Below are 572992 nucleotides of genomic sequence, written 5' to 3'. Positions count from 1 at the left end.
GTGACACACAAGTGGGCAGTGTGATTGTGACATGGGGGAATAGGAAGTTCACTACGACGTGCAGTGGCTGTAGGGTACCTGAGAGCATTGCACCATAGAAACTTCACACGAGCAGGGAAATGGCAGCCCCGGCCTGTGAAATTGCCAGAGCTGCTAGTCTGTCTGTGGAATTTCATGGGGTGAGGTTAGTTCCAGAAGACTTGAGACGCCATCAGCACAGAGCTCAGCCTATGGAAACAATGACAGGTGTCACCTGCCCTTCTGTATAACACAGCCCGAGACTTCAGCCAGTCACCATTGTCTGTTTGGCCCAATAACTTGTATCTGACTAAAGCAGCTTCCAGAAGAGCACTTAGCCTGGACCTGAATCCAGCGAGTGATGGGGAAGCTACCCTCATCTGCCTTATTTCTGGTTGGAATTGGTCTGGCTTTAGTTTCCCACCAGTCACTCTTGTTCTGTCTTTTCTCTGCTAGAGTAAAGGGCCCTTCAGCACCTGGGATTGTCTCTCTGGGATGTGTAACCAAGTCGCCTTTCAACCTTCTTCTTGAGCAGCTAAACAGCCTGGGCTCTTTCTGTCTCTCCCTGGCAGGCATTTTCTCCAGTCCACAAATCATTTTTGGGTTGGGGTTTTTTTTTGCCTTTTCTCTGCACCCTCAACAATTATTCAACATCCTTTATAAACATGGACACCAGAACAGCAGGCAGGAGTCCAGGGCCTGCCCCACCAACGCCGTACCCAGAGGGAAAACTGCCTCCTACCTCCCTATCCAGCCAAAGGTCACTTTAGCCCTTGTTGCCACAGCATTGCCTTAGGAGTCCCTGTTGAGGTGTTTGTCCCCTATGCCCCCTGAATCCCTTTCCGCGTCCCTGCTTTCTAGGGTCCAGCCCCTGTGTGGTCAGTGTGACCTGCATCCCTTGTTCCTAGAGGCTGCATTAAACACATTCTGTTTGAATGGGCCCAGCTGACCAAGCCGTGCAGCTCGCCCGGTCTGGCTGCCCTGGCCTCGTCGCTAATTACCGCTCGGCTGGTCTGTGTGTCAGCCGTGAATGCTCTTCTCAGCTGGGAGTTTGTATTTCCTACCTGATCGCTGATGAAAATGAAGACTAGCGTCAGGCCGAGAGCTGGTCCCTGCAGAGCCCACTTGACGGGGAGTGCATGGACGACTGCGCTCGGAAAGCTGTCACGTAGCCAGCTGTCAATCCGCTGAACGTGTGTGTGAGAGAGAGAGACAGACAATGGGCGTGTGTGAGAACAGGCTGCTGGTGTGGGGTGCCCCATGGGCTGAGAGGTTTGTGGAGCTGCATGGGAACATGATCCATACACAGTGGGGGTTTGATACATACCCCAGCTCCCTCCTGCCCCTCCCTTCCTCCGTGTCACACCAGAGCTGCCCTGAGGCTGATATTGGGGAGTCACAGCAGTTACTGGGGGGCAGCGCTGGTTGGGCTGAACAGCAGGGGCACATGCCCAGAGGACGCGGGCTGGGGGGCTGAGTCCGTGCAGCTGTGAGCCCGTTCCTGGTGTCCCTCTGCTCCGTCCCTGGTCAGGAGGCTGTCTGAGGGTTGCCTGTCGTGCTGTGGGTCTCCAGCACTGAGCTCTGTCCCCTGCCCGTCCTGGTGCTGACCCCAGCTGTCCCCATCAGGCTCAGGTGCCCCGCGGGATGGAGGAGGACGAGCTGCAGGAGAAGGAGTTCTTCTCGTGGGAGGAATTCAGCGCCTTCTTCGACGCCTGGTGCGAGCGCAGGAAGGTCCTGTTCTTTGTCAAGAATTCGGTGCCGCTCAGCAAGTGCAAGTGGGCAACGGTGCCCCCACGGCCCGACGTGGTGGAGGCCCTCAAGTACAGCTCCGTGCGCCTGGTCTGCAAGGACTTTCGCGGCTCCAGCAAGCCCGACCAGGGGTGAGGACCCACTGTGGGCGGAGCACGGGGGGTGGGCAGTTCGGTGGAGGGGCAGCACATGCAGAAGGGCTGGGGGAGGCACAGGGACACAGCTATGCAGGACGGTTCAGCACCAAACTGGGCATGTACCATGTTCCCCGTGGGACTCCTGTGCATCGTGGTGTTCACCAGAGCCCACCTGCAAAGCAGGGTCTAACTGGGCCAGGGCTTGGAGCCCATATCCTTGCTGTGTGGGTCTCAGGAGGGGGCACTCTCCCCTGGCAGTTAGTGCTGGCCCTAATGCCCAGGTGGTGCTAGGGGGCCTTTGCTGTGGAGAGCAAGAAGTGGGGGGTGGTGACTCAGTAGAGGGCGCTGTCCCTTGGCAGTAAGTGCTGTCCCCGATGCCCAGGGCAGCACTAGGGGGCCTGTGCTGAAGGGAGCTGAGTGGCTGATCTAGATGTAAAATTGGAGTCTTCCTCACTCGTAGTTAAAACGATCCCATGGAGAGTTCCCTTAAGAGCTGGGGTGAGAACCCAGGTATCCTTTTGAAACGCTAAGATGGCTAGTCTGTCTCCCTACAACCCCCATTTCTGTTCTCTGTATGACTCCCCTTCCTGATCTCAACTGTTGTTCATTGGTTCGGTGTGACTTTTAAATGGCCTTCATGTCCCACCCCAGAGGCAGCTGCATCGCAGTACCGGGCAAGGAATCCTGTATAAAGAGTCTCCACACCCCAGGCACGGGATCCCTCTGTAGCCTTTTCCTATGTCCCATTGGGGCTGAGGTGTGTGTGGCTGAAGGGGCAGATGAGTGGCTGTTGTCAGTGCGTGTTACCCTAGGCGGGTGAGGCTGTGATGGGGCAAAGCTTACGTCCCTCGGCACTGCCAGACTGGCTCAGCCCCAGGCTGCCTACCTCCATATCTGAGGGTGGCAGCACCTGCTGCTGCTGAGGGAGCTGCCCGAATCCCTGCAGTGGGGAGTGCTGGCATAGCCTGCCCCAGGGAACTCCCCCCGGCTCCTGTCAGTCTGTGGCTGGCTGGGAGGTGGGTTATCTCCCTGCCCCGTTGCGGGGGCTTTAATCCTGACTCTAATAATTAATAACAGTCCCCCGCTCTTATCTAGTCCTTTGCCTCGCAGAGCTCACAGCCCTTTACCCACTGTACAGAGGGGAAACTGAGGCACAGAGAAGGGACAGGACTTGCCCAAGGGCCAGGGCCGGCTCCAGGCACCAGCGCAGCAAGCAGGTGCTTGGGGCGGCCAAGGGGAAGGGGTGGCATGTCCGGCAATTCGGCGGCGGGTCCCTCCGTCCCTCTCGGAGGGCAGGACCTGCCGCCGAAGAAGAAAGTGGCGCGGTGGAGCTGCCGCCGAAGGGCCGCTGATTGCAATCGTGGCTTTTTTTTCTTTTTCCCCACCGCTTGGGGCGGCAAAAACCCTGGAGCCGGCCCTGCCAAGGGTGCACACCAGGCAGAGCTGGGAACAGAGCCCAGCTTTTTTGTGTCCCAGTGCAGAGCTCTATCCAGTAGGCCACACTCCCTCAGTAATGTTGGGTGTTCTTGTTATCCAGACAAAGGCCCAGCTCGTCTCTGAGCCCTGCTCAGCCCTGGCCCAGCGCTTCCTTGTGGTAGTGAGTTCCCCAGGCTTATAGCACTGTGGGGGAGGGATTTCTTCCTGTCTCATTGCCCATGTCCTGGTTCCTGCCTCATGAGCGAGGGGAGCAGAGGTACCTGTCTCTGTCCCAATCGATGCCATGGGTCCCTCTGTCCCATCCTCTCCATGCAGTAATCTGCTTGGGCTCTTCAGCCCCCCAACTGGAAGCCCCCCTCCCAGCACAATAGCTGAGTTCCAGCTGGCATGGCTCTGAGGTCTCCCCAGCAGACCTGCAGTGGGGTGCCCTCACCCCAGGGCAGCGAGCCGGTGAGCCAGGCCCCTACTATTAGGGCTGTGTGGAGGCTCCATGCACACAGGTGTATGCCGTGGTACCCGCCAGGCATGGGGTGAGCATAGGCCCCGCCCTGCCAGCTCCCACAGCTGCCTCCTGGCCCATGGGTGAGGCGTGTGCTGGGGTCCCAGCCTGCTCAGCCTCTCTCTCTGCCCACAGGGGGCAGCACAAGGGCTGCTGTGCCAGCATTGTGCTGAAGATGAGCCCCAAGAAGGACCGGCTGATTGTCACCGAGTGCCAGCTGGCCCACAACCACGCCCTGTGCCCCATCGAGTTTGCCTACTACTTCAAGAAGGGCTACCTGATGGCCAACTCATGCTTGCCGGTGCGCACCACCAACAAGATCTCCAAGCAGTTTGTGGGGGGGCCAGACGTGCGGCGCCTGCTCTCCTACTGCAAGAGCCGTGACCACGGGGTGCTGGACGTGCTGACCGTGCTGGATGGGCTCTTCGCCAGCGACCCTAGCGCCAAGGTCAAGCTGGTCTTCATGGAGGACAAGGTCATCGTCCAGACCATCTTCTTCCTGAGCTCGCGCATGATGGCGCTGAGCCGACGCTTCCCGCTCATGCTGTTCTTTGACCGCATGGTGGGGCTGAACGAGGAGTTTGACCTGTATTCAGTGCTGTGCGTGGACGGGGCGGGGCGCGGCCGCGAGGTGGCCTACTGCCTGACGCAGCGGGAGACGCCCGACCTGCTGCGCTTCACACTGGCCTCGCTGGTGCAGAGCGTGCCTGAGGTCAAGCTGCAGGTGCGGTGCATCACGCTGGGCGTGGAGATTGCCCACCTGGAGGCGGTGAAGGAGCTGCTGCCCAATGCCCGCGTGCAGATCTGCCGCTCCCAGGTGCTGGAGACGCTCTTCAGCAAGGCTCAGGAGCTGGGTGCCGCCGAAGATGAGCGCATCTGGCCCCTGCTCTGCCGGCTGGCTGCAGCCAAGTCGCCGGCCGCCTACCAGCAGGCGGTGCAGGAGATGAAGTCCATTCTCCCCCAGCGCTTTGTGCGCTACTTCCAGCGCCATTGGCAGCCGCGCAGCGAGATGTGGGTGCAGTTCTGGGCCTTTGAGACGGCCCGCAACGTCAACGCCTGCGAGCTGCTCAAGCAGCACCAGCGCCGGCTGCTGGCAGCCCTCAGCCCCTCGCCCACCGTGGCCCAGTGCATGCTGGACCTGCTGGCCATGCAGGTGGGCAGCGAGGCCCACGAGCTGGACGAGGGAGAGCTGGCCACGCACTACCGTGCCATCTGCAAGCCAGAGCCGGCTGGACTGATCGAGGAGGAGCTGGGCTTTGCACGGCACGGCCGCTACCGCTTCCAGGAGACGGCCGAGGGCTACCTGCTCCATGACGGCCTGTCCGAGTTCGCCATGGATCAGGCCCTGACGCGCTGCTCCTGTTCCATCTACACCTCCAGCCTGCTCCCCTGCCGCCACCTCTTCGCCACGCGCCTGCGCACCGGGCTGGCGCTCTTTGACCCTGGCCTGCTGCACAGGAACCGGGCAGCACTGCTGGGAGCATGCTAGGGCCGTGGGGCAGGGACTCCAGCTGCTCCGGGTGCTTACTGTGTAAGTCAGGGGGCCAGGCACTGGTGCGGGGCCGGCTGCACATCTGCAGCTCGCACAGCAGGGGAGAAGCCAGCCCATTGCCACGATGGGGGTGCCCTGCGATGACGTCAGGATGGAGGGGATACCTGGGTGCTGGTCCTGTTTGACTTGTTTTCACAGAGAAGAGAAAGTGGCAGGTGGTGCTGTCCTGTAGCTGAGAGCACCCACAGCCAGTGCCAGGCAGGGACCTCAGTGGGTTGGGTGCCCATCATGGGCTGGGTGCTGCTGTCCCATAGCTCAGAGCACCTGCAGCCCAGGCCGGGTAGAGATCCCAAGGTGTCTGTGTACCCATGGTGGGCTGGGCACCGCTGGCCCCTAGCTGAGAGCACCCAGAGCCCCTGGCAGAGGTGGGTGGGTGGATGTTGCCATGTGGGGTGTGATACTCTGGGGTGTCTGCGCCTGCCGAGGCGGGTGGGTGGATGATGCCATGCAGGGTGTGACACTCTGGGGTGTCTGCGCTGCAGAGGTGGATGGGCGGATCATGCCATTTTGGGTGTGACGCTCGGGGGTTTCTGCGCTGCAGAGGCGAGCGGATGATGCCATACGGTGTGTGACACTCTGGGGTGTCTGCGCTGCAGAGGTGAGTGGGCGGATCATGCCATTTTGGGTGTGACACTCGGGGGTTTCTGCGCTGCAGAGGCGGGCGGATGATGCCATACGGTGTGTGACGCTCTGGGGTGTCTGTGCTGTCAGAGGTTGGTGGGTGGATGGTGTCATGTGGGGTGTGATGCTCTGTGGTTTTCTGTGCTGGCAGAGGTGGATGGGTGGATGGTGCCATACGGGGTGTGACACTCTAGGGATGTCTGCGCTGGCCGAGGTGGTTGGATGGATGATGCCATGCAGAGTTTGACACTCTAGGGGTGTCTGCGCTGGCAGAAGTGGGTGGGCGGATGGTGCCATGTGGGGTGTGACACTCTGGGGTGTCTGCGCTGGCAGTGGCGAGTGGGCGGATGGTGCCATGTGGGGTGTGATGCTCTGGGGTGTCTGCGCTGGCAGGGGCGAGTGGGCGGATGGTGCCATGTGACGTGTGATACTCTGGGGTGTCTGTGCTGGCAGGGGCAGATGGTGCCATGCGGGGTGTGATGCTCTGGGGTATCTGTGCTGTCAGAGGTGGGTCTGTGGATGATGTGGTGTGACACTCTCTTTGTACAGAGAATACATTTTATTCAATAAACGTATATTTTCCTTTTTGACCCTTCCTGGCTTACAGCTCCTCCCTCAATTCCTTTGTGCTCTGATGGCTCTGTGGTTTCCTTCAGGGCCAAATCTGGGGCTGCCCAGCTTGGTGCACATTGCTGTGGTGCCAGGGCTCTGAGTCAACTGGTGCCATGCCCCCACCCCCTCCAGCTGCTGGCTCTTCTCACAGTCTCAGCTTTCATTGCTTTAAAAAGTCCGTCTCTAGAGGCCTGGGTGTGTGGAAAAGATCGCAAAGTGCCCAGAGCGTAACCAGTGCAGGGACATCTGCCTGGGCAGCTGGAGAGCTTGGCTCCACTCAGGTAGGGGAGGTGTGACCTGCCCTGCTCAGCTCCAGGATGTGGAAACAGCTGCTCAGTGCCGATACTAATTTCGATGTCAGCTCTGGCAACTGATTCATGCCATGGGACAGTGGCAGGGTCATGTCTGCGCCTTGTCCTGGCAGTGATGCAGGCCACTGCTCTGTCACCCCCAGGACGGAGGAGCCAGCAGAGTCCCTGGCACCTTCAGTGCCCACCGAGGGGCTGAGCCTGGAAAGCCACACAGTAATGGACTAGACCTCTGCCCTGGGCAGCATGCGCAAGTGGCTTGGCCTGGCGCTAGCCCTGGGCAGAGCGGGAGGGGAGCAGCCCTGGGACCCCTGCCCAGCACTGTGGCCAAGGGGTTCCCAGGCAACAACAGTGGGATTCCAGGAGCTGGGCAAATAGGCCATGCGGGGTGGCGGGTGTGGCAGGGACGCCATAGGGCACCATGGGGGAGTGCTCCGGGGTGGGGGCAGGGATGCCATAGGGCACCATGGGGGAGTGCCCCAGGGGCTGTAAATTGGACGGGTGGGGGTTGGAGAGTGGCAGGAGTGAGGCTACATTTCCCACCATGCCCCTGGGTAGGTGAGACATTAGCAGGAGTGAGGCTGCATTTCCCAGCATGCCCCTGAGTCTATTTGGCGAGCCTGGAGAGTCTTCTGCTACCAAGACTACATTTCCCAGCGGGCGTAGCGCGCTCGTTTTTGGATTGCGTGCGCAGCGCACGTCGGCTGTTGTGACGTCAGGAGCTCGGTGCCTGTCGGAACGCGACGGGTTGGATTTTCCCCGCGAAAGGGCGGTGGGAGGCGCGAGCCCCGGGTTGGAATTGGGCGTGAGACCCGCAGGTAGCCGCGCGCGCGCGCCGCGAGCCCCCTCCCCCGGCCGCTGGAGTGGGGACTGTTGGGGGATAGAACGTTGAGGGCCAACGACCGCGCGCAGCGCCTGTGGGGCAGAAATGGCGGGAAAAGGGGCTGCTGCTCACCTGCCCCATCCCCTCTTCCAACGCCCCCTGCGCTTCTCTCTGCCAACTGCCCCTCCCCCCTCCTCCAGCCACCTGCTCCCCCAGCCCTGCACCCACACCTGGCCCTCAATCAGGCCACCTGCTCCCCCAGCCATGCACCCACACCTGGCCCTCAATCAGGCCACCTGCTCCCCCAGCCCTGCACCCACACCTGGCCCTCAATCAGGCCACCTGCTCCCCCAGCCCTGCACCCACACCTGGCCCTCAATCAGGCCACCTGCTCCCCCAGCCATGCACCCACACCTGTCTCCCCCCCACTGCCAGGCAGCCTCCCAGTCTGGTCCAGGGAATCCAGTCTCCAGCAATGACCCTGGTGCTTCCCAGGGGGCAGCTGCCCCCTCTGCTCCGTGCCCTGGACCCTGGCTCGGGGCTGAGCAGCGGGAACTGGGCTCAGTGCCTAGGCAGGTGGTTTCACCTTCCTGTCAGTGCTGTAGACTAATGCTTACCCTGCTCTGCCCCAGGTTCAGTTCTTGGGCCAGCTCGGGGGCCTCTCACCTCTGTCCCCTTTTCTGCCTGCAGCTGGAGCCGCCATGGTGGAGGGGCGCTGAGCGATCCCTGGTGCTTGGCTCACAGGTCCCAGAGCAGCTGACGTGTCAGAAGGGCTTTGCATCTGCCTGGCCTGCAGCGACCGCTCCCCCCACCCCCCACGATGCAGCGCCCGATCACGTAAGTAATGTCCCCCGGGGGGCTGGAGCCTCGGCACCCCCTTGCTGCCCCATTAGTGACAGGGGAGTGGTGAGAGAGCAGGGGATGCAGAGAGGCTGGTTGTTTCTTGCCAGCCCCCTGCCCTCGCACCTCCATCCCTGTGGCAGCAGAGCCCGCCTGTGCTTCCCTGCCCCCAGTGGCATGTCTCAGCCCACTGGGGAAGGCACAGGCCCTGCCTGCGCTGTTAGGTGCATTGCCTTTCAGAGCTGAGGCTGGTCCCTGGGTCTCCTGGCCTGTCTCTCTTGCTCTTATTCTGTGCTCAGCGCTGTGAGCACAAGTACTCGAGTGTCTCAGAGCGCCTGCCCTGCAGAGACTTCCTGCCCCCCAGAGCTCTGGCCAGATGTGCTCCCTGCAAGGTTATAACACGGCTTGCAGCTAAGTGAAGCATAGACAAGAGCTGCTTCTCTGCATGTGTGAGTGATGCAGTGAGCCCATGGGTGGGGCAATGCAGCAGTTGTTCTGGGTATTGCTGGAGCACTGCAGGCCTTTCTGTTGGACCTCCATGCAGTTAGAGAGCCTGGGGCTGCCAATGCAGGGCTTTCTCTCGTTGTACTGCAGCTTGTTACCTGGCTGACTAAATATATCAAGTGGCTGGTGGGAGCCTTGATGGGCTCCTGTGCTGGGCCAAAGGGATTTCCTTTCCTCAAGAGGCTGTCTAGTCTGCCTATGCAGGGGTGCTAGTCGGGCATTTCTGTCTCTGTTGCTTTGGCCAGGTCATTTTTCCAGCCCATGAAGGCAGTGAAGGAGGAGGAGAAGATCAGACTGCCAGCAGAAGAGGACTCAACCAGCCAGTGAGTTACTGCCAGGCTCCGTTACGCACCATGAGGGGCAGTTGGAGCGAGGTCTCGCTGGTGTTGGCTCCGGGGCCATCCTCTCTGACCCACAGCTTCGTTACAGGGTGTCAGACGCAGCTGTGCCGCAGAGAAATGGCCTAAGCCTCTGTGTGGACTCCCCATTGAAATCCACTGCCAAGAGGCCCCTGCGTCGGGTCTTGGAGAGCGACAGTGATGAGGAGGAGGCCGTGCTGACAGCCCAAGCAGATGTGGATCCCATACAGGACAAAAGCTCAGAGAAAGCCAGCAGCAAGCAGGTATCCTCTGCGCACTCCCAGTCTCTCCCCCTGAACCCCCATGGTGCCCTTCACTCGGCCTGCACCAGCTCAATCCCTCCTCCATGCCTTGCCTTAGTGCCCTTCACTCCAGTGAGGTTCTGGGCTCCCTCTTGTATGTGTCCCCTAATGGTAGTCCTGCAGTGTGTCCTGGGCAGAGTGCCTTCTGCTGGTGGGAGAGGTACATACAGTACAGTGTCCTCTGTGCTGCTACAGAGACCTGTCTGTGTGTGCCCCCTCCCTCCACTTGGAGTTCTCCTGAAGATGGCTGTTGTGCCCCCTGTATCTCTCATAGGCCTCCTTGGAACCCCCACCCAAATTTCTTCCAGGAGCCTGTTGAAAGGGCCCATGCTGGCCCCTCTCTTGGGGCTGAGTGCTGCTCCCACCCCACCTTGCCCAGGGCTAGTGATACAGCCAGGAGGGTTGTGGTTTGTGTTCTATGTCTCTGTCCTGCCTGTAGCACTCTTGGGGGGGTTGTCTTTCAGGAGCCTATGCAAACTCCTCAGTCTGATCTCTCTGCGGATAGCCCCTCACCAAGCAGTAGCCACTCCGCTGGAGACAGCCCGGCCCTTTCTGACTCCCCTGCCATCGGCCATGCTGGCATCCCCAGACGCAGGACCGGTAAGGACCCTGCCCGGATGTGATCATGCCCTCACTCTCTCCTTGGGCACTCTTTCCAAGTGGCAGGCCTCTACCTGCACTCTCCCAGAGTGGGCCTCCATAGTTCAGCCCACTTTAGGATGGATCACCCGGCTACCAGGGCCTTATTTCCATTGTCAGGGGTCCTGAGCAGGTGTCTTAGGCCCCATGCAATCAGGCAGAATAATAGTCAGTTATAGATGACTCCTTGGTCCTTCTCCAAAGGCTCTGGGTAGGACAGCCACAGGAGACGGGCTGGATCCCATGGGTCACTGTTTCTGTGGGACAGGACGAGTGACCTTGTGCTGGTGCCGGGGCTCTGTCTCCACCCTCGGCCTGATTCCACACCAGCAGGGAGTCTTGCCTGCATGCACCCGAAATGGCCCATAGGGCTCCCCATGTTATTACCCTGAGCAGCCCCTCTTTTGTGTCTCCTGTCACAGTGCCGGGCAACTGTGCCTGTATTCCTCCTTGTGGTCCAGCAAGGGCACTGACTCTAGGCTCCCAGCTCTCCAGCCATCGCTTTTCTTGGACAGAGACCTGCATCTCTCTCCTGCCTGACCAGTGTTTTTCCAAGCCGCACATGATCCCTGCCTGCCCTGTGTTGTTCCCAGAAAATCAGTCTAACCAGTGTCTGTGTTCTGCTTGCTCTTCGAAGGCTATGAACAATGTAATTGCCAGCAGTTAATGTGTTGCGCTCTCCCTGGGCCATGCTTTGTTGATCTCTCCTCATTAAATCCCAGCCATGCTGCTCGTTTGCCTTTTCTCCCTTGGGCCCCAACAGAGACCTGCCCATGTGTGCGTTCACTGATGGGGTCCTGGTCTCCAGGAGATGTTTCTCTGGTTGCTGTTCTCCCTTCCTTTTGGCTTTCTGCTGGCTTGGGCTTCTGTCTTTCTGAACTCTAAGTCTTGGGGAAGGTTGGAGCTGGTAGAACAATGTAGAGTGAGACGCAGTGTTGGTGCCTCTCTGCAGCACAACTGTGTTATGGCTGCCACGTTCACTCTGCCCACTAAATCACTCAGGCCTCAGCGTTCACGAGGGCCTGATCTTGGGTGCCGAGCTGTGCCCCATTCTCAGAGGGGCCGAGCACCCAAACTCCACTGAAGTCAGCTGGAGAATTGAGGGTCACCTAAAGCCAGAGGGGCCTCTGGATGAGTTTGGCCTCACTGGGCGCTGTAGGTGACTGTGCTGGCCTGGCATGCTCTCTGTAACCCAGTGCTGCTCCTGCTTCTGCACCCTGGCACTCGTTCACCTCTGGACTCCGCACCTCCCCTTTTCCCACAACTTGTCCCGGTCCAAAGGCTTGGGGCAGGCTCCAGAGACCCCTCACAGTAGTTTGCAGGAAACTGACTCTAACCTCTGCTCCTCAGCTCGCAAGCAGATCCCCAAACGCAAAATAGAGCTGCCAGCTAGCAGGGAGAACAACAGGCATGAGGAGCCGAGTGCCAAGAGATGCCGGGAAGAGCAAGGTGAGAGTGTGCCAGCAGCTGCCCTGGGAATGCAGAGCCTCGGGCTTCCCTTCCCTGGATGTTTCCTGCTGCTTCCCAGAGGGTCCTGCTGCCAGTGACACCCCCAAGGGGATCTGTGTCTCCTGGCTGGGGGCTCATTTGCATGGCCTTTCCCTGGGCTGCACCCAGGCCTACGTGCACACCTGGGATGCTCAAGACCTGAGTACTCCCCTGACTCAGGGGTCTGTATTGCATTACCATACCTGCAACCAGGAGGTGGCAGCAGTGAGCTTGCTGTAGGCATCCTGTGTAGAGCAGTGCACTGCTCCCAACCTTTCCAGACTATTATACTCCTTTCAGGAGTCTGATTTGTCTTGCGTACCCCCAAGTTTCACCTCACTTTAAAACTTCTTGCTTGCAAAATCAGACTTAGAAATACAAAAGTGTCCCAGAACACTATTACTGAAAAATGGCTTCCTTTCTCATTTTTACCATATAATTATAAAATCAATTGGAATACAAACATTGTACTTACATTTCAGTGTATAGTATATAGAGCAGTATAAACAAGTCGTATGAAATTTTAGTTTGTACTGACTTTGCTAGTGTTTTTTGTGTAGCCTGTTGTGAAACTAGGCAAATATCTAGATGAGTTGATGTACCCCCTGGGGGTCCCTCCCTGCACCCTGTGTGCCTGATCGGATGTGGGCTTCTGTTCTGCTGCAGGCCCAGGAGATGAGGCAGGCAGGGAAGCAAAGGAAGAAGAAGCCACGGAAATGCAAGAGGTGAAAGGTCAGCATTCGGAGATAGAACTGGCTGAAGTTAATGGCGCTTCAGAGGAGGGGGCTGTGAACAAGGGAGAAGAGGACCACGCTGGAGGGGGAGCCCAGGAGAAGCCTGAGCCACCCAAGCCCAGCAGAGCCATCTCCAGCTTCTTTGGTGAGTGTGGGGGCATTGTAGCCCCGCTGGTTCAGGGACCCCTGGGCTGGGGGCTGGGCTTGGGGAGCTGGTTTCCAGCATGAGGGATAATCCATTGCTTGTGTGGGGTCAGACTGTCCGCAACTGAGCTCTCCCATCTGGAGCTTCCACGTAGGAAACCACCTCATAAATGTAGCAAATGTGGCCAGCAAGGCTCAGCGCCACTGTTCTTGGCACTCTCCAGAGCAGTGCTGCGCCCAGCTGGAGGGTCACCTCCCAGTAGGTGGGAGAGCAGTCCTGGCCCAGGATGGGCAGACCCAGGGAGGGGACGGGAAGCCATCCTGGCCCCCAGCATGGGTGGATTTGGGGGAGGGGTATGGGAGCTGGGTGGATCTGGAGATGGGTATGGAGAGCTGATGTGTGCAGATCCCAGGGAGGGAGGCCTCGCTTTAAAGGCAGTGGGGCTCCCCTGTGGGTATCTTGCAGGCAGGTGGGCCTGCTCTCCCCCAATGAATAAAGTGCTGTGTGTTGGCACCTTGCATCCCACATAGCCCCCAAGAAGGTGCCAGTGGCAAAGGCAGGGAAGGCAGATGAACGTGCAGCAGTGAAAATACCACCTGCCCCAACTGGCTCAGCCACAGTGAGCAGCAATGGGAGTGATGGCACAGCTGGCAGGTAGGGAGCTGTGGGCATGGAGCATCTCCTGTGCCTGGTGCTATGCCCCACCCACGCAGTGGGGGAACAAACACACTGTTGGCCAGTACCTGTGTGGGATGGCACTCCTAGCGGGGGCGGCAGCCTTTCCCTGGCCCCTGCCCCTCTTCCAGGAAAGCATGGCCCTTTTTGGGGATGGCAGGAGGCAGCGTCAGTTTAAGTCCTCCCCCCTGCGAGGTACAATTCCTGCAAGGGCAGCACATCCCAGCCAACATATGCCCTGGGCTGCACCCAGGCCTACGTGCACACACAACTTCCTGTGACACTGCAGCTTCCCTCATGGGGGCATTGGTGTGACTGGGTGCCTGTCTCATCCATGTGATAATGGTGCCTGTTGCTACCTGTGCTGGGCTCCCCTCGCTGGGGGTGCTAGTGCAAGCAAATTGTTGGGAGACTCCCAGAAACACTAGTGCGGTGGGGCCTGTGTACTTGGCTTGGTGGCTTCCTATCTCTCTTTGGCTTTGTGATCCCTCCAGTTTCTCCAAGCCAGCTGTGCCACTGGACCCCGTGGAGTACAATCCTTCGAAGAGCAGCTATCACCCCGTCCAGGACGCCTGCTGGGGGCATGGTCAGAGGTGAGGGGGCCATGAAGAGGGCAGTGCTCCCTCCTTCGTGCCACATCTGGTCCCAGAAGAGCAGCAGGGTGCTCTGCACTGGCAGTGGGGGAAAGCATCTCGCCTAAAATGCTTCATTGAGGAGTGATGGGGCGGGGGGGGGGGAGGGGGTTGGGCTGCCCTGGGGATTCATGTGTGAGATTCCCTAGGGCAGACAGAGCTGCAGTGTGAGTCTTAGGTGTGGAGCGTCGAGTCTGTTGGCCTGGCCCAAGGCACTGAGTTTCAGTGGTATGCTTGCAGCTGAAGATACAGCAAGTTCCTTGGGAGGTGCGTGGCGGGGCTGCAGGACTAGGTGATGGGCCTAGGAACATCCAGTGAGCTGGCAGGAGAGCAGGCAATAGAACCCAGGAGTCCTGGCTCCCAGCTGTCCCTGCTCCAACCACTAGAACCCATTCCCCTGCCAGGGTCAAGAATAGACCCCAGGAGTCGTGGATCCTGCCACGCTGCTCTCCCCACTAGCCTGTGGTCGCAGGGCGAGGAAATGTGCTGGGGTGGTGTTTCTGACAGACCTGTGTCTGTCTCTGCAGGGTCCCCTACCTGGCTGTGGCTCGGACATTTGAGCGGATCGAGGAGGTGTCTGCCCGGTAAGGCCCTGTTGTGCTGCTTGCACCTGGATTGCTAGGTTGCGTTAGCGGTGGGTGACGCCCTTTCCTCATTCTGTGTGTGTGTTCCAGGCTGAAGAACATTGAGACCCTGAGCAACCTCTTCCGCTCAGTGATTGCCCTGTCACCATCTGACATTCTGCCCTGCATCTACCTCTGTCTGAACCGCCTGGGCCCTGCCTACAAGGGATTGGAGCTGGGCATCGGCGAGACCATTCTCATGAAGGCTGTTGCACAGGCAACAGGTAGGGACCAGGCAGGAGGCCCCTGGCTGTGCTATGGCCTTCATCCCTGCTGACTCTGGGTGTCGGGTGTGCGGCTCCCGGGCAGTGGGACCCTGGTCATGCTGCAGCTTTCTACCCACTTATAGGCGTGGTGGCGCTGGCATAGGGTGTGCCCACTTTGAGTTACCACAGTAGCCGATAGCGTCCGAGGGCCAAAGCTGTCTCCCTGTGACCAGTGAGCATTCCCCCTCCCAGAGTGCATGACTCCAGGTGCTGGTCTCTGTGTGTCTCCAGGCTCAGTCTCCCCTTGGGGTACTAGGGCTGAGCTGCCCAGATTTTCCCAGCATGCACTGGTACATGCACAGGTAGCACTGTAGTTGCAGGTGCACTGACTTGAGTGTTGGGAGAGACACTGGTGTGTGTGACAGGTTTGGGGGTGTCACAGTCTGTGTGAGAAATCCCTGCTGTATTTGCAATTTGGACAAGCCAAACTGCCACCCCAAATGGGGGGAGCTGGCCCCAAAAGACAGGGCTCCAAGAGACTGCCCCCATCTCCTAGCACTGCCTGCCTAGCCAGGGTCTGGCCGTTGCCTGCTTTGGGCCCACCCAGAAGGGAATAGCCTTCAGCCCCCAGCAGCAGGGGGATCTGGGCCCTAAGCCTCACAGTGCAATAGCTGATGTGCCCCTCCCTGGTGCCTGGGCACCCTGACTTGCACTGAGCAGCAGGCCTGCTCATTTGGGGAATGGCAAAGGGGTGGGGGAAGCTGGTCAGGCCAGCCATGTCCTGGGGGCATTGTGGTGTGCTGGGTAAGCTACCAGCTTGGGAACCTCCCTCCCTTCCTCCCTGTTGCCTGCAGGCCGCCAGCTGGATCAGATCAAAGCCGAGGCCCAGGAGAAGGGGGATCTGGGCTTGGTAGCTGAGAGCAGCCGCAGCAACCAGCGCACCATGTTCACGCCACCCAAGCTGAGTGCTGCCGGAGTCTTCAGCAAGCTACAAGAGATTGCCAGGATGACAGGCAGTGCTGTGAGTGGGATGGGGCTGCTTGCGTAGATGGAGCTGGTGCGCTTGGCCTTGTCTGACCTGGCTCAGAGTCCCTCTGGCAGGGCTGTAGCCAGCTCGGCCCTGGGCATGCAGAGTGTTCAAGCTTTTCACAGCTACTGGTTGCCTAGAGAGGCTGGCCCCCAAGAGGGGTGGAGAAATGCCCCAGGTGTTCCTGGCCCTGCCAAGGCCTCTGGCTCTGGGGCTGGCATGGCCACCTCTTGGCTGGCTCCTCAGGATAACAGGGCTTTCTGCGCCATTGCTCCCATGCTAGGGTGTTGGCCTGCAGCCCCCTGTAATAACCATGGAAGGGGTGGTGCGGGGAGGGGGGGGTTTACATTTGTGATGCAGCCCTTCCCAAGGGCCTAAGCTACTGCATGGGGTCAGGTTGGCCTGGGGAGGAGGGCCTAGGGGCACAGGCAGTGGGAGTGGAGACCATGTGGGAGCAGAAGACAAGGCAGGGGGTGCAGCAGTCAGCCAGGATGGTGGATGCTGCAGCCCCCTCCTGGCCCAGCGCGTTTGGCCCTGGCTTGGCTCAGCTGGGCTGTCTGTCCTCCCCCCACACACAGTCCATGAACAAGAAGATCGACATCATCAAAGGGCTGTTTGTGGCTTGCCGGCAGTCGGAAGCTCGCTACATTACTCGGTGAGTCATGCTATCCCTCCTGCATCCCAGGGCCTGGCGAGGCCTGTCAGTATCACCATGCTGCTCCTCTGGCCAGAGCTGCTCTCCTGCTCCGCCATGGCTCTGCCAGAACCTTCCAGTCCAGCCCTGAGCTCCCCACAGTTCTGCTGCTGCCTCTCGATCCTGATCTGCAGCATGCTGCTATCCCAGCCTGGGGCTCTGCCCACCTGCAGCTCTGCCGGTGCCCCTCAATCCCCACCTGCAGCCCCTTGCTGTCCCAGCCCTGGGCTTCGCACTCCCAGCCGAGCTCTGCTGGGGTCCTCAATCCCCATCCACAACCCACTGCTATCCCAGCTCTGGGCTCCACTCCACCCCCCTGCCAGCTCAGCCAATGCCCCTCAATCCTGACCCACAGCCTTATGATGTCTCTCTGTCTTCCCTTGTGTATTCCAGGTCCCTGGGCGGGAAGCTTCGGATTGGGCTGGCAGAGCAGTCAGTGCTGTCAGCCATTGCCCATGCCGTGTCTCTTACTCCCCCAGGACAAGGTGAGTCCATGGGGCAGGGTGCTGTAGGGCTGGGTTCCCTGTTGGGAATTGTATGTGAATGGGAATGTCACCGAAATATCGGGTCCACCTAGCTGAGAGCTAATAACAGCCAGACAGGGATAAGGAAGAGTTGCTTTATTCTGCAGAAGAAAGGAGAGCTTTGCACCTCAAAAACTTTGTCTTACACACATTTTACAGATCCTTTATACACATTCAGACAAAGGCCCTTGCCATGTTAACACTTGATTGGTGGTTACCAGACCCTGTACTTTTGCTATCTGGTCAGTGAAAACTGGCTTGGGACCAGCTCTAACTATCTTAGTGCCTTGAAAGGGAAGACAGTTGAAAAGTTCAGGCTATTGTGTACTTGAGGTGTCTGCTTCCCCCTAATGGCCGCTGGCTGACATAACGGCTGCTAGCTGTTAAGGGGGGTCACTAGTAACTTTCACAGTCCCCCCTTCAGGCCTGACAAACCCAAAAATTGTCAGGCCCATTGCACAATTTGCAGTTAAGCTGGGGGGAAAGATATTTAGAGCCAAGCGGTTCTGGAGAACCATTTGCCTTAGTTTTTTTTTTTTTTGTGTGTGCGATTGCCAAGTTTACCAGGGCATCGGCGGTAGTTTAATTTTTTAGATGTTTTGGTGAATTACCCAATTTTACATGCATTTTTTTTATGGACCTGGCGGGATTCGGTATGTGGGAGCCCACACCCCCCAATCGGTTTATATGCTTGGAAGGAGCATTGGGAACGTTCGCACTTTTACCCAGAAAGTTTTTAAGTATGTTTTTATGGCCACAGATTAGATGGTACTTTTGATGTGTTTGTAAGGGCAGTGGGCCAAGCCTGAACATGCTAGATTTCACTGCAATGCTTTCCCAGGCTTAGTGATATTTAATACCATTTTTGTTAGCAACTTTTGGGTTATAGAACTAAGGTCGGAGATAACATGTAACTTACCAATTCCAGCCTGTACCTGGGTTAGCTGTGCCCCAGAAATAAGGCTAGTGGTTTTTTTTAGTTGCCCCAATTTTTTATTATGTTTTTGGCTTTTAAAAATATTTTAAACTGCTGCTGCACTATTGGCCCCATCCCAAAGGGATTCAGTTAAGGTTGTTTGTTTGTTTGTTTTTAGAAGAAATAACCCAAGCCCTTTGTTGTGCTAATTTAATGGCAGCCCCCTGTGAGCAATTTGGGTATGTAGAGGTGATTTGGAAACTGGATAAGGGTAATGAAAAATTAACAGTTTTTAGTGTAGTGTTAATTACAGTTTACTGATACATTTTTTTTTTTGGATGTAGTACTATACCACATTCCCAAGCATGGGTCCCACAAGTTTTTTTTTTGCCAGTGTATAATTTTTTGTTTTTTTACCAGGGTTAGTTTTTAATGTTTTTTGTAGGCAGGAATTCCTGGACTTTGGTGGTTTTAATGGAGCAAGTGTTGTTGGGTGTTTTTTTGAAACAGTTATGGTTTTGCATTATACAGGGGAGAGGTTACCAGCACATTACCCTGTAATGGTTGTGCTTTTTTTTAGAAAAATTTAAAGGCACAGTAGGTCTGTCAGTGGACAAGGGAGAGGTTACTAGCACTTTACCTTGTCTTTTTTTCCTTTTTCCTGCTGTCCAGAAGGCACAGCAGAGATAGAGGGAGAAATAGGCTTATTAGTCGGCAGGTTTTTCCAAGGTGGAGGGGTCTTTTTACAGTGAGAAGCATGGGTCCAGGTAGGCAGTCCTTGGCACTTCACAGCAGTGTTGGTAGTTAACAGCACTTGGAAAGGGTCTTTCCAGCATGGAGCCAAAGCAGTCTTTTGTTGGTGGATTTTTACATAGATTTAGTCTCCTTGTTTCAATGAACGGCAGGGCTGCTAGGGTCTTTGGGTAGCACTTCTTTTATCTGTGAGAAAAGAAACCTAACACACTTTATTAATGCCTGGCAGTGTTTTGCAGATTTTATAGTTGCTTGGGCACATTTAGGCCCCCCTTTTCTTGGCTGTTAGCCGAGTCTTAGCTGTGGGCAGTGTCCTTGGATGGGGCCAGCATCTTATTTTTGGACTGAGCTTGCTAGCTATTTTTTTTTAGTTAACTTGTTTTTTGTTTTTGGCTTTTTTTAACCTACTGTCAAGGCTCCTTCCCCACTCTGAACTTTAGGGTACAGATGTGGGGGCCTGCATGAAAACTTCTAAGCTTAACTATCAGCTTAGATCTGGTCCGCTGCCACCACTCCCAATGTGCTAATTCCCTTCCCTGGGTAGCCTTGAGAGACTCTTCACCAATTCCCTGGTGAATACAGATCCAAACCCCTTGGATCTTAAAACAAGGAGAAATTAACCATCCCCCTCCTTTCTCCCACCAACTCCTGGTGGATCAAGATCCAACCCCCTTGGACCTAAAAACAAGGAAAAATCAATCAGGTTGTTTAAAAGAAGGCTTTTAATTAAAGAAAAAGGTAAAAATCATCTCTGTAAAATCAGGATGGAAAATAACTTTACAGGGTAATCAAACTTAAAGAGCCCATCCGAGCTGGATGAGCGACCGACTCAAAGGGGCGATTAGGAAAAAACAGAAAGCGTACAAAGAGTGGAAGAGGGGAGGGATCAGTAAGGAAACTTACCTTAGTGAAGTCAGAGAATGTAGAGATAGAGTGAGAAAGGCCAAAGGCCGTGTAGAGTTGGACCTAGCGAGGGGAATTAAAAGCAATAGTAAGAGGTTTTACAGCCATATAAATAGGAAGAAAGCAAAGAAAGAAGAAGTGGGACCGCTGAAGACTATAGCCGGAGAGGAGATTAAAGACACTCTAGGCATGGCGCAATATCTCAATGAATATTTTGCATCGGTGTTTAATGAGGCCAATGAAGGTATTAGGGATACTAGCACCTTTACAGAAGGGCATTCGGGATGGGGGATTACCGTCTCCGAAGTAGAAACAAAACTTGAACACCTTAATGGGGCTAAGTCGGGAGGACCGGACGATCTTCATCCGAGAATATTGAAGGAATTGGCGAGGGAAATAGCAGGCCCATTAGCGATAATATTTAATGAATCTGTAAACTCAGGGGTGGTCCCATTTGACTGGAGAATAGCTAATGTGGTTCCTATTTTCAAGAAAGGGAAAAAAAGTGATCCGGGTAACTACAGGCCTGTTAGTTTAACATCTGTAGTGTGCAAGGTGCTAGAGAAAATTCTGAAAGAGAAACTATTTGAGGACCTCGAGGTTAATGGCAATTGCGATAAATTACAACATGGTTTTACGAAGGGCAGATCGTGCCAAACGAATCTGATCTCCTTCTTTGAGAAAGTAATGGACTTATTAGATAAGGGAAATGCGGTGGACCTAATATACCTGGATTTCAGTAAAGCGTTTGATACTGTACCCCATGAGGAATTATTGGTTAAACTGAAAAACATGGGGATCGATATGAAAATCCAGAGGTGGATAATGAATTGGTTGATGGGGAGAATGCAGCGGGTCGTATTAAAGGGTGAACTGTCAGGTTGGAGGGAGGTTACTAGTGGAGTGCCTCAAGGTTCAGTTTTGGGACCCATTTTATTTAATCTATTTATAACTGACCTCGGAACCGATTGCAGGAGTGGGCTGATAAAGTTTGCGGATGATACGAAGGTGGGAGGTGTTGCAAATTCAGAGGAGGATAGGGATATTCTGCAGGGAGACTTGAATGAGCTTGTGAATTGGAGTATCAGAAATAGGATGAAATTTAATAGTGAAAAGTGTTAGGTGATGCATTTGGGGATGACTAATAACAATTTTAGTTACAAAATGGGGACGCATTGGTTAGAAGTAACGGAAGAGGAGAAGGACCTAGGGGTCCTCGTAGACCGCAGGATGACTATGAGTCGACAATGCGACGTGGCGGTGAAAAAAGCCAATGCTGTCTTGGGATGCATTAGGCGAGGTATATCTAGTAGGGATAAGGAGGTCCTGCTTCCGTTGTATAAGGCGCTGGTGAGACCTCATTTGGAGTACTGTGTGCAGTTCTGGTCTCCCATGTTTAAAAAAGATGAACTCAAACTGGAACGGGTTAAGAGAAAGGCGACTAGGATGATCAGAGGAATGGAAAACCTGTCGTATGAAAGGAGACTAGAGGAGCTTGGGTTGTTTAGTCTGACAAAGCGAAGGCTGAGGGGGGATATGATTGCTATCTTTAAATATATCAGAGGGATAAGTACAAGGGAGGGAGAGGAATTATTCCAGCTTAGTACTAATGTGGACACGAGAACGAATGGATATAAACTGGCCGTGGGGAAGTTCAGGCTTGAAATTAGACGAAGGTTTCTGACAGTCAGAGGGGTGAAATATTGGAACTGCCTTCCGAGGGAAACGGTGGGGGCGACGGACCTGTCTGGTTTTAAGATTAAGTTAGATAAGTTTATGGAGGGAATGGTTTAATGGTAAAACATAGTAGTCAAGGAATACCAAGTAATGGTAGGTAAATAGTATAATGGCTACAAGGGGTCAGGCTAGAGACTCTTGCCTATATGCTCGGGTTCTTACTGATTGCCATATTTGGGGTCGGGAAGGAATTTTCCTCCAGGGTAGATTGGCTGAGCCTCTGGAGGTTTTTCGCCTTCCTCCGCAGCATGGGGCAGGGATCACTAGCAGGAGGGTCTCTGCCGATTGAAGTCACTAAAACACAGGATTGGGGACTTCAACAGCAGAGTCCAGGGAAGGGGTAGGGACGGTTTTATGGCCTGCAGCATGCAGGGGGTCAGACCAGATGATCATAATGGTCCCTTCTGGCCTTAAAGTCTATGAGTCTATGAGCCCAGAGGAATCCCCCCCCCCCAAGCCTTAGGTTCAAAGTACAGCAAACAGAGGTAAACACCCTAGTAAAAGGTACATTTACAAGTTGAGAAAACAAAGATAAAACTAACACGCCTTGCCTTGCTGTTTACTTACAAGTTTGAAATATGAGAGACTTGTTCAGAAAGATTTGGAGAGCCTGGATTGATGTCTGGTCCCTCTTAGTCCCAAGAGCGAACTCTCCCCAAACAAAGAGCACAAACAAAAGCCTTCCCCCCCACCAAGATTTGATGTCACCTTTGGGTCAGGTGTCAGCCAGGTTATCTGAGCTTCTTAACCCTTTACAGGTAAAAGGATTTTGGAGTCTCTGGCCAGGAGGGATTTTATAGTATTGTACACAGGAGGGTTGTTACTCTTCCCTTTATAGCTATGACACCTACAAAGGAAATTTTTACTTTTTACTTATACACCTTTTCCCAACAACGAACACATACACATTGCCATTATACAGTACATTAGTTTTATTACTCAATGTCCGAGCTAGGAGGGTCCTGGCGGAGTCGCCAGAAACTGTTACCGAAATATCGGGTCCACCTAGCTGAGCGCTAATTACAGACAGACAGGGATAAGGAAGAGTTGCTTTATTCTGCAGAAGAAAGGAGAGCTTTGCACCTTAGTACAAAAACTTTCTTACACACATTTTACAGATCTTTTATACACATTCAGACAAAGACCCTTGCCGTGTTAACACTTGATTGGTGGTTGCCAGACCCTGTACTTTTGCTACTAGTCAGTGAAAACCGGCTTGGGACCAGCTCTAACTACCTTAAGGCCTTAAAAAAACAAAAACAAAAAACAGTTAAGTTCAAGTATACAGTAGCCTGAGGTGTCTGCTTCCCCCTAATGGCTGCTGGCTGACATAACGGCTGCTAGCTGTTAAGGGGGGTCACTAATGACTTCCACAGGAAGTAACGTGTGCTTCTCTTGCAGGGTTTCCCCCAGAGGTGCTGGATGCTGGCCAGGGCAAATCTGCAGAGGCACGCAAAGCCTGGCTGGAGGAGCAGACCCAGATCCTCAAGCAGACATTCTGGTGAGTGCTGCCTTTTCCCATACCAGGGTGGGGGCAGAGCCACAGCCATGCAGAGTTCCTTATGCTAGGGCAGCTGCCAGAGCATGACCAGCAAGACCCCCAGCCTTCCATCTCCATCTTCAGGACTCCCCAGAGGTGGGGATAGGGGCTGGTATCATGCCCTGGGGATGGCATGCAGGGTGGGCTGGGGGTCTGGCTGTCTGCGGGTTCTGCTGCTCTTGGGGCATTGAGTAGGTCAGCATGGCCTTGCTTGGAGAACTAGTCTGTATCACCAGCACTGGTGGTGTGGGGGCTGTAGCAGAGCAATGTCCTCCTGCCCTTGCAGTGCTGTGTAAGATCTGTTGTCTCGGGGCTCAGGTGAGGATCAGTCCCCCTTTCTCCCCAAGATCGGCAGCCACATGCTGTCATCCCGCTCTGATCCCTGCCGGCTGGTTCCCCAGGGCAAAGGCAGTGCCCAAAGAGCAGCATTCTTCCATCTCAGTATTGCTTTGGGCTGACAAATCCTTTTGAATCCCTCCTGGAAGCTGGGCTCTTCCTGGGGTGGCAGGTGATAGGCATGGGATCCACACACATCCTTGGCTGGTAGGGCCTGTTCCAGGGAGTGCCAGCTGGTGTCCGAATTCCCTCCAGAAGCGCTAAGTGCACCGTCTCCTCTGGCTTTCAGTGCTGAGGGGTGCTTGGCCACACATGGGACTCTCTCTGGGGTTGTATCCTGCCGCATCGTGCTCCCAGATCCTTTTAGAATACCTTTAGCTCCTGTGTAATTGGCAGCTCACGCACCACTCTGATCATCTGTATGTGCAAACTGCTCTCTCCTGTGGCTCTTTTACCATCCCCCAGTGGGTCTGTCCTTGTGAGGGGAGACCAGTGCTGCTTTGCCAAAGGGGCTCATTGTGAGCTTGCTATATGAAACGCACCCTGTTGGGGACTTGAATCCACTCACTGTCGAGAGGTTACGCTCTGCTCCAGTGCTGCTGTGTGTTCATTCTCCTGTGTTACCAACTGGAACCTCATTTCATCCATTCAGAGAAACCCCACGGTGAGCCCTGCTCCATAGCCTCCTCCCTGGGAGCTTCTCCCCTGCACCTGCCTTGCAGTGTAGTTTGTGTTTGTTACCTGGCCGGCATGCAGTACTTCTGCAAAGTGCTTCCTTGGTGTGCTGACTGACCTCTCTGGATGCCTTTGCATTGGGGGTAGTTGCTTCCACAAACAAACCTGGTCTCCGCTGTTCATTTTCTCTTGTTTTCTCTTTCTCCATGCAGAGTTACTTGCACTCGAGCTTGCTACCTGGCTGTTAGGGGAGCACAGATAAATTGGTCCCCAGCTAGCCTGATTCCCAGGAGTTAGCATTCTCACCTTGCTCTACAGCACAGAGCCTGGCAGCTGGGTCCTGTTGGAGAAAACAGGCCTCTGTGATGCTCCAGGAGAGAGAGAGCTACAAAGCAGGGAGTCTTCAGAAATGCATGAGCCTGGTGGCCTATCCCAGAAGGGCTGCCCTGGGCTGTCGCAATTCAGGGCTGCCTCACAGTGGTGCCCAAGGGCAGTGCCAGGGTGGTGGGTGAGATAAGGGAAGCTGTCAGAAGCACTATAACTGAGCCATCCAGAGAGCTCTGATGACCCCAGCTCTGGTGGGCTGGGCTGTGTGAGGTCCTGGTGCTTCCCCATGGGACAGAGTGCGGGAGTGAGCGCACTGGAGACTGGCAGGAGGCCTCATCTGTGTTTGTGTTTCAGTGAGTTGCCTAGCTATGACATCATAGTTCCCATCCTGCTGGAGCATGGAGTGGAGAGCCTGCCACAGCACTGCAAGATCACCCCAGGTATTGTCAGCTCCCTGGCACCAGAGGCCCCCATCTGGCGTCTCCTGCACCATGACATAGCCCCCCGCTTCCCATCTGCACCCCTCCTTGTGTGTAATGGGCCTGTTTCGATTGTACTCTGGGGCAGGGCCAGGCACTATGATAGTGTGCAGTGCCCATTTGGATTGGGGAGGGGCTGGGTCAGAGTCAGTGTGTACTCTGGGGCAGCACGCAGTTGGCATGTGGGGGGCGAGTCAGACAGACTGCTGTGGAGCAGTGCCCAGTGTTGTGCTGTGGGGGAGCAGGACAGACAGAAAGACTGTGCTGTGGGGCAGGGCCTGGCGTGATGTGTATGTGCAGGGCCCACCTGGCATGGGGGGATGGGGTCAGGCAGACTGCTGTAGGGCAGTGCCCAGTGTGGTGATGTTTGTCTGCAGGGCCCACCTGGCATGGGGAGAGAGGGGGTGGGGTCAGACACTGTGCTGTGGGGCAGTGCCCATCCTGTGATGTGTGTGCAGTGCCTGGTGCAGGGGGTCTGGCTCCTGGCCACGGCCCCTGGATGCTGCTGCCATCCACGTGCTGATGATCCTGATGCCCCAGTGCGTGGCCTCCCTAGGGATCCCGCTGAAGCCCATGCTGGCCCAGCCCACCAAGGGCATTGGGGAGGTGCTGAAGCGCTTTGAGGAGGCTGCCTTCACCTGCGAGTACAAGTATGATGGGGAGCGAGCCCAGGTAACAATGCCATACCCGGAAACCATGGGGGGATCCCCCCTCCCCCCCGCAGCCTCCACTGTGTCTCATTGTGCCCCTTCCCTTCCCAGATCCACATCCTGGAGAATGGGGATGTGCACATCTACAGCCGCAACCAGGAGGACAACACCTCCAAATACCCTGACATCATCAGTCGCATCCCCAAGGTAAGGGAGTGGAGGCATACAGTGCTGGGGGGTGCCGACAGGAAGGAACACTTAAAGGGTGGGTGTTGTTCTCCTCCCTCCCCTCCCCCGAGCAGCAGGAAACGGAAGGCGGTGGGGCAGGGATACAGGCTGGGGGCTGCAGTGCTATTGGCACTGTGAGCCAGCCCTCTGTCCTTCCATGCATTGACACCCCCCTGTGCAGGTGAAGAAGGGCAGCGTGCGGTCATGTATCCTGGATGCTGAGGCCGTGGCCTGGGACCCCGAGAAGAGGCAGATTCAACCCTTCCAGGTCCTGACCACGCGGAAACGCAAGGTGAGGGGCTGGTCCCTGGGTGGGCAGGTGAAGTGGGGAGGAGAGTGGGGCTGGTGGCACAGAGTGGGCGGGGGAAGAGAGCAGGGCTCATGAGGAGGACAAAGCAGGGCAGTAACTCCTGCTGCTGGCTGTTTCCTCAGGATGTGGAAGCTGCTGAGATCAAAGTGCAGGTGTGTCTGTATGCCTTCGACATTCTGTACCTCAATGGGGAGGTGAGTGTCCTGCCTCTGCTCCCTAATCCCCTTGGCCTCACCCCTACTGTCTGCACCTCACCGCAACCCCCCACATGCTATCTGCCCCATCCCTTATGTCCCCTCACTTGCCTGTGACCGAGCACGGTGCCCCTCTGTCCCTGCAGTCCCTAGTGAAGGAGCCATTCTCCAGGCGCCGTCAGCTGCTGCATGAGTCTTTTGTGGAGACAGAGGGGGAGTTAATGTTTGCCACCTCCATGGACACCTGTAGCCTGGACGAGATCTCTGAATTTCTTGATCAGTCCATCAAAGGTGAGCTGGAGGGGGTGGGGATGCACTGCCCTGCCTGTTAGGGAGAATGGATTAAGCACTGGCAATGGGTGAGGGGAGATGGGGCACGCCACTCTGCCTGCCAGGCCTTGGTAACCAGCCTCTCTTGCAGACTCCTGCGAGGGCCTCATGGTCAAGACCCTGGAGGTGGATGCCACGTACGAGATCGCTAAGAGATCCCACAAGTGGCTGAAGGTGAGAAAGCCCTGGCTGGTGGAGTGGGAACCACATGTCCCAGTTCGCTGGCAGTCAAGTCAGTGGCACACAGCACAGGAAGCTCTTAGTGTAACACAGAGAGAGGAAAGCTCAAGTAGAGCCCATTTTGGTCAGCCCTAAGCCCAGCCAAGCTGTGGTGAACGACCTTTTCAGGCTCTGTCTTTTCCATAGTAAGTTCCCAGGAGAGAGCAAGAGAAGCTTCTTCCAGAGCCCACACTTATCCCTGCTGGTCACCTCCTAGTCTCTTGCTGAGCTTGTCAATCTAGGAGTCACTAGAGCTGAGCCTCCTGTCCTTCCACGCATTGACACCTCTCCCACCCCGTGCAGGTGAAGAAGGGCTCGTTAGGCTGATGCGGTTAAGGGCAGGTCAGTTTCTCAGCCAGTGGCACACAAGGGAGTGATGTGGCCAACATCATATCCGACCACCATAGGCAACCCTAACCCAGTGGATCAGGTACCCATTTTGCAGCTGGGTGAACCGGAGGTGAGCTTTCAGAGTGAGATTGAGTGCGACTCAAACCTTCAGGTTTGTAGTTGAGCACCTTAACCACTCAGCCACCACCCCTCTATTGCTACTCCACTGGGGTTTCTGGCACTGGGGAGGAGACATGCTGTTCCAGCTGGGGAGGGGGGCTCCAAGAAGCTCTGGCAGTGGGAAGGGGACAGGCTATCCCACAATGTGGATGGGGGGCATTGCTCTGACTCGGCAGTGGGGAGAGGCGTCGGAGTGGCTTGGAGGCAGCTAACCATATTCTGGGCGCCTGGATGCTGCCCGGTGCCAAGGCACATCCATCTAGGACAATGGCAGCAGGGCAAGGAGCCCCAGCTCTGGGGACACAAGTTGGCATCAACAGAGAGATCCACGTCCTGCCTCCTTCAGGTTCACTTGCTCCAGCTAGAGTTCCCCCTCCCACGATGTAGGGACAGCAAACTATCATTGCATGGAAGTGGCTTTGCATTACGCTGCTGCCCTGGGGCTGCATGGGAGCTGTTGACTCCTGGAAGAGAGTTCCGTTCCCCACCCTTTTGAACCAGCCAGTCCCCCCACCTGTGGCTGGATTGGAGCAGGCAGCCCTTAGAGGAGAAAGGCCCTGTGTCCCACATATGCTGTTGCTGAGGCTGGCTCTCCTGTTGCAGCTGAAGAAGGATTACCTGGAAGGTGTTGGTGACACTCTGGACTTGGTGGTGATTGGTGCCTATCTGGGCAAGGGCAAGCGAGTAGGCATGTATGGCGGCTTCCTGTTGGCCTGCTATGATGAGGAGAGTGAGGAGTACCAGAGCATCTGCAAGGTAGGGAGCGTGGGCTCCTCACACAGGGCTGGGAGCCTTCAGGCTGGGATTGCCACGAGGCCCCTGGGAGTTGGGCTCCCACGCTGTTCTGTGCCCTATGGATGGGGCTGTGATTTGGGATTACACTCTGCACTCTTGGTGAGAATGCAGAGCAGCCCTGCCCTCTCTAGTGCCCCCTTCTGGGCTGCTGCCTGTGGGCAGGAGCAGGGGAAGGAAACCAGCTCCCTTCCTGGGTTAGGGGGATGTTAGCCGTTGGGGGATGGCTGTTGGGTGCAGTGCGTTAGGCCCATCTGAGGGCAGTGGAACAGGCCAGAGGGAAGAGAATGGCTCTCATGGCGGGGGGAACCCCAGTGGGCCAAGAGTGGGAGAGGTGGGTATGCCATGGAGAGTAAGGGTGAGCATGAACATGCTGGGGCTGGGAGGTGGGAGTGGAGGTGAGCAGGCTGGGGATGAGTGGGCTTGGAGGAGGGGTTTGTGTAGGAGGTGCAAGTGAGCATGCTGAGGGGGAATGAGAGTGTGGGGTCATGCAGGGGGCAATGGCAGAGGTAAGCAGGCTTGGGGAGAGGAGGGTCATGCGCAGGGGCGGTGGTGAGCAGCCTTGGCAGAGGGGGGTCGTGTGCGGTGGGGTGACAGGGGTGAGCAGGCCAGGTTGTTGGGGAGGGCTGTTACTATAACAGTAATGCCCTGTTCTCCCCACCAGATTGGGACTGGCTTCACAGAAGAGAGCCTGGAGAAGCATTACAGCTTCCTGAAGGTAGGAGACTTGGCCCAGAGCTAGCTTGCAGGGCTGTTCACAGGGAACTCCCCTATTGCTAGCTCAGCCCAGCTGCTGGGTGCTGTTGAGGGGCATGAACATTGCCCTCTTGAGCCCTGGCTCCCTGCCCTGAGCCTGCTTCTCAGAACCCCCTGCTGGTTGCTAGAGGTAACTCCCAGGCTTTGGGAAGCTCTTTAACCCCTCTGCATGCAGTGAGACACTGGTTGAGTGCCTCTAGCCAAATTAGTGGCAGAGCCCTGGGTGGAACCCAGTTCTGGCTCCAACCCAGTTCTGGCTCCCAGCCCCCTGCTCTAACCATCAGACCTCACTCCCCTCCCAGAGCTGGGGCTAGAACCCAGGAGTCCTGGCTCCCAGGGTCTCTTGCAGTTGTGTAGCAGCTGTTTTGGAGTGTGCCTGGAGTTAGATGTGCACCTCTGGTGAACAGCTGGGCCTGTAACCCTTCCCTTCTGACCGGCAGGACCATGTGCTAGAGAAGCCACGGCCCTATTACCACTGGGACAGCAGCACTGAGCCCAACCACTGGCTGGCGGCTGTGCAGGTGTGGGAAGTGAAGTGTGCTGACCTGTCCATCTCGCCTGTGCACAAGGCAGCTATAGGCCTGGTGAGTCTGGGGCAGGGCCTGTAGGGGAGGAGGGCGAGGCCAGAGCAGAACTTGCGATCAGCCTGCAGTATGGGACCAGCCTTGGGCCTTCCCTAATGGACCATCTGGGGCTGCTGTCCCTGCATTGCGAGGCGTGGAACCCCTCATCATTAATCCTGGGCTGCTGGCCCAGTCAGTTCACAGCACCCCTGTGACCCTGGGCTCTACCCTTTCCCTCACAGCTTGGGAGCATCCTCCCAACCTTCCCCCAGGTACCCAGCTGGCCCCATCCATGTCTCACAGGCCCTTTCTGGCCCTCAGGTGGATGAGGAGAAGGGCATCTCCCTGCGCTTTCCCCGGTTCCTGCGTGTGCGTGATGACAAGAAGCCTGAGGAAGCCACCACCAGTTCCCAGGTAGCACATGGGGCAGGGGTGGGACAAGTGGCTTAAGTCTGCAGAGTGCCTTCCTCTTTCCTCAGCTGGACTTGAGGCTACTGCTCTGCTGGGAACTAGTGCCAGAGGCCTGTGCCCAGGGCAGCCCTAGACTGGCATGCACATTGCACACAGGAGGATGCCGCCTATCACCTTTTCCTTCACAAGCAGTGCCTGGGGGTGACCTCCAGGACAAAGGCTGGGCCCAGCAGAAAATGCTCACTGTGCAGTGTTGACTGACACTGTGCTAGGGGTGCTTTGCTACAGGGAGCGGGGGGCACAGTAAGGGGCATGAGCCTCTCAGTGTTGGCCCTAATGCTCCAGCATGGCCAGCATCATTGCCTCTGTGCCACTAAGCCGATGCCCTCACAGCACTTTAGCCCAGTCAGTGTGCTGATCCCAGCATCCTGGCTAAATCCCTCCTATGGCCAGGCTGCTGTGCCTCACTGCAGGCAGGGGGCTGTCCCTCCCAGCAGCAGGGCACATCGCTCAGCTCGGCATGGGCCTATAGGTTGTTACTGGCCTTGTCTCTGGGGGCAGCAGGACCGGGCTGAGCTTCTCTGGTGAGTTGGTGGGCACAGTTCCAGATGAGCATCTTCCCCTATGTGGGGGCAGCAGTGGAGATGAAGCCTCTCCGAGTTAGGCCCACCTCCTTCTCCAAGCCATGTGGTTGGCAGCTTCCATCCCTCTCTTGGCTGCAGGTGGCTGAGCTCTACAGGCAGCAGCAGCAGATTCAGAACCAGCAGCCTGCAGAGAAAGCTGAGGAGGAGGACTTCTACTAGTGCTGGTGTGGGGAGCCCAGGAGGGGGTAGGAGACCCCTGTGGCTGCCAGGAGGATGAGTGAGTGCCATAGACTCCCTGCCTCCTTCTCTGCCCCTGGAGCCAAGGCCCAGAGCTCTTGTTGTCCTTCCCTAGGTGCACGGAGTCCCTGGAGGGAAGGGAAATGTTGGCCTAAGGCAGCGGCATCTGTTCAGTTGTAATGAGCATTGTTGTATACAATAAACCTTCATCTCTTTCTTAGCACCCAGGCTTTGTGCAGGGAAAGCCAGGTGTGGACACTATCAGCCCTGTCATGCAATGGAGAACTCTGCTTCTAGCAGTGATGGCAGAAGTGGGGTGGGGAAGTTTACTCCCTTGAGGCTGAGTGCAGTGGGATCCCCAACCCCCAAGGAAGAGGGGGTGCTCTCCCACACAGTGCACAGCCTGAATGCAGGAATAGTCTTTATTGGCTTTTATGCTCTATAAAGAAAGCTACAGAAAAATCTATACAAATGGTTTTGTACATGACTCTGCCTGTCTCACATGCACCCTCACTGTATCTCCCCAGCACCCCTACCCCACACCTTTCTTACACATCCCTTCTCTGCCACAGCAGCACCCCTCTCCTGCCATTGTTTCACTCCAGCCCCCTTCCCCCAACATCCCTCCCTGGAGGCAGGGCAGGCTGGCACAGGCAATGCTGGTGCTTGGAGAGCTGACATGCCTGGCAGCCTGGTCTCCCTCACAGGTCAGTGCCACCCAGCCTTCCCCACGTCTCTAACCCAGACAGAGCATTGTCTAGCTCACTATCCCCTGTACCCCCCTCTACTGCATTAAGGTGTATTGTGCTCCATGCCTGGAGGCCAGGCCTGAAGCTCTGTATCTGTCAGAGCCCCTCCCCCTTTGACTTGCAGGTCATGCTCTAGACCTGGGATGGAGTTTGGGCTAGGTGACCCTTGCCCTAGCTGGCCCGGAGCCTCTGGCTCCGGGCCTTGTAGACTTCAATGAGCAGGTCCTTGACATACTGGATCTCTCGCTCAATGGAGTCTGCCTTCTCCTTGAGCTCACGGTTCCTGGCCTCCAGGCCCTGGCACTCATCATCCAGTGCCTCGTACTCAGCCCGCTTCCGCTGCCGGTACCGCAGTGCTGCTGTTTTGTTCTGGTCCCGCTTCTTTTGTTTACGGTCCCCCTTTTGCTGGGGCAAGGCTGGCCCACAGGGGGCTGCTGGCTGCTCCAAGGGGCTTGGCCTGCTGCGCTTGGCTGCTGGGCTACTGGCACACTCCTCCAGCAGGCCCTGGCCAGGGCACTCCCCAGGCACCCCTGCCCCATACAGGTTGAGGAGCTCCAGGCAGCCCGAGTCAAGGGTCTGCAGTGGTGTGGGATTGTCAGAGCCAAAGGGTGGGAAGGATCCTGCTGGCCCGCTCTCATCCCCAAAGGGGAAGGGGAAGGCAGGCTGGTGTGAAGGTGGTGTGCTGGGGGCCACCTGGTCCAAGCCCAGCCCAGGGGACAGCGACTCCTCCAGGAAGTAGTCCTCCATCTGCTCCAGCTCTTTCTTCAGGAGGGAGGCCATGGCCTCCAGGTCGGGCAGCGGGGGTGAGGGCAGCGATGGGTCCCCCGACTCCATCAGGAGAGAGGAGAAGTCCACCCTCTCCGTCATCCAGTCTGAGAAGCCATCGCCTGTGTGGAGAGAGCAGGCTGCATGGGGGAGCCTTGTCAGGAACAGAGCAGCACCAAGCATGCTGCCCCCCCTTGGAATGAAGGGAACCTGGCTGCAGCTGGCCTGGAGAAAGGAGGGCTAGGTAGGCAGGCAAGTACTGGGCCTTGCCTTCTGCTGACCTGGCCTCAGCCTCACCTAGGAGCCAGGTGCCCCATGGGCATTGAGACACCTGAGCAAACATCCTAACCCCTCAGCAACCCCATCTCCATCAATGGGGAAGGGCTGGGATCTCCCAGCCTGACCTATGGGAGAATTCTAGTGTCCTAATGAGGCATCCATGAGGCAAACTCACTGGAGGCAGCACACTTAGTATCCCCCATCTCCCCCCACCCCAGTACTTCCCAGTCCTGCCAGTACTATACCTGCCAGCATCATTGCCTCTGTGCCATGGGCATAGCGCCCATCCGTGGCCCCTGGCATGGACTCATAGTGGCCAGGGATCTTGAGGAACTCGGCCCTCCAGGAGAGGGCACTAGCTGGGAGCGGAGTCTTCTCCAGGTCCAGGGACAGCACTGCCAGCATTGACATGGTAGGGCAGGTGCGGGTTCACGCAGGCCGCAGCGCAATAGGGCAGGGGGCCAGAGCGTGATGGGCAGGGGCCGCGATTCCTGCTGGCAAGAATGGTGGCAGGTAAGGAGATGGGGGCAGAGCAGGAAGACCTGTGGGGGAGAGAAGAGAGAGTGAGCAGGGTCCCTGGCAGGGGGGAGGGCACCCCTACACCCATGGCAGGGCTCAATCCTTCCCATCTTCTGCACAGCAGCACCCCATAACAGCAAAGGGACAACCCTGTCTCGCTTCCCTCCACTCATCAAACCACATCGCCCTGCCCAGGCTGGGGACGCAGCTCCCCCCCTTCGCACAGGCTCAAGCCCCCCCAGGGCTAGGATACCGCGGGTCAGCCCGCCCCGTCCGCTCTACCCGTGGGGTGGGGAGGAGCGAGTCCATGGGGAGACGCCGCCAGGCTGCAGCGTGATCCCAGCAGCGCCCCCACGTGGGAGCCAACCAGCCCCGACTCCCCGGAGACACCCTGCGTCATTGGCCGTGCTACAGTGCGCGCGCCCCCGGGGGTCCCGGCCCCACCAGAGCCCCTGTGCCCACCGCGGGGTTGTATGGGGGCACGCGCTCCCCCAGGGACCGTATGCGAGCGGGGGGCTATACGCGGGCACGCGCTCCCGCCCCCCCGGGTCCCCGTGCCCACCGCGGTGCTGTACGCGGGCACGCCCCCCCCAGGGTCCCCGTGCCCACCGCGGGGCTGCAGGCGGGCACGAGCCCCGCCCCCACCAGGGTCCCCGTGCCCACCGCGGGGCTGCAGGCGGGCACGCGCCCCGCCCCCCCCAGGGTCCCCGTGCCCACCGCGGGGCTGCAGGCGGGCACGCGCCCCGCCCCCCCCAGGGTCCCCGTGCCCACCGCGGGGCTGCAGGCGGGCACGCGCCCCCGTCTCCGCACAGGCAGCCCCATGCCCCCGCTGGACCCCCGGGCGCAGCACTCACTCCATGGTGGCGGCGGGGGGTGGCGGCGCGGCGCTGCGCACGCTAGTCCGGGGTCGGGCAGGGCTAGAGAGCCATGGCGCGCGGCGCTGGGTGCTGTGTCTGTGTGTGCGGAGAGAGACGGAGTGAGGGGGCGGCGAGGAGGGGCCGCTATCTATACCACCTACCCCCCCCGGCCGCATTACAGCCCGTGTCCCTCCGCCCCGCCAGCGGGGCCGTGCATCCACCAGCCCCCTCCCCCAAACCCGGCCCGCCCCCGCGCTGTGCCTCGGGGCTGCGCGGCTCCGGCTCCCCGTCACCCCCCGCAGCGCCCCCGGGGCGGGAGCGAGAGGCCTATTTTGCGGGAGGGGGGCAGGACCCAGCGGGCGGTGACTGGCCCGATTGCAGCAGGGTTGCATCAGCTGTGGGGAGAAGGGGGGGCAGCGCTCGCCGCTGATTGGCTGCAGTGCGCCGGGAGCGAGGGAGCGATTGGCTGCAGGGAAAGCTGGGCGGAGCTCTCCCCCCCCTTAAGTGCTAGGTGTTGTCAGACGTCACCTGGGGCAACGTGTCTGTCTGGTCCCCCAACCCCCCCCTTCCCTTCCCTTCCACCAGTGACCAGCTCTTACTATCCCCCGAGCAGCCCCCCAAACCTCATCTCTCTGAGCAGCCAGTTTGCCCCAGTACCCCCCCACCCAGCCCCTGAGCACCCAGTTCCCCTCAGCACCTCTCCGGGGCACCCTGTGCTCTCTGTCCAGCTCCCCCAGCACCAAGCACCCAGCAGGAAGCCAGGGTCCCCCAACCCCCATGATGAGCACACTGTACCCCTCTCTGGCTCAGGAGAGTTCTGAGTTGAGGCCAGCATCAGCTCTGTGCTGCCAGGGCCCCCATCCCAGTGGGGAGCAGGGCCTGCTAGCCTTGGGCAACCCTGCCCTGCAGCGCTACCCTGCGCTGTGCTCCTGGCCAGTCAGGTGCGGGGCTGAGGGGGGGACACGATGAGGAGTATCCAGCATTGGACCCCCCATACTCAGTGCCTGGGGGCCTCCCTCAGGTCCTGGGCTGCTGAGCTGGGCACACGGCACCGAGCAGCCTGTGACCTGAACCAGGGCATTGTGTTTCCACGCAAATACCAGGCTCAGGCCCCCACCAAGGATAGGGCTGGAGCTTGCCTGCATGTCCCACCCCACCCCGGGCTGATTCTGGTCTGTGGACTCTCATGTGTCCAGGGGAGCAAAAGTCCAGCTGAGCTTGCTGTGTGATAACACTGATTAGTGTCAGGAGACGGGGGCAGGGATTAGTGCAAACCATTCTCCTCAGCGCATCCCAGCAGTGTGGGGAGAGCGCAATGGGTGAGCAATGAGGCATGGGATCAGAGCATCAATGGGTGTATGGGAAACTAGATCTAATTGGTGGGCAAAATACCAAGTTCCACCTGCCCCGCCTTGGAGGTCCGCAGGAAAAGACTTTGGAGGGATCAAAATGGTGAAGTGTGGTCTGCAAGGAGGGAGTTTCCCTATCCTAGCTGCCCCCCATCCATCTCCTGGGACCCCAGGATCCACCGTGGCACCATTGCATCTTAATCATCCTGATCCCAAGAGACACGTCCTGACTGTGCCCCCACTAACATTATTGCTGGCGTGCCGCAGGCGAAATTCTGACTCCCCACTCGGGATGTGAGAGTTGGGTGCCTGCTGACACCCTCCACCCATCCTGTGTCACTTTTCTTCCCTGCTCCCTTCCGGCTTTTCTCCCCACTGTGGGTTTGTCTCATTTTATCTTCTAGGGATCGGACTTTCACAGCAGCGACGCCGCCAGCCCAGCCCAGCCCAGCCCAGCCCAGCTCACTGCGTCTCTTCTCCCCAAAAGGGCCGTTAGTGCCATCTTTGGTATAACCCCTGGGGGAGGGGGTCCCATTGAAAACTCTCTCCTGCTAACGGGAAGGAGAACAGGGGCTGTGGGCACCCTGACAGCCCGACTGGTGCGGTGCTTCCCTTCCCTTCTGCGCTGTATCCTCAGGAACAGGTTAAGCAGGTTGTCAGTGCCCGTTCCGGAGGACCAGGCAAGCCAAGGTCTCTCTGCTCTCACCCCATTTATTCCAATGACACTAACCCACCTCCACCTCATGCCCCCCCCCCCATGCAGAGGGAGGGAATTGGGGGAGCAGAGCAGCCCTGGCCATGCTGCCACCTGCCCAGTCTGGCTCAGACCGGCTCCCCTGGCCCCAAGCTGGCGCCGCGGCCCTTGTCCCCTGGCTCTTTCTACCGTGGATCAATAGCCCAGAGGTCGCTGTGTGGCGCCAGCACAGGAGGGAGCAGGGACATCCATCCCTCCCCCGACTCTTCCCCCCAGCTCCTACCTTACCTCCTGCCCCCGCCTGACTAAGCCTGGTGGTGCCCAGCCCAGAGCGAGGTGCCCGCTGGAGTGGGGGGCAGCCCTGCCAGTGACGAGGGCGGGGGGCAGCTGTTAGGGAAGTTGGGCAGTGCGGGGTTGGGCTAGGGGGATTCACACTGCCCCCCCATGAGCAGCAGGGTCAGGCGGTGCCTCCTAAGAAGTGGAGCAGGTATGGGGAGGTCTCTCTGGCTCTGTGTCCAGGGCCACCTCTGGGTTTGGTGCCCCCCTCTTCCCTTTTCGGGTCCGGCCTGGTCCCTGTGGGAGAAGACCGGCTGGAATCCCTTAGGGATGGGGTGCGGGGCTGAACTGGAGCTGCAGGGCCAGTCCCACCCCCCAGCTGGCCCTGCTCCCCTCACACCAGGACACGGGAGACAGGTGGGTGCTCACTGGCCCTGGCGTGGAGCCCAGCCAGACTTGACATGGCCCCTGCCCCAGAGCCGCCCTGCAGCCATGGCAGAAGGAGCCAGTGGTGTGTCTCCTGAGGTGGGGGGTGGGGCATGGAGCTTGGGGAGCCTGCCAACCCCACGCCGCTGTCCTGGGGAACATCCAGGAAGAGGAGAAAATCTGCTGACATGGCTGGGTCTGGGCACCGGGAGAGATGCCCCTGCCTGGCTAAGGCCTGCTTAGGGCTGGGGCTGAGCAAGGTTGGAGCCGGGACAGGGACAGGTCACTGCTGAGGGCCGGGGCAGGGCTGGGGTCACGGATCCACAGGATTGGTGCTACGCCCCCGACTTTGGAATAGTCTCTTGGAGGAACCCTTTAGTGTGCCAGAACCCTGAGGGGTCTTGCTCTTCTCCCGGGCAGGCCACGGGTCCTCACCATCTCCTAGACTGAACCTCTGGGTTCCAGCCTCCTGCTCTACCCCGCAAGCTCTGCCCAGCGTGTCCCACGGCGAGAGCCTTCACCACCTTGCAGGGATTCCTGCACCTCAGCGGGGGCTGACAGTGACTCCCGGTGGCATTTTCAGAGCAGTCGGGTTTGTTAGGCTCTGGCACGCAACACAGGGAGTCCTTGGGGCAGCGCAGAGAGACGAAGGGTCCAGAGGAGCCCGTTCTGGTCAACCCGGAGCCCAGCCGAGCTGGGGTAAACGCCATTTTCAGGCTCGGTCTCTTCCTTTGTCAGTTCCCAGGAGAGAGCAAGAGAAGCTTCTTCCAGAGTCCACACTTATCCCTGCTGGTCACCTCCTAGTCTCCTGCTGGGGTCTGTGCCCAGCTTCCCTGTTGAGAGCGTTGAGGCTGGACTCACTGGAGCTGGCATCATCTCTCTGGCCCTGGGCTAACCTGGGTCAGTTTCAGCCCGTTCCTTAAGGACTCTTCATTCCACCCAGACAGGGAGGTGACTGACACACACGGACACGCAGCCACTCCCCCCACCCCCTGACTCTGTACTGTCCAGGGGTACACTGGCTAGCCATGCAAAGTATAGGGGAAACTGAGGCACACACTGGCCTCAAAAATCCTACAGAAAATTCCCACTTCTTCACAGCTGGGTCATTGCTAGATGTGGGGCTGGGGCAGGGGTAGGGATGATTGCCAGCCATAGAGCAGAGCTCAGGAGGGTAACTGTGGAGGGGTGAGATCCTGCCCTCTCAGACACAACCCCTGCCCAGCCAGGCACTGCCAGTTCCCCACCCACAAGGCATTAACCAGGCCCCAGGGGAGGATATGGCCCTGGCTCTAGCCACCTCCCCGCCACACACATACACACTATGGTCCCTGCTGAGCAGGACACCTGTCCCTAGGGTGTATTGTGTTGCCAAATAACAGCACCGTATCCACAGCAACCTGCTGGTATCCAAGTGTGAGTTCTGGGTGGGGCAGGTTGCCATGGAGACCTCCCTAGGGGGTTCGGGAGTTAACAGGAGCCTGCTCCCCACCCTTCCCTCCCAGGTGCCATAGGGCCAGCACATCAGGGGCCTGGAGACATCACAAAGAGGGCCCCAGTGACTGCCCCAGCATGCACCAGGCTCACAGCATCTCACCCTCCCCCCCCGACCCCGCCATGGGGGTGAATGGGGGCTAGTGGGTTAGAGCAGGGGGCCTGGGAGCCAGGATGCCTGGGGTCTGTTCCCAGCCCTGGGACGGAGTGGGGTCTAGTAGTCAGAGCCGGGAGGGGCTGAGAGCCCGGACCCCTGGGTTCTCGCCCCTGACTGGGGCACTCTAGTTGAGTTGCTGTCCAGATAGACTGTGAGTTCTGGTGGGCAGAGGCCGTCTCTTGTGTATCTGTTCTGCCTGTCCCAACAGCAGCACAGAGGAGACCTTCCTCATGGGAATGAAGCCCCCTGTCTTGCCCCCTCCCTCCTCAGATCTAGGGGGACACCTGCCCCCCACCCTCTTCAATGGGGGGCCATCCCCATCAGGGATGGCTCCAGCTTTTTTGCTGCCCCAAGCGGAAAAAAAAAAAGCCGCGATCAGTGGCAGCTCTACCGCGCTGCTTCATTCTTCGGCAGCAATTCAGCGGCCGGTCCTTCCCTCCGAGAGGGACTGAGGGACCCGCCACCGAATTGCCGCTGAAGACCCGGACGTGCTGCTCCTTTCCATTGGCCGCCCCAAGCACCTGCTTCCTGCGCTGGTGCCTACCCCCCCCCAATATGGGCCCCGTGGAGGGATAAATCAAGTGATGGCTCGATCCCAGCTGGCAGTAACGCCCCACCCCTCTGCCCCCCGCCTGGCCTGCTGCAGGGTGGTATCTGGGAGTGGCTCGAAGCACCTGCTCCTGGAGCCCTGCAATGGCATGAAGATGCCGGGTAGTGTCACGCTGGTTCAGGACAGAGCTGGGTACTTCAGCCCCATGGCGCCGAGACTGCCCCACAGCCTCCTGCTGGCTGAGCATTTGGGGCAGGTGCTGGTGCTGGGGGGGCAGATGCACACTCCCCATCCCCCTTCCCTCCCTCCTGCCAGCACCAGGTGAGTGAGGGGTGCTGGTCACATGCAAGCACAGGCGATGGAAGTGGGGGGTATTTATGGCCCCTCCCCCAGAGGCCCGTCTCACTCGTTACATCAGGCGGGGCTCACTGCAGGCCCTGTCCTTGGGGAGGGGGGTTATGTTCTGGCCAGCCATTCCCATCGCTCCTGGGTAGGGTGACCAGACAGCAAGTGTGAAAAATCGGGACGGGAGTGGGGGGTAATAGGAGCCTATATAAGAAAAAGACGCAAAAATCGGGACTGTCCCTATAAAATTGGGACATCTGGTCACCCTACTCCTGGGACTCCGGCCACGTTGCATCACAGTCCCCCTGGGTTGAACTGGGGCCAGCAGCAATGGAGCTGCCCTGCCCCCACCAATGCCCACCCCTCTGCTGAGCTGTGCCATGTCCCATTGGCACTGTAGCCATAGCAACTGCCACAATCTCCACAGCAGCCCCCACCTGGTTTCCATGGAGGCAGCATCGCCAGGGAGGGTTTGGGGACAAAAGAGGAGTTGGCAGCGGAGCCTGGGGAGCGAGCGGCAGAGCCCAGCTCGGCACCCCCAACAGCCCAGCCCGCCAAATGAAATCGCCCCGGCAGAGACACCAGACCACCGCCCGGCCCCACAGCGATCGCCCCCTCATCTGCCGGGCAGGAGTGGTGCTGGGTGACGCATGCCACCTCTGCAGTGTCATGATCTGGGCCTGGGGTAGCCATTTGTGATGGCTAGGGGCCCTGTCACCATCTGCTACCCCTGTGAAATCTCCCTTTTAATTCTGGACACAAACACAGGCAGATTTCTCCCACTTTGAACATTTATGACTGTAAGAAGGTGATGCTGTCCGGGATCCACCGGGGCTGAGCTATGGCTGGCCTGTAACCAACCAGCCCCTTGGGGATGACCGCTGGAGTGTGCCGGACCACGCTATGGGGCAGGCCTGCGGCCTCCAGGACTCGCAGACTGGGCCTTTGGGTGTTCTCCTGCTGTGTGCAGCCCAGCCAGATATCTGTAGGAGGCTGGTCCTGAGCCCCTCTGTGGCATAATCACTGATCAGTGCCGGCAGCCTGGAATCTGACCGTCCTTGGGTTAGCTGAGGTGAGGGTCCCTGGTGATGGAAGCCAGGGCGTTGCCATGTCCTGCTCCCTGAGCTCTACCCCCCCCATCCCCTCCGTCCCAACAGAGCCGCTGCATGTGCCTCTGTGACTCCTGCTCTTATCACGGGCTCCTGTCCCCTCCAGGCCACGGCCTCTGCTGCCAGCCACGCAGCATTCACATGGCCAGAGCCAGTCCTTGGCTCAGCGGGGCTTCCGCTGCCTCTCTGGATCTTCCCTTGGTACGTGCTGATCCCAGCCAGCTCCTGCTGGCTCACTGCTGCCGCCACTGCCAGTCGTGCCCCCGCCCCGCCACACCAGCCCCCTGCCCCATGAGAAGCACTGGAGCCCTTCTGCACAATGCCCAACCTGGCCTGTTGGTCACCAATATCACAGCGGATTCGCGCTTCCCTCACGGGGTAACGAGAGCAACATTCTGGGCACATTTCAAAAACCAGCATCCAGTTCTCATCCTGAAACCAGATTTAACCCTTCGTTATTCTTCGCTCGTCCAACCAGCGCAGGCCGAGGGGCTCAGGAACGTCTGCGGAAGCCACTGCCCTCACTTGCTGTCGTCCTCGGCTATAAACCGACAATTAGTGGGTTAATTAGCACCAGCGCCGGACAGCCCCCTGCCTACAGCTGCTTTTCCGGGGAGCAGGTTGGTTTGTTTCTTTGGATCCACAAAGGGACTTAGGGGCTGTGATGTTCTGTATCCCCCCAACTTTTGGGCACCGAGAACGTCAGCAGACCAACGATGGGATCCAGGCAGCCTGCGTTGGGGGCCCAGCTCCCGGCTCAACGGATGGGGTTATACAGACACTTGCAGATGGGACCCCGAAAGCCAGCACACCAGGCAGGGAGCCACCTACGCCAGCCAATGGACAATGCTGAGCCAAGGGAATGCATGTGTAAGCAGAGTCAGGATGAGCTCTACCCTGACATCTTTCAGAGTAACAGCCGTGTTAGTCTGTATCCGCAAAAAGAAGAACAGGAGTACTTGTGGCACCTTAGAGACTAACAAATTTATTAGAGCATAAGCTTTCGTGGACTACAGCCCACTTCTTCGGATGCATATAGAATGGAACATATAATGAGGAGAGATATATACACACATACAGAGAGCATAAACAGGTGGGAGTTGTCTTACTAACTCTGAGAGGCCAATTAATTAAGAGAAAAAAAAAAAAAAAACTTTTGAAGTGATAATCAAGCTAGCCGAGTACAGACAGTGTGATAAGAAGTGTGAGAGTACTTACAAGGGGAGATAGTCAACGTTTGTAATGGCTCAGCCATTCCCAGTCCTTATTCAAACCGGAGTTGATTGTGTCTAGTTTGCATATCAATTCTAGCTCTGCAGTCTCTCTTTGGAGTCTGTTTTTGAAGTTTTTCTGTTGTAATATAGCCACCCGCAGGTCTGTCACTGAATGACCAGACAGGTTAAAGTGTTCTCCCACTGGTTTTTGAGTATTTTGATTCCTGATGTCAGATTTGTGTCCATTAATTCTTTTGCGTAGAGACTGTCCGGTTTGGCCAATGTACATGGCAGAGGGGCATTGCTGGCACATGATGGCATAGATCACATTGGTAGATGTGCAGGTGAACGAGCCCCTGATGGTATGGCTGATGTGATTAGGTCCTATGATGATGTCACTTGAATAGATATGTGGACAGAGTTGGCATCGGGGTTTGTTACAAGGATAGGTTCCTGGGTTAGTGGTTTTGTTCAGTGATGTGTGGTTGCTGGTGAGTATTTGCTTTAGGTTGGGGGGTTGTCTGTAAGCGAGGACAGGTCTGTCTCCCAAGATCTGTGAGAGTAAAGGATCATCTTTCAGGATAGGTTGTAGATCTCTGATGATGCGCTGGAGAGGTTTTAGTTGGGGGCTGAAGGTGACAGCTAGTGGTGTTCTGTTATTTTCTTTGTTGGGCCTGTCTTGTAGGAGGTGACTTCTGGGTACTCGTCTGGCTCTGTCAATCTGTTTTTTCACTTCAGCAGGTGGGTATTGTAGTTTTAAGAATGCTTGATAGAGATCTTGTAGGTGCTTGTCTCTATCCGAGGGATTGGAGCAAATGCGGTTATATCTTAGAGCTTGGCTGTAGACAATGGATCGTGTGGTGTGTCCTGGATGGAAGCTGGAGGCATGTAGGTAAGTGTAGCGGTCAGTAGGTTTCCGGTATAGGAAACACCATCCTGGCCACTATGGACGTAGAAGCCCTCTACACCAATATTCCACACAAAGATGGACTACAAGCTATCAGGAACAGTATCCCTGATAATGTCACAGCTAACCTGGTGGCTGAACTTTGTGATTTTGTCCTCACCCACAACTATTTCACATTTGGGGACAATATATACCTTCAAGTCAGCGGCACTGCTATGGGTACCCGCATGGCCCCACAATATGCCAACATTTTTATGGCTGACTTAGAACAACGCTTCCTTAGCTCTCGTCCCCTAACGCCCCTACTCTACTTGCGCTACATTGATGACATCTTCATCATCTGGACCCATGGAAAAGAAGCCCTTGAGGAATTTCACCATGATTTCAATGATTTCCATCCCACCATCAACCTCAGCCTAGATCAATCCACACAAGCGGTCCATTTCCTGGACACTACTGTGCTAATAAGCGATGGTCACATCAATACCACCCTACACCTTCAGCCCCCAACTAAAACCTCTCCAGCGCATCATCAGAGATCTACAACCTATCCTGAAAGATGATCCTTTACTCTCACAGATCTTGGGAGACAGACCTGTCCTCGCTTACAGACAACCCCCCAACCTAAAGCAAATACTCACCAGCAACCACACATCACTGAACAAAACCACTAACCCAGGAACCTATCCTTGTAACAAACCCCGATGCCAACTCTGTCCACATATCTATTCAAGTGACATCATCATAGGACCTAATCACATCAGCCATACCATCAGGGGCTCGTTCACCTGCACATCTACCAATGTGATCTATGCCATCATGTGCCAGCAATGCCCCTCTGCCATGTACATTGGCCAAACCGGACAGTCTCTACGCAAAAGAATTAATGGACACAAATCTGACATCAGGAATCAAAATACTCAAAAACCAGTGGGAGAACACTTTAACCTGTCTGGTCATTCAGTGACAGACCTGCGGGTGGCTATATTACAACAGAAAAACTTCAAAAACAGACTCCAAAGAGAGACTGCAGAGCTAGAATTGATATGCAAACTAGACACAATCAACTCCGGTTTGAATAAGGACTGGGAATGGCTGAGCCATTACAAACGTTGACTATCTCCCCTTGTAAGTACTCTCACACTTCTTATCACACTGTCTGTACTCGGCTAGCTTGATTATCACTTCAAAAGTTTTTTTTTTTTTTTTTCTCTTAATTAATTGGCCTCTCAGAGTTAGTAAGACAACTCCCACCTGTTTATGCTCTCTGTATGTGTGTATATATATCTCCTCATTATATGTTCCATTCTATATGCATCCGAAGAAGTGGGCTGTAGTCCACGAAAGCTTATGCTCTAATAAATTTGTTAGTCTCTAAGGTGCCACAAGTAACCCTGACATCTGGTGGTGAATTATGGCGAGTGTGGAAAAGAACTCCAGGGGCTGATCTTGTTTGCATAGGCACACCCACTCGCCTGGCATGAAACAACAGCAACTCAAAGTAGTTACTTTGGCTGGTGTGGGATCCCCAGTTTCTCTGTTATTGGGGCAGGAAGAATAAAGTTTTGTTACCCTGATTCTGTGAATCAAGGCCAGTGGAACTGTTGTATGACAGAAGGACTGAGAGAGTCCTTCACCATTACCTAAGTAGCACTTGCTTGACAAGGGGCATGGGTTACAAAACCTAGTGAATAGAGAGGATTGGGGTAGGTATTTGTATCTGAGTGTATAGAATCTATCTGAGGGTTTGAAACACTAATTGCACTACCTCCTCTCTCTGCTGTTGAATATCAGAGCTAACTTTGATTCTATTAGGAGTCTAGTTACAGACTGCTGAGCTGAATTCACTTTGGGCTAATGGTGCATTAGCACTGGGGCTCCCCTTCTATGAGCTGAAATTGCTAAGAGCTGAAATCACTGAGGCTGTGTTAACTAGTGGGGGAGCCTGAAGCTATATTGCTAAGCGGCTGGCGGAGCAGCTAGCCGAGTGGAGCCGCGTGGGGATGGTTGGAGTGGAGCTGAGCGACTCACAGGTTGGTGAGCAGAGCGGAGCAGCTGCCAGAGCAGTTCGTGGGATGGCAGGAGCAGCTCACGGGATAGCTGGTGGAGTGGAGCGGCTCGTGGTGAAGGCTGCGGCGGAACCCCACGGAGAGGCAGCCGGTCGGTCGGCCTTGGATCACGTAAGGTGCCCCTTAACACCCTGCGTTCCCCACCCCCCTTTGAACTCTGGGGCTGCACTGACCAGGGACAGAGACTTTGGGGGGTTGTTGGACTTTTGGGACTTTGGTGATTCTTGGGTTGCTGGTTTCAAGAACCAACGGGAATGGGCACAGCCCAATTTGCTGGGGTGGGTTTTTTTTGCTCATGGTTTGTGTTATGAATCCTGTTTGTGGTGTTTTTCCAATTTAATGCTGATGTCGTTTACCCCCATGTTATTAAACATTTTCTGTTACACTCAGACTCCGTGCTTGCGAGAGGGGAAGTATTGCCTCTTAGAGGCACCCAGGGGGTGGTATGTAATTGTCCCAGGTCACTGGGTGGGGGCTCGAGCCGGTTTTGCATTGCGTTATTGAAACGGAACCCCTAGATACAGAACCCGGCCCTTGTTGCTGCCAACTTAGATGGGCAGAAGGGTTACACATGCCTAAGAAGGCACCCAGCTCTGCTTGTGGCCCATGAGCGGGAACCTCTCTCTGGAGCCAGGCAGCTGAGATGAGGGTGTCTTGTGTGAATGAGTGGGGCGCCTGCCTCGCTCCACACAAAAGGGGCTGAGATAGAGTCTGGATAGCGAAGGAATGAGTCTGTGGGCCGTACCAGCCCGTTCCTACATGCCACCCCACTGTCATGGGGAAGGCACTTGTACATACAGCTCAGAGCACTTCCGTGGGTCAGACCCAGCTTACAGGGGTCACGCGCAAACCAACGCAGGTGGCTATTCGAAGCTCAGTCTCATTAAAACAGATCTTTGATCGACGCTGGCCAATGAGAGACTGACATTGCTTGTTAATTTATTGCTTGAACGTGCCATTGGCCAGTCTTTGGCTCTCTTTGATGCTGTGATTCAGTTCACAAGGGCGAAGGCGAGAAGAGACCTTGTGAACTGAAGGATTAGGGTTAGCATTCTAACACTGTCACCCCGACTGTAACACTGTTTAATACGGATCCAGCCAGTGTTGGTGCACAGTTCAATTCATAATGTTAGTACACTTCAGTTATTCTTAAAATTAAGAAGTTTCTATAAGCTTAGAGGAAACAATTTATTTTTATTTGCTTATACATGGCATGAATCAATACAGATTTAAAGAGCCTAGCATGGAAATTTATCATCTTATATCACAGGGATAAATCATGCACGGAAATCGTGCATCGAAGTCGTGAAACGGGCTACAAATGCCATAAAAATAAGGTATTCAAAAGTTTAACAAATGGAGGGAGGCAGAGGCGAAGATGCTGCTTGCCTGGGGCATCATTTGGTCTCAGGCCAGCTCTGTCTACCCTAGACACCTGGGGAAAAATAAATCCGCTCTGTGTGCCCTTAACAGGCAAAATTCCCCTCTTCCCAGCGCCGAGACAAGGAGAACTGCATGGAGAGGGAAGGGAAGGCAACATTAACCTAGGAAAGCAACAATAAATCAACCACATCATCATAGAAACCGTGTGTAAAGTACCCACCCCACAGTGTCTTGGGCAGTGTCCTTTGCCTCAGTTTCCCCACTTGCCATTATAAGCATCCAATGTCCCTGTGACATTTACGAGGGAGTTTAGAGGGGGAGTGTGACGTTTTGCAAGGGAGTTTAGAGTTCAGTGTGTGTGTGTGGAGGGGGGGAGGGCTAGATACACGTAACATTCTGTAAACTTAAAGCCAAAACCACCCCCTGATAAAAACAAAACAACAAAGGAACAAGCGTCAGGAGTATAAAGATAATGCAGGCAGAAGTCCAGCAACAGAGTGGGGGCTACCCAGTTTATTGCACCCAATGCAGCATGTATGATTACCTGCCCTATGGGCGGGTGGCGTATGTGTGCATTCGGTGCAAGGAGTTCCTGCCCCTCAGAGATTGTGTACGGGCTTTGGAGACCAGAGTGGCTGAACTGGCGGAGCTAAGGGAGACAGAGAGGTACATAGATGAGACTTTCTGGGACACAGTAGAACGGTCCCACCCCTGGTCTGACGGCCTCTGTGCTGTTGAGGAGGATGAAAGTCTCAGGAAAGGAGAACATCCAACTGGAGCAGAGGGAAACGACCCCATAGTTGGGACCCTCCTTCCAGATCATGTTGTGGTATCCTCTCGCACTGAGGTTACCTCTCCGGGGGAGGGAACTCCAGTCATTAGGAAGAGACAGGTATTAGTATAATGGGCAATTCAATCATTAGAAACATAGATAGCTGGGTTTGTGATGAGCAGGAGAACCGCATGGTGACTTGCCTGCCTGGTGCGAAGGTTGCGGATCTCTCGAGACACCTAGATAGACTTATGCGTAGTGCTGGGGAGGAGCTGGTGGCCGTGGTACATGTAGGGAAGGATAGGAGAGAGATCCTGGAGGCCAAATTTAGGCTGCTAGGTAAGAGATTGAAGTCCAGGACCTCTATGGTGGCATTCTCTGAAATGCTTCCAGTTCCACACGCAGGGCCAGTTAGACAGGCAGAACTGCAGGGTCTCAATGCATGGATGAGATGATGGTGTAGGGAGGAGGGGTTTAGATTTATTAGGAACTGGGGAAACTTTTGGGAAAGTATACAGGAAGGATGGGCTCCACCTAAACCAAAATGGAACCAGATTGCTGGCACTTAACATTAAAAAGGTCAGGTATCAGAGGGGTAGCCGTGTTAGTCTGAATCTGTAAAAAGCAACAGAGGGTCCTGTGGCACTTTTGAGACTAACAGAAGTATTGGGAGCATAAGCTTTCGTGGGTAAGAACCTCACTTCTTCAGATGCAAGTCTTGATGCAAGGACCCTCTGTTGCTTTTTATTAAAAAGGTCATAGAACAGTTTTTAAACTAAGGGCTGGGGGAAAGCCAACAGGTGCGGAGGAGCACATGGTTCGGACAGAGACATCCCTTAGGGGAGGATCTATTAATGAAGATTCTCTATGTCCTCATAAGGAGGAGAGGAGGGAAGATGATGAAATACAGGTAGGATCTGATGAGAAGCAGTCAAATGAAAAAAGTTCCATTCAATTACACCATGTACTTAAAAAGTGACAATTTTTTAAAGTCTTTATATACCAATGCTAGAAGTCTAAATAATAAGATGGGTGAACTAGAGTGCCTCGTATTAAATGAGGCTATTGATATAATAGGCATCACAGAAACTTGGTGGAATGAGGATAATCAATGGGACACAGTAATTCCAGGGCACAAAATCGGAAGGACAGAACAGGTCATGCTGGTGGGGGAGTGGCACTATATGTAAAAGAAAGCGTAGAATCAAATGAAGTAAAAATCGTAAATAAACCAAACTGTACCATAGAATCTCTATGGATAGTAATTCCATGCTCTAATAATAAGAATATAGTATTAGGGATATATTACCGACCACCTGACCAGGATGGTGATAGTGACTGTAAAATGCTCAGGAAGACTAGAGAGGCTATTAAAATAAAAAACTCTGTAATAATGGGGGATTTCAATTATCCCCATATTGATTGGGTACATGTCACCTCAGGACGTGAGGCGGAGATAAAATTTCTTGACACCTTAAATGACTGCTTCTTGGAGCAGCTAATCCTGGAACACACCGGAGGAGAGTCAATTCTTGATTTAGTCCTAAGTGGAGCTCAGGATCAGGTCCAAGAGGTGAATATAGCTGGACTGCTTAGTAATAGTGACCATAATATAATTAAATTTAACATCCCTGTGGCAGGGAAAACACCACAGCAGCCCAACACTGCAGCATTTAATTTCAGAAAGACGGACGACACAAAAATGAGGAAGTTAGATAAACAGAAATTAAAAGGTTCTGTGTCAAAAATGAAATCTCTGCAAGCTGCATGGAAACTTTTTAAAGACATCATAATAGAGGCTCAACTTAAATGTATACCCCAAATTAAAAAACATAGTAAGAGAACCAAAAAAGGGCCACCATGGCTAACCAACAAAGTAAAAGAAGCAGTGAGAGGCAAAAAGTGGAAGTTAAATCCTAGTGAGGAAAATAGAAAGGAGCATACACTCTGGCAAATGAAGTGTAAAAATATTTTGGAAGACCAAAAAAGAATTTGAAGAACAGCTAGCCAAAGACTCAAAAAGTAATAGCAATTTTTTTTTAAAGTACATCAGAAGCAGGAAGCCTGCTAAACAACCAGTGGGGCCACTGGACGATTGAGATGCTAAAGGAGCACTCAAGGATGATAAGGCCATTGTGGAGAAACTAAATGAATTATTTGTATCGGTCTTCCTGGCAGAGGATGTGAGGGAGATTCCCAAACCTGAGCCATTCTTTTTAGGTGACAAATCTGAGGAACTGTCCCAGATTGAGGTGTCATTAGAGGACATTTTGGAACAAACTGATAAACTAAACAGTAATAAGTCACCAGGACCAGATGGTATTCACCCAAGAGTTCTGAAGGAACTCAAATGTGAAATTGCAGGATTATTAACTATAGTCCATAACCTATTGTTTAAATCAGCTTCTGTACCAAATGACTGGAGGATAGCTAATGTGACGCCAATTTTTAAAAAGGGCTCCAGAGGTGATCCCAGCAATTGCAGGCCAGTAAGCCTGACTTCAGTACCGAGCAAACTGGTTGAAACTATATTAAAGAATAGAATTGTCAGACACATAGGTGAACATAATTTGTTGGGGAAGAGTCAACATGGTTTTTGTAACGGGAAATCATGCCTCACCAATCTACTAGAATTCTTTGAGGGGGTCAACAAGCATGTGGACAATGAATATCCAGTAGATATAGTGTACTTAGATTTTCAGAAAGCCTTTGACAAGTTCCCTCACCAAAGGCTCTTACGCAAAGTAAGCTGTCATGGGATAAGAGGGAAGGTGCTCTCATGGATTGGTAATGGGTTAAAAGATAGGAAACAAAGCGTAAGAATAAATGGTCAGTTTTCATGGAGAGAGGTAAACTGTGGAGTCCCCCAGGGGTCTGTACTGGGACCAGTCCTATTCAACATATTCATAAATGTTCTGGGAAAAGGGGTAAACAGTGAGGTGACAAAATTTGCACATGATACAAAACTACTCCAGATATTTAAGTCTCAGGCAAACTGCGAAGAGCTACAAAAGGATCTCTCAAAACTGGATGACTGGGCAACAAAATGGCAGATGAAATTCAATGTTGACAAATGCAAAGTAATGCACATTGGAAAACATAATCCCAACTATACATATAAAATGATGGAGTCTAAATTAGCTGTTACCACTCAAGAAAGAGATCTTGGAGTCATTGTGGATAGTTCTCTGAAAACATCCACTCAATGTGCAGTGGCAGTCGAAAAAGCGAACAGAATGTTGGGAATCATTAAGAAAGGGATAAACACAGAAAATATCGTATTACCGCTATATAAATCCATGGTATGCCCACATCTTGAATACTGCATGCAGATCTCAAGAAAGATATATTGGAATTGGAAAAGGTTCAGAAAAGGGCAACAAAAATGATTAGGGGTATGTAATGGCTGCCATCTGAGTAGAGATTAATAAGACTGGGAGTTTTCAGCTTGGAAAAAAGATGACTAAGGGGGGGATATGCTAGAAGTCTATAAAATCATGACGGGTGTGGAGAAAGTAAATAAGGAAGTGTTATTTACTCCTTCTCATAACACAAGAACTAGGGGTCACCCAATGAAATTAATAGACAGCAGGTTTAAAACAAACAAAAGGAAGTATTTTTTCACACAACGCTCAGTCAACGTGTGGAACTCTTTGCCAGAGGATGTTGTGAAGGCCAAGACTATAACAGGGTTCAAAAAAAAACTAGATAAATTCATGGAGGATAGCTCCATCAATGGTTATTCGCCAGGATGGGCAGGGATGGTGTCCCTGGGAATGGGTGGCAGGGCATGGATCACTTGATTATTACCTGTTCTGTTCATTCCCTCAGGGGCACCTGGCATTGGCCACTGTCAGAAGACAGGATACTGGGCTAGATGGACCTTTGGTCGGACCCAGTGTGGCCGCTCTTATGACCTCTCACTATCCTCCTTTCTCCTCTGGTGCCCCAGTGTCATGATTCATTGTCTGCAGCTGGTGAAGTCCCAAAGTCCAGGAGTGCACTCGGGTAGGTCCATCTCCAGCCGGGGGGTGAAGGAGGCAGATGGGGGAGGGGGAGGCAGAACATGGGTAGGCAGGGAGAGGGGCAGAGGAGCCAGCGAATGAATCGTCTCCTCTCGCTGCACCACCACCCATAGCCACAGTGCCATCTCTGCACCATCACCCCCATCCGCCCACGTGCCGGTCTCACCCGCCCCTGGCTCTGCACCGTCTCTGGCTGCTCTGTCACCTCTCACCCCGGCACTGGTCTGGGCTCTCGCCTATTAACGCAGCTTCAGCAATGACAGCTCTGGGGTGCTGGGCAGCTGCCAGACCCCGTCTCTGCCAGAGCTCACTGAGCAGCGTCCTTGCCCCCTGGGCAGCGTCCTTGCCCCCAAATCCTCGCTCCTCCCCACAGGAAGTCACCCCATCCTCCTCTGGCCAAAGTTCATTAGCCAGGCAGAGGTTGTGGGGGACTCTTCACTCGGGGTGTGTCAAGTCCAGTCCTGTTGGCCTTTAGCCCCCACCAAGGATCACGACATTTCACTGCTCCGACACTCTCCTTCTTCTTCCCTGGGGTCAGGCCAGCTTCATCTGTCCGAGGCGGCACTGAGGTCCACCTGCCTTCGATGCAATCCTGTCATCGCTTCCTCAGGTCTCCTCTGCCGGCCTCTCCAGCTGGGCTATCATCACCAGCTCCCTTTCCCCCACCTGCGTGCGTGTGCGGCCCAGCGACGTCGCGCTGCCTGGAGTTTGTCAGCCATCCTACTCCTTTCGTTTCACAATCTGTCTCTTCATGGAGCAACTCTTCTGGCGCAAAGATGACTCCGCTCAATACCCATGGGCACCGAACCTGTCATCTTGATACTGTCCATGCCACTGTCCCTGGGGCTGTTGGTCTCAGGAGCATCCGGTTGTCGTATACAGCACCTGAGACGTCAGTCTCCCCTCTCCCAGCGCCCCCACTGAGCTCACCCTCCAGCTCGCTGGCTTCTATGGCCCAGCCGGTCAGTCTGGTTTAACTTCACTTGTTAATCTCTGGGTCCGGTTTCCCTGGGAACCCCGGACTGGCCCACACAACTTCAGCCTTAGTTGTGCTTGTTTTTATCCCATGCCAGCGCACGGGTCATACCACCACTGTATCATTTCCTCTTGGGCTTATTGCCGAGGTGTCTGCACCCGGAAACCCAAAGCTTAAAGGAGGTTTAACCAAACGGCTCTCCCCAGGAGAGCTCTTTCCCAGTGCCGGATCACAGTTATCACTGGCATTGGGGCTGCCCTCATCTGACTCAGGACAGCCTCTGAAGGCTGCAGCCTCATTGTGCAGGGTATGTCCCTGCTTCCTCCTTCCCCCCCCCCTCTCCTCCCGGCCAGCTGACAGCCTGCACATCAAGCTGTATCCCTGGGGGCTGAAATTTGAAACACCAGGGCTTAGCTCTGAGATCAGGTTTTCAAGCCCGCTTGGCTCAGCTGTTTCACGTGTGAATTAAGACATTTCTCCTGTCACAGCCCCAAGGACCCATGGGGGTCCCATGGAGAGGGCAGATCAGCATTGTATGTGACTAACACTGTTGCAAGCATCACAAAGCATGCTGGGAAGGGTTAAAGGTGTGAGTGGAGAGTGGAAGATTCCTTTGCAGGTTTACGAGAGGCTGAGAACAGGGCGGGGAGAAAGAAGAAAGCAAAGAACAGGTTAACTCAATATTGCAGCTAGCAAGCTCAGTCCGAAGCTAAGCTCAAGGCCACAGCACACATCTGACTCTCGGCTGCTGGCCAAGAAAGAGGGGGGCCCAGAATCCACAGACCAACCATGAGAAAGGAAGATTCAACTGAATAGACACCGACCTGCAGAGCCAGCCCATAACAAGCGAGGCAAGCGAAGGCCAGCACAGAGGAAAACAAAGAGCACAACAGAGTCTAGCCGGTGTGTTTTGGAGAAAGTCGAGGAGACCACAGAAAGCCGGTTTGGACTGGCATAAAGAGCACCAGGAACAGAGGTCGCGGAATGGAACACCCCCAAAGGAGCCCAGGACTTAAAACCCTCCTGAGAGCTGGAGCAATTCGGAGAGCACAGCAGATTCTTGGACGACCTGGGCCCAGGACAGCACTCCCATCCACCTTCCCCACCCCCTTCTTCTGACGTTACACCCAGACTTGGCCAGTCGGGGTCGTGCGTGTGTGAGCAGGAAAGTGGGTTAGGGCTTGGGGCGCTAACACTTTCTTTCTTCCCCTGAGTGACGTAGGAGCGTTCCCAGCATTCTCTGCTGTGATTTTATTATTTTATCAATAAAGCTTTAAAATTTAGACACTTGGTGTGACTCGTCATCTCCTCCCCCCGCTCAAAAAAAAAAAAAAAGATCCCGTGGCCCAGCCTGATCAACTGTGGCCCAGGCAGATTGGTAACAAAAATCTGTCACACTTCTTCTGTAACCCAGTGCCCTAGCGGGGTTGTCAGCAGCCAGAACTGACCCGAGGACAACAGGAGCAGTACGGCGGAGCTGCCATGCTCAGAGCTGAGAGCCCCATATCTCTTGGGACCCCTCTGTGGGGTAGCCATAGGGGTGAGGGGAGGGCTGCTTGGAGTCAGCCTTGGTACCACTCGCACACAAACATCTTGTCATAGACTCACAGGTCGTGCCCACTCTTGGCCATGTACAGTCCCTGTGGGGAACTCCCTTCAGTGTGACAGCCCTTCTCGGGAGTCCCTCCGGTCTAGAGAACCCTGTTCTCTAGACCGGAGGGACTCTCAGCCAGCGTAAAACAGGAGGGTTTATTGAGCGTTGAACACAGCACAGGAAACTCTCAGGCCTGGCCTCCTTCAGCACAGCACATCTAAGTCTCCCCTGCCTCCAGGTAGGCTCTCCCTGCTCTCTCTCTCAAGGCCAGAGACCCTGCGCTTTCCAGCTGGGCATTGGATATCACGGGCCCCAACAGCTCCTCCCCTGTCTTTTGTCTTCCGTCCAGGTAAACAGGTCGCTGGGGTCCTCTCTCCTCAGCCCATTGTCCTCCCACTGGCCAGAACCGGCTGACTGTCAAGCTGGGATGGGCCTCTTAGTCTCCAGGTCACCAGTTGTTAGGGTTCTGCATCTCCAGGCCATTGTTTGGGGGTCCCGGCCAGGGCCGTCCCTAGCAATTTGGGTGCCCTACGCAGCCCCCCCATGGGGGGCTGTGTGGGGCCCCAGGCTCCCCCTCCCCCACAGGCTCTTGGAGGCAGGAGCTGTGGGGGGGCCACTTTTGGGGGCCCCACAGGCCCAGAGTGGCCCAGGGGATTAGCAGGGGGCTGGGAGCAGCCTGCTCCGCTTCCCTCACCCCGACCCCAGCCATGTCGCTCAGGGGAGAGGGCTTGGGGGAAGGGATTCTCCCCCCCCACTCACCGGCAGAGGTGGGAAACGGAGCAGCCCGGCCCCAGCCTGCTCTACTCCTCCAGCTCCCAGCTGCAGTGCTCTGTTTCCCACTGCCGGTAAGTGCAGGGGGCGATCCTTTCCCCGCACTCACCGGCGGTGGGAAGCAGAGCGCCGTGGCTGGGAGCTGGCGGAGTAGAGTGGGCTGGGGCCGTGTTGCTCCACTTCCCGCCGCTGCCGGTGAGTGCGGGGTCGCTGGGGGAAGAGGTGGAATGGGGGCGGGCTGGGGGCGGAGCAGGGGGAAGGGTAAGAGGCAGGGCAGAGGGAGTTGTCCGGGGCCCCACACCCCCCCTAGGGACGGCCCTGCCCCTTGCAGGGGGCGTTGGCTGAGGGATAGGGCTGGTCACCGGAGCTGGTGCTGCCGTGTATGCAGCACGCAGCTGCCTAGGGCACCATGAAATTTGGGGCAATATGGTGCCCAAATTTCATGGTGCCCTTCGCAGCTGTGTATGCCTAAGGACGGCCCTGGTCCCGCTGCTAAGCGAGGTCGCACCTGGTCCTCTGCAAAAATAAACTCTCTCCCACCACCTTGTTAAACATGCAGCACACAGGGAAACTGAGACGCGCACACGCTATTCATGTAGAACACTACAAAAATCCCCAACTTCGTCACACCTCTCCCCAGTTCAAGTCTGAACTGAGCAGGGTCACTCCAGCCAGTGACCTGGGGAAGTTCAGGCCCGCCTCTCCGGGACCCAGCATCAGCTATAACAGTCGCGCTCCTCTTAACATGGACACCCCCATCTGATCACCCTTGGAGTTTGGCATTAGCCCCTTTCATCCGGTGCAGCCACGTCAGGGCGAGTGGTCAGTGTACACCATAAAGCGTCGCCCAAAGAGATACGGCTGCAGCTTTTTAAGATCCCATCCCAGGGCCAGGCATTCCTTCTCTATTGCCGCGTAGTTCTGCTCCTGGAGGAGCAGCTTCTTACTCAGGTACACAATGGACTGGACTTCGGATTGGCCTGCATCAGCACTGAGCCCAGCCCTGCGTCTGAGGGTGTGTCGGTGAACACTATAAAGGGTTTGTCAAAGTCTGGGTTTACCAGCACCAGCCCCTGGGTTAGAGCCTCCTTCAGTGCACAGAGCACCCCCTTGGCACTGCTCGGTCCAGACCATCTTGTCTGGCTTATCCAATTTATCAATCTTTGTAATGGGAGCTAAAGTGGGGTACAAACCTTCAGTAGTACCCTGCCATCCCATTCTGGGCCTGTGTCTTGGATTGAGGAATGGGCCAATCTCTGGCTACCTTCACCTTGGCTGGCTCTGGCTTTAGGCAGCTGCTTCTCACCTTGTGGCCCAGGTACGACACCTCTGCCATCCTCATTTTACCCTTTCCGGCCTCTATCATCTGTCCTGCATCCTGGAGGCATCCCAGCCCCCTCTTCACTGGGACACACAGTTCTCCCAGGTCAGGCTGAAGACACAGATATCATAAATGTAGCCAGGCACAGTCCTCCACCGCCCTCAGTAACTGATTCCCCAGGCACTGGGAGGTGGCAGGTGCCCCCTTGAGACCGAAAGGTAGGACCAGGAACTCAGAGCCCTGTGGGGTGATGGGAGCAGATTTCGACCTGGCAACTGGGTCCAAAGCCACCTGCCAGTAGGCCCTGGTGAGATTCACAGAAGTGAGGTAACGCCCCCTCCCCCCCTTGTCTAGGATTTTGTTAGTCCTGGGCATGGGGCAGGCGTCAAACATGGTGACGGCATTGAGCTTCAATAGTGCACACCGGGTCTGATTGACTTGTCTTACTTGGGGACCAGCCCCACGGGTGTGTCCCAGGGGCTGGAGGGGGCTGGATCACCCCTAATGCCAGCATGTCACTGTCCTCTCTTTCCGGATCCCGGGCTGTTTCCCCATTGACTGTGAATGGGGAACACCTCCCCTCCCCACAGGGACAGCTCGATTAGTGAGCCCAGGCCAGTTGGTGCCTGGCTGTGGGTACCAACGCAGCCCCTCTGATCTCAGCCAGGGGGCAGGAGTTATCTGGTCAGAGAGGGGAAGTTATTTCAGCAGGAGGTCGGCTCCTGGCTCAGGAGAGAGATTCCCTTTCCCCTTCTCCTTCCCCTGCCCACACACACGGCTGCACCAACAGTCTCCCTGTCAAAGTACAGCTTCATTATGTTGACATGGTACAATTGCCCAGTTGGGCATCTCCAGCACATAACTCACCTCCTTCAGCTGGTGGCTGATTTCACAGGGCTCTTCGCACTGAGCGGAGACCCCTCTTTTGCTCTCCGATCAGGCACATTGTCGTACCAGCCCGTTCGCCGTTCCTGGGCCCCGGCTATGTTCTTCCTGGCCAAACCCATGAGCTCAGAGAGCTTTCCCCAGAACGATAGTTCAGAATCCACCACCGATTCCCCATTTGTTTCTCATCAAGTCCAGGGGTCCCCTCCTTTTCCTTCCATATGTAAGCAGGGGAATGGTCCCGCTATTGCGGGAACTTTCCTGGCTTATACACTACCCCGGTGAAATGGGCTAACGAAAGAATCTGAGTCCTCGCTCCCACTCCCTTTACCCTCTGATCCCCCAAGTTCAGTTTTCCCTCAGGGAGCCCTTTCCTGGTACCAGGTCCCTTCTCTCACTTGGATCCTTTCCCAGGATCTTGCAACACCGGGGCCCACCGCTTCTTCCAGGAGGGATCCTTCTGTGGCTAGGTCTAGAATTCAGCCCTCATTACTGTGCATTAGTTTTCCCACCTCGGGACAAGGCCTTGGTCTCAGCCCTGTTAAGCCCTGTCCCTGTTTGATGTTATTGACACGAACTATGACCGTATAGACCATTGTTGTAACCAAGGTCCTATAGTGGCACCAAATCTTGTACAAAGGAGGGCAAGTAAGGTGTCTATGAAAAGGTTATGATTTGCTGGTTCTGATTATGCTGTCTGTATGCATGTATCATTTTTGTATTTAAAGTTATAAATATTGGTTCTATACTGTCTGTATTTCAAACTTCTGCTATGCTTCTGGGTGACACCCCAGACAATTTGGTATCAGCACTGCCTAGCCTACTTGATGGCCCATTAAAGACCATCAGCTGTACAACTGACCGATTGACAGAAGGCAGATACAACTCGTGACTCCGCAAGGCATGCAGGGACATGCCTATGGACAGAACTCTAAGGTTTTTCCATGCCATGTGCTGGGCAGCTTGTGTTTGGAACAAAGGAAGCACAAACCACATGGCAAAAGGACTATAAAAGGCAGCTGCATCATCTCCATTTTGTCTTCAATCCTGCCTCTTACCTCTGGAGGAACTTTGCTACAAACTGAAGCTCTGAACAAAGGACTGAATGACCCATCCCAGCTGGGGATGTTCCAGAGACTTGATTTGAACCTGCAGTTTATTCCATCACTGCCACAAGCCTGAACCAAAAACTTTGCCATTACTGTATGTAATTGATTCCATTTAACCAATTTTAGCTCTCATCTGTATTTCTTTCTTTTTGTGAATAAACCTTTACATTTTAGATTCTAAAGGATTGGCAACAGCATGGTTTGGGGGTAAGATCTGACTTGTGTATTGGCCTGGGTCTGGGGCTTGGTCCTTTGGGATCAGGAGAACCTTTTTTCTTTTACTGGGGTATTGGTTTTCATAACCATTCATCCCCATAAGGAGCAGTGCTGATGGTGATACAAGGGAACTGGAGTATCTGAGGGAATTGCTTATATGCCTTCTGGTTAGCCAGTGGGGTAAAACCGAAGTCCCTTGGGCTGTGACTGCCCTGCTCTAAGCAATTTGTCCTTAATTGATACTCTCAGTTGTGTCCCGCCAGAGGCTGCGTCGTTACACCCTGGCAACTCACTTCCCCCATCAGAGGCTCCACGCCCCTGTGATGGGTGGATTGTCGGTTCCAGGCCAAGTGGCCCTCCCTGACCTCAGCCACAGGCAGGGACTAGGGCACTGTCTGGCCAGTTCTTCAGTCCATCTCCCATCAGCACCTCTGCAGGGAGCTGATCATGCACCCCAAACTCTTTGGGGGGCCCATTGAGATGTGTTCTCGCTACAGGATCTTAACTGGGGGTCCGGCCACCCCCAGCACCCGTGTCCCAGTGAGGGTAGGGAGTGAGCCCACTGTTTTGGTTGCCGCATCAGAGTCAGTGTGAGCCACCTCTCCCCTGTGCAGGGCTGTTGTCCCATTCAGCTCCAGGGGCTGGGTACAGACAGGCAGGTAACCGGAGCTTCGCAGTTCTTCCCTGGTGCTACTAGCTGGGGGGGGAAGTACCCCCCTCCCTGCGGCTGGGCCATTTATGGGCCATTCACATGCTCACTGGCTCCTGCCCTTTCCACCTTCTGATCTCTGGGTTCAGCTCTTTGGCCATTACTGGCACGGGGTCCGGATCTTGTCTTTAAGAGACACAGTCACTTCCCAAGAATACATCAAAGCTCATGTGCTGAAGGACCCCAGCTAACAGCCCTGCACGCTGATCCTTCCTGTGTCTGTACAGGAACCCCAGGTGAACGGCTGCCATCTGGGAGCCTCCCCCCAAGTTACACGGCCCCTCCGCAGCTGGTGAGGTTGCATCACACCCACAAGAGTCTCGGTCCCAGAATCGCTTCACTCCGTGAATGTCTCCCCAATGACCCACACCTGCCACTCCCACTGGGGATCAGAGGGGCCTGAGTCTAGGAATCACAAGCAAACATATTTGCTGGGCTTGGAGGGAAATCCCGTCTGCCTTCCCCCCTCCCCTGGACAGCTCTGCCCCCCGTGGGTGACGGGTTCCCAGCTCACTCTGTCAGCTTGTGTCACAGGTTGTCTCCCCTTCGCCTGTTAACCCTTCAAGGATTCTCCTGGGCGAAAATTTCCTGTGTCTTTGGGCATGACACCACCCTTGGTCCTTTTTAGCCACAGTAATTACATTTCAGGTCCCTCAAGTCCCGCGAGGCGGGTCGGCCTGCCTTGGCCTTCACGGGCACCCCTGAGTTGGGCTTCCTGGAGTCCCACCTTTGAGAGGTCTCTGGGTGACTCCCCTTCTGAGTCCCCAGTGTGGGTCTCCCTCCTCCCCTCCCCACTGATCTGCTGTCCACAAACTCATCCACTGTGTGCAGATTTTTGGGCTTCTGGTCCACTAACCACATCTTAAGGTTTGGAGGGTAGATGTCATACAGCTACTGCAACCCCACCAGGTCATACACGTCCTCGACAGTAGTGGCTCCTGTGCCCTTTCTCCACTTGCAGAGATATTCCCCCAGCAGGTTGGCGACCTCCTTGTAGGTGACGCTTGAGGTTTTGCGTACGCCCTGGAATCATTTCCTGTATGCCTTGGGGGTCAGTTCAAACTTCAGCGGCAAAGCCTGTTTGAACAGGTCATAGTCCCCCATCTCAGTACCATCCATTTGGCTGAACACCTCTATGGCCTTGGGACCCAGCAGGGGGGTTTGACAGCGGAGCCTGTCTGTGGGCTCAATGTAGTTCAGATCACAAGCCTTCTCAAAGGCTGCAAGGTAGGAATCAATATCCCCCCACCCTCCTTAAACTGGGGCAGCAGTTTGGTGTCTAGATTCCCTGCAGAACTGGCATCTCGGGGCCCTTCCCCACTTACCCCCGCGGCAGGCCCTCTTGGCTGGCCTCTCCACTCGGAGCAGTGAAAATATGAGCTGGAGGTCAGCAAGCCTCCACTCCTCCAGCTCCAGCTCCTTCACTCTCCGCTCCAGTTTCCATCTCTTCTCATCCACTGGGGGGTACCCAGGTGGGAAGACCCCCTCCTGGCTGGGGAACTGGGTCCAGTGGACCCCCTGCCACTACCCCAACTGCCCCCTGCTACTCCCAGGCTCTCCAGGCATCCCGGAAGCCCCGCTGAGTTCTGGAACTTGGTCATCAGACTGATCACTCTCTACCAGCTGAGCAATCGACTGCTCCTGGGTGAGCCTCCCAGTGCTCAGCCCTCTCTCCCTGCACAGGTCCCTCTTACGGAGCTGGTTATAGGCTATTTCCGCGCTGGTTCCTTCAATTCCCTCATTTTATCGCTTGCAGACACTCACTGCAAAGTGCCTGCGCTCGCAGCCCATTGTCTACAGGGTACATCCACAAACCATCCTCTGCCACCATGTTGTCACTGGCTCACAGGTTGTGCCCGCTCTTGGCCCCGTGCAGTCCCTGGGGGGAAACCCTTTTCAGTGTGACAGCCCTTTTGGGGGTCCACTCTCTCTCGGGGGTTAAGCTCCTCCGCCTCCTGGAACTGCATCTCTCTGAGTCTTAGCATGCCTGTCTTTCGCTGTGGGCCCCCTCAGGGAGTCCACTCGCTCTGGACCCGCGGGGCCTCCACTCCCAGAGGGAATAATGCAACCCTGTTCTCTAGACAGGAGGGACTCTCGGCCAGCGTAAAACAGGAGGGTTTATTGAGCATCTGAACACAGCATAGGAAACTCTCAGGGCCCTCAGGCCTGGCCTCCCTCAGCACAGTACATCTAAGCCTCTCCTGCATCATAAAATCATAGAATATTAGGGTTGGAAGAGACCTCAGGAGGTCATCTAGTCCACTCCCCTAGTCAAAGCAGGACCAAACACCAACTAAATCATCCCAGCCAGGGCTTTGTCAAGCCGGGCCTTAAAAACCTCTAAGGATAGAGATTCCACCACCTCCCTAGGTAACCCATTCCAGTGCTTCACCATCCTCCTAGTGAAATAGTGTTTCCTAATATCCAACCTAAACCTCCCCCACTGCAACTTGAGATCATTGCTCCTTGTTCTGTCATCTGCCACCATCCAGGTGGGCTTTGCCTGATCTCTCTCTCAAGGCCAGAGACCCTGCGCTTTCCAGCTGGGCATCAGATATCACAAGGCCCCAACAGCTCCTCCCCTGTCCTTTGTCTTCCATCCCAGGTAAACAGGTCGCTGGGGCCCTCTCTCTTCAGTCCTTTGTTCCCTCTAGCTAGAACTGGTTGGTCAGGTCACTGGAGTCCTCTCTCTTCAGCCCATTGTCCTCCCACTGGCCAGAACCGGCTGACTGCCAAGCTGGGGTGGGCCTCTTAGTCTCCAGGTCACCAGTTGTTAGGATTCCCCATCTCCAGGCCGTTTTCCGGGGGTCCCGGCTGCTAGGTGAGGTCACACCTGGTCCTCTGCAACAATAACTCTCCCACCACCTTGTTAAACATGCAGCACACAGGGAAACTGAGAAGCACACACGTTCTTCATGTAAAACTCTACAAAAATCCTCAACTTAGTCACACCTCTATATGTCAGGGTCAAGCTCAGTTTGCAGATCCGGGCAGTAGCTCTTAAGTGCTTAATTGCATCAATCTCCCTGCCCCCAGCAGTTCCGCTCTGGCTTTGTATGGGTAGCTCGGAGTGTGTGAGCCGTGAGTACTGTTATGGTCACGGCACACACAGAGGCATTAGAGCAAACAGAACGACTCTGGCTGGAAGGTGGCAGCATAACACGGCTTTCCGGCTCAGCGTCCAGAACAGTGGAACAGAGTGCGACAAAGCAGGCTGCTCCCTAAGGCGGAGAGGCCCAACTCACCCCACCTTGTCTAGGCTGCTCCCTGCAGACCGGCTGCACCAGAGCCAGATCCATGCTTCCCTGCAGAGCCCCCTGCCAGCCAGCAGGACCAGGAAAAAACCCTCAAATATACAGCAATAGCCACAATTTGAATGTAGTTTTCACTGCACCACGTGCACCTGAGTGTAGCTATGTGGTGTTACTGTGTGCAGGTCACTGGGCATGTGTGTGTCTGTCACTGTGTGCGTGCCACTGTGTGGGAGTGATGTGGGGGGGCCAGGAGTGTCTCTGGGAGAGGGGAGTTCAGACCTGTCCCCGTGGACTCTGTGCAGGGTCTGTGGGTCCCATTCTTGCTGTGGGTCCATTTCTCTCTTGTGCTCAGAGTTACAGATCATGCCAAGGTCACCACACCCCATCGTTATTCAGCGCCCAAACGGGAGCTCCAGGAATGACCCCTCCCATCTCCACCCTGAACCACATCAGGGGCTCGAGTCCTGATTCCCTGTCTGACACTAGCTGGGGCAGGTGTGCTCTGGAGTACGTCTACACAGCCCGCAGTAGCGAGCTTCCCAGGCTGGATCTACAGCCTCGGGCTTGTGGCGTTGGGATTCCCTCCGAAACCTCTTTCCACTCAGTGTCCGGAGAGCTCAGTTCGACTCCAGCCTTCGTCCCTCGGGGATCTTTGTTTGGCATGCCGCCGTGCCACTGAGTTGATCAGAGTCTAATGCAGGTGGGTGGATGCAGGGTACTTCACAGCTCCGAAGTGACACAGAAACCCTCTCCCTTCATATCCCCGCACATCTCATTGCATTTACTGTACACCGCATCACACATTTTGGGATTGGCTTGGGATCCCCGTTGTGGGATTGGCTTGGTTACTTTGCAGGGATCTCCCTGTGCTGCATGCCCTGTCCACGCATTGTCCATGCTTGTCTTCACCTCATCTCTACACCCCTAACTCAGCTTGTCCATTGTAATCTTGTTTGTAGTAAATGGTTCCCGGGGTGTTCTCCCTCTTATCTTAGCTGGCTCACACATTCTGTATTTTAGCCTCCTGACCTATTGACTTACCTTATGTAGCACAAACATCCTGTTTTCAGCCTGATGACTTGTTGACCTCCCTAATCCTGTCTTCCAAGGAACGAGGCCTGCCCACATGTGTTTAAACGCTCAGGTCAGGCCAGGCCTACCTGCATGTAGGACTCACGCTCTGCGCAAGAAATAACGGTGTTGACGTTGGAGCTGGGGCTGGAGTGCAGACTCTGGAGCCGAGGGAGAGGGAGGGAGAGGAGGAGGGGGGGGGGGTTTCAGAGCACGAGCTCCCGACCGACCCACAGTGTCAAAGCTCTGGCTCCACAGCTATTTGAATGCCATAGGGTGAGCCCCACTGAGCCCGAGTCTGTCAGCGCAGGCCGGGGGGCTCAAGGCAGTGGGCTGCTACATTCCACGAGGGGCTGGATGCTCCGGGGTCACTGGCCCAGGAGCTCTGGCTTGGTTCCCTGAGATTCACTGGCTCGTGTTCTAGGGGGAGGGGGGAAGCTCTGGCAGGGGTCTGGGGGCTCTGTGGTCACCAGCTTAGTCTATGGGGGACTCTGCAGAGAGTGGAGCCGGGGGGACGTTGGCTGCTCAGGTTCCCATGGAGAAAGAAGCTGTCAGATTGGGGAGGGGGCAGCTGCCTCACAGCAACAGGAGGGGTCACAGGGGTAGGTGGCCTTACAAGGGTCACACAAAGGTGCTCCAGGCCAGAGGGGACTCTCCATACTCTGCTGCTTCTACAGGGATTGCACCCTGTAGAAAAGCTGTGGGATTGCTGTGAGGCAGCTGCCTCTGGGGTGGGGCACAGGGGTTGTTTGCCCCCCAGTTTTCAGTGGCCTTCAATCTGCTTTCGCAGGGGGCTCTGGCTGCCCCGCGTCCCTGAGGAGCACAGTGGCATAGATCCCAAGGCCAGCACGGATCGTTGGGTCCATCCAGTCTGACCCCCTAGAGCGCCCAGGCCCGAGAACCCCCCCAGTGCTCCCTGCCCCGGCCCGTCTCTCCTGGCCCAGCTAGAGTGGAGCTGTCAGAGACGTCCATGGTGCTGTGCAGACTCCCCAGAATGGAGAATCCCCCCCACCCCTAGGCCAGATGTTCCATGTCCCCTAAACATCTGTCCCTTCTTCCCAGCCTGCATCTGTCTGGGGTAAGCTCCAGCCAGTGGGTCCGGCTCTGCCTTTCCTGGGGGAGCACAGAGCCCCCTGCTCTCTGAAATCTCCTTTCCAGGCGGGTACCCAGAGGCTGGGATTGCGGCTCCTCTGACCCTCTTCTGGGCAGAGACACTGAGTCCACTGAGCTCCTTCAGCCTCTCCCTGCCCAGCAGGTTCCCACCTCCCAAATCCTTCTTGTAGCTCTTTGACCCCTCCCCGCTAGTCCCTGTCCTGTTTGCAGTGAGGACACCTGAGCTGGGCCATTACTGGTCTCACTAACACCAGATACAGAGGTGATCCCCGCTTCCCTGGCCCTGCTGATCCAGCCCAGCTGTGCACCCACATGGGGAACCCCTCGGCCCCTGGCTGCCCCTGCTCTCCGGCACACAGCCTGTCCTGTCTGGAGAGCAGCAACGCAGGTGGGGGCAGGAGCGCAGCGCGGGAGGGACTGGGGGTTTCACACACTCCCCTGCTGGCCGGGGCGTCATGGCAGAGAGAGGGGGGCGGGGGGAGGACAGGATAGGATGCTCCCACCCCTGGTGTGAAAAGGAGAAGAAGTCCCTGTCACGCACAGACACGGGAGCTTCACTTCTGCCTCAGCCCCTGGCACAGACACCACACAGGATCCCTCGATGGCGCTCTGGCTCTGGCTGTGTCTGCTCGGTGAGTGTGCGGCCAACACGCACCTTCACGGGGGTCGGGGGAGCTGTGCGTGTCCATGTGTGTGTGCCCCTGTGTGTGTTGTGTACGTATGTTGCGTGTACACTGTGTGTGCATGCATGTCCATGTGCGTGTGTGCGTGTCCCTGTGTGTGTGTCCCTGCGTGTTTCTGTATGTGTGTGTGTCCCCGCGTGTTTGTGTATGTGTGTGTGTGTACACTGTCTGTGTGTGCATGTCCTTGTGTGTGTGTGCGTGCATGTTTGTATCCCTGCGTTTGTGTGTGTGTGCATGTCCCTGTATGTGTCCGTGTGTCCCTGTGTGTGTTTGTGTCCCTGTGTTTATGTGTACACTCTATGTGTGTGCATGTCCATATGTGTGTGTGTATGTGTGTCCCTGTGTGTGTCCCCCTGTGTCTGTGTGCAAGTTTGTGTCTCCCTGCATGTGTGTGTGCATGTCCCTGTGTGTGTACACTATGTGTGTGCGTGTCCGTGTGTGCACGTTTGTGTGTGTGCGCATGTCCATGTGTGCACGTCTGTGTCCCTGTGTGTGTGCATGTCCCTGTCTGTGTGTGCATGTACGAGTGAGCGTCTGTGAATCTCTGCATGTCTGTGTGTGTCTGTGTGTGTGAGTTCTACATATATGTGTGGGAGAACCTGGGGGAGTTGGAGTGATGGGAAAGATCCATGTGGCATGACAGTACCCTACTCTGCCTGGGGAGAGAAAGCAAAAGGGGGAGTGTATGGGGTCAGATAGATAGATAGATAGAGGGTGTATGGGGATAGATAGAGGGGGTGTGGGGATGGATAGATAGATAGATAGGGTGTATGGGGATAGATGGATAGATAGATAGATAGATAGATAGATAGATGGGGTGTATGTAGATAGATAGATAGATAGATAGATAGAGGGGGTGTATGAGGATAGATAGATAGATAGATAGATAGAGGGGGTGTATGAGGATAGATAGATAGATAGATAGATAGATATTTGCAGTGTCGTTGTAGCCATATGGATCCCAGGATATTAGCGAGATGAGGTGGGTGAGGTAATGTCTTTGATCGGACCAGCGTCTATTGGTGAGAGAGACAAGGATTGGCACTTACACAGAGCTCTCCTTCAGGGCTGGGAAATGTACTCCCAGGGTCACAGCTAAATAAAGGTGGCGCAGATTGTTTACCATAAAGAGTTAACCCAGATTGCCAGGGACGATTCGAGGTTACGTGGCCCATTAACACCCCTCCAGTCATGGGACCAAAAGTTCTGAAGCCGACTTTGCTAGGCTCCAGAAATCATGGTCTTCATAAAGACACTGGATTTATGGCTTATTCCAACGATCTGTAACCCATAACCTGCCTTTTGTCCAATGGCTGCAGGGTGTTAACGGGCCACTTCACCCCGCATGGTCCCTTACAGTCTGTGTATCTCCTTCTGTGACACAATCGGCTGCACCTTGCGTTTAGCTGTGACACTCAGTACCTTTCCCAGCTCTGCAGACGAGCTCTGTGGGGCCCAAGGGGGGAGGGATAGCTCAGTGGTTTGAGTGTTGGCCTGCTAAACCCAGGGTTGTGAGTTCAATCCTTGAGGGGCCATTTAGGGATCTGGGGCAAAACTCTGTCTGGGGATAGGTCCTGCCTTAAGCAGGGGGTTGGACTAGATGACCTCCTGAGGTCCCTTCCAACCCTGATATTCTATGAAATCTTGTCTCTCTCCCCAGCAGATGTTGGTCCAATACAAGATACGCCCTCCCCCATCTTGTCACTCGGATAGCTAGAGTAATGCAATGACTGTGTGCTGGAGCCGGGGCGTTGGAGAAGTGGGCAGTCTCCGGCCACGCCGCTCTCCCCTCCATGGCTATTACACAGTTTGTGATGATGTGTGCAGGAACCGAGAGTGGCTCCCTTGCGGTGTAGACGCCCGTGACAGCCACGCATCATGTATTAATACCTAGCAGTGCTGTGGGGACACCAAGCACCAGGGAATGGGGAAGCAGCTACAGAGCCATGGTTATCTCTCCCAGAACTGTGCTAAAAACGCAAGAGGCTGAAACCAGCCGCTGTGCAGCGAGAAACCAGACAGAGCTAGGCTGAGCACCCCGAGTCTGGCTGGGAGCTCAGGGCTGCTGGGGGGGATGGGGCGTGACTATGACCAGCGCTAGCCAGGCCTAGCGGAGCTGCGTGGCGCACACGCCTGGCTCTAGTCTGGGGGAATCGCACCGTCGCCTGTGGGACTCGGCCAAAATCCCCACTTGACACGCAGCTCTAATTAACTGCTGGGATTCTGGGCCTGATCCAGCAACCCTCTGTGATGGAGTCTGTTTATACAGGGGCCCCTTGTCTGGTGCTGAGATGCAGCAAGTTGGCTGCATGGTAGCTCTCACTGTGCCTTGTCCCCGTCACTGCTGTCTGCTCTCTCTTCCAGACCCGGCTCTGCAGGTCACCAGCCAGGAGTCCTGCCGCCCAGAGGGTGAGTGCCCCGGCAGGCCATAGAAAAGCCAACCCATCTCGGCAGGACGCCGAGCGCGGGGGACCCAGGGCCCGTGGCCAGTGAGAAACAGGATGGGATCCCTCCGCTCTCCCGGCACCAGAGCCTCCTGGGGCCCCTGTTTCCAGCTTCTCTTCCCAAACCCCAGGGCTGGGACCTGACTTTGTTTAACCAAAAGCAGGGACAGCCCAGATTCCAGGGCTCCGGGAGCTGGGGCTGCAAGGGGACCCCAAACACTGCTAGACTTAGGCAGGTTCATGAACATTGGTGACCCTGCCAGACCAGGCAAAGGGGACCCTGATATTCCCCCCAGTGACCATGCACCTCATTCCAGAGGGGGAACCTCCCCCCCACCCCCGATCTGGGAATCGGTATCTGGCTCAGATGCTCTGCCCTGCTGGGAAAAATCCCCTGGGCCCCATGCTGTGTGTGTGGTCCCCCTCCCGCCACCAGGGGATCTACCCACCAGGGCAGCCCCCTATCAGCCTTGTTGCCAGCCCCGCGGCGCTCACCGGGCAGGAAAGAGGCCCCGAAATCCTGCAATTGGGTTCAAAACTAGCCAGACACTCACTGGTGTTGTGATAGGGAGGCTGAGATTCTTCCCCCCCCCCCCCCACATTCAGGGTCTCCCCATCACCCCCCATGTGGTCTTTGCCCCTCCCCCACATTCGGGGTCTCCCCACCTGCCCCCATGTGGTCTTTGCCCCTCTCCCACATTCTGGGTTTCTCCAGCGCCCCCAATGTGGTCTCTGCCCCTCCCCCACGTTAAAGGTCTCCCCATCTGCCCCTCCCATGTGGTTTATGCCCCTCCGCCCGAGGATCTGCCCCCTTCCCGACAGCTGCTTTGGGACTGTCTATTCTGCAGTTGTGCGCAGTGGTTGCCGCTCATGTAGACGTACTTGAGCCAGCTGGCTCGGGTCCCCGGTTCCTGGTAAGTGCTCCCCAGGCTCACCTGTCTGGATGTGCACTCTGTGCTATGGGAGCTAGCTAGGCCGGGTACGTCTACACCAGCTGCACCCGAGATACTAGTCTGACTCTGGTTTCTCTGTAGCTCCCTGGCCAGGCTCTCAATCCTGCTTCTCCCCGCAGGGTCCCTGCCGGCTCCCCAGCTCTCTCTGAACAAGTCCCTGGCTCATGTTGGGGACACAGTTACCTTTCGGTGTCTGGTCCCAGGAGAGTCCCCCAGGACCCGCGTTATCTTCTGCGAGGACGGACAGGAAGCTGCAAGTCAAGCGATAACCCCCCGGGCGATTCTCTTACGACTTCATCCATCGCGTCTCCAGCCCCAGGGACACCAGGGATTTCTCCTGCCGGTACCAGTACAAGGGTGACAATAACGAGCTAGTTAATTCCAACCTGAGCACCCTCAAGACCCTGCTCGTGACAGGTGAGGCCCTGAGTCCCTGGCCTGCCACACCCAGAGCGGCCGGGCAGAGACAACCCTGATCCTGCTGCGGGGACAGGAACCAGTCGCTGTGCCAAACTCAGAGGGCCCCGGGGCAGCGGGGGTGTCTGGGCAGAAGCCCCCATCACACCCCTCCTGCAGGGCAGGGACTCTCTGCCACCCCCCACTGCTGTGTCTAAGGGAGCTGGCTGGGCCGACACAGCCCAGAACAGCCCAGGGTGCCCAGAGCGTCCCATGCTACCCGAAAGCCTGGCTGAGCAGTGACTGCCTGGACTGGCTGGGCTCTTTCACAAGCAGGGCCCGAGGCTCTGTGCCAGCTGCTGCTGAGCCCCACGGACCCTGCCCCCAGGCCTGACCGGTGCGCCGGCGTGAGCTGAGCCTGCGCTCTGCGTGTGGGGCTGTAACAGCTCCTGTGCCCTGCGGCTCGGCACAGAGGGGACCTGGACACTCTCTCCCCACTGGGTTACAGCAGCAAACCCACTAGTCCCAGCGGGAGTCTCCCCCAGGCTGTGCAGCGCCCCCAGGAGCTCATCTCTGGCTGGGTGGCCCTGGAGGGGCGGCTCTAGCAGGCTCCGGGGCTAGAAGCCCCATCTGGCCGAGGGGCAGCCCCTTTCCCTGCAGTCCCTGTGCCGGCTCGGGCACGACTCAGGCTTGGTGCATTGTCCCTGCCGTCACCCTAGGTTGGCACAGGGCTCTTTGCCTGGCCCTCCCCCTGCCAGCTCTCAGGGGTGGCTGGGCGAGGCTGGGGGTGGCAGAGGGATGCTGCTGTGTGGGAGGATCAGCTGTGCCAGAGACCCGGAGGGTGGGCGGCTGCTGCCTCTTCCCCTGGAGGCAATTGGCTCGTTCTGTGCAGGTTGGGGGCAGAGACGACTTCTCCGGGGGCAGCCTGGGCCCTGCCTGCCCAGCCTGGCTCTCTCACTGGGGGTCAGTGTCAGCTCCCCAGCCAGAGCCCAGACCCACAGTGGGCACTGCCAGGCAGGGAGGGGGGCTGAGGGGCAGGGAGGGCTGTGGGCAGGCAGAGGGTCGGACCTGCAGGACCCAGATATCGGGACACAGGGGTCTGGTGAACCCGGGGGACCCAATGAGAGCCAGGAGCCCCTGTCCCTGCTCCCTGTTCCCAACAGCATTCAGCAACACAGAGCCGTGGGAGTCACTGGTGGCCTCTGCTGGGCCCTTCCCAAACTCTGCCCAGGGCTGGTACTGCCAACGGCCTGGGCGCTGGGCTGAGGGGCTGGTATTAGGGGAGGGGTCGGTGGCTGGGCTGGGGGGGCTGGTATTAGGGGAGGGGCCTGGCTGGTTTTAGGAGGGGCTTGGGGGCTGGGCTGGGAGGGGTCTGGTATTGGGGGTGGGGCCTGGCTGGTATAAGGGGCAGCCCTGCTAGCCAGTGGCATGGTTCATTGCTGGCTCTTGTTATTGCCAAGGTCCCTGCCTGGCTGTAAGGAGGCGAGGGAGGGTTGGGGGCCCAGAGTTTGGGGATTCCCTTCACTCCCTCTGGTGGTGTCTGGCTCCATCCCCAGAGGTGGGACCCGGGGCCACATGCCAGTGTCGCAGCCCTGGCCCATCTGGGTCCCTCCTTATCTTACTGCAAATGTTCCTAGATGCTGAATCTGCCCAGGACGGAGGCGACCCTGCCAGCCCAGGTACCCACGCCTGCCGTTCTCAGCCCCCAAAACCCCTCATGCTCACTGGGGGTCTGCCCCTGGCCCGGGTGTATGTGTTCGTGTGTGCAGCTTAATTCCCAGCCGATGGCCCATGTTAAGGTTACTATATTTAAAAAATAAAAAAAGAGGACACTCCACGGGGCCCTGGCCCCGCCCCTTTCCCACCCCTGGCCCCGCCCCAACTCCGCCCATTCCCCAAAGTCCCCGCCCTAACTCCCCCTCCTCCCTCCCAGCCACGCGAAAAGGGCGGCCCAAGCGCTACCGGCTTCACGGTTTGCCGGGCAGCCTCCAGACCCTGTGCCCCCAGCTGGTGCTTCCCCAGCGCAGCTGGAGCCCGGGAGGGGAAGCACCCAACCGGGGGCGCCGGGTCTGGAGGCTGCCCGGCAAACCTGTGAAGCCGGTAGCGCTCGGGCTTCGGGCAGCCCCTATGCCTCCAGACCCTGCGCCGCTGGAGCAGAGCAGCTGGAGCCCGGGGAGGAAGTGCCCGGCCGGCGGCTTGGGGTCCGGAGGCATGGGGGCTGCCCGAAGCCGGTAGCGCTGGCTCGGGCAGCTTGGCTCTTAAACAGAGCCGAAGTCTGAGTCAGGGGAGGAGCAGAGCAGCCGCGGGAGAGGACGTGCCTGGCCGGTATTTTTCCCGGACATGTTCGGCTTTTTGGCAATTCCCCCCGGACGGGGGTTTGAGTGCCGAAAAGCCGGATATGTCCGGGAAAAACCGGACGTATGGTAACCCTAGCCCATGTTTAGGGAGGAAACTGAGGGGCAAAGGCATTGAGCCACGCAGCCATTGTCAGAGCTGGGGCTAGAACCCAGGAGTCCTGGCTCCCTGCTCCCCCCCCGCCCTGTTGGAGCCAGTAATTGAACCCCGGAGTCCTGGCTCCCAGCCCTCCTATGCTCACTGCTAGGTCCCATTCCCCTCTCCACAAGTGGGAGGATGACCCCTCATCCCATTGTGTGTGTTGGTGTTGCCCTCTAGTGGTGAGCCCAGCTGGGGCAGGCTAGCGGCCCAGGGCTGGCTCGGGCCAACCCTCTCAGGGCTGAGAGCCCATGCGGGACCACCCAAGCTGGCCTGTATATCAGGGTCTGTGCGTGGCCCCGGCCCCGGGCCATTCCTGGGCAAGCATCTCACTGCCTGTCTCCTGGGTGCTCTCTTCCAGCCTGGGCCCTGTACCTGATCCTGGGTATCTCGGTGCCCTGCGCCCTGCTGCTGGCGCTGCTCGTGCTGCTGGGGCTGCACAGGGGTAAGTGACAGGGTGGGCTCGGGGGAGAGAGGGGCAAAGATGGGCTCCCGGTGCCTGCGTGTGGCTAGCTCTGGGTGACATGCTGAGCCCTCCCTCTGGAGCCACGGTGTGATTCCTGGTGCCCAGGGACAATGGGGACAGACAGACTGACTGGCGAGGGGGCCTCAGGAATGAAAGCCGCGTGCCCACATATGGGCCGTGGAGCCCTCTGGCTCGGGGTACCAGCTGTCCCCTGGATGGGGAAGGAGCAGGAGGGGCTGGCAGCGGGTTCGAACACAGCCACAGCTTGGTGGGGGAAGGGGTGTGGCTGTGTGCGGTTCATAGTGACGTTCTCCCTCTCCTTTCCAGTGGCATCATCCAGGCGAAGACCCAGGTAGGTGGGTGATAGTACCGGGGTGATGCCCTACAGTGCCCCAGGGCGTCCCTTGCAGCAGGGATTGGGGGCGGGTGGATTTCGGTGTCACGTCCAAACTGCCCATGATCCCCCCACCAGACGAGAAGGGACGGCCCCGCCTGGGCACGGGGTCCGGTCTGTAGCCAGCCCGCAGTGCGCTCAGCTCCCCAGTCCCCTGGCTGCATTTGGCCCTCTGCCCTCCCCCGGCTGCAGCCAGCCGAGCTGCTGTGTAGCTCCTGGGGTGGGGGGTTGGCGTGCACTGGCGGTGCCCGGGGGGAGCAGGTCTGCAGAGGGCGTTGGGAGGGGCGGCGGGGCTGGCACTTGCTGAGCCAGCTGTGCTCATCCTTTGCAGTGGCAGTGAGGCTGGCGTCCGCGATCCTTACGGTGGCTGTGGTGGTGGTGGACACACGGAGGAGCAGCTGCACTGTGAGGACCTGCCAATCTACCCCAGCCTGGTGTGGGGAGGCTGGGCACCGAGAGCCGGGTCCTTTCCATCTGCAGATCTCGCCATCCCTACCTGGTGGAGACAGGCCCCCTTCCCCCACAGTGACCGTCCACCCTACACCCTGTGTGGGGGTCCCCGCCGTGTGCGTCCATAGGCTGAAGGGGGTGGGGTGGCCCCGTGTCCATGTGCAGAGCTGGGCCTGACACAGGAAGGGGTCAGGGGGCCGGGGGGGGAAGGACCCCAGTGGAAGCTATGGGTGGGGGGGTCTGGGAGCTCCCCACACTGGGGATGGAGAAGTGTGGGGGATGTCTCAGGGCTCCCTGCACTGGGGATGGAGGAGAGGAGGGGTCTGGGAGCTCCCCGCACTGGGGATGGAGGAGTGTGGGGGATGTCTCAGGGCTCCCTGCACTGGGGATGGAGGAGAGGAGGGGTCTGGGAGCTCCCCGCACTGGGGATGGAGGGGTGGGAGGTCTGGGAGCTCCCCGCATTGGGAACGGAGGAGTGGAGAGGTCTGGGAGGTCCCTGTACTTGGGATGGAGGGGGGCTCAGGGCTGCTCGCACTGGGGATGGAGGAGTGTGGGGGTGTCTGGGGGCTCCCCACACTGGGGATGGAAGGCTGGAGGGGGCTCTGGGGGCTCCCCATACTCAGAGGTGGCAGGTGTCTGGGGTGGGGAGCTGTGGGACCTACCCAGTCATGTGCTCCAATCTCACCCCACCCCCATCTCTCTCTCTCAGATGCTGCCATTGGCCAGTTCTGCAGCCCCAGGGTAAGTTCTGCCCCCCCACCCCAGCTCTGGGCTGGGTGACCCTGCATGGGGGAGGTGTGGAGTGAGGATGAGGGCCATGGGCTTGCCCCACTGCAGCAGGACCTGATCCTGTCCCAGCAACCCTGGGTGTGTGTGACCCCACTGCTATAGGGCTGAGCACCTGGGGGAACTCTGCTGCCATGGGGCTGAGTGTGGGGGGCTGCCCACCTGGGCAGGGACTCTGCGATGGCATTTGCTAACTCCTCCGCTCCTAGGCTTGGCGGGGCCTGGCACCTCCCGGGCAGAGGAGCGCGCCCAAGCCACGGGCCCCATGGCAGAGCAGCCTGAACTGACCCCGTCAGCCTCTTTTTCAGACGCTGCCCCCCAAGAACGAGGACGCGGTGACGTACGCAGCGCTGAGGTGAGCCTGCGCTGCTGCCCTGCCCATCCGAGGAGCCCGGTGAGTGGGGCCCAGCACTGGGGGTGAAGGGAGCGTGGGGGCGTGGGGTGTGTGTCTGCACAATTGGCAACCCCCCCCCAGCATGGCATTGGGGCGCAGGGGCCAGCAGGGGGCGCTGGAGTGTATTGGGTGTGCTGGGAGGTAGGCCCTGTGGAATTCCCTGCTGTTGGATGAAGTTACAGGAGCAGGTCGATCTTACTGGCACCTCCAGCCTGACCAGGGAACGTGGCCTTCTGCCTCAGCTCAGCATCTGCTGGGGGGTTTCAGGGAGATGCCCCCATATTTCTGGGTGTGTTCCAGCCTCCATGCCTCCAGCACGAGACGCTGGCCGAGGCCCAAGACCAACCAGACAGAACCTTGCTGTGATCTGTGGGAGGTGATGGGGACCTAGGCTGGGGCAGTGAGATCGGGGGTGGCAGGGCTGGGGGCTGGGTGCTCTGGAGTGGGGGCATCTGGGCTGGGTGCTGGGTGCCCCGGATCGGCAGTGGCAGGGCTGGGGGCTGGGTGTTCCAGATCAGCAGTGGCAAGGTGTGTGCTGTGTGCCCCGGATGGGGGGCGGTAGGGCTGGGGGCCCCGGATCAGGGGCAGCAAGGCTGGGTACTGGGGGCCCTGGATTGTGGGCGGTAGGGCTGGGGTCCCAGATTGGGGGCGGTAGGGTTGTGTGCTGGGTTCCCTGGATCGGGGGCAGTAGAGCTGGGGAGTGGGTGCCCCGGATTGGGGGTGGCAGGGCTGGGCGCTAGATGCCCTGGATCAAGGGTGGTAGGGCTGGGTGCCCCAGATCAGGGGTGGCAGGGTTGGGTGCTGGGTGCCCCAGATCGGGGGTGGCAGAGTTGGGTGCTGGGTGCCCCAGATCAGTGGTGGTAGGGTTGGGTGCCCCAGATCGGGGGTGGTAGGGTTGGGTGCTGGGTGCCCCAGATCGGGGGTGGTAGGGTTGGGTGCTGGGTGCCCCAGATCGGGGGTGGCAGGGCTGGGTGCTGGGTGCCCCAGATCGGGGGTGGCAGGGCTGGGTGCCCCAGATCGGGGGTGGCAGGGTTGGGTGCTGGGTGCCCCAGATCGGGGGTGGCAGGGCTGGGGGCTGCGGTGTGTGTGGCTGAGCTCGCTCCCATTTTCTCTCCCCAGGACGCCCGAGGGGCACCAGGACTCACGGGCGCAGTGGCAAATGCTGGGGGGCAGAGAGGGCACTGGCTGGGGAGTTGGGTGGAGGCGTCTGGTGCTGCTGGTATCTCCAGGAAAGCGACTCTGACCCCTCGCTCACCTCTCAAGCAAGGCGTGTTCCTGGCATGACCCCCAGCCCCAGGGCTGGGCTCTGAACACTGCTCAGCCCCCCCAGGAGCGGAGCCTGCACCTGCCCTGCTGCCCCTTGGAGCTGGGGGGAGCTGGCTGGATGTGACCCACTCCCAGGTTCACCCCACAGCCTCTCCCCCATCGGTGCCCTCTCACGGCCCTGGCACCAGGCCGCTCAGCAGCCTGAGAGCCTGGCGCAATGGCCAGGGTCGCTGGGTTAATAAAACAAGCCACATCCCGCTGCAATGACCAAACCAACAAGGCTCAGGGTGCCACCTCCCTGCATCTCTCTGTCTGTGTCTGGGGGCTGAGCTCACTCCCTGCAGCCCAGCGCCCCCTACTGATCCCCCCCACTCCCTGCAGTACTGCGCCCCTGCTGAGCCCCCCCACTCCCTGCAGTACTGCGCCCCCTACTGAGCCCCCCCACTCCCTGCAGTCCAGCGCCCCCTACTGAGCCCCGTCCCGCTCCCTGCAGTACTGCGCCCCTACTGAGCCCCCCACTCCCTGCAGCCCAGCGCCCCCTACTGAGCCCCCCCACTCCCTGCAGCCCAGCGCCCCCTACTGAGCCCCGTCCTGCTCCCTGCAGTACTGCGCCCCTACTGAGCCCCCCCACTCCCTGCAGCCCAGCACCCCCTGCCGAGCCCCCCCCCACTCCCTGCAGTCCAGCGCCCCCTACTGAGCCCCGTCCCGCTCCCTGCAGCCCAGCGCCCCCTACTGAGTCCCCCCACTCCCTGCAGCCCAGCACCCCCTGCCGAGCCCCCCCACTCCCTGCAGTACTGCGCCCCCTACTGAGCCCCGTCCCGCTCCCTGCAGCACTGTGTCCCCTACTGAGCCCCCCCAGTCCCTGCAGCCCAGCGCCCCCTACTGAGCCCCCCCACTCCCTGCAGTACTGCGCCCCCTACTGAGCCCCATCCTGCTCCCTGCAGCCCAGCGCCCCCTACTGAGCCCCCCCACTCCCTGCAGTACTGCGCCCCCTACTGAGCCCCATCCTGCTCCCTGCAGTACTGCGCCCCCTACTGAGCCCCCCACTCCCTGCAGTACTGCGCCCCTACTGAGCCCCCCACTCCCTGCAGTACTGCGCCCCTACTGAGCCCCATCCCGCTCCCTGCAGTACTGCGCCCCTACTGAGCCCCCCCACTCCCTGCAGTACTGCGCCCCCTACTGAGCCCCATCCCGCTCCCTGCAGTACTGCGCCCCCTACTGAGCCCCCCCACTCCCTGCAGTACTGCGCCCCTTACTGAGCCCCATCCCGCTCCCTGCAGTACTGCGCCCCTTACTGAGCCCCCCCACTCCCTGCAGTACTGCGCCCCCTACTGAGCCCCATCCTGCTCCCTGCAGCACTGCGCCCCTTACTGAGCCCCATCCTGCTCCCTGCAGTACTGCACCCCCTACTGAGCCCCCCACTCCCTGCAGTACTGCGCCCCCTAGTGTCACCCACCCACTGGTGAGCTGGCTCAGAATTCCTGCGTCTCTTTGTTTTATCCTCCATTTTCAGGAAAATGAGACCAACTTTTAAAAATGAATGAACCCAACTCTGTCTCTAGGAGTGACTCAAGTGATGACCTGTGCTGGCCCCACAGGGGGAGTGCCTGGGGCTGGCCTCATGAGATGTGCCTGAGGCTGGCCCCTGTTGTGGGGGCTGGGGCTGCCCCCACTGGGTGCCAGGGGCTGGGACTGGCCAGACGTGGGGAGTGCCTTGGGGCTGGCCCCTTGGGGGGTGCCTGAGGCTGGACCCTGTTGTGGGGGGCTAGGGTGGCTGGGGCTGGCCCCAGGGGAGGAGTGGGGCTCGTGCCGGGGGGTGGCTGGGGCTGCCCCCATGGGGGGGTCCCTAGGCTGGCCTGGGTGTGGGGCTGCTGCCGGGGTGTGTTGCTGGGGGTGATTCCCCAACCTGAGGAGGGTCTGTAACTCAGGACTGGACCTCCGCCTGAAAGAGCTGCAGGAGCTCTGGGCTGGGTGCAGGGATCGCTGGGGGGTTCCCAAGCCCAGCTCTCCCTAAACCCCAGCTTTGGCTGCCTGGTGATTCCCAAACTCCTGCCCACTCGGTGCAGGTACGGTGTGGCCTGGTCACCCCTCTGCCCCCTAGCTCCAGAGCGCCCCACGAACCTGGGGAAGAGCCCCGCGGGGCCGAGCCAGTGGGCGTGCGCGGGTGGGGGGCTAGACCAGAGGAGACTGACGGCCAGGAGGCTTTGGTTTGGGCTGCAGGCGAGTGAGGTCAGGGAGACCTTCCAGAGGGCTGCATATCGTGGGACAGCGCAGAAAAGACCATCCGGGGTCCCATCACACCACGGCTGAAGGAGCTGTGATGGAGCAGAGGGTTTTCTTGTTTTTTTCAATGGTTTGCCTGCAGAGGGGGTAGGACTCAGTTTCCCTGTGTGTTACTGGTTTAACAAGGTGGTGGGAGAGGGAGTTTGTTGTTACCGAGGGCCAGTGAATGGCCTGGAGAATGGATACCCCAGTGACTGGTGACCTGGAGGCCCAGCTCGGGAGTCACAGCCTGTTCTGGCCAGTGGGAGGACAATGGGCTGTGGAGAGAGAACCCCGGTGACCTGACCAGCCGCTGGTTCCAGCTAGAGGGGAAACAAAGGATGGATGAGAGGAGAGGCCAGGAGGAGAGGAGGCCCAGGTGACCTGTCTACGTGGGAGAGAAGGACAGAGATGGGGCTTGGGGGCCGGAGATAGATGCCCAGCTGGAAGGAGGAGGCTTCTGGACTGGAGAGAGAGCAGCCAGAGCCCACCTGGATCCAGGAGAGACTGGGATGTGCTATGCTGAGGGAGGTCATGCCTGAGGCCCTGAGAGTTTCCTGTGCTGTGTTCAATGCTCAATAAACCCTCCTGCTTTACGCTGGCTGAGAGTCCCTCCGGTCTAGAGAACAGGGTTGCATTATTCCCTCTGGGAGTGGAGGCCCCGGGGGTCCAGAGCAAGTGGACTTGTGACGTTGTGCAGTCTATATGGTTTTATAAAAACTTGATAATAAGTCAATATAATGTAACTGAGATAGTTTTAGAGAAAATACGGTAATAAGTGAATGTAAGTAACTGGGATATGCCTCATGCAAAAGGTCTCTTGTAAGGTATCATTCCAAAGCTTATAATCTACTGAGTGTGATCATCTGATTTGTATAAATGTACCACTCTTGTATCTAAAACTAGAAATATAAAATGTAACTCTGAGGGCCTATTGTAATTGTGTAAAGTGTGGACCATTAATGATGGTTTGGAATCTTGATGACTCCCATTGTCTGCAGATGGCTGTATTTACCTGTGAGTCTGCCTGTATATGTGTGTGCTGGCAAGTGAGTAATGAAGTCTTGCAGTGACATGTGATCATGTCACCTGAACTGGAATCCATCTTTAACCTGGTGCTTTTCCAGTGAGGGGGGGGGGGGTGGAAACCCAGAGAGACAAAGAGTTCCTGCCTTATGCAAAAGATATATAAAGGGGGGAAGAGAACAGAGAGAGGAGAAGCCATCATGAAGAATCCCCTAGCTATCACCTGAGCTGCAACAAGAGCTGCACCAGGGGAAAGGATTGTGCCCAGGCCTGGAAGATGTCCAGTCTGAGAAAAACTTACTGAAGCCTCTCTGAGGGTGAGATTATCTGTATTTAGTTTGATTAGGCATAGATTTGCGCATTTTATTTTATTTTGCTTGGTGACTTACTTTGTTCTGTCTGTTACTACTTTGAACCACTTAAATCCTACTGTCTGTATTTAATAAAATCACTTTTTATTTAGTAATTTACTCAGAGTATGTATTAATACCTGGGGGAGCAAACAACTGTGCATATCTCTCTATCAGTGTTATAGAGGGCGAACAATTTATGAGTTTGCCCTGCATAAGCTTTATGCAGGGTAAAACGGATTTATCTGGGTTTAGACCCCATTGGGAGTTGGGCATCTGAGTGCTAAAGACAAGCACGCTACTGCGAGCTGTTTTCAGGTAAACTTGCAGCTTTGGGACAAGTGATTCAGACCCTGGGTCTGTGTCTGGAGCCAGACGGGAGTGTCTGGCTCAGCAAGACAGGGTGCTGGAGTCTTGAGCTGGCAGGGAAAACAGAAGCAGGGGTAGTCTTTGCACATCTGGTGGCAGCTCCCAAGGGGGTTTCTGTGATCCAACCCGTCACAGACTCCTTGAGGGGGCCCAGGTGAGAGACAGGCATGCTGAAGGCAGGGACTGGCTGAGGGCACTCAGAGCCCCAGGAAGTGGGGGGGGGGGCTGAGGGGAGGGACTGGCCAGGGGCACTCAGAGCTCGGGGGAGGGGCTGTCCGGGGGGGGGCACTCAGAGCCCCAGGAAGTGGGTGGGGGAGGGGCACACAGGATTTCAGGAATTCCCTGGCAGTGAAAAGCTGCTGTCGCCAGGGAGGAGCCAGCCGTGACAATCCCCACTTGGGATCCCTGGCTGGGCTAGTGGCTATGGGGGCCCGTGGCCAAGCTGCAGCGGAAGGTGACCTGAAGGAAATGCCTCGGCCTCGGCCTCCGGCTAGGAAGGGCCTGGGCCAGACAATGACCCACCGCGCAGTGTCCCAGCTCCCTGCCCCACACCTGCGGGACACGGCCCCTCCTCTGTAGGGAGGTTGGCATGTACTTTAGTGCTGCTTCCCCCATCCCCAAAGGCCTCTCCCAGCCAGTCTCTGGCAACCCCTGGGCTGCTGTCAGCTGTAGAAGCCATTGGAATGAGCCAGGTCGGAATGAGCCAGGCCCTCAGAGCCTTCTGCCACCAATCGCCCCAGCAGTCACTGATCCACACCAAACCAAGTCCTTCCAGTCAGGCAGTTTCATATGCACACGTCAAACCCTTGGTTTGCCACTCAGACACCACGGTGATGGGCACAGTAAGGACCGAGAGACGCTAAACAGGCAGACAGACAAGGAAATAGTGGCCCTGCCTACAGGTGTGTGTGTGGTGCAAACGGATGAACACCAGTTGCTGGCTGAAGGCACAACCTTAATTCCCGCATCTCCTGTCTGTCAGCTATCGTTCGCTTGGCAGCCTGAGCTCCGATTTCTAACGCAGCGTTTTGCTCTGGCCTCTTGTGGTTCTCATGTCCAGGGGTGCCTTGGCCCCTGGTATCAGGAGCGGTGCTAAGGAGGCTGCTTTTCAAAGGTCCTTAAGTAGAGTTGCCAACTTTCTACTTGCACAAAACCAAACGCCCTTGACCCAACCCCTTTCATGCCCTTCCCCAAGGCCCCACCCCCACTCACTCCAGCCCAGCCCACCTCCCTCAGTCGCTCGCTCTCACACCCTCACTCACTTTCACTGGGCTGGGGCTGGGGGTTGGAGTGCAGGGGGGGTGAGGGCTCCGGTGGGGATGTGGGCTCTGGGATTGGGCTGGAGATTAGGGGTTTGGGATGCCAGAGGGGGATCCGGGCTGGGGCAGAGGGTTGGGGTGCGGACTCTGGGAGGGAGTTTGGGTGCGGGAGGGGGCTCAGGGCTGGGGTAGGGGATTGGGGTGCGGGTGGGGGTGTGGGGTCTGGGAGGGATTAGGGTACAGGAGGGGGTTCCGACCTGGGGCAGGGGGTTGGGGTGCCGGGTGTGAGGTCTGGGAGGGAATTTGGGTGTGGGAGGGGGTTCCGACCTGGGGCAGGGTTTCTGGGTGCGAGCTCCGGCCAGGCAGCGCTTACCTCAGCCAGCGTGTGTATGTGTACATGTACCCCAGTCAGATGTATACATCTGGATTTCCTTTGAAAGAATTTTCAAATTGAGCTGATCAAGTGCAATGGCAAAGCACCCAATTCCTCTGCCCCCCAACTGCCTTTGCTCCTTTAACGTTCAACCTGCTCCGCTGACACCTCTGACTCCTGAAAGCCCTAACGCTCCAGGGGAGCAGGCCGTGCCCTGCCCTGCCCTGGCTGCCCCGGGTGTTACCTCGGAGGGAATCGTTCCAGATTCCAATGGGTGGCAGGTCCAGGGAAGAGGCTGTACCAGACCCGCCCGACCCAGGCAGGCTCCCAGGTACTCTCTGCTCGGGGCTGATAAGGCTCCTTAGCAGTTTCTCTCCAAACAAATTCCAGTTCAAGACACCTGAGAGCTCCACAGCAGGGCAGCATCCCCAGAGCGCAGCAGGGTGGGGGGTAGGGGGAGCAGTCGGTAGCAGCACCTGCCCCTCATACGGCAGGAGCAAGAAGTGCCAGCCTCTCTGCACAGAGCAGCAGCATTCAGCCTGGGCCAGACGTGCTGCGGTGATGGGTAAGAGCGGGCTCGGAGAGCCAGAGGGTCTGTGGGGCAGCGCTGGGCCCTTCTGCTCCGCACTAGGGCCGGGTGGGCGTGTTCAGCTGGGATTGGAACCCACGAGCACTTGTGGGTGCGAATGTGGGGCTGGAACGCAACGTGGGGCACTCCCACCTCGCCCGGGGGCGACTGGGGGGAAGGGCAGAGAGACACCTGGGCTGAGACCCCAGCTCCAGGGAGACAGTCACCCCAGCCCAGCTGGGTTAAATTGCCCAGCTGTGTGACAGCCCCTCCATCCCCGAGGGGTCCCCCCCCCCGCTATGTCACAGCAGGGTAATGTGCGTATTGAACGGCAGGGGTTGCCAGAGTCTGGCTGGGAGAGGCCTTTGGGGGATGGGGGAAGCAGCACTAAGGTACATGCCAACCTCCCTACAGAGGTGGGGCCGTGCCCCACAGGTGTGGGGCAGGGAGCTGGGACACTGCGCGGTGGGTCATTGTCTGGCCCAGGCCCTTCCTAGCCGGAGGCTGAGGCCGAGGCATTTCCTTCAGGTCACCTTCTGCTGCAGCTTGGCCACGGGCCCCCATAGCCACTAGCCCAGCCAGGGATCCCAAGTGGGGATTGTCACGGCTGGCTCCTCCCTGGCGACAGCAGCTTTTCACTGCCAGGGAATTCCTGAAATCCTGTGTGCCCCTCCCCCCCCCACTTCCTGGGGCTCTGAGTGCCCTCAGCCAGTCCCCCTCGCACACCCCAGGGCTGAGTGACCTTGGCCAACCCCCGTCCCTTCAGGAGGAACTCCCAGTACCCACCCAGCCCCCACATCTCAGGGTTCCCCTCCCTGCGGCTCTGTGGCCATACCCCCACCAGGGCTGGCTTTAGGCCAATTCAACCAATTCCCCTGAATCGGGCCCCGTGCCCAAGCCCCAGTACGGTGTACCGGCAAGAGCCGGTGCGCAGTACCAGGGTGGCCCGGCTTCCCCAGGGGGCAATTTAAAGGACCTAGGGCTCCCAGCAGGGGCTGGAGCCCCAGGCCCTTTAAATTGCTACCAGACCCCCACTGCTGGAGCCCTGGGGTAGGGCTGCGGGGCTCTGGGGGCTATTTAAAAAGTCCTGGGCTCCCGCTGCCTCTACTGCCCCGGCCCTTTAAATAGCCACTGGAGCCCTGCTGCTTCCCCAGGGCTCCCGCGGCTATTTAAAGGGCCGGGACGGTAGAAGCAGGGCAGCCCTGGGCCCTTTAAATAGCCCCCAGAGCCCTGGGATAGCGGGGGACTCAGGGGCTATTTAAAGCTGCCTCTGCTGCACCCCGTCCCCGCACCAGCCCCACACCCCTGCCCTGCCCACAGCCAGCCCCGTCTCCAGCCAGCCCTGCACCCCCTGTCCGCAGCCAGCCCCTGCTGCACCCCTGCCCTACCTCCAGCCCCGCCGCCCCTGTTCTGCCCGCACCAGCCCCATCCCCTGCCCTGCCTGCAGCCAGCCCTGCACCCCCTGCCCACAGCCAGCCTCTGCCGCATCCCCTGCCCTGTCTCCAGGCAACCCCTGCCGCACCCCCCTGCGGCCCTGCCCAAAGCCAGCCAGCCCCACACACCCCTGTCTCCAGCCAGCCCCGCACCCCTTGAACTGCCTGCAGCCAGACTCTACCTCCAGTGAGCCCCTGCCCTGCCTCCAGCCAGCCCCATGTCCACTGGTGCCCTGCAGTTCCCAGGGCAGTAACCCTGCACACCTGCTTCAATGAGGGGGGCAGGGAGCAGCTGGGACCCACACATGTGCACACCACTAGGGTGACCAGACAGCAAGTGTGAAAAATCGGGACAGGGGGTGGGGGATAATAGGATCCTATAAGAAAAAGACCCAAAAATCGGGACTGTCCCTATAAAATCAGGACATCTGGTCACCCTAGCACACCCTCAGGGAGTGGCGGGGACCCACACACGTGAAACGGAGCTCATTAATAACCGATCAACAGCATATATGATGCAATGTACATAATATATAATTTTATTATTTATATAGTTATGGAAAGTAAATAATACATGGAAGAAATGAAAGGCTTTTTTTTTACATTTTTTTTTTGTTAGTCATCTCTGCCGGGGCCCTGCCAAAAATGTTCAAATTGGGCCCCACCTTTCCTAAAGCCGGCCCTGCTGGAGAGAACAGGAGGATTCAGTCAGCAGGGGCTGCCGATCCGTCCCATTCACCAGGGCTGCCATCCTGCGGCTTCAGCATTAGTGGCTGGGGTGACTTGGGGAAAGGCCTCAACCTCCCCACATCCCACTTCATTGCTGCTAGAATCCCTCCTGCCCCCCCCGCTACAGTCCCCTCCCTACCCAACCTGGGTGGGGCTGGAGGAGAGGGGTCTGAGAACTTGAGCTGTGGATTGGAGGTGGAACAGCTGTCAGGGGCACTGAGGGGGAAGTGGCAGGAGCTCCTCGTACAAGGAGGGGGGTTGCCACTGGAGGTCACTAGGAAGGACAACAAGACTCCATCCTGGGGGTCAGGAGGGGGAATCCATCCCTCAGAGGTGGGCAGGGGCTGGGTGGAAATGCTGCTGGTTCCAGGGGCCGTTAATCCCCCCTGATTCCTCGGAGGCGTCTGAGTCTCAGACAGGTTCTCGTTCCCTTGCAGCAGGAGGACGTCACGGCCAATGTGATGCGCCAGCTCTGTATCATGCGGCACTTGCGCCAGGTGCCCGAGGCGCTGCAGGGCCTGTGCCTCTGAGGCCACCAGCAACTCCCGCTCCCTGCTGCAGGTACTGCTCTGGCTCTCTGTAAATGGGGAGCTAGTGGAAGGGGAACTGGAGCCCCCTGGCACTCACAGAAAGCTGATTACAGAATGAGCCCAAAATGAGAGGCACCATATCCGCCCCCCTAAAGAGATAGACTTCAATGGTGATACACCCCAGCTGGGGTAGCAACAGGATTGAGAACGAGGTAGGAAGTTCAGAGCAGCAAGGAAAGCCTGGAGGGGAACTTGAGAAGAGAGGTTGGAAAAGTGCAGCAAAGAGAAAGGTGCAGACCTAGCTGTTGGGTCCAGGGCCCTGAGCTGCTATCAATGTCAGGGTGGGACTGGGTTCCCCTACTGGCCCCAGAGGAGGCGGCGTACACGCACCTGGAGAGGGTTCCCAAGCCCAGCAAGGGGGCTACAGGCTGAGCAAGTGCCCCAGCGATGGCAGAAGGACTTCTGTGTGTGGAAAGACCTCTTTGGACTTTTAGTGTGAGGCAAGCTGGGCCCCAGAAGGGTGGACTAAAGGTGGTGACCTGGCCAGAGTTACCAGGCAGAGAAACTGCCGTGGTGCTGGAGCGACCATGGATGGGGGACGCTAGCCCAGCGAGAGGGCTGTGATGCCATGCCTGGCCGCCGGGGGGCACCTAACGATGAGTAGATTCATTTATGATTGGCATAGTTGGCAGGATTGAGTTCCCCCTGTGATCCGTGAGGGAAGTCTTGGTTGCTGAAGGAATCATAGAATATCAGGGTTGGAAGGGACCTCCGGAGGTCATCTAGTCCAACCCCCTGCTCAAAGCAGGACCAATCCCCAGACAGTTTTTTGCCCTGATCCCTAAATGGCCCCCTCAAGGATTGAGCTCACAACCCCGGGTTTAGCAGGCCAATGCTCAAACCACTGAGCTATCCCTCCCCCAAGCAGGTGTATCAAGGGACCAAGCTGGTCGCTGGATTTCCCACTTCAGTTCCAGGGACTGGCTAAGCAGCCAAAGCAGATCTAGGGGTTTCTCCAGCAGCTCCTAGAAAACCAACAGACGCAGAAGGAAGTGCAGGTGGAGCTACAGACGCAGCAGCAGCAATACCTGTGAGAGATCCTGCAAAGGGAAATCAACCCAGGGTCTGCTATGCCCATGGACAAAAAGAGCAGAGAAGGAGAGCATGCCTGGGCTGTGCTGAGAAGGTTAGCCCAGGGAGAAGGGCATGAGAAAGGGTACAAGCGTGGCCTAATGCCAAGATGGGAGCAAGAGTTCTTTGTTTTGGGGGCAGAGAAGCAGGCCATATCAAAAGACACGGCCTGCTTAGGAAATTGCTGAGTGGCTGAACGAGGGGCCAGGGCCCTAAGAAGTTAGAAAGAAAGGAGAAGGTGTCCTCTGACACAAACCCCCATGAGGCAGGCAAGGTGGAGGTGGCTGGGGTGGCCATGGACCTTGCAGACCCTCCACCAACACACCCTGTTGGGTGCTGCAGGGAGATGAAGGACGAAATGATTGGCCCAGAGATGAAGCAGACTGGAGTAGGGACAAACACAAGGGTGGAGCAGTCCATGGTGGGTTCTCAGACCATGACCGAAAAGGTTTTGGCATATGCAGCGGCAGTAGCAAAAAGGCAACAGAAGACGCTAAAGGCTTCAGAAGAGGCTCTGCAAGCAGCTGTTCATGAGACGGAGTGGCTGCAGGAAGAGCGTCGGGATACTGCAGAAGAGAAGGTTTGCCCCGAGCGAGCTGGCAGTGGAGCTGCAGACACTGCGCACAGGCTGTACAAGCGCGCAGCCGGTGACAGCGATGAGATGAGGAGGGATGAAGCTTGGAGAAGAATAGAACTTGCCCCCGCGTGGGCCAGGTTCTAAGGAGGAGGGTATATAACGGGGGGCTTGGCCTGTGGGCTATAAAGCCTGGAGCTAGGCCAAATGGATTACAGAGTGAGCTCCAGCTGAGGGGAAACCCGGGGAAACCGACACAAAGGTACAGGAGCAGGCCTAGCTGTTCGGTACAGGGCCTTGGGGCAGAACCTAGAATCCAGGGTAGGACTGGTTCTCCCACGGTCTCTAAGGAAGGGGACGTACAGGGCCATAGAAAGGGCTACCAAGGCCAGCAAGGGCAGGCCGAGCCAAAGTCAGGCTGAGGAAAAGCCCCCAAGGGACAGAGGATCTTGTTTCAGTTAAAGACATTTTTTGACTTTTAGTTTGGGATGAGCGTGACCCAGGAAGGAGTGGGACTAAAAGATGGTCGCCTGGCCGAAGGGCTGAGTTTCCAGCCAAAAACCTGCTGGCGGGCGTGCTAGCCCAAGAAATCTGTGACCCCAGGCCTTGAAGGAAGGGGCACCTATCGGTGAGTGAACTCTGTTACAAGCCTGCTTCCATTGTGGAAACAGCCTGGTATTGGAGAGTGGTGGGGATGGCCTGTGGGCGAGGATGGCTGGAGGGGTCATACAGGAGGGGCAGCAGCGTCCAGTGAGGAGATCAGGGAACGGGTTGTTTGCAGTCCTGCCACTGAGCGGTAACGTGATCCTGGCCAGGTCACTCTCCCACCTGGTGCCTCACTTTCTCTATCTTTGAAATGGGGATCATCCCGACCCACATTAAGAAAGGGTTTGATCCTCTGCTCTTGCTTCCCAAATCCCTGCCCTCCTTACCCCACACAGGCCTCTGCCCTGTTGCTCAAACTCCCATGCACATGTTAGTGCCTGTGTCACCCCCACAACTGCAAGGTCTCATGTACAGTCTCCTGCCAGCAAACTGAAGCTGCCACTAGATCCAGAATAGGAATCGCAGTTCCTGTGCGCTGCCCTGAATGGAGTCTAGACCCTGGGCATGGGGAAGGCCAACGCTCACATCCAGGTAGATCATCAACCTACTCCTCTGTCCCAGGAGCAGGAAGGCCTCTGGTTCATGCTCCCTTCAGTAGCTGGAGCTGCTGAGTTGGGAGTGTGGTGGGCAGAGATGGGAACAGGCCATAGGATGAATCAAGTGTCAGGGGAGACTCCCTGTGTGTGGGAGATGATGTTGCCCCTCTGTGGGGAATCCCTTCCTTGCAGACGCTGGGCATTGGGTGCTGGACTCTGCCAGGAAGCCCAGCTCCCATCCCTAGCAGCTTGGCTGTTCCCTACACTGCTGTGCACCAGGCCCTCTGCAGAGAGCTGCTCTGGGCAAGGACTACAGAGCCTGCTGTCATCCTGGCAGGTGTCACCCCAGGTTCCATAATCCTGACCCCTGGTCTCCCTCTGCTGGCAGGCTCTGAGCAAGGCCTGCCCAAAGAACATGGATGACGAGCTCTCGATCCTGCTGACAGCACCCCCCAGCACAGACAAACTCCAGCACATCTTGGAGGTGAGCAGAATGGGGAGGGGCAGCAGGGGTTTTACCTTAGCCCTGGGGACTCCTAGAAAGAAGAGACTGGAAAATCCATGTTTCTATTGGATCCTTCCGAGTATGCATTTGTGATATAAACTCACTGGGTGACCTTGTGGTAACTCACTTCCCCCTTACGGCATCAGTCTTCTCCACTATCAAATCTACATTGGGGAAGAAGGACAGAAGCCCCGACAATCACCTTCACCTCTGGGTGTCTGGTCCTGGGAGCCGAAACCAACTGGACTATCTGCCCCATCTCCTAAACTGCCCTGTCTTTCCCTCCTAGGGCCTTGTCCTTAGTGCTCAGCCTGGCCCCTTCCCAGCTTGTCTCTGACCTTTAAAGGACGCTCCAAGTCCCTCCCATGCCTGCTTCCCTTGGGGTCTCTCTCCTGGCTGAGCAAAGGCTGCCCTTCTATCTCTCAGCAGGCCTGGGTCCTAGTCACAGGCTGCGTCTTGTCATGTGACCCCCACACTTATTCCCTTCACCCTAGGGAGCTGCATCACCTGGGCCAGGTGCAGTTGAGCTCCAACCCCTTTCCTGGCCATCTCACCCAGGGACAGGTTGAAACTGGAAACCTGTGGGTAACAGTAACTCTTTCCTCGCAAAGGTGCTGAAGACACAATGGAAGAGGAAATCCTTTGGCCTGGATTGAAATTATTCCGACTGAAAGTGAATGAGAGAAAATAGGTTCAGAGTTCTCTTCCTAGCAGCAGAAAATGTAGCGATTGATAGAGGTTCAGGTCAGAAAGGACCATTATGTGCATCTAGTCGCCCCTCCTGTATAACTCAGGGCCTAGAATGTCACCAAGTGGTTCCTTCAGCCAACCATAGCATGGGACTGAGCCAGAGCACGTCTTTTGGAACGACATCCACATGCAGGAGAGCCAGCTGGCTACCAGAAAATCTCTCTTCTGCAGTGACGTGGGGTTAAGGGACATGGCGGAAAAGACATGGCGGCTGTGACTAAACTTAGAGCAGGGTGGGAAACCGAGACACAGTTGGGACCTGTCTACACTACAGGTCTGTCGTGCATTTGTAATCTGCTGACCCCCACATGTTGTTCAGAGTCTATGGACAACACAGCTCCTAAAGTGTGTTTGTTCTGTGCTTATCCCGTATGTACCAGCAGGGCTGGACAGCCTTTCTCACTGTGCTGTGGGGAGCAGATCCTGGGTACTAAGGGTCTGAAGAAGCTCTCAAGGACTAATTTTTTAAAATAATTGTTATCAATGAATTGGGAGAAAACATACAATCACTGCGGATAAGATTGGGGGGGGTGACAAAATACAGGCAGAGTGGTAATTCCTGATGGCGAGAGGGCAGTGATATACAGCGATCTGGCTCATTCGGCCAGCTGGACCCATTCAAAGAAAACAAGTTTGAGCAGAGCCCAATGCAAGGTCCTATACGTAGCCACAAGGCACGCCGGCCACACCTCCAGAATGGGGACGTGTATCCAGGAAAGCAGTGACTCTGAAAAGTGGAGAAGCCACTCAACATGAGCTCCCAGTGTGATGCTGTGGTGAACAGGGCTAAAGCCATCATTAGACGTAGGAGCAGAGCCGTGAGTAGGATAGGGAGGTGACACAGCAGCAGTGAGACTGCTATTGGAATACTGCCTCCAGTCTTGGTGTCCTCCTTTGAAAAAGATGGTCCTAGAAATTGGAGCTGGGGCAGCAAAGAGCCACCAAATGTTCTGAGGGCTGGAGAAAAATGCCTTCTAGTGAACTATTGAAAGAGCTCAACCTGTTTAGCTTATAAAAAGAAGATTGAAAGGTGACTTCACTGAAGTGTTGAAATGCCTTAATGGAGAGAAAATATTGGGTATTAGAGGGCTCTTTAATCGAGCAGAGAAAGGCAGAACAAGACCCAATGGCTGGAAGGTGAAAAGAGACAAATTCCTATGACAAATAAGGCACAAATATTCAACAGCAAGGATGATTGACCACAGGAAGAAGCTACCATGGAAAGTGGTGGATTCTCCATCTCTTGATGTCATTTAATAAAGACTAGATGCCTTTCTGGAATGTGTTTGCCCCAAAAGTAGCTATTGTGGTAGACAGGAGGCCGGTGATATGCAGGGGGTCAGATTAGATGCTCTAACGGTCTCTGCTGCCCATAAAGTCTACTCATTTCTGAGAAACCGAGTGTAGCATTGGGAGCAGCCTCTGCTTATTAAACAATCAGTTTGTCAGCACCTGCAGGACAATTTGGTTCTTAGGACTAGTGAGCATGGACTTGTCAAGAACAAATCATTCCAGACCAATCCTAGCTTCTTCTTTGGCAGGGTTAGGGGCCTAGTGGAGGTGGGTAAACAGAAGATGTGATCTATCTTGGTGTTAATAAGGCTTTTGACACAGTCCCATAGGACATTCTCACAAGCAAACAGATGCTGCTTAGCACTGTCAGAGCAGCTTTTGCTGGGGGATTCTCCCAGCACTTTCCAATAGTGGGAAAGTATGAAATCCCCATTTAACTGCTGGGGACAGAACCTAGAGGGGGCAGCAACTTACCCCAAGTCCCACAGGTCAATAGGAAACCAGCAATGGAACCCAGGAGTCCTGACTCCCAGTTCCCTGTTCCAATCACTCCAGCGGAGCACACTCCCTCTCAAAGCAGGGGGACCGGACATGAGGGCCTGGTTCTAATTGCCAGCTGTGGGAGGGAGTGTGCAGCAGTGGTTAGTGAAGGGGCCTGGAAATAAGGACTGCTGGGTCTATTGGAGAGTGTCATTAGGAGCAGTGCATAAGATGAGGTGTCCTATCATGTTTACTCAGAGCAGATTAGGACATAATAGAATGGCTGAAATAGTTTATTTTATTTGTATTGTATTATTTTGCAATTGTTAAGAGCAGAAACTACTTAGCTCAGACTGAAGCATCTTATCTAATTTTTGAGATCTAAGTGTCTCCTCTTTGAGTGCCACGAGACAATTTAACACATTGTGACAAAGAATTTTCATTGCCACTTGTTATGATTTCAAGAAACAAACTGGTTTAGTTTGAATAGGATTTTCGGTCAGAAACGGTTTCAATGAAATTTCTCACCATCTCGATTCCTGGGCTCTATCTCTGCCTTTCGCAGGGGGGTTGCTGTCTGTTCGAACAAGAGTCTGATTTGGATAGGGATAGAGACCTCTTCAATGTTTTTAATGAAGTAAATACTAATGGGAATTGTGTGATCATGGGAGACTTTAACAGATATAGACTGGAGGACAAGTGCTATTAATATAATAGGGCTCAGATTTTCCTAGATGTGATAGCTGATGGATTCCTTCACCAAGTAGTTGCTGAACCAACAAGAGGGGATGCCATTTTAGATTTGGTTTTGGTGAGTAGTGAGGATCTCTTAGAAGAAATGGTTGTAGGGGACAGTCTTGGTTTGAGCGATCATGAGCTAATTCAGTTTAAACTAAATGGAAGGGTAAACAAAAATAGATCTGTGACTAGGGTTTTTTTTTCAAAAGGGCTAACTTTAAAAAATTAAGGAAATTAGTTAGGGAAGTGGATTGGACTGAAGAACTTGTGGAACAGATGGATCAGACTGAACAGGTTCCAAACCTCTCAGAGGCTCTTACCTTCTAAACAGGGACGTCTGTTTTCTAGTAAAATCAGGAAAAAGAAAGGAGAAAACTCAAAAGAGGTTCCTCCTGGCACTCACGTACGTGACCCCTAATACTCTCTCAGTCCTCAAAGAGAGACCTCGAGAAGGAGACTTGCTGAAGGAAAACTACAGGGGACTCAGAGGTTTCCCTGGCCCTGGGCCCCTGTCCTGCCTGGCTGATGTCAGCATCTCTCTGTGAGGTCACCACCTCCCAAGCACCTTTGACCAATAGGCTGAGGTCCTGCAAAAGGCCTTTGTGATGTCACTGTCACACCCACCCCTCCCCTGCAGTGCTAATGTTCTGCCGCAGGCCAGACCCTTTGGAGGTTTGAGCTACTCTCTGTGGATCACCCCGCTCAATGAGTGTTCATTCTAGGAAGCAAGCCGGCTAGACAGTAAAACAGCAGAGGCTGCTCCCAATGCTACACTCGGTCTCTCAGAAATGAGTAGACTTTATGGGCAGAAGAGACAGTTAGAGCATCTAATCTGACCCCCTGCATATCACAGGCCTTTCTGCACCATATGGGCGCAGGGGGAATGGGATGGGGGTAGATCAAGGAAAGGGGGGAGGGGAATGGGTGAGAGGGAAAGAGCTCCTGTCCCAGATGAAGGAATTTGGGGGCAGAGGAAAGGACCCTGCTCCACAGAGAGGGGAGAGGGTTTCTGTGAGTGCCAGGGGGCTCCATTTCCCCTTCCACTAGCTCCCCATTTACAGAGAGCCAGAGCAGTACTTGCAGCAGAGAGCGGGAGTTGCTGGTGGACTCAGAGGCACAGGCCCTGCAGCGCCTCGGGCACCTGGCACAAGTGCCGCATGATACGGAGCTGGCGCATCACATTGGCCGTGACGTCCTCCTGCTGCAAGGGAACGAGAACCTGTCTGAGACTCAGACGCCTCCGAGGAATCAGGGGGGATTAACGGCCCCTGGAACCAGCAGCATTTCCACCCAGCCCCTGCCCACCTCTGAGGGATGGATTCCCCCTCCTGACCCCCAGGATGGAGTCTTGTTGTCCTTCCTAGTGACCTCCAGTGGCAACCCCCCTCCTTGTACGGGGAGCTCCTGCCACTTCCCCCTCAGTGCCCCTGACACCTGTTCCACCTCCAATCCACAGCTCAAGTTCTCAGACCCCTCTCCTCCAGCCCCACCCAGGTTGGGTAGGGAGGGGACTGTAGCGGGGGGGGCAGGAGGGATTCTGGCAGCAGTGAAGTGGGATGTGGGGAGGTTGAGACCTTTCCCCAAGTCACCCCAGCCACTAATGCTGAAGCCGCAGGATGGTAGCCCTGGTGAATGGGACGGATCGGCAGCCCCTGCTGACTAGGGTTACCATACGTCCGGTTTTTCCCGGACATGTCCTGCTTTTCGGCAATCAAACCCCCGTCCAGGGGGAATTGCCGAAAAGCCAAACGTGTCCGGGAAAATGCCGGCCGGGCACTTCCCCTCCCGTGGCTGCTCTGCTCCGCTCCTCCCCTCTCAGACTTTAAGAGCCGAGCTGCCCGAGCCAGCACTACTGGCTTCGGGCAGCCCCCCCTGCCTCCGGACCCCCAGGCACTTCCCTTCCCGGGCTCCAGCTGAGCTGCTCCGCTCCTCCCCTCTCAGACTTTAAGAGCCGAGCTGCCCGAGCCAGCGCTACCGGCTTCGGGCAGCCCCCCCCATGCCTACGGACCCCGAGCCATGGGCCAGGCACTTCCCTTCCCGGGCTCCAGCTGCTCTGGGGAAGCGCCGGATGGGGGCGCAGGGTCTGGGGGCTGCCCGGCAAACCGTGAAGCCGGTAGCGTTGGGGCAGCCCTTTCCCCATGGCTGGGAGTGGGAGGGAGGAGGGGGCTGAGTTAGGGTGGGGAAGGGGCGGAGTTGGGGCGGGGCTAGGGGTGGGGAAATGGGCGGGGCCAGGGCCCGTGGAGGGTCCTCTTTTTTTATTTATTAGTCATGGTAACCCTACTGCTGACTGAATCCTCCTGTTCTCTCCAGAATGGGTCCAGCCTTGCCAGCAGCAGGACAAGCATCCCCTGCCCATGTGCCTCAGCCCTGCCTGGTCAGACGCCATCACCCATCAGTCCTTGGCCTCCCAGGCTGCCAGTGATGGGAGCAACTCTGGGTGGTGGCTCGGGTGACACAGACACCAGACCACTAGGAATTGGGTGCGGCCCTGTGGGACAGGAGAGTCTCGCAGAGGGCACTTGGGGGACTCTCCTGCCCTTCTCAAGAGCGATAGCACCCTGTCCTAAGAACATAAGTCTGGGATGAGGCAAAGCTTGTCATTAATTAGCCTGGCTAAAGAGCTGGGTGGAGCTGCTCCGGGGACAAGCTGGCTCGCTCCTGCTCATGGAGGTGAATTCATCTCCCTTCCCAGGAGCACCTGCTCTCCCTTTCATTCCCCACCAGGCTCCTTGTGCCAGGCCAGCGAATGGCCACAGGATGGGAATGAGGCCTGGGCCCCGCCCCAATCTCCTGAGTCTAATGCAGCTGCTCACCTTGTCCCCCATCAGCTGCTGGGTTTCCCCCAGGAGGGAGTAGGTGACAGGGAGAGAGACACACACACATTTGTCCTTCTGGTTGCAGGGCTTGTGTCCTTCCAATCCCATTGGTGGCTGCACAGTGGGCAGAGTCCTCGCTGCGTGCCCGGCCCAACAGAATTGCAGGGCGTGGTGTGGAACACAGAAAGAGATAGAGAGACTCATCCTCCAGCCGGGGTCAGTCTGAGAGAAATTGGCTGGGGTCCCAGTCTCACTCTTCTAGCAGGTGCCATTTCCCAGCTGGGTTCCTTACCCCTCTGGTGCAGCAGCAGCTGGTAGAGCCGGTAAACCCCCTCCCTGGCCTGCCGGCTGATGTCCTTGGCTGGGTCACTGATGGACACAGCTAGCTGTGCCATGTGGTGACCCATCCTGGGGAATTCCGTTGAGTTCTAATGGACGGGAGAGGGAGAGGGGACTCCATCAGCATTTTCCTGTCAGCTCCCAGTCCCCCCCGGGCCAGGACTCTCCTTCCCCTCAGCCCCTCTGCAGGAGATGCTAGAGGATAGGAGCTAGAGCCAGACCCTTAATTTCCTCTGCCCCCAAGGAAGCCTGGAGCACAGGGCTGTGGGCAGGGCCCTCCATGAGGACTTGCTTCCCCAGCTGCTCCAGGATGACAGGGAGGCATGAACCTGGAGCACAGTCCCCTTAAAAGCCCAGAGTCACCACTTAACTAGGACAAGAAGAACTTGACTCAAGCCAGGCTCACTCTCTGCTCTGACTCTGCCTCCCCAAGAGGAACACTCCTAACCCACAGCCCCTGCAGCAGCAGATCCTACAGCCCGTTGGAGCCAGATCACCTACGCCTGGAGTCAGGAAGCTGGGGTCAGAGGTCACTTATGTCAAACTCAGGGAGGGTGATGGTGAATCTGAGCAGGGCCATGCTGCTCTTAACGGCCCTGGCTCTCTCTCGCGGCACCCTGGACACGATCCAGTAGTTAATGTGCTGTGGGGAAAGGAGGCATTGCACTGAGTGCCCTGACCAAGGATGCCCACTGGGGGCCCGGCTAGGAGGACAGACTGGAAAATGGATCTAAGAGTGAAGGTAAAATTGCCCCCACCCCTCTCATCGGGCTCAGCTCCAAGATGTACTGGAGCCTGTCGGTGTCTGGGGACTCTGCCAGCAGGTTCCCCAGCATGGCGTCCAGGAGGTCTGGCAAGACCCTAGGCAGATCCTGAAAGCAAGGGAGAGCCATGGGTCAGAGTTAGGGAAACTGGGGCTACACCTGCCACAGGATGGGAAGACGGGTCTCTGGGAAGCACTGGTGAGACCCCAAACACATATCCTGGCCTCTCTCATTCACATCCCACTGCAGGCAATTAGCAAGGATTCATGGCAGGATGACAGCTGGCTCTTCTATCCATGACTTTAGCATGATCTACCTGCACTTGGGTGGTGTCCTTCTCCATGCCCAGGGTGAAGACGGCGTGCAGGGCAGCTCGGAGGAGGTGGGTCTCCAGCTCTGGCTCCAGGGCAGGCGTCATGGTGCTGGCAAGAGAGAGGAGCCGGCATTAGACTGTGCAGTGCGGGGATGGGACTGGCACCAACACGCAGGTGAAACTGCAGGGAAATGGGCACAGACTGGCAAGAATGGAAACTGAGGCACCGAGCCAGGGAATGATAAGGCCAAGGTTTCTCAGACAGACAGTGGCAGGGCAGGAATATCCCCTGTTCCCTGCACCCTGCTGCCCCTCCTGTATCTGATCCTGGGAGTGAGCCTCACCCTAAAGCCGTTGCAATGTTACTGGAGTGAAAAGAACAGCCCAGCCAGGAGAGAGTGAACCTTCCCCGCACCTCTGCCAGAGGAGCCACCCTTGGGCGGTGACCTGGGAGTGGGAGGGGCAGTGACTCCCAGCCCTGGGCCTGAGCAGCACTGGGGTTAGGGGAACCGGGCCGGAGGGTCTCGGTACCTGAGGTTGCCCACAGCAATCAGGGAGTTAGCGAGGATGGCGCCGGGTGGAGAGTTATCAGGCAGCTCCTCAATGAGCTCCTGTGAGACCCAAAGGAGACAAAGGAGCGTGTGAGATTCGGGCCTCACTGACACTTCTCAGTGAGGAGATTACACAGCCAGGGCCCCACACAGCCAGCAGGATCCCCCACCTACCTCCCGCTCCTCCGATTCCTGCCCAATAGTGACCACTCTCCGAATTTCTCCCGTCTCTTCTCCCCAGTCTTCAGCCCCAGCAATCCCTGCCCTCTGCTGCCCCTCCAGCACCAACAATCCCCCATCCATTGGCCTGGGGAGACCCCTGCCCCTCCCATGTCTCTGTCTTTCCTCCAGCTGCTGGGCACTGTGTCTCGCTCACCACAATCCTCTCCGCCACAGCCGCCTTGCAGCAGTGCAGCTCCAGTGTGTCCTGCCCTCTCTGCTGTGCAGCGAGACGCGGGGTGGATGGCGTGCAGGAACACGAGCTGCTGGGCCTCCTCCTGCACCCACCAGGAGTGGGGTTAGGGGAGAGAGAGCCAGTTAGCCAGTGACCTCCCTGCCCCCACACAGCAGCTGCAGGACTCAGGCCTTAATGGGGGATAGTGGGGACCCGCCCATTGTCCAAATCACCCACCACTCCACCACAAGCAGGGTCAGGAACTGGGACAGTGCCTGTGGGGGGAGGAGACCCGGCTGGTGTGTGACAGACACCCCCACCTCTGGGGTCCCAGATCATGGAGGAGAAAGGTCCCCATTAGGGCTGGTGGATCATCAGGGACAAGACCCTCTGCAGGGGGTCAGGTGCTGGGAAGGGGCAGGACAGTCTCGGTTCCAGCACAGCTGGGGTACGTTTGTACCTTTTCTCCACCTTGGAGCTGCTCTCGGCTGTTATTGAGAGTAGCCTCCTCTGTGGCCACGTCCACCCATTCCTCCTCCTCATCCCCTGAGTCCCTGGCAGTCCCTGCACCAGGGAGAGAAGGGGACAGGGTGACGCCTGCTGCCACTCGGGGGAAGGACAGGGGCACGGTGGGGCAATGTGCCCCCTTCCCACCACCGGGACCCAGGGCAGATCGGGCCCCACACTCCCCCCTCTCAGTGATGCCTTCAGCCCCCAACTCCTTCAGGAGCCCATAGCAAAGAGACCCCCCCCAGACTGTCCTGGACTCCCTGAGAGGTGCCTCCCCCCAACTGGAGCACCAAGGACCAAAGTGGCAGCATCTAGTGTCAGTGGGGTTCATGTGGCTCAGGCCAGATCCCTGGGCTGGGGACCCGCCCCCATAGCACTGATCGAGGGCCTGGGCCCAGGGTGTTCATGGCCCCGCCCTCACCTCTCCCTTAGCCCGGCCTGACTTCTCACCTGGAACAAAGCTGCAGCGCCCATCGGCCTCGCTGCTGCCCGAGTCCCAGGCACTGCTGCTGTCCCATGGGGAGCGGGCCGAGCTGCTGGTGGTGGGACAGGGATCCTCCACCTCCTGCCCTGGGGAGGCTGGAAGGTCCTCAGTGACTGGGCAGGGCGATGCCTCCTGCTGGGAATCAGGGCTGGGCTCCTGGGGCCACTGCTGCCGACTCAACATGCCCCAGAGTCACCCTGCCCGGCTCCCCTCCTGCGCTGGGTCCTGCCTGCCCAGCCGCAGCCTGGCCCAGCTCCATTTTGACCTGGCCTCTCCCACCTCGGCGCCTGCACTGGGAGCGGGTTTTCTCCGCCAGAAGGCTGGGCACTTCCACCTCCTGGCCTGGCCGGGAGCTCCTTCCCCGCCAGTGGGGACGGAGGAGCCGCTCTGCTCCTGGGGAAGATGGCAGCTGCTTCCCTCAGGCTCTGGGGCCACCTGCAGAGCCTTCTTCCTGAACCTCCTCAGGAGCCTGGCCATCCTGGAACCGAGTGGGGAGCGGGCGTGAGTCTGGGGTCAAGGCAGCCTCTCACTAACCAGCCTGTTTAGTCCCTCCCCATCCCTGCCCCAGCCAGAGCAGCTCCTCCTCCCACCACAGGGGTGCATGTAATGCAATCTACACGCACTGGCAGGAGTTCATTGCATGATCTGCTCCCAGCGTTCCCCCTCGTCACCCCTGGGGCTGCAATGCCCGGGGAGTCTCCTCCTTTTCCATCACTGGGTTCAGTCACTTTGGACAAGCAGCTCCCTCCTGCCGTCCCAGGCCACACTCCCCCCCAGGCTAGAGAAGGAACAGAACCCAGGAGTCCGGACTTCTCCTGGGAAACCATTCCCCACGTCAAAGTCCCGAGGCAGAGCAAGGCCAGGGCCCCCGCCTTTCCCATTGATTTCCACGCTCAGCAGCTCACAGGGTCTGGCCCAGCTCAGAGACGCTCAGCCTGGGGAACGGTCTCCCACAAGGGAAGGGTTGGGAGCCCCATTGCTGGGACCTTTCCAAACACACTGGAGATGGCTCTGGAGAAGTCCCTCCCCAGTCTGAGAGTGAGGGGCTCCTGGGGGCGGTTTGCAAATCCAATCTCCTTTGGGAGAGATTCTTTCCCCCTCTTTCTGCCTCTCCCCAGACAGACAGGGGACGCCAATGGGGAACCCTAATGCCACTCACTTGCTCTGCTGACGGAGCGATGGATGGAGGATGTTCAGTGTCATCCCTCGCCCTTCTCCTCACTCCCCAAAGCCAAGGCAGGCTGGAGAGGGTGGTGGTGACCTGAGGAGTTACCCTGCCCAGCCAGCAGGCAATGTGATAGCACTGGGCGATCGACTGGCTGTGAAAACAAGAGTCTGTCTTATTGCCAAGGGACAGAGAAACTCGGCCAGCAGCAGGGGGTGCAGAACACTGGCCTAGTGCGGGGGTGACAGCGCCTCCGGGATACTGACATCCCAGCACTTTACACACCTTCCTGGAGCCTCCCAACCCCCCTGGGCTGTAGGGGCTGCGACCCCAACCCCACTGATGAGAACCAGGCCTGGGGCGGGGAAGCTACTGGCTCAGGGTCACACCAAGTGTCAGAGCCAGGGATGGGACCGAGCAGTCCTTATTTCCAGGCCCCCTCACTAACCACTGCTGCACACTCCCTCCCACAGCTGGCAATTACAACCAGGCCTTCATGTCCGGTCCCCCTGCTTGAGAGGGAGTGTGCTCCGCTGGAGTGATTGGAGCAGGGAACTGGGAGTCAGGACTCCTGGGTTCCATTGCTGGTTTCCTATTGACCTGTGGGACTTTGGGTAAGTTGCTGCCCCCTCTAGGCTCTGTCCCCAGCAGTCAAATGGGGATTTCATACTTTCCCACTATTGGAAAGTGCTGGGAGAATCCCCCAGCAAAAGCTGCTCTGACAGTGCTAAGCAGCATCTGACCATTAGAGGTCGGAGCGCACTGCCCAGGAGGAGGAGTGTTTGGTTCTGGGCTGTTGGAGTACGGGCTTGCAACCATCTGTGCACACATATTATACTAATTGCATCTAGACCACATCTCCCTAGTTTGTTTGTGAGAATGTCCTTATTAACACCAAGACGGATCACATCTACTGTTTACCCATCTCCACTAGGCCCGTAACCCTGCCAAAGAAGGAGCTAGGATTGGTTTGGAATGATTTGTTCTTGACAAGTCCATGCTCACTAGTCCTAAGAACCAAATTGTCCTGTAGGTGCTGACAAACTGATTGTTTAATAAGGAGTTCCAGTATCTTTCCAGGTATGTTAATGGATGGGAAGACGTTCTTTTTCAGGGATCTCTGACGAGAACTGGGGCACAGCACTTAGTTTGTTGAAGCCATAAAATGGAGACAGGCACCTCTTCTCTTCTCCCAGCACCCCAGATACCTAAAAGGGTGGGACTCACATCCCTCAATGGGCTTTAAAAGAGACAATGGTTACAATGTGGCCCCGACCATTTCTGGTTTCTGCAGACTAGATGTTTTAGCAAAGTTTAGAATTCCTTGGTGCTCAACACCGTGAAACTCCCCTTTCTCCTTCACAAAGGGCTTTAACGCCCCTTATCTCACCCAGGCTCTCGACTGCCCAAAGTTGGAGAATTGTCCCTGTTCCCATTGCAGAGCACCCCCCACGACATACACACAGAGTCCTCTTGGTGGTGGGAGGGGAACAGAGGAAAGGACAGAAGACGTAAGAGATGAAGAGAAAGGAGAGAGGGATGGAGGAAAAGGTAAAACAAAAAGGACAAACCCTAATGTCCCCAGTGATTCTAAGGGACAAAATCCCAGGTGGGGAATAAAATTCGACCACCTTAAGCTAGTGTTTTCCATGCCTAGAATTCAGCTGGCGCCAGATGCATCAGACTGAACAGGTTCCAAACCTCTCGGAGGCTCTTACCTTCTAAACAGGGACGTCTGTTTTCTAGTAAAATCAGGAAAAAGAAAAGAGAAAACTCAAAAGAGGTTCCTCCTGGCGCTCATGTACGTGAACCTAAATACTCTCTCAGTCCTCAAAGAGAGAGACCTCGAGAAGGAGACTTGCTGAAGCAAAGCTACAGGGGACTCTGAGGTTTCCCTGGCCCTGCGCCCCTGTCCTGCCTGGCTGATGTCAGCATCTCTCTGTGAGGTCACCACCTCCCCAGCACCTTTGACCAATAGGCTGAGGTCCTGCAAAAGGCCTTTGTGATGTCACTGCCACACCCACTCCTCCCCTGCAGTGCTAATGTCCTGCTGCTGGCCTGACACTTTGAAGGTTTGAGCTACTCTCTGTGGATCAACCCACTCAATGAGTGTTCATTCTAGGAAGCAAGCCGGCTAGACAGTAAAACATCAGATGCTGCTCCCAATACTACACTCGGTTTCTCAGAAATGAGTAGACTTTATGGGCAGAAGAGACAGTTAGAGCATCTAATCTGACCCCCTGCATATCACAGGCCTCCTGTCTACCACAATAGCTACTGTTGGGGCAAACACATTCCGGAAAGGCATCTAGTCTTTATTAAATGACATCAAGAGACGGAGAATCCACCACTTTCCTTGGTAGCTTCTTCCTGTGGTCAATCATCCTCGCTGTTGAATATTTGTGCCTTATTTGTCATAGGAATTTGTCTCTTTTCACCTTCCAGCCATTCCCAAACCTCAGCCAGCATTTGTAGGTGACAAATCTCACGAATTGTCACAGATTGCGGTGTTACTAGAGGAGGTTTTGGAATTAACTGATAAGTCACTGGGACCAGATGGCATTCACCCAAGAGTTCTGAAAGAACTCAGATGTGAAATTGCGGAACTACTAATTATGGTTTGTAACCTGTCCTTTAAATCAGCTTCTGTATCCATGACTGGAAGATAGCTAATGTAACGCCAATATTTTAAAAGGGCTTTATTGGTGATCCCGGCAGTTACAGACCAGTAAGTCTAATGTCAGTACCAGGCAAATTAGTTGAAACAATTGTAAAGAATAAAATTGTCCGACACATAGAAGAACATAAATTGTTGGGCAAAAGTCAACATAGTTTAGGTAAAGGGAAATCATGTCTTCCTAATCTATTAGAGTTCTTTGAAGGGGTCAACAAACATGTGGACAAGGGGGATCCAGTGGACATAGTGTACTTAGATTTCCAGAAAGCCTTTGACAAGGTCCCTCACCAAAGGGTCTTATGTAAATTAAGTTGTCATGGGATAAGAGGGAAGATCCTTTCATGGATTGAGAACTGGTTAAAAGACAGGGAACAAAGGGTAGGAATAAATGGTAAATTTTCAGAATGGAGAGGGGTAACTAGTGGTGTTCTCCAAGGGTCAGTCCTAGGACCAATGCTATTCAACTTATTCATAAATGATCTGGAGAAAGGGGTAAAAAGTGAGGTGGCAAAGTTTGCAGATGATACTAAAGTGCTCAAGATAGTTAAGACCAAAGCAGACTGTGAAGAACTTCAAAAAGATCTCACAAAACTAAGTGATTGGGCAACAAAATGGCAAATGAAATTTAATGTGGACAACGTAAAGTAATGTACATTGGGAAAAATAACCCCAACTATACATACAATATGATGGGGGCTAATTTAGCTACAACGAATCAGGAAAAAGATCTTGGAGTCATCGTGGATAGTTCTCTGAAGACTTCCACGCAGTGTGCAGCGGCAGTCAAAAAAGCAAAGAGGATGTTAGGAATCATTAAAAAGGGGATAGAGAATAAGACGGAGAATATCTTATTGCCCTTATATAAATCCATGGTACACCCACATCTTGAATACTGTGTACAGATGTGGTCTCCTCATCTCAAAAAAGATATACTGGCATTAGAAAAGGTTCAGAGAAGGGCAATTAAAATGATTAGAGGTTTGGAAGGGGTCCCATATGAGGAGAGATTCAAGAGGCTAGGACTTTTCAGCTTGGAAAAGAGGAGACTATGGGGGGATATGATAGAGGTATATGAAATCATGAGTGATGTGAAGAAAGTGAATAAGGAAAAGTTATTTACTTGTTCCCATAATATAAGAACTCCACTAGTAACCTCCCTCCAGCCTGACAGTTCACCTTTCAGTACGACCCGTTGTAGTCTCCCCTTTAACCAGTTCCTTATCCACCTTTCAATTTTCATATTGATCCTCATCTTTTCCAATTTAGCTAATAATTCCCCATGTGGAACCGTATCAAATGCCTTACTGAAATCGAGGTAAATTAGATCCACTGCGTTTCCTTTGTCTAAAAAATCTGTGACCTTCTCAAAGAAGGAGATCAGGTTGGTTTGGCACGATCTACATTTTGTAAAGCCATGTTGTATTTTGTCCCAATTACCATTGACCTCAATGTCCTTAACTACTTTCTCCTTCAAAACATTTTCTGAGACCTTGCATACTACAGATGTCAAACTAACAGGCCTGTAGTTACCTGGATCACTTTTTCCCCCTTTCTTAAAGCTAGGAACTATGTTAGCAATTCTCCAGTCATATGGCACAACCCCTGAGTTTACTGATTCATTAACATTTTTTGCTAATGGGTTTGCAATTTCATGTGCCAGTTCCTTTAATATTCTTGGATGAAGATTATCTGGGCCCCCCAATTTAGTCCCATTAAACTGTTCGAGTTTGGCTTCTAACTCGGATGTGGTAATATCTACCTCCATATCCTCATTCCCATTTGTCATCCTACCATTATCTCTAAGCTCCTCATTAGTCTCTTAAAGACTGAGGCAAAGTATTTGTTTAGATATTGGGCCATGCCTAGATTATCCTTAACCTCCACTCCATCCTCAGTGTTTAGTGGTCCCACTTCTTCTTTCTTTATTTTCTTCTGATTTATATGGCTATAAAACCTTTTACTATTGGTTTGAATTCCCTTTGCAAGGTCCAACTCTACATGGCTTTCGGCTTTTCTCACTTTGTCCCTACATGTTCTGACCTCAGTAAGGTAGCTTTCCGTGGTGGGAGGGGAACAGAGGAAAGGACAGAAGACTTATGAGATGAAGAGAAAGGAGAGAGGGATGGAGGAAAAGGTAAAACAAAAAGGACAAACCCTAATGTCCCCAGAGATTCTAAGGGACAAAATCCCAGGTGGGGAATAAAGTTTGGCCACCTTAAGCTAGTGTTTTCCATGCCAAAAATTCAGCTGGCACCAGATGCATCAGACTGAACAGGTTCCAAACCTCTCGGAGGCTCTTACCTTCTAAACAGGGACGTCAGTTTTCTAGTGAAATCAGGAAAAAGAAAGGAGAAAACTCAAAAGAGGTTCCTCCTGATGCTCACATACATGAACCCAAATACTCTCTCAGACCTCAAAGAGAGATCTCAAGAAGGAGACATGCTGAAGCAAAGCCACAGGGGTCTCTGAGGTTTCCCTGGCCCTGCGCCCCTGTCCTGCCTGGCTGATGTCAGCATCCCTCTGTGAGGTCACCACCTCCCCTGCACCTTTGGCCAATAGGCTGAGGTCCTGCAAAAGGCCTTTGTGATATCACTGCCACACCCAACCAAACCCTAAAGTGCTAATGTCCTGCTGCTGGCCTGACACTTTGAAGGTTTGAGCTACTCTCTGTGGATTACCCCACTCAATGCGTCTTCATTCTAGGAAGCAAGCCGGATAGACAGTAAAACATCAGAGGCTGCTCCCAATACTACACCCAGTGTTTCCAAAATTAGGAGACTTTATGGCAAGAAGAGACCTTTAGAGCATCTCATCTAACCCGCTGCATATCATAGGCTTCCTGTATAGTACAATAGTTACTTTTTGGGCACACACATTCCAGAAAGGCATCTAGTCTTCATTCAATGACATCAAGAGATGGAGAATCCACCACTTTCCCTTTTAGTGAGTGCCAGGGGGCTGCATTTCCCCTTCCACTAGCTCCCCATTTACAGTGAGCCAGAGCAGTACCTGCAGCAGGGAGCGGGAGTTGCTGAAGGCCTCAGAGGCACAACCCCTGCAGTGTCTCAGGCACCTGGCGCAAGTGCCGGATGATGAGGAGCTGGTGCATCACTTTGGCCGTGACGTCCTCCTGCTGCAAGGGAACGAGAACCTGTCAGAGACTCAAACGCCCCGAGGAATCAGGGGGAATTAAGGCCACCTGGAACCAGCAGTATTTCCACCCTGCACCTGCCCACCACTGAGGGATGAATTCACCTCCTGAACCCCAGAATGGAGTCTTCTTGTCCTTTCTAGTAACCTCCAGTGCCAACCCCCCTCCTTCTAGGGTGAGCTCCTGCTACCTCCCCCTCAGTGCCCTTGACAGCTGTTCCACCTCCAAACCACAGCTCAAGTTATCAAAACCCTCTTCTCCACCCCCACCCAGGTTGGGCAGGGAGGCAGTTCTAGCAGGGCGGGCAGGAGGGATTCTGGCAGTAGTGAAGTGGGTTGCGGGGAGGTTGAGATCTTGCCCCAAGTCATCCCAGACACTAATGCTAAGCCACAGGATGGCAGCATCTAGTGTCAGTGGAGTCCAAGCACTATTTCAACCCACGGTTTTGGATCAACTTCCCACAAGGGGAGGTAAAGAGCACCCCCAGCAACACACACGCACACACACACTCACCACTCCTGGTGGTGGGAGGGGAACAGGAGAAAGGACAAAAGAAGTAAGAGATGAAGAGAAATGAAGGAGGAATAGAGGAAAAGGTAAAACGAAAAGGACAAACCCTAATGTCCCCAGTGATTCCACGGGACAAAATCCCAGGTGGACTACAAAATTCTGCCACCTTAAACTAGTGTTTTCCATGCCTAGAATTCAGCTGGCACCAGGTGGATCAGACTTAACAGGTTACAAACCTCTCCGAGGCTCTTACCTTCTCAACAGGGACGTCTGTTTTCTAGTAAAATCAGTAAAAGGAAAGGAGAAAACTCGAAAGAGGCTCCTGCTCGCACTCACATACGTGAACCTTAATACTCTCTCAGTCCTCAAAGAGAGACCTCGAGAAGGAGACTTGCTGAAGCAAAGCCACAGGGGTCTACGAGGTTTTCCTGGCTCTGTGCCCGTATCCTGCCTGGCTGATGTCAGCATCTCTCTGTGAGGTCACCACCTCCCTAACACCTTTGACCAATAGGCTGACGTCTTGCAAAAGGCCTTTGTTATATCACTGCCACACCCAACCAAACCCTGAAGTGCTAATGTCCTGCTGCTGGCCTGACACTTTGAAGGTTTGAGCTACTCTCTGTGGATCACCCCACTCAATGCGTCTTCATTCTAGGAAGCAAGCCGGATAGACAGTAAAATATCAGAGGCTGCTCCCAATGCTACACTCAGTGTTTCCAAAATTAGGAGACTTTATGGCCAGAAGAGACCTTTAGAGCATCTCATCTAACCCGCTGCATATCATAGGCTTCCTGTATAGTACAATAGTTACTTTTTGGGCACACACATTCCAGAAAGGCATCTAGTCTTCATTCAGTGACATCAAGAGATGGAGAATGCACCACTTTCCCTTTTAGTGAGTGCCAGGGGGCTCCATTTCCCCTTCCACTAGCTCCCCATTTACAGTGAGCCAGAGCAGTACCTGCAGCAGGGAGCGGGAGTTGCTGATGGCCTCAGAGGCACAGCCCCTGCAGTGTCTCAGGCACCTGGCGTAAGTGCCGGATGATGAGGAGCTGGTGCATCACTTTGGCCGTGACGTCCTCCTGCTGCAAGGGAACGAGAACCTGTCAGAGACTCAAACGCCCCGAGGAATCAGGGGGAATTAAGGGCACCTGGAACGGCAGTATTTCCACCCAGCACCTGCCCACCACTGAGGGATGAATTCACCTCCTGAACCCCAGAATGAAGTCTTATTGTCCTTTCTAGTAACCTCTAGTGCCAACTCCCTGATATCAGACACCTCTGTGTTCTTGGGGAACCAGGGTGCAGTCTCCAGCCTGACCATGAAAAGCACCCCCCCCCACCACCACTGCTTAAACTAAAACCCATCAGAGGAAAAAACTTGCAGAGAGCAGTGAAGGGCATTGGGTGACACACCTAGACCCCTCCTGACAAGGGTGACAAGATAAAGACATCTCCATTAGCATACAGAATGGAGAGCAGAGACAACTCCCCTAGCCTCATCTGCATGAAAGATGAGACAGGAAGACATCTCAATTTACATACAGAATGGAGAACAGAGTACCACACTGAACTCTGGGACCAGAAAAAGCAGAGAAGCACTGCATCATGGGAATCTCTGCTCCAGATGCTAATGAACCTATGGCTGCACTCACCCGGCTCAGCAATTATCAGACCAATTCTATTAATGAATCCTTAATTGATATCCAAATACTGAAGTAGCCTAGTTGCATTGTGAGCTCCCTGGAAGAAAACACCACCCATAGCCAAGAGTGATCAGTTCCTATTGTCTAGTCTAAAGAAACCCCTTGAGTCATCAGTTTACCTATAAACAAATCTAGTGTTCTCCCTTGAACAATTGCAATTTCTCTACAAAAAACCCTACTCACTCTGTAGTCAGGGTTCTGATGCTTAGATCCAAACTATGCATCAGTTCCACTGGAACTCCATCTTCTCCTGGCTGATCGTGCTGGCAGCTCTGCCTGTCTCCTACATTCAGGACCCTCTGCAACCACCATCACCTGGGAACTGCGACCAGTTCAAGCCTCATGGAGTGGGTGAGATCCCCCCTCTTCCTCTCTCTGTGTTTTCCTTTCTACCTTAGGTATTAACCTTTAATAATGTATGTTATGTTGGTTTAGCTCTCCTTGTGTAGTTATCACTATTATTCAATAAATAACTTTTATGGTTAACTTGGTTGCTTCTCTCTCTGTTGCTGAACTTTACTCGTTTGTGTTTTTAGCTTCCCCCATTCACTCTACAGCAACGCTTCTTTTACCTAAACTAAAGATCCCTGCAGTGCCCAAAATACTGTGGGGTTTGCTCATCAAGTAGGTTACTGCCAGTACAATTGTGTTGGGGGAGTGGGGTTAGAGACGTGCTGAATCTGGGACGCATAAGGGTAACAGCTTGAAAGTGCTGCTTGACCCAGTCCATGGAGCCCAGGGGCATATAAGGAGAGGTAGCTTGAAAGTGCTGCTTCATCCAGCCCAGTGAGTCCAGAGACATATAAGGGGTCAGCTTGACAGTGCTGATTGACCCGGTCTGCTCACACTTGCTTTGTTAATGTATGTGTGGGTGTGTGGGTGTTCATCCAGTTCTGGGGCTGGAGTAACCCAGCCCTAGGGAGCCTAGGTCCTGCAGGATAGCTCCACTGGGAGGGGACTTGCAGAAGGGAGAAGTAGAGCTTCATATGAAAAAACAAGTGACACAAGCAGTACATTGATAGAATTACAGAACTCCCTTCCCCAGAAGAGTAACCTGAATAAATGAGCATACCCCAAAGTAATGGGCACATCTGGTAACACCCCCTCCTTGTAGGGTGAGTTCCTGCCACCTCCCTCTCAGTGCCCTTGACAGCTGATCCACCTCCAAACCATAGCTCAAGTTCTCAGAACCCTCTTCTCCACCCCCACACAGGTAGGGCAGGGAGGCGGCTCTAGCAGGGGGGTCAGGAGGGATTCTGGCAGCAGTGAAGTGGGTTGCGGGGAGGTTGAGATCTTGCCCCAAGTCATCCCAGACACTAATGCTAAGCCACAGGATCGCAGCATCTAGCGTCAGTGGGGTTCACGTGGCTCAGACCAGACACCTGGGCTGGGGACCCGCCCCCATAGTACTGGTCGAGTGCGTGGCCCAGGGTGTTCACAGCCCCCTCCTCACCCCTCCCTGAGCCCAGCCTGGTGCCTCACCTGGAACAAAGCAGCAGCGCCCATCAGCCTCACTGCTGCCTGAGTCCCAGTGCTGCTGCTGTCCCCTGGGGAGTGTGCCGAGCTGCTGGTGCTGCGACAGGGATCCTCCACCTCCTGCCCTGGGGAGGCTGGAAGGTCCTCAGGGACTAGGCAGGGCGATGCCTCCTGCTGAGAATCAGGGCTGGGCTCTTGGGGCCGGTGCTTCCCACACAACAAGCCCCAGAGCCACCCTGCCCGGCTCCCCTTCTGGGCTGGGTCCTGCCTGCCCAGCCGCATCCTGGGCCAGCTCCATTTTGGCCTGGCCGGTGGCTCTCTCACCTCAGCGCCTGCACCGGGAGCGGCTTTCCTCTGCCAGAAGGCTGGGCACTTCCACCTCCTCACTCGGCGGGGAGCTCCTTCCCCACCAGCAGGGACGGAGAAGCCGCTTTGCTCCTGGGGAAGATGGCAGCTGCTTCCCTCAGGCTCTGGGGCCACCTGCAGAGCCTTCTTCCTGAACTTCCTCAGGAGCCTGGAGAGCCTGGAACCGAGCGGGGAGCAGGCGTGAGTCGGGGTCAAGGCAGCCTCTCACTAACCAGCCTGTTTGGTCCCTCCCCATCCCTGCCAAAGCCAGAGCCTGAATAAAGTGCTCTCAAATGAGCTCCAGACCAACAACAGTTCATGAACTGTGCAGAGACAATTAATGTAGAGAAGCAGCAAAATTCGTCAAACAGATGACTGGTTATGATTTATTTACTTGTTCTTAAAAGAGAACAACAAGGACCTGAGTCTCCTCCCTGTCAATAACCCCCTGCTCAACCAATCAGGGTAGAGACTGAGGGGCGGGAGGCTGAGAGTTCTCACCAGATAGCCCAAAGGAAGGCCCAGGTCACTGTTAGGGATCACTGTCTGAAGACTATTTCAACCCCACTTTCTTGGGTGGACCTCCCACAATGGGAGATGCAGAGCACCCCCCGCAACACGCAACACACACACTCACACACACACACACTCACCACTCCTGGTGGTGGGAGGGGAACAGGAGAAAGGACAAAAGAAGTAAGAGATGAAGAGAAATGAAGGAGGAATAGAGGAAAAGGTAAAACGAAAAGGACAAACCCTAATGTCCCCAGTGATTCCACGGGACAAAATTCCAGGTGGGCTATAAAATTCTGCCACCTTGAACTAGTGTTTTCCATGCCTGGAACTCAGCTGGCACCAGGTGGATCAGACTGAACAGGTTACAAACCTCTCCGAGGCTCTTACCTTCTCAACAGGTATGTCTGTTTTCTAGTAAAATCAGTAAAAGGAAAGGAGAAAACTCGAAAAAGGCTCCTCCTCGCGCTCACGTACGTGAACCCTAATACTCTCTCAGTCCTGAATGAGAGACCTCGAGAAGGAGACTTGCTGAAGCAAAGCCACAGGGGTCCCTGAGGTTTCCCTGGCCCTGTGCTCCGTCCTGCCTCGCTGAGGTCAGCATCTCTCTGTGAGGTCACCACCTCCCTACCACCTTTGACCAATAGGCTCAGGTCCTGCAAAAGGCCTTCGTGATGTCACTACCACACCTACCCATCCCCTGAAGTGCTAATGTCCTGCTGCTGGCCTAACACTTTGAAGGTTTGAGCTGCTCTCTGTGGATCACCCCACTCAATGCGTGTTCATTCTAGGAAGCAAGCCGGATAGACAGTAAAACATCAGAGGCTGCTCCCAATGCTACACTCAGTTTTTCCAAAATTAGTAGACTTTATGGCCAGAAGAGACCTTTAGAGCATCTCATCTAACCCCCTGCATATCATGGGCTTCCTTTATAGCACAACAGTTACTTTTTTGTAAAACACATTCCAGACATCCAGGATAAAATGATAAGGCGTATCATTGAACAGAGCGAGCAGCCCAACTAAACTGGCTGTGAGCTCCAGGAAATAATTATTCTAGTGGCAGGAAGTTGAAGCCAGACAAAATATGGTGCAAATTTTTCACCATGTGTGTACTTAAATCACTGGAACAAGGGACATGGTGGAGTCTCCATCTCCTGTAGTCCTTCAATCAGAATTGTAAGTCTCTTCCTTAAAAATAAATAAATTAATAAATAATTGCTCTAGCTCACCCATAAGTTACTGGGCTGGATGTAGGAATCACTGGGAGAAATTCTCTGGCCTGTGTCATACAGAGGGTCAGATTAAATGATCATAAAAGTGCCTTCTGGCCTTAACATCTATGACTCTATGGAATGTATGAGGGGCTGAGGATTAGAAACCTTAAGTGCTAAGTTGCAGTAGCAGGTGAGCAGTTACTCCACAGCCTTAGTAAGGAAGGGGAGGACATGTGGCCTATTGCCTCCCCCCCCCGCGCTCTCTCTCTCACACACACATTTGCGACCAGGATTCGTATGACAATTGTCTACAGAGATGACATAAATTAATAAAAATAAAATAAATTAATGGAGATATCCTATCTCCTAGACCTGGAAGGGACCTTAAAAGGTCATGGAGTCCAGCCCCCTGCCTTCACTAGCAGGACCAAGTACTGATTTTGCCCCAGATCCCTAAGTGACCCCCTCAAGGATTGAACTCATAACCCTGGGTTTGCAGGCCAATGCTCAAACCACTGAGCTATCCCTCCCCCCATAGAGATGACAGATTGCGCCAGTGGTAAAAATAAGTGCCAGCAGCTTAAGCGTTAACAGTCTCAGACCCACGCAGATGAAGATTTAACAGCACTCAGTGCTGTAATTCTCTACTCATGCCTCTGGCCTGTTTGTTTGAGAAGTTCAGTTATTTATTGGGACAAGTTTAAAGAATGAAGCAAGGGTGATGCAGCAGTCTATTGTATTTATAGTCTCTTTAAAATTAGTTGTTTAATCACCAGAGGGCCTCCCATTATCAGGGGTCTCTCACATGAAGTAGATACACGCAGAGGCTGTATGCTGAAAGTTTGTAGGAGCCATCTTGTCATGTTATAACGAGAGTTCTGGTTTAAACTTTATATCCCTGGTCCTGCTCTGTTTCCTGAATTCTGTAGCACACTCATAAGGAAGATACTCTCAGTTGCCTGGGAATGCTAGAAAGCAAGATACCCCTAGTGTAAATACGGTTATACTGGCAAAGCTGTGACCATTCCCCGTAAAACTTGATTTGCTCAGGGTGGGTGAAATAAGGTGGTACAAAGTTACTTTGCTGGTATAAACCATCAGGACCGTTTTGCTGGTATAGTTTATGTAGTAGGAAGAGGGCCTGAAACATAAGCCCTTGTATCAGAGGCCTGGTGTGAGGCCTGAGGCCTGAATTAGGGTGACCAGATGTCCCGATTTTATAGGGACAGTCCCGATTTTTGGGTCTTTTTCTTATATAGGCTCCTATTACACCCCACCCCCGTCCTGATTTTTCACTGTCTGGTCACCCTAACCTGAACTAAAGTAGTTTTGTTGATATAAAGCAAAGAAGCAAAGTCGGGTTTTGCCTGCTTGCAAGCAGACAGAATCTGGCAAGAATAGGGCTGATATTGCAGAAACACACATTCCTAAGTAGTGTTAGGCACAAATATATGCAAACACATTCCAGAAAGGTGGCACCAGAACATCTGGATAGCAAACACGTTCCCCAAAGAGAACAGGAACACGCTGACCCATCTTAAGGAAAAAGTCAAGATGACAGCATGATGGATTTTTTGATCGAACCAACATGTACAAGGTAATGGGTGGCTCCTGGATACATCAATGGGTGGCACCCTAATACGTCAGATGGTGGCACCCTGGTACATCAGGAGTAATGAGTAACTTGTTTGTATCTGTGTATAAAGATGTATCTCAGAGAGGGTGTCTTTGTCTGGCCGAGGGGAAAATGGAAAGTCGGGGCCATTCACTGAGCTGGTCCATTGCCACAGGCATACATGTGTTAGTGTACCTGTAACCATTGAGCCAGGGCATTAGTACCATGCCTCGTCAGCAATAAACCTGACCAAGTACCTTTGCTGAAAACCGAGTGTGTGAATTTATTGGGTGGTTCAATCACAGCCTGCTGTCTCTGCTATCTGCGCAGAGCTGGAAAGCACGCTGAAAGAACACACACACAGCCAAATATCTATCAACATCTGAAGACAGTGTACTCTGGCATAGCTACTAGGAACAAACTCCTAGGGTAGACCTGGGCTGTAGCACCATGGGTTGCTGCAGGTTTTCGTGACTATGTTGCTAAACAAAGACCTTGTGAAGCTGCAGTGATTTAACACAAGGTGTAAGTTGAAAACCATATAGTTAAACTGGTGCAAAAAGCCACATGAAACTGATTTTTGTGTAAGAGAGGCCTTTTGTTTTATTGTTTATTTTAACTCAGTTTGGAACAGGTTTAACTAAACCAGTGATAGCTGCCTTTAAACCAGGGGTCTCAAGGTCCCAGCCTGCGGGCCATCTGTGGCCCAAGAACCTCCCCACTGCGGCCTGCGGAGGAGAAACGCATGCAGACACGCTGCCAGCAATGTTTGCTGCAGGTGCGGCCCCTGCAGCTTCCATTGGCTGGGGGAGAGGGACAGAGATACCATCACTAATGGCTGGGCAGAGTCAGCCATGGAGGCAGCATCATTAGTTGCCGGGCAGAGTCAGCCATCGAGGCAGCATCACGTTTTTCCACAATGAATATAAACAAGTCAAAATACCAAACACAACTATCTGATGCACACCTTGCTGCAATCCTGAAGGTTTCAACTGCACAGTCACTGAGGCCAGACATCAACAAACTGACACAACTGAAGCATTGCCAGGTGACTGGCAAACACTAAAAACTCTCTGGCAGGCGAAGAATTGTATAAAGTTGCATAACAGTTTTATTATTTCTAAGAAACTCAAAATAAAAAAATACAATATAAACGTTTTCTTTTCTGAGCACCATCTTCAGTGACACTAGTGGCCCACTGGGAGGATTTGAGGACTGGCAGTGGCCCTAAGGTAAATTGAGTTTGAGACCCCAGCTTTAAACGGATGTAGGAGCGTCCACATAGGAGTTCGCACTCATCTAAATAAACTGGATTAAAAACCAATTTAATTTAAACTGATACAACTTTCCCATGCAGAGAAGGCCAGAGGCTCTAAGGCCTGGTCTACACTTAAAATGTAGATTGACACAGCTATGTCACTCAGGGGTGTGAAGAATTACAATAGAGTGCTTCTATTGAGCTAGCTCCTGTTGCTTGGGAAGGTGGATTACCTACAGCAATGGGAAAACCCTGCCATCGCTTTAGTCTGCATCTGCACTATGGGGTTGCAGCGGCATAGCTAGAGTGCCACTGTAGCCCCCCTAGTGTAGGAAAGCCCTAAGTCACATTCTGGCAGCCTCATTGTGAAAAGGCACCAGGAGCTGCTTGGCAGCTCTGCCTGGGGAGATCATGGTGTATTTATTACCTAACTGAATATTATCTCATTCTTTGCTGAGCAGTGGAAGCTGAGACCAAAAGGGTGAAATCCAACAAGGTTTATTACGACAACAATGAAGCAACACCCATATTTACACTTCCTGTTTCCTGTTGGCTTCTAAACAAAGACTACAGCTCTCAGCAATCAATGCTGGATCTAACAACACCACATTTCCCTCGTCTTAGAACAAACTCAATCTTACGGCAGTAATACTAATCCAATAACCTGCTACTATAATAAACATAAATAATGTAATTAGCAAATAAACAATAACTAAGAAGTAGTTATGTAACTATAATTAGAATTCTAGTTATAATAGAAGACTGTTCCTTTAATAATTACAGAACACAGTCTCTAGCCAATACAGTTGGCTGTCAGACTCTGACAGCATATTTGTCAGGCCCAATATCCTGTCAGTTATCCTGTATTGTCAGCAGCAAAGGGCTAGTTAGATAGTCTGAAACATTGCACTATGTCTTAGTAAGCAGGGGCAAGATGAATAGTGCTCCAGACTGACCATCTGACAGCTTGTAAGCGTGAGGTCCTTGTGACGGGGTCCCTGGGGTGCAACATGGACTGTGGGACCACTGAGCCCTCTGTCCCTCCAACATGGGGTGCCCCTCACACTGTGATGCTGTGTCAAGCCACATACCCCTGGCAGGCACTAACCTTACACAGCCATCCATAGACAGCAACACACCCAGCTGAGTTACATGAATGCTTCTCCCAGTCATTCATGAACCAACAATAGGGAGGCTCCAGCCAATTCCCCCCCCAGCTCCCCAGCCAATTCCCCCCAGCTCCCCAGCCTTGCACCGCAGAGCTGTACCATCTTGCCCTGGTCAGAAGCCTAACCAGAATAAGTTCATTACCCAGACTGGCCCTGCTTCGATGTAAACTGAGCTGAGATTTCCCAAGCACTTCAACCAAACCACACTGTTTTAGGTAAAATATAAACTACAGAAAGATAGATTTTAAGTGATTATAGGTAGCGAATGTAGAGATCAAAGTTGGTTACCTAAGAAATAAAAGTAAATTCACAATCTGAGTTCTATAAACTAAACAGGATAGTATAGTTCCTCAATACACAGGCTGGGACTCTTTTCCAGCCTGAAACCACCCTCCCACATACAAAGTCTTTGTCCTCCAAACATGTTTCCAGGTGTTGAGTTGTGGGGGGGAGTGAGGCCAAGTGATGATGTCACTTCCCCTCTTTTATAGTTTCTTCCAGCTTGTTGGAAAAATCCTTTGCTGTGGTGTGGGGATCAGGTAGTCTCCATTGGTCAAGCAGTCTCCATTGTCTACGTGTTCTCTCTGAGAAGTTTCCATTGTATACAGTTTCTGAGATCCTTTCCTTGATGGGTGTTGATGAGCCATTAACCCCTGTCTGCCTCCTCCATCGTTGCACCTGAAAGGTTGGTTGTGGGTGTTCCCAACCTCACAACATATTTCAGTAACACATACATAGCAAAACTTCATAACTTCCTATACCATGATAGCACATACAATCCAACAGGCTATTAATGTTCAACAGATCAAGACTTTTAACATGATACCTCTCAAGGCAAACTTCGTACAAAACATATCATAATTTTATGACAGTGATGAATATGGGAGTTCCAGAGTGCTACTCTGAGGTACGGAGTGTCATAGTCCTTTTTAGAAACAATTTTCAGTGGGGAAGTGAACCTGGGTTCTCCTTTTCCTAACATTTCAGGTTTTCATACTTCTATAAACAAGCCACATTTGAATTTCAGTTCCCTGACCCCACAGCATTTATCTGCATCTTATATTTTTGTGGTTTTCATTGAACTGTTTGTCTGATATCCGGCAGCAATGATATATCAGATATAGGCCCATGTAATCCAGCAATGTTTAATTTAGCATGCATCTCTCTACCGTGCAATAATTCAGCAGGTGACTTTTGTGTTGTGGCATGGCGTGTAGCCCTGTAGATTTAAAAGTAATTGTAGTGAAGGTTGTACACACTTTTCTTTCCAGCATAGCTGTCTCCAGACTGTCTTTCAAACTTCTATGGAATTGTTCAATTTCTCAATCAATTTGATTGTAATACATGATTATTTTCTACATGTAATGTTAAAGTGTCATAGAATCGTAGAAGATTAGAGTTGGAAGAGTCTTCAGAAGGTCAGCTAGTCCAACCCCCTGCTCAAAGCAGGACCAATCCCCAATTAAATCATCCCAGCCAGGGCTTTGTCAAGCTGGGCCTTACAAACCTCTATGGATGGAGATTCTACCACCTCCCTAGGTAACGCATTCCAGTGTTTCACCACCCTCCTAGTGAAATAGTTTTTCCTAATATCCAACCTAGATCTCCCCACTGCAACATGAGATGATTGCTCCTTGTTCTGTCACATGCCACCACTGAGAACAGCCGAGCTCCATCCTCTTTGGAACCCCCCTTCAGGTAGTTGAAGGCTGCTATCAAATCCCCCCACAGTCTTCTCTTCTGGAGACTAAACAATCCCAGTTCCCTCAGCCTCTCCTCATAAGTCATGTGCTCCAGACCCCTAATCATTTTTGTTGCCCTCCGTTGGACTCTTTCCAATTTTTCCACATCCTTCTTGTAGTATGGAGCCCAAAACTGGACACAGTATTCCAGATGAGGCCTCACCAATGTTGAATAAAGGGGAACGGTCACGTTCCTCAATCTGCTGGCAATGCCCCTACTTATACAGCCCAAAATGCCGTTAGCCTTCTTGGCAACAAGAGCACACTGTTGACTCATATCCAGCTTCTCGTCCACTGTGACCCCTAGGTCCTTGCTAAAAGAACAGGAGTACTTGTGGCACCTTAGAGACTAACAAATTTATTAGAGCATAAGCTTTCGTGGACTACAGCCCACTTCTTCGGATGCATATAGAATGGAACATATATTGAGGAGATATATATACACACATACAGAGAGCATGAACAGGTGGGAGTTGTCTTACCAACTCTGAGAGGCCAATTAAGTATGAGAAAAAAAACTTTTGAAGTGATAATCAAGCTAGCCCAGTACAGACAGGTTGAAAGAAGTGTGAGAATACTTACAAGGGGAGATAGATTCAATGTTTGTAATGGCTCAGCCATTCCCAGTCCTTATTCAATCCTTTGTTGATTGTGTCTAGTTTGCATATCAATTCCAGCTCAGCAGTCTCTCGTTGGAGTCTGTTTTTGAAGTTTTTCTGTTGTAATATAGCCACCCGCAGGTCTGTCACTGAATGACCAGACAGATTAAAGTGTTCTCCCACTGGTTTTTGAGTATTATGATTCCTGATGTCAGATTTGTGTCCATTAATTCTTTTGCGTAGAGACTGTCCGGTTTGGCCAATGTACATGGCAGAGGGGCATTGCTGGCACATGATGGCATATATCACATTGGTAGATGTGCAGGTGAACAAGCCCCTGATGGTATGGCTGATGTGATTAGGTCCTATGATGATGTCACGTGAATAGATATGTGGACAGAGTTGGCATCGGGGTTTGTTACAAGGATAGGTTCCTGGGTTAGTGGTTTTGTTCAGTGATGTGTGGTTGCTGGTGAGTATTTGCTTTAGGTTGGGGGGTTGTCTGTAAGCGAGGACAGGTCTGTCTCCCAAGATCTGTGAGAGTAAAGGATCATCTTTCAGGATAGGTTGTAGATCTCTGATGATGCGCTGGAGAGGTTTTAGTTGGGGGCTGAAGGTGACAGCCTCCTGTTCTTTTTGCGGATACAGACTAACACGGCTGCTACTCTGAAAGTAGTCTTGCTGACCATCTAGCAATCTGGCCTCCCACTCATCCAAGTCCTTTAGAAGTTAACAGTGTCGTCAAAGAGCTATGATCTGTATGCGACTTGAAAGTCTGGCCCCAGAGCTAAGTTCTCCATTTTTCCATAGTCCATAGCAAGCAAGTGCTTTCTTTTCAACAGATGAATACTTCCTCTCAGCTTCTGTAAGTGTTCTTCAAGCAAATGCAACAGTGTCCTCCATGTTGTCGTCCTGGATTTGAGTAAGTGTTACTCCCAGTCTGTAGTCTGAGGCAGGGTCAAACAATGCAAGTGCTGGACTATTTTCAATCAAATCTTTCACTGTTTCAAAACAACTTGTGCAACAGTCATCCAGGCCAAGCTCGAGATTCCCTGGAGTATGTTTGTAACGGTGACTGAAGTGTTGTTCAGAATAAACTTGGCATACCATGACATAAAAACTAAGAAAGCATGTAAGGTTTGTGTGTCTCTTGGAGGTGGTGGTTTTTAACCACCATGATGTGGTCCAGGTCAGGTTTCAATCCAGTCTCCAAAATTACGTGCCCCAGAAATAACAACTCTGTTTGTCAGAATTGGCATTTGGCGAAATTCAGTTTCAGCCCTGCAGTTTTGATGTGGTTTAGTACTAGGGTGACCAGATGTCCCGATTTTATAGGGACTGTCCCGATTTTTGGGTCTTTTTCTTATATAGGCTCCTATTAACCCCCACCCTCTCTCCCGATTTTTCACACTTGCTGTCTGGTCACCCTATTTAGTACTGCATGGAAATGTTTTTCATGTTCCTCGCAAGTCTTCCCAAACACAATAATTTCATCCAAATAATACTGGACTCCAGGCTGATTCTTCAGAATCACTGACATTATTCTTTGGAAAATGCTGGGTGCCAATACAAGTCCGTATGGTGCATGTTTCAAGTGGAATACATCCTCAAGTGTAATAATGCTGTGAGATCTCTCTGTCCTCCTGTAGTATAACTTGGTGATATGCATTCTGTAGATCGAGAGTAGAAAATGTCTTTGTGTCACAAAGATCCACCAATGCTTCTTCTATGTGTGAGTGGATAGCTGTCAATCACAATGGCTTTATTAGGCTCCCTTAAATCTATGCTAAGACAAACACCTCCAGTCTTTCTCTTTATCACTACTATTGGTGAGACTCATTCAGATGATGCAATCTCTTCAATGACACCATTTTGTACTAATTTTTTAACCTCTACAGAATCCCTGACGGAGAATGGTAGAGAGGGAAATTCCGTCACACAGCTGTCACTTGAGGTCAAAATTTAATTTCGTGAGCAAATCCAAATGCACAGCCACTGGGGCTCCTCTGTACCATCCTCGTTAAGAGCAGAGACCAGAGTTTGTGCTGTAGTGGTGCCAGGTGGGGTAAAAGCAATGTGCCCATTGCCTGCCTACATGTTTAGTGAGGGAACAAATCGCTGTTTAGGATAGCAGTACCCCTAGGCATAGGACAGAATTCTGCCGGTACACATTATGTATCAAATGTCAGGGTTGCAGGTAGTCAACCAAGCACAGGGATGTGGTTCATCAAGTAGCACACTAGGTGTAAGCTCAGTTCAGTAACTGATACATGTCCAAAGTATTGCAGGCAAATCAATTCAGGTAGTCTAGAAACTGCTGAGCCAGTGTTCAACATTCCTTCCACCACCTGGGGCTTCACTCCTGCTGCAGAGACATGAACAGCACACGGTATTTTATCCAGTGTCTGTGGAGCTGCTTCCATCCACACCCAATGCAGTAAGTTACCTCTGGCATGGTAAGCGCACGGACTTGTTGATTAGGATGGGTTGCTTTAGCATACCTTAGGGAAATGTCCGCTCTTTTTGCAGGCCACTGAGCTCCCTCTGCAAGCTTTCCAGTATAGTCCAGGGATCGGCAACCTTTGGCACACAGCCTGCCAGGGTAAGCCCCTGGCGGGCCTGGCTGGGCTGGTTTGTTTACCTGCTGCGTCCACAGGTTCGGCTGATTGCGGCTCCCACTGGCTGCGGTTCACTGTCCAAGGCCAATGGGGGCTGCAGGAAGCGGCGCAGCCTGAGGGATATGCTGGCCACCCTTCCCGCAGCCCCCATTGGCCTTGGATGGTGAACTGCGGCCAGCGGGAGCTGCGATCGGCCAAAGCAGCGGATGCGGTAGGTAAACAAACTGGCCCACCCTGCTAGGGGCTTTCCCTGGCAGGCCACGTGCCAAAAGTTGCCGATCCCTGTGTAGTCTGTAGTGGGGTGTTACATTCACAGTGGTGACATTCTTTTCCTTGTGTGTTTTGAAATCACTGGGCATGTTACTTCTCATTTACATTGCCCTTGTAATTTTTCAGTTGCCTTGTTGTAGTCCAGATGTAGTGGCTGCACGGCTTGCATCGCACCTGCTGTTCCCTGAGCTCATTATATTCACCTCCACCATTGCTGATTCGATGTGATTAGCAATGGTTACAGCTTTCTGCCATTTCAATTCTGGTTCAAGCAGTAGATGTTCTCTAATACGAGGCACAGCTGTTTTCTCCATGAGCCGATCTCAAATCATTTCATCTGCCATGTTGCCAAAAATCACATGTGACAATCAGTTCCCTTAAAGCAGCAATATACTGATCTGTCAATTCCCCTGGTTTCCACGCTGGTGGAATTTATAGCATGCAGCTACCACATTCACTTTAGACACACACAGAAATGAATGCAGAGAGTGCTGTATCATATTTATTATTCAGAAGGGAAGAGTGTAACATATAGCTGCCCTTCTGCTCCAAGGCACTTAAATAAGCAAAGCACATTTTCTTACTTCAGAGAGTTCTCTGTCATTAGCTGCAAGGACATCGTACTCAGATACTCTTATCCAAGCATTAAAAGCAATTGGAAGCTCTCCTAGGCTTTGAAGAAAGGGTGCAGGTGGATTCAGTGGTAGGAGAGCCATCCTAGTCACCACTTTGTTGAGCAGTGGAGGCCGAGACCAAAAAAGTGAAATCCAACAGCTCCAGAAGCAGCTGCTGCAGCAGCCCCTGGCCTCAGCACATACAGATGCGCTTACCCTTCCTGCTAGTTCTCTAACCTCAAAGACTACAGCTCCCAGAAATCAATCCTGTATCTAGCAATATCACACGGGGCTCTGCTAGGCCTTGTTTGCACACTGGGGGGAGTTGGGTTGGGGACTCTCAAGTATTCATAGAATGTCCCCACAAAGCATGGCAGGGAGGCAACTGACAATTCATTCTCTAATCAAAGAATCTGCATTGCCTTTGTTGTAATAACCTGGAGCTACCCCCTCTCTGAGCCCTGAGTATTTTTCCAGGGGAAACCCCTCACGTCACACGAGTCCCAAAGTGGATTTGGATCTCAGTCAGCGTAGGTCAAAGACAAAGAAACATAATCAAAAGAAGAAAGAAAAGATCTAGTCCTGCTGCTGTAGATGCTGCTCTCTCTGTAGTTTCCAGCCCTTTCTAGGATGGACACTTCAAGTCATCAGAAAAGGATGTTTCTCTTTCTCCTGCACACCCCCTTAGAAGTTGTGTGGCAAGAAACAAGAGCTGATTTTCAAGCATTTTTCTTCACCTTTTTATCTCCTCTTCTGTTTTCTCCAAAATTAAAGGTCTAATAGTCTTTAAAAGTCTTTCACAGGTTCATTCACAGATTCATAGATTCCAAGGCCAGAAGGGACCATTATGATTCTGACAGCAGATCTTTGAGAAAAACAGCCAATCTTGATTTTAAAATTGCCAGTGAAGGAGACACCACCACAACCCTTGGTAAGTTGTTCCAATAGTTCAGTGATTCTCAAACTTTTTTGTTTGGGGACCACTTGAAAATTGCTGAGGGTGTCAGCGGACCACTTAACGAGCTTTCCAAAAGTTGTTGTACCATTAACTAGCTATTGTAAAGCGCGTTGGATAAAAAAACACCTTAATAATAATTAACATTTTTTTTGTTCTACAAATAAAAGCACACAACTCATATTTTAATATCAGTATTCTTACCTTTCTAATGCGATGGATGTGCCTCTCTCCCCCACCACAGCCGACACAGAGCTGAGGCTGGGAAGGAGTGAGGTCTCTCCCTCACCACAGCAGCCACAGAGCTGGGACTGGGAAGGAGGGGGGTCTCTCCCCAGCCCCAGCAGCCAGAGAGCTGAGGCTGGGAAGGAGGGCCTTCCCTCCCCAGCAGCCGCAGCCCTGGAGCTGGGGAAAGTCGCCTTTCTTTGGCTGCTGCAACCCTGTACATCCCAAATTCCCCCCACCTCCTCTTCTCACCCCACTGTCCCCTCCCACTTACCCCCTATTCCCCCCAAGGCCACAACCTCACCTTACATGTGTGTCTTCTCCAGGGTCCAGGCACCTAATTAGTGGAGCCACGCCTGGGTGGGTGGCCCTTCATTCTCTCATGTGCGGCCTTAGAGGGAACTATCTGCGGACCACCTGAATGGAGCTCGCGGACCACAATTTGAGAACCACTGCAATAGTTAATTACTCTCACTATTAAAAAATTATGCCTTATTTCCAGTCTGAATTTCTCTAGCTTCGACTTCCTGCCATTAGCTTGTGTTACACCTTTCTCTGCTAGACTGAAGAGCCATTATCAAATATTTGTTCCCATGTAGGTACTTATAGATTTTCTCACAGTTCTTGCACAACAAAGATGTGAAAAGAACACCTAGAATGTGGAGAGACACACATTGAAATCTGTTAGCTTATGCCCAGGGCATAGGCTCCTGAACAACTGATGGGAAATAACTGGCAGATAGAAGGGAATCCTGGATACTCGCATGAAAATGAGACACATCAAGTTCCACATCAAAATAAATTATTATTCTGCTGGGAATTCAAATTAGCAGCCCAAGTTACTGACCTGTCACCTTCAATTCCAGAGTGGCTTCCGCATAAAATCTGCTTGATCGGAAGAAACAGACAAACTGCCCATGGTCAGAGGGGGTGATGTTGCGTGTACGCAAGACAACGCTTCCATCCACAATACCATCCTTCAGCAGCTCTGTTCTGCCCTGATAATTTGGTATTTGCTGCTCAGCCTGATCTTTTTCATTCTGATACAGATGGACAGGTTCAGAGAACTTGGATCGGTACCAGCGCACCTCCATCTTCTGAGCACTTGTGTTACGGAAGAGGTGACAGGGTAACAGGGCATCTTCACCTGCAGAGGCCATGATGGGATGATCAGGTCCAATCACCTTGAAATTCACTGTTAAAGGAACCAAGACACACAGAAAATTAGACCAGAGGGGAGCTGGATTGCTTTCATAGGTAATGAATGGTGATCTCTCACAACTGCCTAGGCTGCAACTTGACCAGCTAAAACTGAGCTAATGGTGTCTCACTGTATCTGCACTGGAAAACAGATCAAGTTAGGACAGGCTTAGCTAGCACATGTTAGCTAACCCTTGAGCTAAACTCAGCCACTTTTCCTAGTCAATACCAATCCAGAGAGAATTAAAAAATGGGTGATCTCTGTTTCTAAATGTTGTGAGCTGGTTAATGGCTGAAACCAGAACAATTAACCTGTGGAAGACTGTTTGCTAGACTGGAACCGAGGCAGGTGGCCTCTAGAGAGAAGGATGATACAGAACACCTGAAAGGAGAGGCTGTGTCTGTGACATGCTGTGGAGCTTAAGGCCTGGTCTACATGGGAAAGTTTTACTGGTTATCCAGGTGTAATTATACTGGTATAACTCCTATGTGGACCCCCTTATTCTGGTATAATAGTGACCTTTTTCAGTTTGCCTTAAACCCCTTCCCCAGTGACATAAGCTAAACTGGAAAAAAAAAGTACTTTGTTTTATATTTGTAACTTGCTATGTATCCTTTCAAATATAGATATTTCAAAAACAATCAAATATAGTACAAAATCCTTCTTTCCCCCTTCCACTTATGACATTCTCTGCTTGGTAGCACATCACACAAAATGAATTTACAGCATGTGTCAGTCACATTCAGTTCAAATCACTCTGTTTCATATATTTGACTTATTTGTGTAATGTGCAATTCAAACTTTTGCATCATAGATTCATAGATTCCAAGGCCAGAAGTGATCATCTAGTCTGATCTCCTGTGTAACACAGGTCACAGAACTTCCTTGTATTTCACACTGGTGACACCCCTGCTGGAATTCTGTGTCCAGTCCTGGTTCTCACAATTCAAGAAGGATGTTGATAAATTGGAGCGGGTTCAGAGAAGAGCTATGAGAAGATTAAGGAATGACTTGATAATGAGCTCAATTTAGCAGAGAAAGCTATAACACAATCCAATGGCTGGTACAGAAGCCAGCAAAAATAAGTAAATAAATAAATAAGAGGTGAAAACAGGGGAGTTTGAGTGGGAGTTCAGTGGGACGAGAAGGAAGGAGGCAAGCACCTATTCCTTAGGGGACAGTGAGTGAGTTTTTGTAGGTTTGTGTGGATTTTTTTCTTTTTTTTTTTCTCCTTTTTTCTTCAGTTTGCAGAGGCTGGTAGGGCATAGTTTTTTGTGAGAGAAGCAGAGTTCAGATTAGGGGGCAGGGCTTCCCTGATTAGGCAGTGGGGCTTCTCTGATTGGGGGTCTATAAAGGCAGCCAAGCAGCCATCCAGTGGCACAGGAACCAGCAAACAGAGCTGAAAACAGGGGCGTTTGAGTGGGAGGTTGGGGAAGGGAGTGTGTAGTGGTCAGTTTCTGCTTTGGTGTTCGGGGGGGGGGGGGGGGGGGATTTTGTTTGGAGATTTGTTATTTTCTCCATGACAGGAGCTTAGGCGGGAAGGCTGTGACAGATACAGAGGCAGCAGTGGTAGTGAGACAAGGAATGGGTGAGACAATGAAGACAATCAGATGTGGAAGCTGCAGGATGTAAATTATCCAGAAGCGGGTACACAAAAAGAGCTTGGTTTGTATGAAGTGCCGCCTGTTAGACTAGATGGAAGAGAAGATCAGAGACTTGGAGATGCAAGTGGAGACTATGGTTGTTTAGTTTTGATGGGGATTCAAGCAGATGATGGAGGGAAGACAAGAGAAGGCTGAAGGGAAAAGTCAAGACTGGCAGATGCAAACTGCATTGATGAACTCTGAGGGGAGACTGCTGGATGAGGAATGCGGCCACTGGAAGCATGTGACTATGAGAACCAGGCAGAGGGAAAGACTGGCTAATGAAGGAGAAATAGAGCTCAGGAATAGGTTTGCTGAGTTGGAAAATGAAGAAGGGGCACAGCAGGCAGTCACAGAAGGTGGGAGGTCAAGGAAGAAGAGAAGAACAGCTAGTCCTATAAGAAGAGGGGAAGGATACAGGATGACTCACAAAAGATTGCAAGTGTGAACAAAAGACAAGAGGACTTGCAATCAGAAGGAACAGGAGGAAGCAGGGCCAGCTCCAGGCACCAGCACAGCAAGCTGGTGCTTGGGGCGGCTCATGGAAGGGGGTGGCACATCCAGCTCTTCAGCGGCAATTCGGCGGCAGGTCCCTCAGTCCCTCTCGGAGGAAAGGACCTGCCGCCAAATTGCCGCAGAAGAATGAAGCGGTGCGGTGGGGCTGCCGCCGAAGTGCCACCGATTGCGGCTTTTTTTTTTTTTTTTCCGCCGCTTGGGGTGGCAAAAACCCTGGAGCTGGCCCTGGGAGGAAGGCCAGAAAATCACAACAAAACCAAGAAAAGGAAGGTCTACATGATTGGGGACTCCCTACTAAGAAGAGCAGACAGGCCTGTCACCAGAGCTGATCCTGAGAACAGACGAATGTGCTGTCTGCCAGGAGTTAAGATACAGAATGTGGACCGGAGGCTGAAAAGAATTCTAATGGAAGCAGTAAAGAATTAACTGATTGTCCTTCACATGGGGAACAAATGATACTGCTAGATTCTCACTGAAATACACCAAAGGAGACTATGCCAAGCTGGGGAAGACACTTAAAGAAATGGAGGCTCAGGTGATCTTCAGTGGGATTCTGCCTGGCCCTAGAGGAGGAGAGTGAAGGCAAGACAAGATTATGATGATCAACAGATGGCTCAGGTAGTGGTGCTACAAGGAGGGTTTTGGGATATTTCATGACTGGGATGCTTTCACGGACAGAGGACTGTTCTCATGGGATGGACTCCACCTGAATAGGGAGGGAAATAGACTGCTGGGGTGGAGGACGGCACAACTGATTAAAAGAGCTTTAAACTAGGAACTAGGGGGGAGACTGCTGGGAGATGCTCATGTAATCCTCGTGCCTTATTCTAATATTGACCGGCAGGAAAGTCAAGAGAGAATACTCCAATGGGGAAAGGAAGAGCAGTATGTAGGAGAATGGACAGTAAGAGGAAAGATAGTGCCAATACCAATGAAGCTAAAGTCAAGTAGGCAATACTGTAAGTAGAATAACTGTACTCAATCGGGTGAGGAATCTGAGTGAAGCCAAGCAGCAACAGTTAAGATGTTTGTACACCAATGCAAGGAGCCTGGGTAACAAAATAGAGGAACTAGAACTACCAGTGCAGGAAGTGAAACCAGATATTATAGGGTTAACAGAAACATGATGGAATAGTAGTCATGAGTGGAGTACAGGAACTGAAGGGTACGTGCCATTCAGGAAAGACAGAAATAAAGGCAAAGGTGGTGGAGTAGAATCGTATATTAATAAGGAGTTAAACTGTAAAGAAATCAGAAGTGAAATCAGAAGGCCTGACTGGTATATAAGGGCAGTCAGCAGCGAACCAGCTGAGGGGCGAACAGCAGAGGCTAACAGCGGGAGTTTGCCTGGGAGCTGTCCGAGAGGAGGTACACTAAGTGCTGCATTAGGGGGGCTGTGTTGGTGAGTATCTGAGTGCCTGCTGCTGGGACAGTTGGTCAGTTTGACCGTGTGCTTGATTGCTTGCTTGTTTGTTTGAAAAGTGTGAATTGGGAGTGCTTTGTTCCAGGTGGGCCTTGAGTGGGCCTGACTGGTATATAAGGGCAGTCAGCAGCGAACCAGCTGAGCGGCGAACAGCAGAGGCTAACAGCGGGAGTTTGCCTAGGGAGAGCTCACTAAGGCTTTCATCTGCAGGTTTCTCTGAGTAGCTCCTGCAACAGTTGAGGAAGCTCTTAAGAGGACGGTGATATGGAAGGTGAGCGATCAGCTGTTGTAACCTGCACAGGTTGTGCCATGTTTGTCTTTCTTCCACAGGACAGAAGCGACTTTGTCTGTACAAAGTGCAAGCTGGTCTCCATATTGGAAGAGAAGGTTCGAGGGCTGGAGAAACGAGTATCGACTCTGCGTTGCATAAGGGAAAATGAAGATTTCCTGGACAGACGTCAGGAGATGCTTCTACGGCCACAATGTTCTGAAGATTCAGAGCAGGCACAGCAGGGACAGAACGGCTGTGAAGAGGTTTGGCAGCATGTGACCTCCAGAAGGAGAAAGAGGAGCGTCCATGCACCAGCAATGGAGATACAGGTGAGCAATCGTTTCCATGTTCTCTCTACAGGTACTAATGCGGAGCGTGGACTAGATGACCCATCTGAGGGAAGGGAGCAGAAGGAGACTCCACCAATTGGAAGGCAAAAGATGCACTGTCCTAGGGATGGGGGTTCCACGACCACCACTCCCAAGAGGAGGAGGAGGGTGGTGGTGGTCGGGGCCTCCCTCCTCAGGGGGACTGAGTCATCTATCTGCCGCCCCGACCGGGAAAACCGAGAGGTCTGCTGCTTGCCAGGAGCTAGGATACACAATGTGACGGAGAGACTGCCGAGACTCATCAAGCCCTCTGATCGCTACCCCTTCCTGCTTCTCCACGTGGGCACCAATGATACTGCCAAGAATGACCTTGAGCGGATCACTGCAGACTACGTGGCTCTGGGAAGAAGGATAAAGGAGTTTGAGGCGCAAGTGGTGTTCTCGTCCATCCTCCCTGTGCAAGGAAAAGGCCGGGGTAGAGACCGTCGAATCGTGGAAGTCAACGAATGGCTACGCAGGTGGTGTCGAAGAGAAGGCTTTGGATTCTTCGACAATGGGATGGTGTTCCAAGAAGGAGGAGTGCTAGGCAGAGACGGGCTCCACCTAACGAAGAGAGGGAAGAGCATCTTCGTCAGCAGGCTGGCTAACCTAGTGAGGAGGGCTTTAAACTAGGTTCACCGGGGGAAGGAGACCAAAGCCCTGAGGTAAGTGGGGAAATGGGATCCTGGGAGGAAGCACAAGCAGGAGAGCGCAAGAGGGGAGGACTCCTGGCTCATGCTGAGAAAGAGGGACGATTGATGAGTTATCTTAAGTGCCTGTACACAAATGCAAGAAGCCTGGGAAACAAGCAGGGAGAACTGGAAGTCCTGGCCCAGTCAGGGAACTATGATGTGATTGGAATAACAGAGACTTGGTGGGATAACTCACATGACTGGAGTACTGTCATGGATGGATATAAACTGTTCAGGAAGGAAGGCAGGGCAGAAAAGGTGGGGGAGTTGCGTTGTATGTAAGAGAGCAGTATGACTGCTCAGAGCTCCGGTATAAAACTGCAGAAAAACCTGAGAGTCTCTGGATAAAGTTGAGAAGTGTGAGCAACAAGGGTGATGTCGTGGTTGGAGTCTGCTATAGACCTCCAGACCAGGGGGATGAGGTGGACGAGGCTTTCTTCTGGCAACTAGCAGAAGTTGCTAGATCGCAGGCCCTGGTTCTCATGGGAGACTTTAATCACCCTGATATCTGCTGGGAGAGCAATACAGCGGTGCACAAACAATCCAGGAAGTTTTTGGAACGTGTAGGGGACAATTTCCTGGTGCAAGTGCTGGAGGAACCAACTACGGGCAGAGCTTTTCTTGACCTGCTGCTCACAAACAGGGAAGAATTAGTAGGGGAAGCAAAAGTGGATGGGAACCTGGGAGGCAGTGACCATGAGATGGTCGAGTTCAGGATCCTTACACAAGGAAGAAAGGAGAGCAGCAGAATACGGACCCTGGACTTCAGAAAAGCAGACTTTGACTCCCTCAGGGAACAGATAGGCAGGATCCCCTGGGAGAATAACATGAAGGGCAAAGGGGTCCAGGATCGCTGGCTGTATTTTAAAGAATCCTTATTGCGGTTGCAGGAACAAACCATCCCGATGTGTAGAAAGAATAGTAAATATGGCAGGCGACCAGCTTGGCTAAACAGAGAAATCCTTGCTGATCTTAAACGCAAAAAAGAAGCTTACAAGAAGTGGAAGATTGGACAGATGACCAGGGAGGAGTATAAAAATATTGGTCAGGCATGCAGGAGTGAAATCAGGAAGGCCAAATCACATTTGGAGTTGCAGCTAGCAAGAGATGTTAAGAGTAACAAGAAGGGTTTCTTCAGGTATGTTAGCAACAAGAAGAAAATCAAGGAAAGTGTGGGCCCCTTACTGAATGAGGGAGGCAACCTAGTGACCGAGGATGTGGAAAAAGCTAATGTACTCAATGATTTTTTTGCCTCTGTCTTCACGAACAAGGTCAGCTCCCAGATTGCTGCACTGGGCAGTACAGTATGGGGAGAAGGTGGCCAGCCCTCTGTGGAGAAAGAAGTGGTTCGGGACTATTTAGAAAAACTGGACGTGCACAAGTCCATGGGGCCGGATGCGCTGCATCCGAGGGTGCTAAAGGAGTTGGCGGGTGAGATTGCAGAGCCATTAGCCATTATTTTTGAAAACTCATGGCGATCGGGGGAGGTCCCAGATGACTGGAAAAAGGCCAATGTAGTGCCCATCTTTAAAAAAGGGAAGAAGGAGGATCCGGGGAACTACAGGCCAGTCAGCCTCACTTCAGTCCCTGGAAAAATCATGGAGCAGGTCCTCAAGGAATCAATTATGAAACATTTAGAGGAGAGGAAAGTGATCAGGAACAGTCAGCATGGATTCACGAAGGGGAAGTCGTGCCTGACTAACCTAATTGCCTTCTATGATGAGATAACTGGCTCTGTGGATGAGGGGAAAGCAGTGGATGTGTTATTCCTTGACTTTAGCAAAGCTTTTGATACGGTCTCCCACAGTATTCTTGCTGCCAAGTTAAAGAAGTATGTGCTGGATGAATGGACTGTAAGGTGGATAGAAAGCTGGCTAGATCGTCGGGCTCAACGGGTAGTGATCAGTGGCTCCATGTCTAGTTGGCAGCCGGTTTCAAGCGGAGTGCCCCAAGGGTCGGTCCTGGGGCCGGTTTTGTTTAATATTTTTATTAATGATCTGGAGGATGGTGTGGACTGCACTCTCAGCAAGTTTGCAGATGACACTAAACTAGGAGGCGTGGTAGATACACTAGAGGGTAGGGATCGGATTCAGAGGGACCTAGACAAATTAGAGGATTGGGCCAAAAAAAACCTGATGCGGTTCAACAAGGACAAGTGCAGAGTCCTGCACTTAGGACGGAAGAATCCCATGCACTGCTACAGACTAGGGACCGAATGGTTAGGTAGCAGTTCTGCAGAAAAGGACCTAGGGGTCACAGTGGACGAGAAGCTGGATATGAGTCAACAGTGTGCTCTCGTTGCCAAGAAGGCTAACGGCATTTTGAGCTGTATAAGTAGGGGCATTGCCAGCAGATCAAGGAACGTGATCGTTCCCCTTTATTCGACATTGGTGAGGCCTCATCTGGAATACTGTGTCCAGTTTTGGGCCCCACTCTACAAGAAGGATGTGGAAAAATTGGAAAGAGTCCAGCAGAGGGCAACAAAAATGATTAGGGGGCTGGAGCACATGACTTATGAGGAGAGGCTGAGGGAACTGGGATTGTTTAGTCTCCAGAAGAGAAGAATGAGGGGGGATTTGATAGCAGCCTTCAACTACCTGAAGGGGGGTTCCAAAGAGGATGGAGCTCGGCTGTTCTTAGTGGTGGCAGATGACAGAACAAGGAGCAATGGTCTCAAGTTGCAGTGGGGGAAGTCCAGGTTGGATATTAGGAAAAACTATTTCACTAGGAGGGTGGTGAAACACTGGAATGCGTTACCTAGGGAGGTGGTGGAGTCTCCTTCCTTGGAGGTTTTTAAGGCCCGGCTTGACAAAGCCCTGGCTGGGATGATTTAGTTGGGAATTGGTCCTGCTTTGAGCAGGGGGTTGGACTAGATGACCTCTTGAGGTCCCTTCCAACCCTGATATTCTATGATTCTATGATTCTATGATGGAATGGATAAAACAGAGTCTGTTTGGGTCAAAATCACTTTGGAGAAGAAAGCTACCAGAGGCTCCCCTGGATAGTGCTTGGGGTATGCTAGAGACCCCCTCCCCCCACACATCTGATTTGGATATGGATAGAGACCTTTTTATGATTATGGGAGACTTTAACTTCCCAGATATAGATTGGAGGACAAGTGCTACTAATAATAGTAGGGCCCAGATTTTCCTGGATGTGATAGCTGACCAAATATTTCTTCACCAAATAGCCACCAAACCAAAAGAGCTGATGCTATTTTAGATTTGGCATTCATGAGTAGTGAGGACCTCTTAGAACAGCTAGTTGTAGGAGACAACCTTGGTTCAAGTGATCATGAGCTAATTCAGTTTAAACTAAATGGAAAGATACAAAATAGATCTGCAATTAGGGTTCTTAATTTCAAAAGAGCAAATTAAAAAAAGTAAGGGAATTAGAGAACTGGACTAGACTGAGGAACTCAAGGATCTGACTGTGGAGGAGGCTTGGAATTACTTTAAGTCAAAGTTGCAGAAACTATCTGAAGCCTGAATCTCAAGCAAGGGGAAACATTTGTAGGGAAGGGTTACAGACCAAGTTGGATGAGCAAGCATCTCAAACTATTAAGAGAAAGCAAAAAACCAACAAGGAATGGAAGATGGGATGGATCAGTGTGACACTCTTTACCTCAAATTAGCACCCTGGACCCCTCATATTCACTATTATCATGTGATTATGGTTTGTTTTGTAAAAAGTATGCCTTGTGAAGTATCATTTTAAAAGTGTGGATCTGTTGGACCTTAATATGCTGTGGATTTTATGTACTATCATTGTATGTGAAGTTATGAAGTATTGCTATACATGTTACTGAAATATGTTATGAGGTTGAGAGATGCCCACAGCTGGACTTTCAGTAGGGACAAAGAAGCCGCCATCGCTGGCCAGACAGGTGTTAATGGCTCATCAACACCCAGCCTTCTATCTCAGAGACTTCTTGTAGAAGGCACATATGCAATGGGGCAACCTAACTCACGTTACAGCAAAGATCTTTCTAGCATCCTGAAGAAAGCATAAAAGAGAGACAGTGACATCATCTCTTGGCCTCTCTCCCCGCAACCTCCATCTCAACACCTGGAAGATCGTCTGGAAGAGAATGGTCCCAGGCTGGAAGGGTGTCCAGTCCGTGTATTAAGGAACTGTAAGCTACCTGTAGGATCTGTTAGGGTGAGAGACAACTTGATTCAAATCTTACTTAGTCTGTTAAAGTTAAAATTTAGACTGCATTTCTATATTTATTACTTAGGTAACCAACCTTGATTTCTATGCCTGCTACTTATAATCACTTAAAATCTTAGTTAGCCTTTTTTGCATCTCCATCACATTGTTGACTCATATTTAAGGCTAAGATTTTGGTATGGGTATTTTTAATAAAAGTCATGGGCAGGATGTGGGCATTAAGCAATAAATCATGGACGCCCAAGCCCCGCTATATGGGGCTGGAGCCTGAGCTCCACCTCCCAGGGCTGAAGCCTTAGCTCTGCCGCCCGGAGCTGAATCATAATTTTCAGGAAATCATGGAGGTCCCATAAAATCATGGAATCCATGACCTCCATGACTGACTCATAGCCTTATTCATATTCAATCGGTGATCCACTGTAAGCCCCGGATCCTTTTCAGCAGTGTTACCATCTAGTCATTTATTCGCCATTTTGTAGCTGTGCGTTTGATTTTTCCTTCCTTAGTGAAGTGCTTTGATCTTGTCTTTATTGAAATCCATCCTGTTGATTTCGGACCAATTCTCCAATTTGTCCAGGTCATTTGGAATTCTTATCCGGTCTTCCAGAGTTTGTAGCAACCTCTCCCAGCTTGGTGTCATCTGCAAATTTTATCAGCATACTCTCCAGTTCATTATCCAAGTCATTAATGAAAATATTCAATAGTGATAGGTAGAGTCGCAAAAGTTTAAGATGAGACAGGAGGAAAGTTTAAGGTGAAATATGATGTAAAAGTCCACTGAGTACAGGTTACACTGAGACCAAGGGGAGTAAAAAGGGAGAAAAATCAATATCTTCCCCCCCCCCCAAAGATTTTCTTTCTCAAATTTACATAAAATGCTCTTATTATGAATTGTTTCAAAATAACAAAAGATCAATGGTATTCAAACTGTTGAGAGAAAGTAGAAGACACTCTGTGACAAGAGGCTTCCTACCTGATTCCAATGTAGAAACATGGACCGTAAAAAAGAAAAGGAGGTAACTGGACAGAGAGGGGTTGCCCATGGCACAATGCGAGTGGAAGGAAATCCTCATCTTCATTGTAACTTGATTCACACACCAGAAAGGAAAAGAAAAAACAAATTCCAAGTGAGCAATGTGCTGTAATTTGGGATACAAATTCATTGCGCACAATATGAACCCTAGGACATGTGTTAATTAATAATTGCATCAAAATGTGCGTGTTTGCTACTGTTTTTGTCAAAAGACATGTTACAAGACATAGCAAAACTCTGCTTCACTGTTCACCATCTCAAATTACAGTCCAATATTCTGGACAAAGGCCTTAATACTAGCATTTGCAAAATTCATTGAAAAATATCACAAAAATCACTAACTTTTTGGTTGTAAAATTACAAAGAGAAAGTAGCCAAGAAGAACAAATGTATTTTGTATCTGTTTTTATAATGCAGTGTGAGAAAAGGCATTGCAATTTCTGGGTCTGGGTCACATGGATAAATACAGAGCATCTGAAGTTATTAGTGAAGCTTTTCAAGTGGAAAAAGGAGCATTTTAAAAACAAATTAAAGGATGAGAACTTCCTGCCATGTACCTCATGAGCCCAGGAGAAACTTTCCAGCAGTTACAGGATCACTGGGACATTTCCAGCTTCTCACAGTCAGTGAAATGGACCCTTAGTCCGGGAGGTGCCTGACAATGAAAAAATTAAAGTTATAGTATAAAGCAAAAATAATTTAGGAAAAGAGAATCAGTTCAGTATCATCTGTCCTTGTGCACTTTTATGGTGATGTTTTTTAAACAGCAGCAGAATTTACTCTTTTCTCCTGCATGTAGCAAGGCTGAAGATGCAAGTGAAATTGTAAAGCAGAAAGCCACCATTATCGTTTAGATGGTGCTATGAAATTAAAGAGTCCTTATGGAAATCTGCATACAGCAATGTGCTTATCCTCTCAGACCCAGATGGCTTAGCCTCACACACATCCCGGTTGCAGCAGAGTTATTCCCACTGTGGAAGAGGCTGCTTCATCCTAGTATGATGGAGTGATGATAGTCACTCCATAGTTTAAGACTCTAATAGTTTCCTTTATAACCCTGATTTTTGACCCTACATCTATAAACTACAGGAAGATCCTATCAGCCTCAAAATTGGAACCTTAAATCTGGGACTGAAGTAAACTATTTCTACCAAATTTGATGTGAATTGGACAAGTGGTTGCTGAATTATAACACCCGGGAAAGGAGGGTTCACCAAAGTTAAAAATCCTTTTTTGCTGCTTTAAAGCATAAAGAACAAACACAACCACCCATTTTCTTATGGCTCCCTGGCCCCTCTGCTCCCTGGACCCTCTACAGTAGAGGTTCAGGGGCTGCCCCACATATGCGATCCCTGGCACAGTGCCCTAACCCTCTGAACATTCTGCTTTCACAAGATTTGCCCAATGCTCAGCTCTTCCTGCAGCCTCTTGCCTCGTTCACGTGGCTGGGCAGGGGTAGCTCCCTTGCACAGACAGCATAGCTAAGCTAGGGTTACCATATTTCAGCAAGCAAAAAAGAGGACGGGAGAAGCCCCGCCCCCGTCCTGCCCTGGCCCCGCCCCTGCCCCTCCCACTTCCCGCCCCCCTCAGAACCCCCAACCCTCCCCCGTTCCTTGTCCCCTGACTGCCCCCTCCTGGGACCCCTGCCCCTAACTGCCCCCCAGGACTCCACCCCCTACCTAAGCCTCCCTGCCTCTTGTCCCCTGACTGCCCCCTCCTGAGACCCTCCCCCCATCCTAACTGGCCCCCTAGGAGCCTACCCCTACCTGTACCCTGATTGCTCCAACCCTTATCCACACCCCCACCTCCAGCTTCTCGTCCACTGTGACCCCTAGGTCCTTTTCTGCAGAACTGCTACCTAGCCATTCGGGCCCTAGTCTGTAGCAGTGAATGGGATTCTTCCGTCCTAAGTGCAGGACTCTGCACTTGTCCTTGTTGAACCTCATCAGGTTTTTTTTGGCCCAATCCTCTAATTTGTCTAGGTCCCTCTGTATCCGATCCCTACCCTCTAGTGTATCTACCACGCCTCCTAGTTTAGTGTCATCTGCAAACTTGCTGAGAGTGCAGTCCACACCATCCTCCAGATCATTAATAAAGATATTAAACAAAACTGGCCCCAGAACCAGGGCCGGCTTTAGGAAGTGCGGGGCCCGATTCGAACAGTTTCGACGGGGCCCCGGCAGGGATGACTAAAAAAAAAACCACATAAAAAAACTCGTGGGGCTTGTACTCACCGGGCGGTGCTCCTAGTCTTCAGCGGTGGGTCCTTCACTCACTCCAGGTCTTTGGCGGCACTGAAGGACCTGCTGCCGAAGTGCCGCCGAAGACCCGGAGCGCCACCGGGTGAGTAAAAATTAAAAAGGAGCCTCTAGCCAGGGAAGGGATTCTCGGCCACTTCTTTCTACCCTCCCCCCCCACCCCCCCGGCGGCCCTGCCACTGGGCGCGGGGCCCTCTTAGGCGCGGGGCCCAATTCGGGGGAATTGGTGGAATTGGCCTAAAGCCGGCCCTGCACCAGAGAGAGAGTGGACCCCCGAGAAGGGCTGTCACACTGAAGGGGGTCCCTCCAGGGACCGTACAGAGCCAAGAGAGAGCACGAGTCCTGTGAGTCCATGACAGGAGCCCGTTAGCATAGCCAGTTCTGACTCCCCCCCAGCCTCTTCCCTCAGATCTCTGCACCGTGGGGTTATTGCACCAAGCAAACCGAAGGGCCAGGGCTGGTTTCAGTGGAAGAGAAGAGGTGCCAAAGGGGACTTGTCACCCCCCAGGTCTGCAGGGTGCTCTCTGGCAAGGCCCCCTTGTAGTGCTATTGGGCCTCCACCTTTTCCAAGAGGAGCCCCATAGCCCTGCTCCTGAGATGGGGTCACAGGCTTGGCACCCCTGCTTCTCCCACTGGCCCCTCCATTGAGTCCCAGAGAACTTTTACCCTTGCTGGAGACATTCCTGCTGTGGGAGCAGGCAGCCAGCAGGTGTTCGCAGTGACACAGGGCGGCCTTTCCACAAACCGGCAATCTGGGTTTTCAGGACCCTCAGATTAGGACTGGAAGCAAAGCTTGTCTGTCCGTCCGTGCTGGGGCATCACTTACCCCTCTGCGCCAAACCTCGACAAGTCCAGCTCTCACCGTGCACAGGTCTTATCCCCACGTGCTCACACCCTGGGTGTTAATGCCTGCGACTTCATTGTATGTCCCACCTACCGCCATTCCTCTGGGGACAGTTCATTCACACCAACCCAGGCCTGCATCCTGCCCGTCTGCCTCCTCTGTCCCAGGACAGAATTTCACCCCTTCACTCCCAATATGTATTGAGTGGGGGAAACTGAGTCACGCATATTTTTCTCATAGAAACATTACAGAAATTCCTCACATTCTCCACAAGGGAGTCTTTGTGGCTGCAAGCATCGGAACTTGCTATTTCCAGTTTGCTTTTCAAAGAAAGGCAGCTGAGAGCCCAGGGTCAGTCCGTTCTATTGGTCAAAGACAAGATAGCACAACACAAAAAGGAGTTAGAGCAGGGGTAGGCAACCTATGGTGCACGTGCTGAAGGCGCACGTGAGCTGATTTTCAGTGGCACTCACACTGCCCAGGTCCTGGCCACCCGTCCGGGGGGCTCTGCATTTTAATTTAATTTTAAATGAAGCTTCTTAAACATTTAAAAAACCTTATTTACTTTACATACAACAATAGTTTAGTTCTGTAAGCAGTCAAGATGAGCTCTACCCTGACATCTGGTGGTGAATTATGGCGAGTGTGGAAAAGAACTCCAGGGGCTGATCTGGTTTGCATAGGCACACCCACCTGCCTGGCATGAAACAACAGCAACTCAAAGTGGTTACTTTGGCTGGTGTGGGATCCCCAGTTTCTCTGTTATTGGGGCAGGAAGAATAAAGTTTTGTTACCCTGATTCTGTGAATCAAGGCCAGTGGAACTGTTGTATGACAGAAGGACTGAGTGAATCCTTCACCATTACTTAAGTAGCACTTGCTTGACAAGGGGCATGGGTTACAAAACCCAGTGAATTGAGAGGATGGGGATAGATAATTTATGTCTGATGGCCTTGCCCTGATGAGGGTGTGGAACATCAATTGCACTATTTTCTTTCTCTACTGTGGAAAGTTAGAGCTAACTTCCATGCATCCAAAGAAGTGAGGTTTTTACTCACAAAAGCTTATTCTGAAGTAAATCTGGTTTCAGAGTAACAGTCGTGTTAGTCTGTATCCGCAAAAAGAAGAACAGGAGTACTTGTGGTACCTTAGAGACTAACAAATTTATTAGAGCATAAGCTTTTGTGGACTACAGCCAAAGAAGTGGGCTGTAGTCCATGAAAGCTTATGCTCTAATAAATTTGTTAGTCTCTAAGGTGCCACAAGTACTCCTGTTCTTCTTTTTGAAGTAAATCTGTTAGTCTTTAAGGTACCACCAAACTCCTTGTTGTTTTGGATTCCATTAGGAATCTAGTTATAGGCTGCTGAGTTGAATTCATTTTGGGCCAATGGTGAGCTGAAATTGCTAAGAGGTGAAATCACAAAAAAGATAAAGTTATTAAGAGCTGAGATCACTGAGTGCTGTGTTAACTAGTGGGGGAGCCTGAAGCTATACTGCTAAGTAGCTGGCAGAGCAATTTGTGGGGACAACTGGAGGAGCAGCAGCAAGTGGCGTGGAGCCTTGTGGGGCTGGTTGGAGTGGCCCAAGGAACGGTGAGCAGAGCTGTTTGTGGGGATGGCTGGAGCGGCTTGTAGGTCGGTGAGCGGAGCAGAGCGGAGCAGCTCATAGAGAGGAGCAATTCGTGGGACGGCAGGAAGTGGACTGGCTTGTGGTGAAGGCTGTGGCGGAACCCCATGGAGAGATGGCCGGCTGGCCTCGGATCACGTAAGGTGCCCCTTAACTCCCTGTGTGCCCCCCCCATTTACTCTGGGGCTGCACTGACCAGGGACAGAGCCTTTGGGGTTTGTTGGACTTTTGGGACTTTGGTTGGTTGCTGGTCCCAAGAGACTTTGGGGGTGTTGGACTTTGGGGACTCTGGGTGATTTTTGGGTTGCTGGATTCAAGAACCAAAGGGAAAGGGGACAGCCCGATTTGCTGGGGTGGGTTTTTTTGCTCATGGTTTGTATTATGAATCCTGTTTGTGGTGTTTTTCCAATTTAATGCTGATGTTGTTTACCTCATGTTCTGCAACACTCAGACTCCGTGCTTGCGAGAGGGGAAGTATTGCCTCTTAGAGGTGCCCAGGGGGTGGTATGTAATTGTCCCAGGTCACTGGGTGGGGGCTCGAGCCGGTTTTGCATTGCGTTATTGAAACGGAACCCCTAGATACAGAACCCGGCCCTTGTTGCTGCCAACTTAGATGGGCAGAAGGGTTACAGTTCTATATTATAGACTTATAGTAAGAGACTTTCTAAAAACGTTAAAATGTATGACTGGCATGTGAAACCTTAAATTAGAGTGAATAAATGAAGACTCGGCACACCACTTCCAGAAGTCAGCAAAGCTTAGAGACATCTGCTGTAGCCGGACTGCGGTTCACAGTGTGTGTCAGTGAAGCATCAACACGATCATTTATCTTGGCTGGTCTGTCTGGCATGTTTCTGCACCTACCACTAAAATGACAACACTTCACATTTCCCTCACTTAACCAACTTAGCTGAAACGACAAGCATGCTGGGGAAAGCTTAATACAGCTACACATCACGGTTACCCCAAAGCAGAGGTGATGTTATACGTAACGCCAGCAGAGCCCAGTCTATTAGCTAAGGCTGTAGCCAACTCATCAATCTCTAGATCAGCAGTCCCTACACTTTTGAAAGTTGTGTTCCTGCTTACCCCTGTCTGCACCGAGGGAGGTGTGTGTGTGTGTGTGTGTGTGTGTGTGTGTGTGTGAGAGAGAGAGAGAGAGAGAGAGAGAGAGAGAGAGAGAGAGAGAGAGAGATAAATGAATGGGGGTTAGCTCCCTTTTATGGACATCCAGCCAGCCAGTTAGCTGTAAAATCCCTCTTGGTAGCTGTTCTCTGCTTGCTTTACCTGTAAGGGGTTAACAAAGTTCCCCGGGGTTAAGGAAAAGGAGTGGACACCTGACTAAAAGAGCCAATGGGAGGCTAGAACTTTTTAAAATGGGAAAAAAACTTCCCCTTTGTCTGTTGATCTCCTGAGAAGGAGACACGGGAGCCCCAATGCTATAAACAGGAATGCTGTGTAAGGCTTGAACCAGGTATGAAATTTCATCTTCCATACCTAGAAGAAATTATTGGATGTGATCAGGTTTATTTCTTTATTTTGGCTTGTGGATCTTCTCTTTGCTAACCCCAGATGCTTTTGTTTTGCTTGTAACCTTTAAGCTGAACCTCAAGAGAGCTATCTTGCTACTTAGTTTTTGTAATTGTTTCTTTTAAGACCTAGCAAAAAGCCTAAGTTCCAAATGTATTTCCTTTCTTTTTGTTTAAATAAATTTTACCTTTTTTAAGAACAAGATTGGATTTTTGGAGTGCTAAGGGGTTTGTACATGATGTTTGATTAGCTGGTGGCAATAGCTAATTTCCTTTGTTTTCTTTCTCAGCTCTTCCCCAGAGGGGGGTAGGGGTGAAAGGGCTTGAGGGCACCCCACAGGGAGGAATTCCCAAGTACGTCTTCCTAGGTTCAAAGGGGGTTTTGTTGCATTTGGGTGGTGGCAGCGTTTACCAAGCCAAGGTCAGAGAGAAGCTGTAAGCTTGGAAGTGTAATACAAGCCTGGAGTGGCCAATATTAATTTAAAAATCCTTGTGAGCCTCCACCTTCTGCACTCGCAGTGCCAGAGTGGGGAATCAGCCTTGACATGGTGGCAGAGCGGTGGGATCATTTTGAACCAGAAGCACCTCAGGATTTTAAAAGGACACATTTTTCCTTTTGCCTGCTTGAAAGCCAGGGAGGTTTTTTTCTCTTTCTTTTCTGTTCTTTGCTGCCTGAGGGGGGAACAGGGATGCCAAAGGATTAGCCTGCAAAGCCTGGGCGTCCAAAAAGCAGTTATTTTTTTTCTTTTCTAGCTTCATGGCAACGAAGTAGTTATGCACAGGCTGCCCTACTCTAGCCTGAGGGTGAGGTCAGGCACCGAAACCCTAGAGAAACCAGTCTTCCCAAAGCGGCACGCCACGGAGAAGACAGGCCCAGATCAAGCCCAGACATCCAGCTCCATGACAGAAATGCAGAGAGGGGATGGGGGACCAGGAGGGTGGGGTCAGGGTCAGCCCTCCCCAAACCGAGGTCCTGGTGCCAGGATGGAGGGATGCCATTACCCCAGGCCGAGTTCTAACTGAGGCAGAAAGGAATTTCTTCCTAGAGGCAATGCGCTTGGAGGAGAGAGGAGAAGCGCTGCTTTAGGCAGAAGTGGAGGAGAGGAGAGAGGTGAAGTTCTTTGAAATGGAACTGAAGCGCTTAGAGCTGGAAAAGGCTAAGCTGGATGAACCAGGTAACCCTAACAGTCCTTCTCCAGGTACCGCTCCCCATTCCAAGAAATTCTCCGCATACAAGGTAGGTGATGATACAAAGGCCTTCTTAGAAAATTTTGAAAGGGCCTGCCTTGGGTACAACACCTCTACAGACCAGTATATGGTGGAGCTGAGTCCGCAACTCAGTGGACCCTTAGCAGAGGTGGCTGCTGAAATGTCTAAAGAACACATGAACGAGTACAAACTTTTTAAACAAAAGGCCAGAATTAGAAAGGGAGCGAACCCCCCCATCATTTATCACAGGGGGCATGGACAGGGGTAAGGCGGCTAAGGCTGGGACCGCAGCTGAGGGTGGATGTGAGGTCAGGCACGGGGTTGGGGTCAGGAGTGGAGCCATAGCTGGTCTGCAGTGTGGGCTGGTAGCCGGGCCGTGGCCAGGTGAGGCTTCGCTCCCAGCCTTGCCCCCAGCGTCGCCCACAGGCCGGGAATGGAGCAGCCAAGGCTGGGGGCTAGTGGAGGGCCGGGAGCGGAGCTGCACCAAGACTGTGGATGGGACAAGAGCAGAGCTGGAGGTGGGGAGGGGCTGTCTGGCACTCCCTCCCCCATGGGGGCCGTCCCGGGCCCCGCCACCCCCTCCCCAGATGGTCCTTCATGCCCCCGACTTTGAGAACCTCTGCTCTTGATGGTCTAGGTGCCACTAGAGGGGGACAGAGCACCACACCAAGCAGGCCTGGGTTACATGCTCCTCCCAGCTGAGGAAGCATGTCCCAAACTTCAGAGACTTCCCAGCTGACATCCTGGATGAGCCCCCACTTGTAACAGGGTGGGTGGGGCGGGATCGAACCTAGGACCTCCGGAACTCTTCGTTCGTACAATAGAGGTTCATGCAGAACTCATAAATAGAGGTGACATCAATTTCTCTGCAGTAAAACTTACCCATACACTAAAACTTGGTCAAGCTCTAGAGCATTATGGCATAGAATCATAGAATATCAGGGTTGGAAGGGACTTCAGGAGGTCATCTAGTCCAACCCCCTGCTCAGGATAGGTGGCGCATGACTCGCGTTTGGGGAGGCTGGGTGTGAGTGTCGGAAGCTCCCTAGAAATGGGGGGCCAACCGGTGTCTGGACTGTGGCTCTGCCCCCACTTGGACTTCTCCCTGAGGCCCTGCCCATGCTCCACCCACTCTGCCCCAAGACCCTGCCCCCACTCTGCCTCTTCCCGCCCCTGCTCTGCCTCTTCCCCTGAGGGCCCCCCTGCTAGGGTTACCATATTTAAACATTAAAAAAAGAGGACACTCCACAGGGCCCTGGCCCCACCCCTTCCCGCCCCAACTCCGCCCCCTCCGCTGAGCACCCCCACATTCCCCCTCCTCCCTCCCAGCCACGCGAAACAGCTGCCTGAGCGCTACCGGCTTCACAGTTTGCCGGGCAGCCCCCAGACCTCCAGACCCTGCGCCCCCGGCCGGGCACTTCCCCAGCGCAGCCAGAGCCCGGGAGGGGAAGCGCCCGGCTGGGGGCACAGGGTCTGGAGGTCTGGGGGCTGCCCGGCAAACCGTGAAGCCGGTAGCTCTCGGGCAGCTTGGCTCTTCAGCTACACAAAGCTGAGGTGTCTGGGGGGAGCAGCAGCAGCCGCAGGGGGAATCTGCCTGCAGCTCGCAGCCTGCCGGAGCTGCTCTAAGGTAAGCAGGGGACTGGGGCAGGGATGCTGGCAAAACAAAGCTGGGAGTATTTTCCCGGACATGTCCGGCTTTTTGGCAATTCCTCCCGGACGGGGATTTGAGGACCAAAAAGCCGGACATGTCTGGGAAAATCCGGACACATGGTAACCCTACCCCCTGCCCACTCTGCTCCAGCCCAAGACCAGTCCGTCTGCCACTCGTGCCTCTTCTCCCCCTCCCACAAGGCCCCCCGGCCAGCTGCTCGCTCCTCTATGCTCCCTCCCCATAGGCATGTGTGTTCCGGGGGGCATGGTCTCCCAGCATTCCTGTTCCCAGCTCCCCACCCAGAGCTTTCCCAGATGTTGGCTCACAAGAGAACTGGGAGAGGCCCCTCCCAGAGGGACATGCCCCCCCCCCCATTCCAGCTGCCATGAAGGGGGCAGGGAGAAAGGCTCAGAAACTCCTGAAGGACAAACCCCCCTCCCCAGCTCCTGGTGCACCAGCATGTGGGGCTGAGCGGTGCCTCCTGCCCCCCACCTCCATGTCATCCCACTCAGTGTCCCTCCTCTCCCACCCCCTTAGTCCCCATCCTCTCCCCCTGCCCTGAGGCCTCCATCCCTATTTATCCCCACAATTCCACTCCCTTCTCTGCAGCCCAAACCGCTCTCCCTCCTCCCAGCATGCATTTAATTGTGTGATTTATTTTCTTTTCTCGAGTAGCTGGAGCACCTCACTCCTCTGCTGCACCTTTCTCCAGTGCCGTCTGGCAGAGGCAGATGCCTCCTTGTTGGATGGATTTAAGCTCCCACTGCTGGGAGTGGGAGCCGCAGGGGCCATGAAGCTAGTCAAGCCTCAGGGGCTTTCTCTCTGCACGTTCTCAGTGTCAGCAACTTAGGGTTTTTTTCCCAATTAACATTAGATTAACACTTAAAAAAAGATATTCACAGAAAACACCAACACCACCAAGTGCACATCAGCTTCTCAGAATACAGTAACCCAGAGGTCCCCAGTCTGTGCGGCGCGGCCCCTAGAGAGACACGGAGGAACGTTTGGGGGGCACAGCTGGGGCCTGAGCCAGCCCCCAATAGGGGCGGGAAGGGAGCGCTGCTCAGCTCCTCTCCTGGCCCCAGCCACAGCCCTGCACCCGGGGATCCCCTCCCACCCCCACACCTGGGGATCCACTCCCATCCGCCAGCCCCAGGGCTGGGCTTCGGTTTTCCCAGGTTAGTGGGTGGGGGCTCAAGCTGGTTTTGTGTTGTACTGTTAAGTGGGACCCCTGGATGTTGAGCCCGGCCCTTGTTGCTGCCGACTCCACCTGGAAGGAGGGTTACGCTGCCGAACCATAGCTTTGTTGAAACATTTCATTGTATAATATGAATGGTTAAAATATAAATCAATTATCTGTGTTACCCAATTTACAAACAAACACAAATAACAATCCAACTAGTTAAAGAAAAATGATTATATGATTAAATTAAGATAAGATAAAGACTAGATCCAAACTTCTTTAGAAGGGGGATTTAGGCCATGTCTACACTAGGGACCTTACAGTGGCACAGCTGTACGGATGTCTCCATTGCCTCCTGGTCCAAGAATGAAGATTGCTAAAAACACCTGAAGGGAAAGGCAGGGGCTGAGTCCAGGCTGAGACAGGGGTCCATGACTGTAAAGAGAAATAACTGGAACTCTAAGCTACAGAAACTCTGTAACCGGCCTGGAACAACATTTAGGGTGAGAAATTACATTTTCTAACCTGTTTCTTGAGTGTATTAAGCTTAGATTGCGTGTTTTGTTTTATTTGCTCAGTAATCTGCGTTGCTCTGTTTGCTATCCCTTATAATCACTTAAAATTTACCTTTTGTAGTTAATAAACTTAGTTTTTTGTTTATTACAAATTCATAGCGGGGGGTGGGGCAAAAAGCTGTACATCTCTCTCTCTCTCCACATTGAGGGCGAGGGTGAATTTTTATGAGCATGTGCTGTGTAGATCTTTCTATACAGCGCAAGACAATATTATTTTGGATTTGTACCCCAAAGGAGGTGTGCATGTGAGTGCTGGGCAATCCCTGAGCTGATTCGTCCCACACAGAGCTGGTCTCTGTGTCCATTTGCCACCTGGGTGTCCCTACCTGTGTGTTTGCTGGAGAAGGCTTGAGGGCCTGGCACAGCTAGGACAGGGTGAGGAAACCCAGGCTGCTGGAACGGGTGAAACCAGTGGGACCCCAGCACATCAGGTGGGACCCCTGATGGGGAGTTCAACCTGTAACAGGGGGTATCACAGGGTCTGGTCATGCTCCATCCTGTCACCAGTCTCCTGGGACTAGGGTGACCAGATCACCCAAGTCAAATATTGGGACGCCGGGGGGAGGAGGGGGCCTGGCGGGAGGGGCCAGGGCAAAAAAACACACACACACACCCCTTCCTCCACAAGCGCTGGAGCCGGAGGGAGGCCCGGGAGACGCAGGGGAAGCGTGGGGCCGGGGTGAGTGAGAGTCCGGCCTGGCCCCGAGCAGGCAGGACTCAGTTGGGCGGTAGGGAGAGTAGGGGGGTGGCCCGTGGGGCCAGGCGGCGGCTGTTCTCCCCCCCTGGGCAGCGGGACTCGGGAGCAGCCGTTGCTGCAGCTCCCACTGCCGCGGGGGGAGGAAGCGGCCAATGGCCAAGCTCAGCGGCTGCGGCTCTGGTGCCTGGGCCTGAACCCCCCGAGCCGGGGCCTGCTGCGGGGACCCAGCAGTGCGCACGCTGGGCCCAGCCCCTGGCCAGTCGCGTCTGGGCTGCTGCCCAGCCGGTGCTATCCCGCGGCGGCCCCGGGGCGGAGGCATCGGCAGCCCAGCCCCGTTCGTTCCCCTGCAGGACCCGAGCGGGACGGGGGGGCTGGGGCCTGCTGCCCCCACTCCGGGGCCGCCGTGGGATAGCAACAGCTGGGCAGTAGCCCAGACGCGGCTGGCCAGGGGCTGGGCATAGCGTGTGCACTGCTGGCTCCCCGCAACAGGCCCGGGCACCAGAGCCGCAGCCGCTGAGCTTGGCCATCGGCCGCTTCCTCCCCCCGCAACAGTAGGAGCTGCAGCAGCGGCTGCTCCCGAGTCCCGCTGCCCGGGGGGGAGAACAGCCGCCGCCTGGCCCCGCGGGCCGCCCCCCTACTCTCCCTACCGCCCAACTGAGTCCTGCCTGCTCGGGGCCAGGCCGGACTCTCACTCACCCCGGCCCCGCGCTTCCCCTGCGTCTCCCGGGCCTCCCTCCACAAGCGCTGGAGGGAGGAGGAATGGTGAGCCTGGGGAAGAGGCAGGGATTCGGGGAGGGAGCCAATGGGGGGAGGAGGGGGTGGAGTCACGCCGGTGGGGGCGCGAGCACTTCCAGGCTCCGGAGTATTTGCTTGTTTGTCCAGTGTCCTGACCTAACATTGGTTGGGACGCGGGACAAGCAAGGAAATCTCGGGACAGTCCCGATAAAGTCGGGACGTCTGGTCACCCTACCTGGGACTGACCTTTTTAGTCTGCTGGGCCCCCAGGACCCACAGGGGCAGGCCAGTGCCCTCCACAACTCCCAGTCTGGGCCTTCGGCACCAGCAACTCCTGTCTCTGTGGCTCCCTGCAGTGAGTCCAGCCCAGCCGGATAGCTGCGGGAGGCTTGCACTGAGTCCTCCAGGGTGTGATGCCCAGGGAACCATCCCAAGGGCACTGGCAGCCTTTGCAAAACAGGGGAACCAACAGAATCTGCAGATCCTTAGGTCAGCACCGAGAGGCAGAAGTTCAGCTGTAGACCACCCTGGCCAAGCCAGCGCCATGATGAGCCAGAGAAGCTGGGACGGCCTCCATCCCTGACTCTCCAGAACTCTGCTTTGTCCTGCCAGGTGAGAGCGGCTCAGTCCCCAGGGCCACCCAGCTCCTGGTCCTCGACACCTTTTCCCCTTTGTTCTCTAGCTCCTTTCCTACATCTGCCTGCAGGGTGTCCTGCTGTTAAGTGTTGAGTCCTTGGGGTGTCTCTTTGTCCTGCTGGACCCGCTGGGGATCTGGGTCAGGTTCAGCCAGCTCTTTAATGACTCTGTCCATTTCCCCCCCACACACCTCCTGTCTCCTGTGCTGTTCCTGGAGCAGTGTTAACTCTTTGGCACCCACTGGGTAGCAGTGCAATGTACAGAGGGAAACTGAGGCACACCTAGGCTTCATGAAAATTCCCACTTTGTCACAGGGGGAAATTGAGGTGCCACACGGGGATCGAATATGGAGCCGACAGCAGAGTCTGGAATAGAACCCAGGAATCCTGCCTCCTCCCCCCACTCCCAGCTCTAACCATTAGCCCCTGGAAACAGAACCCAGGAGTCCTGATTCCCTGTTTTGCACAAGTCACATCTCTGCTCTGTACCTCAGTTTCCCCATATGAACAAATGGGATGACATTTACCTAGTTCTAGGGGCAGGACTGTGAAACAGGCTTTAAGGAGTTGGAGGCTATTTTATCCTCTGCCACAAGGAGGAGCTGGCTGTGGGGAGATTGGAATACCTTGCCAGCTTAGAGCAGCCCCCCGGCCATGGTGCAGCTTCAGGCCAGTCCCAAATAACCCTGCCCCCACATACACCAGCACCCCTCCCCTGTGTGACCCTTGTTCTCTGCAGGGCCCAGTACCCTGCACAAACCGCAGGGCAGGCTGGGGAGTTGGCCAAAGGAGCTGCCTGTAAAACCAGGGTTTGCCTGCACAAGCGTGTGCACAGCTGCACGAGTGCACACAAATATGACATGTACACGCATGTGAGTGCATGCAGGTGCATGTGCTGCGTATACACATGCCTGTGCATGATTGTATCTGCATTTGGGAGCCTGGAGCCACCAAGGTGAGACTCAGCGAGTGGTAGCCCATTGTGCTGCAGCCAGACACCAGCTGCCTTCACTTGCTAACTTCCAACCTGGCACGTGTCCCCCACTCTGCCCTGCACGACTGCATGCCCCTGAAGCCAGGCAAGGCCCGGGGGAGAGTGGTGGGATGCTCCGCCCGGTGCTGCCAGGGCAAGGTGGGGTGTGAGGAATAGTGAATAAATCACCAATATATGGAGAGTTTCACACACTGCTGGGGGACTGCGCCAGCTCGGACAGCCAGGGAGATCCGAGGGGCTGGGGTATGGAAGCACAGAGTTTATATTATTAGTGGTTCTATTATACTAACCCCCCCCCCCCAGCCCCAGAGGGCTCAGGGCCCTGTTGTGCCAGGCATGGCTGAGAGCTAACTAAGATGAGAGGCCCTAGCCAACAGGGCATCCTCCCTAGCTGCACCCCTCCCCATGCCCCACATACCGTACCCTTGGCTGCTCCCGGTCACCCAAGGTCCTCAAAACTTTGCACAGGTAGCATCACCTCCATTATAGAGACAGGGAAACTGAGTCACTGGGGCATACCTAGGTACAACAAGAGAGACAGGGATAGAACCCAGAAGTCCTGATTCCCAGCCCCCTTCTCTAAACACTTGACCCTCCAGGAGAAAGGCTCCATGTCCTATTCCCAACCAGTCCAATGTATCCAGATCCTCCCGCCTTGAGTGGAAGTGATGACTGGGCAACTGCTCCAGGGGCTGCACTCCACTGCAGAGCTCACAGTGCAGCTCCTTGCAGCAACTGTCAGCTGGAGCATTTGGGAGCGACTCACTCTCAGCACTTGGGACCACAAATTAATTCTCTTATTGTTGTTTGCACTGCACTAGTGCCTAGGAGGCCACTCATGGTCTGGGACCAGGGCTGGTGCAACCATTTAGGTGACCTAGGTGGTCCCCTAGGGCGCTAGGATTTGGGGGGAGCCATTTTCTTCGGCAGCGACTGCGGCGGCCGGATCTTGGGCCACCCCAGTCGTCGCCGGCATTTAGGCGGAGGGAGCTGGGGCAGTGGAGCGTGGGGAGGGCCGCCTGCAGCGGGGGTGGGGGGAGCAGCATGCAGGGGAACTCCCCGCCCCAGCTCACCCCTGCCCCTCCTCCTCCCCGAGCACGCCGTCACTGCTTCACTTCTCCCACCTCCCGGGCTTGCGGTGCCTAAGCTGATTGGCACCGCAAGCCTGGGAGGCGGGAGAAGTGAAGCAGTGACGGTGTGCTCAGGGAGGAGGCAGGGCAGGGGTGAGCTGGGGTGGGGGGGGTGCCTCAGGGTGGGGGGGAGCTGCCACAGGGGAGGTGCCTCAGAGCAGGGGCTCGGGGACGGGGACGGGGGGGGCAAGGTGGAAGTTTCGCCTAGGGCACGAAACATCCTTCCACCCACCCTGTCCAGGACCCCACGGTGCTCGGTGTTGCACATCGTTTATTAGGTGTATTGTGGTAGCGCTTAGGAGCCCTACTCATGGTCCAGGACCCATGGCACAAGGCACTGCACAGCACGTATTACGGGAGTGCCTATGAGCGCCAATCATGGCCCAACTAAAAGTCAACTTCCAGTAAATGAAATAAGGAAGTTTGATATAAGTTTTATTGTCAATGATGGGGATTCCACATGTCCTGTTCTCTATAGCTGTGACTCTTCATCTGGGGAGCACCTAGCTTGACTAGGCCCTCCTGATCTCAGTGACTGTGTGTCTGGGTAGGGTCCGGCCTGATGGGGCCCCGATCTCGGCGACTCTATGTCTGGGCAGCGCCCAACGTGACGGGGCCCCAATCTTAGTGAGTCTGTGCTGGGCAGCGCCCAACGTGAAGGAGCCCAGTGTGACGTTGCACTCTATAATGTTTTATGGAAATATGTTCATGAGTGTAAATATACTTTATGCAAAAGCTCTCTTGTAAGGTATCTTTACAAAGCTTATAATCTACTGAGAGTGTTCATCCTATTTGTATTAATGTATCATTCTTGTATCTGAAACTAGGAATATGTAAAAAGAACAGGAGTACTTGTGGCATCTTAGAGACTAAAATTTATTTGAGCATAAGCTTTCATGGGCTAAAGCCCACTTCATCAGATGCATGTATGTATGTATGCATGTATATAGGTAGCATATCTCTGAGGTCCTATTGTAATTATGCAAACTGTGGGCCATTTATGGTGGTTTAATATCTTTATGGCTCCCATTGAGTAGGACAATTGACTGTAGATGGCTCTGTTTACCTGCAAGCCTCCACTGCATACATGAATGGAGGGGGGCTCACAGGACATGTGAACATGTCACATGATATTGGAATCCATCTTTAGTCTGGCGCTTTTCCATTTAGAAGGAGGGGTGGGAACCCAGAGAGAGACAAAGGATTCCCACCTTGTGCTAAAGCTATAAAAAGGGGTTGGAATAGAACAAAGGGGGCTGCCGCTCATGGGAAATCCCTTCGTTACCACCTGAGCTGGAACTAACAAGGATTGTACCAGGGGAAAGGATTGGGCCTAGACTAGGAAGGAGTGTAGTCTGTGAAAGCTTATTGGAACATCTCTAAGAGCAAGATTTATCTGTATTCAGTTTCTTAATGTATTAGGCTTAGACTTGCATGTTTTGTTTTATTTTGCTTGGTAATTTACTTTCTGTCTGTTATTACTTGAAACCACTGAAATCCTACTTTTTATACTTAATAAAAGCACTTTTGTTTATTAATTAACCCAGAATAAGTGATAGCAAATGGGGCAGGCAACCAGCTTGGCTTAACAGTGAAATCTTCGGGGAGCTTAAACTCAAAAAGAAGCTTACAAGATGTGGAAATTTGGACAGATGACTAGGGAGAGGTATAAAAATATTGCTAGAGCATGCAGGGGTGTAATCAGGAAGGCCAAGGCACAATTGGAGTTGCAGTTAGCAAGGGAGGTGAAGGGTAACAAGAAGGGTTTCTACAGGTATGTTAGCAACAAGAAGGTCAGGGAAAGTGTGGGACCCTTACTGAATGGGGGGAGGCAACATACTGACAGATGAGTGACAGATGGGGCAGGAGGGATAGCTCAGTGGTTTGAGCATTGGGCTGCTAAACCCAGGGTTGTGAATTCAATCCTTGAAGGGGCCATTTAGGAATCTGGGGCAAAAATCTGTCTGGGGATTGGTCCTGCTTTGAGCAGGGGGTTGGACTAGATGACCTCCTGAGGTCCCTTCCAACCCTGATATTCTATGATTCCATGATGTGGAAAAAGCTGAAGTACTCCATGCTTTTTTTGCCTCAATCTTAACAGACAAGGTCAGCTCCCAGACGGCTGAACTGGGCAACACAGTATGGGGAGGAGGTGAGCAGCCCTCAGTGGTGAAAGAACAGGTTAAGGACTATTTAGAAAAACTAGATGTGCACAAGTCCATGGGTCCAAATCTAATGCATCCAAGGGTGCTGGGGGAGTAGGCTGATGTGATTGCAGAGCCATTGGCCATTATCTTTGAAAAATTGTGGATACTGGGGGAGGTCCCAGAAGAGTGGAAAAAGGCAAATATAGTGCCCATCTTTAAAAATGGGAAGAAAGAGAACCCGGGGAACTACAGACCGGTCAGCTTCACTTAAATAAAATAAAATAAATTAATGGAAATACCCTATCTCCGAGAACTGGAAGGGACCTTGCAAGATCATCAAGTGCAGCCCCCTGCCTTCACTAGCAGGACCAAGTACTGATTTTGCCCCAGCTCCCTACGTGGCCCCCAGAAGGATTGAACTCACAATCTTGGTTTTAGTAGGCCAATGCTCAAACCACTGAGCTATCCCTCCCCAACCACTGAGCTATTCCAGCAAAATCATGGAACCCATTTTGAAGCACTTGGAGGAGAGGAAGGTGATCAGGAACAGTCAAAATGGATTCACCAAGGGCAAGTCATGCCTCACCAACCTGATTGCCTTCTATGATGAGATAAATGGCTCTGTGGATATGGGGAAAGCGGTGGATGTAGTATAGCTTGACTTTAGCAAAGCTTTTGATATGGTCTCCCACAGTATTCTTGTCAGCAACTTAAAGAAGTATGGGCTGGATGAATTGACTATAAAGTGGATAGAAAGCTGGCAAGATTGTCAGGCTCAACAGGTAGTGATCAACGGCTCGATGTCTAGTTGGCAGCCGGTATCAAGTGGAGTGCCCCAGGGGTCGGTCCTGGGGCCGATTTTGTTCACCATCTTCATTAATGATCTGGATGATGGGATGGATTGCACCCTCAGCAAGTTTGCAGATGACACTAAGCTGCCGGGAGAGGTAGATATGCTGGAGGGTAGGGATAGGGTCCAGAGTGACTTAGACAAATTGGAGGATTGGGCCAAAAGAAATCCGATGAGGTTCAACAAGGACAAGTGCACTGAGGAAGGAAGAATCCTATGTACTGCTACAGGCTGGGGGCTGACTAGCTAAGCAGCAGTTCTGCAAAAAAGGACCTGAGGATTACAGTGGACGAGAAGCTGGATATGAGTCAACAGTGTGCCCTTGTTGCCAAGAAGGCTAACAGCATATTGGGCTGTATTAGTAGGTGCATTGCCAGCAGATTGAGAGACATGATTATTTCCCTCTATTCGGCACTGGTGAGGCCACATCTGGAGTACTGGATCCAGTTTTGGTCCCTCCACTACAGAAGAGATGTAGACAAATTGGAGAGAGTCCTGCGGAGGGCAACGAAAATGATTAGGGTGCACATGACTTACAAGGAGAGGCTGAGGGAACTGGGGCTATTTAGTCTGTAAGAGAGAAGAGTAAGGGGGGGATTTGATAGTAGCCTTCAACTACCTGAAGGTGGGTTCCAAAGAGGATGGAAATAGGCTGATCTCAGTGGTAGCAGATGACAGAACAAGGAGCAATGGTCTCAAGTTGCAGTGTGGGATGTCAAGGTTGGATATTAGGAAACACTATTTTACTAGGAGCATGGTGAAGCACTGGAATGGGTTACCTAGGGAGGTGGTAGAATCTCCATCCTTAGAGGTTTTTAGGGCCCGGCTTGACAAAGCCGTGGTTGGGATGATTTAGTTGGTCCTGCTTTGAGCAGAGGATTGGACTAGATGACCTCCTGAGGTCCCTTCAAAGCCTGATATTCTATGATTAATACCTGGGGGAGCAAACAGCTGTGCATATCTCTCTATCAGTGTTATAGAGGGCAGACAATTTATGAGTTTACCCTGTATAAGCTTTATACAACGTAAAATGGATTTATTTGGGGCTTGGATCCCATTGGGAGCTGGGTGTCTGGGTGCTGGAGTCAGGAGTACTTGCCAAGCTGTTTTTAATTAAGTCTGCAGCTCTGGGGGTTGTGGTTCAGACCCTGGGTCTGTGTTGCAGCAGGGTAGTGTGTCTGGCTCAACAAGGCAGGGTTCTGGAGTCCCATGCTGGCAGGGGAAAGGGGCTCAGAGGTAGTCTCCGAACATCAGGTGACAGTCCCAAGGGGGTCTCTGTGACCAAACCTGTTACACCCAGATCTCAGTGACTGCTCCTATCATGCATTCACATCCACACTTTAAAAGCTTTTATTAAAAGAACTCCTTACAGCTAATGTCAATTTCCAAGTTTTGTTTGTCTGGTTTTTGTCCTCTGGTCAAGTCATTTGGGCAAAACTCTGAAAACCAAACTAGCACTTTTGAAGGAACTCCTTTAAACATGTCTTTGTATGTTTTATTTTATTATTGTAAAACCCCTTCCTGGCCCATGTTGGTGTATCTTAATTTTCACTAGGAAACATATCTGGTTACTCGTGTTTTTTCATGTTAGCAAAAAAACAAAACAAAACAAAACAAAAAAAATCAACTCTCTTAATTTACAGGATCTCTCTTATGGTTGGTGGTCTGAGTGAGGGTTTGTGTTTTTTTAACCCTGCTGTGTCAGTCTTTATCTTTATGTTAGAACAGGTATTCCTGGCTGTAAAAGTTGTATAATTTCTTTACAGAATTTTTTCATGTTAGCCAACAAATTAAGAAAAGTCTTTGTTTCATCAGGGCCAGTGTTTATCTTATATCTTATCACTGTGTGAGGCGGGTGGGGATGAGGGGCTCTTGTTGTAAAATATAAAATGCTAGAGCACAGCGATAGCTGATGCAGGTTGGCAAAGGAAAGATCCCCCACCCTGCATCCTCCCCACCCCCGCACTGCTCCAAGAACTCACCAACTTCCCCCTCACTGCTCCAACTCCCACCCGTTGCCCAGTTCTGAGTCTGGGCTGGTTGTCACCAGTGGGGCCCTGGCCCATTGAGTGGGTCAATGGGGCACAGCTGGAGCGGGGCAGTTTATCAAAGGCAGGGGCCAGGTGCCAGCCTCAGGGCCAGGAGAGGAGGATTTGCCTCTCCCTGCACATCCGGGTACATGGAACACAAACAATGTGTAGCCGGGCAGCTGTGAAATTCCCTTGTTAACAGGGGGCTCTGCAAGGCGGCCCACCTGGCAATTCCATAAGGGGAGAGCGACTCCGAGGGACGCCCAGCACAAGCCAGGGAGATGTTGTCCAATGGGAGGCTCCTGGCTTGGGGCTCAGTCGTCCTGGCCCTGTGCGTGGCAGCCCCAGGTACTGATGGCAGTATTGATGGGCCACAGGAGAAAAATCCAGTACAAGCCAGTCTCATTTAACTCCTGCAATTATTTCCCCCCTTTGCCCATGCGTGCAAGTCTGTGGTGCACACAAGCCAAATAGGGCAAAAGTACCCGGCAGTCATCTGGGAAGCGTCAAAGGCAATCATGATATAAAGTGTACCCAACAACACTCAAAGAACATTTCTTGGCTTTTTAGTTGGCATCAGCTTTTTCTATTTTTCTGAAAGACAAAGAGAACATATTTTTATCCCCTTGGGGTTGGCTGATTATTGCTTAAAATATATATATTTTACAAATACCCTTTTTGATTGCAGGCAAAACTGAGGAATAACTTCCCATATTTTCATGTATTTGTTTTATAGGCAGGTCAGATTTCAATGGCTTCTATCTTTTAGGTGATTTGCAATAAAACAGACCTTCTCGGCTTGTTTTTGGATTTAAAGTTATCAGCCGCTTAGAGACTCTGTCTCAAAAGGACACAATTAACTTCTAACTTTTAACTCCTGCTTTCAAACACACATTGATTTGAAAAGAGAAACACAACCCCTTTTGGCTCCCCTTTGGCAAAGTGACTGTTGATTACACAGAGCCACCTTAAGGCTTAGCGTGGGGCTACTGACTACAGCTTCTCTCTACTATTTGTTACCAAAACAGATGTATAATCTTTTCCCATTCTCCTGGCTTTGACTGCCCTGCTGCAGCCACAACTTCGGTCTTTATTTAAAACAATTTAAATCTTGTAAAGCATTAAGTTACCGTAAGGGTTAAATGCTAAATACCAAAATTAAACAACACTAGTTTATTTTGTTTCGCAAAACTGTTTTAAGGTTGTAAAACCAAAAAATACCAATTCATCTTAAACTTATAAAACAAAGATTATACACACCAGGAGTGTTCTTTAGCAAATTTGACTAACTTGTTTATAGTTAAATAATTCCACTTAAATAACCTCTTGCCTGGATTATTGACAGACATTCCTCCAGAGAAATGGGCCCTTTCTCCAAAGGAATGGCTAAAAAAAACCTAAGAATATCTCTTTTCATAACACCTTCTTTTAACATTTGTACAAAGTTTCACTGTTTAACTCCCTCCAGTAACTACAGAGTTAACTTTCACTGTTTCTTTCAACTGCCTCAAACTGTGGTTGCCTGCTTGTCTGGGCCCAATCCTTTTTTCCTCGCTGTATTTTTCCTTTCCATGGGCACAGGCATTGTTTCACTACCAATTTAGCAAAGAGGGTGGGCTTTTTGACTAACCCCCGCCCCTCCTGGTCCCTTTCCTTAAGGAGATTACTCACAAGGGTCACCCAACTCATCCCCCATGAGGCTTGCCACCTGGACAGAATGCACATGTAATACACAGGGGTACCCTCCTGTGGTGAGGGGGGAAACTCTCAGACTGTCCCCCACCCATCTTCCAATCACACACGCCGGGAGGGGGGTGCCCTGTCTGCTAGGGGCTCAAAAGCTAAAGAAAGGTTTCACACTCTCCGGGGAGGGCACCCTGTCTGCTCAGCAGCATTAACAGCATGGTAAAATGGGGAAGTTACACTCACTGACCATAGGAATGACAAAGAGAACAGGAATACTTATGGCACCTTAGAGACTAACAAATTTATTTGAGCACAAGCTTTCGTGGGCTACAGCCCACTTCTTCAGATGCATATAGAATGGAACATATATTGAGGAGATATATATACACACATAAAGAGAGCATAAAAGGTGGGAGCTGTCTTACCAATTCTGAGAGCCCAATTAAGTAAGAGAAAAAAACTTTTGAAGGGATAATCAAGCTAGCCCAGTACAGACAATTTGATAAGAAGTGTGAGAATACTTACAAGGGGAGATAGATTCAATGTTTGTAATGGCTCAGCCATTCCCAGTCCCTGTTCAAGCCTAAATTGATTGTATCTAGTTTGCATATCAATTCCAGCTCAGCAGTTTTTTGTTGGAGTCTGTTTTTGAAGCTTTTCTGTTGCAAAATTGCCACCCGCAGGTCTGTCAAAATGACCAGGAAGGTTAAAGTGTTCTCCTACTGGTTTTGGGGTGTTATGATTCCTGATGTGAAGGACGACTCCTTGCTGAATTAAGGAGGTGATTACTGGTTAAATTCCTTTCTCGGCCTGTTTTGATAGATGGTATTGCTGCATCTTGGGAAGGGGTCTTGCTGGGGTTCAGGCAAGGTTGTGCGGACCCAATTGGACCCAATTGGAGATGGGACACAACATGATCAGCCCACACGGAGGGGGGGACCTTAGCTAGCAATTCCTATTGCAATGAGGAAGGGCTGGGGTTGGTCTCCCTCTTTGGAGCGTCTGCCTGTAAGATTGCCAGGACCTTATTGGGACTGGGACCAGGCATGCCTAAATACACTCCGCCTGGGGTACAATAGATTGTACAATTTAATTTACACAGCAAGTCTCTTCCCAAAAGGTTAACTGGCAAATAAGGACTGAGGAGGAAAACATGATAGTTAGACAGAGGACCAACAGAAACGGTCAGAGGTGAAGAGACAGGGTGGGGCACAAGAACGTTGCCCACCCCTACTGCAGTTTAAATATAAGTTTATAGGATTTTCAGATGGAGCTGAGGGGGTACCCCAAAGAGGCCCTAAAGTATAGAGAGATATCTGCTGGCCTGCAGGGGCTTAGCAATTTCTCTTTTGTCTCCTTTAATTGTGTATTAAGTTTGTCCTGGGAGTCCTTGAGACTCCTCCTTTGAGATTCACGGCGCCATTTCTCTGTTTCTTCATGCCAATAGAAATATGCCTCACACTGACATTGGCCAGAAGTGCACCTCTGAGGTACACACTCTTGTCAAGGTCGAAACTTTCCCTCGAAGGGAAACCATAATTTTAAATCTTCCCTATTCCTGGTATACCAATTCCATTTTTTCCAGTAACTTGCAAGTAGCGGGACTGTAATTCGAGTACATGTACGCAACTGGTGTGCCCTTTGGTGGGATGACGATTCCTTTTGACTTACCACCCACCATTTCCCAGACCAGACCACTTTCACTCGGGTCTTTCACACAGGGAAGGCTAATGTAGGGTGTCCACGACTGTCTACACCCCCTTCCAGCAAAGAGCATTGGCTAGAGAGAACGGCGCCGCTTACTCTGTTGCTTCCGGTAGGGCGTTTGGACCCGTTAGTGGCTCGTCAGACCGCCTTTTACCAGCGGAGGAGGGGAACCAGAGGGAAAGAGGATGGGGAAACCAGACCGTTCACAGATGGTAGGGGATGGTGTCATACAATCCTAGACCCAGACAGACCCCTCGCCGGTCATGCCTTGCAGAGGGAAACTGTCTTGATTGGGGCTCTCATCGTAGCCCACTAGTTGGAGCCACAGGGCTTGCTTTAGAGACACCTCTGATCATGAGCCGGCAGCTTCGCAGAGAGCTTTGGGCATCTTCCAATGACCCTCTCTCTCACTCAAACATTCACACTGGCACACAAAACAGAGGTCCATCCATAGACACACATCTACCCCAGCCCTCACAGCCCAGCACCCCCCCAGACCCCCTAGAGATTCCCCCTCCCATGCCCGGCATCCCGGCCACACTCACCGGCCCTCCTGGGAGGCAACTGTGTCTGCCGGGCTGAGCCAGCAGCCCAACCAGGGCTGGTCCCAGGGCCGGGAATCGCTCCATCCCCTCGGGAGTGGTGTCATCAGCCAGGCCAGGGTCTGCCCCAGCTGGGCTCCCTCAGGACCCACTTGCCTGGAAGGGCCCAGCCAAGCCCCCCCGCCCCACACTTGGCTGAAGCTGGCCAGGCTTCTGCACCAGTCCCAGACAGCTCAGCTCTGGGGAGACAGGCGGGCCCCCACAGGTGGTGGGAAGCAGAGACTGTCCAGAGCCAGAGGTGTACTGGGGTCCAGCCGAGGGCAGAGAGGAGCCGGTGAGTGGGGCCAGGGGGTGGAGAGGAGCCCTTGGCCAGCTGGCGGCAGGCATAGAGGAGCAAATGGGGGTGGGGGGAACCAGGAGGCTGGCAGGGTCTCAGGGCACAGTGCAAGCGGAACAGGCCAGGGCCCCTTCTGAGCATGGGCCCTGCTCCATGGTGCCACTGGCATCATTGTAAACCTGGGACTGGCCCCCTTCTCTCACTGTGTGTAATCAGGGCTGGATTAACCTTTTGTGAGCCCGGCCAAACATATCTGTGGGCCCCCATGGAGCATGGCATGGGGGAGGGGGAAGTCAGCCCCGGGAGGGAGAGGCCAGCCAGGGGCAATGGGGCAAGGAACTGCAGGGCCAGCCCCGCTCCACTCAGCCCAGTGCAAGGGCACTATTTACAAACTGGCAGTTGCCAGATGCAAGTGGCATGCCAGGCCCTGTGGTTAGGGTTACCATATGTCCTCTTTTTCCCAGACATGTCCGGCTTTTCGGCAGTCAAACCCCCGTCCGGGGGAAATTGCCAAAAAGCTGAACATGTCCGGGAAAATGGCAGCTCTGCTCCTCCCCGACTCTTCGGCTCTGTTTAAGAGCTGGGCTGCCCGAGCGCTACCGGCTTCGGGCAGCCCCCGTGCCTCCAGACCCTGCGCCCCCAGCCGGGCACTTCCTCTTCCGGGCTGCCCGGCTCTTAAACAGAGCCGAAGAGTCGGGGAGGAGCAGAGCCACCGCGGCTGGAGGCTCTGCTCCTCTTCGGCTCTGTTTAAGAGCCGGGCTGCCTGAGCGCTACCGGCTTCGGGCAGCCCCGCGGGGCTCCGGACCCTGCGCCGCCGGAGCCCGGGAGGGGAAGTGCCCGGCTGGGGGCGCAGGGTCTGGAGGCATAGGGGCTGCCCAAAGCCCGAGCGCTACCGGCTTCACGGTTTGCCGGGCAGCCTCCAGACCCTGCGCCACCGGCTGGGCGCTTCCCCTCCCGGGCTCCAGCTGCGCTGGGGAAGTGCCGGCTGGGGGCGCAGAGTCTGGGGGCTGCCCGGCAAACCCGGAAGCCGGTAGCCCTGGGGCAGCCCTTTCCTCCTGGCTGGGAGTGGGAGGGAGGAGGGGGCGGAGTTAGGGTGGGGAAGGGGCGGAGTTGGGCGGGGCTAGAGGTGGGGAACTGGGCGGGGCCAGGGCCTGTGGAGGGTCCTCTTTTTTTATTTATTAGATATGGTAACCCTACCTGTGGTGCCAGCATTCCCCTTCCCCTTGGGGGCGGGCCCATGCCGCACCACACAACCCCCCTACCAAACATGAACACTCCCCGATTCTCTATGGACAGAGCCCCCCCCCGACCTGCTATGCCCAGCATCCCCCACCAGACCCCCTCCACAAATGCACAACACTCCTAGTGCCCCCCTGCCCACAGCCCCACCACAATTGCACAGAACCCCATACAGAACCCCCACTCCCTAGTGCTCCAACACACACAGTGTTAAGATTGTGACAAAGCTCTGTCCTGGTCTCTGTGGGTCCCATGTTTCTTGGCATATTTCACTAGGCTCAGAGACTCACTGTGACATTCCACCTAGCCCTTCTCTCTCTAGAGGCAAGGGTCACAGCCTACTGAGCCATTTTCATCATAAGCCAGCGAGGGAGCTGCGGAGAAGCTATCCTCCCTTGTACAGTCTCTGTTGTCTGCCAGTCTCAGTGATTCATGAGAGGGGCAAAGGGCAGGGGGGAGCCCAGGCCTGCCCTCTATTCTGGGCTCCAGCCCAGGGACCCTCATAATATCAGCTATAGCAGCTGACTTTTTAGAAACAGGATGTGTGTAGAATTCCCTGGGCTACTTCCCCACAGCAGCCTCCACTTCCTCAAGATCTACTTCCCCCTTACCTCAGGGCCTCCTTCCTTGTGCCCGATATGGTGTGTACTGCTCAGTTTCCCCAACAGCACAACTTCCTTCTACAGCTCCTGACATCCACCCCCACCTGTCTAACTGGGAGGCTTTTAACTACTTTCAGCCAGCCCCTGATTGGCTTCAGGTGTCCCAATCAACCTAGCTGTCCTCCCTGCCTTCTGGAAAGATCTTATTGGCCCTAGATGTCTTAATTGACTCAGAGCAGCTGCCATTTGCTTATTCTGGTAATAGGGATTTGTTTAGGGTTGGAAGGGACCTCAGGAGGTCATCTAGTCTAACCTCCTGTTCAAAGCAGGACCAATCCCTAGACAGATTTTTACCCCAGTTCCCAAAATGGCCCCCTCAAGGATTGAGCTCACAACCCTGGGTTTAGCAGGCCAATGCTCAAACCATTGAGCTATCCCTCCCCACACTTCATGCAGGTTATTGCCCCACCCCTAAAGGGGAGGGTTGTGCAATGCCACCAGTGCTGCCATCATTTCTGCTGCCACTTGCCACTCCCTGGGACCTTTGCTGCTGATCTCTGCCACCTTTCCCCCTGCTCACCACTGTCATCTCTGCCGCTGCTGGCTGCCATCTCTAGAATGCCACCTCCTGAGGGTTCCCCCCTTAGCCCAGCTGTGAGTGATTTCACCTCACTGCTGCTGTAGCCTCCCCCTTACCTGTCACTGCACCCTATCCCTGCAGGGGGCCTAAGTCTCAGCCCCATAAACCTGCTTGTAAAGGCCAATCATCATAGGCAAGGGGGATTCAGACCTGCTGCCTTCCTCTGCCTCCCAGTACTTCTATGGGCCTTGGACCAGGCCCTGCAGCCTGGGGAGTTGCCAGCCTGGAGCTCCCCTGCTCCTCTGGCTCTCCCCAGCCCAGCTTCACTCCCAGTACCCTTTCTGCAGGAAGGCAGACCCTGCTCTCTCCCAGCCTGGAGAGAGACTCCTCTTGGGCCTCTAGCTCACAGCCTTCTTATAAGGGCCAGCTGGGTCCTCATTAAGCCATTCACAGCTGTGGCTGTTTTCCCAATCAGCCCAGCCTTTCCCCTGCCACAGCCCTCTCCCAGGGCTGTTTTAAGCCCTTCAGGGCAGGTACAAGGTAACCACCCTGCTACACTGCTCACCAACCATTTCAGCTCTAGGAATCACTGAGCAGAAACAAAGACCTTCCACCAAGTCTGATGGGCTGTGACTCTAAAGGAGCAAGTAGAACAGAACAGGTTTAAATTTTATTAGAGAATATTTAAAAAATAAACAGTACAGAGCATTTGAGGCATCAGTTATTGGTCATTGGGGGTAACATACAGAGTATAGGGGGGATGTTAGTGTTTTGGGGTTGGGCAGCACACATAGTATATACAGACTGTAGTGTCCCCAATGAGGGGGGGGGGATAACCGGTGGACGGGATTGGGAAACAGCCGATAAGCGGTGAGGGTCTATCACCCATACAGGAAGTAGAGACAGTCATGGGTATAAGTAAGTGGGCTGGGTAATGGGGATGGGGTGACCCTCACGTGGTGGGATTCAGTTAGGTTCGGTGGGTTCAGGGCTCAGGGGATAAAGTCCAGCAGGGGGGGTTTATAGGTCTCTTCCCCCTTGCGGGTGCACGAGGTCTCCCCGGCTCACTCTTGGTACTGGCGGTGGCCGGTGATGTGCTCTGTGTAGATGTCCCGGGACCAACAAATAGTGTCCGAGACCATTAGGCGTCTCATGAGCCATGCGTAGTGACGGCCCACCCCACAGGTCCTCAGCACGCATTCGTTTTTTAACGCAGAACCAAAAATATCAACCCCCCACAGCTCTGACTCGCACATGGATTTGGCAACACTACTCCCTGCTTAGCTAGCAATGTTACAATTAGGGTGACTCCCGCAGTCAGCAGCTGTGTCTGTGATCACCTAGGCAGAGTGGGTGTGTCTATGCAAATATGGTCTGCTCCAGAGGTCTTTTCCCCTGGTTCATCACTAGATGTTGTGGAAGAGCCTGCTTATTGCTATTTTTGAAGAAGAACAATTAGCCAGTGGAAGAACTTTCCACATGATGGAGAATCCAACACAGTCCTAGGTGTCTATATAGGCCCAGTCATGGCCTAGGACCCATGGCATGAGGCTCCGCACAGCACATATTACGGGAGTGCCTAGGAGCGCCTATCATGGCCCAACTAAGAGTCAATTTCCAGTAAATGAAATAAGGAAGTTTGATATAACTTTTATTGTCAGTGATGGGGATTCCACAAGTCCTGTTCTCTATGGCTGTGAATCTGCGTCTGGGCAGCACCCAGAGTGACTAGGCCTTCCTGATCTCAGTGACTCTTTGCCTAGGCAGTGCCCTACATGATGGGGCCCCAATCTCAGTGACTCTTTGCCTAGGCAGTGCCCTACATGATGGGGCCCCAATCTCAGTGACTCTTTGCCTAGGCAGCGCCCTACATGATGGGGCCCCAATCTCAGTGACTCTTTGCCTAGGCAGCGCCCTACATGATGGGGCCCCAATCTCAGTGACTCTTTGCCTAGGCAGTGCCCTACATGATGGGGCCCCCATCTCAGTGACTTTGTGTTTGGGCAGTGCCCAACGCGACAGTGCCCCAATCCCAGCAACTTTTTGTCCAGGCAGCGCCCTGTGTGATGGGGCCCCGGTCTTAGTGACTGTGATTCTGGGCAGTGCCTGGCACCATGTGGCCCCGATCTTAGAGAGTTTGTGTCTGGGCAGTGGCCAACGTGAAGGAGCCCAGATCTCGGTGACTGTTCCTATCATGCAATCACATTCACACTTTACGAAGCTTATATTAAAAGAACTCCTTACAGCTAATGTCAATTTCCAAGTTCTGTTTGTCTGGGTTTTCTCCTCTGGGCAAGTCATTTGGGCAAAACTCTGAAAAGCAAACTAGCACTTTTTGAAGGAACTCCTTTAAACGTGTCTTTTTATGTTTTATTTTATTATTGTAAAACCCCCTTCCTTGCCCATGCTGGTGTATCTTAATTTGCACTACATGCACATCTGGTCATAGTAGCTTTTCATGTTAGCAAAAAAAAAAAAAAAAACCCTCCAAACTTCCCCCCCCCAACCCTCCCCCCCCAGTCTGGAGGCGGAAGACTTTCTCTTAATTTACAGCATATCTCTTATGGCTTGTGGTCTGACTGAGGGCTTGTGTTTTTAACCCTCCTGTGTCATAGTCTTTGTTTCTTCATCGCCAATGTTTCTGTTACATCTTCACACTGTGTGAAGGGGGTGAGGGTGAGGTGCTCTTCTTGTAAAATGTAAAATGCCAGAGCACAGCGATAGCCGATGAAGGTTGGCAAAGGACAGAGCCCCCACCCTGCATCCTCCCAACCCCCACACTCCGGCACTCCTCTGAGAACCTCCAAATTCCCCCTCACTGCTCCAACTCCCACCCATTGCCCAGCTCTGAGTCTGGGCTGGTTGTCACCAGTGGGTCCCTGGCCCAGTGAGTGGGTCAATGGGGCACAGCTGGAGTGGGGCAGTTTATCAAAGGCAGAGGCAGGCGCCAGCCTCAGGACTGGGAGAGGAGGATTGGCCTATCCACATCTGGGTGCGTGGAACACAAACAATGTGTAGCCGGGCAGCTGTGAAATCCCCTTGTTAACAGGGGGCTCTGCAAGGCGGCCCACCTGGCAATTCCATAAGGGGAGAGCGATTCCGAGGGACGCCTAGCGCAAGCCAGGGAGATGCCATCTAGCGGGAGGCCCCTGGCTTGGGGCTCAGTCGCCCTGGCCCTGTGCGTGGCAGCCCCAGGTAACGCCTTCTCCCCAGGTAGCCTCAGGCTGTGCCCCCAGGGCTGGGGGAGAACCAAACACACAGGGAAACCCCCAGAAACTTTTCCTTCTTGTGGAAAAACTTCTGCTCTGCTTTATTGATCTGCTGCAAATAGGTGTGTGTGTCTGAAAGGCAGCTGCAGAGGGCATCCAGGGGGCAGATACAGGGTCCCTGCGCAGGGCAGGGGGAGTTCAGTGCAGAGTATGGGCACGGCAAGGATAGTTCATTTGGTAAAATAGCTGCATCCATATCTGACCCCCTCCATCTGTACACAGAAGCGGGAAGCAGAGAGTACTAATTCCTAGCTGCTATAGAGACATCTCCTCTGTGATTTTCAAAGAGCTTTACATAGGGGGTAAATATAACATTTCCCCCCTTTTACAGATGGGGAAACTGAGGCACAGCTTTGCCTGCAGAGCCAGGATTAGAACTCAGGTTACCAGTGTCCCACTGTAGCACCTTCCCCACAAGCCCCCTTGAACACTCAAGCACTTTCCTCTTCTCCTCTCAGTGCAAGCACTTTCCTCTTCTTCCTCACTGTGTGTACTGTAATAACCTCTCTGCTCCTCGTTCTCACCCTGTTTCACTTTCAGGCTGAATCACTTCCCCTTTATCTACAAGGGAAGATCACAGTGATCATGCACCAGGGAGGGGGAGCTCTGGTGCATGCCCACCAGCAAAGGGAAGTGCTGCGATCTGAAGCTGGTGTCCCAGCAGTCTCCACCTCTCACTCCGGTCTCATGGATTGCACAGCGGTCACCCAGCTCGGCCCCAGTCGCTGCAAGGAAATGGCTCCTTCTCCAAATCATAGAATCGTAGGACTGGAAGGTACGTCGAAAGATCATCTAGTCCAGTCCCCTGCACTCAAGGCAGCACTAATTATAATCTAGACCGTCCCTGACAGTCTCTAACCTGCACTTAAAAATCTCCAGTGACGAAGATTCCACAACCCTTGTCCCTTGTCCAAACTTCGCTGGGACCCTAGTTTATTCTCGCCGAGGAACGTTTGATTTGGCGATCGCTCGCTTCTCTCGCTGACTCGCTTCCCGCTCACAAGAACAGCTCTCGCTCCTTCTCCAGCAAAAAGCGCCGCCCCGCTCAGCGCAATGAAACAACGGTGTGCCTACGATCACACACGCACGCATGCACAGAAGGAAAGTGAGCGAGGGAATGCGTGAAAGCGCTGTGTGGCATAAGACAGTGTTAAGATATTAAGAAATCAGGCTATTTAATACTAGCAAACGGAGCAGAACTAGATCCAGTGGCTGGAAGCTGAAGGGAGACAAATTCAGCCTGGAAAAATGAGGTCTGGTACCTGCGTAATCCTAATGCAGCAACAAGGACCAGGTCAATATTTAGGGGTTCCTCTGAACATGACAAAACAGAACTGGCTTAACCCCCCCACCCAGTAATCTGGGGAAACTAAACCCCACCCTGGGCACCTGGAAGAGGCAATAATTCCCAAATCGCAAGCCCTGAGTCTGTGTGTAACAAAAAAAACTTGTATAGAAAGAGAGTGGGAACCCAGCATTAGTTTGGGAAAACACTGCAGTCACGATTCAGAAGCCTGCAAACCACATGTAAATACCTGGACCAAGAGTCCATTCATGTGGGTTCTCGCCCCACCTCTAAAGGGGAGGGTTGTGCAATGCCCCTGGTGCTGCCATTATCTCTGCTGCCACTTGCCACTCACTGGGTCTTTTGCCACTGATCTCTGCCACCTTTCCCCCACTCATCACTGTCATCTCTTCCGCTGCTGGCTGCCATCTGTAGAATGCCACCTCCTGAGGATTCCCCCCTTAGCCCAGCTGTGAGTGATTTCACCTCACTGCTGCTGTAGCCTCCCCATTATCTGTCACTGGACCCCATCCCTGCAGGGGACCTAAGTCTCAGCCCCGTAATCTGTCCACCAACCATTTCAGCTCTAGGAATCACTGGGCAGAAACAAAGACCCTCCACCCAGTCTGGTGGGCTCCAACTCTAAACAAGCAAGTAGAACAAAACACTCTTAAAACAGAACCAAAAACATCAACCCTCTACAGCTCTGACTTGCTCATGGATTTGGCATCACCACTCCCTGCTTAGCTAGCGATGTTACACTTAGGGAGACTCCTGCAGTCAGCAGCTGTATCTGTGATCACCTAGGCAGAGTGGGCGTGTCTATGCAAATACGGTGTGCTCCGGAGGCCTTTTCCCCAGTTCATCACTAGATGTTGGGGGAGAGCTCATTCGGACCCTGCTTACTGCTGTCTTCCAGGAAGAGCAATAACCAGTTGTCAAGGCTCCTTCCCCGCTCTGAACTTTAGGGTACAGATGTGGGGGCCTGCATGAAACTTCTAAGCTTAACTACTAGCTTAGATCTGGTCCGCTGCAACCACTCCCAATGGACTAACTCCCTTCCTTGGGTAGCCTTGAGAGACTCTTCACCAATTCCCTGGTGAATACAGATCCAAACCCCTTGGATCTTAAAACAAGGAGAAATTAACCATTCCCCCTCCTCTCTCCCACCAGCTCCTGGTGGATCAAGATCCAGCCTCCTTGGATCTAAAAACAAGTAAAATCAATCAGGTTCTTAAAAAGAAGGCTTTTAATTAAAGAAAAGGTAAAAATCATCTCTGTAAAATCAGGATGGAAAATAACTTTACAGGGTAATAAAACTTAAAGAGCCCAGAGGACCCTCCTCTAGCCTTAGCTTCAAAGTTACAGCAAACAGAGATAAACACTCTAGCAAAAAGGTACATTTACAAGTTGAGAAAACAAAGATAAAAACTAACATGCCTTGTCTGGCTGTACTTATAAGTTTGAAATATGAGAGTCTTGTTCAGAAAGATTTGGAGAGCCTGGATTGATGTATGGTCCCTCTTAGGCCCAAGAGCGAACTCTCCCAAAACAAAGAGCACAAACAAAAGCCTTCCCCCCACCAAGATTTGAAAGTATCTTGTCCCCTTATTGGTCCTTTGGGTCAGGTGTCCACCAGGTTACCTGAGCTTCTTAACCCTTTACAGGTAAAAGGATTTTGGAGTTTCTGGCCAGGAGGGATTTTATAGTACTGTACACAGGAGGGCTGTTACCCTTCCCTTTATAGTTATGACACGCCCTCCCCCAAATCACAGATAGTGTTGGACAGCCGGTTCCACACTGGCTGTGATTTCTTCCTGGAGCTCTAGGAGAAAACAGAGTTAATAAGTCACATGCACCTTTAGACATACTACTGATTATATAAAAACTAACTATCTGTCCCACATTCCAAGAACAATTTTTAACCAGTTGATTCTGGGAAACTTTCCCTGGAGAGTGCATCAGCCACTTTGTTAGAAGCTCCTGAAATGTGTTGTATTTCAAAATAAAAATCTTGGAGAGCTAAACTCCACCGAAGAAGTTTTTTGTTATTCCCTTTGGCGGTATGAAGCCACTGTAGCGCAGCATGGTCTGTTTGTAGTTGGAAATGCCGTCCCCAAACGTACGGGCGTAGCTTTTCCAGTGCATACACAATGGCGTAGCATTCCTTTTCACTGATTGACCAGTGGCTTTCCCTCTCAGACAGTTTCTTGCTGAGAAACACGACAGGATGGAACTCTTGATCCAATCCTTCCTGCATTAAATCTGCTCCCACGCCCCGCTCAGACGCATCTGTGGTTACTAGGAATGGTTTGTCAAAGTCTGGGGCCCTTAGCACAGGGTCAGACATGAGTGTCGCCTTAAGCTGGTTAAAGGCCTTTTGACACTCATCAGTCCACTGAACTGCATTTGGCTGTTTCTTTCTGGTTAGGTCTGTCAGTGGGGCGGCGATTTGGCTGTAGTGTGGTACAAACTGCTATAATATCTGGCCAAGCCTAAGAAGGATTGAACCTGTTTCTTTGACTTTGGAACTGGCCACTTTTGGATAGCATCCACTTTGGCTTGTAGGGGATTTATAGTTCCTTGACCCACCTGGTGCCCCAGGTAAGTCACTCTGTTTTGGCCTATTTGACACTTTTTAGCCTTAACAGTTAGTCCTGCCTGCCTGATGTGCTTGAAGACTTTTTCCAAGTGTTCCTGGTTTTCTGCCCATTGTCATGGAGTGTGGGGGACTCAGGGCCCTGCACCCCCCGGCTTCCTGTGATTCACCATAACTCTCAGCCAGTCAGTAAAGCAGAAGGTTTATTTAGATGACAGGAATACAGTCCAAGACATGTCTTGCAGGCACAGACAACAGGACCCCCCTCAGTTGGGTCCATCCTGGGATCTCAGGGCGCCCCAGCACCTTGGGAGGTCAGAGCCCCATCTGCCTCCCAGGCATCTCTCCAGGCAGCTCCTCCAACTCTCCCCTCAGCGACCCCTCCCACATCCTTTGTTCAGTTTCCCGGGCAAAGGTGTCACCTGGCCTCTAACACCTTCCTGGGTTCTCATGTTACATGCTCAGGTATTCTCTGTCGGTCAGTCTCCCATCCCCCAATGCAGACTATCCTAGCCACACTCCTCTGTCAGCATTCAAAGACCACAGTAAGAACAGTCCCAGTTCGTCACACCCATGACTCAGAAAAAATGGCCACATCATCGAGGTAGGCAACTGCAGATTCTCCCAATCCCGTTAGGAGACCATCTACAAGTCTTTGGAAGGTGGCGGGTGCATTTCACAGCCCGAAAGGGAGTACATTGAATTCATACACCCCTGCCTGGGTGACGAAGGCTGACCTTTCCTTGGCGGGTTCATTTAGTGGTACTTGCCAGTACCCCTTGGTTAAGTCTAAGGTAGAGATGAATTCGGCATGTCCCAATTTCTCCAATAGCTCATCTGTGCGTGGCATTGGATAGTTGTCAGGACGAGTTACAGCATTTAGCTTATGGTAGTCCACGCAAAAGCGTATTTCCCCATCTGATTTGGGAACTAGAACCACTGGAGATGCCCATGCACTCTTAGAGGGGCGGATTATACCCATCTGTAGCATGTCCTGGATCTCCCTTTTTATAGCAGTTTGGACATGAGGTGACTCCCGGTAGGGTGGGGTTCTAATTGGGTGAGCATTACCTGTGTCAATGGAGTGGTATGCCCGTTCGGTCCGTCCTGGGGTGGCTGAGAACACTGGCGCAAAGCTAGTGCACAGCTCCTTGATCTGCTGCCGCTGTAGACGTCCAAGGGTCACGGAGAGGTTCACCTCTTCCATGCCACCATTACTTTTTCCTTCATAGTAGACACCCTTCATGCCACTCCGCGTCATCTGTTTCCTGGGCTGTAAACTGGGAAACCTTTAATTCTCTGGAATAAAAGGGCTTAAGAGAATTAACATGGTATACCTTAGGCTTTATGTTGGAGGTGGGGGATGCTATGAGATAGTTAACAGCTCCTAGGTGCTCCTGGACCGTGAATGGTCCTTCCCATGATGCTTCCATTTTATGGGCCTGGAGCACCCTTAAGACCATGACTTGGTCTCCTACTTTGAAGGACCGTTCTCTGGAATGTTTATCATACCAGGCCTTTTGCTCTTTCTGAGCATCCTTTAGGTTTTCTTTAGCAAGGGCTAAAGAGTGTCGGAGGGTGCTTTGTAGGTTGCTTACAAAGTCTAGAATGTTAGTTCCTGGAGAAGGCGTAAACCCCTCCCATTGCTGCTTCACCAACTGTAATGGCCCCTTAACCTCGTGGCCATACACAAGTTCAAATGGTGAAAACCCTAAACTGGGATGTGGTACAGCCCTGTAGGCGAAAAGCAACTGCTGCAACACTAGGTCCCAATCATTGGAGTGTTCATTTATGAATTTACGTATCATGGCCCCCAAAGTTCCATTAAACCTCTCCACCAGGCCATTGGTTTGATGGTGGTAAGGGGTGGCAACCAAGTGATTCACCCCATGAGCTTCCCACAGGTTTTTCATGGTCCCTGCCAGGAAATTAGTTCCCGAATCTGTAAGGATGTCGGAGGGCCAACCTACCCTGGCAAAAATGTCTGCTAATGCCTGGCACACACTTTTAGCCCTGGTGTTGCTTAAGGGTACTGCTTCCGGCCATCGGGTAGCAAAATCCATGAAAGTCAATATGTACTGCTTTCCTCTGGGGGTCTTCTTTGGGAAAGGACCCAGAATATCCACAGCTACTCGCTGAAAGGGGACCTCAATTATGGGTAGTGGCTGGAGAGGGGCTTTGATCTGGCTTGGGGCTTTCCCACTCGTTGGCACACCTCACAAGACCGGACATAATTAGCAACATCCTTGCCCATTCCCTCCCAGTGGAAGGACTTCCCCAACCAGTCTTTGGTTCTGTTCACCCCAGAATGGCCACTGGGATGATCATGGGCTAAGCTGAAGAGTTTTACCCGATACTTAGTGGGAACTACCAACTGTCTTTGAGGATGCCAGTCTTCCTGGTCCCCACCAGGAAGAGTTTCCTTGTATAAAAGTCCTTGTTCTACAAAAAACCGGGATCAGTTAGAAGAGCTGAGAGGCAGTGGGGTGCTCCGTGCCACCGCCCAAGCTTTCTGAAGGCTGTCATCTGCTTCCTGCTCAGCCTGGAACTGTTCCCTTGATGCTGGATACATCAGTTCCTCCTTGAACTGTGGACTGGGGCTTGGTCCCTCTGGAAGCGATGCAGGTGCTGGGGCTGTTTCCGTTGACTGTGAACCGCTGTCCGCTGGTGCACTATGTTGTATGTCAGGCTCTGGCTGAGCCTCTTGGGTAGGGTTATCTGCTGTTTCTGTCAGTTCAGGCTCGCTGGTGCCCTCTGGCGTTGGAGTTGTAGACGGGTTTGCAAACACTGTACTCAGTGCTGGCAATGGTTCTGGTGCTGGTTGCGTTGCCAGTTCCGGTTCTGGGACTGGCTTTGGCTGGGTCTCTGGGATTGGATCCACTATGGCTGTTGCAGTCATTGGCAGGGGATCCGGTTTCACCACCTTTGTCTGGGTCTCTGGTAACACAGACGGGGCCCTGGGGGACGGCTCAGGAACAGGGATGGGGGTGAAAGCTTGCTTAGCCTGGCTGCGGGTGACTATTCCCACCCTCTTGGCTAGCTTCATATGGTTGGCAAAGTCTTCTCCCAGCAGCATGGGAATGGGATAATTGTCATAGACTGCAAAAGTCCACATTCCTGACCAGCCCTTGTACTGGACATGCAACTTGGCTGTAGGCAAGGTTACAGAGTGTGACATGAAGGGTTGAATTGTCACCGGAGCCTCCGAGTTGATGTTTGGGGTCCACTAGGGATTGGTGGATAGTTGACACTTGTGCCCCAGTGTCCCTCCAAGCGATAACCTTCTTTCCGCCCACTCTCAAGGTTTCCCTTCGCTCGGAGAGTATGGGAGAGGCTTCTGGGCCTGGGGATCTTTGGTGTGATTGTGGTGTAATGAACTATAATTGGTTGGGGTTCTTGTGGCAGTAGGCCTTTATATGTCCCAGTTCATTACATTTAATACATTGCCCTGCTAAGGTATCACTGGGGCGATGTTGGTTGGTGGAGACTGGTGTGGTGGGGTGAGAAGGCGTCTGGGGTTTCCCTTGGGATGTAGGTGGGGCCTTGGGTTGTCCCCGAGGTTTTGTTTCGGGTTGCCCCTTCTGATATTTGCTCCAACTGCTACTAGTTTTTTTCTTTTCTGCCACCTCCACCCATTTTGCTCCAATCTCCCCCACCTCGATTACAGTTTTGGGCTTCCTATCTAGGATGTACCTTTCTATTTCCTCAGGAACACCTTCTAAAAACTGCTCCATTTGCATTAGGAAGGGCAACTCTTCTGTAGATTTAAAATTTGCTCCTGATATCCTGGCCTCCCAATTTTTCCCAATGTGGTAGGCATGTCGGGTAAATGACACGTCTGGTTTCCACCTTAGGGCTCTGAACTGCCGACGGGCATGGTCGGGTGTTAGCCCCATTCAGATTCTGGCCTTGTTTTTAAAAAGTTCATAACTGTTCATGTGTTCCTTAGGCATTTCAGCCGCCACCTCTGCTAAGGGTCCACTGAGCTGCGGCCTCAGCTCTACCATGTACTGGTCTGTAGTGATGCTGTACCCATGGCAGGCCCTTTCAAAATTTTCTAAGAAGGCCTCAGTATCATCGCCTGCCTTGTAGGTGGGGAATTTTCTGGGATGGGAAGCAGTACCTGGAGAGGGGTTGCTAGGGTTGGCTGGTATATCCGGCCTAGCTCGTGCTAATTCCAGTTCATGCTTCCTCTCTCTTTCTCTCTCCTCCATAGCTCTCTTGTGGACAGCCTCCTCTGCCTTAATTTCTAATTGTTTTAGTTCCATCCGTCTCTTATGTTCGTTTTCTTTTTCTGTTGCTTCCAGTCTGGCCAGTTCTAGTTTGTTAGCTGCTTCACTGGTAGTCATTTTCCTGCTTTCTTGTGCTGGGCCACACCCCTCTGCAGTTCACTGAAACTGGGATGCACTCAGCTCAGGGCTGGCTTAGGTAACAGAGACTTTCTAACTAGCTATCCCGGAGAGATAGAAAGAAAAAAAACAATTCAGCTTGTAAATTCCTTTTGCCAGCTGTTTGCTCACTGCTTGAACCCTTCTCTTAACAAAGACCCTTGTTAAAAAAACTGAACACCTCTGCATTCAGGCAAGGATAGATAAGATATGCATCTACCTTCAGCTCTGCTTTCCAAGCAGCTAGAAAGGAGAAAAAAAAATCTTACTGGCTTTTGGTTTAAAATGATCCCACCACTCTGCCACCATGTCAAGGCTCCTTCCCCGCTCTGAACTTTAGGGTACAGATGTGGGGGCCTGCATGAAAACTTCTAAGCTTAACTACCAGCTTAGATCTGGTCTGCTGCCACCACTCCCAATGGGCTAACTCCATTCCCTGGGTAGCCTTGAGAGACTCTTCACCAATTCCCTGGTGAATACAGATCCAAACCCCTTGGATCTTAAAACAAGGAGAAATTAACCATCCCCCCTCCTCTCTCCCACCAACTCCTGGTGGATCAAGATCCAACCCCCTTGGATCTAAAAAACAGGAAAAATCAATCAGGTTCTTAAAAAGAAGGCTTTTAATTAAAGAAAAAGGTAAAAATCATCTCTGTAAAATCAGGATGGAAAATAACAGTACAGGGTAATCAAACTTAAAGAGCCCAGAGGACCCCCCTCTAGCCTTAGGTTCAAAGTTACAGCAAACAGAGGTAAACACCCTAGAAAAAGGTACATTTACAAGTTGAGACAACAAAGATAAAACTACCACGCCTTGCCTGGCTGTACTTACAAGTTTGAAATATGAGAGACTTGTTCAGAAAGATTTGGAGAGCCTGGATTGATGTCTGGTCCCTCTTAGGCCCAAGAGCGAACTCCCCCCAAAACAAAGAGCACAAACAAAAGCCTTCCCCCCACCAAGATTTGAAAGTATCTTGTCCCCTTATTGGTCCTTTGGGTCAGGTGTCCACCAGGTTCCCTGAGCTTCTTAACCCTTTACAGGTAAAAGGATTTTGGAGTCTCTGGCCAGGAGGGATTTTATAGTATTGTACACAGGAGGGCTGTTATCCTTCCCTTTTTAGTTATGACACCAGCAACAACTTTCCACATGGTGGAGAACCCAACACAGTCCTAGGTGTCTATATAGGCCCAGTCATGGCCAAGGACCCATCGGGTAAGGCGCTGGAGAGCACGTATTACGAGAATGTCTAGGAGCCCAGGCCCCATGGTGCTTGGTGCTGTACAGTATGTATTACAGGAGTGCCTAGGAGCCCCAGTCATGGCCCAGGATCCATGGCTCTAGGCGCAGCTGTAAGAAAGCGGCCTTTGGCAGGAACTACTGAAGCCTGGTCTACACTATGAGTTTAGGTTGAATTTAGCAGCGTTAAATCGAATTAAGCCTGGACACGTCCACACAATGAAGCCCTTTTTTTCGACTTAAAGGGCCCTTTAAACTGATTTCTTTACTCCACCTCCGACGAGGGGATTAGTGCTGAAATCGGCATTTCCGGGTCAGATTTGGGGTAGTGTGGACAGAATTTGACGGTATTGGCCTGCGGGAGCTATCCCAGAGTGCTTCATTGTGATCGCTCTGGACAGCACTCTCAACTCAGATGCACTGACCAGGTAGACAGGAAAAGCCCCGCGAACTTTTGAATTTCATTTCCTGTTTGCCCAGCGTGGAGAGCACAGGTGACCACACAGAGCTCATCAGCACAGGTAACCATGATGGAGTCCCAGGATCGCAAAAGGTTTTCCTGTGACTATAAGTTCATAACAGCCTCGGTTCAGAACAAAGACCCCCATGAATGGGTCACTCTTTCCTTGGGCTTGGGCTTCTGATCTCCAGACTCCAGGAACAGGTGATCAGCAGACGATGGACCCTGGCTGGGTTTTAGCATAACCTGGGGGGAAGGAATTTGCTTTTGCCTCCCTGTAGATATTTCCCAGGAAATCCACTTCACACGTATTGTCCCAAATGACCATTCTTGTCTGCCACATAATTCAATGTGTCCTTTCATCATCCAGGCCCACAATGCTATGTAACCTTTGCATTTCATACAACGGACTCCAAAGATACTTAATGAAGTAATTGCTACGCTAGGCTGAGAGCTTCCTAAGGAGGCTCTCACCTGCACGGCCAGCTCCTAAGTGACAGAGGAGCTAGTGAACAGTAGCAGCAAACAGGGGAGTTTTGTGAGGGAGTTCTCTGGGGCAAGGAGAGACTATGTGATCCTTGGGGAGAGTTTGTTGTGTGTTAGTTTGTTTGTTGTAGGCTTGTTTGCTTGCCCTGTGCTTGCTTGAAGTTTCTAGTGGGGCTGTTTTGGAGGCTGGGTGCTGAGCAGCAAATAGGCATTTAGAGAGGGAGTGTGAGAGGCAGATACACCCAATAAACATACTCTACACTCGGCCAATAACCCCCCGCCCCCAAAAACCTAACAAATAAACCCTTCAGGACTAAAAATAATGCAGGCAGATGTCCAGCAGCAGAGTGGAAGCTATCCAGTTTATTGCACTGAATGCAGCATGTACAGTTACCTGCCTTGTGGGCAGGTGGCATCTGCATGCATTTGGTGCAAGCCATGCATGGCCCTCAGAGGTTGAGTATGGGATCTTGAGACCAGACTGGCTGAACTGGCAGAGATAAGGGAGACAGAGAGGCACACAGAGGAGACTTTGAGGGACACAGTAGAATGATCCCACGCCCAGTCTGACACTCTGCTGTTGAAGAGGATGAAAGTCTCAGGGAAGGAGAACATCAAACTGGAGCAGAGGGAAACAATCCCATAGTTGGGACCCTCCTTCTAGATGATGTTAAGGTGTCCTCCTGTACTAAGGTTACCCCAGTTATTAGGAAGAGGCAGGTAGTAGTGATGGGGGTTTCACTTATTAGAGATGATTAGAAATACAGAAGCAGATGTGTTGGGTTTGAGATGATTGAGAGACCCAGATGGTGGATTGCCTGCTGGGTGTGAAGGTAGCGGATCTTTAAAGCCATCCAGATACGTTTATGTACAGCAGTGGGGAGCAGTGGTGGTTGTAGTACATGTAACAGCAATTTTTTTTAAAGTACATCAGAAGCAGGAAGCCAGCGAAACAAACACTGCAATGACTGGATGATGTTAGGAACCATTAGGAAAGGGATTAATAATAAAACAGAAAATATCATAATCCCACTATAGAAATCCATGGTACGCCCACACCTTGAATACTGTGTGTAGTTCTAGTTGCCCCATCTCAAAAAAGATATATTAGAATTGGAAAAGGTACAAAGAAGGGCAACAAAAATGATTAGGGGCATGAAACAGTTTCCATATAAAGAGAAATTAAAAAGACTGGGACTGTTCAGCTTAGAAAAAAGACAACCCAGGGGGGATATGATAAAGATCTATAAAATCATGATTGGTGTGGAGAAAGTGAATAAGGAATTGTTATTTACCCCTTTGCATAACACTAGAATCAAGGGGGTTACCCAATGAAATTAATAGGCAGAAGGTTTAAAACAAACAAAAGGAAATACTTCTTCACACAATGTACAGTCAACCTGTGGAACTCATTGCCAGGGGATGCTGTGAAGGCCAAAAGTATAAGTGGGTTAAAAATAATTAGATCAGTTCATGGAGGATAGGTCCATGGATGGCTATTGGCCAAGATGGTCCAGGATGCAACCCCATGCTCTCGGTTCCCTAAACTGCTGTCTTCCAGAAGCTGGGTCTGGACAACAGAGGATGGATCACTCAATAAATTGTCCTGTTCTGTTCATTCCCTCTGAAGCACCTGGCACGAGCCACTGTCAGAAGACAGGATACTGGGCTAGACGGACCATTGGTCTGACCCAGTATGGCCGTTCTTATGTTCTTAAATATATTGCCGGGATTTACCTGATCTGTCACATTGGGAACTACAGATTTACCCTGCTTGTGAGCTTAACTGTGGGAAGTAAGTGAATGTTCCTAAACTGTTACAATAACCTGTAACAATGAAAGTTGATAGAAGGGATATGAAAAGGAGACAAAGACGGGATTAGTTCAAATAAAAGGGCTACAGATACCACCGAAGAACTGCTTTAGCAGTGTCACTGATGAATAAGGGAAGGGTATGGACTGGAAATCAATGGACCAAAATTGGTGTGTAAGAAACTAGGCCTAATTGGTGAACAAAATAACGATTGGATGGCCTTGTAACAAAGGACAATATTTTGAACAAACCTGCCTGAAGTAAGTTAAACCTTATTGAAAGAATTTGAATACCTTTGGGGTCCATTGTATTCCAATGCAATTGTTTTGTGTTGGTGTAAAACTGTATAACTTTTCGAGGAGACGTGACTAATGTAAACCTTGGGGGACTGTTAAGCACTTCAAAGAATTGGCTGGGATAATACCCGTGAAGTGGGTTTCCTGGGAGGCACATGCAGGGGTGGCGGGTGAATGTGTCCTTAGGGGAGGCTAGCCCCTGGCCCCTCCCCCCTGCCCGAGGCTCCGCCCTGCCTCTTCTGCCTCCCATCCCCTGCCATTCCTGATATCTGACTTGTGTCCATTTATCCTCTTATGTAGTGACTGATGTACATATGTGGGCACTGAGGTAAAACTGCAACTGCTCCAACCCCTCAGACAGAGACCAATACCTACAAGATCTTCACCAAGCATTCTCAAAACTACGATACCCACACAAGGAAATAAGGAAACAAATCAACAGAGCCAGATGTGTACCCAGAAGCCTTCTTCTACAAGACAAGCCCAAGAAAGAAACCAACAGAACTCCACTGGCCATCACCTACAGTCCCCAGCTTAAACCTCTCCAACGCATCATCAGTGATCTACAACCAATCCTGGACAATGATCCCTCGCTTTCACAGACCTTGGGAGGCAGGCCAGTCCTCGCCCACAGACAACCCGCCAACCTTAAGCATATTCTCACCAGCAACCACGCACCACACCATAACAACTCTAACTCAGGAACCAATCCATGCAACAAACCTCAATGCCAACTCTGCCCACATATCTATACCAGCAACACCATCACAGGACCTAACCAGATCAGCTACAACATCACCGGTTCATTCACCTGCATGTTCACCAATGTTATATATGCCATCATGTGCCAGCAATGCCCCTCTGCTATGTACATTGGCCAAACTGGACAGTCACTACATAAGAGGATAAATGGACACAAGTCAGATATCAGGAATGGCAATATACAAAAACCTGTAGGAGAACACTTCAACCTCCCTGGCCACACAATAGCAGATGTAAAGGTAGCCATCTTACAGCTAAAAAACTTCAGGACCAGACTCCAAAGAGAAACTGCTGAGCTTCAGTTCATTTGCAAGTTTGACACCATCAGATCAGGATTAAACAAAGACTGTGAATGGCTATCCAACTACAGAAGCAGTTTCTCCTCCCTTGGTGTTCACACCTCAACTGCTAGCAGAGGACCTCACCCTCCCTGATTGAACTAACCTTGTTATCTCCATACTGATTCTTGCCTGCATATTTATACCTGCCTCTGGACATTTCCATTACATGCGTCTGATGAAGTGGGTATTCACCCACGAAAGCTTATGCTCCAATACATCTGTTAGTCTTAAAGGTGCCACAGGACTCTCTGTTGCTTTTTACAGATCCAGACTAACATGGCTACCCCTCTGATACTTCCTAAAACTGTTGACCCCAGGGATATAACAGGGTTTGTTTGCTCAGCATGTTTCAGGAACACGTATTTCACAATCCAGTGATAGAAATAAAGCCACAGCGCAGGTCACTTCTCCTCTGTGGGCTCAGTCGCACGCACCCACTGGGTCACTTCAGGGGGAGCACGGAGGGAGGGGTCTCTGCAGTGAGAGGCCTGTCACACCCCCGGTCCCTTGGGTCCCTGCCCCCTTGGGTGCCTGCCCCATCTCCCCAGCCTCCCAGCCCGTGACTGTCACATCGAGCTCAGCCTGCCTCTCTCATAAGGACGACCGCCTGCCCTAACGCTTGGCCACGCTGCCCCACAAGGCGTGTGCTATGAATATGGGGTTTCCCGGGTGCCTCCTGCTCCCAGCTGGGCACCCCCTTGGCAGGAGCTCAGCTGCCTGCGCTGGAGCTGGGAAGACAAAGATCCCCATCCTCCTGGTCTGGCTTTGGGGTGAGTGGCCTTTTCCCTTTGCTCTGGCTTTGAATAGCCCTGGGGGCACCCTGAGATTCTCCAGCCCCACCCATCAGACATAGCATAGCTGTGTCCTGGGAGCCAGGACTCCTGGGGTCTATTCCTGTCTTGGGAAGTGGAGTGGGATCTAGTGGATAGAGCAGAGGGGCTGGGAGCCAGGACTCCTGGGGTCTACTGCTGCCATGGGAAGGGGAGTGGGGTCTAGTGGTTAGACCCATGAAAGCTTATGCTCCAATACATCTGTTAGTCTATAAGGTGCCACAGGACTCTTTTTACTTTTTGTTAAATACTATTAACTATTATTTATTATGCAAACACAATAATTCATGTTACGGCAGCACTGTATGCCGAGCTCAAGGCCCTGTGGTGCTGGGCTCTGCACTGGCAGGGTGACAGGCAGTCTCTGCCCCCAAGAGCTCAGGCTAAATGGAGAGGATAGAGAGGGGCAATAGGGGCACAGAGAGCGGATGTGATAGCCAGGGCCGGTTCCAGCATTTCTGCCGCCCCAAGCAAAAAAAAAAAAAAAAAAGCCGCAATTGTGATTGCCCTCGCCGGTGGCAATTGGAAAAAAAAAATAAAGCTGCGATCGGCGGCGGCATTCAGCAGCAGGTCCTTCGTTCCTAGAGGAACTGAGGGACCTGCTGCCCCCGAATTGCCGTAGGTGCCGCCCCTCTCCCTTGGCCACCCCAAGCACCTGCTTGTTAAGCTGGTGCCTGGAGCGGGCCCTGGTGATAGCAGCTGTTGGGAATGGAGCCCTGGTCTCATCACTCCCAGCCTGGTGCCCCTCAGCACTGCCAGTGTGCTTGGTGCTGTACAACACACAACCAGAGACAGCCACTGGGCTCACAGTTAGCCATGAACTGTGCTGTCCCCAGACACAGCCCTTCTCAGACTCAGGTAGGCACTGAGAGAACCTGGGGAACAAAGACAAGTTAACATTACAAATCTCAGCTCCCTCTCAGCATCCACCAGCATTTCCAGAGGGCCAGCAACTGACTTTGTAAGCCCAACTAGAAAGAGGATGGCTCTGTCGCTGGACACTGAAAGAAGAGCTCATCACTGAGAAAGTTTGCAGATGACACAGTTGGGGGAGTGTAAATAATAAAGAGGACAGGCTGAGAGATCTGGGCGCTTTGTAAACTGGGTGCAAGCTAACAATATGCATTTTAATACAGCGACATGCAAATGTATAAATCTAGGGACCAAGAACATGGGCCATACTTACATGGTGAACTCTCTCCTGGGACGCATTGCCTCTGAAAAAGGTATGGAGGTCATGGTGGATAATCAGCTGAACACCAGCTCCCAGTGAGACACTGTGGCCAAAAGAGCTGCTGTGATCCTGTGTTCCCCAAAAGTGGAATCTCTAATAGGAGCAGATAGTTTATTTTGCCTCCGCATTTCGCACTGGTGTGATCAATGCTGGAATCCTGTGTCCAGTTCTGGTGTCCCCAATTCAAGAAAGATGTTGATGAGTTGGAGAGGGCTCAGAGAAAAGCCATGAGAATGAGTAAAGGACTAGAAACCTACTTAATCTGTTTAGCTTAACAAAGAGAAGGTTAAGGGGTGACTTATTCATAGATTCATAGATTCTAGGACTGGTAGAGACCTCGAGAGGTCATCGAGTCCAGTCCCCTGCCCGCATGGCAGGACCACAGGACTTGATCACAGTCTGTAAGTATCTACACGGGGAACAAGTATTTCATAATGGGCTCTTCAATCTAGCAGAGAACGGGGGAACAGGATGCAATGGCTGGAGTTGAAGCCAGACAAATTCAGGCTGGAATGAGGCATTTACCAAGGGTCATGGTGGATTCTTCATCATTTTTGACAACTTTTAATTCAAGATTGGATGTTTTTCTAAACATTCTAGGAATGATTTCATGGCAGGTCTCTGGCCAGTGCTATACAGGACTCCGAGTAGATGATCACAGTGGTCCCCTTTGGCTTAGGAATCTATGAATCTGTAAAACCCCCGAGTCAGACTGAAACTTTCTATCATCCTGTCAGACTGTGCTGGGTGTGCGGGGCTGGGGCAGGTTTGTGGAGCCCCTGGAATCTCACAAAGCTGCAGAAACACTTTGCATTCAAAGTTTCTCCCGTGATCTGAGATCAGCACTGCTGGGACCCCGAGTCTGGTGAAGAATTCGTTCACTAGAATGAACATATTACATTGATTCATTGTGTACTTATTAGCCTCAATGAAATCCAAACTGATTACCAGCTCACCCACGATCCTGGCTTCTTGCTCAAATTCCAGTGCTCCTATTTTCAAAGCCAATTTCTCCCATTTTTGGAAGGACGCACACTCCCCAGTCAGGGGCCATGTCTACACTGTGCACAGAGCCAGCTGCGGGGGTGTGAATTGCAGAGTTCACCAAAGAGCTGGACTCAGACTGACCTGTGTGGACACTGCTGGTGCGAACTGAAGGTTCCTAATTTGAGTTAACGCCCTGTGAAAGAGGACTAGGGTAACTATGTAAGAACCCCCCCGTACACTGGGCGGGCAGGGGGAGTTCACACACTGTAACTGCTCCCCATATACACGCACACTGGGGAGGCAGGGGGAGGTGATGCACCATAACTATTCCTCCCTCTCCCCCCCCAACTGAGGAGCGCACTAGGCCTGGCCAGACCTCGGGGGAGCAGGGTGTGTCATGCTCCTGTCCCAGGTGTGGTCTGGCTACAGAATTTGCTCATCCACCCCAGCTGTGTTCATCCTTAGATCCTTTAATGCTCTGCCAGGTACGGCTCAGGTTCAGCTCCATAAGGGATGTTACACACAGCACCACTCATTGGCTGAGCAGAGCGCTACAGGTTAACTTCCCAGTCCATCACCCCCATTAAATTCCATGTTCCTGCCATTTATTCACACTGTCATGCTGGCTGTGAAGTTCAGGACGGATCAGTCTGTCCAGTGTCTCTAAACCACCCTGGGCTCCTAACTGCAAAATGCCAACGTGTAGCAGCTTGGCCATCTGGCTGGCCGCTAGTTGCAACGAATGACTGGGGTTGTTCTGGAATCCTTAGTTGTCTTCTCGTTCAGCATCCACCGTCTGTTAGGTTTGCTCTGTGGATGGTTTCTGTTGAACACAGTTCCATACCCGGCAGGTCTCAAACGGAGTGATGGCTCTTGTAAACGTGTCTGTTGTGTAGGGGCCAGCTGCCCTCACTGGCACTGGGTGGGTTGTTTGGCCCTCTCCCCATGCCAGGAGAGGGGAGGGGTCAAGGAGCAGTTGGGACCCTGGGACTGAGAGGGCCTCTGGCCAATCAGAGAACTCCAGACAAGGGCCAATGGATAGTAGCCAGTGCCCCAAGTCAGTCTGATTGACCAGGCAGCCAGGCCAATCAGGGAGCCTGGCTCAGGTTCCAGCTTCCATGCATGTTGGGGAAGGAGACAGCGAGAGCAGCCCCCAGGGAGGAGCTCGGACGGAGCCAGGAGGAGAAAAGCCATGTGAGAGGGTGGGAGGAGCTGAGCAAAGACCCAGCCACATATGTGGGGGCTGGTGAGTGGGGCAGGGCTGGGGCCTGCAAGTGGGACGAGGGTCAGTAAGGGGACGGGGCCAGGGATGGTGAGAGGGTGGGGCCAGCAAGGGGCAGGGGTCAGGGTTGATGAGAGGCTGGGGCAGGGCCCAGGGTGAGAGTTGGTGACTGGGGCAGGGCAGGGCTGTGGAGGGCCGGGCCAGGGTTGGTGAGGGGGTGGGGCCAGGTTTGGTTGGAGGGCAGGGCGATGGTCAGTGAGGCAGACAGGGTGAGTGTCAGTGCGAGGGGACAGGGACAGGGTCACTGGGGTCAGTGATGGGAGCAGGTCCAGTGAATGTGGCCAGGAACAGTGCGGGGACTGGGCCAGGATTGCTGAGGGGGGTGGGTCACAGGTCAGTGAGGGGCGGGATCAGGGACATTGAGAGGGTGACGCCAGCAAGGGGGCGGGGTGAGGGTTGATGAAGGGCTGGGGGCGGGGCAGGGAGTGGGGCTAGTGAGCATGGTGAGGGGGGCAGGGCGAGAGTCCATGGGGGTGCCAGGCCAGGGTCAGTGAGGAGAGCAGGGTGAGGGTTAGTGATAGGAGTGGGGCTTGTGAGTGGGATAAGTGCTGGTGAGTGGGATGAGAGGCAGTGGGGCGGCAGGGGCAGGATCAGTCAGGAGGCGGGGTGAGGAGTGGTGAGTGGGGTGAGGTTAGGTGAGGAGGGTGAGGGGTGGGACCCTTCCGTGACACGGTGACAGGCCCAGCCTGGCAGAACCCCATGAAGGGAAGCAAACCCAGCAGAAGAGACAGGGGCTGCAGAAGGGACCTGGGGGTTCAGGACCTCACTGTGAGGGAGCAGGAGAGAGGCAGAGACCCAGCGAGGGGGAGTGAGTGGGCAACTGGGAGGGCCCAGAAACAGCCCCCCCCCTCCCTCCGCCCACCCTGAGACCTGCCATGCAGGGAGCCATGACTACCCCGGCCCGGGACGTTTCCGGAAGCCCCTGAGCCAGGCAGATGACTGCAGCCGGCTCTGCACAGGCTTGTCTGATCTGGTCCTGACGCAAGGCCCCTGCATTAGCCGTGTGTGGCCTGGACAAAGGTGACCCCACCTCACAGCGGGCTGGGGAGTCCATGGCTCAGAGGAGGACGGGTTTTTCTTATCTCAGTTTCTCTCCTTTTCAGTTGACCTTTGGCTACAGGGGCTGAGCAGCCTGCTGCCCCGGTGAGTACTCAGCCGGGGCATTCACCGGTGTGGGAGGTGGGTCTTCGTCACTCACAAAAGCTACTGGGATACAACATCTAGTGACCCACTGCGCTCTCTCTTGGGGGAGAAGATGTGGGGCTAGCGCAAAAAGAGAAAAAAGGGGGGAAGTCTGGACATAATAATATTCTGTAATAATATGTGTGGAACTTAGAGGGAAGCCATAACCCGGGGGATGGGACATCGCCCTCATCACACCCCCTTCTGGTGCTAGCAAACCGAAGAGACAAATTTCAGCAGCCAGAAAAGACTGTTACTGCTGAAAGTGTGTTGGTTTGTAGGTGTACACACAGAGTAAATAGTTCAGTACGCTTCCCATCCGTGTGTAGTTCTTAGTGTGACGATTTGTTTAGTATATTTTAAAACCTTTCAGCTGCTTAGTGTATTCTGTAGCCTGCTAATAAGTTTTCTCCCAGTTTCAGGCTGTTTCTGAGAGAGATAAATTTGTTATATTTGAGTTGTCGTTTTGTGTGTGTGCCGTTTTTAACAGCTTAGATGTGGATAAAGCTACTACCCCAGTTAGGGGAATGTTACTCATTGGGAATCTATCTAGTACCTGGGCAGGAGCACTCCAGCTCGCAGACGGATCCAATGTGAATAAGAGGAGAAGCTGGGGAGGAGGTTCTGTGGTGAGGGGACAAGGCAATTTGGAAGCTCCTTTGCCATAGTCTCCAGTGTTCAGGTTCAGTCCTGGGGGTCTCACGAGCAGCTCTGAGGTCCCACAGAGGCAGGATGTCATGGATTCACAAGACTTGTGCTCTCTCTCGGCTCTGTAAGGTCCCTGGGAGGAATCTCCTTCAGTGCCACAGCCCTTATCGGGGGTCCACCCTCCCTCCGGTATTAAGCCATTGTGCATGTAGGCCGGGATTTGTCCCTCTTAGCCTGGGTGTTCTCTCTCCTGGCTTCAGGGGTATTATGATAATAAGCTTTAACACTCTAGTGTAGCTGTAGGCTTAGAAGGTTTAAAGAGATGCTAAAGAGTTTACAGCATTGGAGCTGCAGTGGTGCTGCTGTAAGCTCTCTAATGTAACCACTCTGAGCTGATGGGAGAGCTCTGCAGTTGGCTTAACTACTCCAGCCCTGTGAGCGGTAGTAGCTATGTCGGTGGGAGAGCTTCTTCTGCTCACAAAGTGCTGTCCACACTGGTGCTTAGGTCAGCGTAACTTACATCACTCGGGGGTGAGATTTCATACTCCTGAGCGACATAAGTTATACTGTAGCAAGTGCTAGTGTAGACATAGCCTAAGCTAGTTTCATGTTTTTCAAGTTGTCCTGCCTTTTGTTCTGTTGTTTGACTAATTCAGACTGGTTTGCTATTTGAATAGATGTGGCTAGAGTTAAATCTCTCTTCAGTTGTAGCTGCTGTGAAAGGATTTTATCTGTTAACCCAATAACCAGCTTGTCTGTGATATTTTCAAGCTTTGCATTCCCAAAATCACAGTTTTAAGCCTATATATGCGGAGCTCTTATAAAACATTCAAAACTTTCCCCTAGTTCTTGAGTTCTCTGGTGAAAACGAGCTCTTCCATAAGCCACATTTCTCTGAGGTATAAAGTATGCATGAAACATAGCCAGACCCCTTTCATAGTCACCTTTGCGACTGTCTTCAGTAAAGTCAAAGGATTTAAAGATATGATCTGCTGGCTTCCCGTAGCCTACATTAAAGAAGATACCTGCATCTCTCAGTTTCTTTGTGCAGCTTGGCAGCAATGTGAAATCTTGTGAAATCTTGTTTCCAGTGTGTCCATGGTGAAGTTTGTGAAAGTTGAAGTTCTCTGGGGCACTGGAGTGGCATGGTGATGAGATCCTGCAACCTTTGTAGCTTTGTTCCTTCTATTTCTGTTCTTAGTGTAAGCAGAGTCAGGATGAGCTCTACCCTGACATCTGGTGGTGAATTGTGGCAAGTGTGGAAAAGAACTTCAGGGGCTGATCTTGTTTGCATAGGCACACCCATGCCACCCAGCATGAGCCCATAGCAGCCCAAAATGGTCACTTTTGCAGCTGTGGAATCCCCAGTTTCACTATTATTGAGGCAGGAGGAATAAAGTGTTGTTACCCTGATTATGTGAATCAAGGACAATGAAACTGTTTTATGACAGAGGGTCTCACCATCAACTAACATCAACTATTCATCAGTGATCTACAACCCATCCTGGACAATGATCCCTCACTTTCACAGACCTTGGGAGGCAGGCCAGTCCTCGCCCACAGACAACCTGCCAACCTTAAGCATATTCTCACCAGCAACCACGCACCGCACCATAACAACTCTAACTCAGGAACCAACCCATGCAACAAACCTCGATGCCAACTCTGCCCACATATCTACACCAGCAACACCATCACTGGACCTAACCAGATCAGCTACAACATCACCGGCTCATTCACCTGCACGTCCACTAATGTTATATATGCCATCGTATACCAGCAATGCCCCTCTGCTATGTACATTGGCCAAACTGGACAGTCACCACGCAAGAGGATAAATGGACACAAGTCAGATATCAGGAATGGCAATATACAAAAACCTATAGGAGAACACTTCAACCTCCCTGGCCACACAATAGCAGATGTAAAGGTTGCCATCTTACAGCAAAAAAACTTCAGGACCAGACTCCAAAGAGAAACTGCTGAGCTCCAGTTCATTTGCAAATTTGACACCATCAGATCAGGATTAAATAAAGACTGTGAATGGCTATCCAACTACAGAAACAGTTTCTCCTCCCTTGGTGTTCACACCTCAACTGCTAGCAGAGCACCTCACCCTCCCTGATTGAACTAACCTCGTTATCTCCACACTGATATATACCTGCCTCTAGAGATTTCCATTACTTGCATCTGAAGAAGTGAGGTTCTTACCCACGAAAGCTTATGCTCCCAGTACTTCTGTTAGTCTCAAAGGTGCCACAGGACCCTCTGTTGCTTTTTACCATCAACTAAGTAGCACTCGCTAGACAAGGGACATGGGTTCCAAAACCTAGTGAATTGAGAAAGGGCAGGGATAAGTTTTTGTGCATGGGAGTTTGAAGGTCTGAAACACCAGTTCTGTTTTCTCTACTGTTAAAAATCAGAGCTAATTTTGATTCTATTAGGAATCTAGTTACAGTTTGCTGAGCTGACTTCACTTTGTGTTAATGGTGTACTGCACTGAGATTCTTCCCCTACAAGCTGAAATTACTAAAGAGCTAAAATCACTGAGTGCTATGTTAACTAGTGCGGGGGATGACCCTAAAAATCTATTGCTAAGTGGCTGGGGAACCAGAGGTGAGCAGTCTATGGGACAGCTGGAGTGGCTCATGGGATGGTTGATGGAGCAAAGCAGCTGGCAGAATGGAGGAGTTCATGGGATGGCTCATGGAGTGGAGTAGAGTGACTTGCAGTGAAGGCTGCAGCAGAACCCCACGGAGAGGTGTGGCAGTTGGCCTCGGACCAAGTAAGGTGCCTCTTAATGCCCCCCCCCCATTTCCACCCAGGCTGGGGGGGGTAAAACTCTGTGGATAAACTTTTGAACCCAGGCGCTGCATTGACCAGGGACAGAGACTTTTGGGTTGTTGGACTTTTGGGTGATTTTTGGGTTGCTGGATTCAAGAGACTTTTGGGGTGTTGGACTGTTGGGACTTTGGGTGATCTTCTGGATTGCTGGACTTAAGACTCTGCTCATGGTTTGTGTTATGACTCCTGTTTGTGGTGTTTCCCCAACATAATGCTGCATTGTTTCCCTCCTTTATTAAAAGGCTTTTGTTACACTCAGACTCCGTGCTTGCAAGAGGGGAAGTATTGCCTCTTAGGCCTGGTCTACACTACGACTTTAATTCGGATTTATCAGCTTTAATTCGAATTAACCCTGTAACCGTCCACACAACGACGCCATTTAATTCGATGTAAAGGGCCCTTTAAATCGATTTCTGTACTCCACCCCAACGAGCAGGGCACCCAGGGGAGTGGTATGTAATTGTCCCAGGTCACTGGGTGAGGGCTCGAGCCGGTTTTGCATTGTGTTATTGAAACGGAACCCCTAGATACTGAACCCAGCCCCTGTTGCTGCCAGCTCTGATGAGCAGAAGGGTTACATTAGTTTACTCCAGACACTGTGCTGTTCTTCTGTACCAGACATGGACTGGTCACAGAGCTTGCTTTTACATACCACAATCCTTTAATGCTCTGCCAGATATGGTTGAGGTTAGCTTTAAAAAAGGTACAGTAACTCCCCACTTAACGTCCTCTCGCTTAACGTTGTTTCGATCTTACGTCCCTGCTCCATTACAGAACATGCTAGTTTAAAGTTGTGCAATGCTCCGCTATAACGTCCTTTGGCTGCCTGCTTTGTCCACGGCTGGCAGCCCCACTATCAGCACCCCTACGCCCCCCCCCAGCACCTCCTGCCTGCCGGTGGACCCCACAGATCAGCGCCTTCCCCTTGCTCCCCCTGTCTCCTGCCCACGGCAATCAGCTGGTTTGCGGCATTCAGCAGGCTGGGGGGAGGGGGGAGGAGTGAGGATGTGGCGTGCAGCCTCCCCGCTCCCTCCCCTGCCTCCTGAATGCCACAAACCAGCTGATTGCTGCAGGCAGGAGACGGGGAGGGAGGGAGGGGGGAGGCTGCGCGCCGCGTCCTCGCTCCTCCCCCCAGCCTCCTAAATGCCGCAAGACAGCTGATTGCCGCGGGCAGGAGATGGGGGGAGTAGGGGGAAGGCGCTAATCCCTGGGGGCTGCCAGTGGGTGGGAGGCACGGGGAGGGCAGGGGAGCTGATGGGGGGCTGCCAGCCTGTTTAATACCTGTATTAAATTACTTGTTTAAAATTGTTTAAAATGTATATAATGCCTTTTGTCTGTCAAAAAAAAAAAAAATTTCCCTGGAATCTAATTCCCCCTATTTACATTAATTCTTATGGGGAAATTGGATTTGTAGAGCGGTCACTGAAATACAACATGCAGCTGAATCTTTTCTCTCAGTGCATCAAGAGATGGCAGGGGAGAGCTCACTCAGGCCACTGCTTATATCAGCCAGTGTTTGGAGATCCCCAAGGTGTCCAGCCATGGAGACAGAGACTTACCTCATCTCTTTGCTTTCTTTCAGCTTCCATGACAGGATTCCCCATGGCAGGTAAATACAAACATAGGCAGAGGGTGCAGGGGTCTGTCTGTATGTGTGGGGTGCATGCTGTAGTGTGCAGCTATCTCATAAATTGGGGCAAGGAAGGGCAGAGTTAAGGTTATTTAATCTAGTCGTTCAAGTGTAGGACTTGAGACCTGGGTTCAAATCCTGCCTCCTCCAGACTCACCCCATGATCTCAGCCTATCACTTCCTCACTACGTGCCTCAGTTTCCCCACCAGTGAATTGTTAACAAAGGGGCTGTGTGGCAGAATGAGCACAGCACAGGGTATCCTGGCTGTTGGGTACCTGTGGAAATCCCCAGCCATTCAGTGTCTCAAGGGTTCACCCTTGCCCAGTAAGGCCGATTGAAATTTGGGCTCTGGCAGTGGCTGTATGAGCCACATCAGTCTGGGTGAGCCCAGATTTACCCTGGGGTATGATCTGCCCCAACAGATATTTTTGCCTTTAGTTATTGTTAGAGCTGTTTCAGCTTAGCCCTGGCTGTGGCTGGTGAGTGACCCCACCTCTGCAAAGAGCAAGTGGAGGTGCTGTGTACCTACACTGGGGCGCTGTGATGCTAGCTGGGGCCTGTCAGAGGTGGGGGTGGGGTACCAGGAGCTGGGCTGCCGTGGTGCCGTCACCACAGGAGGGTGCTCAGTTCAGCCTGGCACTGCCCCTGTCTGTTTGGACGCTGTGGAATATGGAGGAGCTGAGTCAGCCCCAGTCAGGGCCAGTGGAGGCTTTGTGGGAGCAGAACTAAAGCCCCGCGAGGCTGCTGCTGTTGGCTCCAGTCAGGCAGGGTCATCGGGGCGCAGACAGGGAGGGAGCCCAGGCAGGGGCAAAAGGCAGTTCAGTCTCCGGACCAGTTATGCCCTTTGCCCCTCGGCTGGGAGCCGCTCAGACTGAGGGCTGGCCTGGCCTGCACACACCTGTCCTGTCACAGAGGGGAATTAACCCCAGCAGCTCATTTCACATTCTGGGCATCAGAGAGTTGCAATGGCTGCGACTTCCACTCACTACCAACTTGGACCCAGGGCCCCAGACGTGAAAGCCCAGTGCCTGTTCCCCCCACGCCAGCCACTGCCCCTGCCTGAGCTGGGGCCAAATGGGATCTGGTGCCCTCCGGAGGAAAAGCCCCAGGTCTCCTTCCCCGAATGTACTGCATCAGTTTATCCCCCTCGCACAGACTGTACTGGAGCCGGCATCCCCTGAAGAGAAAGACCCTGTGTCCCATTCTCCATCCCACGAGTCAGCCATTCCCCCATGCCTGGGGCTGGATCAGAGCTGGTGACCTCCAGAGAGGAAACCCCCAGTATCCCATTCCCAGCCCCCCTGAGCCAGCCAGTCTGCCACACTGGGACTGAATGGGAGCTAGAGTAAACTATAGGGAACAAGGCCCATATTCCTTTCCTCTAGCCCATCCCTGAGTGTTTTTTCCTTTTGGTGTTTGCATCTCAGAACTGGCTCAGCTCCGACTGGTGAACGGCCCGAGTCGCTGCACTGGGAGAGTCGAGGTGTTTCACAACCAGCAGTGGGGAACTGTGTGTGATGACAGCTGGGACTTACAGGATGCCGGAGTCGTGTGCAGGCAGCTGGGCTGTGGGACGGCGTTATCAGCCCCAGGGGCGGCTAACTTTGGGCAAGGATCTGACCCTATCTGGCTGGATGACGTCCACTGCGCAGGAACCGAAGCTGCCCTCTCCGAATGCAGTACTCTTCTGCCTTGGGAATGGAATGACTGTACCCACGGAGAAGATGCCGGTGTTGTGTGCTCAGGTAACCTTTATCTACCACCATGCGTGTTGCAGGAAGCCGGGTGGAAAGCGCATTATGGGGCATTGTCCCCTCACAGCCAGTGCTGACCCCAGCATGGTGCTTGGAGCCTGTGCTTCAGGGAGCAATATGGCGGTTCCTGTAGGGAGCGCTCTCCTCTCAGTCTGTGCTGATCCTAATTCCCCTGTGAGGGTCTATGGGCCTGTACTGCAGGGAGCGGTGTGGGGTCTCAGTAGGGGACGCTCACGCTCTCCCCTTGATAGAAATGCTGGCCCCAAAGGGGGCTGGTGCTGCAGGTAGGGGTGTGTGAGTAGAAGGCTCTCTCCCTTTGCACTTGTACTGGCCCAAATGCCCTAGTGTGGTGCCATGGGTCCCAACATGAGGAAGCCATGTCTGTGCCCGCTGCGGGGCAGCTCTCCAACTCCCGCAGCCACAGACCACACAAGCCGTGCCCTCTAGGCCTTGTGGGGGAGTGACCTCTCTCCAGGTTGGTAATATGCACACTTCACCCTTCGGCCCTCCGAGAGTCCCTCTGCAGCACCCAGTCCCTGTCCTGCTGGGCATTCACAGAAGTCACAGATCTGCTGCTCCCAAAGGAACAGGGTCCCAAGGTGACCAGTTCCACCTCCCATCTCTGCCCCGATCAACACACAGTTCTAGATCCCCTCATAGTCACACCAAGTACAAGTGATTTCACACAGTGTAGCGATTCGAAGGGTATCAAGGAGAAGGGTTGGAAAGAAATGGTTCCATGGCCAACAAAATCATACCACGCTGACTAGAGCCTAGACTCATTGAATGAGTTACTTTTCTGTCTTGTAGAGCAACGCTCACCCCACAGTCCTTCCAGGGTTTTACTCCAGGCTTGGCTGTGATCTCCTATTCCTGAGACAAACGCTGTCAGCCGCCTCCTGGGTGAAAGAGAGATCTTGTCCCCTCTCCTCTTTCTTTGTAGGTACAAACCATTGTTTCTTCCCAGAGGAGGTCTCTCTTCTGAGACTTGTGCTGAGGGTCCTTTGTCTTTCTAAATTCTCAGGCCTACACTAGACCCAGACAATGAATATAGCCTGTCTCCACGGCTGTGCTTTGTTCTATGTGCTGATTGGCTCAGCCGAAGGGATTGCCATGGCGCAGGTGACAAGCTTCACTTCAATACTTCTGGAGCCTCATATTCTATATTTTACATCTCTCTTCAACTATGTCCCATCCAAACATCTTGCCCCCACTAGGGTGATCAGTGGGCTGCTGTCTCTTGGTAGAGACCTCACATACCACCTCTGGTGAGCTATTGTGCATATATCTCACCCAGGGGATCCCCGAATAACTCCAGGCAAACCTGTTCCCTCTGCCAGTTGGCGTCTATTTATCTCTGGGCCAGACTCCTCTGTGGCACACTGGGGACCTGGGTAACTGCAGCTTCCACTGGCTGGATTTGGTGTCAATGGAGGCTGCAGCCGCTCACTCAAACTAAAAATCCAGGACCAATTTCTGAAGAGTCCGGTTCCCAATCACTGTGTTCCGGCGGATTTGCATTTCAGGGAATTAGTCCTGAAGTTGTAACTTCCCCAAGAGCTGGACACAGGAGACGCAATTCTTCCTCACTTCCTGTCCTATTACATATTTCGCTATCCTGTTTCTCAGCTGCCCTGTCCTACCGCAAAAGTGGCTGCATGTCAATGCGGGGAGTCTCCTTCTTCTGGGTATGTCACACGTGGATATCTACGTAACCCTATGTATCTACGAATACCAGCACCAGGAGTGAGGGGGTAAATCTGTTCCCCGGGAGGTTCCTGCCAGTAGTGTCGGGGGTGATCTTTTTAATTAAGTGCTCTAGTGGGAGCGGTAGGTCAGAATGCCATCCAATCTACCAAACTAGGTGACAGTTGGCTGGGAGGGGAGTGGACAAACTTCGACATTCCCCAAGTGATTAGCATGGTCAGTGGTGGGGAGCCCTTGACAGGCAGTGGCTGTGTGCAGAGACCGGTCAGATCTGTTGGCGGGAGGCGCTACATTCCCCAGCGACGCGAGACATCAGATGCACAGGAACCTCCCAGAGTGTTTTTTCCCTTGGGTGTTTGCATCTCAGAACTGGCTCAGCTAAGACTGGTGAACGGCCCGAGTCGCTGCGCTGGGAGAGTCGAGGTGCTTCACAACAAGTTGTGGGGATCCGTGTGTGATGACAGCTGGGACATAACTGATGCTGGAGTCGTGTGCAGGCAGCTGGGTTGTGGGACGGCGTTATCAGCCCCAGGCGCGGCTAACTTTGGGCAAGGATCTGACCCTATCTGGCTGGATGACGTCAACTGCTCAGGGACAGAAGCTGGCCTCTCCGATTGCAGGGCTCGGCCTTGGGGAAGGCATGACTGTCAACACGGAGAAGATGCCAGTGTTGTGTGCTCAGGTAACCTTTATCTACCACCCTGCCTATTGCAGGGAGCTGGGTGGGAAGCTCATTATAGGGTATTGTCCCCTCACAGCCAGTGCTGACCCCAGCATCGTGCTTGGGGCCTGTGTTTCAAGGAGCAATATGGCAGTTCCAATAGGGAGCGCTCTCCTCTCAGTCTGTGCTGACCCTAATTCACCTGTGCGGGTCTATGGGCCTGTACTACAGGGAGCGGTGCAGGGGCTGAGGAGGGGACGCTCACGCTCTCCCCTTGATAGAAATGCTGGCCCCAAAGGGGGCCAGTGCTGCAGGTAGGGGTGTGTGAGTAGAGGGCTCTCTCCCTTTGCAGTTGTGCTGGCCCTAATGCCCTAGTGTGGTGCAGTGGGTCCCTAGCATGAGGAATCCTTGTCTGTGCCCGATTTGGGGCAGCTCCCCGACTCCCTCGGCCACAGGCGCGGTGCCCTCTAGTTCTTGTGGGGGGTGACCTCTCTCCAGGTTGGCAATAGGCACACTTCACCCTTCAGCCCTCCGAGCATCCGTCTAGAGCACCCAGGCCCTGTCTCGCTGGGCATTCACAGTAGTCACAGATCTGCTGCTCCCAAAGGAACAGGGTCCCAAGGTGGCCAGTTCCACCTCCCATCTCTGCCTCGATCAACACACAGGTCTAGATCCCTTCATAGTCACACCAAAGACAAGTGATTTCACAGACTGTAGCGATTTGAGGGGTATCAAGGAGACGGGTTGAAAAGAAAGGTTCCATGGCCAATAAAATCATACCACGCTGACTAGAGCCTAGACTCATTGAAGGAGATACTTTTCTGTCTGGTAGAGCAACGCTCACCCCACAGTCCTTCCAGGGTTTTACTCCAGGCTTGGCTGTGATCTCCTGTTCCTGAGACAAACGCTGTCAGCCGCCTCCTGGGTGAAAGGGAGCTCTTGTCCCCTCTCCTCTTTCTTTGTAGGTACAGACCACTGTCTCTTCAGAGGAGGTCTCTCTTCAGAGACTTGTGCTGAGGGTCCTTTGTCTTTGTAAATTCTCAGGCCCGCACTGGGCCCAGACAGTGACTATACCCTGTCTCCACAGCTGTGCATTGTTCTATGTGCTGATTGGCTCAGTCGAAGGGATTGCCATGGCGCAGGTGACAAGCTTCACTTCAGCACTTCTGAAGCCTCATATTCTACATTTTACATCTCTCTTCAGCTATGTCCCATCCAAACACCTTGCCTCCGTTAGGGTCACCAGCAGGCTGCTGTCTCTTGGTAGACACCTCACACGCCAGCTCTAGTGAGCTATTGTGCATATATCTCACCCAGGGGATCCCCTAATAACACCAGGCAAACCTGTGCCCTCTGCCAGTTGGCGTCTATTTATCTCTGGGCCAGACTCCTCTGCGGCACATTGGGGACCTGGGTAACTGCAGCTTCCACTGGTTGGATTTGGTGTCAGTGGAGCCTGCAGCCACTCACTCAAACTAAAAGTCGAGGTCCAATTTCAGAAGAGTCCGGTTCCCAATCACTGTGTTCCGGCGGATTTGCATTTCAGGGGATAAGTCCTGAAGTTGTAACTTCCCCAAGAGCTGGACACAGGAGACGCAATTCTTCCTCACTTCCTGTCCTATTACATATTTCCATATCCTGTTTCTCAGCTGCCCTGTCGTACCCCAGAAGTGGCTGCATGTCAGTGGGGGGAGTCTTCTTCTTCTGGGTATGTTACAAGTTGATATCTATGTAACCCTATGTATCTACAAATACCATCACCATGAGTGAGGGTGTAAATCTGTTCCCCGGGAGGTTCCTGCCAGTAGTGCCGGGAGTCATCTTTTTAATTAAGTGCTCTAGTGGGAGCAGTAGGTCAGACTGCCGTCCAGTCTGCATAACTAGGTGACAGCTGGCTGGGAGGGGAGTGGACAAACGTCAACATTCCCCAAGTGATTAGCCTGGTCAGTGGCGGGGAGCCCTTGAAAGGCAGTGGCTGTGTGCAGAGACCGGTCAGATCCATTGATGGGAGGTGCTACGTTCCCCAGCGACACGAGACATCAGATGCACAGGAGCCTCCCTGACTGTTTTTTCCCTTGGGTGTTTGCATCTCAGAACTGGCTCAGCTAAGACTGGTGAATGGGTCGAGTCGCTGCGCTGGGAGAGTCGAGGTGCTTCACAAGCATCAGTGGGGAACCGTGTGTGACGACGGCTGGGACATAACTGATGCTGGAGTGGTGTGCAGGCAGCTGGGCTGTGGGACGGCGTTATCTGCCCCAGGCGCGGCTAAATTTGGGCAAGGATCTGACCGTATCTGGCTGGATGACGTCAACTGCGCAGGGACAGAAGCTGCCCTCTCCGAATGCAGTGCTCTGCCTTGGGGAGAGAATAACTGTAACCATGGAGAAGATGCCGGTGTTGTGTGCTCAGGTAATCTTTATCTACCACCGTGTGTGTTACAGGGAGCTGGGTGGAAAGCTCTTTATGGGGCATTGTCCCCTCACAGCCAGAGCTGACCCCAGCATGGTGCTTTGGGCCTGTGCTTCAGGGAGCAATATGGCGGTTCCTGTAGGGAGCGCTGTTCTCTCAGTCTCTGCTGACTCTAATTCCCCTGTTCGGTTCTATGGGCCTGTGCTGCAGGGAGCGGTGTGGGGGCTCAGTAGGGGACACTCACGCTCTCCCCTTGATATCAATGCTGGCCCCAAATGGGGCCTGTGCTGCAGGTAGGGGTGTGTGAGTAGAGGGCTCTTTCCCTTTGCACTTGTGCTGGCCCAAATGCCCTAGTGTGGTGCCATGGGTCCCAACATGTGGAATCTTTGTCTGTGCCCAATTTGGGGCAGCTCTCCAACTCCCGCCGCCACAGGCCACAGAAGCCGTGCCCTCTAGTCCTTGTGGGGGGTGACCTCTCTCCAGGTTGGCAATAGGCACACTTCACCCTTTGGCCCTCCCAGAGTCCTTCTGCAGCACCCAGTCCCTGTCCTGCTGGGCATTCAGAGAAGTCACAAATCTGCTGCTCCCAAAGGAACAGGGTCCCAAGGTGACCAGTTCTATCTCCCATCTCTGCTCCGATCAACACACAGCTCTAGATCCCGTCATAGTCACACCAAGTACAAGTGATTTTTAAAGAGTGTAGTGATTCGAGGGGTAGCAAGGATACGGGTTGGAAAGAAATGGTTCCATGGCCAATAAAATCATAGCACGCTAACTAGAGTCTAGACTCATTGAACGAGATACTTTTCTGTCTGGTAGAGCAACGCTCACCCCACAGTCCTTCCCGGGTTTTCCTCCAGGCTTGGCTGTGATCTCCAGTTCCTGAGATAAACGCAGTCAGCCGCCTCCTGGGTGAAAGGGAGCTCTTGTCCCCTCTCCTCTTTCTTTCTAGGTACAGACCATTGTCTCTTCCCAGAGGAGGTCTCTCTTCTGAGACTTGTGCTGAGGGTCCTTTGTCTTTGTAAATTCTCAGGCCTCCACTAGGCCCAGACAGTGACTATAGCCTGTCTCCATGGCTGTGCTTTGTTCTATGTGCTGATTGGCTCAGCCGAAGGGATTGCCATGGCGCAGGTGACAAGCTTCACTTCAGCACTTCTGAAGCCTCATATTCTATATTTTACATCTCTCTTCAACTATGTCCCATCCAAACATCTTGCCCCCATTAGGGTGACCAGTGGGCTGCTGTCTCTTGGTAGAGACCTCACATACCAGCTCTGGTGAGCTATTGTGCATATATCTCACCCAGGGGATCCCCCAATAACACCAGGCAAACCTGTGCCCTCTGCCAGTTGGCGTCTATTTATCTCTGGGCCAGACTCCTCTGCGGGACATTGGGGACCTGGGTAACTGCAGCTTCCACTGGTTGGATTTGGTGTCAATGGAGCCTGCAGCTGCTCACTCAAGCTAAAAATCCAGGACTAATTTCTGAAGAGTCCGGTTCCCAATCACTGTGTAACGGCGGATTTGCATTTCAGGGGATAAGTCCTGAAGTTGTAACTTCCCCAAGAGCTGGACACAGGAGACGCAATTCTTCCTCACTTCCTGTCCTATTACATATTTCGCTATCCTGTTTCTCAGCTGCCCTGTCCTACCCCAGAAGTGGCTGCATGTCAGTGGGTGGTTGGGGTCTCCTTCTTCTGGGTATGTCACAAGTCGATATCTATGTAACCCTATGCATCTATGAATACCAGCGCCAGGAGTGAGGGTGTAAATCTGTTCCCCGGGAGGTTCCTGCCAGCAGTGCGGGGGGTGATCTTTTTAATTAAGTGCTCTAGTGAGAGCAGTAGGTCAGACTGAAGTCCAATCTGCCAAACTAGGTGACAGTTGGCTGGGAGGGGAGTGGAGAGACTTCAACATTCCAAAGAGATTAGCATGGTCAGTGGTGGGGAGCCCTTGAAAGGTAGTGGCTGTGTGCAGAGACCGGTCAGACCCGTTGGCGGGAGGGGCTAAATTCCCCAGCAACACGAGATATCAGAGGCACAGGAACCTCCCTGAGTGTTTTTTCCCTTGGGGTGTTTGCATCTCAGAACTGGCTCAGCTCCGACTGGTGAATGGTTCAAGTCACTGCGCTGGGAGGGTCGAGGTGTTTCACAACCAGTCGTGGGGAACCGTGTGTGATGACAGCTGGGACATAACTGATGCCGGAGTCGTGTGCAGGCAGCTGGGCTGTGGGACGGCGTTATCAGCCCCAGGAGATGCTCGATTTGGGCAAGGATCTGACCGTATATGGCTGGATGACGTCAACTGCGCTGGGACAGAAACTGCCCTCTCCAATTGCAGTGCTCTGCCTTGGGGACACAATAACTGTAACCACGGAGAAGATGCCGGTGTTCTGTGCTCAGGTAACCTTCATCTGCCACCGTGCGCGTTGCAGGGAGTAGGGTGGGAAGCTCATTATAGGGCACTGTCCCCTCACAGCCAGTGCTGACCCGAGCATGGTGCTTTGGGCCTGTGCTTCAGGGAGCAATATGGTGGTTCCAGTAGGGAGCGCTCTCCTCTCACTCTGTGCTGGCCCTAATTCACCTGTGCGGTTCTATGGGCCTGTGGTGCAGGGAGCGGTGCAGGGGCTCATTAGGGGACGATCACGCTTTCCCCTTGATATCAATGCTGGCCCCAAAGGGTGCCTGTGCTGCAGGTAGGGGTGTGTGAGTAGAGGGCTTTCTCCCTTTGCACTTGTGCTGGCCCAAATGCCCTAGTGTGGTGCCATGGGTCCCAACATGAGGAAGCCTTGTCTGTGTCCAATCAGGGGTAGCTCCCCGACTCCCTCAGCCACAGGCCACACAAGCCGTGCCCTCTAGGCCTTGTGGGGGGTGACCTCTCTCCAGGTTGGCAATAGGCACACTTCACCCCTCGGCCCTCCGAGAGTCCCTCTGCAGCACCCAGTCCCTGTCCTCCTGGGCATTCACAGAAATCACAGATCTGCTGCTCTCAAAGGAACAGGGTCCCAAGGTGACCAGTTCCACCTCCCATCTCTGCCCCGATCAACACACAGCTCTAGATCCCTTCATAGTCACACCAAGGACAAGTGATTTCACAGAGTGTGGCGATTCGAGGGGTAGCAAGGATACGGGTTGGAAAGAAATGGTTCCATGGCCAATAAAATCATCCCACACTGACTAGAGCCAAACTCATTGAACGAGATATGTTTCTGTCTGGTAGAGCAACGCTCACCCCACAGTCCTTCCAGGGTTTTACTCCAGGCTTGGCTGTGATCTCCTGTTCCTGAGACAAACGCTGTCAGCCGCCTCCTGGGTGAAAGGGAGCTCTTGTCCCCTCTCCTCTTTCTTTGTAGGTACAGACCACTGTCTCTTCCCAGAGGAGGTCTCTCTTCAGAGACTTGTGCTGAGGGTCCTTTGTCTTTGTAAATTCTCAGGCCCCCACTAGGCCCAGACAGTGACTATAGCCTGTCTCCATGGCTGTGCTTTGTTCTATGTGCTGATTGGCTCAGCCGAAGGGATTGCCATGGCGCAGGTGACAAGCTTCACTTCAACACTTCTGGAGCATCGTATTCTACATTTTACATCTCTCTTCAACTATGTCCCATACAAACATCTTACCCCCATTATGGTGAAGAGTGGACTGCTGGCTCTTGGTAGAGTGTTCACATACCACCTCTGGTGAGCTATTGTGCATACATCTCTCCCAGGGGATCCCCGTAAAACTCTAGCAATATCTGTGCCCTCTGCCAGTTGGTGTCTACTTATCTCTGGGCCAGACTCCTCTGCGGCACAATGGGGACCTGGGTAACTGCAGCTTCCACTGGTTGGATTTGGTGTCAATGGAGGCTGCAGCCGCTCACTCAAACTAAAACTCCAGGGCCAATTTCTGAAGAGTCCGGTTCCCAATCACTGTGTTCCGGCGGATTTGCATTTCAGGGGATAAGTCCTGAAGTTGTAAGTTCCCCAGAGCTGGGCACAGGAGACACAATTCTTCCTCACTTCCTGTCCTATTACATATTTCCCGATCCTGTTTCTCAGCTGCCCTGTCCTACCCCAGAAGTGGTTGCATGTCAGTGGGCAAAGTCTTCTTATTTTGTGTATGTCACAAGTCAATATCTATGTAACCCTTCTGCCAGTGTCGTCAGAAGTGATTAGGGACGTGTTCAGTATCTAGGGTTTCCTTTTCAGCAATATAACACAGATCTGGCTTGAGCACCCACCCAGTAACCTGCTTTTTACAGTTCCCAACAGTTGGTTAGAAAGGGTGAATATCAACAGAGGGAAAATTACTTTTTGTAGTGCTAACGAGGCTAATTTAATCAAGGTGGACCTCGCCCATTCCCAGCAATGCCCCTCTGCCATGTACATTGGCCAAACTGGACAGTCTCTATGCAAAAGAATAAATGGACGCAAAGCAGACATCAAGAATTGTAACATTCAAAGCCAGTAGGAGAGCTCTTCAATCTCCCTGGACACTCAATAACAGACTTAAAAGTGGCCATTCTTCATCAAAAAAACTTCAAAAACAGACTGGAATTAGAAACTGCAGAACTGGGATTAATTTGCAAACTGGACACCATCAAATTAGACCTGAATAAAGACTGGGAGTGGCTGGGTCACTACAAAATTAATTTTCCCTCTTTTGATACTCGCTCCTTCTTGTCAACTGTTGGGAATGGGTGACGTCCACCCTGATTGAATTGGCCTCGTTAGCACTACAAAAAGTAATTTTCTCTCTGTTGATATTCTCCCCTCCTTGTGAACTGTTGGGAATTGGCCTCATTAGCACTGACCCCCCACTTGGTAAGACAACTCCCATCTTTTAATGTGCTGTAATATATATACTGACTACTGTATTTTTCACTCCATGCATGTGATGAAGTGAGTTTTAGGCCACGAAAGCTTATGCCCAAATACGTTTGTTAGTCTCTAAGGTGCCACAAGGACTCCTCATTGTTTTTGCTGATACAGACTAACACGGCTACCACTCTGAAACCTTTAATAAAAGGAGGGAAGCCCCCAGCATTAACTTGGGAAAACGCCACAAACAGGATTTCTAAAAATATAACCATGAGCAAAACACCTCTCCCAGAGTATGTTGGGCAGTGTCTTTTGCCTCAGGTTCTTGAGTCCAGCAACCAGAAGTTCCTTTAAGGTGCCCTTCTCTTCTCCCTCCACCACACCCCACTTACAGTGGTTTTCCTTGGTTAGTGAAGACCCAGAGTTCAGAGGTGCACCTGTGTGAGTTCAGCTCCCACCATGGGGGCGGGGAGGAGAGCTCCTGGCTCTGGTGGCAGCTGGTGTTTGCTCTGGTGACAGCTGCCCTACCAGCCACTCACCAGTCTGTTCACCCTCACCTTCTGCTGCCCCCGGCCTTTCTACTGTGATCTCTGCAGGTCGCTCTCTTGAGGCTTAAGAGATGCTGATGTTGTGTGCTCAGGTAACTTGCATCCATGACATCACTGTGGGTGGTGCAGGGATCGGGCTGGGAAGCTTTCAGCACAGACCCAGCTCTCCTGTCTGAGTCAGCGCTGACCCCAGTGCCCCAGCATGGTGCTAAGGGCCTGTACTGCAGGGAGCCAGTTCGGGGTCACAGTATGTGTCGCTCTTCCCATGGTGTCAGTGCTGACCCCATTTTCCCCACACAGTTCTACAGGCCTGTGGTGCAGGGAGCGGGATGGGGGCTCATTCGGGGGTGATTTCCCCTTGAAGTCAGTGCTGAGCCCAGTGCCCCAGCACACCACTTAGAGCCTGCACTGCAGGGAGCAGTACGTGTGCCTCTGTGAAAGATCCTCCTGTCGCTGGTCGCTCTGATCTCCCTGTACCGCTACAGCACAATGGGGCGCTGGGTAACCGTAGATCCCATTTGTGGGATTTGGGATTGAATGAATCCTGCAGCCACTCAGGGATCCCTTTATGAAGTGTGGGGTTCCTATCCCCATCACTCCGGGTTATTTACATCTCAGCTAATTACCCATGAACCTGTAACATCCCCCACAGCTGTGACTGGAGTCAGGGTTCTTCCTCACTCCCTCTCCTACACAGCCCATGAGTTTCTGTGCCCTGTCTCTCGTCTACCCTGTTCCACCCCACAGGTGACTGCATGGTAGTGGTGGGGAGTAGGGCTGTCAAGTTATTAAAAAAAATAATTGTGATTAATTGTGAGATAAAAATTAATCATGATTAATTGCACAATTAATCGCCCCTTTACACAATAAGAGAATACCATTTATTTCAATTTTTTGGAATGTTTTCTACATTTTCAAATACATTGATTTCAATTACAATACAGAATACATAGTGTACAGTGCTCACTTTTTATTTTTTATTACAAATATTTGCACTGTAAAAAAAAAAAAGAAAAGAAATATTATTTTCAATTTACCTCCTACAAGTACTTCAGTGCCATCTCTTTATCAGGAAAGTTGAACTTACAAATGTAGAATGATTTACAAATAATAACTGCACAGCCTCTGGCATGTAAGCTGCTCCTTGGATTGTGCAACCAAATGACACTAGCCAATATCCCCGGTCCCAGACACAACCCTAGGAACCTCCGTCTTACAATGTCCAGTTATACCTGCTCAAAGCTGCAAGCTTATATGAGTTTGTCAATTTAACAAAGAAATTGATATGTACCAGGCTTCTTATCCCAAGGAGAGTCTCTGACACGCTTCAAATGAAATGCACTGCTTCAGGTAGAACAAACAAACCGATTTATTAACTATAAAGATAGATTTTAAGTGATTATAAGTCAAAGCATAACAAGTCGGATTTGGTCTCCCCCCTGCCCTTCAGAGTCAGGTGAGCATTACCTAATCGCAATCCCAAACTGAGCAAAGGAAGGGGGGTGACTCTCTTGAGAGGGTAACAGATCCTTTTGTTGCTGCCTAGGCCAGCGTCCTTTGTTCCTGTGAGGCTGGGCTGGGTTTATCCCATGCATGCCTTGATGAGGTGTGAACTGCCCCTCTGCTCTTAGAGAGTTTTTGCCTGGGCTTTTTTAAGCCACGAGGATACATTTTCAGCCTCATAACTATATACATGAAATTATAACCTGTAACATTACTATAACATTACTGCAACAACAATTACTATAACAACAATGCTCAGTGCATCATGAGCCTTCCGAAGACACCCAACATGACAAACTTTGCATTGGATAAAACCCAATCCTTTTATAAGGATGAACATGGGGGTGCTGGGTGATCCCCCGAGGTACAGAGCGTCACACCTCCCTTAGATTACTGCAGGAGGGGTCGTCACTGACTAGCTCGAATGCAGTTTTTGTTATAGTTCTCTTGGCATCCAGCCATTAAGGCCATGAGGCAGCGTGCCTCAGTTTCCCCATTCACACACAGCAAACCAGGTTTTTTATGGTTCCTCTGCTGTGATAAGATTTAAACCTGTTTACAGGTATTAATTGAAAAGTAGTATTATCAGTAGGTTTAACGTCCATGTCAAAATTCTTATCCCCAAAACTTAACATTAATACCAACATTTTTATCATAGATGGGTGTTTACAAGTGTCTTTATGATACCACGCCCTCTGTTCAGATAGTGTAGTTTGAGGTTAGTTTGCTCATTACCCATGATGTCCTTTGACTCTCTGCCATGTAATCAGTCACTGGCTTTTCTTTCCCTGCAGTGTTCCCCTCTGGGTGGGCTCTTAATTTAATCATGTTTCTGGAATTTTGGTGCCTCAGGGTCTGGCAAGACAGGTGTTCAGGGGGATCCTGCACATTGGCTGGCCCTTTGGGGAGTGGTCTCCCAACCCCAGGACTGTACATATGCAGAAAATCCAGCTCCCCTTCTGGGGTTACCCTGTGTTTTTCCCCTCCCAGCACTGAGTCCTTCTCTGCCCCCTAGAGGGCTGTGATCTGTGCTCTCTGGGCTAGGTGTGTTTACCCTTCCATCAGATTCGCCTTTTCCAGCAGCTTTCCCATAACTGCTTTCTGTGTCTCACCAGCCTGGGGGAAAATACCCCCCCCCCTGCCAGCTGGGCATTTGTGTTCTAACAAATTACTACCTGGCAATTTCCTTGTCTCAACTCCTCTGCTATCATAGGCATTGGAGCTGCATCTTGATGTAAAGAGACACAATTACTTTCCACAAACTTATCAGAAATATCATCCTGAAAAACTGGGACCCGGATCGGGTACCCTCCGCCACCCCTTTCTCTGTCCCTGAGAAGTCAGCAGTGTGACTGCTCCCCTCCAGGAGGTCAGGTACACGGTTCCTTCTCAAAACCTGGGTCACAGGCTGAGTGCCTGGGTGCACAGAGGCTGACCCAGCCATCCTCCGAGTGTCCTGGGCATCCTGCCCCAACTGACTAGTGAGGAGACATTCCTGTACCCCCACTATTCCTTCCCCAGTTTCCTCCTCTGGGCCCCCTCCTAAGACACATTTCTCTGTGCTCCCTAGGAAGGGTTCTGTCTCTCGTTCAGCTGCAATAATCTGCCAGCTAACAACTGGGACAGTTTCCTTTATCACTGACAACACCTCTCCTGCCTGTGTGTCTGAGGGCATGTTGCCTTCTGCTGGAAAGGAGCTAGTCTCAGCCCCTCCCCTACTTGGAAGCACCCTGCTTCCCTGTGTTACAGAATCACAGGAATCCTCACCCACCTCAGTGGTTTCTGAGATCCCCTGCCCCTTCTCTGGGCTCTCCTCTGGGACACATTGCTCTATGCTCCCTAGAGCCGGTTTTTCCTCTGGTTCAGCTGCAACCTGCTGGGAGCTAACAACCTGGACAGTTCTCTCCCAGGCAGGCATTACACCCCCATCCCTTCCTGACATGGTGTTCCCTCCAGCTGCAGTGCAGGAGTTGGTCTCAACCACTCTCCACCTGGAAGCATGTGGCTTCCCCCAGCTGTAGAAGAGTCAAGGAGACTCTCTCCCATTCTCTCAGCAGTTCCTGAGACCTGACCCTTTCCCTCGGGGGTCCCAGCATAAAATTCCCTCCTGTGCAGGCAAATACTTTAACCTGAGTTACACAGAAAAAATCATTACCAAGAAGCAGATCGACTGAGAGGTGTTCTATTATCTCCACAGTCAACCACTTTCCAAACCTTCCCAAACCACATAGATTCTAGCTAGTGGTACAAGGAATCTGCTTTTGCCCCCCCCCCCCGCCCCCATAATCTCTGCCATTTGGCCAGGCAACATACTGGCCTTTGGGACCACACTCTGTGTAACCATAGAGATCGGGGCCCCTGTATCCCTCTGCCCCTAGTATTCCCTGCCATCAATTTGGACAGCCTTAACATGCTCCATATCTGGTTCTGCAGAGGCTAAGCTCATAAAACCAATATGATAGGTTTCAATTGCTTGTGGATGGCGGGGGGGATTGTGTTGAGGACAGCAGAACTAACATGAGCTGTTGGTTGCCGGCTTCCTTCCAGAACAGGACATTTATTCCTCAGGTGATCAGTGGGATTACACTGATAGCACCTTTTGGGCTCTTCTGCTTTTACAGGAGATTTGGGATGAGGGTGAGAGGAACGTTTTTGGGTAAGAGAATGTTTAGGCTCCCAACCCCCTTCTCTCTTCCCAGGGGCAAAATGGGATCCTCCCTTCCCACCAGTTTTAAACCCCTCAGTCTGTGGCCTGCCCTCAATAGACGCCTGATTCTGTTCAAGGGCATCAGCTAAAACAGCCACCTCATCCCCAGACTTTAGATCTTTGTTCCATAGACACGGCTTCACGTCAGCCTGACACACGCGTAGGAAATGCTCTTGAGCAACAAGATCCAACGTTCCCTCAAAACTCGCCACCTCTTTGCCCTCACCCATTTTCCCAACATATCTTTCATTTTGTTTACATATTCCCCATTACTCAGGCCAATATCCCTCTTAAGATTCCTAAATGTAACTCTATATGTTTCAGGGGTAATCTGAAACTTTTGCAAAACAGTATCTTTAAATTAACAGTAGTCTAAAGCACCTTCAATAGGCATTCCACTGAATACATTTCGAGCTTTTCCAGTTAATTTCGCAGTCAGGGTAGGAACTCTCTTATCAGGGATTTCATGTATTACACACAGCCTTTCGAAGGTAATCAGATATTCAGCAATATCATCGTCCTCACTGTATGCAGGACATAAGTGTTCCCACTTGTGGATTTTTGGAGTGATGGGGGTCGTTGGCGTGGAGGGTGGGGGGGGGTTTCTGGTTCTGCTTCTCTAGCAAGTCCAGTTGGTGTTTTCGCTCTCTCTCTTTTTCTCTTTCTCTTTCTTCTCTCTCTCTCTCTCGCTCTCTTTTTCTTCCATGACCCTTCTGCGTGCAGCCTCCTCTCTGGCTGCCTCTCTCTCCATAGTTTCTGTCAAGGTTCTTTTCCCACTCTGAACTCTAGGGTACAGATGTGGGGACCTACATGAAAGCCCCCTAAGCAGTGATGAGCTGCCAAAATATTAACAACCGGTTCCCTCCTCTTCACCCCAAGAGGGGGTTGTGCTCTCCCCTCCCCCCAGGACTCCTGCCCCATCCAACCCCCCACGTTCCTTGACACCCCACCCCCGGGACCCTTTCCCATCCACCCCCCTTCCCTGTCCCCTAACTGTTCCCTGCCACCCCATCCAACCCCTCCTCTCATTCCTGATGGCCCACCGGGACCCCTACCCCGTCCAACCACCCCTTCCCTCTGTCCCAACTGTCCCTGGAATCCTTGCCCCTGACTGCCCCCCACCGCCCCATCCAACACCCTTGCTCCTTCCTGACTGCCCTCTCAGGACCCTTGCCCCCATTCAATTCCCCTGTTCCCGGCCCTCTGACCACCCTGAGTCCCAATCCTAATCCACCCCCCGCCCTCTATCCAACACCCCCTCCCTGCTCCCTGCCCCCCTTACCGCGCTGCCTGGAGGTGGGGGCTGCGCCTCCTGGCGTTGGGGTCGGGAGCAGGGGTCAGATCCGTGGGCCGGCCCGGAGCCGGGGCCCAGGTTGGAGCCACTGGCCGGCCCGAAATCAGGGCCAGGGGCTGGCCCAGAGCCGGGGGCTGGGCCGGAGCCGCTGGCCGGGCCGAAGTCAGGGGCCGGCCCAGAGCCGCGCCGCCTGGCCAGCTGGAGTCAGGGCTGGGGCTGCCCGGAGCCGTGCAGCGCCTGGAGCCCTCCTTGCGCCCCCCGCCCCAGCTCACCAGCTGCTTCCTTCTCAGCCCTCCCAGGCTTCTCGAACAGCTGATTCACAAGAAGCCGGGAGGGGGAGCCTTCAGGGGAGGAGGCAGAGGTGGAGCCAGGTGAACTGGGGCGGGAGGCAGGGCAGGGAGCTGCTGGAACTTTTGTTAAATTTAAAAGCCCTTTTAGAATCGGGACAACCGGTTCTAAAACTGCTTCTAAATTTAACAGCCGGTTCCCACGAACCGGTGGGAACCGGCTCCAGCTCACCACTGGCTGTGGGGATGCAGCCCTTTGTAACCCAAGAGCTGCTCTCATACACAGATAAAGCACATGCATAATTGGCACAAGCACTTCTGGCCACACTTTCCAAAATGACCAGTGATTTTGGCAGCCCAACTTGGGAGACGTTAAGGCGGGACAGATAGATTGCAATGAGCCCCCACCTGCTAGAAATCAGCCCTTTAAGATGGCCTAAATTGGTATCTCAAAATCAGTAATACTTTCTTAAAGTCTTGGTCTCTGTGCTTAACCATGTGATAAACCAAGCACGGTATTTAAAAATAATATTGTCTCTATCTATCCCCTCTGCTTCCTCTGTTTATGTCTCTATCCCCATACATAGCCATCTATCTGTCTATCAGTCTCTCTCTCTATCGCAGGCTCTGTGCAGCTGATTCCTTTCAAGTCTCTGTTAAAGCACTAGCCTAGAGGAGCCCTGGTCATTTCTTCCCTGTGTGGAGCCATCTCTCTGCTCCTTTCAGGGTCTGTGCAGTGAGGCTGCTGCAGGGTCTGTGCATCAGGAGGAACTCACTCTGAGGATGCTCTTGCAGCTCTGACTGGAGAGGCAGGGGCTCAGTTCCCTTGTTCACATCCCGCTATGCACTGTTCGTGATCCTGTCATCAACCTCCCCTTCACCCTCCCTTGGTGGAGACCTTCCCTGGTCCTGGTCCTGTGGTGGTTCTGGGTTGGGGACTCTCCAAGTGAAAGCTCCGGAGCAATTTCTCTGTCACAATAGAACCGACCCTCTTACACAGGGGCCTGATCCCCAGGCCAGTGAAGTCAGTGGAGTCTTTCCATTGACACCAAGGGGCTTCGGATCAGGCCCTTTCTGGGCAGCATTGTCTGAGCTACAAGCAGGGCCCGACTGCCATCCAAGGGTGCCAGCAGCTCAGCCTGACCCACAGCCCCGGGGATCACTCTGGGCAGAGCCGTCACAATGCTGCGAGCTAAAAATGACAGATTTTTAGTGAGAGTTTTTGTCAAATATTTTCCAAAGACAAAATTAAAACTGTTTTGGGGGGTTTGTAAAACCAAAATTGGAAAATTAAAAAACAATGAACATTTTCCTTTAAACAACCCACTTTTTAAAAGATTGTTTACACAGTTTTCAGGTTTTAGATTTCTGCCCCCTCCGTTTTTACTATATTGCCATCAAGAGAAGGGCAGGAATGGGGGAGGGGGGATGTAATACAAAAATGGTTTTTAACAAAAAGATGTGAAACAATTATTTTTAAAAATTTTCCAAAACTATTTGCCCTTTTCCACCCTGCTGAGTTCTGGGCACTGCTTCTAACAGGGAGTTTCACACTGTGCTCGTCTGTCCCTCACCTGAGCATCTGAGCTCCCCCAAACATCCCCTGTCCAGCTGCTCTGCAGAGCTGACTCCATCCCAGGGGTGAAATGTGCCCAGCCACCATCCCAGGACAATCAGTTTGTGCATCAATTACTGTGAAAAGTTGATCTGCAAAACTGCTCTGCCTTGTGCTCCTGACAGGTTTCTCTTGAGGCCCTCTGCTGTTTGGCTTGCCGAAGGCCTGTCTCGGTCCCCAGGCAGTGACATGGGATGGGAGGCATTTCCTCAGTGATATGTTTAAACTCAAACAAGCAAACCAGGCTTCTTCGATCTTGCAGTTCTCAATCCTGCAGCCCTAAATAGAGATGCTGGAGTCGAGACAGGGAAGGGGGGTGGCGTGGGGAAGGAAATGGGGAGTGATGGTGAATATCAGACCTGAGGAGGGGACAGAACAGGTCAGAGAGAGGCTGCAGAATCACTGCTGCCTGAGCCCTAAAGACCCCAGGGGTCCTGGGAGCAGGGACGGGACTGTCTGGAGCATCCAACCCTGGGAAGTGGACGGGGCAGATTGGAGCAGAGAGAGAGAGGGCCCAGAGCTTCCCTTCTCCTGAAGTCAGACAGGGCAGAGGGGTCAGGTGAGAGCAGGGAGTGACTGCGGATTGTACTCTCCGAACCCCGCTGGGCTCTATCCATCCTACCGCCCCGATGATCCTGTCTCTCTGCCTCTTGCTGCACTGTGAGTATCTGGGACCCCTGTGCTAATTTGTAGCAGGTTGGAAGGAAACAGAACCGAGAGCAGCCCCTGGTCCAGACTGTCGGCAAATCCTCTTCAGTGGCAGAGAGGTTTGTGCTGTTGTGATGTTGGAGGGAATGGGACTGTCCCAAACCAGCACAGGGCCAGTGCTCGGTGCTGGAGATGGTCCGGGGCTAGCAATCGGCCCAGGCTGGGATTACAGTCACAGCTTCACAGAGTTTCAGGCCAGGAGGGACCATTAGCCCATCCAGTCTGACCCCCTGAATGCCCAGAGCACAGAACTTCCCCCAGCTCCTCTGCACTGAGCCCAGTCACTTGTGTTTGACTAAAGCATCCCCCAGAAAGGTCTCCGGCCTGGCTGTGACTGCCCCACTTCCCTGGGGAGCTGGCGCCGGGGGTTAATCCCCCACGTGGGGAGAAACTGCTGCTGCCTTTCTCACTACAGTTTGCCCAGACTCAGCGTCCAGCCCTCGGGTCTGGTTCTGCCTGTCTCTGCTGCACTCAGGAGCCCGTCAGCCCCTGGGGTTTTCTCCCCTGGAAGGAGCTTGGACACCATGACCTGCCCAGCTGTCTGACCAGCTCCACACACGGAGCTCCCCCGACCTCTCCCGTGAGGCCTCTTCTCCAGCCCTCGTAGCATTTTCTGGCTCTGCCCTGCACCCGCTGCACTTTTCCAACACCCTTTTAAACAGGGGCCCCCAGAACTGGATGCAGGATCCAGTATCGGCCACACCAAGATCGCACACTGGGGGAAATCCCCTCCCTGCTCCTGCTCCTGCTCTCCTCATTTCACAGCCCAGGGGTGCATAAGCCCTGTTCCCCCGCAGCGCCCTGGGATTTCATGTCGAGTTACTTTTCCCCTAGGAGCTCGAAATCCTTCCGCGGGTCCCTGCTTTCCCAGCCCAGGCCCCAGACTGCTGGCTTGGCCGACATTCCATGTTGGGAGCTGTGACCTGGCATTTGGCTGTATTCAAACCCCTGGTGTGTCACTGGGCCCAGCTCTCCACGCCAGGCACATCGAGTCAGGACGGGCTGGGCTTGGGGGAGGATGCTCATGGGGTGTCAGCTCAGCCTGGAGGCAGAGAGAGCAGGGAGGGCTGTTGCCTTTGGAGGGTGGAGGATTATCGGGGTCCAACCGCAGGGCCCCTGTTACCGAGGGGCCAGAGACACTGGGGGACCTGGGGGTTCAGGGCTCTGCACAGTGCCTGGCATAGCCCTATGGAGCAGACCGGGGTGTCCCTGGTGGGATGGGTGGGGCTGGAACCAGGCCCCATGCTCCTCAGTGTGGAAGAGAGAGGGGGGCCCTGGTTCCCAGGTTCCTGCATGTGAATCCCGTTCAGTGCATGGGGTTGGGGAGGGCAATGGGGCATGTTACAGATCCAGAGCCCGCCTCTCTCTGCAGGGGGCACTGTCATCTCGGGACTGGGGGCCATGGGGAGAGCAGAGACCCCATCAGCTTCTCAGGGGCGATTCTAGCCCAGCACTGAACACACGGCACCTTTCTGTTCCCAGCGCTGAGTCCCAGCAGCCAGGAGATCTGCTCAGCTCCCGGTGAGTCCGTCTGTCTGTCTGTCCCCAATCTACCCAGAGAAGCTCAGCCTGAATGATCTAATGGTCCCTTCTGGCCGTACCCTCTTGAAAGCCCCCTGCCCGGCCAGGCTCAGTGCGGTGCCAGTGGCAATGGCACAGGAAAGCAGATGGGGCTGTGTGAGATCTGAGTGGGGCACGCAGGTCTCCCAGCTGACCCTTCCCTGCCCCGATGCCTCTCTCCTGTGACCCGGGGCCAATGTGAAATGCAGATGGAGAGTCACATCCACGGCCCATCTCACCCCTGGGAGACTGGCCCCGGGAAGCAGAGAACGCCGCGGCTCTGACCCCAATGGATTTACTTTCCCATGGTACCGGCTCCAGCCCCTCGTGGCCGCAGGGCTGTCTCTGGAGCTCCTCCCACAGATGCAGCCTGCACCTCCTCCTTAAATATCAGCAGCACCGTCAACACTCAGCCTGGCCAGGCAGGGGGCTTTCAAGAGGGTACGGCCAGAAGGGACCATTAGCTCACTCAAGCTGAGCTTCCATATGACCTGGGCAGGGAGCTACACCCAGCGATCCTGTGTCCAGTCCAGCAGGGGCTGGCTGAGCTGGGATGTATTTTTTTCATTATCGCCGCATTTCTTTGTTGGCTGCCTGGGCAGCAGGGGCAGGGGATGCTGCCAGCCAAGGCACCAGCAGGGGGCACCACTGGGGTGGGGAAGATGGCAGGCAGATATTGACCTGCCCAGCAGCAATTCAGAACTGGGCCTAGGGTGACCAAATGTCCCAATTTTATAGGGACAGTCTTGATTTTTGGGTCTCTTTCTTAAATAGGCTCCTATTATCCCCCACCCCCGTCCTGATTTTTCACATTTTCTGTCTGGTCACCCTAACTGGGCCCCATCACCCTGGCAATTCCCGGTAAAGGGGGATCCGCTCCCTGCCGCTGCTCCAGGACCTGCCCTTTGCCTAGGCTTGGAATAGACCCCGGTTTCCCCTGTGCCCGCTGAGTGCTGCAGGGCACGAGGGGCACCAAGACAGGGCGGATATTAGAGTAGATGTCGGAGCAGTTAGGCTCTGGACACAACTCCTGGGCTGTCGCCTGGGGAGCGAATGTCCTTCACTGCATGGGCTGTGGGGGCAGGCCGAGGTGTTGGCCGTGTCCTAGACAGCCCCCAGCAGCCAGGGCCTGGCTCACAGAAGGGTCGCCTCTCTCCCGGCTGCACTGCCCCAGCTGGGCTGGAATCAGAGCCTCCATCCAAGAGGTGACACATTCGCATCTGCCATTTTCCTCCTGTCCCATTGACGGCTGTGACCCATTCTCCTTCCCAGGTGCTCTCCCTGCCCCCACCCTCTACCTGAGCCAGACGTCTGCCCAGCCGGGGGACTCTGTGAGGCTCCAGTGCTCCATGATCTCCCATCTCCTGGCCTCCCGCATCATCTTCTGTCAGGATGGGGAGGAGGTTTGGTCCCAGAGGGCCTTATCTGGGAAACTCACCTACGACTATGACCACGCAGTATCCGGGGGAAGCTCCAGGAATTACTCCTGTGCGTACGAGATCAAGGACAGTGACAACCAGGTGACCAGGTCCCAGCTCAGTCCTCCCCAGCACCTCATTGGCACCGGTAAGGCCAGTGTGTGTGTTTGTGTTTGTGTGTGTGTGAGTGTGAGTGTGAGACCATATCCCAGCTCAGCCCTGCCCAGCAACTCAGCACCATGGGAAGGTGAGGGGGGGGGGCGGTGAACGGCAGAGCAAGGCCGAGGACTTTCCAGAGGGAATGGCCAAAAGCAACCATTAGATCACCCAGGCTGAGCTCCCATCTGACCCGGACCAGGGAGCGGCTCCCAGCAACCCTGTGCCCAGTGTAGCAGGGGCTGGTGGAGCCAGGATGTGGCTTTTGGTCATGGCCACGGTTCTTTGCTGGCTGTCTGAGCAGCAGGGGCAGAGGATGCTGCCAGCCAAGGCACCAGCAGGGGGCACCACTGGGGTGAGGAAGGTGGTGGGCAGATATTGACCTACCCAGCGGTAGCAGCAATTCGCGTGTGAGTTCAGAGCTGGGTCCCATCGCCCTGGCAATTCCGCTTCCTGCCACTGCTCCAGGACCTTCCCATAGCCTGGGCCTGGAATTACACCCACGGGAAGAGGTAGAGGTGGAGCCGGAGCCTGGTGAGCTGGGGCTGGAGGCAGGGCAGGGCAGGGCACTGCTGGAGCATTCGTTAAATTTCAAAGCCCTTTTAGAATCGGGACAACCAGTTCTAAAAGGGCTTCTAAATTTAACAACCAGTTCCCGCAAACCAGTGGGAACCGGCTCCAGGTCACCACTGCCTCTAAGCTTATTTACCAGCTTAGGTTATCAATAAGCTGCCACCACCAAATCGTTTATGAGTCATTTGGAAACTCTGTCTTCCCCCCAAAATATCTCCCTCCCAAGTACTATAACCCTTCCCTGGGCAGCCTTGAGAGACTTCTCCACCAATTTCCTGGTGAACACCGATTCAAACCCTTGGATCTTAAAACAAGGAAAAATCAATCAGGTTCTTAAAAAGAAGAATTTTAATTAAAGAAAAGGTAAAAATCATCTCTGTAAAATCAGGATGGAAAATAACTTTACAGGGTAATCAGATTCAAAGAGCCCAGAGGAACCCCCTCTAAGCCTTAGGTTCAAAGTTGCAGCAAACAGAGGTAAACCCTCTAGCAAAAGGAACATTTACAAGTTGAGAAAACAAAGATAAAACTAACATGCCTTGCCTGGCTGTTACTTATAAGTTTGAAATATGAGAGACTTGTTCAGAAAGATTTGGAGAGCCTGGATTGATGTCCGGTCCCTCTTAGTCCCAAGAGCGAACAACCTACCAAACAAAGAGCACAAACAAAAGCCTTCCCCCCACCAAGATTTGAAAGTATCTTGTCCCCTTATTGGTCCTTTGGGTCAGGTGTCAGCCAGGTTACCTGAGCTTCTTAACCCTTTACAGGTAAGAGAATTTTGGTGTCTCTGGCCAGGAGGGATTTTATAGTATTGTACACAGGAGGGTTATTACCCTTCCCTTTATAGGAATGACAGTTTCCCTGGCCGTAGCTGCTTCTTTGAGCCTCATTTCTTCCTGTCACATTTGAAACTCGTGGTCCTTTTCCTTCTCTGCAGCTTCCAGTCTGGCCAGCTCTAGTTTTGTAGCTGCCTCACTGGTAGTCATTTTTCTGCTTTCTTGTGCTTATTCCCCCCACCCAAAATAAACAAACAGAAAACAACAAAACTGTGACCGCCTCCTGATTGATCTTAGCCACAGCACTTAAGACTCACTTAAAATCACAAATATCAGTGCTTAAAGTGTGAACTTCACTTGGAATAATAAGCTGTACATACACCCTGCTCCGCTGTGCCACTGTGACGTCCCCTCTGGTGTTATCTGGACGGGTGATGTGCTAGGTCACTCCAATCCTTGACTCTGGGAGGCAGCCTTCCCCTGCTCTGCTGTGAGAACCCCCACTCCTGGGCTGTTCACGCACAGCCTCTGGCATGTAAGCTGCTCCTTGGATTGTGCAACCGAATGACACTAGCCAATATCTCCTGTCCCAGACACAACCCTAGGAACCTCCGTCTTGCAGTGTCCAGTTATGCCCACTGAGAGCTTATATGAGTGTGTCAATTTAACAAAGAAATTGATATGGACCAGGCTTGTTATCCCAAGGGGAATCTCTGACATGCTTCAAACCAAATGCTTCAGGTAGAATAAACAAACCCATTTATTAACTATAAAGATAGATTTTAAGTGATTATAAGTCAAAGCATAACAAGTTGAATTTGGTCAAATGAAATAAAAGAAAAACCCCATTCTAAGCTGATCTAAACACTTTCAATGCCCTTACATACTTAGATGGTTCTCACCACAGGCTGGCTGGTTGCTTTTCAGCCAGGCTCTCCCCTTTGATCAGTGCTTCAGTTGCTTGCTGGTGGATGTAGATGTAGATGTAGATGGAAGAGAGAAGAAGAGCATTGCAAACATCTCTCCCTTTTATCATGTTCTTTCTTCCCTCTTGGTTTTGCTCCCCCCACTTCAGAGTCAGGTGAGCATTACCACATCTCAGTCCCAAACTAACCAAAGAAAGGGGGGTGACTCACTCAAAGGTCCAACACATCCTTTTGTTGCTGCTTAGGCCAGCGTCCTTTGTTCCTGTGAGGCTGGGCTGGGTTTGTCCCATACATGCCTTGATGAGGTGTGAACTGCGTTCTGCTCTTAGAGAGTTTTTGCCTGGGATATTTTAAGCCATGAGGATAAATTTTCAGCCTTATAACTATATACATGAAATTATAACCTATAACATTACTGGAACAACAATTACTATAACAACAATCCTCGGTGCATCATGAGCCTTCCGAAGACACCCAACATGACAAACTTTGCATTGGATACCACACAATCCTTTTATAAGGATGAACATGGGGGTGCTGGGTGATCCCCCGAGGTACAGAGCGTCACAGGTACCTTCTTTGCGTTTTGTCAAATCTGCAGTGAAGGTGTTCTTAAAATGAGCAACATTTGCTGAGTCATCATCCTAGACTAAAGCAACAGAGGGTCCTGTGGCACCTTTAAGACTAACAGAAGTATTGGGAGCATAAGCTTTCGTGGGTAAGAACCTCACTTCTTCAGATGCAAGTAATGGAAATATCCAGAGGCAGCTATAAATCAGTATGGAGATAACGAGGTTAGTTCAATCAGGGAGGGTGAGGTGCTCTGCTAGCAGTTGAGGTGTGAACACCAAGGGAGGAGAAACTGCTTCTGTAGTTGGAAAGCCATTCACAGTCTTTGTTTAATCCTGATCTGATGGTGTCAAATTTGCAAATGAACTGGAGCTCAGCAGTTTCTCTTTGGAGTCTGGTCCGGAAGCTTTTTTGCTGTAAGATGGCTACCTTTATATCTGTTATTGTGTGGCCAGGGAGGTTGAAGTGTTCTCCTACAGGTTTTTGTATATTGCCATTCCTGATATCTGAGTTGTGTCCATTTATCCTCTTGCGTAGTGACTGTCCAGTTTGGCCAATGTACATAGCAGAGGGGCATTGCTGGCATATGATGGCATATATAACATTGGTGGACGTGCAGGTGAATGAGCTGGTGATGTTGTAGCTGATCTGGTTAGGTCCTGTGATGGTGTTGCTGGTGTAGATATGTGGGCAGAGTTGGCATCGAGGTTTGTTGCATGGGTTGGTTCCTGAGTTAGAGTTGTTGTGGTGCGGTGTGTGGTTGCTGGTGAGAATATGCTTAAGGTTGGTGGGTTGTCTGTGGGCAAGGACTGGCCTGCCTCCCAAGGTCTGTGAAAGTGAGGGATCATTGTCCAGGATGGGTTGTAGATCACTGATGATGCGTTGGAGAGGTTTAAGCTGAGGACTGTAGGTGATGGCCAGTGGAGTTTTGAGTTCTCACTGAAGGACTGTCTGGATATGTGGACTCCCTACTCAGACCCTACACCACCAGCACTCCCAGCTATCTCCGTGACACCACAGATTTCCTGAGAAAACTACAATGCATTGGTGACCTCCCAGAAAACACCATCCTAGCCACCATGGATGTAGAGGCTCTCTACACAAACATCCCACACACAGATGGAATACAAGCTGTCAGGAACAGTATCCCTGATGATGATGACACAGCACAACTTATTGCTGAGCTCTGTGACTTTATCCTCACGCACAATTATTTCAAATTGGGTGACAATATATACCTCCAGACCAGTGGCACCGCTATGGGCACCCGCATGGCCCCACAATATGCCAACATTTTTATGGCTGACCTGGAAAAATGCTTCCTCAGCTCTTGTCCACTCACGCCCCTTCTCTACCTACGCTAGATACAGTGGCCCTTTTGGACTTGTTCAACCTATCATCAGACTCAGGGTCAGGGTTCCTGGGCCGCATTGGTGGCTCTGCACCCCATTCCCTCCCCCAGAAATGTTGGTGGCTCGCCACACCCACAGGGCTCCTGAGGACCCCCAGTGAGACAGGGACTCTGGGCCGTCATGCTCAGGCACAGCGCCCGAACCAGTGCCACCAGTTGTACTGGAGCCACTTCCAGTCACAGACGGACCGAGGCACCCAACCCAGCCTCCAGAGAGCGAGAAGGGCAGGAAGACCCGGTCCCATGGGCCTCCTCCTCCTCCTCACTGGATGAGGCAGTGGCAGGCACCACCATCACGCTTCCAGCGATGGACACCAGGACCTTCTTAGGAGGGTGGCCCTAAACCTGAATCTCCAGGCAGAGGAGGTTACAGAGGAGTTGGACCCAACAGTGGACATCCTTGCCCCAGAGGGTCCATCTAGGGTGGCCTTGCCCCTGATAAGAATGATCCAGAACAGTCCTAGGGTGCTCTGGCAGACTCCGGCGTCAATACCACCCACCACTAAAGGGGAGAGAGATACTATTTTTTGCTGCAGAAAGGGTACGAACACCTTTTCCCCCACCCCAACCAGGGACTCTGGTGCTTGATACAGCAAATCATAAGGAGTGACAGGGGAAGCCAGGTCACGCCCCAAAGCCACGAATGCTAAGAAGCTGGATTTCTTCGGCTGAAAGGTCTACTCGACCAGGGGGCTCCAGCTTCGAGTAGCCAACCAGCAAGCGGTACTCAGCTGCTTTCGATTCCTGGAGCTTGTTAGCAAAATTCCAGGAGTTGCTCCTGGCTGACTCATGTAAGGAGTCTAGTGCGCTCCTCGAGGAGGGCAGAGTGGTCTTGAGAACCTTCCTCCAGGCTGCGTTTGATGCGGCAGACTCAGCAGCTTGGACTATGGCCACCACCATTATAATGATGCGCAGGACATGGCTGCAGGTGTCGGGGATACCACTGAGGTCCAGAACATGATCCAGGACCTCCCCTTGACCATGCAGGCCTGTTCGCCCAAAATACGGACTCTCACCTGCACAGCCTTAAGGACTCGAAGGTGACTTTAAAGTCTTTGGGTAGCCACACCCCTGCACCCCAAAGAAAGTCATTTAAGCCTCAGCCCCATCTCATTTCTACTGAGGTCCTCCGAGGTGAGACTCGTCCAGGAGACAGGGCAAAAATAATACGAGGCGTCTGCCACAGTCCTCCTCAGGCCAAGACCAGGGTTCGGCCAAACAGCCCCCAGGCCCAAAGCCAAACTTCTGAAGATGCACCTGAGGACGGAGCATCAGTATCGAACTCGGATCCTTACCCTCCCTTTGTGAATCGTTTCTCCTGCTTCTACCATGCTTGGTCCAAGATCACGTCAGATTGCTGGGTCCTGAGCACGGTACGGGTGGGATATTTGTCATAAACATACAGCTAAGGGTAGCATAAAATCCCTCCTTTGCCTGTAAGGGATTAAGAAACTCAAATAACCTGGTTGGCACCTGACCAAAAGGACCAATAAGGGAAGAAGATCCTTTCAAACCTGTGGGAACAGGTTTTGTTTTGTTCTCTCTTTGTTGTTCTATCTGAGACAGAGAGAGACCAGGGCAGGAAAAACACATCTCCTAAAGCCATATCCACTGGTTACCCACAAAACCAACCTTCCTCCCCTCTTATAAATTATAGAAGGCCAGAAAGGACCATTGTGATTCTCATAAACAGACAGTTAAGGGTGAATTCTTCTTTTACCTGTAAAGAGTTAAGAAGTTTACATAGCCTAGCTGACACCTGACGAGAGGAACCAATGGGGGGACAAGATGTTTTCAAAGAGGGAGGAGGGAAATCTGTCTTGGGTCTGTTCAGAAAAGTTTGTGCCGGAGTGAAGAATCCAGGAATCAGCCATCTAACATTTCTTAAAAGTAGTAAGTGTTTAGAGAAGGAATGTATTAGATTATGTTTATTTTCTTTTGTGACTTCGTTTTGCATAAGAGGGAGAATCAAATTGTGTGTCTTTGTGTAACTAAGGTTTTTGCCCAGAGGGACATCCTCTGTGTTTTGAATCTGTTGTCTGTGAGAGTAGCTTGCATGCTAATCTCACAGAGGTATTCCTTTCACCCTTTTCCTTTAATTAAAAGTCTTCTTTTAAAGAGCCCGATTGATTTTTCCTTGTTTTAAGATCCAAGGGCTTTTAGATCTGGGCTCACCAGGAATTGGTGGGAGGTGAATCAGTCTCAATCCTGCCAGGAAAAGGGGGATAAAGACTGGGGAAATATTTGTGGGGGGGAAGACAGAGTTTCAAAATGACTCTCCCATAAATGTTTGTTTAAACTATTTGGGGTGGCAGCAACTAGATCTAAGCTGGTAAATAAACTTAGGGGTTATCTCATGCAGGTCCCCACATCTGTACCCTAAAGTTCAGAGTGGGGGTGACACCTTGACAATGATCATCTCATCTGACCTCCTGTGTAACACAGGCCACAGGACCTCCCTGAAATCATTCCTGTTTCAACTAGAGCAAATCTTTTAGGGAAGTGTCCAATCCTGACCTAAAAACAGCCTGTGATGGACAATCCACCACAATCCTTGGCAAATTGTTCCATTGGTTAATTACTCTGACTGTTAAAAATGTGCACTTCTTGATCAAGTTTTTCCTGCCCTTCTTCTCCCTTGTTGTCTAATGAAATGTGAGTATCCATGTTCTTTTCATTTTCTAGGACTGGAAAATGTTACAATATTGGCAATTACAATTCCTGTTTCGGTGGGTGTGATTTTGGCTCTTGTTCTGCCCCTGGTGTATTACCTTAAGAAGAAGAAGAAAGGTATGTAAACATGGAAACCTCACATTATTCACAAATGAACAGGTATAGGAGGCAAACAAAGGACATAAAAAGAGATTCCCACCTCACATGGTGTTCTCAGACATGGAAAACCTGAAGAAAATAACATTTAAATAATTGCCATATAGAAAATCTGAACCTGAAATGTGAACCCTTTCAGACATTGAGGGTAAAGAGAGCAAAATGGGGGTTAAACTCCAGCTCTGAACTTAATCTTTTGAGGTCCTTTCCAGACCTATGATTCTATCTAGTCCATCCATGCAGGACCATGTAAACCTAGATGATCCCTGGCAGATGTTTATCTAACCTCTTCTTAAAATCCTCCGATGAAGGGGCTTCCACTACTTACCTAGATAACCTATTCCAGTGCTTGACTATCCTTAGAGTTAGAAAGTTTTCCTAATACCTAACCTTAAACCACCCTTGCTGCAGATCAAGACCATTACTCCATGTTTTACTTAACAGACATGGAGAACAATTCATCACCGCCTCTTCATAACTTGTACCTAAAGTTTTGGTTTGAGATATATTTTCTGGATCTGATTTGGATTTGGCTTGACATGGAAGAAATCTTGCATGAACAGCTGATTTTGTGAGACTTGCATGATTTGAGACCAAAATCATATGACTCACAGCTTGTCAGATTTCACTACTGACCCTGAGCCTATACACTAGTCCAGGATTGACCTTGAGTCTAAACTTAGGAGCTGGTCAATATTTTTCAAATTTCAAAAATTGGATGAAAATCCAGATTTTGATATTTGAAACATAAACTAGAAAGACATTCACAAAACTTTTTTCTTGATTTTTTTATCAACTCTAATGCCAGATGAAAGTATATGAATTTCAAAATTTTATATTTCAAAAAAACAGGAAACATCTAAAAGAGTTTGTGAATTCTTCTCCACTTTTTTTGTGATAAGCTCTGATGAACTCTTCACCTAGCCCTAACCCTAACCTAAATCTTAACAGAACTCCAGAAACAAACCCCTTAAGCAGTGGCGGATTAATAATTTTGCCGCCCCTAGGCCGGGAAATAATTGCCGCCCTGGCCCCGCCCTGACTCCGCCCTTTCCCTGCCCCCATTCCACCCCTCTCCCCAAAGTCCAAGCCCCAACTCCAGCCCCTCCCTTCCCCTATTGGATCCCTTCCCCAAATCTCCGCCTTGGCCCCACCTCTTCCCCCAGCGCGTGGCGTTCCCCCTCCTCCCCCGTCCCTCCCTGCCCTGCGAAACAGCTGTTTCGCGGCACAAGCGCTGGGAGGGGAGAGAAACAGGACGCCGCAGCAAGCTTGCAGCAGAGGTGGAGGTGAGCTAGAGCAGGGGGGCGGGGTGCAGAGGGGAGCTTCCGCCCCTGAAAATTTGCCGCCCTAGGCCTAGGCCTTGTCGGCCTAGGCAATAATACGGCGCTGCCCTTAAGTAGTTTGTTTAACTTCCTCTCCCTCTCATTGATATTCTGGGGAGAGGCAAAGAATTTTTCTCTAAACCTTTCTAATTTGTTTTTTGTTTTTTTTCAGTTGTAAGTAATAGGAGAAAAGAAAGGTAAGAATGGTGTAGTTCCATCATACCTCTCACGTTACAGACAGAAAGAGATTAAACCCACGTAGTATATCAACTTTCTCCAAGTCAGAAGGTTTGGTACCTACAGCAGCCCCCTCTAAATGGTGATGCTGTTGTGGGATTTATGGGGTATTTCAGCTGTCTACATGGATTATTTAATGGCGCCCCATCATCACTATAGTATCGGAGGTAATGATGATGCTTGATTGCTAGTGACTTCATTCATGAAATCAGGGTCCCTTTGTGCTGGTCACTGAACAAACAGATAACAGAGAAGATTGTCCCTGCTCCAGACAGTTTGAAATCTACATATTGTTATTAATTATTAACAGTATGGTTGTTCTTGCTATTGTTGTGATTAATCATTGCTACTGCAAGAGTGTCTAGAGGCCTCAAACAGGCTGGGTCCCATTGTGCTTGGTGCTGTACAAACACAGAGTCTGACAGTCCCTGACTCTAAGAGTTGCACTCTAAAAGGGGTGTGAACAAAGACAGAGATTAGCTCCATTAGTGATCTGGTGGCTGGGTCCATCTGTGAGAGTCCTTCCCCACCAAGAAAACTCCAGCTAGCCTAGGGCATAATCCACTAACAAGTGGTAAGCTTTGCCCATGCAGTTCTGCACTAGTTGTTACATGCAGGTTGTCAGGGCAGGGTTAAAATATCACAGTTTCCAGCAGAGGCATGTCCCCAGGATGATGTGGCTATGAGCTGCCTCCCACTCCAACCCCCCTTCTGGTCAGAGGGAACAAGACAAGCTGCTTTCTCCTAATCCAGCGATACTGGGTTGCAAACCACGCATCAGAAAACAGAATTTCCATTGCACAGGAAATTCCAATATTTCAACATTTTTTTTCATGCCAAATAGGAATGAAAAATCAAAATGTTGACGTTTTCTGCAAAACCAAAATTTCCACAAAATCGTTTTGGAAACATCAGAAGGTTTTGTTTTCATAACATTGAAACATTATACTATACTATGATATATTAACTGTATGATTTGTAAATATAGCATATATAAAATACCATTAAAATTAACATTTTAACAATCTAAAAGTCACAATGAAATGAATCAAAACAAAGTTGAAAAGAAATATGTTGGCCTGATTGAAGCGAAACTTTTGAAGTTATTGAAACAAAAAGTTTTAACAGTATTGAAATAATATGAGAAAGTTGGAGTAATTCATTTTGACTTCCTCCAGTCAAAAATTTTGTCAAATCCACATGTTCCCAGGAAACCCTTTCTAGTTCAACAAAACTGAATTTTCCAACCAACTAATTGCTAAGGCTGTGTGTGGCTCCATAGCAGTCTATGTGTCACTTTTCTTGCATAGACTTCTTCAAGAGAGAGGCCTTTAATTTCAAAATTCAGATGTGCAGCCGGAATACTCCATTGTTTGGGACTGTGGTGCTTGGACTGCTTGGATGCAGGGTTACATTCAGCATCCTGATGAGACAGGGACTACTTGTGCAGTTCAGATGTGGATGCAGATTTGGATTCTAACTCTCCACAGCCTCTATGTTCAGTCTGCCTGAATTTCAGGATTTTGAGCCAGGTCCATCTCTTATTTTAGACGATAAACTATGACTCACATCCCCCATTCACTTGTGCAATTTTTCTCTTGTTTTTATTAGGTTGCAAAACCTCCATGGGAAGAACAATAATCCCACTGAAGATCAGTACACGGGTATGAAAATCAGACCCATTAATCACTTATTGCTCTGAGCTACGGATGCATTTGCTGTTTGGCTTTTCAAGGAATAGGGAGTTTGATGAAGTTTATGTGGTAATTCAGGGGCCAGGATCTCTGAAAAGTCAGTTAAGGGCACATATTGGAATAAACACAGAAATTATTTCCTCCAGCAGCAATTTTAAACGACCAATGATTCAGTCTACCTTGGCCCTTAATTTATTAGCATGGTACCTAATGCCTTCCTCACTGATTAGAAAATATAACATCCTATTTTGCTCCCTATTAGCAGCTGAGTGGAGGAACTAGGACTAATCCCAGGTTTCTTGACTTTAACTGTAGCAACCAGTTCTCTGGGCCACATTGCCATTTTAAAGCTATGTTGATTATAACTGATTTCAGAAGCAGCTCTGTATGAATGTGCATCTGGCACAAATCGGGTCTGGAGTACAAATCCATCCCAAATGACCTCTTCCGGATGTATAGCTCAACAGGTTGATTTCAATAATCAGCTCTGAGTTTAAATATTTAAAAAATCTTTTGGGGAACTATGTTCTGCCTATTACATTTGCTGAGACACCAGTTAAACACATTGTAAGGGGACAAATTCACTTTTTAAAATGCCTTACAGCAAAATCTTACCAGAAACCATGTTATAACAAAAATTGTTATAAATGTGACCTTTTTTTACAGCTAACAATGGCGTTGCATATTCCCATGGCATGGTGAGTGATTATGTTGTGCTGTTAAGCCATAACAATACACTGAAAGTCTGACATATTACACAGCAATGATTTCCTGTTTAGATGTATTTTCCTTAAAAAAATATAATGAATTATAATTTCTATTATGATAGTGCTTCAAGGTCCCAGCTGTGATCAGAGCCATTAGGCACTGTACAGATCCATAATTAGAAACAGTAAGTTTGTGAAACAGCTTTTTCGTTTGAGAAATTATACACAAAATTAAAAATATAAAGAATGGTCAAAATTGAAACAAAGTGTTTCAGATTTGTTGCAAGAGAACATTTTGATTGCTCCAAACCAATGTTTTCCCAGACTTGTGTGTCCCAAAAAAACTGCAAAATTTTCATTTTTCATCTTGATTCTGGATGAAAAAAAATTGAAGTCTCAAAATTTTCCATAGGACAGAAAACCTGTTTTCTGGGCAGCTCTATTTACCAGTAAGGTTTTCATCTCTGGGGGCCCCAGTTGCATTGGGATATCATGTGTTGAGTAATTAAGCAGTTTAGAGTTATATCTCTTGCTATTTAGATATGTAAAAATGATCCTACTGTAATAGCAAGAAAATAGCACCCTGCTATAATTCCTCAAGCTACCAATAAATGTATTAGTATATTACCAGGGTTTCCATAACTAATACAAAAAGTATTAACATTGATATCCATTTTGTGGCCAATGCTTCATAGATCGAAATGTTTATTTACTAATGAATACATCTAAAAATTGGAAGAGTCCAGCGGAGGGCAACAATAATGATTAGGGGGCTGGAGCACATGACTTATGAGGAGAGGCTGAGAGAACTGGGATTGTTTAGTCTGCAGAAGAGAAGAATGAGGGAGGATTTGATAGCTGCTTTCAACTACCTGAAGGGGGGTTCCAAAGAGGATGGATCTAGACTGTTCTCAGTGGTAGCAGATGACAGAACAAGGAGTAATGGTCTCAAGTTGCAGTGGGGGAGGTTTAGGTTGGATATTAGGAAAACCTTTTTCACTAGGAGGGTGGTGAAGCACTGGAATGGGTTACCTGGGGAGGTGGTGGAATCTCCAACTTAGAGGTTTTTAAGGTCACGCTTGATATCCTATGATCTTAGTGATGGCATTTTTAAACATGTATGAAGACAACAGGTTAGCTGAGATTGAATTTCCTTCTCTCCAATAACTAGTACTGATCCACAGGGATTTTTTCACTTACACTCCACGGCAGGACTATATATTCTTATTTAATTTTTCAAGCCAGAAAGATACAATCTGTGCAGAGAGGCATCTCCTTCTGTGCTGCATTCAGCTGGATTCACCAAAGGATTGGCTATTTATCTGGTTAACGAGGGCACCTAGAATTACAGTAGTCAGGTTTACAAATCACCAAAACTTTTGGAAGAAATATAGCTGCCTGCTTCAGAGCATCAACCATCCTGGAACAACTGAGGACTAGAAGAGACTTTCCCTATGGGTAGATTATTTCCTAGCTCCTTCTTGCAGGATTTCATTTTTATTATTATTATAGCTGGTTGAAAATTTTGTGACTGGACAGTTTTCCCATCCGAAAATGCTGATTCAATAAGATAAAAATATTTCATGGGAATGAATAGATTTTGTTGAAATTTTTGGGAGAATGCTATCGAAACGTTTCATTTCAATATAGTCAAAACTGTGCTTCAACTTTATGGTTTCAACTTTTATGTTAGAATAGAATAGTCAAGGCATTTAGACATTTATATTATATTATATTATATTATATTATATTATATTATATTATATTATATTATATGTAAAAGTCAAAATGATAGTCACAATGAATCATTCCAGCCTTTCAGAAATGAAACATTTTGATAAGGCCATTTCAATATTTCTGGAATAAAAAATTCAGATATTTAGTGTCTTGGTCAATTGTCCCATTTTGACTTTTCATTCCAATTTCGAACAAAAAGAAATTTCAAAATGTCTCAATTTCCCAAGGGACATAAATCCAGTTTTCTGGCCAGTTCAATGATGCAGTAATGCCTTGAAGCTCTGGGCACTGATCAGCATCCTATTGCACTACGCTCTGTACACACACACACACACACACACACACACACACACACACACACACACACACACACACACACACACACACACACACACACACACACACACACACACACACACCCCAAACAGATGGTCACTGAGCTGAGGAGCTTACAATCTAAGGCCTCCATCCTGCAAATTCTTATGCACATGCTTAACTTCATGCTGTATGTGCAGCCCTATTGAAGTCAATGGAGATGCTTGCAATGTATAATGTAAAACAATACATTCATCTTTGCAGACTGTTGGTGTGTGTAATATCCATTTTCCTCTGAAGCATCTGCTGCCAGCGTCAGATTTGACTAGTTATAAAGTACACATGGGGTTGTTGGGGCTGATTAGCTACAGTTTGTACAGTATTCTGAGATCCTCAAGTGAAAGTCACAATGCAGTTTTGTCATTGACTTCAGTGGACCCAGTATTTCACCCAGTATGTTCATTATTTAGCTATTATCAATTAACAAAATTTCCCCTTCACATTTAATAATGGGCATGTTTGATCACTCTCTGAGAGGCTACTTTGGCTGTGCCTTTAAATCTCCTCTTTCTGACAGCATTTCAGCCAGAAAATAGCACCTTTGCACCCAGTTTAACATTCCCCCATTGATTTAAAGGGTAAAGAAGCCCCGGAGCCGATCTATGAAAATTTTGATCTAGCGGATGTGCCTCCTTCTACACATCACTCCGAACAGACGTATGAATCTGTCTTTCCGCTATATGCGAACGGTAAGTGATTCACTCCACTCACGCCCTCGGCCCGGACTCAGCAAGGGTCTTAAACACTCATATGCATTTTACCAGGTATGTAATTAGTGGGATTCTTCATATGCTTCAAATTATGCATGTGCTTAATTACCAGGGCCTGGATCCTTGTCACTTATTCCTACTGATGTAGAGCTTTCTCCACCAGGAGAACTGGGGTGAACTTGACCCCTTCGGCCCTAAGCTTGAGGAATCTGATTTTCCATAGAAGTGGGGTAGGAAATAGAACGAGAACAATCAGAGGCAGATCCAGGTCTCGCTCCCCGACCCATGGAGGAGCAGCCTGAATTCATCGCATTGTAACATTCAGAAGGGTAAACTAGTGGGAAAAATGTTTCCTGTACGCTGACTCCGACCAGTGAGAGATTTTGAAATCTCTGATTAAATGCAAGCTGGAAATAAGGTTCTCATTTTGATGGTGAGGGTGACTCACCCTTAGAACAAACTCCCCAGGGAAGTGGTGGATTCTCCATCACTTGATATCTTCAGGGCAAGACCAGACACCTCTCCGGAAGATGCTTTAGCCAAACAAAAGTTTTTGGGCTCAACTGAGAGGTAACTGGGTGAAATTCACGGGTCTGTGCTATACAGGAGGTCAGATTAGATGATCTAATGGTCCCTTCTGGCCTTAAACTCTATGAATCAAGGAAACTTGGATCCAAGAAAGAGAAGAGAGACTATAAATATCAGACTGAATGGGTTTTGCTTCCAGGCCCTTGAAATCTTTTGGTCCTGATCAATGGAAAGCCTAGCAATAATTTGAATGAGTCCTGGGTCAGGCCCATTACCACTAGAAGTGTTGCAATTTCCGATTAAGTTGAATTATGGATACCCTGGAATTTCAGAATACAAAAACCAGCCTCCAGATCACAGATATGAATCTGCAATTACTATAATATCATAAAGTTTGTTCTGCTGCCTTTGTGAAACGGGCTGGGATTCCCGTGTCTTTTTTAGGGGCGGATAAGTGGCAAAATAAGACCTGAGCAAATATCTGAAAACGGTGGTGGGTTTTTTTTTCCAAATATTTGCTCAGAAAGAAACACTGGATTTTCCTTGATGGCATTCTCATCCTTCATATGTTTGCTTCCTGCACCACTCCATTGATGAGTTTGCTTCAGTACGGTCATGGAGTCAGAAAATCAGAAGTAAACGTTAGATCAAGAGTCATAGAGAGAGAATTTCTAATTCAGCCATGAATGTTAACACTGCAAACCTGACTGTTACCCTCAACCAACCGCTGAAGAGATTAAAATAACCTGTTAGATTTATATTATCAAATGCAATGAACGTAATGTAAATGGGCTACGCACCAAGAATATTTTGTTGAAATTGTTTAGTTAATAAATTCATGTTATTAATAAATTTGAGATAATCACAATCTGTTTAGCCAATTTGTAAAGAGAAAAAAAATTGTCTAACAAGTTAAGACTAATTTTTTAAAAGTGGATCACGATTTTGGGCACCCACAGTGATGCATCTTAGAGAAAACGGATTTTCACAAAATCAGGCCCTTTTAAGGTGTTTTAATATGTGCTTCTAAAATCACTAGTCACTTTTGAAAATTTAGGCCTAATGTTCTATAAATATCTGCCCAAGATTTACCATAAATCAGGAGTCCCACCTCCACATTTGGCATGACCGTTTGTAGTCTCACACTTACGGGCAAATGCACTGAAACAGGGCTAGATTCTGCCCTTTTACTTATAGGGAGCACTCATGTGCTATGCGCATAACTGACTAGTAGAGCAAAGTACTTTTCAAAGTGACTAAGAGTGGCAGAACCAGGCCTGCAATCTCAGAGAATCATAGAACCATGGGGTCAGAAGGAACAGAAAGGGTCATCTAATCTAACCCCTGCCAAGATGCAGGATTTGTTGTGTCTAAACCCTCCAAGACAGATGGCTACCCAGCCTCTTTTTGAAAACCTCCAGTGAAGGAGATTCCACAACTTCCATAGGCAGTCTGTTCCATTGTCCTACTGTTCTTACCGTTAGGAAGTTGTTCCTGAGATTTAATCTTTATCTTCTATGCTGTAACATCCCATCTGGTGGCCTCTCTGGGGGAAGGTTGAAGATAGATAGACAGATTGATAGTGGGTTTATAAAGGAAATTGCATTGCTTCTGTGTTGCTTATGCAGAGAGAGGATTTCATTCTTGAGGGACTGCACCATGCACCAATTTTACATTCATCTCCAAATAATAATAAATCAACTGCCACACCAAAATTTGCAAAAACTGGGGTTTGGCTCCTAGACCGGAATTTATTGCAGAGGTGTCTGATTTGATGTGCACATGGGGTGAATAAGGACAGACACGGGGATGGATTTTGCATGGCAGGCTGCAACTTTATTAAACCTAACACAGGGGAGGTGCGCTATCTGCCATGTCGTCCATACTGTCACCACCCAGGCATTTTAAGTGGTTACAGTGCAATGGTTACAGGCTCCTACCATGTAACCCATAACTCGGGGTAGACTCTCCTCAGCCAATCCCTAAGATTCAGGTTTCTCCTCTGAGTCGTACCACCACCACCCTGGTGAGGGGGACGGAGGGTCCTAGAAGGGGGACCTCAGCTAGGGTGGCCAGATGTCCCCATTTTATAGGGACAGTCCCAATTTTTTGGTCTTTTTCTTATATAGGCTCCTATTACCCCCCCTCCGCTATCCTGATTTTTCACACTTGCTGTCTGGTCACCCTAACCTCAGCCCACAAAAGCCAAAAATCCACTCTCATGAACCCAAGGCACCTCAGCAAATTCTCAGGTCTTTTACTTCGAGGAACCTTCCCTTTTAGCCTGTTAACCCCACTGGAAAATGGCTTCAAGTTGCAATGAACTAATATCCCTGACAAATACTAGCACAAATAACTAAATCCCATTCCCAATTAACCTAACTGTGCCTCCCAGGTACTGAGAGGAAGGCAACAATCCCACCAGGCCTCTGCTAATTTGGCCTGATTGGAAGAAAAATTCCTTCCTGACCCCCAAACAGGCCATCGGTCAGACCCACAGCACTAGCAAGACACAGCTCCGAAACTACCATTACAGGGGTGGGGCTGGGGCTGCTGAAATGGAGTAAAAAGGGGCTCCACATGGCCCAAGCTAGGGCTTAAATTAACCAAAGGCGACAGCAAGGGACCAATCAACTTCCCTCTGTCCCCAGCTGGCCAAGAGGTGGATAGAACCTCTGAAGTGAGTGCTCTCCTCCCGCTTTCTACTGGGGTTGTCCCAATCACCCCTGGCCCCATCAAGTTTTCCACCCAGTGAGGCAGGTGGGTGGCACCATCTCTCACTTTCTCATTTTTGCATGCCTGGAACCAGTGTCCAGACAGCCATTGCAGGGGTCTGAGAGTCCCTCTCGTCCCCTATTCCAGTGTCCAGTCCAAGTCACATTTACATTCTGTCAGCGGAATACAGGTTGTACAAATCATATGTCTCTCAGCAACCTTCACTTAAATCAACGGCGTGTTTTGTTTGGGATAGGGTGAAATTCCCTGGGGATCAATGGTGTGAGATCTGCAGGTGGCTAATATGTTTTCCATGTTTCCTTCTCATTTTCCTGTAGACGTGTACAGCCCATGAGAGGTGCAGGATGTTGGAAGATAAGCGTCTCAGTTTAGCTTTTTCAAGGATTGATTTCAATGTGTCGGAGCCAGCAGAAGAGGGAAGAAGAGGACACTCAGGCACTGAAGGAACATTTCAGAAATGTGGAAATATGAAGAATTTTTGGTTTTTGAAGAGAGAAATAAAGAGCAACATGACTTTAACCTACCTGATTTCTTAACTGGGAATGAGGATGTGTGTCAATTTCAGACTAGTTCCTCCTGTGCAAAGGGAAAATGTGAGTTTAACGTAAATAGATGATGCTGTATCATAAATTATAACTGTATTTCTGTTACATGTATGCTGGGCTGTAATGTATGAGAGGGCTCACTTATTTGATCACATGAGTCAGAATTTTCTTTTTGTTATCTAGCTCTATAAAACTATTAATTTCAATTTCCTCTTTTTCCATATATTCAAAATAAAATAAAATTTAAAAAAGAAAAACAAGTATTGTGCAGTAATGTGTATAGAACTGAGCAAATAATTGATTTTTTTCAGCTCAGGAACCAAACTAAAAATTTAGTTATTTCGAACCAAACCTGAATTTTTCTTTTTCACCAAAGCCAAAAAAAAAAAAAAGTTGTTGTTGGGTTTGTTTGTTTGTTTTCCATTTTGGATAGAAAACACCCCAAACTCTATGAAATGAAAAATCTGAAACTAAACTAACTTGGGTGAGGGTTATTTGGGGGTGGGGGGAGGAGTTTGTTTTTTGTTTTAATTCTGAGGTGTTTTTTATTGGAGATGAAACTTTTTTTGGTTTTTCATTTAATTTAGTTTTCAAGTGTTTTTCCACCCCTTAAAAATAAATATACCTGAAGTTCAAAATTAAAATGTCATTTTGAAATGAAAAGACACAATGTTTCATTTTGAAATGGTTGAAGCAAACTGTTTTGACTTTTAAAAAAAATTCAATTTTTTCAGCCAAAAGTATTTTCCACATTTAATCCAAATTCATGAATAGTTTCAGTGGCCCCCCATGCTTTTTTTCAGCTTATGTACTATTCCCCCCACAAAAACCTTTCACCCAGCTCTGAACACATGAGCATATTCACAGTTCCTCTGCTTTGTAAAAAACATATAGCTCTATTGATTTCATTGGCGCTTCACTACTTTGGCCTTTTGAGTATTTTCCCCTTCACCAATTTCTTCCATTTGAGCATGTGGCCCATAGAGGGTAAACCACTAGATTAATTCTTAGATTGCACTCCCTTCTGCTGGGGGGGTTATACTGCTCAGCATTGGGAAGACACCCACTCCTTTCAGGTACCACAGTGAAGATGAGGCAGCGTCAGACCTGGGGTCAAAAGAGGAGTTTCTGGAGTAAGCTGATAAATTAGGGCCTTATCTAAAGCTTATTGAAATCAATGGAAAGACTCAACTGCCTTCAATGGGTTTAGGATCAGGTCCTCAAAGAGCAGCAAATTACTGTGCCTGGGCAGGACCTGACAGAGACCTGAAAGGACCATTGTGATCATAGATTCATAGATTCCAAGGCCCGAAGGGGCCACTGTGTTCATCTAGTGTGACCTCCTGTAGAACACAGGCCAGAGAACTTCCCCACAATAATTCTGACAGCAGATCTTTCAGAAAAACATCCAATCTGGATTTAAAAATTGTTAACGATGGAAAATCCACCACAAACCTTGGTAAATTGTTTCAATGGTTAATTACTCTCACTGTTAAACATTTACACTTTATTTCCAATCTGAATTAGTCAAGCTTTAACTCTCAGCCATTGGATTGTGTTAGACCGTTCTCTGCTAGATTGAAGAGCCCATTAGTAAATATTTGTTCTCCAGGCAGGTACTTATTGACTGTAGTCAAGTCACCTCTTAACCGTCTCTTTGTTAAACTAAAGAGATTGAGCTCCTTGAGTCTCAATATCAGGCATGCTTTCTAACCCTTTAATCATTCTCAGAACTCTTCTCTGACCCCTCTCCAATTTATCAACATTCTTCTTAAATTGTGGACACCAGAACTGGGCACCGTATTCCATCAGCAGTCGCACTGCCACCAAATATGGAGGTATATTAACCTCTCTATTTCTATTCAAGAGTCCCCTTTTTATGCATCCAAGGTTCACATTAGCCCTATTGGCCATAGCATTGCACTGGGAGCTCATGTTCAGCTGATTATTGGTCCTGCTGGTGTTGGTCCTGCTTTGAGCACGGGATTGGACTGGATGACCTCCTGAGCTCTCTTCCAACCCTAATATTTTATGAAGGGGGAGAAATTGATGGCCAGCAGAGAAAAGCAGGTTTTCAAAGGCAAGAAAACCTTTGAGGAACCATTAGAAAAGCATATCTTTGGTGAAAGGGAGTGCAAATTAGTTTAGTGCTCTCAAAAGAAGAATGGCAGTAGAACTAGATAAAACATGGTGCTATCTGGGAACAGGACTTTTTCAAGTTTCTTCCACACAGCTCTGCCAATCCAATAGCACCCTTACTATTCCAGTCTTGGATGTCTTCTAAAGAGAGAAGGCAGCAACTGGGAGAAGGCAGCAGTGGCTGTTCTCAGTGGTACCACATGACAGAACAAGGAATAATGGTCTCAAGTTGCAGTGGGAGAGGTTTAGGTTGGATATTAGGAAACACTATTTCACTAGGAGGGTGTGAAGCACTGTAATGGGTTACCTAGGGAGGTGGTGGAATCTCCATCCTTAGAGGTTTTTAAGGCCTGGCTTGACAAAGCCCTGGCTGGGATGATTTAGTTGGTGTTGGTCCTTCCTTGAGCAGGGGTTGGATTAGATGACCTCCTGAGGTCTCTTCCAACCCTAATCTTCTATGATTCTATGATTATTCACCATGATCCCCAAGTCTTTTTCAGTCACTGCTTCCTAGGAAAGAGCCCCCCACATCCTATAAGTATGAGTGACATTCTTTGTTCCTAGATGTATACATTTACATTTAGATGATCTGGGTGTAATAGACCAGTGAGCCTTACTTTCTTACCCAGTTACACAGGAGGAAATTATAATTAGAAATAGAATTATAGGCCACCTTCATGATCATGATCATGACATGGTAGGGACTAGCCAGCACGGCTTCTGCAATGGAAAAGCATGTCTGTCTAATCCACTAGATAGTGGATAAAGGAGAACCAATTAATATAATTTATTTGGCCTTTCAGTAGCCTTCAACAAAGTCCCTTTTAGGTGGTTAGTAAAGAAACTAAGTAGGGCTATCGACTAATCACAGTTAACGCATGTGATTAATTCAAAAAAATTAATCACAATTAAAAAAATTAATTGCAGTTTTAATTGCACTGTTAAAAAATAGAATACCAATTGAAATGTATTAAATACCGGTATTTTGGATGATTTTCTACATTTTCATATACATTTTATTCTGTGTTGAAATTGAAATCAAAGTGTATATTATTTTTATTACAAATATTTTCACAATAAAAATGATAAAAGAAATAGTATTTTTCAATTCACCTCATACAAGTACTGTAGTGCAATCTCTTTGTTGTGAAAGTGCAACTTACAAATGCAGATTTTTTTTTGGTTACATAACTGCACTCAAAAATAAAAGAATGTAAAACTTCGGAGCCTACAAGTCGATTCAGTCCTACTTCTTGTTCAGACAATTGCTTAGACAAACAAGGAGATAGTGCGGCCCTCTTCTTATTTACAATGTCACCAGAAAGTGAGAACAGATATTTGCACGGCACTTTTGTAGCTGGCATTGCAAGGTATTTTTGGCCTGGTCTACACTACGACTTTAATTCGGTTTTATCAGGGTTAATTCGAATTTACCCTGCAACCGTCCACACAACGACGCCATTTATTTCGAAATAAAGGGCCCTTTAAATCGATTTCTGTACTCCACCCCGACGAGCGGAGTAGCGCCAAAATCGATTTTAACATTTCGAATTAGGGATAGTGTGGCCGCAATTCAATGGTATTGGCCTCCGGGAGCTACCCCACAATGCATCATTGTGATCGCTCTGGACAGCAATCTAAACTCGGATGCACTGGCCAGGTAGACAGGAAAAGCCCCGCGAACATTTGAATTTCATTTCCTGTTTGCCCAGCGTGGAGAGCACAGGTGACCACAGATAGCTCATCAGCACAGGTAACCATGCAGGCCGATAATCGAAAAAGAGCACCAGCATGGACCGTGAGGGAGGTACTGGATCTGATCGCTGTATGGGGAGAGGATTCAGTGCTAGCAGAACTTCGTTCTAAAAGACGAAATGCCAAAACTTTTGAAAAAATCTCCAAGGGCATGATGGAGAGAGGCCACAATAGGGACTCAGATCAGTGCCGCGTGAAAGTCAAGGAGCTCAGAGAAGCCTATCAAAAAACAAAGGAGGCAAACGGTCGCTCTGGGTCAGAGCTGCAGACATGCCGCTTCTACGCCGAGCTGCATGCAATTCTAGGGGGGGCCACCACCACTACCCCACCTGTGAGCGTGGATTCCGGGTCGGGGATAGTCTCATCAGCTACACCTGAGGATTCTGCCGATGGGGGAGAGGAGGAGGAGGAGGAGGATGAGCTTGCAGAGAGCACACAGCACTCCGTTCTACCCAACAGCCAGGATCTTTTTCTCACCCTGACTGAAGTACCCTCCCAACCCTCCCAAGCCAGTATCCAAGACCCTGACCCCATGGAAGGGACCTCAGGTGAGTTTACCTTTTAAAATATAAAACTTGTTTTAAAAGCAAACGGTTTTTAATGATTACTTTGCCCTGAGGACTTGGGATGCATTCGCGGTCAGTTCAGCTACTGGAAAAGTCTGTTAACGTGTCTGGGGATGGAGCGGAAATCCTCCAGGGACATCTCCATGAAGCTCTCCTGGAGGTACTCCAAAAGCCTTGCCACAAGGTTTCTGGGCAGTGCATCCTTATTCCGTCCTCCATGGTAGGACACTTGACCACGCCATGCTTGCAGCAAGTAATCTGGTATCATTGCCTGACAAAGCCTGGCAGCGTATGGTCCCAGTGTTTGCTGGCATTCAAGCAACATCCGTTCTTTATCTTGTTGTGTAATCCTCAGGAGAGTGATATCACTCATGGTAACCTGGTTGAAATACGGGAACTTAATTAAGGGGACAGAAGTGGCCGTTCCTACTGGGCTGTTTGCCTGTGGCTGAAAATAAATCCTTCCCTGCAGTTAGCCAAGCGCAGATGGGAAATTGGCCCTGAGCTTTTCGCGTTTGGCTAGCAGGGATCTTCCCTGTTACCAGCCACGCGGAGGGGGGAGGGGTACCGTGATCATCCCAGAGAATTTATGGCGGGAGGGGGGGCGGCAGGGGGGGGTTAGTTTGGTTCCTGCAGGGATCTTCCCTGATACAAGCCACGCGGTGGGGGGAGGGGTACAGCGATCATCCCAGAGAATTCATGGCGGGAGGGGGTGGGGTGGGGTGGTTAGTTTGTTTTCTGCTGCTACTGAATGTTAACAGAAAAACCGCAGCACTCTACGGGCTTTGCTTGGTATGTGGGAAAGGAGGGCGCAGAAGCCATAAGACAATGACTTACCATGGCCGCATGCAAGCCGAATTCTGTTGCCAGGACCTGTGATCTCTAGCAGCAAAGCCACAGGCACAGGCACTCAGTATTAAGAGGCAAAATGCGACCCTTGCACAGAAATCACATGTGCTATGTAATGTGAATAGTGTTGGTCACCGTGAAAGAGTATAAGCATTGTTCTGCAAAATGTATCTTTTTAAACAATTCTCTCTGCTTTCCCCTCCCTACAGCAGCTGCAAATTCCTCAAGCCTCCCTCCTCCATCCCGAAGGCTATCACAGATAAGGCGTCGTAAGAAGAAGACGCGAGACGAGATGTTTTCAGAAATTATGGAATCCAGCCGCAGTGACAGAGCTCATCTGAATGAGTGGAAGGAAACGGTTGCAAAGTATAGGAAAGAAGCCAGTGAATGTGAGGACAGGAGGGACCAACGTGAGGACATGAGGGACCAACGTGAGGACAGGAGGGACCAACGTGAGGAGAGGAGAGACGCTCGAGATGAGAGGTGGTGGCAGGAAGATCAGAGGAGGCAGGATGCAACACTGGGGCTGCTGCATGAGCAAACAGACATGCTCTGGCGTCTGGTGGAGCTTCAGGAACGGCTGCAGGAAAACAGACTGCCGCTACAGCCCCTGTACCCCCCTCCCCCCTCCCCATGTTCCGTATCCTCCTCACCCAGACGTGTAAGAACGCGGGGGGGGGAAGGCTCCGTACACCTTCCCATTCCACCCCAGTGGACAGCCCAAGCAAAAGGCTGTCATTTTTTTAACCTTTTTTTAGTGGCCTTTTCCTTTCCACCGATCCTCCTCCCAAATCCCACCCAGGTTCCCTCCCTCTTTTTCTAATCTATTAATAAAGAATAAATGATTTTTAAATGATAGTGACTTTATTTGGTTTGAAAGCAAGCTGGGGGAAGGGGGAGGGTGGGTTCCTTACAGAAAATGAGTCAATAAAGGGGGCAGGTATTCATGAAGGAGAAACAAACAGATATTTCACACTGTAGCCTGGCCAGTCATGAAACTGGTTTTCAAAGCTTCTCTGATGCTCAGCGCTTCCTGGTGTGCTCTTCTAATCGCCCTGGTGTCTGGCTGTGCGTAATCAGCAGCCAGGCGATTTGCCTCAGCCTCCCACCCCGCCATAAAGGTCTCCCCCTTACTTTCACAGAGATTGTGGAGCACGCAGCAAGCAGAAATAACAATGGGGAGATTTCTTTGGCTGAGGTCAGAGCGAGTCAATAATGAATGCCAGCGACCTTTTAAACGGCCAAATGCACATTCTACCACCATTCTGCACTTGCTCAGCCTGTAGTTGAACAGCTCCTGACTCCTGTCCAGGCTGCCTGTGTATGGCTTCATGAGCCATGGCATTAAGGGGTAGGCTGGGTCCCCAAGAATAACTATTGGCATTTCAACATCCCCAACGGTTATTTTCTGGTCCGGAAAGTACTGGTAAGTCCCTTGCTGCAGCCCTTTAAACAGAGTAGTGTTCCTGAAGACGCGAGTGTCATGAACCCTTCCCGCCCAGCCCGCGTTGATGTTGGTGAAATGTCCCTTGTGATCCACAAGTGCTTGCAGCACCATGGAAAAGTACCCCTTGCGGTTTATGTACTTGGTGGCTTGGTGCTCCGGTGCCAAGATAGGGATATGGGTTCCATCTATCGCCCGACCACAGTTAGGGAATCCCATTGCAGCAAAGCCATCCACTATGGCCTGCACATTTCCCAGAGTCACTAACTTTCGTAGCAGCACCTGAGTGATTGCTTTGGCTACTTGCATCACAGCAGCCCCCACCGTAGATTTGCCCACTCCAAATTGATTCCCGACTGACCGGTAGCTGTCTGGCGTTGCAAGCTTCCACAGGGCTATCGCCACGCGCTTCTCAACTGTGAGGGCTGCTCTCATCTTGGTATTCTGGTGTTTCAGGGCAGGGGACAGCAAGTCACAAAGTTCCATGAAAGTGCCCTTACGCATGCAAAAGTTCCGCAGCCACTGGGAATCGTCCCAGACCTGCAACACTATGCGGTCCCACCAGTCTGTGCTTGCTTCCCTTGCCCAGAATCGGCGTTCCATGGCTAGAACCTGCCCCATTAACAACATGATCTCCAAAGCACCGGGGCCCGTGGTTTCACAGAATTCTGTGTCCGTGTCCATGTCCATGTCCTCATCATGCTTGTCGCTGCGCTGCCGCCACTGCTGCCTCCTCGCCTCATTTTTCTGGTCCTGGCTCAGCATAAACTCCACGAGAACGCGCGAGGTGTTTACAATGTTCATGACTGCTGTCTTGAGCTGAGCGGGCTCCATGCTTGCCGTGGTATGGAGTCTGCAGTGTTCACCCAGGAAAAAAGGCGCGAAATGGTTGTCTGCCGTCCGTTGCTTTCATGCAGGGAGTGAGGGAGTGAGGGAGGAGGTGAGGCTGTACCCAGAACCACCTGCAATGATGTTTTTTGTCCCATCAGGCACTGGGATCTCAACCCAGAATTCCAATGGGCGCGGGAGACTGCAGGAACTATGGGATAGCTATGGGATAGCTACCCAGAGTGCAACGCTGCAGAAATCGATGCTAGCCCCGGTACTTGGACGCACACCGCCGAATTAATGTGCTTAGTGTGGCCGCATACATTTCGACTTTATACAATCTGTTTCCCAAATTCGAATTATATAAATTCGGATTAATCCCGTAGTGTAGACATACCCTATGTGTCAAATATGCTAAACAATCATATGGACCTTCAGGCTTCGGTCACCATTCCAGAGGACATGCTTCCATGCTGATGATGCTCGTTAAAAAAATAACGCATTAATTAAATTTGTGACTGAATTCCTTGGGGAGAATTGTATGTCCCCTGCTCTGTTTTACCCGTATTCTGCCATATATTTCATGTTATAGCAGTCTCAGATGATGACCAAGCACGTGTTCGTTTTAAGAACACTTTCATTGTAGATTTCACAAAACACAAGGAAGGTACCAATGTGAGATTTCTATCCAACCCAAGGTTTAAGCATCTGAAGTGCCTTCCAAAATCTGAGCGGGACGAGGTGTGCAGAATGCTTTTAGAAGTCTTAAAAGAGCAACACTCTGATGCGGAAACTACAGAACCTGAACCACCAAAAAAGAAAATCTACCTTCTGCTGGTGGCATCTGACTCAGATGATGAAAATGAAAATGCATTGGTCTGCACTGCTTTGGATTGTTATTGAGCAGAACACGTCATCAGCATGGACGCATGTCCACTGGAATGGTGGTTGAAGCATGAAGGGACATATGAATCTTTAGCACATCTAGCACGTAAATATCTTGCGACACTAGATGCAACAGTGCCATGCGAACACCTGTTCTCACTTTCGGGTGACATTGTAAACAAGAAGTGGACAGCATTATCTCCTGCAAATGTAAACAAACTTGTTTGTCTTAGCAATTGGCTGAATAAGAAATAGGACTGAGTGGACTTGCAGGCTCTAAAATTTTACATTGTTTTATTTTTGAATGCATTTTTGTACATTATTCTACATTTGTACGTTCAACTTTCATGATAAAGAGATTGCACTACAGTACTTGTATTCGGTGAATTGAAAAATACTATTGCATCCGAAGAAGTGGGCTGTAGTCCACGAAAGCTTATGCTCTAATAAATTTGTTAGTCTCTAAGGTGCCACAAGTACTCCTGTTCTTCTTTTTGCGGATACAGACTAACACGGCTGCTACTCTGAAATATTTCTTTTGTTTTTTTTTACAGTGCAAATACTTATAATCAAAAATAAATATAAAGTGAGTACTGTACACATTTTATTCTGTGTTGTAACATAAATCAATATATTTGAAAATGTAGAAAACATCCAAAAATATTTAAATAAATGGTATTCTATTGTTGTTTAACAGTGCGATTAATCTTGCGCTTAATCATGATAATATGTTTTTAATCACACGTTTAATCGTGATTAGTCTTTTTAATCACTTGATAGCCCTAAAACAAAATAATCATTGGGTGAGAATCAAAGTTCTGTCATGGGGCAGAAACTGGCTCAAAGATAGAAAGAATAGGAATAAATGATCAATTAAGGAGAATAAAGGGTGCCTAAAGGGTCTGTACTAGGCCCTCTGTTGTTTAATAAGTTTATTAATTATCTGGAAAGGAGAGTAAACAGTGAAGTAGCCAAATCTGCAGATGGCACAATATGCTCAGAGTCTAGCAGGTTGCCATGTATGGGGTCAGGAAGGAATTTTCCCTGGGTCAGATTGCCAGGGATTTGGGGGTGGTTTTTTGGTTGGTTTTTGGGTTTTGCATTCCTCTGCAATGTGGGGTGAGGGTTGCTTGCTGAGATTATCTGGGTATTTCTCACCTAATCAGTTCCCAGCCATTGCAGCAGTCTTGGGCGCTGATGCACCGCTATCCTTCCTATTCTCTGCCTGCGGCACACAATTTTCTAAGTCTCTTGCAGACGGTAATACTTTCGCCTGATTTTGTTTGTTGCGTTTAGTGTGCTGGTGCTGGGTGGAGCTGGTGGCCTGTGATATACAGGAGGTCAAAAAGGATAATCTGATGACTCCTTTTGGCCTGAACCTCTGTGACTCTCATAGCCAAGCCCAGATCATGCGGAACTTGGGAAGGGCCTGTCAGAGCTGAGGGAATGGGCGGCTCAATGGTAAAAAAATTCCATGTTGAGGTCATGCCTGGCAATGCTTGAGGGGAAACAAGACAGCGCACATTGGAGGGAATAGCTGGACCCACTTATACCCTTGCAGGGAGCTAGATTCGCTGTAACCAGAGCCCTGAGCGGCACTGGGCACAGCTCAACGAAGCCCCTGTTCAACGTGCGCTCACAAAACAGAAGCAAATGTTACGTTGTGTAAATAAGATGCTAGAAGAGAATGGTGAGAATATTAGAGTGTCACTCTATGAACCAATGAGATGCCCCCACCTCGACAGATGTGCCCCAGGCTGGCAGGTCATGGGCACAGCATCTAAGTGGTGCCTGGGCTTGGGGTTGGGGGAATTTGACCCCTAGGGCATGGAGCCCCTGTCTCAGTCTCTGATGGGGAAAAGCTCTTTTCTATTCTCATCCCAAGACAGCCACGTCCCTTTCTGGCTCACACAGACAGCACAGAAGAGGAGACGCTAGAGCACAGCGACTGTGGCTTTCTGTCTATTTTAGCACAAAGGAACAGAAGCAATCACTCAACTGAGAGCAGCCGCCACTTATTTGCTGGCTTGACCATAGCAAGAGAACAGGGAGAGCAGCTGGGGACTGCAGTTTCCCCTTTACTGAGACCAGAATGAGCAGAGATGGTCTGGGAACAGGGAGCCTGATTTTCTGATATCCTGATCCTTGTGCTCTCATTTGCACCAGTACAAAGTGAGTGTGAAACATTACCATCCTCTTTTAGCAGCCCTTTGCCCTGATGCAAACACAGCACCAGGTGCAGGTCAACAACGATTCAGGCCCGGAGAGCCACTGCAGCTCGTCCCCTATCTAAACCCAAGGAGCAGAAGAGAAAGCTCATTGGAGAGAGCATCTGAACCTCAAGCAGCAAAGCAGAACACCCCAGTGACGAGCTGTGGCTTCCCATTGGCCTGAATCCTGCAGAGAAGAAGGTGACCCACAGCACCAAGTCACTGCAGCTCCTAGGCTGTGAGGAGCATCAGACAGAGTGGAGACTGGAGAACAGAGCTAATGCTTTGTCTGAGACCCAAGGACTTGGAGGAGATTCAGAGCAGATCCCTTTGTTCTTCGGGAGCAGAAGCCACTGCAGAATTTGAAGGCAGTTGAATGAATGTTCATTCCACCAATGATTCTCGTACTGTGCCTGTGGCTTGCTTGTGAGTACTGGGCTTTGTTTCCCCCGTAAGAAAAGTATGAGTAAAATTGTCCTGTCATAGACAGAGCTGTTATATGCTATTGCAGAGCTGAGAGATTGCCTCAGAAACTGTTGTGTCATTAAGGCACGAACAAGGCCCTGCTCTCCTTATCTATCTTGCTGTGTGCTGGGATGGCTATCTTGTGTTTCTATAGCTTAACTCTTTTATGAGGCTAGGTTGGCTTCTTGCTCAACCACCAAGGTGGAGGACCAGTGTGCTACTTTTTGTCTGGTTCCTAGTGTGGCATATTGAAAATTCTGCTAAAATTGTGGCTGTCATTTAAAATGTCAGGGGTTTTTCTGGTCCTGACTGCAGGCAGGGGGATCTGTAGGGAAGTGTGCAATCTGAGTCCAGCAGCAATCAGTCTGCAAAGAGGCAGCCTAGAGCAAGGTGGGGTGAGTTGGGCCTGTCTGCCTCAGCGAGCAGCCTGCTTTTTCTCTTTCTGTTTTTTGTTTTTGTGTGTTAAAGTTCTGGATTCTAAGAAATAAATGGTATAACGTTGCAACCTTCCAACAAGAGTATTATGCCTTTATCTAATTTCTCTGTTTGTGTGCCATGAAACAGGACACACAAGCTTTCCGATCGCATCTAAGTGTTGTCCCCAGGGAGACAGCTCCTGGAATGCCCCAGCAAGGATTCTCCAGCCTCGTCCACAACCCTAACTGAATTGGCACCTTGTGGAAATTCTGCAGCTATGAATCATTTTCAGATGAAAGGAAAAATGATGCTGTTTTTCTCTAAAGTAACTTTATTTTTTCTCCCAAAGCTTTGAGCTTTACATCCCAGCAGCAGCCAGCCTCCAACTGCATCGCCGTAGTGTGTAAGTCCCTTTTCTCATCATCACACTAATGAAACTCTGTTTTTCAAATGGGCTGAGTGTCCACAACTCTAAATGAAGTCCATTGGCTCTGCATTGTCCAAGGTGCGAATAGAATTGGGTGAATTTTCTTCAGTGATCAGCAAATTCTCTGGGGCACGGAATCTGTCTGCAAATTTGGGTTGAACTCAGTGAATAGTTTTAGCCAAAAGAAATTAAAAAGTTGAAATGGTTCATGTCACCTTTTTATTTTGAAATGGCATTTTGTTTCAAAAGTTAGCTAGTTTAAGAAAAAAAAGGGGGGAGTTGAAAAATACCAAAAAATAACCCAAAATGAAACAAAAAATGAAAAAAAATGCTTGATTTGACCCAAAATGGATTTGTTTGTTTCTTTGTTTTTGTTTGTTTCTTTGTTTGTTTAAGAGCGAAAAAAGCAAAAAGAAAATTCAGCTTCAGTTCAAAATGAACCATTCCCCCTTCCCTCCAGATTTGTTAGTTTTCCCCTCAAATCAAAAATCAATTATTAGCTTATTAGCTCAAGTCTAGCACTGAGCCCCTGCAGATCCCGAGGATTCCATTTCAAGCCCCATGTGCTCCGGACTTTTGAAAATCAGGACTCTACAGACCCAATGCAGGCCCCAAGTTGGGTTGGGCCCTTTCTCTTCCACAGGAACTGGATTAGGCCCTAATCATCGGAAAGGGAAATCACTCATGTTGGGTGTTTTATGGTCTCTGTTTTTCCAGGGGATCTCCCTGCTCCTGAACTATATCTGGACAAGTCATCGGCTTATGTAGGTGACACGGTTCTTTATCGGTGTCTCACCCCCTCGGACGCCCCCGTGAGCTTCGCTTTCCTTTGCAAGGATGGCAAGGAAATGACCAGGAAACCGGCTGTGCCAGGGAAATTGTCCTTTGACTTTCCCTATCATGTGTCTGAGCAGAGTTTGGGCAACTATTCCTGTGGGTATCAGCACAAGGGCCTCCACAACCAAGTGTGGAATTCTCGTCTCAGCATCACCCACTACCTGAGTGTCACAAGTGAGTAGGCATCCATTGTGCGGAGGATAAAAATGCTTCCATTGTTTAGTATTTTGTTTAGTAGCATATTGTGGTAACACAGGGCCCATTCCTGCACCCCTTGCTCCAGCAAGCAACTCTTTCAATGGGGACACTCAGCATTGCATTGTTGGTTCACAAGAGTTTCAGAACTGGAGCACAGCGAGTATCTGTTCCTCAGAGGAGCTCAGTGTGGTTGATGCGGTGCAGAGAACCTTTAATTGCCATGAGAGTGAATGGGAGTTTCAGACGATGAATATTTCTCACTCATCACTCAGTTGCTTTTCAGGACTGTGTCTGAAATGTCCATGTACTCTGGGATCTCCTCTTCAACAATGGCCAATGCTAGGTGCTTCAGAGGAGGGCTGAAAACTACAGAACTGATTGAATAATATTTGTTGAATCATTTTTCCAATTACTTTTGTGATATTTTGCCAATCTATTATGTGAAAAATATTCACTGGGCTTTCTGCTGGGCGAAGGATGGCTCTGTGCTGAAAGCTGTGGCTATAGCTTCGAGCCAGGTGGGTTCAAATCCCACAATGGCAATTTTTTAATCCATCTGATGTCTCAAACCATAAAGGGAGAAATAATATTTCCCTATTCTCTGCCAGAGATGTGTCATCAGGCTAATTTTAAAATTACGTAGATACTCCAATGATGGGAGATGTTCCAGCTGTTGATAGGGCAGGTCAGATAGAATCATCCAATTATTTAATTAACAATTTTTGTGAAATATTTTCTATGAAATATTCAATGAATAACAAGTCCTATTTGCCCACCTTTGTGCATTATTTCAGAGTCCGTCACTGATGGCAGAATTAGGACCACAGAGTCGGATACTGAATTTGGATATATTTTTAATCATGCTTAGCTGTTGTACAGCACTTCCCATCTGTAGATCTTGTAGCACTTCAAACAGGACAGTGAATGTTATTGGGAAACTGAGGCACAGAGAGGGGAAGGGAGTTGCTCAAGATCATAAATCAGGTCGGTGGCAAAGCTAAGGTTGGAATCCAGGTCTGCTAATCCCTGGAACTCACCACTTCCACGTGGGAGGCTCGTGAGTGGCTATGACATCTAGTGCTGAGCAGGGCCAGATTTACACATTACGCGCCCCTATGAATTCTAGTGCTGAGGGAACTGAGCTGGTCAAAGATTTTTCATTGAAATGTGTTTTTGACAGAAAATGACATTTCCATCTAAACTGAAACATTTCAAAATGTGTCAAATTCGATGAAAATTCCTGTAGAAAAAAAATTAAATGAGTTTTGTTTGTTTGTTTTGAAATATAAAGAGTCCCCCATGGAGCTGATTGAAACTCAGAATTACCAGTTCATGGGATTTCAGCATTCTGAAATGTCTTTTTCTTTCCCATTTGAGTCAAAACAAAAAAAAAATCATAATTTCATTTTAGATTTTTGAATTTCATTCAAACTCTTTCATTGTGACACAGACAGGAGACACTTTATCTAAAAAAGAAGATGCGCTGTTCCAGTGTCTACTAAGTAGCTGCTGCCCTTAATGATTTTAAAATAAAATAAAAATAGAATTTTTCAACTATCTTCTCATATAATGACTTGTCATTAGTAATAGGAGTATTGCAAAATGTCATGAAATTATGTAAAAATAATATACAAATGAAACAAAATAAAATAAATTCCAAAACAAAGTTTTGATACTGCAAAATGAAATTTCAGAATTTCAAAAATCTGAAACAAATTTTCAAAATCCCAACACAAGCCTTTCTCAAATCTCAAATTTTCTGAATTTCCAGTTTATGGGGATTTTTTTAAAATGTTTTTTTCCACATAGGAACAAAAAAGAAATTTCAAAATGTTAAAATCCCATGAGTAGGTAATTCGGAGTTTCAATGCGTTGTATGAGTAGTATTAGATTAGGATGGAAGGATTAGATTCTTGTCAGTAAATGTTGATTTCGCCATAAACACACAAATAAATGAAACAAATATTTTCACTGATAATATCAAAATTTACAGATAGATAAAGTAAGAAAAATGATCCTTCATAACTTATTAGAGTTTGATGTAAGGATATTTACTGTGTATAGTTTGACATGTGATGTTGACAATTTGTGTTTTAATGGTATAAAGCTTTAACTTTTTGAATATCAGTATTTATGTCATTATATAATTGTCTGACCCTCCCCCATAATTTCTTGTAGCATTAAAAATAGAAACAAATGCTTAACATCCATAATTTGTTGCAACTGTGAAAATGTAAATTGCTAAGTATAAAAAATGCTTCAAAGTAAATATTGATATTGTCGGATGAAATTATAAAAAAAAATAAAAATCAGATTCTGCCAAGCCTAACTATGAGGGTCGCTTTACATTTCAAAACAATACCCTCTTCCCCAACAGAGGAAACAAGCGACTGCCTTAGTGTTAAAATATCTAAGAGGGTTTCCTGTTTTTGCTTTAACACTTTCTGCTCTTGTAATTTTTGCACAGACAAAACCACCAATTCCAGCAGCCATGATCCAGAGACGTCCTCTTCCCATGGTAAATCATCTCATTCACTCATAATTTAGGAGACTTCTCCAGTGCCCCCTAGGATGTGAATTCCAGAAAAGCAGAGCTCCTTCCTGTAGGAGCTGTTATCTTTTCCTCTCACTCGCCTGCCTTCTTCTTGAAGAGTATACACACAGGACATCCATTGAATGGGCTGCATTCAGTTAGCCTGGTGCAATGGGGTATAAATCACCACCACCGCCATTCCCACAGTAAGACTGTTCCCCAGCAGGATTCACTTCAAGGGAGGGCAGATGGTGTTTCCCCAACCTCCAGCTTCCACCAGGGTGCTCCATGGTAGCTCTGCCAGCGGGAGCTCTAAGGGGAGTTAGAGCCTTCCTGGATCACTCTGAACCAGAATAAAGGACCTTGAGACCAATTTGGGCTGCCCCAGCCTCTGTCCCAAGCAGAGTTTCCAGTGCTAGAACCTCCAGCCAGATCTGGTCTAGCACAGAACTGGGCCCAGAATATGCACAGATAATCTTCCAACCTGGATGACATTGCTACTGAATTGGTTCTGTCCACTCAACAGGGGGCAGGCAAGGCACTCACACTTCAATCATCAGCTTCTGAACTTTCCTTAGGCCTCCCACCTGACTTTGCCAGGTTACAATGTAAACGTCCACCTGTACTAAGTGCCTGTCAGAACCAGAGCAGAGGTAGTAGCCACTGTAGCTCAGGCTATCACCTTACTCTTTGCAGACTGGGTTGAAACCAAACCAACAATAAATCACTGGCCTCCTGGTGCTATTGATGGAAAGGTCAAAGTTTAATTTGGGTTTTGTTTTTTGTTTTCTGTCCCCAGCAGCGCGTAGTGAGTGTCCCATATTTCAGGATATTTTCAAATGGGAACATGAAAACAAATAGAGCTGGTTGAAACAAAACAAAACAAAAATACAGAACAGTTTTTCATTGAAAAATTCAGATTTGTCAAAATCAGAATGTTTCATGGGAACGTATCAGTTCTGATGACACTTTGAAGGGAAAGCGTCCAGATGAATCATTTTGACTTTCACATTATATTAATGTTATGAACATTATAGTATAAGTATAAATAAATATTGTTTTTAACATATTTTATTGATATGATTTGTATTTAATATTATACTGAATATATTACAATGATTCAATCTATCTTTTACCTTATCAAAACCAAAATGATTTAACATTATCAAAGCAAAATATTTCAGTAGTTTAGAATAAATTTTTTTAGCAAATTTCTTTTTGCAGAAAACTTTAAAATGTGTGGCTTTTTGTTCCAATCTGGAATGAAAACAAGTTTGGAAAGGTTAGAATTTCCCACAGAATGGAAATTCTGGTGTTTGAGCAGCTCTAAAAATTCATTCTATCATTCAGTGAGTGGCCTGTGACGGACGTCTCGATAATATTAGATACTTATTTTTGGTCTAGCTGTTGAGGGGGCAGCCAACTTCAACGCATTCTAGATTCCCTTTCCCTTTATTTCTAGTCTAATGTTATTGTTTTCCGTAAATATTCATGTTGCTTTGGTTTTCTAGGACTGCAAATGATACTTGGAATTACAATTCCTACCACTCTGGGTCTGTGCTTGGTTCTCTATCTAGTAATAACGAAACATATGTAAACACCTACACCTGTTAGAAGGTAGATAAGACAAACTTCAGAAGAAATCCCCAGGTTCCATAACATTCTGAAACAGGGACAGGGAGCCAGGATAGAATCACTGTTAGATGTTTGCAGTACGTTTCTTTTAGGGAAGGGCCAAAGTCAGAACTTCAAGTGTGAATCCAGCCCAAAGTCAGGGGTTTATTATTTGAATCCTGTAATATTCTGGCAGTGTTGGCCTGAAAATTCCACCTGTTAGCAGGTGAAGATTCTGCTAGAAAACATTAATGCATCTTTCTGATTCACTGTTGCCGGGGGCTTTCTCCATGGTGTGTTCTACCAATGCCCCTTCCCTGCATGACCCTTGTTCCCTGCAGGGCCCAGCACCTTGCACAAACCGCAGGGCAGGCTGGGGAATTGTCCAAGGGAGCTGCCTGTAAACCCAGGGTTTGCCTGCACAAGCGTGTGCACAGCTGTGTGAGTGATCACTAGAGCTTTCCCCTCCCCTCTGCCTTTAAATGAAAATTTAAAACAATAACTCCTAGGAACCCAGGTACTCTGCCATCCACACAGGTTTCCTTGTCACTCTGCCTGCTCGAGTCCTGTATTCACTCATGGAGACATCAGTCATAGTTGGACCTACATTATCAGTGAGTTCAGGGTTCATGCCCTCTCGGTGAGGCCTATCTGTTGTGGACAGGCTGTCTGAAGAAGATGGTAGTGTGCTCAGGTAGGTTGCATGTTGTGAGCAAGACACGAGAAGTCATTCTTCCGCTCTACTCTGCTCTGGTTAGGCCTCAGCTGGAGTATTGTGTCCAGTTCTGGGCGCCGCATTTTAAAAAAGATGTGGAGAAATTGGAAAGGGTCCAAAGAAGAGCAACAAGAATGATTAAAGGTCTTGAGAACATGACCTATGAAGGAAGGCTGAAAGAATTGGGTTTGTTTAGTTTGGAAAAGAGAAGACTGAGAGGGGACATGATAGCAGTTTTCAGGTATCTAAAAGGGTGTCATAAGGAGGAGGGAGAGAACTTGTTCACCTTAGCCTCTAAGGATAGAACCAGAAACAATGGGTTTAAACTGCAGCAAGGGAGGTCTAGGTTGGACATTAGGAAAAAGTTCCTAACTGTCAGGGTGGTTAAACACTGGAACAAATTGCCTAGGGAGGTTGTGGAATCTCCGTCTCTGGAGATATTTAAGAATAGGTTAGATAAATGTCTATCAGGGATGGTCTAGACAGTATTTGGTCCTGCCTCTCGAGGTCCCTTCCAGTCCTATAATCTATGAATCTATGAATCTATGCTCTTGCTTTTGGTATCAGCAAGGATAATTTCTTCTTCGAGTGCTTGTTCATGTCCATTCCAATCAGGTGTGTGCGCACACACGTGCACGGTGGCTTTTCCCCTAACAGCATCCGTTGGGTCCGTCTGGGTGCCCCTTGGAGTCGCACCTTCATGGCTCTCAATGTAGAGCCCTGCCGAGCTGCCACCCCTTCAGTTCCTTCCCGTAGCCCTTGCTTAGCAAGTGCGGTCTATACTTATCTGTATATAGGTATCAGAGAAGCAGCCATGTTAGTCTGTATCCGCAAAAAGAACAGGATGCATCGGGTGCATCGATGAAGTGGGCTGTAGCCCACGAAAGTGTATGCTCAAATAAAATAAAAATAAAAAATAAATTTGTTAGTCTCTAAGGTGCCACAAATACTCCTGTATCTGTTATTAGTAATTAGAGTTCTTAGTATAGAGTTTTTGGGGGTTCCCCCCCAATTCTGACTCCCCGGAGCCATGGTATGCCGTGGTCCCCAGGGTTTAAAAACTGTATGGCCTGTGTGAAGCGCATGCCAAAGAGCGATCCACACTCCTCGTGTTTACAGTGCCTAGGGGAGGTTCACCAAAACGATCGCTGTAAGATCTGCCGTGAGTTCCACCCTAGAACTCTTAAAGAAAGGGAACAGCGGCTTAAGGTGATCCTCATGGAGGCAGCTCTACCCCCCCACTCCGATCCAGGTTCAGGGAACCAGACTTCTAACACGTCGTCCTCAGAAGAAAAAGAAGCTGGACAGTCATTCACCTCCAGCTAAATCCAGAGAAGTGAGACCCCAGGAGGGCCACAGCTCTGAATCCCCTACTGGTGCAGCATTGACTCCTGCCCAGGTAAGGCAATTGAGTCTGCGTCCCCCATGGTCACTGGTCCCTACACAGCAGCTACAGCTTCCTTCGATGCTGGAGGCTTTCCAAGCTGCTCAGGACCTCTTGCACCTTACAGCGCCCTTCTTGTCCCCGAGGAGGGAAGAACTTCCAGTGCTGGCGGACCCACCCCGCCCCCCAGTGCAGTCAAGAGGGAAGCCAGATATGATGTCCAGGCGCTCCCCCCTCCATGTCTCTCAGCACTGGCCCACTCGGACAGAGAGCCTACCCGCTCCCCAATCTCTCAATGCTCGAGTCACTGAGGCTCAGCGTCTCCGTGGTCTTCAATCTCGGAGACCTCAGAGTCAGAATCCAGCTCCTATCAATCCAGGAGAAGGGAGCCAAAGATCACGGTCCAGGAGAGAGCCCGAGGCCTGGCCACCGCAGTGGCAGAATCCACCACAGTGGCCATTCTGGACTCCCTGGGTCTTTCACCAAGGCCAGGGAGGGACCCAAGGATGCTGTTCCACTGCATCTTTTGTTGCCTCAGCCACCTTCATCCTGGCATCGGCTTCGCATCTTCCCTCAGCGCCTGCCCATACACCAACACTTCAGCACCAGCACCGCCCTTGGCACTGACCTCAGCAACACCGATGCGCCCAACTTCCACACCAGCACCGTTATCTATGTCGACTATAGCACAGGCAACAACAACCCCGGCGCCGATGCTGGCGACAGGCCCATCATCTTCCTCGGCTCAGACAGGGGGATTGGCACCGGCTCCATCGACAGTTCTTCCGAATGTACTGATGGCGGTGCCAACACTGAGTTTGGCATCTACAGCCCTGGCACCATCAAGCACACCATCGGCACCAATGCTGCCCTGAGAGTTGAGGGACTCCTTGGCAGGGAGCATCCACTCCTTTTAAGTGATTCCTCTTCATCCTCACCTGATGAAGCATTGGTGGGTACAGCTGTAACCCTGGCGCTTGTGGAAAACAGGGTGCTGCAGCAATTGCTGTGTAGGACAGCTCAGGGTCTGGGCATTAGGGCCGAGGAGGTAGTCGAGGAGGCTGAGCCCACGGTGGACATCCTCGCCCCCTCAGGATCTTCCTGTATTGCCCTACCACTTATTAAAACCATTGTGGACACCACCAAGACCCTGTGGCAGACCCCAGCTTTCTTGCCACCCACTGCGAAGCACAATGAGAGGCGTTATTTCATGCCCTCCAGAGGGTTAGAACATTTATACTCCCACCCTCCCCCTGAGTCTCTGGTGGTGGACGATGCTAACTAGCATGAGAGACGGGGCTTCCAGGGGCCCTCCCAAAAAACAGAGAGGCTAAGCAACTAGACCTTGTCGAGAGAAAGGTCTGTTTTACAGTGGGTCTGCAGTTCTGTATCTTGAACCAGCAGGCCATTGTCAGCAGGTACTTGTATAACACCTGTGTGGCGATGGCCACATTTATGGAGCTCCTCCTGTCGGACTCCGGAGCTGAGTTCTCAGCCTTGGTGGAGGAGGGGAAGCTAGTCTCCTGGGCTCCCTCCAGGCCGCATTGAATGCTGCTGATGCTGCCACTAGGGTCATGGCTACTGGGGTGGCCCTGAGAAGGGGGTCTGGGCTTCAAGTCTTCAGGCTCCCTTATGAGGTCCAGCAAACTATTCAGGACCTCCCATTTGAGGATGTGACTCTTTTTTTCTGAAAAGACAGACAAGAGGCTGCACAACTTGAAAGACTCATGAGCCACCTTCAAGTCATTGGGCTTGCACACTCCCACCACTCAGCAGAGACACGTCAGGCTGCAACCTCCTCTGAGATTCCATCAGCTGAACTAACAGGATGGTTCTCGGAGGAGGAACAGGAGTGGGAGGAGGAGGCAACACCCATCTTCAGGCCAGGGCTCTGGCCAGCCCAAGCTGCCTTCTGGCCCTAAACCGGCCTTTTGAAGGATGGCACACCAGATCAGAGACTGGATCTACCCTGCCCTACCTTTTCCTCCTGACTGTCCCCTTTCTACTGTGCATGGTCCCGTATCACTTCGGACTGCTGGGTGCTCCGCACGGTAGAGAGGGGATACTCCATCCACTTCTGTGCCCTCTTGCCCTTCCATCCTTCTTCCTCGTCCATTTTCAGGGACCCTTCTCACAAGCAGGAGGTGCAGTTGCTCCTATCTCTAGGGGCAGTGGAGGAGGTTCCTCTGGAGCACAGGGGCAAGGGTTTCTTATTCCCGGTATTTCCTATTACCAAAAGCCAAAGGCGGCCTCAGGCCTATCCTGGACCTGTGAGAACTCAACAAGTTGGTAAAAAACTCAGGTTCCGCATGGTCTTCTTGGCCTCCATCATCCCCTCACTAGATCCAGCAGATAGGTATGCCGCCCGCAACTTGAAGGACACATACTTTCATATTGCAATCACTCAGCCCCACAGGAAGTACCTCAGGTTTGTGATCAGCAGTACCCACAACCAATTTACCATCCTCCCGTTTGACCTGTCAGCAGCACCTCGAGTCTTCACCAAGTGCATGGCAGTTGTCGCCGTGTTCTTGCGAAGGCACCGGGTACAGTTATTTCCGTACCTCAACGACTGGCTGATTAAAGGCCGCTCCAGGATGCAAGTGGAAGCTCGGGTCAGATTTATCAGGACCACCTTCGACAGCCTATCTCCCATCCAGAGGATAGAGTTCATAGGGGCAGTGCTGCACTCGACACAAGCCAGGGCATACCTGCCACAGGCGATGTTTCAGGCCCTCAACAACATAATCTGAAGCCTCATGCAGTTCCCCACCACTACAGTGAGGAACTGCCTGAAACTCCTCGGACACATGGCTGCCTGTAACTACGTGGTGAAGCACACCAGACTCAGGCTTCGACTGCTCCAGTCATGGCTGGCATCAGTGTATCGCCTGGCCCGGGACAGCTTGGACAGGATCATGACTTTGCCACACCTGATCCTTGACTCCCTCCAGTGGTGGATCAATGTGAAGCAGGTGTGCTCAGGGGTTCTCTTTGCCTCCCCACAGCGGTCTCTGTCATTGGTGACAGACGCGTCAGACTTGGGCTGGGGAGCTCATCTGGGAGACTGCAGAACTCAAGGCCTCTGGTCGCAAGCAGATCTGGATCTTCACATCAATGTCAAAGAGCTGAGAGCGGTGCGCCTAGCATGCCAGACCTTCCATCCTTACCTAACCAAACAATGTGTATCAGTCATGACGGACAATACAACAGCAATGTTCTATATCAACAAACGGGGGTGCACGCTCCTCTCCCCTGTGCCAAGAAGCCCTCATGCTATGGGACTTCTGTGTAGAACATTCAATTCACCTGCCGGCGTCGTAGCTCCCTGGGGTACAGAACGAGCAGGCGGATCTCCTCAGCAGGTCGTTCCACAGCCACAAGTGGTCCTTTCGCCCAGAGGTCACAATTTCAAACTTCCACAGGTGGGGTTTTCCCCTGATAGACATCTTTGCCACGCGACACAACAGGAAGTGCCAGCAGTTCTTCTCCTTCCAGAATCACAGCTCAGGCTCCAGCATGGATGCGTTCCTCCTCCGTTGGGGAGGTTCTCTCCTATACGCCTTTCCACCCATACCGCTCATTCTCAAGGTGCTGTTCAAGATCCGTAGAGATCGAGCTTGGATCATACTGATAGCACTGGCCTGTCCCCATCAGCAATGGTACACATCCCTCCTAGACATGTCCGTGGGAGCCCCGATTACCTTGCCGCTTTCCCCAGACCTTCTCACACAATATCACAGACGTCTCCAACACCCAAACATCCAATTGAATAATCTCCCAGCGTGGAAGCTCCGTGGTTAAATCCGTTGGAGCTTTCCTGTTCAGACCAGGTTAAACAGGTCTTCCTTCACAGTAGGAAACCCTCTACGAGAGCCACATACCTCGCCAAGTGGAAGAGATTTTCAATCTGGTTGGCAAAGCGCCATTCGCCCCTGACGCTAGCTTCAGTGCTGCTCATTCTGGACTACCTCCTCCATCTGAAGCTGGAGGGTCTCTCATCTTCTATAAGGGTGCACTTAGCCGCCATCTCGGCCTTCCACCCAGACATGCAGGGCCGCTCGGTATTTGCTAACCCTGTGATGGGTTGGATCACAGAAACCTCCTTGGGAGCTGCCACCTAATGTACCAAGACTACTTCTATTCCTGTTTTCCCTGCCAGCTCAGGACTCCAGCACCCTGTCTTGCTGAGCCAGACACTCCCGTCTGCTCCAACACAGACCCAGCGTCTGAATTACTTGCCCCAAAGCTGCAAGTTTACCTGAAAACAGCTGACAGAAGTTTGCTTGTCTTTAGCACTCAGATGCCCAACTCCCAATGGGGTCTAAACCCAAATGAATCCATTTTACCCTGTATAAAGCTTATGCAGAGTAAATTCATAAACTGTTCGCCCTCTATAACACTGATATAGAGATATGCACAGTTGTTTGCTCCCCCAGGTATTAATACATACTCTGAGTGAATTACTAAGGGCATGTCTACACTACGAAATTAGGTCGAATTTATAGAAGCCAGTTTTATAGAAATCGGTTTTATACAGTCGATTGTGTCTGTCCCCACATAAAATGCTCTAAGTGTATTAAGTCTGTGGACCGCGTCCACAGTACTGAGGCTAGCGTAGACTTCCGGAGCGTTGCACTGTGGGTAGCTATCCCACAGTTCCCGCAGTCTCCACCGCCCATTGGAATTCTGGGTTGAGATCCTAATGCCTGATGATGCAAAAACAGTGTCGCGGGGGGTTCTGGGTACATGTCGTCAGGCCCCTCCCCCTCCGTCAGAGCAACGACAGACAATCGATTCGCACCTTTTTACCTGGTTTACCTGTGCAGACAACATACCACGGCAAGCATGGAGCCCGCTCAGCTCAACTCAGCTCACCGTCACCATATGTCATCTGGGTGCCGGCAGACGTAGTACTGCATTGCTACACAGCAGCAGCTCCTTGCCTTTTGGCAGAAGACAGTGTATTACAATTGATATCCGTCATCGTCATATTCCTCAGTGAGTTCAAACAGAGGCACCTGGGCAGACATGTTTTGTCTCCTGGAGACTCAGTCCTGCCAGCAGTCCTATTGAACCGTCTTGACGATGATGGCTAGCAGTCGTAGTACAGCATCTTCTGCCAAGCACCCAGAAGATGCCGATGGCTGTCAGTCATGCTGCTCCGTCTGCTGCCAGCTTAAGATGTAAAAAATAGATGGACCAGATTTGTTCTGTATTCATTTGCTTCCCCCTCCCTCCGTGAAATCAACGGCCTGCTAAACCCAGGGTTTTCAGTTCAATCTTTGGGGGGCCATTCTGTGTGACAGTTCTTTGTGTTTCTCCCTGATGCACAGCCACCTTTGTTGATTTTAATTCTCTGTACCTGTAAGCCATGTCGTCACTCGCCCCTCCCTCCCTCCGTCAGACACTAGTTTCGCGCCTTTTTTCAGCCCAGACGCCATAGCACTGGGATCATGGAGCCCGCTCAGATCACCACGGCAATTATGAGCACTATGAACACCACGCGCATTCTCCTGGAGTATATGCAGAGCCAGAACATGCCAGAGCAAAACCAGGCGAGGAGGCAATTGTGATGAGGAAATTGACATGGACATAGACTTCGCACAAAGTACAGGCCCCAGCAATGTGCAAATCATGGTGTTACTGGGGCAGGTTCATGCGTGGAACGCCGATTCTGGGCCCGGGAAACAAGCACAGACTGGTGGGACCACATCGTGTTGCAGGTGTGGGACGATTCCCAGTGGCTGCGAAACTTTCGCATGCGTAAGGGTACTTTCATGGAACTTTGTGACTTGCTTTCCCCTGCCCTGAAGCTCCAGAATACCAGGATGAGAGCAGCCCTGTGGAAGCTTGGAATGCCAGACAGCTACCGGTCAGTCGGGAATCAATTTGGAGTGGACAACTCTACTGTGGGGGCTGCTGTGACCCAAGTAGCCAGGGCAATCAAAGACCTGCTGATATCAAGGGTAGTGACTCTGGGAAACGTGCAGGCCATAGTGGATGGCTTTGCTGAAATGGGATTCCCAAACTGTGGTGGGGCGATAGACGGAACCCATATCCCTATCTTGTCACCGGAGCACCAAGCCAGCGAGTACATAAACCGCAACGGGTACTTTTCAATGCTGCTGCAAGCCCTGGTGGATCACAAGGGACGTTTCACTAACATCAACGTGGATGGCTGGGAAAGGTACATGATGCTCGCGTCTTCAGGAACTCTGGTCTGTTTCAAAAGCTGGAGGAAGGGACTTTCTTCCCGGACCAGAAAATAACTGTTGGAGATGTTGAAATGCCTATCGTTATCCTTGGGGACCCAGCCTACCCCTTAATGCCATGGCTCATGAAGCCGTACACAGGCAGCCTGGACAGTAGTCAGGACCTGTTCAACTATAGGCTGAGCAAGTGCCGAATGGTGGTGGAATGTGCATTTGGACGTTTAAAAGCACGCTGGCGCAGTTTACTGACTCAGATAGACCTCAGCGAAGCCAATATTCCAATTATTATTGCTGCTTGCTGTGCGCTCCACAATATCTGTGAGAGTAAGAGGGAGACATTTATGGCGGGGTGGGAGGTTCAGGCAAATCGCCTGGCCACTGATGGCGCGCAGCCAGAAACCAGGGCAGTTAGAAGAGTACAGCAGGGCGTGGTGCGCATCAGAGAAGCTTTGAAAACGAGTTTTGTGACTGGCCAGGCAACAGTGTGAAACTTCTGTTTGTTTCTCCTTGATGAACTCTCCCGCCCACCCCAGTTCACTCTACTTCCCTGTAAACTAACCACCCTCCCCTCCCCTCTTCGAGCACTGCTTGCAGATGCATTAAAGTCATTGTTACTTCACATTCATGCATTCTTTATTAATTCATCATACAACTAGGGGGATAACTGCCAAGGTAGCCCACGAGGGGTGGGGGAGGAGAGAAGGAAAAGGACAAACTGCAGTTTAAAACTTTAAAACTTTAACACTTATTGAATGCCAGCCTTCTGATGCTCGGGCACTCATCCGGGGTGGAGTGACTGGGCGGCCAGAGGCCCTCCCACTGCGTTCTTGGGTGTCTGGGTGAGGAGGCTATGGAACTTGGGGAGGAGGGCTGTTGGTTACACAGGGGCTGTAGCGGCGGTCTCTGCTCTGCTGCCTTTTCTGCAGCTCAACCATACGCTGGAGCATATCAGTTTGATGCTCCAGCAGCCGGAGCATCGACTCTTGCCTTCTGTCAGCAATCTGACGCCACCTATCATCTTAGAATCATAGAATTCTAAGATGATAGGTGGCATCAGATGGCTGACAGAAGGCAAGAGTCTTCAGAAAAGCAGACTTTGACTCCCTCAGGGAACAGATGGGCAGGATCCCCTGGGAAAATAACATGAAGGGCAAAGGGGTCCAGGAGAGCTGGCTGTATTTTAAAGAATCCTTATTGAGGTTGCAGGAACAAACCATCCCGATGTGTAGAAAGAGTAGTAAATATGGCAGGCGACCAGCTTGGCTAAACAGTGAAATCCTTGCTGATCTTAAACGAAAAAAGAAGCTTACAAGAAGTGGAAGATTGGACAAATGACCAGGGAGGAGTATAAAAATATTGCTCAGGCTTGCAGGAGTGAAATCAGGAAGGCCAAATCACACTTGGAGTTGCAGCTAGCAAGAGATGTTAAGAGTAACAAGAAGGGTTTCTTCAGGTATGTTGGCAACAAGAAGAAAATCAAGGAAAGTATGGGCCCCTTACTGAATAAGGGAGGCAACCTAGTGACCGAGGATGTGGAAAAAGCTAATGTACTCAATGATTTTTTTGCCTCTGTCTTCACGCACAAGGGCAGCTCCCAGATTGCTGCACTGGGCAGTACAGCATGGGGAGAAGGTGACCAACCCTCTGTGGAGAAAGAAGTGGTTCAGGACTATTTAGAAAAACTGGACGTGCACAAGTCCATGGGGCCAGATGCGCTGCATCCGAGGGTGCTAAAGGAGTTGGCGGGTGAGATTGCAGAGCCATTAACCATTATTTTTGAAAACTCATGGCGATCAGGGGAGGTCCCAGATGACTGGAAAAAGGCTAATGTAGTGCCCATCTTTAAAAAAGGGAAGAAGGAGGATCCGGGGAACTACAGGCCAGTCAGCCTCACCCCAGTCCCTGGAAAAATCATGGAGCAGGTCCTCAAGGAATCAATTATGAAACATTTAGAGGAGAGGAAAGTGATCAGGAACAGTCAGCATGGATTCACGAAGGGGAAGTCGTGCCTGACTAACCTAATTGCCTTCTATGATGAGATAACTGGCTCTGTGGATGAGGGGAAAGCAGTGGATGTGTTATTCCTTGACTTTAGCAAAGCTTTTGATACGGTCTCCCACAGTATTCTTGCCGCCAAGTTAAAGAAGTATGGGCTGGATGAATGGACTGTAAGGTGGATAGAAAGCTGGCTAGATCGTCGGGCTCAACGGGTAGTGATCAATGGCTCCATGTCTAGTTGGCAGCCGGTTTCAAGCGGAGTGCCCCAAGGGTCGGTCCTGGGGCCGGTTTTGTTTAATATCTTTATTAATGATCTGGAGGATGGTGTGGACTGCACTCTCAGCAAGTTTGCAGATGACACTAAACTAGGAGGCGTGGTAGATACATTAGAGGGTAGGGATCGGATACAGAGGGACCTAGACAAATTAGAGGATTGGGCCGAAAAAAACCTGATGAGGTTCAACAAGGACAAGTGCAGAGTCCTGCACTTAGGACGGAAGAATCCCATGCACTGCTACAGACTAGGGACCGAATGGCTAGGTAGCAGTTCTGCAGAAAAGGACCTAGGGTTTACCATGGATGAGAAGCTGGATATGAGTCAACAGTGTGCTCTTGTTGCCAAGAAGGCTAACGGCATTTTGGGCTGTATAAGTAGGGGCATTGCCAGCAGATCGAGGAACGTGATCGTTCCCCTTTATTCGACATTGGTGAGGCCTCATCTGGAATACTGTGTCCAGTTTTGGGCCCCACACTACAAGAAGGATGTGGAAAAATTGGAAAGAGTCCAGTGGAGGGCAACAAAAATGATTAGGGGTCTGGAGCACATGACTTATGAGGAGAGGCTGAGGGAACTGGGATTGTTTAGTCTCCAGAAGAGAAGAATGAGGGGGGATTTGATAGCAGCCTTCAACTACCTGAAGGGGGGTTCCAAAGAGGATGGAGCTCGGCTGTTCTCAGTGGTGGCAGACGACAGAACAAGGAGCAATGGTCTCAAGTTGCAGTGGGGGAGGTCCAGGTTGGATATCAGGAAAAACGATTTCACTAGGAGGGTGGTGAAGCACTGGAATGCGTTACCTAGGGAGGTGGTGGAGTCTCCTTCCTTGGAGGTTTTTAAGGCCCGGCTTGACAAAGCCCTGGCTGGGATGATTTAGCTGGGAATTGGTCCTGCTTTGAGCAGGGGGTTGGACTAGATGACCTCTTGAGGTCCCTTCCAACTCTGATATTCTATGATCATCTTCAGCCCGCCACTTGCTCTGTTCATCCCGCGATTCAGCCCGCCACCTCTCCTCTCGTTCATACTTTGCTTTTCTGTAGTCTGACATTGACTGCCTCCACGCATTCTGCTGTGCTCTTTCAGCGTGGGAGGACGAGAACATATCATCCCGAGTCCGTTTTCTAGCGTCTGTGAAGGAGAAACATTTGCAGCTGGTGGAGGAGAAGGGAGAGGTGGTTAAAAAAGACACATTTTAGAGAACAATGGGTACACTCTTTCACATTAAATTTTGCTGCTCACATTACACAGCACATGTGCTTTCGTTACAAGGTCGCATTTTTCCTCTTATATTGAGGGCCTGCCGGTTTGGTGTGAGAGATCACTCACGCAGTGCCTGGCAACAGATTTCGGCTTGCAGGCAGCCATGGTAAGCCACAGTCTTTTGGCTTTATTAACCTTCTTAACATGTGGGAATGGTTTCAAACAGTAGCGCCCTCATTTCCCATACTCACCCACCCTCACTCCCTGCTGCAGCCTGGACTCACCACAGCCCATCTTTCTGGGCCCTCTGTGCATTTAAGGCTCTTCTCCATCTGCTCGGCTACTAGCTCTAGAGCTTTTGGCTGTTCTGGCTGGTTTGGAGAGCCAGCTGGTCTGTTTTCTTTTCCCCCTTTCCCCTTTCTGACAGGGTGCTCTGTGATCTGTTGGGCTCTTCTTCAATGCCACCCCTCACACCCTGTAGAGATGACAGAAACCCAGGGCTGTCTTCTGTTCCTGTTTACACAGACAGACTCTTATGTCTTTGCTCTGTGCCCCTAGTGGTTGCTTTGAATTATCCAAACTAACACTAAAACCCCCACCAGCCCCAGCATAACCATATTGAAGTGCACTGGTAATAGATTACAAACACTGATACTTTAGGTTCCCTTATCAACTGTCTGCATCTCCTAACTGCTAATTTATAGCCATCATTTTCAGCTTCCCTCATTTTCTGTTTGTTAGATATTGTTTTAATTAGAATTTTCCTCCAGGGCAGATTGGCAGAGACCCTGGCGTTTTTTCTCCTTCCTCTACAGCATGGGGCATGGGTCACTTGCTGGAGGATTCTCTGCACCTTGAAGTCTTTAAACCAGTATTTGAGGACTTCAATAACTCAGGCATAGGTTAGGGATTTGTTACAGGAGTGGGTGGGTGAGATTCTGTGGCCTGTGTTGTGCAGGAGTTCAGACTAGATGATCATAATGGTCCCTTCTTACCTTAAAGTCTCTGAGTCTATGAATCATTATTAGTATTTGTTGCTGCATTACTTCCCTTCTTAACCAGGATATTTTTTTAACCAACAAATCCATCGTCTGTGATTGTGGAGTTGTCGGGGTTATTGGGCATCCTAAACATTTCCCAATTATTGTTCACAGTTTGGGTTTAAACCTTTCCTCTCAATCAATTTTGCTCATAATTGTTTTCAGCTTTGGGAAACCAGCCCACTGGCCCTCCCTGTCCCAGCTTCACCAGAACGGGTCGCTAGAAGGAGCCAGGCCTTTTCATCTGGCCTGCTGGGTCCTGATCTCTGTCTGCTCCCCATGCTTCTAGGTGCCGAGGGACCAACTCCTGCTGATTCTGTCTTCAGCTGATTGTGGGAGACTACTCGAGGCAATCCCTAGAGGTCTGAACTCACTGCGCTTCCCTTCCAGCAGGGAGAGCCTGTTAAGGCAGGGTGTGCTGAAGTGCTGGGGCCTCCAGCAGGGGGCAGCAAACATCTGGCACAACCCATCACCGCTGTCAGGGCAGTTTTGTGTTTGCACAGAGCCAGTGTACTGAGGTCCGGATCACTTGCACCTCTGCACCTTCCCATTTGTAATTGTGTGATAAATTCTCCTTTATTCGTCAGCCTCCTGTAGGCCCAGCCTGAGTCAGGAGCCATACTTGTGTTAGAAAATTATCACTGATCATTCTTAGAAACTCCAGGGATGTTTTTCTCAGGAGACCGCTACAGGCTCCCATAGACTGATCCCTCAGAGCAACACAGAGTGTCTTCCTACACATTGCAGCAGGTGTTTAAAGTGCTGTTCACGCTGGTCTTTGATTTGGTGGGTGTAGCAGACCCCAGCGGTACCGCCTCTTGTAAAGTTGCCAAGTGTCTGCCTTTTGACTGGAACACCCGGTTGAAAAGGGACCCTGGTAGCTCCGATCGGCACTGACCACCAGGCCATTAAAATTCTGGTAAGTGGTGCAGTGGGGGCTCAGGGCTAAGGCTGGCTCCCTGCCAGCCTACCCAGGATCCATATAGCTCCTGGAAGCGGCTGCCAGGTCCCTGCGGCATCTAGGCACATAGGCAGACAGGAAGGCTCTGTGCGCTGCCCCCGCCATGAGTGCCGGCTCCGCAGCTCCCATTGGCCAGGAACTGCAACCAATGGGAACAGCGGTAGTGGGTCCTGTGGGTGCGAGGCCAGTGTGTGGAGCCTTCCTGTCTGCCTATGCACCTAGGGGCCCCAGAGATCTGGTGGCTGCTTCTTGGGAGCCGCAGTAAGCGCTGCCGGGACCTCACACCCTGAATTCCCTGCTGGACCCACCTCCCCTGCTCAAACCTGGAGTCCCCCTTCCTGGAACCTGCACCCCCCGCAGCCCCTTGTCCCCAGGCCAGAGCCCCCTCCTACACCACAAACCCCTCATCCCCATCCGCACCCCAGAGCCTGCACCCCCAGCTGGAGCCCTCACCCCCTGGACCCCAACCCTCTGCCCCAGCCCAGAGCTCTCTCCCGCACCCTGAACCCCTCATTTCTGCCCCCACCTAGAGCCCACACCCCAAGCTCAGAACCCTCACCCCCACACACACCACAACCCCCTGCCACATTCCAGAGCCCTCTCCCACATCCCAAACCCCTCATCCCTGTCCCACCCCAGAATTCACACTCCGAGCCAGATCGCTTACTCCCCTCCTGCACTCCAACCCCCTGCCTCATCCGAGTGAAAGTGAGTGAGGGTGGGAGAGAGTGAGTGACAGAGGGAGGGGTGATGGAGCAAGCAGGGGCAGGGCCTTGGAGAAGGGGCAGGCAGGGGTGGACCCTTGGGGAAGGGGCAGGGAAGGGGTGTTCAGTTTTGTGTGATTAGAAAGTTGGCAACCCTGCCCTCTTGCCATGGCTCAATGGGAACAGTGTTCCCTACACTTTCCATGCCCGACACTGTTGAGTGCTCACTAACTGTAAAGCAAGTCAGGGTGTCAGCCCTCACTGCCGTGTGCCCACTCTGCTCTTCCTAAATGAGGAGTCTTGCCTGATTCTTGCATTAGCCATAGTGGGGCCATGGTGGGTGTTTCTGGGAAGAGGAGAAATTGATTACACAAGTCAAGCATTTCTTTGGTGCAATCTGGTTTATTTACAAATTCCTGTTTCCCTGAACACAGTAGAAACAAGCAACAGCTGGCTGTTTCCTTGCCAGGGCCGGTTCCAGGCACCAGCTGGGCAAGCTCGTGCTTGGGGTGGCAGATTCTAAGGGGCGGCATTCCGTCCAATCCTTTTTTGTTTTGCTTAGCCGCTTCGGCCACCCCGCAGGTTTTTTTCTTTTTGGTTCGCCGCTCCAGCCGCCCTGTAGGGGGCAGCGGCGCAGAGGAGGGGAGCGCCCTGCTGGGAGCGGGCTGCACACTCCGTCTGACCCAGCTGGTACCAGGACTGTAGCAAGCCCGGCAGGGCAGCCCGCATCCTTCCCTGCCTGAGGACTGCAGCAGCGCGGAGCCCTCCCGGCAGGCAGTGTGCTGGGAGGGGCCGTGTGGCGAGCGCCCTGCTGAAGGAAGCCCTGGCCACCCCCCTTCTCTCTCTCCCCCCACTCCCTCCCCCACTGCCTGGGGCACGTCTGCAGCACAGGGAGTCCCCCTGCACCTGGCCGCCCCGCAGGTTGTTGTTTTTTTTTTTGCTTGGGGCGGCAAAAAAGCCAGAGCCAGCCCTGTTCCTTTCTTTCAATTCCCACAATCTGCCTCTCCAGCCAGTCCTGTGTCTCAAGGCGCTACATTCCCTGTGTCACTAGAGATCAGATGCACAGGAACCTCCCTCAATGTTTATTCCCTTGGTTGTTTGCAGGCTCAGGCATCTCAGAAGTGGCTCCGCTCCGACTGGTGAACGGCCCAAGTCGCTGCGCTGGGAGAGTCGAGGTGCTTCACAACCAGCTGTGGGGAACCGTGTGTGATGGCAGCTGGGACTTGTCCGAGGCTGAAGTCGTGTGCAGGCAGCTGGGCTGTGGGACAGCGTTATCAGCACCACGTGGGGCTCACTTTGGACAAGGATCTGACCGTGTGTGGCTGGATGAGGTTCAGTGCACAGGGGCAGAAGCTGCCCTCACCGAATGCAAGGCTAAGCCTTGGGGAGAGCATGGCTGTAACCCCGGAGGAGATGCCAGTGTTGTGTGCTCAGGTAACAAACAGGGCGGTAGGAACCTGTGCTGCTGGAAGTGGGGTGGGGGATCTGAAGAAAGTGCTAAACCCTGAAAGTCAGCCTAGTTGTGTTGGAGTGTGTGTGTTTCTGGGTTTGTGTGTGATTGTCTATGTACCTGTTTGTGGCAGTGTTTGTGCAGGTGTGTGTGTGAAGGGGTGGGCACGGGACAGTCTATGAATATTTGCATACATGTGCGGCAGTGCGTCTGCATGTGGCAGTGTGTGTGTTTGAGGCAATATGTGGGTGTGCAGAGGGATGTTTGGAGGCTGTGCATGGAATTGTGTGTGTGTGTGTCTGCTTGTGTGGCATTGAGTGTAGGGGTGCAGTGTGTGTGTTTGTGTTTGTGAGTGTGCGTGCACACACACGGATGGAGTAATATAGAAATGGCTCCTCTCTGCTCTGTGCAGACACACACACCCCATCCGCATGCAGTTCTGTGTATCCAGGCAACTGGCGGCTGGGAACAGCCTCTCATGCCCTGTGCTTTGTGTTTCAGACCAGGGCCAGCTGAGGCTGCGGCTGACGAGTGGCCCAAGCCCCTGCTCCGGGCGAGTGGAGGTGCTGATTAACGACACCTGGGGTGCCGTGTGTGACGCCGGCTGGGGCCTGCCAGAGGCGGGGGTGGTGTGCAAGCAGCTGGGCTGCGGCACGCCGCGATCAGCCCTGGGAGTTGCTCAGTTCGGCCCCATGGCCAGTGACGTCTGGCTGGAGGGCGTGAGCTGCTCAGGCCATGAGTCTCTCATCAGCGAGTGCCAGCTGAGCCGGCTGGGTCCCAGGCTGTGTGGCCGTGGCTCCGAGGCCAGCGTGGTGTGTGCCGGGCAGGCCGGTGAGTTCCCAGCGCCGTAGCCATGCCCATGTTCCTGCAGACACGGGGTGGGGGGGAATGACACCCTGGCCATGCCAGGGGGAGGCTGGTCTCCAGGAGGGCAGTGCCAGGGCTCCTGCCCACCACACTGAGGTTACTGGCTGTCCCAGTGGTTCCCACAGCCCTGCTCAGTGTGGGGCACCACTCCTGGGTCTCTGAGCCGCCTCCTCCGCCACGGGGCTCCCTCTCCTGCCAGCCCTGGCTCCGGCGCTGGAGGCTGCTACCCCTGCAGGCAGACCCAGAGCACAGATCTGGGGGGCAGAGAGCCTTAGGGGCTTGGGGGAGGAGTCTGGGGGGCAGTGCCTGTGCGAGCAGCTGAGGAGGGGCCTCTGGGAGCTGGTGCCCCCAACCCCCTCTCTAACCCAATCCCCCCCACACTCCTTGGGCTGGGAATGGTCCCTGGGGGCAGTAGTCTGAGCTCCCTCCAGCCCCACATGCGTGACCTGTGTTCAGGTTGGAGTCTGAGCTGGAACCTGTGAGCCACCCCCAGCGCAGGGCCCTGCACAGCTCCACACGCTGCGCTCCTCCTCGGGGTCTGTGGGAGGCGGACGGGTCGCCAGCCAAGGTGCTGAGTGGGGGATGGAGTCAGCTCTGCGTTGGGCTGTGTGATGCGGTATGGAGGTGGCCTCAGGGTGGGGCTGTGGAGTGGGAGTCAGAGTCGGCCCCATAGGGACTATAGGGCAGGGGAGGGAGTCAGCCATGGGCACTGGCTGATTATCCATGGGCGTTCTGGAGCCTATGCCAGGGGCCCCAGCCAATTGGGGGGGGGGGGGGCAGAAAAATGGGTGCCCCACCACCAGCAGAAATCTGCCACGGGGCAACAAAATCCCAGAGTCCTAGCAGAATCGCCAGGTGAGAGGGGCGGGGGAAGCCCCCGTGCTCTGAGTTCAATCCCCGGCAGAAGCACCGGGTGGGTGGGTGGGACGGGGGAAGCCCCAGCTTGGGTGACCAGGTGTTCAGTTTTTGACCGGAACATCTGGTCGAAAAGGGATCCTGGTGGCTACAGTCAGCACTGCTCACCAGGCCATTGACTGTCCGGTTGGCGTCGCTGTGCAGCTGGGTTGGAAGGCTCCCTGTGGCTCCCGGGAATCAGCCAGCATGTCCCACCTCTGGCCCTTCATGTAGGGCAGCCAGGGGGCTCAGCACACTACCCCCACCCCCCAGCACCGCCTCCGCATCTCCCATTGGCTGTGAACCACAGGCAATGGGAGCTGCAGGGCTGGTGCCTGTGGACCAGGCAGCACGCAGAGCCTCCTGGCCACGTCTCCATGTAGCAGCTGGAGGGGGGACATGCCGCTGCTTCTGGGAGCTGCTTGAGGTAAGCGCTGCCCGGAGCCTGCACCCCTGACACCCTCCCTGGCCCCAACCCCCTGCCCCAGCTCAGAACCCCTCAGTCCCAGCCTGGAGCACCCTCCTACACCCCAAGCCCCTCATCCTGAGCCCCACGCCAGAGCCTGCACTCCCAGCTGGATCCCACACCGCCCCTGCACTCCAACCCCCTGCCCCAGCCTGGAGCCCTCTTCCGCATTCTGAACCCCTGAGCCCAAGCCCAGAGCCCCCACCTTCACCCCAAATCCCTCATCCCAGGCCACACATCAGAGCCTGCACCCCCAGCCACAGCCTGTACTGCCCCCCCAGCACCCCAGCCCCCTTAGCCAGCCTGGTGAAAATGAGCAAGTGAGTGAGGGTGGGGAGAGAGAGCAATGGAGGGAGGGAGGATGGAGTGAGTGGGGGCGGAGCCTTGGAGAAGAGGCGGAGCATGGGCAGGGCCTCAGAGGAGGAGCGGGGCAGGGGGTGGGGCAAGGGTGTTCAGTTTTGTGAGAGTAGAAAGTTGGTAACCACAACGGCCCTGGGACTGGAGGAGTGCTCGCTCCCCACTGCAGCCCTGGGACTCTGGCAGGGGGGACAGAGCTTCTCCGGCCTTGGGGCTGCAGTGGGGAGGGCGGTCGAGAGGAGCAAATGGATTGTGGAGCCGCAGTGCAGGGGTGGAATGGGTCAGGACTTTGGGTGGAACAAGGGCAGGGCTGTGGGGGAAGGGGCAGAACGGGATGGGGCCCTAAGCGGGGTTGCAGGCAAAAGTGGTAGGGAGGTGCCCCCACTTGCTCTGGCCCAGGGTGCCAGGAAATCTAAATCTGCCTCTGGCTGTGGGGGACCCTGGGGTAGGGTGACCATATTTCCCAAAGGGAAAATGGAACACTGCATGGGGCTAGCCCAAGCCCTCCTCCCCAACCCTGCAGGGCTGCTCCGAGCCACTCACCCGAGTCCTGCCTGCCCCCTCATGCCAGGCTGGGGCTGGTGTCGCTACCCACCCGAATCCTGCCTGCCCCCCACCTGACACCTGCCACTCCCCCTGCACGGGTCTGGCATCACTGCCTGCCCCCCAATGTTCCTCTGCACCCCACTTTTTGACAAATGCCCACATTTGCCAAAAAAGTCTGGACGGCTGGGACAGGGCTTAAAAAAGGGACTGTCCTGGACAAAACGGGATGTATGGTCACCCATAGAGGTTATGGGGCAAGGCAGGTAGTCAGCCTTGGTGGGGGGCTGTGTGTGGAGATGGAGTCGGTCTCAAGGGCTGTGGGGCAGAGATGGGGCACAGCTCATTGTCTGGCTTTATCCCCAGGCCTTGGGCTACTCTACTATGTGCTCCTCGGCCTGGGTGCCCTCGTGGTGCTGATCTGTGGGGTCCTGCTCTGCTGGGGGATGCGTCGGAACAGAGCTGCTGGGAACCCCCTGGGTAAGAGCCCTGAACCCCCACAGGGGAGGGGAAGGGGGACCTGGGACAAGTGCTGACCTTGCGTCCTGACCCTTGAATCCAGCCCCAGCTGCAGCCCAGTATCCTTGAGCTGCAGCCCAGTATCCTTGAGCTGCAACCCAGTGCCCTGTCCATGCCCTGGGCTGCCTCCCTGCATGGGGACCTTCTGCTCTCACAGCTGCTGGGGTCCCAGCTCTGACTGCCATGCACAGGCCCACTGTCCCGGCCTGCGGGTGTCCCGTCCCTACAGCCCTGCCCTGGCAGTGGGTCCCATTCACAATGTGCCCTGGGATGCTGTGTGAGGGGGGGCTGGGAGGGGGCTAGGGTTGCCAAGCATCGGTTTTTTGACTGGAATCATAAAAAGTCCAGTCGGTGGCACAGCGGGGCTAAGGTAGGCCTCCTCCCTGCCCTGGATCTGCACAGCTCCCTGGAAGTGGCCATCATGTCCCTGTGACCCCTAGGCACAGGGGTGATCAGGGAAGCTCCACATGCTGCCACTGTCCCCAGCGCTGGCACCGCAGCTCTCATTGGCCATGAACCAAGGTCTATGGGAGATGTGGGGGCAGTGCCTGCTGGCGCAGGCAGCACACAGCGTTCAGAGCCACCTGGTGGCTCTGCCTCTGCCTCAGGGCCTGACATGCTGGCTGCTTCCAGGAGCAGCCTGGAGCCTGCCTTAAGGCCGCTGGGAGCTTCCTGAGGTAAGCGCTGCCTGGCCGGAGCCTGAACCCCGAACCCCCTGTCCCAGGTCAAAACCCCATCCCGCAACCTCTCTCCCCGAGCCTGCACCCACACCACAACCCCCTCCCCCAGGTCTGAACACCCTCCTGCACCCTAACTCCCTCCCAGACCCCACACCTCCACTCGCACCTCAACCCCCTGCCCCAGCCCTGAGCCCCTCCCACATTCCAAATCCCTTGGCCTCAGCCTGGAGCTCCCTCCTGCACCTCAAACCCCTCATCCCTCACCCCATCCCAGAGCCCTCACCCACTCCCACACCCCAACCCCTTGCCCCAGACTGGAGCCCCCTCCCACACCCTGAACCCCTCATTTCGGGCATCACCCCAGAGCCCACACCCCTAGCTGGAACCCTCACCCCCTCCCACACCCCAGTCCCCTGCCCCAGCACAGTGAAAGTGAGTGAGGGTGGGAGAGAGCAAGCGATGGAGGGAGGGGGGCCTCAGAGAAGGGGGAGGGGTGGGACCTCAGGGCAGGGCGTGGGGCAAGGGTGTTCAGTTTAGTGCAATTAGAAAGTTGGCAACCCTAGCCCGGGCACTTCACCCTGTCCTCTTGCTTGCAGGCCATGTGCACATGGAGGAGCTGTGGGCTCCAGGGACCCCAGCCTGGCCTCAGGAAGCAGCAAATCCAGAGTCCACCGAGGAGCCCGACAGCAAGGTGCTGTGAGAGCCGCATGCCACCGGGCTGGGCTGGTCTCTGCCTGCAGTGAGAGACCAGCCGGTGGGATCCTGCACAGAGCAGCCCCAGAGCTGCCAGCTGCCTGGGCTGTGGGAACTCTGATGGGGCTCGTCCGGGGGCTGCGGCTGCTGGCTGGAGGTCTCAGCTCCCTCCCCAGCTGCCTTGGAAGGCTCCTTTGCTCTGTCCCCCCTCCCCTCCCCAGCTTTCCCTGGTGCAGGTCCCATGCCCATCCCTGAGCAGCCTGTGCCCAGCCATGCAGACAGCATGTGGTGTGATCTGCAGAACCATTGCCAGGTGCACAGGGACAGCCGGCTCCTTCCCCACAAAGCAACCACCCCAACATGCAGATGAGCTATGGGGAGAGACTGACTACGGGTGTCTGCCTGTGTCCGATACGCCAGGCCCTGTCTGTCTGTCTGTGCCCAACACACGCTGAGCTGGGGACGCCCCTTCCCCCAGAGCCCCTGCCTTCACACCGCCCCTTCCCCCAGAACCCCTGCCCTCACACTGCCCCTTTCCCCAGAGCCCCCACCCTCACAGAGCCCCTTCTCCCCTCTCCTTGTCACTCATCCTTACAGCTGGTCAAAAGTGGCCCCCCTATTCCGCCATCCGTGGTGGGATCCGGCTGCTGTGGCTGCAGGGAAGGGACCAATCAGAGTTCCGTCTGAGTTGTGACCTCGGCTCACAAAAACTCTGGACATTGCCTCTTATCTGACAAATCCACCAGGACAGAGGGCGGAGGATCAAAAAAGAGGAAATATCTGGGAAAACCCAGACGTACGTTCACCCTATCGCTAGGTAAGGAGAAACTTCTGTCTGTGCTCCAGATTCTGGGGAAGTGGGGTTGGCAGGAGGGCAGTAGGCCACACCCTTATATTATTTTGATATTTTATGCTCATTCAGTCACAGTGTGTCAACTACAAAACGCCTGTGGACAGCCTGTGTCTCTAGCAAGGGGCCCCATGTGCCTGTGATTAGGAATATAGGTTGTAGGGTGGCTGAGCCATTGCAAAGTAGTCCAGAACCACTCAACTCCCCAACCCTCTTCTACAAATCTTCACTTGGATCTTGCACTCTTCCACTTCAGCTCTGCCTTTTGATTTCCCCCAGGCCCTCTGCTCCAGGGCTTTAGTCTGTTTTCAGTCACTTCTCAGAAAATAATCCTTTAGGGCCCATTGACTGTGAGGATAAACAAAAGTCAGAAACAACAACAAAGAAAGTAATTGTTGCTTTACTGCTACAAAATATCTCCAAGCGTGTAATCCCTCGATGTCTGTATTTATCTGGTGTAGTCCACTGAATGGGGGAAATGATGCCCCATAGCGGGGAAAAGTGATGCTGTATGACAAACGCTTGCCCGTGACAACTAATAATGAATGGTGATCTACAAAATTTTCACTGAAAAAGCTTTCTTGGTTATCAATATCCCCCTGAAATCTAGGCCAGATCTCTTATCCTCCATCTTGTTTTACATGTTAAAAGTTTGTTTTTTAAACTTTATTTGATAGGATGAAAAGCTGTCTGTTTAGCAACAGAGAGGAGTGGATGTGTAGGACATGTTTATTTAGATAACAAGGGTAAAAGGGGCCAATTTTTATCTCCCTCTTTCATGTAGTTACAAAAGTATGACTTTTTGATGTTATTGACATAAAACTGACAGTATAGATCATTGTTGCAACCACTGTTATATATTTGCAGCAAATATTGTACAAAGGTTGTCATGTGAGATGTGTAGGAAGAGGTTGTGATTTCCTGGTTATGATTATGCTGTCTGTATGCATGCATCATTTTTGTAGTTGAACTTATGAACATTGTATGTATTTGTATGCTATGTAATTGTATCTCAATGTGTTTGATTCTAAGTAGCATTAGTGAAGCATTTGGTCAGCTTCTTGAGAAAGGAATTTGCAAATTAAATGCCCAATCAAGAAATACTTAACTGACAATGGACCTTGGGAGACTCCAATCCTCACAAGAAGTCTTCCTGGGAACTTTCAAGGTAGCATGTGAGCAATGGTTGCCCTCTGTAAAGAACTGAGTCATGAATGGACATGTGACTTGCCCATTTGACTCCAACCTCCATCTTGCTGCTGTGATTTTCCACAGTGAGAACAAAGGGGTGTCCTTCCACAGGGCAGAGAATATAAAAGGTCCCTGAAACCCCTCCATTTTGTCTTCAGTCCTGCTTCTTACTGTTGGAGGAACCTTGCTACAAACTAAAGCTCTGAACAAAGGACTGGATGACCCATCCCAGCTGGGGATATTCCAGAGATTTGATTTAAGCCTGCAGTTTATTCCATCACTGCTACAAGCCTGAACCAAGAACTTTGCCATTACTAACAAATTTATTAGAGCATAAGCTTTCGTGGACTACAGCCCACTTCTTCGGATGCATACCGAAGAAGTGGGCTGTAGTCCACGAAAGCTTATGCTCTAATAAATTTGTTAATCTCTAAGGTGCCACAAGTACTCCTGTTCTTTTTGTGGATACAGACTAACACGGCTGCTACTCTGAAATTTGCCATTACTGTATGTAATTGATTCCATTTAACCAATTTTAACTCTCATCTGTATTTCTTTCTTTTTATAAATAAACCTTTAGATTTTAGATTCTAAAGGATTGGCAACAGTGTGATTTGTGGATAAGATCTGACTTGTATATTGACCTGGGTCTGGGGCTTGGTCCTTTGGGATGAGGAGAACCTTTTTTTTTTTACTGGGGGTTTGGTTTTCATAACCATTCATCCCCATAACAAGTGTCACTGGTGGTGATACTGGGAAACTGGAGTGTCTAAGGGAATTGCTTGTATGACTTATGGTTAGCCAGTGGGGTGAGACTGAAGTCATCTCTGTTTCGCTGGTTTGGTGCCTTAATAGTAAAGGACCCCCAGCTTTGGGCTGTAACTGCCCTGCTCTAAGCAATTCGTCCTGAATTGATACTCTCAGAAGTGTCCTGCCAGAGGCAGCATCGTTACAGACTTCTCTTTTTAAAATTTTATTTTTTGTTTGTAAAACTGCTCTGTAAATGACAGCAGGGAAACATGCTGCTTCAAATATGCCACATGCTCATCTCTCTCCTTACTAATTACTCATTCATCCATATTGACACAGGGCTTCTGTCTTTTTAAACTTCACTTTTTATTGAAACACGCACTTATGTAAATATGGGTTATCTATAGTGACATGTCCCCCTACGCTTTAAATGTTCAGAAAATCTTCTCTTTGCTGACGGGAGAGAAAGGCCAATCTGCATCTCCCTCTTTCATGCAGTTACAGAATTATTGCTTCTCTTTTTTATTGTATATGTTGGGGCAGGGTATTATATTAACCCCCCAAATCTTCATACTTTATAAAGGATATCCTGTGCTTTAAAAAGTTTAAATTAAAAGTATTCTTATAGCTAAAGTCAATATGGTCTGATTTCCAATAAATATCAAAGGCTATAAAAATACATTACTTTAAGTTAATGGAATAAGGGAAATTGGTATAAAGGTTAGGCATAACTTTCATGAGGGGCTTTCTACCCTTTTTAAAGACAAATGCTAAAGGTTTTATGTAAAAAGAGGTAATTTAATTCCTGGTATAAAAGTCAAATGAAATAAGGATGTCTGCTAAATTTACATACCTTTTCATTGGTGTTTTAAAAGTTTATTTGTTAAAACTTTACTTGGTTTCATGGCATTTAGATTTTTAAAAAAGTTAGTCAAGAAAAATGGTGTGGAGGAGAAAGGGCATTCTTATCTCTGGTCAAATGTGTTATCAACAGTTTTATATATGTTGTTTTTTCTTTTAAGTGAGACTGTGTATGTGTTTTGTATATAGTGTGTCAATCTAAAGCTTTCTTTACAGAAATACGTTTTTAGAGCAGGTTTCATTTAGGCAAAACTTTAAAAACCAAACGAACACAATCATTTTAGAGGCAGGTCTGTTTCTACAACAGCTAACGCACAGTGCTTGTTGTTTATTCGTTAAACTCAGCAAGAGAGGTGAATGTTTTATCAATGACCGCACCTCTTGACACATCCTGATTGGTTCAGGAAAATGCGATTCTATGACATGTCTTAAGAAGAGACTCTGACTGGCTATTCTTTAGCCCATAAAGTGCGTGTGCGGCCCTCCGGAGTCCTCGCGGATCTGTTCTACCGCTCATGCTTATGGTGTGGCCGGCGACGCAGCTGCGTGGTGGCCAGCTCCCCAGTCCCCGACACTGCCAAGGCTAAGATGGTGGCCCTGCCACCCTCTGGTTTTCAGGCAGCAAGGACATCCTGGCTGGCCCCACATATGGTCCCTCACCCCCACTTTCCGGGAGTTTTGAGGCATCTGCTGCTAGAGCAAGGGAGCCTTGTCTCTGCCCACTGGGGGTCAGCTCCCTGCCTCCACCAGTCTCTGGCGCCTCAAGCATGGTTCTCTCTCTACAGGCTAGTGATAGGCACCCAGAACCCGTGTGCCCTCTTAGCATCCCCTGGCCGTGTCCAGCCCCAGTGCCACTGGGTGCTCACAGCATTCCCAGATCCACCCTTCCCAAAGGAACAGAGCACCCAGCAGGCCAGTTCCACCTCCCCCACTGCCCAGCACATGGCCCTTAGAGATGTCTCTAGTAAAAACAAGAGGAAGTTTATTTAACAAAGAGCAGAGATTCCAGTAATAGCAGGTAGCACAGGCGCCGACCCCATGGGTGCTCTGCGGCTGGAGCAGCCATGGGGAGAAAAAAAGTGGGTGCTCAGTACCCAGCGGTAGCTCCATGGATCGGCACCTCCTGCTCCCCCACAGCACCTCCCGCCTGCCAGCAGCCCCACTGATCAGCTCCTCCCCTTCCCCCCCTGGTGCCGCTGGTGCACTGTGGATTAGCTGTTCAGTGGTGTTCTGGAGGTGCTGGGAGGGAGGGGGCAGGAAGAGATGGGGCAGAGGTGGAGGCTTGGGGGAAAGGGTAGAGTGGGGGTGGGGCCTGGCATCAAGCAGGGGTGGGAAGATGGGGGGGCTTGGGTGAAGGAGTGGAGTGGGGGCGGGGCCTGGGATGGAGTGGGGACACGGCCTGGGGTGGAGCAGGGTGAGAAGATGTTGGGGGCTTGGGGGAAGGGATAGAGTGGAAGCGGGGCCTGGGGCAGAGCTGGGGTTGAAACCCCCCTGGGAACAGAGGAAGTCGGTGCCTATGGCAGGTAGAGAGAAGTACTGGAAACAAAGGGATACGTATCTAATGAAATCAGAACACGCTCCTAGAACCTAGTATTGCTCACGGCGTTTTTCAGCTTAGCGGGTTGGGATCCTTTTTTCATGAAACTAGCCATGCTCTCAGCTTGTCCCCTTAGGAAAGGTCACAGCATGTAGCTCTACCTAGTTATAGCCCAGCAATCCATCGTCTTCGCTTGGAAACAGGACCCCTCCTGCTGGCCTATATCTTCCTGCAAATTCCCTCTCTGGACGGTCTCACAACCCCTTGGTTAGCATTTAGCTCAGTGGGTGCCAATACTCCCTGGACATGTAGCCTGACAGATAGATAAACCACCCTGGCCTGAAAGAAAGCTGTTTCTCACCATTTGGTGACCAGCCCCACATCACAGACCTTAAGAACACGTTGTCTGGTGTAGATCCATAACGCCTTACCTATTACCCGTACATACATCTCACAGTGAGCACTTTGACACAGGCTTTCCCTATGGTGACACTCATTCCAACCATTGAATCGTGTTATACCCTTCTCTGCTAAATTGAAAAGTCCATTATTTAATATGTGTTTCCCATGCAGGTATTTATAGACTGTGATCAAGTCATCCCTTAACCTTCTCTTTTGTAAGCTAACTAGATTGAGCTCCTTGAATCTATCACAATGAGGCAGGTTTTCCAATCTTTTAATCATTCTTGTGGCTCTTCTCTGACCCCTCTCCAATTTATCAACATCCTTCTTGAATTGTGGACCCCAGAACTGGACACAGTATTCCAGCAGCAGTCACATCAGTGCCAAATACAGATGTAAAATAACCTCTCTGCTCCTATGCAATATTCCTTTGTTTATACATCCCAGAATCACATTCGCCCTTCTGACCACAGTGTTACACGGGTAGCTCTTGTCCAGCTGATTATCCACCACAACCCCCAAATCTTTTTCACAGTCACTGCTTCCCAGCAGAGAGTCTCCCAGCCTGTAAATAGGGCCTGAGTTCTTTGTTCCTAGATATATATTTACATTTAGCCATGTTAAAACACAGATTGTTTGCTTGTGCCCAGTTTACCAATCAATCCAGATCGCTCTGTATCAGTGACCTGTCCTCTTCATTATTTACCACTCCCCCAATTTTGTGTCATTTGCAAACTTTATCAGTGATGATTTTATGTTTTCTTCCTGTTCATTGATAAAAACATTAAGCTGATCCTTGCAGGACCCCATTGGAAACACATGATTCCCTTTTTATGGTTACATTTTGAGACCTATTAGTTAACCAGTTTTTAATCCATTTAATGTGTTTCATGTTAATTGTATGCAGTATTGTTGTAGCCATGTTGGTCCTGGGATATCAGAGAGACAAGGTGGGCGAGGTAATATCTGTTAGTGGACCAACGTCTAAGCTTTCGAATTTATACTGACCTCTTCTTCAGGTCTGGGAAATGTACTCAGAGCGTCACAGCTAAATAAAAGGTGGGACAGATTGTTTAGCATAAGTGTTTTATACATATTCTAGGGACCATTCGAGATGTTAATTTTATATCATTCCAATGTTTTAATTAAAATGTTGGTCTGTAATAGACTTCAGTAAGATGTTTGACTTAAGTATATTACATCAACACTATTACCTTTGTCAACCTGTAGCGTTTTATTTTACTTACAGTGAATTTTGTAATGTGGTATTACAACCCCCATGGGTTCTGCTCAGGGGGCTACAGTTTCAAGGTTAATAGAGTAAAAGTCGCCACTGCTACTTGCTTCAGATTTAATCTCTAGGAACACATAAAGACCAGGGCAGTGACCACACATACATTCACACGTACAAGGTCTTGTCCGTTTTACAAATTTTAGTAAAGTTAGAATTAAAGTTATGATTACCCAGCCATATAGAAATTCTATACAGACCTATGCACAAGTCACAAATATAGTTATACTCACATCCTTAACAATAGTGTTAGGGTCTGATGGGTCTCTCATGGATTGATCATCAGTAGAGTGATGGTTCCTGCTGGAGTTTCCCATAGGGAGCTCAATTTTTCCATTCTGGGCATCCTCTTTTATAATGTAATTCTGTCTATGCCTACATTCGGCACATGTCCAAAAGAGTGTCAACCCTCTTTTTCCTTATTAGTTTCATGTCCCCTAAAAACTTAAGGGACCCCATTTCTCGTAGGCTCTCTTTATTCTCATTAGCATTGATGCACAACCTGTATTATATGGTTTAGACACACGTTGGAAACAGAGGTGCCTTTACAGTATTTTTATGATTTAAAATTAATCTTCTGGCTATTTTTTTGCAATATTACCACTTGGTACCTCTTTTCCCATAACCTTAGGGCACCGGGTTAGTCTTCGGTCACTTACTCATGTTAGCATTTCTTAGCTCCACGGCCTAAAAAAGCTAAGCTAAAATCTTGCAGGCCTCACAGGGAGTAAAAGGTTTCTATGTACTGTCATTCCTAATTTTAATTAAATGTTAATCTTTTCTTTTTCACAATTGTTTTAGCTGTAAAGTTAATGGTGATGAGCATGAAGCACTGGTCTAAGCATTTGTCTAATCAGATTCTGATAATCTGGGTTGCTGAGAATAACAGTTTGATTTTCAAAAACAGGTACCGGAGATATTGTCGGGTTCCCAGTAACTGTGGGTACCTGTTGCTTAAAACAAAAATTTGGATTTGTGAACATACATCTAACATGATCAGAATAGAATTCTTTGTGATAATTTACTACACAGTATTGTTACTTTTTGTCACAGACCACACATTCCATAAGAGATCTTCATTTGGTTAGTTGCACTGGGCATGATACCAGTGTTACATTGCCATTGGTACCTTTCCAGTTGGCCACACAGTGGGGTCTTTACCTCAAACACATTATACATACAGATCCATTGATGCCCCTTTTGACAGCAACAAGCAATCTGTGGGTCTTTCCATGTTTGGACATTTTGGTGATACACCACCAGCAGAGGGATTTGCATACATTCCTTATAGAATTCCTTATAGATACATTTCCCTATGAAATTGACAGCTAATTCATCAAATACATTCTTATTTGGATGGACAAGTAATGATAATGTGAATGAGACATATAAGGATTGTAAAATGTCAGGTTTTTCTTAAAAAAGTAAAGGTGGTGTCTTAGATCCCAAGTCCATCGCTGATGAGAGCAGTGCTGTAGGGCAGCTATCCTATAGTGCAGCTCTCTTGATAGGTCTTGTGGGAAAAGGTGGGGGGGAGAGGAAGGCATTCTGGGTCCCTGCTCAGTGCCCTGTGCTGCCCTGATTCATGTCTCAGGAGCCCCATTACTTCCTGGTTTCTTCGTGTCTTTTTTTTTTTTTAAACCTCCTGCTATCTGGCTGCTTTCCCCGCCACATCTACAAACAAAGGGAAAGGGAGCTTCAAATTTCCCAGGGCTTACAGGGGGAGGGGAGGATGTCCCTGCATCAGAGCAGCGGAGAGTCGTCAGAGTAGTCACTTTTGGAACTGTGGGATATCCTCCGGAGGCCAAAGGGTGTTTACACTGCTAGAACGTGTCTTCACTTTCACAGCAGTGCAAAAAGAACAGCAGCAAGAGCTGTATGCCTCTCATGAAGGTGGTTTTCTTTTTGCGGTGAAACTTGTGAGTTTCACCGCAAAAAGTCATTAACAAGTGTAGACGCTCCCGTGGTTTTAGCACAAAAAAGGGACTTTTTGCGCTTTAAATGGTAAGTATAGACATACCCATAGTTGCAAGAATTGTCAGGTATAATCAATAGTATCTATTACGTATTCATCATATAATGAACAAATATTTTCTTTTCCAGGTTAATGCTTTTTTTTCCTGATCATTAGTATATTTTATCAACTGATGAATATTCTTCTGAGTTCCATTAAACAATTTGGTTATTTCATGCATATTACACACTGTATACAACTTTTCAATTGCTAAACTATAAATTCCCTTTAACATGGGGTCAATTACTTTTGTTAGCTTTTTCCTGAATCACATAATTGATATGCCTTTTGACTCTTTTAACATGAACCTTATTTCAAATTAGCCCTTTTTTGCTAAATAAATCTGTGATAGTGTTTAAAACTTCAAAAAGGATTAATTCCTTCTTTTCTTCTGGAAACATAAAGGTTGATTTGTATCTTAATACCTAAATTGGTAATAGTCTGTACTTGTTTATAAGTAGTAATCTTATCTATGAGAAGTTCTGAAAAGAAAAATGCAACCTTAGTATCCTTACACTACTAAATTCACTCATTTACCAATTAGAAAAAATTAATACAACAGGGATAAGAATAAATTGTACTTGATTGATTAATACCCCGGTATAGACGTAGCTGTGAGATCACTAACAGGGCCTTCTTGTAGAACTGAACATTTCATAGGGTTCTGTGAATCCTGATCCTTTTTCATTACTATTGCCTGGTCCTTTACTTTAATATATTTATTAATAACTTTTACACTACCCAATGACTTAATTTTGATACGAGCTTCATATTCTCCTTTATTTTTATTATTTAGGTTACATATGACCAATGCTCCATTTTTTATTGAGCTTTGACATTTGGTTTTGTTTTTCCATAATCCATATGGGATTCCATTACTTATTGGTGAAGATTTACTTTCCCTGGTAATATATTTTATATCCCCCCCCAGATTCCTTAATTAAGGGAGTTTTGTTTTCCAATTTACAAAATACATTTGCTCATTTACTTTTATGTTACATTTAAGAACAAATTTATTACCTATTACTCTTTTCACCTTTTGATAAAATTTGTTAAGAGTTATTGGAAGAAATATTGGACCAACAACTTTTTATTTTTTTTAAATAATACACGTACCTTCCTTCAATTTTTTTTTGGGGGGGGAACTTCCAGTGGAATATCTTTCTACAATACAATTTTTCACTTATCCTTCAATACTAGATGGAATCCCAATCTATACAGACCTGACATGACTCTGCTCCATATGTATTTTCAAAGTTGTACTATTAGTCCATGTGGAAAACAATGTTTTATCCCATGTGTAACCCTTCTGCCAGGTGGAGCCAGCAGCAACAATGGCCCGGTTCAGTATCTAGGGGTTCCTTTTCAACAATACAACACAAAACCGGCTCGAGCCCCCACCCAGTAACCTGGGACAATTACATACCACCCCCTGGGTGCCTCTAAGAGCCAAAACTTCCCCATCTCGCAAGCACAGAGTCTGAGTGTAGCAAAAACTTTTAATGAAATTAGGAAAGTAACTCAGCATTAATTTGGAAAAACACTGCAAACAGGGTTCATAACCTAAATCATGAGCAAAAGACTCACCTCCAAGTAAGTTAGGCAGTGTCCTGTTCCCTCAGGTTCTTAAGTCCAGCAACCGAAAAGTCCCTTTAACGTGCCCATCCCTTCTCTGTACCCCACTCACAGTTGCTGTCCTTGGCCAGTGTAGCCCCAGAGTTCAGAGGTTCATCTTCAGAGTTCACCGCCCACCCTGTGTGGAAGGCAGGGGAGGAGGGGTAAGGTGGCATCTTACACACTGCACTGCTTGGGCACTCACTCGTCACCCCAACGGCCAATTGCCATGCCTTTGCGGGGCTCTGCTCTGGCCACGCCTCCCCACCAGCCTCCCTGCTGGCCACTTGCTGCACCTAGCTGACAACTGCAATGCTGCCCACTTGCCATGATGTCTTCATGGCCTCCTCCCACCCCCCCACACACTTAATACAGCTCTCAGTAATTTCAGCTGTGATTGGGGAAGCCTCACTGCTGGTGCACACTGGGCAGTCAGTAGTATACGGCTCAATAGTATTCATCACCATACCTTTTTGACAGGTTTCCATGCCCCATTTAGGGCTTATGTCCTGCCTTCCCACCCCATTTCCGTTGGCGCCGAAGCTTGGCACCCTTGGCCATTTTGAAAATTTGTGTGTTTTTGACTAGGGGAAGTGTTGTGTGTGTTTGTGCTTGGATACATGGAGAGAAAAAGGTTGAAAGAAGAGAGTGAGAGAGTGTAAAGATGAAAAAAGAAAGTTTGAGTAAGGTTTAGAGAAAAAAGGAAAGAAAGGTTATTTGGATGTGATTGAGTAAGGAGAGGCTTTTAAAGGGTAGGTTATGAAAAAATAGAAAGATTTTTTTTGTTTCTAAAGGGTTAGTTAGTTTGAAAGAAGAGAGATTTTTAGTGAGTTTGAGTAAGGAGAGACGATGGTAAGGGCCTAGTTTGCTAGGCTATTAAAGAATAGAAAAATTTGAGATAAATGTGAAAGGTGTATTCAATACCAGAGTAGGTTAAGAAAAAAGCAGTTAAATAATATTGAAAACTAGGTTTAAAAAGGGAATTTACTAAGGCAAAGCCTGTTTGGTAAGCATAGGGTAAAAAAGTGAATAAAAAAGCATTTAAACTATTCAATTCCAGGGTAGGTTAAGAAATAAAAAGAGGTTAAAAGAAAGAACAGGGCAAGAAAAGGGAAAAGAGAGCCCCTTTGCAAAGGGCAAAGATAGACAGCACGTGGTTGAATCAGAAAGAGAGAGAGAGAGAGAGAATTCTTACCTTTTAAGTCTTTCTGTAGAATGAGGCAACTTCCCTGGTTCAGACCCGCTCAGACTTTTTATCACCACCTTGGGATCAGCCCAATCAGAGTTTGTTCTACAGCAGCATCATAGAATTCATTTTTCTGAACAAATCCTAGAGTTCCAAGATTTTAAACAAGAGCCAACTCCCTTCTCTCCCCACTTCCCTCCTCTCTCCCCCTTCCCTTTTAACTGTTTTATTCTTATCTAAAGAAACAGACAGACCCCCAGCATTTTCCCCGCCATGTAGCCCTTTTACAGTAATATTTGAATCTGCAGAAACAACCCAAACTTAAAAACACAGAAAGCTTGTTTATAAAAGTAATGTATAGTGACAAAAAAGTTGCAAACTAACGTGTGTTATTTTTTAGTAAACACAATTTAAACAACAGGCTTTCACAGCAAAGCTAATGTTAGCAAAAACAGCCTGTGTGAGTTAGTTAAAATGTTAAATAAAGGGCTCTGTCTTCATATAGGCTTGTCTTTTCAGTGTTTATTTAATAAATTAGAAAAAGGGGGGGTTAGGCATTACTTGTAAAATACATTTTTAAATGTTTTATACTATGTGTTGACCAGCTTTTGTTACAGGGTGGGAAAAAAACAAAAACGGTCCTGGTTGTTTAGATAAGAGCAGAGGGGGGGGGGGGACTTACTTTTTTTTTTTTTTTCTGGGAAAAAAGGTGTGAGGATCTCCGGCTATATACTTTACCTTTTTTAAACTTTCATTGTAAAAAGTTTTTATTTTCTATAGTGAGCTTATTTACAGTTAAAGTTAGTATTCTTTCTAATACCAGTATTTGGCATAATTTTGTTTTAAAAGCAGGGCTAGGGCTTTCTTGTTATGTTCTGGCCTTCTTATCTCTGATCCACTAACTCACAGAGGCTGTTTTTGCTAACATTGGCTTTGCTGTGAAAGCCTGCTGTTTCAAATTGTATTAACTAAAAAATAACACAGTTTAGTTTAAAATTTTTTTGTTACTATACATTATTTTTATAAACAGGCTTTCTGTGTTTTTAAGTTTGGGTTGTTTCTGCAGACTCACATGTTACTGACACACCTATAGCAAATGAATGTGTCTTCATTTAGGCTTGTCTTTTAAAGTGTTTATTCCTTTACAAAACTTTCACCTCTATTGGTTAAAAAGTGGGGGAAGAAGCAATCTTCTCTCTAATCCAGTGGTTTACAGAATAAGGGGAATATAAACTGTCTGTCACTAAAAACCTGGGTTGCAAAGGGGCTCTCTTTTCCCTTTTCTTGCCCTGTTCTTTCTTTTAACCTCTTTTTTTCCTTTAACCTACCCTAATATTGAATAGTTTAAATGCTTTTCTATTCACTTTTTTACTATGTGCTTACTAAACAGGCTCTGCCTGCTTCTCTCTTTCTTATTCTCTCTCTCTCTCTCATTCTGATTCCACCATGTGCTGTCTACCTTTGCCCTTTGCAAAGGGGGCTCTTTTTTTTTCTTAACCTACCCTGGTACTGAATAGTTGAAAAGCTTTTTTTATTCACTTTTTTACCCTGTGCTTTCCAAACAGGCTTTGCCTTAGTAAATTCCCTTTTTAAACCTAGTTTTCAATATTATTTAACTGCTTTTTTCTTAACCTACCCTGGTATTGAATACACCTTTTACATTTATCTCAAAATTTTCTATTCTTTAATAGCCTAGCAAACTAGGCCCTTACCATCGTCTTTCCTTACTCAAACTCACTAAAAATCTCTCTTCTTTCAAACTAACTAATCCTTTAGAAACAAAAATCTTTCTATTTTTTCATAACCTACCCTTTAAAAGCCTCTCTCCTTATTCAATCACATCCAAATAATCTTTCTTTCCTTTTTTTCTCTAAACCTTACTCAAACTTTCTTTTTTCACCTTTACACTCTCTCACTCTCTTCTTTCAACCTTTTTCTCTCCATGTATCAAAGCACAAACACACACAACACTTCCCCGAGGCAAACATACACACAGACAAATTTTCAAAATGGCTGACGGTGCCAAACTTTGGTTCCAATGGAAACGGGGTTGGAAGGCGGGACATAAGCCCTAAAGGGAGCGTGGAAACCTGTCCAAAAAGTATGGTGATGAATACTATCGAGCCGTATACTACTGCAGTCTCTTGCAGTACAGACACTGTCCCAAAGTAAGTCTACTATTTAGACCTAGGTATCAGTGATTTCAGCTCTGCAGCATGTAACAAGACTCTCAATTGAGTCTAAATTAGCTCTTTTTTATAGCATGGAGAGAGGAAGGGTCAATTGGTGTTTAAGACCCTTAAACAGGACCCACACCCCAAGGTACAAGCATCTGTCCCCACCCTTTCTCAACTCATTGGGCTTTGGATCCCATGTCCCCTGCCTAACGAGTGCTGTTCAGTTGAGAGTGAGTCCCTCCATTGGGGTATGCCAGGTACAGTTCTGCTGCCCTCAGTTCACACAACACCACCAGCCACAAGGGATTATTTGGGCAAGCAATCCCATCATGCTGAGCACCTAGGCAGGGTGGGTGTGTCCATTCAATGAGATCAGCTTCTGAAGTCTTTTTCCACAGCTCACCACTAGATGTCAGGGGACAGCTCATTCAGACTCTGCTTACATCCTCCCCCCAGCCAAGAATTTGTCATCCTGACAAATCACACTCCATATTATACCAAATTCATTAGTTCCCCCCAAAGGGCCTCAAGAAACCCACTATGGCTTCCACAAGCCTGGGAACTAAGTGTATTGGTTCTTCACTAGCCACCCCAGGTGCATCATAAGTTAACAGGCTTACTGGCCTTATAACCCTGTCCCGCCTATTGAGAGTGGGAAATGCAGGGGCAGGGGGGACATCTTCTTGGGCAAGAGAAGGCTAGCTCAGTGGTTTGAGCATTGACCTCCTAAACCCAGTGTTGTGAGTTCAATCCTTCAGGGGGCCATTTAAGGATCGGGGGGGGGGGAATTATGTCAGGGAGAGTACTTGGTCCTGCTAGTGAAGGCAGGGGACTAGACTCAATGACCTTTCAAGGTCCCTTCCAGTTTTATGAGATAGGTATATCTCCATATATTATTATTATTATTAAGTTCCTTTGCAGATTTCTCAGCTACGGGCATAGGACCCTGCATCTCTGATTCTAATAGTGGGACATCCAAGGCAGCTGGGACACCTTCTACCTGTATAGGAGTAAAAGGTTTCTATGTACTGTCTTTATTTGCCCTGGCCCTACTTCAGGTTTAATCTTATATACTGGCAGATCTCCCAGTTTTTCCACCACCAGGTAAGGTATCGCTTTCCATCTGTCAGCTATCTGGTGTTTGCCAGCAACACCCAAATGTTGCAGCAGAACTCCATCCCCTGGCTGGAGCTCCTGCAAACGCACCCTAGCATCATACTGATGCTTGTTACCGTCTGAGTTTTTTTCCAAGCTGCAGATGTACCTAAGAGATAAGCATCCTGCAGCTTTTCCCTTAGTTGGGATACATACTGCTGATGAGTTTCATGGCTATCGCCATCCTCTGATACGCCAAAGCACAAATCTATGGGTAATCTTGGTTCTCGCCCAAACATGAAGAGATATGGGGTGACTCCCGTAGCATCGTTCTTTGTGGCACTGTAGGCATGCACCAAAAATGCAACATGCTGGCTCCATGTTGCCTTCTGCTCTGGGTGTAAAGTCCCCAACGTATCTAACTGAGTGCGATTAAACCTCTCACCTTGCGGGTGATAAGGTGTTGTCCTAGACTTTTTAATTCCTGCTGTGATGGTCGGTGCCCCCCATAAGGCTTTATGGAAATGTGTGTGTGTGTGTGTATAACCTAATCATAACCTTTTCAGAGATGTGTGTGGTATGTTACATATGTCATGTAACATATCTCTGAAAAGGTTATGATCTACTGAATCTATTAATCCTATTTGTATGCATGTATAATTTTTGTACTCAAAGTTATGAATATTGGCCATGTACTGGCTTGATTTCTAAATAACCTTCCCTTAGTAGAGCATTTGGTCAGTTCCTGGAGAAAGGAATTCGCAAAGTTAAGTGACCAATCAAGAAGCACTTCAGGAACAATGCATCTTGGAATGCTCCAATCCACATAAGAAGTCTTCTTGGAGACATTCAAGATACCATGTGGGCAATGGCTTCTGCCTGTAAAAACTGAGTCATGCATGGACATGTGACTTGCCCAGGTGACTCTAGAACTGCATCTTGGAGCTGGACTTTGCATAGGAGAGAGGAGGGCATCTCCACCCACAAGAGAGAGTCTATTTAGGCCCGTAGGAGACCCCTCCATTTTATCTTCAGCTGGCTAAAGAGAGAGCCTCTCCACCCCCAAAGATACCTGAAAGAAACTGGAACAAAGGACAGTGTGCAAGGGGTGTGAGTGATTGCTGGACCCAGACTAAAAGGAGATTAGTCTGTAAAAGGAAGCATTCTGGAACTGGTGAGGATCTTATCTGTATTCAGTTTCTTACTGCATTAGACATAGACTGGCGTGTTTTATTTTATTTTACTTGGTAATTGACTTTGTTCTGCCTGTCACTACTTGAAACCACTTAAATCCTACTTTCTGTATTTAATAAAATCACTTTTTCCTTATTAATTAACTCAGAGTATGTGTTAATACTTGGGTGGGCAAACAGCTGTGCGTATCTCCCTACCAGTGTTATAGAGGGTGAACAATTTATGAGTTTACCCTCCATAAGCTTTTGTGACAAAGTTCCTCCTCTACCTTGGTGGGTCCTGCACTTATTGATGGATTTGCTCGCTTCAAAGATTAACCCTGTGGGTCAGGAAACAGCTCAGAGACCTTCCCCTCTGGTAGAAGCCACAGTCCAGGTCAATTCCTCCTGTGTCTGATCAGGAGTTGGGAGGTTTGGGGGGAACCTGGGCCTCCCCTCTATTCCGGGTTCCAGCCCAGGGCCCTGTGGACTGCAGCTGTCTAGAGTGCCTCCTGGTACAGCTGTGTGACAGCTACAACTCCCTGGGCTACTTCCCCAGGGCCTATTACCAACACCTTCTTTATCCTCACCACAGGACCTTTCTCCTGGTATCTTATAATGCTTGTGCTCCTCAATCCTCCAGCAATATGCCTTCTCACTCTCAGCTCCTAGTGCCCCTTGCCTCCAGCTCCTCGCATGCCTTAGTCGGTTCCAGCAAGTTCCTGGTTGTTCTGGAACTGCCCCTGTTACCTTACCCAGGGAAAAGGAATCTACTTAATCTGGGACTAATATATCTGACTTCTACCACTCTCCTGTAGCCATCTGCCCCGACCTTATCACACTTTATACGGGGTAAAATTGATTTATTTGGGTTTAGACCCCATTGGGAGTTGGGCATCTGAGTGTTAAAGATAAGAACACTTCTGTTAGCTGCTTTCAGGTAAACCTGCAGCTGTTAGAGGATGTGATTCAGACCTGGGTCTGGGTTTGCAGCAGGCTATTGAGTCTGGCTGAAAGCAGGCTGGGCACTGAAGTCCTAAGCTGCCAAGGCAGGAAAGCAGGGGCAGAAGTGGTTTTGGCACATCAGTTGGCAGCTCCCAAGGGGGGGGGGGGTTGTGATCTAACCTGTCACACCTGAAATCCTCAGCACCTCTTTCAGAAGATGACTCACAAAGTCCCACCCTGGTTGGAGTGTATGCTGAACTGGGAACCCACACACTGAAAAATATTTCTCCCACAGCACTCGAGCAATGGTGGTGGCCCTCTGGTCCGTGCATACTATTTAAAATGGTCAGTCACTATTAAATGTTCCCAACATTCCTCTTGTCCACTTCTAAAGACGAGAAGTCAATGCATACCAGCTTCAAAGGTTTGCTGCTAGTGATATTCTTCAGATATGCAGCTCTAGTGGGCAGCGTTTTCTGTTGAACACATCGAGCGCATGCCTCATATTTCCTACGAATGACTTCCACCGTCTGGGGCCAATAAAACCTACTATGAATAAGTTCTAGGGTCCTCTCCATCCCTAAATGTCCAAAGCCATCATGCAGGGTCGTCATGGCCAGGGCTCTGTACTCTTTGGTAGCACTAGTTGAGCTCGTTGCTTTTGTAAAGGGTCAGTGGTAATTCGTTGCAGCACTCCCTGAATCCATTTTAGTTTGTTCCATTCTCTCAATAATAGTTTACTCTTGGGGTTAGGTGGGATAATTGCAGCGGGGCTTCGTCCCTCCCTTTTGGCAAGTAGTGCATCACAAATTTCAATATCTTGCAGCTGGGCTTCTTGCCAGTCAGTCGCATTGAGCATGGGCAACAGAGATTGGTCCAATGCAATATAGTTTACTGAGGCAGAAGGGACGCTTCCAGGGTGCTGGCCCAGAGCTTCTGCAACACAGGCTCTCATGAGCCTCTGGCTATCGATAATACCCACGGCTGGAGTGACAGCTATTTGCAGTGTGAATCACAGCAACTTCTGATGCCTGCGGATTCCAGGACAATGCATCCGCATCTACATTGCTTCTCCCTGATCAGTACTAATGCTGAACTCATAGCTCGCTGAGGTGGCCACCCATCCCTGCCCTGTAGCATCCAGCCTAGCACTTGTTAACACATAAGTAAGTGGATTGTTGTCTGTCCACACCTGGAACTGAGCACCATACAAGTAGTCTCAAAATTTCTCAGTGATGGCCCATTTCCATGCCAAGAACTCCAGCTTGTGGGTGGGATAGCGAGTTTCACTATCAGACAGCCCATAGCTGGAAAAGGCTACAGGTTTACAGTTGCCTTCCACTTCCTGGTACAGGACTGCTCCCAGACCCTCCAAACTGGCATCAGTATGCAGGATAAATAGCTTGCATGGGTCAGCAAAGACTAGGACTGGAGCATGTTTTAGACAATTAATGATTTCCCAAAATGCCCTTTCACATTTCTCATCCCACTGTAATCCAAATGGTTTTAAGGGGACATAGTGTCTGTGCTCAGGAACCTTAGGGGACCTCCCCTTATTCTTGGTCTTACGTTTGTTCTTGCTGGACTGAAACCCCTGGGTAAGATCATTTGGGGGTTTTACAATGGTAACAAAGTTCTTCACACATCTGTGGTAGTAGCCACTAAATCCAAGAAAGGACTTGAGCTCTCGGTAATTACTTGGACATGGCCATGTAGTGAGGGCATCTATTTTGTCAGGATCAATACTCACACCCTCTTGAGACACAATGTGACCCACGTACTTCACCGAGGTTCTGCAGAACTGGCATTTGTCAATTGAAAGCTTCAATCCATAGGCTTCCAACCGATCCAGAACTTAGAATCATAGAAGATTTGGGCTGGAAGAGACCTCAGGAGGTGATCTAGTTCAACCCCCTGCTCAAAGCAGGACCAACCCCAACTAAACCATCCTTGCCAGGGCTTAGCTAAGCCGGGCCTTAAAACTTCTACGGATGGAGATTCCACCATTTCCCTAGGGAACCCATTCCAGTGCTTCACCACCCTCCTAGTGAAATAGTGTTTCCTAATAACCAACCTAGACCTCCCCCACTGCCACTTGAGACCATTGCTCCTTATTCTGTCATCTGCCACCACTGAGAACAGCCTAGCTCCATCCTCTTTGGAACCCCCTTTCAGGTAGTTGAAGGCTGCGATCAACCCACCCCCCTTCTCTTCTGCAGACTAAACAAGCTCAGGTCCCTCAGCCTCTCCTCATAAGTCATGTTCCCCAGCCCCCTGATAATTTTTGTTGCCCTCCACTGGACTCTCTCCAATTTGTCCACATCCCTTCTGTAGTGGGGGGCCCAAAATTGGACTCAATACTCCAGATGTGACCTCACCAGTGCTGAATAGAGGGGAATAATCACCTACCTCGATCTGCTGGCAATGCTCCTACTAATGCAACCCAATATGCCATTAGCCTTCTTGGCAACAAGGCACACTGCTGACTCATATCCAGCTTCTCATCCACTGTAATCCCCAAGTCCTTTTCTGCAGAACAGCTGCTTAGAAGTCTTTAAAAAGTCTTTCTTCATGCTCCTCCAAGGTTCTTCCAAACATGATCAGGTTATCCATATAAACTAACACTTGCAATAAATTCATGTCTTCCACAACTTTCTCCATAAGATGCTCAAATGTAGCAGGTGCTTCAGAAATCCCTTGGGGCATGCACTCAAATTGATAAAAACCCTAACTGACAAATTAAAGCCGTCTTCTCCTTATCTTCTTCTCCTAGAGGGATCTGGTAGTATCCACTTCGAAGATCCAACACAGAGGACCACTGTCCCCCCCCCCCAAAAAAAAAACAGTCCAAGGCATCTTGTGCCCGAGGCATGGTATATTGATCAACTACAGTTCGCCTGTTTAGGGTGTGGTAATCAATACACATCCGGATTTTCCCGGTCTTCTTACAGATCACCACAGTGGGCGAGGCGTAGGGGCTGCTGGACTTTGTAATGATACAGATACTCATGATCATCTCTTGAAGATGATACCGCACATTTTCCATCTCAGAGAGAGCAATCTTCCTGGATCTGTCCCTGAAGGGTCGGGGGTCTTGTAGCCAGATATGGTGTTCCACTCCTCTTGCACATCCCATGTCCCACTCATGCAGTGAGAATACCTTAGATTTTTTCACAAAGCTTCTTCCTCAGGTGATCCTTCACTCCTCAGACAGCGGTAAATCTCCAAAGTCAAACTTTGTAGGTTCTATCACCAGAACGTCAACTTCACACTGGAGTCTCATGATGGTTTCAGGCTCAAAGAGGTCTGCTATCTTTTGCCCTTGTTTCACAACCACATCATAGCTTGTTTCATTAGAAATCAGTATAATCACTTTTTTCTGTGTTTCAGCAGGTAGGGTTATGACTCCCCTGGAACCAACACTGCTTCAGAGAGCCCTCCCTCAGCCGGCTGCTCTAACATTGCTAATGTTCCTTTATTGCCTTTAGGCAGGTACTCATGACAATCCCCCCTCCCCTTTTCTGTCATTGCAGGCACCACAAAGAGGGGCATGCCCGCGTACCTCAATGCTCCCACTGGTGAATCAGACATCACTTTTTAGAATCCTCAATTTTTCTGTAGGCTGCAGCACAATGGGTGTGGATCACCAAGGTGTTCAGGTATTGGTCCCCTGCTCACTGTCTCAGTAATCCACGAGTACCTTAAAGATACTGGAGTTGGTCCCTATTAGCAGGGACACATCAGACTCCTTTAGGGTCAGGGAATATTATGGCAGCAGTGTCCACCTCTTGTCTTACCCCAGAGATCTCCTCTGGAAATTCCAGGTGCATTATGACATGCCCTCGATAGGGGTACTCATCCATGCTGAGGCCACACAGGCCAAGTCCTGTCAGGGGCTGTATAGGCAGATGCCTAAGTATCTGCTGGTAGAAAGATTGAAAAATGATAGTTACCTAGGACCTGGTGTCAAGCACTGCTTTACATTCTGTCCCTTCAATCTTCACAGTGACCTCTGCTCGAGGTCCTATCAATCCTGGTGGGATTCTGGCTGTGTGGTTCTTTCTAGGGGAGCCACCAACTCCTGCTGGCCTGGGCAGCTCCCTTCCCAAGCCCTTAAGTCATTTCCCGACTTTCCCTACGTGGTCCTCAGCTTTTGATATACTAGAGTGGGATTCTCTTCATTCTGACACCTTGCAGCATTGTGTCCACCCTGGCCACACCTATAGCATAAGAAGGACTGTCCTTTCCCTTGCTGCCTGGGTGGGGCAGGAGCTCTAAATGTAGTCTTCTGGATCATGGCAGCCAGGGGTTCCTTGTACCTTGAAGTCTTTTCTGTATCAATGGTATTCTCTAGTTCAGCCACCTTCTGTGTCAGGACCTGCACTCGTTGGGTAAGTTCCTCTTGGAGATCCACCATCAGTGCCTTGGGCATTCACATGGATGCTGTGCCAGCTGCCTGGTGTGACGGAACCTCCCAAACCTTGCTAGCTGCCTGCCTCTCCTCCTCCTCTCTGACCTCTTTTATCAACCGAAAGAAACTCGGTGGATTTTCTTGCATTGGTGACCTCCCAGAAAACACCATCCTAACCACCATGGATGTAGAGGCTCTCTACACAAACATCCCACACACAGATGGAATACAAGCTGTCAGGAACAGTATCCCTGATGATGACACAGCACAACTTATTGTTGAGCTCTGTGACTTTATCCTCACGCACAATTATTTCAAATTTGGTGACAATATATACCTCCAGACCAGTGGCACCGCTATGGGCACCCGCATGGCCCCACAATATGCCAACATTTTTATGGCTGACCTGGAACAACGCTTCCTCAGCTCTCGTCCACTCATGCCCCTTCTCTATCTATGCTATATTGATGACATCTTCATCATCTGGACCCATGAGAAGGAGACCCTGGAAGAATTCCATCATGATTTCAACAGCTTCCACCCCACCATCAACCTCAGCCTGGACCAATCTACACGGGAGGTCCACTTTCTAGACACCACTGTACAAATAAGCGATGGCCACATTAATACCACCCTGTACCGAAAACCCACCGACCGCTACGCCTACCTTCATGCCTCCAGCTTCCACCCCGGTCACACCACACGATCCATCGTCTACAGCCAAGCACTGAGGTACAATCGCATCTGCTCCAACCCCTCAGGCAGAGACCAACACCTACAAGAGCTTCACCAAGCATTCTCAAAACTATGATATCCACACAAGGAAATAAAGAAACAAATCAACAGAGCCAGACGTGTACCCAGAAGCCTCCTGCTACAAAACAGGCCCAAAAGAGAAACCAACAGAATTCCACTGGCCATCACCTACAGTCCTCAGCTTAAACTTCTCCAACGCATCATCAGTGATCTACAACCCATCCTGGACAATGATCCCTCACTTTCACAGACCTTGGGAGGCAGGCCAGTCCTCGCCCACAGACAACCCGCCAACCTTAAGCATATTCTCACCAGCAACCACGCACCGCACCATAACAACTCTAACTCAGGAACCAACCCATGCAACAAACCTCGATGTCAACTCTGCCCACATATCTACACCAGCAACACCATCACAGGACCTAACCAGATCAGCTACAACATCACCGGCTCATTCACCTGCACGTCCACCAATGTTATATATGCCATCATATGCCAGCAATGCCCCTCTGCTATGTACATTGACCAAACTGGACAGTCACTACGCAAGAGGATAAATGGACACAAGTCAGATATCAGGAATGGCAATATACAAAAACCTGTAGGAGAACACTTCAACCTCCCTGGCCACACAATAGCAGATGTAAAGGTAGCCATCTTACAGCAAAAAAACTTCCGGACCAGACTCCAAAGAGAAACTGCTGAGCTCCAGTTCATTTGCAAATTTGACACCATCAGATCAGGATTAAACAAAGACTGTGAATGGCTATCCAACTACAGAAGCAGTTTCTCCTCCCTTGGTGTTCACACCTCAACTGCTAGCAGAGCACCTCACCCTCCCTGATTGAACTAACCTCGTTATCTCCATACTGATTTATACCTGCCTCTAGAGATTTCCATTACTTGCATCTGAAGAAGTGAGGTTCTTACCCACGAAAGCTTATGCTCCCAATACTTCTGTTAGTCTTAAAGGTGCCACAGGACTCTCTTTTGCTTTTTACAGATTCAGATTAACACGGCTACCCCTCTGATACTTGGATTTTCTTGTTGTTCCCTTAATCAAAGGTGGAGTAGGATTGGGTTCTGATATTGAACTCCTCTCACAATCTGAGCCAGTCTAATCTGATCCATTTCCTCAACAACCACTGCCCCCCTCATGATGGCTCTCTGTAATAATTTCTCCAACCTCTAGATATAGGCGGAAACCTTCTCACCCTTTTGCTGTCTGGCGTTAAGGAACTTGCAGTAAATATCCTCCGAGCCCTCGGTTCTCCCAAAGGCGTGATCAAGGGCCTCTAGGCAGTCCTTCACCCGGACCCCAGGGTTACTGAGCTTCAGGGTGCAAATTACATATAGCGCTGCACCTCTGAGGCACTCTACTATACACCTTCTCTTTTCAACATCAGGTACTGCCCACTCCTGCAGCATTTCAGTGGTGTGTTCCAGCCAGGGTTCAAACCCTTCTTCCCCTGGTATTGGGTTGGGACCCCCAAAAAATAACCTTAATTTACGATAGGGGCTTGAGTCAGGGTGGGGGTGCACAATCTTTTCTAACACTTGCCCCAAAGCCTTTGCCCACTCGTCAGGTGAGGGAGCAGCCCCCAAGCTTGGGGCTCTTGGATCAAAGCCCAACAGACCCGGCATGTCAGCCAAGGTCTTTCCCCAAGAAGGCCGACATTTTCTTTAAAAACTCTACATCAGAGGCAGGAGCTGGTGTGGACTGGCTCCCAGTGGCTATTAGCTTTCACGTACCGTTTTCCACTGCTATCTTGCTTAGAACCTGTAAAGGGTCCACAGCCACTGGCAGCTCACACAGCACTGCGAAAGCCCCCTTCTCCCTCACAAACAGTGGCTGCCCTTAAAATAGATTCTATTGAGCCCTCATTGAACATCTCTGTCACCAGAAGACAGTTCTTAGGGTCAGTATTCATCCCCTTGCACCAATCCTATCACAGGTGTACAGCCATTACACAAACTGTAATTTCCCCCAAATATAACAAAATGGTTTTCCCAAATGAATGGATCACTCAAGATGTGCTTGCGGTGGGTACTGACCCAGGCATCCTGGATGAGCCAACAAAAATGTAACCCTTCTGCCAGTCAGAGTTGGCAGCAACCAGGGTCAGGTTCAGTATCTAGGGGTTCCTTTTCAACAATACAACACAAAACCAGCTTGAGCCCCCACCCAGTGACCTGGGACAATTACACACCACCCCCAGGCACCTCTGAGAAGCAAAACTTCCCCTTTCGCAAGCACGGAGTCTGAGTGTAGCAAAAACCTTTACTAAAAGGAGGGAATTAACTCAGCATTAATTTGGGAAAACACCACAAACAGGGTTCATAAACATAAACCATGAGCAAAGGACCCACCCTCAAGTAAGTTGGGCAGTGTCCTGTTCCCTCAGGTCCTTAAGTCCAGCAACCCAAAAGTCCCTTTAACGTGCTTGATCCTTCTCTGTACCTCACTCACAGTGGCTGTCCCTGGCCAGTGCAGCCCCAGAGTTCAGAGGTTCATCTGCAGAGTTCACCTCCCACCCTGGGTGGAAGCGTGGGTGTAAGGAGGCACCTTACATGCTCCACTGCTTGGGCACTCGCTTGCCGCCCCGCAGTATTGATTAAAGAGATGGGTCTATAGCTATTATACTTTTGTGTATCCTTAATAGGTTTAAGTGGTACAGTAATTAGTGTTTCCCTCATAGTAGGAGATAACGTACCTTTCTTTAAGGCATCTCCGTAAATGCATACAGGTTAGAAGCCAGTACTCCTTGGATGCTTTGATACAATTCTATCAGTGGATCATCAGGGCCAGGGGTCTTGACTGGGATCATTTCCTCCGGGGCCTCAATTATTTCCTCTGATTGCAAGGGAGAGGCCAGCCTGGCTGGCTCCTCTTCTGAGATGTGTGGCAGGCTAAGAGCTTTCACAAAAACATTCAGTTTTTCTAGCTTAGGTGGAGAATTGTTATTATAAAGAGACTGGTAGAATTTCAAAAATTGATCATTTGATTTATTTTTGATTAGTAATAACCTGCCCTTGTTCTGATTTGAGTTATAAGATTGGGGACCTTTTAATCTGTCTGCAAGAATGTTTCCTGCTCTCTCTCCCCCCTCCCCCCATATGTTCATTTGAGTCTAAAAAGAGCAAACTTAGCTTGGGCTGAAGTCGGTGTATTTGCTTCATAGCCAGAACAAGAAGCAGGGGGAGGTCTAGGTTGGCTATTAGGAAACACTATTTCACTAGGAGAGTGGTGAAGCGCTGGAATGTGTTACCTACGGAGGTGGGGGAATCTCCACCCTTAGAGGTTTTTACAGCCCATCTTGACAAAGCCCTGGCTGGGATGATTTAGTTGTTGTTGGTCCTGCTTTGAGCAGGGGGTTGGACTAGATGACCTCCTGAGGTCTCTTCCAACCCTAATCTTCTATGATTCTATGATTAATTATTTTTGAAAGATTTTCTTGCAGGGTAGTTTGCACATTCTAAATCCAGAACTATCAGTTGTCTGGCTAATTCCAGAGCCTAGCCTGGCTACCTCTCTACCTACCCGCTGAGTAGGAAATACCCCTGCCCCTAAAGGAAAGCTTTTATTACATAGGGTGGATGGGGCTATCTCTGGTTTGTCATTTGTTTTGAAGAAAAAACAAATTTCTTCTGTGACATAGTTCTGAAAATGTTTATCTTTCAAAGAGAGTTCAGGTTCCATCTTTTACAAGGCCAATGTATCTCCGGAGGGGAAAATTGCTGTATCATTTGTGCATGATCAGAGCTCATGATAGACTTGATTTCATTATTAAGCACTGAGTCCATCAGATTTGTAGAAACCAGGAAGAAACTATTCATGCGTATGTGGAAGGTGGGGAGGAAACAAAGTAAAATCCTCCATTGTAGGGTTCCACAGCTGCCATAAATCTTTTAACCCAAATTCTGCCATATGATTTTTTTATAATGTTTCTAGCATGTGACTGTGTGTGCTGGGGCTGGTCTGATGTGTTTAAAAAAGGGTCCAACACCTCATCAAAATCTCCTGCTGTGATGATTGATTTTGGTGGGTTATTAATTAATTTGGAAAAAGAAACATCTTTTAAAAAACTTGGATCATCTTTATTGGGTCCATATACAAGAGTTAGGGTACATAGAGAGACAGAGATCTTAGCCTTCACCAGCAAATATCTACGTTCCTCATCCTTATTTACATCTGGAATTTGTAAATTGCATCTTTTGTGAAACAATATTGCTACATCTTTGGCTGCAGAAAGGAAATTGTTAAACACCCCCTCCCCCATCCATCCCCTCCTTCATTTCTGTGCCTCCATGTCATTACGGTGTGGTTCCCATAGGAAGATGATATCTGCTTTCCGTGTTTTCGATGGGGGGTCATTATTTTTCTCCTTGATCATCCCTTTGATGTTCCAGGAAACACAATTTATAATATTAGCCATAAGGAGTACTTAGGTCAAATATTTCTTTATCAGGCACCTGAATAGTGTCATCATTCAATCCCTCTACCATGTACATTGGCCAACCCAGACAGTCTCTATGCAAAAGAATAAATGGACACAAATCTGACATCAGGAATCATAACACTGCTCTACAGCCAAAATGCTTCTGAAATAAATGTAGTCAAACTCTACTAATTCTGGGTCACTGAGAATGAAAATGATGCTTAAAATTGTTGATTGGCTCTAGTTTTCAAGATATGCTATTGGGTCAGTATATATGACCCTTGACTTGGGAATGGCAGAGGATAAGTGAGTTATAAAGGGAAGGGATCTCAATTTAAACCAGAAATGACTAAAATACATCTTTGACTGGATCTATGAATAAATCTATGACGGAGTTTGGACAGTACTTGCTTTTTAGGCAAAACAATGAATGATGCAATCTGAAGCTGGTATTGCGTCATACATGATATGAATTGCATCATGTTATTCCTAAAAGTCATGGATGATGCAATCATAACGAAGCTTACATCACTCTGCTGAACAAATTGCCCTATATCAGCTCTAGAAATCATACAGTGTCATGCTCTCTTATTTGTCAGTGTTTGATTTTGCAAAGGGACACATTTCTGTTTAGCCAAAGTGAGCAGAGATGCCTCGTACTTGTGTGAACAGTGCAGATAACTTCTGCTATGTTTGTGGTGAAGTGACTTTTGCATCACAAAAGCGCAGTATAACCACTATGGTTAAGAAAGCCTATCACTTTTATTTTGGCTGCAAAATTGGAGATCAGGACAAGAGGTGGGCCCCACACATATGCTGCAACAACACTTGTGCAAAAAATCTTTGCCAGTGGTTGAACAGGAAAAGGAAATCTATGCCTTTTGCAGTGCCAATGATTTGGAGAGAGCCAACAGATCATACCAGCAATTGTTACTTCTGCATGGTGCCTCCAGTTGGGAAAGGTGTGTCAAAGAAGAAAAAGTGGACTGTGCATTATCCAAACATTCCATCAGCTATATGCCCAGTACCCCACGGAGAAGGACTGCCGGTTCCTGATGCACCAGAATCATTCTCACTTGAGTCAGACGAGGAAGAGGAAGAGGATGAAACTTCTGTTCCTGAACCATCAATGTCACAGAACCCACATTTTCTCCCATCCTCCTCCTCTGAACCACACCTCCTAACACAAGGTGAACTGAATGACCTTGTCAGGGATTTGGAACTACCCAAGAGTAAGGCAGAGCTATTGGGCTCCAGACTACAGCAGTGGAATCTCCTGGCAGGTGATGTTAGGGTTTCCATGTTCCGTGACCGTCAAAAGGATCTTGTCCCATTCTTCTTCATGAAAGGTGATCTTGTAGCCTGCAACAAATCGATGGTGTGATGGCAGCCCTCAACATCGTTCACGATCCAGATGAGTGGAGACTGTTCATTGATTCATCAAAGACGAGTCTTAAAGCTGTTTTACTGCATAATCGCATTGTTTTGCCATCAATTCCAGTTGGTCATGCAGTCCATATGAAGGAAACCTATGACAACATGAAACAACTTTTGAGGTGCATAAACTATGACCAACATCAGTGGCAGCTTTGTGGTGATTTGAAGGTTGTTGCTCTCTTGCTTGGTCTGCAGACTGGATACACAAAGTACTGCTGTTTTCTCTGTGAATAGGATAGTTGTGCAAGAGATGCCCACTACATCAAGAAAGATTGGCCACTCCGACAGTCATTGGAGCCTGGGAGGAAAAGTATTCAGCATCCACCACTTGTTGAATCAAGGAAGATTTTGTTACCACCCTTACACATCAAGCTGGGTCTGATGAAGAACTTTGTCAAGGCCATTGACAAAACACAAGCAGCTTTCAAGTACCTCCATGGAAAATTTCCAAGGTTAAGTGAAGCTAAGATAAAGGAAGGTGTCTTTGCTGGTCCTCAGATTCGTGAACTTCTTCAAGATGATGCATTGACCATGCACTGCGTGGCAAGGAAAAGATGGCATGGAAAGCCTTCCGGTTAGTGGCAATAAATTTTCTCGGAAACAACAAGGCAGACAACTAGAGGTTGTTGGTGGAAAACCTCCTCAAGGCATACAAAAGCCTTGGTTGCAACATGTCACTAAAGATACATTTTTTGCACTCTCATCTAGATTTTTTTCCACCGAACTGCAGAGCAGTGAGCGACAAGCATGGCGAGTGATTTCACCAGGACATTGCAATAATGGAGAAACGCTATCAGGGCAAATGGAGACCATCAGTGCTTGCAGACTATTGCTGGACAGTGACAAGTGATGCTCCATTTAATGAATACAAGAGAAGAAGGCCAAGAAGCGCCGAGTAGACACTGAATAGGACTAAACTATGTACATAATAGTTTTTTGCCTTTTGTTTCATAATAAATTTTATTTATATAACCCTTTTCCTGATTTTTTAAAGTGTTACATAAACAGGACAGGTGAAATATTATCATGTAAAACAAGCATAAACACATGAAAAGACCTAGGTTTACAATTTATGATTAAAACTCTACTATCTACACAATATACATAGACATAAAATGTAAAAACTTAAATATCTTAGAAACAGTATCCAATCAGTTGTTTTAATTGTCATATTTGAATTCAGCACATCAAAATACATAATAAATAGCACATTTTATCTCTGAAGCAGACGACTTCTCAAAAATTGTAGGCCAGTGTAACATTCAAAAACCAGTGGGAGAACACTTCAACCTCTCTAACCACTCAGTGACAGACTTGAAGGTGACAATTTTGCAACAAAAAAACTTCAAAAACAGACTCCAAAGAGAGACTGCTGAACTTAAATTAATATGCAAGTTAGATACAATTAATTTAGGTTTAAACAGAGACTGGGAATGATTGGGTCATTACACTAATTGAATTTTTTTCCCCATGTTAAGTTATCCTCACACCTTCTATAGGTCATCTCGATTATCACTTCAAAAGTTTTTTTTTCTTCTGCTGCTGATAGCTCATCTCAATTCATTGGCCTCTTACAGCTGGTATGCGTACTTCCATCTTTTCATGTTCTCTGTATGTATAAATATCTTCTGTCTGTGTGTTCCATTCTATGCATCCGAAGAAGTGAGCTGTAGCCCACGAAAGCTTACGCTGAACTAAATTTGTTAGTCTCTAAGGTGCCACAAGTACTCCTGTTCTTTATTCAATCCTTTGTTAGTTCCAGGTCTAGGAAAGATAAAAATCGGTCCCACCTGACCATGGGACATGATGGGGAGAGGGGAGGATGAAGCAGACCAGGAAAGGTAAAATCTAGGTCTGATGTGGGAAATAGAAAAAGTGAGAAAAAGAAATGAAGTGATCAAAATTGACCAAGGATCAATTAAAAATCCATAATTTGAATCCAAACAGAAATAGGGCCAAAGTCCAGGTGGTTTACAAGGGAGTGGCCACAACATACCCTCCCCCACCCACCAAAAAACTGTAACTTTATAAAGAAGAAACTGGTTCATATCAAGGGAGAGCATAGTTTCTGCATTATTCAAAACCAACAAAAGGGGGAACAAGGCCAGCAGCTAAACTGAAGAACAAATCTATCGTGGGTATGAAAGAAAATTATACAATTGTTTAAATAACCTTATTCCAGCATACTTCGGTCATTTGCAGATACGGGTTCATTAGCAGAACAGCTCTGCCGAAACTTTGTCCCCTAGAGCCTTTTCCAGCTGGATTATAGTGTGAACATCATTGCCCAATAGTGAGATCAGCAGTGTCAATAAACACAATGTTTATTTCCACTCATTAACCAAAAATCAAAACTAAAGAAAAGAACCTCAACTAATATTATTGGGAAAACAACAGATAATCTCACACTAACACATTTTCAATACTTTGGTGAATTGTAACCAGCAATCACAATTAATCTTGGATAGGACTTTAGGACATGGATTTCTTTACAGTTGGGAAATGGAAAAGATGATACATCTGAGGGAAGGGAGCAGAAGGAGACACCACTGATTGGAAGGCATGAGATGCATTGTCCTAGGGATGGGGGTTCCACGACCACTGCTCCCAAGACAAGGAAGCAGTAGTGGTGGTCGGGGACTCCCTCCTCAGGGGGACTGAGTCATCTATCTGCCGCCCTGACCGGGAAAACCAAGAGGTCTGCTGCTTGCCAGGAGCTAGAATTCACGATGTGAAGGAGAGACTGACGAGACTCATCAAGCCCTCAGATCGCTACCCCTTCCTGCTTCTTCACGTGGGCACCAATGATACTGCCAAGAATGACCTTGAGTGGATCACTGCAGTCTACATGGCTCTGGGAAGAAGGATAAAGGAGTTTGAGGTGCAAGTGGTGTTCTCGTCCATCCTCCCTGTGCAGGGAACAGGCCTGGGTAGAGAACGTCGAATCGTGGAAGTCAACGAATGGCTACGCAGGTGGTGTAGGAGAGAAGGCTTTGGATTCTTTGACAATGGGATGGTTTTCCAAGAAGGAGGAGTGCTAGGCAGAGACGGGCTCCACCTAACAAAGAGAGGGAAGAGCATCTTCGCAAGCAGGCTGGCTAACCTAGTGAGGAGGTCTTTAAACTAGGTTCACTGGGGGAAGGAGACCAAAGACCTAAGGTAAGTGGGGAAATGGGATACCAAGAGGAAGCACGAGCAGGAAATGGCAAGAGGGGAGGACTCCTGTCTGATACTGAGAAAGCGGGATGATCATTGAGTTATCTTGAGTGCCTATACACAAATGTAAGAAGCCTGGGAAACAAGCAGGGACAACTGGAAGTCTTGGCACAGTCAAGGGACTATGACATGATTGGAATAACAGAGACTTGGTGGGGTAACTCACATGACTGGAGTATTGTCATGGATGGATATAAACTGTTCAGGAAGGACAGGCAGGACAGAAAAGGTTTAGGAGTTGCTAGGGGTGGTAGGTTTGTAGAAATTTTGGTGGTGCCCAAACTCCACACCCCCAAACTCCCCCCCCATCTGCCTAAGGCTCTGGGAGGGAGTTTGGGTGGAGGGAAGAGGTCTGGGGTGCAGGCCCTGGGCTGGGGATTAGGGTGCAGGAGGGGTGCAGGCTCTGTGAGGGAGTTTGGGTTCTGGGTGCAGGCTCCGGGCTGGGTCAGGGGGTGGGGGTGCAGGAGGGGATGAGGGGTGCAGGCTCTGGGAGGGAGTTTGGGGGCAGGCTCTGGGCTAGATCAAGGGGTGGGGGTGCAGGAGGGGGTGAGCGGTTCAGGCTCTAGGAGGGAGTTTGGGGGGTGATGGGGTGCAGAGGGAGGAGGTGCAGTCTCTGGGAGGGAGTTTGGGGACAGAAGGGGGTGTGTGGGAAGGGGGAGGGGGTGCAGGCTGTGAGAGAGAGTTTGGGGATAGGAGGGAGTGCAGAGGTGAGGGCTGTGGGGCTGAGGATGAGGGGTTTGGAGTGTGGGAGGGGGCTCAGGGCTAGGGCAGAGGGTTGGGATGTGGGGTGGGGCATGAGGGGTTCATGATGCAGGAGGGGGCTCAGGGCTGGGGCAGAGGGTTAGAGTGCAGGGGGATGAGGGCTCTGTCTAGGGATGGGGATGAGGGGTTTGGGGTGTTGGAGAGACTCAGGGCTAGGGCGGAGGGGCAGGGTAAGGGCAGCATGCCCTGCCATTAGTGGATGGGGGGAACTAGGACCCTGTGGCAGCAGTTGATGCCAGGAGCAGTTGATGCCCTGGCAGCCGCACGCCTCGGCTACACAGACTGGCATCGGCTCCATTCAGATTGGGGGTAAAGCTCATATTAGGCCTAATCCCCATGGGAGCATTCTCAGTTCTTGACACTTTTGTCAGCTTCTCCATGTGCAGTGGCAAGACAATATCAGCAGTGAGGACCTTGTTAGCCAAACCCAGCACCCTCCTCCATCAGCTCTCGGTTCAGATTCAGCGGCTCTGTTTGGTCAAGAGACCAATGAATTATGAAGTGTGTTTACCAATGAAAGCTGCTAGGTAGACGGTGATCACATAGGCAACAAACACTTCCCTGTTCCGCTGAGATCACCAAGGAGGGGCACAGACCAAACATCCACCCTGAGTGCCTTCAGGAGTTATCCAGAGACGGAGCCACATGACGCTCAATCTGCAAGGAGGCCGCGTCCTTTTGGGACTTGCAGAGATGACAACATGGGAACGTGGCTTGGGCATAAGCTCAGGTGTGAATGGACCTGCTCTAGGTACACGGGGGTGTCCCCATGGGGTGAGGCCAGTGCAGTGATGCCCCTTCTCTGGGCAGACAAGGGCTGTGTCTACACCACAACTGCAGCAGAGGTACAGCTCAGCGTTGCGGCTACGCCGCTGTGGTGCCTTGATGCAGACGCTAAACAATGGAAGGGGCTTTGCCATCGCCGTAGTTAATCCATCCCTCCAAGCAGTGGTAGCCAGGCCAATGGGTGAATTCTTCGTTCCACCTTCTGGTGTCTACACCAGGGCTTAGATCGGCTTAATCCCATCTCCAGGGGTCTGAATTTTTCACACCCCTGAGGCCTGGTCTACACTACGAGTTTTGGTCGACTTTAGCAGCATTAAATCAAATTAAGCCTGGACACGTTCACACGACAAAGCCCTTTCTTTCGACTTAAGGGGCCCTTTAAACTGGTTTCTTTACTCCACCTCCGACGAGGGGATTAGCGATAAAATCGGCCTTAGCGGGTTGGAATTGGGGTAGTGTGGATGGAATTCGACGTTATTGGCCTCCGGGAGCTATCCCAGAGTGCTTCATTGTGACCACTCTTGACAGCACTCTCAACTTAGATGCACTGACCAGGTAGACAGGAAAAGCCCCGCGAACGTTTGAATTTCATTTCCTGTTTGCCCAGCGTGGAGAGCACAGGTGACCACGCAGAGCTCATCAGCACAGGTAACCGTGATGGAGTCCCAGGATCGCAAAAGAGCTCCAGCATGGACCGAATGGGAGGTATGGGATCTGCTTGCCATATGGGGAGATGAATCAGTGCTAGCTGAACTCCATAGCAGTAAAAGAAATGGCAAAATATTAAAAAAGGTATCCAAGGCCATGAAGGACAGAGGCCATAACAGGGATGCACAGCAGTGCCACGTGAAAATTAAGGAGCTAAGGCAAGCCTACCACAAAGCCAGAGAGGCAAACGGAAAGTCCAGGGCACAACCGCAAACATGCCGCTTCTACGCGGAGCTGCATGCCATTCTAGGGGGTGCAGCCACCACTACCCCAACCGTGTGCTATGTCTCCTTCACTGGAGAAACACACAGGGAAGAGGGTTCGGGGTACGAGAAAGAGGAGGATGAAGATAATGTGGATAGCTCACAGCAGCAAGGAAGCGGAGAAACCGGTTTCCCCAACAGCCACGATATGTTTATCGCCCTGGACCTGGAACCAGTAACCCCCGAACTCACCCAAGGCGTGCTCCCATCCCCTGAGGGCACACAGGGGACCTCTGGTGAGTGTACCTTTGTAAATATTACACATGGTTTAAAAGCAAGCGTGTTTAATGATTAATGATTAATTTGCCCTGGCAATCGCGGCCAGTACAGCTAGTGGAAAAGTCTGTTAACGTGTATAGGGATGGAGCGGAAATCCTCCAGGGACATCTCCAGAAAGCTCTCCTTCATGTACTCCCAAAGCCTTTGCAAAAGATTTCTGGGGAGGGCTGCCTTATCCCGTCCACCATGGTACGACACTTTACCACACCAGGCCAGTAGCACGTAGTCTGGAATCATTGCATAACAAAGCATGGCAGTGTATGGTCCCGGTGTTTGCTGGCATGCAGACAACATCCATTTCTTATCTCTCTTTGTTATCCTCAGGAGAGTGATATCGTTCACGGTCACCTGGTTGAAATGGGGTGATTTTATTAAGGGGACATTCAGAGGTGCCCGTTCCTGCTCGGCTGAACAGAAATGTTCCCCGCTGTTAGCCACGCGGTGGGGGGGGGAGGGGTGAAGTGATCATCCCAGAGAATTGGGTGTGTGGGAGGGTTAGTTGGGTTTGTGCTGCATGTTAACCCAGGAAGTGCAGCCCCTCCTTTTACATTGCAAACCCATTTTAAATGGCCAACCCAACGGGTGCCTGGTATGGGAAATGAGGGCACTACTGTTTGAAACCATTCCCACATGTTAAGAAGGTGAAAAAAGCCAAAAGACTGTGACTTACCATGACTGCCTGCAAGCCAAAATCTGTTGCCTGGCACTGCGTGAGTGATATCTCACACCAGACCGGCAAGGCCTCAATATAAGAGGAAAAATGCGACCTTGTAACGAAAGCACATGTGCTGTTGTGGAAGCAGAGAAAGAACTGACAGGAAGGGGATGCAATGCATGACAGTTCGTTAGCAAGAGTTAGGCTAACTGGAACCCTAATAACGCAAGATTTGTTGAAGCGAGGAATGTGTGAGGCGAGTGGGAAAGAACTGTGTGAGAAGTTGTTGCGACCTTGTGTAGATAATATGGAATGTAGACTAAGAGTCTACATTAGTGAGCAAAACAAGATATCAGAATGACCTATGTATAAACAAAATGCAACTGTTGCTCATTATTGTCTGTAACAAAAGGTATAAATGCTTGCTGTAATTGTTTACCTGTTGAGAGACCTGCTTAGCTCTCTCCCTCTGCGCAATTGTGAGAGTTAATAAAGCATCTGACTTGCTATACCTAAACAAATAGTGAGAACTCTGTTTTTCTCTGACAATTTGGGGGCTCGTCCGGGATGGCAACGCCCGCAGAGGCACCGGCAGCTGCTACGGATCGTTCCCCTTCGAACCCCATGGCGCCACAATAGAGGTAGGAGACCTTTTGAAATCTCTATTGGGGTGTCGGAGGAGGACTGTCCGTGGGGCCGTTTGTCCCTGTTGGGCTCACGCCATCCGAACTTATTGACTGTGCAGCAAGGTCAGATGCTGAGCGGCGTAATAGGGGAATTGTTTGCCGCCCCCTGTATGCATATGCTAGGTGCATAGGTATGCACCGGTGTTGAGGGGTTGTTACCTCCTCAAGAGGGGTTTTTACCGCCTCAAGTGATGCATCGAGGTACTTGGGAATAGTACCTGGAATAAGGCCTTGGTGTGTGTGTGTGTGTACACCAGTGTGAATTGAGTGTTACTGGAAGACGCCCAGAGTACTTTGCGAAGTCTTTTGGCTCGTGACCAGAACTACTCTAACGCAAGCCCGGTAACTAGAGGATCTTTTAGGCGATCCGACCCACGGTGGGCTAACTCGGCCTGGCATCGTCCGGCGAGGAGGCTACCTGAGTCTAGGAGTGTGTGAACCCATCTTCCCTCCCCCTTTTCCTCTCTGTGTGAGCCACTGACAGTCTGATCATCTCACTGGATGCAACAGAGTAAGCGGCGCCGTCTCTCTGAGACTAGCCGACGCTCTTTGCTGAAGGGAGGTGTAGGAGGGTCGTGGCCATCCTCGTTAGTCTCTCCTGTGTGAATACCCTGTAGGGAGAGATCCTTAGTTTATGTGCCGCTAGCGCGGACAGGGCATCCTCCTCCCTGTGTGTGTGATTGGAAAATGGGTGGGGGACAGTCTAAGGATTCCCTCTCACCCACTAAGGGTACCCCAGCTTATTTCATGTACGTACATTATGGTACTAAAACCTGCAGGTATTTAGAGAATTGGAATCATTACACGCGTGAAAATTCATCTAAACAATGCCCACTAGAAGGTACCTTCAATCTAGATAAGATCATACATCTCAGAGGAGCTTTTAATCACCAAAAAGCCGCTGACACACAATGGGAGCAATTTGTCTATTGAGGAAAGGAACGGGTTAATTTGAAATTCAGCTTGGTCCAGAGATAAAGAGAAAGTTAATCTGCGTTCAAGGTCAAGAATCAATGCAGACCAGGCTAAGTACAAAGAAAAACTGCTTTCGGCCCCAGCTGACTGTGAAAAAATATAGACATAGTCAAACCAAAGGCAATACAAGTTACAGAGCTGAGATTACATTTGCAAAGCTTAACTGTCCAGTGAGATCCAACAGTCTGCCTTTGCGACCCTGGAGCTGGCGTGGTTTGGGGAAGCTGAAGAAGCCACAGGCAGCCGGCCTGGAACTGGAATCACTGAAAAGACACCCCAGGAGACCCCAGGGCGTAAAAGAACTGCCCTCCCAAGAGAGGAAGCAAGTTGGAGATTGCACAGCACCTTCTCTGAACGTTATACACAGACGTGGCCAGTCTGGACGTACGTGTGTGAGTATGAAAGTGTGTCTACTCTCAGCCACAGTAAGTCTGAGAACCGGAGAGGGATTTAGCATTCCTCTTTCCACCCCGGCTGACCGGGAAGGGTGTCAGGTGGATCTACCCCAGTCGTAGCAGGACTGGGCAATAGAGAAGTTGGAGAAAAGAGAAGAGTTGTGTACTTGATAACTAGAATTGAGCAATTAAGAGCATAGATCATGAACCAGGCAGCAACTCAAACCTACGCCCAGGGCACGTTGCAAGCCTTGAGACAGGACTTCCAGGCAGAAAAGGAAGCACTGGCTAAGCAAGTACCGGTCCTTCAGGGACTTGTCAGAATTTAACCATTTGTGTTTGCATATGCTGTAAGAGCAGTGTGTTTGCCACAAGAGAAAATTGAATAGTTAAATGCCAATGGGCCATGTGTTTTGCCCAAGTGGCAAGCCTCACGGGGGAGGACTCGGGTAGCCTTGTGAGTAAGAATGTTTAAGAGAAGAGACCAGGAAGGGTGGGGGCTAGTTGAGAAGCCCACCCTCCTAGCTAAATTGGTAGTGAAAAAAGCCGGTGCCCATGGAAGGGACGGTTCAGCGAGAAAAGCAGGATCGGGCCCAAGCGGGCAGGCAATAGATAGAGAGATTGGAGAACAGGTTGGAAACTTTGAGGGCATAGTGGAAGGAAAGGAGTAAGTAATTATAAGCATGGGGATTTCAAATCCCCAGGATAATAATTGAAATGGTAAAATGTGTGTAAGACAGAGTCTTTGTACCAAGGTGCAAGGCTCTCCTTTCTTCTGCAGAATAAAGCAACTCTTCCTTATCCCTGTCTGGCTGTTATTGGCTCTCAGCTAGGTGGACCCGATATTTTGGTGACAGTTACTGGCGACTCCGGTTAATGAATTTCTGTCTTATACATTTAGGTGTTAGGTGTGTGGACGGAACTGAGCCTCTCATTTGTAATTCCTCAGAGTGGAAGCCATCGCGTGCAATGAAGCTCTGAGGTTGAATTGGGATCCTTCTGTCCCGTCCCCTGTAGCGGTCAGTATTAGTAGAAATTCCTGTAATAGGATCCTATTAGGCCATAATTCCCTCTGTTCTCTGTGTAATTCTCTGTTAGAGTGTCAGCAGGCAGATGGGTGGGTCTCTGGTAAAACCCTCTAAGGATAGCCCTTTGAATTATATGTTAAGTAAATGGCCTTTACCCGGTGTTCAGGAAAGAATAAAGATTTGAATTTGTTTTTGGGTAACAAAATAGCAGATAAAAGATCTGGTAAAAAGAGAGAGAAGGACAGTGTCCCTGGCTCTGTGTGGTCGAGCTGTCACTTTACTAGGGGTGCATGAAGATTTTGTAAGCACAAAAGAAAGTTACACCTTGTGTAGAAATTGATGTAGCTAGTGTTGTGGAAATTGAATTGTGGATAGGATGTGCATTTTCCCCAGAACATGTGCAGTGTATATTGTAGCAGAGGTAAAAGAAATGCAAACCTACCAATATAGGTTGTGTCGTCTCTTTCAGATCACTGGGTGTTTGAAAGCAGAAGTTAGAAGTAAAAGGCAATCAAAAGTCTGGGAAAGTTAATCGTGTCCCTTTTTAAGTAAGAATTTTTAAGCTGTGGATAGCTTTGGATCTGGAAGCAAGCCAGAAAGCATCTGTATTAATGCAATTTTCTAACTAATAAGGTAGAAGCCACTGAAACCTGGGCTGCCTATGAAACAAATACAAGGAAATATGGGGTAATTCCTCTGTTTTGTCTAAAATCAACAAGAGTATGTGTGTATATAAAGGAAATATTTTAAGCAATGACTGACTACCCAGAAGGGGTAGACCTCTGTTCTTTTGTCTTTCAGATCATCAGAGAAAACGGATGCCAGCTGAACAGCATTCAATGTACCATGCATTTACTGGTACAATAGGAATTATTTTTGTGTTCTTTGTCCTGTCTTGTGGTGTTTGTTTTATGGCCAGAATTGTTGGGTTTAATATTTTCATAAGACAGTCTAGTTCAAAATTAAATAGAAGGGTTAAATCAAAAAAGCAGATACTTGTTTTTATTCAACTTGGAATACAAAAAGTGTTTGGATAAATCAGGAAAATGTGATATACTAAAGTCTAATACAGTTGCTTAAGTAAGAAAAAGAAACTTCATTGGCCAGATTTTTTTTAATTGAAAAAATTGTTGTTAAAATTTGCATACCAACAGTCTTTGGAAGCAAGGACATGGAATGTTAACCCACTCCCCATATTGCCCATGGGATCCTTCTGGCTACTTCAGATTTCTAGCCAGAGGGTGGGGAGGGAGTAAAGCTATTGGACACCAGAGGTTGTACCGAGTGGTCTCCTCAAAAGTGGGTGTGCTTGTCCTGGCTTGTTGCTCCAAAGCTCTGTAATAAAGTTATTTTACTGGAAGGGTGTACATGGCATATATTGAATAATAAGACTAATGTACTGTATAATGGCAATGTGTATGTGTTCATTGTTGGGAAAAGGTGTATGAGTGAAAAGTGGAAGTTTCCTTTGTAGGTTAAAAGAAGCCAAGAAGGGGAGAAGGAAAAAGAACAGAACGAGTTAACTGAGGAAAAAGAGCTAGCAAGCTCAGTCCAAAGATAAGATGCTGGCACCATCCAAGGATACTGCCCACAGCTAAGACTTGGCTGACAGCCAAGAAAAGGGGGGCCTGAATGTGCCCAAGCAACTATAAAATCTGCAAAACACTGCCAGGCATTAATGAAATGTGTTAGGTTTCTTTTCTCACAGATAAAAGAAGTGCTACCCAAAGACCCTAGCAGCCCTGCCGTTCATTGAAACAAGGAGACTGAGTCTATGTAAAGATCCACCAACGAAAGACTGCTTTGGCTCCACACTGGAAAGGCCCTTTCCAAGTCCTGTTAACCACCACCACCACTGTGAAGTGCCAAGGACTACCTGCCTGGACCCATGCTTCTCACTGTAAAAAGACCCCTCCACCTCGGGAGGACTCTCCGACTGATGATCAGCCTATTCCTCCTTCTAACTCTGCTGTGTCTTCTGGACAGCAGAAAAAAGGAAAAAAAAAAGAAAAAAAAAAAGACAAGGTGAAGTGCTAGTAACCTCTCCCTTGTCCACTGACAGACCTACTGTGCCTCTGGATTTTTCTAGAAGAAGCAAAACCATTACAGGGTGATGTGCTAGTAACCTCTCCCCTGTATGATGCTAAACCACACTGTTTCAGGAAAAGAGAAGAAGGAACACTTGCTTCACTGAAACCACAAAGTCCAGGGATTCCTGACTACAAGAGACATTAAGAACTGACCCTGGTGAAGAAACAAAGAATTATACACTGGCAGGAAGAAACTTGTGGGACCCATGCTTGGGAATGTGGTATAGTACTACACCAAAAAGAAATGTATTAGGATATCAATGAACTGTGATTAACACTACACTAGGGACTGTTAAATTTTCATTACCCTTATCCAGTTTCCAGATTACCTCTACATACCCAAATTGCTCACAGGGGGCTGCCATTAGATTAGCACAACAGAGGGCTTGGGTTATTTCTTCTAGAAAGAAGAGAGACTTGACCGGATCCCTGTGGGATGGGGCCAATAATGCAGCAGCAGTTTGGAATATTTTTAAGAACCAAGAACATGATGAGAAATTGGGGCAACTAGAGAAGGCCATTGGCCTTGTTTCTGGAACACAACTAACCCAGGTACAGGCTGGAGTTGGTGAGTTACATGTTATTTCCGCCCTTAGTTCAATGACCCAGAAGTTGCTGACAGAGATGGTATTGAATATCACTGAGGCTGGGAAGGCATTGCAGTGGGATCTAGCATGTTCAGAAATTCAGGATTTCCTGAATGACCAGCTAATGGCCATTTGGAATGATCTAGAGCATCAGGCTTGGCCCACTGCCCTTACAGACACATCAGGAGTACCATCTGATCTGTGGCCATGGAGACATACTTGGAAACTTTCTGGGTGGAAGTGCAGACGTTCTCAGTACTCCTTCCAAGCATATGGACCGGTTCAGGGGGTGTGGGCTCCCACATACCGTATCCTGCCGGGTCCATGGGGAGGATGCATATGGGATTGGGTAATTCATCGAGACATCTGGGAAATTAGACCACCTGGTATGCCCAATCGATTTTTAGTCAGTGCTCCTAGGATTACATCTGACATTTGGATGGAGTTAGGGAGTCAATGGACATTTTGGCCGTTACAACCCCCACAGCTTCAGTGCATCCGTAAACTGAAGCCAGGAGAAGTTGTTACTCTTCATGACTACATTTGCTGGGAGGGTAGGGGACAAGGAACTACCCTGACAGGACACTTATTTTTTAAGCTAATGATAGCTGTGTGTATGTTAAAACCACCACATTGCAAGACATACATTTTAATCTCATTACCACTGCAGGCAATCATATTATTTACTGGCCTGCAGATAGAATTTTGCAAGTAGTCCTTAGGTTCCAGATACCCTTTAATTGGACTAGTTTAGTACCTGATCGATTTCAAAATTTGCTTTCACTGTTACCAGAGGTTCAGAAAATCTCTGAAGGGCAAATTCACATGCTTCAAAATGTATATCAAGTAGAAAAGTATGCCTTTCACACTGCTTATAGAGTATCTATCTTATGTACTAAGTATGATGTATTGTGCTTTATGACTAAGGCTGTACAACAACCCCATTATAGTATTGCTATGGGAATGTTATTGCTTGTATTGTTATTAGTTAGCTTAGGATTATGTTACTGTTGTTGTAAAAGACGTAATAATAGTAATACCTTTCATGTCCATGCTCATCATGCATTGTCATTACATCCAATCAAAACCCCTAAGGTTGAAGCATCTGATGTAGAATCTGAATTCCGAGATTTAATGCAAATAGAGATTTGAAAATGTTTGTTGTACTAGTAGTACAAAAGGGGGGGTTGTGGAAGCAGAGAAAGAACTGACAGGAAGGGGATGCAATGCATGACAGTTCGTTAGCAAGAGTTAGGCTAACTGGAACCCTAATAACGCGAGATTTGTAGAAGCGAGGAATGTGTGAGGCGAGTGGGAAAGAACTGTGTGAGAAGTTGTTGCGACCTTGTGTAGATAATATGGAATGTAGACTAAGAGTCTACATTAGTGAGCAAAACAAGATATCAGAATGACTTAAGTATAAACAAAATGCAACTGTTGCTCATTATTGTCTGTAACAAAAGGTATAAATGCTTGCTGTAATTGTTTACCTGTTGAGAGACCTGCTTAGCTCTCTCCCTCTGCGCAATTGTGAGAGTTAATAAAGCATCTGACTTGCTATACCTAAACAAATAGTGAGAACTCTGTTTTTCTCCGACACTGTGTAATGTGAACAGCAAAATTTAACATGAAAGAGTGTACCCATTGTTCTCTAAAATGTGTCTTTTTTAACCACCTCTCCCTTCTCCTCCACCAGCTGCAAATGTTTATCCTTCACAGAGGCTAGTGAAGATTAGAAGGAGAAAACGGCAGATTTGGGATGACATGTTCACGGAGCTCCAGATGTCCTCCCACGCTGAAAGAGCACAGCAGAATGCGTGAAGGCAGTCAATGTCAGACTACAGAAAAGCAAAGTATGAACGAGAGGAGAGGTAGCGGGCTGAATCGCGGGATGAACAGAGCAAGTGGCGGGCTGAAGATGATAGGTGGCGTCAGCTTGCAGACAGAAGGCAAGAGTCGATGCTCCGGCTGCTGGAGCATCAAGCTGATATGCTCCAGCGTATGGTTGAGCTGCAGGAAAGACAGCAGGAGCAGAGACTGCCGCTACAGCCCCTGTGTAACCAACAGCCCTCCTCCCCAAGTTCCATAGCCTTCTCACCCAGACGCCCAAGAACACGGTGGGGGGGCCTCCGGCCACCCAGTCACTCCACCGCAGATGATTGCCCGAGCATCAGAAGGCTGGCCTTCAATAAGAGTTAAAGTTTTAAACTGCAGTGTGTCCTTTTCCTTCCGTCCTCCCCCCACCCATCCCGGGCTACCTTGGCAATTATACCCCTAGTTGTGTGATGAATTTATAAAGAATGCATGAATGTGAAGTAACAATGACTTGATTGCCTCTGCAAGTGGTGCTCGAAGGGGGAGGGGGGGTTTTTGGTTTACAGGGAAGTAGAGTGAACCGGGTGGGGGGGTGGGGCAGAGGGTTTATCAAGGAGAAACAAACAGAAGTCTCACACCGTAGCCTGGCCAGTCACAAAACTCGTTTTCAAAGCTTCTCTGATGTGCACTGTGCCCTGCTGTGCTCTTCTAACCAACCTGGTGTCTGGCTGCGCATAATCAGCAGCCAGGCAATGTGCCTCAACCTCCCACCCCACCATACATATCTCCCCCTTTCTCTCACAGATATTGTGGAGCGCACAGCAAGCAGCAATAACAATGGGGATATTCTTTTCGCTGAGGTCTGAGCGAGTCAGTAAGCTGCACCAACGCGCTTTTAAACGTCCAAATGCACTTTCCACCACCATTCGGCACGTGCTCAGCCTGTAGTTGAACAGGTCCTGACTCCTGTCCAGGCTGCCTGTGTACGGCTTCATGAGCCATGGCATTAAGGGGTAGGCTGGGTCCCCAAGGATCACGATAGGCATTTCAACATCCCCGATGGTTACTTTGTGGTCCAGGAAGAAAGTCCCTTCCTCCAGCTTTCGAAACAGACCAGAGTGCCTGAAGACGTACCTTTCCCGGCTATCCCACATTGATGTTGGTGAAACGTCCCTTGTGATCCACCAGGGCTTGCAGCAGCATGGAAAAGTACCCCTTGCGGTTTATGTACTCGGTGGCTTGGTGCTCCGGTGCCAAGATAGGGATATGGGTTCCGTCTATGGCCCCACCACAGTTTGGGAATCCCATTGCAGCAAAGCCATCCACTATGGCCTGCACGTTTCCCAGAGTCACTACCCTTGATATCAGCAGGTCTTTGATTGCCCTGGCAACTTGGATCACAGCAGCCCCCACAGTAGATTTGCCCACTCCAAATTGATTCCCGACTGACCGGTAGCTGTCTGGCGTTGCAAGCTTCCACAGGGCTATTGCCACTCGCTTCTCAACTGTGAGGGCTGCTCTCATCCTGGTATTCTGGTGCTTCAGGGCAGGGGAAAGCAAGTCACAAAGTTCCATAAAAGTGCCCTTACGCATGCGAAAGTTTTGCAGCCACTGGGAATCATCCCACACCTGCAGCACGATGCGGTCCCACCAGTCTGTGCTTGTTTCCCGGGCCCAGAATCGGTATTCCACGGCATGAACTGGCCCCAGTAACACCATGATTTGCACGTTGCTGGGGCCCGTATCTTGGGAGAGGTCTATGTCCATGTCAATTTCCTCATCACTCTCGTCCCCGTGCTGCAATCGCCTCCTCGGCTGGTCCTGGTTTTGCTTTGGCATGTTCTGGCTCTGCATATACTCCAGGACAATGCGCGTGGTGTTCATAGTGCTCATAATTGCCGTGGTGATCTGAGCGGGCTCCATGATCCCAGTGCTATGGCGTCTGGTCTGAAAAAAGGCGCGAAACTAGTATCTGACGGATGGAGGGAGGGAGGGGCAAGTGACGACATGGCCTACAGGTACAGGGAATTAAAATCAACAAAGGTGGCTGGGCATCAGGGAGAAACACAAACAACTGTCACACAGAATAGCCCCCCCCTGCAAAGATTGAACTCAAAACCCTGGGTTTAGCAGGCCGTTGATTTCACGGAGGGAGGGGGAAGCAAATGAATACAGAACAAATCTATTTTTTACATCTTAAGCTAGCAGACGACAGTGCAGCATGACTGATAACCCTCGGCACTACTGGGTGCTTGGCAGAAAATACTGGGCGCTTGGCAGAAAATAGCATACTACGACTGATAGCCATCATCGTCGAGACTGCCCAGGTGCCCATGATTGACAGGCACTGCAGTAAGATGATGACAGATATCAGTCGTAATATACCATCTTCTACCAAAAGGCAAGGGGCTGCTGATGTGTGCAATGCAGCCCCACGTCTGCCAGCCCGTGTGCCAGCACCCAGATCACCGATGAAGGCTACCAGTCATACTGCACAGTCTACTGCGAAAAGGCAATTAGCTGCTGCTGTGTAGCAATGCAGTACCACGTCTCCCGGCACCCAGAGGACATATGGTGACGGTGAGCTGAGCTGAGCTGGGCGGGCTCCATGCTTGGTGTGTTATGTTGTCTGCACAGGTAACCCAGGTAAAAAGTCGCGAATTGATTGTCTGCCGTTGCTCTGATGGAGGGGGAGGTGCCTGACGACATGTACCCAGAACCCCCCGCGACACTGTTTTGCAACATTCAGGCATTGGGATCTCAACCCAGAATTCCAATGGGCGGCGGAGACTGCAGGAACTGTGGGATAGCTACCCATAGTGCAACGCTCCGGAAGTCGACGCTAGCCTCAGTACTGTGGACGCAGTCCGCCGACTAGAGCACTTAGAGCATTTTATGTGGGGACACACACAGTCGGCTGTATACAACCGATTTCTATAAAACCATCTTCTGTAAATTCGACCTAATTTCGTAGTGTAGACATACCCTGAGTGATGTAGCTGGGTCGACCTAAGCTTTAGGTGTAGATTAGGCCAAGCCTCAGCTTCCTTCAACTGGAGTAAGGGCATCCAGACAGCCCTCAGCATCACTTTAACTGCATGGGCTGATCCTCGCACCCGCAGTCAAACCCGTGTGCCTGTCCCATGTCCACCAGGCCTCCATGGATCAGTTCTGCTGATTCCCTGTGAACCATTTCCAGGAACTGTCCCTCCACCCCATGTGTCCCAGAACCAGCTGTTGCAAGAGGGGTTTGTTTGCTCAGAATGTTCCAGGAATGCTTATTTCACAATCCAATGATATAAATAAAGCCACAGCGCAGGGCATGAAGGTCAATTCTCCTCCCTGGGCTCAGTTGCACACACCCACTGGGTCACTTCAGGGAGGTGCGGAGGGAGGGGTCTCTGCATTGAGAGGCCTGTCACACCTCCTGCCCCCTTTTGTCCCTGCCCCCTTGGGTGCTACCCCATCTCCCCAGAGTCCCAGCCTGTGACTGTCACACTGAGCTCAGCCTGCCTCTCTCACAAGGACGATCGCCTGCCCTAACGCCTGGCCATGCTGCCCCACAAGGACTCTGTTTTGAACGTGGGGTTTCCTGGGTGCCTCTTGCTCCTAGCTGGGCACCCTCTTGGCAGGAGGTCAGCTGCCTGCGCAGGTGCTGGGAACACAAGGATCCCCATCCTACTGGCCTGGTTTTGGGGTGAGTGGCCTTTTCCTTTTTCTCTTTCTCTGGCTTTGAATAGCGCTGTGGGCAACCTGTGATTCTCCAGCCCCACCCATCAGACATGGCATAGCTGTGTCCTGGGAGCCAGAACTCCTGGGGTCTATTCCTGCCTTGGGAAGGGAGTGGGGGCCAGTGGTTAGAGCAGCATGTGGAACCAGGAGCTATCTAGCTGCATGTATGATTTTACAATACAATTAGTTTAACTTTTCTTAAGTGTTAAAAGAGTAAAACGAAATTGGCATGTCTCTGAATCCTGGAGGTGTTTCCCAGCCACCCTCAGCTGGTCTCTTTAGGAACACAGGACACAGGGCTGGAAGGGCATGTTATAGAATCCCAGTCACATACTTATCAAGTGCCATCTTCACATGCATCTGAAGAAGGGGAGTGGAGTCTAGCAGTTAGAGTAGGCGGTGGTACCAGGATCTATCTAGCTGCATGTACAATTTTACAATACAATTAATGTAACTTTTGTTAGGTGTTAAAAGAGTAAAAAGAAACTGGCATGTCTCTGAATCCTGGAGGTGTTTCCCAGCCACCCTCGGCCGGTCTCTTTAGGAACACAGGACACAGGGCTGGAAGGGCACATTATAGAATCCCAGTCACACACTTATCAAGTGCTATCTTCACATGAGTTAGCACGATCTTCCCTCACCCATTAGGAGGCTGTTTCTGAGCCTTCTTCTCATTTCCAGCCTAACGTGACTCCTGGCCAGTTTATCCTCATTTCTTCTTGGCAAACACTGTCCTTTGGCTTCAGTAGCTCTTCTCCCTCCCCAGCGTTCCCCCGATGGATTCATACAGAGCAATCAGATCCCTGCTCAGCCTGTGCTGTGCCAGCTAAACCAGCCAACCTCTTCCAGGCTCCTCTTGTATGACCAGCCTCCATCCCCCAACCACCCTAGCAGCTCTTCTCTGCACCTGGTCCCATCTGAATCCATCTGTTCTGCATGTGGGTGACCAGAACTGCACACAGGATTCCCCGAATGACCTAACTCCTGTCCTGCTCTTACCGTGTTTGTTCAGTGTTTGAGGCTCCATTTCTTAACTATTATTTATTATGCAATGTGATACAGCATGGCCAGAGGGCGGCAGGAGAGGGTTAGAAGGGAGCCTTATTCCCTGTAGAGGGAAGAAAGTTTGCTATAGATTAATTAGAGCATCTGAAGCCAATTAGAGCACCTGAAGTTAGTCACCAGATAAAACCCCCCTGCTTCAATCAGCCAGGGGAAGGAGTTGGAGCGGAGAGGATTGGTGTTGGAGCAGAGAACAGTTTGAAGGAGTAGAAACAGAGTGGATTGGTGTGGGAGCAGAGAGCAGTTTGGAGGGAAGCAGAGGAAAGTTTGGAGAAGTGCTGTGGTGGGGGTAAAAAGACCAAGACCCTAGGTAAAGGGACATCTGGCTTGTGCAGAGGGAGGGCAGGAAGCCCCCCACAAGCTGAAGGGCAGGAGAGGGAAGTAGCCCAGGGGAAGGAACTGCTAGTTCAAATGGTTTACCACTATCCCTAGGGCCCCTGGGCTGGGACCTGGCATAGAGAGCAGGCCCGGATCCCTCCCTCTCCACTGCCCTCCTCTAGGACACTAGTGGGGCAGTGAATATCGTGGCTCAGGGGTAAGAAATGGTGCCCTGAATGCCCCCCCCCCAAGAAGAGAAAGCGTGAGACCCATCATAGTAGTGCAGGCAATTTGCCACAGCAAACACAAGAATTCATGTTATGGCAGCACTGTAGGCTGAGCTCAAGGCCCTGTGGTGCTGGGCTCTGCACTGGCAGGGTGACAGGCAGTCTCTGCCCCCAAGAGCTCAGTCTAAATGGAGAGGATATAAAAGGGCAATAGGAACACAGAGAGGGGATGTGATAGCAGCTGTTGGGAATGGAGCCCTGGTCTCATCTCTCCCAGCCCGGTGCCCCTCAGCACTGCCGCTGTGCTTGGTGCTGTACAACACACGACCAGAGACAGCCACTGGACTCACATTCAGCCCTTCTCAGACTCAGGTAGGCACTGACAGAACCTGGAGAACAAAGACAAGTTAATATTACAAATCACAGCTCCCTCTCACCACCCAGCAGCATTTCCAGAGGGCCAGCAATCCACTTTGTAAGCCAAATATACAGACGATGGCTCTGTTGCTGGACACTAAAAGAAGAGCTCATCACTGAGAAAGTTTGCTGATGATTGTAACAATGCTGCCTTTGGTGGGACACTTCTGAGAGTATCAATTCAGGACAAATTGCTTAGAGCAGGGCAGTTACAGCCCAAGGCTGGGGTTTCTTCACTTCTAAAGCACACCAAACCAGCCAGACAGAGAGGACTTTGGATTTACCCCACTGGCTAACCATAAGTCATACAAATGATTGCCTTACACACTCCAATTTCAAAGTATCATCACCAGTGCCACTTGTTATGGGGATGAATAGTTATGAAAAAAAAAAGCCCCAGTAAAACAAAAAGGGTTCTCCCGATCCCAAAGGACCAAGCCCCAGACCCAGGTCAATATACAAGTCATATCTTACTCACAAATCACACTGTTGCCAATCCTTTAGAATCTAAAATCTAAAGGTTTATTCATAAAGAGAAAGAAATTTAAATGAGAGTTAAAATTGGTTAAATGGAATCAATTACATACAGTAATGGCAAAGTTCTTGGTTCAGGCTTGTAGCAGTGATGGAATAAACTTCTACAAATCAAGTCTCTAGAGTACATCCCCAGCTGGGATGGGTCATTCAGTCCTTTTTTCAGAGCTTCAGTTTGTAGCAAAGCCCCTCCAGAGGTCAGAAGCAGGATTGAAGACAAGATGGAGGGGTTTTCAGGGCCTTTTATATTTTCTGCCCGTGGAAGGACACCCCTCTGTTCTTACTGTGGAAAATCACAGCGGCAAGATGGCGTTTGGAGTCAAATGGGCAAGTCACATGTCTATGCATGACTCAGTTCTTTACAGGCCGACACCACTGTTTACATGTTAGTTTGTATGTTCCCAGGAAAGCTCAGATGTGGATTGGCATCTCCCAAAGTTCATTGTTAGTTAAGTGTTTCTTGACTGGGCACTTACTGAGAATAGTCCTTTCTCAAGAAGCTGACCAAAAGCGTCACTGAGGCTACTTAGAATCAAAACACATTGAGCTACAAGTACATAGCCAATATTCATAACTTAAACTACAAAAATGATACACACATACAGATAGCATAATCATAATCAGCAAATCATAATCTTCCCATAGACACCTTACAGGACAACCTTTGTACAATATTTGATGAAAATATATAACAATGGTTGCAACAATGATCTACACGGTTACAGGTTATGTCAGTAACGTCACAATGACACAGTTGGGGGAGTGTAAACAATGAAGAGGACAGGTTGAGAGATTGGGGTGTTTTGTAAACTGGGTGCAAGTAAACAATATGCATTTTAATACAGCTACATGCACATGTATACATCTAGGGACCAAGAACATTGCCATACTTACATACTTACACTCCCTCCTGGGAAGCAGGGCCTCTGAACAAAATTTGGGGATCACAGTGGATAATCAGCAGGATACAAGCTCCCAGTGAGAAATTGTGGTTAAAAGAGCTGCTGTGACCTTGTGATGCACAAACAGGGGAATCTCTAGTAGAAGTAAATAGTTTATTTTACCTTCGCACCTGGCACTGGTGTGATCAATGCTGGAATTCTATGTCCAGTTCTGGTGTCCCCAATTCAAGAAAGATAGACTCATAGACTCATAGACTTTAAGGTCAGAAGGGACCATTATGATCATCTGGTCTGACCCCCTGCATGCTGCAGGCCACAAAACCGTCCCTACCCCTTCCCTGGACTCTGCTGTTGAAGTCCCCAATCCTGTGTTTTAGTGACTTCAATCGGCAGAGACCCTCCTGCTAGTGATCCCTGCCCCATGCTGCGGAGGAAGGCGAAAAACCTCCAGAGGCTCAGCCAATCTACCCTGGAGGAAAATTCCTTCCCAACCCCAAATATGGCGATCAGTAAGACCCCGATGTTAATGAGGGCTCCGAGAAGAGCCATGAGAATGAGTAAAGGACTAGAAAACCTACTTAATCTATTTAGCTTAAGAAAGAGACAGTTAAGGGGCGACTTGATCACTGTCTGTAAATATCTACACGGGGAACAAGTATTTCATAATGGGCTCTTCAATCTAGCAGAGAAAGGGGGAACAGGATCCAATGGCTGGAGTTGAAGCCAGAAAAATTCAGGCTGGAATGAGGCATTTACATGGATCGTGGTGGATTCTCCATCACTTTTTGACAACTTTTAACTCAAGATTGGATGTTTTTCTAAACATTCTAGGCGTTCTTTCAGGGCAGGTCTCTGGCCTGTGCTATACAGGACTCAGACTAGATGATCACAGTGGTCCCTTTTGACATAGGAATCTATGAATCTGTAAACCCCCCGAGTCAGACTGAAACTTCCTATCATCCTATCAGACTGCGCTGGGTGTGCGGGGCTGGGGCAGGTTTGTGGAGCCCCTGGAATCTCACAAAGCTGCAGAAACACTTTGCATTCAAAGTTTCTCCCTTGATCTGAGAGCAGCACTGCTGGGGTCCCGAGTCTGGTGAAGAATTCATTCACTAGAATGAACGTATTACATTGATTCATTGTGTACTTATTAGCCTCAGTGAAATCCAAACCCATTATCAGCTCACCCACGATCCTGGCTTCTTGCTCAAATTCCAGTGCTCCTATTTTCAAACCCAATTTCCCCCATTTTTGGAAGGAGGCACACTCCCCAGTCAGGGGCCATGTCTACACTGTGCACAGAGCCAGCTGCGGGGGTGTGAATTGCAGAGTGCATCAAAGATTTGCACTCGGACTGACCTGTGTGGATACTGCTGGTGCGAACTGAAGGTTCCTAATTTGAGTTAACGCCCTGTGAAATAGGACTAGAGTAACTATGGTAACAACCTCCACCCCGTACACTGGGCGGGCAGGGGTAGTTCACACGCTCTAACTGCCGTCCCCAGACACACACACTGAGGAGGCAGTTGGAGGTCACTCACCGTAACTGTCCCACCCCCTCTCCCTGCCACCACACACACACACACACTGGGGAGAGTGCTAGGCCTGGCCAGACCTGGGGGGAGCAGGGTGTCATGCTCCTGTCCCAGGTGTGGTCTGGCTACAGAACTTGATCATCCACCTCAGCTGTGTTCATCGTTAGATCCTTTAATGCCCTGCCAGGTATGGCTGAGGTTCAGCTCCCTAAGGGACGTTACACACAGCACCACCCAGTGGCTGAGCAGAACGCTACAGGTTAACATCCCAGTCCATCTCCCCCATTAAGTTCCATGTTTCTGCCATTTATTCACACTGTCATGCTGGCTGTGAAATTTAGGATGGATCAGTCTATCCAGTGTCTCTAACCCACTCTGGGTTCCCAACTGCAAAACACCAAGTAGCAGCTTGGCCATCTGGCTGGCCGTTAGTTACGACTGACTGGGGTTCTTCTGGAATCCTCGAGTCCCCATCTTCTCGTTCAGCATCCACCGTCTGTTGGGTTTGCCTTGTGGACGGTTTCTGTTGAACTTCCCCATGTCGGTCTCTGTCACTGTGATCCAGGCACTGAATTATTTTCCTTGATGACAGCTGGAGCCGTCCATCCTTTCTCTCCCGGTCAACATGTTCCAGATGCAGCAGGTCTCAAACGGAGTGATGGCTCTTGTAAACATGTCTGTCATGTACGGGCCAGCTGCCCTCACTGGCACTGGGTGGGTTGTTTGGCTGCCCTCTCCCCATGTCAGGAGAGAGGGGAGGGGTCAAGGAGCAGTTGGGACCCTGGGACTGAGAGGGCCTCTGGCCAATCACAGAACTGCAGACTAGGGCCAATGGATAGTAGCCAGTGCCCCAAGTCATTCTGATTGACCAGGCAGCCAGGCCAATCAGGGAGTCCAGCTCAGGTCCCAGCCTCCATGCATGCTGAGGAAGGAGAAAGCGAGAGCAGCCCCCGGGGAGGAGCTGGGGTGGGGCCAGGGGGAGAAAAGCTGTGTGAGAGGGTGGGAGGGGCTGACTAAAGACCCAGCCACATATGTGGGAGCTGTTGAGTGGGTCAGGGCTGGAGTAAGCAAGGGGGCAAGGCTGGGGCCAGCAAGTGGGACGAGGGTCAGTAAGGGGACGGGGCCAGGGATGGTGAGGGGCGGGGTCAGGGACACTGAGAAGGTGGGGCCAGCAAGGGGGAGGGGTAAGGGTTGATGAGAGGCTGGGGCAGGGCCCAGGGTGAGAGTTGGTGAGGAGGGCAGGGCGAGAGTCTATGGGGGGCTGGGCCAGGGTTGGTGAGGGGGTGGGGCCAGGGTTGGTCGGAGGGCAGGGCGATGGTCAGTGAGGCAGGGTGAGTGTCAGTGTGAGGGGACAGGGACAGGGTTACTGAGGGGAGTGGAGTCAGGGTCAGCTAGGGAGGTGGGGCTGGGGTCAGTGATGGGAGCAGGGCCAGTGAATGTGGCCAGGAACAGTGCGGGGACAGGACCAGGATTGCTGAGGGGGGTGGGTCACAGGTCAGTGAGGGGCGGGGTCAGGGACATTGAGAGGGTGAGGCCAGCAAGGGGGTGGGGTGAATGTTGATGAGGGGCTGGAGGTGGGGCAGGGAGTGGGGCCAGTGAGCAGGGTGAGAGTTGGTGAGGGGGGCAGGGCGAGAGTCTGTGGAGAGGCCGGGCCAGGGTCAGTGAGAAGGGCAGAGTGAGGGTTGGTGAGAGGAGTGGGGCCTGTCAGTGGGGTAAGTGCTGGCGAGTGGGGTGAGAGGCAGTGGGGCGGCAGGGCCAGGATCAGTCAGGAGGCAGGGTGAGGAGTGGTGAGTGGGGTGAGGTTCAGTGGGGAGGGTGGGGGGTGGGACGAGGGTTTCTGAAGGGTGTGGGAGAAGGGTTGGTGAGGGAACAGGGCCACGCTGTGACACAGTGACAGGCCCAACCTGGCAGAGCCCCATGGAGGGGAACGAACCCAGCAGCAGAGACAGGGGCTGCAGGGGGGTACTGGGGGCGGGGGTCAGGAAATCGCTGTGAGGGAGCAGGAGACAGGCAGAGACCCAGGGAGGAGGAGTAAGTGGGCAGCAGGGAGGGCCCAGAAACAGCCCCCCCACACACACACTGCCCTGAGACCTGCCGTGCAGGAAGCCATGAGTACCCCGGCCTGGGGCGTTTCCAGGAGCCCCTGAGCCAGGCAGATGGCTGCAGCTGGCTCTGCAGAGGCTTGTCTGATCTGGTCCTGAGGCAAGGCCCCTGCATTAGCCGTGCACGGCCTGGACAAAGGCGGCCCCACCTCACAGCATGCCGGGGAGTCCAGGGCTCAGAGGAGGGCGGGTTTTTCTTTTCTCAATTTCTCTCCTTTTCAGTTGACCTTTGGCTACAGGGGCTGAGCAGCCGGCTGCCCCGGTGTGTACTTGGCCGGGGCATTCACCGGTGTGGGAGGTGGGTTTTCATCACTCACAAAAGCTACTGGGGAACAACATCTAGTGACCCACCGTGCTCTCTCTTGGAGAAGAAGATGTGGGGCTAGCGCAAAAAGAGAAAAAAATGGGGGAAGTCTGGACACTGCTGCGATAATTTGTGTGAAACTTCGAGGGAAGCCATCAGCCGGGGGATGAGACATCGCCTTCATCACACCCCCTTCTGGGGCTAGTAAGCCAAAGAGCCAAATTTCAGCACCCCAGAGAAGAGACTGTTACTGCTGAAAGTGTGTTGGTTTGTATGTGTACACACAGAGTAAATAGTTCAGTATGCTTCCCGTCCGGGTGTAGGCCGCAGTGTGACGATTTGTTTAGTATATTTTAAAACCTTTCAGCTGCTTAGTATATTCTGTAGCTTGCTAACAAGTTTTCTCCCAGTTTCGGGCTGTTCCTGAGAGAGATAAATCTGTTGTAGTTGAGTTGTAGTTTTGTGTGTGTGCCCTTTTTAACAGCTTAGATGTGGATACAGCTACTACCCCAGTTAGGGGAATGTTACTCATTGGGAATCTATCTAGTAGCTGGATGGGAGCACTCCAGCATGCAGATGGCCCCGACATGGGTAAGAGGAGAAGCTGGGAAGGAGGTACTGTGGTGAAGGAACAATTTGGAAGCCCTTTGCCATAGTCTCCAGCATTCAGGTTCAGTCCTGAGGTCTTATGGGCAGCTGTGAGGTCCCATAAGAGGAAGGATGTCATGGACTCACAGGACTGGTACTTTCTCTTGGCTCTGTACGGTCCCTGGGCAGAATCCTCTTCAGTGCGACAGCCCTTCTCAGGGGTCCACTCTCACTCAGGGGTTAAGCCGTAGGCCCCTCTGCCTCCTGGAACCGCACCTCTCTGAGCTATCAGCATGTCTCTCTCTCACAGTGGAACCCCTTGTTAGGGGGCTTATTTCTTCACCCTCTCACTTCCCTGGTCCGTCTCGCATGAACAGAGAGCAACAATACCCAAAGTCCAACGGTGCAAACAATTCGATGTTTATTGGGGTGAACTTTTAGCAAGCATGATTCCAGTTTCCTTCCTCAGTGTCCCCCTTCCAGCTCTGACACCACAGAGCCATCCCTGTTCCCATTCCCTGTTCCCATTCCCCCCCAGCAAAACATGATTCCAATTTCCCCACCCCCATTCCCTATTCCCATTCTCCCCCTTACTTCCTGATTGACTGCAGACTATATAGTAAAACTTGAGTTCTGCTTAGCTATACCTTAACCAATCATTTTACTGAAATTTAACAAACCAATCCTAACATACTGTAACATGAACAGAAGTACTTGTGGCACCTTAGAGACTAACAAATTTATTAGAGCATAAGCTTTCGTGGGCTACAGCCCACTTCTTTGGATACATATAGAATGGAACATATATTGAGGAGATGTCAGTGTATATATAACTCCCACCTGTTCATGCTCTCTGTATGTGTGTATATATATCTCCTCAGTATATGTTCCATTCTATATGCATCCGAAGAAGTGGGCTGTAGCCCACGAAAGCTTATGCTCGAATAAATTTGTTAGTCTCTAAGGTGCCACAAGTACTTCTGTTCTTTTTGCGGATACAGACTAACACGGCTGCTACTCTGAATACTGTAATATGGTTATTTAATCAATTATATTCCACCACCTTAATTGGTTTACACCCAACAAAATTAATTATACAACAGACAAACAATTACAGAACCAGACAGAGACCATGCAAATAAATATATAAAACAATACAGAAGTGAGGATTTCACAACTACATGTATACAGACATAAGGGTTTTCCAGCTGTGTCTATTGATAAGATTCCTAACAGCCCAATAGCACCTTACTTCCATGTGACTAGTTTGGAATGTGAGGATGTGACATTCACTTCTCAGCCCATGGCTGCCTTTGCTGCTTAGCCAAAGGCCTTACTTAGCCTAAGAACAGAGCCTCAGACTGTCCCTTACACATACAGAGAGTGATTTTGATTCTCTGTTTTATACCTTTATAACTAGCTAAGTGATAAGAATACACCTAAATTCTTAAAGTATAGGCCTTTACAGACAGGCCTGAATATCTATATCCTAACACTCCACCCCTTTTTTTGGGGGGGGGATCCTCCTGCCCAGGTATCCCTGGAAAAGCATAGGACATATGGCGACACATTTCCTGATAGGGCCAGGCATCAAGGTGGAAGGTGTCGATATTCCATTTGTTCCACTGCCCCTTGTGTAATATAATGCCCAGCCCTGCACCTTCTCTCGTACGGGCATACCACACCTATTCCAATTAGTGTGCCAGACTTTCCATTATAGTGGGCCCGAGAAGGTTGGGTCCAGGTTGTCTTGCACACTGCGGGGTGAAGAGGGCTTACTACATTACTTATAGGTTATCTCCATATGCAACGCAACACAAGTACAGTTAACAATCCACAGCAACACCGAGTCCTGACCACTGCAGTATGGTCCAACATTCAAGCTGCCACCAAAGCACTGCCTCTCCTCCTTTGACAGAGTTAAGATTTTAATGTGTCCATTTGCTGGCAGTTGCAACAAGCTGCCCCTGCAAGTTTTACGTGCTTTTGTTCATATTATAAGTCCATTGAATGTTTACAGAGAAATGGGTTATTGTCCAAACCAACTTAACCACTTGGTATGGAATCAGGCAGTATGCCCCGGTTTGATTATTTACAGCAATAAGATTTACAGATCCATTTGTGCACCAAAGTCCAGATAGCAGCGTGTAGATCAGAGGTCTCAAACTCAAATGACCACAAGGGCCACATGAAGACTAGTACATTGGCCTGAGCGCCGCATTTACTGACACCCCCCCCACCCCCACTCCACCCCTTCCATGAGGCCCCGCCCCTGCGCCGCCTCTTCACACCCCTTCCCTGCCCTCATTCCAACCCCTTCCCTGAAATCCCAACCCCAACTCCACCCCCTCCCTGCCCCCAGGGGGGGCAGGAGGGGTGTGGGGTATGGCGGGGGCTCAGGGCAGGGAGTTGTGGGGTGAAGGAGGGGTGAGAGGTGCAGCAGGGGGTCAGGGTGCAGGGTGTGGCAGGGGGTTCAGGGCAGGGGGTTGGGGTGCAGGAGGGATGCGGGGTTCAGCAGGGGGCTTAGGGCAGGGGGTCAGGGTGCAGGAGGGGTGCAGCAGGGGGCTCAGGGCTGTGGGTTGGAGGCAGGAGGGGTGCGGGGTGCAGCAGGGGGTCGACATGCAGCAGGGGGCTCAGGGAAGTGGGTTGGGGTGTAGGAGGGGTGCGGGGTGCAGCAGGGGGTCGGGTGCGTGCTGGGTGCGGCAGGGGATTCAGCTGCAGAAGAGGTTCGGGGGGTGGGCTCCGGCCCAACGCGCACTGGGGGCAGGACAGGCTCCATGCCTGCCCTGCCCCCGCACCGCTCCGGGAAGCTGACGGAATCTGGGGAAGGAGGGGCGCAGGGGTGTGTGTGGCTGTTGCTTCAGGCACCGTCCCCAGCAGCTCCCATTGACCGCAGCTCCCCGTTTCCGACCAATGGGAGCTGCTGGGGGCTGCTCCTGAAGCAACAGCCCCTCACACCCCTACGCCCCTCCTTCCCCAGGTTCCGTCCACTTCCCGGAGCAGCGCGGGGGCAGGGCAGGGAGGCAGGCAGGGAACCTGCCCTGCCCCTGGTGCGCATCAGGCCAGAGTCACTCTAGGTAAATGCTGGGGGGAGGGCAGGGCCGCGAGGAGCTCACGGGCCGCAGAAAATAACCCCGCGGGATGCATGCAGCCCCCAGGCCGCGTGTTTGAGACCCCAGGTGTAGATCTATGTAGTTTGGCTAGGGGCTGGTGTAATTGTGTCCCCTAGTAATATGTACATTTTCAGCAAACCAACTTATACACAGTACACCCAATTGTTCACCCCTTGCCATTGGCCATTGATCCTGCTCCTTCAGAGTCATAGGAGAGGGGCACAGCCAAACATCTTCTTTGGATTTACACCATTTTACACACCCCTCCATTGATTCCCAGTGAGTTCCTCCCCTTCTCATTATTTCCATAGGGCTTGTGGGGCCCACCTTAGTTGCCGTTCTATTTCCAGGTACCATGGTAGCTATTACACAGGTGCTGGCCTCCTAGCTGACCATTTTGCATTCCCGTACATATCTCTCCCTCCCCCCAGGTCAGCCTTTTGAAGCCATCCCCCACCCACGTCATGCTAGCAACAATACAAACACAACAGACAAACAACACAAAACACAGATCCATGGTATACTGGGTTATTCTTCCGCTGGCACCAGCATCCTTGTAGAGTGTCTGAAAAACAAAAGAAACAATTTCCGCCCCCATCCTGGGGACAGATTGTTGCTTAATAATAATACCAATTCCTTTTACAAATGTCCTTGCTAGTTGCGGGAAAAAACAGAAGAATTACCTCCATGTTGTCCTTATTTTGTTCTATAGTCAGGCTAGTGAATTACCCCACTCACTGGTCATTTATGAAATTTATGAGGTGGTGTGCCTCAGTTTCCCCTCTTGTACAACCAACCAGGTTTGCAATAGTTTCTTTGCTGTACCAAGCTTTAAGTTTATTTTTAGGTAATAGCTGAGAGACAGCTTCAGATTTCTGCTCTGTGTACACACCCACATACCCTGTGGGTATTAATAGGATTAACCTGTCCCCCTTATTTTCAGGCTTGACTTGATTTTTCACCTCCCTTTTCTGGAGGGCCATAATCTGAGTCTTCTAGTAGTTTGTTTGCTGACCAGATGTATTCATTATTTCCAGATTCTTTGTGCTGCTACTTATGGGTAGTTTCCTCCTTCCCCCATCAGCTAGGTAATTTGCATTTACACAGAGGCTTTCTTGGCTTGCCTCTGGATCCAAAGCTATCAGCAGCTCAGAGGCTGTCTTGAAAGGGACACATTCCACTTCCACCAGATTTCTCATTATTTTTCACTTTCATCTCCTGCTCCAAAATGCACAGAGATCTGAAAAAGAAAGAACAATCTACTATGGCTCCTTTTGGAGCCCTAATAAGACTTTAATTAAGTACCATGTTTTGTTTGCATTTCTTTTACCCCTTTTCCAATATACACTGCCCATGTCCTGGGAAATAGTTTAACCTCCATAACATTATATTAGCCATATTAATTCTACACAAGGTGTAACTGCCTCCCCGTGCCCACAGAGTTTTCATGCACCCCCAAAGGGACAGTTTGATTCCCCCAGAGCCACCCCAAGGCTCAGTGTTCCCATCATTGCTCCCCTTTTCCTTTTCTTTTTCCTTTGTACACACACAAAACTATCTTTTGCCTAACATCTCTTGCACTGTGATTATTGCACTGTAAACTGTACCCCGATTACACTTTCATTTTGTACAACCAGAGACAGCCAGGGGCAGTCAAGTTAAGTTTTAATAGAAACCCCTGACATTCCTTTAGTGATTTTGATCACATTACCCAATAGTCAAATAATTTTGATTAGATTATTCCTTCTCCTGCTGCCTGCAGCAGTCCCTTATAGACCATTTCTGTGGGAAAAGGGCCCATTTTCCCTCAGAATAGCTGTAAAGGCTTCTGGGGACAGAAGCATAGTGGTGGGAGTAGCCACTCTTCCTGACTCCCTGGTATAATTTAATTACCAAGCTTCCATCCAATGTGACTGCACAGAGTTGCACGTACAGTTCCATCTAGCCCAGTATCCTGTCTTCTAACAGTGGCCAATGCCAATTGGTTCAGGGGGAATGAACAGAACAGGGCAATCATGAAGTGATCCATCCCCTGTCGTCCACTCCCAGCTTCTGGCAAAAAGAGGATAGGGACACTCAGAGCATGGTGTTGCATCCTTTCCCATCCTGGCTAATAGCCATTGATGGACCTCCATGAATTTCTCTAGTTCTTTTTTGAACCCTGGTATAGTTTTAGCCTTCACAACATCCCCTGGCAAAGAGTTCCATAGGCAGACTTTGTGTTATATCATCAAATCCTCCAGTGAGTTCTTCCATTTTTCTCATTAGGCCCATTCCGGCTGCCATATTGTGGCTGAGAAGGTTGTTGGTCTGTGGTTCTTTGAACACATGCACTCTGAATGCAAAGCTTTGGTCTTAGTAAGTTGTTTCTGTGGTGAACTGGCCCATGAAGTTCAGAATATCTCCAGGGCTAGTCACAGCAGTGTCAGGTGACTTCAGCTCTGGGAAGGATTGAAGGGGATTGTAAGTCCCTTCTGAGATGCCTGAGACATCAGCTCCTGAGTCAATTTTATAGTCAATTGTCTTGCCATGAACATTCAGTTTCACTCTCCAGCCAGGCTCTATGTCATCACAAGTGATGGATCCCAGAAACAACGGCTCTTGGTTGTCTGTAATCTGAGTCAGCTCCCAAACTATTTTGGTGTTGCAAACAGCTGCAAAATGTCCATATTTAATGGAAATATTACACCATGTGCTGCTGGCTGGACGTGCATCATCTCTTGGGCTAGGACTTTTTCCTTGTGCATGTAGGCTGGGATTTGTCCCTCTTAGTCTGGATGTTCTCTCTCCTGGCACCAGGGGTATTATGATAATAAGCTTTAGCACTCAAGTATCTGTTTAAACCTTCTAAGACTACAGCTACACTAGAGAGTTTACAGCAGCAGAGCTGCAGCGATGCAGTGGTGCTGCTGTAAGCTCTCTAATGTAACCACTCTGAGCTGACGGGAGAGCTCTCCAGTTGGCTTAACTACTCCAGCCCCGTGAGTGGCAGTAGCTATGTCGGTGGGAGAGCTTCTTCCGCCCACATAGCGCTGTCCACACTGGTGCTTAGGTCAGTGTAACTTACATCGCTTAGGGGGTGGCTCTTTCAGCGCCCAGCCGGGGGTGCAGGGTCTGGAGGCTGCCCAGCAAACCGTGAAGCCGGTAGTGCTTGGGCTTCGGGCAGCTCCTCTGCCTCCGGACCCTGCGCCCCTGGCCGGGCACTTCCCCTCCCGGGCTCCGGCGGCGCAGGGTCCAGAGGCACGGGGGCTGCCAGAAGCCGGTAGCGCTCGGGCAGCCCGGCTCTTAAACAGAGCCGAAGAGGAGCAGAGCCTCCAGCTGCCGTGGCTCTGCGTAACTGACACTGTGTCAGTTACACAGAGCCGAAGAGGAGCAGAGCTGCTGCGGCTGGAGGCTCTGTGTAACTGACACTATGTCAGTTACACAGAGCCTCCAGCCCTGGCAGCTCTGCTCCTCTTCGGCTCTGTGTAACTGACACAGTGTAAGTTACACAGAGCCTCCAGCCGCCGCGGTAGCCGGTAGCGCTCGGGCAGCTCGGCTCTTAAACAGAGCCGAAGAGTCAGGGAGGAGCAGAGCCGCCATTTTCCCGGACATGTTCGGCTTTTTGGCAATTCCCCCCGGACGGGGGTTTGACTGCCGAAAAGCCGGACATGTCCGGGAAAAAGAGGACATATGGTAACCCTAATGTAAAATCTTGTGAAATCTTGTTTCCAGTGTGTCCATGGTGAAGTTTGTGAAAGCTGAAGTTCTCTGGGGCACTGAAGAGTGGCACGGTGACGAGATCCTGCAACCTTTGTAGCTTTGTTCCTTCTATTTCTGTTCGTAGTTTACTCCAGACACCGTCGTGTTCTTCTGTACCAGACATGGACTGGTCACAGAGCTTGTTTTTACACACCACAATGGCTGAGGGTAGCTTTAAAAAAGATATTTTACACACATCACCACCTAGTGGCTGAGCAGTATAATACAGTTTAGCACTCTATACAGCATGTGGGCCTGTCACACTCCAGGTTGGGGGGAAGCCAGGCCAGAGGGGAAGCCAGGCCTGAGGGGAGCAGGGTGTGGGGGTCTTGAAACATTTCTGCACTTGAAACATTACAGTGACACAGTGGCAGCTCTGCAGCTATAGCACTTCTGTGTAGATGCGACCGATGCCGACAGGAGGGGCTCTCCCATTGGTGAAAGCAATCCACCTCCCTGAGGGACAGTAGATAGATAGAAATATAACATGCAGCTGAGTCTTTTCTCTCAGTTAAGGTGACCAGACCTCCGATAAAATTGGGACTGTCTCAATATTCAGCTAGGAGTCTGGTGGCACCTTAAAGACTAACAGATTTATTTGGGCATAAGCTTTCGTGGGTAAAAATCTTGCTTCTTCAGATGCAAGTGCGGTTTTACACCAGACTCCTTGTTGTTTTTCTAGATACAGACTAACACGGCTACCCCCTGATACTTGATACCGATATTCAGCTGTTTGTCCCGCGTCCCGACGGATGTATGGTCGGGATGCCATTTCTCCCAATAGTTTGGCTTGGTCATTTTTTGGGTGTTTTTGCGTCGCCGGCATTCTGGGTTTTTTTGCTTGGGTAGTTGTCCTGATATTTTGTTCTTGGCATCTGGTCACCCTACTCTCAATGCATCAACAGATGGCAGGGGAGAGCTCACTCAGGCCACCGCTTACATCAGCCAGTGTTTGGAGATCCCCAAGGTGACCAGCCATGGAGACAGAGACTTACCTCATCTCTTTGCTTTCTTTCAGCTTCCATGACAGGACTCCCCATGGCAGGTAAATACAAACATAGGCAGAGGGTGTGGGGTATGTCCATATGTGTGGCGTGCATGCTGCAGTGTGCAGCTATCTCATAAATTGGGGCAAGGAAGGGTAGAGTTAAAGTTATTTAATCTTGTCATTCAAAGGTAGGACTGGAGACTTGGGTTCAAATCCTGCCTCCTCCAGACTCACCCCATCACTTCCTCAGTTTTCCCACCAGTTTAAATTGATGGAGATATCCTATCTCCTAGAACTGGAACGGACCTTGACAGGTCATCGAGTCCAGCCCCCTACCTTCACTAGCAGGACCAAGTATTGATTTTGCCCTGGATCCCTAAGTGGCCCCCTCAAGGATTGAACTCACAACGCTGGGTTTAGCAGGCCAATGCTCAAACCACTGAGCTATCTCTCCCCATCCCTCCACCAGTGAATTGTTAACAAGGTGGGTTGTGTGGCAAAGTGAGCAGAGCGTAGGGCATCCTGGCTGTTGGGTACCTGTGGAAATGCCCCAGCCATCCAGCCTCTCAAGGGCTCACCCTTGCCCAGTAAGGCTGATTGAAATTTGGGCTCTGGCAGTGGCTGGCTGAGCCGCGTCAGTCTGGGGTGACTCCAGATTTACCCTGGGGTATGATCTGCCCCAACAGACATTTTTGCCTTTAGTTATTGTTAAAGCTGGTTTAGCTCAGCCCTGGCTGTGGCTGGTGAGTGCTGCCCCCCCACACCCCAAAGGGCAAATAGAGGTTCTGTGTACATACACTGGGGCACCATGACACCAGCTGGGGCCTGTGAGAGGTGAGGGTGGGGTACCAGGAGCTGGGCTGCCGAGGTGCCGTCGCCACAGGAGGGTGTTCAGTTCAGCAAAGGACCAGCCCTGTCTGTCTGGATGCTGTGGAATATGGAGGAGCTGAATCAGCCCCAGTCAGGGCCAGTGGAGGCTTTGGGGGAGCAGAACTAAAGCCTCGCGAGGCTGCTGCTGTTGGCTCCAGTCAGGCAGGGGCGTTGGGGCACAGACGGGGAGGGAGCCCAGGCAGGGTCAAAGGGCAGTTCAGTCTCCTGACGAGTTTTGTCCTTTGCCCCTCGGCTGGGAGCCGCTCAGACTGAGGGCTGGCCTGGCCTGCACACACCTGTCCTGTCATGGAGGGGAATTAACCCCAGCAGCTCATTTCACATTTTGGGCATCAGAGAGTTGCAATGGCTGCGACTTCCACTCACTACCAGCTTGGACCCCGGGCCCCAGATGTGAAAGCCCAGTGCCTGTGCCCCCCACGCCAGCCACTGCCCCTGCCTGAGCTGGGGCCAAACTGACACCGGTGCCCTCCGGGGGAAAAGCCCCGGGTCTCCTTCCCCCAACATACTGTGTCAGCTCATCCCTCTTGCACAGACTATACTGGAGCCAGAGTCCCCTGGGGGAAAAACCCTGTGTCCCATTCTCCATCCCATGAGTCAGCCATTCCCCCCTGCCTGGGGATGGCTCAGAGCTGGTGACCTCCAGAGGGGACCCCCCAGTGTCCCATTCTCAGTCCCCTAAGCCAGCTAGTCTGCCACACTGGGACTGAATGGGAGACAGAGTAAACTATAGGGAAAAAGCCCCATATTCCTTTCCTTTAGCCCATCCCTGAGTGTTTATCCCCTTGGGGTATTTGCAGACTCAGGCATCCCAGAACTAACTCAGCTCCGACTGGTGAACGGCCCGAGTCGCTGCGCTGGGAGGGTCGAGGTGCTTCACAACCAGCAGTGGGGAACCGTGTGTGATGACAACTGGGATTTAACTGAGGCCAGAGTCGTGTGCAGGCAGCTGGGCTGTGGGACGGCGTTATCAGCCTCACGTGGGTCTCGGTTTGGACAGGGAACTGACCGTATCTGGCTGGATGAGGTTAACTGCACAGGGACAGAAGCTGCCCTCTCCGAATGCAGGGCTAGGTCTTGGGGAGAGAATAACTGTAACCACATGGAAGATGCTGGTGTTGAGTGCTCAGGTAACCCTCATCTCTCATGTCATGGTGGGTGCTGCAGGGAGTGGATTGGGAAGCTTTCAGCCCAGCCCCTGGTTCACTGTCTGAGTTCCTGTGCCCCAGCGCTGCACTATTGGCCTGTACTGAAGCGAGCAGGTTAGGAACACAGTAGGAGGCGCTCTCCCCTAGCAGTCTGGGCTGACCCCAGTCCTCCCGCTGGCTGACAAAAGGTCTGTGCTGCAGGGTATGGGTCTCAGCCAAGAGTCTCGTCTCACATTCAGTGATGATTTCTATCCCCCAGAGCAGAGCTCGGGAGCACACGCTGCAGAGGGTGGTGTGTGGGGCACAGTGAGAAGCCCTCTCCCCACTCTGATCGTTCTCATCCCCAGCCCTCCCTGGCACAATGGGGCGCTGGGGAAGCAAGGATCCCAGCTCTGGGACTTGGTGTCAAACAGAGCTTTCAGTCACTCCTGGGGACCAGAAACCCAGGGTCACTTTGACAAGAGTTGGGCTCCTAACTCAGCCATGCTGGACAATTTGCACCACCGACAATTAGTCCTGAACCTGTAACATCCCTCACAGCTCTGACTGGACACAACATTTTCCGCAACTTCCTATCTGTACAGTCATCATATTTCTGTGCCCTGACTCTCAGCTGCCCTATGCCACCCCAGAAGTGGCAGCATGTCAGCGGTGGGGACTGAGCCCTTGCAGTGGCTGTGTGAGGAGGCCAGTCACACCCATCTGTGGTAGGAGATACATTCATCAGCATTACTTGTGATCAGATGCACAGGAATCTCCTTGAGTGTTTATTGCATTTGCAGACTCGGTCATTCCAGACCCAGGTCCTCTCCAACTGGTGAACGGCCCCAATCGCTGCGCTGGGACAGTCGAGGTGCTTCATAACCATCAGTGGGGAACCGTGTGTGATGACAGCTGGGACATAACTGATGCTGGAGTCGTGTGCAGGCAGCTGGGCTGTGGGACGGCGTTATCAGCCCCAGGCTGGGCTCGATTTGGACAAGGATCTGGCCCAATTTGGCTGGATAACGTTCATTGCACAGGGACAGAAGCTGCCCTCTCCGAATGCAGGGCTAAGCCTTGGGGAGACCATAACTGTGACCAAGGAGAAGATGCCGGTGTTGTGTGCTCAGGTAACCCTCCTTCGTCATGCCCTTGTGAGTGCTGTGAGAAGCAGTTTGGGGACTCACTGGGGTGCTCTCCCCTCACAGTGAGTTCTGACCCTGATGCAAAATGCTGTGCTGGGGATCAGCAGAGCCTGCTCTCCCTGCAGACTGCTGCATTACCACAAAGCCCTAGGTCGTGTCTAAGGGCCTTGCTGCAGGGAGCAGTTTGGGGACCACAGGAGGGGGCTGCCCTGTCTCAGAGTCAGTGCTGACCCCAATGCCCCACCATGCTGCAGGCTGAGGTGTGTACCTCACTGTGAGAACCCCTCTCCCACCTCTGCTCACTCTGATCCCCGTACCCAACTACAGCACTATGGGCACTCAGTGACCATTGAGTTCTAGTCAGACTCACTTGGTGAGTTAAAATCTGTAGAGGAGCGGACTCACCCCTGCGGAACCTCCTGCTGGTCACTTCTGGGAATTAGCTCTTCCAGCGTCCTGGAGTGCCCCCTGCAGGCCAGTGATCCACCTGTCCTCTGGCTCCGTGTCCCTCCCGGACCCCGGTGCCCTTTTATCTGGGGTGCTGCCCCCTGGCAGTACACCCCACAGTACTAGGGTCTCCCCTCCCTGGGGAACCCCCACCCACTATCCCTACCTCACCTCAGAATAAGGCCACTGCCAGTCACCAACTAGCCCCCACTCCCTGGGGCAGACTGCAGTATAGGCCACTCATCACAGGTAAGGTTGGGTTTGGACCTGCTGCCTTGGCCTACCTATGGGCTGCCCTCTGCAGCCTACCCCTTGGCCTCCTACTAGGCCACTGCCTGGGGCTATCCAGGCTGGAGCTCCCCAGCTCCTCAGCATGTCCCCAGCCCTGCTCCACTCAGGTACTCTGTCTCTAGCTCACTGCAGCCAGTCCCTTCTCCCCCTGAAGGCAGAGAGAGACTGCTGAAGGCCTGGCTCCCAGCCTTTTTATACAGGCCAGTTGTGGCCTGATTGGGGCATGGCCCAGCTGTGGCTATTTCCCCAATCAGCCCAGCTTTTAGAGCTGCAGCCCTCTGCCAGGGTTGTTTTAAGCCCTTCCAGGCAGGAACGGGGAAACCACCCCGCTACAGAATCATAGAATCATAGAATATCAGAGTTGGAAGGGACCTCAGGAAGTCATCTAGTCCTACCCTCTGCTCAAAGCAGGACCAACACCAACTAAATCATCCCAGCCAGGGCTTTGTCAAGCCTGACCTTAAAAACCTCTAAGGAAGGAGATTCCACCACCTTCCTAGGTAACCCATTCCAGTGCTTCACCACCCTCCTAGTGAAAAAGTTTTTCCTAATATCCAACCTAAACCTCCCCCACTGCAACTTGAGACCATTACTGCTTGTTCTCTCATCTGGTACCATTCAGAACAGTCTAGATCCATCCTCTTTGGAACCCCCTTTCAGGTAGTTGAAAGCAGCTATCAAATTCCCCCTTGTTCTTCTCTTCTGTAGACTAAACAATCCCAGTTCCCTCAACCTCTCCTCATAAATCATGTGCTCCAGCCCCTGAATCATTTTGTTGTCCTCTGCTGGAGTGTTTCCAATTTTCCCACATCCTTTTTGTAGTGTGGGGCCCAAAACTGGACACAGTACTCCAGATGAGGCCTCACCAATGTTGAATAGGGGGGAATGATCACGTCCCTTGATCTGCTGGCTATGCCCCTGCTTATACCAAAATGCCGTTATCCTTCTTGGCAACAAGGGCACACTGTTGACTCATATCCAGCTTCTCATCCACTGTAACCCCTAGGTCCTTTTTTGTAGAACTGCTGCCTAGCCACTTGGTCCCTAGTATGTAGCAGTGCATGGGATTCTTCCGTCCTAAGTGCAGGACTCTGCACTTGTCCTTTTTGAACCTCATCAGATTTCTTTTGGACCAATCCTCCAATTTGTCTAGATCCCTTGGTATCCTATCCTTGCCCTCCAGCTTATCTACAACTCTTCCCAGTTTAGTGTCATCTGCAAACTTGCTGAGTGCAATCCACGCCATCCTCCAGATCATTAATGAAGGTATTGAACAAAACCGGCCCCCAGGACTGACCCTTGGGGCACTCTGCATGATACCGGCTGCCAACTAGACATGGAGCCATTGATCATTACCCGTTGAGCCTGACAATCTACCCAGTTTTCTATCCACTGTGACAGGGTCAGGCCAAATGGCTACAAGAAAGTGGTCAAAGGTAGATATATAAGTTCCAGGTTAAGCCGGTCCCTTTTCCCTGGGTAAGATAACAGGAACTATTCCAGAAAACTCAGGAACTTTCTAGAACTAATTAAGGCAGGCAGGCTAATTAGGACACCTGTAGCCAATTGGGAAGCTGCTAGAATTAATTAAAGCTAATCAGGACACCTGGTTTAAAAAGGCTTTCACTCTAGTTAGTGAGGTGTGTGTAAGGAGCTGGGAGTGAGAGGACATGCTGCTGAAGGTCTGAGGAGTACAAGTGTTAACAGACATCAGGAGGAAGGTCCTGTGGTGAGGACAAAGAAAGTGTTGGGAGGAGACCATGGGGAAGTAGCCCAGGGAATTGTAGCTGTCGCGCAGCTGTTCCAGAAGGCACTCTAGACAGCTGCAGTCCACAGGGCCCTGGGCTGTAACCTGGGGCCGAGGGGGGGCCCAGGTTCCCCCCAAACCTCCCAACTCCTGATCCAACATAGGAGGTTCCACCAGAGGGGAAGGTCTCTGGGCTGTTCCCCGACCCACATGGTAGAGAAGCAGAAACTGTGGGGATTGTTCTTACTCTTTTTTTCCCTATGCTGGCCAGTGATGAGGTTATCTGAGTGAATGGCAGATTTGAGCCACAAAAGTGGCCAAACTGAGGGCTACCGTGAATCTCTGAGGCGAGCAAAATCGGCCAATAAGCGCAGGACCCACCAAGGTAGAGGAGGAACTTTGTCACACCACCTTATAGTCCATTCATCCAGCCCATACTTCTTTAACTTGCTGGCAAGAATACTGTGGGAGACCGTATCAAAAGCTTTGCTAAAGTCAAGGAATAACACGTCCACTGCTTTCCCCTCATCTTATTTTGATGAGATGAGAGGTTTGGTTGCTTAAGGGCATAGCTCTGAATGTGCTCTGCTTAGACATCTGCCATTTTTGTATGCAGTGTAGTTGCAGCCATATTGGTCCCAGGATACGAGAGAGACAAGGTGGGTGAGGAAATGTCTTTTATTGGACCAACTTCTCTTGGTGAGAGAGACAAGCTTTCCAACCACACCGAGCCCAGACCTGAAGAAGAGCTCTGTGTGAGCTCCAAAGCTTGTCAGTCTCACCAACTGAAGCTGGGCCAATGAAAGATATTACCTCACCCACCTTGTTTCTCTAGATTTCTGTAAGGCATTCAACTTGGCACCGCACAAGAACAATGCAAAATCAATGTGTCACACATTAAACTGATTAAAAACTGGACAACTTACTGGTCTCAAAATGTAATTGGGAATGGAGAATCATCATCGGGAAATGTGTTTTGACTGGGGCCCTGCAGCATCATTGCTTGTCTTTACGCTATCTATCATTTTTATCAATGAATTGGAAGAAAACATAAAAACATCAGTCAGAAAGTTTGCAGATGACATAAATTGGGAGATTAGTAAATAGAGAACAGGACAGGTCAGTGACACAGAGTGATCTGAATCGCTAGGTAAGCTGGGTACAAGCAAACAAGATGCCTTTTAATATGACCAAATGTAAAATTATACATCTAGGAACACAGAACACAGGCCATACTTACAGGAATGGGGACTCTCTCCTGGGAAGCAGTGACTCTGAGAAAGATTTGGGGGTGGGAGGTGGATAATCAGATGAAAAGGAGCTCCCAGAGTGATACTGTGACCAGAAGGACTAATGCAATACTGGAATGCATACAGAGGGGAATCTTGAGTAGCTGTAGAGAGGTATTTTACCTCTATAGTTTGCACTGGTACGAATGCTGCTGGAATCCTGTGTCCAGTGTGACGGGATCCTTGGGGTGCAACCTGGGACTGTGGGACCGTTGTGTCCCCTTAACTCTCTCCAGCCTTGGCTGTCTCACACAATGCTTTGCTAGTGACAAGCAGCAAACCCCTCCAGGCACTGTGATCACTCAGCACAACCGCATGTGGAGCCCCCACACCCAGATAGATTGCATGAATGCTCCCAGAGCCACTCATGAATCACACTGAGAAAGGTACCAGCCTAATCCCCCCAGCTCCCAGCCTTGTACCTCAGGAATATACCATCTTGTACTGCTCAAGAAAAGAAGTGCAAATTTATTAATTGGTTCACCACTTCATCAATGGAAAGTGGATATACTCCAGCCTTTGTAAGTCTGAGCAGATTTATCAAACACTTCAGGCAAACTTAATGGTAAAGATAAATACATCTCTACCCCGATATAACGTGACCCGATATAACAGGAATTCGGATATAACGCAGTAAAGCAGCATTTGGGGGGGGGGGGGGCTGCGCACTCCGGTGGATCAAAGCAAGTTCGAGATAATGCAGTTTCACCTATAACGCAGTAAGACTTTTTGGCTCCCAAGGACAGCATTATATCGGGGTAGAGGTGTAGTTAAACAAATTTATTGATTACAAAAGATAGATTTTAATTGATTATAAGTGATAAGCAAAAAATCAGACTTTGTTACCAAAATAAAATAAAATATAAGCACACAGTCTAAACTCTCAACCCTATTAGACTGAGCAATATCTAGGTTAAGTAGTTTTTCTCACCCCACTGGATATTGCAGTTCATTGTACGCAGATTTCACCCTTGAAACCTGGGCCAGTCTTCTCTGTTGGAGTCTTCAGTCTTCTGAGTGTCCTTGTTGCTTGCAACATAGGTAGCGGGCGGGGGGGAGAAAAGGCCAAGCATGGGCTCCCTGTGTTCTGTTTTATACCCTTAGTTCTATGTGCTTGGAGAACACAAGTCCAGGCATGTCTGGTGGGCATTGCTGAGTCCCCAGGCAAGGTTGAGCAATTTCCCGGGTATGGTCTTATGCAGATGAGTCACTGAATTGTAACTCTGTTGCTGGATAATGGCTGTTGATGGTTGTTGGACATCCACCTGGGCGTTTGTTAGCTCTCTTGTCATCATCTCTGGAGAGCTAGTATCTGGGTGCTTCCCAAACCCACAGAATATTTTAGTGAAAACTATACAACTCATTTCTTATAATATTATATGCATTAATGATACACATATTTAGATAGAACAATGGCTTTCAGCAGATCATAACCTTTCCCATGATACCTCACATGGCCTACTTTATATGCAATATCACAATTTATATGTAAATGAGGAATATGGGGGTTACAGGGCGCTCCCACAAGGTATAGAATGTCACATCCAGTTCTGGTGCCCACAATTCAAGAACTATGCTGATATATTTAAGAAGGTTCAGAGAAGAGCCATGAGAATGATCAAAGGATTAAAAAACCTGTCTTGTGGTGATAGATGCAAGGAGCTCAATCTGTTTATTTTAACAAAGAGAAGGTGAAGGGGTCACTTGAGCACAGTCTATAATTACTATCATGGGGAACAGAAATGTGATAATAAAGGATTCTTCAATCTAACAAGCAAGTGATTAATAAGATCTGATGGTTCACAGTTGAAGAGAGACAAATTTAGATTACAGATAAAGTGCAAATTTGTATTGATGAGGATTATTATCTGTTGGAACAGTTTACCAAGGGCTGTGGGGGATCCTCCCTCACTGGCAATTTTTAAATGAGGATTCGATGTGTCTGAAAGATCTGCCCTAGGAATTACTCTGGGGCAGGTCTCTGGCCTGTGCTACACAGGAGGTCAGACTAGGTGGTCACAGTGGGCACCTTGGGATCAATGAATCTCGCTGATCAGATTCATTTCCAGATGGAGCGTGCAGCCATTCCCAAGGAGTAGGGACCCTGGGTCACTCTGTCAAGCATCAGGCCCCATTGCCCCGGCCAATTAGCATCTTAGCTGATGAGCCATGAACCTTTAACATTTGGCACCGTTGTGACTGGATGCAGAATTCTTTCCCATGTCCTGCCTAAATGACTGGGCCAGATTTCCCTCGCCTGTTTCTCAGCTGCACCCCTATGGCGGCTGCATATTACTGGTGGGAATTGAAACCCTGATAGGTGGTAGCTGTGTGTGGAGGCTGTTCAGACCTGCCAGTGAGAGGCTCTACATTCCCCATCATCATTAGTGATCAGATGCACAGTAACCTCCCTGAGTGATTATTCCCTTTGGGCTTTACAGATTCTGGCATTTCAGAAGTGCTTCAGCTCCGACTGGTGAAAGGCCCGAATCGCTGCGCTGGGAGAGTCGAGATGCTTTACAACCAGCAGTGGGGAACCGTGTGTGATGACCGCTGGGACTTACAGGATGCTGGAGTCGTGTGCAGGCAGCTGGGCTGTGGGTTGGCGTTATCAGCCCCACGAGGGGCTCGATTTGGGCGAGGATCAGATCGTATCTGGCTGGCTGACGTTCACTGCTCAGGGACAGAAGTTGCCCTCTCCGAATGTAGGGCTCGGCTTTGGGGAGACAGTTACTGTAACCATGGACACGATGCCGGTGTTGTGTGCTCAGGTAACTCTCATGTACCACCCTGCGTGTTACTTGGAGAAAGGTGGGAAGCTCACTGCAGGCCATTGTCCCCTCACAGCCAGTGCTGACTAGGGTTACCATATTTCAACAATCAAAAAAGAGGACGGGGGGAGCCCCGCCCTTGCCCCACCCCCACCCTGCCCCATCCACTCCCTCCCACTTCCTGCCTGCCCCCCTCAGAATCCCCAATCCCCCCGCTCCTTGTCCCCTGACTGCCCCCTCCTGGGACCTCTGCCCCTAACTGCCCCCCTAGGACCTTACCCCCTACCAGTCCCCTGACTGCCCCGACCCTTATCCATACCCCTGCCCCCAGACAGACCCCTGGGACTCCCACACTCATCCAACCACTCCCTGTCCCCTGACTGCCCCCCCGAGGACCCCCAACCCATCTACCCCCACTGCTCCCTGTCCCCTGACTGCTCCGACCACTCTCCACACCCCTGCCCTCTGACAGGCCCCCCCCAGAACCTCCAACCCATCCAACCTCCCCTACTCCCTGTCCCTTGACTGCCCCCTCCAGAACCCAACTGCCAGTTCTCCAACCCCCTGGCTCCCTTACCGTGCTGCTCCGCAGCACACTCCAGGGGGCATCTGGACATAGCCACAACTGGCTCAGAGGTCCTGGGGATGGGGAGACTTCAGAAGACATTAATGGGGGGACCCCCCAAGGCCTCTAACCATCATCTGTCTGGGGCTTTATTTTTTTAAATCATCCCCAAAATCTATCCCCCAGTGCCCAGCACCAGGCTGGGCACGGCTACTGCTGCCAGGTGTCCTTTCCATCGGTCATGTACCTCGCAGTCACCCTCCCCCTACCCCCACTCTGTTCCAGCGAGGGCATGACCAGCGCCCCGTGAGGAAACGGACACCTGGGTTCCAGAAAGGAGCTAAACTCTCTGTTTTCTCTGCTGCGGGGCAGTTCTCTCCCCCCTGCAAAAGCAGGTTAGAACAACCGTGCCCCGGCTCTCCCCAGGGAGCAGCACGCTGGGCACCAGGGGAGGGGGAGGAGGAGGAGGAGGGAGGAGCTCTAGAGCTGCCGGACGCCGCCTGGCCAGTGATTTTAAGCTGCAGTGGAGAGGATGAGAGGAGAGGAGGAGGGGGAAGCGGAGGAGAGGCTCTGGCTGCTGGAGCACCATGCGAGTGGCTCAATCCAGCCGGCTGCCCTATCACCCGCGCCGTGCTCTGCGGAGGGGGAGAATGCCGGGCATTTTAATATATTAACAAATTCCCCTCCGGACGCTATTGTTAACCTAAAAAGCCAGACATGTCCAGGAGAATCCGGACTAATGGTAACCCTAGTGCTGACCCCAGCATGGTGCTTGGGGCCTGTGCTTCAGGCAGCAATATGGTGGTTCCAGTACGGGGCACTCTCCTCTCAGTCTGTGCTGACCCTAATTCTCCTGAGCGGTTCTATGGGCCTGTGTTGCAGGGAGCAGGGTGAGGGCTCAGTAGGGGGCGCTCTCCCCTTGAAGTCAGTGCTGGCACCAGTGCCCTAGTGCGGTGCCAAGGGGCTTGTGCTGAAGGTAGGGGGATGGGATGTCAATATGCAGGGCCGGCTTTAGAAAGAGTGGGGCCCGATTCCTGGGGGTGGGGCTTGTGGAAAGCCCCACCCCCAGGAATTGAGCCACGCTCCTGCAGGGGTTGCCGGGCTTGGGTCCGGCCCGGAGCCACTCGGCGGCCGAAGCTGAGCCGAGCCACGGGGGCCGGCCTGGGGACAGGGCCAAGCTGCGCCACGGGGGCTGGGCTGGGTCGGGCCTGAGCTGCACTGCGGGGGCCGGGCCGTACCCGAGCCGCGTGGCCCAGGCCCGCGCTGAGCTGGACCCGAGCTGAGGGGGCCGGGCCGGACCCAAGCCGCGCCGCAGGGGCCAGGCCAGACCCGAGCTGCGCCGTGCCACGGGGGCCGGGCCGGACCCGAGCCACGGGGACCAGGCCAGACCTGAGCCAGACCCGAGCCGCGGGGGCCAGGCCGGGCCGGGCCGGACCCGAGCTGAGGGTGCCGGGCCGGACCCGAGCCATGCCGTGGGGGCCGGGCTGGAGCCGAGCTGGGCCGGAGCTGCTGGGGCCGGCACGCTTGGCTGGAACCAGGGCCGGAATGGGCCGTGCCTCCCTGGAGCCCTTCTCATGCCCTCCGCCACCCCAGCTTACCTGGTGCTGCCTGCCTGCCCCTGCTTCTTTTCAGACTTCCCGTGAACCTCTGAATCACGGGAAGCAGGGGAGGGGGAGGAGCAGGGGGCGGAGCGTTCAGGGAAGGGGAGGAGGGGGAAGTGAGCTGGGGGCAGGGTGGAGAGCTGTGGTGCGGCGCCCTCTTAGCGCGGGGACCAATTCAGCCGAATCGGCCTAAAGCCGGCCCTGTCAGTACGGGGTGCTTTCCCCTTGCAGTTGTGCTGACACCAATGCCCCAGTGCGGTGCCATAGGCCCCTGGCATGAGAAAGCCTGGTCTGTGCCTACTGGGGTTCAGCTCCCCGACTCTCCTGGCCACAGGCCACACAGGCCGTGCCCTTGAGGCCTCATGGGTTGGCCTCTCTCCGGATTGTCAATAGGCACACTCCACCCCCAGCCCTCCACCTGTCTCTCTGCATCACCCAGCCCCGCCCCACTGGGCACTCAAAGCAGTGACAGATCCGCTGCTCCCAAAGGAACAGGGCCCCTAGCTGACCAGCTCCACCTCCCATCACTGCCCGAATCAACACACAGCCTTAGATCCCTCCATAGTGACAAGAAGGACAAGTGATTTCACAGAGTGTAGATATTCAATGGGTAGCAAGGAAAAGGGTTGGAAAGAAATGGTTTCATGGCCAATAAAATCATACCACGTAGACTAGAGCCTAGACTCATTGAATGAGATACTTTTCTGTCTGGTAGAGCAACGCTCACCGCACAGTCCTTCCAGGGTTTTACTCCAGGCTTGACTGTGATCTCCTGTTCCTCAGACAAAAGATGTCAACCACTTCCAGGGTGAAAGGGAGCTCTTGTCCCCTCTCCTCTTGCTTTGTAGGTACAGACCATTGTCTCTTCCCAGAGGAAGTCTCTCTTCAGAGACTTCTGCGAAGGTCCTTTGTCTTTGCAAATTCTCAGGCCCCCACTGGGCCCAGACAGTGAATATAGCCTGTCTCCATGGCTGTACTTTGTTCTATGTGTTTATTGGCTCAGCCGAAGGGATTGCCATGGTGCAGGTGACAAGCTTCACTTCAACACTTCTGGAATGTTGTATTCTACATTTTACATCTCTCTTCAACTATGTCCCATACAAATCTCTTGCCCACATTAAGTTGACCAGCGGGCTGCTGGCTTTTGGTAGAGACCTCACATGCCACCCACTAGCCACTCACCACTCTGCTGGCCCTCACCTTCTGCTGCTCCCTGCCTCTCTACTGTAACCTCTGTAGGTCGCTCTCCTGAGGCTCCAACCAGTTCTCAGTGACTGTCAGCTCTTAGTGGGGAAACCTCAGTGCTGAAGCAGGCTGGGCAGAAACACTGTCTCACAGCTCTAGTGATCACTTAATAAAAAGAGTCCTAATGGAGCGTTAATAACTCTATCTGAAGAGTGCTGAGAGGCAGATTAAACCATGCTTAGATCTCTTACACGGAGCCCACACCCCTCAGCAGGAACAACCATCTTCACCTCCTCTCACTCTTGATATGTGTCTGGTGTCTGAGCCCCCTGGTTAGTGAGTTCAGCTCAGTTGCGGGTGACCCACTCAGTCAGGGCAGGCTAAGCAAAGTTCTGCTGCCTTTACTCAGACAATCAGGACAACAACATTTCACTACCCTTGCATTCAGGTACTACAGTGATTTGTAACCCAGCACCAGCCAACACAGCTCTGTCTGCTGGATACCTGCTGGATACCTAGGCAGAGTGGGTGTGTTCTTGTAAATACAGTCTGGTCCTGAAGCCTTTTCCCCTCCCCAGCTCATCACTAGCTGTCAGGGGAGAGCTCATTCCCACCTTGTTTACATCCTCAAGATCCAGTCTTCCAACGGGGCTCTCCTCCACCACGTGCGTGACTATCTCTATTGCTGCCCCACAGGCACAGTGAGAAGATCGGGCTTACCCAAATCTCTGCGTTGTATCAATTCCTCTGGCCAGGCCAGTCAGGGGCCTGTTAAGACTAGTCCAGGATCTTCATCTCAGGTTGCAAATAGGCAGATAGAAGTTAGGGCTTCTGCAATCCATCTGCACGCCAGTCTCTGTATCCCAGAGTTGCTGCCCCTCTGTTAGGACACAGCTGTCAGCCCAGCTCTGTCATCATTCATCTGAGACTGGTTCTGGGCTGGCAGCACTAGACACGAGTGCAGCAATGGCTGCCACAAAACGATGGTGCCAAGTCAGTCGTGACAAGTCTGGAGGAACCGCAGGGGCAGGTGTTTGCTTCAGGAGGGGGCCGATCTGCTTGTAGGGAGTGTGCATTGCCTCTGCCCTGGTCGGAACCATTGTCAGCCTGGTGCGCAGCAGGTTCCTGCCAGGCGTCCCTGCGCTCCAGGCAGTTCTAAGGGGGATGGACTCTGGGTGAGGTTTTCAGGAGTGATGGAGCCAACACATGTAATTTCGATGCTGATGTCAGGCTAAGGCAACAACTAATGACACGGGTGACTGTTCAGCTCCCAATCATCAAGATGTTTTTGCCAGTGTCTGCCCCGCAGCACTGCACAGTATAGCACTGGAGAGAATATCAGCTCCAGAAGTGAGGGTGTAAATCTGGTTCCCAGGAATTTTCCGCCAGCTTCTGCATCAAGGCAATGCAGGGGGTGATCTTTTTCATTTTGTTCTAATGGGAGCAGCAGGACAGACTGCAGTCCAGTCTGCCTAATTAAGTGACAGCCTAACTAGGTGAGAGCTGGCTGGTAGGGGGGCAGACAAACTTCAACATTGCCCAAGTGATTAGCCTGGTCAGTGGTGGGGAGACCTTGACAGGCAGTGGTTGTGTGCAGAGACTGGTCAGACCAGTCAGCAGGAGATGCTACATTCCCCAGAAACAGGAGAGATCAGATACACAGGAACCTCCCTCAGTATTTATTGCCTTTGGTGTTTGCAGCTTCCATAATCTCAGAAGTGGCTCCAGTCCGATTGGTGAACGGTTCGAGTCGCTGCACTGGGAGAGTTGAAGTCTTTCATTACAGGAATTGGGGAACCGTGTGTGATGACAGCTGGGACTTACAGGATGCCGGAGTCGTGTGCAGGCAGCTGGGCTGTGGGACGGCGTTATCAGCCCCAGGAGAGGCTCACTTTGGGAGAGGATCTGACCATATCTGGCTGGCTGACGTCAACTGCACAGGGACAGAAGTTACCCTCACCCAATGCAGGGCTCGGCCTGTGGGAGAGAATAACTGTACCCATGGAGAAGATGCTGGAGTTGAGTGCTCAGGTAACCTTCATCCATCACATCACTGTCAGTGCTGCAGAGATCGGGCTGGGAACCTTTCAACACAGACCCAGCTCTCCTGTCTGAGTCAGCGCTGACCCCAGTGCCCCGGAATGGTTCTAAGGGCCGGTACTGCAGGGAGCCGGTTCGGGGTCACAGTAACTCGCTCTTCCCATGGTGTCAGTGCTGACCCCATTTTCCCCCACACGGTTCTACAGGCCTGTGCTGCAGGGAGCAGGATGGGGGCTCAGTAGGGGGTGTGCTCCCCTCGAAGTCAGTGCTGTCCCCAGTGCCCAAGCACAGCACTTAGGCCTGCACTGCAGGGAACAGTACGTGCACCTCTGTGAGGGACCCTCCCCATCGCTGATCGTTCTGATTCCCCTGCCCCGCTACATCAAAATGGGGTGCTGGGTAACTGTAGATTCCATTTGTGGGATTTGGGGTTGAACGGATCTTGCAGCCACTCAGGGATCCCTTTATGAAGAGTGGGTTCCTATCACTGTCACTCCGGGTGATTTACATCTCAGCTAATTACCCCTTAACCTGTAACATCCCCGACAGCTGTGACTGGAGACAGGGTTCTTCCTCACTCCCTCTCCTACACAGCCCATGAGTTTCTGTGCTCTGTCTGTCATCTACCCTGTTCCACCCCACAGGTGGCTGCATGGTACTGGTGGGGAGTAGGGTTGTCAAGTTATTAAAAAAATAATTTTGATTAATTGTGAGATTAAAGATTAATCATGATTAATCGTGCAATTAATTGCTCCACTACACAATAAGAGAAAACCCTTTATTTCAAATTTTTTGGATGTTTTCTACATTTTCTACTTTGATTTCAATTACAACTCAGAATTCAAAGTGTACAGTGCTCACTTTATATTTAAGTACAAATATTTGTAAAAAAGAAACAAAAGAAATAGTATTTTCAATTCACCTCATATAAGTAGTGCCAGCTCTTTATCAGAGAAATTGAACTTACAATCATAGAATTATTTACAAATAATAACTGCAATCAAAAATAAAACAATGTAAAATTTTAGATCCTACAAGTCCATTCAGTCCTACATCTCATTCAGCCAATCGCTCAGACAATTCTTGTTATAATATTATCTGAAAGTGAGAACAGGCATTCACATGGCACGGTTGTAACCGGTGTTGCAAAATATTTACGTGCCAGATCCGCTAAAAAATTCATGTTTCAGAGTAGCAGCCGTGTTAGTCTGTATCCGCAAAAAGAACAAGAGTACTTGTGGCACCTTAGAGACTAACAAATTTATGCATATGCATCCGAAGAAGTGGGCTGCAGTCCATGAAAGCTTATGCTCTAATAAATTTGTTAGTCTCTAAGGTGCCACAAGTATTCTTGTTCTTTTTCTAAAAAATTCATATGTCTGTAAGCAGAGTCAGGATGAGCTCTACCCTGACATCTGGTGGTGAATTATGGCGAGTGTGGAAAAGAACTCCAGGGGCTGATCTTGTTTGCATAGGCACACCCACTCGCCTGGCATGAAACAACAGCAACTCAAAGTAGTTACTTTGGCTGGTGTGGGATCCCCAGTTTCTCTGTTATTGGGGCAGGAAGAATAAAGTTTTGTTACCCTGATTCTGTGAATCAAGGCCAGTGGAACTGTTGTATGACAGAAGGACTGAGGGAGTCCTTCACCATTACCTAAGTAGCACTTGCTTGACAAGGGGCATGGGTTACAAAACCCAGTGAATGGAGAGAGGATGGGGACAGGTATTTGTACCTGATGGGATGGGCCCCTCTCTGAGGGATTGAAACACCAATTGCACTATCCCCTCTCTCCAGTGTTGAATATCAGAGCTAAATTTGATTCCATTAGGAGTCTAGTTACAGGCTGCTGAGCTGAATTCACTTTGGGCCAATGGTGTACTAGCACTGGGGCTCCCCTACTACAATGAGCTGAAATTGCTAAGAGCTGAAATCACAAAAGAGCTGAGATCACTGAGGCTGTGTTAGCTAGTGGGGGAGCCTGAAGCTATATTGCTAAGCGGCTGGCGGAGCGGCGAGCAGAGTGGAGCCTTGCGAGCGGAGCGGCGAGCAGAGTGGAGCCTTGTGGGAGCGGCCCAAGGGTCGGCTGAAGTGGAGCAGAGCTGAGCAGCTCACAGGTCGGTGAGCAGAGTGGAGCAGCTGCCAGAGCAGTTCGTGGGACGGCGGGAGCAGCTCACGGGACAGCTGGTGGAGTGGAACAGCTCGTGGTGAAGGCTGCGGCGGAACCCCGTCAGCCTCGGATCACGTAAGGTGCCCCTTAACACCCTGCGTGCCCCCCCCCGAACTCTGGGGCTGCACTGACCAGGGACAGAGACTTTGTGGGGTTGTTGGACTTTTGGGACTTTGGTGAACCTTGGGTTGCTGGTTTCAAGAACCCAAGGGAAAGGACACAGCCCAACTTGCTGGGGTGGGTTTTTTTTGCTCATGGTTTGTGTTATGAATCCTGTTTGTGGTGTTTTTTCCAATTTAATGCTGATGTCATTTACCTCATGTTATTAAACATTTTCTGTTACACTCAGACTCCGTGCTTGCGAGAGGGGAAGTATTGCCTCTTAGGGGCGCCCAGGGGGTGGTATGTAATTGTCCCAGGTCACTGGGTGGGGGCTCGAGCCGGTTTTGCATTGTGTTATTGAAACGGAACCCCTAGATACAGAACCCGGCCCTTGTTGCTGCCAACTTAAATGGGCAGAAGGGTTACATGTCCCTTCATGCTTTGACCACTATTCCAGAGGACATGTGTCCATGCTGATGATGGGTTCTGCTCGATAACAATCCAAAGCAGTGCAGACTGACAAATATTCATTTTCATCATCTGAATCAGATGCCACCAGCAGAAGGTTGATTTTCCCTTTTGGTGGTTCAGGTTCTGTAGTTTCCGCATTGGAATGTTGCTCTTTTAAGACTTCTGAAAGCATGCTCCAAACCTCGTCCCTCTCAGATTTTGGAAGGTGATTCAGACTTTTAAACCTTGGGTTGAGTGCTGTAGCTAGCTTTAGAAATCTCTCATTGGTACCTTCTTTGTATTTTGTCAAATCTGCAGTGAAAGTGTTCTTAAAACGAACTACATGTGCTAGGTCATCATCCTAGACTACTGTAACATGAAAGATATGACAGAAGGCAGGTAAAATACATTGCAGGAGATACACAATTTTCCCTACAAGGATTTCAGTTACAAATTAAATTAACACATTACTTTTTGATGAGCATTATAGAATCATAGAATATTAGGTTTGGAAGAGACCTCAGGAGGTCATTTAGTCCAATCCCCTGCTCAAAGCAGGACCAACACCAACTAAATCATCCCAGCAAAGGCTTTGTCAAGCCCAGCCTTAAAAACCTCTATGGATGGAGATTCCACCACCTCCCTAGGTAACCCATTCCAGTGCTTCACCAGCATGCTTCATCAGCATGGAAGCATGTCGTCTGGAGTGGTGGCCGAAGCGTGAAGATGCATATGAATATTTAGCATATGTGGCACGTAAATATCTTGCAATGCCACCTGCAAAAGTGACAGGCGAACGCCTCTTCTCACTTTCGGGTCATGTTGCAAATAAGAAGCAGGCAGGATGGTCTCCTGTAAATGTAAACAAACTTGTTTGTCTGAGAGATTGACTGAACAAGAAGTAAGTGTGCAGTTATGTAACTAAAAAAAAAAATCTACATTTGTAAGTTTCACTTTCACAATAAAGAGATTACACTACAGTATTTGTATAAGGTGAATTGAAAAATACTATTTTTTTACCATTTAACAGTGGTAATATATGTAATCCAAAATACAGTAAAAGCTGTTTTATCCGACGCTACACCAACTGGAAAGCTCTATAAGCTGACATTTCTGATCTTTATTGAAATGCTGGTTTATAGTCCGTTTGGCGCGGGGCTGGCAGGGGGTTGAAGCGCAGGAGGGGGTGCAGAGGAAGGGCTCTGGGAGGGACTTTGAATGTGGGAGGGGGCTTAGTACACAGGAGGGGATGGAGGGTGTTGGATCCAGGGGCCACTCAGCTCGGATGGCTCCCCGCAAGTGGCGATTTTCCCAGGCTCCAGCTACTCCTAAACGGAGGAGTTGCAACAGGCTGCTCTGCCTGCTTCCCCTCCAGAGCCAGCTGTACAGCTCCCATTGGCTGGGAACCATCACCAATGGGAGCTGCGGGGGTGGCGCCTGTAGGCGGAGGGAGGGCGCCAAGCCCCCTGCTTCACCTCTGCCTAAGAGAAGCCAGGACAAGTTGCTGCTTGCGGGATGCTGTCCAATGAGTCTGGCACCCTGCACCCTATCCCACGCCCCAGCAGCCTGCCCCGAGCCCCCTCCTGCACCCAAACTTCCTCCCAGAGCCTGTGCTCCACACCCCCTCCCGTGCCCCAACCCCCAGCCCTGCACTCCCTCCCAACTGGCATTTTTCATTTACCAGAACACCCCCCTCAGCATTACCCCAACATGCCAGATAAAACAACCTTAACTGTAATAATATAAAGTGAGAACTGTACACATTGTATTCTGAGTTGTAATTGAAATCAATATATTTGAAAACATAGAAAAACATCCAAAATATTTAATTTATTTCAATTGGTATTCTATTATTTAACAGTGTGATTTAAACTGCGATTAATAGTGATTAATTTTTTTAATTGTGCTTAATTTTTTGAGTTGATTGCGTGAGTTAACTGCGATAAGTTGACGGGGAGTGAACCCCTAATGGGCAGTTGCAGAGGTTATTCAGACCCATCATTGGGAGGGACTACATCCCCCAGCATCACTAGTCATCAGATGCACAGGAACCTCCCTGAGTGTTTACTCCCTTGAGGCTTTGCAGACTTAGGAATTTCAGAAGTGGATCAACTCCGACTGGTGAATGGCCCGAGTCGCTGCGCTGGGAGAGTCGAGGTGCTTCACAACCAGCAGTGGGGAACCGTGTGTCATGATGGCTGGGACATAATTGAGGCTGGAGTTGTGTGCAGGCAGCTGGGCTGTGGGACGGCGTTATCAGCCCCTAGGAAAGCTCGATTTGGGCAAGGATCTGACCGAATATGGCTGGATGACGTCATCTGCAAAGGGACAGAAGCTGCCCTCTTCGATTGCAAGGCTCGGCCTTGGGGAGACAATAACTGTAACCACGGAGAAGATGCCAGTGTTGTGTGTTCAGGTAACCTTCGTCTGCCACCATGAATGTTGCAGGGAGGAGGATGGGAAGCTCATTATGGGGCATTGTCCCCTCACAGCCAGTGCTGACCCCAGCATGGTGCTGGGGGCCTGTGTTTCAGGGAGCAATATGGCGGTTCCTGTAGGGAGCGCTCTCCTCTCAGTCTGTGCTGTTCCTAATTCCCCTGTGTGGTTCTATGGGCCTGTGCTGCAGGAAACAGTGTGGGGGCTCAGTACGGGACACTCATGCTATCCCCAGTAAGTCAGTGCTGGCCCCAGTGCCCTAGTGCAGTGCTAGGTGGCCTGTGCTGCAGGTAGGGGGTGTCAGTAGGGAGCTGTATTGAATCTAGACTGCCCTGCATGGTGCCTCCTGCCAGTCATCTTGGGAATTAGTTCTTTATCCTCTAGAATGCCCTCTACTGGCCGATATCTTGCTTGCTTCAGGCCCCCGTGTCCCTCCTGGACCCTGCTGCCCCATATCCTGGGGTTCTGCCCACTGCAGTACCCCCACACACTGGGTCTCCCCTCCCAGGGGAACCCCCACCCTTTACACCCACCTTGCCTTAGTGGCTACTGCCAGTCATCATCTAGCCCCCGCTCAGTGGGGCAAACTGCAGTCTGTAAAAGGCCACTCATCATTGGCAAGGGGGTTGGACCAGTTGCCTCTGCCTCACCCTGGGCTGCAGCCTCAGCAACCCCAGTACCTGTTTTGGCCTTTAACTAGGCCCGCAGCCTGGGGATTTGCACGCTGGAGCTCCCCAGCTCCTCTTGCCTTTCGCTAGCTCTGGTCTTTTCTGTTCCCTGAGCTACCAGTCTTTCTCCCTCCAAAGCTGGAGGAAGCCTTTTTATAGGGCCAGCTGTCTCCTAAATGAGCTTGGCCCCAGCTGTGGCTGCCTTCCCAATCAGTCTACACTTATTGGCTCTCAGCCCCAGGCCTCCCCAAGGGCTGGCTTTTAATCCTTTCAGGGCCAGAGCAGGGTAACTGCCCAGCCTCAGGGGCTCTCTCCATTTGTAGTTGTGCTGGACCTAATGACTAATGCCGGAAACAGGTAAAACCATGAACAAAACCCCTATCCCAGGGTACATTGGGAAGTGGCTCTCCTCCACCATGTATGACTGTCTGTATTGCTGCCCCACAGGCACAGTGAGAAGATCGGTCTAAGCCAAATCTCTGCATTGCAGCAATTCCTCTGGCCAGTCCAGTCAGGGGCCCATTAAGCCTCGCCCAGGATCTGCGTCCCAGGTTGCAAATAGACAGATAGAAGTTAGGGCTTCTGATATTCATTAGCACACCAGTCTCTCCATCCCAGAGCTGCTGCCCCTCTGTGAGGACACAGCTGTCAGCCAAGCTCTGCCATCATTCATCTGGGCTGGTAGCACTAAACACGAGTGCAGCAATGGCTGCCACAAAACGATGTTACCAAGTCAGTCGTGGCAAGTCAGGAGGAACCGCAGGGGCAGGTGTTTGCTTCAGGAGGGGGCCGATCTGCTTGTAGGAAGTGTGCATTGCCTCTGCCCTGGTCGGAACCATTGTCAGCCTGGTGCGCAGCAGGTTCCTTTAAATTCGATGCTGATGTCAGGCTAAGGCAACCACTAATGACACGGGTGACTGTGTTCAGCTCCCAGTCACCAAGATGCTTATGCCAGCGTCTGCCCCACAGCAGTGCACAGTATCGCACTGGAGCGAATACCAGCGCCAGGAGTGAGGGTGTAAATCTGCTCCCCAGGAGGTTCCTGCCAGCAGTGCGGGGGGTGATCTTTTTCATTAAGAGCTCTAGTGGGAGCAGTCGGTCAGACTGAAGTCCAGCTGGCTGGGAGGGGAGTGGAAAAACTTCAACATTGCCCAAGTGATTAGCCTGGTCAGTGGTGGGGAGCCCTTGACAGGCAGTGGCTGTGTGCAGAGATCGGTCAGACTGTTGGCGGGAAGAGCTGTGTTCCCCAGCGACAGGAGAGATCAGAGGCCCAAGAACCTCCCTGACTGTTTATTCCCTTGGGTGTTTGCAGACTCCAGCATCTCAGAAGTGACTCAGCTGCGACTGGTGAACGGTTTGAGTCGCTGCGTTGGGAGGGTCGAGGTGCTTCACAACCAGCAGTGGGGAACCGTGTGTGATGACAACTGGGACCTACAGGATGCCGGAGTCGTCTGCAGGCAGCTGGGCTGTGGGACGGCATTATCAGCCCCAGGAGGGGCTCATTTTGGGCAAGGATCTGACCCCATCGGGCTGGATGATGTTCACTGCACAGGGACAGAAGTTGCCCTCTCTGATTGCAGGGCTCGGCCTTGGGGAGACAGTAACTGTACCCATGGAGAAGATGCCGGTGTCGAGTGCTCAGGTAACCCTCCTCCGTCACGTCACTGTGGGTGGTGCAGTGATCGGGCTGGGAAACTTTCAGCACAGACCCAGCTCTCCTGTCTGAGCCAGCACTGACCCCAGTGCCCTAGCATGGTGCTAAGGGCCTGTACTGCAGGGAGCTGGTTCGGGGTCACAGTAAGTGTCACTCTTCCCATAGTGTCAGTGCTGACCCCATTTCCCCCACACAGTTCTACAGGCCTGTGCTGCAAGGAGTAGGATGGTGGGCTAGTAGGGGGCTCTCTGTCCTCGAAGTCAGTGCTGTCCCGAGTGCCCCAGTACATCACTTAGGGCCTGCGTTGCAGGGAGCAGTACGTGCGCTCAGTGAGAGACCCTCCCCGTCACTGATCGCTCTGATCCCCCATCCCACTACAGCACAATGGGGCGCTGGGTAACCGTAGATCCCATTTGTGGGATTTGGGGTCGAATGGAGCCTGCAGATGCTCAGGGATCCCTTTATGTGGGTTTCCTACCCCTGCCACTCCAGGTGATTTCCATCTCAGCTAATTACCTCTGAACCTATAATATCCCCCACTGCTGTGACTGGAGACTGGGTTCTTCCTCATTCCCTCTCCTACACAGCCCATGAGTTTCTGTGCCTGATCTCTCAGCTGCCCTGTTCCACCCCAGAAGTGGCTGCATGGCACTGGTGGGAAGTAGGGCTGTTAAGTGACAAAAAAAATGTATCGTGATTAATCGTGCAATTAATCGTGCCTTTGCACAGTAATAGAATACCATTTATTTTAATTTTGGGGGGATGTTTTCTCCATTTTGCAAATATATTGAATTCAATTACAATACACAATACATAGCAGGAGATACACAATTCTCCCCCCAAGGATTTCAGTCACAAATGAAATTAACACATTATTTATTTAACGAGCGTTATCACCATGGTGGCCGAAGCATGAAGGGGCATGAAGGTTAGCATATCCAGCACGTAAATAACTTCCAATCCCAGCTGCACAAGCGCCATGCGAACACCTCTTCTAACTTTCTGGTGACACTGAAATTAAGAAGCAGGCAGCATTATCTCCCATATATGTAAACAAAGTTGTTTGTCTTAGCGATTGGCTGAACAAGAAGTAGGAGTGAGTGGACGAGTAGGCTCTAAGTTTTACATTGTTAAGTGCAGTTATGCAACAACAACAACAAAAATCTACATTTGTATTTTGCACTTACACGAGAAAGAGATTGCACTACAGTACTTTTACGAGGTGAATTGAAAAATATGATTTCTTTTATCATGTTTACAGTGCAAATATTTGTAATCCAAAATAATAATAACCAGTGAGCACAGTACACTTTGTATTCTGTGTTGTAATTGAAATCAAAATGCTTGAAAACTTAGAAAAACATCCAAAATATGTAATAAATTTCAATTGGAATTCTATTGTTTAACAGTGTGATTATGTGACAAGGTCAGGACTCACCACCGCTGTCACCTCCTGCTGGTTGCTCCAGGGATTAGCTCTTGTCAGCTACAGAGTGCCCTCTGAGTGTGGTTTCTCACCCGTGGTCTGCTCTGCTGGTTTGGGAACCACGTTGCTCCCCACTTGGTGGTGTCTGCTCCAGGACACTGCCCTCTGGCAGTGCCCACTCCTCCACCCTCACCCCCTTCCGGGGGCAGGAGTGGTTAACGACAGCCTTTGGCTTCCACCTGCTTCAGAGGCCAACCACAACCCCAAAGTCTAGCCCCTCCGTGGCCAGGTGCAGTGCAAAGGGGTAAGGGGGGGACCCAGGCCCACCCGCTACTCTTGATCTCGATCCAGGGACCCTCTAGTGGCAGCCTCTCTCTGCCCTCCTTCTCTCCCCTCTTGTCCATCTATCTTCCCTGGGCCACTTCCCCTTTGGCCCTGTGCACCTTGTCGACCCTTTTTAGCAGGGGCAGCCTGGCAGGTAACTAGGTCGGAGCTCTCCTCTGCTTCCTGGAGCCTGCCCAGCACTGCTCTGTCTAAGGTGCTACCTCCTTTCCTCAGGAGCCAGTCCTTCTCCCTTGCTAGTCAGAGAGAGACTGCCTTCTCCTTTGCTAGGCAGCCTTTGTATAGGACCCAGCCCGGCCCTGATTGGCTGCCTCTTCCTTGGCCCTGATTGGCTCTCCACAGGCCTTGGCTGATTGGCTGCTGGTCTGTGCAGCCTCTCTGGCCTGTCCCAGCCCTTTTCCTCATGGAGTGGGGCAGCCGCCCCTACAAATTAAAATTGCGATACATTTTTAAAATTGTGATTCACTTTTTTGTGTTGATCATGTGAGTTAATTGTGATTAATCGACAGCCCGAGATTGAAATAAAATGTTTCGGGTATTCCGCACTTTCTGAGAATGACATTTTCCTCGAACCTCCTCTAGCCTTTCTCTTTCTGGTGTTGACGCTCACTTACCCCCTCACTGCTGGAGAAACACAGGTCCAGCACCAGAGACAACCCGTAACTGCTGATAGTGGGAGGGCCGAATGAACATGCTAGGTATAAGCCAAGCAGCAGCTCGGGGGTGGGGATGGGGGGCATGTGACCTGGCACCCAGATGGATCAAGTATCAGGGGGTAGCCGTGTTAGTCTGTATCCACAAAAACAACAAGGAGTCTGGTGGCACCTTAAAGACTAACAGATTTATTTGGGCAGTTGCAGAGGTTATTCAGACCTGTCATTGGGAGGGACTACATCCCCCAGCATCTCTACTGATCAGATGCACAGGAACCTCCCTGAGTGTTTATTCCCTTTGAGTTTTGCAGATTCTGGCATTTCAGAAGTGGCTCAGCTCCGACTGGCGAATGGCCCGAGTCGCTGCGCTGGTAGGGTCGAGGTGCTTCACAACCAGCAGTGGGGAACCGTGTGTGATGAGAGCTGGGACATAACTAATGCTGAAGTCGTATGCAGGGAGCTGGGCTGTGGGATAGCGTTAGCAGCCCCAGGAGGGTCTCGATTTGGGCGAGGATCAGACCCTATCTGGCTGGACAACGTTCACTGCATAGGGACAGAAGCTGCCCTCTCCGATTGCAGGGCTCGGCCTTGGGGAGACAATAACTGCACCCATGGAGAAGATGCCGGTGTTGTGTGCTCAGGTAAACTTCTTCCACTACTATGCGTGTTGCAGGGAGCAGGGTGGGAAGTTCATTATGGGGTATTGTCCCCTCACAGCCAGTGCTTACCCCACCATGCTGCTTTGGGGCCTGAGCTTCAGGGAGCAATATGGCGTTTTAAGTAAGGGGCTCCTTTCGCAGTCGGTGCTGACCCTAATTCTCTTGTGCAGTTCTGTGGGCCTGTGCTGTAGGGAGTGGGGCATGGGCTCAATGCGGTGCCCAGGGCCGCTGGCATGAGAAAACCTTGTTTGTGCCTGCTGGGGGACAGCTCCCCAACTCCCTTGGCCACAGGCCACACAAGCCGTGTCCTCTAGGCCTTGTGGGGTGGTCTCTCTCCAGGTTGACGATAGGCAAACTCCAGCCCCCAGCAGCGCCCAGCCCCTGTCCCGCTGGGCATTCACAGCAGTCACAGATCTGCTGCTCCCAAAGGAACAGGGCCGCCAGCTGACCAGCTCTACCTCCCACCTCTGCCCCAATCAACACACAGCCCTAGATCCCCTCATAGTGACAACAAGAACAAGTGATTTCTCAGAGTGTAGAGATTCGAGGGGTAGCAAGGAGAAGGGTTGGAAATAAATGGTTCAGCTCCCAATCACCAAGATGCTTATGCCAGCGTCTGCCCCACAGCACTGCATAATATTGCACTGGAGCGAATACCAGTGTGATGGGTTTGGTTACAGAAACCCTCTTGGGACTGTCACCTGATGTGCTGAGACTACCTCTGAGCCCATTTTCTCTGCCAGTTTGGGCCTCCAGAACCCTGTCTTGTTGAGACAGATATGGTAATCTGCTGCAACGCAGACCCATGGTATGACCCATGCCCCCAAAGCTGCATTCTTAACTGATAAGTGCCCCTGTCTCTAGCACCCAGACACGCAGCTCCCAATGGGATCCAAACACCAAACAAATCCATTTTATTCATTATAAAGCTTATACAGAGTAAAACACATTACTTTCTTAATGAGCATCATCAGCATGGAAGCATGTCGTCTGGAGTGGTGGCCAAAGCATGAAGGGGGTATGAACGTTTAGCATATCTGGCATGTAAATACCTTACAATCACACCTGCAAAAGTGCTAGGCGAACACCTCTTCTCACTTTTGGGTGACATTACAAATAAGAAGCAGGCAGCATTATCTCCTGTAAATGTAAACAAACTTGTTTGAGCGATTGGCTGAACAAGAAGTAAGACTGAGAGAATGTGTGGGCTCTAAGTTTTTTTTCTGAGTGAAGTCATGTAACAAAAAAAATCTACATTTGTAAGTTGCACTTTCACAATAAAGAGATTGCACTACAGTACTTGTATGAGATGAATTGAAAAATACTATTTCTTTTACCATTTTTACGTGCAAATATTCGTAATCCCAAATATGGTAAAAACTGTTTTATCTGACACTTCACCAACTGGAAAGCTCTATAAATCGGCATTTCTGATCTTCATTGAAATGCCAGTTTATAGTCCAGTTGGTGCAGGGCTGGCAGAGGGTTGGGGTACAGGAGGGGGTGCGGAGGAAGGGCTCTGGGAGGGACTTTGAGTTTGGGAGGAGACTTAGTACACGAGAGGCAGTGTGGGGTGTTGGATCCAGGGGCCTCTCACTTTGGATGGTTCCCTGTAAGTGGTGACCTGTCCCGGGCTCTGGCTACTCCTAGAGGGAGGTGCGTCTGCCGGTTCTGCATGCTGCCCTCGCCCAGTGCCAGCTGCACAGCTCCCCTTGGCTGGGAACCATGGCCAATGGGAGCTGCAGGGGCAGTGTCTGCGGGCGGAGGGAGCGCGCCAAGCTCCCTGTTGCGCCTCCCCCTAGGAGCAGCCAGGAAAAGTTGCCTCTCAAGGGGAGCCACCTGAGGTGAGTGCCCCCCGGATCCAGCACCCCACACCCGATACCGAGCCCCAACTGCCTGCCCCACTCCCCCTCCCAAACTTCCTCCCTCTTAGTTAACCTGCATGTTTCATTTACCGGCGCCCCCCATTCCCCCAACAAGCCGGATAAAAGAACTTGAACTGTAATAATATAAATTGACAGGGAGTGAACCCCTAACAGGCTGTTGCAGAGGCTGTTCAGACCCATGAGTGGGAGGCGCTACGTTCACCAGTGACACTAGTGATCAGATGTGCAGGAACCTCCCTGAGTGTTTATTCCCTTGGGGTGTTTGAACATTCTGGCATTTCAGATCTGGCTCAGCTCCGACTGGTGAACGGCCCAAGTCGCTGTGCTGGGAGAGTCGAGGTGCTTCACAACCAGCAGTGGGGAACCGTGTGTGATGACAACTGGGACATAAGTGATGCTGGAGTCGTGTGCAGGCAGTTGGGCTGTGGGACAGCTTTATCAGCCCCTCGGAGAGCTCGATTTGGTCAAGGATCAGACCGTATCTGGCTGGATGATGTCAACTGCACAGGGACAGAAGCTGCCCTCACTGAATGCATGGCTCAGCCTTGGGGAGACAATAACTGTATCCTCGGAGAAGAAGCCGGTGTTGTGTGCTCAGGTAACCTTCATCTACGACCCTGCATGTTGCAGGGTGCAGGGTGGGAAGCTCATTATGGGGCATTGTCCCCTCACAGCCAGAGCTGACCCCAGCATGGTGCTTGGGCCCTGTGCTTCAGGGAGCAATATGATGGTTCCAGTAGGGAGCGCTCTCCTCTCAGTCTCTACTGACCCTAATTCCCCTGTGCGGTTCTATGGGCCTGTGCTGCAGGGAGCGGTGTGAGGGCTCAGGAGAGGACGCTCATGCTCTCCCCTTGAAGTCAGTGCTGGCCCCAGTTCCCTAGTGCAGTTCTAGGGGGCCTCTGCTGCATGTAAGGGGGAGTCAGTTGGGGGCTGTCATAACTATAAAGGGAAGGGTAACAGCTGTCCTGTGTACAGTACTATAAAATCCCTCCTGGCCAGAGACTCCAAAATCCTTTTCCCTGTAAAGGGTTAAGAAGCTCAGGTAACCTGGCTGGCATCTGACCAAAGGACCAATAATGGGACAAGATACTTTCAAATCTTGCGGGGGGGGAAGGCTTTTGTTGGTGCTCTTTGTTTTGGGAGTGCGTTCGCTCTCGGGACTGAGAGGGACCAGACATCAATCCAGGTTCTCCCCATCTTTCAAAACAAGTCTCTCATATTTCAAACTTGTAAGTAAAAAGCCAGGCAAGGTGTCTTAGTTTTACTTTGTTTTTCTCAACTTGTAAATGTACCTTTTACTAGAGTGTTTATCTTTGTTTGCTGTACTTTGAACTTTAGGGTACAAATGTAGGGGCCTGCATGAAAACTTCTAAGCTTAAGTACCAGCTTAGCTCTGGTCCGCTGCCACCATCCCAATGGATTCCCTCCCTTGGAAGCCTTGAGAAACCTTTCACCAATTCCCTGGTGAATACAGATCCAAACCCCTTGGATCTTAAAACAAGGAGAAATTAACCATTCCCCTCCTTCCTCCCACCAACTCCTGGTGAATACAGTTTCAACCCCCCTGGGATCTTAAAACAAGGAGAAATTAACCATCCCCCCTTCTTTCTCCCACCAACTCCTGGTGAATACAGATCCAACCCCCTTGGATCTAAAACAAGGAAAAAATCAATCAGGTTCTTAAAAAGAAGGTTTTTATTTAAAGAAAAAGGTAAAAATCATCTCTGTAAAATCAGTATGGAAAATAACCTTACAGGGTAATCAAACTTAAAGAGCTCAGAGGACTCCCCTCTAGTCTTAGGTTCAAAGTACAGCAAACAAAAATAAACACTCTAGTAAAAGGTACATTTACAAGTTGAGAAAAACAAAGTAAAACTAAGACGCCTTGCCTGGCTTTTTACTTACAAGTTTGAAATATGAGAGACTTGTTTTGAAAGATGGGGAGAACCTGGATTGATGTCTGGTCCTCTCAGTCCCGAGAGCGAACGCACTCCCAAAACAAAGAGCACTAACAAAAGCCTTCCCCCCCCCCCCGCCAAGATTTGAAAGTATCTTGTCCCCTTATTGGTCCTTTGGTCAGATGCCAGCCAGGTTACCTGAGCTTCTTAACCCTTAACAGGGAAAAGGATTTTGGAGTCTCTGGCCAGGAGGGATTTTATAGTACTGTACATAGGACAGCTGTTACCCTTCCCTTTATAGTTATGACAGGGGCGCTCTCCATTTGCAGCTTTGCTGGCCCTAATGCCCCAGTGCAGTGCCATGAGTCCGTAGGATGAGTAAGCCTTGTCTGTGCCCGCTGGGGGCAGCTCCCCGACTCCCTCGGCCACAGGCCACACAAACCGTGCCCTCTAGGCCTTCTGTGGGAGTAACCTCTCTCCTGGTTGGCAATAGGCACACTTCAGCCCTCGGTCCTCCGAGCGTCTACCTGCAGCACCCAGGGCTGGCTCCAGGCACCAGCTTGTCAAGCAGGTGCTTGGGGTGGCCACTCCGGAGGGGACGGCACATCCAGCTATTCGGCGGCAATTTGGCGGACTGTCCCTCACTCCAGCTCACAGCGAAGGACCTCCCACTGAATTGCCGCCGCAGATCATGATCGCGGTTTGTTTTTTTTTTATTTTTTTTTTTGGCTGCTTGGGGCGGCCAAAACCCTGGAGCCGGCCCTGACAGCACCCAGTCCCTGCCGCGCTGCGCATTCACAGCAGTCACAGATCTGCTGCTCCAAAAGGAACAGGGTCCCAAGGTGACCAGCTCCACCTCCCATCTCTGCCCCGATCAATGCACAGCCCTAGAGCCCTTCACAGTCACACCAAGGACAAGTGATTTCACAGAGTGTAGTGATTCGAGCTGTAGTAAGGAGACAGGTTGGAAAGAAATGGTTCCATGGCCAATAAAATGATACCACGTTGACTAGAGCCTAGACTCATTGAAGGAGATACTTTTCTGTCTGGTAGAGCAATGCTCACCTCAGAGTCCTTCCAGGGTTTTACTCCAGGCTTGGCTGTGATCTCCTGTTCCTGAGACAAACACTGTCAGCCGCCTCCTGGGTGAAAGGGAGCTCTTGTCCCCTCTCCTCTTTCTTTGTAGGTACAGACCATTGTCTCTTCCCAGAGGAGGTCTCTCTTCTGAGACTTGTGCTGAGGGTCCTTTCTCTTTGTAAATTCTCAGACAGTGAGGCCCAGACGGTGAATACAGCCTGTCTCCATGGCTGTGCTTTGTTCTATGTGCTGATAGGCTCATCCAAAGGGATTGCCATGGCGCAGGTGACAAGCTTCACTTCAACACTTCTGGAGCGTCAAATTCTACATTTTAAATCTCTCTTCAACTATGTCCCATACAAACATCTTGCCCCCATTAGAGTGACCAGTGGGCTGCTGTCTCTAGGTAGAGACCTCACATGCCACCTCTGGTGAGCTATTGTGCATATATCTCACTCATGGGATCCCGGTATAACTCTAGGCATCCCTGTGCCCTCTGCCAGTTGGTGTCTAGTTATGTCTGGGCCAGACTCCTCTGTGGCACAATGGGGACCTGGGTAACTGCACCTTCCACTGGTTGGATTTGGTGTCAGTGGAGCCTGCAGCCACTCACTCAAACTAAAAATCCAGGGCCAATTTCTCAAGAGTCTGGTTCCTAATCACTGTGTTCCGGCAGATTTGCATTTCAGGGAATTAGTATTGAAGTTGTAACTTCCCCAAAGGCTGGACAGAGGAGATGCAATTCTTCCTCACTTCCTGTCCTACACAGCCTACATATTTCCCTGTCCTGTTTCTCAGCTGCCCTGTCCTACCCCAGAAGTGGCTGCATGTCAGTGGGGGGAGTCTTCTTCTTTTGTATATGTCACAAGTTGATATCTATGTAACCCTTCTGCCAGTGGAGTTGGCAGGGACCAGGGCCGGGTTCAATATCTAGGGGTTCATTTCCAGCAATATAACACAGATCTGGCTTGAGCCCCCACCCCAGTAACCTGGAACAATTACACACCACCCCCTGGGTGCTTCTGTGAGGCAAAGCTTCCCCTCTTCCAAACACAGTCTCAGTGCAGAAAAGATTTTTTTTAATAAAAGGAGGGAAGCCCCAGGGGAATTAACTTTAGAAAATGCCGGAAACAGATAAAACCATGAGCAAAACACCTACCGCAGTGTCTTTTGCCTCAGGATCTTGAGTCCAGCAACCCAAAGTTCTTTTAACCTGCCCCTCCCTTCTCACTCCACCGCACCCCACTCACAGTGGTTATCCTTGGTTAGTGAAGACGCAGAGTTTAGAGGTACACGTGTGTGAGTTCAGCTCCCACCATGGAGGCAGGGGGGAGAGCTCCTGACTCGCTCTGCTGTCTGGGTGCTTGCTCTGGTGGCAGCTGCCCTGCCAGCCACTCACCACTTTGCTCGCCCTCACCTTCTGCTGCCCCCGGCCTCTCTATTGTGACCACTGCAGGGCACTCTCTTGAGTTTCCACCCATCTCTCAGTGATTGTCAGCTCTTAGGGTATGTCTACACTATGAAATTAGATCAATTTTAGAGAAGTCGATTTTTAGAAATCGATTTTATACAGTCGATTGTGTATGTCCCCACTAAGCGCATTAAGTTGGCAGAGCGCGTCTCACTACCGTGGCTAGCATGAACTCACGGAGCAGTGCACTGTGGGAAGCTATCCCACAGTTCCCACAGTCTCCACTGCCCATTGGAATTCTGGGTTAAGTTCGCAATGCCTGAAGGGGGAAAAACATTTTTGCGGGTGGTTTTGTGTACATGTTGTCAGTCTCCCCTCCCTCCGTGAAAGCAACTGCAGACAATTATTTTGTGCCTTTTTTCCTCGGTTACCCATGCCGACACCATAGCTCAGCAAGCATGGAGTCTGCTCAGCTCACCACTGCTGTTGCGAGCATTGTAAACACCATGCACATTATACTGCAATATGTGCAGAACCTGGCTAAGAGATGACAGCACTAGGACGATTGTGAGGAGGATATGGAATGGACACAGTCATTTCTGAAAGCATGGGATGTGGCAATTGGGACATCATGGCGGCAGTGGAGCTGGTTGATACAGTGGAACGCTGATTCTGGGCCCGGCAAACAAGCACAGACTAGTGGGAGTGCATCGTGTTGCAAGTATGGGATGATTCCCAGTGGCTGCAAAACTTTTACATGCATAATGCCACTTTCCTGGAACTCTGTGAGTTTCTTTCCCCTGCCCTGAAGCACAGGAATACCAAGATGAGAGCTGCTCTGACAGTTGAGAAGCGAGTGGTGATAGCCCTGTGGAAGTTTGCAACGCCTGACTGCTTCTGGTCAGTCGGGAATCAATTTGGAGTTGGCAAATCTATTGTGGGGACTCCTGTGATTCAATGCAATCACTGACATTCTGTTATCAAGGGTAGTGACTCTGGGAAATATGCAGGTCATAGTGGATGGCTTTGCTGCAATGGGTTTCCCTAACTGTGATGGGGCGATAGACGGAACGCATATCCCTATCTTGGTACCAGACCACCTTGCCAACCAGTACATAAACTGCAAGGGGTACTTCTCAATGGTGCTGCAAGCACTGGTGGATCACAAGGGACATTTCTCCGACATCAAAGTGGGATGGCGGGAAAGGTGCATGACGCTCGCATCTTTAGGAACTCTGGGCTGTTTGAGCAGCTGCAAGAAGGGACTTACTTCCCAGACCAGAAAATTACTGTTGGGGATGTTGAAATGCCAATAGTTATCCTTGGAGACCCAGCCTACCCTTTGCTCCCATGGCTCACGAAGCCATACACAGGCAGCCTGGACAGTAGTAAGGAGCAGTTCAACTATAGGCTGAGAAATTGCAGAATGGTGGTAGAACGTGCCTTTAGACGTTTAAAAGCTCGCTGGCGCTGTTTGCTGACTAGTTTAGACCTCAGCGCAATCAATATTTCCATTGTTATTACTGCTTGCTGTGTGCTTCAAAATATCTGTGAGAGTAAGGGGGAGACATTTATGGCAGGGTTGGAGGTTGAGGCAAATCACCTAGCTGCCAGTTTTGAACAGCCAGACACCAGGGCAATTAGAGGAGCACAGGTAGGTGCGCTGTGCATTAGGGAGGCTTTGAAGACCAGTTTCATGACTGGGTAGACTACGGTGTGATACTTGTGTGTGTTTCTCCTTGATGCAAACCTGCCCCCTTTGTTGATTTTAATTCCCTGTAAGCCAACGACCCTCCCCGCTTCGATCACAGCTGGCAAAGGAAATAAAGTCACTATTGTTTTGAAACCATTCATTCTTTCTTTATTAATTTTTTTTTAAAAAGGGAGATAACTGATAAGGTAGCCCGGGTGGGGTAGGGGGGGTAAAGGAGAAGGGGTGGAGGGAAGGACAAGGCTACATTGCTTATTGTAGCCACACTACATATCAAAACTGTTTGAATAACAGCCTTCTGTTGCTTGGGCCATCCTCTGGAATGGAGTGGCTGGGTGCCCAGAGCCTTCCCCCACCCCGCGTTCTTGGGCGTCAGGGTGAGGAGGATATGGAACTTGGGGAGCAGGGTAGGCGGTTGTACAGTGGATGCAGCAGCGGTCTGCGCTCTTATTGGCTTTCCTCCAGCTCCACCAGACACCTGAGCTTATCCGTTTGCTCCCCCATTAGCCTCAGCATTGCATCCTGCCTCTTCTCATTGTGCTCACTTAAAGCTTTCCTGAACTCTGCCACTGAATGCCTCCATGCATTCAGTTGTGCCCTATCAGTGCGGGAGGACTGCTTGAGCTCGGAAAACATGTCATTGCGAGCCCGTTCTTTTCCCTTCTAGTCTGTGATAACCTCAGGGATGGAGATGATAGGGGGAGTATAGAAACATTTGCACCTGCGGGGGGATAAAAAGGAGAGTAAAATTTAAGATGATGCATTTCTGAGAACAAAAGGGAGACTCTTTCACAGTGAATCAAGCAATTCACAGCAGACAGCACATGTGCTTTAGGTACAAGGTCGCATTTTGCCTTTTATATTGAGCGCCTGCCAGTATGGTGACACATCACACATAACTGGGCAACAGAATTTGGTTTCCAGGCAGCCATGGTAAACCAAAGGGTATGCGGGTTTGGCTTCTAACGCCTTGATAACATGTGGGAATATTTTCAAACTGCAGTGCCCTCCTTTCCCATAGCAAGCAATGCCGGTTGGGTTTGCCATTTAAAAGGAGGGGCTGCAGTTTTCGGGTGGAATTGCAGCACACACCTCCCCGCACCCTTCCACTTGGCTATTTGGGATGATCCCTTCCCCCCGCCGTGTGGCTATTCTCAGGGATGATCCCTTTCAGCCAAGCACAAGCAGCCCAGCATGAATGGGGTCCTTTTACTATTCCCTTACAAAAATTCCCCTATTTCAACCAGGTGCTCATGAATGATATCACTCTCCTGAGGCTAACACAGAAAGATATAGACCAAATGTTGCTTGAATGCAACCAAAACCCAGGACCATTCACTGCCATGCTTTGTGCTGCAATGATTGCAGACTACTTGCTACTGGTTTGGCGTGGTAAAGTGTCCTTCCGTGGAGGATGAAATAAGGCAGCCCTCCCCAGAAACCTTCTGCAAAGGCTTTCAGAGTACCTCCAGAAGAGCTTCATGGAGATGTCCCTGGAAGATTCCCGCGCCATCCCCAGACACGTTAATAGATTTTCCAGTAGCTGTACTGGCCGTGGATGCATTCCAAGTCTTCAGGGCAAATCAAACATTAAACACAATTGCTTTTAAACCCTGTAGTGTAGTTACAAATATGCACTCGCCAGAGGTGCTTTCTCTGCCTATAGGGTCGCAGATCCCACCTTGGGAGGGTATTGGCTCCAGGATGATGAAAAGATCCTGGCTACTGGGGAGAACAGATTTACAGCTTGCCTGCTGCACATTCTCCTCCTCCTCCTCTTCCTCATCCACAAAATCCTCCTCTGTATTACATGAGACTCCCCCCTTTCAGGGGTCCATGGACAATGGTGGGGTAGTGGTAGGGTCCCCCACTATAATGCCATGCAGCTGATCATAGAAGCAGCATGTATGGCGTTCTGACCCAGAGTGACCATTTGCCTCTGTCTTTTGGTAGGCTTGCCTGAGCTCCTTAACTTTCACACGGCACTGCTGTGTGTCCCTATTGTAGCCTCTGTCCATCATGCCCTGTGCGATTTTGGCATATATATTAGCATTTCTTCTCCCTGTACAGGAATCAGAACCAGTGTCTCTCATTCGCTCCATGCTGGAGCTCGTTTGCGATTCTGGGGGGACTGCATGGTCACCTGTGCTGCTGAGCTCGCCATGCTGACCAAACAGCAAATGAAATTCAAAAGTTCCCAGGCATTTCCTGTGTACCTGGCTAGTGCATCGGAGTTGAAAGTACTGTCCAGAGCGGTCACATTGGAGCACTCTGGGATAGCTCCCGGAGGCCAATAACGTTGATTTGCATCTGTACTACCCCAAATTCAACCCAGCAAGGTCGATTTTAACGCTGCTCCCCTTGCCGGAGAGGAGTACAGAAGTCGATTTTAAGAGCCCTTTAGGTCAACAGAATGGGGTTGCTTGTGTTGACACATTCATTATAAAATAGACATAATGCAGCTAAATTGGACCTAACCCTGTAGTGTAGACCAGCTCTTAGTGGGGAAACCTCAGTGCTGAAGCAGGCTGGGCAGAAACACTGTCTCACAGCAGGTGATTTCAGCTCTAGTGATCACTGAAACCAAAAAGACTCCGAATAGAGCCTTAATTAGCTCTAGCTTTGAAGAGTGTTGACTAACTAGGTGACAGGTGGCTGGGAGGGGAGTGAACAAACTTCAGCATTGCCCAAGTGGTTAGCCTGGTCAATGGTGATGAGCCATTGACAGGCAGTCGCTGTGTTTAGAGACCAGTCAGACCGGTCAACAGGAGGTGCTACATTCCCCAGCGACAGGAGAGATCAGATGCACAGGAACCTCCCTGAATGTTTATTCCCTTGGGTGTTTGCAGACGCTGGCATCTCAGAAGTGGCTCAGCTCCGACTGGCAAATGGATCGAGTCGCTGCAATGGGAGAGTCGAGGTGTTTCATAACAAGAAGTGGGGGACCGTGTGTGATGACAACTGGGACTTACAGGATGCTGGCGTCGTATGTGGGCAGCTGCGCTGTGGGATGGCATTATCAGCCCCACGAGGGGCTCGATTTGGGCGAGGATCTGACCATATTTGGCTGGATAATGTCAACTGCACAGGGACAGAAGTTGCCCTCTCTGATTGCAGGGCTCGGCCTTGGGGAGACAATAACTGTACCCACGGAGAAGATGCCGGTGTTGTGTGCTTAGGTAACCTTCATTCATCACGTCACTGTGGGTGGTGCAGGGTTCGGGCTGTGAAGCTTTCAGCACAGACCCAGCTCTCCTGTCTGAGTCAGCGCTGACCCCAGTGCCCCAGCATGGTGCTAAGGGCCTGTACTTCAGGGAAACAGTTCAGGGTCACAGTAAATGTCACTCTTCCCATGGTGTCAGTGCTCACCCAATTTTCCCCACACAGTTCTTCATGCCTGTGCTGCAGGGAGCAGGATGGGGGCTCATTAGTGGGCATTATTCCCTCAAAGTCAGTGCTGGTCCCAGTGCCCCCAGCACACCACTTAGGGTCTGCGCTGCAGGGAGCAGTACGTGTTCCTCTGTGAGAATCCCTCCCCGTCGCTGATCGTTCTGATTCCCCTGCTCCGCTACAGCACAATGGGACGCTGGGTAACCGTAAATCCCATATCTGGGATTTGGGGATGAATGAATCCTGCAGCCACTCAGGGATCCCTTTATGAAGTGTGGGGTTCCTATCCCCTTCACTCTGGGTGATTTACATCTCAGCTAATTACCTCTGAACCTGTAACATCCCCCACTGCTGTGACTGGAGCAGGGTTCTTCCTCACTTCCTCTCCCACACAGCTTATGAGTTTCTTTGCCCTGTCTCTCATCTACCCTGTTCCACCCCACAGGTGGTTGCATGGTAGTGGTGGGGAGCAGGACTGTCAAGTTATTAAAATATTAATTGTGATTAATTGTGAGATTAATCATGATTAATCATGCAGTTAATTGCTCCATTACACAATAACAGAAAACCGTTTATTTCAATTTTTTTTGGATGTTTTCTACATGTTCTACTTTGATTTCAATTACAATACACAATACAAAGTGTACAGTGCTCACTTTATATTTATTTTTAGTACAAATATTTGCACAGTGAAATAGAAACAAAAGAAAAAGTATTTTGAATTCACCTCATACAAGTACTGTAGTTTCAACTCTTTATCCTGAAAGTTGAACTTACAAATGTAGACTTATTTACAAATAATAACCGCAATCAAAAATAAAACAATGTAAAATTTTAGATCCTACAAGTCCACTCAGTCCTATATCTCATTCAGCTAAACGCTCAGAGAGACAAGTTTGTTTACATTTGCAGGAGATCATGCTGCTTGCTTCTTGCTTACAATGTTACCTGAAAGTGAGAACAGGTGTTCACATGGCACTGTTGTAGCCGGCATTGCAAAATATTTACGTGCCAGATCCGCTAAAAAATTCATATGCCCCTTCATGCTTTGACCAGTTTTCCAGAGGACGTGCCCATGCCGATGATGGGTTCTGCTCAATAACAATCCAAAGCAGTGCAGACTGACAAATATTCATTTTCATCATCTGAATCAGATGCCACCAGCAGAAGGTTGATTTTCCCTTTTGGTGGTTCAGGTTCTGTAGTTTCCGCATTGGAATGTTGCTCTTTTAAGACTTCTGAAAGCATGCTCCACACCTTGTCCCTCTCAGATTTTGGAAGGCACTTCAGATTCTTAAACCTTGGGTCGAGTGCTGTAGCTAGCTTTAGAAATCTCTCATTGGTACCTTCTTTGTATTTTGTAAAAACTGCAGTGAAAGTGTTCTTAAAACGAACAACATGTGCTGGGTCATCATCTGAGACTACTGTAACATGAAAGAAATGGCAGCAGGCAGGTAAAATACATAGCAGGAGATACACAATTTTCCCCACAAGGATTTCAGTTACAAATTAAATTAATACATTACTTTTTTAATGAGCATGGTAGAATCATAGGAGATGAGGGTTGGAAGAGACCTCAGGAGGTCATCTAGTCCAATCCCCTGCTCAAAGCAGGACCAACACCAACTAAATCATCCCAGCCAGGGCTTTGTCAAGTCAGGCCTTAAAAGCCTCTAAGGATGGAGATTCCACCACCTCCCTAGGTAACCCATTCCAGTGCTTCACCAACATGCTTCATCAGCATGGAAGCATGTCGTCTGGAGTGGTGGCCGAAGGGTAAAGGGGCATATGAATAGTTAGCATATGGGGCACGTAAATACCTTGCAATGTCACCTGCAAAAGTGCCAGGTGAACGCCTCTTCTCACTTTCGGGTAGCGTTGCAAATAAGAAGCAGGCAGCGTTATCTCCTGTAAATGTAAACAAACTTGTTTGTCTGAGCGATTGGCTGAACAACAAGTAAGTGTGCAGTTATGTAACAAAAATAATATAATCTACATTTGTAATATTTCACTTTCATAATAAGGAGATTGCACTACAGTACATGTATGAGGTGAACTGAAAAACACTATTTCTTTTATCATTTTAAAGTGCTAATATTTGTAATCCAAAATAAGGTAAAAGCTGTTTTATCCAACACTTCACCAACTAGAATGCTCTATAAATCAGCATTTCTGATCTTCATTGAAATGTTGGTTTATAGTTTGGTTGGTGCGGGGTTGCCAGCAGGTTGGGGCGCAGGAGAGGGTGCAGAGCAAGGGCTGTGGGAGGGGGCTTAGTACCCAGGAGGGGGTGCAAGGTGTTGGATCCGGGGGCCACTCACCTCGGATGGTTCACCAGAAGTGGTGACCTGTCCCGTGCTCCGGCTACTCCTAAGCGGTGGCGCGTCAGGTGGCTCTGCATGCTGCCCCCACCCAGTGCCAGCTGCACAGTTCCCATTGGCTGGGAACCATGGCCAATGGGAGCTGCGGGGGCAGTGCCTGCGGGTGGAGAGAGTGCACCAAGCCCCCTGCTGCGCCTCCACCTGGGAGCAGCTGGGACAAGTTGCTGCTTCCGGGGAGCCACCTGAGGTGAGTGGCCCCTGGATCTGGCACCCCGCACTCCATCCCATGCCCCAAATGCATGCCCCAAGCTCTCTCCAGCACCCAGATGTCCTCCCAGAGCCCGTGATATACAACCCGTCTCGCGTCCCAACCCACAGCCCGGCACTCCCTCCCGCACCCAAACTCTCTCCCTCTTAGTTAATCAGCATTTAATGTTAATAAAACAACCTTAACTGTAATAATATAAAGTGAGAACTGTACACATTGTATTCTGTGTTGTAATTGAAATCAATATATTTTAAAACATAGAAAAACATCCAAAATATTTAATATATTTCAATTGGTATTCTATTGTTTAACAGTGCGATTAAAACTGCGATTAATAGTGATTAATTTTTTTTAATCATAATTAATTTTTTGAGTTAATCGCGTGAGTTAACTGTTATAACAGGCTGTTGCAGAGGCTGTTCAATCCCGTCAGTGGGAGGCCCTACGTTCACCAGTGACACTAGTGATCAGATGCACAGGAAACTCCCTGAGTGTTTATTCCCTTGGGGTGTTTGCTCACTCAGGCATTTTGAAAGTGGCTCCAGTCCGACTGGTGAATGGCCCAAGTCGCTGCGCTGGGAGAGTCGAGGTGTTTCTCAACCAGCAGTGGGGAACCGTGTGTGATGACGGCTGGAACATAACTGATGCTGGAGTCGTGTGCAGGCAGCTGGGCTGTGGGACGGCGTTATCAGCCCCTGGGGGAGCTCGATTTGGGCGAGGAACTGACCCTATCTGGCTGGATGATGTCAACTGTGCAGGGACAGAACCTGTCCTCTCCCAATGCAGGGCTCGGCTTTTGGGAGTCAATAACTGTAACCATGGAGAAGATGCCGGTGTTGTGTGCTCAGGTAACCTTCATCTACGACCCTGCATGTTGCAGGGAGGAGGGTGGGAAGCTCATTACGGGGCATTGTCCCATCACAGCCAGTGCTGACCCCAGCATAGTGCTTGGGGCCTGTGCTTCAGGGAGCAATATGGCGATTCCAATAGGGAGTGCTCTCCTCTCAGTCTGTGCTGAACCTAATTCCCCTGTGCGGTTCTATGGGCCTGTGCTGCAGGGAGCGGTGTGGGGGCTCAATAGGCGATGCTCACGCTCTCCCCAGTAAGTCAGTGCTGGCCCCAGTGCTCTAGTGCGGTGCTAGGGGGCCTGTGCTGCAGGTAGGGGGGTGGCAGTAGGGGCTCTATGGAAGCTAGACTCCCCGGTGCAGTGCCTCCTGCTGGTCATCTTGGGAATTAGCTCTTCGGCCTCCAGAGCGCCCTCTGTTGGTCTATATCTCGCTTGCTCAGGCCCCTGTGTCTCTCTCGCACCCCGGTGCCCCGTACCCTGGGGCTCTACCCACTGCAGTATCCCCACACACTGGGTCTCCCCTCCTGGGGAACCCCCACCCTTTACACCCACCTTCCCTCAGTGGCTACTGCCAGTCATCATCTAGCTCCCAGTCACTGGGGCAAACCGCAGTCTGTAAAAGGCCACTCATCATTGGCAAGGGGGTTAGACCTGCTGCCTCTGAGTAATCCCGGGCTGCAGCCTCTGCAACCCCAGCACCTGTTTTGGTCTTTAAACAGGCCCGCAGCCTGGGGTTTGCCAGATTGGAGCTCCCCAGCTCCTCTTGCCTTTTCCCAGCTCTGTTCTGTTCCCTGAGCTACCAGTCCTTCTCTCTCCAAAGCTGGAGGGAGCCCTTTTATAGGGCCAGCTGTTTCCTAATTGGGTGTGGCCCCAGCTGTGGCTGCCTTCCCAATCAGCCTATACTCATTGGCTCTCAGCCCCAGCCTTCCCCAAGGGCTGGCTTTTAACTCTTTCAGGGCCGGAGCGAGGTGACTGTCCCGCCTCAGGGGCTCTCTCCATTTGTAGTTGTGCTGGCCCTATTGACTAATGCCAGAAACAGGTAAAACCACGAGCAAAACACCTATCCCAGGGTACGTTGGGAAATGGCTCTCCTCCACCACGTATGACTGTCTGTATTGCTGTCCCACAGGCACAGTGAGAAGATCGGTCTAAGCCAAATCTCTGCATTGCAGCAATTCCTCTGGCCAGTCCAGTCAGGGGCCCATTAAGCCTAGTCCAGGGTCTGCGTCACAGGTTGCAAATAGGCAGATAGAAGTTAGGGCTTCTGATATTCATCAAAAAGAAGAACAGGAGTACTTGTGGCACATTAGAGACTAACAAATTTATTAGAGCATAAGCTTTCGTGGACTACAGCCCACTTCTTCGGATGCATATATATATGCACAAGAACTCCTGTTCTTCTTTTTGCGGATACAGACTAACACGGCTGCTACTCTGAAACCTGATATTCATCAGCACGCCAGTCTCTCCATCCCAGAGCTGCTGCCTCTGTGTGAGTACCAGGTGTCAGCCCAGCTCTGTCATCATTCATCTGAGACTGGTCCTGGGCTGGCAGCACTAGACACGAGTGCAGCAATGGCTGCCACAAAACGATGTTGCCAAGTCAGTCGTGGCAAGTCAGCAGGAACCGCAGGGGCAGGTGTTTGCTTCAGGAGGGGACCGATCTGCTTGTAGGGAGTGTGCGTTGCCTCTGCCCTGGTCGGAACCATTGTCAGCCTGGTGCGCAGCAGGTTCCTGCCAGGCGTCCCTGCGCTCCAGGCAGTTCTAAGGGGGATGGACTCTGGGTGAGGTTTTCAGGGAGCTATGGAGCCAACACATGTAAATTCAATACTGATGTCAGGCTAAGGCAACTGCTAATGACATGGGTGACTGTGTTCAGCTCCCAATCACCAAGATGCTTATGCCAGTGTCTGCCCCACAGCACTGCACAGTGTCGCACTGGAGCGAATACCAGCGCCAGGAGTGAGGGTGTAAATCTGCTCCCCAGGAGGTTCCTGCCAGCAGTGCAGCAGGTGATCTTTTTCATTAAGTGCTCTAGTGGGAGCAGTAGGTCAGACTGCCGTCCAGTCTGCATAACTAGGTGACAGCTGGCTGTGTGGGGTGGACAAACTTCAACATTGCCCAAGTGATTAGCCTGGTCAGTGGTGGGGAGCCCTTGACAGGCAGTTGCTGTGTGCAGAGACCTGTCAGCAGGAGGTGCTACATTCCCCAGCGACACAAGAGATGAGATGCACACGAACCTCCCTCAGTGTTTATTCCCTTGGGTGTTTGCAGACGCTGGCATCTCGGAAGTGGCTCAGCTCCGACTGGTGAATGGTCCAAGTCACTGCGCTGGGAGACTCGAGGTGCTTCACAACCAGCAGTGGGGAACCGTGTGTGATGACAGCTGGGACTTACAGGATGCTGGAGTCGTGTGCAGGCAGCTGGACTGTGGGACGGCGTTATCAGCCCCACGAGGGGCTCATTTTGGGCAAGGATCTGACCATATTTGGTTGAATAATGTCAACTGTACAGGGACAGAAGTTGCCCTCTCAGATTGCAGGGCTCGGCCTTGGGGAGAAAATAACTGTACCCACGGAGAAGATGCCGGTGTCGAGTGCTCAGGTAACCCTCCTCCATCACATCACTGTGGGTGGTGCAGGGATCGGGCTGGGAAGCTTTCAGCACAGACCCAGCTCTCCTGTCTGAGTCAGCGCTGACCCCAGTGCCCCAGCATGGTGCTAAGGGCCTATACTGCAGGCAATCTGTTGGGGTTCACAGTAAGTGTCGTTCTTCCCATGGTATCAGCGCTGACCCCATTTTCCTCACACAGATCTACAGGCCTGTTTTGCAGGGAGCAGGATGGGGGCTCAGCAGGGGGTGCTCTTCCCTCAGTCAGTGCTGAGCCCAGTGCCCCAGCACAGCACTTAGGGCCTGTGCTGCAGGGAGCAATACGTGTGCCTCAGTGAGAGACCCTCCCCGTCGCTGATCGCTCTGATCCCTCTGCTGCTGTACAGCACAATGGGGCGCTGGGTAACTGTAGACCCCATTCGTGGGATTTGGGGTCAAATGTAGGGTTCAGATGCTCAGGGGTCCCTATATGTGTTTTTCCTACCCCTGCCACTCCGGGTAATTTCCATCTTAGCTAATTACCTCTGAACCTGTAATATCCCCCACTGCTGTGACTGGAGGCTGGGTTCTTCCTCACTCCCTCTGCTACATAGCCCATGAGTTTCTGTGCCTGATCTCTCAGCTGCCCTCTTCCACCCCAGAAGTGGCTGCATGGCACTGGTGGGGAGTAGGGCTGTTAAGTGACAAAAAAATGTATCGTAATTAATCATGCAATTAATCGCGCCTTTGCACAATAATAGAATACCATTTATTTTAATTTTGGGGGGATGTTTTCTCCATTTTAAAATATATTGAATTCAATTACAATACACAATACAAAGCGTACAGTGCTCACTTTATATATATATATTTAATACAAATATTTGCACAGTGAAATAGAAACAAAAGAAATAGTATTTTGAATTCACCTCATACAAGTACTGTCATGCCAGCTCTTTATCCTGAAAGTTGAACTTACAAATGTAGAATTATGTACAAAAAATAACTGCAATCAAAAATAAAACAATGTAAAGCTTTAGATTCTAGAAGTCCACTCAGTCCTACTGCTTGTTAAGCCAATCACTCAGACAGAGAAGTTTGTTCACATTTCCATGAGATATTACTGCCTGCTTCTTGTATACGATGTTATCTGACAGTGAGAACAGGTGTTCACATGGCACTGTAGTAGCTGGGGTTGCAAAATATTTATGCGTCAGATGCTCTAAAGAGTCATATGTCCCATGCTTCGGCCATCATTCCAGAGGATGTGTCCATGCTCATGATGGGTTCTGCTCGATAACGATCCAAAACAGTGCAGACAGACACATGTTCACTTTCATTATCTGATGCCACCAGGAGAAAGTTCATTTTCTTTTTTGGTTGTTCAGGTTCTGTAGTTTCCGCATAAATTTGTTAGTCTCTAAGGTGCCACAAGTACTCCTGTTCTTCTTTTTGCTCTCTGAAGACTTCTGAAAGTATGCTCCACACTTCGTGCCTCTCAGATTTTGGAAGGAACTTTAGATTCTTAAACCTTGGGTCAAGTGCTGTATTTAGCTTTAGAAATCTCCTATTGGGACCTTCTTTGTGTTTTAGAGTAACAGCCGTGTTAGTCTGTATCCGCAAAAAGAAGAACAGGAGTACTTGTGGCACCTTAGAGACTAACAAATTTATTAGAGCATAAGCTTTCGTGGACTGTAGTCCACGAAAGCTTATGCTCTAATAAATTTGTTAGTCTCTAAGGTGCCACAAGTACTCCTGTTCTTCTTTGTGTTTTGTTACATCTGTATTGTCATTATGCGAGATTGGTATAATATGAAATATATTGCGGAATTCAGGTAAAATACATAGCAGGAGATACACAATTCTTCCTCAAGGATTTCAGTCACAAATTAAATTAACACATTATTTATTTAACGAGCGTCATCACCATGGATGCATGTCATCTTGAATAGTCGCCGAAGTATGAAGGAGCGTATGAATGATTAGCATATCCAGCATGTAAATGACTTCCAATGCCAGCTACAAAAGTGCCATGCGAACACCTGTTCTAATTTTCGGGTGACATTGTAAATAAGAAGCAGTCAGCATTATCTCCCATATATGTAAAAAACCTTGTTTGTCTGAGCGATTGGCTGAACAAAAAGAAGGAGTGAGTGGACATGTAGGCTCTAAGTTTTACAGTTATGCAACAAAAAAAATCTACATTTGTATTTTGCACTTACACGAGAAAGAGATTGCACTACAGTACTTTTATGAGGTGAATTGAAAAATACGATTTCTTTTGTTTATCATGTTTACAGTGCAAATATTTGTAATCCAAAATAATAATAACCAGTGAGCACAGTACACTTTGTATTCTGTGTTGTAATTGAAATCAATATGCTTGAAAACTTAGAAAAACATCCAATGTATTTAATACATTTTAATTGGAATTTTATTGTTTAACAGCGTGATTAAAATTGCAATTACTTTTTTTAATTGTGATTGATTTTTTGTGTTGATCGCATGAGTTAATTGCGATTAATCGACAGCCCTAGTTTGAAATAAAATGTTTCAGGTATTCTGCACTTTCTGAGAATGACATTTTCCTCGAACCTCCTCTAGCCTATCTGTTTCTGGTGTTGAATCTCACTTACCTCCTCACTGCTGGAGAAACACAGGTCCATCACCAGAGACAATCCATAACTGCCGATAGTGGGAGGGCCGAATGAACATGCTAGATATAAACTAAGCAGCAGCTCGGAGGTGGGGATGGGGGGCATGTGACCCCGCACCCAGATTGATCAAGTATCAGGGGGTAGCTGTGTTAGTCTGTATCCACAAAAACAACAAGGAGTCCGGTGACACCTTAAAGACTAACAGATTTATTTGGGCATAACAAATTTATGGGCATAAACAAATAAATCTGTTAGTCTTTAAGGTGCCACCGGACTCCAGATTGATCAGCTGCTCTGAGACCGAGTTAACTGTGATTAATTGACAGCCCTAGTGGGGAGTGAACCCCTAATGGGCAGTTGCAGAGGTTATTCAGACCCGTCATTGGGAGGGACTACATCTCCCAGCATCACTAGTCATCAGATGCACAGGAACCTCCCTGAGTGTTTATTCCCTTTGGGCTTTGCAGATTCTGGCATTTCAGAAGTGGCTCAGATCCGACTGGTGAACAGCAGGAGTCGCTGCGCTGGGAGGGTCGAGGTGCTTCACAACCAGCAGTGGGGAACTGTGTGTGATGACATCTGGGACATAACTAATGCTGAAGTCGTGTGCCGGCAGCTGGGCTGTGGGCCAGCATTAACAGCCCCAAGAGGGGCTCGATTTGGGCAAGGGTCAGAGCGTATCTGGCTGGATGATGTTAACTGCACAGGGACAGAAGCTACCCTCTCCGATTGCAGGGCTCGGCCTTGGGGAGACAATAATTGTGACCATGGAGAAGATGCCGGTGTTGTGTGCTCAGGTAAACTTCTTCCACCACTGTGCATGTTGCAGGGAGAAGGGTGGGAAGCTCATTATTGGGCGTTGTCCCCTCACATCCAGTGCTGACCCCACCATGGTGCTTTGGGACCTGAGCTTCAGGGAGCAATATGGCGGTTTAAGTAAGGGGCGCTCTCCTCTCAAGGTCTGTGCTGACCCTAATCCCCTTGTGTGGTTCTATGGGCCTGTGCTGTAGGGAATGGGGCACGGGCTCAATGTGGTGCCAAGGGCCCCTGGCATGAGGAAGCATTGTTTGTACCTGCTGGGGGGAAGCTTCCTGACTCCCTCAGCCTCAGGCCACACAAGCCGTGCCCTCTAGGTCTTGTGTGGTGATCTCTCTCCAGTTTACAATTGGCAAACTCCAGCCCCCAGCAGCGCCCAGCCTCTGTCCCACTGGACATTCACACCAGTCACAGATCTGCTGCTCCCAAAGGAACAGGGCCCCCGGCTGACCAGCTCCACCTCCCATTCTCAGGCCCCCACTGGGCCAAAACAGTGACTATAGCCTGTCTCCATGGCTGTGCTTTGTTCTATGTGCTGATTGGCTCAGCTGAAGGGATTGCCGTGGCGCAGGTGACAAGCTTCACTTCAACACTTCTGGAGCCTCATATTTTACATTTTACATCTCTCTTCAACTATGTCCCATCAAAACATCTTACCCCCATTAGGGCAATGAGTGGGCTGCTGGCTCTTGGTAGCGACCTCACATGCCACCTCTGATGACCTATTGTGCATATATCTCACCCAGGGGATCCCTGTATAACTCTAGGCATCCCTGTGCTGGACTCCTCTGAGGCACAATGGGGACCTGGGTAACTGCAGCTTCCAAAGGCTGGACACAGGAGACGAAATTCTTCCTCACTTCCAGTCCTACACAGCCTACATATTTCCCTGTCCTGTTTCTCAGCTGCCCTGTCCTACCCCGGCTACATGTCCCGGGCCTCTCTACTGTGACCTCTGCAGGTCACTCTCTTGAGGCGCCACGCAGCTCTCAGTGACTGTCAGCTCTTTGTGGGGAACCCTCAGTGCTGAAGCAGGCTGGGCAGAAACACTGTCTCACAGCAGGTGATTTCAGCTCTAGTGATCACTTAATCCAAGAGGACTCCTAATGGAGCTTTAATTAACTATTTTTGAAGAGTGGTGAGGGGCAGATTAAACCATGTCTAGACCCCTTACGCAGCACCCACACCCCTCAGCAGGAACACCCATCTCCACCCCCTCTCACTCTTGATAGGGGTCTGGTGTCTGAGTCCCCTGATTAGTGAGTTCAGTTCAGTTGTGGGTGACCACCTCAGTCAGGACAGGCTAAGCACAGTTCCGCTGCCCTTTACTCAGACAATCAGGACAACAACATTTCACTACCCCCCGCATTCAAGTACTACAGTGAATTATAACCCAGCACCAGCCAACACACAGCTCTGTCTGCTGGATACCTAGGCAGAGTGAGTGTGTTCTTGTAAACACAGTCTGGTCCTGAAACCTTTCCCCATCCCCAGCTCATCACTAGTTGTCAGGGGAGAGCTCATACAGACCTTGCTTCCATCTAGCTTGTTCAGCCATCTGACTGTGCATCCTCAAGGTCTAGTCTTCCAACGGGGATCTCCTCCACCATGTGTGACTGCCTGTATTGCTGCCCCACAGGCACACTGAGAGATGGGGCTAAGCCAAATCTCTGCATTGCAGCAGTCCCTCTGGCCAGTCCAGTGTTTGCTTCAGGAGGGGGCCGATCTGCTTGTAGGAAGTGTGCATTGCCTCTGCACTGGTCAGAACCCTTGTCTGCCTGGTGCACAGCAGGTTCCTGCCAGCCGTCCCTGCACTCCAGGCAGTTCTAAGGGGGATGGACTCTGGGTGAGGTTTTCAGGGAGCTATGGAGCCAGCACATGTAATTCGATGCTGATGTCAATTTTAGTCTGCAGAAGAGAAGACTGAGGGGGGATTTGATAGCTGCTTTCAACTACCTGAAAGGGGGTTCCAAAGAGGATGGATCTAGACTGTTCTCAGTTTTACCTGATGACAGAACAAGGAGTAATGGTCTCAAGTTGCAGTTGGGGAGGTTTAGGTTGGATATTAGGAAAAACTATTTCACTAGGACGGTGGTGAAGCACTGAAATGGGTTACCTAGGGAGGTGGTGGAATCTCCTTCCTTAGAGGTTTTTAAGGTCAGGCTTGACAAAGCCTTGGCTGGGATGATTTAGTTGGGAATTGGTCCTGCTTTGAGCAGGGGGTTGGACTAGATGACCTCCTGAGGTCCCTTCCAACCCTGATATTCTATGATTCTATGATGTCAGGCTAAGGCAACCTCTAATGACACAGGTGACTGTGATCAGCTCCCAGTCACCAAGATGGTTATGACAGAGTCTACCCCCCAATACTGCCCAGTATCCCACTGGAGCGAATACCAGTGTGATGGGTTTGGTTACAGAAACCCTCTTGGGACTGTCACCTGATGTGTTGAGACTACCTCTGAGCCCAGTTTGGGCCTCCAGAGCCCTGTCTTGTTGAGACAGATATGGTAATCTGCTGCAACGCAGGCCCATGGTATGACCCATGCCCCCAAAGCTGCATTCTTAAGTGATAAGTGCCCCTGTCTCTAGCACTCAGACACGCAGCTCCCAATGGGATCCAAACACCAAACAAATCCATTTTACTCTGTATAAAACTTATACAGAGTAAAACACATTACTTTTTTAATGAGGATCATCAGCATGGAAGCATGTCGTCTGGAGTGGTGGCCGAAGCATGAAGGAGGATATGAATGTTTAGCATATGTGGCACGTAAATACCTTGCAATGCCACCTGCAACAGTGCCACGTGAATGCATCTTCTCACTTTTGGGTGACATGGCAAATAAGCAGCAGGCAGCATTATCTCCCTTAAATGTAAACAAACTTCTGAGCGATTAGCTGAACAAGAAGTAAGACTGAGAGAATGTGTAGGCTCTAAGTTTTTTTTTTTCCTGAGTGCAGTTATGTAACAAAAAATAATCTAATTTGTAAATTGCACTTTCACAATAAAGAGATTGCACCACAGTACTTGTATGAGGTGAACTGAAAAATGCTATTTCTTTTACCATTTTTACAGTGCAAATATTTGTAATCCAAAATACGGTAGAAACTGTTTTATCTGACACTTCACCAACAGGAAAGCTCTATAAATCGGCATTTCTGATCTTCATTGAAATGCCGGTTTATAGTCCAGTTGGTGCAGGGCCGGCAGAGGGTTGGGGCACAGGAGGGAGTGTGGAGCAAGTGCTCTGGGAGGGACTTTGAGTGTGGGAGGAGCTTAGTACATGAAAGGGGGTGCGGGGGGTTGGATCCAGGGGCTGCTCACCTTGGATGGCTCCCCGCAAGTGACGGCCTGTCCTGGGCTCTGGCTACTCCTAAGTGGAGGCACGTCAGGTGGCTCTGCGTGCTGCCTCCACCCAGTGCCAGCTGCACAGCTCCCTTTGGCTGGGAACCATGGCCAATGGGAGCTGTGCAGGCAGTGCCTATCGGTGAAGAGAACGCGCCAAGCCCCCTGCCGTGCCTCCCCATAGGAGCAGACAGAAAAAGTTGCCTCTTATGGGGAGACACCTGGGGTGAGTGTCCCACGGATCCAGCACCCCACACCTGAAACCGCGCCCCAACTGCCTGCCCCAACCCTCTCCTGCTCCAAACTTCCTCCCTCTTAGTTAACCTGCATGTTTCATTTACCGGCGCCCCCCATTCTCCCAGCATGCCGGATAAAGCAACTTGAACTGTAATAATATAAAGTGACAGGGAGTGAACCCCTAACAGGCTGTTGCAGAGGCTGTTCAGACCCGTCAGTGGGAGGCCCTAAGTTCACCAGTGACACTAGTGATCAGATGCACAAGAACCTCCCTGAGTGTTTATTCCCCTGGGGCTTTGCAGATTTAGGAATTTCAGAAGTGGTTCAGCTCCGACTGGTGAATGGCCCGAGTCGCTGTGCTGGGAGAGTCGAGGTGCTTCACAACGAGCTGTGGGGAACCGTGTGTGATGACAGCTGGGACATAACTGATGCTGGAGTCGTTTGCTGGGAGCTGGGCTGTGGGACGGCGTTATCAGCCCCAGGAGGGGCTCGATTTGGGCGAGGATCAGACCGTATCTGGCTGGATGATGTTCACTGCACAGGGACAGAAGCTGTCTTCACCGAATGCAGGGCTCATCCTTGGGGAGACAATAACTGTAACCACGGAGAAGATGCTGGTGTTGTGTGCTCAGGTAACCTCCGTCTGCCACCCTGCATGTTACAGAAAGCAGGGTGGGAAGCTCATTATGGGGCATTGTCCCCTCACAGCCAGTGCTGACCCCAGCATGGTGCTTGGGGCCAGTGTTTCAGGGAGCAATATGACGGTTCCAGTAACGAGCGCTCTCCTCTCAGTCTGTGCTGAGCCTAATTCCCCTGTTTGGTTCTATGGGCCTGTGCTGCAGGGAGTGGTGTGGGGGCTCAGTAGTGGATGCTCACGCTCTCCTCTTGATGTCAGTGCTGGCCCCAGTGCCCTAGCGGGGTGCTAGGGGACCTGTGCTGGAGGTAGGGGGGTATCAGTGGGGGGGTGCTCTCCATTTGTAGTTGTGCTGGCCTAATACCCCAGTACAGTCACACCAAGGACAAGTGATTTCACAGAGTGTAGCGATTCGAGGGGTAGCAAGGAGAAGGGTTGGAAAGAAATGGTTCCATGGCCAATAAAATCATAACACGTAGACTAGAGCCTAGACTCGTTGAATGAGATACTTTTCTGCCTGGTAGAGCAATGCTCACCCCAGAGTCCTTCCAGGGTTTTACTCCAGGCTTGGCTGTGATCTCCTGTTCCTGAGACAAACGCTGTCAGCCACCTCCTGGGTGAGAGGGAGGTCTTGTCCCCTCTCCTCTTTCTTTGTAAGTACAAACCATTGTCTCTTTGCAGAGGAGGTCTCTCTTCGGAGATTTGTGCTGAGCGTCCTTTGTCTTTGTAAATTCTATGTGCTGATTGGCTCAGCCGAAGGGATTGCCATGGCGCAGATGACAAGCTTCACTTCAACACTTCTGGAATGTCGTATTCTACATTTTACACCTCTCGTCAACTGTGTCCCATACAAACATCTTCCCCCCTTAGGGCAACGTGTGGGCTACTGGCTCTCTGCTGTGACCTCTGCAGGTTGCTCTCCTGAGGCTCCACCCAGCTCTCCATGACTGTCAGATCTTAGTGAGGAAACCTCAGTGCTGAAGCAGGCTGGGCGGGTAATTTCAGATCTAGTGATAACTTAAACCAAAAAGGCTCCTAATGGAGTCTTAATTAGCTCTATCTTTGAAGAGTGGTGAGGGGCAGATTAAACGATGCCTAGACCTCTTACACAGTACGCACACCCCTCAGCAGGAACACCTATCTCCAACCCCTCTAACTCTTGATAGGGGTCTGGTGTCTGAGCCCCCTGGTTAGTGAGTTCAGTTCAGTTGTAGGTGATCACCTCAGTCAGGACAGGCTAAGCACAGTTCTGCTGCCCTTTACTCAGACAATCAGGACAACAACATTTCACTACCCCTGCATTGAAGTACTACAGTGAATTGTAACCCAGCATCAGCCAACACAGCTCTGTTTGCTGGATACCTAGGCAGAGTGGGTTTGTTCAAGTTAATACAGTCTGGTCCTGAAGCGTTTTCCCCTCCCCAGCTCATCACTAGCTGTCAGGGGAGAGCTCATTCCAACCTTGCTCACCTCTAGCTTGTTCAGCCATTTGACTGTGCATCCTCAAGGTCCAGTTTTCTAACGGGGCTCCCCTCCACCACGTGTGACTGTCTGTATTGCTTTCCCACAGGCACACTGAGAAGATCAGGCTAAGACACATTTCTGCATTGCAGCAGTCCCTCTGGCCAGTCCAGTCAGGGGTCCATTAAGCCTAGTCCAGGATCTGCGTCCCAGATTGTAAATGGGCACATACAAATTAGGGCTTCTGAAAATCCATCAGCATGCCAGTCTCTCTATCCCAGAGTTGCTGCCCCTCTGTGAGGACACAGCTGTCAGCCCAGCTCTGTCATCATTCATCTGAGACAGGTTCTGGGCTGGCAGCACTAGACACGAGTGCAGCAATGGCTGCCATAAAACGATGTTGCCAAGTCAGTCGTGACAAGTTAGGAGGAACTGCAGGGGCAGGTGTTTGCTTCAGGAGGGGGCCGATCTGCTTGTAGGGAGTGTGCATTGCCTCTGCCCTGGTCGGAACTATTGTCAGCCTGGTGCGCAGCAGATTCCTGCCAGGCGTCCCTGCGCTCCAGGCAGTTCTAAGGGGGATGGACTCTGGGTGACGTTTTCAAGGAGCGATGGATCCAACACATGTAAATTCGATGCTGATGTCAGGCTAAGGCAACCACTAATGACACGGGTGACTGTGTTCAGCTCCCAATCACCAAGATGTTTATGCCAGTGTCTGCCCCACGGCACTGCACAGTATCACACTGGAGCGAATACCAGCGCCAGGAGTGAGGGTGTAAATCTGCTCCCCAGGAGGTTCCTGCCAGCAGTGCGGGGGGTGATCTTTTAAAGTGCTTTGGTGGGAGCAGTAGGTCAGACTGCCGTCCAGTCTGCCTAATTAGGTGACAGCCTAGCTAGGTGACAGCTGGCTGGTAGGGGGGTGGAGAAACTTCAACATTGCCCAAGTGATTAGCCTGGTCAGTGGTGGGGAGCCCTTGAAAAGCAGTGGCTGTGTGCAGAGATCGGTCAGATCCGTTCGCAGGAGGCGCTACATTCCACAACAACACAAGAGATCAGATGCACAGGAACCTCCCTGAGCGTTTCTTCCCTTGGGTGTTTGCAGATGCTGGCATCTCAGAAGTGGCTCCGCTCCGACTGGTGAACGGACCGAGTCGCTGCGCTGGGAGAGTCGAGGTGTTTTGTAACAAGAAGTGGGGAACCGTGTGTGATGACAACTGGGACATAACTGATGCTGGAGTGGTGTGCAGGCAGCTGGGCTGTGGGACGGCGTTATTAGCCCCCGCTGGGGCCTACTTTGGGCCAGGATCTGACCGTATCTGGTTGGATAATGTCAACTGCACAGGGACAGAAGCTGCCCTCACCGAATGCAGGTCTCGGCCTTGGGGAGAAAATAACTGTCACCACAGAGAAGATGCCGGTGTTGTGTGCTCAGGTAACCCTCCATGATGTTACTGTAGGTGCTGTAGGGTTCGGGTTGGGAAGCTTTCAGCACAGCCCGGTGCTAAGGGCCTGTACTGCAGGAAACCCATTGGGGGTCTACCCTCACAGTCAGTGCAGATCCCAATAGTCCAGTGTGGTGCTAAGGGCCTGTGCTGCAGGGAACAGCTCAGGAACCATCATGAGAGTTGGATGTCAGTGGTGGAGATTCAGCCCGGGACAGGCAGTCACTGTGTGCGGAGCCGATTCAGACCCCTAAGTGGAAGGCACTACATTCCCCAGTGTCTCTAGCAATCACAGGTACAGGAACCTCCCTGAGTGTTTATTTCCTTGGGTGTTTGAAGGCTCAGGCATCTCAGAAGTGTCTTTGCTCCAGCAAGTGAATGGCCAAATCGCTGGACTGGGAGAGTTGAGGTGTTTCATAACCAGCAGTGGGGAACTGGGTGTGATGGCAACTGGGACTTAAATGATGCTGGAGTTGTGTGCTAGGCTGTGGGACTTCATTATCAGAGCCACATGGGGTTAGGTTTGGACAAGGATCTGACCGTCCCTGGCTGAATGATGTTAACTGCACAGGGGCAGAAACTGCCGTCTTCAAATGCAGGGCTTCAAATGGGGAGACCATAACTACAATTATGCAGAAGATGCCGGTGTTGTGTGCTTAGGTAACTCTCACCCTCCATTGCACTGTTGATGCTGCAGAGAGCCTGTTGGGGAGCAGAATAGAACATGCTTTCCTGTCTGAGTTAGTGCTGACCCCAGTGCCTCACCACTGTGCTATGAGCCTCTACTGCAGAGAGGGGTATGTGTGCTGTGGTGAGTGCTCTTCATCTCTGCTTGATTGTTCTAATTTGTAGAAAATTGATAAGGGAAGCAAAAGGACACAATAAGAAATCTATGGCCAGCAAAGTTAATGGCAACAAGAAAGAGTTTTTAAATTATATTAAGATCCAAAAGTATACTGACAATGATATCAGTCCAGGCTTAGACGGAAATGGTAGAAATATCAATAACAATGCAGAAAGAGCAGAAGTTTTCAATAAATATTTCAGTATTGTATTTGGGAAAAATAAATCATATAGTCTCACCATATGGTGATGATAACACTCTGTTAATTCCTCTAGTGTATCAGGAGGATGTTAAACAGAAGGGAAAAGGAACCTGTGTTAATTTGGGAACACACCACAACCACCATTCGAAAGCATATGACCATGAGCAAATACCCACCCAGAGTATGTTGGGCAAGTGTCCTTTGCCTCATTCAGATCATGCTCACGTATAGTACATAAATACTGTTATATTTATCAACCGAACCTGTAATCCTGCTTCTTCCCAAAGGCAAAACAGAAATGTTGATCTCCCATGTCTGCCTTTTCTGCATGCTTATTGACAATTTTACCGTCCCTGCCATGCATAGGATCTAGGCCATTCCTAGGATTTCTGTATGTTCCTGATACATTACAAATACTACTTTTTACTATAGTTACTCCTTTTTGATCTGAGCAGTTAGCTAATTTTCAGGACCAAATGGGTTGTTTCTGATAGAAGGAGAGATTGAAGATTCTGTAGCTAAGTGGGCGAATGTGATCCTGCGATGTATAAGTGGGGGAATATCAAGTAAGAGGCGGGAGACAGTTATTAACATTGCTGGGTTTCTGCAACGCAGTCCTGGTTATTTACAAAGCATGTACAAAGTCCCGTCTCGCTGAACACAGCAGAAATCAAACAAAAGGAGAGAGTTTCGTTGCTCACAGTTCAAAGTCTCTTTCAGCTCACCCTGACCCCAAAGCTCTTTGCGTGTTTCAGAAGAACACATGATCAGCGATTCTCTGGCTGTGTCCTCGCTTCTTTGCTCCTTCTCTGCATCATTCTCTGTAACTCAAGACTAAGATAAAGCTTCAGCATCAGCCCCATCGGTTGGTATTGGTGCTGTCTGCACTGATCACTAGAGTTTTCCCCTCCCCTCTGCCTGTTAAATGAAAATTTAAAACAATAACTCCTAGGAACCCAGGTACTCTGCCATCCACACAGGTTTCCTTGTCACTCTGCCTGCTCGAGTCCTATATTCATTCATGGCGACATCAGTCGTAGTTGGATCTAGATTATCAGTGTGTTCAGGGTTCATGCCTTCTCGGTGAGGCCTATCTGTTGTGGACAGGCTGTCTGTAGAAGATAGCAGTTGCTGAGGTAAGCTGCATGCTCTTGCTTTTGGTATCAGCAAGGATAAGTTGTTCAGCTTTTAATGACCATGTAAAGTCCCCTCCAAAAAGGAGTAAGTTTGGGATTCTTTTCCAGGATGCTTTTTCCAGTTGTGTAGCCGCTGCTGCATCTTCTGTCCTTCCTGTACTGGCATTCCATTCTCCTCTCTCCTGGCATCTCGTGTCTGGCACGCTCCCGTCCAGCTCATCTTTTCCTCCATCTGCTGGAATGCTGTCCTCAGGCCACTGAGATAAGGCCAGGGTTATGCTACACAATTACTTCAGTATAACTACGTTGCTCGGGGCTGTGAAAAATCCATACCCCTGAGGGACGTAGTTACACCGACCTCAACTCCCCATGTAGAAAGGGCTATGTTGGCAGGACAGCGTCTCCATGGACATAGCTCCCCACCTCCATTCGAAATATTTCAAGGTCAAATGAAAAAAGTTCGGAACCCCCTGGCTTAGAGCGTCTTCACCAGAAGCGCTACAGCAGCACAGCTGCGATGGTGCAGCTGCATTGATGCAAGTTTATAGTGTCGACCTGCCCTAAGACTCCAGTGTATCTCTGACCTGTACAGGTGCAGGGGGCCTGGCCTGGTCTTGCTGCTGAACATCAAGTCACTGGGAAGCCTGGGAAGAAGTGGCCCAGGGGGGACTAGGTATATTCCTATGGGAAGTTGGCGTGTTTTGGTTGGAGCCTCACTACTGTTAGGGCCCTGGGCTGGGACCCAGTGGAGCATGGTGGGCCCAAGTCCCCCTATTCCAGCCACCCTTTCCCCTCAGGTAGTGGCCCATTGGCTCTGGCTGCAAACCCTTACCCCCTTGTAGATAGGAGCAACTCTGCTGACTGTGGCCATTGGGGCACACAGCCCTGAGGGAGAGGGCAGCCATATCAACCTTACCATTAGGTTCTCTACCCAAGGGCAGCTGAATTGACTCTGACCACTAGGTTGTACAGTCCTGAAGGCAAAGGCAATTATATCAACTCTAGCCATTTGGCCTCACCACCCTGAGGCAGAGGGGGGCTCGGAGGATGGGATGCACTCACCCCACACTGGACGGGGTTCCCTCACCCCGTCACAAGTGACTTGATCACAGTCTATAAGTACCTATATTGGAAACGAACTGTCCAGCTGAGAAGGGTACAGTATGATCCACTGGCTGGAAGTTGAAGCTGTACAAATTCAGACTCTAAATAAGGCATACATTTGTAACAGTGAGAGTAATTAAGCATTGGAACAATTTTCCAAGCGGCGTGGTGGATTCTCCCTTGTTGGCAATTTTGGAATCAAGATTGGACGTTTTTCTAAAACATCTCCTTTCGGAATTGTTTCACGGCAGTTCGGTCTTGTGCGATTAGTCAGTCGGCAACCCTGCCCTATTGCATGTCTCAATGGGAACAGTGTTCCCTACACTTTCCGTGTCCAACACTGTTGAGTGCTCACTAACTGTAAAGCAAGTCAGGGCGCCACCCCCCACTGCCGTGTGCCCACTCTGCTCTTCCTAAATGAGGAATGTTGCCTGATGGTTGCATTAGCCATAGTGGTGCCGTGACGGATGTTTCTGGGAAGAGGAGGAAATTGTTTACATTCTTTGGTGCAATCTGGGTTATTTACAAAGTCCTGTTTCTCTGAACACAGTAGAAACAAGCAACAGCTGGCAGTTTCCTTGCTCTCAATTTCCAGAGTCTGCCTCTCCAGCCAGTCCTATGTCTCAAGGTGCTACGTTCCCTGTGTCACTAGAGATCAGATGCACAGGAACCTCCCTGAGTGTTTATTCCCTTGGGTGTTTGCAGGATCAGGCATCTTAGAAGTGGCTCCGCTCCGACTGGTGAACGGCCCGAGTCGCTGTGCTGGGAGAGTTGAGGTGCTTCACAACCAGCAGTGGGGAACCGTGTGTGATGACAGCTGGGGCTTGTCTGATGCTGAAGTCGTATGCAGGCAGCTGGGCTGTGGGATGGCGTTATCAGCACCACGTGGGGCTCACTTTGGACAAGGATCTGACCGTGTGTGGCTGGATGAGGTTCAGTGCACAGGGGCAGAAGCTGTCCTCACCGAATGCAAGGCTAAGCCTTGGGGAGAGCATGGCTGTAATCCCGGAGAAGATGCCAGTGTTGTGTGCTCAGGTAACACCCAGGGTGGTAGGAGAATCTGCTGCTGGAAGTGGGGTGGGGGATCTGCAGAGGGTGCTAACCCCTGGAAGTCAGCCTAGGTGTGGTGGTGTGTGTATGTGTGTGCGTTTCAGGTTTTGTGTGTGATTCTCTCTGTACCTGTTTGTGGCAGTGTCAGTGTTCCCTCCCCACTCTGAACTCTGGGCTACAGATGTGAGGACCCGCATGAAAGACGCCCTAAACTTATATTTTACCAGCTTTGGTTAAAAAATTCCCCAAGCCACAAATTCCTTTCCTTGTCCTTGGATGGTATTGCTGCCACCACCAAGTGATTTAATCAAAAATTCAGGGATGGGTCACTTGGAATCCCTATTCCCCCAAAATATCCCCCCAAGTCCCTTCATCCCCTTTCCTGGGGAGGCTTGAGAATAATATACCAATCAATTGCCTTTAATGTAAGTACAGACCAGACCCCTTATCTTTAGGACACTAAAATCAATCAGGTTCTTAAAAGAAGAACTTTATTATAAAGAAAATGTAAAAGAATCACACCTGCAAAATCAGGATGGAAGGTAACTTTACAGGGTAATAAAAGGATTTAAAACACAGAGGACTCCCCACTGGACTCAGCTTCGCAGTTACAAAAACAGAAATAAAACTACCTCTTAGCATAGGGAAAATTCACAAGCTAAAACAACAAATAACCTAACACATTTCCTTGCCTTACTTACAATTTTTGTAATGTTAGATGGTTCATTTCAGGTAGGTTTTCAGGAGATGTTGTACCTGCTTGGTCTCTCTGTCCATCTGGAGAGGGAACAAACAAAGAGAGCACAAACACACACACCCCATTTGAAAGTATCTTCTTTCCTTATTGGTCCTTCTGGTCAGGTGCCAACCTGACCAGAGCTTCTTATTTGAGCTTCTTAACCCCTTACAGGTAAAGTGATTCAGTATAGCTACTCAGGAGGAATTTTATGCTACTCTTTCCTTTATATTTATGACAGGCAGCGTTTGTGCAGGTGTGTGCGTGAAGGGGTGTGCACATGTCAGTCTACGAATATTTGCATACATGTGCGGCAGTGTGTGTGCATGTGGCAGTGTGTGTGTTTGAGGCAATGTGTGAGTGTGCACAGGGACATATGGGGGTTGTGCATGGGATTGTGTGTGTGTGTGTGTGTGTCTGTTTGTGTGGCATTGTGTTTAGGGGGGTGCAGTGTGTGTGTGTGTTTGTGAGTGTGTGTGCACACACACGGGTGGGGTGATATAGAAATGGCTCCTCTTTGCTCTGTGCAGAACCCCCCATTCCCCCACGTGCGGTGCTGTGTATCCGGGCGCCTGGCGGCTGGGAACAGCCTCTCATGCCCTGTGCTTTGTGTTTCAGATCGGGGCCAGCTGAGGCTGCGGCTGAGGAGTGGCCCAAGCCCCTGCTCCGGGCGAGTGGAGGTGCTGATTAATGACACCTGGGGTGCCGTGTGTGACGCCGGCTGGGGCCTGCCGGAGGCGGGGGTGGTGTGCAAGCAGCTGGGCTGTGGCACAGCACTGTCAGCCCCGGGGGTTGCTCAGTTCGGCCACGGGGCCGGCGATGTCTGGCTGGAGGGCTTGAGCTGCTCTGGCCAGGAGTCTTTCATCAGCGAGTGCCAGCTGAGCCGGCTGGGTCCCAGGCTGTGTGGCCGTGGCTCCGAGGCCAGCGTGGTGTGTGCTGGGCAGGCTGGTGAGTGCCCAGCGCCGTAGCCATGCCCATGTTCCTGCAGACACGGGGTGGGGGGGAATGACACCCTGGCCATGCCAGGGGGAGGCCGGTCTCCAGCTGGGCAGCGCCAGGGCTTCTGCCTACCACACTGAGGTTACTGGCTGTCCCAGTGGTTCCCACAGCCCTGCTCAGCCTGGGGCACCACTCCTGGGTCTCTGAGCAGCCTCCTCTGCCACGGGGCTCCCTCTCCTGCCAGCCCTGGCTCCGGTGCTGGAGGCTGCTACCCCTGCAGGCAGACCCAGAGCACAGATCTGGGGGATAGAGAGCCTGTGGGGCCTGGGGGAGGAGTCTGGGGGGCAGTGCTTGTTGGAGCAGCCTGGGAGGGGCCTCTGGGAGCTGATGCCCCCAACCCCCTCTCTAACCCCCCCCCCCAATCCTTGGGCTAGGAATGGTCCCTGGGAGCAGTAGTCAGAGCCTCCTCCAGCCCCACATGCATGACCTGTGTTCAGGCTGGAGTCTGAGCTGGGACCCGTGAGCCACCACCAGCCCAGGGCCCTGCACAGCTCCACATGCCGTGCTCCTCCTCGGGGTCTGTGGCAGGGGGACGGGGTCAGCGACCAAGGTGCTGAAGGGAATGGACTCAGCTCTGCATGGGGCTGTGGGATTGGGCAGGGAGGTGGCCGCAGGGTGGGCTGCGGAGTGGGGGTCAGAATTGGCCCCATAGGGACTATAGGGCAGGGGAGGGAGTCAGCCATGGGCAGTGGCGGATTATACAATGGGCCTTCTGGGGTCCATGCCCAGGGGCCCCAGCCAATTGGGGGCCTGGAAAAATGGGGGCCCCACCCCCAGCAGAAATCCTCTGTGGGGCAACAGAAGCCCAGAGCCCTAGCAGAAGCTCCAGGTGAATTCAATCCCTGGCAGAAGCACCGGTCAAGCGGGCGGGACGGGGGAAGCCCCAGCTTGGATGACCAGGTGTTCAGTTTTTTACTGGAACATCTGGTCCAAAAGGGATCCTGGTGGCTACGGTCAGCACTGCTGACCGGGCCATTGACTGTCCGGTTGGCATCGCCATACAGCTGGGCTGGCAGGCTCTTTGCGGCTCCCAGGAAGCAGCTGGCATGCCCCCTCTCCAGCTCCTACATGTAGGGCAGCCAGGGGGCTCCATACACTACCCCTGCACCAAGCACCACCTCCGCAGCTCCCATTGTCCAGGAACCACAGGCAACGGCAGGTGTGAGAGTGGTGCCTGTGGGCCAGGCAGCATGCAGAGCCTTCTGGCTACACCTCTGTGTAGGAGCTGGAAGGGGGACATGCTGCTGCTTCCAGGAGCAGCTTGAGGAAAGTGCCACCCAGAGCCTGCACCCTGCCCCCCTCTGAGCCCCAACCCCTCGCCCCAGCCCCAGCCCTGATCCCCCTCCTGCCCTCCGAACCCCTCGATCCCAGCCTAGAGCACCCTCCTGCACCCCAACCCCCTCATCCCCAGCCTCACCCCAGAACCTGCACCCCCAGCCAGAGCCCTCACATCCCCCATCCCCCATCCCCCAATCCCCTGCCCCCGCGCAGAGCTCTCTCCCATCCTCTGCAGCCCCACCCCAGAGCCCACACCCCCAGCTGGAGCCCGCACCCCTTCCCACACCCCAACCCCCTGCCCCAGCCCAGAGCCTCCACCTGTACCCTAAATCCCTCATGCCTGGCCACACATCAGAGTCTGCACCCCCAGCAAGAGCCCATACCCCCTCCCCAGCACCCCAGTCCCCTGAGCCAGCCCGGTAAAAATGAATGAGTGAGTGAGGGTGGGGAGAGCGAGCGACTGGGCAGGGGAGGGAATGAAGTGAGCAGGGGCAGGGCACCCGGGTAAGGGGTGGGGCATGGGCAGGGCCTCAGAGGAGGAGCAGAGCAGGGGGCGGGGCAAGGGTGTTTGGTTTCGTGCGAGTAGAAAGTTGGCAACCGCTGTGGCCCCGGGACTGGAAGAGTGCTCACTCCCCACTGCAGCCCTGGGATTGTGGCAGGGGGGACAGAGCTTCTCTGGCCTTGGGGCTGCAGTGGGGGGGCACAGAAAGGAGCAAATGGATTGTGGGCATGCAGTTCGGGGATGGAATGGGTCAGGACTCTCGGTGGAACAAGGGCAGGCCTTTCGTGGAAGAGGCAGAACAGGATGGGGCCCTGGGCGGGGTTGCAGGTGGAAGGGGTAGGGAGGGGCCCCCACTTGCTCTGGCCCAGGGCCCCAGGAAACCTAAATCTGCCTCTGGCTGGGGGGGGAGACTGGGGGGTAGGGTGACCATATTTCCCAAAGAGAAAATGGAACACCACATGGGGCTAGCCCAAGCACTTCTTCCCCCCACTGTGCAGGGCTGGTCCAAGCCACTCACCCGAGTCCTGCCTGCCCCCTCATGCCAGGCTGGCGTGGTGTCGCTACTCACCCAAGCCCTGCCTGCCCCCCACCCGACCCCTGCCTCTCCCCCTGCACGGAGCTGGCATTGCCACCTGCTCCTCCAATGTTCCTCTGCACCCCACTTTTTGACAAATGCCCATGCTTGCCAAAAAATTCAGGACGGCTGGGACAGGGCTTAAAAAAGGGACTGTCCTGGACAAAACGGGATGTATGGTCACCCATAGAGGTTATGGGGCAGAGGAGGAGTCAGCCTTGGCAGGGGCCTGTGGGTGGGGAGGGAGTCGGTCTCAGGGGCTATTGGGCAGAGATGGGGCACAGTTCATTGCCTGGCTCTCTCCCCAGGCCCTGGGCTACTCTGCTCTGTGCTCCTCGGCCTGGGTGCTGTTGTGGTGCTGATCTGTGCGGTCCTGCTCTGCTGGAGGATGCGTCGGGACAGAGCCGCTGGGAACCCCCAAGGTAAGAACCCTGAACCCCGAGCACAGCGCTGCAAGGCAGGGCGCCCCGTGTGATGAACTGGGACTGTTCTTAAGGTAGTCTTTGACTGCTGAGTGGGGAGTGTTGGCTGGGAAGGCAGGGGAGTGTGGCTAGGATGGTCTGCATTGGGGGGATGGGAGACTGGCCTTGAGGGAGAATACCTGAGCATGTAACGTGAGAACCCAGGAAGGGGTTAGAGACCAGGTGACACCTTTGCCTGGGACACTGAACAAAGGTTGGGGGAGGGGAAGCAGGGAGAGAGGGAGTGGCAGGAGCTGGCTGGTGGAATGGCTGGGAGGAAGCTAATTGCCCAGCTGGAGGAGAGGGATCGCTTGGATGAACCGAGCCCTGTCCCTGAGAGAAGCCGCCCGGCGGATGCAGCGTGGGCCCCAAGGCCTGACATGGCTGGGAGGGGTCAGACTGCTGCCAAGGACATCCCGAGACCCTGCCTACCTATACCTAGGGGAGGGGTTGGGGTAAACCCAGCGAATACCAAGGGCAACCCAACCCTGGCGGCCAGCAGGGGATCGTCCTGGTGGAGCTCCCCATCCTTGGAACGGAGGCGGCTGGAATATGAATGGGAGATGAGACGGGAAGAGCTTGAGTTAAGGAAGCAAGAACTGAAGCAGGAGCGGGAGGAGAAGGAGAAACAGCGTCAGCATGAGGAGAAACAGCGTCAGCATGAGCAGGAAGAACGTGAAAAGCAGCGGGAGGAGAAGGAGAAACAGCGTCAGCATGGGCTGGAACTGGCCAGGCTGAGGAGCAGTGGGGCCCCAGCTGCGGTGAGTGAGGGGGGACCCAAGACTGCAAAGAGCTTTGATAAGTGCTTCCTGGCCCAGCGTAAGGAGGGGGAGGACATGGACACCTTCTTGACAGCCTTTCAGAATACCTGCGAGCTGCTCCAGGTTGACCCTGCAGACAGGCTCCAATTTCTCATTCCCTCACTGGACTCCACAGTCAGGGAGGTGTACAGCCGACTGAAAGGGGTGGAGACAGGGGACTACGAACTGTTTAAAAAGGCCCTGCTCCGTGAGTTTGGGCTGACTCTTGAGATGTACCGAAAAAGGATCCGGAGTCAGCGTAAAACCCGTGAGGTCAGATACCTACAACTAACCAACCGGATGCAGAGGTATACCCGCAAGTGGACAGCTGGGGCCCAACCTAAAGAAGACCTGCTTGACCTGTTCGTACTGGAGCACCTGTATGAGCAGTGCCCATCCGACCTGAGGCAACGATTGATGGACCAAAAACCAGAAAACCGGCAGCACACAGGCCAGCTGGCCGACGAGTTTGTGAACAGTCGGGCAGGGGATGACAGAGAGGAGTCCCAAAGGAACAGGCCCACCACAACGCAGCGAGAGAGTCACGAGGGGACCTCCCAGCAGGGAAATATGGAGAACCCCCACCAAAGGGGAACATCCAGCATCAGGTCCATCCGACCCACTCGAGGGGACCCACGGGACATGGGCTGCTATCACTGTGGCCAGAGAGGCCACATACTGACCCACTGCCCCAAGCTCAGGGACAGACTGAGCAGACCGAACCCACAGAGGGTCAACTTGATAGAGACCCAGCTGGACAAGAGGAAGACGGCCCAGGCAAGCGGGGCGGACAGCTTCCCAACGGCTCAGGAGGGAGGAGTACCCCAGGCCAGCTCCTCTTGGGGGCTGGATGCTCCGGACACCAGGTTTTCCATTTACAGGGTGGACGCGGGGCACTCCCTGCAGAGCGAGTGCCTTGTTCCCCTGGAGGTGGATGGGAGGAAGGTCAATGGATACTGGGACATGGGCGCTGAGGTGACGCTGGCCCTGCCCGAGGAGGTAGCTCGAGATCAGGTGATGCCCAACACCTATCTAATCCTGATGGAGGTGGGCGGGACCCCATTCAAGGTGCCTGTGGCAAGGGTACCCCTGAAGTGGGGTCCAAGGAGGGCCACAAGGAAGTGGGGGTGCACAACCATTTGCCCACTGAGGTGTTAATGGGGGGGACCTGGAGGACTGGCCAAGCAACTCCCAGGGTGTCCTGGTTATGACCCGTAGCCAGAGCCGGCAAGGGGCACTGCACCCTGACAACAGGAAGGGTGCCTTGCCTGAAGCGCAGGACCCTAACCTGTTGGGGAGGGAATGCCCAGGGACACGGCTCAGGGAGGCTGCGGCTTCAGACCCAGCCAGCAGGAGGGAGCAGGTGACCATCCCTGTCCCAGCTGCTGAGTTCTGGGCCGAGTTACAGAAAGATCCCTCCTCGCGGAAGATAAGGGACCTGGCCAACCTCAGTGAGGTACAGACCATGGGGAGCGGTGGTCAGAAAAGGTTCCTGTGGGAGAAGGGGTCCCTGTACTGAGAATGGGCTCCCCCAAGGAAAATGGAGCCAGGGGGGATCAGGAGGCAGCTGGTGGTACCCCAGAAAGTATCGCCACCAGCTGCTGTACCGGGCCCATGACATCCCCCTCTCAGGGCACCAGGGAACCTGGCGCACCCAGCAGAGACTGCTACGGAACTTTTATTGGCCTGGGGTCTTTATTACTGTCTGACAGTACGGCCGATCCTGTGACCCCTGTCAGAGGGGGAGGAAGGCCTGGGACAAGGGGAAAACAGCTTTAGGACCCTTGCCCATCATAGAGGAGCCTTTCCAGAGGGTGGCCAAGGTTAAAAGGGGGGCTCTGAACCAAGAGAACCCGAATCACAGACCTCCAGACTGGAACGCTGGGAGAAGACCCCAGCCCAGTTGGAACCCCAGGGGCATTGGGGTGGGAAAAGGGCACAGGCCGCATAAGCCTTCCCACATGCGAACTACGAGTGTCATCGAGCACCCCCGACCTATAGGGGGGCGTGAAACTGGAAGGGCCTGGTGTAATTCTCACCAAGGAATGGGAGGGATGTTGGGGGTTCCGTGGGAACGTGGGTAGGTTCGAACTTCCCCAGGTCACTGGCTGAAGTGACTTCACTCAGTTCGGTCTCGAAGGGGGAGTGATGTGATGAACTGGGACTGTTCTTAATGTAGTCTTTGAATACTGAGTGGGGAGTGTTGGCTGGGAAGGCAGGGGAGTGTGGCTAGGATGGTCTGCATTGGGGGATGGGAGACTGGCCTTGAGGGAGAATACCTGAGCATGTAACGTGAGAATCCAGGAAGGGGTTAGAGGCCTGGTGACACCTTTGCCCAGGAGACTGAACAAAGGCTGTGGGAGGGGTCGCTGAAGAGGAAGTTTCAGGAGCTGGCTGGTGGAATGGCTGGGAGGGAGACAGGGCTCTGACCTCCTATGGGGGCTGTGGGGCCCTGGGACCCCAAGATGGACCTAACTGAGGGGGTCCTGTTGTCTGTGCCTGCAAGACCTGTCTTGGACTGTGTTCCTGTCGTCTAAATAAACCTTCTGCTTTACTGGCTGGCTGAGAGTCATGGTGAATCGCAGGAGCCTGGGACAAGGGCTGCCCTGCCATCCTGACCCAGGAATCCAGCCCCAGCTGGAGCCCAATATCCCTGAGCTGCAGCCCAGTGCCCCGTCCATGCCCTGCGCTGCCTCCCTGCATGGGAACCTTCTGCTCTCAGAGCTACTGGGGTCTCTGCTCTAACTGACATGCACAGGCCCACTGTCCTGGCCTGTGGGTGCCCTGTCCCTACAGCCCTGCCCTGGCAGTGGGGTCCCATTCACAAAGCACCCTGGGATGCTGGGTGAGGGTGGGCTGGGGGTGGCTAGGGTTGCCAGGCATCCGTTTTTTGACTGGAACGCCCGGTTGAAAAGGGACTGGGGTGGCACAGGTCAGTACCGCTGACTAGGCCGTTAAAAGTCCGATTGGTGATGCACCAGGGCTAAGGCAGGCTCCCTCCCTGCCCTGGATCTGCACAGCTCCCTGGAAGTGGCCCCCATGTCCCTGCGACCCCTAAGCTCAGGGGTGATAAGGGAAGCTCCGCATGCTGCTCCTGCCCCCAGTGCCAGCTCCGCAGCTCTCATTGGCCAGGAACCAAGCTCTGTGGGAGATGTGGGGGCAGTGCCTGCTGGTGCAGGACAGCATGCATGGTGCAGAGCCCCCTGGTGGCTGTGCCTTTGCCTCAGGGCCAAACGTGCCTTTGCCTCAGGGCCAAACATGCCGGCCGCTTCCAGGATTAGCGCGGAGCCAGGAGAGGCAGGGAGCCCGCCTTAAGCCCGCTGTGCTGCCAACCAGGAGCTGCCTGAGGTAAGCGCTGCCTGGCCAGAGCCTGCACCCTGAACCCCCTGCCCCAGGTCAAAACCCCATCCCGCAACCTCTCTCCCCGAGCCTGCACCCACACCCCAACCCCCCGCCCCAGGTCGGAACACTCTCCTGCACCCTAACTCCCTCCCAGACCCCACACCTCCACTCGCACCTCAACCCCCGCCCCAGGTCAAAAACCCCTTCCTGCACCCTAACTCCCTCCCAGACCCCGCAGCCCCACCCGCACCCCAACCCCCTGCCCCAGCCCCGTGAAAGTGAGTGAAGGTGGGAGAGAGCAAGTGATGAAGGGAGGGGGGCTGGAGGGAGGAGGGTGGGGCCTCAGAGAAGGGGCAGGTGTGGGGCCTCGGGGCAGGGGGTCGGGGAAGGGTGTTCAATTTTGTGCAATTAGAAAGTTGGCAACCCTAGCCTGGGCACTTCACTCTGTCCTCTTGCTTGCAGGCTATGTGCACCTGGAGGAGCTGGGGGCTCCAGGGGCCCCGGCCCAGCCCCATGGAGCAGCAAGTCCAGAGCCCCCCGAGGAACCCAACAGCGAGATGACCCAGCTGATGAGGGAAAACGTGGTGCTGTGAGAGCCGCATGCCAGCTGGGCTGGGCTGGGCTCAGCCTGCAGTGAGACATGGGCCGGTGGGATGGTGCACAGAGCAGCCCCAGAGCTGCCAGCTGCCTGGGCTGTGGGAACTCTGCTGGGGCTCATCTGGGGGCTGGGGCTGCTGGCTGGAGGTCTCAGCTCCCCCATTACCCTCCCAAGCTGCCTTGGAAGGCTCCCCTGCTCCATCCCACCCTCCCAGCTTTCCCTGGTGCAGCTCCCATGCCCATCCCTGAGCAGCCTGTGCCCAGCCAAGCAGATGGCATGTGATGTGCCCTGCAGAACCGTTGTCAGGTCCACAGGGACAGCTGGTTCCTTCCCCACAAAGCAACAAGCCCACATGCAGATGAGCTATGGGGAGAGACTGACCACGGGTGTCTGTCTGTGCCCGATGTGCCAGGCGCTGTCTGTTTGTGCCCGATGCCCCCTGAGCTCGGGGTGCCAGGCCCTGTCTGTCTGTCTGTGCCCAATGTGCCAGGCTCTGTTTGTCTGTGTCTGATGCCCCCTGAGCTCGGGGAGCCAGGCCCTGTCTGTCTGTGCACAACGCACTTTGAGCTTGGGGTGCTAGACCCCGTCTGTCTGTCTGTGCACAATGCACTCTGAGCTTGGGGTGCTAGACCCCGTCTGTCTGTCTGTGCACAACGCACTTTGAGCTTGGGGTGCTAGACCCCGTCTGTCTGTCTGTGCACAACGCACTTTGAGCTCGGGGCACCAGGCCCACCAGTCTGTGCAGCAGCCAGCCCGGGTCCCCAGTAAATGATCATGATTGTTCCTAGTATGTCGATAAGGTGCAGAACTAAGTGCAGCTGCATGATGGTGTGTTGCTTATTGGAAAGGAATGGGCCGTGATTACAGATACAGAGAGCTCCCCTCTAACCTTCCCACCAGCACCCTGCCATAATAGTACACAGCTAGACTCAGGGACAGCAGCTGTGTCCAGACACGAGCCCTGTTGTGCATTTCATCCCTAAATGATCAGGATGGTCCCTTCTGGCCTTAAAGTCTAAAGCTCTATGGAATTGTGTGTATAATGATAATGTAGCACTGTCAGCAACTCCATCCTCTTCCATCCCTGGGGGGTGAAATTAAGAGAGCCCTGCATGGATACAAAATTTGTATCCACATCCAAGCCACAATCTGCAAAAATGATCCACGGATATCTGTGGCTATAAAGCAGATATCCGCAAGCGTGCAGGGCTCTAGAAATTAGATACTTCCATCTTTCCACAAGAGGCCAACACTTGTGAGATACTTTCTTAGCGGACACGTCCAAAGTCCATTGGCCTCTCGCTAGGTAGGGTTACCATAGCTCAGGTTCCCCCAAAGAGGACACTATTGTGGGGAAAGGGGGGGATCTAGGGGGTGCTGGTGGGGATGTTTGGGGGTACTGGAGGGGTGTGTGTGTACTGGGAAGGATACCCAGGGGAATGTTGGAGAGGGTACTGCAGCCTCCCTCTTGAGATGGGGGGCAGTGAAACTCCCTGTCATGGTGGCAGGGTGGCTGGCGCAGACCCGGGACACAGCACCAACTGTTAGTCACCGCTTTCCTGCAAGCCTCTCCCCCTCCCCAAGACTATGTGGGTGGGATCCAGGGGCACCAGAAGCTTCCTAACAGTGAGGGGGCCACCGGCGACTGAACAGTGGCCACCCCCATGCCCCTGCCCTCACACCGCCCCTTCTCCCAGAGCCCCTACCCACGCACAGCCCCTTCTCCCAGAGCCCCTGCCCTCACACCGCCCCTTCTCCCAATGCCCACACACAGCCCCTTCTCCCAGAGCCCCTGCCATAGTACCGTCTCTTCTCCCAGAGCCCCTGCCCTCACACAGCCCCTTCTCCCAGACCCCTGCCCTTGCATCGCCCCTTCTCCCAGAGCTTCTGCCCTCAACCAGCCCCTTCCCCCAGACCCCTGCCCTCGCACAGCCCCTTCTCCCACAGCCCCTGTCCTCGCACCGCCCCTTCCACTAGAGCTCCTGCCCTCGCACAGCCCCTTCCCCCAGACCCCTGCCCTTGCAGAGCCCCTTCCTCCCTCGCACTGCTCCTTGTCCCAGAGCCCGTCCCCTCATACCACCTCTTCTCCCAGAGCCCCTGCCCTCACACAGCCCCTTCCCCCAAACACCTGCCGGACCTTAAAAACCTCCAAGGAAGGAGACTCCACCACCTCCCTAGGTAACGCATTCCAGTGTTTCACCACGCTCCTAGTGAAATAGTGTTTCCTAATATCCAACCTAGACCTCCCCCAGTGCAACTTGAGACCATTGCTCCTTGTTCTGTCATCTGCCACCACTGAGAACAGCCGAGCTCCATCCTCTTTGGAACCCCCCTTCAGGTAGTTGAAAGCAGCTATCAAATCCCCCCTCATTCTTCTCTGCTGCAGACTAAACAATCCCAGTTCCCTCAGCCTCTCCTCATAAGTCATGTGCTCCAGCCCCCTAATCATTATTGTTGCCCTCCGCTGGACTCTTTCCAATTTTTCCACATCCTTCTTGTAGTGTGGGGCCCAAAACTGGAGAGTGCAGTAGGGAAAGCGCTCCAGTCTGTCCACACTGACAGCTGCAAGCACACTGATGTGGCCACATTTGCAGCGCTTGAAGCGGCATTGGGAGTGATGCATTATGGGCAGCTATCCCACAGACCACCTCTTCCCATTCTGGCACTGTGGCTTACGGGGCATTCTGGGTCCTGTCCCAGTGCCTCATGATGCATTGGTTCGCATCCCAGCAATCCCTGTGCTTCGTCCACATTTGGCTCCATCTTTCAATGTTTTATGTGCAGTGTGCTCTGTCTTCCCTTTTGGTCTGCGGGAATGGAGATCGAACTGCTGAGGAACATGCTGATGAGTCTCACCAGCACATCACATTTGGCAGTCGAGTTACTCCTTAAGATCCAAACTGACAGTGAGGAGTCCGACGATGAAGTCATCTCGTGTAACGCATATGACACGTGTTTGCTTGTGGCATTCACGGACATGCTCACCACCATGGAATGCTGCTTTTGGGCTCGGGAAACAAGCACTGAGTGGTGGGATCACATCATCATGCAAGTCTGGGATGACAAGCAGTGGCTGCAGAACTTTTGGAGGAGAAAAGCCACTTTCATGGGACTGTGTGAGGAGCTCGCCCAACCCTGCATCGCAAGGATACCAGATTGAGAGCTGTGAAGAAATGGGAGGCTATTGCAATCTGGAAGCTGGCAACTCCAGACAGCTACCGATCGGTTGCTAACCAGTTTGGAGTGGGAAAGTCTATCATCGGAATCGTGTTGATGCAAGTTTGCAGGGCCATTAATCGCATCCTGCTAATAAGAACCATGACTCTGGGTAATGTGCAAGACATTGTGGTTTGCTTTGCACAAATGGGTTTCCCTAACTGTGGAGGGGCAATAGATGGGAGGCATATTCCAATTCTGGCACCAGCCTACCTAGCCTCCGAGTACATTACTTGGAAGGAGTATTTCTCTATGGTTCTCGAGGTGCCTGTGGATCACCGTGGGCATTTCATTGACATTAACGCAGGCTGGCCCGGAAAGGTGCATGATGCACACATCTTTCAGAACGCTGGCCTGTTCAGGAAGCTGCAAGCTGGGACTTTTTTCCCAGACCAGAAGATCACCGTAGGGGAAGTCAAAATGATCATTGTGATCCTGGGAGACCCCGCTTACCCTTTAATGCTGTGGTTCATGAAACCCTACAGAGGGAGCCTTGACAGCAGCAAGGAGCGGTTCAACAACAGGCTGAGCCGGTGCAGAATGACTATGGAGTGTGCTTTTGGCCATTTAAAGGGCCGCTGGTGCTCTCTGTATAGGAAGCTGGACTTGGCCGATGACAGTATCCCCGCAATTATATCCATGTACTGTACCCTCCATAACATTTGTGAAGGGAAGGGTGAAAGCTCCACTCAGGCATGGAACTCGGAGGTTCAACACCTGGAGGCTGAATTTGAACAGCCAGAGAGCAGGGCTATTAGAGGGTCCCAGCGCAGTGCTGCAAGGACGAGGGATGCCTTGAGGGAGCAATTTGAGGCTGAAAGCCACCAGTAATGTCTGGTGCACTGCACGAGAGTGAAGTGCAGAGGTTCCAATGTTAGTAGAAATCTGTGTTTGTGACGCTGACTTGCAGTGTCTGTTACTTTCCTGGGCTAAGGTATCTTTTACTTTATGCAACTAAAAAGTATGTTTTCAAAGCCAAAAAATCCATTTATTGAAAAGAAAATTCATTTATTGAGAAAAAAACACAACTGCTTGGGAAACAGAAAGGGCCAGGGGGTGGGGTGGGGAACGGTACAATCACAGACTTGCGTATGTCCTGTTATCATACTCAGCCTTCCTGTCTGGAGTGCTGTGCAATGAGTGCTGCACTTCAGGCTGGCTATACTGCATGGTGATGGGGGTTGAGTGCAGTTGATAAGGGTCGTAGTTTTCGGGGCTGGGTGGTAAAGCTACAGCTGTTGGAGGCAGCTGGGGGCGGTAAGAACCCGGATGTTGGGGAAAGTGGGTTGGAGGTGACATGAGGGCACAAGGGAAAGAGTTTTGGGACAAGGGCTGCAGGGGGGGGGAGCATGGTAGTGCACCACATGCATGGCTATGAGCGCCTGAATAGAGTCCGCTTGCTGCTCCATGATGCTTATCAGCCTATCCGTGCTTTGCTGCCAGAGCACCGTGTTTTTCTGCCAGTGCTCCTCATTCTGGTGGCGGATCCTCCTTTCACTCTCCCTCCGCTCCTGCACCTTTAGATTCTCATTAAGTGACTGCTGCATTACTTCATGCAGAATGTCTTCTTTGCTTCTATGTGGCCTCTTCCTGATTCTTTGCAGTCTCTCGGCCGGTGATAACACGGATGGCTGAGATCTCAAGGTTGCATCTGTAAAGGCAAAATGCAACACTTAACAGAGGCAGCGTTGTTCACACCAGACAGAGCAATGATTCCCCCCTCCACTGAAGGAGGGCAAGCACAGTCTACACAATAGCATAATTTGCCCATCCCAAAGTGAGCGAACGTAACCCACGGCAGCCTCAGAATGGTGAGTAAGCACAGGGTAAAGGGGGACTGATAGTTTCATGGCTGTACTGTCCTCTAGGTTTCTGTGCCTTGGGGAGAGCCAACAGCTTCAGGGGGCACCTACACTGAACACTGTCCCAACATTTTCCACAGGAGTTCGTCCTGGACGATATCTCACTGCTGAGGGTGACCTGGGAAGCAAGGGAGGGTCTTCTACTACAATGCAGCTTCCGCCCTGGCCCATATGCAGCTTGCCTGTGTGCAGCAATGGTCCCCCCGTCTCTCACGGCACAGTGGCACAGACATGTTAGCCTGACTGGGACAAGGACCACAGTGACTCTCCCAGTAAACCTGCACAAGCACATTGCCCAAGCTGTGGATAAGACCTTTGAAGATATCACTGAGGCCAATTACTGCGATGTGAAAGAGCACATCAATGCCCTATTCCACATCTAAGCATGCATGCAGCCCTAACCCTCCTCGCCCCAAAAGCCCGCACCAAACAACTTCCTCCCCCACCCCGCAAAAAACTGCTTACCGGGAACCTCCTCTGGTGTTTGTCCTTCCGCAAGCAGCGGCCGGCGCGACGGGCTACCTTCCTCCTAGCTTGAGAAGAGCTCCTAGCTGCATGCCTTGAGGGATTCCGGGGTGTCTTCCTCCCCCTCAGCACCTTAGCTCCCGCTTTCCTCCTCGTCATCCTTCTCCTGCCTTGTTGGACTGGGTTCTGAAGTGTCCATGGTGGGCCTCGGAGTGGAGTTGGGGTCGCCCCCAAGTATCACGTCCAGCTCTTTGTAGAAACGGCACGTTGCGAGGGCAGCACTGGAGCAGTGGTTTGCCTCGTGCACTTTGTGGTAGGCATTCCACGACTCCTTCGCTTTAACCCTGCACTGCAGGGCATCCCAGTCATGGCCCTTTTCCATCATGTCCCTTGATATCTGCCCGAAGGTATCGTAATTCCTACGGCTGAAGCGCAGCTGGGACTGGACAGCTTCCTCCCCCCAAACACTGATGAGGTCCAGCACCTCGCCATTGCTCCATACTGGAGATCGCCTGGCGCATGGAGGCATGGTCACCTGGAAAGATTCGCAGAGAGCACTCCGTGCCTGGCTGAGCAAACAGGAAAAGGATTTTCAAAATTCCCAGGGAATTTGAAGGGCGGGTCTGACAGTTGGTCACCTGAGGGCAGGGCAGTAGAGTTCAAACTGATGACCAGAGTGGCTAAAACAGGCATTGTGGGACATTTCTGGAGGCCAATCACAGCACATTAACAGACCAGGGCGTCCACACTGGCGCTGCAGTGCTCCAGCGAGAGCACATGAAACGTTATTCCTCTCGCCGAGGTGGATTACCAGAAGCGGAGTCAGAGCACCCTACGTGCCTTGCCAGTGTGGACAGGGAATGAATTAGAGTGCACTGTGTGGCTTTAGTGCACTCTAACATGCATGTGTAGCCAAGCCCTTAGAGTTCTGTCCATAGGCATGTCCCTGCATGCCTTGCTGAGTCACAAGGCGTATCTGCCTTCTGTCAATGGGTGAATTGTATAGCCGATGGTCCTTAATGAGCCATCAAAGCAGGGTAGGCAGAGCTGACACCAACTTGTCTGGGGTGTGACCCAGAAGCATAGCACAAGTTTGAAATACAGACAGTATAGAGCCAATATTCATAACTTCAACTACAAAAATGATACACACATATAGACAGCATAATCTTAACCAGCAAACCATAACCTCTCCATAAACCCCTTACACGGCAACCTTTATACAATATTTGCTGCAAATGGAGATATCCTATCTCCTAGAACTGGAAGGGACCTTGAAAGGTCATCAAGTCCAGCCCCCTGCCTTCACTAGCAGGACCAAGTACTGATTTTGCCCCAGATCCCCAGGTGGCCCCCTCAAGGATTGAACTCACAACCCTGGGTTTAGCAGGCCAATGCTCAAACCACTGAGCTATCCCTCCCCCTAAATAATAAATAACAGTGGTCACAAAAGTGATCTACACAGTTACAGATTATGTCAATAACATCACACGCCCAATGCAAAATTGATGCAGGAAGGGATGACACAAACATCACTGACTGCATCCCAAGAGATTCCCATCTTTGGGTCTGTCTCCCTACAGCTAGTATTGGGTCAGAAGCCGTAACAGTGTATAACAGAAATGGTTTATTTAAGTCAAGGTACAAACTCAAGGTAAGAACATTGGTTAGAACAATAGTCCAGCATAGTTCCTGCATGTCTCATGTGATCTTGCCAAGAGCTAAAGAAAACAGCTACACTTCTACCCCAATATAACGTGACCCAATATAACACGAATTCGGATATAACGTGGTAAAACAGCGCTCCAGGGGGGCGGGGCTGCGCGCTCCGGTGGATCAAAGCAAGTTCCCTATACCGTGGTTTCAGCTATAATGTGGTAAGATTTTTTGGCTCCTGAGGACAGCGTTATATCGGGGTAGAGGTGTACTTTATCTATACAAGCTCTGGCAAATGTTTAGAACCCAATTAACATTAAATCAATGTAGATATTAATGTTGTTCATAGTACAGGAATCTTGGCATGTAGCTGTGAAAGCAATATGGCAGTGTGCCTCAGTTTCCCTTTTCATACAGCACATTAGGTCTGGAATGTCTTTTCCCCTGTGGAAAGTTCCAATACTGTTTACAGCATTAACTGTGAAACATCAGTATAACAAGGCCTTTTAACATAAAGTGTGTTCTCATGTATTCCTTTTAACATGTTCAAGGGATTTTTCAAAAGATTAGGCATATTGTAATTTTTACAGTTCTTGGTAATAGCAACACATTAGTTACAAAAAGTACCATTAGCAATAACAACAAATTCATTGCAAGGGTGCATTTACAATCATGTTTGTTATTCCATACCTTTGGCCCAATACCATTGGGGTTTGGCCTTTTAGGGTTAACCTGTGGCTTCCCTTTGCAAAAGTAAGTTCTCTCATAGACTAATAGACTAAGGTCAGAAGGAACCATTATGATCATCTAGTCTGATCTCCTGCACAACGCAGGACACAGAATCTCACCCACCCATTCCTGTAATAAACCTCTAACCGGTGTCTGAGCTATTGAAGTCCTCATTCATGGTTTAAAGACTTCAAGGTGCAAAGAATCCTCCAGCAAGTGACCCATGCCCCACGCTGCAAAGGAAGGCGAAAAACCCCCAGGGCCTCTGCCAATCTGCCCTGGAGGAAAATTCCTTCCCAACCCCAAATATGGCGATCAGATAAACCTTGAGCATGTGGGCAAGACTCACCAGCCACACACCCAGGAAAGAATTCTCTGTAGTAACTCAGGCTGGGTCTACACTACCCGCCTGAATTGGCGGGTAGAAATCGACCTCTCAGGGATTGATTTATCGCGTCCCATCGGGATGCGACAATCGATCCCCGAATCGACGCTCTTACTCCACCAGCGGAGGTGGGAGTAAGCGCCGTCGACGGGAAGCCGCAGAGGTCGATTTTGCCACCGTCCTCACAGCGGGGTAAGTCGGCTGTGATACGTCGAATTCATCTACGCTATTCACGTAGCTGAATTTGCGTATTTTAAATCGACCCCCCCCTGTAGTGTAGATGTAGCCTCAGATTCCACCCCATCTAACATCCCATCACAGGCCATTGGGCATATTTACCGCTAATAGTCAAAGATCAATTAATTGCCCAAATTAGGCTATCCCATTATACTATCCCCTCCATAAACTTATCAAGATTAGTCTTGAAGCCAGATATGTCTTTTGCCCCCAGTGCTCCCCTTGGAAGGCTATTCCAGAACTTCACTCCTCTGATGATTGGAAACCTTGGTCTAATTTCAAGTCTAAACTTCCTGATGGCCAGTTTATATCTATTTGTTCTTGTGTCCACATTGGTACTGAGCTTCAATAATTCCGCTCCCTCCCTGGTATTTATCCCTCTGATATATTTATAAAGAGTAATCATATCTCCCCTCAGCCTTCCTTTGGTTAGGATCAACAAGAAAAGTTCTTTGAGTCTCCTTTCATAAGACACGTTGTCCATTCCTCGGATCATCCTAGTAGCCTTTCTCTGTACCTGTTCCAGTTTGAATTCATCCTTCTTAAACATGGGAGACCAGAACTGCACACACTATTCCAAATGAGCTCTCACCAGTGCCTTGTATAACAGTACTGACACCTCCTTATCTCTACTGGAAATACCTCGCCTGATGCATCCGAAGACCGCATTAGCTTTTTTCACTGCCATATCACATTGGCGGCTCATAGTCATCCTGTGGTCAACCAATACTCCGAGGTCCTTCTCCTCCTCTGATACTTCCAATTGATGCATCCCCAATTTATAACTAAAATTCTTGTTATTAATCCCTAAATGCATGACCACACACTTTTCACTATTAAATTTCATCCTATTACTATTACTCCAGTTTTTCAAGGTCATCCAGATCTTCCTGTATGATAGGTCGGTCCTTCTGTGTATTGGCAATACCTCCTAGCTTTGTGTCATCCACAAACTTTATTAGCACACTCCCACTTTTTGTGCCAAGGTCAATTAAAAAAAGATCAAATAAGATTGGTCCCAAAACCGATCCCTGAGAAACTCCACTAGTAACGTAACAGAAGGGTAGCTGTGTTAGTCTGAATCTGTAAAAAGCAACAGAGGGTCCTGTGGCACCTTTAAGACTAACAGAAGTATTGGAGCATAAGGTTTCGTGGGTGAATGCCCACTTCATCAGACGCAAGTAATGGAAATTTCCAGAGGCAGGTATAAATCAGTATGGAGATAACGAGGTTAGTTCAATCAGGGAGGGTGAGGTGCGCACCTCAACTGCTAGCAGAACACCTCACCCTCCCTGATTGAACTAACCTCGTTATCTCCATACTGATTTATACCTGCCTCTGGAAATTTCCATTACTTGAGTCTGATGAAGTGGGCATTCACCCACGAAACCTTATGCTCCCATACTTTTGTTAGTCTTAAAGGTGCCACAGGACCCTCTGTTGCTTTCCACTAGTAACCTCTCTCCAGCCTGACAGGGAACTATGCAAAAATGAGGGGGTTAGTTAAACAGAAGTTAAAAGGTACAGTGACTAAAGTGAAATCCCTGCAACCTGCATGGGCGCTTTTTAAAGACACCATAATAGAGGCCCAACTTCAATGTATAACCCAAATTAAGAAACACAGTAAAAGAACTGAAAAAGAGCCACCGTGGCTTAACAACCATGTAAAAGAAGCACTGAGAGAGAAAAAGACTTCCTTTAAAAAGTGGAAGTCAAATCCTAGTGAGGCAAATAGAAAGGAGCATAAACACTGCCAAATTAAGTGCAAGAATGTTATAAGAAAAGCCAAAGAGCAGTTTGAAGAACAGCTAGCCCAAAACTCCAAAGGTAATAACAAAATATTTTTTAAGTACTTCAGAAGGAGTTGGTGGATGTGATCACAGAGCCATTGGCAATTATCTTTGAAAACTCATGGCGATCAGGGGAGGTCCCGGATGACTGGAAAAAGTCTAATGTAGTGCCCATCTTTAAAAAAGGGAAGGAGGATCCGGGGAACTACAGGCCAGTCAGCCTCACCTCAGTCCCTGGAAAAATCATGGAGCAGGTCCTCAAGGAATCAATTCTGAAGCAATTAGAGGAGAGGAAAGTGATCAGGAACAGTCAGCATGGATTCACCAAGGGCAAGTCATGCCTGACTAACCTAATTGCCTTCTATGATGAGATAACTGGCTCTGTGGATGAGGGGAAAACAGTGGATGTGTTATTCCTTGACTTTAGCAAAGCTTTTGATACAGTCTCCCACAGTATTCTTGCCAGCAAATTAAAGAAGTATGGGCTGGATGAATGGACTATAAGGTGGATAGAAAGCTGTCTAGATCATCGGGCTCAACGTGTAGTGATCAACAGCTCCATGTCTAGTTGGCAGCCAGTTTCAAGCGGAGTGCCCCAAGGGTCGGTCCTGGGGCCGGTTTTGTTCAAAATCTTCATTAATGATCTGGAGGATGGCGTGGACTGCACTCTCAGCAAGTTTGCAGATGATGCTAAAGTGGGAGGAGTGGTAGATACGCTGGAGGGTAGGGATCGGATACAGAGGGACCTAGACAAATTAGAGGATTGGGCCAAAAGAAACCTGATGAGGTTCAACAAGGACAAGTGCAGAGTCCTGCACTTAGGATGGAAGAATCCCATTCACTGTTACAGACTAGGGACCGAATGGCTAGGCAGCAGTTCTGCAGGAAAGGACCTAGGGGTTACAGTGGACGAGAAGCTGGATATGAGTTAACAGTGTACCCTTGTTGCCAAGAAGGCTAAAGGCATTTTGGGCTGTATAAGTAGGGGCATTGCCAGAAGATCGAGGGACGTGATCATTCCCCTCTAGCATTGGTAAGGCCTCATCTGGAGTACTGTGTCCAGTTTTGGACCCCACACTACAAGAAGGATGTGGAAAAATTGGAAAGAGTCCAGCGGAGGGCAACAAAAATTATTAGGGGGCTGCAGCACATGACTTCTGAGGAGAGGCTGAGGGAACTAGGATTGTTTAGTCTGCAGAAGAGAAGAATGAGGGGGGATTTGATAGCTGCTTTCAACTACCTGAAAGGGGGTCCCAAGGAGGATGGATCTAGACTGTTCTCAGTGGTATCTGATGACAGAACAAGGAGCAATGGTCTCAAGTTGCAGCGGGGGAGGTTTAGGTTGGATATTAGGAAAAACTTTTTCAGTAGGAGGGTAGTGAAGCACTGGAATGGGTTACCTAGGGAGGTGGTGGAATCTCCTTCCTTAGAGGTTTTTAAGGCCCGACTTGACAAAGCCCTGGCTGGAATGATTTAGTTGGGAATTGGTCCTGCTTTGAACATAGGGATTGGACTAGATGACCTCCTGAGGTTCCTTCCAACCCTGATATTCTATGATTCTATTATTCTAAGCAGGAAGCATGCTAAACAACCAGTGGCAGCCCTTGATAATTGAGATACAAAAGGAGCACTTAAAGACGATAAAGTCATTGGAGAGAAACTAAATGTATTCTTTGCTTCAGTCTTCACGGCTGAGGATGTTAGGGAGATTCCCAAACCTGAGCCGGCTTTTGTAGGTGATAAATCTGAGGAACTGTCACAGATTGAAGTGTCACTAGGGGAGGTTTTGGGATTAATTGATAAAGTCAACATTAACAAGTCCCTGGGACCAGATGGCATTCACCCAAGCGTTCTGAAAGAACTCAAATGTGAAGTTGCGGAACTATTAACTAAGGTTTGTAACCTGTCCTCTAAATCGGCTTCTGTACCCAATGACTGGAAGTTAGCTAATGTAACACCAATATTTTAAAAGGGCTCTAAAGGTGATCCCAGCAATTACAGACCGGTAAGTCTAACATCGGTACCAGGCAAATTAGTTGAAACAATAGTTAAGAATAAAATTGTCAGGCACATAGAAAAAAATAAACTCTTGAGCAATAGTCAACATGGTTTCTGTAAAGGGAAATCGTATCTTACTAATCTATTTAAGTTCTTTGAAGGGGTCAACAAACATGTGAACAAGGGGGATCCAGTGGACACATTGTACTTAGATTTCCAGAAAGCCTTTGACAAGGTCCCTCACCAAAGGCTCTTACGTAAATTAAGCTGTCATGGGATAAAAGGGAAGGTCTTTTCATGGATTGAGAACTGGTTAAAAGACAGGGAACAAAGGGTAGGAATTAATGGTAAATTCTCAGAATGGAGAGGTGTAACTAGTGGTGTTCCCCAAGGGTCAGTCCTCAGACCAATCCTATTCAACTTATTCATAAATGATCTGGAGAAAGGGGTAAACAGTGAGGTGGCAAAGTTTGAAGATGATACTAAACTGCTAAAGATAGTTAAGACCAAAGCAGACTGTGAAGAACTTCAAAAAGATCTCACAAAACTAAGTGATTGGGCAACAAAATGGCAAATGAAATTTAATGTGGATAAATATAAAGTAATGCACATTGGAAAAAATAACCCTAACTATACATACAATATGATGGGGGCTAATTTAGCCACAACAAGTCAGGAAAAAGATCTTGGAGTCATCATGGATAGTTCTCTGAAGATGTCCACGCAGTGTGCAGAGGTGGTCAAAAAAAGCAAACAGGATGTTAGGAATCATTAAAAAGGGGATAGAGAATAAGACTGAGAATATATTATTGCCCTTATATAAATTGATGGTACGCCCACATCTCGAATACCGCGTACAGATGTGGTCTCCTCATCTCAAAAAAGATCTACTGGCACTAGAAAAGGTTCAGAGAAGGGCAACTAAAATGATTAAGGGTTTGGAACTAGTCCCATATGAGGAGAGATTAAGAGGCTAGGATTCTTCAGCTTGGAAAAGAGGATACTAAGGGGGGATAAGATAGAGGTATATAAAATCATGAGTGATGTGGAGAAAGTGGATAAGGAAAAGTTATTTACTTATTCCCATAATACAAGAACTAGGGGTCACCAAATGAAATTAATAGGCAGCAGGTTTAAAACAAATAAAAGGAAGTCCTTCTTCATGAAGCGCACAGTCAACTTGTGGAACTCCTTACCTGAGGAGGTTGTGAAGGCTAGGACTATAACAGGGTTTAAAAGAGAACTAGATAAATTCATGGAAGTTAAGTCCATCAATGGCTATTAGCCAGGATGGGTAAGGAATGGTGTCCCTAGCCTCTGTTTGTCAGAGGGTGGAGATGGATGGCAAGAGAGAGATCACTTGATCATTGCCTGTTAGGTTCACTCCCTCTGGGGCACCTGGCATTGGCCACTGTTGGTAGACAGGATACTGGGCTAGATGGACCTTGGGTCTGACCCGGTACGTCCGTTCTTATGTTATGTTCTTATGTTCACCTTTCAGTATGACCCACTGTAGTCTCCCCTTTAACCAGTTCCTTATCCACCTTTCAGTTTTCATATTGATCCCCATCTTTTCCAATTTAACTAGTAATTCCCCATGTGGAACTGTATCTATTGCCTTACTGAAATAGGGGTAAATTAGATCCACTGTGTTTCCTTTGTCTCCCAAAGAAGGAGATCGGGTTGGTTTGGCACAATCTACCTTTTGTAAAACCATGTTGTATTTTGTCCCAGTTACCATTAACCTCAATCTCCTTAACTACTTTCTCCTTCAAAATGTTTTCCAAGACCTTGCATACCACAGATGTCAAACTAACAGCACTGTAGTTACCCGGATCACTGTTTTTTCCCTTTCTTAAAAATAGGAACTATGTTAGCAATTCTCCAGTCATACGGTACATGAGTTTACAGATTCATTAAAAATTCTTGCTAATGGGCTTGCAATTTCATGTGCCAGTTCCTTTAATATTCTTGGATCGAGATTATCTGGGTCCCCCGATTTAGTCCCATTAAACTGGTTGAGTTTGGCTTCTACCTCTGATGTGGTAATATCTACCTCCATATCCTCATTCCCATTTGTCATCCTACCATTATCCTTAAGCTCCTCATTAAAGACTGAGGCAAAGTATTTGTTTGGATATTGGGCTATGCTTAGATTATCCTTAACCTCTACTCCATCCTCAGTGTTTAGCTGTCCCACTTCTTCTTCCTTTGTTTTCTTCCTATTTATATGGCTATAGAACCTTTTACTATTGGTTTAAATTCCCTTTGCAAGGTCCAACTCTACATGGCTTTTAGCCTTTCTCACTTTATCCCTACGTGTTCTGACCTCAATAAGATAGTTTTCCTTGCTGATCCCTCCCATCTTCCACACCTTGTAGGCTTTCTGCTTTTTCTTAATCACCTCTCTGAGATGCTTGCTCATCAACTTGGTCTATAACTCCTGCCTATGAATATTTTCCCCTTTCTTGGGATGCAGGCTTCTGCAATTTTGACTTGAAGTAATTCCAGGCCTCCTCCACCTTTAGATTCACTAGTTCTTCAGTCCAATCCACTTGCCTAACTAATTTCCTTCATTTTTTTAAAGTTAGCCCTTTTGAAATCAAAAACCCTAGTCGCAGATTTATTTTTGTTTATCCTTCCATTCAGTTTGAACTGAATTAGCTCATGATCGCACGAACCAAGTTTGTCCCCTATAACCATTTTTTCTATGAGGTCCTCACTACTCACCAAAACCAAATCTAAAATGGCATCCCCTCTTGTTGGTTCAGCAACTACTTGGTGAAGGAATCCATCAGCTATCGCATCTAAGAAAATCTGAGCCCTATTATTATTACTAGCACTTGTCCTCCAGTCTATATCTGGGAAGTTAAAGTCTCCCATGATTACACAATTCCCATTAGTATTTACTTCATTAAAAACATTAAAGAGGTCTCTATCCATACCCAAATCAGTTCCTGGTGGTCTATACTCCAAACACTATCCCAGGAAAGGCTCTAGTAGCTTTCTTCCCCAATGTGATTTTTGTCCAGACAGACTCTGTCTTATCCATTCCATCCCTTCTTATTTCTTTACAGTCTACCTCATCATTGATATACAATGTTACTCCACTGCCTTTACCTTTATTTCTGTCTTTCCAAACAGCACATACCCTTCAATACCTGTACTCCAGTCATGACTACTATTCTACCATGTTTCTGTTATCCCTATAATATCTGGTTTCACTTCCTGCACCAGAAGCTCTAGTTCCTCCATTTTATTACCTAGGCTCCTCGCATTAGTGTACAAACATCTTAATTTTTGCTGTTTGGCCTTGCTCACATTCTTTACCCGATTAGGCACAGACATTCTACTGCCAGTATCACCTATTGGACTGGCATCTACACTACCCTTCCTTCTTATGTCCATTCTCCTACCCACGACTGTATCCTTTCTTACTTCGTTTTCTTCCCTCTCAATGTTAAAATCCAGCATGGAGATTACCTGGACATCTCCCAACCATCTCCTCCAAATTCCTAGTTTACAGCTCTCTTAATCAGTTGTGCCAGCCACCATCCTAGAAGTCTATTTCCCTCCCTGCTCAGGTGAAGTCCATCCCGAGAGAACAGTCCTCTGTCCATGAATGCCTCCCAGTGGCCATACATCCCAAAGTCCTCCTTATAGCACCATTGCCTGAGCCATCTATTGATCATCAAAATCTTGTCACACCTTTGTTGCCCTTCTCTAGGAACAGGCAGAATCCCACTGAAGATCACCTGAGCCTCGATTTCCTTACGCGTCTTCCCCAGCCTGGCATAGTCTCCCTTGATACATTCCAGCGAGAATCTAGCTGTATCATTTGTTCCCACATGAAGGACAATCAGTGGATTCTTTCCCGCTCCCATTAGGATCCTCTTTAGCCTCAGGTCCACATCCCGTATCTTAGCACCCAGTAGACAGCACACTCTTCTGTTCTCTGGATCAGCTCTGGTTACAGGCCTGTCTATTCTTCTCAGTAAGGAGTCCCCAATTATGTAGACCTGCCTTTTCCTGGTGATGGTGCAATTCTCCGGTCTATACCCTGTTCCCTCTGGCTGCAAGCCCTCTTGATTCCTATTCTCCCTTGTAATCTTTTTCAACCCATCCTGTATCCTCCTGGGGCTCATATTTGGTGTTGTTATCTCCATTGACTCTTCCCCTTTTCCTATAGGACTAGCTGCTCTTCTCTTCTTCCTTGTCCTCCCACCTTCAGTGACCACCTGCGGTACCCCTTCTTCATTTTCCAACTCTGCAAACCTGTTCATGAGCTTTATTTCTCCTTCACTAGTCCATCTTTTCCTCTGCCTGGTTCTCTTAGTCACATGCTTCCACTATCCATTTTCTTCAACCAGCAGTCTCCCCTCATTGTTCTTTGGTCCTGCTTCCATCTGCAAGTCTGAACTTTCCCCTTCAGCCTCCTTATGTCTTTGTTCCATCATCTGCTCAACCCCCCTTCTAAACTCAACCAGAGCTTCCACCTGCATCTCCAATCCTCAGATCTTTTCTTCCATCAGCTCTATCAGGCAGCATTTCATGCAGACAAAACTCTTTTCAGGTACCCCCTCCAGGATCATGTACATACTGCATCTTCCACATCCAGTCATCTTCATTGTGTCCTCTACTGCTTGGGTTACTACCACTGCTGCCTCTGTATCTGTCATAGCCGTCTCACCTAAGTCCTGTTAGTCCGGGAAATGCAAACCAAACCAAAACACCACCACTCACAGCAAAACAAACCCCCAATAGGCACAATAACACCACACACTCCGTTCACTAGCCTGTCTGTTCCTTTGCTTGGTTCTCCTAGTCTTCCACCCAAACTCCCCTGTTTTCAGCTCTGTTTCCTGTGCTGCTTCATGACTGGCTGATTACCTTTATAGGACCCTTAATCAGAGAAGCCCTGCCCCCTAATCAGGGCTCAGCTTCTCTCCCAGCACAAAGCCCCTACAAGCCTCTACAGTACAGTACACATCCTTGTCCTGAAGGATCAAACCTTGATCTCTCTTGCTTAACAGAATTCACTGGCTGATTGGGTGTGCTCTCTTTGCTAACAGCTATTAGCAAGTGTTTCTTTTCCCAGTCACTCAGGTAATCTGCATTCAAACAGACAGAAGCTTGTTCACCAGTTTTTAGATTCTTAGCTGCTACCAATTTGAAGGCTGGACACTTATTCTTCCCTTCGGCAGGATTGGGTTCCTTCCCCCCACACCTTTTTCCTAGAAGGTTGAAAACTGAAACTTCCTACTCACAGGAATTCCTTTGCCGGCTAGGTGTGTTTTCTAACTGTAGACCCTGAAGCACAGACTGCTCATTTAAAGAATTAGCATGGAGACATTCCTATTCCAACACCATTGTCTTTCCAACAATCTGGCCAAACACAGCAACTTGGTTATAGGGCTGTTTAAATTCCTTAACAGCTTTTACTCCATCTGAGAGCTTTTCAAAGCTATCCACATTGGATCTTTCAAAAGGAAAGTCAGAGAAGCCATTCACCACAGAAAATTTCTGACTGTTAGGAACTGAAACTTCCTTGATTAAATTACTTTCACACCCTTCAGCTATAGCAAACTGCTTGCACAGATTACCATGAGGATTCCTTTCCCCAGGAACTTTAAGCAACAATTCACCCCTCACAGAAATTCTGCCCTTACCCTCTTCACCTAGGGCTTGCTTTAAAGGAACACTTCCCTGAGCAACAACAGACTCTTTCCGGTCTTACTTACATCCAGGATCACCTCTGGCTCATCAGGCAGATTCCTACACAATCCCCTTTCAGGCAAACTCAGACTCACTGGATAAAAGGTTAGAAGCATTCTCCCTCCCTTTGCCACACACAAGTTTAGGAATCTTTTCCTTCTTGCTACAAGTTGTCAAACTATTAGTAGGTAACACAATTAAATCACCTTTATGCTCTCCTTGTGCCCTGGCTAGTATATTACCCTGATCAGACAGAGTTGCTACATCCTTTTCCAACCAAATATTAGCAACAGGCAAAATACAAGCACCAGAATTGTTTGGTCTCTGGGATTTTGCCATGACACTATCTGGATGCAACCTAGTTACAGTGCCCTATCAAACACAAACTTAGGACCATTCCCTTCCTGGGCTTTAGTTGAATTGAGAACCAACTCTGAGACAACTGCACTATTCTAAACCATCATAGGTTGAAAGATACCTTCTGTCTACTCCACAGACAAAGAAGAGCTGGAGACACATTCTCCTTTACCAGACACACAGCTTGGGATCCTATTTCCCTTGTCCCAGCACACAGGGCTGTTCACAGACAACTGCTTGGAAATTGGGGTAGCTTCCTCCATAGGCAAGTCAATACCCCGACAGACACAGGCACATTTCCTTCATGATCACACTTCTCCACACAGGTAACAGGTAAGGTATAGGGACACTCATCTTCCACTATCCTTGCCTTCCCAAGCTGCAGACTAGATAAAGCCATCAGCTCACAAGGCTGCCTAGGCTCATTCAAAATCTCCTTGTTCTTCTCTCCCTTGGCTTGATCTAATTTCAGTTTTACTTCTGAGACATTAGACATTAGACAGACATTCAGAAACTTCATTCACAGACAAACAGCCCTTCTCCTCAGACAAACACTTGGAGAAACCCTCTCCAGGCAAATCATTTCCCATAATAGTCACAGGTTTAAGATCATTCCTTTTCTGTGACTGGTTACATGGACTGAACAAAGCTTTAATATTTTTCCTAATCAAAAGATCCTTAGGCAATAACTTCCTTACACCAGCTATAACTTCATGCTTAGTACCATTCCATTCAAGGTGGATTCTGGCTAAAGGCACCTCATAGAGGACTACAACATTCACACTCTGATTTGGTAAGTAATCTTCCTCTTTGACAAGGTCTGCTTTAACAAGAGTGATGTTAGAAGCCATAATTTGCCCTAAACAGCTTTTACCATTGACTTTTACACTCTCTATGAATTTTCCATTACCACTCCCATACAGAGCATTGGCACAATGTATGGAGTCACCTTCTACCGAACTCACAGTAACAGCATTTACATAAAAGGTGGCCGTGTTGGGGTACATTTGGTTACATCCAGACAACTGCTCAGAGTTATACAACATACCAATATTGTTAGAAACTGGACTTTCAAGAGGATACAATTTCAGTTGTTCTTCCCTTGCTTTTTTTCACTTGGAGCTGAAGTCTGGCCGTGTCCTGTTGCATTTGGTGAGCTTTCTCCTCATCAGCCAGCAGCTCCAGACGCCCCTTAGGAGCTCTTGCTTCTCTTTTAGCAGCTTCTTTTTCCAATTCAGCTTCTTTCTCCAGCTGGGCCAAGGCTTGCTTCTCTATCATTTGAATTTCTGCCAGCTTTTGTTCATGTTCAAACTGCACGCTGTCTCTCAAGGCTTGCAGTTTGTTTGCTTCTTCAGCTTCTGTAGTACCAGGTAAGGGCTGTGCTCCTGCCTCCTGATCACTGGCCATTAACAGATCTCTCAGTTCTTGATCTGTAACTTTCTTTCTAAAGCTTATTCCCTTTTCTAAACACAAATCTTTCAGGGCTTTTTTGTCAAGGTCCTCCTATGCTCTTTGCTCACCCATTGCAACTGCTCTTTAACCAACCAAATTCTCAATACCAAAATTCAAATTTGAATAGTATCATAACTATAAAGGGAAGGGTAACAGCTGTCCTGTGTACAGTACTATAAAATCCCTCCTGGCCAGAGACTCCAAAATCCTTTTCCCTGTAAAGGGTTAAGAAGCTCAGGTAACCTGGCTGGTATCTGACCTAAAGGACCAATAAGGGGACAAGATACTTTCAAATCTTGGGGGGGGCGAAGGTTTTTGTTTGTGCTCTTTGCTTGGGAGTTCGTTCGCTCTTGGGACTGAGCGGGACCAGACATCAATCCAGGTTCTCCCCATCTTTCTAAACAAGTCTCTCCTATTTCAAACTTGTAAGTAAAAAGCCAGGCAAGGCGTCTTAGTTTTACTTTGTTTTCTCAACTTGTAAATGTATCTTTTACTAGAGTGTTTATCTTTGTTTGCTGTACTTTGAACCTAAGATTAGAGGGGAGTCCTCTGAGCTCTTTAAGTTTGATTACCCTGTAAGGTTAATTTCCATACTGATTTTACAGAGATGATTTTTACCTTTTTCTTTAATTAAAAACCTTCTTTTTAAGAACCTGATTTAGGGTTACCATACGTCCGGATTTTCCCGGACATGTCCGGCTTTTTGGACTCCAAATCCCCGTCCGGGGGGAAATCCCAAAAAGCCGGACATGTCCGGGAAAATCGGGACATGGGGGCCAGCGGTGCCGGGCCGGGGGCTCGGGCCGGGGGCTCGGGGGCCGGCAGGGCTGGGCCGGGGGCTCGGGGGCTGGCGGTCGGCCGGGCCGGGGGCTCGGGGGCCGGCCGGGCTGGGCCGGGGGCTCGGGGGCCGGCGGTCGGCCGGGCCGGGGCCTCGGGGGCTCGGGGTCATTGGGGCTGGGAGCCGGCGGGGCCGGGGGCTCGGGGGCCGGCGGTCGGCGGGGCCAGGCCGGGGGCTCGGGGGCCGGCGGTCAGCGGGGCTGGGGGCCGGCGGCCGGCCAGGCCGGCCTGGAATCATAGAATATTAGGGTTGGAAGAGACCTCAGGAGGTCATCTAATCCAATCCCCTGCTCAAAGCAGGACCAACACCAACTAAATCATCTCAGCCAAGGCTTTGTCAAACCTGACCTTTAAAACCTCTAAAGGACGGAGATTCCACCACCTCCCTAGGTAACCTATTCCAGTGCTTCACCACCCTCCTAGTGAAATAGTGTTTCCTAATATCCAACCTAGACCTCCCCCACTGCAACTTGAGGCCATTGCTTCTTGTTCTGTCATCTGCCATCACTGAGAACAGCCTAGCTCCATCCTCTTTGGAACCCCCCTTCAGGTGGTTTAAGGCTGTTATCAAATCCCCCCTCATTCTTTCTTCTGCAGACTAAATAACCCCAGTTCCCTCAGCCTCTCCTCGTAAGTCATGTGCCCCAGTCCCCTAATCATTTCTGCTGCCCTCCACTGGACTCTCTCCAATTTGTCCACATCACTTCTGTAGAGAGGAAACCAAAACTGAACGCAATACTCCAGGTGTGGCCTCACAAGTGCCAAATATAGGGGAATAATCACTTCCGTCAATCTGCTGGCAATGCCCCTACTAATGCAGCCCAATATGCCATTGGCCTTCTTGGGAACGAGGGAACACTGCTGACTTATATCCAGCTTCTTGTCCACTAAAATCTCCAGGTCCTTTTCTGCAGAACTACTGCTTAGCTAGTTGGTCCCTAGCCTGTAGCAGTGCCTAGGATTCTTCCATCCTAAGTGCAGGACTCTGCACTTGTCCTTGTTGAACCTCATCAGATTTCTTTTGGCCCAATCCTCCAATTTTCTAGGTCACTCTGGACCCTATCCCTACCCTCCAGTGTATCTACCTCTCCCACCCATCTTAGTGTCATCTGCAAGCTTGCTGAGGGTGCAATTAATCCCATCATCCAGATCATTGATAAAGATGTTGAACAAAACCGGCCCCGGGACCAACCCTTGAGGCACTCCGCTTGATACCTTCTATGATTCTATGATTTTACCTGCTGGCTATGAGTGTCCAGACTGTGAGCCTCAGCAGCAGAGCATTTAAGGCACCCAGAGTTACAGGGCAGGCGGTGACACAACCCCTCACCCCCAGAACGTGACTGAGGCATAAGGGCCTCAGTCTATGTACTGGTTGCTGAGAAAGTTCAGGGGGATATCACAGGGCTGAGGGATCTTTAATCCATAAGACACAGACAGAGCAAACTGCAGTGGCTGGTGGCTACAGCTGAACACGTTCACAGGGGCATTCGGATATGCAATGGGCCCCAGGAGGCTAGGGCCAAGCTGACTCGGGTGCCTAGTGGGATGAAGGGGTGTGGGAGGTAGTGCTGGCAGAGGACACTCATGCCAGGCAATGCTCGTGGCACTGGTCCATCCCGCTAGGCTGGAGCCATGCCTTCCCATGGTCTGTGTGAACCACGGCAGACAGTTGTCCCTACTAACTCAGCCCAGCTCCCTGCGGTTCCATGCTCTGCTTTATTCCTGCTGTTCATTCCTAGCATGAATCCCATGGGAACGCCTCCGTCAGCCCCCCCATCCGGTCCTGGTAGATCCTGTCGAAGGCCTCGCTCTGTGCCACCGTGAAATGGTTCTTCCAGTCCCCACAAATGCCTGTGAAATTGGGAGAGGCATCAACTCAGGATTTGCACTGTGGCCATTGAGGGGGTTGGGTCAGCGTGTCTCTCTCCCCACCCTGTGCATCAAGGGTAGAGTATCAGAGGGGTAGCCGTGTTAGTCTGAATCTGTAAAAAGCAACAGAGGGTCCTGTGGACCCTCTGTTGCTTTTATCAAGGGTAGAGTTACCATCCATCCGTATTTCCCTGGACATATCCAGCTTTTGCGTCTTTAAATAGCCATCCGGGAGGAATTGGTAACAAGGTTAAAAGGTCTGGGATTTTCCCCCCTCCCCTCCCTCCCTCCCTTCCATGCAGAGTGTGGCGCAGCTGATTGGGTGGCTGGGCCTGATTGCACCACTCCCATTTGCCTCCAGCAGCCAGAGCCCCTCCCCTGCTACCCCCTGCTGCCTGCAGCCAGGTGTAACGACACAAACAGCCCCACCGGGCAGTGTGTTTTGCCTACACGTGGAGCCAGCATCTGACTGGCAAGGGCATGGTAAGGGGAGTCCCAGCGGGTAGTCAGGGAGCAGGGGAAGGGTTTGATGGGTCCCCGGCCTCCACCTGCCCCCCTTCCGTGCATCCACCCCTGCGGGTCCCTCCCTCGCCTCTCCCATCCTGGCAGCAACTGCTGTCTGCTGCCCCAGGGTCCTAGTGCCCCCCTACCACTAATGACAAGGCAGGCTGCCCTTATCCTGCCCTTTCACCCTAGGTCTGAGCCTCTCCAATGCCCCAAACCCCTCATCCCCGGCCAGAGCCCTCATCCCCCTGCATCCTAATCCTCTGCCCAGCCCTGAGCCCCCTCCTGCATCATGAACCCCTCATCCCCCGCACCCTAATCCTCTGCCCAGCCCTGAGCCCCCTCTTGCATCATGAACCCCTCATCCTCAGCCCCAACCCTCAGCCCCCCGCACCCTAATCCTCTGCTCCATCCCTGAGCCCCCTCCTGCATCATGAACCCCTCATCCTCATACCCACAGCCCTCACCCCTGAACCCCCTCCTATCCCCAAACTCCCTCCCAAACCTCTTCCCCTTCCCACACACACCCTCCTGCCCTCAAACTCCCTCCAAAAGCCTGCACCCCCTCCCTTTGCACTGCCTCCCACCCCCAAACTCCATCCCAGAGCCTGCACCCCTCACCCCCTCTTTCACACCCACCCCCTGCCCAAGCCCGGAGCCTGCACCCAGCACCCAAACTCTATCCCCAAGCCTGCACCCCTCCTGCACCCTAATCCCCAGCCCAGGACCTGTACCCCAGACCTCCTCCCCCCACCCAACCCCCCCTCCCAGAGCCTTAGGCAGGTGGAGGGGGGGCAGGTTCTGGGCACCACCAAAATTTCTACAAACCTGCCATCCATGCAAGTGGATAAGGGTCGGGGCAGTCAGGGGACAGGTAGGATCCTAGAGGGGAAGTTAGGTGGGGGGTTCTCAGGAGGGGGCAGTCAGGGACAAGAAGCAGGGGGGTTCGGGGTTCTGAGGGGGGCAGTCAGGGTGTGGGAAGAGGGAGGGAGTGGATGGGGGCAGGGCAGGGGCAGGGCAAGGCCGGGGCTCCCCCCCCCCAGTGTCCTCTTTTTTGATTGTGGAAATATGGTAACCCTAATCAAGGGGAGCTTGCTCCCAGAAGGAGGGGCTGAGCTCCCACCAGCTCCCAGCAAATACTCCTGGCTCTGCTCCCTATCTTATCCCACTTGAAGGCTGCAGTGGGCTTACTGGAGCCTGGTTCCCCACAGATGGGGTCAACCTCGTTGGGCTGGCTCACAGCAGTTCCCCTCACTGTCACTACTGGGGGGCCCAGACTCGCCACATGCCACAGTGCCCCAGGGCACTCATCTCCTCACCCTTCCTCAGGAACGTGCCCTTCTTCTGATCCATAATGTCCCTGGGGAGCAGCGTCGAGTTACACATCTTGTTCTCTTTCATGGCCCTGAAGGATGCATTCTCCACCACCGAGTTGATAGCTCTGTCATCCAGCTCCTGCTCCAAGAACTGGCAGAGTTGCCGCACGCTGCCCCTCAGGTCCTGGTGGAAAACAAGAGCCTCAGTAACCATGGCACGGCTTGGCAGAGCCCCCATGCTGCCCTGGGCAGGCGGTGACTAGGGTTGTCAATCCTCCTGATTTTGCCGGGAGTCTCCTGGAATCGGGCTCTATCTCCCAGAGGCTACAAAAGCCAAACCGGAGATTTTAGGCCACTAAAAGTGCAGCGGCACAGTGGGGTAAGGCAGTCTCCCTGCCTGCCCTGGCCCCACGCCACTCCTGGAAGTGGTGACATGTCCCTGCGCCCCCGGGGGGGTTGTCTTCACGTGTTGCCTGTGCCCTGAGCACCAACTCCGTAGCTCCCATTGGCCGGGAGCTGTGCCAATGGGAGCTATGGAGGTGGTGCCTGCAAAGTGCAGAGCCCCCTGCCCCCGCAAGGGGCCGCAGGGACATGCTGACTGCTTCTGGGAGCGGCACAGGCCAGGGCAGGCAGGGAGCCTGCTTTGCCCTGCTGCCCTCCAACTGGGAGCCACCCGAGGTAACTGTCGCCTGGCCGAACCCTGCACCCCCTCCTGCACCCCAACCCTCTGCCCCAATCTGGAGCCTCCTCCTGCACCCAACTCCCTCCCAGAGCCCGTACCCCTCACCCCACACACCCCAATCCCTTGCCCCATCTCAGAGCCCCATCCCAGAGCCTGCACCCCAACTCCCTCCCCCAGCCCTGAGCCTCCTCCAGCACCCAAATTCTCTCCCAGAGCTTGCACCCTGCATCCCCTCCTGCACCCCAACACTCTGCCCCAGGCACAGTCTGGAGCCCCCTCTCACACTCTGAACCCCTCGGCCCAAGCCCAGAGCCCTCACCCCCTCCCACACCCCAACCCCCTGCCCCAGCCCTGAAAGTGAGTGAGGGTGTGGGAGAGCGAGCGACGGAGGGAGGGGGGATGGCGTGAGCAGGGTGGGGCCTCAGAGAAGGGTTGGGGCAGGAGTGGGGCCTTGGGGAAGGGAAGGGGCAAGGGTGTTTGGGTTTGTGTGATTAGACAGTTGGCAACCCTAGCGGTGACAGTAACCATGGCACAGTCTGGCAGAGCCCCGAACGTTGCCCCTAGAAGATGGGGACTCTGACAGTAACTGGGGCAGGGCCTGGCACAGCCCCCCACACTTCCCAGGCAGATAGGGACAGTGACAGTAAGCAGGACAGGGCCTGGCAAAGCCCCCCATGCAGCCCCCATCAGTGACAGTAATGAGGCAGGGCCCCCCCACACTACCCTAACAGACAGGGATGGGGACAGATACCAGGATGGGGCCTAGAAGAGCCTCCCCCCCCCACTGCCCAGGCAGACAGAGATGGTGACAGTAACTGGGGCAAGGCCGGGAAGAGCCCCTCATGCTATCCAGGCAGACAGTGACTGTAATGAGGCAGGGCCCGGCATATAGGCGCGGGGACTAAGGGTGCAGGGGGTGCTGCAGCAGCCCGGGGTCTTGGTTGCCGGCCCTGTGCCTGGGATCCTGGCAGCTTGCCCCACATGCCCGCAACTCCGCCTGCTGCCCTGCACACCCAGGGCTCTGCTACCGCCCAGCGGCCAGGGTCTCAGTTGCCGACCCTGCACACCCGGGGTACCAGCTACCTGTCCCATGCACCCGGGGTCCCGTATGCCATGCCGCATGCCCAGATCTTTGCTCCTGGGGGGGGGGGGGTTGTACAGGGGCAAGGGGGCTGGCTTTCAGCACCCCTACTATTAAAAACATTCCAGTGCCATTGGCCCAGCAGACCCCTCCCCCCCCGCCCTAGCAGACAGGGACAGTGATGGTAACCGGGGCCCAGCCCAGCAGAGCCCTCCCCCCCACTGTCTGGGCAGAGAGGACGGTTACAGTAACCAGGGCTTGGCCCAGCAGAGCCTCCCTGACTGAAGCTATTCTGGGAGATTTTTTTCCCCCAACATTATGTAATGTCATTTTCTCCAAATATCCCATTAAAATCTCCTTGCTTTCAATAGTCACTGGGAGACCAATTCTGATTCTGGGAGACTCCCAGCCAGTGCTGGAGGATTGACAACCCTAGGGGATGGTGAGAGTAACCAGGGCAGGGCCTGGCAGACAGGGCCAGGGGATGAGGACAATTTCCAAACCCTGTGTTGTGTCTGCACTGAAATGCTGTGAAACATGGATGTCAATGGGGCAGCGGGACAGGCATGGAGCCGATTCACCCCCTCACTCCCACTGGTTCACATGGCGCGGTCTACTGGACCTTAATGGGGTGACTCCTGATTTACATCATGATGAATTAGGGGAATCAGCCTCATTGACTCCAGTTTAATTACTACTGATTTACCCCAGCCGGGGAGCTGGCTGATTGATTCCAGTGGATCCACGGCCAGTCTACAACGGTGGGGGATGTGGCTGGGTTACTTTACCTGCTGCAGCTCTTCGTAAGTGATGAAGAAGAAATTCTCTTTGCCCTTCATTTCCATCCAGCCTCTGACATGATCAAACCAGGACCCATGGGGCACTGCAGGAGCAGAGAGCAGAGGGGTGTGGGGCTGTGAGTGTCAGCCAGAGAGTCAGCACAGAGGGGACTCTCATGTGGGCAGGGAACACTCCTGCTAGGCTGCGAGGGGACACCCCAATGGAGACTCCTAGAAACATTGTTGTGGAAGGGCCCTCAAGAGGTCGTCACGTCCATCCCGCTGTGCCAAGGCAGGGCCGAGTAACCTCAGATCAGCCCTGGCAGGGGGTTGTTCAACCTATTCTTGGAAACCTCCAGTGACAGGATCCCACAGCCTCCCTAGGTCACCTGTTCCAGAGCTGAGCTACCCTTAAGAACATAAGAACAGCCATACTGGGTCAGACCAAAGGTCCGTCCAGCCCAGTATCCTGTCTTCTGACAGTGGCCAATGTCCGGTGTCCCAGAGGGAATGAACCTAACAGGTAATAATCAAGTGATCTCTCTCCTGCCATCTATCTTCACCCTCTGACAAACAGAGGCTAGGGACACCATTCCTTACCCATCCTGGCTAATAGTCATTAATGGACTTAACCTCCATGAATTTATCTAGTTCTCTTTTAAACCCTGTTATAGTCCTAGCCTTCACAACATCCTGAGGAAAGGTGTTCCACAGGTTGACTGTGAGCTGTGTGAAGAAGAATTTCCTTTTATTTGTTTTAAACCTGCTGCCCATTAATTTCATTTGGTGGCCCCTAGTTCTTACATTATGGGAACAAGTAAATAGCTTTTCCTTATTCACTTACCCCACACCCTTGGAAAGTTTGTCCTACTATCTAACCTACATCTCCCTTGCTGCACTTTGAGCAGATTTCTTCTTGTCCTCCCCTGGGTGAACACAGAGAGCAAATGATCCCTGTCCTCTTTACAGCAACCTTTCCCATATTTGCAGACTGTTCTCCAGTCCCCCTCGGCTCCCTCCTCTCTGGACTAAACACACCCTATTCTTCCAATCTCTCCTCATAGGTCGGGGTTGCCAAACCTCTTAGAAGTTTTGTTGCTCTTCTCTGGCCTCTCCCCAGTTTCTCCCTGTCTTTCCTGAAGACACAGTCCCCCAGCTGAGGCCTCACCAGTGCTTAGAGTGGGACAATGTCCTGGCAGACCACTCCTGTTAACATCCCCCAGAACAATAGCAGCCTTTTGCCCAGCTGTCCCATTGCTGACTCACATTGAATTTGTGTGGTACTCTAACCCCCAGACCCTTTGCAGCAGTGCCACCCCCTAGCCAGTTATTCCCCACTATGTAGCTGTGCAGTTAGTTTGACATGGGTGAGGGACTCGCTGCTCACGTCACCCTAATGGGATGAGACTAAAGAGCCCCAATACCATGAGCCCCACGCCCTGGGACACAAGGAGAGACCCCCCAGGGAATGGCTAGGGGCAGGAACTGGGACCGAAGAGCTCTGGTGAATACCCCCACCCCCAGCACACACACACCACTGCCCAAGGCTGCAGAGTGATGGAATTGTGGAGTTATTGGGATCCACTCTCTGCCCTGGCAGCAATGTAGGGCAGACTGTGTCTGGGGCTGACCAGGCTTGGATCTGGTATTACACCTCCCATGTCCTGAGATGTCCCAGGTCCTGAAGCTGCACTCACCGTCTCCACTCAGAAAGTCCTGCAGGAACTGCTCGAAGGACTCAGGGTCCTCGTATGAGCTACACATCTTGGAGAAATAGAAATAGGAGACCAGGACGTCCTTGGGATTGCGGAGTGTGTAGACCACCTGGAGGGGACCGAGACGTAGGCTGGGGAGGCGAAAGGCAGGAACTGGCACAAGAAATGCTGTTCTGCTATTACCTCTCCTATGGGTCAGGGAGCCCCTGAAGCACTCTGCAGAGCAGAGCTGCCAGCATCACCCTCCCGGCCTGACTGTCCACGGGCATCCAGCCATTGGCTCCAGAGCCAGGTAAACACCCGTGGCTCCACGGGGGCAGGGTTAAAGCACTTGGAATTCAGGCACAATCTTAAGGCTGTCCTTTGTTGCACATGCCCCAAACCTACTCCCTATGTGTGACACTCTGTGCCCCAAAGAGACACTCTGCACCCATATTCACCATGGTGATAGGATTAGGATAGGTTTTGTACAAAGCATGCCTTGTGAGGTGTCATTCTAAAAGTCTTAATCTGTTGAACATTACTATCCTATTAAATTGTGTGTGCTATGATTGTATGTGAAGTTATGAAGTTTGGCTATGTACGTGCTTCTGAAACATGTTGTGAGGTTGGGGACACCCACAAGCAGCCTTTGAGGTACAACAATAAAAAGGCCAAACAACGTTGATGGCCTATTGAGGCAATACACACACTCACAAGGATTACCCCAGGAACCATGTAGAATAGAAACCTCTCAGAGATAGCACCACACAATGGGAACTGTTTGACCCAGGTCACAGCAAAAGAGCTTTCCAGCAAGTTGGAAGAAGATATAAAAGGGGGAAATGACATCATGACTGGACCTCACTCTCCCTGCAACACAACACCTGAGAATACCAGAGGAAAAGACTGAATTGGGGGGCGAGTGCTGGTGCCAGGCAAGAAAGAAGAAAGCCCTGTCTCTGTATGAAACATCAGCAAATTGCTTGTACTATATAACAGGGTGAAACACTGCATGATTCAAATCTTATTTAGTATATTAGGCTTAGACTGCATTTTTGTTTTATTTCTTATGGTAACTATCTTTGATGTGTTTGCTATCACTTATAATCACTTAAAATCTATCTTTCTGTGGTTAATAAATTGATTTTATATGTTTTACCTAAAACAGTGTGGTTTAAGTGAAGTGCTTGGGGAAAAATCTCAGCTCAGTTAACAACGGCTTTGTGCATATTCCTCTCCAAATTGAGGGAGGGCGCAGACTGGGTAAGAACTAATATACTGTTCACGTTTTTGACCAAGGCAGGACGGTACAGCTCCGGGGTCCTAGGCTGGGGCATATTTTGGCTGAAGCCTCTCTATTGTTGGCCGGTAGAGCATTCATGAACACAGCTGGGTGTGGCCACTGGCTGTGGATGTTGCTGTGAGTGCAAGCTTGGAGGGCTTTGCAGATGTTGCCACAACATCACTGTGTGAGAGGGAACCCAGATTGATAAAAAACAGAGGTCTCGGCTGTATTCCAGTTCCAGGTGGCACCCTGTGGGGGACCCCTCACACTATGGATCTGCATCTTAGCCCCTGCCCCCCCGGCTCTGTATCATAACCCTGACCCCCCCGGCTCTGCACCAGAACCTGACCCTTCCCCCCCCCCCAGCTCTGTACTGTAACCCTCATGCGCAGCCTGCCTGGCCCACCTTGGCCCTGGAGCCAAAGAAGGATGTGGGGAAGAGCTGGATGGGGAGGTGGCAGGTCAGCAGGCGGGGTCGGGGGTAGCTCAGTGCAGACTCCAACCCCAGACGGGTAGTGAACCAGGGCACGCGGTTGGAGTTGAGGATGGCTCGGTTCCAGGCTGGGTCCCCGCCGCTGCGAATCAGGCTCAAGATCTCGATCATCCACACTGTGCCTGGGGGACAGGGGGCTCTGTCACAGGTGCCTTGCGGGGTTTGGAGCTGTCTCTGGGCACAGTGTGCTTCCCTGGGCCAATGGGGCCCACAGGACTGAGCCCCACCACCGCCCCTATAGCCATCTCAGTCTTCTCCTATAGCCCTCCCCTATAGCCATCCTCCCCTATAGGCATCCAAGCCTCATCATCCCATCTCCTATAGCCATCCCAGCCCTCCCTGCCATCCTTCCCTAGAGCCATTTCAGCCTTCTCCTATAGCCCTCCCCACCATCCTCCCTATAGCCATCCAAGCCTCCTCACCCCTCCCCTATAGCCATCTCAGTGCCCCCAGCCATCCCCAACCCCCAATAGACACAATCAGCCCTCCCCATCCCCTCCCTGATAGCTGCACCGGCCACACCCAGCCCTCCCCATACCCCACATAATGGGATTCCAGGATAACAAGTTGCCCCCTTCCTCTCCAAGGCCCTCTCCCACCACCCCAACCCGGGATGATCCCCTGTCCATGCCCACAGCGCCCTACCTGATTTGGGGTAGGTGATGTTGAAGACATCATCGTCCTGCACCTGGAACTCCTTGTGGGCAAAGTGCAGGCTCTGCTCAGAGTTATACGCAGGGGGGAACTTGATGCCCTGGTATGTGACATACTTCACTGCCATTGCCTGGCCTCACAGTGCCGGAGATGACCAGCCCTGCAGGGAGATGCAGGAGCCTGTCACCACGCGCAAGAGCCTGCATCTACCTGACTGCAGATCTACCTCCCGCCCTCCTCCCGCCCAGCGCTGTGCTCCCCACCAAGGGGCATTGGGCCTGCATCTACCTGACTGCAGATCTACCTCCCGCCCTCCTCCCGCCCAGCGCTGTGCACCCCACCAAGGGGCATTGGGCCTGCATCTACCTGACTGCAGATCTACCTCCCGCCCTCCTCCCGCCCAGCGCTGTGCACCCTACCAAGGGGCATTGGGCCTGCATCTACCTGACTGCAGATCTACCTCCCGCCCTCCTCCCGCCCAGCGCTGTGCACCCCACCGAGGGGCATTGGGCCTGCATCTACCTGACTGCAGATCTACCTCCCGCCCTCCTCCCGCCCAGCGCTGTGCACCCCACCAAGGGGCATTGGGCCTGCGTCTACCTGACTGCAGAACTACCTCCCGCCCTCCTCCCGCCCAGCGCTGTGCACCCCACCAAGGGGCATTGGGCCTGCGTCTACCTGACTGCAGATCTACCTCCCGCCCTCCTCCTGCCCAGCGCTGTGCACCCCGCCGAGGGGCATTGAGCCTGCATCTACCTGACAGCAGATCTACCTCCCGCCCTCCTCCCGCCCCGCGCTGTGCACCCCGCCGAGGGGCATTGGGCCTGCGTCTACCTGACTGCAGAACTACTTCCCCCCCTCCTCCCGCCCCGCGCTGTGCTCCCCACCAAGGGGCATTGGGCCTGCATCTACCTGACAGCAGATCTACCTCCCGCCCTCCTCCCGCCCAGCACTGTGCTCCCCGCCGAGGGGCATTGGGCCTGCGTCTACCTGACTGCAGATCTACCTCCCGCCCTCCTCCCGCCCAGCGCTGTGCACCCCGCCGAGGGGCATTGGGCCTGCGTCTACCTGACTGCAGATCTACCTCCCGCCCTCCTCCCGCCCAGCGCTGTGCACCCCACCGAGGGGCATTGGGCCTGCATCTACCTGACAGCAGATCTACCTCCCGCCCTCCTCCCGCCCCGCGCTGTGCACCCCACCGAGGGGCATTGGGCCTGCATCTACCTGACTGCAGATCTACCTCCCGCCCTCCTCCCGCCCAGCGCTGTGCACCCCGCCGAGGGGCATTGGGCCTGCGTCTACCTGACTGCAGAACTACTTCCCCCCCTCCTCCCGCCCCGCGCTGTGCACCCCGCCGAGGGGCATTGGGCCTGCGTCTACCTGACTGCAGAACTACTTCCCCCCCTCCTCCCACCCAGCGCTGTGCTCCCCGCCGAGGGGCATTGGGCCTGCGTCTACCTGACTGCAGAACTACTTCCCCCCCTCCTCCCGCCCCGCGCTGTGCACCCCACCAAGGGGCATTGGGCCTGCATCTACCTGACTGCAGATCTACCTCCCGCCCTCCTCCTGCCCAGCGCTGTGCACCCCACCGAGGGGCATTGGGCCTGCATCTACCTGACTGCAGATCTACCTCCTGCCCTCCTCCTGCCCAGCGCTGTGCACCCCACCGAGGGGCATTGGGCCTGCGTCTACCTGACTGCAGAACTACTTCCCCCCCTCCTCCCGCCCCGCGCTGTGCTCCCCACCAAGGGGCATTGGGCCTGCGTCTACTTGACTGCAGATCTACTTCCCGCCCTCCTCCCGCCCAGCACTGTGCACCCCGCCAAGGGGCATTGGGCCTGGGTCTACCTAACTGCAGGCCCATTGCTCCCTCCTGGCCCATTCCCATAATACAAGAACTAGGGGGTCACCAAATGAAATTAATAGGCAGCAGGTTTAAAACAAATAAAAGGAAGTTTTTCTTCACACAACGCACAGTCAACGTGTGGAACTCCTTGCCTGAGGAGGTTGTGAAGGCTAGGACTATAACAGCATTTAAAAGAGAACTAGATAAATTCATGGAGGTTAAGTCCATTAATGGCTATTAGCCAGGATGGGTAAGGAATGGTGTCCCTAGCCTCTGTTTGTCAGAGGGTGGAGATGGATGGCAGGAGAGAGATCACTTGATCATTACCTATTAGGTTCACTCCCTCTGGGGCACCTGGCATTGGCCACCGTCGGTAGACATGATACTGGGCTAGATAGACCTTTGGTCTGCCCCAGTATGGCCATTCTTATGTTCTTATGTTCTCCCCCTTCACTGCCTGGGCAGCGCTGGTATGCAGCCCTGTAGTGGGGCAGCTCCCCATTCCTATAGGCAGGGGTTAAAAGAAGCCCTGGAGAAGGCTGTGGCTGGGAAAAGGAGTGAAAGCAGCAGAGGGAGTAGCTGATCACAGGTGTGGCCAGCCCAATCAGGCCACAGATGGCCCTATAAAGGGGATGTGAGCCAGGAGCTTGAGGAATCTGAGGCCTGGTCTACACTACGGGTTTAGGTCGACTTTAGCAGCGTTAAACCGAATTAAGCCTGGACATGTCCACACAACGAAGCCCTTTCTTTCGACTTAAAGGGTCCTTTAAACCGGTTTCTTTACACCACCTCCGACGAGGGGATTAGCGATAAAACCGGCCTTTGCGGGTCGGAATTGGGGTAGTGTGGACGGAATTCGATGTTATTGGCCTCCGGGAGCTATCCCACAGTGCTTCATTGTGACCGCTCTGGACAGCACTCTCAACTCAGATGCACTGACCAGGTAGACAGGAAAAGACCCGCGAATGTTTGAATTTCATTTCCTGTTTGCCCAGCGTGGAGAGCACAGGTGACCACGCCGAGCTCATCAGCACAGGTAACCGTCATGGAGTCCTCCCAGGATCGCAAAAGAGCTCCAGCATGGACCGAACGGGAGGTACGAGATCTGCTCGCCATATGGGGAGATGAATCAGTGCTAGCTGAACTCCGTAGCAGTAAAAGAAATGGAAAAGTATTAGAAAAGATCTCCAAGGCCATGAAGGACCAAGGCCATAACAGGGACACACAGCAGTGCCGCGTGAAAATTAAGGAGCTACGGCAAGCTTACCACAAAGCCAGAGAAGCAAACGGAAGGTCCGGGGCAGAGCCGCAAACTTGCCGCTACTACGCGGAGCTGCATGCGATCCTAGGGGGTGCAGCCACCACTACCCCAACCGTGTGCTATGACTCTCTCACTGGAGAAACACACAGGGAAGACGGTTCGGGGAACGAGGAAGATGACGATGGAGGTACTGTAGGTAGCTCACAGCAGCAAGGAAGCGGAGAAACCGGTTTCCCCAACAGCCAGGATATGTTTGTGACCCTGGACCTGGAACCAGTAACCCCCGAACTCACCCAAGACCCTCAGGGCACACAGGAGACCTCTGGTGAGTGTAACTTTGTAAATATTTGTAAACATTACAAAAAAAAAAAAGCAAGCGTGTTTAATGATTACTTTGCCCTGGCAATCGCGGCCAGTACATCTACTGGAAAAGTCTGTTAACGTGTATGGGGATGGAGCGGAAATCCTCCAGGGACATCTCCAGAAAGCTCTCCTGGTTGAAATGGGGTGATTTTATTAAGGGGACATTCAGAGGCACCCGTTCCTGCTCTTCTGACCAGAAATGTTCCCCGCTGGTAACCACGGGGTGGGGGGAGGGGTGAAGTGATCATTCCAGAGAATCGTGTGTGTGTGTGGGGGGGGGGTGGTTTACTTGTGTTTGTGCCGCATGTTAACCGGGAAACCGCAGCCCCTCCTTTTACATTGAAACCCCATTTTAAATGGACAACCCAACTCATCCTTGATATGGGAAATGCGCTGCTGTTTGCAACCTTTCCCGCATGTTAAGAAGGTTAAAAAAGCCAAAACACTGTGGCCTACCATGGCTGCCTGCAAGCCGAAATATGCGACCTTGTAATGAAAGAGTGTACCCATTGTTCTCTAAAATGTGTCTTTTTTAACCACCTCTCCCTTCTCCTCCACCAGCTGCAAATGTTTCTCCTTCGCAGAGGCTCGTGAACATTAGAAAGAGAAAACGTAGGACGAGGGATGATATGTTCACGGAGCTGCAGATGTCCTCCCATGCTGATAGAGCACAGCAGAATGCGTGGAGGCAGTCAATGTCGGAGATGAGAAAAGCCCAATATGAACGAGAGGAGAGGTGGCGGGCTGAATGGCGGGATGAACAGAGCAAGTGGCGGGCTGAAGACGATAGGTGGCATCAGCTTGCAGACAGACGGCAAGAGGCAATGCTCCGTCTGCTGGAGCATCAAACTGATATGCTCGAGCGTATGGTTGAGTTGCAGGAAAGGCAGCAGGAGCAGAGACAGCCGCTACAGTCCCTGTGTAACCAACAGCCCTCCTCCCCAAGTTCCATAGCCTCCTCACCAAGACGCCCAAGAACACGGTGGGGGGGCCTCCGTCCACCCAGTCACTCCACCCCAGATGATCGCCCAAGCATCAGAAGGCTGGCCTTCAATAAGAGTTAAAGTTTTAAAATGCAGTGTGTCCTTTTCCATCCCTCCTCCCCCACCCATCCCAGACTACCTTGGCAATTATCCCCCTACTTCTGTGAGGAACTAATAAAGAATGCATGAATGTGAAAAAACAATGACTTTATTGCCTCTGCAAGCGGGAGGGGAGGGTGGGATGGGGTGGTTGGTTTACAGGGAAGTAGAGTGAACTGGGTCGGGGGGGAGGGTTTGGAGGGTTCATCAAGGAGAAACAAACAGAAATTTCACACAGTAGCCTGGCCAGTCACAAAACTCGTTTTCAAAGCTTCTCTGATGCGCACCGCGCCCTGCTGTGCTCCTCTAACCACCCTGGTGTCTGGCTGCGTAATCAGCGGCCATGCGAGTTGCCTCAACCTCCCACCCCGCCATAAAGGTCTCCCCCTTACTCTCACAGATATTGTGGAGCGCACAGCAAGCAGCAATAACAATGGGGATTTTCTTTTCGCTGAGGTCTGAGCGAGTCAGTAAGCTGCGCCAGCGCGCTTTTAAACGTCCAAATGCACATTCCACCACCATTCGGCACTTGCTCAGCCTGTAGTTGAACAGGTCCTGACTCCTGTCCAGGCTGCCTGTGTACGGCTTCATGAGCCATGGCATTAAGGGGTAGGCTGGGTCCCCAAGGATCACGATAGGCATTTCAACATCCCCAATGGTCACTTTCTGGTCCGGGAAGAAAGTCCCTTCCTCCAGCTTTCGAAACTGAGCAGATTTTCTTAAGACGCGAGCATCATGTACCTTTCCCGGCCATCCCACGTTGATGTTGGTGAAACGTCCCTTGTGATCCACCAGGGCTTGCAGCAGCATTGAAAAGTACCCCTTGCGGTTTACGTAGTCGGTGGCTTGGTGCTCCGGTGACAAGATAGGGATATGGGTTCCGTCTATGGCCCCGCCACAGTTTGGGAATCCCATTTCAGGAAAACCATCCACTATTGACTGCACGTTGCCCAGAGTCACTACCCTTGCTATCACCAGGTCTTTCATTGCCCTGGCAAATTGGATCACAGCAGCCCCCACCGTAGATTTGCCCACTCCAAATTGATTCCCGACTGACCGGTAGCTGTCTGGCGTTGCAAGCTTCCACAGGGCTTTCGCCACTCGCTTCTCAACTGTGAGGGCTGCTCTCATCTTGGTATCCTGGCGTTTCAGGGCAGGGGAAAGCAAGTCACAAAGTTCCATGAAAGTGCCCTTACGCATGCGAAAGTTTCGCAGCCACTGGGAATCGTCCCACACCTGCAGCACGATGCGGTCCCACCAGTCTGTGCTTGTTTCCCGGGCCCAGAATCGGCGTTCCACGGCATGAACCTGCCCCAGTGACACCATGATTTCCACATTGCTGGGGCCTGTGCCTTGTGAGAGGTCTATGTCCATGTCAATTTCCTCATCACTCTCGTCGCCGCGCTGCAATCGCCTCCTCGCCTGGTCTGGGTTTCGCCTTGGCATGTCCTGGCTCTGCATATACTCCAGGACAATGCGTGTGGTGTTCATAGTGCTCATAATTGCCGCGGTGATCTGAGCAGGCTCCATGATCCCAGTGCTAGCTATGGCGCCTGGTCAGAAAAAAGGCGCGAAAGTAGTATCTGATGGACCAGGAGAAGGAGGGAGGGCGGGAGAACAAATACAATACAGAACAAATCTATTTTTTACATCTTAAGCTGGCAGCCGACGGTGCAGCATGAGTGATAGCCTCTCCAGTATGATGACGACGGTTACCAGTCATAATATACCATCGTCTGCCAAAAGGCAAGGGGCTGCTGCTGTGTAGCAATGCAGCCCCACGTCTGCCAGCCCCACGTCCGCCAGCACCCAGCATCGCCCTCAGCCTCTTCTGGGTGCTTAGCAGACAATATTGGGCAATTAGCAGTAAATAGTATATTACGACTGGTAGCCATCATCATCGAAACAGTAGCATGTCTGCCCAGGTGGCCATGATTGACAGCCACTCCAGTACGACGATGATGGGTACCGGTCACAATATACCATCTCCTGGCAAGGGGCTGGTGCAATGCAGCCCTACGGCTGCCAGCCCCATGCCTATCACTACCGCCAAAAGGCAGTTAGCAGCTGCTGCTGTGTAGCAATGCAGTCCCACGTCTGCCGGCACCCAGAGGACATATGGTGACGGTGAGCTCAGCTGAGCTGAGCGGGCTCCATGCTTGCCGTGGTATGTTGTCTGCACAGGTAACCCAGGTAAAAAGGCGCAAATCTATTGTCTGCCGTTGCTGTGACGAGGGGGGAGGGGCCTGACGACATGTACCCAGAACCGCCCGCGACACTGTTTTGCATCATCCGGGCATTGGGATCTCAACCCAGAATTCAAAGAAAAGGCGCGAAAGGCGCTTCTCGGCTCTCTGAGCTGTGGCGCAAACGTAGTATCTGACGGACTAGGGGAAGGAGGGAGGGCGGGCCGAGTGACGACATGGCGTACAGGTACAGGAACAGGGAATTAAAATCAAGAAAGGTGGCTGTGCATCAGGGAGAAACACAAACAACTGTCACACAGAATGGTCCCCCCAAAGATTAAACTGAAAACCCTGGGTTTAGCAGGCCGTTGATTTCACGGAGGGAAGGGGAAGCAAATGAATACAGAGCAAATCTATTTTTTACATCTTAAGACGACGGTGCAGCATGACTGATAGCCCTCGGCATCTTTCTGGGTGCTTGGCAGCAAATACGGGGCGGTGTATGACGATGGTCTTCAGGCCTATTGCACAATCGGCTGCTCAGGGAAGACTCTGCTAACGTACGATGACCCGACTTGTAATAGGACTGTTAACAGTCGTAATACACCATCTACTGCCAAAAGGCAAGCCCCTCGGCTGCCAGCACCCAGATCGCCGATGAAGGCTACCAGTCTACTGCACCATCTACCGCCAAAAGGCAGTTAGCAGCTGCTGCTGTGTAGCAATGCAGTCCCACGTCTGCCGGCACCCAGAGGACATATGGTGACGGTGAGCTCAGCTGAGCTGAGCGGGCTCCATGTTGTCTGCACAGGTAACCCAGGTAACCCAGGTAAAAAGGCACGAATCTATTGTCTGCCGTTGCTGTGACGGGGGAGGGAGGGGCCTGACGACATGTACCCAGAACCGCCCGCGACACTGTTTTGCATCATCCGGGCATTGGGATCTCAACCCAGAATTCCAAGGGGCGGCGGAGACTGCGGGAACTGTGGGATAGCTGTAGGATAGCTACCCATAATGCAATGCTCCGGAAGTCGACGCTAGCCTTGTACTGTGGACGCGGTCCGCCGACTAGAGCACCTAGAGCATTTTATGTGTGGACACACACAATCGGCTGTATACAACCGATTTCAATAAAACTGGCTTCTATAAATTCGAACTAATTTCGTAGTGTAGACATACCCTGACTCTAGACCTAGAGGGGAAAGGGTTAGCTGCCTGGGAGCAAGGTATAGCTGCTCCCTGACTTATGCAAGCATTCTGTAAGTCAAATTTTGTGTAAGTTGGGAATGTATACCTGACAATTATGCCAAAAAAAAAAAAAAGCGTATGGAACTTTTTCCGTAAATCTGGATTTGCGTAACCCGGGGAGTGTGTCGCGGAGTATCGGGGGACTCTGGGCCCTGCATCCCCGGCTTCCTGCGATTCACCATGACTCTCAGCCAGCCAGTAAAGCAGAAGGTTTATTTGGATGACAGGAATACAGTCCAAGATAGGTCTTGCAGGCACAGACAACAGGGCCCCCCTCAGTTAGGTCCATCTGGGGGTCCCAGGCATCCCAGCCCCCCTTGGGAGGTCAGAGCAATCTCTGCCTCCCAGCCATCTCTCCAGCCCGCTTCCAGCACTCTGCCTTCAGCGACCCCTCCCCCAGCCTTTGTTCAGTTTCCCCGGCCAAGGAGTCACCTGGCCTCCAACCCCTTCCTGGGCTCCCATGCTACACGCCCAGGTATTCGCCCTCGGGCAGACTCAGACTCCCATCCCCCAATGCAGACTATCCAGCCACACTCCCCTGTCAGCATTCACACACCACAGTAAGAACAGGCCCAGTTCGTCACATCTCCCCCCTTCGAGACTGAACTGAGCAGGGTCACTTTAGCCAGTGACCCGGGGAAGTTCGAACCTACCCCCATTCCCATGGATGCCCCCGCATCCCTCCCATTCCTTGGTGAGAATTACACCAGGCCCCTCCCGTTTCATGCCCCCCCTTAGGTCGGGGGTGCTTGATGGCACTCGCAGTTCGCATGTGGGAAGGTTTATGCAGCCTGTGCCCTTTTCCCACCCCAATACCCCTGGGGTTCCAACTGGGTTGTGGTCTTCTCCCAGCGCTCCAGTCTGGAGGTCTGTGCTTTGGGCTCTCTTGGTTTAGAGCCGCCCTTTTAACCTTGGCCACCCTCCGGAAAGGATCCTTTATGCTGGGCAAGGGTCCTAAAGCTGTTTTCCCCTTGTCCCAGGCCTTCCTCCCCCTCTGACAGGGGTCACAGGATCCGCAGTACTGTCGGACAGTAACAAAGACCCCAGGCCAGTAAAAGCTCCGTAGCAGCCTCTGCTGGGTACGCCAGGTTCCCTGGTGCCCTGAGAGGGGAATGTCATGGGCCCGGCACAGCAGCTGGCGGCGATACTTCTGGGGTACCACCAGCTGCCTCCTGATCCCCCCTGACTCCATTTTCCCTGGGGGAGCCCATTCTCGGTACAGGAACCCCTTCTCCCACAGGAACCTTTTCCGGCCACCTCGTCCCATGGTCTGTACCGCATTGAGGTCGCAAGGAGGGATCTCTTTGTAACTCGGCCTGGAACTCAGCAGCTGGGACAGGGATGGCCACCTGCTCTTTCTCGCCCGCTGGGTCTGAAGCTGCAGCCTCCCTGAGCCGTGTCCCTGGGCGTTCCCTCCCCACCAGGTTAGGGTCCTGCGCCTCAGGCAAGGCACCCCCCCCAAGGCCAGGGCGCAGTGCCCCTCGCCGGCTCTGACTGCGGGTCACAACCAGTGCCTTTTGGGGGTTGCTTGGCCAGTTCTCCAGGTCCCCCCCATCAATACCTCAGTGGGCAAATACGGGTGTACCCCCACATCCTTGGGGCCCTCCTTGGCCCCCCACTTCAGGTGTACCCTTGCCACGGGCACTTTGACTGGTGTTCCGCCCACCCCCGTCAGGGTCAGGTAGGTGTTGGGCACCACCTGATCTGGGGCCACCACCTCGGGCCGGGCCAGCGTCACCTCTGCGCCCGTATCCCAGTATCCATTGACCTTCCTCCCATCCACCTCCAGGGGAACAAGGTACTCTCTCTGGAGGGACAGCCCCGCACCTACCATATAAACCAAAAACCCTGAGTCTGGAGCATCCAGCCCCCTAGAGGAGCTGGCCTGGAGCTCTCCTCCCTCCTTAGCAGGTGGTACTCTGCCAGCCCCCCTTCCCTGGGAATGCTGCCTTTCGCCGGGCTGGGTCTCTACCCAGTCAACCCTCTGTGGGTTCGGTCTGCTCAGTCTGTCCCTGAGCCTAGGGCACTGGGCCCGTATGTGGCCCTTTTGGCCACAGTGGTAGCAGCCCATGTCCCATGGGTCCCCTTGAGTAGGTCGGATGGTCCTGATGCCAGCAGCTCCCCTCTGATGGGTTTTTTCTGTATTTTCCCACGGGGAGGTCCCATGGTGACTCTCTCTCTGCGTTGTGGTGGGACTGTTCCTTTGGGACTCCTCCCTTTTATCTCCTGACCGGCTCTTTACAAACTCATCGGCCAGCCGGCCTGCCTGTCGCGGGTTCTCTGGCTTTCTGTCCACCAACCACAGCCTCAGGTCGGATGGGCACCGCTCATACAGTTGCTCCAGTACCAGCAGTTTGACCAGGTCCTCCTTCGTCTGGGCCCCATCAGCCCACTTGCTGGCGTATCCTTCCATGCGGACGGCTAGTTGCAGATATGAGATCTCAGGGGTTTTATCCTGACTCCGGAACCTTTCCCGGTACATCTCAGGAGTCAGCCCAAACTCACGTAGCAGGGCCTTTTTGAATAGTTCGTAGTCCCCTTTCTCTGCCTCTTCCAGTTGGCTGTACAATGCCACGGCTTTGGGGTCCAGTAAGGGGGTAAGGACCCGGAGTCTGTCCGCGGGATCAACCCGGTGCAGCTCGCAGGCCGTCTCAAAGGCCTCCAGGAAGTCATCCATGTCCTCCCCCTCCTTGCGTGGGGCCAGGATGCACTTATCGAAGCTCCGTGCAGTCCTGGGTCCCCCCTCACTCACCGCAGCCGGGGGTTCGCTGCCCTTCAATCTCGCCAGTTCCAGTTCATGCTGACGCTGTCTCTCATTCTCCTGTCTCTGTCTCTCTTCATGCTGACGCTGTCTCTCTTTCTCCTCCCGTTCATGCTGTCTCTGTTGTTCACGATCCTCCAGCTCTCTCAGTTTTAGCTCTTTCTCCCATTCCAGCCAATTCCGCTCCACGGATGCCGAACGTCGCCGGGAGGATCCTCTGCTGGCCGGCGAGCTTCGCCGGGAGGGTCCCTTGCTGGCCGGGGGGGTCACGGCGCCTTCGGTATTTGCTGGGCTCCTCCCCACCCTTCCCCTAGGCATAGGAAGGAGGGGTCTCGGGAGGCCCTCAGCAGCCGGCTGACCACTCCCAGCTGGGACAGACACTGGTGCCTGCGCTGCATTTGCCAGGCTGCTTCCCTGAGACACAGGGATCAGTTCATTCGCGCGATCTTCCGCCTCCAGCCGGGCAATGAGCTGTTCTTTGGTGAGCCTCCCAATGCACAGCCCCCTCTGCTTGCACAGCTCCACCAGGTCGCTCTTAAGCCGCTTGGCATACATCTTCCTGCTGGCCACTCACCGGCCTGTGTGCTCACAGCTCCCCACAGTTCCCAGGGGGCCCCCTAGTGTGCCAGCCCTTCTCGAGGTCACCACCTCTCTGCCAGGGTCGAGCTGCAGACTCCTCCGCCCCTGGGACCACCCGCTGCGATCCCCCCGGGGGACCCTGTTACTGCAAAAGTCCTCGCTGGTCACACACTCCCAGGGGTAATAACCGTCTCTCTCTCACTCTTCAGCACGCCTGGTCCCCGTCAATCCCCCTTCGTTTTACTGCTCCCCAGTCACTTACTGCAGGAAGCGCCGTCCACGGGGTGCAGTAGATCCCGCCGCTGCCACCAGTTGTCGCGGAGTATCGGGGGACTCTGGGCCCTGCATCCCCGGCTTCCTGCGATTCACCATGACTCTCAGCCAGCCAGTAAAGCAGAAGGTTTATTTGGATGACAGGAATACAGTCCAAGACAGGTCTTGCAGGCACAGACAACAGGGCCCCCCTCAGTTAGGTCCATCTGGGGGTCCCAGGCATCCCAGCCCCCCTTGGGAGGTCAGAGCAATCTCTGCCTCCCAGCCATCTCTCCAGCCCGCTTCCAGCACTCTGCCTTCAGCGACCCCTCCCCCAGCCTTTGTTCAGTTTCCCCGGCCAAGGAGTCACCTGGCCTCCAACCCCTTCCTGGGCTCCCATGCTACACGCCCAGGTATTCGCCCTCGGGCAGACTCAGACTCCCATCCCCCAATGCAGACTATCCAGCCACACTCCCCTGTCAGCATTCACACACCACAGTAAGAACAGGCCCAGTTCGTCACAGAGTGTCTGTACCTGAAGCAGAGCAGTGCTGGGGAAAGGGAAGGGGAGCTTTAGTCTGATAAAACCCCAGGCTGCAGGCCTTGTTGAAGGCCCACAAAGGTACTGGGGCTGAGAGGGGCAGCCTGGGGATAGACAGACGCAGCAGATCCAACCCCCTTGCCAATGATGAGTGGCCATTACAGACTGCAGTCTGCCCAAGTGAAAGGGGATTAGATGATGACTGGCAGTGGCCACTGAGGCAAAGTGGGTTTTAGAGGGTTGGGTGTTCCCCTGGGAGGGGAGACCCAGAGTGTGGGGGTACTGCTGGGGCAGAACCCTGAGGTAAAGGGCACCAGGGTCTGTGAGGGATATGGGCCTAAGGCAGATGAGACACCAGCCAGTAGGAGGTGCTCCAGAGCTGAGAAAGAGCTAATTCCCAGATGACCAGCAGGAGGCGCTACGCCAGTGAGTTGTTTCTTTGCTACGAATCCCCATGGGCATCTCCTACCCATCCCTGAGCATGCCTCACCACTGCAGTGGTGCCTCAGGCACATCTCCCTGTTGGGCTCCCCTCCCTCTGGTTACCCTCTGCCCAGTCCCCTTCCTGCTGGGCACCCCTCCCCCAGGCATCCCCTGCCCTCCCCCTCCCCAGAGAAGAACTTTCCCCCTCACAGGGATTAATGGCTCACTGCACTGGGGAGTGCTTGCTCCAGCCCTGCCAGGCCCCTGGTTATAGCCTCCCTCCCACCACAAGCCATGTACCCACCTGCCCAGATGGCTCTGCCTGGGGGTACGGGAGGCAGCAGTCAGAGTGTGAGGTCCGTGGGAGCTCAGGGGATTGACCTCTGCCAGGGAAGAGAGGCCAGAACAGAAGCTCTCTCTGCAAACCCCTGGCCTGGCACAGCTCTTGGAGATGTGGGTACGAAGGTCTGCCACGGGGAGGGATCAGGGAGCTAGGCCCTGCCCAGTCCCTGAGGCCAATGATTTCCAGGAGAGACAAAGTCCAGGTGGTCAGCCCCTTCCGGAGCACAGAGGTGGAGACACACATAGGGACCGAGTTCCCCACCCCATTCTCAGGCTATGCACCACAGCCTGCCCACTAAACTAGCTGAGGGGGTGGGTGTGTGGGCAGGGGGCGAGAATGAGAAGGTGGATGGGGATAGATAGATAGAAGGGGTGTGTGGGGAGAGAGAGATAAGATGGATACAGTCAGAGGGAGATGGCAATAGACAGACAAACATAAACAGGAGTTGCTGTGGCTGTAGTGGAGGTGGCTGCTGTTCCCATTCGGAGCCGGCAGGAAGGGCCAGGAGAAGATGGGTGCAGAACATTCTCTGTCTGTGTGCTCAATAAAAGGTTGAAAGGGGTTTCAATGGTGGTTCTTCTCAGGGGACTCGGCAGGACATCCCAGACCACACTGAACGGGTTATTGTTGTAACAGTGAGCGACCAAGGATTGGTTACCACTGTAAACCTCCTTGGCCCTGGGACACCCCTGTATCGACAAAGCTGGCTCCCCCTCTCTCAGGCCCCTTTATGCTGCCAGAGGCACTGAGTGTCACCAAGAAGCCGCCCTGGGTGTCCGGTGCTAATTTAGGAAGCCGTCACTTGCTCCCTGGCTGGGGTGAGTCTGGGAGAAACAGAGGAGGATACGGATGCTGCAGAAGCAGGGACAAGCCAGGCATAGCACAAGCAGGTGGCAATGACAAGCCGAAGAGCAGTGAGGCCAGGTAGGGCCCAGACACCTCTGCCCCACTCTCGTCTACACATGCCTCCACCTTCAGCTCCCCTAGTGGGGGTTCGCTGCCAGGGTCAGGACAGCTGTCTGCAGCCACAGAGCAGGGTGAGAGGGGCTAAGGGGCGGATTTTCAAGGGTATTTTGGTGGCCAGAGATGCAGACAGGTGCCTTGCGAGATTTTCAAAAGCACCTTGGCACACCTGGGCACCGCTCTGCAGCTGCAGGTGCCTAAAAATCAGGCCCAAGGTGCTTTGCTTTGTTTGTGTAAGGTCTGTGTAGGGTCTTGGCCACGTGCAGGTGTGAGTGTGCACATGTCCAGCACCTGGCACCACAGGCACACAGCTGCTAGTGCTACTGCCAAAGAAGTATTAAATAACAATAAATGAGCCTTGCCCAAAGGGTGGATTCAGGAGCGCCGGCCTGTCCCTGAGCATGAAGGCTCCTCCAAGTGTGGAGGAGGCAGAGGAAAAGGGGACCCCTGGCTGGGAGCAGTGGTGGATTAATCTCTGGGCTGATGGGGCCCCCAGAAAAAATCCGCCACCAAGCAGTGGAAGCCTGGAGCCCTGACCACCTGGCAGGCAGGGCAGGGGAAGCCCCACACCCCGACCCCGCTCTGCGGTAGCAGACCAGGGCAGGGGAAGCCCCCACTTTTGGCTCTCCACCCATCCCCAGCAGAAGACGCAGGGTGGCAGGGCAAACCCCCACGCCCGACCCGCTCTCCGGCAAAAATACCAAGCGGCCGGGAGAAGTTCCAGCGCCCCAACCCTGGTCCCCTGCAGAAGTGCAGGGGGTAGCAACGGAAGCCCCAGCTCCCAGACCCCCACTGCAGCCCTGGGACTGGAGGAGCTCTCACTCCCTGCTGCGCCCCAGGCCATGGTACAGGGACACAGCTTCTCCAGTCTTGGGGCCACAGTGGAGGGGGTGGGGCAGAAAGGCGCAAAAGGGGTTGCAAGGCTGCAGTGGGGGGGCGGAATGGGGGCCAGTGTTTCCTCTAATTGTTCCCACACATTTGCGGAATGAATATTGTTACGTGCACACATCACCTCCATATTGGTGCACATAACAAAATCATGTGGTGGGGCTGGGGCCGAGGGGTTTGGAGTGTGGGAGGGGGCTCATGGCTGGGGCAAAGGGTTGGGGTGCAGGGGGGGTGAGGGCTCCAGCTGGGGGTGCGGGCTCTGGGGTGGGGTTGAGGATGAGGGGTTTAGGGTGTAGGAAAGGATCCCCCCAGCTCTCTCTTCCCCTCAGCAGCACCTGGGCAGTGGTGGGAGAGGCACTTCTCCCTGCTGCAGCAGGTCCAGGCTGGGGCTGGGTTGTGGAGGGGCACATCTTCCCGCTGTGGCAGGTCCAGGGATGGGGAAGAGACATCTCTCCCCATCACAGCCCTGAGCGCCTTTGTAACATTTAATACGCTGCTCTGCGGCCAAACGGCCATGCAGCTTAGAGGGAATTTAGGGGGGAACCCTGGGTGGAACAGGGGCGGGCCTGAGGAAGGGGCAGAAAAGGGTGGGATATGGATAGGACCGCAGGCGGAAGGGGCCGAACTTGGGAAGGGCCGCAGCAGAAGGGGTTGGGAGGGGCCCCCACTTGCTCTGGCCTAGGGCTCCAGGGAAACTTCATCCTCCTCTGGCTGTGAGGGCCAAGATCTCCAGAAGGGCTCAGCACGGAAGGAGCCCTGTGGCTAAAGCCATACCTGTGGGTGCTGAGCCCTTCTGGAGACCGGGGTGTCTCTCTCGCCAGTTCTGCTCCCCCACCAGCAAACTTGGCTGGCCATGCCAAGGGACCTGTCCGGGAGCCCCAGGGATGAGCTAGCTGCTGCGTCTGGAGCACGGCCATTCCCCAGGTTCCGTTCCATCCCACCGCCCGCCTCCCAGGTCCTTGGGAGAACCGGCCCCTTGAGACACTTAGTACAATGCTGGTGATGCCGCAGCTGTGATGGGCAGCCTCTGCTCTCCCTGCAGCCAGAGTCTGAGCATCACCAGAAGCCACTGCCAAAAGTCACGCTTCATACAGCGAGGAAACGAGCACCAGCGACATGGCTCGGCCCCCAGCACAGCCGGGGATGAACTCGGCAAGGGAGAGGGGTTTCACCAGGCACCCAAAGGTGCAGTATCCAGCCCGGATTGTTCCAGTGTTGTGCAGAGGAAGCATGTTTCTATGTGAAACACTCCAGGAAATGCAGCGGGTGGGGTCTTTAAACAGCCTTGTTATTGTTTAATTCTGCTGTTGGCAGCTGTGCAGGAAGCCAGGGGTGGTGCCCCTGAAGCAAGGACTTCACCTAGAGTCTGCTCGGCCCAGCGCAGCAAACCACAGAGCATGCAATAGAACAGCATTGCTCAGGCCTGCTCTGCACTACAATCCCCACACTTCCCGCCATGGACTCAGCTATGCCTGCACACCCATGTCAGCGTCCTTAATGCTGTAAGGGGCAGGGGTGTAGCTATGGCGGCAGTGGAATGCCCTCTGTCAGCTCACACTGCATCTCCACTGCTGTGTGTTGCTGGCGTAGCTATAGCATCCAAGGCTGTGTAGTGTAGACGAGCCCTCCGACTGCAAGCAGGGAGGAATACGCCCCCGCCCAACCAACAGAGCCCTGCTGCTGGGGCTAGTGAGTCACGGATGCCGGGATCCACGGAGGGACTTAGGCGCTGTGACGCGGAGGGTTGCAATGCTGGCCTTTTAGGTGCCTAGAAAAATCACAGATGCACACACTGCGATTCCACAAGGCTAGTTCAGCACTTGCACCCCCTGTGCGATGTGTGGGGAGAGATGGCAGCTGGGAATAGGATCCCCGAAGCCAGCACCCGGAGCGGCTCCCTGCCTACGGCAGCCACAGGGAGATGCTGATGAGAGGGGTGTGAGCTAAGCCCTGACCATCTTCCTGGGTTCAATGCCTGAGTCCAGGCTGCAGGGAGGGGCATAGTGCAGTGTCCCTTGGCTAGGCTCTGCCCTCCCTCCCTCCCAGTTTGGTCAGATCCCTTTTCAGGATCTCAAAGGCCCAACAGCATCATGATGGATCCCACAAGACAGTGGGGGCAGCAGCTGTGATGGTGAAGCTTGCTCCTTCCAGTCTGCTGCCCTTTGTCCCTGCACTCCAGTGGTGCCTCTGACGGCCCAAAGGTACACACCAGCCGGCTGTGGGTGGCTGCCACATCCCATTGGCACAAACCAATCAGGCACATTTTGGTGATTTTGAATCCCATTTCCAGAATCTCTGGGCATGTTGACATACCACCCAGGACACCGTATCTCAGCCCTTCTCAGGAACACAAACCAGACCATCTGCCACCCTCCCACCTGGCTGTCTTTCATAAACAGGGGCTGAGCTGGCCTTTCACTCCTCAGACAGCTCAGTGCAGGAGCCTTGGCAAAGCCAGCCTGGAATGAGGGGTGTGCCCTGCCCTGTGCCCAGCCTCTGACTGGGGGGAACACAGGGGCATGGCCAGAATGCATTGCATAGTGGCCTTTCTCTGTCCCTAGCAGCCACATTCACAGACCCACAATGTGAATTATTGCCACCCCAAGGCTGCTCTACAGGGACCAGGCAAGGGAGCACAAAGGTGGCTTAGAGCAGTGGTTCTCAACCAGGGATATGTGTACCCCTGGGGTTACTCGGGTCTCCCGGGGGGTATATCAACTCATCTAGACATTTGTCTAGTTTTACAACAGGCTACGTAAAAAGCACTAGTGAAGTCAGTACAAATTAAAATTTCATACAATGACTTGTTTATACTGTTCTATATACTATACACCAAAATGTGAGTACAATATTTATATTCCAATTGATTTATTTTATAATTATATGGTAAAAATGAGAAAAGAAGCCATTTTCCAGCAATAGTGTGCTGGGCCACTTTTGTATTTCTACGTCTGATTTTTGTAAGCAAGTAGTTTTAAAGTGAGATGAAACTTGGGGGTAGGCAAGACAAATCAGACTCCTGAAAGGGGTACAGTAGACTGGAAAGGTTGAGAGACACTGGCTTAGAGCCCCCAACCTTGTGCCATCCCCAAGAGCAGAATCCCTGCGGGTCAAGGCATGGAGCCAGGCTGCCCTTCACCCAAGAGACCTGCCTTCACCGGACCCCATAAGTGCGTGTCCACCAGCAAAGCCCCACTGCATTCCCTAGCTGTTGGATCAGGCCCTTCCCCATTTCTGATAGCCCAGTCGCTGGGGTGTGGGACATTCCCAAGCACTTTCCCCAGTGCTCAGACCTCTTCCCTGCCCCAGGGTGGACAGACCTCTTGTCAGAGCCACTCCTCTCAGCAGGCTGCTGATGGCTCCTGCCACAAATAACCCAGCCAGGCAGAGGAGCAGCTACAGCCATTAAAGGAGCCCCACAGAGAGATACAGTTCGGTTGTGCCCCTTTTGGGGTGCTGGGCACAGGGGCCTGGCAGTTTTGTTGATGTTTAAAGGTGTCTCTCTCCTTCAGCTTGTTTTTCCCACGAGGGCAGGACTTTTCTACCCGTCTGCATGCCTGGCAAGCTGCAGGGCTGGCAGAGTCCCCCCACCACCGGCAGCTTGGAAGTGCCGCCAGGCCAGGGAGAGGGGCGTGGGTGTTACTGGATTCTTTAGAACGCGTTGTTCTGACTGGTGCCTATTTAACTCGGCTGCCCTGCAAACAGCTGGGAGACATGATCTCTCCGTTAAAGACTCAGCGTCCTGCCTCGCAAGTATGGGCTGAGTCAGCTCACGGTCCCCTCCTCAGACTCTCCCAGCCCCACTCTCCAGCAACAGCAGGACAGATGAGTCTTGTGACCACTGTTCTTTCTAAGGTTAAAAAATAAGGAAGGACACCCCCCCCACACACACACACTTATAACACAGCAACAAAACCCTGGCAGGCTCCTGGAGGAACGGCCCTGCAGGAGGAAGTGAAAATCATTTCCTTTATTTTTAACCCAACTTTAAACAGGCAGCAGATGTTTCTCTTTGTGGGTCTCCTGGAAGCCTTGTCGCGGCAAAGGGGCATTCTGGGCCACAACCAAATGAAGGGCGACCGGCTTTACACAGATTGGCTGCCTCTCGTCTTCAGTCCCCAACTGTCGGGCTGGGGGCAGGGATCGCCCGGTGCTGTTCCCAGGTCAGACTGGATAGTCAAAATAGGCCTTGGGGCCTCACACTTTAGTGATCTGGCTGGGCAAAGGCAGGCAGAACTGGTGACTAGGGATCTCTGTTTGGGGCCACCTCACCCCACAGACAAAGCCAAGGTCACCTCAGCTCTCCTGCGGGTACGTCCCCAGGCAGCTCTGAGGATGCCTCCCAGCCTGGGTAGACAGACATGTACTAGTACGATAAATACAGCAGTCCTGGGCAGCGGCTCAGGCTACATACCCAGGGTGGCTGGCTCCTCCTGCAGCACAGGCCTCTGTGGCCACACTGTGGGTAACTCAAGCAGAGCTAGCACGTGTCTGTGCACTGGGGCTGGGAAAGAGTCACTATTTACTGGAGTTCCCACCCACAGCCCCCTCGTCTGTCGCACTAGGTCATTCCTCTGTGCCCTCCAGGTTGGCTGCATGGGCAGCGTAGGACGGGCAGTGGTCTCTGTCCTCAATCTGCACTTTAATGATGGACTTCTTCTGGTTGGACATGGTGGCCGTCACCTTGATCTCCTGGCTGGTCACCTCCAGCTGGCCATCCTTGGCATCAGTGAGCCTCCTTTTCTGGAAGGAGTCGCACATGTAGGGAGGGTCGTGGCTGTACATGTAGTGGTAGAGGCGATCCATGCTGTGGAAGTGCTTCCTGCCAGTGAAGAGCTCGAGGGCAAACTCCATGTCATAGAGCAAGCGGTCGAAGGGGTTGGAGAACATGATGGCCAGGGTGAAGGCGTTGGACATGTAGCTCAGCACCCCGACGCTCCCGCGGGCTGTGTATCTTGTTTTCACAAACAGGAAGCTCCCCGAGGAGCCGGGAGGGATCTGGGGCACAAGCTCTATCATGCACCAGCCGCTGAAACACTAATTCCTGGAGGAAAACACCACGTGGTTCCTTCATTACACAACATCCTGAACAATAATTAATAACTGCATCCCAGCATCAGAGGAATCCTGACCCTAGGGGCTGGGGTGGGTCACAGACCAGCTGCTTTTCTGCAGAGGGGACACTGGACAAGAGAGCACAGCCCCACCTCGGCCAGTCCCCAGAGCAGAGGGGTCTTTCCTGCATGACCAATGCACAAGATGGTACCGGTTCCTAGCTGGTAAAATGTTATGTGGTCATGCACATTATGTTGTTAATTACAGTTTAGAGGTCATACACAGTCAGACAGACATACCATACAGCTGCATAGGAGTGTGCGTATGTGGGTATATGTGTGTGTACATGCGGGTATGTGGAGTTGGTGAACTAAATACACTGAATACCTTTACAATTAATCACACGCCTATCGCCATGTCACCTGCCCCCAGTCCATCTCCCTGGGACTTACTCGCCAACCTCCCAAGTGGCTTCCAACAGCCGTTCCCTCTCAAATCAACTGGCCAGGGAAATGTTTCCCCATGCCCTGAAAAAATGTGTTTTTCCCCCCTAAAATACCCTCAGCCCTAGTCCTGGACACACAAAATATCCTGGCTTGAAGGTCCAATACAATCTTGTGCCCCTGCAGGGATGGACACTTCCAATTTAACCCAGAGGGCAGGGGGATTTGTCGTGACCCAATGGGACATACAGCACTGACCTAATATACAGGAATGTATGGATGGGGTGTATGGGAACGGATAGACAGATATTCAGTAGCAGACACATACCCCACACCCTGGCACATCTGTATAGACACCAGTCACAGGCTGACTTGGGAAGCCGCGTGGAGGGGGCTATGGGAACCTGCTTACCTGGGGAACTCAAGGATCACGTCTCTGGTGTTGTTGGTTATCTGGATGCCCACACACCGGCCTGCATTCACCTCCTGAACCAGTCTTTCAACATTAGTCATCTTGCAGCAATGAGGGATTGTTCAGCAGCAGCTCCCACAGAGCACCACCAGCCCCTCTCTGGGCAGAGCCGACTCACTGAACTCCCAGCCCCTGCCTAGCACCAGGTCCAACGTTCAGCGTGTGCTTCCTGCTAGCTGAGGTGGAGTCCACGCTTTGCCAGTGGGGCAGGGCTGTGGACAGGCAGGATGTGGGGGGGGGGGGGAAGGAAGTGTGTGGGTGGGGGCTAATCCGCAAAAGGAAATCCGGGCTAATCAATCTCGGGGAGAGCAACACAATGGTTGAGGAGGCTCGTTGCAGTTCTCGACAATCAGTTTGTCCTGCTCCTTACAGGGATCTACATGACCTGTACCAGTGCAGGACGGGGACCCAGGGCACCTCCGCTGGCAGCTGAATGGGCACACAAAGCAAACCTGGTGCTGGAGGGGCATAGGGAACGGGACGGCCGTACCAGGATCCTGTGTGCAGAAAAGGACAAGAATGGTCCAGGAGCTGGAAAAGCTCTCATACAAAGACAGCTTGGAAAGCCGGGGATTGTTACCTTAGATGGGATGGAGGAGAGAGGACAGGAAAGAAGATCCATAAATAATGAAGGGTCAGCAGAGAGATGATTGGTAGCTTCTGGTCTCCCTGTCTCATCACAGAGGAAGGGGACTCTCAATGCCACTAAAAGATGGGAAATTCAAAACCAAGAAAAGGAAATCTTTTATCACATGACATGCAATTTGCCAGTGGAACTCACTGCCACAGGAAGTCATTGAGGCCAAGAATTTAGCAATATTCAAAACGAGATTAGAGGAAGTGTCACTCAGTGGCTAGCACATTGGACAGGAACTCAGGAGTCCTAGGCTGTGCTCCTGGCTCTGCCACTGGCCTGCTGGGTGACCTTGGGAGAGTCATTTTGCTGCTCTGTTCCTCAGTTTCCTCCACCGCGCAATGGCGAAACTATCCCTCTGTCCATCCCCATATACACCTCTCTCCCCATCTGCCCATTCCTCCCCCATACTGACCCATCTAGAGTCCATCACTGTAACGTGGCGCGGTGGCTCAGCTCTCCACGTGGGCGGTGGGGAGGGTAACTTGGCCCCTCTCTCACCGGGTGCTGTGAGGCTGTAACTCACTGTGGGACCCTGAGGTGGAGCAGGCCGTGGCCCTGTGAAGCAGCAGCAGCTGTACAGACTGTTTATCTGCATGTATCATTTTTGTATCTGAAGCTGGGAATGTTGCCCATGTCTCTCTATTTCCAATGTGCTGCATTAGGTAAGATCAAACAATGTTAGTGGCTTATTGAGGAAATGCACACAAGCATAAGGATTACCCCAGGAACTGTGTGCAATAGAAACCTCTCAGGGATAGCTCGACACAAGGGGAACTGTTTGCCCCTTGAAAGCCAAGGCAACTTGTGCGTTAAGAATCTGCCAGCCTGTTTATCACTCAGGGTGAGAATTTGCTAATTTGTATCCTACCTATCTAGTGTGTTAAGCTCAGTTTGCCGCTTTTGTTTATTTACTAAGGTAATCTGTTTTGTTCTGTTTGCTATCCCTTTAACCACTTAAAATTTATCTGTGGTAAGAAGAGGGTCTGAAACATAAGGCCATGTATCAGAGGCCTAGTATGGGGCCTGAGGCCTGGGCTAAAGTAGTCAAAACCTTGCTGATAAGAAGGAAAGTTAAATTGGGAACAAGAGGCAGGCCCTGCTCACAGAATTTGGCAAGCACAGGACTGGTATTGCAAAAAAATATATTCCTAAGAGGTGCTAGGCACAAAGCACTCACACAAGCACATTCCAGAAAGGTGGTACCAGAACACCCTGATAAACACATTCCCCAAAGATAACAGGAACACGCCGACCTATCTTAAGGATAAGGTCAGGATAACAGCATGATGAATAGAGATGCTTTGATCAAACCTACAGGTACAAGGCAATGGGTGGCACCCTGATACCTCAAGGGTGATATGTAACTTGTTTATATTGGTGTATAAAGATGTATCTCAGAGGGAGTGTCTTTGTCCAGCCAAGGGGGCAGTGGAAAGTCCTGCCACTGACTGAGCTGTGTCCATTGTCATGGGCATACATGTGCTAGTGTATCTATAGACATTGACCCGGAGAGCTAGGATCGTGCTTTGCTTACAATAAATCTGACCAAGCACGTTCGCACCTTAATGGATTTTGTGGTCATTGGGTGGTTCGCTTGAGATCTGCTGTTCCAGCTATCTGCGCAGAGATGGGACCACACACACACACACACACACACACACACACACAGCCGAACATCTGACAAAACTACCATTTGTAGTTGTTAAACATATTCTGTTTATTATTAAGCCCAGTTTATGTAATTTCTAACTGTGGGGGGCAAGAAGTCGTGCACATCTCTCTTCACACTGAGGAAGGGGGCAGATTGTTATGAGCTTGCACTGTGTAAGACAGTATTATTTTGGGTTTATCTCCCAAAAGGGCTGTGCATGTGAGTGCTGGGGGAATCCTCTCACACAGAGCTGACTTCAGTCTGTGTCTCCAGTGGGGTGTGGCCCTATCTGTGTGTGTGTGTGTGCTGCAAGAGACCAGAGAGCCTAATTCAGCAAAGCAGGGAGAGGGAACCCAGGCTGGTGGAGCAGGAGAGTCTCAGTGAAATCCGAGTACATCAGGTGGCACCCCAGAAGGGGGGTCTAACCCATCACAGTGATGCAGCGAGCAGGGTGGCAGCATGCTTCCAGGTGTGGGAGAGGCAGAGTCAGGCCTCTGCCTAACTGAAAGCCACAGGTCCCCAGGGCCGGGGGCAGGAGGGATGTTTTCAATGTCTGAGGACATTATCCCAAGTATTAGCTGTCAGGAATTTGCAGCTAAGCGAAAGACTGACCCGCTCTAGAGAGCATAAGGAAGTGTGTCCTAGAGGGAACTCCAGAAACGTGGGGGGGGGGGGGGGAGAGAAGTTTTTTGAAGAGGACAGGAAACTGTATAGGGAGGCTCCGATGGAAAGGAATAATTGGTTGTACCAGAGCACTGGAGGGAATTAATGCTGCGGCTAACCTGGGGGTACAGAGGACGTATGGCAGGCTAAGGAGGAATTTCTACTGGCCAGGAATACAGAATGATGTGAGTGATTATTGCAGTTCTTGTGTGGTATGTCAGGAGAGGGAAAAACCTGTAGGCCCCCCGAGGGCTCCCCTGCTTCATAGAATCAAAGAATATCAGAGTTGGAAGGTGAGGAGGTCATCTAGTCCAACTCCCTGCTCAAAGCAGGATCAATCCCCAACCAATCCCCAGTCTTCCCTTGCCTGTCATACAGGAGGCATTCCTGAGGATGGCAATGGACATTGTGGGTCCAATGCCGTGCCCCCACTCGGAGAGGGAACAAGTATATCTTTAGTGGTGGTGAATTTTGGCACTAGATATCCTGAGGCAGACGCTCTGTCCAGTATAGAAGCTGAGACAGTGGCAAGAGCCCTGCTCACTATATTCAGCAGAGTTGGCTTCCCTAAGGACATTTTGTCTGATCGGGGGGCAAACTTTATGTCGCAGTTGTTCAACGAGCTATGGAAGGTGTGTGGTGTGAAACAACTTAAGACTGCCCCTATCAGCCCCCAGGCCAATAGGTTGGTGGAAAGGTTCAATAGGATCCTAAAATCCATGCTGGGAATGTATGCCAAGAAAAGAGGCCACAGTTGGGACGAGTTATTGCCATTCCTGCTTACAGGGAGGTACCCCAAGAGTCCATGGGGTTTTCTCCATTTGACCTTCTATATGGAAGAAAAGTGAGGGGACCAAAACACCTCCAAGAAAGTCAGGCCAAACAAAAGGTGTGGTATGATAAAAATACTTGTAAATGCAATTTTGGCATAGGAGACTTGGTGATGGTATTCAACCCTGCGAAAAGGTTCAAAATGCAAAACTCCTAGGAGGGTCCTACGAGGTGGTAGAAGTTGCAAATGAGGACACGTATCAAGTTAAAAAGCCCCACAATGATACTGTTCTCCAACTTGTACATGTGAACTGGCTCAAAGCCTTCCATAGTAGAGAGGCTGGAGTAAACACGATCTGTTGAGTCAAGGGGGAAACTGAGGCACACCCACTCACTGATCTGATGAATGAATGACGAGATGGGTCAACTCTGGAAAATATGGAAATCTGTAATGAATTAACACCAGTCGAAAGGCGGGGAGGTGTTGTAAGTGCTGCAAGGGTAAAGCAAGGTATTTTCCAACTAGCCAGGGAAAATGCACTTGCTGTCCCATAGAACCCTCACAAAAGGGACACAATCCCTTCCCCCATTCCAGGCCTTGCAGGGCCACCGGTAAGGTGAAAGATCAAATTCGTACAGAGATACAAAATATGTTGGCCCTGGGAGTAATTAGGGAATCTGACTGCTCGTGGGCATCCCCTGTGGTCTGGTCTACAAAAGAGATGGCACTGTAAGATTTTGTGTGGGCTATAGAAAACCTAATGCTGTTACTGTAACAGACGCATACCCCATGCCAAGAATTGATGATATGCTGGATGGCTGAGCCAAGCCAACTATCTCAGTACTTTTGATTTAACTAGAGTTACTGGCAGATCCCTCTGGAGGAAAAGGGAGAACAGAAATTTCCTTTGATCACTGATATGGGGCTCTATGAACTCACAGTGTTACCTTTTGGTTTGGTAAATGCTGGTGTAACCTTCCAGAGATTGGTCAACAAAGTGTTAAATGGTTTACAGAACTATGCAAGGGCATACATAGATGACATCGCTGTATTCAGCAACACCTGGGACCACAAGGAGCACCTGGGAGTTCTGCTATCAAAATTCAAGGAGGTTGGTCTAACCATAAAACCCTCCAAGTGCAAGATAGGGACAGCCAAAGTCCCTTATCTAGGACATTGGGTCATGTGAGGGGTGCAAATATCCTCTGACCCTCTTAAGGTGGAAGCCATTGTCAAGTGGCCTTTGCCCCAAATGAAGGTCCAGTCCTTCATAGGCTTGGCAAACTATTACAGGAGTGTGGAAGTAGAGAAAAGGATAAAGGGAATTTGAATGCAGATATCTTAGTTTCTAGAAATAGAGCAAGAGTCAGGCTAAGACTAGCTCTAATAACGTGAGATTTCAGGCAAGGCCTGGGCAAGTGGAAAACAAGTGGAAAAGAACTGTAAGGCCTGGTCTACACTAGCAGGTTATGTTGAATTTAGCAGCACTAAATCGAATTAACTCTGCACCGGTCCACACAACAAAGCTGTTTAGTTCGACATAGAGGTCTCCTAAATTCGACTTCTGTACTCCTCCCCAACGAGGGGAGTAGCGCTAAATTCGACATGGCCATGTCGAATTAGGGTAGGTGTGGATGGAAATCGATGCTAATAGCTCCGGGAGCTATCCCACAGTGCACCACTCTGTTGACGCTCTGGACAGCAGTCCGAGCTCGGATGCTCTGACCAGCCACACAGGAAAAGCCCCGGGAAAATTTGAATTCCTTTTCCTGTCTAGCCAGTTTGAATCTCATTTCCTGTTTGGACATCGTGGTGAGCTCAGCAGCACTGGCAACGATGCAGAGCTCTCCAGCAGAGATGGCCGTGCAATCTCTGAATAGAAAGAGGGCCCCAGCATGGACTGATCGGGAAGTCTTGGATCTGATCGCTGTGTGGGGCGATGAGTCCGTGCTTTCCAAGCTGCGCTCCAAAAGACGGAATGCAAAGATCTATGAGAAGATCTCTAAAGCCATGGCAGAGAGAGGATACAGCCGGGATGCAACGCAGTGCCGCGTGAAAATCAAGGAGCTGAGACAAAGCTACCAGAAGACCAAAGAGGCAAACGGACGCTCCGGATCCCATCCCCAGACATCCCGTTTCTACGAGGCACTGCATTCCATCCTAGGTGCGGCCGCCACCACTACCCCACCACTGACCGTGGACTCTGAGGACGGGATATTGTCCACGCCCGCTTCCTCTGAGATGGTAATGGACGGGGAAGAAGAGGAAGGAGATGAGGAGGACGAGGCAGTCGACAGCGCTTACAACGCTGATTTCCCAGACAGCCAGGATCTCTTCATCACCCTCACAGAGATCCCCTACCAACCGTCCCCAGCTGTTAACCCGACCCAGAATCAGGGGAAGGATCAGCTGGTAAGTGGTTTAAACAAGTAAACATTTATTTATAAAAGAATATTAATATTAACTGTGGCTTTTTCATGATTAGACTGTCCTAGGCACTTAAAGTTCTAGTCTTTGGCAGTGCAACTGCTGCAAAAAAATCTAACAATGTCCGGTAAATCTTGATTGGTTTGCCCTAGGCGCTGTACTGTTTAGCCCTTGCCAGTGCAGCTACAGGAAAATTCGGTCAATATATCCGGGGATAGAGCAGAAATCCTCATGGGACATCTCCATGAAGCTCTCCTGGAGGTAATTGGAAAGCCTTTGCATGAGGTTCCTTGGGAGAGCGGCCTTGTTGTGTCCTCCGTAGTAGGAAACGTTTCCGCGCCAGGCTACCATCAAGTACTCCGGGATCATTGCCTTGCACAGCATGGCGGCATACGGCCCTGGTCTTTGGAGGCTTTCCCGAAGCATGCGTTCTTTCTCGCTGTCAGAAATACGCATCCGAGTGATGTCGCTCATGGTCACCTGCTTTGAATTAGGGGAATGTTAGTATTGGGACTGCTTCCCTGTTCCTTTACAGAACTGTAACCGCCGGTTTACAGCCATGCGCTGGAGGCGGGAGAGGGGCAGCATAGAGGGATCTTTCCCGGGGACAGCCGCGAGGGGGTGGGAAAGGGGCAGAGTTCATGCTTGCCGGATTGCTGGCAGCAGGAACTGGCCTACGCTAGGAGCATTGCTTTGAACATGAAAGTAGGGCAGTGCTATTATTAAAGTTTTAAGCTGCCACAAGTCTACGGCTTACCATGTCAGCCCGCTACCCAAATTCTGCTGTGCTGTTCCGATTCTGTGATCTGCACTGCAGGACCCCAGGGACTGAATGCGAAGGCCAAAAATTCGACCTTGTCCTGAGTGCACATGTGATAGGTGCTGTGAATGGTCCTTTTTAACAGAGAAAGACTATTTTCATTGTTCACTCAAAAATTTATCTTTCTGAGGAATTCACTCCCTTTTCCCCATCCCACAGCTGTGGCTGTCTCCCGACCTACCCTGTCATCAGACTCCCAGAGGCTGTCGCAGATTAGGCATAGACGGAAAAGGACACGGGACGACATGTTCTCTGAACTTATGGGCTGCTACCGTGCCGAGTCAACACTGCAGAGTCAGTGGAGGGAGAACTTGTCCCAAATGCACCGATCACACATGGAACGGGAGGAGAGGTGGCGGCAGGAAGACCAGCAGGCGACTCAAACACTGCTTGGACTAATGAGGGAGCAAACGGACACGCTCCGGCGCCTTGTGGATGTTCTGCAGGACCGGAGGCAGGAGGACAGAGCCCCGCTGCAGTCTCTCTGTAACCACCGTCCCCCGCCACAAAGTCCCATACCCCCCTCACCGAAAGTACCAAGAAGGAGGGGCTGCAGAGCCCGTGAAAACTGTCACTCTACCCCTGCAGACTGCTCAAGTGGCAGAAGGCTGTCATTCCCCAAAATCTGATAAGTCCTTTCCTTCCCGCATCACCCAAGCCCCCACCCCAGTTTCATTGTTCATTTGCTAATAAAAAATACGTTTCTGTTAACTGCTGTTTCCATCATGTTTTTTTAGAGGACAGTCTGTTTTAAGGGGGGGAAAGGTGGTTGGTACAGACACGGGGGCAGGTTCAGCAGCAGGTCACACACACAGTGCAGTCACTAGGCGCCCTGGTCAGTCTGGGAGGTGGTTTTCATTGGCTGTGGGGGGCGGGGGGAGGGCTATGAGACTTTGTGGCGGGGGAACCAACCTACTCAGGTGATTTGGTCAGAGGAGTGCCAGAAGGGTTTTGATAAGGTAAAGGCACCCTTGTCTGCAGAGCCTGTGCTGGCCAGCCCTGACTTTGATAAGATTTTTGAACTGTGCACCGATGCATCTGACACTGGGTTGGGTGCTGTACTGATAGACAGGGCAGGATTAATTTTTTGTGGGCCCGGCGCCAAACATATTGGTGGGCCCCCATGTGGTTGTGATGAACCCCTTCCAGATATGGTCCTAGCGTGACAACACCATTGATGCCATAGTAAATGTGGTATTGCCGGGATGGGAATGAAAACATTTATTCAAACCCAAAAGATATTTGAAGCCAAACCGAGACCTCCACTCAGCCCATAGAGAACAAACTGGGCTAACATCAATGTACTCAGAACACCACTGAATTTGGTTTATGTGGGAGTGGGGTTGTTTGTTAGTTTTGTCTTTTTTTTTTAAACACTCAGGGCCTGCTTAGGGCCCTGAACACAAGTGCTTAATTAGCACAGTTATGAGCCATATTAAGCCCGGATGCAGCAGTCAGCGTTGTCACACCTGCATCTCCCCACCACCACCTCCTCCATCCAAAGTTATGTTTCCTAAATCCATTTTTTGAAAGCTGCATTTTCTACTTTGGTACAATAATGTTTACAAAACTTTGGGGCGGGGTGTGGGGAGGAAAATTGCTGGTGCTCATCTTTTGCAGGGAGAAAGGGCCACTGAAACACACACACTTTACCACAAAGGCTACCACAATCCAGCCTCAAGTTCCTACCCCAATCTTCACACCTGGACTCTCCTCCCATCCCTCCTACTGTCCCCATCCCACACAACTAACCCCCTAACAAAGGCTCTCTTCAATCTCCCTGCTACTGCCCACTCCCTACACACTTTCACCCTAGGGCTGTCACCTCCCTCTCTTCTACTACCCCCTTCTATACACACACACACACACACACACACACACACACACACACACACCTTCAACCCAGACTCTCCCCTCCCTACCCCTGCCACACCAACCCCCGCCTTAACACCCTGCTTCTCCTACGTCCCCCACACAGAGTCACTGCCAGCTTCCCCATCGCACCCAGACTTGCCCCACAACTGCCCCTTTCCCCCAAAACTGGACTGCGCCCCCTCCTCTCCCCAGAGTGCAGGGAGGTAGTTTCTGGGCATTCCCACTGGCAGGGGGCGTGGCAGCCAGCACTGACAAATCCCGCTGTCACTGCCCCCCCCCCCCTGCTCCCAGGCACCACAGACAATCGGTGTGTGAGGGGGTGCTGAGGAGGTGTGAGGGGCATGCTGGGCCAGGGGCTCAGGGAGCTGGGGGGGTGCAGGGTAAAGGTGGGGCCACAGGTGATAAGGGTGGAATGAGGGAGGGGATCCGGCCAGGGCCAAGAGCTCTGCCGCGGTCCCAGCAGAGGCAAGAGCTAGCTCTCATCCCCCACCCCATGGCCCTGACCAAGCTCTCATCGCCTCCCGCCCCGGCCGGAGCCACAGGTCAGGGGCTGAGACTAGCCAGCAGTGGTGTGGCTTCAGCCGGAAGAGGCTGGGCAGGGTGGGAGTCAGGCTGAGCTGGCTGAGGGGTACATGCCTAGGGCGGCAGAAGAACTGGCGGCACTCCTGTCTAAACCCATAATTCATGGCATTGAGGGCTAGCTATTAAAAAAAACCAAACAGTATATTATGCAAAACTTCACTAAGATGTTTAACCAAACACAAGCAAAACTTAATACATTAATTGCAACAAATAAAAAAGGAAAGGAAAATCAGGAAAGTAAAGAAATTATTTGTACTGCTTATGGAAGTTATGTGTAATTACCACAACCAATCAAGTCTATTATCCAAAGTGAGCCCCAATACCAGGATGAAGTTGAAACTTTCCTACCCGTTTTTAATGTGCATATTTCCTGGGGAAATCACTGGTCACGTGCCCTCCCCAAACATTGGTCTCCCATTGTGTCACCAGGCCGGGTCAGGGCTGGCATGAGTGGGAGGAGAAGTGCCTCTCAGTGCCCACCATGGAGCAGGTTGGCCCACAGCCTGGGTGAGCCTTTGTGTGCTGGGAGACTCTCAGGTTATGTCTACACTGAGCCCTGATTCTGACTCAGGTTTGATCCCGAGCCCACCGTCTGTCCACACACAAATCACATCAGCAAGGACTCAGGACCTGGGTCCTAGGACCCCGTTGGGGGATGTGTCAGAGCCCAAGTCCCATCCAAACCCTGCCGTGTCACAGTTTGGATACAGGTCAAGCCACAGACCCAAGGCAGTAGGTCTGCATAGTGCAGTACGGACATATTAGCATGGCTATGAGACATGGATCCAGCAATTGTAAACTCCCACAGCCCACACACCCCTCCCCACTGGCTCCACTCATTCTTATTGTTACTTATTTTCTGATTCCTTGTAACCAGTAAAAGGCCCAGTCATTTCTCAGGAAAGCTTGACCAGCTTGTATGGGCAGCGTGCCACCCACCCAGCCAGGGGCATGAGATCTCCAGACACTCAGTCTCTACAGACTCCCTTCTCTCCACTCTCTGTCTCCCCCTTTTTCCACCCTCTCCTCCTGTCCACCTCAGTACAATCCCCAAGCACCTGCCACTCCCAGCTCTCTAATAATCACAACAGCCATGTTGCACCCATGTGAATTGCAGAGGGAACAGCTGTTCAGCCTCCTTGGGGCTCCTCAAGCGGAGTCCCCCCAGGGTCGGTCCTGGGGCCGGATTTGTTCAATATCTTCATTAATGATCTAGAGGATGGCGTGGATTGCACCCTCAGCAAGTTTGCAGCTGATACTAAACTGGGAGGAGTGGTAGATATGCTGAAGGGTAAGGATAGGATACAGAAAGACCTAGACAAATTAGAGGATTGGGCCAAAAGAAATATGATGAGGTTCAACAAGGACAAGTGCAGAGTCCTGCACTTAGGACAGAAGAATCCCATGCACTGCTACAGACTAGGTACCGAATGACTGGGCAGCAGTTCTGCAGAAAAGGACCTAGGGGTCACAGTGGACAAGAAGCTGGATATGAGTCAACAGTGTGCTCTTGTTGCCAAGATGGCTAATGGCATTTTGGGCTGTATAAGTAGGGGCATTGCCAGCAGATCGAGGAACGTGATCATTCCCCTCTATTCGACATTGGTGAGGCCTTATCTGGAGTACTGTGTCCAGTTTTGGTCCCCACACTACAAGAAGGATGTGCAAAAGTTGGAGAGTCCAGCAGAGGGCAACAAAAATGATTAGGGGTCTGGAGCACATGATTTATGAGGATAGGCTGAGGGAACTGGGATTATTTAGTCTGCAGAAGAGAAGAATGAGGGGGGGATTTGATAGCTGCATTTAATTACCTGAAAGGAGGTTCCAAAGAGGATGGAGCTAGACTGTTCTCAGTGGTAGCAGATGACAAAACAAGGAGTAATGGTCTCAAGTTGCAGTGGGGAAGGTTTACGTTGGATATTAGGAAAAAAAATTTCACTAGGAGGGTGGTGAAGCACTGGAATGGGTTACCTAGGGAGGTGGTGGAATCTCCTTCCCTAGAGGTTTTTAAGGCCTGGCTTGGCAAAGCCCTGGCTGGGATGATTTAGTTGGTGATTGATCCTGCTTTGAGCAGGGGGTTGGACTAGATGACCTCCTGAGGTCCCTTCCAACCCTGATATTCTATGATTGCATCCAGCTTCCCTCACTGCTGCACTTTGCACCAGCGGGTAAATGTGGCTACAAATCATGGGCTGCATGTAATGGAGGCTGGGAAAGGCTAAGCCTCACCAAACCTCATGCTGCCAGGGGGAGGGGGCAGAGTGGCAGATTTGGGGCCCTGGAAAAATCTTCCCCCAGCCATGGTCCCAGTGCTGGAGGAGCTCTTGCTCCCTGCTGCGGCCCCAGGGCCGCATCAGGGGCTCAGAGCTTTTCTGGTCTCGGGGTGCCTGGGGTGAGGGTTGCCAGGTGTCCAGTTTTTGACTGGAACATCCATTTGAAAAGGAAATCGGGCAGCGTTCAGGCAGCACAGCTGACCTGATGCTGAAAGTCCGGTTGGCTGCAGTAAGGAAGAGCAGCAGTTGCAGCTGGAACCACATGGAGGAGCTGTTCTCTGCTCAGCTGCTAATGCCTGAAAGCGAGCACTGGCTGGCTTGCAGACCAGGCTTCAAGAGGTAGGTGCTGTCCAGCCCCCCTTCTGTCCCGCCATGCCCTGATTGCCCCGGCCTTGGCCCCTTGACACCTGGACCGACCCCTCCCCAGCCATGCCCCTCGTTCCGGGGACTTACCCCCGCTGTGTCCCGCTGTGCCCTGATTGGGCAGGCTCCGCATCAGCTCCTCCCAGCCTGGTTCTGGAGGCAGCAGGTGAGTCCAGGGAGAACTGGAAGTCAGCGAGGTGGGGATGAGGAGTGAGTGAGGGGCAGGGCCTCAGGGGAAGAGGTGGGGCAGGGTGGACAAGGGTGTTCAGTTTTCAGCCATTAGAAAGTTGGCAACATGGAAGGGGGGAAGTAGTGAGCGAGGAGCGGGGCTATGAGGGAAGATGCAGAATGGGGTGGGGCCATGGGTGGGGCCACAGGTGATAGGGGCAGAATGAGGGAGGGGATCCGGCCAGGGCCAAGAGCTCTGCCGCGGTCCCAGCAGAGGCAAGAGCTAGCTCTCATCCCCCACCCCATGGCCCTGACCAAGCTCTCATCGCCTCCCGCCCCGGCCGGAGCCACGGGTCAGGGGCTGAGACTAGCCAGCAGTGGTGTGGCCTCAGCCGGAAGAGGCTGGGCAGGGTGGGAATCAGGCTGAGCTGGCTGAGGGGTACATGCCTGGGAAAGGCACCGGCACTTTGCACTTCCGCTGAGCCCCGGTAGGAGGTGCCCTTTAATAAATGAAAGGCGGGTAGCTCCCTTTTATGAACACCCAGCTAGCCAGTTAGCTATAAAGTCCCTCTTGGTGGCTGTTTTCTGCTTGCTTTACCTGTAAAGGGTTAACAAAGTTCCCCAGGTAAAGGGCACCTGACCAAAAGAGCCAATGGAAAGACTAGAACTTTTTAAAATGGGAAAGAAACTTTCCCTTTGTCTGTTGTTCTCTGAAGAAGGGGACGTGGAGCAGCAATGCTATAAGCAGGAATGCTGTGTAAGGCTTGAACCACGTATGAAAATTTATCAGATCGTATCTAGAATTACTTATTGAAACCCCCCAAATATGTAAGTAAATTAGGAATGTTTAGCTAGACGTGATCAGGTTTATTTTTTTATTTTGACTTTTGGGTCTTCTCTTTGCTAACCCCAGGTGCTTTTGTTTGCTTGTAACTTTTAAGCTGAGCCCTGAAGAAAGCTGTTTTGGGTGCTTAATTTTTGTAATTGTTTCTTTTAAGATCTAGCAAAAAGTCTAAGTTCCAGATGTATTTTTTTCCTTTTTATTTTTAATAAAATTTGCCTTTTTTAAGAACAGGATTGGATTTTTGGTGTCCTAAGAGGTTTGTGCATGTTGTTTGATTAGCTGGTAGCCACAGCTAATTTCCTTTGCTTTCTTTCTCAGCTCTTCCCTGGAGGGGGTTGAAAGGGCTTGAGGGTACCCCACAGGGAGGAATTTCCAAGTGCTCCTTCCTGGGTTCAAAGGGTTTTTTTTGCATTTGGGTGGTGGCAGCATTTACCAAGCCACGGTCAGAGAGAAGCTGTAACCTTGGGAGTTTAATACAAGCCTAGAGTGGCAAGTATTAAGTTTTAGAATCCTTGTGGGCCCCACCTTCTGCACTCAGAGTGACAGAGTGGGGATTCAGCTTTGACACGCTCGTAGCAGGAAAAAGAGATGGGGATGGCAGCACAGCTCCACCAGACAGGGTGCGGGAAGCCCGCTGAATCCCGTCTCTTCCTTGCCCACAGCCACAGTGACCACTGTTCGGCAGTAGGTGTCTGACTCTGAAGCATGCACAGGACTGCGTTGAATCTGCAGCAGGAGGCGATGGGAGAAGTGAGTGGGGGAGGAGCTGTGAGGGAAGTGGGGACAAGGTGGTGGGGGCTTGGAGTGGGTGTGAAAAAATATACCTATACCATAGAACTGGAAGGGACCTCAAAAGTTCACCAAGTCCAGCCCCCTACCTTCACTAGCAGGACCAAGTACTGATGATTTTGCCCTATATCCCTAAGGGGTCCCCTCAAGGATTGAACTCACAACCCTGGGTTTAGTAAGCCAATGCTCAAACCACTGAGCTATCCCTTCCCCTGTATGCCATGGTTACCCTGTACATGATTAATTCATCTTAGCTGTCAGGCACAATGAAGTAGCCAGAGCAACGCTTTGTCTTTCAATAATCTACAACCATGGTTCTCAACCTGTTTATCATTGTGGGTCGCATATGCAGACACAAAGTGTTACCTGGGCTGCAGGTTGAGAACCACATTGCCCCCCACCTAACCCACCCTCCCCCAAACCCCTCTGCCCAGCTCCCTCTGCCCAGAGACCACTCCACAGAGTGGCACCAGGAGCAGAGGGCTGGGGTGCAGTGTGGGTGGCAGGGATCCCCAAGCCTGGACCCTGCTGCACAGAGACCCCCAGACCCTGCCCCTGCAGCTGTGCGGGGCTGGGTGGGAGCCCACAGCCCTGCCCCCAACCCTGCTGTGAGGAGTCAGGTGGCAGCTGGGACCCCAAGCCCACCTTTAACACACAGCTGTGTGGGCCACAATTGAGAACCGCTGATCTACAGCTATGGGCCTAAATAAGCACTGTCGGTGCCTTTAAAAAATACAGCTGGCAGCTGCTTAAGCTGACATAAGATCACTATATGGTGATTGATTCCTTGGTGGCATCTTCTTTAGATGCATTCATGCCAGTAATGGACATTGCACTGTGAGAACCCAGTTCCCAGTACAAGTAGATCCAGTGCTTTAGAGGGGCCTGGAAAAGGAAACTTTGTTTTGATTGTTAACCTCCCACAACCTTTACATTGTGGTCCCCAACTATCAAGAGTTACATGCTGCCTCTGCCTGAGTTCCCGTCCTGCACTCTACCCACACGGTGACATCTCCTCTAGTCGTATTTCGAGTCTTGCTAAGTTCTTGGCCTCAATGGCTTCCTGTGGCAGTGCGTTCCCCTTCCCCAGGCAAATTGCACATTGTGCGATACAAGATGCGATTTCAACCAGAAATAGTTGACCACAAGCTAAATATGAGTCAACAGTGTGATGCTGTTGCAAAAGAAGTAAACATCAGGGAGAACAGAAGTTCCTGATCACCTTTCTGCAGACCCTCCGTTATATAATTTAGCGTGTGCTTAACACCCACCGGCAGCCAAGTTCCCCTCTCTCCCCAGCAGCACCTCCTGCTCGCTAGCAGCCCCACTGATGAGCTCCTTCCCTCCCTACCAGTGCCTCCCGCCCACCATGGATCAGCTGTTTCACAGTGTGCAGGTGTGCTGGGAAGGAGGGGAAGGTGCGTTGATGGGGTACGCTCAGGGGAGGAGGCGGAACTGGGCAGGAAGAGGTGGGATGGGGTGGGGTCTTGGGGGAAGGGATCGAGTTGGAGCGGGGCCTGTGGCTGAGCAGGGGTGGTGCACCTCTGGGGAAAGTTGGAAGCCGGTTCCTGTAGATGGAGATGTTTTGTTTGAACTCGCAGGTACAAGGTCTAGGGTTGGTAACTAGCCACGTCTGGCGTGGCACACGTAACTTGTTGGTACCAATGTATAAAAAGAGGAGTCATAGGAGGGGTGTCTTTGGCCAGCCAAAGGAGCAGTGTCCTGGTGCCTGACTGAACTGGTACCATGGTCAGGGGCATACGTGTGTTAGTGCACCTGTAACCGCGGAGCCAGGGCGCTGCTACCCTGCTGTTAAGTTGAGAAATCTTGTTGCTGCTCCAACGCTGTCCAGGCTGATAAGCTCTTACAGCTGCTCCGTGCTGCTGTTCGTGGAGCTCCGGTGTCAGCGGCACAAGCAGAGAGCAGCCTGCTCAGTCAGCAGACCACAATGTGAGTTGTTGAGAGACCACAGGCTCGGTTTGGTGGCAAAGGTTTATGGGTCCTAGTGCCCTCGCTCCATGGTTACAGGTATCTTAACGCATGTATGCCCACAACACTGGTACCAGTTCAGTTTCATAGACTCATAGGCTTTAAGGTCAGAGCAGACCATCATGATCCTCTCTGATCTCACCCACCCACTCCTGTACCAGACCCTTAACCTCTGGCTGAGTTACTGAAGTCCTCAGATCATGAATTAAAGACTTCAGGTTACTGAGAATCGATCATTTACACTAGATTAAACCTGCAAGTGACCCATGCCCGAGTCAATGCACCAGTAGCTGCCCCCTCGGCTGGCCAAAGATGCCTCACCTATGACTTCTCCTTTTTTACATTGATACAAACAAGTTACATATTCCACTCCAGATGTGGCTAGTTACCAACCCTACACCTTGTACCTGTGAGTTCAAACAAAACATCCCCATCCTTTGTCCTGTCATCCCATCCTTATTTTATGAGGAGTAGGTGCGTTCCTGTATCATCTTGGAAGGAGGGGTTTATGTACGTAGTTACTTGAGAACTCTGGGTGTTCCTGTCCATACTCCTTGGTCAGGGACATGCTTACCTGGTTAGCCAATACCTGGTGTGTTGCTATTCTGCTAGGGCCAGGCCTACTCTGGTTCACAGCCTCTGGTTCACACTGCTAGTTATGCCTACGGCTCCAGCAAGGACTACCCCTGTCTTTCCAAGCTCTCTTTGTACGTGGGTTTTCCTGTTTCCTGCATCATTCTTGTCCTTTTCTGCACACAGGACCCAGGTGTAACCATTGATTTTGATAATAGCATGAGCATATTCACCATCCCATTCCCTATGTCCAGCCAGGACCGGGTTTGCTTTGTGCCTGCAGCTGCTATTGATCTGCCTGCAGAGATGCCCGGGCTCCCACCCTGCACTGTACGGGGAGTGTAAGGAGCAGAAGAAGTGGATTGCCAGAACATGATTTCTATTTCTCCAATATGAGGACCCTCCCCTCCTTGGTTAGACAGGACTTCCTTTTGCAGAAACCCTGATGACTAGAGATCTTCACATCCTGACACTGTCGTTTATAGACCCTGCCCCACAGGCAAAGCATTCGCTGCACCTCAGCTAGCAAGAACCACGCACAGCTGGTGCTTATCCTGAATGCTTGGCTGGAGCCTGGGAGGGCAGTGAGTCGGCTCTGCCCAGAGAGTGGCTGGTGGTGCTCTGCAGGAGCTGCTGCTGAACAATCCCTCTTTGCTGTGAGATGAATAACATTGAAGGGCTGATCCTGGAGGTGAATGCAGGCCGGTGTGTGGGCATCGAGATAACCAACAACACCAGAGACGTGACCCTTGAGTTCCCCAGGTGAGCAGGTTCCCACAGCCCCCTCCACGCGGCACCCCAAGTCATCCTGCGGCTGGTGTCTATACACATGTGCCAGGGTATAGGGTATGTGTCTGCTACTGAATATCATCTGCAAACACTTGGAAGGTGGTAAGGTGATAGGGAACAGCCAGCATGGATTTGTAAAGAACAAATCGTGTCAAACCAATCTGATAGCTTTCTTTGATAGGATAACGAGCCTTGTGGATAAGGGAGAAGCTGTGGATGTGGTATATCTAGACTTTAGTAAGGCATTTGATATGGTCTCGCATGATATTCTTATCGATAAACTAGGCAAATACAATTTAAATGGGGCTACTATAAGGTGGGTGCATAACTGGCTGGATAACCGTACTCAGAGAGTTGTTATTAATGGTTCCCAATCCTGCTGGAAAGGCATAACAAGTGGGGTTCCACAGGGGTTTATTTTGGGACCGGCTCTGTTCAATATCTTCATTAATGACTTAGATGTTGGCATAGAAAGTACACTTATTAAGTTTGCAGATGTTACCAAACTGGGAGGGATTGCAACTGCTTTGGAGGACACGGTCATAATTCAAAATGATCTGGACAAATTGGAGAAATGGTCTGAGGTAAACAGAATGAAGTTTAACAAAGACAAATGCAAAGTGCTCCACTTAGGAAGGAACAATCAGTTTCACACATATAGAATGGGAAGAGACTGTCTAGGAAGGAGTACAGCAGAAAGGGATTTAGGGGTTATAATTGACCACAAGCTAAATATGAGTCAACAGTGTGATGCTGTTGCAAAAAAAAGCAAATGTGATTCTGGGATGTATTAACAAGTGTGTTGTGAGCAAGACGCAAGAAGTCATTCTTCCGCTCTACTCTGCGCTGGTTAGGCCTCAACTGGAGTATTGTGTCCATTTCTGTGCACCGCATTTCAAGATAGATGTGGAGAAATTGGAGAGGGTCCAGAGAAGAGCAACAAGAATGATTAAAGGTCTTGAGAACATGACCCGTGAAGGAAGGCTGAAAGAATTGGGTTTGTTTAGTTTGGAAAAGAGAAGACTGAGAGGGGACATGATAGCAGTTTTCAGGTATCTAAAAGGGTGTCATAAGGAGGAGGGAGAAAACTTGTTCACCTTAGCCTCTAAGGATAGAACAAGAAAGCAATGGGTTTAAACTGCAGCAAGGGAGGTTTAGGTTGGACATTAGGAAAAAGTTCCTAACTGTCAGGGTGGTTAAACACTGGAATAAATTGCCTAAGGAGGTTGTGGAATCTTCATGTCTGGAGATATTTAAGAGTAGGTTAGATAAATGTCTATCAGGGATGGTCTAGGCAGTATTTGGTCCTGCCATGAGGGCACGGGACTGGACTCAATGACCTCTCCAGGTCCCTTCCAGTCCTAGAATCTATGAATCTGTCTATCTATCTATCCCCATATACCTCCTCTCTCTCTCTCTCTCTCTCTCCCGTACATATTGAGTGAGTGATATATGTCCCTTTGGGTCACTGCAAATCCCACTGCCCTCTGGGCTGAATTTGCTGTTTCTAGCCCTGTAGAGGCACAAGATTGTAATGGACCTTTGAGCCAGGACATTTTATGTGATGTGTCCAGGACTATGGTTGGGGGTGTTCGGAGGGAAATCACACTTTTGTTGGGGGGAGGGAGAAGAAGGAAATGTTTCCCTGGCCAGTTGATTTGAGAGGAAACAACTGCTGGAAGCCTCTTGGGAGGTTGGAAAGTCTAAGTCCCAGGTAGATGGACGGGGGGCAGGTGACATGGTGATAGGCCTCTGATGTAATGTAAAGGTGTCCAGTGTATTTATTTCACATTGATGCCACCTCCACAAATGTGTCTGTATGTGTCTGTCATGTACACTCACACATATACACCCACACAAACATGTACACACATGTACTCACTCATACACAGCCGTATGATGTGTGTGTGTGTGTGTGTCTGAGTAATGTCCTGAACTCTTTAGTTAATAACATAATGTGCCGGACCATGTAACGTTTTCAGGGTTACCAGATTTCTACTGCATTAATAGTCCAAAGTCATTTAAATAGTAGCCCCAAAGTATCCCAATATATTTATTGAAACAAAGGTGATTTTTTATTAACCATTGGTCTGTACATCAAATAACAAAGGAAAGCAGCTGGCGTTCATCCACATTAGCAACAAAGCTGTGAGAAAACAACCAAATTCAAAATCAACCCCCCGAGGGGAATTTTGACAGGAAGGTCACTTCACCAACCGGCCCCCACCTCAACCACATTAAATTCCTCTTTACAGTCAGATCATTACACAACTAATCCAGATGAGACCCCCTACAAAAACTGTGACAGCCAGTGACCCCCACTAAAAATCCTTCCACTCAGAGTCCCCTACACACTAGAGAAACCCAGAACTTCAATATAAGCTCTGTCACCCAGACTCCACCTTCTTTCCCCCGAAGTCAACATCCTGATGCCCAGAGCTTCCTGCCACCCAGTAAAAACCCAGAGCTCCCCAAGAGACACCCTTCCACCTAGAGCCCCCCCTCGCCCAGCCCTGGCATGTGCTGCCCCTCTGGCTCCTCCCCCTGCCTTAGATCCAGCCTGGCTGCTGCTATCTCTGAGGCCGGAGGTCTCCTCCTTGCCCAGTCCCGGAACCTGCAGGAAGCTGCTGGGCTCCAGCCCCTCAGCCCAGGCTCTGCAGCGGGCACTCGCACCAGGCAGCAGTAGCAGATTTACCATGGCACCACTGGTGCCTTGGCGCCGGACTCACACTCCAGGGGGGGCCCCGGCCTGGCCCACTCTTCTCCGCCCCCCACTCTCTCCTGCGGGGAGCAGAAGTTTGGTGCTGCTGGCAATTAGGCTCCTGCTGCAGTAGGGCAGCCAAACTCCGTCTCCCCTGCCTCTTCTTACAGCTTGCTGCTTTCCCGCCCTCCCCTTCCCTGCCACCAATCAGCTGTTTGCCGATCAGCTGTTTGCTGGCAGGAGCGGGGGGCGGGAAGAGCGGAGCCGCAGCATGGGGGCAGGACCTTGGGGAAAGGGGTGGAATGAGCATACCTATTCTGTGAATGCAGAGCTGCACAGCCCGACTGAAAAAACGGTGCTGCTCAGCTCCCTGGACACCACCTTCTTGGTCCTAGTGCTGATTGACCTCCCATCTGTGTGCTGGGAGCCATCCTTCATCTTGTACAACAGTGAGTGCCTGCAGTGGGGAGGCAGGGCATGGGGACAGAGGCAGTGGGAAAGGAAGGGGGTGGGATGGGGAGGAGATGGAGTGGTGGGGAAGGGGCATGGGATGGGGAAGAGAAGGGGATAGGGCAGGGATTGGCAACCTTTGGCACACGGCCGATTTGTTTACCTGCCTCGTCTGCAGGTTCGGCTGATTCCGGCTCCCACTGGCCGCGGTCCACTGCTCCAGGCCAATGTGGGCTGCAGGAAGCGGCGCAGGCCAAGGGATCCCTGGGATAGGGGTAATGGGGGCCCAGCAGGCGGATCCCTTTGGCAGCAGCTGGGGCTCCCCTGTTAAGCAGGCCCATCAAACCCTCACCCTGACTAGCTCAACCTCCCCTGCCTCCGTACCACCCCGATGCCCCTCCCCCAGACACCCTCCCCACTGAGCCCCAACCACCTGCACCTGGACCCCCGCCCCCCCGCTGAGCTCCAACCACTTTCACTTGGTCCCCCCTGCAGACTCCCATTGCCCCTGGACCTGGAACCTCCCTGTGCATCCAGATTCCCCACTGAGCTGCCTGCCCCCAGACTGCCCCACACAGAACCCTCTTACCTCCCCCCACAGAACCCTCTTATCCCCATCTGGATACCCCCACACTAAGTCCCTCTGCACTTGGATCCTGCTGCCGGGGTGAGCCTCCCTGCTCACATCTGGTGTGCCTCACTGCCAAGTTCCTGTCCCGGGGGCGGGGGAAGCTGCAGGGTGATCTCCCACCTCCATGCAGCCAGTGGCCTGTGATTCCCACTGCCATGGTGGAGCTTCCACATTTATTTATTGTAAAAAAAATTAACTCAGAATTTTAAAATATTATGCACAGAATTTGATGCAGAATTCGCTCACGAACATGGGGCGCTGCACAGCTGTGATGGTGGGATTGTGAAGGGGGTGCTGGACGGTAGGGGATCTGTGGGTGGTGGAGCTGGACAGGGGGTATGGTGTGCAGGGTACTGTGCAGTTGTGGTGGGAGGTCAGCAGGAGGGGTCTCTAGGCAGGGAGTACTGAGCATAGGGATCTGTGGGGGAAGTCTCTGGGTGAGGGGGCGCTAGCATAAGAGCAAGGCACTGGGTAGGGGGCACTGAGTGGAAGGGGCATGCAGGCAGCGCAGGGCTGGGCGGGCCAGTGTGCGTCTAGCAGTTTTGGGTTTGTAAACAGTGTCCTTGTGCTGGGCTGAGAGGGGCCACTCCCACTGTGCTGCACCTCATTGCCCCCAACCAGCCCCTAGCTCTGCGGACCGCCCCCCATCACATGCCCTATTTCCCCAATGGGGGCCCACAAATATGTTTGGCGAGGGCCCACAAAAAGTTAATCCGGTCCTGCCAGGCAGGTCACAGCTGTGTGGGTGGGGAGTAGGGCAGTGTGGGAGGCAGAGCCCAGCCGAGATCAGGTCGGAGGGTGGGGGCCAGCCCTGCCCCGTTTACTTTATCTCCACTACCTTGTGCCTTGATCATGCAGGAAAGACCCCTCTGCCCTGGCCGAGGTGGGGCTGTGCTCTCTTGTCCAATGATCTGTTGTGCATCCCCTCTGCAGAAGAGCAGCTGGGCTGTGACCCACCCCATCCCCTAGGGTCAGGATTACCCTGCTGCTGGGACGCAGTTATTAATTATTGTTAAGGATGTTGTGTAATGAAGGAACCCTGTGTTGTTTGCCTCCAGGACTTACTGTTTCAGCGGCCATGCCATGATAGACCCTGTGCCCCAAATCCCCCCCGGCTCTTTGGGGAACAGCGTGTTTGTGAAAACAAGCTACACGGCCCGCGGGAGTGTCGGGGTGCTGAGCTATGAGTCCAATGCCTTCACCCTGGCCATCATGTTCTCCAACCCCTTCGACCGCTTCCTCTACAACACTGAGTTTGCCATCGAGCTCTTTGCTGGCAGGAAGCACTTCGACAGCATGGAGAACCTGTACCACTATATGTACAGCCATGGCCCACTCTACAAGTGCGAGTCCTACAGGAAAGTGAAGCTCGAGGTCCTGGATGGCCAGTTGGAGGTGACCAACGAGAAGATCCAGGTGAAGGCCACCATGTCCAACAAGGATAAGTCCATCATTAAAGTGCAGATTGAGCAAAAAGATCCCTGCCCGCCCTACTCAGCCGACCCAGGCAGCCCATGGAAATGCCCCAATGTGACAGACAAGGGGGCTGCTGGTGGGAAATAGTGACTCTCTTTCTCCCAGCTTGAGAAGACAGCGATGTGCTAGCTTTGCTTGTGTTAGTGCACTAAGAATCCCCTCCTTCAATGTGGAGAGGAATATACACAGCTTTCTGCTCCCGGTTATGATTTCCACACGCTGGTTTTAGACAAAACAAAATAAGTTTATTAACTGGAAAAGATAGACTTTAAGTGATTATAAGGGATAGCAAACTGATCAAAGCAGATTACCTAGCAAATACACAAAAACGCAATCTAAGGGTAATAAACTAAAGAGATGGGATATGAGTAGCAAATTCTCACCCTAATTGTTGATTTAGGCAGTTTGTAGAGATTCTTGAGTGCAAGCTGCACTTGCTTGCAGCTTAAAACTGCAGGTATTTCTCTCACCGGCCAGAAATGCCTCTAGGCTAAGTCCAACACTTCTCCCCCAGTTCAGTCCTTGTTTCTCAGGTATTTCCAAGCATCTCCTTTGGGCAGGGAGTCAGTGAAGAACCATGATGATGTCACTCCTCTGCCTTAAATAGCTTTTGCATAGGGCAGGAACCCTTTGTCTCCCAGTTTTGTTCCCATGCCAGTCAGTGGAAAAATACTGGTATTCCAAGATGGAGTCCTATACCAGGTGACCTGGTCATGTCAAAGCAGCCATGAGTCAGAGGCTGTTTGTAGCATCCTCAGGAAGGCTCTCCAGGAAGGCTCCCAGTGGGAGATTAGCTTCTTCTAAGACCTATTCTTATTAATGGCCCTTTCCAGCCAGCCATCTAGATTGATTGCATTCTATCTAGTTGGCATTCCCAAGATGTAAACACATTTGTAATAGATGCATAGACAATAGTCCTAACTTTAGATACCACAATGATACATGCATACAAATAGGATAATCATATTCAGTGAATTCTAACATTTTCAATTATATCTTATAGGACCTATCTTGCATAAAATACATTATAGTTATGCCATAATCATATCATAACAATATTGCTATTAAGAATAGGGGATGTAATGCCACAGTAGCCATTTATCCTCCATGAACTTATGTAATTCTTTCTTGAACCCCATTATAATTTTAGCCTTCACAACTTTGCCTGGCAACAAGTTTCACAGGTTGCGTGTATGTTGTGTGAAGAAGTATTTCCTTTTTTTTATTTTAAACCTGCTGCCTATTAATTTCATTGGGTGACCCCTAGTTCTTTTGTTAGGAAAAAGATAACTCTTCTCTATTTGATAAATAACACTTCCCTATTTGATTTCTCTGCACCATTCATGATTTTATAAACCTCTATGATACCCCAGTGGTGGTCTGTACCCTGTATTCATCACTTTCACACTGTTGTAATAATCTTTCTACAAAGTTTGAAAACTCATAACTCACTGGTCAATATTGTCCTCATGGGTGAACATGCTGTTGGGGGAGGCTAGCCCCCAGCCCCTCCCCCTCTGCTCGATGCCCCACCCTTCTGCCCCCTTCCTTCGCTGGAGCCTGGAGCACACACCCCCAGCCCTCCCATACACCCCCAGTCCCAGGCATGCTGCCTGGCTGGAGTGTCTCCAGCCCCAGTGCTGGGCAGGCGGGTGGCACAACCAGAGCACTCCCAGCCCTGGAGCGCTGGGTAGGCACTGCGGTTCCAGCACCGGGAGGATGGGTGGCATGGTGCGGTGTGGCCTCAGCCTGGGGGTCTGGTGTGCACCGTGGCCCCCAACCTGCCACAGAAGGGAACAGCAGGCAGGAGGGAGCCTGAGGGTGGAGCATGGGTGGGCCACACCAGCCTGTTTGGGGAGGCACAGCCTTCCCCTGCCTATGAGACCTGCCACCCATGACTGTCCTGATAAAATGTGAGTAGCAACATTGCATGTAAAGTTATAAGATTCCATTGTGTGGTGTTAATAAGAAATATTCCAAGTCTGGGGAGCAGCCAAAAAATTATACATCTTAAAAAGAAATAGGTTGGCATGTCTGTCTACACACTCTTTTTGTCTCCTGAACTTCAGCTGGAGATGTTTCTCAGAGAAGGGAAAGGACAATAAGAAGGAAGGACAGATGCTCCAAATCATTCCTCCCTTTCTCTGTGCCCATGGTACCCACGATGCCTGGAGAACAAAGGGAGCAGCATTGGACCAGGGGAGGGATCTTGACTGAAAGTTCATCCAGTAGAACTGCTGGAACATATGGTGAGAGAGAGCTTGCTTTGAATTCATTCGAGTTTGTTAAGTTAGGCATTAGTTGCGTTTTACTTTTATTTTTCTTGTAACCAATTCTGACTTGTGTCTCATTACTTGTGTTCACTTAAAGTTTATCCTTTTGTGGCTAATAAACTTGTTTTCTTGTTTTATCTAAACCAGTGTGTTTGCATTGAAGTGTTTGGGGAAACTCCATTTGGGATAACAGGATTTGTGCATATCATTTTCTATTAATAAATGCCAGATTTTCTATGAGCTTGTATTGTCCAGAAGGGTGCGGGGCAGTACAAGACGCACATACCTGGGGAAAGTCTGGGACTGGGAGTTTCCTTGTGTCCCTCTGCAGTGTAATTCATGAGTGGCTGGCTACAGCACTCACACAATAGCAGTGTAAAAGGCACTGTAGGTTAGAGAGGTGAGGGGACACGGCTGTTCATCAGTCCAGAGTGTATCCTGGGTATGTCACAATTTTGTCATACTTGTCTCTTTTCTTTTATCCTGAGTATACCCTCAGTTATCTCTTTTCCTTTCACTGAAGCTGTTCCATACCCCTAATCATTTTTGTTGTCCTTTTCTGAACCTTTTCCATTTCCAACATATGTTTTTTGAAATGGGACGACCACATCTGCATGCAGTATTCTAGGTGTGGGCATACCATGGATTTATAGAGAGGTAATGTGATATTTTTTGTCTTATTATCTATCCCTTTGTTAATGATTCCCAACATTCTGTTACCTTTTTTGATTGCAGCTGCACATTGAGCGGATGCTTTCAGCGAATTATCCAGGAGGACTCCAAGTTCTCTTTTTTGAGTGGTAAAAGCTAATTTAGACCCCACCTTTTTTTTGTATTTGTGGGATTAGGCTTTCCAATGTGCATGACTTTTCACTTATCAACACTGAATTATGTTTGCCATTTTGTTGCCTAGTCACCCAGTTTTGTGTGATTCCTTTGTAACTCTTTGCAGTCCGCTTTGGATTTAACTATCTTGAATAATTTAGTATCAACTGCAAACTTTGCCATCTCACTTTTACCCCTTTGTCTATATCAGGGGTTCTCAAACTTCATTGCACCATGAGGTGCAACAAAAAGTACCACATGACCCCAGGAGCGGGGACCAAAACCTGAACCCACCTGAGCCCTGCCACCCCTGGTGGGGGGCCAAAGGGCTCAGGTGAGCTGTCAGAGGGCTGAAGCACTTGCCAGAGTTTATGCTTCTTTCTATTTTTCTCAGTAGGATTTGACTTCCAATTTTTAAAGGATGCCTTTTTGCCTCTAACCATTTCTTGTACATTGTTGTTTACTCCTGGTGGCATTTTTTTTTTTTTTTTTGGTCCTCTTGTATTTTTTTATTTGGAGTATACACTTTGTTGAGCTTCTATTACGCCATTTTAAAATAGTCTACGTGCAGTTTGCAGGCATTTATCCCTTGTGACTGTTCCTTTTAATTTCTCTTTAATTAGCTTCCTCATTTTTGTGTAGTTCCCCTTTCTGATATTAAATGCTACTGCTATGGGATCCTTACATACCCCCCCATAGGGATGTTAAATTTAAATATATTATGGTTGCTATTACTGAGTGATATATTGACCTCTTGGAGCAGATCTTGTGCTCTACTTAGCACTAAATCAAGAATTGCCTCTCTCCTTGTGGGATCCAGGACTAGTTGTTCTAAGAAGCAGTCATTAATGTTCCCAAGAAATGTTATCCCTGCATCCTGTCCTGAGGTGACATGTACCCAGTCAATATGGGGATAGTTGAAATCCCCCATTATTATTGGGTTTTCTGTTTTTGTACACTCTCTAATCTCCCTGAGCCTTTCACAGTCACTCTCACATTCCGGTCAGGTGGATGAAAGTAGATTCCAATTGTTATTCTCTTATTATTCAATTGTGGAATTTCTCTCCATAGAGATTTTATGATACAGTTTGATTCATTTAAGATTTTACTATATTTGACTCTGATTTCTTTCACATATTCTGCCAATCCCCACCAGGGAGACCTACTCTGTCATTCGTACATATTTTGTACGCTGATATTACATGTCCTATTCATTATCATTGTTCCACCAAGTTTTTGTGATGCCTATTGTACCGTATCCTCATTTCATGCCAGGCACTCAAGTTCACCCATCCTAGTATTTAAACTTCTAGCATTTGTACACAAGCACTTATAAAATTTATCAATATTTAGTTGTCTGCCTTCCCGTGATGTAATTGGATGGGACTCTTTTTAATTTGACTTGTTTTTCTTCATTTCCTGCCTGCACTTTGTCAACTTCTATCCTCTCCTCTTTACTGGGATATAGAAAGTCCCCTTTAATAAATCCTCCCCTAAGGGATATCTCCATCCAAACCATGTGCTTCTCTGCACCTGTCTGTTTTCCCCCAGCCCTTAGTGTAAAAGCTCCTCTATGACCTTTTAATTTTACATACCGACTGTCTTGTTCCATATTGGTTTAGGTGGAGCCCATCCTTCCTGTATAGGCTCCTCCTTTTCCAAAAGGTTCCCTAGTTCCTAATAAACCCCAAGCCCTCCTCCCTATGCCATTGTCTCATCCACACATTGATATCCTGCAGATCCGCCCGTCTAACTGGCCCTGCGCGTGGAAATGAAAGATTTCAGAGAATGCAACCATGGAGGTCCTGGACTTTAATCTCTCAACTACCAGCCTAAATTTGGCCTCCAGGACTTCTCTCCTACTTTTCCCTATGTTACTGGTACCTACCATGTACCATGACATTATAAAAACATTACAAAAGGGGGAAAACAATAAAAAGGCAGACCAGGTTGGGCTGATAATGTGAAATCACAAAACAAGTAAAGCAGAGGCAAAGCAGAGGTTTATTTTAGCTGCTTACAGACATAAGTGGATCTTGCAACACACCCAGCACATGTGTCAGCAGGCCCTTTTGGGGGAAATATATATACATAAGAAATAGATATGAGATTCAAAACCGTACTGATAGTGGAATGCTAAGGAATGGGAAGCACCGGAACACCTGATTATAAAGAAATAGAAATAAAGTTGGCCAGTGAGAATGGGATGATGGAGTCCTTTGTAGTAAGTATAAATTGACCATAGGAGCATTTTATTTGTGTGGGACACAAAGTCTGAGAAATGCTTCTGGGGTTATGCTTGTTCTTTGTATAACTCAGAGGCAGAAGACAAAAGTAAACAGGAAAAGAAAACGAAAGCGTTCAAGTAGCTGCTTGATAGTTCTAGAAACAGAAAAAGTTTCCTCTCTTGCAGTTTATAAAACGCAGGAGATAAGATCAGTACAAATTTCAGCTACAGCGTACTCAGAAAACCCAGTAGAATGTTAGAGAGGTCAAAGAGAGGTCGAGACAGTCATGAAACAAACAGCTGTGGTAAAGCAAGACGCTTCTGCAAATTATGCAAAATGTGGACAGGTAACCTCTTATGAAAACAACTGAAATATCGTGCTGCTGTATGTAGTGTATTAAAATGCTTTGCTTTTTCTCTTTCTATTTTTATGAATTCCTTCTTTTTTGACATTTCCTTAATGGGTACTTGCTTGTTTTCTTTCTTTTCTTTAATTCTGCATGTGCAAAGCAGACATGAGCACAAACTTTTTTTCCTAAAATTTATAATTGGACTAAGTAATAGGATTTCAGCCTGACACCTCATTATTATGTATTTGTGTCTAACTTCAGTCATTTATTTTTACTTAGAGACCACTGTAATTTTGGATTTTTTTTGTATTAAGACTAATTTAGCAATTACCAGCTACTAAAACTATTCTGCTGTTTTCTAAAAGGAAGTGACCTTAGGGTTATAATTATCTTGTAGTGTATTTTTCAAAATGTGGAATTGTACTGTGTGCTGTTAAACCTCTGTGAAAATGTATTATGTAATGGTTAACCCCTTGTTCTGTTGTTTCAATGTACATGCTTCTTAAAACTAACAATTATGTTAAATCTACTCTGTGCGTGTTACACACTCAGTTCCTGTAGTTGAATTGTCTGAGTGAAAATCACCACCTGATATGAAAAAGACTTTTTTTATGTAACATTATACTATGTTAAATAATTTGATTGTCACTTCAAAGACTAAAAAACTATTAATTTGGCTATCTATATTTCAAGTATAAATGTGTTTTATTCATAGCAATCTGTATCTAAGTGTTTCTTTTTCTCCACCCCTTCTTTTGGTCTAAAAAAAAAGTCAATTCTTTTGCAAAACCAAATGTGCAAAAGAGGGAGGATGGTGACAGAAACTACCCTTTAAGTGTAAAAAATCTGCAGTACTAGCAAATCACAGTGGTAAAAAACACAATACATAAAAAGCAGGTGCAGAAAGAAAAAAAATACCCTGCTACAAGACTCACTTTTAAAATCTTACAAATCAAATTAATCTCGACAAGGAAGAAACGGGAGGGGGGGGGAAGCACCAAAGGAACTAACAATATGCTAAAGTTAAAAAAAAGTTACTGTAAACAAGTTCAGTAAAACTAATTATTTTAACCTTGCAAAATCCAAATGTCAATCTTTTTGAATCTCAGGGTATGTCTACACTATGAAATTAGGTTGAATTTATAGAAGCCGGTTTTATAGATATCGGTTTTATACAGTCGATTGTGTGTGTCCCCACATAAAATGCTCTAAGTGCATGAAGTCGGCAGACCGCGACCACAGTACCGAGGCTAGCGTCGACTTCCGGAGCGTTGCACTGTGGGTAGGTATCCCACAGTTCCCGCAGTCTCCGCCGCCCATTGGAATTCTGGGTTGAGATCCCAATACTTGATCATGCAAAACAGTGTCACGGGGGGTTCTGGGTACATGTCGTGAGGCCCCTCCCCCTCCATCAGAGCAACGGCAGACAATCAATTCACGCCTTTTTACCTGGGTTACCTGTGCAGACAACATGCCAGGCCAAGCATGGAGCCCGCTCTGCTCAGCTCAGCTCACCGTCACCATATGTCATCTGGGTGCCGGGAGACGTGGTACTGCATTGCTACACAGCAGCAGCTAATTGCCTTTTGGCAGTAGACGGTGCAGTATGACTGGTAGCCTTCATTGCCTATCTGGGTGCTGGCAGATGTGGGGCTGCATTGCTACACAGCAACAGCCCCTTGCCTTTTGGCAGTAGATGGTGTATTACAACTGGTATCCATCCTCGTCATATTCCAGTTCAATCAGAGGCACCTGGGCAGACATGCTTTGTCTCCTGGAGACTCAGTCCTGCCGGCAGTCCTATTGAACCATCTTGACCATGATGGCTAGTAGTCGTAGTACAGTATCTTCTGCCAAACACTCAGAAGATGCCGAGGGCTATCAGTCATGCTGCACCGTCTGCTGCCAGCTTAAGATGTAAAAAATAGATGTATTCATTTGCTTCCCCCTCCCTCTGTGAAATCAAAGCCCTGCTAAACCCAGGGTTTTGAGTTCAAACTTTGGGGGGGCCATTCTGTGTGTTTCTTCCTGATGCACAGCCACCTTTGTTGATTTTAATACCCTGTACCTGTATGCCATGTCGTCAGTCGCCCCTCCCTCCCTCCATCAGTTTTGCCCCTTTTTTCAGACCAGACACCATAGCACTGGGATCATGGAGCCTGCTCAGATCACCGCGGCAATTATGAGCACTATGAACAGCACGCGCATTGTCCTGGAGTATATGCAGAGCCAGGACATGCCAAAGCAAAATCAGGACCAGACAATGAAGTGATTGCAGCACGGCGACTAGAGTGATGAGGAAATTGACATAGACATAGCCCTCACACAAGGTACGGGCCCCAGCAATGTGCAAATCATGGTGTTACTGGGGCAGGTTCATGCCATGGAATGCCAATTCTGGGCCCGAGAAACAAGCACAGACTGGTGGGACTGCATTGTGTTGCAGGTGTGGGATGATTCCCAGTGGCTGCGAAACTTTTGCATGTGTAAGGGCACTTTCATGGAACTTTGTGACTTGCTTTCCCCTGCCCTGAAGCACCAGAATACCAGGATGAGAGCAGCCCTCACAGTTGAGAAGCGAGTGGCGATAGCCCTGTGGAAGCTTGCAACGCCAGACAGCTACCGGTCAGTCGGGAATCAATTTGGAGTGGGCAAGTCTACTGTGGGGGCTGCTGTGATCCAAGTTGCCAGGGCAATGAAAGACCTGGTGATATCAAGGGTAGTGACTCTGGGAAATGTGCAGGCCATAGTGGATGGCTTTGCTGCAATGGGATTCCCAAACTGTGGTGGGGCGATAGACGGAACCCATATCCCTATCTTGGCACCGGAGAACCAAGCCACTAAGTACATAAACCGCAAGGGGTACTTTTCAATGCTGCTGCAAGCCCTGGTGGATCACAAGGGACATTTCACCAACATCAATGTGGGATGGCTGGGAAAGGTACATGATGCTCGCGTCTTCAGGCACTCTGGTCTGTTTCGAAAGCTGGAGGAAGGGACTTTCTTCCCGGACCAGAAAATAACTGCTGGGGATGTTGAAATGCCTATCGTGATCCTTGGGGACCCAGCCTACCCCTTAATGCCATGGCTCATGAAGCCGTACACAGGCAGCCTGGACAGTAGTCAGGACCTGTTCAACTATAGGCTGAGCAAGTGCCAAATGGTGGTGGAATATGCATTTGGATGTTTAAAAGCGCGCTGGCGCAGCTTACTGACTCGCTCAGACCTCAGCAAAAAGAATATCCCCATTGTTATTGCTGCTTGCTGTGCACTCCACAATATCGGTGAGAGTAAGGGGGAGACATTTATGGAGGGGTGGGAGGTTGAGGCAAATCGCCTGGCCGCTGATTACGCACAGCCAGACAACAGGGCGGTTAGAAGAGCACAGCAGGGCTCGGTGCGCCTCAGAGAAGCTTTGAAAACGAGTTTTGTGACTGGCCAGGCTACAGTGTGAAATTTCTGTTTGTTTCTCCTTGATGAACCCTCTGCCTCCCCCACCTGGTTCACTCTACTTCCCTGTAAACCAACCACCCCACCCTCCCCTCCTCTCCCCCCTTCGAGCACTGCTTGCAGAGGCAATAAAGTTATTGTTACTTCACATTCATGCATTCTTTATTAATTCATCGCAAAACTAGGGGGATAATGGCCAAGGTAGCCCGGGAGGGGTGGGGGAGGAGGGAAGGAAAAGGACACGCTGCAATTTAAAACTTTAAAACTTTAACACTTATTGAAGGCCAGCCTTCTGATGCTCAGGCAATCATGTGGAGTGGAGTGACTGGGTGGCCGGAGGCCCCCACACCGTGTTCTTGGGCGTCTGGGTGAGGAGGCAATGGGACTTGGGGAGGGGGGCTGTTGGTTACACAGGAGCTGTAGCAGCGGTCTCTGTTCCTGGCTGCTGGAGCGTCAAACTGATTTGCTCCAGCAGCCGGAGCATTGACTCTTGCCTTCTGTCTGCAAGCTGATGCAACCTATCATCTTCAGCCCGCCACTTGCTCTGTTCATCCCGCGATTCAGCCCGCCACCTCTCCTCTCGTTCATATTGTGCTTTTCTGTAGTCTGACATTGACTGCCTCCATGCATTGTGCTGTGCTCTTTCAGCATGAGAGGACATCTGGAGAGCCGTGAACATATCATCCCGAGTCCACCGTTTTCTCCTTCTAATCTTCGCTAGCCTCTGCGAAGGAGAAACATTTGCAGCTGGTGGAGGAGAAGGGAGAGGTGGTTAAAAAAGACACATTTTAGAGAACAATGAGTACACTCTTTCATGTTAAATTTTGCTGTTCACATTACACAGCACATATGCTTTTGTTAAAAGGTCGCATTTCTCCTCTTATATTGAGGGCCTGCCGGTTTGGTGTGAGAGATCACTCACGCAGTGCCAGGCAACAGAATTCGGCTTGCAGGCAGCCACAGTAAGCCACAATCTTTTTCCTTTTTTAACCTTCATAACATGTGGGAATGGTTTCAAACAGCAGCGCCCTCATTTCCCATACCAAGGACCCATTGGGTTGGCCATTTAAAATGGGTTTGCAATGTAAAAGGAGGGGCTGGGGTTTCCGGGTTAACATGCAGCACAAACCCAACTACACCCCCCCCACACACACCCAATTCTCTGGGATGATCACTTCACCCCGCCCCAACACCGCGTGGCTAACAGCGGGGAACATTTCTGTTCAGCCGAGCAGGAACGAGCACCTCTGAATGTCCCCTTAATAAAATCACACCATTTCAACCAGGTGACCGTGAACGATATCACTCTCCTGAGGATAACAAAGAGAGATAAGAAATGGATGTTGTCTGCATACCAGCAAACACCGGGACCATACACTGCCATGCTTTGTTATGCAATGATTCCAGACTACGTGCTACTGGCCTGGTGTGGTAAAGTGTCGTACCATGGCGGACGGGATAAGGCAGCCCTCCCCAGAAACCTTTTGCAAAGGCTTTGGGAGTACATGAAGGAGAGCTTTCTGGAGATGTCCCTGGAGGATTTCCGCTCCATCCCCATACACGTTAACAGACTTTTCCAGTAGCTGTATTGGCCGCGATTGCCAGCGCAAATTAATCATTAATCATTAAACACACTTGATTTTAAACCATGTATAATATTTACAAAGGTACACTCACCAGAGGTCCCTTGTGTGCCCTCAGGGTCTGGGAGCACGCCTTGGGTGAGTTCGGGGGTTACTGGTTCCAGGTCCAGGGTGATAAACATATCCTGGCTGTTGGGGAAACCAGTTTCTCCGCTTCCTTGCTGTGAGCTATCTTCATTGTCTTCATCATCATCATCTTCCGCATACCCCGAACCCGCTTCCCTGTTGCGTGTTTCTCCATTGATGGAGTCAAAGCACACGGTTGGGGTAGTGGTGGCTGTACCCCCTAGAATGGCATGCAGCTCCGCTTAGAAGCGGCATGTTTGTGGCTCTGCCCCAGACCTTCCTTTTGCCTCTCTGGCTTTGTGGTAGGCTTGCCTTAGCTCCTTAAGTTTCACACTGCACTGCTGTGCGTCCCTGTTATGGCCTCTGTCCTTCATGGCCTTTGAGACTTTTTCTAATATTTTGCCATTTCATTTACTGCTACGGAGTTCAGCTAGCACTGATTTGCCTCCCCATATGGCAAGCAGATCCCGTACCTCCCGTTCTGTCCATGCTGGAGCTCTTTTGCGATCCTGGGACTCCATCATGGTTACCTGTGCTGATGAGCTCTGCGTGGTCACCTGTGCTCTCCATGCTGGGCAAACACGAAATGAAATTCAAAAGTTCAGGGTGTTTTCCTGTCTACCTGGTCAGTGCATATGAGAGTTGAGAGTGCTGTACAGAGCGGTCACAATGAAGTACTGTGGGATAGCTCCCGGAGGCCAATAATGTTGAATTCCATCCACACTACCCCAAATCCGAGCCGCAAAGGCCAATTTTAGTGCTAATCCCCTCGTCGGAGGTGGAGTAAAGAAACAAGTTTAAAGGGCCCTTTAAGTCGAAAGAAAAGCCTTTGTCGTGTGGACGTGTCCAGGCTTAATTCGATTTAATGCTGCTAAAGTCGACCTAAACTTGTAGTGTAGACCAGGCCTCAGTCTCAACTGTTGTTAAATAATTATTGTCTGATACCTCCCAAATTTCCTGCAACTGTGAAAATTTAAATTGATAAAAACAGGGAAAAAATGCTTAAAAATAAACATCTATATTATCCATCGAAATTAAAAGAAACCCTGGAATGCTACCAAGTCTATCTATGCAGCATTTCTGTCTCTCCAGCTACGCAGTCTCCACAGTAGCTCGGCTCTGTCCTACGGAGTAACAACCCTGTAAGGGCAGCTTGAATGGCCGATGTGAAGTCCCCAGTAACCTCTTCATGGGAAACATCAGAGTGTTCCTAGAGACCAACCCTGCCACTCGCATTCCCTGGGGTTCTTATAATGTGACGTTCTCTGTGTGCAGCTTTCCACTGGGCCCCCTGGCCGCTCCCAGGAGACTGGTAACCAGCCAAGTACAGGGAGCAGTCTGTGCGTCTGAGCACGGGCACTGCCGTCCATGGAGCAGCTTTTCCCAGATGGGCTGAATTCCTGCCCCCATTGCAACTCACTGTGACTGCACTGGGCCAGGATTCCACCCCAGGGGGGGGTGATGTACTGGAGAGTATAAAATGGGGCTCCCTTTAGCACCCCCAGGTACCCCCAGCAAGACCTATCCTCACATCCCCGGCTCTCCCCCTAACACTTCCTGCCCCCCATCCCCAGACCTCCCCCTAACACCCGCACACCCCCTGCCCCCCACATCCCCAGACCTCCCTCAACACCCGCTCACCCCCTGTCTCCCACATCCCTAGGCCTCCCCCAACATCCTCTGTCCCCTGCCCCCATCCCCAGACCTCCCCCTACACCCTCTGCCCCTTGCCCCCCATCCCCAGACCATGTTGTGTTTCTTCTTAAGCCCCTACCTTATTTGTTGTACATGATGCTGTTCCCATTTCCTGACATCTTTAGTAGGTGCCTCCATTGATGTATAAATTTCCAGTGCACATTTTAGGGTCAAATCAGCCTCGGTCAATAATCATTCTTGGGTTGCTTCATTTTCTTTATGAGTGTCCTGGAGTCACCAGGAGTTAAAGATTAATCATTATTTAAAGATTATGTCATGTGATGAAAACTCCAGGAATATGTCCAGTCAAAACTGGCAACCCTACGATCTCATAATCTACCATTTAAACCTTCTCCACACTCACAATGCTCTGTTAATTTTCTTGGTCCAGCTACAAATTCAGGAATGATTTCATTTTCTTTTAGACTCCATGTATAAAAGCAGAAATTCTCCCAGTGGCTTTGGGGAGAGGCGACTTGATAGAATTTCCAGAATTTCGATGAATGTTTTGTCTGCTGGTTCAATGGGGGACTCTCAGGCTCCACAGCAGGTTTGATGTTTTAACGCCTGTTTCACTTAGTATAACAACCACCGTGTCCTCATCACTGATCCCATGAGCCATTCTACACACTTCCAGCCTCTCTAGTTCAGTGGGCCTTGCCTCTGCTGAGCTCGGAGATGAGCTCATTTTCCCCAAACAGTCTTGTTTTCCCCTAGCTGAGCAGGTCCCTCAGAGGGAGGGGCTGCAGGCTGCAGTTTCACTCCCAGAGGCGTATGAACTTCCCCCATGTTCCTGGATTAGGATTCCATCCCCTTCATCAATTCTCGTGTCTTTTGCTCTTTAGTGCAAGGGAACAACACAGGCATGGTGGGCCCCAAGTAACTGGGTTTACTAATTATACGTGTAAGCAGAGTCAGGATGAGCTCTACCCTGACATCTGGTGGTGAATTGTGGTGAGTGTGGAAAAGAACTTCAGGGGCTGATCTTGTTTGCAAGGCACACCCACCCCACCTAGCATTAGCCCACAGCAGCCCAAAATGGTCACTTTGGCTGCTGTTGGACCCCCAGTTTCTCTGTTATTGGGGCAGGAGGAATAAAGTGTTGTTACCCCGATTATGTGAATCAAGGACAATTAAACTGTTTTATGACAGAGGGTTTCACCATCACCTAAGTATCACTCGCTAGACAAGGGTCATGGATTACAACTCCCAGTGAAGAGGGAGTAGCTGGGGACAGGTAATTGTATTGGATGGGCTGGGCCTGTCCTGTTGAGAGCCTGAGATACCAATTGCACCTTTTTCTCTCTCTACTGTAGACTATCAGAGCTCATTTTAATTCTGTTAGGAGTCTAGTTACAGGCTGCTGAGCTGAATGCATTTTGGGCTAATAGTGTACCTGCACTGAGGCTACTCTGCTACAAGCTGAAATCACTAAAGAGCTAAAATTGCTAAGAGCTGAAATCACTGAGTGCTGTGGGGGGCCTGAGGATATGTTGCTGAGCTGCTGGTGGAGTGGAGTAGTTTGTGGGATGACTGGAGTGCCTCACAGGACCGCTAGCGGAGCAGCTGGTGAAGTGGAGCAGTTCGTGGAATGACTGGAGCAGCTTATAGGATGGCTGGTAGAGCAGAGCAGAGCAGCTGGTGGAGTGGCTCGCGGTGAAGGCTGCAGCAGAACCCCATGGAGAGGTGGGGCAGTCTGCCTCGGACCACGTAAGTGCCCCTTAATACTGCTGTGCCCCCCCCTCAGGGTGGGAGGTAAAACTCTGCAGATAAATGTTTGAACTCTGGGGCTGCACTGACCAGGGAGAGAGACTTTTTGGTTTGTTGTTCTCTTGGGTGATTTTTGGGGTGCTGGACCCAAGAGACTTTTGGGGTGTTGGACTTCTGGCACTTTGGGTGATTTCTTGGGTTGCTGGACTTAAGACCCTGAGGGGAAAAGGACGCTGCCAAATGTACTTGGGGGTGGGTCTTTAGCTCATGGTTTCTGCTATGAACCCTGTTTGTGGTGTTTTCCCAACATAATGCCGCATTGTCTCCCTCCTTTATTAAAAGGATTTTGCTACACTCAAACTCCATGCTTGTGAGACGGGAAGTATTGCCTCCTAGAGGTGCCCAGAGTGGTGGTATGTAATTGTCCCAGGTCACTGGGTGGGGACTCTATCCATTTTTGCATTATGTTATTGAAACGGAACCCCTAGACACTAAACCCGGCCCGTGCTGCTGCCAACTCAGACTGGCAGAAGGGTTACATAGGCAACAGGCCAAGCCTGCTGCTCCGGTTGGGTTCTGGAAAGCAGAACACAGTGAATGCCCCAGTGAATGCCTCACGCTATTCCTGGGCAGTACAGCTAGCCTATTAAACCTGTTTGCTAATATGCTTCACCGGAACACGTTTCACACCTTGTGAAAGCTGAGGAGCTCTGACTCTGTGCTAGACTCCTGGCCAAAGGGGGCTCTCCACAGCAGGAATGGACAGAAGCAGGATACCGGGTGGAGATATCATTGCACAGGGCAGTCCTGTACCTCTCATTAGCGCACATGGTATGTGGACATTCATTACTCTGGTCTGCCCAGATGTGCATTGTGAGAGGCTCAGCTGGAGCTCACTGATGATCTGCTCGATAATTTTTTTTCCTCAGAGCTGCTGCAGTCATCTGAGATGGAAAGGGGCAAAGACATTGAAGAGATTCTTAGAGGTGTGACGCATTCTAGATGTGTGGGAGTCGAGATAACCAACAAAACTAGAGTGGCCCTCCGCTCCCCAAGGTTTGGAGTTTGTCCATTATACCTGTTTCTAATAGGCTGACTTTCTCCTTTTTACCATGTAATTTTAAAATAAAATATTTATTGTACTTACATTTCAGTGTACATAGAGCAGTATAAACAAGTAATTGTCTGTATGAAATTTTAATTTGTACTGACTTTGCTAGTGCTTTTTATGTAGTCTGTTGTAAAACTAGGCAAATAGCTAGATGTACCCCCTGGAAGACCTCTGCGTACCCCCAGGGTACACGTACCCTTGGTTGAGAATCACTGCTTTATGGCCGCTGTGCCGTGGGTTTTTCATGTCCTGTTTTCAGGATCTGGTTTCATCTCACACAGCTTTTTTATCAATTCCATTTCTCATTAATTAAATTTCTTTCAGGTTTTTTTCCCTTGATATTCATTCTCTGGTACGTCTGTAGATTTTATTTCCCTCTACTTCCCTCCTCTAATAGAACCTGCTCACGTACCTAGGTCTCCCCCTCCCCCCCCCCAATTCTCCTGACCTAAAACCTTTCCTATTTACCTTCTTTCCTCCTGCTCACTTCCCTGTCCTCTCCTTCTATTCTTCTTTTATATTGTCACCTTCCACCTACCCCAGTTCCGGTTCATTCATTAGCTCACCATCTCGATTCTTCTCCTTCTCTAACAGCTTTTTCCAGCTGCCCCTTCGGGTGGATCCCAAACCCCCTCCCCAGCTTGAGCTGCCTAATCTCTCTCACCAGATGTGACCTTGTTTGTTCACAATAAATATACAAAGTCCTGTTTCCCTGAGTACAGTAGAGACAAACAACAGCAGGCATTATAGGCAAACAGAGGACAATCCCAACCAGTAATATATATATATGGTGCTTCAGATTTAGTGTGTGTGGTGCTTCAAAAGCCTAACTTTCCAAAATTAGACAAATTATGAGCTAAATTAACACATCAGCACTATACAATACCAGTAAAACACTGTCATAACTATAAAGGGAAGGGTAACAGCTCTCCTGTGTACAGTACTATAAAATCCCTCCTGGCCAGAGACTCCAAAATCCTTTTCCCTGTAAAGGGTTAAGAAGCTGAGGTAACCCGGCTGATACCTGACCCAAAGGACCAGTAAGGGGACAAGATACTTTCAAATCTTGGGGGGGGGGGGGGGCTTTTGTTTCTGCACTTTGTTTTGTGGGTTGTTCGCTCTTGGGACTAAGAGGGACCAGACATCAATCCAGGCTCTCCAAATCTTTCTGAACAAGTCTCTCATATTTCATACTTGTAAGTAAACAGCCAGGCAAGTCGTGTTAGTTTACCTTTGTTTTCTCAACTTGTAAATGTACCTTTTACTAGGGTGTTTACCTCTGTTTGCTGTAACTTTGAACCTAAGGCTAGAGGGGGGTCCTCTGGGCTCTTTAAGTTTGATTACCCTGTAAAGTTATTTTCCATCCTGATTTTACAGAGATGATTTTTACCTTTTTCTTTAATTAAAAGCCTTCTTTTTAAGAACCTGATTGATTTTCCTTGTTTTTAGATCCAAGGGGGTTGGATCTTGATCCACCAGGAGTTGGTGGAAGGGAGGAGGGGGGATGGTTAATTTCTCCTTGTTTTAAGATCCAAGGGGTTTGGATCTGTATTCACCAGGGAATTGGTGAAGAGTCTCTCAAGGCTACCCAGGGAAGGGAATTACCATCAAGAGTGGTGGCACCGGACCAGATCTAAGCTGGTAGTTAAGCTTAGAAGTTTTCATGCAGGCCTCCAGGTCTGTACCCTAAAGTTCAGAGTGGGGAAGCAGCCTTGACATGGTGGCAGAGCGTTGGGATCATTTTAAACCAAAAACCAGTAAGATTTTTTTTCTCCTTTCTAGCTGCTTGGAAAGCAGAGCTGAAGGTAGATGCATATCTTATCTCTCCTTGCCTGAAGGCAGAGGTGTTACGTTTTTTTTAACAAGGGTCTTTGTTAAGAGAAGGGTTCAAGCAGTGAGCAAACAGCTGGTAAAAGGAATTTACAAGCTGAATTTTTTTTTCTTTCTACCTCTCGGGGATAGCTAGTTAGAAAGTCTCTGTTACCTCAGCAGCAGCCTGAGCTGAGTGCATCCCAGTTTCAGTCAACTGCAGAAGGGTGTGGCCCAGCACAAGAAAACAGAAAAATGACTATCAAAGAAGTAGCTAACAAATTAGAACTGGCCAGACTAGAAGCAGAAGAAAATGAAAAAAAAATCAGAGACTGCTTCAATTAAAAAAGCTCGAGAAAGAAGCTGAAGAAAAAGCCAAAGAGGAGGCCCACAAGAGAGCAATTGAGCTGAAAGAAAAAGAGATGGAGGAGAGGGAAAAAGAGAGGAAGCATGAACTGGAATTAGCAAGGGATAGGCCGGATATACCAGCCAATCTTAGCAACCCCTCTCCGGGTACCACTTCCCATCCCAGAAAATTCCCCACCTACAAGGCAGGCGATGATACTGAGGCCTTCTTAGAAATTTTTGAAAGGGTCTGCCTTGGATTCAGCATCACTACAGACCAGTACATGGTAGAGCTGAGGCCGCAGCTCAGTGGACCCTTAGCAGAGGTGGCGGCTGAAATGCCTAAGGGACACATGAACAGTTATGAACTTTTTAAAAACAAGGCCAGACTCAGAAAGGAGCTAACACACGAGCATGCCCGTCGGCGGTTCAGAGCTCTAAGGTGGAAACCAGACATGTCATTTACCCGACATGCCTACCACATTGACAAAAATTGTGATGCCTGGGTATCAGGAGCAAATGTTAAATCTCTGGAAGATCTGGTTTCCCTAGTAAAAATGGAGCAGTTTTTAGAGGGTGTTCCTGAGGAAATAGAAAGGTACATCCTAGATGGGAAGCCCAAAACTGTATCCGAGTCAGGGGAGATTGGAGCCAAATGGGTAGAGGTGGCAGAAAAGAAAAAAAACTAGTAGCAGTTGGAGCGAATATCAGAAGGGGCAAGCCGAAACAAAACCTTACCACCGGAGACAACCCAAGGCCCCACCCACATCCCAAAGGAAACCCCAGATGCCTTCTCACCCCACCACACGAGTCTCCACCAACCAACATCGCCCCGGTGATACCTTAGCAGGGCGATGTTTTAAATGTAATGAACTGGGACATATAAAGGCTCACTGCCCCAAGAACCCCAACCAATTACAGTTCATTACATCACAATCACACCAAAGGTCCCCAGACCCAGATGCCTCTCTCATACCCTCGGAGCGAAGGGAAACCTTGAGAGTGGGCGGAAAGAAGGTTATCGCTTGGAGGGACACTGGGGCACAAGTGTTGACTATACACCAATCCCTAATGGACCCCAAACTCATCAACCCAGAGGCTCCAGTGACAATTCAACCCTTCATGTCACAGTCTGTAACCTTGCCTACAGCCAAGTTGCATGTTAAGTACAAGGGCTGGTCCGGAATGTAGACTTTTGCAGTCTATGACAATTATCCCATCCCCACGTTGCTGGGGGAAAACTTGGCCAACCATATGAAGCTAGCCAAGAGGGTGGGAATAGTCACCCTCAGCCAGGCTAAGCAAGCTTTCACCCCCATCCCTGTTCCTGAGCCGTCCACCAGGGCCCCGTCTGTGTTACCTGAGACCCAAACAAAGGTGGTGGAACCGGATCCCCAGCCAACCACTGCAACAGCCGTAGTGGATCCAATTCCAGAGACCCAGCCAAAGCCAGTTCCAGAACCGGAACTGGCAACGGAACCAGCATCAGAACCATTGCTAGCACTGAGTCCAGCGCTTGCAAACCCGTCTACAACTCCAACGCCAGAGGGCACCAGCGAGCCTGAACTGGCGGAAGCAGCAGATAACCCTACCCAAGAGGCTCAGCCAGAGCCTGAGGTACCACATAGTCCACCAGCGGACATCAGTTCACAGTCAATGGAAACAGCCCCAGCACCTGCATCGCTTCCAGAGGGACCAAGCCCCAGTCCACAGTCCAAGGAGGAACTGATGTCTCCAGCATCAAGGGAACAGTTCCAGGCCGAGCAGGAAGCAGATGACAGCCTTCAGAAAGCTTGGGCGGCAGCACAGAGCACCCCACCGCCTCTCAGCTCTTCTAACTGATCCCGGTTTGTGGTAGAACAAGGACTTTTATACAAGGAGAAAGCAACAGAGGGTCCTGTGGCACCTTTGAGACTAACAGAAGTACTGGGAGCATAAGCTTTCGTGGGTCAGAACCTCACTTCTTCAGATGCAAGTAATGGAAATCTCCAGAGGCAGGTATATATCAGTGTGGAGATAACGAGGTTAGTTCAATCAGGGAGGGTGAGGTGCTCTGCTAGCAGTTGAGGTGTGAACACCAAGGGAGGAGAAACTGTTTCTGTAGTTGGATAGCCATTCACAGTCTTTGTTTAATCCTGATCTGATGGTGTCAAATTTGCAAATGAACTGGAGCTCAGCAGTTTCTCTTTGGAGTCTGGTCCTGAAGTTTTTTTGCTGTAAGATGGCTACCTTTACATCTGCTATTGTGTGGCCAGGGAGGTTGAAGTGTTCTCCTACAGGTTTTTGTATATTGCCATTCCTGATATCTGACTTGTGTCCATTTATCCTCTTGCGTAGTGACTGTCCAGTTTGGCCAATGTACATAGCAGAGGGGCATTGCTGGCATATGATGGCATATATAACATTGGTGGACGTGCAGGTGAATGAGCCGGTGATGTTGTAGCTGATCTGGTTAGGTCCAATGATGGTGTTGCTGGTGTAGATATGTGGGCAGAGTTGGCATCGAGGTTTGTTGCATGGGTTGGTTCCTGAGTTAGAGTTGTTATGGTGCGATGCGTGGTTGCTGGTGAGAATATGCTTAAGGTTGGCAGGTTGTCTGTGGGCGAGGACTGGCCTGCCTCCCAAGGTCTGTGAAAGTGAGGGATCATTGTCCAGGATGGGTTGTAGATCACTGATGATGCGTTGGAGAGGTTTAAGCTGAGGACTGTAGGTGATGGCCAGTGGAGTTCTGTTGGTTTCTCTTCTGGGCCTGTCTTGTAGCAGGAGTCTTCTGGGTACACGTCTGGCTATGTTGATTTGTTTCTTTATTTCCTTGTGTGGGTATCGTAGTTTTGAGAATGCTTGGTGAAGATCTTGTAGGTGTTGGTCTCTGTCTGAGGGGTTGGAGCAGATGCGATTGTACCTCAGTGCTTGGCTGTAGACGATGGATTGTGTGGTGTGACCGGGGTGGAAGCTGGAGGCATGAAGGTAGGCGTAGCGGTCGGTGGGTTTTCGGTATAGGGTGGTGTTAATGTGGCCATCGCTTATTTGTACGGTGGTGTCCAGGAAGTGGACCTCCCGTGTAGATTGGTCCAGGCTGAGGTTGATGGTGGGGTGGAAGCTGTTGAAAGCATGGTGGAATTCTTCCAGGGCCTCCTTCCCATGGGTCCAGATGATGAAGATGTCATCAATGTAGCGTAGGTAGAGATGGGGCATGAGTGGACGAGAGCTGAGGAAGCGTTGTTCCAGGTCAGCCATAAAAATGTTGGCATATTGTGGGGCCATGCGGGTGCCCATAGCGGTGCCACTGGTCTGGAGGTATATATTGTCACCAAATTTGAAATAATTATGCTTGAGGATAAAGTCAGAGAGCTCAGCAATAAGTTGTGCTGTGTCATCATCAGGGATACTGTTCCTGACAGCTTGTATTCCATCTGTATGTGGGATGTTTGTGTAGAGAGCCTCTACATCCATGGTGGCTAGGATGGTGTTTTCTGGGAGGAAACCAACAGAACTCCACTGGCCATCACCTACAGTCCTCAGCTTAAACCTCTCCAATGCATCATCAGTGATCTACAACCCATCCTGGACAATGATCCCTCACTTTCACAGACCTTGGGAGGCAGGCCAGTCCTCGCCCACAGACAACCTGCCAACCTTAAGCATATTCTCACCAGCAACCACGCATCGCACCATAACAACTCTAACTCAGGAACCAACCCATGCAACAAACCTCGATGCCAACTCTGCCCACATATCTACACCAGCAACACCATCATTGGACCTAACCAGATCAGCTACAACATCACCGGCTCATTCACCTGCACGTCCACCAATGTTATATATGCCATCATATGCCAGCAATGCCCCTCTGCTATGTACATTGGCCAAACTGGACAGTCACTACGCAAGAGGATAAATGGACACAAGTCAGATATCAGGAATGGCAATATACAAAAACCTGTAGGAGAACACTTCAACCTCCCTGGCCACACAATAGCAGATGTAAAGGTAGCCATCTTACAGCAAAAAAACTTCAGGACCAGACTCCAAAGAGAAACTGCTGAGCTTCAGTTCATCTGCAAATTTGACACCATCAGATCAGGATTAAACAAAGACTGTGAATGGCTATCCAACTACAGAAACAGTTTCTCCTCCCTTGGTGTTCACACCTCAACTGCTAGCAGAGCACCTCACCCTCCCTGATTGAACTAACCTCGTTATCTCCACACTGATATATACCTGCTTCTGGAGATTTCCATTACTTGCATCTGAAGAAGTGAGGTTCTGACCCACGAAAGCTTATGCTCCCAGTACTTCTGTTAGTCTCAAAGGTGCCACAGGACCCTCTGTTGCTTTTTACAGATTCAGACTAACACGGCTACCCCTCTGATACTATACAAGGAGACTCTTTCTGGTGGGCACCAGGAACACTGGCATCCTCAAAGACAGTTGGTAGTTCCCACTAAGTATCGAGTAAAGCTCTTGAGCTTAGCCCATGATCATCCCAGTGGCCATTCTGGGGTGAACAGAAGCAAAGACCGGTTGGGGATGTCCTTTCACTGGGAGGGAATGGGCAAGGACGTTGCTAATTATGTCCGGTCTTGTGAGGTGTGCCAATGAGTGGGAAAACCCCAAGACCAGGTTAAAGCCTCTCTCCAGCCACTACTCATAATTGAGGTCCCATTTCAGCGAGTAGCTGTGGATATTCTGGGTCCTTTCCCAAAGAAGATCCCCAGAGGAAAGCAGTACATACTGACTTTCATGGATTTTGCTACCTGATGGCGGGAAGCAGTACCCTTAAGCAACACCAGGGCTAAAAGTGTGTGCCAGGCATTAGCAGACATTTTTGCCAGGGTAGGTTGGCCCTCTGACATCCTTACAGATTCGGGAACTAATTTCCTAGCCGGGACGATGAAAAACCTGTGGGAAGCTCATGGGGTGAATCACTTGGTTGCCACCCCTTACCAGAATCAAACCAATGGCCTAGTGGAGAGGTTTAATGGAACTTTGGGGGCCATGATATGTAAATTCATAAATGAACACTCCAATGATTGGGACCTAGTATTGCAGCAGTTGCTTTTTGTCTACAGGGCTGTACCACATCCCAGTTTAGGGTTTTCACCATTTGAACTTGTGTATCGCCGCGAGGTTAAGGGGCCATTACAGTTGGTGAAGCAGCAATGGGAGGGGTTTACGCCTTCTCCAGGAACTAACATTCTAGACTTTGTAAGCAACCTACAAAGCACCCTCCAACACTCTTTAGCCCTTGCTAAAGAAAACCTAAAGGATGCTCAGGAAGAGCAAAAGGCCTGGTATGATAAACATTCCAGAGAACGGTCCTTCAAAGTAGGAGACCAAGTCATGGTCTTAAAGGCGCTCCAGGCCCATAAAATGGAAGCGTCGCGGGAAGGACCATTCATGGTCCAGAAGCGTCTAGGAGCTGTTAACTATCTCATAGCCTCCCCCATCTCCAACATAAAGCCTAAGGTATACCATGTTAATTCTCTTAAGCCCTTTTATTCCAGAGAATTAAACGTTTGCCAGTTTACAGCCCAGGAAAGAGATGACGTGGCGTGGCCTGAAGGTGTCTACTACGAAGGAAAAAGGGATGGTGGCATGGAAGAGGTGAACCTCTTCACGAACCTTGGATGTCTGCAGCGACAGCAGATCAAGGAGCTGTGCACAAGCTTTGCACCAATTTTCTCAGCCACTCCAGGACGGACCGAACGGGCATACCACTCCATTGACACAGGTAATGCTCACCCAATTAGAACCCCACCCTACCGGGAGTCACCTCATGCCCAAACTGCTATACAAAGAGAGCTCCAGGACATGCTACAGATGGGTATACTCCGCCCCTCTAACAGTGCATGGGCATCTCCAGTGGTTCTAGTTCCCAAACCAGATGGGGAAATACGCTTTTGCATGGACTACCGTAAGCTAAATGCTGTAACTCGTCCTGACAACTATCCAATGCCATGCACAGATGAGCTATTGGAGAAATTGGGACATGCCCAATTCATTTCTACTTTAGACTTAACCAAAGGGTACTGGCAAGTATCACTAGATGAACCCACTAAGGAAAGGTCAGCCTTCGTCACCCAGGCAGAGGTGTATGAATTCAATGTACTCCCTTTCGGGTTGCAAAATGCACCCGCCACCTTCCAAAGACTTTTAGATGGTCTCCTAGAGGGATTGGGAGAATCTGCAGTTGCCTACCTTGATGATGTGGCCATTTTTATTGATTCTTGGACAGAACACCTGGAGCACCTGGAAAAAGTCTTCGAGCGCATCCAGCAGGCAGGACTAACTGTTAAGGCTAAAAAGTGTCAAATAGGCCAAAACAGAGTGACTTACCTGGGGCACCAGGTGGGTCAAGGAACTATAAATCCCCTACAGGCCAAAGTGGATGCTATCCAAAAGTGGCCGGTTCCAAAGTCAAAGAAACAGGTCCAATCGTTCTTAGGCTTGGCTGGATATTATAGGCGATTTGTACCACACTACAGCCAAATCGCTGCCCCACTGGCAGACCTAACCAGAAAGAAACAGCCAAATGCAGTTCAGTGGACTGATGAGTGTCAAAAGGCCTTTAACCAGCTTAAGGCGACACTCATGTCTGACCCTGTGCTAAGGGCCCCAGACTTTGACAAAGCGTTCCTAACAACCATAGATGCGTCCGAGCGGGGCGTGGGAGCAGTTTTAATGCAGGAAGGACCGGATCAAGAATTCCATCCTGTCATGTTTCTCAGCAAGAAACTGTCTGAGAGGGAAAGCCACTGGTCAATCAGCAAAAAGGAATGCTACACCATTGTGTACGCACTGGAAAAGCTACGCCCATATGTTCGGGGACAGCGTTTCCAACTACAAACAGACCATGCTGCGCTAAAGTGGCTTCATTCCGCCAAGGGGAATAACAAAAAACTTCTTCAGTGGAGTTTAGCTCTCAAAGATTTTGATTTTGAAATACAACACATTTCAGGGGCTTCTAACAAAGTGGCTGATGCACTGTCCCAGGAAAGTTTCCCATTATCAACTGGTTAAAAATTGTTCTTGGAATGTGGAACATATTGTTAGTTTTTATATAATCTGTAGTATGTCTAAAGGTGCATGTGTCTTATTAACTCTGTTTTCTCCTAGAGCTCCAGGCAGAAATCACAGTCAGTGTGGAACCGGCTGTCCAACACTATCTGTGATTTAGGGGGGCATGTCATAACTATAAAGGGATGGGTAACAGCTCTCCTGTGTACAGTACTATAAAATCCCTCCTGGCCAGAGACTCCAAAATCCTTTTACCTGTAAAGGGTTAAGAAGCTCAGGTAACCTGGCTGACACCTGACCCAAAGGACCAATAAGGGGACAAGATACTTTCAAATCTTGGGGGCGGGGAAAGCTTTTGTTTGTGCTCTTTGTTTTGGGGGTTGTACGCTCTTGGGACTAAGAGGGAACAGACATTAATTCAGGCTCTCCACATCTTTCTGAACAAGTCTCTCATATTTCAAACTTGTAAGTAAACAGCCAGGCAAGTCGTGTTAGTTTACCTTTGTTTTCTCAACTTGTAAATGTACCTTTTACTAGGGTGTTTACCTCTGTTTGCTGTAACTTTGAACCTAAGGCTTGGGGGGGGGGTCCTCTGGGCTCTTTAAGTTTGATTACCCTGTAAAGTTATTTTCCATCCTGATTTTACAGAGATGATTTTTACCTTTTTCTTTAATTAAAAGCCTTCTTTTTAAGAACCTGATTGATTTTCCTTGTTTTTAGATCCAAGGGGGTTGGATCTTGATCCACCAGGAGTTGGTGGAAGGGAGGAGGGGGGATGGTTAATTTTTCCTTGTTTTAAGATCCAAGGGGTTTGGATCTGTATTCACCAGGGAATTGGTGAAGAGTCTCTCAAGGCTACCCAGGGAAGGGAATTAGCATCGAGAGTGGTGGCAGCGGACCAGATCTAAGCTGGTAGTTAAGCTTAGAAGTTTTCATGCAGGCCCCCACATCTGTATCCTAAAGTTCAGAGTGGGGAAGCAGCCTTGACAAACATATAAATGGACTAAGAGCTGGCTAAGTGACCGATCTCAAAAAGTAGTTGTCAAGTGAGGAATCAACACTGAATAGGGGTGTTTCTGGTGGATGACAGAAAAATTGACAGAGTGGTAACTAATGATGAGGACAGGGCAGCCATAGAGTGGGATCTGGATTGCTTGGTAAACTGAGCCCATTCAGGTTACTTCTGTATTGAGACCTGTGCTGTTCAACAGATCCATAAATGGTCTGGAAAAGGGGGTGAACAGTGAGGTGGCAAAATTTTCGGACGATACATAATAAAGCTGACTGTGAAGAGTTAAAAAAGGATCCCACAAAACTGGGTGATTGGGCAACCAAATAGCAGATGAAATTCAATGTTGATAAATGCAAAGTAATGCTCATTGGAAAACATAATCCCAACTGGGTCTAAATTAGTTGTTACCACTCAAAAAGGAGATTTGGGAGTCATCAATTGTTCTCTGAAAACTTCCACTAAATATGCAGTGACAGTCAAAAAAGTGAAGAGAATTTTAGGAGCCATTAGGAAAGGGATAGATAACAATACAGAAAATATCATAATGGTGTAGTAAGATGAGGTCCTGAAACATAAACCCTTGGTATCAGAGGCCCGGTATGAGGCCTGAACTAAAGTAATGGTCAAGACTTTGCTAACATCAAGAAGAGTTAAGCTGTGATCCGGCGACAGGTTCTGCTCAGAGAAGTTGGCAAGAATGCGGCTGCTAATTGCACCTATATACATATCTAAAAGGTATCGAGTACTAACAGGATGAACACCAGAACATTCTGGTACGAACACACTGAAGATCCTAAAGATAGGGTCAAAAGGATAATATGATGGATAGACTTGTTTGTTTGAAACAACATGTACCAGGAGAGAGTCAGCACCCTAACGCGTAATGGGGTTGTACCTCAATGCATCAGGCATGATGTATAACTTGTTTGTACCTGTGTATAAGAATGCATCCCTGAGTGGACGTCTTTGTCCAGCCTAGGGGGCAGTAGAGTGTCCCACCACTGACTGCATAGGCGCCAACTTTTCCAGACGCCAGTGGGTGCTTGCCCCCGGCCCCGCCCTGCCCCCATCCCACCCCCTTCTGCCCCGTCCCTGCCCTTGCCCCCATCTCAATCCCCGCCCCAACTCCACCCCCTCTCTGCCCCTATTGGACCCCCTTCCCCAAATCCCCGGCCCGGCCCTGCCTCTTCCCGGAGCACACCACATTCCTCCTCCTCCCCACTCCCTCCCAGTGCTTGCCGCCATGAATCAGCTGTTTTGCGGTGGGAAGCTCTGGGAGGGGGGGAGAAGCAGAGCCCCGGTGCGCTCAGGGGAGGAAGTGGAGGCGGAGCAGAGGTCAGCTAGGGCCGGGGGTTGGGGCGGGGAGGGGAGCTGCTGGTGGGTGCAGAGCACCCACCAATTTTTCCCTCTGAGTGTTCCAGCCCCAGAGCACCCACAGAGTCGGCGCCTATGACTGACCGAGCTGTGTCCATTATCAGGGGGCACATATTCATAGTATGTCCTGGAAAGTCTGCTGGAAACTATTACTGTGCTTTGTTTGACAATAAACCTGTCTGGTTACCTTTGTACCTTATTGGAGTCTGTGGTCACTGGGGGTTCTCTCGGCATCAGCTGCGTCAGCGAGCTACGCAGAACTGGGGCAGCACACAGAGGGAACACAGGCACGCAGTTGACTGTTATCAACATTGGATAGCCAATCAGAGGCAGTGTCCCCTGAGCCAGACACTCAGGGGAACCTATATATAAGAACCTATTTAGAATAGAATGGAATAGAATATCATGAGTGTTTCACATCATCGTCAGATGGGTGCCTACAGGGGCCAAACCCACCTCGCTGCCAGGGAATTGCCAGACATGGAAACACTGAAAGAATGAATGTTGGGAGCTTTATCTTTGGCTTTCTGGTCATGTTTCCCAGCTTTTGTCTCCACCCCAGAGGCTAATGCTGTGTCTGTGCCTTGTCCAATAGTAAAACTACAAAGAAACCACAGAGCAGCTGAGTCCCTGATAACTCTGTTTAGCGACTCTGTTTGCCAGCTTTACAGGCCCAGCTACCCACCAACTACAGCTCTGACTAGTTTGGGGTGACTTCTAAAACACCAAACACAGTGAGCACCACGAGAGGGGTCACAAACTATTTAAAGGGATACCACCCAATCCCACTACAATTAGACTTTTTTGTAAACAAATGAAAGCTGAGATTCCAGCAGCTGAGCTTGAAGAGAGACACCCAGATTCATAAAACTGATGATAAAATTGTGAGAGTTGGCAACACTGTCAATGCTGCAATCAGGTGACTAAACGCCGTCTCTGCTTTGTTAACTCATGGTTGATTCTAATGACTTCCTGCTGAGGATGCACTGTCACAAACAGAATTCTTGTCTCCCCACAGCTTTTTCTGTTACAGCGGTCACACCTTCATCCCCTCTGCACCAGCCATCAGCCCTGGCTGCAAGGAGACCTGTGTGTTTGTGAAAAGGAACCTCAACGCCTGGGGAGTTGCAGGGGCTCCCGCGTATGAGTGGGCCGGGTTCTCATTTATCCTCATGTTCTCCAACCCCTTTGACAACAACCTGCACCACCTCCAGTATGCACTGGAAATCCGCGAAGGCAGAATGAGCTGCAGGGAATTGGAGAGTCTCTACCACATGATGTGTGGCCACAGGCCTCTGTCCAGAACCTATCGAAAGGACCAACTTGGGAGAAACACAACTGCCCTTGTAACATTACGTAGCTTTCAGATTTCTGCCACTATGTCCAATCATAGCAAACTGCCCTTAGAGTATTAATTGAAGAGAGAGGTTCTCCTCCCAGCTACACTCCACAGCCACCTCGCTCCCAGCAGCCGTCTTCTCTGTTCTGCCACTTCTCTCGCAAGCTGACCCAGTAACATGCCTGCAAATGGGTGTTCCTGTCTCAGTAATCCCAAACGAGAGGGAGACACCACCCTGACTTGGAATGCTCTTCATGCAGAATCCAGGACCCGCAGACGGCAATTATTCAGTGGATTTTCCCCCCATTTTTTCCGTTCAGATTATTATTTTGTTTTATCCAGGGGAAAAACAATCAACTTGAATAGCTGTTCCTGAGCAAAGCAAATAATGGGCTCAGGGCCACTGAAAGAAGGTCACCAGAGAACCCAAAGGAAACAATCACCGCTCGGTCCCTGGGCTGTGCCAAGAACCTGACTAGTAACAAAGCTCAGCAGCAGAACCATTCCAAAGCCAGCTGACAAGTAGTAAAGATGACTAGTGGGAAGACCAGAGGGCCTGATTCTGCATTTGGGCCTGATCTGACCACTCTTAGCCACATTGGATGAAATTCCCCTTGTGCACAGAGTCAGTATGAGCCCCAAGAACCGCACCGAAGCTCCCAAAATTTGATTTAGTTGGGGTTGGTCCTGCTTTGAGCAGGGGGTTGGACTAGATGACCTCCTGATGTCCCTTCCAACCCTAATCTTCTATGATTCTATGAAATATAACCTATATGGTATTTTGGCCTCTGAGGAGGGGACTTCACCTCCTGAGTGACTAGATCCTCAGCATCACAATTCCAGGGGTCCAGCATCCATAGATGGAGCTATTTTTCCAAATAGGTTCAGCACCCAACATGCTCCCAGCTGTTCTCTCAAACTGGCCCTGACTGTGGGTTCTAGGCTTCTCTGGTCATTCTGGCCACACTCTGAAAGTTACTCCCAATGGGGGCCTTTCCAGAGCAAGGTGCTGCTGAGGTTGAGTCAAGGGGCCAAAGCTGAGTCCTGCTGTTGGCAGTCTGGTCATAGGCACATGCAGGAAAATTCTGATACCCCACAGCTGCTCCAAGTGTCCCATTCCCGGGAGCTGGAGCCAGGCATTTGCATATATCGACATGGGAGGGGTCAGGAAGGCCTCTGGGAGGGTTTTGAGCACCAGTTGCCAGCCCTGGATCTGGGAATATGCAGCCCTGTTCTGGAGCTGATCGGAAACATAAGAACATAAGAACGGCCGTACTGGGTCAGACCAAAGGTCCATCTAACCCAGTATCCTGTCTTATGACAGTGGCCAATGCCAGGTGCCCCAGAGGGAATGAACAGAATAAGTCGTCACATGATCCATCCAATGTGTGTTGTGTGAAAAAAGCATTGCTTTTGTTTGTTTTAAACCTGCAGTGCACCATTCAGAAAGCCTGAGACCTACACCAGCTAAACCCCCGCAATGCACCATCCCCACAGCCTGAGACCTACACCAGCTAGAGGGACAGAACCACACTGGAAATAGCAGCAGGGATGGAGTTAAGGAGGGGTAAAGTTTGATATTTCTGCTGTCTGCAGCAATGTTGGTTGGCCCCTGCCCGTTCTTCCCACATCATCTGTCATGTCTATAGGAAGACACTAAGTCCCTGGGTGCATGGACTGTACCTTTATGTCTGTCCCAGACAAAGGCACGTACATTCTGGGTGCTGTGAAATCTAATAAAACTTCATAATACTAAAAACTGTCCTGAGGAGAGTCACTTCTAAACAAAGAACAAAATTAATTCTTTTGTTCACATAAATACTGAGGGTCCAGGTCACCACTGATATCAACTGGCCATAGCTCCATTGTAGTCAAAGGGCCGTATCCCCAGCTGCAGTAAACTGTTGCTGCTTCATTGGAGTCAATGGGCCAATTTACATCAGCTAGAGGTCTGGCCCAGAGATCAGCCCAAACATATTGCCCTGGACTCCACGGGCTGTCTGAGTTTCTCACCTGCAGCTGGACTCTCACTTCAACCCAGCTCTACTCAAACATAATAGGAGCAATGCATGCTGGGAAAGCTACTCACTTTTCTACCAACTCCTCTTTATGGCAGAGGCTTAAGGTAATAAGCTCACAGCAATCTTATATCCCCAGCAGCAAGATGTTCCACCGGGAAGATGACATATCCCCAAACACCGCCTGTGCCAGGGTGGGCTGTATCTGTATCAAATGACAAGCTCCATTTTGTATTCAGTGGTGAACACAACTTGCCAAGGCAACCTATTGTGTTGTGTTAACCTTTGACCCCTGACCTGAGCTCAGGTGGTCATTTATATCTTAGAAAGTGTTAAGATGCTTGCTCAATTAGCGTAAATGAAATTAAAGCAATAAACGCAAGCAGGAGTCAGGAAAGAAACATAACGATTGTTTTAAAATAGGCTTTGCAGTGGGCCTGATGGCTAGTATTTAGCTAGCAGTAGTAATAGCTAGCACAAGGCCACATTATGCCAAGGTTAGTAAGTAACCTTGGCTTAGCAGATTTAACAATATATAACTTGTGATAGACTGTCTAGACCAGGGGTCATCAATTACTTTTTGTCAAGGTCCACATTTATTGGTCAAGGTATAGTCAAGGTCCAGACTCCAGAGAAAATACAACAACAACATCAGAAATAATAATCATAATAATAATAAAATAAAAAGATTTTGGGGTCCATTCAAAAGCGTCTGGCGGTCCAAATTTGCCCGCAGTCCTCCTATTGACTACCCCTGGTCTGTGCAACTGCGTACAACCATAACTGTAACCCCAAATGGGCAGCAGGAATGACACGTGGCCAAGATGCCAAGACTTAATCGAATGTGGTCCCTGAAATAGGTGAGTGTAAGGAATAGGGGCATAAAAAGGTAACAAACCTCAACTTCTGGGGCAACCTCAGAATGGCAATACGATGACAACCTTAATGCCTATCTCACTTTAAGGCAAACCCGCAGCCCTGTGGATTGGTTAGTACACATGTGCGGATTCTGCTGTTGTTCTTCTCGTGTTTTTCTAGTGTAAGCAGAGTTTGAATGACCTCTCCCCTGACATCTAGTGGTGAGCTGTGGAAAAGGACTTCAGGAGATGATCTCGTTTGCCTGGGCACACCCACCCTGCCTAAAGGTGCTCAGCCTTGGGACAGCTCCCATCTTTTCATGTGCTGTGTATTTATACCTGCCTACCGTATTTTCCACTCCATGCATCTGATGAAGTGGGTTGAAGCCCATGAAACCTTATGTCCAAAAAGATTTGTTAGACTCTAAAGTGCTACAAGGACTCCTCGTTATTTTTACAAGACACAGTTTGGCTACATATTCTGACAATGATGTTTTGACTGTCTTTGCCAGTTGGCATAAAGGGGTTCTTGGGATTACGCTGCCATGGCATTACGAGGTTTACAGGGTCAGTATGTTCAGTTTTGCCTGGGAAAAGGACCTGGTATGTAACCTCATCCCTCTGCTTATCACAGTCAGGTTGAACTGAGCCCTGGGCTGATATCTCACAGTGTGCCTGGGCCGGGGGGAGAGGCAGCAGTAGGTGGCTAGGCCCCTTTTGACACGCTCCACAAAGCCAGTGTTGTGAGGAAGTGTAACACAGAGCCAAAGGAAGGGCAGGAGGCAGAGCTCAGTGTATCTGAACCGAGAGCTCCCACACTGCCTTGGGAGGGGAGAGAGTTGTGATAGCAACAGACCAAAGCATGTCTAAGATGAGACTGTGCGATGATGTGGGATTTGTGATGACCCCGAGCAGGAATGGCAGAAGGTTCCTAAAGGCGGCGCCCGAACCCCTGTGCCTCCCCTTCTCCCTGAGCTCCTGCCCCCACATCGCCCCTTCCCCTGAGGCCCCGCCCTCATGCCACCCCTTCTCCCAAAGGCCCCGCCTCCATGCACTGCCCCTCCACTCATTCTTCTCTTCCCCCTCCCCACCCCGGTCTCCTTATGGCCAGTAAAAAGTGCGAGGGCCCTAGCCCCCTGGCAACCCCTGTTCCAGTGCCCCTGACCCCGAGTCCCTCCAGCACCACCCAGGCCAGCTCTCCTGTCTTCCGGAAGACCTTCCCTGCCCTGCTACATTGGACCAGGGCATGGTGGGTACTGCAGCTGCTGAGCTCCGGGTTATCCCTCGTGCAGTGCAGCCCCCATGGTGCAGAGGTGCAGGTGAACCCAGCCCTGGGCTCTGACAGGCAGAATGTCCAACAGCTGCTTCCTCACAGCAACACCCAGCATGCCCTGCCGTATTCAGGCCTCAGGTTTCAGCCTACATGGTGTATTGCACATATGAGCTGCAGTGCTTGCAACTGTATGCACGTTAAGAACAGTACATATTATTGACAGCAGGGCCACTGGGGGGCAGGGGCAAAAGGGACAGTTTGCTCCATATCCTTGTTTCAGAGGGCCCCCACACCAAGTGGCATTGTGACCTGGTACATGGAGGTTGCGGTGCCACTCAGGATGGACCCATCCAGCTTGCTCTGCTACCCAGCAGGGGCTAAGAGTACTGTGGACTCGGTGGGGTGATGTGTGGGGCCCAGCAACTGAAGCAGGGATGGCCCCATAGGGGTTGGTGATGACGCCTGGGATCTCCCTGACTCACACCATACATGTGCATACCCTGGGAAACATTTGTAGGAGAATCCCTGACCTGAGCAGAGCAGCCTCTGTGTCCAGGAGAGAATAAACTGAAAGTAAAAGAGGTTTGTGACAGTTACAGGAATCCAGTTACGCTGCTGTGAAAATATTTTGTCATCCTTGAAAATCTATCACTTCTCTGCAATCTGTGTCAGCAGGGTCTGAGGCCTGGTCTACACTACGAGTTTAGGTCGAATTTAGCAGCGTTAAATCGAATTAAGCCTGGACACGTCCACACAAAGAAGCCCTTTTTTTTCGACTTAAAGTGCCCTCTTAACCGGTTTCTTTACTCCACCTCCGACGAGGGGAGTAGCGGCAAAATCGATATTGCCATTTCAAATTATGATTAGTGTGAACGGAATTCGACGGTATAGGCCTCCGGGAGCTATCCCAGAGTGCTTCATTGTGGCCGCTCTGGACAGCACTCTCAACTCAGATGCACTGACCAGGTAGACAGGAAAAGCCCCGCGAACTTTTGAATTTCATTTCCTGTTTGCCCAGCGTGGAGAGCACAGGTGGCCACGCAGAGCTTATCAGCACACGTAACCATGATGGAGTCCCAGGATCGCAAAAGAGCTCCAGCATGGACCAAACGGGAGGTACGGGATCTGCTCGCCATATGGGGAGATGAATCAGTGCTAGCTGAACTCCGTTGCAGTAAACGAAATTTAAAAATATTAGAAAAAGTCTCAAAGGCCATGAAGGACAGAGGCCATAACAAGGACGCACAGCAGTGCCGTGTGAAAATTAAGGAGCTAAGGCAAGCCTACCACAAAGCCAGAGAGGCAAACGGAAGGTCTGGGGCAGAGCAGCAGACATGCCGCTTCTACACGGATCTGCATGCCATGCTAGGAGGTGCAGCCACCACTACCCCAACCCTGTGCTTTGACTCCATCAATGGATAATCACACAACAGGGAAGCGGGTTTGGGGGACGAGGAAGATGATGATGAAGTCAATGAAGATAGCTCACAGCAAGGAAGCAGAGAAACCGGTTTCCCCAACAGCCAGGATATGTTTATCACCCTGGACCTGGAACCAGTGACCCCCGAACTCACCCAAGGCGTGCTCCCAGACCCTGAGGGTGCACAAGGGACCTCTGGTGAGTGTACCTTTGTAAATATTACTCATGGTTTAAAAGCAAGCGTGTTTAATGATTAATGATTAATTTGCCCTGGCAATCCTGGTCAGTACAGCTACTGGAAAAGTCTGTTAACGTGTATGGGGATGGAATGGAAATCCTCCAGGGACATCTCCAGAAAGCTCTCCTTCATGTACTCCCAAAGCCTTTGCAAAAGGTTTCTGGGGAGTGCTGCCTTATCCCATCCGCCATGGTAGGACCCTTTACGACGCCAGGCCAGTAGCATGTAGTCTGGAATCATTGCATAACAAAGCATGGCAGCGTATGGTTCCGGTTTTTGCTGGCATGGAGACAACATCCATTTCTTTTCTCTCTTTGTTATCCTCAGGAAAGTGATACCATTCACGGTCACCTGGTTGAAATGGGGTGATTTTAGTAAGGGGACATTGAGAGGTGCCCGTTCCTGCTCAGCTGAACAGAAATATTCCCCGCTGTTAGCCACGCGGTGGGGGGGAGGGGTGAAGTGATCATCCCAGAGATTTGGGTGTGGGGTGGGGGATGGGGGCTAGTTGGGTTTGTGCTGTATGTTAACCCGGAAACCGCAGCCCCTCCTTTTACATTGCAAACCCATTTTAAATGGCCAACCCAACGGGTGCTTGGTATGGGAAATGAGGGCGCTGCTGTTTGAAACCATTCCCTATTGTTATGAAGGTTAAAAAAGCCAAAAGACTGTGGCTTACCATGGCTGCCTGCAAGCCGAATTCTGTTGCCTGGCACTGTGTGAGTGATCTCTCACACCAAACGGGCAGGCCCTCAATATAAGAGGGAAAATGCGACCTTGTAACGAAAGCACATGTGCTGTGTAATGTGAACAGCAACATTTAACGAATTTAATGTGAAAGAGTGTACCCATTGTTCTCTAAAATGTGTCTTCTTAACCACGTCTCCCTTTTCCTCCACCAAGTGCAAATGTTTCTCCTTTGCAGAGGCTAGTGAAGATTAGAAGGAAAAAATGGCGGACTCGGGATGATATGTTCTCGGAGCTCCAGGTGTCGGCCCAAGCTGACAGAACACAACAGAATGCGTGGAGGCATTCAATGTCAGAGTGCAAAAAAGCACAATATGAACAAGAGGAGAGGTGGTGGGCTGAATCGCGGTCTGAAGAGAGTAAGTGGCAGGCTGAAGAGGATAGGTGGCGTCAGATTGCTGACAGAAGGCAAGAGTCGATGCTCCGGCTGGTGGAGCAACAAACTGAAATGCTCCAGCATATAGTTGAGCTGCAAGAAAGGCAGTAGGAGCAGAGACCACCGCTACAGCCCCTGTGTAACCAATAACCATCCTCCCCAAGTTCCATAGCCTTCTCACCCAGACACCCAAGAACTCGGTGGGGGGGCCTCCGGCCACCCAGCCACTCCACTCCAGAGGATTGCCCAAGCATCAGAAGGTTGGCCTTCAATAAGACTTAAAGTTTTAAAGTTTTAAACTGCAGTGTTTCTTTTCCTTCCCTCCTCCCCCACCCCACCCGGCGCTTCCCTCCTCTCCCACCCCTCCCGGGCTACCTTGGCAGTTATCCCCCTAGTTGTGTGATGACTTAATAAAGAATGCATGAATGTGAAGTAATAATGACTTTATTGCCTCTGCAAGTGGTGCTTGAAGGGGGGAGCAGCGGGTGGTTAGCTCACAGGGAAGTAGAGTGAACCGGGGGAGAGTGGGGTTCATCAAGGAGAAAGAAACAGAAGCTCTACACCGTAACCTTTCCAGTCACAAAACTGGTTTTCAAAGCTTCTCTGATGCGCACCACACCCTACTGTACTCTTCTAACTGCCTTGGTGTCTGGCTGCGCATAATCACCGGCCAGGTGATTTGCCTCCACCTCCCACCCCGCCATAAATGTCTCCCCCTTATTCTCACAGATATTGTGGAAAGCACGGCAAGCAGCAATAACAATTGGAATATTGGTTTCGCTGAGGTCTAACCGAGTCAGTAAACTGCGCCAGAGCACTTTTAAACATCCAAATGCACATTCTACCACCATTCTGCACTTGCTCAGCCTATAGTTGAACAGGTCCTGACTACTGTCCAGGCTGCCTGTGTATGGCTTTATGAGCCATGGCATTAAGGGGTAGGCTGGGTTCCCAAGGATAACTATAGGCATTTCAACATCCCCAACAATTATTTTCTGGTCCGTGAAGAAAGTCCCTATCTCCAGCTTTCAAAACAGACCAGAGTTCCTGAAGACGCGAGCATCATGTACCTTTCCCGGCCATCCCACGTTGATGTTAGTGAAACATCCCTTGTGATCCACTAGGGCTAACAGCACTATGGAAAAGTATCCCTTGCAATTTATGTACTCTGTGGCTTGGTGCTCCGGTGCCAAGATAGGGATATGGGTTCCGTCTATCGCCCCACCACAGTTTGGGAATCCCATTGCAGCAAAGCCATCCACTATGACCTGCACGTTTCCCAGAGTCACTACCCTTGATATCAGCAGGTCTTTCATTGCCCTGGCTACTTGGATCACAGCAGCCCCCACAGTAGATTTGCCCACTCCAAATTGATTCCCGACTGACCAGTAGCTGTCTGACGTTGCAAGCTTCCACAGTGCTATTGCCACTCGCTTCTCAACTGTGAGGGCTGCTCTCATCTTGGTATTCTGGCACTTCAGGGAAGGCGAAAGCAAGTCACAAAGTTCCATGAAAGTGCCCTTATGCATGCAAAAGTTTCGCAGCCACTGGGAATCGTCCCACACCTGCAACACGATGCGGTCCCACCAGTCTGTGCTTGTTTCCTGGGCCCAGAATCAACATTCCACGGCATCAATATGCCCCAGTAACACCATGATTTGCACATTGCTGGAGAGGTCTATGTCCATGTCAATGTCTTCATCACTCTTGTAGCCACGCTGCAATCGCCTTCTTGCCTGGTTTTGCTTTGGCATGTTCTGGCTCTGCATATACTCCAGGACAATGCTTCTAGTGTTCATAGTGCTCATAATTGCCACGGTGATCTGAGCGGGCTCTATGATCCCAGTGCTATTGTGTCTGGGCTTGAAAAACAGTGAGAAACTATTGTCTGACGGAGGAAGGGAGGCCGTTGATTTCACGGAGGTGGGGGCTGAGGACGTGTACCCAGCAGGTGGGGCTGCTTTGCCCTGGTGACCTATTTTGGCTGGTGTTGGGATACCAGTCGCTCTAGTGCAGGGCTAATGACAAGTTGTTATTCCTACTGCATGAGTAAAGGGCAGCAGAACCACGCTTAGCTGGCCCTGTGTCAGGCAGTCACCCTCAACTGAACTGCACTTGCTCAGCAGGAGGTAGGGATGCTACATGCCAGTGACAGAGAAAGAAGATAGTGACAAGTGTTTTTTCTAGTGATGTGGCTTTTTGTTGTAGTTCTCTTTTTTCTTGCTGTGTTAAAGCACATGTGATTACGCTCAGTTCAGCGTCCTTGTTTGGTTTGATGATTGCTAGAGCTGACAAAACTGATAACTGCATTTTTAAGTGCTGAGCCTTAGATGTCCCCGGGGACAGTGTTTCAGTGAATGAGATTGTCTAGCCTGTGCTAGTGGTGAGGTTCTGCGCTAACTACTGAAATCACTGAGAGCTCAGTTAAGTGGTGGGACCTCAAGACATAGCCTTGCCGAGGGTGCGACAGAGCAGCAATGGCCCAGTGGCTAATGGCAGCGGAGCAAATGGTGGATCAGGTGCTATGATGGCAGGAGCTGGCAGCAAGACTGGCTGAATGTTACACAGCAGCTGAGGTGTTGCTTGATGCCTCTGGGGTTGGAGGTTAACTCATGTGAATTTGCCTCTGAACTTTGGGTCCTCGCTGAGCATGGGCAGGAACTGTGAGGTGGATGCAACGGAGGGAGAGGGAACTGATGTGTTAAAGGAACATTTGTTTGTCAGACTTTCACACCACAAGGTGAGAAACTGAGGCAAAGAACACTGCCACATGTACTCTGGGCAGGGGGTGTGTGCTCATGGGTCACATGCTTTTGAATGGTGGTTGTGGTGTTTTCCAGATTAATGCTGTGTTCCTTTCCCCATTCAGTGCTTGCAAGAGGGGAAGCATTACCTCTTGGAGGCCCCCAAGGTGGGGGCTTGAGCCAGTTCTGTTTTGTATTGTTAAGAGGATCCCTGAACCTAGCCTTCGTTGCTGCCGTCTCCTGGCAGAAGGGTTACATCCGGTTACATCCAGTTTCTTCTCCTGTGTTTGTTTTGGTTTAACAAAACGTTCTTGCTGTTTGCCAGGGCTGACAAGAAGGGAGGAAATGGAGGAGAACTGTATTGGGGCTGCGAGATCAGGGCCACCCAAAACCTCTGTGTAAATAAAGTTAGATGGAAAGGCCTGGGGCCCCAGCAAACATGAATGTACCAGGCTCCATATTTCTCTCGATGGACCTGCCTATCTCCGACCCAGAGACTTTGGGGAAGAATGGTGCAGGACGGGCGGCAAAACATGACTCAGCAATAAGAAAATCATTCAAGGGTAGGGGATAAATATTGGTTACCAGCCAGTCACAACGTTCACTGTAATGGCCCAAAGTCAAGCGTGACAGTGCTGCCTCTTCTCACCTAGTCCTCTCTGAGGTGATGGGGAAATGGGGAAAACCTCCTTCAGTGAGAGACCTTTGCACGGGAGCTGCATTTGGGGAATGGTGACATTCTGAGTCTACAAAAAGAACAGGAGTACTTGTGGCACCTTAGTGATTAACAAATTTATTTCAGCATAAGCTTTCATGGGCTACAGCTCACTTCTTCGGATGCATAGAATGGAACACACAGAAAGAAGGTATTTATACATACAGAGAACATGAAAAGGTGGAAGTACGCATACCAACTGTAAGAGGCCAATCAATTGAGATGAGCTATCAGCAGCAGAGGAAAAAAACCCTTTGAAGTGATAATCGAGATGACCCATAGAAGGTGTGAGGAGAACTTAACATGGGGAAAAAAATTCAATTAGTGTAATGACCCAACCATTCCCAGTCTCTGTTTAATTGTATCTAATTTGCATATTAATTCAAATTCTGTGGTGCCTCTCAGCTGATGACTATCGAGTGGAATGGGGTGACTGGCCAATAACCCTCCAGAGGGCAAGAAGGGGTCATCCCAAATGGCTTCCAGCTTCCATGCCTGTGGAAGGGCAACAGTGGAAAATTGTCCCTATAACAGAGGTCCCCAAACTGTGGGGCAGTGCCTCCCTGAGGGTGGCGTGGAGGACCATGTGGGGGGGAGGGGCGTGGCAGGGTCCAGGACAGCCCACATGGAGGGGAGGAAATACTACCCAGCCCTGCTCCACTCCCAGCTCTGCTCTGGTCCCAACCCCAGGCACTGCCAGGTTCGCAGTCCTGGCCCCAGCCCCCAGCCTCAGGTTTGGCCATGGCTCCATTCCTGGCTCCAGTCCTGGCTCCAGTCCTGGCCCAACTCCCACCCCTCAGCTTTGGCCCCCTTACTTCTGAACGTGTCCCTTCCCCCACCCCCCAGGAGCTGGGGCCCTGCTCCCAGCCCCGGATCAAGGGGTGTGCGGACCAGAGTAAATGGGGGCGTGACCCTGAAAGGACACTGCCCTATAGCTACAATACTTGTTACATTTGGGGGAGGAGCACGGCCCAGTGGAGCTTGGTAGGGTTCGAAACAAACTCACTAACTTAGCTCACAGACAGGGCCAGCTCTGGCTTTTTTGCCGCCCAAGGCAAAAAAGCCTCCCGCCACCCCCCCCTCCCCAGCGCGGCAGGGGAGGGCGCTGAGCCCGGCCGCGGGCCACTCTCCCCGACCGGCTGGAGCGCCGAAGGGAGGGCGGTGAGCCCGCCGCAGCTCCCCTGGCGGCCAGAGTGCCGGGGGGAGGGCGGAGAGCCCGGCCGGGGCTCCGCTCTCCCCGGCGGCCAGAGCGCCGGGGGAGGGCGGCGAGCCCACTGCGGCTCCCCTCTCCCCGACGGCCGGAGCCGGAGCACCACGCCGCACTGCCCCCCTCCAGGTGCCACTCCAAGCACAAGCTTGGTGGGCTGGTGCCTGGAGCCGGCCCTGTTCACAAAGGCCAGGAAGGCCTATTACAGACCCTGAATTGACCTAGACAACAGGATGAGTTGTTCTGTAAGCACTTGTCTGTAATGTGGGGAAAGAAAAATTGTGTTGTTATGGGGGGCTTCAGTTTGGGAGACGTGCTAGAGTCCTCATTCATTCAGCCATAAAATGATAGGTGATACATTTTTACACACATGGTATTGCACCCAACGCAAAGTGACTCTAGCTTGGCCCTCACTACGATGAATAAAGCTCGACTCCTCACTGGACAGTGAGGTGTATTGAGGACTGTGTTTGAATTGCGAACTTAAGGATTTCCTGGGAGGTGGCTAATGTCCAGAAGGACTGGGAGGCACTCGTCTGACGCAAAGGCGGATTAAGGTTTCCTGGAGCTCTGAGCCTGAGCAAGTGTGGGGCCCTTCCCTATCCCTTCTGCTGGCAGTCCTGTTCCCATTCCGCCCCTTCTGCCTGCGCCTCTTCCCACAGCCCCACCAATTTCTGCCCCTTCCCTGGCCCGCCCCGTTCCACACAGGGTCCCCCCAATTTCACCCCCCCACTGCAGCCCTGCAACCCCTTTTCTTCCTTTCTGCCCCACCCCCAACTGTGACCCCAAGACTAGAGAAGTTCTGTCCCATGCCACAGCCCGGGGCGCAGCAGGGAGTGAGAGCTCCTCCAGTCCCAGGGCCGCAGCCAAGGTCTGGGTGCTGGGGCTTCCCACCCCCCCGACCCCCTGCGCTTCAGCCAGGGACGGGGTCAGGTGGCTCGGGGAGGGGACTTCCCCTGCCCAGTGGCTTCTGCCAGGGATGAACTTGGGGGCACTGAGACTTCACCCACCCTGCCCACCTGGAGCTGCTGCCAGGGAGCGGGGTCGGGGCACGGGGGCTTCCCCCCTGGCAGCCAGGGCTCTGGGCTTCGGCTGCCCAGTGGAAGATTTTTTCCGGGCCCCTAAGCACGGGTCCTGTTGGCTTACTGGCTAATCCACCACTGGTCTGACTGAAAACCTGGCCGTGCAGCAAGCAGGGCGCCTCCTCTTCACTATTTAGGGTTATTGTGTAACTCATTGGGCAGTGTGTCCCAGCCGCTGCTCCGTCCCATGCCGACCCACGGGGTGAGGAGCTTATGCAGTAGCAGCGTTTGCTTTACAAGCCCTTGGTTCAGTCTCTGGTGCATTAGCCATGAGGGCTAAAAGCTTGAGCCAAAGGCTGAGGGCTGGTGGCAATGGCTGAGGGCTGGTGGCAATGTGACAGTTCTTAGAGCGCCCAGGCATATGCACCACCTTATTGCCCCTCTGCCTCACCACCCACACCACAGCCCTCTGGGTCCCTTCAGCATCCAGTCCCTTCTCCACGGAGCACTCGCAGTAATACCAGGCCTGCTGTCCCCAAGGGACCGGGGCCCACATCCACTCAAATAATTTGACTCAGGATCAGCCCCTTATACTAAGCCCAGCCCTGAGATCGACAGAGATTAAAAACAATCATAAGTCTATTGTGATGAGAATTAAAGAGTCAGTGAGTAAGGATAATGGAAACAAAAGGTTTGAAACAAACTCTGAACACGCTTTCTGGCAAGTAAATGTCACAGGCTAAGCTCTTGTATAGAGCTGGCTTATCTCACCCGAAACCTTTTGCAGTGTTTCCAAACAAGGCTGGTTGTGATCCGTTTTCATGAATGTTCTGCCATCTACTGCTAACAGGCAGGATAACAGGGCCCTTTCTGTGTCCCCCAGTTACAGTCCAGGAAACCTTTGCAGTGCACCCCCAGATAAGACTCTTTCCCCCTTGCTGTTCTTCCCTTCGTGTTAAATCTCAAAATCCTTCATCTGCATTTGGTGCAGACTGGTGACTGTGAACGAGACACCACTTAATTTACATTGCACCAGACGGATAAATGTCTCTGGTCTGGCAGGAAACTAGTGTTTCAACTCTGCTGTAGCTCAATCCTTTCTTGATACAAAAGCTAAGAAGATAGTTCCAGTATATAGACATAGACATAACTCCGTATATAGTAGCCGTATATATATTTTATGACAATATTCACAACCAGTGGGACATCAGCCTTCCTTTCATACCGGATACAACAGTCTTCAGTGAACCAAAATGTACAGAATTTTACCAGATGGCTTTGAGGGGAGTAGGCAACTCATCTCCTCTGTGGATTGGCACGGAGGGGCACCTGTGACACACACTCCCCACTGGGTTACAGGGGCACCTGGGAAGCAACAGGAGGACTGAAAGGGAACAAGAACTGAGCGGCTGGGAGGATCCTCTTTGGGATGCGGCTTCAGGACAAGGTCAGAAAAGGCAAATTATGTTCACATTGACAACTACTTAGTTTAATGATGGCATCGGGATGTACCCACCCACCCAAGGCTTAAAAGGAAAGACTTGTGTATTTGCACATTACCCACAATGCTGTGGGTCATGGCCTCTACCCTCCAAAAAACCCACACGTCCCCAAATTCTATCCCAATTGCTCGCTGGCACAAACCCTTAATGGGGCCCAGAGAAGCTCAGACACACAGATCTGCCCACCTGGCTGTCAGCTCCGGGCAGTGGGGAAGCTACTCTGCCTTAACACTGCTCAGGGGCCCCGTGACAGGTTTGCACCAGAGAGCAAGTTGGATGGCATTGCAGGATGTGTTGCTGTTTGGTCTCTGTTAGAGAGGACAGTGAGAGCCGGAGGGCAGCCCCTTTGGGCCTGAGATGTTCAGCTGATATTCAGGGCTTTGCAGGGCATTTCTGTTAGGATGAAAATCTGTGAGACGAGTCAGGGAGATTCTCAGTGTCATCCTGGTCATTCACACACGGGCATTTTCCCTGAGCACCACAGAATCTAATAGCAGCAGACAGCTTCCTCACTGTGCAATCCCCATGTCTACCCCTCCAGCGAGCTCTGTGCCCAAGAAGCTCTGTGTCACGAAGCAGAGCCTGCATAAAAGCCAGTCTCTGGGCAATGTAATGAGTGCAGCTGGCCTATAGCAGGTTGCCTGTCTGGCTACGCCGCCTGACTGATTGGAAGAGTCAGCAGCCCGGTTCCTGAGCCCAGCAACAGCAGCTGCTCAAAACATTCACCCAGGGCTGTGATAGGCACTGCTCCTGCTTGTTCCCAGCTGTACTCCTGCCTTGTTCGAGTCCTCCTCCCGCCAGGCCCCACATCAGGTAGCCTCGTCCTGACCCTCGGCTCCAGTTTCCTGGGCTCTGGCATCTGGACTCTGACTCCTCCTCTGATCCTGGACCTTGATTCCTAATGTCAGGGGGCTGTTGGCCTCTCACTGGAACGTAGTGGGTTTTTTCAGTGGGTCCTTTTCTAATGCCAAGCGAAAGTGGGCTTAGGAGACTGACAGTCTCCAGGGCCAATGGGGAGAGGCCAACACTGCAGGTCAGCTGGATTGATAGGGCAGGCAGGCCAATGAGGGAGTCAGGAGCCTGGGGGCCCATCCTTGTGTGAGCTGCCATTGACTGAGCCAGAGCAGGGCAGAGCTAAGAGGAGAGCAGCAGCCTGAGCTGAGCTAGAGGCGGAGCTGGGGAGCTGGAGGTGAACCAGCCCCGAGCCCAGAGCTGGAGCTGGAGCTGAAGCAGGAGCAATGCAGACCAGTTGTGCTGACTGGAAGCAAGGGATGAGCTGCGGGGCCAGAGCCGGGACGGCAGACACTGGCCAGGACATGAGTAGCACAGGAGCTGGATGCAAGAAGTGGCTGAGGCCAAGTAGGGGGCCCTGGGCAGAGGGCACAATGCAGGGACATGTCAGAGAAGGGGACCATGAAGGCCAGACTCAAAGGGGGGCGTGACCCTGACAGGAGGCACAATGCTGGGGGAAGTGTCCTGCCACCTAGCACCTGAGGGCATGTGGCCACCACCAGAGCAAATGTCTGACCCAGAATATCACCACAGTGCAGCCAGGGCCTGGGAGGGAGGCCTGGGACACGGGAGGAACAGAGTAAGACCTTGTCTCCTGTCCCAGCGATGGCTGTTTGTGGTGTTCACCATGCCCACAGGGTGGGGTCCCCTGTTCCTTTAACCTCTTCCATTTTCCCTTATTTTTTTTACAATTGCTGTTTAAGACATTGTAATTGCTTTGAACTGTATGCAATGATCAGTGGGTCAGGGAAGCATCCAGTGCAGAGAGAGCCCCACGGAGTGGGGACACAGCCCCTGTCCTAAATGACCACAGGAAGGTTGGGGGTCAAGCCCCCCAGGAATCCTGGGCCCAGCCTTGTCGGGGTTTTGATGACTGTGCAACACAGGAGAGTGGAAGGGGACCCCTCAAGGTCAGGCAGGCCTCTGGGGGAAGAGAGTGGGAGCGAGGACTCAGATCCTTTCACTATCCAATTCCACTGGGGTATTTCAAAAGCCAGGAAACTGCCTCACAATAACAGGACCATTCCCCCGCTTACACTGGTTACTGACTCCTGCTCTAACCGATGGCACAACCACCCATGTACTGGTCACTTGGTCTCTCTGTTCTCCTCCTGGTTGTGTAGTGCGGGTGCTGTGAGCTATTGAACCAAATGGTAAACTCTGTATTTGATGGAAAGCACTGCAAGCCAAGGGATGCTGCCACAGCCCCAGCACCCCTAGTTAAAGCACTGTGTCAGAGGGTCTCTGTGTAGATGGTGGAGGTTTGGGCAAAAACTTGGGTAAGAGCCAGGATTAACTGCAGTGAATACAGGACCTGTGAAATCTCCTCCAAAAAAGTTTTCATTGACACTAGGTTACCTGTCTGCATTTGGGGTGCAAACGGCTTGATCATAGGATTTCGACTGCGTTAATAGTCTAAAGTCATTTAAATACTATCCCCAAAGTAGCCCAATATATTTATTGAAACAAAGGTGATTTTTTATTAACCCATTGATCTGTACATCAAATAACAAAGGAAAGCTTTCGTTAGATACCCAGTACAGATTTGATTTAAAAAAAAAAAAGCTACAAGCCCCAGCTGGCATTCGTCCATAGAATCATAGAAGATTAGGGTTGGAAGAGTCCAATCCCCTGCTCAAAGCAGGACCAACCCCAACTAAATCATCCCAGCAAAGGCTTTGTCAAACTGGGCCTTAAAAACCTCTAAGGATGGAGATTCCACCACCTCCCTTGGTCCCCAGGCTGTAGCGGTGCATGGGATTCTTTCATCCTAAGTGCAGTACTCTGCACTCGTCTTTGTTGAACCTCATCAGATTTCTTTTGGCCCAATCCTCCAATTTCTCTAGGTCACTCTGGACCCTATCCCTACCAGAGCCGTCTCTAGGCACCAGCAAACAAGTAGGTGCTTTGGGCAGCACATTTGCAGGGGGCAGCATTCCGGCCATCCTTTTTTTTTGGTTTGTTTTTTAACTCACTTCCTCCCCTCTCACAACCCTGCAGAAGCAGAGCCACAGAGCAGCTGGGGATCCAGCATGGAAGCTGAGAACCCATGGGACCCTAGGAGCTGTAGTTCCTTGCCTCGCTCCCTGCCTAGAGAGCCAGCAGGGAAAGAACTACATTTCCCAGTAATCCCTCGGAAGCTATCAACAGGAAAGGGAGGGGTAGGGAGTGAGGTAACTGAGCCATGCTGCAGCTTGCTGTGAGTCAAAAGGGGTGGCACTGTGAATGGGGAACAAGTGTGCCCAAGGAGTAGAAGGCTTTGCCCCAGATATCCCCTTCAGAAGACTTCCCCAGACTGGATTAGGGATACTTGTGTGACCTCACCTGGTAGCCCCCAAAGAAGAAATTGGGTGGACTAAATGGACAATGCCCTGTGACGAACTGGGACTGTTCTTACTGTGGTCTGTGAATGCTGACAGGGGAGTGTGGCTAGGATAGTCTGCATTGGGGGATGGGAGATTGCCCGAAGTAGAATACCTGAGCATGTAACATGAGAACCCAGGAAGGGGTTGGAGGCCAGGTGACACCTTGGCCCGGGAAACTGAACAAAGGCTGTGGGAGGGGTCGCTGAAGGGAGAGTGTTGGAAGCTGGCTGGTGAGATGGCTGGGAGGCAGAGATAGCTCTGACCTCCCAAGGGGGGCTGGGATGCCCTGGGACCCCAAGATGGACCTAACTGAGGGGGGGCCCTGTTGTCTGTGCCTGCAAGACCTGTCTTGGACTGTATTCCTGCCATCCAAATAAACCTTCTGCTTTACTGGCTGGCTGAGAGTCATGGTGAATCGCAGGAAGCCGGGGGTGCAGGGCCCTGAGTCCCCCAATACTCCGTGACAACTGGTGGCAGCAGCGGGATCTACTGCACCCCGTGGACGGCGCTTCCTGCAGTAAGTGACTGGGGAGCAGTAAAACGAAGGGGGATTGACGGGGACCAGGCGTGCTGAAGAGTGAGAGAGAGACGGTTATTACCCCTGGGAGTGTGTGACCAGCGAGAAGGACTTTTGCAGTAACAGAGTCCCCCGGGGGGATCGCAGCGAGTGGTCCCAGGGGCGGAGGAGTCTGCAGCTCGACCCTGGCAGAGAGGTGGTGACCTTGAGAAGGGCTGGCACACTAGGGGTCTCCCTGGGAACTGTGGGGAGCTGTGAGCACCCAGGCCGGTGAGTGGCCAGCAGGAAGATGTATGCCAAGCAGCTTGAGAGTGACCTGGTGGAGCTGTGCAAGCAGAGGGAGCTGCGCAGTGGGAGGCTCACCAAAGAACAGCTCATTGCCCAGCTGGAGGCGGAAGATCGCGCGAATGAACTGATCCCTGGGTCTCAGGGAAGCAGCCTGGCAAATGCAGCACAGGCACCAGCTGTCCCAGCTGGGAGTGGTCAGCCGGCTGCTGAGGGCTTCCCGAGACCCCTCCTTCCTATGCCTAGGGGAAGGGTGGGGAGGAGCCCAGCAAATACCGAGGGCGCCGTGACCCCCCCGGCCAGCAGGGGATCCTCCCGGCGAAGCTCGCCGGCCAGCAGAGGATCCTCACGGCGACGTTCGGCATCCGTGGAGCGGAATTGGCTGGAATGGGAGAAAGAGCTAAAACTGAGAGAGCTGGAGGATCGTGAACAACAGAGACAGCATGAAGAGAGACAGCATCAGCATGAACGGGAGGAGAATGAGAGACAGAGACAGCATGAACTGGAACTGGCGAGACTGAGGGGCAGCGAACCCCCGGCTGCGGTGAGCGAGGGGGGACCCAGGACTGCACGGAGCTTTGATAAGTGCATCCTGGCCCCACGCAAGGAGGGGGAGGACATGGATGACTTCCTGGATGCCTTTGAGACGGCCTGCAAGCTGCACCGGGTTGATCCCGCGGACAGACTCTGGGTCCTTACCCCCTTACTGGACCCCAAAGCCGTGGCATTGTACCGCCAACTGGAAGAGGCAGAGAAAGGGGACTACGAACTATTCAAAAAGGCCCTGCTACGTGAGTTTGGGCTGACTCCTGAGATGTACCGGGAAAGGTTCCGGAGTCAGGATAAAACCCCTGAGATCTCATATCTGCAACTAGCCGTCCGCATGGAAGGATATGCCAGCAAGTGGGCTGAGGGGGCCCAGACGAAGGGGGACCTGGTTAAACTGCTAGTACTGGAGCAACTGTATGAGCGGTGCCAATCCGACCTGAGGCTGTGGTTGAGGGACAAAAAACCAGAGAACCCGCGACATGCAGGCCGGCTGGCCGATGAGTTTGTAAAGAGCCGGTCAGGGGATAACAGGGAGGAGTCCCAAAGGAACAGTCCCACCACAACGCAGAGAGAGGGTCACCGTGGGACCTCCCCGTGGGAAAATACAGAAAAACCCCATCAAAGGGGAACATCCGGCGTCAGGACCATCCGACCCACTCAAGGGGACCCATGGGACATGGGCTGCTATCACTGTGGCCAGAAAGGCCACATACGGGCCCAGTGCCCCAGGCTCAGGAACAGACTGAGCAGACCGAACCCACAGAGGGTTGACTGGGTAGAGACCCAGTCGGGCGAGAGGCAGCATTCCCAGGGAAGGGGGGCTGGCAGAGTACCACCTGCTAAGGAGGGAGGAGAGCTCCAGGCCAGCTCCTCTGGGGGGCTGGATGCTCCAGACTCAGGGTTTTTGGTTTATACAGTGGGCGCGGGGCTGTCCCTCCGGAGAGAGTACCTTGTTCCCCTGGAGGTGGATGGGAGGAAGGTCAATGGATACTGGGATACGGGCACAGAGGTGACGCTGGCCCGGCCCGAGGTGGTGGCCCCATATCAGGTGGTGCCCAACACCTACCTGACCCTGACGGGGGTGGGCGGGACACCAGTCAAAGTGCCCGTGGCAAGGGTACACCTGAAGTGGGGGGCCAACGAGGGCCCCAAGTACACCCATATTTGCCCACTGAGGTGTTGATGGGGGGGGGACCTGGAGGACTGGCCAAGCAACCCCCAAAGGGCACTGGTTGTGACCCGCAGTCAGAGCCGGCGAGGGGCACTGCGCCCTGGCCTTGGGGAGGGTGCCTTGCCTGAGGCGCAGGACCCTAACCTGGTCGGGAGGGAACACCCAGGGACATGGCTCAGGGAGGCTGCGGCTTCAGACCCAGCCGGCGAGAAAGAGCAGGTGGCCATCCCTGTCCCAGCTGCTGAGTTCCAGGCCGAGTTACAGAGAGATCCCTCCTTGCGGAAGATAAGGGACCTGGCCGACCTCAATGCGGTACAGACCATGGGGAGAGGTGGCCGGAAAAGGTTCCCGTGGGAGAAGGGGTTCCTGTACCGAGAATGGGCTCCCCCAGGGAAAATGGAGTCAGGGGGGATCAGGAGGCAGCTGGTGGTACCCCAGAAGTATCGCCGCCAGCTGCTGTGCCGGGCCCATGACATTCCCCTCTCAGGGCACCAGGGAACCTGGCGTACCCAGCAGAGGCTGCTACGAAGCTTTTACTGGCCTGGGGTCTTTGTTACTGTCCGACAGTACTGCGGATCCTGTGACCCCTGTCAGAGGGGGAGGAAGGCCCTGGACAAGGGGAAAACAGCTTTAGGACCCTTGCCCAGCATAGAGGATCCTTTCCGGAGGGTGGCCAAGGTTAAAAGGGCGGCTCTGAACCAAGAGAGCCCAAAGCACAGACCTCCAGACTGGAGTGCTGGGAGAAGACCCCAGCCCAGTTGGAACCCCAGGGGTATTGGGGTGGGAAAAGGGCACAGGCCGCATAAACCTTCCTACATGCGAACTGCGAGTGCCATCAAGCACCCCGACCTAAGGGGGGGCGTGAAACTGGAGGGGCCTGGTGTAATTCTCACCAAGGAATGGGAGGGATGCAGGGGCATCCAAGGGAACGGGGGTAGGTTCGAACTTCCCCGGGTCACTGGCTAAAGTGACCCTGCTCAGTTCGGTCTCAAAAAGGGGGGGAGATGTGACAAACTGGGACTGTTCTTACTGTGGTCTGTGAATGCTGACAGGGGAGTGTGGCTAGGATAGTCTGCATTGGGGGATGGGAGATTGCCCAAAGTAGAATACCTGAGCATGTAACATGAGAACCCAGGAAGGGGTTGGAGGCCAGGTGACACCTTGGCCCGGGAAACTGAACAAAGGCTGTGGGAGGGGTCGCTGAAGGGAGAGTGTTGGAAGCTGGCTGGTGAGATGGCTGGGAGGCAGAGATTGCTCTGACCTCCCAAGGGGGGCTGGGATGCCCTGGGACCCCAAGATGGACCTAACTGAGGGGGAGCCCTGTTGTCTGTGCCTGCAAGACCTGTCTTGGACTGTATTCCTGCCATCCAAATAAACCTTCTGCTTTACTGGCTGGCTGAGAGTCATGGTGAATCGCAGGAAGCCGGGGGTGCAGGGCCCTGAGTCCCCCAATACTCCGTGACAGCCCCTGTCTATGTGAAGCCTAGCAAGGGAGGCATGTGGATCCCACTAGAATTTAAAATAAAAAGTAAGGGAGGGGAGGCCGTGCAAGAGGATTTGGGCAGCTTTAGATACAGTACCCAGCACTTAGGAGGATTTCCATTCTGAGCCATGGGAGCAGAAACTGACTTTTCCTTTCCAGATTTAGCTAATATTCAGAAAGGGAATCTAGCCCCTGCCTTCCAGATTTGAACACCTCAAAATTCAGGAGTGCTCAAGCTCAATTTGGGCAGTTGTTACTTCATTTCCCCCAAATCAAATATACTGATCCACTGTAACTTGCTGTAGAAAAAGTAGGATAAAATTGAGCAAGAAATGCTTCTCAGTGGTTTTTAAGACTGGAATTGCTATTTTCAACAGCCATAGAATCAAAGAGTGGAACAAAAGAATAATAAAGGCACCTCAACTTTTCCTCATTTATGTAGGACAGTCTTATAATCTGCATCCAGATATCCTCCAATCACACAAGCTTTAACATTGTTCCACTTTACTACAGTTCTGTAACCATATGGGAACCAATCCTGTCTGTGTTCTGTGCATATCTAAAATTCCTGCTGAATGACCTGCCCTGGGAGTGAGTTACCAGTAACCCAGGGCTGGGACAGCAGGATAGTGGAGGTTGTGTGGGGGGAGAGGCCAGGGCTGGGGTGGCAGGGGGTGGGAGGAGGGTACTAGTGGGGGGAAAAGGGGAGCCCAGCGCTGGGGCGGCAGGGGGTGTGGGTGAGTGGGTGTGGGGAGAACCCTGGGCTGGGGAAGAAGAGGGGTGCAGGCGGGGGAGCCCAGGGCTGGGGTGAGGGGGCAGCCACAAATTTTTTTGCTTTGGGCAGCAAAAAACCTAGAGACAGCCCTGATTCCAAACCTCCAGAGTATTTACCTCTCTCCCCAGCTTAATGTCATCTGCGAACTTGCTGAGGGTGCAATTAATCCCATCATCCAGATCATTAATAAAGATGTTGAACAAAATCGGCCCCAGGACCGACCCCTGGGGCACTCCGCTTTATATCAGCGGCCAACTAGATATCGAATCATTGATCACTAGCTGTTGAGCCCGACAATCTAGTCAGATTTCTATTCACCTTATAGTCCATTCATCCAATCCATACTTTTTTAACTTGCTGGCAAGAATACTGTGGGAGACCGTATCAAAAGCTTTGCTAAAATCAAGATATATCACATCCACCGCTTTCCCCAAATCCACAGAGCCAGTTATGTCATCATAGAAGGCAATCAGGTTGGTGAGGCATGACTTGCCCTTGGTGAGTCCATGTTGACTGTTCCTGATCACCTTCCTCTCCTCCAAGTGCTTCAAAATGGATTCCTTGAGTACCTGCTCCATGATTTTGCCGGGGACTGAAGTGAGGTTTGTAGTTCCCCGGGTTCTCTTTCTTCCCTTTTTTAAATATGGGCACTATATTTGTCTTTTTCCAAACGTCTGGGACCTCCCCTGATCGCCACGAATTTTCAAAGATAATGGCCAATGGCTCTGCAATCACATCAGCCTACTCCCTCAGCACCCTTGGATTCATTAGATCTGGACCCATGGACTTGTGCACATCCAGCTTTTCTAAATAGTCCTTAACCTGTTCTTTTACTACTGAGGGCTGCTCACCTCCTCCCCATACTGTGTTGCCCAGTGTAGCAGTCTGGGAGCTGACCTTGTCTGTGAAGACCAAGGCAAAAAAAGCATTGAGTACTTCAGCTTTTTCCATCTGTCACAGGTTGCTTCCCCATTCAGTAAGGGTCCCACACTTTTCCTGACCTTCTTGTTGCTAACATACCTGTAGAAACCCTTCTTGTTACCCTTCACATTCCTTTCTAGCTGCAACTACAATTGTGCTTTGGCCTTCCTGATTACACCCCTGCATGCTCGAGCAATATTTTTATGCTCCTCCCTAGTCATCTGTCCAAATTTCCACTTCTTGTAAGCTTCCTTTCTGAGTTTAAGCTCACTGAAGATTTCCCTGTTAAGCCAAGCGATTCTTTCTGCACTTCAGGATGATTTGTTCCTGCGCCCTCAATAAGGTTTCTTTAAAATACAGCCAGCTCTCCTGGACTCCTTTCCCCCTCATATTAGCTTACCAGGGGATCCTGCCCATCCGTTCCCTAAGGGAGTCTAAGTCTGCTTTTCTGAAGTCCAGAGTCCGTATTTTGCTACTCTCCTTTCTTCCTTTTGTCAAGATCCTGAAGTAAACCATCTCATGGTCACTGCTGCCTAGGTTGCCACCCACTTCTACTTTGCCTACCAATTCTTCCCTGTTTCTAAGCAGCTGGTCAAGAGAAGCACGGCCCCTAGTCGGTTCCTCCAGCACTTGTACCAGGAAGTTGTCCCCAACACTCTTCGAAAACCTCTTAGATTGTCTGTGTACTTCTGTATTTCTCTCCCAGCAGATGTCCACATTAGCAACAAAGCTGTGAGAAAACAATCAAATTCAAAATCAAAACCCCAAGGGGAATTTTGACAGGAAGGTCACTCCACCGGCCCCCACCTCAACCACATTAAATTCCCATTGACCATCAGATCATTACACACCCAGTCCAGATAAGACCCCCTACAAAAACCATGACAGCCAGTGACCCCCACTAAAAATCCTTCCATCCAGAGTCCCCTACACCCTAGGGAAATCCAGAACTGCAATATAAGCTCTGTCACCAAGACTCCCCCTTCTTTCCCCCCAAGTCAACATCCTGATGCCCGGAGCCTCCTGTCACCCAGTAAAAACCCAGAAACTCCCAAGAGACACCCTGCCACCTAGAGCCCCCCTCGCCCAGCCCTGTCATGTGCAACCCCAGAGGGGCAGCTCTGGCTCCTCCCCCTGCCTTAGAGCCAGCCTGGCTGCTGCTATCTCCCAGGCCGAAGGGCTCCTCCTTGCCCAATCCCAGAGCCTGCAGGTAGCTGCTGGGCTCCAGAACCTCAGCCCAGGCTCTGCAGCGGGCATTCCCACCAGGCGGGCTGCAGCTGTGTGAGCGGGGAGTGTTAGGATATAGATATTCAAGCCCGTCTGGCCTATACTTTAAGAATTTAGGTGTATTCTTATCACTTAGCTAGTTATAGAGGTATAAAAGAAAGAATCAAAATCATTGTCTTTCTGTGTCTCTCACTGTGATAGTCTGAGGCCCTGTTTAGCCAAATTGAAATAAGGCAATCTGGGGCTGTTAGGAAGGTGATCCGATCTCTCACCTCCAGATAAAGGGAAGAGCCTAGAACATGTAAAAGGAAATTTAGGTTGATAGTTTTCTGTCCAGTAAGAACTCACTTATCAATAGACACAACTGGAAAACCCTTATGTCTGTATAGATGTAGTTGTAAAACCCTTATATCTGTATACATGTAGTTGTGAAATCCTCACTTCTGTATTGTTTTGTATGTTTATTTGCATGGTCTCTGTCTGGTTCTGTAATTGTTTCTGTCTGCTGTATAATTAATTTTGCTGCGTGTAAACTAATTAAGCTGGTGGGATATAATTGGTTAGCTAATCATGTTACAATATGTGAGGATTGGTTAGGTAAATTTTAGTAGAATGAGGAAGTAATTTGGGATTTGAAAATAAGGAAAAAGGAACTTGGATTTAAGCTTGCTGGAAGCTCACCCCAATAAACATGGAATTGTTTGCACCTTCGGACTTCGGGTATTGTTGCTCTCTGTTCATGCGAGAAGGACCAGGAAAGTGTGAGAATGAAAGAATAAGCTCTCTATAGGGAGTAGGGCAGTGCGGGAGGCAGAGCCCAGCACAGGGCAGGTCGGAGGGTGGGGACCAGCCCTGCCCCGCTTACCTTATCTCCACTACCTAGTGCCTTGATCATGCAGGAAAGACTCCTCTGCCCTGGGGGCTGGTCAAGGTGGCGCTGTTCTCTCTTGTCCAGCGACCTGTGTGTCCCCTCTGCAGAAGAGCAGCTGGGCTGTGACCCACTCCAGACTCAAGTGTCAGGATTCCTCTGCTGCTGGGATGCAGTTATTAATTATTGTTAGGGATGTTTTGTAATGAAGAAACCCCGGGGTGTTTTCCTCCAGGATTTACTGTTTCAGCAGCCGTGCCATGATAGACCCTGTGCCCCAGATCCCCCGGCTCTTCGAGGAGCAGCGTGTTTGTGAAAACAAGCTACGCATCCCGTGGGAGTGTCAAGGTGCTGAGCTATGAGTCTAACGCCTTCACCCTGGCCATCATGTTCTCCAACCCCTTCAACTGCATAGTCTACAGCTCTGAGTTTGCCATCAAGCTCTTCACTGGCAGGAAGGACTTTGACAGCATGGAGCGCCTCTACCATTATATGTACAGCCACAACCCTCCCTATAAGTGCAAGTCCTACAGGAAAGTGAAGCTCGAGGTCCAGGATGGCCAGCTGGAGGTGACCAATGCGGAGTTCCAGGTGACCATGTTCAAAAAGCCACCATGTTCAAAAAGGATATGTCCATCATTACAGTGCAGATTGAGCAGAAAGATCCCTGCCTGCCCTACACTGCCCACTCAGCCAACCCAGGCAGCCCCAATGTGCCAGACAAGGAGGCTGCTGGTGAGAAATAGTGACTCTCTTTCTCCAAGCTTGAGTAGACTCTTAAGCTAGCTCTACTCGAGTTAGTGCACTAAGAATGGCCAGAGCGCTGTGGGTGGTGGGAAGAGCTAGCCACCCAAATGCACTCTACCCTGACCTCCTGCGTACGTACTCGGGCGGCTAGCCTGAGCTGCTGCTCTTGCCACAGTATCCACACTGCTATTTTTAGTGCACTAGTGCATGTCTGTCTGCCCCAGGCTGGGCAGTATCCAGGCCTCCAGGGTTTTGTCATCATTTTATAAAAAAGTTTTCTTTCTTGCTTATTTTTTAATCTCTGAAATAACAGGTTTTGGCATTTGAAGACCTGAAGCTTAAGCATTTACAAAGCTTTGGAAAAAGTAATGCTAAAAAAGATAACATAGAATTATTTGCAAATAAGAGCTAAACTTCTTGTAAGTGGAAATTTGTTTAGGAGCATGACCTTTTGGTATAGCTGTATAAGGTTGTTTTTAATTGCATATGTGCTTGCTAGGTAAAATATAATTGGCTAAGCAGCTTAAATAAAAGTTATAAATTGTAATGGAAACTAAAAGAAAGGGATAAGTCAATAAGATCATAACATAAGAATATAAGAATAGCCATATTGGATTTGCACAATGGTCCATCTAGCCCAGTGCCAGATGCTTCAGAGGGAATGAACAGAACAGGGCAATTTCGAGTGATGCATCCCCCGTTGTCCAGTCCCAGCCTCTGGCAGCCAGAGGTTTGGGATACCCGGAGCATGGGGTTGTGTCCCTGACCATCTTGACTAGTAGCTATAATGGGTTCCCCCCGGGGTGCAGCCTGGAACTGAGATACCACTGAGCCTGCCTGACTCACCAGCCTGGGCTCCCTTACACTGTCCTGCTGAGATAGGCCCCCAAGCCCCCTCCAGCACACACACAGGTAGGGTCACACCCAGCTGCAGCAACACACAGACGCTGAGATCAGCTCTGCATGGGAAGGCTTAAGCTAAGGAACTACCCAGCACTCAAGTGAACACCCCCCTCTGGATGCTAAACCCAAAATTATACCCTCTTGCGCTGCACAGGGAACTGTACAGAGTAAGCTCATGAAATTTATCCCCTCCTTCAACGTGGAGAGGAGTATGTCTAGTTTTCTGCTCCCAGTTATGATTTCCACACACTGGTTTTAGAGAAAACAAAATAAGTTTATTAACTACAAAAGATAGATTTAAAGTAATTATAAGGGATAGCGCAACAGATCAAAGCAGATAACCTAGCAAATACACAAAAAACAATCGAAGCTTAATATACTAAAGAGATGGGATATGAGTAGCAAATTCTCACCCTAATTGTTGATTTAGGTAGTTTGTTGAGATTTTTGAGAGCAAGCTGCACTTGCTTGCAGCTTAAAACCACAGGTATTTCTCTCACAGGCCAGAAATGTCTCTAGCCTGGGTCCAACACTTCTCTCCCAGTTCAGTCCTTGTTTCTCAGGTGTTTCCAAGCATCTCCTTTGGCCAGGGAGTAGTGAAGAACCACAATGATGTCATTCCTCTGCCTTAAATAGCTTTTGCATATGGTGGGAACCCTTTGTCTCCCAGTTTTGCTCCCATGCCAGTCAGTGGAAAAACAGTGGTGTTCCAAGAGTCCAGTACCAGGTGACCTGGTCGTGTCAAAGCAGCCATGAGTCAGAGGCTGTTTGTAGCATCCTCAGGAAGGCTCTCCAGGAAGGCTTCCAGTGGGAGATTAGCTTCTTCTAAGACCTAGTCTTCCTAATGGCCCTTCCCAGCCAGCCATTTAGGCTGATTTCATTCTGTCTAGTGGGCATTCCCAGGTGAAAACACATTTGTAATATTCCTAATTTTAGATACCACAATGATACATACATACAAATAGGATAATGGTATTCAGAATGATACATTTTCAATTATATTTTACATGACCTATCTTGCACATAATACATTATAGTTATTCCAAAATCATATCATAACAATATTGCTATTAAGAATACGGGGTGTAATGCCACAGTAGCCATTTATCCTCCGTGAACTTATGTAATTCTTTCTTGAACCCCATTATAATTTTAGCCTTCACAACATTGCCTGGCAACGAGTTTCACAGGTTGCGTGTATGTTGTGTGAAGAAGTATTTCCTTTTGTTTATTTTAAACCTCCTGCCTATTAATTTCATTTGGTGACCCCTAGTTCTTGTGTTAGGAAAAAGATAACCCTTCCCTATTTGATAAATAACACTTCTCTATTTGCTTTCTCTGCACCACTTATGATTTTATAGACCTCTATCATACCCCAGTGGCAGTCTGTACTCTGTATTCATACCTTTCACACTATTGTAATAACCTTTGTACAAAGTTTGAAAACTCATAACTCGCAGGTCAATATTGTCCTCGTGGGTGAACATGTCATTGGGGAAGGCTAGCCCCCAGCCCCTCCCCCTCTGTCTGGGGCCCTTCTTTTCCGCTGGAGCTTGGAGCACCCACCCCCAAAGCACCCCCAGACCCAGCACACTGGGCAGGCAGGCAGCCTGGCTGGAGCATTCCCAGCCCCAGTTCTGGAAGATGGGTGGCATGACCGGGGCACCCCCAGCCCTGGAGCAGTTCCCGTCCTAGCGCCGGGAAGACAGGCGGCATGGTGCGCTGTGGCCCCAGCCTGCCACAGAAGAGAACAGCAAGCAGAAGGGAGCCTGAGGATGGAATCATAGAATCATAGAATCATAGAATATCAGAGTTGGAAGGGACCTCAAGAGGTCATCTAGTCCAACCCCCTGCTCAAAGCAGGACCAATTCCCAGCTAAATCATCCCAGCCAGGGCTTTGTCAAGTCGGGCCTTAAAAACCTCCAAGGAAGGAGACTCCACCACCTCCCTAGGTAACGCATTCCAGTGTTTCACCACCCTCCTAGTGAAATAGTTTTTCCTGATATCCAACCTGGACCTCCCCCACTGCAACTTGAGACCATTGCTCCTTGTTCTGTCATCTGCCACCACTGAGAACAGCCGAGCTCCATCCTCTTTGGAACCCCCCTTCAGGTAGTGGAAGGCTGCTATCAAATCCCCCCTCATTCTTCTCTTCTGGAGACTAAACAATCCCAGTTCTCTCAGCCTCTCCTCATAAGTCATGTGCTCCAGACCCCTAATCATTTTTGTTGCCCTCCGCTGGACTCTTTCCAATTTTTCCACATCCTTCTTGTAGTGTGGGGCCCAAAACTGGACACAGTATTCCAGATGAGGCCTCACCAATGTCGAATAAAGGGGAACGATCATGTTCCTTGATCTGCTGGCAATGCCCCTACTTATACAGCCCAAAATGCCGTTAGCCTTCTTGGCAACAACAGCACACTGTTGACTCATATCCAGCTTCTCGTCCACTGTGACCCCTAGGTCCTTTTCAGCAGAACTGCTACCTAGCCATTCGGTCCCTAGTCTGTAGCAGTGCATGGGATTCTTCCGTCCTAAGTGCAGGACTCTGCACTTGTCCTTGTTGAACCTCATCAGGTTTTTTTCTGCCCAATCCTCTAATTTGTCTAGGTCCCTCTGTATCCGATCCCTACCCTCTAGTGTATCTACCACGCCTCCTAGTTTAGTGTCATCTGCAAACTTGCTGAGAGTGCAGTCCACACCATCCTCCAGATCATTAATAAAGATATTAAACAAAACCGGCCCCAGGACCGACCCTTGGGGCACTCCACTTGAAACCGGCTGCCAACTTGACATGGAGCCATTGATCACTACCCGTTGAGCCCGACGATCTAGCCAGCTTTCTATCCACCTTACAGTCCATTCATCCAGCCCATACTTCTTTAACTTGGTGGCAAGAATACTGTGGGAGACCGTATCAAAAGCTTTGCTAAAGTCAAGAAATAACACATCCACTGCTTTCCCCTCATCCACAGAGCCAGTTATCTCATCATAGAAGGCAATTAGGTTAGTCAGGCACGACTTCCCCTTCGTGAATCCATGCTGACTGTTCCTGATCACTTTCCTCTCCTCTAAATGTTTCATAATTGATTCCTTGAGGACCTGCTCCATGATTTTTCCAGGGACTGAGGTGAGGCTGACTGGCCTGTAGTTCCCCGGATCCTCCTTCTTCCCTTTTTTAAAGATGGGCACTACATTAGCCTTTTTCCAGTCATCTGGGACCTCCCCCGATCGCCATGAGTTTTCAAAAATAATGGCTAATGGCTCTGCAATCTCACCCGCCAACTCTTTTAGCACCCTCGGATGCAGCGCATCCGGCCCCATGGACTTGTGCACGTCCAGTTTTTCTAAATAGTCCTGAACCACTTCTTTCTCCACAGAGGGTTGGTCACCTTCTCCCCATGCTGTACTGCCCAGTGCAGCAATCTGGGAGCTGACCTTGTGCGTGAAGACAGAGGCAAAAAAATCATTGAGTACATTAGCTTTTTCCACATCCTCTGTCACTAGGTTGCCTCCCTCATTCAGTAAGGGGCCCACACTTTCCTTGATTTTCTTCTTGTTGCTAACATACCTGAAGAAACCCTTCTTGTTACTCTTAACATCTCTTGCTAACTGCAACTCCAAGTGTGATTTGGCCTTCCTGATTTCACTCCTGCACGCCTGAGCAATATTTTTATACTCCTCCCTGGTCATTTGTCCAATCTTCCACTTCTTATAAGCCTCTTTTTTGCATTTAAGATCAGCAAGGATTTCACTGTTTAGCCAAGCTGGTCGCCTGCCATATTTACTATTCTTTCTACACATCGGGATGGTTTGTTCCTGCAACCTCAATAAGGATTCTTTAAAATACAGCCAGCTCTCCTGGACCCCTTTGCCCTTCATGTTATTCTCCCAGGGGATCCTGCCCATCTGTTCCCTGAGGGAGTCAAAGTCTGCTTTTCTGAAGTCCAGGGTCCGTATTCTGCTGCTCTCCTTTCTTCCTTGTGTCAGGATCCTGAACTCGACCATCTCATGGTCACTGCCTCCCAGGTTCCCATCCACTTTTGCTTCCCCTACTAGTTCTTCCCTGTTTGTGAGCAGCAGGTCAAGAAAAGCTTTGCCCCTAGTTGGTTCCTCCAGCACTTGCACCAGGAAATTGTCCCCTACACTTTCCAAAAATTTCCTGGATTGCCTGTGCACCGCTGTATTGCTCTCCCAGCAGATATCAGGGTGATTAAAGTCTCCCATGAGAACCAGGGCCTGCGATCTAGCAATTTCTGCTAGTTGCCAGAAGAAAGCCTCGTCCACCTCATCCCCCTGGTCTGGTGGTCTATAGCAGACTCCAACCACAACATCACCCTTGTTGCTCCCACTTCTCAACTTTATCCAGAGACTCTCAGGTTTTTCTGCAGTATCATACCGGAGCTCTGAGCAGTCATACTCCTCTCTTACATACAACACAACTCCCCCACCTTTTCTGCCCTGCCTGTCCTTCCTGAACAGTTTATATCCATCCATGACAGTACTCCAGTCATGTGAGTTGTCCCACCAAGTCTCTGTTATTCCAATCACATCATAGTTCCCTGACTGTGCCAGGACTTCCAGTTCTCCCTGCTTGTTTCCCAGGCTTCTTGCATTTGTGTATAGGCACTTAAGATAACTCAATGATCGTCCCTCTTTCTCAGCATGAGACAGGAGTCCTCCCCTCTTGCGCTCTCCTGCTTGTGCTTCCTCCCAGGATCCCATTTCCCCACTTACCTCAGGGCTTTGGTCTCCTTCCCCCGGTGAACCTAGTTTAAAGCCCTCCTCACTAGGTTAGCCAGCCTGCTGGCGAAGATGCTCTTCCCTCTCTTCGTTAGGTGGAGCCCGTCTCTGCCTAGCACTCCTTCTTCTTGGAACACCATCCCATGGTCGAAGAATCCAAAGCCTTCTCTCCGACACCACCTGCGTAGCCATTCGTTGACTTCCACGATTCGACGGTCTCTACCCCGGCCTTTTCCTTGCACAGGGAGGATGGACGAGAACACCACTTGCGCCTCAAACTCCTTTATCCTTCTTCCCAGAGCCACGTAGTCTGCAGTGATCCGCTCAAGGTCATTCTTGGCAGTATCATTGGTGCCCACGTGGAGAAGCAGGAAGGGGTAGCGATCCGAGGGCTTGATGAGTCTCGGCAGTCTCTCCGTCACATCGTGTATCCTAGCTCCTGGCAAGCAGCAGACCTCTCGGTTTTCCCGGTCAGGGCGGCAGATAGATGACTCAGTCCCCCTGAGGAGGGAGTCCCCGACCACCACCACCCTCCTCCTCCTCTTGGGAGTGGTGGTCGTGGAACCCCCATCCCTAGGACAGTGCATCTTTTGCCTTCCAATCGGTGGAGTCTCCTTCTGCTCCCTTCCCTCAGATGGGCCATCTAGTCCACTGTCCGCATTAGCACCTGTAGAGAGGACATGGAAACGATTCCTCACCTGTATGGAGCGTTGGTGGGACCACACCAGGCTGTTTCTGCAGGCACAGCTTTCCCCGTCTATGATACCTACTGCCCAGGATTGTCCTGATAATATGTGTGTAGCAACATTCTATGAAAAGTTATAAGATTCCATTGCATGGTGTTAGTAAGAAATATTCCAATTCTGGGGAGCTGCCAAAAAAAATCTGCATCTTAAAAAGAAAGAGCTTGGCATTTCCATCCACACAGGCTTTTTGTCTCCTGAATCTCAGCTGGAGATGCTTCTCAAAGAAGGGAAAGGACAATAGAAAGGAAGGGCAGATGCCCCAACTCATTCCTCACTTTCATAGAATATCAGGGTTGGAAGGGACTTCAGGAGATCATCTAGTCCAACCTCTTGCTCAAAGCAGGACTAAACCCCAACTAAAACCCCAAAACAGGTCCCCTCAAAGATTGAGCTCATAACCCTGGGTTTAGCAGGCCAATGCTCAAACCACTGAGCTATCCCTCCTCTCTTTCTGTGTGCCCATGTCACACACACAGCACCTGGAGAGCAAAGGGAGGAGCATTGGACCAGGGGAAGGATCCTGACTGAAAGTTCAGCCAGTAGAACTGCAGGAAGATGTAGTGAGAGAGAGCTTGCTTTGAAGTCATTTGAGTTTGTTAAGTTACTCATTAGTTGCATTTTACTTTTATTTTTCTTGTAACCAATTCTGACTTGTGTCTCATTACTTGTGTTCACTTAAAGTCTATCCTTTCGTAGCTAATTTTTTTTGATTGTTTTATCTAAACCAGTGCGTTTGCATTGAAGGGTTTGGCTGCAACACTCACCCAATAGCAGTGTAAAAGGCACCGCAGGTTAGCGGGTGAGGGGAGACACCTCTTCATGAGTCCAGATTGTATCCTGGGTACACCCTCAGCTGTCTCTTTTCTTTTTATCCTGGGTATATCGTCAGTTGTCTCTTTTCCATGCACTGAAGCTGTTCCATACCCCTAATCATTTTTGTTGCCCTTTTCTGAACCTTTTCCATTTCCAACATATGTTTTCTGAGATGGGATGATCACATCTGCACGCAGTATTCAAGGTGTGGGTGTACCATGGATTTATATAGAAGCAATGTGATATTTTCTGTCTTATTATCTATCCCTTTCTTGATGATTCCCAACATTCTGTTACCTTTTTTGATTGCAGCTGAGCAGATGCTTTCAGCGAATTATCCAGGAGGACTCCAAGATCTCTTTCAGAGAGGTAACAGCTAATTTAGACCCCATCTTTTTTTTGTATATTTGGGATTAGGCTTTCCAATGTGCATGACTTTTCACTTATCAACACTAAATGATGTTTGCCATTTTGTTGCCTAGTCACCCAGTTCTCTGAGATTCCTTTGTAACTCTTTGCAGTCCGCTTTGGATTTAACTATCTTGAATAATTTAGTATCAACTGCAAACTTTGCCATCTCACTTTCACCCCTTTGTCAAGATCAGGGGTTCTTAAACGTTATTGCACCGTAACCCCCTTCTGACAATAAAAATTACCACATGACCCCAGGAGCGGGAACCAAAGCTTGAATCCACCACAGCCCTGCCACCCCAGGTGGGAGGCCAAAGCCCAAGTCCCGCCGCCCAGGGTGGAGGGGGGCCCAAAATCAAAGCCTGAGCCCACTGCCTTAAGAGCTTTAGCCCCAGCTGGGGGGGGGGGGGTCTATAACTTGAGCCCCGCCATGCAGGGCTGAAGCTCTCGTCTTCAGCCCCAGGCGCTGAGGCTTAGTCTTCAGTTTCAGCCCTGGGCTATGGTTTTCAGTCTAACACCAGCTCCAGCGACCCCAGTAAAACAGGGACATGACCCACTTTGGGGTCCTGACCACAGTTGCCAACTTTCACGCACTTAATAAGCACCCTGACTTTCACAATAATGCAAAAATCAAGCTAATCCCATTTCAAAACAAGGCCTAAACAAGCCAATCCCTAAGAACCCCAACACTATGTGAATGGATCCCCCTGGCGTGCAGTCTGGGACTGTAGTCAGCCCACTGTGCACCCCTGACTCTCTCTCCCCCCAGTCCCTGCTTGCCCCTTACACCTGCTTCCCCCCCCCCCCGCTCCTGCAACAAGCTATAAGCAGAACAAGCAAAAAGCTAAAAACCAAAAACTAGCCAACAAACAACTCACAAGCCAATTAAGCCAAAAAGAAGCCCAATTTCTGTGTTTTTTTTTCATAAGTTTGGCATGTCTGGTCCTGACCCACAGTTTGAGAACCACTGGTCTAGATAATTAGGAATATGTTGAATAGCAGTGGTCTAAGTACAGATCCTTGTGGGACCCTGGTATTTACCTCTCTTCTGTGTGAAAACTGATAATTTATTCCTACCCTTTGTTTCGTATCTTTTAATCAGTTACAAGTCCATGAGAGGACATTTCCATTACTTTGTTTAGGAGCTTTTGTTGAGGGACCTTCTCAAAGGCTTTCTAAAAGTCCAAGTATACTATACCCATTAGATCACCCTTGTCTACGTATTTGTTGGCCCCCTCAATGAATTCTTATAGATTGGTGAGGCATGATTGCCCTTCAAAAAGTTTTGTTGACTCTTCCCCAACATATTGTGTTTATCTCTGCGTCTGACAATTTTGTTCTTTACTATAGTTTCCAACCACATTGCCTGGTACTCAAGTTAGGCTTACTGGCCTGTAATTGCCAGGATCACCTCTGGAGCCATTTTAAAAGATAGGTGTTACATTAGCTACCCTCTAGTCATCTGGACAGAGGCTGATTTAAGGGGTAGGTTACATACCACAGTCAGTAGTTCTGGAATTTCATATTTCAGTTCCTTCAGCATTCTGGGGCAGTTCCAGAGATCTGTGACCTAAAAAGAATGGCTGAAGTGTTGGAATCTCCGTCACATCCTCTGCAGTGAAGAACAATGCAAAAAAAAAAAAATCATTTAGCTTCACCGCAATGGATTTTTTCTTCTTTGAGTGCTCCTCTACCATCCAATGGCCCCACTGATTGTTTGGCTAGCTCCCCGCTTCGGATGTAATTAACAAAAAAATTATTCTTAGTTTTTGTGACTTTAGCTGGTTGCCCTACACATTCTTTTTTGGACTGCCTAATTATATATTTACACTTGACTTACCAGAGTTTATGCTCCTTTCTATTTTTCTCAGTAGGATTTGACTTCTAATTTTTAAAGGATGCCTTTTTGCCTCTAACCATTTCTTGTGCATTGTTGTTTACTCCTGGTGGCATTTTTTTTTTGTCCTCTTATTGTATTTTTTTATTTGGAGTATACACTTTGTTGAGCCTCTATTATGGCATTTTAGAATAGTCTACATGCAGTTTGCAGGCATTTATCCCTTGTGACTGTTCCTTTTAACTTCCCTTTAATTAGCTTCCTCATTTTTGTGTAGTTCCCCTTTTTGAAGTTAAATGCTACTGCTATGGGATCCTTTCATATTTCCCCCCCCATAGGGATGTTAAATTTAAAGATATTAGGTTGGTATTACTGAGTGATATAGTGGCCTCTTGGACCAGATCCTGTGCTCTACTTAGCACTAATTCAAGAATTGCCTCTCTCCTTGTGAGATCCAGGACTAATTGTTCTAAGAAGCAGTCATTAACGGTGCCAAGAAATTTTATCCCTGCATCCTGTCCTGAGGTGACATGTACCCAGTCAATATGCTGAGAGCTGAAATCCCTCATTATTATTGGGTTTTCTGTTTTTGTAGACTCTCTAATCTCCCTGAGCCTTTCATAGTCACTTTCACCATTCTGGTCAGGTGGTTGGAAGCAGATTCCAGTTGCTATTCTCTTATCATTAGATCATGGAATTTCTCTCCATAGAGATTTTATGGTACTGTTTGATTCATTTAAGATTTTTACTATAGTTAACTCTATGATTTCTTTCACATATTCTGCCATTCCCCCACCAGGGAGACCTACTCTGTCATTCCTATATATTTTGTACGCTGATATTACCATGTCCCATTCATTATCATTGTTCCACCAAGTTTTTGTGATCCCTATTGTATCAATATCCTCATTTCATACCAGGAACTCAAGTCACCCATCTTAGTATTTAAACTTCTAGCATTTCTACACAAGCACTTATAAAATTTGTCAGCATTTAGTTGTCTGCCTTCCCGTGATGTAATTGGATGGGACTCTTTTCATTTTACTTGTTTTTCTTCAGTTACTGCCTGTTCTTTGTCAACTTCTATCCTCTCCTCTTTACTGGGATACAGAGAGTCCCCTTTAATAAATCCCCCCAAGGGATGTCTCTGTCTGAACCGTGTGCTTCTCTGTACCTGCAACCATGGAGTTCCGGGACTTTAATCTCTCACTTAGCAGCCTAAATTTGGCCTCCAGAACTTTTCTCCGATGTCAGCTGCACAAGCAGAGAGCAGCCTGCTAAGTCAGCAGACCACAATGTGACTCATTAAGAGAAACCACAGGCTTGGTTTGGCGGCAAAGGTTTATTGTCGATGAAGCACGGTCCTAGTGCCCTCACTCTATGGTTACAGGTACCTGAACATGTGTATGCCCATGACAATGGTACCTGCTCGGTCTCATAACCTCATAGGCTTTAAGGTCAGAGTGGACCATCATGATCATCTCTGACCTCACCCACCCACTCCTGTACCAGACCCCTAACCTCTGTCTGAGTTACTGAAGTCTTCAGATCATGAATTAAAGACTTCAAAATACAGAGAATCCACCATTTACATTAGTTTAAACCTGCAAGTGACCCATGCCCCAGTCAATGCACCAGTAGCTGCCCTCTCAGCTGGCCAAAGATGCCCCTCCTCTGACTTTTCCTTTTCTACATTGGTACAAACAAGTTACGTGTTCCACTCCAGATGTGGTTAATTACAAACCCTACACCTTGTACCTGTGAGTTCAAACAAAACATCCCCATCCATTGTCCTGTCATCCCATCCTTATCTTATGAGGGGTAGGTGCGTTCCTGTACCATCTCTGAAGGAGGGGTTTATGTACGTAGTTATTTGAGAACTCTGGGTGTTCCTGTCCATACTCCTTGGTCGGGGACATGCTTACCTGGTTAGCCAATACCTGGTGTGTTGCTATTCTGCTAGGGCCAGGCCTACTCTGGTTCACAGCCTCTGGTTCACACTGCTAGTTATGCCTACGGCTCCAGCAAGGACTACCCCTGTCTTTCCAAGCTCTCTTTGTACGTGGGGTTTTCCTGTTTCCTGCATCATTCTTGTCCTTTTCTGCACACAGGACCCAGGTGTAACCATTGATTTTGATAATAGCATGAGCATATTCACCATCCCATTCCCTATGTCCAGCCAGGACCGGGTTTGCTTTGTGCCTGCAGCTGCTATTGATCTGCCTGCAGAGATGCCCGGGCTCCCACCCTGCACTGTACGGGGAGTGTAAGGAGCAGAAGAAGTGGATTGCCAGAACATGATTTCTATTTCTCCAATATGAGGACCCTCCCCTCCTTGGTTAGACAGGACTTCCTTTTGCAGAAACCCTGATGACTAGAGATCTTCACATCCTGACACTGTCGTTTATAGACCCTGCCCCACAGGCAAAGCACGCACTGCACCTCAGCTAGCAAGATAGAGAGATAGCACACACAGCTGGTGCTGGTCCTGCATGCTTAGCTGGGGCCTGGGAGGGCAGTGAGTTGTGTCTGCCTAGAGAGGGGCTGGTGGTGCTCTGCTGGAGCTGCTGCTGAACAATCCCTCATTGCTGCGAGATGAAAAATGTTGGAGAGCTGATTGCGCCAGTGGATGCAGGCCGGTGTGTGGGCATCGAGATAATCAACAACACCAGAGATGTGACCCTCGAGAACCCCAGGTGAGCAGGTTCCCATAGCCCCCTCCATGCGGCTTCCCAAGTCAGCCTGCAGCTGGTGTCTATACAGATGTGCCAGGGTGTAGCATATGTGTCTGCTACTGAATATCCAGCTGTCTATCCGTCCCCATACACCCCCTCTATCTATCTATCTATCTATCCCCATACACTTCTCTCTCTCTCTCTCTCCCCCCCCTACATATTGGGCGAGCGATATATGTCCCTTTGGGTCACTGCAAATTCCGCTGCCCTCTGGGATGAATTTGCTGTTTCTAGCCCTGCAGAGGCACAAGATTGTAATGGGCCTTTGAGACAGGACATTTTATGTAATGTGTCCAGGACGAGGGTTGTGGGAGTTTGGAGGGAAATCACACTTTTGTGGGGGCGGGAGGGGATTTGAGAGCTGCTGGAAGCCACTTGGGAGGTTGGAAACTCTGAGTAAAATTAATGGAGATATCCTATCTCCTAGAACTGGAAGGGACCTTGAAAGGTCATTGAGTCCAACCCCCTGCCTTCACTAGCAGCACCAAGTAATGATTGTGCCCTAGATCCCCAAATGGCTCCCTCAAGGATTGAATTCACAACCCTGGGTTTAGCAGGCCAATGCTCAAACCGCTGAGCTATCCCTGCCCCCCCCCCGTTTAACTTCCAGGGAGATGGACTGGGGGCAGGTGACATGGCGATAGGCCTGTGATGTATTGTAAAGGTGATCAGTGTATTTATTTCACATTGATACCACCTCCACAACTGTGTATGTATGTGTCTGTCATGTACACTCACACATATACACCCACACAGTCACACAGACATACACTCATGTACACGTGTACTCACACACTCATACACAGCCGTATGACGTGTGTGTCTGTCTATGTATGGCTCTGAATGCTTTAGTTAATAACATAATGTGCAGGACCATGTAACGCTTTCAGGATTGCCAGATTTATACAGCATTAATAGCCCAAAGTCATTTAAATACTAGGCCCGAAGTAGCCCAACATATTTATTGAAACAAAGGTGATTTTTTATTAACCCATTGGTCCATACATCAAATAACAGAGGAAAGCTATTGTTAAATCCCCATACAGATTTGATTAAAAAAAAAAAAATCTACAAGCCCCAGCTGGCGTTCATCCACATTAGCAACAAAGCTGTGTGAGAACAAACAAATTTAAAATCAAACCCCCAAGGGGAATTTTGACAGGAAGGTCACTCCACCAACTGGCAACCACCTCAACCATATTAAATTCCCCTTGACAGTCAGATCACTACACACCCAGCCCAGATGAGACCCCCTACAAAAACCATGACAGCCAGTGACCCCCACTAAAAATCCTTCCACCAAAGTCACCTACACCCTAGGGAAACCCAGAACTGCAATATAAGCTCTGTCACCCAGACTCCCCCTTCTTTCCCCCCAAGTCAACACCCTGATGCCCAGAGCTTCCTGCCACTCAGTAAAAACCCAGAGCTCCCCAAGAGACACCCTGCCACCTAGAGCCACCCCTCGCCCAGCCCTGTCATGTGCAACCCCAGAGGGGCAGCTCTGACTCCTCCCCCTGCCTTAGATCCAGCCTGGCTGCTGCTCTCTCTGAGGCCGGAGGTCTCCTCCTTGCCCAGTCCCGGAGCCTGCAGGAAGCTGCTGGGCTCCGGCCCCTCAGCCCAGGCTCTGCAGCAGGCACTCCCACCAGGCAGGCTGCAGCTGTGTGAGCGGGGAGCAGGGCAGTGGGGGAGGCAGAGCCCAGCCAGGTCAGGTAAGAGGGTGGGGGCCAGCCCTGCCCCGCTTACCTTATCTCCACTACCTTGTGCATTGGTCATGCAGGAAAGACCCCTCTGCCCTGGGGAATGGCCAAGGTGGGGCGGTGGTCTCTTGTCCAACCACCTGTGGGTCTCCTCTGCAGAAGAGCGGCTGGGCTGTGACCCACCCCAGCCCCTAGGGTCAGGATTCCCCTGCTGCTGGGACACAGTTATTAATTATTATTAGGGATGTTGTGTAATGATGGAACCTCATGGTGTTTTCCTCCAGGACTTACTGTTTCAGCGGCCGTGCTGCAATAGACCCTGTGTCCCGCATCCCCCCGGGCTCTTCCGGGAGCAGCGTGTTTGTGAAAACAAGCTACACAGCCCGCGGGAGCGTCGGGGTGCTGAGCTACGAGTCCAACGCTTTCACTCTGGCCATCATGTTCTCCAACCCCTTTGACCGTGTACTCTACAGCTCAGAGTTTGCCATCCAGATCTTCCCTGGCAGGAAGCACTTCCACAGCATGGAGCACCTCTACAACTATATGTACAATGATGGCCCTCCCTATACGTGTGAGTCCTACAGGAAAGTGAAACTCGAGGTCATGGAAGGCCAGCTGGAGGTGACCAATGAGGAGATCCAGGTGACGGCCAGCATGTCCAGCAAGGATAAATCCATCATTAAAGTGCAGATTGAGCAAAAAGATCGCTGCCCATCCTAGCTGCCCACTCAGCCAACCCAGGCGGCTCATGGAAATGCCCCATTTGACAGACAAGGGGGCTGCTGGTTGGAAATAGTGACTCTCTTTCTCCCAGCTTGAGTAGGCAGCGATGTGCTAGCTCTGCTCGAATTAGTGCACTAAGAATGGCCAGAGCGGTGTGGGTGGTGGGAAGAGCTAGCTACCCAAGTGCACTCTCAGCTGACCTCCTGGGTACGTTCTTGGATGGCTAACCTGAGCTGCTGCCCATGCCAGTGTCCACACTGCTATTTTTAGTGCACTAGTGCATGTCTGTCTACCCAGGCTGGGCAGTATCCAGGCCTCCAGGGTTTTGTCATCATTTTATTAAAAAGTTTTCTTTCTTGCTTATTTTTTAATCTCTGAAATAACAGGTGTTGGCATTTGAAGACCTGAAGCTTAAGCATTTACAAAGCTTTGGAAAAAGTAATGCTAAAAAAGATAACATAGAATTATTGGCAAATAAGAGCTAAACTTCTTGTAAGTGGAAATATGTTTAAGAGAATGACCTTTTGGTATAGCTGTATAAGGTTGTTTTTAATTGCACGTGTGCTTGCTAGGTAAAATATAATTGGCTAAGCAGCTTCAATAAAAGTTATAAATTGTAATGGAAACCAAAAGAAAGGGATAAGTAGATTAGATCATAATATAAGAATGGCCATACTGGATCAGCCCCATGGTCCATCTAGTCCAATGCCAGATGCGTCAGAGGGAATGACCAGAACAGGGCAATTTTGAGTGATCCATCCTCTGTTTTCCAGTCCCAGCTTCTGGCAGTCAGAGGTTTAGGGATACCCAGAGCATGGGGTTGTGTCCCTGACCATCTTGACTTGTAGCTGTGATGTGTTCTCCCCAGGGTGCAACCTGGAACTGGGGTACCACTGAGCCCGCCTGACCCACCAGCCTAGGCTCCCTTACACTGTCCTGCTGAGACAGGCCCCCAAGCTCCCTCCAGCACACATACAGGTAGGGACACACCCAGCTGCAGCAACACACAGATGCGGAGATCAGCTCTGCATGGGAAGGCTTAAACTAAAGAACTGCCCAGCACTCAAGTGAACACCCCTCTCTGGATTATACCATCTTGCGCTGCACAGGGAACTGTACAGCGTAAGCTCATGAAATTCATCCCCTCCTTCAATGTGGAGAGGCATATACACATCTTTCTGCCCCTGCTTATGTTTTCCACATGCTGGTTTTAGACAAAACAAAATAAGTTTATTAACTACAAAAGACAGATTTGAAGTGATTATAAGGGATAGAATCATAGAATATCAGGGTTGGAAGGGACCTCAGGAGGTCATCTAGTCCAACCCCCTGCTCAAAGCAGGACCAATTTCCAACTAAATCATCCCAGCCAGGGCTTTGTCAAGCCGGGCCTTAAAAACCTCCAACGAAGGAGATTCCACCACCTCCCTAGGTAACGCATTCCAGTGCTTCACCCCCCTCCTAGTGAAATAGTGTTTCCTAATATCCAACCTAGACCTCCCCCACTGCAACTTGAGACCATTGCTCCTTGTTCTGTCATCTGCCACCACTGAGAACAGCCGAGCTCCATTCTCTTTGGAACCCCCCCTTCAGGTAGTTGAAGGCTGCTATCAAATCCCCCCTCATTCTTCTCTTCTGGAGAAGAAAGAATCCCAGTTCCCTCAGCCTCTCCTCATAAGTCATGTGCTCCAGCCCCCTAATCATTTTTGTTGCCCTCCGCTGGACTCTTTCCAATTTTTCCACATCCTTCTTGTAGTGTGGGGCCCAAAACTGGACACAGTACTCCAGATGAGGCCTCACCAATGTCGAATAAAGGGGAACCATCACGTTCTTCGATCTGCTGGCAATGCCCCTGCTTATACAGCCCAAAACACTGTTAGTCTTCTTGGCAACAAGAGCACACTGTTGACTCATATCCAGCTTCTCGTCCACTGTGACCCCTAGGTCCTTTTCTGCAGAACTGCAACCTAGCCATTCGGTCCCTAGATTGTAGCAGTGCATAGGATTCTTCCATCCTAAGTACAGGACTCTGCGCTTGCCCTTGTTGAACCTCATCAGGTTTTTTTTTGGCCCAATCCTCTAATTTGTCTAGGTCCCTCTGTATCCGATCCCTACCATCCAGTGTATCTACCATGCCTCCCAGTTTAGTGTCATCTGCAAACTTGCTGAGTGTGCAGTCCACACCATCCTCCAGATCATTAATAAAGATATTAAACAAAACCAGCCACAGGACCAACCCTTGGGGAACTCCGCTTGAAGACCCAAAGCAGATTATCTAGCAAATACACAAAAAACAAAAAACACAGTCTATGCTTAATAAACTAAAGAGATGGGATATGAGTAGCAAATTCTCACCCTAATTGTTGATTTAGGCAGTTTGTAGAGATTCTTGAGGACAAACTGCACTTGCTTGCAGCTTAAAACTGCAGGTATTTCTTACACAGGCCAGAAATGTCCCTTGCCTGGGTCCAACACTTCTCCCCCAGTTCAGTCCTTGTTTCTCAGGTGTTTCCAAGCATCTCCTTTGGGCAGGGAGTCAGTGAAGAACACATGTTAGTAGAATGCATCCACGGAGATTGGGAATATTGTCCTGTGGCCCAGGTACCCCTTGAAGTGCAAGGGCGGTTTACCTGGAAGCGGGTGGGGGTAATAGAGGGGTTGGCCTACCCCATGGTCCTGGAGCTGGACTGGCGTCCTACCCAGAAGGTGAGAGAGACCACGGAGAAGGGACCATTGAGGAAAGGGGGAAGAGAACCTTGGAAAGAGAGGGCAAGACCCTGGTGGAGGTGGACCCAGGGTAAGGGGAGGCCCCACGACCCCCAGGGGGCCGACTCGGGGCAGAGGGCTCTGAACCGTCAACCCCACTAGAAAAGGAAGGGGAGCCTCTGGGGTGGCCAGCCCAACCATGTGACTGGTGTGAGGACCTCTGGGTGACTGTAGACAGGTGGGGTGCCCCGCCTCCTACCCAATACACCTTTTGTGGGTGGGACATGCCAAAGGCCCATGGGGTGGTGCCTGGGGATCCTTCAGCTGGGCAGGAGGCCCAATCCCAGAGTAAAATCCCCAGATGAGGAAGGCGAGGCCGAGGAAGACCAGGCCTGGCAGCAGCTTAAGGGGGGAGGGGGGAAAAGCCGTGCAGCCTAGACAACCCTGTCTCGGATCCAGGCCCTCTGTCCCTTTGATGTTGGGCCTCCCCCTGTTGGGTTTCTTCCACCCTCCCCGGGGGTCCCACCCCCAGGCACTCTTGCCCGGAAAGCTCACTTTGCTCCTCAGTGACTCCCTCAGGCTCCCTACTTTGGCTGGATAAGGGAGCGAGTGGAGGCTGTATCCACCAAACCCCTCTGGGGCCTTTTCCCAACCCGCACCGGGATAGTGGCCAATCCGCGCCTCTTTTTCCGCCTCCCAGTCTTAATCCATCCACAAAATTCAGCTGCCCCACACTCCATCACTGGGCAATCCCGGCTTTTATGACCCAGCTGTCCACACCACCAGCATACGAGCTGCCCCGGGCGGCTAGGGGTCCCCTTGGGCTCTTCCCGTCGCCTGTCTACCGGCTTCACCCCGGCGTGCTCACGGGGTTTCCTGCCCCCCTCTGTGTCCCACGGGGCTCGATGCTCCCTTGGTGGGAAGTCAGCCTCTGCATACTCCTCCGTTTTTTGCACGGCAGCTTCTACGGTGGCCGGCTGATGTCGCCGCACCCAAACCCGCACGCTATCGGGAAGGCACTGGATAAACTGTTCAAGGATCACTTGATCCATTACCTGTCCCACGGTGTGGGCATCAGGTCTCAACCACTGTGTTGCCCAGTCTGTTAATTTTTGAGCAAAGGCCTGGGGTCACACGCCCCCCGGGCTGCCCAAAACGTCTGCCGATATTTCTCAGCCAAAAGCCCGAGGCGGTCCAAAATCGCTGCCTTCACGGTATCATAGTCCCTGGCTTGGGCATCCATCAGGGCCATATATGCAGCCTGTGCCTCCCCCCACAAGATAGGGGGCTAGCCACAGGGCCCAGAAGTCTAGTCCCATCCCACACCCAGGGCCACCCACTCAAAGGGACCCAAAAAGGCATCAGGGTCATCTGCTGGGGCCATCTTACAGAGGCTGAGGCCCAGGTACCATCTCCCCCAGCAGGACTCACCAGCTTTAGCAGGAGCTGCTGCTGCACTGTCAGCTGCTCCTTGATGAAGTCCTGTAGGGCCCTCTGTTGCTCTGCCTGCCAAGCAAGTAGAGCTTGCCTCTCCACCTGGTGGGACTGCTGGTATGACTGTAGTGCTTTCTGCATCTCCGTCTGTTGCTCGGTGAGCCACTGCAGGGTGCTCTCCATTGCTGGGTCACCAAACTGTGTCTTTGGCACTAGATCCCGGACAAGCCCCCACTTGTAACAAGTCCTCTGCCCGGCCTTCTTCCTGGGGCGCACTGGCTGCCCCAATAAAGCACAGAGAGGCTTTTCCTTCTGCAGCACCCATGGCTTTATTTACAGACTTCTCCCACCACCAGTGGCATACTATATACAGTTTGCAGGCCTTACAATCTCCACTTCCACCCCGAGCGAGCCTGCCTGCCTGCCTGCCTGCCTGCCTGCCTGCCTGCCTGCCTGCCTGCCTGCCTGCCTGCCTGCCTGCCTGCCTGCCTGCCTGCCTGCCTGCCTGCCTGCCCTGAGACTGACCTTCCCCTGGCCATCCCCCCTTCCTGCTGGCTGCCAGCCAGCCTTTATAGCCCTCAGGCCCACAGGTGCAGCCAGTTCTAAAGGCCAGGCACCAGACTTCTCCCCAGCCCCAATCTATTTCCCCTGATTGGGGCTGGCTGAGCAGGGGCTAATTAGGTGCCTCTGCACCAGCACCCTGCTACAGGCTGATTTAAAGGGTAGGTTACATACCATAGTTAGTAGTTCTGGAATTTCATATTTGAGTTCCTTCAGCATTCTGGGACAGTTCCAGAGATCTGTCACCTAAAAAAAATGGCTGAAGTGTTGGGCTCTCCCTCAGATCCTCTGCAGTGAAGACCAATGCAAATAATAATAATAATAATAATTTAGCTTCACCACAACAGACTTTTTCTTCCTTGAATGCTCCTTTAGCATCTCAATAATCCAGTGGCCCCACTGATTGTTTGCTTGCTGCTTCTGATGTACTTAACAAAACAAATTGTTCTTAGTTTTTGTGTCTTTAGCTGGTTACCCTACACATTCTTTTTTGGACTGCCTATTTATACTTTTCCACTTGACTTGCCGGAGTTTATGCTCCTTTCTATTTTTCTCAGTAGGATTTGACCTCCAATTTTTAAAGGATGCCTTTTTGCCTCTATCCATTTCTTGTTAATTGTTGTACTCCTGGTGGCATTTTTTTTTTGTACTCTTATTATATTTTTTTATTTGTAGTATACACTTTGTTGAGCCTCTATTATGGCATTTTAGAATAGTCTACATGCAGTTTGCAAACATTTATCCCTTGTGATTGTTCCTTTTAATTTCCCTTTTGAGTGTAGTTCCCCTGTTTGAAGTTAAGTACTACTGGTATGGGATACTTTCATATCCCCCAAGCTGTGGTAAAGCAGGAAGCTTCCATAAATTATGCAAAATGTGGACAGGTAACCGCTTATGAAAACAACTGAAATATCGTGCTGCTGTATGTAGTGTATTAAAATGCTTTGCTTTTTCTCTTTCTATTTTTATGAATTCCTTCTTTTTTGACATTTCCTTAATGGGTATTTACTTGTTTTCTTTCTTTTCTTTAATTCTGCATATGCAAAGCAGACATAAGGACAATTTTTTTTCCCTAAAATTTATATTTGGACTAAGTAATAGGATTTCAGTCTAACACCTCATTATTATGTATCTGTGTCTAAATTCAGTCAATTATTTTTACTTAGAGACCACTGTAATTTTGGATTTTTGTGTATTAAGACTAATTTAGCAATTACCAGCTACTAAACTATTCTGCTGTTTTTTAAAAGGAAGTGACCTTAGGGTTATAATTATCTTGTAGTGTATTTTTCAAAATGTGGAATTGTACTGTGTGCTGTTAAATCTCTGTGAAAATGTATTATGTAATGGTTAACCTTGTTCTGTTCATTCAATTTAAATGCTGCTTAAAACTAATAAATATGTTAAATCTACTCTGTGTTTGTTACACACTGAGTTCTTGTAGCTGAATTGTCTCTCTGAGTGATAATCACCACCTGATATGAAAAAGGGACTTTTTTAATGTAACGTTATACTATGTTAAATATCTTGATTCTCACTTCAAAGACCAAAATAACTACTAATTTGGCTATCTATATTTCAAGTATAAATGTGTTTTATTCATAGCAATCTGTATCTAAATGTTTCTTTTTCTCCACCCCTTCTTTTGGTCTAAAAAAAAGAGTCAATTCTTTTGCAAAACCAAATGTGCAAAAGAGGGAGGATGGTGACAGAAACTACCCTTTACGTGTGAACAGTCTGCAGTACTAGCAAATCACAGTGGTAAAAAACACAATACATAAAAAGCAGGTGCAGGAAGAAAAAAGAAATCTTGCTACAAGACTCACTTTTAAAATCTTACAAATCAAATCAATCTCAACAAGGAAGAAAGTTTTAAAAAAAAGCACCAAAGGAATTACCAATATGCTAAACTTAAGGTAAAGAAACTTTACTGTAAACACATTCAGTAAAACTAATTATTTTAACCTGGCAAAATCCAAACGTCAATCTTGTAATATCATTTCTAAGCAACAAAATGTTAACTTTGTTTCTAAGCCTAAGCTCTTGCCTTCTTTCTATATATACAGCAGTGCTCATGAGGTGAGGAAAACAACAGTAAAATGATAATAAAGTTTTGTTTCATTTTAAATTTGCTTAATTTCTTTTTTGGGAGAGAGGGTTCTTCCTCGTTCTCTCACTTTTTTAAAAAAATTTTCCTGCCTTTTCCAGTGAAGAAGGGGGGAAAAGGAAGTAAAATTTAAAAAAAAAAAAAGTATTTTCACACTTTCCCATGGGAAAAAGTCAGAAAGCAGAAGGGTAGAAGACACCAAAAACCAGACAGAAAAAGAAACACTCCCTTACCTCCAAGCAAGAACGAATTTTTCTGAAAGGAAATTAATATTCTCATTTCATGTTTTTTTTTTCTTTTGGTCGCAAAAACACACGTCGACAGTGAACATTTCTCCTTTTTCAAAGAGCTTCCTCAAAAGCTGTTTTTTCTTTAAGATACAACTTTGCCCAGATCTCCTGGTAACACTGTGGCTCTGAGAACAATTCTCCATTCAGCCCGTGGTCTCACCCTGATGCTGCCCAGCCGCAGGCTCCATTCGTTCCACTTCCTTTGTGAGCAGATGGGGCAGAGACTGTGAAGCCCGTTTTCCAGCGTGAGGAGCTGCTGAGCAGCCATCGGACACTGTGGTGCAACATGGACACAAGAAGTGCTTCTTTTTATGAGACAACCAGCCCCGAGGTGCTGGGACCCTGCAGCTCCTGTTGCCTCTAGCTGGAGCAGAGGGATCTGAGCCTCCCGAGAACCCAGGTGTCTTGGGCACAGCCACATCAAAGCAGGACTTCGGCTCCAAGAGTCCATGATAAATAGAAATGCCACCATGGCCGAAGCAGTTCTGCAGCAAGGCTAACCTAGCAGCATCGGAGAGTTGCAGGCTCTACAAATAGCTCTGCAAATTTCAAACATAGCCGAAGGATGCGCAGGTGGCCTGAAACACGTTGTACCCTCAGCAGTCCCAACACACACAGACACACAAATGAAGCAAGACACATAGGTAAGTTGTCCATCATCATGATATCTGAACACCTCTCAACATCAAATCTCTTTACCCTCACACAGCCCAGGGTACACTGGAAGGTGTTGTATCCTTGGGGGCCACAGGCTTACGAAGAAATCACTTGAGACCAGAGATCTGTAAGCCTTAAAAAGCAACCATTTATTTTCACACATTGAACTAACCAAACCAGACAAAGCTGGCTGGGCTATTACCACAACAACCAAATACACAACATATTCCTTCACCCTTAATAAGAACATCCCCTAAATAAAACAAGTACTAAACTAGAGAAGGAGGGTAGACTGCCTCCATTCCCGGCTAAACCCTGGGGATTATTTTGGCCCATAACCGTGGATTCGCCCTAGCTAAAGGTCCAGCCATTGAGGAGGTCTTCTGTCTCTAGGTGGATTACGGCAAACTTCTGGTGTTGTTGCACCCGAAAGTACCTTGGGCGCAGGCCTGACAATGGGCTCAGGGTTCATAGCATGAATGGGGGGTGGTATGAGGAGGTGGTATCAGCTTGTTCCGGGCAAGGGGGTGTCTCAACCACTGGCAGTAATGCAGGTGAACAGTCAGGAACAGGTGATTCTTGATTCGGTGTCTCGCCAGAAGAGGTGAAATCAGACAACTCAAGTGAAGATGTGTCCTGAGGACTGGCATGACGTGGCAACAGCTGATCTACATGTCGCCACCAGGTGAGATTCTCTGCAGTCCAGATTGTGTAGGAAACAGGTCCTGTTTGAGCGATGATTATAGCAGGGATCCATTTAGCTCCAGAAGAATAATTCTGAGCCAAAACTGGCTGTTCCGAGCTAAAGGTTCGGTCTTTTGCTCTGGGTGCCCATCCGGTGACTTGATATTGCTGCTGACGTTGCACAATTTGTCGGGGTTCAGAAGGTTTCAGCAGATCAATAGCACTGTCCAATCCATCCCACCAAAAACAGTTTTGTGCAATTTCTTTCATGCGCACTATTCCACAGTGACCGGAATGTAGCTGTCCTAACATCTGTGATCTCAGTGGTGGTGGGATAATGACACGTCTCCCCCACAACAAACAACCAGACTGAATCGATAACTCCATCCTCGTGGACATGTAGGTAACAAGGTTGGTTGAGACCAGACAGGTTCATCAGCTGCGAGCAGCGGCAGCCAACAGGGCGGCTAACAGGGGAGTTTGAGAGGGAGTTTGCAGGGGGAGGTAAAGGGGGAGGCAGGAGGGCACGGTGTGGTGTGTGCTCTGTGTCCCCAGGTGCTGTGGGCAGAGACTGCAGCAGCCAAGAGCCAAGCAGCAGCAGCAGACAGAATGCAGATGGCTGCATGTGGAAGCTGTGGTATGTATATAGTCCTAGCAGGAGACCCGGAACAAAGGTATGTGTGTATGAAGTGTCGCCTGATAGTGTTACTGGAGGAAAAGATTAAGGGGCTGGAGATGCAGGTAGAGACCCTGGTGGAGTTTAGGCGGGGGTTTGAGCATCTGATGGAGGATGGGCAAGGCGGGGCTGAAGGGGAAGGCTCTAGGGTGCAGGAGGAGGCAGTAGTAGATGACAGCGAGAGGGGAATGGAAGGAGGAGATCCAGGGAAGTGGAAGCATGTGACTGTGAGAAGTAGGCCAAGGAAAAGGAGGGCCAGTGAGGGGGGAATAGAACTCAGGAATAGGTTTGAGTGTTTGGATAACGAGGTAGAGGGGCAGCAGGTGGTGACTGAAGGTGGGAGGGTGAGGAAGAAGAGAAGAGCTGCTAGTCCGAGAGAGAGGGGGGAGGAGTTGATGGAGACAGCACCAATTATGGGCCACCAGAGGATACAGGAAGGCATAAGGGGGAGCATAAGGGAAGATAGGAGCAGACACAGGTCAGGACTAGAGGGATCGGAGACTAGATTACTAGATCGCACTGTTGCCAGGCGACGGCAGGTGTATGTAATTGGAGACTCTTTACTGAGGAGATTGGACAGGCCTGTGACCAGGGCGGACCCAGAGAACAGAAGGGTGTGCTATCTACCGGGTGCAAAGATACGCGATGTGGACCTGCGGTTGAAAAGGATCCTAAAAGGAGCAGGTAAGAACCCCTTGATAATCCTTCATGTAGGAACGAATGACACGGCTAGGTTCTCGTTAGAGAGAATCAAGGGAGATTATGCCAGGCTGGGGAAGACTCTCAAGGAGATAGAGGCTCAGGTTATCTTTAGTGGGATTCTGCCTGTTCCGAGGGAAGGGCAGCAAAGGGCTGATAGGATTGTGAGGATAAATAGTTGGCTAAGGGAGTGGTGCTATAAGGAGGGCTTTGGGATGTATGGCTACTGGGAGGCTTTCGGGGACAGACACCTCTTCTCGCGGGATGGGCTTCACCTGAGTAGGGAAGGAAATAGACTTCTGGGAGGGAGGCTGGCTCATCTTATCAAAAGAGCTTTAAACTAGGAAGTTTGGGGAGATGGTTGGGAGATGCACAGTTAATCTCCACGCCAGTTTCCGGTATTGAAAAGCTGAGTGTAACAAGAGGAAACATAGCCAGGGAGATGAGATTGGACATAGGAGGGAAAGGGGGGACGAACACAAAGAGGCCCGCAACATACAGTGCTAGTAATGGGAGACAGGCTAAACGACATACATTAGGCTGTTTGTACACCAATGCGAGAAGCCTAGGTAATAAAATGGAGGAATTGGAGCTCTTGGTCCGAGAATTGAAACCGGATATCGTAGGAATAACTGAAACGTGGTGGAATGGCGGTCACGACTGGAACGCAGGTATGGAGGGGTATGCGCTGTTTAGGAAAGACCGGGATAAAGGTAAAGGTGGGGGGGTGGCATTGTATGTCAATAGTGAAATAAGCTGTAAAGAAATAATAGTGGATGGAATAGATAACACAGAGTCCGTCTGGGCGATACTCAAGCTAGGTAAAAGTACTACTAGAGCCTCTCTGGGGATAGTGCTTGGGGTGTGCTATAGACCGCCGGGATCGACCCAGGATATGGATAAGGAATTGTTTAATGTATTAAGGGAGGTAAATACTAATAGAAACTGTGTAATTATGGGGGACTTTAACTTCCCGGATATAGATTGGGGAACAAACGCTAGTAGCAATAATAGGGCTCAGATGTTCCTAGATGTGCTTGCGGATCAATTCCTTTATCAAGTGGTAGCTGAGCCGACGAGGGGGGAGGCCATTTTAGATTTGATTCTGGTAAGTAGTGAGGACCTTGTTGAGGAAGTGGTAGTGGGGGACAACTTGGGCTCCAGTGATCATGAGCTAATTCGCTTTAAACTAAATGGAAAGAGTACCAGAATTAAGTCAAAGACTAGGGTTTATAATTTTAAAAAGGCCAATTTTAACAAATTAAGGGGACTGGTAAGGGAAGTGGATTGGGCAAATGTATTAAGGGACCTAAAGGCAGAAGAAGCCTGGGATTACTTTAAGTTAAAGATGCAAGAGCTGTCAGAGGCCTGTATCCCCAAAAAGGGAAAAAGATTACTAAGCAAGAGACTTAGACCGAGCTGGATGAGCGACCGGCTGAAAGGGGCGATTAGGAAAAAACAGAAAGCGTACAAAGAGTGGAAGAGGGGAGGGATCAGTAAGGAAACTTACCTTAGTGAAGTCAGAGAATGTAGAGATAGAGTGAGAAAGGCCAAAGGCCGGGAAGAGTTGGACTTAGCGAGGGGAATTAAAAGTAATAGTAAGAGGTTTTACAGCCATATAAATAGGAAGAAAGCAAAGAAAGAAGAAGTGGGACCGCTGAAGACTATAGCCGGAGAGGAGATTAAAGATAATCTAGGCATGGCGCAATATCTCAATGAATATTTTGCATCGGTGTTTAATGAGGCCAATGAAGGTATTAGGGATACTAGCACCGTTACAGAGGGGCATACGGGATGGGGGATTACCGCATCCGAGGTAGAAACAAAACTAGAACGCCTTAATGGGACTAAGTCGGGTGGACCGGACGATCTTCATCCGAGAATATTGAAGGAATTGGCGCGGGAAATAGCAGGCCCATTAGCGACTATATTTAATGAATCTGTAAACTCGGGGGTAGTCCCGTTAGACTGGAGAATAGCCAATGTGGTTCCTATTTTCAAGAAAGGGAAAAAAGTGACCCGGGTAACTATAGGCCTGTTAGTTTAACATCAGTAGTGTGCAAGGTGCTGGAGAAGATTCTGAAAGAGAAACTAGTTGAGGACCTTGAAGTTAATGGCAAATGTGATAAATTACAGCATGGTTTTACGAAGGGCAGATCGTGCCAAACGAATCTGATCTCCTTCTTTGAGAAAGTAACGGACTTATTAGATAAGGGAAATGCGGTGGACCTAATATACCTGGATTTCAGTAAAACGTTTGATACAGTACCCCATGAGGAACTATTGGTTAAAATAAAAAACATGGGGATCGATATGAAAATCCAGAGGTGGATAGGGAATTGGTTAATGGGGAGAATGCAGCGGGTCGTATTAAAGGGTGAATTGTCGGGTTGGAGGGAGGTTACTAGTGGAGTGCCTCAAGGTTCGGTTTTGGGACCCATCTTATTTAATCTATTTATAACTGACCTCGGGACCGATTGCAAGAGTGGGCTGATAAAGTTTGCGGATGATACGAAGGTGGGAGGAGTTGCAAACTCGGAGGAGGATAGGGATACTCTGCAGGGAGACTTGAATGAGCTTGTGAATTGGAGTATCAGAAATAGGATGAAATTTAATAGTAAAAAGTGTAAGGTGATGCACTTGGGGACGAATAATAACAATTTTAGTTACAAGATGGGGACGCATTGGTTAGAAGTAACGGAAGAGGAGAAGGACCTAGGGGTCCTTGTGGACCGCAGGATGACTATGAGTCGACAATGTGACGTGGCGGTGAAAAAAGCCAATGCGGTCTTGGGATGTATTAGGCGAGGTATATCTAGTAGAGATAGGGAGGTCCTGCTTCCATTGTATAAGGCGCTGGTGAGACCTCATTTGGAGTACTGTGTGCAGTTCTGGTCTCCAATGTTTAAAAAAGATGAACTCAAACTGGAACGGGTGCAGAGAAGGGCGACTAAGATGATCAGAGGAATGGAAAATCTGTCATATGAAAAGAGATTAGAGGAGCTTGGGTTGTTTAGTCTGACAAAGCGAAGGCTGAGGGGGGATATGATTGCTATCTTTAAATATATCAGAGGGGTTAATACAAGGGAGGGAGAGGAATTATTCCAGTTTAGTACTAATGTGGACACGAGAACGAATGGATACAAACTGGCCGGGGGGAAGTTTAGGGTTGAAATTAGACGAAGGTTTCTGACCATCAGAGGGGTGAAATATTGGAACAGCCTTCCGAGGGAAACGGTGGGGGCGACGGACCTGTCTGGTTTTAAGATTAAGTTGGATAAGTTTATGGAGGGAATGGTTTAATGATAAAACATAGTAGCCAAGGAAAACCAAGCAATGGTACATGAACAGCATAATGGCCAACGAGGGTCAGGCTAGAGACTCTTGCCTATATGCTCGGGGTATTACTGATCGCCATATTTGGGGTCGGGAAGGAATTTTCCTCCAGGGTAGATTGGCTGAGCCTCTGGAGGTTTTTCGCCTTCCTCTGCAGCATGGGGCAGGGATCACTAGCAGGAGGGTCTCAGCCGATTGAAGTCACTAAAACACAGGATGGGGGACTTCAACGGTAGAGTCCAGGGAAGGGTCTTGCGGCCTGCAGCATGCAGGGGGTCAGACCAGATGATCATAATGGTCCCTTCTGACCTTAATGTCTATGAGTCTATGAAGTGTTCTCCTACGGGTTTTTGTATACTGCCATTCCTGATATCTGACTTGTGTCCATTTATCCTCTTGCGTGGTGACTGTCCAGTTTGGCCAATGTACATAGCAGAGGGGCATTGCTGGCATATGATGGCAATTATAACATTGGTGGACGTGCAGGTGAATGAGCCGGTGATGTTGTAGCTGATCTGGTTAGGTCCTGTGATGGTGTGGCTGGTGTAGATATGTGGGCAGAGTTGGCATCGAGGTTTGTTGCATGGGTTGGTTCCTGAGTTAGAGTTGTTATGGTGCGGTGCGTGGTTGTTGGTGAGAATATGCTTAAGGTTGGCAGGTTGTCTGTGGGCGAGGACTGGCCTGCCTCCCAAGGTCTGTGAAAGTGAGGGATCATTGTCCAGGATGGGTTGTAGATCACTGATGATGCATTGGAGAGGTTTGAGCTGAGGACTGTAGGTGATGGCCAGTGGAGTTCTGTTGGTTTCTCTTCTGGGCCTCTCTTGTAGCAGGAGGCTTATGGGTACACGTCTGGCTCTGTTGAGGTGAAAACTGGGCTGGTGGCATCACTAACTGGCTCATTCCGGAGAAAATCAAACCTGGGTTAACTGTGGGGAGTTGTTTGAGGCTGGAGTTCATCAGTTATGTTTCGGAAGCCTGTCAGAATGTGAGGCTTTGCCAGGGCATCTGAAGGTCTCTGAGCCACCCTCTCCCAAGGGATGCAGGAACTGCTCGCGTCACGACAGGGAGGTTTAGCAGATGTCACATACAGTCCCGGGTTACCTCCACTGTAGTAGCGCAAGGAGTTCCCCATGTGTGTTTTTAGCAGCAGTGAGGTGTTGTGGAACTTCACCTCCTTAAATCATCTCTGATCATCCTGCTTGGAGAGCACAGACCCAGCAGCGTGTCTTTTAAAAGCTATTTTCAGTCTTTCTCCTTCTGATTGCAAGGGAATCCAAAAAACACCTTTTTATTGTCTTCTAAATGAAACAGATGCATAGAGAGGCTGCTAGGACTGGTCAGAAAATGTATTTTACATCCTAAGAAAAAAATTTGAGATTTCAAAATCAAACAAAATAAAAACTTGTCCTGAATTGGGGCAACATTTTAATTTTTTTTTTTGCTAAACGAAACTCTGAAAATAACATTCAGAATTTGGATCAATCAAAATGTTTCATTTTGATACATTCAAAAGCTTTCATTTCAGTTATGACCATTTTTTTTACTTTTTTAATATAAAATGAAATAGATTTAGAAAGGAAAAGTCATTTTACAAGGAAAAATCAAAATGATTTATTATGAAAATGTTGAAACTGGGTGTTTTGAATTTTTTTCCCCAATTTTTTTTTTCAAAATGAAATTTAACCAAAATCTAAATGAGTTTGTGCAAAATGTTGGTTTTGTCCAACTGGCACTTTCTGAGAGAACACTGGTTTGACATAAACTTCCCAGCCATCTGCAACAGCATTCTGTGTAGATGACACATAGAATATCAAGGTTGGAAGGGACCTCATCTAGTCTAACCCCCTGCTCAAAGCAGAGCCAATCCCCAGACAGATTTTTGCCCCAGTTCCCTCCTCAAGAATTGAATTCACAACCCTGGGTTTAGCAGACTAATGCTCAAACCACTGAGCTATCCCTCCCCCTGACACTAATCAATCTAAAATCCTCTGGAGTGCCCTCATGAGACAAGGATTGTGCATTTTGCACTATCCTCCACATTTGTAGTGTCTGCTCCAATTAGTTGCACTTTCCACAGCTTGTGATCTTGAACCAACAGTCGTTTGCATCATGAGACTATTTGCTACAAGGAAAGCAGTCTTTGAGTGTTCGCCATGTTGTGCTTTCTTCTTAAGCCCCTGCTTTATTTGTTGTACATGATACTGTTGCCGCTTCCTGGCATCTTTAGTAGGTGCCTCCATTGATGCATCAATTTCCAGTGCACATTTCAGGGTCAATCAGCCTCGGTCAATAATCGTTCTTGGTTTGCTTCATTTTCCTTAGGATTGTCCTGGAGTCGCCAGGAGTTAAAGATTAATCATTAATTAAAGATTATGTCATGTGATTAAAGCTCCAGGAATACGTCCAGTCAAAATTGGCAACGCTACGATCTCATAATCCATCATTTAACCTTCTCCACACTTGCAATGCTCTGTTAATTTCTTTGGTCCAGCTACAAATTCAGGAATGATTTCAGTTCTTTTTGACTCCATGTATAAAAGCAGAAATTCTCTGCAACTCCCAGTGGCTTTGGGGAGAGGCGACTTGATAGAATTTCCAGAATTTCGATGAATGTTTTGTCTGCTGGTTCAATGGGGGGCGCTCAAGCTCCACAGCAAGTTAGAGGTTTTAACGCCTGTTTCACTCAGTATAACAACCACCGTGTTCTCATCACTGATCCCATGAGCCATTCTACACACTTCCAGCCTCTCTAGTTGGGTGGGCCTTGCCTCTGCTGAGCTCGGAGATGAGCTCATTTTCCCCAAACAGCCTTGTTTTCCCCTAGCTGAGCAGGTGCCTCAGAGGGAGGGGTTGCAGGCTGCAGTTTCACTCCCAGAGGCGTATGTACTTGCCCTGTGTTCCTGGATTAGGATCCCATCCCCATCATCAATTCTCGTGTCTTTTGCTCTTTAGTGCAAGGGAACAAAACAGGCATGGTGGGCCCCAAGTAACTGGGTTTGCTAATGATATGCAATAGGCCAAGCCTGTCACATACACCCTGCTGTTCCGGTTGGGTTCTGGAACTCAGAACACAGTGAGTGCCTCACGCTATTCCTGGGCAGTACAGCTAGTCTATTAAATCCATTTGCTAATATGCTTCACCGGAACACGTTTCACACCTTGTGAAAGCTGAGGAGCTCTGTCTCTGTGCTAGATTCCTGGCCAAACGGGGCTCTCCACAGCAAAAACAGACGAGAGTTGGATACAGGGTGGAGATGTCGTTGCACAGCGCCATCCTGTACCTCTCATTAGTACACATGGTACTCTGGTCTGGCCAGATGTGCATTGTGAGAGGCTCAGCTGGTGCTCACTGATGATCTGCTCAATAATTTTTTTTGTCTCAGAGCCGCTGCAATCATCCGAGATGGAAAGGGGCAAAGACATCAAAGAGATTCTTAGAGGTGTGATGCATTCCAGATGTGTGGGAGTCGAGATAACCAACAAAACTACAGTGGCCATCCGCTCCCCAAGGTTTGGAGTTTGTCCATTACACCTGTTTCTAATGGGCTCTTTCAGATGCTTTCAATATAAATGTAGAGAGAAGTGCGGTCTCTTCTCTACCTGCTGCATTGGGCACCTGCTCTCATGACTGCAGCCCCCCTGTGTTTTCATTTCATCCTCATTTTCATGGGTCGCATTCTACCAAAGGCTGAATACTGAGCTTCAAGCTGGGAACCTCCCAGGCCCTACGCATTGGTGGAAGAGTTCTGTTAGCAGGACCCTCAATGCCTTTCCCTCACCCAGAGCAGAGTAAATGAGAGCAAACGCGGGGATGCCCTGAATGCTGAAGAGAAAAGCGCTCTCCAGTCCAAGTGTCTCTAGATTCTTCCAAGCAGTGAGGCAAAGAGGAGGTTGGGGGACAGGTGTGGTGACCTGGCCAGGCAAAGCTTTGCTAACTGTGAGGGGAGGCAGAGAAAAATCAAGATCAAGGGGATCATTTTATCTTTTTAGAACCTTATAAGGGAAACCCCAAAACTGTACCAGGAGCATAAATAATCCAGAACATTACCACAGACTTATTATTTATAATAACAGGTTCCCAACTCACTAACCTTTGTGAGATTGTACACGCTGTGCAGTTTGTACCAAATGCATTGTTATTAACAAGAACAAAAGAGATTAATTCATAATATACTGTGTCACTTCAGAGAAGAATCGGCTTTTCCTCTCCTTGCTGTAAATCCAGCTCCACGCTTGCTGTCCTGTTCTTTGCTTCTCTTTGGCTCAAAGGGCTCCTTAGATTCGATGTTCCTGGGCTGGATCTCTTCTCACCGAGTTTATCCACAAGCTAGTTTATCCCTCACCTAGTGGACCCTCACTTTTTCCATTAGGCCCCTTTGACCTGTATTCTGTCAATAGATGGTCAGACAGCCATTCTCTCTGTTCATGTACTTTAGGGCAGTGATACTCAAGCTTTCCAGACTAGTGTACCCATTTCAGGAGTCTGCTCTGTCTTGTGTACCCCCAAGTTTCACCTCACTTAAAAATAGGGTGACCATATTTCCCTATGCCGAATACCGGACACCTGGTAAAATTGCTCATATTCAAGCGCGTTCAATGGCAATCGATCAATCAGAATTATGTAGTACAAATGTTCAAAATAACATTAAGTTGACTGAGCACCCATTAAAAAGAAATACTGCATTATTATAACATTAATAATAGGTAAAAATTATAAGTATATACTTACAATTAAGTGGTTACTGCTCTGACTTTTATTTTGGGGGGGTACGGGCTTGCGGGGCTCAAGCCAGCGCCACATGGCAGGATCTGGGGAGGCAGTGCCACCTCCACCCCCTGATTCACCTCAGCAGGCCACCCAGCCTTTCTTGGTTGCTCGGGGCGGGCGGAGGCGTAACCAAAAATTGTAACTCAAAGGTGGAGGGGTCAGCTGAAAAAGTTTGAAAACAGCTCAGGATGCAGGGAAGGGGTAGCTAGAGGCTGTGAATGGACAGGGGGTAGGTCAGGGTACATGGGGGTAGGTCATGGTGCAGCAAGAGGGTAGCTAGGGGCTGTGTGTGGGCAGGGGGGGCTAGCTCAGGATGCAGGGAAGGGATAGCTAGGAGCTGTGCATGGGCAGAGGGTAGCTCAGGGTGCAGGGAGAGGGTATCTAGGGGCTGTGCGTAGGCAGGGAGCAGCTCAGGGTGCAGGGAGGGGGTAGCTAGAGGCTGTGCATGGGCAGGGGGTAGGTCAGGGTACAGGGGGGTAGGTCATGGTGCAGGGAGGGGGTAGCTCAGGGTGCAGGGAAGGGGTAGCTAGGGGCTTTGGACAGGCAGGGGGTAGGTCAGGGTACAGGGGGGTAGGTCATGGTGCAGGGAGGGGGTAGCTCAGGGTGCAGGGAGAGGGTATCTAGGGGCTGTGCGTAGGCAGGGAGCATCTCAGGGTGCAGGGAGGGGGTAGCTAGGGGCTGTGTGTAGGCAGGGAATAGCTCAGGGTGCAGGGAGGGGGTAGCTAGGGGCTGTGCATGGGCAGGGGGTAGGTCAGGGTACATGGGGGTAGGTCATGGTGCAGCAAGGAGGTAGCTAGGGGCTGTGTGTGGGCAGGGGGGGCTAGCTCAGGATGCAGGGAAGGGATAGCTAGGGGCTGTGAATGGGCAGGGAGCAGCCCAGGGTGCAGGGAGGGGGTAGCTAGGGGCTGTGAATGGGCAGGGGGTAGGTCAGGGTACAGGGGGGTAGGTCATGGTGCAGGGAGGGGGTAGCTCAGGGTGCAGGGAGAGGGTAGCTAGGGGCTTTGGGCAGGCAGGGGATAGGTCAGGGTGCAGGAAGGGGGTAACTAAGTGCTGTGTGTAGGCAGGGGATAGCTCAGGGTGCAGAGAGAGGTACCTGGGGCTGTGTGCAGGCACGGGGGCTACCTCGGGATGCAGGGAGTAGCTAGGAGCTGTGTGTGGGTAGCTGGTAGCTCAGGGTGCAGGAGGGGGGTAGCTAGAGGCTGTGTTCTGGGAGGGCTCCCCCGATGTCCCTATTCCCTCAGGGCTTTGCCAGCCACGGCGTGGGTCCCCCACCCCTGCAGCTCTTACCAGCTGCGTAAGCAAATTGGGCTGGGAGTTGAGAAGCAGCTTCAACCCCCAGCCCCAGCAGGCGAGGAGAGGACACCAGGGCTGCCTGCTCCATGGTGCCAGCCAGAGGAGCAGCTGCCCTGCATGCACAGCCTGGATCCAGCTTCCTGCCTCCAGCTTGGCGTGGGGGAGAGAAGGAGCTGTGGGGGGTGTGGAGCTGCCCCCTGGACTGCCCTGCACTTGCACTGCAGTTTGGAGGGACAACACCCCCGGTACCGACCCAGCTCTGCCCATGGGCTCAGGAGGCTTCACCCACAGGGGGAGCACAGGGGATCCAGGATTCAGCCCTGGCCCTCAGCTTCAGTCCCACCACTCATAGCTTGGGCGGGGGGGGAGCGCCAGGGATCGAGGATTTCAGTCCCGCAGCTCCCACCTTCAGCTCCAGGATCCAGGCTTCAGTGAGGGGGAGGGGCTGCCGGGGCTTCAGCATGGGGTTAGTGCTGGGGATGGGGATTCAGCCCAGGTAGGGAGAAGGGGCACCAGGCCTTCGGTCCTGTGGCTCCTGCCTTCAGCCCCATGGAGGGCGCCAGGGATGGAGGCTTCAGCCTGAGGAGGGGGCTGCCAGGGTTTCAGTGGGGGGGGGCGGCACTGGGGACAGGGTTTCAGCCGGAGGGGTGCCAGGGCTTCAGTCCCATGCAGGGCCGGCTCCAGCATTTCTGCCGCCCCAAGCAAAAAAAAAAAAAAAAAAGCCGCGATCGGCGGCGTCAGTTCAGCGGCAGGTCCTTCTCTCCTAGAGGGAGTGAGGGACCTGCCGCCCCTGAATTGCCGCAGGTGCCGCCCCTCTCCCTTGGCCGCCCCAAGCACCTGCTTGTTAAGCTTGTGCCTGGAGCTGGTCCCATGGCATGTGCTTGGGATCGGGGCTTCAACCCCGCGGTTCCTGGCTTCTGTTCTGCAGCAGGCGCCAGGAATTAGGGCTTCAGCATGTGTGTGTGTGTGTGTGTGTGTGTGTGTGTGTGTGTGTCAGGACTTCAGCACGGAGTGGCACCTAGGACGAGCCTTCAGCCGGGGGGCACCAGAACTTCAGCCCCATGGCAGGTGCTGGGGATCAAGGCTTCAGCCCTGCGGCTTCCGGCTTCAGTCCTATGGGGGTCACCAGTGTTCAGGGCTTCAGCCCACAAGGGGGAAGCAGCTCCAGGGGTCGGGGCTTCAGCCTCACGGCTTGAAAGGGCTGGCGGACCCCCATTGAGAAACCCTTCTTTAGGTTTCACGTGGGGAGAGGTGATACACACCCTACCCCCCAACCCCATACACACACATCCTTACCCCTTTATCACACAGGGATGCCTCTTCTTCTACCTGGTGTCCTGTCTTCCTGCCTCTGCACATGGCCTGAAGACACCACATGCTCACCGCATGCCCGCACTCACCCGCCAAACAACCACAAACAGGAGGCGGCTGGGGCTTTGCGGACTGCTGATTAACCAGTAGGGGGAGCAGAAAATATGGGACAATTTGCCTGTTTTTTTTAAAAAGGCGGGACACTTGCAAGAGGGCTTAAATAAGGGACTATATAAAAAACTGGGAAGGATGGTCACCTACTTAAAAACTACTTGCTTACAAAATCAGACATAAAAATACAAAAGTGTCCCAGCACACTATTACTGAAATATTGCTGACTTTCTCCTTTTTACCATATAATTATAAAATAAATCAATTGGAATATAAATATTGTACTTACATTTCAGTGCATAGTATATACAGCAGTAAAAACAAGTCATTGTCTATATGAAATGTTAGTTTATACTGACTTCGCTAGTGCTTTTTATGTAGCTGGTTGTAAAACTAGGCAAATAGCTAGATGTACCCCCTGGCAGACCTTTGTATACCCCAGGGGTACACGTACCCTTGGTTGAGAATCACTGCTTTATGGCCTTTGTGGGGTGGGCCTCTCATGTACTGTTTTCAGGATCTGGTTTCATCTCACACAGCTTTTTCATCAATTTCCTTTTCATGAATTAATTTCCTTTCAGGTTTTTTTCCCTTGATACTCACTCTCTGGTACATCTGTAGATTTTATTTCCCTCTACTTCTCTCCTCTAATAGAACCTGCTCACGTACCTAGGTCTCATTTTCCCCCCTGCTTCTCCTGACCTAAGACCTTTCTTATTTACCTTCTTTCCTCCTTCTCACTTCCCTGTCCCCTCCTTCTATTCTCCTGTTCTTCTTTTATTTTGTCACCTTCCCACCTACCCCAGTTCTGGTTCATCCGCTAGCTCACCATCTCAATTCTTCTCCTTCTCTAACAGCTTTTTTCCAACTGCCCCTTTGGGTGGATCCCAAACCCCCTTCCCAGCTTGAGCTGCCTTCTCACCGGCTAATCACTCTCACCAGATGTGAATTTGTTTGTTCACAATAAATCCTCAAAGTCCTTTTCCCCTGAATACAGTAGAGACAAACAACAGCAGGCATTAGAGGAAAATTGGGAGTTTTCTAATAAAAGTTTATTAGATGGCCAAAATCCAGAATTCCACAATCAAGAAAGAACAACTTTAGATAAAAGCCCATCCTGATTTCAGTGGCAAAATAAGGCAGCAATTATAAATAAAAAAGCAATATATAAATTTTTTTAAGACGGGGAAATAGCTAGCAATCAATATAAATTAGAAATTATGAAGCGCAGAACATTGATAAGGGAAGCTAAAGACATTAGGGGAAACGGCTGTGGCTGGCAGCACTGGAGGCGTTTTAAAAGTATATTAGTAACAAAAGAAATCTTAGCAATGGTAAAATTGTTACTAATGTTTAAGAACAGACATAAGTGTTCAATAAATATTTTGGTTCTGTAGTCAGAAAGAAGCAAGATGATGTCCTTGCATCATATAAGGAAGATGAAATACTGTCATGACTGTGACATGGGTGGTCTGACCTAGTGGTCAGAGCAGGAATCAGGAGCCAGGCTGATACCAGGAGATCAGAGTCAGAGACAGGCCAAAAGGCAAACCAAGAGACAGGTGGGTCACGTTATTAAGAGACCAGAGTCAGGTAGTGCAAGGGAAGCAACCCTAAGCAGGGGAAACCCAGCTACATAGACAACTTCCTGTTCCTGTGCTTGGTTTAAATAGAAGCAGGGAACCAGTCAGGAACCCCAGAGTTCTATTAATTAGATCCCAGCACTGGAGTGCTCTGTCAGAGGTGAGCTTCCAGTTCTGGCAACTGTTAGTAGGCTGAAATTTGCTAGCTTCTAAGACCCCTGTACGCTGGGGTTTAAGACCTTTGGTCCCTGATAAGTACTTTTTAATCCATTGGTATCTGAGGAGGATGTTAAACAACAGGCCTGAATAACTTGTACACAAAAGTCCTAAAGAGTTGGCCAAGGAGATCTCTAGCCCCATGATGTTCACTTTTAATACATCTTAGAACACCAGGGAAATTCCAGATACTAGACGAGAGCTTAGTACAAATTTTCAAAAAGGGCAGGCAGGATAACATGGATAATTACAGAGCAGTTAGCCTGTCATCAATCCTGGGCAAAATGATGGAAAAACTGATACAGGATTCAGTCAATAAAGAATTAGGGGATCAGAATATAATTAATGCCAGTCAATATGGTTTTGTGAAAAGTAGATCTTGTCAGACAAACCTGATTTCATTCTTTGAGGAAATTACAAGTTTGGATGATATGGATAACTGTGTAGATACTTGTAAGGTGTTTGAGTCAGTACCACATGACATTCTAATTAACACATCAGCACTATGCAATACCAGTAAAACACACAAATGGACTAAGAGCTGGCTAACTGACAGATCTCAAAAAGTAGTTGTCAATGAGGAATCAACATTGAATAGGGGTGTTTCTGGTGTGGTTCCTCAGGGCTCAGTACTGTGACCAATGTTATTCAACATTTTCATATTCAGCTACTGATAAAATTTGTGGATGACACAAAAATTGACAGAGTGGTAACTAATGATGAGGACAGGGCAGCCATAGAGAGGGATCTGGATTGCTTGGTAACCTGAGCCCATTCAGGTTACTTCTGTATTGAGACCTAGTTCAACATATTCATAAATGATCTGGAAAAAGGGGTGAACAGTGAGGTGGCAAAATTTGCAGACAATACATAATTAAGCTGACTGTGAAGAGTTACAAAGGGATTCCACAAAACTGGGTGACTGGGCAACCAAATGGCAGATGAAATTCAATGTTGATAAATGCAAAGTAATGCTCATTGGAAAACATAATCCCAACTGTACATGCAAAATGATGGGGTCTAAATTAGCTGTTACCACTCAAGAAAGAGATTTGGGAGTCATCATCAATTGTTCTCTGAAAACTTACGCTAAATATTCAGTGACAGTTAAAAAAGTTAAGAGAATTTTAGGAGCCATTAGGAAAGGGATAGATAACAAGACAGAAAATATCATAATGCCACGATATAAATCCATGGTACGCCCACATCTTGAATTCTTCCTGCAGTTCTGATCACCATATCTCAAAAAAGATATATTAGAATTGGAAAAATTTCAGAGAAGGGCAACAAAAAATATTAAGGGTATGGAACAGCTTCTATAAGAGGAGGGATTAAAAAGATTGGGACTGTTCATTTTAGAAACGAGACAGCTAAGAGGGCTTATAATAGAAGTTTATAAAATCCTGACTGGTGTGGAGAAAGGGAGTAAGGAAATATTATTTACTCTTTCAATAACACAAGAACCAGGGCTCACCCCATGAAATTAATAGGCAGCAGGTTTAAAACAAACAGAAGGAACTATTTCATCATACAATGCACAGTCAACCTGTTGCACTTGTTGCCAGGGGATGTTGTGAAAGCCAAATCTATACTGGGTTCAAAAAGAATTAGATAAGTTCATGGAGGACAGGTCCATCAATGGCTATTAGCCAAGATGGTCAGGGAAGGATCACTTGATAATTGTCCTATTATGTTCATTCCTTCTGGGGCAAATGGCATTGGTCACTGTTGGCAGACAGGATACTGGGCTAGATGGACCATTGGTCTGATCCAGTATGGTCATTCTTATGTTCTTAAACAAAATCTCTTTTAGTACAGCCAAATGCAAGGTTATAAATTTAAGAACAAGGAATGCAGGCCACACCTACACAATGGGGAATTTTATCATCAGTGATTTTATATTTATTTCCAGCTCATTGATGAAAATGATGAAAATTGATCCCTGCAGAACCCCCCTAGAAACACCCTATTTGATGATGAGTTTCCACTGATGACTGCTTTTGGAGATCTGTCAGCCAGTTCTTACTCCCTTTAATGTATGCTGTGTGATAGGGCATGGCCAGAGGGCAGCAGGATAGTGATCGATGGGAGATATGTAAGCCCCAGGATGATGAGAACCTTATTCCCTGTAGAGAGAAGAGAGGCTGCTACAGATTAATTAGAGCACCTGAAACCAATTAAGCCAATTAGAGCACCTAAAGCCAGTCACCTGATAACCCCCCTCCCCCTGCTTCAATCAGACAGTTGGAGGAGTTGAAGCAGAGTGGTTTGGTGTTGGAGCAGAGAGCAGTTTGGAGGAGTTGAAGCAGAGTGGTTTGGTGTTGCAACAGAGAGCAGTTTGGAGGAAGCAGTTTGGAGAAGTGCTGTGGCGGGCCAGAAGACCAGGACCCTAGGTAAAGGGAAACCCGGCTTGTGCAGAGCAAAGGGACTCTACAGACACAAGGGGTTGGGAGAAACTTGGCCCAAGTGGAGAGAGGGCAGGAAGCCCCACAAGCTGAAGGGCCAGATAGGGAAGTAGCCCAGGGGAAGGAATCACTAGTTCAAGTGGTTCGCCGCTATCCTTAGGGTCCCTGGACTGGGACATGGAGTAGAGGGTGGGCCCGGGTCCCTCCTTCTCCACTCCCCTCTCTGGGACACTAGTGGGACAGTTGATACCCCAGTTCAGGGGCTCGAAATGGTGCTCTGAACCCCCCCACAAGAGGAGAAAGCATGAGTCCCATCATAATAGTGCTGGCAATTTTCCACACCTGGAATGCAGTGACCCTGAAAAGAATTGAGTGGATAGCATGGGCTCCCAGTGTGATACTGTGGCAAAAAGGGCTGATGACATCTTTGGAGGTATAAACAGGGAAGCTGTGAGTAGGAGCAGGGAGGTGATTTTACTGGAATACTGCATCCTGTTCTGGTGTCCATGTTATATAAAGGATGTTGAAAAATTGTCGAGGGTGCAGAGAAGAGCCACAAAATTGATTTGAGGGCTGGAGAAAATGCTTCACAGTCAGAAGCTAAAGAGCTTGAGCTGTTCAGTTTATCAAAAAGAAAATCAAGAGGTGACTTGATCATAGTGTGACCTCTGCAGAGAGAAAATCCTGGTACTAAAGGACTCTTTAATCTAGCAGAGAAAGGCAAAACAAGAACCAATGACTGGAAGCTGAAGTCAGATAAATTCCAATTAGAAGTTGGGCACAAATATTTAAGAGGGAGGGAGATTAGAGGGAGGGTGTAAACTCCCAAGTGAAGCCCCTCCTCTCCACCATGTCCTAGCTCTGCCCTGAGATCTGGTATCTTTGATGCTCACCCTCAGCACCAGCTGTTTTTACAGCCTGCAGGAGCCTGTAGAAGGGGGCTTGGCCCCTGTTGTCTCAAACGAGGACTGGGATTGTCTTTGGACACCCCCTGCTGGCAGCCACTAGCCCCTTTCAGCATGACAACATCCATTTAATCCCCCAAACCTTGTAATAAAGGAATCCTGTACTCCCAGCCCCACAGTGGCTCTTTTCCCCCAAGCCAGCAGTTCATCATGCCCCCCCCCATCCACACACACCCCACATCAGTTTTGACTTCTGGGAGTTCCAGGGGGTCTTAACCCTCCTGTCCCCTTTCCCAGGCTGGATGCTGCTGGGAGGGAGAGGAGAGGGGTTGAACAGACTGGCCCATTGCTTATAGCAGGGGAGGGGGAGCAGAGTTGTCCTGACCTGCTGAGCTCTTTCCATTCCCTCCTCCCCTACCATGAGCAATGTATTCATCTGCCCATCCCCCCACCCAAAAACACCTCTCGGTTCCTGAGGGGTGGAGGGACATTGGCAGCAATACTGATTGGCTGCTCTTCTCCAGGAGGAAGGGAGCCAATCAGAGGCAGTGTCCCCTGAACCAGACACTCAGGAGAACCTACATATAAGAACCTATTTGGAATAGTATGGAATAGAATAGCATGAGTGTTTACATCATTGTCATGGGTGCCCGCAGGGGCCAAACCCACCTCGCTGCCAGGGAATTGCCAGACATGGAAACACTGAAAGAATGAATGGGTTGGGGGCTTTTTCTTTGGCTTTCTGGTCATGTTTCCCAGCTTTTGTCTCCACCCCAGAGGCTAATGCTGTGTCTGTGCCTTGTCCAATAGTAAAAATACAAAGAAACCACAGAGCAGCTGAGTCCCTGATAACTCTGTTTAGCGACTCTGTTTGCCAGCTTTACAGGCCCAGCTACGCACCAACTACAGCTCTGACTAGTTTGGGGTGACTTCTAAAGCACCAAACACAGTGAGCACCACGAGAGGGCTCACAAACTATTTAAAGGGATACCACTCAATCCCACTACAATTAGATATTTTTTTTTGTAAACAAATGAAAGCTGAGATTCCAGCAGCTGAGCTTTAAGAGAGACACCCAGATTCATAAAACTGCTGATAACATTGTGAGTTCTCAACACTGTCAATGCTGCAATCAGGTGACTAAACGCCGTCTCTGCTTTAACTCATGGTTGATTCTAATGACTTCCTGCTGAGGATGCACTGTCACAAACAGAATTCTTGTCTCCCCACAGCTTTTTCTGTTACAGCGGTCACACCTTCATCCCCCCTGCACCAGCCATCAGCCCTGGCTGCAAGGAGAACTGTGTGTGTGAAAAGGAACCTCAGTGCCTGGGGAGTTGCAGGGGCTCTCGCCTATGAGTGGGCCGGGTTCTCATTTATCCTCATGTTCTCCAACCCCTTTGACAACAACCTGCACCACCTCCAGTATGCACTGGAAATCCGTGAGGGCAGAATGAGCTGCAAAGAATTGGAGAGTCTCTACCACAGCATGCGTGGCCACAGGCCTCTGTCCAAAACCTATCAAAAGGACCAACTTAAGAGAAACACAACTGCCCTTGTTGTTACTTTACATAGCTTTCAGATTTCTGCCACTATGTCTAATCACAGCAAAGCTGCCCTTAGAGTATTAATTGAAGAGAGAGGTTCTCCTCCCTCCTACTCTACACAGCCACCTTGCTTCCAGCAGCTATCTTCTCCGCTCCCCCGCTTCTCTCAGAAACTGACCCTGTAACCCACCTGAAAACAGCATTCCTGTCTCAGAAATCCCAAACAAGAGGGAGGATTCCTGACTTGGAATGCTCTTCATGCAGAATCCAGGACCCGCAGAGGGCAAATTTTCAGTAGATTTCCCCCCCATCTTTTCTGTTCAGATTATTATATTGTTTTGTCCAGGGGAAAAAAAATCAACCTGTATAGCTGTTCCTGAACAAAGCAAATAATGGGCTCAGGGCCACAGAAAGAAGGTCACCAGAGAACCCACGGGACACAATCACTGCTCAGTCCCTGGGCTGTGCCAAGAACCTGAGTAGTAACAAAGCTCAGCAGCAGAACCATTCCAAAGCCAGCTGACAAGCAGTAAAGATGACTGGTGGGAAGACCAGAGGGCCTGATTCTGCATTTGGGCCTGATCTGACCACTCTTAGCCACATTGGATGAAATTCCCCTCGTGCACAGAGTCAGTATGAACCCCACCAAAGCTCCCAAAATGGGATTTAGTTGGGGTTGGTTCTGCTTTGAGCAGGGGTTGGACTAGATGACCTTCTGAGGTCTCTTCCAACCCTAATCTTCTATGATTCTATTAAATATAACCTACGTGGTATTCTGGCCTCTGAGGAGGGGGCTTCACCTCCTGAGTGACTAGATTCTCAGCATCACAATTCCGGGGGGCCCAGCACCCACAGATTTCCAAACATGCTCCCAGCTGTTCTCACAAACTGGCCTGACTGTGGGTTCTGGGCTCCTCTGGTCATTCTGGCCATGCTTTGCAAGTTACTCCCAATGGGGGCCCTTGCAGAGCAAGGTGCTGCTGAGGTTGAGTCAAGGGGCCAGAGCCGAGTCCTGCTGTTGGCAGTCTGGTCATAGACACATGCAGGAAAATTCCCATACCCCACAGCTGCTCCAAGTGTCCCATTCCCGGGAGCTGGAGCCAGGCGTTTGCATATGTTGATATGGGAGGGGTCAGGAAGGCTTGTGGGAGGGTTTTGCAGCACCAGTTGCCAGCCCTGTATCTGGGACTACGCAGCCCTGTTCTGGAGCTGATGGGAAACATAAGAACGCCCATACTGGGTAAGACCAAAGGTCCATCTAGCCCAGTATCCTGTCTTCTGACAGTGGCCAATGCCAGGTTCCCCAGAGGGAATGAACAGACGGGTAATCATCACATGATCCATCCCCTGTGCGTTGGGTGAAAAAAAACCTTCCTTTTGTACCATCCAGACAGCCTGAGACATACACTAGCTAAATCCCAGCAATGCATCATCCACACAGGCTGAGACCTACACCAGCTAAACCCCCACAATACACCATCCCCACAGCCTGAGACCTACAGCAGCTTAAACCCCCGCAATGCACCATCCCCACAGCCTGAAACCTACACCAGCTAAACTGCTGCAATGCACCATCCACACAGCCTGAGACCTACACCAGCTAAACCCCCGCAATGCACCATCCCCACAGCCTGAGACCTACACCAGCTAAATCCCAGCAATGCACCATCCCCACAGCCTGATACCTACACCAGCTAAACCACTGCAATGCACCATCCAGACAGCCTGAGACCAACAGCAGCTAAACCACTGCAATGCACCATCCAGACAGCCTGAGACCAACAGCAGCTAAACCACTGCAATGCACCATCCAGACAGCCTGAGACCTACAGCAGCTAATCCCCCTCAATGCACAATCCCCACAGCCTGAAACCTACACCAGCTAAACCACTGCAATGCACCATCCACACAGCCTGAGACCAACAGCAGCTAAACCCCCGCAATGCACCATCCCCACAGCCTGAGACCTACACCAGCTAGAGGGACAGAACCGCATTGGAAATAGCAGCAGGGATGGGGGTTAAGGAGGGGCAAAGTTTGATATTTCTGCTGTCTGTAGCAATGTTGGTTGGCCCCTGCCCTTTCTTCCCATATCACCTGTCATGTCTGTGGGAAGATGCTAAGTCCCTGGGTGCATGGACTGTACCCTTGTGTCTCTCTCAGACAAAGGCACGTACATTCTGGGTGCTGTGAAATCTAATAAAACTTCATAATACTAAAAACTGTCCTAAGGAGAGTCACTTCTAAACAAAGAACAGAATTAATTCTTTTGTTCACATAAATACAGAGGGTCCAGGTCACCACTGATATCAATTGGCCATAGCTCCATTGTAGTCAAAGGGCCGGATCCCCAGCTGCAGTAAACTGGTCCTGCTCCATTGGAGTCAATGGTCCAATTTATGTCAGCTGGAGGTCTGGCCCAGAGGTCAGCTCAAAGCTATTGCCATGGACTCTATGGGCTGTCTGAGTTTCTTACCTGCAGCTGGACTCTCACTTCAACCGAGCTCTACTCAAACACAATAGGAGCAATGCATGCTGGGAAAGCTGCTGACTTTTCTACCATCTCCTCCTTATGACAGAGGCTTAAGGTAATAAGGCTTAAGCCTCTCCAGCAGCAAGATGTTCCGCCTGGAAGATGACACATCCCGAAACGCTGCCTGTTGCTTCTTATCCTATCCTCAGAGGTTAAGAAAAACAATTTTTCTTCTTCCTCCTTGTAACAACCTTTTATGAACTTGAAAACTGTTATCACATCCCCCCTCAGTCTTCTCTTCTCTAGACTAAACAAACCTAATTTTTCAATCTTCCCTCATAAGTCATGTTTTCATTAATCAATTTTGTTCTTCTCTGGACTTTCTCCAATTTGTCTACATCTTTCCTGAAATGCGGTGCCCAGAACTGGACACAATACTCCAATTTTCAGAGTAACAGCCGTGTTAGTCTGTAGTCTGATATATGCATCCGAAGAAGTGGGCTGTAGTCCACGAAAGCTTATGCTCTAATAAATTTGTTAGTCTCTAAGGTGCCACAAGTACTCCTGTTCTTCTTTTTGCGAATACTCCAATTGAGGCCTATCCGGGGTGGAGCAGAGCAGAAGAATTACTTCTCATACAACACTACTGCTAATACATCCCAGAATGATGATCACTTTTTTTCCAAGTGTTACATTGTTGACTCATATTTAGCCTGTGATCCCCTGTGCCCTTTGCCAGTTGGCATAAAGGGGTTCCTGGGGTTATGCTGACACAGCATTACGAGGTTTACAGGGTCAGTGTGTTTAGTTTTGTCTGGGGAAAGGACCTGGTATGTAACCTCACCCCTCTGCTTATCACAGCCAGGTTGAACTGAGCCCTGGGCTGACATCTCACAGTGTGCCTGGTGCGGGAGAGGCAGTGGGAGGTGGCTGGATCCCTATAGACACGCTCCACAGAGGAAGTGTAACATGGAGCGAAAGGAAAGACACTCAGCTCCGCCTCCTGTATCTGAATCGAGAGCTCGCACACTGCCTGGGGAGGGGACAGAGTTGTGATAGCAACAGACCAAAGCATGGCTAAGATGATCCTGTGTGATGATGTGGGATTTGTGGTGACCCCAAGCAGAAACGGCAGAAGGTCACCTAAGGCGGTGCCCAAAACCCCTGTGACTCCCTTTCTCCCTGAGCTCCCGCCCCCACACCGCCTCTTCCCCTGAGGCACCGCCCTCATGCCATCCCTTCTCCCAGAGGCCCTGCCTCCATGCTGCCCCTTACCCCTGATCCCTCACCCTTACACTACCCCTTACCATGAGGCCCCCCTCCACTCATTCCTCTCTGCTCCCTCCCCCACCCCGGTCCCCTTATGGCCAGTAAAAAGTATGAGGGCCATGGCCCCCTGGCCACCCCTTTTCCAGTGCCCCTGACCCTGATTCCCTCCAGCACCACCCAGACCAGCTCTCCTGCCTTCTGGGGGACCTTCCCTGCCCTGTTACATTGGACCAGGGCATGGTGGGTACTGCAGCTGCTGAGCTCCGGGTTTTCCCCCATGCAGTGCAGCCCCCATGGTGCAGAGGTGCAGGTGAACCCAGCCCTGGGCTCTGACAGGCAGAATGTCCAACAGTTGCTTCCTCACAGCAACACCCAGCATGCCCTGCGGTATTCAGGCCTCAGGTTTCAGTCTACATGGTGCATTGCACATGTGAGCCACAGTGCTTGCAGCTGTATGCAGGTTAAGCACAGTGCATATCATTGGCAGCAGGGCTACTGGGGGGCAGGGGCAAAAGGGGCAGTTTGCCCCACATCCTTGTTTGAGAGGGCCCCCAAACCAAGTAGCATTGTGATCTGGCACATGGAAGTTGTGGTGCCACTCAGGATGGACCCATCCAGCTTGCTCTGCTACCCAGCGGGGGCTAAGAGTAATGTGTTCTCAGCAGGGTGATGTGTGGGGCCCAGCGGCTGAAACAGGGATGGCTCCATAGGGGTTGGTGGTGACACCTGGGAACTCCCTGGCTCACACCATACATGTGCATACCATGGGAAACATTTATAGGGGCATCCCTGATCTGAGCAGAGCAGCCTCTGTATCCAAGAGAGAATAAACTGAAAGTGAAAGAGGTTTGTCACAGTTACGGGAATCCAGTTACGCTGCTGGGAAAATATTTTGTCATCCTTGAAAATCTATCCCTTCTCTGCAATCCGTGTCAGCAGGGTATGAGTGAGCTCTCCCCTGCCATCTAGTGATGAGCTGGGGGAATCCTTCGGGAGCAGACCGGCTTTGCATAGACAGCCCACTCTGCCCAGCTGCTCAGCAGGTGGGGCTGCTTTTCCCTGGTGATCTATTTTGGCTGGTGTTGGGATACCAGTCACTCTAGTGCAGGGCTAGTGACATGTTGGTATTCTTATTGGATAAGTAAAGGGCAGCAGAACGACGCTTAGCCAGCCCTGAGTCAGGCAGTCACCCTCAACTGTACTGCACTTGCTAAGTAGGAGATAAGGATGCTACATCCCAGTAAGAAAAAAAAAAGAGGGGGGAGGGATAGCTCAGTGGTTTGAGCATTGGCCTGCTAAACCCAGGATTGTGAACTCAGTCCTTGAGAGGGCCATTTGGGGAATTAGTTGGTGTTGGTCCTGCTTTGAGCAAGGGGTAGGACTAGATGATCTCCTGAGGTCCCTCCCAATCCTGATATTCCAAGACAGTGGCAGGTGTTTTTGTCTAGTGATGTGGCTTTTGTCATAGTTCTCTTTCTTCCTGCTGTTCATAGGCACTGACTCTGTGGGTGCTCCGGGGCTAGAGAACTCAAGGGGGAAAATTACTGAGTGCTCCGCAACCACAGGCAGCCAAGCTCCCCCTCCTCCTCCGTCATGTGTGCCTGCATCCCTGCTCCTCTTCCTCCCTCCCAGCACTTCCCGCCCACCACCTAACAGCTGTTTGGTGGCACTTAGGACTTTCTGGGAGGGAGTGGGGACATGGCGTGCTAGGGGGAGGAGGTGGAGAAGAGGTGGGGCAGGGGTGGTGACTTGAGGGAAGGGGGTGGAATGGGGGTGAGATGAGATTGGGGCAGGGGCAGGAAGGGGTGGGGCCAGAGTCTGGGGGGTCGAGCACCCACCGGGCAGAGGGAAAGTACGCGCCTATGCTGCTGTTTAAAAGCACATGTGATTATGCTCAGTTGAGCGTCCTTGTTTGGTTTGATGATTGCTAGAGCTGAGATCACTGATAACTGTGTTTTTAAGTGCTGAGCCTTAGATGGGCAGTGTTTCAGTGAATGAGATTGTCTAGCCTGTGCTAGTGGTGAGGTTCTGCGCTAACTGCTGAAATCACTGAGAGCTCGGTTAAGCGGTGGGACCTCAAGACATAGCCTTGCCGAGGGTGCGACAGCAGCAATGGCCCAGTGGCTAATGGCAGCGGAGCAAATGGTGGAGCAGGGGCTATGATGCCAGGAGCTGGCAGCAAGGCTGGGTGAATGGCAGCATGAGCCAGTTGTAGCAGTGGCCACAGTAGCTGAGATGATGCTCGATGCCTCCGGGGTTGGAGGTGAACTCATGTGAATTCACCTCTCAACCTGGGTCCTCGCTGAGCAAGGGCAGGAACTGTGAGGTGGGTGCAGCAGAGGGAGAGGGAACGGATGTGTTAAAGGATCATTTGTTTGTCAGACTTTCACACCACAAGGTGAGAAACTGAGGCAAAGGACACTGCCCAATGTACTCTGGGCAGTGGGTGTTTGCTCATGGGTCACATGCCTTTGAATGGTGCTTGTGGTGTTTTCCAGATTAATGCTGGGTTCCTTTCCCCACTCAGTGCTTGCGAGAGGGGAAGCATTGCCTCTTGGAGGCACCCAAGGTGGGGGCTCAAGCCAGTTCTATTTTGTATTGTTAAGAGGAACCCTGAACCTAGCCCTTGTTACTGCCGACTCCTGGCAGAAGGGTTACATCCGGTTACATCCAGTTTCTTCTCCCGTGTTTGTTTTGGTTTAAAGAAACGTTCTTGCTGTTTGCCAAACTTTTCACAGCTACTGTGCTGCCCTCTACTTGCAGACCAGAGCCCCTGTCTCCAGGGCTGACAAGAAGGGAGGAAATGGAGGAGAACTGTATTGGGGCTGCAAGCTCAGGGCCACCAAAAAAACGCTGTGTAAATAAAGTTAGATGGAAAGGCTTGGGGCCTCAGGGAACATGAATGTACCAGGCTCCATATTTCTCTCAATGGACCTGCCTGTCTCTGGCCCATAGACTTTTGGGAAGAATGGTGCAGGACGGGGGGGCACAACATGACTCAGCAAGGAGAAAATGAAACTAGGGTAGGGAATAAATATTGGGTTACCAGCCAGTCACAACATTCACTGTAATGGCCCGAAGCCAAGCGTGACGGTGCTGCCTCTTCTCACCTAGTCCTCTGTGAGGTGATGGGGAAATGGGGCAAACTCCTTCAGTGAGAGACCTTCGCATGGGAGCTGCGTTTGGGGAATGGCGACATTCTGAGTCTAACAATTCTGTGGTGCCTCTCAGCTGATGATTATTGAGTGGAGTGGGGTGACTGGCCAATAACCCTCCAGAGGGCAAGAAGGGGTCATCCCGAACGGCTTCCAGCTTCCATGCCTGTGGAAGGCAACAGTGCAAAATTGCCCCTATAGCAGAGGTCCCCATACTGTGACCATGCTTCCCTGGGGTCAGCGTGGAGAACCATTTGTGGGAGGGGCGTGGCAGGGCCTGGGACAGCCCACATGGTGGGGAGGGAATACCACCCAGCTCTACACTCCCAGCTCTGCTCTGATCCTGCCGCCAGCCACAGCCTGGTTTCCAGTTCTGGCCTCGACCCCCAGCCTCAGCCTTGGCCACGGCTCCATTCCTGGCCCCACTCCCGGCCCCTGGCCTTGGCCCCAGTCTGGGGGATGTGAGGAGAGGGGTAAAGGGGGGCAGGACCCTGAAAAGGACACTACCCTATAGCTACAGTGCTTGTTACCTTCGGGGGAGGAGCTCAGCCCAGCGAAGCTTAGTAGGATTCAAAACAAACTCCCTAACTTAGGGCTTGTCTACACTGGCAATTAACAGCGCTGTAACTTTCTCGTTCGGGGATACTGGGAGCGATGCCCCTTGTTCAGGTGGTTTTTTTAGAGCACTGGGAGAGCTCTATCAGGCTCCTCTTCACTATTTAGGGTTATTGTGTAACTCACTGGGGAGTGTGTGTCCCAGCTGCTGCTCCGCCCCATGCCGACCCACAGGGGTGAGGAGCTGTGACAGCCCCACCCACAGAGAACTGGCTCCTTCGCTGATGCTGTAGCAGCTTGTGCTTTAGAAACTCCTGGTTCAGTCTCTGGTGCATTAGCCACGAGGGCTAAAAGCTTGAGCCAAAGGCTGAGGGCTGGTGGCAATGGCTGAGGGCTGGTGGCAATGTGACAGTTCTTAGAGCGCCCAGGTGTATACGCCACCTTATTAACCCTCTGTCTGCCTCACCACCCACACCACAGCCCTCTGGGTCCCTTCAGCATCCAGTCCCTTCTCCACGGAGCACTCGCAGTAATATCAGGCCTGCTGTCCCCAAGGGACCGGGACTCACATCCACTCGAATAATTTGACTCAGGATCAGCCCCTTGTACTACAGCCCAGGCCAGAGATCTACAGAGAGCGAAAACAATCGTAAGTCTATTGTCATCAGGATCGAAGAGCCAGTGAGTAAGGACTATGGAAACAAAAGGTTTGAAGCAAACTCAGAACACGCTTCTGGCAAGTAAATGTCACAGGCTAAGCGCCTGTCTAGAGCTGGCTTATCTCACCCGAAACCTTTTGCAGTGTTTCCAAACAAGGCTGGATGTAATCCCGTTTTCATAAATGTGCTGCCATCTACTGCTAACGGGCAGGATAACAGGGCCCTTTCTGTGTCCCCCAGTTACAGTCCAGGAAACCTTCACAGTGCACCCCCAGATTTCTTTCCCCTCTGCTGTACTTCCCTTCCTGTTAAATCTCACAATCCTTCATCCGCACTTGGTGCAGACTGATGACTGTGAATGAGACACCACTTAATTTACATTGCACCAGACAGATAAACATCTCTGGTCTGGCAGGAATCTAGTGTTTCATCTCTGTTTCATCTGCTGGGGCTCAATCCCTTCTTGATAGAAATGATAAGAAGATAGTTCCAGTATAGAGACATAGACATAACTCCTTACACAGTATCTGCACATATATTTTATGACGATATTCACAACCAGTGTGACATCACTCTTCCTTTGATCCCTAACACAACACTCTTTGGTGAACAAGGATGTACAGAATTTTGCCAGGTGGCATTGAGGGGAGCAGGCAACTTATCTCCTCTGTGGATTGGCACAGAGTGGCACCTGTGACACACACTCCCCACTGGGTTACGGGGCACCTGGGAAGCAACAGGAGGACTGAATGGGAACAAGAACTGAGTGGCTGAGAGGAGACTCTTTGGGATGCGGATCCAGGACAAGGTCAGGAAAGGCAAATTATGTTCACACAG

The 572992-nt window shown here is 50.8% G+C and overlaps 7 protein-coding genes and 1 pseudogene across 15 annotated transcripts in view; 5 read left to right on the top strand and 3 right to left on the bottom strand.

Annotated features, from left to right (window-relative positions):
* Window positions 1–6608, top strand: part of LOC128826363 (uncharacterized) — a 21948-nt gene extending 15340 nt beyond the window's left edge. The window contains exons 5-6 of the mRNA XM_054009611.1: window positions 1645–1898; window positions 3976–6608. Coding sequence (XP_053865586.1) covers window positions 1645–1898; window positions 3976–5329 — 1608 coding nt within the window. The 3' untranslated portion in view covers window positions 5330–6608. The remainder of the gene's footprint in view (window positions 1–1644; window positions 1899–3975) is intronic.
* A 1039-nt stretch (window positions 6609–7647) lies between these two features.
* On the top strand, window positions 7648–30821 carry LIG1 (DNA ligase 1). Of its 2 annotated transcripts, XM_054010078.1 has the most exons (27): window positions 7648–7751; window positions 8447–8593; window positions 9346–9423; window positions 9530–9722; window positions 10226–10361; window positions 11751–11849; window positions 12555–12767; window positions 13298–13421; window positions 13937–14035; window positions 14602–14658; window positions 14749–14921; window positions 15758–15924; window positions 16509–16585; window positions 17018–17109; window positions 22859–22958; window positions 24690–24775; window positions 25371–25486; window positions 25576–25671; window positions 25874–25984; window positions 26125–26196; window positions 26343–26487; window positions 26618–26700; window positions 27859–28011; window positions 28712–28765; window positions 29244–29387; window positions 29688–29780; window positions 30500–30821. In XM_054010078.1, the coding sequence occupies exons 2-27, from the start codon at window positions 8577–8579 to the stop codon at window positions 30578–30580; spliced, it is 2859 nt and encodes a 952-aa protein (XP_053866053.1). In that variant the 5' UTR covers window positions 7648–7751; window positions 8447–8576; the 3' UTR covers window positions 30581–30821. The 2 variants fall into 2 exon arrangements, with proteins under 2 accessions (XP_053866053.1, XP_053866054.1); XM_054010079.1 differs by lacking the exons at window positions 7648–7751; window positions 8447–8593; window positions 9346–9423; window positions 10226–10361 and having other exon boundaries at window positions 9637–9722.
* Window positions 30822–31006: 185 nt separating this feature from the next.
* On the bottom strand, window positions 31007–33921 carry ATF5 (activating transcription factor 5). Its single transcript, XM_054010135.1, has 3 exons — window positions 33765–33921; window positions 32637–32933; window positions 31007–32234 (listed from the first exon to the last, which is right to left on the bottom strand). The coding sequence occupies exons 2-3, from the start codon at window positions 32800–32802 to the stop codon at window positions 31519–31521; spliced, it is 882 nt and encodes a 293-aa protein (XP_053866110.1). The 5' UTR covers window positions 32803–32933; window positions 33765–33921; the 3' UTR covers window positions 31007–31518.
* Window positions 33922–175346: 141425 nt separating this feature from the next.
* LOC128826657 (deleted in malignant brain tumors 1 protein-like) lies at window positions 175347–397794 on the top strand. Of its 8 annotated transcripts, none has more exons than XM_054010065.1 (21): window positions 310192–310468; window positions 326365–326391; window positions 328023–328352; window positions 329153–329482; window positions 335713–336042; window positions 341095–341424; window positions 346243–346572; window positions 348573–348902; window positions 351647–351976; window positions 354164–354478; window positions 362827–363156; window positions 366481–366804; window positions 369078–369407; window positions 372517–372846; window positions 376754–377083; window positions 379649–379978; window positions 383980–384309; window positions 385679–386008; window positions 388722–388835; window positions 393479–393649; window positions 396399–397794. In XM_054010065.1, the coding sequence occupies exons 1-20, from the start codon at window positions 310324–310326 to the stop codon at window positions 393607–393609; spliced, it is 5676 nt and encodes a 1891-aa protein (XP_053866040.1). In that variant the 5' UTR covers window positions 310192–310323; the 3' UTR covers window positions 393610–393649; window positions 396399–397794. The 8 variants fall into 8 exon arrangements, with proteins under 8 accessions (XP_053866041.1, XP_053866040.1, XP_053866042.1 ...); XM_054010067.1 differs by lacking the exon at window positions 396399–397794 and adding an exon at window positions 392925–393022 and having other exon boundaries at window positions 393479–393560; XM_054010066.1 differs by lacking the exons at window positions 310192–310468; window positions 396399–397794 and adding an exon at window positions 175347–175600 and having other exon boundaries at window positions 393479–394965.
* Window positions 176819–226509, top strand: LOC128826673 (scavenger receptor cysteine-rich domain-containing group B protein-like). The gene is made up of 15 exons (XM_054010100.1): window positions 176819–176886; window positions 180267–180306; window positions 185420–185446; window positions 186897–187214; window positions 189298–189612; window positions 191686–192000; window positions 194088–194402; window positions 206944–206982; window positions 208294–208587; window positions 215537–215641; window positions 217175–217199; window positions 218851–218903; window positions 219600–219631; window positions 222330–222441; window positions 226044–226509. The coding sequence occupies exons 3-15, from the start codon at window positions 185425–185427 to the stop codon at window positions 226058–226060; spliced, it is 1962 nt and encodes a 653-aa protein (XP_053866075.1). The 5' UTR covers window positions 176819–176886; window positions 180267–180306; window positions 185420–185424; the 3' UTR covers window positions 226061–226509.
* A 17621-nt stretch (window positions 397795–415415) lies between the features above and the next one.
* LOC128826693 (sulfotransferase 2B1-like) lies at window positions 415416–437681 on the bottom strand. Its single transcript, XM_054010136.1, has 7 exons — window positions 437523–437681; window positions 424668–424836; window positions 423936–424144; window positions 422245–422371; window positions 420557–420651; window positions 418009–418189; window positions 415416–416167 (listed from the first exon to the last, which is right to left on the bottom strand). Exons 2-7 carry the CDS (start codon window positions 424801–424803, stop codon window positions 416052–416054), a joined length of 864 nt encoding a protein of 287 aa, XP_053866111.1. The 5' UTR covers window positions 424804–424836; window positions 437523–437681; the 3' UTR covers window positions 415416–416051.
* A 4537-nt stretch (window positions 437682–442218) lies between these two features.
* Window positions 442219–445550, bottom strand: LOC128826700 (DELTA-actitoxin-Aeq1c-like). Its single transcript, XM_054010146.1, has 2 exons — window positions 445323–445550; window positions 442219–444456 (listed from the first exon to the last, which is right to left on the bottom strand). The coding sequence occupies exon 2, from the start codon at window positions 444429–444431 to the stop codon at window positions 443979–443981; it is 453 nt and encodes a 150-aa protein (XP_053866121.1). The 5' UTR covers window positions 444432–444456; window positions 445323–445550; the 3' UTR covers window positions 442219–443978.
* A 48724-nt stretch (window positions 445551–494274) lies between these two features.
* Window positions 494275–522142, top strand: LOC128826362 (uncharacterized; annotated as a pseudogene).
* Window positions 522143–572992: the final 50850 nt, after the last annotated feature.

The sequence above is a fragment of the Malaclemys terrapin genome, chromosome 20 (genome assembly GCF_027887155.1).
Source record: "Malaclemys terrapin pileata isolate rMalTer1 chromosome 20, rMalTer1.hap1, whole genome shotgun sequence".
NCBI classification, from domain to species: Eukaryota; Metazoa; Chordata; order Testudines; family Emydidae; genus Malaclemys; species Malaclemys terrapin.
Note: the sequence above shows the minus strand (reverse complement) of the source record. Positions and strands in the feature narration are given on the sequence as shown.

Bases quoted from the DNA above. Each gene is read 5' to 3' on its own strand.
- LOC128826700 (XM_054010146.1), bottom strand. From the start codon at position 444,431: ATGATAGAGCTTGTGCCCCAGATCCCTCCCGGCTCCTCGGGGAGCTTC.
- LOC128826693 (XM_054010136.1), bottom strand. From the start codon at position 424,803: ATGGCAGTGAAGTATGTCACATACCAGGGCATCAAGTTCCCCCCTGCG. The intron at 424,145-424,667 runs GTAGGGCGCTGT...CCTGTCCCCCAG, and splicing joins CATCACCTACCCCAAATCAG to GCACAGTGTGGATGATCGAG. The intron at 416,168-418,008 runs GTGAGGAGATGA...CCAATTTCACAG, and splicing joins GGGCACGTTCCTGAGGAAGG to GCATTTGTGGGGACTGGAAG.
- ATF5 (XM_054010135.1), bottom strand. From the start codon at position 32,802: ATGTCAATGCTGGCAGTGCTGTCCCTGGACCTGGAGAAGACTCCGCTC. The intron at 32,235-32,636 runs GTATAGTACTGG...CTCTCCACACAG, and splicing joins AGAGGCAATGATGCTGGCAG to GCGATGGCTTCTCAGACTGG.
- LOC128826657 (XM_054010065.1), top strand. From the start codon at position 310,324: ATGCTGCCCCACAAGGACTCTGTTTTGAACGTGGGGTTTCCTGGGTGC. The intron at 310,469-326,364 runs GTGAGTGGCCTT...GCTTTCTTTCAG, and splicing joins CCTACTGGCCTGGTTTTGGG to CTTCCATGACAGGACTCCCC. The intron at 377,084-379,648 runs GTAACCTCCGTC...GGGTGTTTGCAG, and splicing joins TGCTGGTGTTGTGTGCTCAG to ATGCTGGCATCTCAGAAGTG.
- LIG1 (XM_054010078.1), top strand. The intron at 15,925-16,508 runs GTGAGTGGGATG...CCCCACACACAG, and splicing joins CCAGGATGACAGGCAGTGCT to TCCATGAACAAGAAGATCGA. The intron at 28,766-29,243 runs GTAGGAGACTTG...TCTGACCGGCAG, and splicing joins AGCATTACAGCTTCCTGAAG to GACCATGTGCTAGAGAAGCC.
- LOC128826673 (XM_054010100.1), top strand. From the start codon at position 185,425: ATGACAGGATTCCCCATGGCAG. The intron at 187,215-189,297 runs GTAACCTTTATC...TTTGCATCTCAG, and splicing joins TGCCGGTGTTGTGTGCTCAG to AACTGGCTCAGCTAAGACTG. The intron at 189,613-191,685 runs GTAACCTTTATC...TTTGCATCTCAG, and splicing joins TGCCAGTGTTGTGTGCTCAG to AACTGGCTCAGCTAAGACTG.